Here is a 494,337-nt window from a genome sequence, read left to right on the forward strand (position 1 = left end):
TCTGAATACCATGCATTTATATTTTTGCTTTTGCATCATTTTATCTTTGATATAGAACCTTTATGGACCCCCAAGAGATAATACTACTGGACAAGCATCAGCAATAAGTCTAGCTTTTAATCACTAAACAAATATTTTTGGATCATTTATAGTGCGTCAAAGTTGCCTGGTGGCTCAGAGGTTAAAGCGTCTGCCTCCAATGCGGGAGACCCAGGCTTGATCCTTGGGTTGAGAAGATCCCCTGGAGAAGGAAATGGCAACCCACTCCAGTATTCTTGCCTGGAGAATCCCATGGACGGAGGAGCCTGGTGGGCTGCAGTCCACGGGGTCACAAAGAGTCGGACACGACTGAGTGACTTTACTTACTTACTTACTTACTTACTTACTTAAAGTGACCTTATAAAGACAGTTGGGTATAGATTTGATCAATCTTGACTGATCAATCAAGCAAAAGATTGATCAATCTTTTGCTGTAAGAGATATAGCTGACAATCTCTCACCATCTAAAATTTCCCGAAAGTTCTGTTATACTTTTAACTCAAAGATTCTGCAAAAGTAGCATCAGAGGAACTCTTTTCTCCACCATTGGATCATTTACCCCAGAATTTAGAAAATAATCTTATCTTCCCTGATAGCACAGTTGGTAAAGAATCTGCCTGCAATGCAGGAGACCTCGGTTTGATTCCTGGGTCAGGAAGATCTGTTGGAGAAGGGATAGGCTACCCACTTCAGTGTCCTTGGGTTTCACTGGTGACTCAACTGGTAAAGAAGCCACCTGCAATGTGGGAGACCTGGGTTTGATCCTGGGGTTGGGAAGATCCCCTGAAGAAGGGAAAGGCTACCCACTCCAATATTCTGGCCTGGAGAATTCCATGGACTGCAGAGTCCAGGGGTCAGCCAAGAGTCAGACATGACTGAGTGGCTTTCACTTTCACTTACAAAATGAGAACCAACAAGTGAGACTGAAATCTGAAGACTACATTCCTTACACTCAGTTGATATAATGAAAGGAACTGCTCCCTTTTTCTTATTTTCCATCTTCAAAATGAATGTCCTATAACATTTTAAGCCTTCAATTAGAATTAAAGTTCTTTGGAGCAAATAAAAGAGAATTCTGGAAAATCTAATAAAAATGAAATTCTGTTGCTTTTTTTTTTTCCTTCAAGTTGCTTGTCAGAGTCTCTAGCCCAAAGTCAGTGTAAATTGGAAAGACTGTTGTGTGCAATGAGCTTTAGCTCTCAAATTAAGCAACATAATGAAAGGAAGGAAATTAACCATGGCCCAGAGAAGCCGACTTGGGAAACTGGGTTGGGTCTTCTAACTGATTCTCCTGTCCTCATATGATTTAACTGTGGGGAAAAACAGTGGGATTATTTACCTTTTTACCCAATTATCTTGTTGTTGTTGTTGTTGTTTTTGACAAAAGTTTTCTAAGCTTTAGGAAACTGCAAAACTTTATATTAACATGTTGAAAGGAAAAACTAATATAGCAAGAAAGCAATAAACCCATATTTTTTGTTGCTGTTTTATATTTTTCAGCTGTGTGATTCTTCATGTTGTGATGAATAAATGCTGTGTTATGCTACAGATAGAGTTAATATATATGACTGGAATTTAGAAAACATTTAGTAGAATTTTGAATAAATTAAAAACATTGAATTACATATTGACAAATATTACTAGTTAGAAACTGATGAACTAGCATGATAAATACAGGGAGGAGGCTGACATAAGTAACAATAAAGGTTATAGTCCTAAAAGTAAGATGAGTAACTATTTTAGTAGGGTTGAGAATAAACATTGAAATAAGGTTTCATTTTTTAATAGTATTCTTTATTTTAAATGCTAGCCTAACAAAATAATATTTTTTAAAGCATATTTATAATGCTATGCTAGAAACACTTGTGGATATAGGATGAATGTAGAATTTTTTTAGAGAGGAAAGGACCTGAAATCCAAAATTATACTTTCTCAGAAACAAAAATGGATAATTTCTCAAAAACATAAAAAGCAAAAGTTTTTAACCATGGCTGAACATTTGAGTGAGCTTTAATGGTTCTATGAGAAAAATGTTTGTGTATGTACATGTATATATTTTGAGGAGAGGATCTAATCTTTTATCAATCTGTCAGTGAAAGCCACTTTCTCAAGAAGATGAAGAACCATATATCTAAGGCATATCTCCCTTTGCTTTAAATAGTTCCCCACATTTTATCAAGGTTCAATGACACCTTAGAATTAGAAAATCTGGTATTTACCAAATTCCATAATGTGCAAATATTAAATACCACATCTCTAGTTTTGATTGCAGAGATGATTGATGTATACCTTCAGGCATCTATCAGAAAGCAGAACCATGTAACTTTAAAACCATAAAGCCTTGAGATGTTATCTCATATTATTAAAGTGAGGTTAAAAAAATGGATATGTTTAGGGTGACATGGCTGGGATGATCAACTCAGTAGCAAAAGCTGAAAGATTTTCCTCTAAGATCAGAAACAAGACAAGGATGCTGACTCAAACCACTTTCAGTCAACATTGTATTGGAAGTCCTAGCCACAGCATTCAGAAAGTAAAAAAGAAACAAAAAGCATCCAGAATGGAAATAAAAAAGTAAAACTGTAACTATTTGCAGATGACATGATGCTATGCATAGAAAACCCTAAATATGGCACCAAAAAAATCTTTTAGAACTAATAAATGAATTCGGTAAAGTTCTATGTGTATGTAAAGAAGAATTAAATCTTGCCATTTGCAACAATATGGATGGACCTGGAATCTAAAAAAGAAAAGAAAAAAAAGAACAAATATAAAACAGAAACAAACTCACAGATACAAAGAATAAACTTGTGATTGCCAGCGGAAAGGGAATAGAAAGTGGGTGAATGGGTGAAAGGGATTAAGTACGAACTTCTAAAATAAGTGTCATGGGGATGTAATGTACAGCAGAGAGGATATAGTCAATAATATTGTAAAAACTTGTATGGTAACAGATGGTAACTAGACAACATGGTGATCATTTCATGCTGTATAAAATTACCGAATGTTGTACATCTGAAACTAATATATTATAAGCCAATATAAAGCAACATCATTTATAATGTAAGTAATCCGGACTTACAGTATTATATAGTCAGATATTATATGTATAGTCATACATATATATGTGTATAGTCATATATGTATATGTGTATATACATATATATACATATACAGTGCATAGCACTGTGATGGTAATAGGGGTATATATTTCAAAATTTTGAATAAATATAAAATACATATTTTAAACATATATTAATACATATTTCAAAAAATTTTTGTTGTTGTTGTTTAGCCACTTAGTCGTGCCCAACTATTTGCGACCTCGTGAACTGCAGCACACCAGGCTTCCCTGTCCTTCACCATCTCCTGGAGCTTGCTCAAACTCATGTCCATTGAGTCAGTGATGCCATCCAACCATTTCGTCCTCTGTCGTCCCCTTCTTCTCCTGCCTTCAATCTTTCCCGCATCAGGATCTTTTCTAATGAGAAGGCTCTTTGCATCTGATGACAAAAGTATTGGAGTTTCAGCTTCAGCACCAGTTCTTCTAATGAATATTCAGGACTGATTTCCCTTAGGATGGACTTGTTGGATCTCCTTGCAGTCCAAGGGGCTCTCGAGGGTCTTCTCCAACACCACAGTTCAAAAGCATCAATTCTTTGACCTTTAGTCTTCTTTATCTTTCAAATATTTTAGAAGGATATTATTTTATTATGTTAAGGGGAAAATAATGTTAATTAAGCTGCCTTCCCACATCAGGAGACTGTATCTTCTCCCAACTCTTCATGGGAATTCTGGCCATAATTTCAACAAAATCTCCAAACTCTTAACTTATTATATATAATGTACCAATGAAGACATCATGCCTATTACTGATATATAAAAAAGTACTAACTTCCTATGTATTTATTTTATAATCAACCAAAGCATAAATTTTTCTTATACAGTATTTTTTTTCCTTTTGTTTTCCCTATGTTTTCCAGTAGACCATTAAATTATCAGCAAAATTAAACACAAAATACATTGACCCTTGAGCAATGTGGTGGTTAAGGGTACCGACCCTCTGAACTGTTGAAAACGTTTGCATAATTTATTATTGGCGCTTCATATGCACAGTTCCTCCATTTATGTGGTTTCTCCGTATCTACAGTTCTCCATCCATGGGTTCAACCAACTGCAGATCACGTAATACTGTAGTATTTACTACTGAAAAAGATCTACCTGTAAAATATATTGGAGCAATTCAAACATGTGTTGTTCAAAGGTCAATTGTAAGCAAAAGAAGCAAACTAAGAGCTCCCAAAGTTAAATTTCCTTTGTTTTAGGCTCTTTTTCCCCTTATTTCTTATCTAATTGCAGCACTAGTAGAATAGCATTAAATGACTGAAATCATAGTAGCATCTTGTTTTATTCTTGTCCTTAATGGGAAACCATTTGCAGGATGGCAAAAAAAAGTATTGTTTTCAGTGTCCACTCCAATCTACCACTTTGACTGTTTGTAGCTCTTGCTTGAAAGTAGTTCTGAGATCTTTGTAAGCGAGCATGCTGAGTTGGATTATCAGTCTCTGTTTTGGACTTGGAGGAGTGATGGAGGAATGCTTTCTACTATGTACCTTGAAAAAAACACTTTAAAAAAATATATTAAGAGAGTATCCTTAGATTTGTATTTTATTAAGGATTTTAAAAAATAGAGCCATTGTTGAATTTTACCTGGTCTTTTTCGGGATCTGTTGAGTTGATTGATGATTCAGTTTTTTCACCTTTGGTCCACTAGTGGGATTAACTACTCTTGAGGGTCCCTTGGACTGCAAGGAGATCCAACCAGTCCATTCTGAAGGAGATCAGCCCTGGGATTTCTTTGGAAAGAATGATGCTAAAGCTGAAGCTCCAGTACTTTGGCCACCTCATGCGAAGAGTTGACTCATTGGAAAAGACTCTGATGCTGGAAGGGATTGGGGGCAGGAGGAGAAGGGGATGACCGAGGATGAGATGGCTGGATGGCATCACGGACTCGATGGATGTGAGTCTGAGTGAACTCCAGGAGATGGTGATGGACAGGGAGGCCTGGCGTGCTGCGATTCATGGGGTTGCAAACAGTAGGACACAACTGAGCGACTGAACTGAACTGAACTGAACTGAATACATTTTCTATGGGGCTTCCCTGGTCGCTCAGCAGTAAAGAATCTGCCTGCAATGCAGGAGCTGCAGGAGACACAGGTTTGATCCCTGGGTTAGAAAGATCCCTTGGAGGAGGGCATGACACCCCACTCCAGTATTCTTTTCTGGAGTATCCCATGGGCAGAGAAGCCTGGCCCTCTATAGTCCATAGGGTCGCAAAGAGTAGGACAGAACTGAAGAGACTTTGTATGCACACACATTTTCTAAGGTTTTAATCATGTTTGTGTTACTGGATAAACCCAGAATTAGTCATTGATTTTCTTCCTTTTAATATCTCAGCTGAATTTTATTCCAAAATTTGATATCCGTGTTCATCAGTGAAATGGATCTTTTTCTTTGTTACATTTGTCAATGTGGGGATTAGAGATATACATATATATGCAAAATGAAGCTGTATTTTTAAATATTGTCCCTATTTTCTGGGACATTTTAATGTAATGGAGATGATACATCCTTTGACAGTTTGAAAGTCCTTCTCCAAAATGGTCTGTCATCTTTTTGAGAACAGTTCATAAACAAGTCTTTAAATAGCTTTACCAACTTATTGATTAAGTTTGCTGCTGCTTCTTGAGCCAACTCTAGCCATTTATATTCTCCTCCATATTTACCAATTCATTTAGATTTCAAAAAAATTTAGTAGAATTCATATATGAAATTTTAATGCCCTCCAAATATTGAGTTTATCTACTTTCTCATTCTCATGGTGACTACTTTTATTTTCTTTGAATTGTTTTGATGATTTTCTGAAAACAAGATTGATGAATTCAACCCAAAGAGGTCATTTGATTACAGCAGGAATGTTGATAGCTTATATAGTTTGATAGATATTAAGCTGATATATTTATATTTTTAATAATTTTCAAGGAGAAACAGTAAAAGAAGGGGCTGAAAGTTGTACTGTGGCTATGGACAAGTGCTATCTGCCACAAAAAGTTTGAAAGGTAAAAAAGTAATATTTCTTGGATATTTATCATGTACTGGAAACTTCCTATGTACTTTAATTCATAAATATTTAATTATTATTATCTTTTACTCACCATAGTACCTGCTCACAGTAAACATATGGTACACATTTTAAAACTTCATGAAGAATTTTAAAAGGATGTAATAGGCCTGCTAAACATTTAAAAAACTCGATGCTTCTCTCTGATGAAACAAGCATGAATTCTTCTACCAGTCAAAACATGTCTTTTCTCTCCCTAGGACAAATCTTAATTATTCCAAAATATACAACTCAAAAATTTTTGTTGATGAAAAGAACACAGAATGAATGATTACAAAAGTGGCTATTATGATTTTTTTGGAAGATGTGTTAATAGAAGCTGACCTGGTAAAATGGGTCTTATGATATCAATAGCACTTCACGTACATAGACAGAAGCCTCTTCAACTCCCAGAGGGAAAACAGATCATATTGGGTTTACCCTGAGTAGGGCTGTTTATACATAATGAGGAAGTTATTCACTGATGCCAGACTGTTCCTCTCAAGGCCAGTGTTTTCACTTTAACATAGCTGCAAAGTACACTATATCACAGAATGACTGAATTCCAACTCCACTAGTAACTACTTATAATCATGAGTAAGTCTTTTTTCCTACTGTGTTTAGACTCAGTTTTATAAGTGTAAATTGTAGGGGCTATACTGCTTTTGTCTATAATTGTCCTTCTGGTTCTAACACAAAATGAGTTCTTAAATAAAAAGTCACATGGCATTTCAGTAATAATACAGTGGAAGTTCTCTGCCAGGCAAATTCTCCATGAATCAGTCCCTAGGTCCTTAGTCAAAAATGATCTTTACATCTTCTGTCTCCCCAAAATAATTATAATTTAGCAATATTGAAGAGGTAATGGAGAGTTTGGAGCTTAATTTCAAGGAGTGAACACTCAAAAGATATGTCCTGGTTAAACTCATCTCTGATTTGAAACATCTTTCTTTAATTTCCTTATTAATGCTTCTTTTACTGCTATAAAACCTCACAAATCACAATAAGCAATAGAGGCCTTTATTAAGAGGTAGGGGGGGGGAATTAAAAGCCAAATGAAACAGAACAAAACAAAGCAAATTTAAAAAAAACCTTAACTGGGTAATGTAATTACATAATTTCACCTGCTTTCTTATTGTCTTTCAGAATTTTATGACATTTGGCGCGTATCCTAGAAAACTTGAAATGTTTCTGGATAAATATGAATATCCTGAGCAACTTAGAACATATGCACACACCCACACCCCCCCACACACACACACAACACAGTTTAATTTAGGCCTGCAAAGAATGCTCAAACTACCGCACAATTGCACTCATCTCACATGCTAGTAAAGTAATGCTCAAAATTCTCCAAGCCAGGCTTTAGCAATACGTGAACCATGAACTTCCAGATGTTCAAGCTGGTTTTAGGAAAGGCAGAGGAACCAGAGATCAAATTGCCAACATCCGCTGAATCATAGAAAAAGCAAGAGAGTTCTAGAAAAACATCTGTTTCTGCTTTATTGACTAAGCCAAAGCCTTTGACTGTGTGGATCACAATCAACTGTGGAAAATTCTGAGAGAGATGGGAATACCAGACCACCTGACCTGCCTCTGGAGAAATCTGTATGCAGGTCAGGAAGCAACAGTTAGAACTGGACATGGAACAACAGACTGGTTCCAAATAGGAAAAGGAGTACGTCAAGGCTGTATATTGATACCCTGCTTATTCAACTTATACGCAGAGTACATCATGAGAAATGCTGGGCTGGAAGAAACACAAGCTGGAATCAAGATTGCCGGGAGAAATATCGATAACCTCAGATATACAGATGACACTACCCAAAGCCTCTTAATGCAAGTGAAAGTGGAGAGTGAAAAGGTTGACTTAAAGCTCAACATTCAGAAAACGAAGATCATGGCATCTGGTCCCATCACTCCACGGGAAATAGATGGGGAAACAGTGGAAAAAGTGTCAGACTTCATTTTTGGGGGCTCCAAAATCACTACAGATGGTGATTGCAGCCATGAAATTAAAAGACGCTTACTCCTTGGAAGAAAAGTTATGAGCAACCTAGATAGCATATTCAAAAGCAGAGACATTACTTTGCTGACTAAGGTCCATCTAGTCAAGGCTACGGTTTTTCCTGTGGTCGTGTATGGATGTGAGAGTTGGACTGTGAAGAAGGCTGAGCGCCGAAGAATTGATGCTTTTGAACTGTGGTGCTGGAGAAGACTCTTGAGAGTCCCTTGGACTGCAAGGAGATCCAACCAGTCCATTCTGAAGGAGATCAGCCCTGGGATTTCTTTGGAAGGAATGATGAAACTCCAGTACTTTGGCCACCTCATGCGAAGAGTTGACCCATTGGAAAAGACTCTGATGCTGGGAGGGACTGGGGGCAGAAGGAGAAGGGGACGACAGAGGATGATGGTTGGATGGCATCACTGACTGGATGAGCGTGAGTCTGAGTGAACTCCGGGAGCTAGTGATGGACAGGGAGGCCTGGCGTGCTGCGATTCATGGGGTCACAAAGAGTCGGACACGACTGAGCAACTGAACAGAACTGAACTACAGATCATGTATGCACATAAAGCATACAACAAAATGACATCGCCTCTGCATAACAAATCTAGGCTTAGTAAACAGATGAACTTTTTGCTACATGCCAAGGGAGAAAAAGAAAAAGATCACAGACCACATGGGTTTGAAATATCCACAAATTCAAATGTCTTTGTGACTAAAGGTAGGTGGTGGCTGGCCACTTCCATCTGAGCGGCCTCTTATAATTTTCTTTAGTAAATCTGAGTTGGATTTTAGTAGAATACAGTGCAATGTGCCTAGCTTTCCCCAACAAAACAGAACTAAACACTAATTATTATTACTTGATTTTGGGTACTAAATTCATAGCACAAAATTTTCATGAGTGGCTATACAACCCATGATTTATTCCCACATGTGATTTTTGATCTTAATAGCATCTGGCACCTAGTAATGTTATGTAACTGGAGGAATGAATAACCATTAACTCCTGACCTTCATTACTTTTCAAAATAATTTTAATGGTATTTCCCCCTGTCATTTACAGGTTTCCTCTCAAGCAAGTTAGTAACTAATTATTTATTATTTTAGGCAGTAAGTTGTTCAGGAAACTCTTGTGGCAATTCAGTTTTTAATAGAAGAGATCATTTGTGAAAAAAAAAAAAACAATATACAATTCTACACTTCTGTATTTTCACAACTTTGGATTACCTAACATGAGAGTGCATTGCATTGTTGAAGTTACTTGCTACATAAATAGTTTTGTGGCAATTCTTTGTTGCACCATCGGGTCTCTAATTTATATGTTGTGTACAACCTGTTCTAGTAAAATAAGTAGCTGGGAATGGAGTAACATGTATTACCTTGCCACTATAATTAATGAAAAAAAGTTATCAGCCTCCTGAAATGTCAAATAGTGCCATTTAAATTTTAGGATACAGTTTTCACCTTATCTATAGAAGTTTCATGAGACAGGAATTAGGGGAGACTAAAGTCAAAATCATTATTTCCTATAAGTAATGGATAATATATAGTAAATTTCATGGTTCCAAGATGTCAGCACATTTATTTTTACTTTTTCTTTTTACTTTTATTATTTTCACATTTATTTTATTTTTACAGTGTAAAGTGCAGCAAGAAAATCTGTTGAAAATTATTCCACTGACTATGATTATTTTGTGAGGTCAAATTATTGAGGCATTTAGAAGGAAAAAATGAGAGATGTCAAGTGCTAGAGAGTTGTTTAATAAGCATAGAAGGACAATATGATTTCAGCAAGTACACTTAAATATTTTAAATCCTGCATTTCACACTTGAAACTCGAATTTGACAAACAGTAGCATCAACATTCAGGTAAGATGAACATGTCCTGTTTGCAGGGTCCTCTGCTAAGAATCGGGGATACAAGAGGAGAGAGAGGGTCATGGTACCTGTCCTCATGGAGGGAGCCCAAAGATAAGCAAGGGAACAAATAAGCAAAATAATCCCAACTTGTGATAAAGGCTACAATGAAATTAAACAGAGGGTGGGTAGATATAATGGGCCAGTTAGATACCACAATGGTGGGAAAGACTTTATGAGAAGATGACATTTGTCCTAAAGGAGGAAAAGGGGAGTTTTGGGCACCTGTGTTCATTTCTGAGTATCCGACCCAATGATCTAAGGATCTCATTCATTACTAATATTACAAATGATGACATGATGAACATGGGTAGGGTAAAGATTACATCTTGAATGTGTTCAGTCGCTTCGTCATGTTCAACTCTTGTGACTCAGTGGACTGTAGTCCACCAGGCTCCTCTGACCATGGGATTTCTTAGGCAAGAATACTGGAGTGGGTTGCCATTTACTTCTCCAGGGGATTTTCCCAACCCAGGGATTGCACCCAGGTCTCCTGCGTTGCAGGTGGATTCTTTATTGACTGAACCACTAGGGATTACAGATGATGACATGATAAACGTGTGTATGGTAAAGATTACCTTTTGAATGTGTAGTGACTCCAAAACAAGTACAAAATTATTAGAAAGTACAGATAAAATGAAGTACAGGATGTATGTTCATTGGTGGCATTAACTGTAGATAAAGAAATCTTAGATGTTAGAAAATGTGATTTGCCAGCATGGTTGTATGGAAGAGAAAGATGCCAGGGTAAAGAGTCAGTCATGCATTTTTCTCTCTTAGTTATTCAGCAGGACTACACAGTATGACTCATTCCAATTAAAACTGAGGTACCTAGTTAAAAGTTTGCAATAGACTTTGCTGTTTTCTGCCATCCTGCCTCTTCCCATTTTTATTTTGGCAATTGCATTGTTTTCCTCTTGGGGAAACTTCTTTACCCTGTGGTTTGCAATATTAATATAATAAATCACCATGCCTTTCTTGACCTTCCTAAGCCAGGCAAGGAATCTGAATCTTGAGCTGAGTGATCAAGGACTTACTAGAATCATTAGAGTTCATTCATTTCAGGAACCTCCTAAAGTAAATGCCAACAGACCAACAGCCACAATAAGTGGATCTATTGGTTGGAGGCAGTAAAAAGCAGAATGGATATTATCAGGAATCATATTAGTGAAAGAGAAGACAAACAGGCCTGACTATCCCCACAGCAGAGAGAAAGGACAAAGAGGCTTAAATAGGAGTTGATGATAAACACTAAAGATTCATTCAGAAAAACAACCAGCAGAAAACAGAAGAAACTGGAATCAAAGACATGAACACGTAAAGATCATTAGCATGCATATACCTAACAATCAAGTGTCAAAATACATGAGACAAAAGCTGGTACAAGTGCAAGAAGAAACAAATATGTATGTTATTAGAGTTGAAGATCTCAACACCCTTCTTTCAAAAATAGACAGCTTTGGCAACCAGAAACCCAGTAAATTCAACACCATCAATCAACTGAATATGATTACATCTATAGACTACTTAATCCAACAGTAGCAGAATACACCTTCTTTCCCAGCTCATATTGAGCGTTTACCAAGATTGGGCCGTAACACAGGGCTTCGCTGGTGGCTCAGATATCTGCCCGCAATACAGGAACCTGGGTTCAATCCCTGGGTTGGGACACAACTTAATACATTTTTAAAAATGGAAAAGATGTGTCTTCTCTCAGACCACAGTGAACTTAAAACAGAAATAAAATAGCTATAAAATCCCCAAATACGTGGATAATAAGCCTGGATGATAAACAGCACATGTATAAATAACACATTATTCAAAGAAGAAATCTCAGGAGAAATTTTAAAATATTTTAAACTATTAATGAAAATTTAAAATATCATGAAAATGAAAATACAACTTATCAGAATTTGTGAGATGCAGCAAAAGTCCTTAGAGGGAAATAAGCACAATTTATAGCATTGAATAAGTAGTAGAAAAGAAGAAAAATCTAAAATCAATCATCTAAGCTTGAACCTTAGAAAACTAGAAAACAAAGAGCAAATTTACTCCAAAACAAGCAGAAAAGAAGAAATAAAAATTGGAGCAGAAGTCAATGAAAATAAAAATAGGAAATAACTATATAAAATCAATAAAACCAAAAATTGGTTCCTTGAAAAGATCAATAAAATTGATAAACCTCTAGCTTGGCTAACTAAGATAAAAGAGGTAGTATGGGATACAAATGACTAAAATCAGAAATGAAGGAAAGGACATCACTACATATCCTAAGGACATTATAAGGATAATCAAGGAATATTATGAACAACCCTGGGCCACAAATTTGCTAATCTAGATGAAATGGACAAAATCCTTGAAAGACACAATCTGCTAAAACTCACACAAGAAGAAATAAACAATCTGATCAGGCCTATATCTATTAAAGAAGCTGAATCAATTATCAATAATCTTCCAAAACAGAAAGCACCACTGAGAGATTCTATCAAAAAATTTAAGAAAGAGGTTATACCAATTATTTCAGAAGATAGAATCAGAGGGAATACTTCCTAACTGTCTTTGAACTCAACATCATCTTAAACCAAAATCAGACAAAGACATTAAAAGAAAAAAACCATGTATCAATACCTCTCATAAACATAGATGAAGAAATTCTCAAAAAATTTTTTTCAAATCAAATTCAACAGTGTTAAAAAAGTTATATATCACAAGCAAATGGGATTTATTCCAAGTATATAAGGCTGATTTAGTATTGAAAAAGTCAATTAATATAATCTCTCACATCAAGAAGAAAAATTATATGATCATATCAATAATATAAAAAATGTATTTGACAAAATTCAATGCCAATTCATGGTAAAAAAAAAAAAACTCTCAATAAACTAGGAGTAGAGGGGATGTCCCAAAATTAATAAGTAATAGCTACAAAAATCTACAGCTAACATTATACTTCTTTGTCACTTTCATGCTAAGATAAGCAACAAAGCAAGAGTGTCTCCTCTCTCCATTCCTTTTCAAAATTGTACTGGAATTGCTAACTAATGCAATGAGGACAGAAAAGGAAATAAAAGATCTACATATTAGAAGGAAGAAATAAAAATCTTTGTTCATAGAGCACATGATTGTCTATATAGAAGATTCTAAAGAATTTCCAAAAAAAAAGAAAAACCAGGCCAAATCATAATAAAGCACTGCCTCTTTCCAAAGTAACATGTAGTTTAGCACAGTGTGATAAATGATACATGACTGTTACTTGAAAGCAGAAAGGAGCAAGCACTTCTGGTTTGGGCACGAGGAAAGGCCTCAAAAAAAAAAAAAAAAAAAAAGAAAAGAAAAGAAAAGAAAAACCAACCCTCCTGAAACTAATAAGCAATTATAACAGATAGTAGGATAAAAGGTTAATATATAGTCAGTTGTATCCCTATATACCAGCAAAGAATAAACGGAGTTTGACATAAAATACAAACAAAAGGTAACGAAACACATTACCTTTTGCAATACCGCCAAAAAAGAAAAGAAATACTTAAGTAACAAAATATGTATAAGTTCTATATGAGGAAAACTACAAAACTGTGATGAAAGTATCAAAGAAGAACTAAAAAATTGGAAAGATATTCCATATTCTTGGATAGGAATTCAGTGTTGTCAAATATCAGTTCTTCCCAACTCAATCTGTAGATTTAATGAAATCTCAATCAAAATCTCAGTAACATATTTTGTAGCTATTGACAAAGTGACTCCAAAGTTCATGTTTGGGAACGCATGTAAGAATTAAAGATTTTAAAATTTAAAAAATAAAAAACTAAAAAATAAAAAATAAAAAAATAAAGTTACATGGAAAGACAAAAAAAATAAAAATAGTCCACGTGATATTGAAGTAGAAGAACAAAGTCAAAGGACTGACACTCTTAGCCAAGACTTACAAGCTGCAGTAATCAAGAAGTGTGGAGCTGGCAAAAGTAGAGAAAGATAGATCAATGGGGAAGAATAGAGAGCCCTGAAATAGACTCAAATAAATACTGTCAACTGCTCTTTGACAAGCAGCTAAGGCAATACATTGGAGTAAAAACAGTCTTTTCCAAAACAGTTGCTTGAAAGCCAAACCTTAACAAGCAAAAAAATAAATTTTTATGTAGACGTTATCACTTTACACACACACACACACACACACACTCAAAATGGATCACAAACCTCAATGCAAATGCAAAACGGCAAACCTTCTGGAAGGTGAAAAAGGGGAAAATATAGATAATGTTGGGTATAGCAATGACTCTTTAGATACAGTACCAAAGGCAGGATCCGTGAAAGAAATAATCATTAAGCTGGACTTCACTAAAGTTAAAAAAATATTTTCTGTGAAAGACATTGTGAAGAGAATGATGAGACAAGCCATAGACTGGGAGAAAATATTTGCAAAATATATATCAAAAATATACAAGAACTCTTAAAACTAAGTAACAATAAAACAAATAACCCAATTAAGAAACAGAAGATTGTAACAGACATTTCAACAAAGAAGATACACAAATAAGTATATGAAAATGTGTTCCACATCATATGTCTTCAAAAAGTGTGAACAACAGTGAGATACCACTATACACCTTTTAGAATGGCCAAAATCCAGAACTCTGACAATGCCATTTGCTGGTGAAAAATGGAAGAACAGAACTCTCATTCATTGCTGGTGGAAATGCAGAATGGTGCAGCCACTTTGCAAGACAGTCTGCCAGTTTCTTAGTTAGACATACTCTTAACCATATCATCCAGCGATCACATTCCTTGGTACTTACTCAAAGGAGTTGAAAAGATATCCATGCAAAAACCTGCACATGGATGATTATAGTAGCGTTATTAATAACTGTCAAAACTTGGAAGGAACCAAGATGTTCTCTGGTAAATGAGTGGGTAAACTGTGGTGCACCCAGAGAGTAGAATATTAATCAGTACTAAAAATATATAAGCTGCCAAGTCATAAAAAGACATGGAGGAATCTTAAATATATATTGCTAAGTGAAAGAAGCCAGTCTGAAAAGATTACATGTGATGTGTTTCAAATTATATGACAGTATGGAAAAGACAAAACTATAGAGACAATAAAAATATTAGTGGTTTCCAGGGCTTAAAGATATGAGGAATAATTAGAGCTCAGAGCATTTTTAGTCAGCGAAATTACTCTGTATGATACTTTAATGATAAACACATGTCAAAAATGTTCTAAACTTATAGAAAGTTGAAGAGAGACACACAAAGATTCTTGAGGTTGGATATAGAGCCTGTATCATCCACAAAAGGAAAACAAAGGACCGTTACTTTATTTTTCATAGTGAAAGCTTAATATAAATGTCTATTTTTAATTTAAATATATATTTTAACTGTATATTAAATTTAAATTTACTCTAAGAAGTAAAAGAGACATTCTTAAAAAAATGACCAGTATTCTTAAAATTGTCAAAGTCATAAAAGGAAAGGAAAATGATGAAACTATTCCAGACTGTAGAAGAGTAAGGAAAAAATGAAACGAAATGCAATGTGACATCCTGGATTGAATCTTGGATCAGAAAAAGAAATGTAGAACAATTTGCAAAATTCCTATTCAAATTCTAATAAAATTTTTTGTAGATATAGACATTAAGATATTATTAGATATTGTAGATATTACAGATATTATTCTAAGCAAAGATGATAAAATAGCTAAAATAATTTTGAAAAATAAAAATAAAGTAGGAATCAGTCTTACCAGTTTCAAGACTTGCTATATAACTAGAATAATCAAGACTACTTGGTATTGACAAAAGGTAAGATACACAGATCTATAGAACATATAGAGAACTGAGTAGACCCACACAAATATTTCCAACAGACTTTTGACAAAGATGCAGAAACAATTTAATAGACAAAGGAAAACTTTTTGAACAAATGTTCTGGAGCAATAGAACATTCATAGGTTGCGTATTGAACTTTGGCTTACACGTCACACCTAATAAGAAAAATAATTCAAAATGGGTTCCTGATTTCAATGTAAAATATGAATCAATGAAGTTTTCATTTAAAAAAATTTGATAAAATTATCATGATCTAGTGCTAGGCAAAGAGTTCTTAGCTGCTACCGCTAAGTTGCTTCAATTGTGTCCGACTCTGTGCAATCCCATAGACGGCAGCCCACCAGGCTCCCCCGTCCTTGGGATTCTCCAGGCAAGAATACTGGAGTGAGTTGCCATTTCCTTCTCCAAAGCATGAAAGTGAAAAGTAAAAGTGAAGTCGCTCAGTCGTGTCTAACTCTTAGTGACCCCATGGAGTGCAGCCTACCAGGCTCCTCTGTCCATGGGATTTTCCAGGCAAGAGTACTGGAGTGGGTTGCCATTGCCTTTTCCGAAAGAGTTCTTAGAATTAACATCAAAAGTATCATCCATAAGGGGAAAAACTGATAAATCAGAATTTATCAACATTAAACAACTTTTCCCTGTGAACAACCTTGTTAAGGAGATAAAAATAAAAAGTTAGCAAGTGAGAGAAAATATTTGCAAACCATATATATGAGAAAAGACTAGTTCCTAAAATTCTCAAAATAAAACACCCATCAAAAAACAGTTCAATTAGAAAATGGGCAAAAGACACGAGGGATATTTCACTGAAGAAGATGTACAGATGGCAAATAAGCACATGAAAAGACATTCAGCATCGCTAGCTATTAGGGAAATGCAAATTAAAATGACAATGAAATAGCATTAAAAGTCTTATCAGAATGGATCAAATAAAAAATAATGCCAACATAAAATTCTGGCAAGAATGTATAGAAATTAGATCGCTCATACATTGCTGATGAGACTGTAAAATGATACAGCCACTCTGAAAAATAGTCTGGCACTTTGCTAATGAACTAAACATGCCACTACCATACAACCCAGTAATTATGCCCTGGGGCATTTATCCCAGAGAAATGAGATCTGTGTTCACACAAAAACCTGTTCTCAAATGTGTATAACAGCTTTATACTTAATCGCCTAAAATTGGGCCAATCTTTGATCCAACTCTAGAACTGAGAGGAATATGCAGTCAGCACCTCTCAGTAAACAAATGTTGGGGCTAAGAGCAACTACCTTCTCTGCAGTAAGCTCCAACATGGAATAAGCCTTATATACAAGGAGTAAATTAATAGCAAGAACAACAAAAATTAAAAATGCAAAAAAAACACAAAACACCCAAAAACCTCCTAGTAAAAGCAAGAGTGGAATTCATGCTAAAGACTTCAGAGAAAAGTCCCTGAATATGATTTCTTATTGGAACTGTAATGAAGGAGGGAGTGGAGAAGGTTTTCTTCCTTACATCACTGAGAGACCTGGACTTCTGTGGAAAAACAGTCTTATGGACAAACTTGAGATTTAAAAGCAATCAAGATCCACGAAACAGCTGAATCTTATAAAGAATTAATACCATAAAAGTAAATATGTAACAGTAAGCTATAAATGCATCTTTGGTGCTGGTAAAAAGTATAATTCATACTGAAGAAAATGTAATCACTGATACTGAAGACAACTTCAACTGTTTTCTCAAAGTGCTAAAGTGAAAGGAAAACACAATGAAAATGGTAAGATCCCAAATGAGTGAGAGTAACAGAGACCAACAAAAATCGTAGATCCAATATAAAATATAGGTGTGATTTAGGAAGAAGCTAGGACATTGTAACAGAAGCAATAACACAAAATTAAATAAAATACACCAAGAAAAAGAAACAAAAAAATCCAATTCTGTTATATACTCAATATGAAATACGTACCAGATCAAATTGAGGAAAATAGGTGTATACCCGAATATATATACTAGCAGGATATTTGAATAAGATGAATTTGTTTAAAAAATATTTCAGGAGTTTCCAGACAGAAATTATAGTTTTTCTAAAATAGGAACCAACTTCACTAGAAGACAAGACTGCAACAGCTGCAGAATTTTGAAGAAAAAAGTTATGTCTGAAAAATCTTATACATGGCCAAATTTCTTTTTATATGTAAAGGTAGTCTTAGATATGCCAGAGTTTACCTGGAACAAAATTTCTTCAAGATATGCCTTCACAATTAAAGAAATAAATTTATTATTTTTTTTTTAGTTTTTTATTTTTTAAATTTTAAAATCTTTAATTCTTACATGCATTCCCAAACATGAACCCCCCTCCCACCTCCCTCCCCATAACATCTTTCTGGGTCATCCCCATGCACCAATATGAAAACCCAGGTAAGAAACCTGTTGGATGAGAAGACTGGGTGCCCATCCTTGAGAAAGCCACGAGGCCCACACTTGACTTACCAGAAAAGTCTGTAGGGGAAAATCACCTGCCCCCTGCCCCTCAAGATCACCTCAAAACCTACAACTTACTTCACTCAAAAATGGTAAAGATACATCAACCATGGCCTGGAGATAGGGCTATAAAACAGCTCTATTTTATTACAAATTATTATTTCTCATTATTACAGCTAATTTTGTTGAGCAAAAAAGTAGCCCTTAAGGAAAACCCTCTCTCGGATACAGAGGTTAATTAAGTCTAATTATAAAAATGCCAAAAGCAAAATTTAATCCAATATACTGGAATAAAGTTTAACAAAATGTTAATCTAGTTATATTTAAGCAACAGAAATAGAAATACATAACATTTGTTTTCTGAATATTGCATATATATTAGATTACATAGAAAAATTGAGAAATATAAAAATACAGAAATTATAATTTAATCAGAACTTCAACTCTCAATGATCATCAGTTTCAACTTGAAAATGTTCTTCCAGATATTTGCCTGTGTGTATAAATATTAAAAAATAAATATTTAAAAATATGTATATATATATATATATATATATATATATATATATATATACACACACACACACACACATGTTAAAACCTGGGCTTCCCTTGTAGCTCAGTCTGTAAAGAATCTGCCTGAAAGCTGGAGATGTGGGTTTGATTCCTGGGTCAGGAAGATCCCCTGGATAAGGAAATAGCAACCCACTCTAGTATTCTTGCCTGGGAAATTCCATGGCCAGGGAAGCCTGGTAGGCTGCAGTCCACGGTATTACAAGAGTCAGACATGACTTAGTGAGTAAACCACAACCACCATATGTATAAAACCTACATTTGCCCCTTAGACCCCCAGACTGTGGACTTGTACTGGTCTGCAGCCTGTTAGGAACTGGGCCTCATGGGTGGAGGTTAGCAGCGGGCAAGCATGTCCTTCTCCATCTCTCCTCATCATTTGCATTACCACCTGAAACACTTCCCCCCATCACTCATGCTATTATACTGCCTGAACTACCCCCTACCCCCATGGAAAAATTGTCTTCCACCAAACTGGTCCCTAGTGCCCAAAAGGTTGGGGATTGCTGATGTAAACAACTTTATATATCAATTTTGGATTCTACTATGTCTTTGTAGGAGAAGCAATGGCAACCCACTCCAGTACTCTTGCCTGGAAAATCCCATGGACGGAGAAGCCTGGAAGGCTGCAGTCCATGGGGTTGCTAAGAGTCGGGCATGACTGAGCGACTTCAATTTCACTTTTCACTTTTCACTTTCATGCTTTGGAGAAGGAAACGGCAACCCACTCCAGTATTCTTGCCTGGAGAATCCCAGGGACAGAGGAGCCCGGTGGGCTGCCGTCTATGGGGTCGCACAGAGTCGGACATGACTGAAGCGACTTAGCAGCAGCAGCAGCATGTCTTTGCAACAGAACATTATTACTTTGAGTATCTATAATATAACTGCTTAGTTAAAAGCTAAGTTTTTCTCCAATTTACACTATATAAAAATATAACAATAATAAATAACTTTGCTCCACAATACTTATCTCTGAAATAGACTGTAATATACACTGATAAGAAAGTCACATCCATAAAGAAAGATCATCATAAATCACTGAGGAAGCAATTATGTTTTACAAATGTATGAAAAATAGCTATGTAGGGGGTGGGGTATCCTGAAGATTATCAATCCATTCTATAGGCCAAACATATTTCAATATTTCAGGCATTTTCAATTATTAAAAATAAGATTACTGATAGGTAGATAGATAAAAAATCAGCAGGTATTACAGCCAAATATTTATGTACTCTCTGGATAAGAAGTGCATTTTCACACACGTAAAAACTGGTAAATGTCACAAAACATACTCATTAATTTGACATACACTTTAAAAAATCTGATGGCTCAAATTTTTAACAAAAAATTAAGAGGAAATAATGAGTATAGTACCAATTGTGTATCTGGTCAATTGTCTTTATGTATAAAGGACATTTAAAAATCAGTAAAAATATGAGAGTTTTCAGGTTTCCATAGGACAATAGTAGCTGCTATTCACTTGACCCAGAAAACCCCATAAAATCATGCAAATCAAGAAGCTCAAATCTTTGTGTTCACTTTAACACTCCTGAAACTGCCCAGGCCATTCAGTTCAGTTCAGTTAAATCACTCAGTCGTGTCTGACCCTTTGTAACCCCATGAACTGCAGCATGCCCTGGGGCTTCCTATCCCATGGACAGTCTTCTCTGTCCATTACCAGCTCCCAGAACTTGCTCAAACTCATGTCCATTGAGTCAGTGATGCCATCCAACCATCTCATCCTCTGCCGTCCCCTTCTCCTCCCACCTTCAATCTTTCCCAGCATCAGGGTCTTTTCTAATGAGTCAGTTCTTTGCATCAGGTGGTTAAAGTACTGGAGTTTCAGCTTCATCATCAGTCCTTCCAATGAATATTCTAGACTGATTTCCTTTAGGATGGACTGGTTGGATCTCCTTGCAGTCCAAGGGACTCTCAAGAGTCTTCTCCAATACCACAGTTCAAAAGCATCAGTTCTTTGCTGCTCAGCTTTCTTTATAGTCCAACACTCACATCCATACATGATTACTGGAAAAACCATAGCTTTGACTAGACAGACCTTTGTGGGCAAAGTAATGTCTCTGCTTTTTAATATGCTATCTAGGTTGGTAATAACTTTTCTTCCAAGGAGCAAGCATCTTTTCATTTCATGGCTGCAGTCACAATTTGCAGTGATTTTGGAATCCTAAAAATTATGTCACTGTTTCCACTGTTCCCCCCATCTATTTACCATGAAGTGAGGGACCGGATGCCATGATCTTAATTTTCTGAATATTGAGTTTTAAGCCAGCTTTTTTGACTCTCCTTTTTCACTTTTGTCAAGAGGCTCTTTAGTTCTTCTTCACTTTCTGCCATAAGGGTGGTGTCATCTGCATATTTGAGGTTATTGAGATTTCTCCCGGCAACCTTGATTCCAGCTTGTGCTTCTTCCAGCCCAGCGTTTCTCATGATGTACTCTGCATATAAGTTAAATAAGCAGGGTGACAATATACAGCCTTGATGTACTCCTTTCCTGATTTGGAGTCAGTCTGTTTTTCACGTCAAGTTCTAATTGTTGCTTCCTGACCTACATACAGATTTCTCAGGAGGCAGGTCAGGTGGTCTGGTATTCCCATCGCTTTAAGAATTTTCCACAGGCCATTAAGGGTATGCATATCTGAAAAGCCACCAAGTATGTGAAGGCTGTCACTTCAAAGAAGCAATGTGTGCCATTGTGTGGTTACAGTGGTAGATTTGGTAGGTGTGCTCGGGCCAAACAGTGGGGCTGAACACAGGGTTGGTGGCCCAAGAAGAGTGCTAAATTTTTACTGCGCATACTCAAAACTGAAGAGAGTAATGCTGAACTTAAGGGCTTAGATGTAGACTCTCTGGTCATTTTGCTCATCCAAGAGAGCAAAGCCCCCAAGATATGGCGCAGGACTTACAGAGCTCATGATCGAATCAACCCATACATGAGCCATCCCTGCCACATTGAGACGGCTTTTACTGAAAGAGGACAGGTTGTTCCTAAGCCAAAAGAGGTTGCACAGAAGAAAAAGAGAACCCAGAAGAAACTGAAGAAACAAAAGCTTCCGGCCTGGGGATAAATTCAGCAAAAAATAAATGCAAATAAAAATTTAAAAAAAGGTTATTTGAAATAAAATTTCAATCTCTATATGAATCCAGAAAGTGTGAGTTAGAGGGACTTGCCAAGATTGTGGAGTAGCAAGATCCTGAGTGCACCTCCTCCTATGGGCACATCAAAATTACCACTATTTACAGAAGGGTTATTTATGAGAACAAACTAAAGACTAGTAGAAAGGATTTTCTACAACTAAAGGTATGAAAATGGTACCACAACAAGATAAGTAGGAGGGGTGGAAATGTGGCAGTCAAGATCCACACCCCCAGGGAGTCGACCCACAAATGGGAAAACGATAAAAAGTGCAGAGGTTCTCTCCAAAGTATGAGAGGTCTGAGACCTACATCGAACTCCCCAGTCTGGGGGTCCTGTACCAGAAAGATAAGCCCTCAGACGCATGGCTTTGAAGAGCAGTGGAGCTTGGGTATGGGACAGCTGGAGGGCTGTGGGAAACAGAGACTATGCTCTTTAAAGACGAATGCAAATTTTTATGTTTGTTCATTTGTTTTGTTGTATAGTTTCCACATATAAGAGAAATCATATGGTATTATCTCTTTTGCTTGTCTGATTTACTAACTCTAGTCCTTAAAAAAGGTCCTTGTCTATGGTATTAATATAAAAAATAGTTAAAGGAACGTGCTGCCTTTTTGTCCCAATTTGAGGTAAGTACAGTATGGAAGAACCCTGGGTAAGAAAGAGGTCATGTGTGTTGGGGCAGCCGATGAGACCAAGCAGGCCTGGAGGAGGGGATGCTACCAGGGGCATGGGCACTGATCTCTCAGTTGTTGTTCTTGTTCAGTCACTAAGTTGTGTCCGACTCTTTGTGACCCCGTGGACTGCAACACGCCAGGCTTCCCTGTTCTTCACTATCTCCTGGAGTTTGCTCAGACTTATGTCCATTGAGCTGATGATGCCATCCAACCATCTCATCCTCTGCTTCTCTCTTCTCCTTTTGGCCCCAATCTTTCCCAGCATTAAGGTCTTTTTCCAATGAGTTGGCTCTTTGCATCAGGTGGCAAAAGTATCAGAACTTCAGCTTCAGCATTAGTCCTTCCAATGAATATTCAGGGAAGATTTCCTTTAGGATTGACTGGTTTAATTTCCTTGCAGTCCGAGGGACTCTCAAGAGTCTTCTTCAGCACCACAGCTTGAAGGCATCAATTCTTAGGTGCTCCACCTTCTTTACGGTCCTACTCTCACATCCATACATGACTACTGGAAAAACAATAGCTTTGACAATGCAGACCTTTGTTAGCAAAGTGATGTCTTTGCTTTTGAATATGCTGTTCAGTCCCTGGGTTGGGAAGATCCCCTGGAGAAGGGAAAGGCTACCTACTCTAGTTTTCTGGCCTGGAGAATTCCATGGACTATCCATGGGGTTGCAAAGAGTCAGACACGACTGAGCGACTTTCACTTAAGTCTGTTTAAGCTTTTCTTCCAAGGAGAAAGCATCTTTTAATTTCATGGGTGCAGTCACAGCCTACAGTGATTTTGGAGTTCAAGAAAATAAAGTCTGTCACTGCTTCCACATTTTCCCCATCTATTTGCCATGAAGTAATAGGACCAGATGTCATGATCTTAGTTTTTTGAATGTTGAGTTTTAAGCCAGCTCTTTCACTCTTCTCTTTCACCTTCATCAAGAGGCTCTTTAGCCCCTCTTTGCTTTTTGCCATTATTAGATCATACCCCTTCGTGGATCACAACCTTGTCATGGTGAAGGGGCGTGTGTATCTCAATAAAGCTATGAGCCATGCTTTGCAGAACCACCCAAGTCAAATGACTAATAGCGAAGGGCTCTGACCAAACATGACCCACTGGAGGAGGGAATGGCAAACCAAACCCAATATTCTTGCCACAAGAACCCCATGAACAGTATGAACTCCCAGTACCCCACTGGATAGCAAAATTAAAAAAGAGAAAGAGAATTTCAAATCCAAATGAATTTTGCCACATATGGCAATTAAACAACTCCTCTTCCTCCTCATCTTCAAATATCTATTTTACACAGCTCATTTTTCCCAGAAGCACCCTAATGCTGGCAATGGTTAACAAGAAACATGAATTCTGGACAAAAATAATGATTCTGGGTGCACTGTTGGTGAGTTGTTGGGTTCTGAGAAAGGACCTGGACACTGTGTTACCATAAGACCCTGCTTTAGCAACTGCTCTCCATGTTATCTATGGTTCTGAGGCAATCGATTCCTTTACATCCCTTAACTGAGCGTTAACTTTAAACACCAAAATATTTGACTTTTAACCATTTAGGATTGAACTGTTCCCAAAGTGGATGTCAAGTTAACTTGCATTATCTTCCCCCTAAAGACAAGTTTCTGGAACATAGCTCTCTGTTTTCTGATGTCTTGACTCACAGGCCTTATTCAGAGATATGTCTCTATATTCCATAGCTGTAAGCTATTCTCATGGTTGAGTTCCTGATTCTTGTGGATTTTCTTCCTCCTCTGTGCTCAGGTTATCAGTGAATATGCCTCAGCAACAGTGTGCCTGCCTTTCAAGGCAGTTTCCCTATCTCTGCCAGCCTTTCAGACAGCAAAGAATCAGAAGAATCAGAGCAAACGAGGGCCCCGAAGAGTCTCTCCTCCTGTGTCCCACTTTACTCCCATTTAAAGGGGTGATGTAAAAATAGCTTTGGTCTCAAATGTCCCAGAGCATTTGAATTTTGTCTTTGGTGAGTCACTCTGCCCCTGAGGTCACCTGAGTAATAAATGGAAATCAATTCCTATCCCTTTTATTGCTATCCCTTGCAACTTTAGCTCAAATAAATAGCCTTTTCCTGACCAAGAGGATGGGCCTGTATGGAAGAGGAAGCTGTATCATCAATGTCCCCTACTTCTGCTCTCCAAAAGTAAGAAGAAAACTCATCTCAAAAGCCAGGCTCCAAGACATCATGTGGGCCCTGTTTCTAATAGATAGACTCACTAAGCACCAGAAGGTCAGAAGTAGCTAATTTCTTCTTTTCCCTCTTACACCTGGTATCCTGAGCAGGAGCCTTGACCTGAAACCCAGGATCTTAGAACATCCCTGGGTACATCTCCTTCTTGAGCTCTTTTCTCCGACATTCCAGCCTCGTCGTAAATTTCTGCCATGCTGACATGCAGGCAAGTTCAGTACTTTCTCTTGGTATCTATTTTTCCATCTCCTCTAGAACTTTGTTGGGGATGAAGGAACATTAGATTGTATTGAATCAGCTAAGATACTGTTTACAAATGGGAAAATTCACTGAATCTCTAGCCTAAGCCACAATCCCAAAGAAAGGCAATGCCAAAGAATGCTCAAACTACCACACAATTGCACTCATCTCACACACTAGTAAAGTAATGCTCAAAATTCTCCAAGCCAGGCTTCAGCAATACGTGAACCATGAACTTCCAGATGTTCAAGCTGGTTTTAGAAAAGGCAGAGGAACCAGAGGTCAAACTGCCAACATCTCCTGGATCATCGAAAAAGCAAGAAAGTTCCAAAAACATCTACTTCTGCTTTATTGACTCTGCCAAAGCCTTTGACTGTGTGGATCACAATAAACTGTGGAAAATTCTGAAAGAGATGGGAATGCCAGACCACCTGACTGCCTCTTGAGAAACCTATTTGCAGGTCAGGAAACAATAGTTAGAACTGGACGTGGAACAACAGACTTGATTCCAAATAGGAAAAGGAGTATGTCAAGGCTGCATATTGTCACCCTGCTTATTTAACTTCTATGCAGAGTACATCACGAGAAACACTGGGCTGGAAGAAGCACAAGCTGGAATCAGGATTGCCAGGAGAAATATCAATAACCTCAGATATGCAGAAGACACCACCCTTATGGCAGAAAGTGAAGAGGAACTAAAAAGTCTCTTGATGAAAGTGAAAGAGCAGAGTGAAAAAGTTGACCTAAAGCTCAACATTCAGACATTTAAGATCATGGCATCTGGTCCCATCACTTCATGTGAAATAGATGGGGAAACAGTAGAAACAATGTCAGACTTTATTTTGGGGGGCTCCAAAATCACTGCAGATGGTGATTGCAGCCATAAAATTAAAAGACGCTTACTCCTTGGAAGGAAAGTTATGACCAACCTAGATAGCATAGTCAAAAGCAGAGACATTACTTTGCCAACAAAGGTCCGTCTAGTCAAGGCTATGGTTCTTCCAGTGGTCACGTATGGATGTGAGAGTTGGACTGTGAAGAAAGCTGAGTGCCGAAGAACTGATGCTTTTGAACTGTGGTGTTGAAGACTCTTGAGAGTCCCTTGGACTGCAAGGAGATCCAACCAGTCCATCCTAAAGGATCTCAGTCCTGGGTGTTCATTGGAAGGTCTGATGCTAAAGCTGAAACTCCAGTACTTTGGCCACCTCATGCGAAGAGTTGACTCATTGGAAAAGACTCTGATGCTGGGAGGGATTGGGGGCAGGAGGAGAAGGGGACGACAGAGGATGAGATGGTTGGATGGCATCACCGACTAGATGGATGTGAGTTTGAGTGAACTCCAGGAGTTGGTGATGGACAGGGAGGCCTGGCGTGCTGTGCTTCATGGGGTCACAAAGAGTAGGACATGACTGAGCGACTGAATTGAACTGAAGCCACAGAGTCCAGCCTCATCTATAATTTAGCATCAGTGTTTCAGTTTCAAAATACAACTGAAAGAGATTTGCTTAGATTTCCTTTGCCACATTTCCTTGTGCTTATAAAGGTTGCATGAGTCTTTCTGAGTATCTTTTCAATGGTAAGATTTTGGCACCATCTAATTGTTCTGCTAGCCTACCATGTCACTCCTCAGGCATGGTTGTTTAAAATCCAGATAAGAAGTTGCTGTTTTAGCAGGTCCAGGGGGTGTATTAAGTAGCTACATGGAGGAAAAGATAGCTTCCTGCATAGGAAATGTCCCTGGTGTTTAGAACTAGAACTCTAAGAACCTCTGAGACCTGGAGAACAACCTCCTATGTGTAGCTGACAGGATCCAGTATTAACAAGTAATATGTTTATACTGAGAGTGAGGACTGTCTTTTCAAGGTCTTTCAAATTTCATGAACGACAAATTTCTATAAGAGAAAGTCATTTTCACAATAAAATGATCAGAAGTTTAGCATATGAAACTTTTTGGCATTTAGGTTTTTGTTGCTAAATTTACTACCCTATGTAGAAAGTTCAGAAAGTTCATTAGGCTTGTCCCTAGCCTCTCTATGTCAGTCATATCCTGAGCTGCAAAATTTGTTCTTACTTGTTCATTAGCTGAGCCTATGCAAGGGGTCAAACCACAGGATCAGTATTTCTTCAGTGCACTACAGAAGAGGAATTGAGAAGTATGATGCCTTTAGATGCCGTAGGAGTGATGCCTATGTGACTGTTGGGAATGATGATGTTGAGTAAAATCACTTAGCTAATGCAAGGGTCAGAAAATTTTCTATAAAAGGCCAGCTAATACATGTTTTAAACTTTGCAAGCCAGATGCAACTATGCATTTCTGTAGCTGGCAGGAAAGCAACAATGGACAATGTGGAAATGAATAGGTCTAGCTAAATTTGGCCCAGGGCCTTAGTTTGCAATATCCCCCAGGCCAGATTAGAATTACCAGTTAAAAAGGTAAGATGAAAGTCCCATTTCCACAAAGAAAGGGTCCATTCATTCAAATATTCAATCCTTCTGAGAACCAGCTGTCTTCAGTACCAACTTTGTTTTAGGTCTTGGGCATGTTCAGTTCAGTCCAGTTCAGTTCAGTTCAGTCGCTCAGTCGTCTCCGACTCTTTGCGACTCCATGAACTGCAGCAGGCCAGGCCTCCCTGTCCATCACCAACTCCCAGAGTTTATCCAAACTCATGTCCATTGAGTCGGTGATGCCATCTAACCATCTCATCCTCTGTCGTCCCCTTCTCCTCCTGCCCCCAATCCCTCCCAGCATCAGGGTCTTTTCAAATGAGTCAGCTCTTCGCATCAGGTGGCCAAAGTATTGGAGTTTTAGCTTCAACACCAGTCCTTCCAATAAACACCCAGCACTGATTTCCTTTAGGATGGACTGGTTGGATCTCCTTGCAGTCCAAGGGACTCTCAAGAGTCTTCTCCAACACCACACTTCAAAAGCATCAATTCTTTGGTGCTCAGCTTTCTTTATAGTCCAACCCCCACATCCATACATGACCACTGGAAAAACCATAGCCTTGACTAGACGGACCTTTGTTGACAAAGTAATGTCTTTGCTTTTTAATATGCTATCTAGGTTGGTCATAACTTTCCTCCCAAGGAGTAAGTGTCTTTTAATTTCATGGCTGCAATCACCATCTGCAGTGATTTTGGAGCCCAGGAAAATAAAGTCAGCCCCTGTTTCTACTGTTTCCCATCTATTTCCCATGAAGTGATGGGACCAGATGCCATGATCTTCGTTTTCTGAATGTTGAGCTTTAAGCCAACTTTTTCACTCTCCTCTTTCACTTTCATCAAGAGACTTTTAGTTCCTCTTCACTTTCTGCCATAAGGGTGGTGTCTTCTGCATATCTGAGGTTATTGATATTTCTCCCGCAAATCTTGATTCCAGCTTGTGCTTCTTCCAGCCCAGAGTTTCTCGTGATGTACTCTATGTAAAAGTTAAATAAGCAGGGTGACAATATACAGCCTTGACGAACTCCTTTTCCTATTTGGAACCAGTCTGTTCTCCCACATCCAGTTCTAACTGTTGCTTCCTGACCTGCATACAGGTTTCTCAAGAGGCAGGTCAGGTGGTCTCGTATTCCCATCTTGAAGAATTTTCCACAGTTTATTGTGATCCACACATTCAAAGGCCTTGGCATAGTCAATAAAGTAGAAATAAATGTTTTTCTGGAACTCTCTTGCTTTTTCGATGATTCAGCAGATGTTGGCAATTTGATCTCTGGTTCCTCTGCCTTTTCGAAAACCAGCTTGAACATCTGGAAGTTCACGGTTCACGTGTTGCTGAAGCCTGGCTTGGGCATGTAGTAACCAGCAGAGCAGGAGTACCTCACAGAACTTATAGTGTAGCAAAGGCCAACATTAAACCAATGATTCTACAACTGTCTAATGATTGCCATTTCCACATGTGGCTTGAAAGAGAGGAATGAGGAGTCATGATAAGGCATTAGAGGCATATCCGACCTAATCTATGCCAGTGGTCAGGGTAAGGTTTTCCTAAGTTAAGTGGGCTTATGCTGTGAACAGGTTATATTAACACATTTTTAGTAAAATACATGGACTCTGTGTTCTATAATGTTGTTAATTTAATTTTATTCTATTCCATTTTCTCACTTTATGCGGAATCAGATGAGGCTATCAGAGGGATTGTGCTGAGGTAAAGACATTTACCCTAATGTAATTACAGTTCCAAGAATGTGATATAGATTAGTTTTCGATATTAACTAGGCCAATCTCAGACTCCATCAAGCTATCAGAAGTCAACAGCTTTCTGAACAGCTTGTAATAATGTTTAAGTTACTTTCAAAATAATTATAAGCATGCCAGTCTCTAACATCTAATAAAAGAACTTGAAGGATATAAATCAACTCAATGATTCTAAATACCTCACTTTCTTTTATTTTTTATTCATGGTAAAGACCTTTCTAATTAAGAAGACAAATCACACACATACACACACATTTTGGTGTTTGATTACATTAAAATATAAGCTCTGTACATAAGGAAAATAAAAGTGAAAGTCTCTCAGTCGTGTCCAACTCTTTGCAACCCCTTGGATATACAGTCCATGGAATTCTCCAGGCCAGAATACTGGAGTGGGTAGCCATTCTCTTCTCTAGGGGATCTTCCCATGTCTCCCGCATTGTGTGTGGATTCTTTACCAGCTGAGCCACCAGCTCTGTACATAAGGAAAAAACCCCACAAAATCATCAGAGACAAGCAAAAAAAAAAAAAAAAAAAAAACACCCTGGAAATAGAACTTGCAATATATAAGACAGGGGTGGTAATATCATCTTTACATAAAGAACTGAATCAAATCAGTAAGACTAATGAAAATATCCTAATAGATAACTAGAAAAAGATGTATGATCAAATAATCCATCTGACACGTATTGTATATTTGATAAATATTTTTAATAGATAAATCAAAAGAAAAAATGAAAATAGTAATATATAAAGGGATGAATACTCAATTTAACTAGTACAAGCAATAAATGCTGGAGAGGGTGTGGAGAAAAGGGAACCCTCTTACACTGTTGGTGGGAATGCAAACTAGTACAGCCACTATGGAGAACAGTGTGGAGATTCCTTAAAAACTGGAAATAGAACTGCCTTATGACCCAATAATCCCACTGCTGGGCATACACCCTGAGGAAACCAGAATTGAAAGAGACACGTGTACCCCAACGTTCATTGCAGCACTGTTTATAAAAGCCAGGACATGGAAGCAACCCAGATGTCCATCAGCAGATGAATGGATAAGAAAGCTGTGGTACATATACACAATGGAGTATTACTCAGCCATTAAAAAGAATACATTTGAATCAGTTCTAATGAGGTGGATGGAACTGGAGCCGATTATACAGAGTGAAGTAAGCCAGAAAGAAAAACACCAATACAGTATACTAACACATGTATATGGAATTTAGAAAGATGGTAACGATAACCCTGTATGTGAGACAGCAAAAGAGACACAGATGTATACAACAGTCTTTTGGACTCTGTGGGAGAGGGAGAGGGTGGGATGATTTGGGAAAATGGCATTGAAACATGTATAATATCATGTAAGAAATGAATCGCCAGTCTAGGTTTGATGCAGAATACAGGATGCTTGGGGCTGGTGCACTGGGATGGCCCAGAGAGATGGTATGCAGAGGGTGGTGGGAGGGGGTTCAGGATTGAGAACATGTGTACACCCGTGGCAGATTCATGTTGATGTATGGCAAAACCAATACAGTATTGTAAAGTAAAATAAAGTTAAAAAAAAAGAAGAAGAAGAATTACAAATTAAACAAATGCTAGTTTTAATTTGGTTGGCAAAAATTATAAATAATGATAATATTCACTGTATATACCGTTACTATTCAAGATGATTTGAACCCACTTTCAATAGAGACCTAGTACTATGTATCAAAAGTCCTAAAGTGTGTAAAAATTGCACGGATAGGAGTTTGGGGTTGATTTTAAGAAAAAAATAGGTGTATTTTCAGATGCATTTATACAGCATTTTCCACACAGCATAATTTATAAGACTGAAAAATAGAGCAACCTACATTTTTACCAGTAAGTAAATAGTGAAATGGGACTTCCCAGGTGGCTCAGTGGTAAAGAATCTTCCTGCCGATCCAGAAACCACAAGAGACATGGGTTTGAACCCTGGGTTAGGGTTCAACCTGGAAGAGGAAATGGCAACACCACTCCAGTATTCTTGACTGGAAAATTCCATGAACAGAGGAGGCTGGTGGGCCATGGATTGTAAAGAATCAGACATGACTGAGCAACTGAGCATGCATGCATGGAAATAGTGAAATAATGATGAATCCATAAACTGAGATGCTATAATCTATTTTAAATGATTATCTAAAAATTTACTTATATGAATACTATGGACAGGGAGGCCTGGCGTGCTGCGATTCATGGGGTCACAGAGTTGGACACGACTGAGTGACTGAACTGAACTGAACTGAAGAATATTCAAGATAGTTTGTCAGATGAGAAAGTTGGTTACAAAACATGTATAGTGTGATCCATATGCTCTCAAATCTGTTTATATATACAGAAAAAAAAAACAAACGTGGAGAACATTTACCATAGTGTCAATAGATTTTATTTCCCAATGATATTTTTAAAATTTTCTGTTTGCTTATATGGAAATTTCACAGTTCCTATCATGAATGTGTATTGCATTGATAACAAGAAAAAAATCATTAAGTTGTTTTTGTTAAAAAAAAAAAAAAAAGCATTTAGGAGATTCACAGGGACCTACCAGGAACTTTCAGTCAACAGACAGTAAGGAGATTGCAGTGGGGGCTGTGGGAAGTCTCTTTTAAAGATCCTCTTATTTCTTGTCAAACTGCCCTCAGTTTCCCCTTCCTTTCTTCCTTCCTTCTTTGAAACTGCCTGGGGTGTTCTACAGATTCTAATTTGGTTCTGAGATCAGGATATTTGCACCTCTAGGGGAGAGATGATGTTGGTGTCAAAAGATACCCAAAAAAGCACAAGGCAAAAGAACATTCAGTGATGAATGACAGGCTTCTTGGGAAGCTTGGTGGCACAGTGGTGAAGAATTCACCTGCCATTGTAGAAGCCACAGGAAGCACAGATTTGATCCCTGGGTCAGGAAAATCCACTGGAGTAGGCAACTCACCTGCTTGGAAAATTCTACAAACAGAGGAATCTGAAAGGCTACAGTCCATGGGGTTGTGCATTTACAATGCTGTGAGAACTCAAAATATGCAATGGTAACTAATTGAGAGATATGTTGATGAAATAAATCAGACACAGATGATTCATGTATAATTAGAATTATCTAACTGTTTGTAAGGCTGAATGACTTTAGAAAGCAGTTCATCCCATGCCAGGGCCCCTTTTTGTGCTCTCTCTGTGTGTGAAGGAGAAAAAGGGACAAACTCACACACTGATTCTGCGGGTGGTACATTCTCAAATCATTGTGATCATCCATAGAAGTGGTGATAACTCCTGACACTACAGATCCTTCCCGAGGGACAGATCTTCCCCATGCATGTGAACAACCAAACTTGAGAATTAGGGAGGAACACTGGGGATCATTTCCCAAACTTCAGCCTTTAAAAGAACCACAGAAGGGACTTTTAGACACTGTAGGGGAACGGTGGGGCGGCAGGGGGGTGAATTGAGAGAGTGGCACTGATACATGTACACTACCATGCGTGAAATAGATGGCTAGAGGGAAGTTGCTGTATAACACAGGAAACTCAGCTCAGTGCTCTGGGATGATCTAGAGGAGTGGACTGGGGAGGGAGTTTCAAGAGGAAGGCGATATATGCATACATATGGCTGATTCACCATGTGTTACAGCAGAAACTAACACAGTACTGCAAACCAATTATATTCCCCCAAAAAGAGGAATCAGACAATCCCCGTCTCCACCCCAGGCTGGGCAGAAGCAGCAAATGGGCCCTACTCTGTGCCAAGCACCTGTGTTCATAACCAGGCCAATCAGAATGGACTTTGAGGGACAGCAGATTTTGGTTTAGTCCCCTGAATGATAAATAGGAAACAGAATTATCTCTATACTGGAAATAAATGCAGAAATTATTTTTCTTCCAACTCATGTTTCTAGCCAAGGCAAAGGTGAAGGAAATGGGGCAAATATGTGGTTTGAATAGAATGCAGCAATCTAAAATTTTTGGTTGACAGGGACTGTAAAAAAGATGTTTCTGTTGAAGGGATTTAGACACACTATCTCACCCGCAAACATGCAGACACACATCACACATCTGTTTGCATTTATTGATTTATTTAGAGCTTGAAAGGGGTTCACAAAGGTAACTAAAGAAGTCTATGAACATCAACGCTCCAGGTATAGAGACATACATGAGAGACTGCAAAAAGGGGAGTGAAGGATAGGGAGACGGCATGTCCTAACAGAAGCTGGGAGGGGAAATGGGCAGACAGCACTCCTGAGAGAGGACATACCATAAGTAAAGGGGAAAGTTACACCCTGAGCCACTGGTAGCACAGTTGTCTGATCAAAGCATGGGAGGAGAGATCCGAACATAACTTATAGCCACGTAGGTGCGGGAGCTCCTCTAGTGCCAACTTCCCTGGCTGCATCAGCACCCCCAAGGTATCTGGTTCTGCCTAGCTGAATGAAACATATGGTAACACTGGACGGAGGTTCGTGACATTGTACAGGAGACAGGGATCAAGACCATCCTCATGGAAGAGAAATGCAAAAACACAAAATGTCTGTCTGAGGAGGTCTTACAAATAGCTGTGAAAAGAAGAGAAGCAAAAAACAAAGGAGAAAAGGAAAGTTATACCCATTTGAATGCAGAGTTCCAAAGAATAGCAAGGAGAGAAAAGAAAACCTTCCTCAGTGATCAGTGCAAAGAAATAGAGGAAAACAATAGAATGGGAAAGACTAGAGATCTCTTCAAGAAAATTAGAGATATCAAGAGAACATTTCATGCAAAGATGGACTCAATAAAGGACAGAAATGGTATAGACCTAACATAAGCAGAAGATATTAAGAAAAGACGGCAAGAATATACAGAAGAACTATATGAAAAAGATCTTCATGATCCAGATAATCATGATGGTGTGATTGCTGGCTTAGAGCCAGACATCCTGGAATGTGAAGTCAAGCGGGCCTTAGGTAAGCATCACTACAAAGCTCGTGGAGGTGATGGAATTTCAGTTGAGCTATTTCAAATCCCGAAAGATGATGCTGTGAAAGTGCTGCACTCAATGTGTCAGCAAATTTGGAAAACTCAGCAGTGGCCACAGGACTGGAAAAGGTCAGTTTTCATTCCAATCCCAAAGAAAGGCAAAGCCAAAGAATGCTCAAACTACCGCACAATTGCACTCATCTCACACACCAGTAAAGTAATGCTCAAATTTCTCCAAGCCAGGCTTCAGCAATACATGAACTGTGAACTTCCAGATGTTCAAGCTGGCTTTAGAAAAGGCAGAGGAACCAGAGATCAAATTGCCAACATCCACTGGATCATCGAAAAAGCAAGGGTTTCAGAAAAACTTCTAGTTCTAAACATCTATTTCTGCTTTATTGACTATGCCAAAGCCTTTGACTGTGTGGGTCACAATAAACTGTGGAAAATCCTGCAAGAGATGGGAATACCAGACCACCTGACCTGCCTCTTGAGAAATCTGTATGCAGGTCAGGAAGCAACAGTTAAAACTGGACATGGAACAACAGACTGGTTCCAAATAGGAAAAGGATTTCGTCAAGGCTGCATATTGTCACCCTGCTTATTTAACTTATATGCAGAAGGAAATGGCAATCCACTTTAGTGTTCTTGCCTGGAGAATCCCAGGGACGGGGGAGCCTGGTGGACTGCCGTCTCTGGGGTCTCACAGAGTCAGACACAACTGAAGCGCCTTAGCAGCAGCAGCAGCAGAGTACATCATGAGAAATGCTGGGCTGGATGAAACACAAGCTGGAATCAAGATTGCCGGGAGAAATATCAGTAACCTCAGATATGCAGGTAACACCCACCGTTACAACAGAAAGGGAAGAACAGCTAAAGAGCCTCTTGATGAAAATGAAAGAGGAGAGTGAAAAAGTTGGCTTAAAGCTCAACATTCAGAAAACTAAGATCATGGCATCCAGTCCCATCACTTCATGGCAAATAGATGGGGAAACAGTGTCAGACTTTATTTTGGGCCTCCAAAATCACTGCAGATGGTGACTACAGCCATGAAATTAAAAGACACTTAACTTCTTGGAAGCAAAGTTATGACCAATCTAGACAGCATATTAAAAGGTAGAGACATTACTTTGTCGACAAAAGTGTGTCTAGTCAAGGCTATGGCTTTTCCAGTAGTCGTGTATGGATGTGAGAGTTGAACTATAAAGAAAGCTGAGTGCCAAAGAGTTGATACTTTTGAACTGTGGTGTTGGAGAAAACTCTTGAGAGTCCCTTGAACTGCAAGGAGATCCAACCAGTCCATCCTAAAGGAAATCAGTCCTGAATATTCATTGGAAGGACTGATGTTGAAGCTGAAACGCCAATATTTTGGCCACATGATGCAAAGAACTGACTCATTTGAAAAGATCCTGATGCTGGGAAAGACTGAAGGTGGAGGAGAAGGGGACGACAGATGATGAGATGGTTGGATGGCATCACTGACTCAAAGGACATGAGTTTGAGTAAACTCCGGGAGTTGGTGATGGATAGGGAGGCCTGGCGTGCTGCAGTCCAAAGAGTCCCAAAGAGTCGGACATTACTGAGTGACAGAACTGAACTGAACACTGGACAGTTGGGCAGCTTCACAAAGAGACACATCTTCTGTAAGAATAAAAATAGAGAGGAAGTTTTGTCCCATTCATTTGGAAAGGAAGGGTCATTTATTCTTTAGCACCATGAGGATTAAAATAACAATAACAAATTCCCTTAATAATGTGTGCTCGGGAGGTGTATTGAAGTAAACGAGCATCAAAACCAGAGAGAGTGACAGAAGCAATAGCCACTCCCACGAGATTGCCCCAACCTCCATGGCAGAGAGAAGTGAGCAACAGACATGGATAAACAAGCCTAAGGATTCCTAAAATACCTGGGATGGAGAGTCTGTAAACCTTTGCAATATGAGTAGGTGGTTAGAGGAAAGAAGGGCATCGTATTCAAGGCTATGAATACATTACATCACTTAAACCCAGGCTGGTGAAACAACACACATACCAGTGATGCTAGAGAGATCAATTATTTCAACTTATGTCCCCAGTTGATGGGGCATGTTCCTGGAAATAAAAATTACCTCCAGCCAGTGCCCTCATTATTTTCTTCAGGTTATAACTGTAGAAACATTGAATAAGTGGTAACAGTGAAAAGAATGGAGAAAATAGGAGCAGTTTATGGTAAGAATCATATGGAATTAAAGATGGTCATGGGGGCTTCCCTTAATCTTCAGTCAGTAAAGAATCCACCTGCAATGCAGGAGATCCGAATTCGATTCCTGGATCAGGAAGATCCTCTGGAGAAGGAAATGGCAATCCACTCCAGTATCCTTGCCTGAGAAACCCCATGGACAGAGAAGCCTGGTGGGCTATATTCCGTGGAGTCACAAGACTCAGACACAATTTAGTGATAAACCACCACCACCAAAGATGGTCATAAATTCTTTGGTGCTGCTCCCACCGATTGGTGGAGTCTGTTTGGCTTCTCCTTAAAGGGGGTCAACCTGTGACTTCTTGGACCAAAACTACACAGCTGAATTGGTGCTGTGACAGTTCTGGGCCTGTCCTTGAACAGAGGCTAGTGACTGCCTGCTAAGGCTTTGGGAATCTTGAATGGCCAGGTAAGAAATCCAGCTACGCTACTGGATATCTCATAGAGGGCCCTGAAGCTAAATGGAGGGAGAGAGGCAGAGGTGAGCTAAACTTTCAAGACATTCCCATCAAGATGCTGATATGTGAATAAAGTCTCTTGACTCTTCCAGACCAGGTCAGCCTTCAGCTGAATATCACTAAATCATTCCAGTCATTGGTATGTGAACAGGAAAATTGCCCAGCAGAGCCCTATGGGAATTCTTGACCCATGAAATTGTGGACTATGATAAAAAGGAATGTTATTTTAAACTATCAAGTTTTACAGTTTGTTAAATAGCAGTGGTTTATAATAGCCAGGACATGGAAATAACCTAGATGTCCATCAGCAGATGAATGGATAAGAAAGCTGTGGTACATATATACAATGGAGTATTACTCAGCCATTAAAAAGAATTCATTTGAATCAGTTCTGATGAGATGGATGAAACTGGAGCCAATTATACAGAGTGAAGTAAGCCAGAAAGAAAAACACCAATACAGTATACTAACACATATATATGGAATTTAGGAAGATGGCAATGACGACCCTGTATGCAAGACAGGAAAAAAGACACAGATGTGTATAACGGACTTTCGGACTCAGAGGGAGAGGGAGAGGGTGGGATGATTTGGGAGAATGGCATTCTAACATGTATACTATCATGTAAGAATTGAATCGCCAGTCTATGTCTGATGCAGGGTGCAGCATGCTTGGGGCTGGTGCATGGGGATGACCCAGAGGGATGATGTGGGGAGGGAGGTGGGAGGGGGGTTCATGTTTGGGAATGCATGTAAGAATTAAAGATTTTAAAATTTAAAAAATAAAAAACTAAAAAAAATTTAAAAAATTAAAAAAAAAATAGCAGTGGATTAAACTAGAACAGTACTATAGGCTTCAAATTTTACCCTGTTTTGCCCCTCAGCCTACTGTTTCATTTATTTTTTTGTCTTTTGTATGCGTGTACCCAAGTTCATTGTGTAGAGTCCTCCAAGAGATTATAGGCTTTGTTTCCTGGAGAATGCTATAGATATGTCACGAGGAGGCACTCTATCTACGGTATAGAAGGAGAGGCCCTTGGCAGGGCTGTTTTATTCCCTTTCTCCCCTTGGAAGACTCCCTGAGATCTATTTCAGTCTGCTCTTGCCTTTTCCTTTTTAAAATCGTTTTTATTTTCTATTGGAGTATGGTTGATTAGCAATGTTGTATTAGTTTCAGATGTATGCAAAAGAATGTATATACGAATAGATACATATATATGTACAAGTGAATTTCTTTGCTGTGCACCTGAAACTAACATAACATTGCTCTCAGCAATTTCATACAGCATGATCCTGTATTGGTTTCTCATTGAGCAGCCCTTCAGTCTGTAGTTCAGAGAATTGCCATAGCCAATTAGAGAAGATAATTCTATGTAATGAGAATGAATGGCTGAATTCAATAAGCTCCAAACTTCTATATTATTTTCTATGCTTATTATGGCATTTTTGTTGTGTTGAAAATAGCATCTATGTCCATCGCTCTCTGAGTTATAAAATGGAAATAGCATTTACCTTCTAAGTAACTCAGAATTATTGTGAGATCATGTGGGTGGAAGCTCTTTGTAAACTTTCAAATGTTGTATACTTGCAAAGTTATTATCATTACTATTAAGGAATTAGTAAATTACAGATAGTGTTGGAACATGTGGGCTTAGCATTGTGTGGTCTTAGGCAATTCACTTAACATCTCAGCAATTTTCTCATTCTTAAAATAAAAGTGTGTTTACTGTGTAATAGTTGAGGTTCCTTCTAGTTCTCAAATACTGAAATTTTTGAGAACCTGTGTTGGCATGAACAAATTATTACATAATATTCAGAGGTAAATTTGGCTCCATTCTTGATGACCAGAAATTTATAATGCAGTTGTTAAACTATCTCATGCTTTAAAAATAATCATAATTCAAGTTAACCTTTTCTTATTGAACTGTAGTTGACTTACAGTATTAATGTTAGTTTTAGGCATATGGCAGTGATTCAGTTTCTTTTAAACATATATATATATATTCATTTTCAGATTATTTTCCATTATAAGCCATTAATATCTTGTACCAAATTAGCCTTTCAAATGCAAGTTCCCTGGGACCTAAATGTCCCTGACAGGTAATTTTCCAGATACTAGTATTATGTGCTGGTTGCTATCTTCTATTTATCCCTCCAGACTCACTCTCTGTCCTTGCAGTTTGACCTGAACCAACTACATCAATGTGCCCTCTTGCTTCAGGGTGTCTAATTGGGTTCTGCCAGTCTAGAGGTCCATCAAGACATGGAAGAAGAGAGAAAAAAGAGATCGGGGTATTTATTCCACCTGCTTTCCACCTATGGGGTCATCAGAAGATGTCTGTTCCCTTAATCAAGGACACATGTCTTTCAAGGCTGCCCTCTCCACATGACTCTATCCTTCCAGGTTCTGTAAACTACTCTCTCTCCTTGACCCTTTCTCTAGGGATGAAAACAGCTCAGCTTTATCTAATCCTGGAATACCTCACAATCCCTTGTAGGGTAGGCAGCCTCCAATACTCTGTGGTCCAGGTTCTGGGTCCTCACGCCCGTGTATAAGCCCCTCCTCTTGAATATGGGCTTATTGACTCACTTCTTTGTAGCTGACTGCTTCCCTTCCTGATGGAGAATTTGTTTATTTAGAGAGATTCAGGTTCACAACCCATTATCCACAATTCTGAAATCCTCAAAGCTCTGAAACCAAAAGTGGTAAATTGAGGGCAAATGTGACCTGAAATACCATGAAGCTATTCATAATCTTTATTTATGCTACTTAGTGTGAAGTTCCAGAGAAGGCAATGGCAGCCCACTCCAGTACTCTTGCCTGGAAAACCCCATGGATGGAGGAGCCTGGTGGGCTGCAGTCCATGGGGTCACTAAGAGTCGGACATGACTGAGGACTTCACTTTCACTTTTCAGTTTCATGCATTGGAGAAGGAAATGGCAACCCACTCCAGTGTTCTTGCCTGGAGAATCCCAGGGACGGGGGAGCCTCGTGGGCTGCCGTCTATGGGGTCACACAAAGTCGGACATGACTGAAGCAACTTAGCAGCAGCAGCAGCAGCAGCAGCAGCAGCAACGTGAAGTTCATACTTTCATTGAACAAATACTGATGATTTCCATGATGCATTATATTGAGAATATTATATACAGAGGGGCTTCCCAGGTGGTGCAGTGGTAACGCATCTGCCTGCCAATGCAGGAGATGCAAGAGATGTGGATTTGATCCCTGGCTTAGAAAGATCCCCTGGGGTAGGATATGGCAATTCACTCCAGTGTTCTTGCCTGGAATATTCCATGAGAAAATTTCATGACAGAGGAGTCTGGTGGGCTACAGTCCGTGGGGTCGGAAAGAGTCAGACAAGACTGAGCAACTGAGCACGCACACATTATATATAGAATATAAGGTAGTTGCATTGTACTACCAAAAAAAAAAAAAAAAAAAACGCCCCTCTGAATTCCAAAGTAAATCTGGCCCTAACGGTTTCAGATTATTATAACCCAATCTTTAAAGCTTGAAAACTATTCTCTTTAAGATAACTTGGCACTTCTCTGCCTTGATTCTTTATATATTGGTTTTAAGGTTTAACTCTCAGAGAATCATTTTACTTACCTTGTTTCCCAGTTTGTGGGAACTCTTCACTGTCATCTTCATAAAATTGACAATTGTGGGTGAATAGTAGATCTGACTAAAAGGGGAAGTGGGTGTGAGTAAGGAGGAGAAGGAGGGGGAGGAAAGTCGTGGGGTAGCTGAGCTTTCAAGGATAAAGAAAATTCTTCCTTTGGTAAGGTGACAGTAGAGTTCCAACAGAAATAACTGCATGGAGGCGTGAAGCAACCCAGGGTGCCGAGACTGCTGAAAACAGCTGGTGTTGGGTTGAGATGGGATGAGGGCTGTATAGGAGCTGAACCTGGGAGAGTAGTGGAGTGAGTCAAGGGTTTCTCACAGCAAAGAAAACTATAATATGAAAGTCAAACAGCCAAAAGTGCAGAGAGAATAGATTGAAAGGAAGTGAGGAGGAGGCTGGGGCCCAGGAAAGTCTTTGGCACACGTCTGAACTAGGCAGTGGGATGGAGAATGGAAGAAAAGAGAATCAAGAAAGTTTACAGCAGATACTCAAAAGGTCTTAGCAGAAGTTGAGCATGAAAGGAAGGGAGAGGGGTTAAATCTAAGTAATTGATTGCTGTTCCTAGAGCAAAGTGCACTAAGAAGAAAGTTACATTTGAACGTTCTTAGCAGATGGTGATTGCAGCCATGAAATTAAAAGACGCTTACTCCCTGGAAGGAAAGTTATGACCAACCTAGATAGCATATTGAAAAGAAGAGACATTACTTTGCCAACAAACGTCTGTCTAGTCAAGGCTATGGTTTTTCCAGTAGTCATGTATGGATGTGAGAGTTGGACTGTGAAGTAAGCTGAGCGCCGAAGAATTGATGCTTTTGAAGTGTGCTGTTGGAGAAGACTCTTGAGAGTCCCTTGGACTGCAAGGAGATTCAACCAGTCCATCCTAAAGGAGATCAGTCCTGAGTGTTCCTTGGAAGGAATGATGCTAAAGCTGAAGCTCCAGTACTTTGGCCACCTGATGCAAAGAGCTGACTCATTGGAAAAGACTCTGATGCTGGGAGGGATTGAGGGCAGGAGGAGAAGGGGACAAAAGAGAATGATATGGCTGGATGGCATCACCGACTCGATAGATGTGAGTTTGAGTGAACTCCGGGAGTTGGTGATGGACAGGGAGGCTTGGCATGCTGCGATTCATGGGGTCGCAAAGAGTTGGACACGACTGAGCGACTGAACTGAACTGAACTGAACATCTGATTGCTTTTAATTTGAAATAAGAAAATTCTAATTTTACCAAAGTGAAGAGGGCCATGACCAACTCACTATAGTAGGCAGTGTGAGGAACTGGGGGGTCAGTTCATTTCTTTATTGGAACCTGGATAAAAAAAAGTTTCCATCTCTAAACCTTAGTTTCTTTACCTGAAGGGTAGAGGTAGTATCACCAGCATGGCAGGATTAGTGGAGGATGTTTATATTAAGTAAAAGAACATGTGTATGTGAAATTTTCAGCCACTCTCAAAGTGTGTAAATGAATATCAGTTACATCTAATGCGGTTATTTGGATCAGAGAGGTTAAGGGTCTTCCCAAGGTTGCAGAGCAGTGGTGATCCTGGGACCAGAGACTGATGCATGATCTCTGCTCCAATCCCAATACCTCTAGAAAAGAAGAAACCATTTGGGCTTAGCTTGATAGATAGCAGAGGACAGAGACAGTACAGAAAGTCTTGTGCTCACCATTCTGTTTTCCTGCACATAATTGGCCTTTAGTAGAAGATCAATTCTTTGCCTTGTTTTATTTATTGTCAGCATGAATAAGAAGTATAGAATCGACCATCACCCTTTAAATGTCAAGGAGGTTAGGCAAAGGGACATACCACAATTAAAAGCCTACTCAACAGGATAAACAAATACAATTCTCTTGAGGGTATTTGTCTCACTTGCCTTAGGTAGTTAACTTGCTGCAGACATTGAGAGGCAATTACTTGATTCAGTAAATGATTCCCACTCTATGGCTCTGAAATATCAAGAGCATTTTTCTGTCACTGCCAGGGCTTAAAAATGACTAATACCAAGTCACTGCCGATGACCTCACATGGTCATTGACCAGCTGGCTATGATACGTCAACTGCTTATTTGGTAAGCTGGTGTTCACATAGATGAAAAAGCATTCTGATGATGTGTATTACTAGATAGGCAGGGGTTACAGCTCTTCTTTGGCTTCTTATTACATTTATAATCTTTTGAGGATTTGCTAACTTAACTTCTGAGATATTAGAGATCTTTGGAAATGGAAATGATGATATTTCTTACATAGAGAACTGGCACATAGTAGGTGGCAAACTGGTACATAGTAGGTGCTCAATTAATGTGACATCTCTTGCTTTAGACAGAATGTGTTTCAGTTGGAAGAGCTTTACAACTTTCATTTACAATCTGCTTTCCTGTTTCCTTCTAGGTTTTCTTCTCATTTTCAAGGACTAGGGTTGGACTCTTGTTCTTTCTCTGTAGGAATACAACAGCCTGGACGTGGCTCCAGATTGCCCTTTATATCTAATAGTGGAACCAAGCCACATGTAAGCATTAATTCTAAAACCCCATATAGTCCTCCTTGGATCATATTCTTTGTACCAAATGGCTGAATTTTTACTGAGACCACTCAGACAAAACCTTGGTTGATTTATTTTTTGTTTCATATCTAAAACATGTTTGTACATTTGGTTCATATACATTTGGTTCATATACACTTGGTTTAAAGCTAAGTAGCAGGGTTACTAGGCTATGAGCTTCTTGAGTTACAGACTCTTCTATCTAGCCTTAGCACAGGACTTAGAAAAAAGTACAGAGAATGTTTCTGATTTGTCTTATTTGAGGATTTTCCTACCCTTTAGTCACCTAATTGCAAGTATGACTCCCAAGTCAACTTATCTGGAGTCACTTATGTGATGTTTTGCTTTTAACATTTCTTGGATTTTTACTTTAAAGGCTCTGTTCCCTTCAATAACTCCCTAGTGTGACTCAGCAATTCTCAAATGACATGCTAAATGCTCTCCAAAACACATTAAAAGTTTATCTCTGAGGAAAACTTAGGATAAGCAAAGTGCTTAAAAACAAAACAAAGACATGTAATTTAAAGTGTGTTCAGTTTTGAAGATTGCTTATTGGTAGGAAATGACCCGAGAAATGTTAGGCCAACTAATTTCATCCTCTCTCTTCTATCTCCTTCCATACAGTTTGGATATGCATGTATAAAAATGATAGCTAACATTTATTCAGTATGAATAGCTAAGATACTAGGAACTCCTGCTATGTGCCAGGCCCCAACCTAAAGGTTTTTCATATTTAACTATTTGTTCCTATAAAAATCGTATGTGGTAGGTGTTATCATTGTCTTCATTTTATAATTGAGGAAACTCATGCCCACAAGGTTCAACAACTTGCCCAAGGTCACACAGCTGTTATGTTGTATAGATAGGATTTAAACAGAAGTACTCAAATTCTAAGTCAAAACAGCAAAAGGTCAGTATCAAATATATTATCCAAAAGATATAAGACTAACATCCACTAGAAAGGTATACTAGTCATGAACTTCCAATAAGATGTGAAGCCATGCATTTCAGTGTCAAATGATAATTCCTTTCAAATGAGGCCAAAATGAGAGTAACCATACGTCTTCAGTTCAGTTCAGTTCAGTTCAGTCACTCAGTCGTTCCGACTCTTTGTGACCCCATGAATCGCAGCACGAAGGCCTCCCTTTCCATCACCAACTCCCAGATTTTACCCAAATTCATGTCCATCGAGTTGGTGATGCCATCAAGCCATCTCATCCTCTGTCGTCCCCTTCTCCTCCTGCCTTCAATCTTTGCTAATATCGGGGTCTTTTCAAATGAGTCAGCTCTTCGCATCAGGTGGCCAAAATATTGGTTTCACCTTCAGCATCAGTCCTTCCAATGAACACCCAGGACTGAGATCCTTCAGGATGGACTGGTTGGAGCTCCTTGCAGTCCAAGGGACTCTCAAGAGTCTTCTCCAACACCACACTTCAAAAGCATCAATTCTTCGGCACTCAGCTTTCTTCACAGTCCAACTCTCACATCCATACATGACCACAGGAAAAACCATAGCCTTGACTAGATGGACCTTTGTTGGCAAAGTAATGTCTCTGCTTTTGCATATGTTATCTAGGTTGGTCATAACTTTCCTTCCAAGGAGTAAGCGTCTTTTAATTTCATGGCTGCAATCACCATCTGCAGTGATTTTGGAGCCCAGAAAAATAAAGTCTGACACTGTTTCCACTGTTTCCCCATCTATTTGCCATGAAGTGATGGGACTAGATGCCATGATCTTCGTTTTCTGCATGTTGAGCTTTAAGGCAACTTCTTCACTCTCCTCTTTCACTTTCATCAAGAGGCTTTTTAGTTCCTCTTCACTTTCTGCCATAAGGGTGGTGTCATCTGCATATCTGAGGTTATTGATATTTCTCCTGGCAATCTTGATTCCAGCTTGCACTTCCTCCAGCCCAGCGTTGCTCATGATGTACTCTATGTAAAAGTTAAATAAGCAGGGTGACAATATACAGCCTTGCTGTACTCCTTTTCCTATTTGGAGCCAGTCTGTTGTTCCATGTCTAGTTCTAACTGGTCTTCCATACATCTTAGGCAACTCTAAGCTTGTGGTAGTCACTCAGTCATGTCCAGCTCTCTGTGATCCCATGGACTTTAGCCTGCTAGGCTCCTCTGTTCATGGGAGTCTCTAGGCAAGAATACGGGAGTGGGTTGCCATTCCCTTCTCCAGAGGATCTTCCTGACCCAGGGATTGAACCCTGGTCTCCCATGTTGCAGGCAGATTCTTTACCATCTGAGCTATCAGGGAAGTCCTTAAGCTTAGACAAGAAAAACATTGAAAATCTCTATGATGATTATCAAATATTATATAAGCATTTAACATGTTAGTATATATTTATTTGACTTATATACTTATAAATTGTATGTGTACATGCATATGTGTGTATGTGTGTATCATATGTACCTAATACTTACAGGGCTATATAAGATATATATATCTATATATCTTATATAAGATATATATATATAAGGTGTATAAAACATGTCTCAGACATCTATATATTCATTGTATACACTACCGATGGATGGGTAATATAAGCATGTCATTAAAGAGTTCTGTTGCATACACCTCTTCATCTCTTGAAGTACTCTGGCCATACCTCTCATTGTAATTAGCTCTACAAGGGCAAGTTCTACAGTTGTCCACAAATTTCTGACAGGTTAACTTCATATTTTCTTGTTGTAGGCCTTTCACATTTCCTGTCTTTGGGCATCTCTGAAACAGTTAGTACTCAGGCATCCTGTACAACAACGCTGACCTATGAGACTGGCAGTGGAAGGAAACTGCCTCCCCCTTTCTTACCCAGGCTGATGATTCTGAGACACATTTCATTTTTTTTAATCACCTCCCCTTTGAAACTCCTTTCCATCTCCCTCCCCAACCCACTCCTCTAGGCTGATACAGAGCCCCTGTTTGATTTTTCATTTATCCCATAAAAAATGAGATATATTTCATAAGGTTTCCCAAAGGCTCATGGTATGAAGTGACCAGTTGTCCATCGGGTAGCCAACTTAGGGTGCAGCTGCCTTAAGGTGTAGTTGGGTTTCCCTCTTTTCCTGCTTCATTCTCCAGCCCCTTGCTTCTCCTTTTTGTAATCAGTTTCTCAAATTAACTATTCATCATAAACCTCCACCACAGATTTTGCTTTGGGTGATACCAAGCTAAGATGACACTACTGTATTTTCTCTCTTCAATTATTAATTTTATTACTAAAATATAGTAAAAATTAGAACTTTAACAAGGAATGCTATATGTTTCATTGCCTGTCAAGGGTCATCGTTTCAGTTTATAGCTTTCAAAAATAAGAACTTTCTGTGGTAAAAGGTTTGCAGGCTGGAAAATATTTATTGGAGGCCAGCAATGGTCTGGTGATCAGAGTCAGTGAAATAGTGATTTATGTCACATGTGTCTGGAAAACAAATTGAAGTCATTCTCCAAGCCAGATCCTGTTTCAAGAAAAATTATATGGTATCATATACAAGTCCTAGCGGGAATATTTTGACTTTTAAAGGGCATGCATTTTATTAAATGTATAGCATAGCTATGTAAAATATTAATGAGGGTGATGTTGGCTCATTCGATTTGAAAAAAATGAGGACGACGATGGATGAGTTTGGTATGATATATTGTGATTCCGCTGTCAAGTGGCAGTTTTGTTTTTTTTTTTTTTTTCTGAATCAAGTTTAAATCAGAATACCTCTCTGCCTGGCAAGCAAACTTTGCCATTTCTAAGTGGCAATTAATAATTTGGGGAGTGGAGAGGGAAGAAAGCAGGTCAAAATGCCTTCATGAGGCATCTTGGTCATCGATTGTCTAGGATCCTCTAGGGCAGGGTTTTTCAACCTCAGCACTATTGCTATTCTCTGCTGGATAATTTTTGTTATAAGGAGATGCCTTGTGCATTATTGTATGTTTAGCAGCTTCTCTGGCCTTGGCCCACTGGATGCCGGTCATATCATGCCCCACAAAGCCATGACAATCAAAAATGTCTATCAGTTCAGTTCAGTTCAGTTCATTTGCTCAGTCATGTTCGACTCTTTGTGACCCCATGAATTGCAGCATACCAGGCCTCCCTGTCCACCACTAACTCCTGGAGTTCACTCAGAAAAATGTCTATAGACATTGCCAAATGTCCCCTATGGGACAAAATTGCCCCCAGTTGAGCAGCATTGCCTTAGGACAATGCAGATGCTGATTGACTGGAGTGTTGGGATGCTTTACAGCACAGAACAGACTGGTTCAAGTTCTTAAAATGAGATTCTTCTGAGAAGATCTGAGACAATGAATCAGTCCAATTAAAGCAAGGTTTACTAATACCCTGCATATGTGCAGAAGATAAAAATAAGTAGCCTAAAACCTTTCTCTGACTCTGGTGGTACATGAGTCACCTAGAGAGCTTGCTTAAGACAGGTGCCTGCTAGGGCTTCACTGGTGGTCCAATGGTTAAGAATCCACCTGCCAATGCAGAAGAGTCCAGGTCTATCCCTGGTTGGGGATCTGAGATCCCACATGCCGTGGAGCAACTAAGCTGGTGTGCTGCAGTTACTGAGCCCAGGGACCACAACTAAAGAGTTCCCTGCACCACAATGAAAGAGCCACATGATGCGATGAAGATCCCACGTGCCACAGCAAAGACCCTATGCAGCCAAATTAATTAACTTAAAAAACCTATGCCTGAATCCCACCCCCAGCAAGAATGATTCAGCAATTCTCAAGTCCAGATGAACCTGATTTGATGTTGCTGCTGTTCGGTCGCTCAGTTGTGTCTAACTCTTTGCAACCCCATGGACTGCAGCATGACAGGCTTCCCTATCCTTCACTATCTCCTGGAGTTTTCTCCAATTCATATCCATTGAGTCAATGATGCCATCCAGCCATCTCATCCTCTGTCATCCCCTTCTCCTTCTGCCCTCAATCTTTCCCAGCATCAGGGTCTTTTCTAATGAGTTGGCTCTTCCAGTCAGGTGGCCAAAGTATTGAAGCTTCAGCATCAGTCCTTCCAATGAATATTCAGGGTTGATTTCCTTCAGGATTGATTAATCTCCCTTCTGTGCAAGGAACTCTCTAGAGTCTTTTCCTGTACCACAGTTTGAAAGCATCAATTCTTTGGCTGTCTTTATGGTCCAACTCTCACAGCCGTACATGACTACTGGAAAAACTGCAGCTTTTACTGTATGTACCTATGTCAGAAAAGTGATGTCTCTGCTTTTTTAATACACTGTCTAATTTTGTCATAGCAAGCATCTTTTAATTTCATGTCACCGTCAGCAGTGATTTTGGAGCCCAAGGAAATGAAATCTGTCACTGTTTCCTAATTTAATAAACCCAATACTTTGCATCTCCCATGATATCCCAGATAATCCTGATGCTGTGGGTTTCTGAGGCTACACCCTTTAAATAGCCTTGGGCTCAAAGTCAAAAGACCTTGACTTCAAGTAGTTCACTTAAACTCCATTTTTTTGTTTCAAGTAGAATGGGATAGATGGGATAGATGTGTGGATAAATAAGCAATAAAGGGATGAAGGGCCAGGATAGAAATACATAAAAGATCTTAACTGCCATGTGCATCACCACTGCCACACAGCTGCTGTCAAACAGCTGCACTCACAATGTATCCTTTGAATGAATTAGTGATGTATAACTCTGAGATAAAGAAGATAGCATGAGTCACACACACTGTTTGGAAATTGTAGCATCGTTTAATTTTTGTTGATTATTAATGTATGTGTTGTCTATTGATAATAAATACATTGCATTATGATTTCGTGTGTGTTGTTTCTTCTACACATTTTGTTAGTCCTTGGAGTCTATGAGAAGCAAAGTATTGTCAGAAGGCAAGACAAAAAAGAAAAAGTAGAGCGCGTGCTGAGACTGCATGGCGATTCCAGACTGTGTAAAGTGACTATCCTCTTGTCTCACTTCCTGTCCGTGTGGCACTGTTCATCCGTGTGCACCGCCCGGCATCTAGGATGTCTCATGTACCTGTGCATAGGCCAGCGAGGTGATCTGCGAGGTTACAGGTGTTCATATTTATGTTAATTTGGCTAAAGTAATTTGAAGTGCCCTTGTGTCGCTTTCAAGTAAGTTGTTGGGATTGCAAGAAGTCAGCACTGGTTCCAGTTCTGGTTTTTTTCTGAGGTAGTCTCTTGAGACCACTTGGCTGAAGGATCACTCATAAAAAGTGATGATTGTCCTTTTTTCCCACGTAGAAAAACTATATGGGCCCAAGCAAACATTGTTTTCAGGCCTAAAATAAATGCTAAATATAAATGTATGCTTCAGACACCCCTGTTGTAATACATTTTGCCATCTTCAGACTCTCTGCTTAAATAGGTCATGTTTATATTATATGACCCTCATTAAAGTCACAGGCAATTGGAACAAGGCTGCACATCTTACTCAAAAAGAATCATGGACAGGCTGGCCAGTGACCAACTCCTTATGAGATCTGGCTCAGAAAGATGGGCTGTGCTGTTCAGGTTCTATTCTTGGGAATTTGGAATTTGGCAGTTTTGAACCTGAGTTAGTAGTAGGGGTAGACAGTAATCAAATTCCTGATGTTGAGCTGAGGACATGGCAATTCCAAGTGTACCTGAATAACACAAAAGAATGAAGAGCAGGGGAAAAAGATGCCAGCAGGGTGACAGAGAAGCAGTTAGCAGCTGTGTAGTGAGAAGCAGGTGCCATGAGAGACAGGCTGTGCAGCTGAGAGAGTTCCAATCCTGTTCTTTGGAAGTGCAATGATACTAAGCACCATGCCAAGCAAAGCAGAGCTTCCTTTCCCAGAGTTGTTCTGAGGTTAGCCTCCAATCTTTCCAACCAGACAAGGTCACCTGGAATACGTTATTGGGATTCAGAAGTGATTCTCATGGGTAGAGCCCCAGACTGTAACATTTCAACTAAAAACAAAACAGAAAAAGATTTTTAGATAGGAAATCTTCCTAGAAAGGAACATCAACTTGCAGAATGTAAATTCCAAGTCATCTGTTAATGTTTACAGGGAACAAACAACTCTCAGAGACTCTATTTCTTAATTAATTGATTTTTCCCTCTGTGAATGTTATTTCCGATAAATACAGCATTTCCGTATGCTATTAGATAGTCCATAAATCTTGTTTTTGTGGCTGGAGAAATCTTTGTGATGAATATGTGTATGGCCTTGGTGATGATGTTTTCACGGGTGTATACTTACCCTCAAATGCATCAAGTTTTATGCAAGAAATAGGTACAGCTCTTTATATGTCAACCGTAATTTGATAAAGTGATTTTGACAATCTCATTTTTGCTAACTGTAGTCTTTTTAAAAGAAGAGAAAACCCCATTTTAAGATGAAAGTAACATTTAAGGTCTAGTAGGGAGCTATATTCAACTGTAGCCACATTTTTGGAAAGAGGGAAAACCAATGTGATAAAAGAGGAGGACATGATTGTAGTCTTAGAAGAAAGTGAGGGGTATCTTGAAACAAACTGAGAAGGTTAAAAAGATGTGCAAATCCTATACCATGTTGTATTGTCATCTTTCCCCTAAAAGGGGAACTCAGATTTACAATGTCAGTCCAGAGACATAATCTGGGACTAATCAGAGATCAGCATTAACCTGCACAGCTTGGGAATGGCCTTCTCAATAGGCACTTGGTGTCTGAGTGTCCATTTGTGCAAGATGGATGAGTGCAGGTGCCATAATAAGGCTGTGGCATTTGGTTATGATAATGGTCTCTGATGACCAAAGCGATCCATAAATTATAATTGAACTGCAGTTGAGTGCATTGGCACGTAACACAATTTATTCTAGTTACCTCATTCTAAATTCAAGCCTAGAAATGTTAATGCAGGAGCCAAAAGGCGAGGCTGAGAGTTTTATTAGGAATCGTGCTCCTTCCTTCAGCTTCCTTTGTGATTTTTAATTGGGTGGTGTTAAGGATCAGAGCTTTACAAAATTGTCTCAAGATAATGGTCCTCCTTGTGGACAGATTTGCCTAGAATTTTAACAATAAGGGTCATGTGGTAGGGAACAAAAATTCATTCATTCATTTCATAGACATTTCCTTGTTGCATAACTGTGTGTTGAAAATTGCCACACTGAGGCTCACAGTCTCATGAAGGCATCAACCCATACAGATAATCTAGGGCAATGTACAGTAATATGTGCAGTATGTTCATGGACAGATATAGAAATTCCTAACAAGGAGTTTCTAAAACTACCTGAAAGGGTCAAGGAAGGCTTCCTAAGTTTGGTGAATGATACCTAAACCAAATCTTAAAGGATATGCAGGAGTTTGCCAGGCAAAGGAGGAGGAAGTGAAACAGTTCGTGTTCAGAGACTAAATGAGCTAAACAACAGAGAGGCAACATGCTATACAAGAAAAATTCATGTAGTCTCAAAAGACAGGAGACTGCTGGTTGACTTTAACCTGCCCAGTTTCCATTACCATTCTACAAAGTAAGGACCTACTATGTCCTGAGGTACTTGTAAACTGTTGGGGTTACATATAAAGCATGAAGCCCACCCACTTACAAAATATAATCCTGTAGCAAAATGAATTAAAATAAATTAAAAAAACATCATGGAAATATGAACAAAAGTCTGTGAAAGTCTTAAGGAAGAGGTGAAAATTAGTGACACTTTTATTAAGGAGACAACTTTCGAGCAGACACTTGGCAAAGAAAGAATTTCTCAAGTAATGAGAGCAGGGATTCCATACTGTGAAATGGAGAACTTATTTTCTTGAAGGAGGGAAATGCCTGGAGTAGTGCATTCTCCAGGAGAGGCTTGGGAAGCCTGGTAGAAAAACCACAAACTGACCTTTCAAAGGAGACCAGGGAGTTTGTTAGGTTTGAAGTCAAATTCCCACCACATTACTGTATGTAGATTTTATGTTGATTCTGAGTGGCTTGTGTAGCGGTGCAAATGGAGATTGTGGGAGAAGTAAAATCTACCTACTCCCTCTCCAAGACTCCATTCACCACGGAACTAGAGTTCTCTGGAGTTCTGGAAGCATCTTCCCCCAGGACAGACAAGAAGGGCATGTCCCACTGGTAGAGCTAAAAACCACTGAAATGTTTCATATTACTTATCCACGGATGCTCAACAAATCATCGCGAACTTAGTGGTTTAAAACAACAACAATTATTTATTATCTGATGGTTCCTACAAGTCATGACCTCCAGAGAAGCTTGGATTTGGAATTCTGGCACAGCATTTCTTTTAAGTTTTTAGTTAGAGGTTCACTGGGACTACAGGCTGTGAAGCCTCGGCTTGGACTGGAGGCTGTATATCCTCCAGCGTGTGCTGTTCTCACGGCTGGCAAGTGTGTTGGTGGGAAGCCTTCTTTCCTCCCCTTAGGGTCTTTCCATAAGGTACTTAAAACATGGCAGCTGACTTCTACAGTGGGCAATCCAAAGGCCAAGGTGGAAGACACAATGTCTTTCATGACTAATTGTATTGGTCACATACCATTACTTCTACAGTACACTACTAGCTTTGCTTAGGTGTGGGAGGGGACTGTACAAGTGCATGTATATCAGAGATGAGGATCGTTGGAAGCCAAATTAGAAGCCAGCTATCATAATCTCTAAGTGTCCTATAGCCTCTTCCCTCTTTACTCTACCTCCATGACTTTGCACATTTCCTTTACATGAATTTTCTTTTGTCTTTTCTTCTCTTTCAAGGGCTTGCCTGAAGTTCCCTTCCTCTGAAGAAGCATTGCTGACAAAGACAGTACTTCACACAAGTATCTATTTTAGAGTTTATGGGTCTGAGTACTTGTCAGTTGGGTGATAGCAGGTCAAAGACACATTGGGACTGGCCTAGAGTTAGCACTCAAAAGTGCTGGATGAATGAATGAATGAATACTTATCATGACACCAAAGTATATTCAGTTCAGTCACTCACTCTTGTCTGACTCTGCGACCCCACAGACTGCAGCACGCCAGGCTTCCCTGTTCATCACCAACTCCCCGAGCTTGCTCAGACTCAAGTCCATCCAGTCGGTGATGCCATCCAACCATCTCACTCTCTGCTGTCCCCTTCTCCTTCTGCCGTCTATCTTTTCCAGCATCAGGGTCTTTTCAAATGAGCCAATTCTTCGCATCAGGTGGCCAAAGTATTGCAGTTTCAGCATCAGGATCAGTCCTTCCAATTAATATTCAGGACTGATCTCCTTTAGGATGGACTGGTTGGATCTCCTTGCAGTCCAAGGGACTCTCAAGAGTTTTCTCCAATACCACAGTTCAAAAGTATCAATTCTTGGGCGCTCAGCTTTCTTTATGGTCCAACTCTAACATTCATATATGACTACTGGAAAAACCATAGCTTTGACTAGATGGACCTTTGTTGGCAAAGTAATGTCTCTGTTTTTTAATATGCTGTCTAAGTTGGTCATAGCTTTTCTTCCAAGGAGCAAGTGTCTTTTAATTTCATGGCTGGCATCACCATCTGCAGTGATTTTGGAGCCCCCCAAAATAAAGTTTCTCAAAAGTATATTGATGGTCTGTAATTTTCAGTTGCCCTCTGAGACTTTAGGATAAGTCTCAGGATAATCATTATGAACCACATTCTCTCCTATAAATAGATAACAGTAGTATGAAAAGACTTGGCTGTCCTACTTGACAGGACTTGGCTCCATGCAAACTTTGCTTGGCATAATCCTCCTTACAAGTATCTTAATTACAAAATTCCAGTAGAGGCATATGATCATAAAATTCAAAAGTTACCCAAATATTATTGCAGACATTTATTTTAAAATATGTCCTCATCTCACCAAATCTCATCAAATAAACCAAATAAAGAAGGCAAGGAAATTTCAAAGCAAGAGAACATTAACCCCAAATCAGAGGAGGGCAGGGTATGAAACTGTAGGACAAGAGCTAATAAATAAATAGCTGTCGGGTTGGGATGCCATACCTCATGTGAAGAGTTGACTCATTGGAAAAGACACTGATGCTGGGAGGGATTGGGAGCAGGAGGAGAAGGGGACGACCGAGGATGAGATGGCTTGATGGCATCACGGACTTGATGGATGTGAGTCTGAGTGAACTCCAGGAGATGGTGATGGACAGGGAGGCCAGGCATGCTGCGATTCATGGGGTTGCAAAGAGTCAGACACGACTGAACGACTGAACTGAACTGAACTGAACTGAATCACCGATTTAAAACATAAATTATTTTCAGGTTGGTTATCATTCTCCAAGCTATGCTTTATTTAGCTTATTCGTGAAATGATCATGATGTATCTGCAAATTAAGAATTGTTTTTTTGAACTTTTTCACTCAAAATATATGATAATTTGAGTTGAGTCTTGACTGCTGCTTCCCTTTTGAATTCTCTCTGTGAAAAGCCTTGCTGAGCAAACCATTGGCATAAATATGGGATTAAGGGATTGAGAACTGCTTGGAGCAAAGGGAATTTTTAAGAAAATTTGATTATTTGGGCCCAGGACCTAAGGGCAGAGTAGTACTTCATTGATCTTGACCAGGGATCCTAGTACTTCATCAAGGCACCATCATAATCAGTCAGTCAGTTCAGTCACTCAGTAGTGTTGGACTATTTGTGACCCCATGAACCACAAGCCAGGCCTTCGTGTCCATCACCAACTCCCAGAGTCCACCCAAACCCATGTCCATTGAGTTGGTGATGCCATCCCACCATTTCATCCTCTGTCATCCCCTTCTCCTCCTGCACTCAATCTTTCCCAGCAACAGGGTCTTTTCAAATCAGTCAGCTCTTCGCATCAGGTGGCCAAAGTATTGGAGTTTCAGCTTTAGCATCAGTCCTTCCAATGAACACCCAGGACTGATCTCCTTTAGGATGGACTGGTTGGAGCTCCTTGCAGTCCAAGGGACTCTCAAGAGTCTTCTCCAACACCACAGTTCAAAAGCATCAATTCTTTGGTGCTCAGCTTTTTCTATAGTCCAACTCTCACATTCATACATGACCACTGGAAAATCCATAACCTTGACTAGACGGACCTTTGTTGGCAAAGTAATGCCTCTGCTTTTGAATATGCTATCTAGGTTGGTCATAACTTTCCTTCCTAGGAGCAAGCATCTTTTAATTTCATGGCTGCAATCACCATCTGCAGTGATTTGGGAGTCAAAAATAATAATAATAATAATAATAATAATAAAGTCAGCCACTGTTTCCACTGTTTCCCCATCTATTTCCCATGAAGTGATGGGGCCAGATGCCATGATATTAGTTCTCTGAATGTTGAGCTTTAAGTCAACTTTTTCACTCTCCTCTTTCACTTTCATCAAGAGGCTCTTTGGTTCCTCTGCCATAAGGGTGCTGTCATCTGCATATCTGAGGTTATTGATATTTCTCCCAGCAAGCTTGATTCCAGCTTGTGTTTTTTCCAGTCCAGCGTTTCTCATGATGTACTCTGCATAGAAGTTAAATAAGCAGGGTGACAATATACAGCCTTGACGTACTCCTTTTCCTATTTGGAACCAGTCTGTTGTTCCATGTCCGGTTCTAACTGTTGCTCCCTGACCTGCATACAGATTTCTCAAGAGGCAGGTCAGGTGGTCTGGTATTCTCATCTCTTTCAGAAATTTCCACAGTTTATTGTGATCCACACAGTCAAAGGCTTTGGCATACTCACTAAAGCAGAAAAAGATGTTCAGAAATAGATGTTTTTCTGGAACTCTCTTGGTTTTTCCATGATCCAGTGGATGTTGGCAATTTGATCTCTGGTTCCTCTGCCTTTTGTAAAACCAACTTTAATATCTGGATGTTCATGGTTCATGTATTGCAGAAACCTAGCTTGGAGAATTTTGAGCTTTACTTTACTATCCTGTGAGATGAGTGCATTTGTGTGGTAGTTTGAACTTTATTTGGCATTGCCTTTCTTTGGGATTGGAATGAAAACTGACATTTTCCAGTCCTGTGGCCACTGCTGAGTTTCCTAAATTTGCTGACATACTGAGGGCAGCACTTTCACAGCATCCTCCTTCAGGATTTGAAATAGCTCAACTGGAATTCCATCACCTCTACTAGTTTTGTTTATAATGATGCTTCCTAAGGCCCACTTGACTTCACATTCCAGAATGTCTGGCTCTAGGAGAGTGTGAGTGAGTGTGAGTGATCACACCATCGTGATTATCTGGGTCGTGAAGATCTTTTTTTGTACAATTCTTCTGTATATTCTTGCCACCTCTTCTTAACATCTTCTGCTCTGTTGGGTCCATACTATTTCTGTCCTTTATTGAGCCCATTTTTGCATGAAATGTTCCCTTGGTATATCTAATTTTCTTGAAGAGATCTCTAGTCTTTCCCATTCTATTTTTTCCTCTATTTCTTTGCATTGATCACTGAGGAAGGCTTTCTTATCTCTCCTTGCTATTCTTTGGAACTCTGTATTCAAATGGGTATATCTTTTCTTTTCTCCTTTGCTTTTCACTTCTCTTCTTTTCACAGCTATTTCTAAGGCCTCCTCATATAGCCATTTTGCTTTTTTGCATTTCTCTTCCATGGAGATGGTCTTGATCCCTGTCTCCTGTTTAATGTCACGAACCTCCATCCATAGTTCATCAGGTACTCTGTCTATCAAACCTAGTCCCTTAAATCTATTTCTTACTTCCATTGTATAGTCATAAGGGATTTGATTTAAGTCATACCTGAATGGTCTAGTGGTTTCCCCCACTTTCTTCAATTTAAGTCTAAATTTGGCAATAAGGAATTCATGATCTTAGCCACAGTAAGCTCCCGGTCTTGTTTTTGCTGACTGTATAAAGCTCTCCATATTTGGCTGCAAAGAATACAATCAATCTGATTTGGTATTGACCATCACAGTAGTCAGCCTATTTAATCCTGTTTCTAGATTTCTGCTATTTGGGACCATGGCTTTCCTGACCCCACAGCACCCATGAAGCCATGATATAGGCAATCACTCTAAGGTAAGGGCAGCCACAGTGAACTTCTCAGGCAAATTCATCCATGTGCCTCAGTGTCCCTATCTGTAAAATGTAGATAATTATACTATTGACTCCATGAGGTTGGTTACAGTAAGCACTATAAGTTTATTAAATATATTCTTTTTAGAAAATACCTCTAACACTTCACACCTTCCCTCTCTTCCCAGCTCTGCCATTCTCTTTCACCTAACATTCTTCTCCTACCTTGAACTCCTTACATATGGCTAGTGTTTATTTAATAATTATTTCTTCTAGTAAGCCTTTCTTGGTTCCTACCCTTCCTTTGAACAGGTTTCCTGCCCCTTCTAAGAGATTCTTAGCATTAGATGCTATATATAAGCATTCCAATAAAGACCAGTTGCTAGTCTGGAAAATATTTGTTATCCATATGTAGCAGGTAGAAATGCCACCTCACAAACTCAGGTGTGCAAAAAAATAGATTGCATTTATTTATTCTTCCGAAACCACTGTGAAACTTGACCTTAGTCATCCTCAGGGTTAAGCCTAGACGGATTGCCTGGTGATGGGTAGGGACATCCAGTCTTCAGACCTGGGCATACCTGGTCTCCTTTGGAAACGTCACCTGTGGCCCTGTCTGCTGAGACACTGCACACAACATCCTTTCTGGTGTCTTGGCCCCTCATCAGGATGCTACTAGGAAGCCAAGCTGATCCCCACTGTGCCAGACTTTTGTACTCCACTTTTCTCTTCCTGCAGCTCAAGTCCTTGTAGGGCGGGACTCTGATGAGCCCAACTCTCCCTGTACCTCCGTGTCATTGTGCTTCTGCCACTGAACACGCTCCATCCCTCTATTTTTTTTTTTCACAAACCCCTAGACTCTCTGTGCTTATAAAGAAACAGCCAGGTGTTCTTGTCAGTGACTTCTGCTTTCTTCTCGGCCATACACCTTATCTGTGCAGTGAAGCACAAACAGCCTGTAGAAATGGGCCAAAGAGAAAAAGGGAAAATCAGAGACAGTAAGCACACAACAAATAAAACAACATCTCAAAATATCATGCAGTCCTACAAAGTTCCTAAAGCACGAGGTTCACAATGGATTTTCACACACTGTGGAGATGGAGGTCAAGGAGGACAGGGATCTCCTAAAGACCGTGCCCATTCCCATGAGCTTTAGACACTTAGCACCAGCCCAGACCTTCCATATGCAGAAACCATGCATAGGAGCCCGCTGCCTCTAGCTCACATTTGTATTCCAGGACTGGACCCAACCAGGGGGCCAAGCAGGGTACAAACAACAGCTAAATTAACTCAGCATCTCATATATCTTTTTCCATCAGGCAGTTGCCATTTAGGGGCATCTTGCTGGGAAAATCCACCCCTTTCTGCCAGCTGAGTCTCTGTATTTATGAGCAAGTGAACCTTTTACCAGCATTGCTTGGAAGATGCATTGTTCCCAGCTTTAGAAATATAGTTATTTGTCATCTGTCCTTTCTTCAGAACTGATGAGGGACGTGTTTTCTTGTTACATCAGTGTGCTCATGCTCTACTTCTCTTGGTGTGAAAAGACGACAGCTGCTGATGCTCTTGCCATCTGAGTGCGTGAACATGCCTGCAAAATCTGGGGGGGTGTTTGCAGGAAGAAGCAAGTATGTGCGCATGTGTGACACATACAGTCACACACACACAGTCACACAGAGTCACATGTGCACACATACACACACACCAGTACATGCAACATCATTGGTGAAGTCTAGGCACAGATCAGCTTTACAAAGGTTTGTTCAAATATTGAGAAGTACAGCTTTCTGGCTTTACTCTTGGTAAAATGGTTCCTACTTTTCAGAACTGTTTTCCCTTTTACCTGCTATTATTACCAGGCTGGTGGCTCAAGAAGGTAAAGAACCTGCCTGCAATAAAGGAAACCCAGGTTCAATCCCTGGGTTATTATACTTGACTGGAGAATTCTGTGGACAGAGGAGCCTGGTAGACTGTAGTCCATTGGGTCTCAAATAGTCGGACACGACTGAGCAATCAACCCTTCTGAAGAAGACAACCCAAATAAAACATGATCTGTTGCATTTACATCATAATTTACTATAATCCTCTGTTTAATTGTCTGGATTATCAGTAAACTTGGGCATCTTTTATGTCCAGCATCATCTTAAGAGCCTAGCCCCAGTAGGTGTCAAAAACCTGAATACACTTTTGCCACAATCATTAATTTGCATTTAGAACTTCTGGATATGGTAACACCTAGTGTTAGTCTGATATTACTGCTAGTCTCATGTTATTAAGTCTGTGTTTGCTTCATGCTGTCTGTAAGTCACAGAATTGAAAATGTTTTCCTTAGAGGGGTTACGTGACTTGCCTGAGTCACCCAGCTGGTGGCAGAGTTGGGATTCAAACATAGATCTTTCTCACTCCTGAGCAGCACTTTATCACAATCTCTTCCCAAAACTGAATTGTTGTATTCATCAACTTGCAAGCAAGGAGATGGCTAGAGAATTCTGACCTCATCACAGATGAGGACTAAAAAGGTTAAGTGAACTACTCAGGGGAGTAGCGGTAAGAAACAATTACTGGGCAATCGTGGCTCCCATTCCTACCTTTTAACAAATAGTTATCCATTCTCTGCAGAGGGTAAGGAGCTCCACCAAATGCTGTGTGTGTGTTCAGTTGCTTGGTTGTGTCCAACTCTTTGCAACCCTTTGGACCATAACCCACCAGACTCTGCTGTTCATGGGAGTTTTCAGGCAAGAATACTAGAGTGAGTTGCCATTTCCTCCTTCAGAAGATCTTCCCAACCCAGGGATTGAATCGGTGTCTTCTACGTTTTCTGTATTGCAGGTGAGTTCTTTACCACAGAGCCACCAAATACTATGGGGCAAATAACATGTAGAAGGCTAGGCCCCTGTTCTTACGCAGCTATTGCCTGCAGAAAAATAAAGAACCAACAACCATAAAGTGCTGGCCCCAGTCAGAAGGCTTTGGGAATGGGAGGAAGGAGGAAGACACAGAAAGGCTTCTTGCCAGATGGTCATTTCCAGCTAAGTCTAATAAGCAGAAGAAAACCAGTCACTGAGGGTTTTGCTCTATTGTGACTCAGGAAACATCATCATTCCCTCCCATCGGGGTGCAGGTTCACTTGGCCTTTCCTTTGCCATCAAATCACTATTGGAAGAGCCTTGTAGTCCTGGATTTCCAATAGGATAAGAGGCTCCTAAAGGACTGTCTAGAACTCAGTGGAACATCAGCTCTCTGCATTGATAAAAGGAGAAAGTTGTTAGGAGGACTGCATGCGAGGCAGATACTTTTGAAATTCTGTCTTCAGTGGCTTCCTTTGGTCAAATTTAATTCTGGACGTAGCTCAAGTAACATGGTTACACAAAAGGAATTTTCCTTTGGATTAAGTTGAACTATTATGAATAGCAATAACCTGATATCATGATTTAAACCACAAACATATTTCTGACAAACATACATTCTGATCTCCTTTTGGAGATCAGAACACATTCCCCACGTGTTGCCTGCTTCTATAGTGACCATATTCTAAAAGAAGGTGTCAGATTATCATCCTGCTTGAACCTTCAGACCTACATTTCCCTCCGAGTAATGCTCAATGCCCTTGGAAAGGCTCAAGTGTCTGTAGGTCAAGAGGACTTAGTCAAGTCTCGAGAACTGCCCCTGACCCATGATACCCCTCCCCAGCAGCCCTTCTACCTTCCTTCACAGCTGGGTTGACAGATGTTCTGTACAAAAATATCAGAATACCAGCCAGGAATGGAGCATTGGTCACAGATTAAAAATATTGCTTTGCTCATTTTAATAAGTTGTTTGCAATGTATGCTTCATGAGATTTTTCAAGTTTTAGGAAAATAGCCCACTGCAGTATTCTTGCCTGGACAGAAGAACCTAGCAGGCTACAGACTATGGCATCGCAGAGTCAGACATGATTGAGTGACTAACCCTTTCACCTTTCTATAATTTTAGAGCAATTCTTGGTGTTGCTGAGGAAAACACAAATCTGGACAATTTTAAAATATTAATGCTTATAAACAAAGGAAAAATCTTAAATTGTCCTCTTCAGTACTGGATGTCAGCAAGTGAACGCCACCCAGTAATCTTGCTCTAGACTGGACACCAAACATGGTTGCCTGAAGCAGAGATTGGCTAGACACTACCAACTCCATTTCCTCTTTCTGGACATGTAGAAGAGTATATGCCCAGTCTCTCTTGCAATTAAGTTGTGCCCGTGTGGCTGAATCTCACCAGTGAAATGCAGAAGGAAGCACTATATATGTCTTGCAGTCCAGACCATAAAGCCCTTGCATGAGTGTCCTGTCTCCCTCTTTCTCTTTTACTGCAGCTCTGGATAGACTGAAGGAGTCTGAATCCCTAAGTTACCACAGGTAACTGCCCAATCCTGAGAAAAGAGTCGTGCACAAGAAAGAAAGCTTTGTTATGTCATGAGATATGAGAGTTTCTGTTCCTGCAGCGTAGCTGAGCATACCCTGACTAATACTTAGTCTTCTCTTGACCCGCCACACGACACAGCAGTGCTGAGTTGTGGCTGCTGCAGTGGATGCAATGGGTTATCACCCAGATCCCCTCCTTCAGGTCAGAGGAATTTCCTCCTCTAGCTCCTGGGAGTGTTGTCTGCCCCAGGCTCACAGCTGAGTGCTTCCCAGGCATTGCCTTTAGCCAAAAGGAATTTCCCTTCCCAATGTTACATGCCCCCTTACCAAGAAAAGCCCTGTCCTGTAAGACTTGGTCCCCTTGCCTCAATTTGAGACACTTCTGCAGAGCCATCCCAGTTCTAGACTCCCCATGAGGTCTGCCAAGGCTTCCGCTGCAATTACCTTGCAGGTTAACTTGCTCAATCCTGCTTCCATCTCCCTCTCGAGTCTGTGTTCCCATTTGGATGACTCCCCAGTAAGCTTCCTGCATGCAAATCTCTGACGCAGAGTTTGTTTCCTAGGGAACCTGACCAGTGATATCCTTTATTTCCATAACATGCTGGATTCTCCTTTGTTTGATAGCTTTACCTATGCTTTGCCTTCTGCTCTGAACAATTCTTCACCACCCCACACATCTGATGTTTGCTGAGCCAAGTCATATTGGTCATTGACACCACCTGCAGTCCAAATATTATATCCTCCATCTCTGCTGTTCCTCTGATGAATGGTTCCAGTTGTATGCTCCTCTCCCTGCATCTTCCTCCATTATAGCATTTATCCCAGGTATTGACTTTGGAGTTGTGGGCATGGCTGCTGCCCCTTAGACAATAAACTCACTGGCAGCAGATTGAAGTCCTATCTCTCAGCCCAGGGCTTAACACAATGTCTTACACTTCCGTGATCATCAGCACTGGAGAGATCAGCATTCTCCAGTGCTCACTGGGCATGGAGGGTTTTGGGGAAGACCATTAGGGCAGGGTAACTTTTGTAGATATTAATTTGTATTTGTTTTCTGTCATAAGAGATTTGGAAAGGATGAGAGAATTCCTACTTTCCTCCCGCAGGGGATCACGTTTTGTCGGAACTCTTCACTATGATCCGTTCATCCTGGGTAGCCCTGCAGGGGGTGGCTCATAGCTCCACTGAGTTACACATGCCCCTCTGCCATGACAAAGCTGTGATCTATGAAGGGGTCAGTGAGCTCAGATTTTCTTAAATACTTGGAAGAGAGGCTGCTCTCCAGAAACTTAGACTTCGAGTCCTGATAGATGGTGAGAATAAAAATTTGACGAAACGAGGTAAAGACTTCCTAAATCATTCAATATCACAATAATCCAAGTCTATGCTGCAACTGCTAATGCTGAAGAAGCTGAAGTTGACCAGATATATGAAGGCTTACAAGACCTTTTAGAAGTAACACCAAAAAAAAAAAAAAAAGTGTCCTTTGCATCACAGGGCCTTGGATTGCAAAAGTAGGAAGTCAATAATACCTGGAGTAGCAGGCAAGTTTGGCCTTGGAGTACAAAATGAAGTAGGACAAAGGCTAACAGAGTTTTGTCAAGAGAACGCACTGGTCAAAGCAAACATCCTTTTCCAACAACCCAAAGGATGATTCTACACATGGACTTCACCAAATGGTCAATATTGAAATCAGGTAAATTATACTCCTTGCAGCCAAAGATTGGAGAAACTCTATATAGTCAGCAAAATAAGATCGGGAGCTGACTGTGGCTCAGATCCTACGCTCTTTATTGCAAAATTCAGGCTTAAATTGAAGAAAGTAGTGAAAACTACTAGATTCAGGTATGCCTTAAATCAAATCCCTTATGATTATACAATGGAGGTGACAAATAGCTTCAGGGGATTATATCTGGTAGACAGAGTGCCTGAAGAACTATGGATGAAGGTTCATAGTCAGTGACCAAACCATCCTCAAGAAAAAGAAATGCAAGAAGGCTAAGTGGTTGTCTGAGGAGGCTTTACAAATAGCTGAGAAAAGAAGAGAAGTGAAAGGCAAGGGAGAAACAGAAAGATACGCCCAATGGAATGCAGAATTTCAGAAAATATCAAAGAGATATAGGAAGACTTCTTAAATGAAAAATGCAAAGAAATAGAGGAAAACAATAGTATGGGAAAGACTAGAGATCTCTTCAGGAAAATTGGAGATATCAATGGAACATTTTGTGCAAGGATGGGCATGATAAAGGCCAGAAATGGTAAGGACCTAACAGAAGCAGAGAGATTAAGAAGAGGTGGCAAGAATACATAGAAAAACTATAAAAAGAATGTCTTAAATGACCCAGATAACCACAACACTATGGTCACTCACCTAGAGCAAGACATCCTGGAGTATGAAGCCAAGTGGTCCTTAGGAAGCATTACTATGAACAAAGCTAGAGGAAATGATAGAATTCTAGCTGTGCTATTAAAAATCCTAAAATATGAGTGCTGTTAAAGTGCTGCACTCAATATGCCAGCAAATTTGGAAAACTCAACGGTGGCCACAGGACTGGAAAAGATCAATTTTCATTCCAATCCCAAAGAAGGAATGTGTCATAGATTGTTCAAATTACCACACAATTGTGCTCATTTCACATGCGTATAAAGTTATGATCTTATAAAGTCAAATCTTTCAAGCTAGGCTTCAGCATTATGTGAACCAAGAACTTCTAGATGTACAAGTTGAGTTTAGGAAAGGCAGAGGAAAAAGTCAGAGATCAAATTGCCAATATCTACTGAATCATAGAGAAAGCAAGAGAATTCTAGAAAAACATCTATTTCTGCTTCATTGACTACGTTAAAGTCTTTGATTGTGTGGATTACAACAAACCGGAAAATTTTTCAAGAGATGGGAATAGCAGACCACCTCACCTGTCCCCTGTGAAACCTGTATGTGTCAAGAAGCAACAGTTAGAACCTTACATGGAACAGCTGACTGGTTCAAAATTGGGAAAGGAGTAAGACAAGACTATATATTGTCACCTTGTTTATTTAGCTTATGTGCAGATTACATCATGAGAAATGTCAGGCTGGATGAGTCACAAGCTGGAATCAAGATTGCTAGGAGATATATCAACAACCTCAGATATGCAGATAATACTACTATAAGGGCAGAAAGTGAAAAGGAACTAAAGAGCTTCTTGATGAGGGTGAAAAGCTGGCTTAAAACTCAACATTCAAAAAACTAAGATCATGGCATCCAGTTCCATAACTTCATGGCAAATAGAAGGGGAAAATATGGAAACAGTGGCAATTTTCTTGGCCTCCAAAATCATTGAGCATAGTGAATGCAGCCATGAAATTAAAAGATGCTTGCTCCTTGGAAGGAAAGCTATGACAAACCTAGACAGCATATTAAAAAGCAGAGACATTACTTTGCCAACAAAGACAGCATATTAAAAAGCAGAGACATTACTTTGCCAACAAGGGCATGAATAGTCAACACTATGTTTTTTCCAGTAGCCGTGTACATATATATAAGTTAGACCATAAAGAAAGCTGAGTGCCCAAGAATCGATGCTAAACACAAGACTGGGAGCTGACTGTGGCTCAGATCATGAACTCCTTATTGCCAAATTCAGACTCAAATTGAAGAAAGTAGGGAAAACCACTAGACCACTCAGGTATGACCTAATTCAAATCCCTTATGATTATACAGTAGAAGTGAGGAATAGATTTAAGGGCCTAGATCTGATAGACAGAGTGCCTGATCATCTATGGACAGAGGTTCGTAACATTGTACAGGAGACAGGGATCAAGACTATCTCCATGGAAGAGAAATGCAAAAAAGCAAAATGGCTGTCTGAGGAGGCCTTACAAATAGCTGTGAAAAGAAGAGAAGCGAAAAGCAAAGAAGAAAAGGAAAGATATTCCCATTTGAATGCAGAGTTCCAAAGAATAACAAGGAGAGAAAAGAAAGCCTTCCTCAGCAATCAATGCAAAGAAATAGAGGAAAACAATACAATAGGAAAGACTAGAGATCTCTTCAAGAAAATTAGAGATAACAAGGGAACATTTCAACAAAGATGGGCTCAATAAAGGACAGAATGGTATGGACCTAATAGAAGCAGAAGATATTAAAAAGAGGTGGCAAGAATACGCAGAAGAACTGTACAAAAAACAGCTTCACAACCCAGACAATCACGATGGTGTGATCACTCACCTAGAGCCAGACAACCTGGAATGTGAAGTCAAGTGGGCTTTAGAAAGCATCATTATGAACAAAGCTAGTGGAGGTGATGGAATTCCAGTTGAGCTATTTCAAATACTGAAAGAGGATGCTGTGAAAGTGCTGCACTCAATATGCCAGCAAATTTAGAAAACTCAGCAGTGGCCACAGATCTTGAAAAGGTCAGTTTTCATTCCAATCCCAAAGAAAGGCAATGCCAAAGAATGCTCAAACTACCGCACAATTGCACTCATCTCACATTGCTAGTAAAGTGATGCTCAAAATTCTCCAAGCCAGGCTTCAGCAATACGTGAACCGTGAACTTCCTGATGTTCAAGTTGGTTTTAGAAAAGGCAGAGGAACCAGAGATCAAATTGCCAACATCTGCTGGATCATCGAAAAAGCAAGAGAGTTCCAGGAAAATATCTATTTCTTCTTTCTTGACTATGCCAAAGCCTTTGACTGTGTGGATCACAATAAACTATGGAAAATTCTGAAAGAGATGGGAATATCAGACCACCTGACCTGTCTCTTCAGAAACCTATATGCAGGTCAGGAAGCAGCAGTTCTAACTGGACATGAAACAACAGACTGGTTCCAAATAGGAAAAGGAGTACGTCAAGGCTGGATACTGTCACCCTACTTATTTGACTTCTATGCAGGATACAGTATGAGAAATGCTAGGCTGGAGGAAGCACAAGCTGGACTCAAGATTGCTGGGAGAAATATCAATAACCTCAGATATGCAGATGACATCACCCTTATGGCAGAAAGTGAAGAGGAACTAAAAAGCCTCTTGATGAAAGTGAAAGAGGAGAGTGAAAAAGTTGGCTTAAAAAGCTCAGCATTCAGAAATCTAAGATCATGGCATCTAGTCCCATCACTTCATGGGAAATAGATGGGGAATCAGTGGAAACAGTGGCTGATTTTATTTTTGGGGGCTCCAAAATCACTGCAGATGGTGACTGCAGCCATGAAATTAAAAGACACTTACTCCTTGGAAGGGAAGTTATGACCAACCTAGATAGCATACTCAAAAGCGAGATATTACTTTGCCAACAAAGGTCCATCTAGTCAAGGCTATGGTTTTTCCAGTGGTCATGTATGGATGTGAAAGTTGGACTGTGAAGAAAGCTGAGAACTGAAGAATTGATGCTTTTGAACTGTGGTGTGGGAGAAGACTGTTGAGAATTTCTTGGACTGCAAGGAGGTCCAACCAGTCCATCCTAAAAGAAATCAGTCCTGGGTGTTCTTTGGAAGAATTGATGCTAAAGCTGAAGCTCCAGTACTTTGGCCACCTCATATGGGGAGGGAGGTGGGAGGGGGGTTCATGTTTGGGAACGCATGTAAGAATTAAAGATTTTAAAATTTAAAAAATAAAAAACTAAAAAAAAAAAAAGACTCTGATGCTAGGAGGGATTGGGGGCAGAAGGAGAAGGGGACAACAGAGGATGAGATGGCTGGATGGCATCACTGACTCTATTGACATGAGTTTGACTAGCCTCTGTGAGTTGGTGATGGACAGGGAGGCCTGGAGTGCTGCGATTCATGGGGTCTCAAAGAGTCGGACATGACTGAGCAAATGAAATGAACTGAACTGAACTGACTGATGGAGAATATTCTTGAGAATCGCTTGGACAGCAAGGAGATCAAACCATTCAGCCCTAAAGGAAATCAACCCTGAATATTCATTTGAAGGACTATTGCTGAAGCTGAAGCTCCAATACTTTGGTGACCTGATGCGAAGATCTGACTCACTGGGAAAAGATCCTGATGCTGGGAAAAACTGAAAGCAAAAGGAGAAGCAGGCAGCAGAGGATGAGAAGTTTAGATAGAATCACTGAATCAATGGAATTCGAGGAAATTCCAGGAGACACAGGAGGATAGAGGAGCCTGTCCTGCTGCAGTTTGTGGAGTTGCAAAGAATCAGAGATGACTTAGCAATGGATAAACAACAAAACTCACTGAGGTTATGTTACATAGCAAGGGAGAGAGGGAGTGCCTTTGGAAGATTTTCAGTAAATAGAAGAGAATGGAGGCAGTGGTTTCCCCAAATACTGGAGCCTGTGGTTCTGCCCCTGGAAGCCAGATGGGGAGGGACTCTGGCTATGGTGCCCAGAACGTGGACTCTTGGGAAAGGGGAGAATCCAGAGCAATCAGTGCTGATATTTTATGTCCTGTGGGCCCATCATCATAGAAATGCAAATCTGGACTTTTTTATTTTGAAAATATTTTAACACTTCTTATATAAGAGGTTATAGTTGAAAATTCACCCTTAATAAATTAATGCTCAAAACAAACTAGACTGAACTTCTCTAAAGGTGAGAGTGTTTCTTTAATTGCCTGCCTCTCTCTTGTCATCCTAGCTAGGGGCCTCTGAGATGAGTAATACTTTCTCCAAGGCTTGACAGCCTCCTCCACGTCCTTTGTTCTCCTTGCAAACATTTTTCTCACATAAAATGCCCTTCCCCAGATCTGGCATATTAAACTAACCTTGGAAGCGCACATCTGAATATATTACTTGGAGGTTTATTTACAGCCTGCCTTATAATTATAATAAAGGTTACCCTTTATTCCCTTGCAGATTGATAAACTGTTTGGGATTTAGGGCTTTGGGTGGATGAATGCTGTTTTGGGGTGAAGGAGAAATAGATTTGTGGCATCTTAAAAAGAGCCACCTGTCTTGGGAAGCCTCTGTGTCATCTGGCAATTTCACCACCTCATTAGTGATATTGTACCTACACATGTCACCAACACTTGAGAAAATAATGTTATTCTTGACTGCTGTGGGAGAGGATCACTTAGTACGTAGGAGAATGAGCTAGCTAGAGCTTGCAGACAGTTCTGTATCATGGACAGTCTAGCCTGTTGAAATGTCTAGCCTTTAAATTATACAGAAGTGACCATAAATTCACAATGTCAAGGTAATCAAAGAAGTCATGAGGTGAACAAAATGGGGCCTCCCAAAGTCTTGGGAGGAAGAGGAGCTTTGGCCTTCCTTCCTCATGTGGGCTGGATGGGTTCCATGTGTCTTTCTCTCCTTGGATGTCTTCTCTGCCTGTCTCCATCTCTTCATACTCGACTCTTCCAGTCAACATCTCTCTTATTAATTCATGTATCTAGCCAGTTTTGATTGTCTGCTCCATTTTAAGCATCTGCTCCATACTAAGATGCCTCCGGAAAAGAGACACAGGAGAACCTTCCCAAAACATGCATTCTACTCTCTCCTAGCTCCAGAATCCCTGGTCTGCTTCTGCCTGATCATATTCTACTTCCCACTCTGAGTGTTAATTACCTTCATGCCGTCTTTACCCCTGTATCATGAGCTTCCTGAGGACAGAAAATATGTTTTGAGCTTTGTCATCTCTTTAAGAATCACATGCATATCAAGTACAGAGTTCATACTTAGTTAATGCCTGAGGAATCAGAACTAATCACCAAGATAGCCTTACCCCTGCTGCTGCTGCTGCTGCTGCTAAGTTGCTTCAGTCGTGTCCGACTCTTCGCGACCCCGTGGACTGCAGCCCACCAGGCTCCTCCATCCATGGGATTTCCCAGGCAAGAGTACTGGAGTGGGGTGCCATTGCCTTCTCCAGCCTTATCCCTAAGGGCCAGCAAACCCCCTGGGCAACTGATCTGATACGGAAGAATGGATTTTACAAGCTGGGATCTTTGCCGGAAATTCATTCCAGAGTTGAGAACCCATGGGGTTTTGGACAATTTGAACAACTTAAACTTAAGTCAGTGACATTATAAACCCCGGAAAGAGGGCATTTCCAAGAGAACTAGAGCAGAGAAGTTGCCCAATCAGAGCTGTCTTAGGTACAAAATAAGTTCAGTTCCCCCCTCCTACCTCCTTAGTCCTTCTGCTCCCCCAAGCTTTAAATAACTAGCCAGAACAGCTTTAGTCACTCTGAAAAATTTATGTAACTTCTGATAAAGTCTAGCCCCAACATGCCTCTCACACTGTGCTGACTCATTTGCTCAAAATATGCCTGACCAGTGAGGCAGAAATAATGATTCTTACTGGCTTTTAACTATCAGTCTCCCCAGTTCTGTTTCCCTCACCTCAGTCCTAGGGGCAGATGCTAATTTGGTACAGGAAAAAAAAAAAAAAAAAGTACTCCTGCCAATTTCCATTCTGGAATGACTGAAGAAAGAAAATGTACAAGATTATGTTAAAGGCTCATATATTTATATTAAAGTGTCATTCACAGCCTCCACCCCCACTTCACACTCCACCATCACTTCCATTGCCAGATAATTGTTTCAACCTAATTGCATCTTGGAGTTATGCCATTGCCCTATATTAAAAGAAGTTAAACATCATGGCAAGGAAATTCAAAATAACGTCTTCTTTACAGAAACTTTCAGAAATCCCTTTCTGCTTTGCTATGCAGAATAGCTGTGAATTGACAAAGCAATTGATTTGATTTAACTTATGTTAGAAATATTGCAAAAAGTGTAACTAATTCAGTTTCTCTTTCTATACTGGATTTCTGAAAGGTTACAGCCAATATTTGTACCCCATTTGCAAAAAGCGTAGGTCTCTGAGAGGCACAGTGTTATTTAACTCATTTCTGCTTCCATTTCTTATTCATGCCCCTTTGGCCCTTTCTTTGTCTTCTGCCTTAATCTTGTCTTGGAGTATCTTCTAGATCCTTAAAAAATGCCTAGACACTTTATGGAAAAGGAAAGGGCATACCGAAAACTTGATGATCACTTTATTTGAACTCTTCCTACTTCTGAAAGATAAGTCAAATCATTCAAATATAACAGTCATTATGGTCAAAATGAGGGCCATGATATAGGAGCGCATATTTTGCTTTTCTGTTTGTGGAGACCAGATGGAGAAGGAAAGAATCAATACGCAAGCAATCATCACACAATACCTGCCACCATCTTCCAAAATGATACTGCTTCTATTTTCTCCCAAGGATGATCGGTGTTCAGAGGTGCATGATGTCCTTGACCTATTCTTTGTAGGAATTAAGGGTGAGAACACAGGTGCTCATATTAATCTATGTATTGAGTGATACCTGGGCAGGCTCTTACATATTGACTATGATTCATGCTTTTATATTAATTCACAATTGAAAAATGGAATTGATTTTACCTTGATACTTTACCATTTAGAACTAAGCTGTGCCATGCAATCCTTCCTTAAATCTTACAAGAAAAACTTGGAAAAATCTAGGATCTTACAATGCTAAAGATATAGAGACCTTTGTAGTCATCTGTTGTTCCAAACATAAATACGTGTATGTGGGTGTATATTTTATTGAACTTAGTTGCAAAATTAGCATATGCTTGATATAAGAATGTCAAACTACCCTGAAATATAAGAAATATAATGTAAGTATAATCATCCCCTGGTCATACTTCTCAGGATAAGCACCATTAATAGGAGCTTGCATTCATTCATTCAGAAAATTTATTGACCATCAATTATACATTAAACTCTGTAGATGAAGACAGGGGTTCAAAAATCAATAAATAGATACACAAAATAATATCAGTCATAAGTGCTACAGAGAAAAATAAAGCACAGTGGTCTAGAGTAGGCTTGAGAGTGACAAGTGAGATCTCCGGGGAGAAGATGACCACACGGCAACGGGAGCCGCAGAAGCAGGCCCCGCAGGAGTGTGCTAGGCGCGTGCTAGGAACAGCCAATGGGCCGAAGCAGTTCAGATGCTCTGAGAAGGAGAGAGTGTACAGAATGCAGCCAGAAATGTCAACAGTGGTGGTGGTGATTTAGTTGGTAAATTGTGTCTGAATCTTGCAACCCCGTGCACTGTAGCCTGCCAGGCTCCTCTATCCATGGGATTTCCCAGACAAGAATACTGGAGCGGGTTGACATTTCCTTCTCTCAGAGGCAGACTATTTTTTTAAGTCCTTGAGACATTGTAAGGAGACTTGTGTTTTCTAAATGCCAAGAGAAACTATTGGGTGGTTCTAAATGGGAGAGTGGCATCTTTAATAGCCAAAAAGCTTTTGGGTGGGGAGAAATGATCTAGGAGGATGCCTGAAGATTTCATTTTCAAGGGGGTATCCTCCAGAGAGAAGAATTACTGTATATGATTATTTTGTAGTCCTTCCACTTATAGCTGTTCCTGTTTGTTTACATCCTACAAGAATATTAATGCCAGTAAAAAATATTAATCTACCTTAGCAGACTTAGCAAGATCTACTCCTGTGTCATGTTAATACCTGAGTTCATACGCAGAGCAAGCAAATGAGGCAAAGCTGACATACATTCAGCTGACCCATCTGTCTGCACCGAGACAGCCTATGCCTATTTCTTATGCAATAGCTAATATCTCTAAATGTACTTTATAAGCTTTTTATTTTGAAATAGTGTAAGATTCACAAGTTTCAACAGTTGTATAAAGAATTCCCATGTACCCTTCACCCAGCTTCCCCCAGTGATAATATCTTACATGAACACGTAAAACCAGGACCCTGACATCTGCATTTCATCAGTTTTCACACGTTCTCTCTTAACATTACTTATTTTGGGAAAGTGAATAGTAATACTATGAAATTTTATCCCATATGCAGATCCAAGTAATTACCACTATAATCAGGGTACAGACTGTCCCATCATTACAAAGAGACTGACTGCCTCATGTGAGTGCTTCAGTATATCTTTTGTTGTGTTGAAAATCAGCTTTTGTTTTATGAACATTTCAAGCCTGTCTATGACAAATACTTATATTTGTGGCTTCTCTATTTTATTTTTGTTAAAATGTATACATCTACTTAATACAATCTTCCAGACCTTTAAACATCGCAAACAGAAAACATTTACACACGGATTTTAAATGTAATTAAGTTCCCCAAAACATTTCAATAAAAATCAAGTCTAATTTGTCGTCTTGTTAATTTATCCAATTACCTGGGAAATAGACAATATTCATGAGCTGCCATCTATGGGGTTGCACAGAGTCGGACACAACTGAAGCAACGCAGCAGCAGCAGCAGCAGCAGCATGGAGTACCAGAATGATTTCACAATTTATTTTTATTATATTTACTTACTTTAATACAAATTGGTGATGATATGATTTTGATTTATTTCTTCACTTTTCACTGTATTTATATTTTACCTCCTAAGGAATATAGTAATCTTGTCACACTCAAAAGAAAATATAATCTCCAACAAATCTGCTAAAATGATAGTTTCTGGACCACTAAATAACTGATTCTTGGTCATGGAATGAAATCTGGTTGTGTCTAAGCTCTTTCAAACCTAGATGGTACACAATGGACCCTCTTTTTTACAATTAACCTTCACTTGCAAATGGAATTTTTCATGCTCATCCCCTTAAACAACACACACCCCGAACACCACTCCTTGCCAAAAGAAAAGTTGGACTTTTTTACACCCTACATTGTAAAACCCATTATCTTCTCAAGTTTATTCATAGCTCTGGTATAATCTGTTAGAACTTCGGGAAATTTGAGGATGCTCTATCCATATCTTCCCTGGTGGCTCAGATGGTAAAGTGTCTGCCTACAATGCGGGAGACCTGGGTTTGATCCCTGGGTTGGGAAGATCCTGTGGAGAAGGAAATGGCACCCACTCCAGTATTCTTGCCTGGAAAATCCCCTGGATAGAGAAGCATGGTAGGCTACAGTCCATGGGGTGGCAAAGAGTCGGACACGACTGAGCGACTTTACTTTCACTTATCCATGTCTTATTATGATTTAAAGTGTTGCCCAGGGTTTTGTAATTCATGAGATGAGAATTTAGTCTGTGCAGTCCGCTTTCCCCTTTAGTTGGGCAGTCCTCTGGTTGGCCCACCATCTCCATGCACTCTCTGGAATTCCTTTTCTTCCTGGTTAGTGTATGAGCACTAAGTTCCACCAATCCTTCCTAGTCTGAATAAAATTCTCTCTTCTCCTGGAAATATTTTGTTCGCTCACCATTCCCAAAATATACCCATTCCTGCCTACATAAAATTCAATATATTCAATAAAAATTCAATATAAACTTCATGAACAACACTTACCCTTTATACATTACAATTAAGAAAAATAAGCATATACTACTACATTGTTTTTATTTTACAGCTATCTTTTAATACATTTGATTAAATGACACTTGCTTTTAGGCTGTTTGATGATAAAATTGCCGTAACTTGGTGAATTAGTGCCCCAAGCAATACTCAGGGGTTTTCTGATGGCATCCTTGTGTTCTGGCAAAAACAAGGTATTCTACTCAGACCTTGATTTTTTTTTTTTCCAAGCCTCAAGGCATGAAGTGAAAGAAACAAATAGTTTAAGTGATTCAAATACAGGACAAAGTCTTTATTAGTTATTGTACATCAGCGGAAACCTGAAAACCAGGTAACTCCCCAGAACAAAGGAGGTTTGGAGTTTTACAGAAGAAGGGAGGCCTATGTTTTCTCATGGTCTGGCTTGAGTTGCCTTAAAAAAAAAAAATCTCTAGCTATTGCAAACTTGTGGTTGGGAGAGGTGGAGAATGTACTGGTTTCCCACGCTTTTTGCTCAGGATTTTTGGTAAATGCCATTCAAGCAACTGTCAGAACAATTCTTTCAGGAGCTATTTTTGCAAGCTTTGTGGTTTGTCAAGGTTCAGAAGAAGCAGCAGATAAGAGGGACATAATAGAAAGAAAAACAAAGGAAAGGAGGCCAGAGTCAAAAGAAAGAAAACAGGCGTCTGATTTAATTCATTTCCAGAGATCCTCGTAACTTACTCAGTTATGAATTTAGTTGTACCTGAACTTAGAATAAAAAGAGACAAGCTAAACCAAAACAATGAACAAACTTTTTTTCAATATTTCCTCACAACATAAATATATTCTAAAAGATTCCTTCCAAAGCTAAGGGAATTCATAATTTTTTTTAATGGCAAACAGTCATAAAAATAACTTTTTCTACTTGCATTCATTTTAGAGAACATTGATTGCCTTTCTGCTAACAATGAGAACATTAATGTTCTCACATTTCCTCCCACAACCTTTCCGCCTACATTCGTACTGCTATTACAACAAAAGACAAAATAAAAGGACCTTCTAGGATGTATTTGACCAATAGAACTTTCTGCATTGATAGAGATGCTCTAAATCTTTGGCTATTGAGCCCTTAAAGTCATAACTAGAATAAACAAAGAAACAAAACTTTTTATTTTAATTTCAATTAATTTAGCAAGTTAACCATATGTGGTCAATTGCTACTGTAATGAACAGCTCAATTATAAAAGATAATATGGAAGACTATTTTCTGACCTAAGACAGGGAAAGGAGTTCTTACACAGGACATGAAAAGCAGAGTATAAAAGAAATATCAATAATTTTATTATATTAAAATTAGGAACATTTTTTAATGACATGATACCATTAAAAGAGTAGGAAAAAACTATAGAATGGGAAAATATGTTAGCTATACCTTTAAAAGAGAGGGCTTATTTGCGGAATATTTAAGGAACTCCTGTAGCTCAGTAAGAAAAGCACAGGCAAGGCGAAATGAACAAGATACTTGAACTGTAGCACTTGTGTATAAAGATTATTTAAATGGTTAATGAAATACATGAAAAGGTGCTAGATTTCATTAGTCATCAAGAATATGAAAATTAAAGCTATACACATAGTAGAATGGCTTGAAGTTAAAAAGTGTGACATAAGAAGTGGACAGTGACACGGAGCAACTTGAACCCCTAGGCAATGCTGATAGAAATGTAAAGTGGTACAACTTTGGGAAACATTCTGGAAACATCTATTCAAATCAAAAGTACACATTCCCTCTGGGTAAGTGTTTCCAATTCTGTGTATGAACTGAACAGAAATATTTGAACACTATATCAAAAGGCACATATGAGAATATGCAAAGAATCATTATTCATTATGGTCCAAAACTAGAAACATCTTGAATCTCAAGAGCATAATGGTAAGTTGGGTATATTCAAGCAGTGAAATTTTATTCACTTAACCTATTAAAATTTTGATTACATGTAATGACAAGGTAAATCTTGCAAACATAAAATTGAACAAAACAAGGCAGACATAAGAGAATGACTCCAATTAAATACAAAGCTCAAAGATGGGTGAAATTAGACCAGAGTGTTAGAAATCAGAATGCTAATTACCACAGAATAGGAAGAAAGGGGTGAGCATGAAGTGGGCTTTTGAGATGCTGGGAAGATTTTACTCTTTAACCCAGTGTGGATTATACAGATGTTTACCTCACGATACTTTATGAATAATCACACTAGGTTTTGAACACTTTTCACTGTCTGTTATTCTTCAGTAACATTTTAAAGAAATTTTTAAGAAAGAGATCTTGAACCCAGAAAACAATTAGAAGTGACCATTTCCTCGAATGAATAACTAAATAAATCTCTCATTTGTAATTTTTCATTTTTAGTAATGATGCTATGAAATATTTTTATTCATTTTCTATAAAATGCTTAAACATACTTTTTTCTCATTTTCATGGGGTACTCATTATTTTTATAATGATTTTTGGAACAATGTATAGTAAGGAGATTATCCATTTATCTGTCAATCAGATTGTAAATATTTTCCTCAGTTTGTTACTTAATTTTGTTCATAGTATAACTTAATATTACCAAAGTTTTCATTGTTCTTTAGTCTGTTTATATTATTTCATTTATAGTTTGTGAACACTTTATTTGTTTATAATGGCTGTTGCATTCCAAGGGTATAAAAATATTTGCATATGATGTTCCCTAGTGTTTCCAGAATTTCATTTTTACATTAAAAATATTTTATCTCTCTGTAGTTCATTTTTGTTTATTATGGGCACAATTTAAGTCTTTTTCTTTTTTTTTTAGTTTTGTACATCTGAATGCTAGTTGTCCCAACAGTTTGTAGCAGCAAGAGTCATCTTTTTTGTATCAGTCTGATTCCCTTTTAACTATGTATGTATACAGTTGCATATGTGTTTGTATATATACGCATGTATATATATATATATGTATATATATATATATATACCTTAGACTTTCTTAGATACTTAAGTTTGTACCTGGTTCCCTAATCAGTTTATTTATATATTTAGTTTTATAGAAATGTTGTGATGATTTAGTTCTTATAGTTGATGAGCCTTCAGTGTTGTCACTGAAATGTAAATTTTACAATAGCGGGTTTCACATAATATGTCGGCTTCTTCACTCATGAGCCTGGAGCCTTTCCATAAGCCTCTCCCATGTGTCATCTCATCCACCAGACCGTCTTCCAGTGACCTGCCTCTCCAGAACGGGACTCAGATGCTTACATGGTGGATGGCTTCCAAGCAACACCAAAGTGTGTGCTGTCAGGTTTTTTAAGGCATAGGCCTCTAACTGAGGACCATGTAACCACCACATTACTTCTGCTGTGTTCTGGTTGGTTGGACTCAACATGGCAGTGACTGCACAAAAGTGTGAATAAAGGAGTGTGTCCACTGGGTGGTGTCTTTCCAGACTAACTACCTCAGTGGACATTCTTATCTTTACTCTGGCCACAAGAATGTTTTAGGCTCTTCACTGATATTTGTTGTTGGTTCTAGCTTTTATCAAGATAAGGAGGATCTACCATGCATAGAAGTTTGTTTTGTTTTGTTTATCACAATAGGTGCTGCTTAGTGTCCAAAATAATCTGAAATTTATAAAGATAACCCTATGTTTTATCGTTTTCTCCTTTAAAATATTTATGTAATGAATTCCATTAACAGAATTGCCAACCTTGAACCCTGCTTCCAAGTCTGAAGTAAACCTTTTGTCTTAGTCTGTTTGGGCTGCTGTAATAATAAAAAGAAACAGCTACTGGGTGGCTTATAAACAACAGAGATTTATTTCTCACAGTTATGGAGGCTGGAAAGTCCAAGATCAAGATGTTGATAGATTCAGTGTCTAGAGAGGGCCTGCTTCTTACTTAATAGATGGTGACTTCTCACTGTGCCTGCACATGGTGTGAAGAGCTAGAAAGTTCTGTGGGACCTCTTGTATGGGGGAACCAATCCCATTCATGAAAGTGTCACCCTCATTAGCTAAGTGTTACTGAGACCAATTCCATACTGCTCAGTGCATGACAGACCAATAAATTGAGAGGCAAGTTGTTATAATAAGGAATGGGAACATTATTGGGGAAGCCAGCAAACCAAGAAGATGGTGAAATAGTGTCCCAAAGAACCATACTGCCCAGATTTGGATACTATTTTTTTTTATAGAACAAAGAGGAGGAGATGAGAAGGTTAAAGTAAAAAAAAAAAAGGCAATTTGGGTGTGCACACTTAGTCATGTCCAACTCTTTGTGACCCTATAGACTATAGCCCACCAAGCTACTCTGTCCATGGGATTTTTCAGGCAAGAATATTGGAGCGGGTTGCCATTTCCTTCTCCAGGGGATATTCCTACCCAGGGATTGAACCCACGTCTCTTATATCTCCTGCATTGATGGGCGGATTCTTTCCCACTGAGCCAACTGGGAAGCCTCAAAAAGGTGATAATTTGCTGCAAATATTCCCTGGTTGCAGTGTTGAAGTTCCAGGGCCATTCTGTCATTTTGGCAGTACTGCTTGGGTGCACATATTGTAGAGCATATATACCTTTTGAAAACTTTAATCCTACCCACTTTCTAAAGAATCAGGGGAAGAGTCTTGGGTTTCTGTGCCATTCCCTCAGGGAATGATCACCTCCTCCTCCCTCTCCTGTGGCCTACAGTCCTCATGCAAGTCAATGGCCATCTGTTGATCAGGTATTTTGGGGGCACATCTGAACCCAGAGTTTTGTCAGAATGGGTCCCTTTACACTGTATGTGTTATTTTCTTCTGAGCTTTAGGAGTAAGGAGAAATTTGTGGAGTTAAATTTATGTAAACCTAAAACTAAGCATAAAAATAACGACCTAACCATCCTCAAATGTTCCTAAGAATGCCCACATATGTAAAGTAGAGATGTTGGCAGTTATCTGATGGTCTTGCTCAATATATGTCAAATTACACAGTTTGGAAGATTGGGACTAAACTCCATGCTTTAAAAAAAGATACCAATATTCTGAAATTATTTAGGAGATTATGAAGGCATATACATTTAGGCTTATGTCAAGAAACAAACATAAGGAACAGCAACAAAACATTTTCTAAAAATCTGTAGGATTTGCAAAACTTTTGTGTAAGTTTTTATCTATAGCCAAAAGCAGAGAAAAAGCAAAAAAATTGATTAATTCAGCTAAAATTTGAAGCAGTTTTGTCCTCAGGTGTTTGAGATATCAAAAATATTGTTGACATCGCAAAATATTAAAAGAAAGCTGGGTTCCTTTAAGGAAACATTAGAATGCTTTAGAAAAGAATTTCTTGGCAAAGAAGTTATGATGTAGATTAGCATATTAGGTATTTGAAACTATTAAAAACCAACAATACTTTTAGAAGTGTGGTTTTGGCCCTCTTAAAAGACTATAAATCCTTGGAATTGCAATAGCGAGACCAAGCAACAGAATAAAGTTCAGTTCAGTTCAGTTCAGTCTCTCAGTCATGTCCAACTCTTTGCAACCCCATGAATCGCAGCACGCCAGACCTCCCTGTCCATCACCATACCCTGGAGTTCACTCAAACTCACTTCCATCGAGTCTGTGATGCCATCCAGCCATCTCATCCTCGGTCGTCCCCTTCTCCTCCTGCCCCCAATCCCTCCCAGCATCAGAGTCCTTTCCATTGAGTCAACTCTTCGCATGAGATGACCAAAGTACTGGAGTTTCAGCTTTAGCATCATTCCTTCCAAGGAACACCCCAGAGCTGATCTCCTTTCGAATGGACTGGTTGGATCTCCTTGCAGTTCAAGGGACTCTCAAGAGTCTTCTCCAATACCATGCTTCAAAAGCATCAATTCTTCGGCACTCAGCTTTCTTCACAGTCCAACTCTCACATCCATACATGACTACTGGAAAAACCATAGCCTTGACTAGATGGACCTTTGTTGGCAAAGTAATGTCTCTGCTTTTCAATATGCTATCTAGGTTGGTCATAACTGTCCTCCCAAGGAGGAAGCGTCTTTTAATTTCCTGGCTGCAATCACCATCTGCAGTGATTTTGGAGCCCCCAAAATAAAATCTGACACTGTTTCAACTGTTTCCCATCTATTTCCCATGAAGTGATGGGATCAGATGCCATGATCTTCGTTTTCTGAATGTTGAGCTTTAAGCCAACTTTTTCACTCTCCTCTTTCACTTTCATCAAGAGGCTTTTTTAGTTCCTCTTCACTTTCTGCCATAAAGGTGGTGTCATCTGTATATCTGAGGTTATTAATATTTCTCCCGGCAATCTTGAGTTCAGCTTGTGCTTCTTCTAGCCCAGCATTTCTCATGATGTACTCTGCATATAAGTTAAATAAGCAGGGTGACAATATACAGCCTTGACATACTCCTTTTCCTATTTGGAGCCAATCTTTTGTTCCATGTCCAGTTCTACAATAAAAGAAGCTTCCCAGTATAACTCTATATGTGAGGAGCAAGGATTATTTAATGAGTCATTTTAGAATGATTCAATATCAGTTTGAAAGAAAGAAAAACACTCACACCTTATACAAGATCAAAATAAATTCCCTGCCTTGTACAATCTGCTCCATCCACCCCGGGTGATTTCCTCTTACTTGCCTACCCAGCCAACTCCCACGCACCCTCCATAAACATTTCAGCTTCAACACTTCCTTTGTGATTCCTTTCGAATTTCCTTTAAAAAACATAAATACATTCTATTCTCTACTCCCACCTCATGTGGTTAACTGTTTTGTGACAAACCCAGTATTTGGTTAACTGACTTGTGATAAATACAGTATTGCCTTATAATAATTTGCACTTCCCTAAACAGACTGCTTACTCAGTTTTTTAACTTTTGCAAACTCAGCACCTGAACCAGTACTGGACACAGAGTAGACATTCAAAGGGTCTTTGATGAATGAATGACACCTCAATATTCACGATAATATGCACATATTAAAATTCCAAGCATGATGTCACAAAATGTTTGTGAGGAGTTAAGTTTAAAAAAAAATACATTTCAAAAGCATATATACAATGAGATTACAGCTATAAAAGAAGTATGGTTTTACTGACCTCCAAAATAAGGGGATCTTCCTGACACAGGAATTGAAACCGAATCTTCTATATTGCTGAGCCGCCAATAAAATACCATGTTTATGTTAGGATAATTAAAATATTTTTCTTTGTTTCATTACCTTCTCAATTTTTTTTTTTTGTAGCATGTCAGCCCTGAGCTTAATATAACTGTTACAGAATTTTAGAATGAGAATCTTCTTATAATTAGTTTAAAATGAAGAACGACTTACAATAGATACTGGATTACAAAGACAGACAAATCTGTCCACCACTTCCAAACGCAGAATTTATATTTAATAGGAATCACTAAGCTGAAACTCCAGTACTTTGGCCACCTCATGCAAAGAGTTGACTCATTAGAAAAGACTCTGATGCTGGAAGGGGTTGGAGGCAGGAGGAGAAAGGGAAGACAGAGGATGAGATGGCTGGATGGCATCACGGACTCGATGGACGTGAGTCTGAGTGAACTCCGCGAGTTGGTGTTGGACAGGGAGGCCTGGCATGCTGCAGTTCATGGGGTTGCAAAGAGTCGGACATGACTGAGCGACTGAACTGAACTGAACTGAAGTGTTTGGACACTTCCATGAAATCAAAAGCATATAAAACATCAGACAGAAGGTTTGGGGAGGAGTTCAGTGAAGAAGAATTTCTTATTCCTGGAGAGATGTGCTGTCTTGCTCTGCTTCCCCATTTTCCTCTTTGGGGGAGCACATGGGGCATCAGAAGGCAAAAAGCCACCAGCCTAGAGATATGCAAGGTGGTCGCCCTTAGAGTGGGTGGGGTGGTCTCTAAGGTCTTCACTCAGAAAGCTTTGAAATTCTGTTCCCTAACATGAGGAAACATAGAAGACTGGTCCTTGATGTACTATTGAGAAAGTAAAGCCAGCTGTGGAGTGTGGTCTGAGCTTGCTCCAGAAATCTGAAGAATAGAGAGGGCCTGAATAGTTGCTTTGTTGCAATTGACTTGTCTCCCAGTGTCTGTAGGGGCAAAGGACATTTTTTCCCATAGTGAGAGAGAGAAGAGGTGAAATTAAACTGGAATGGAATTGTTTGAGATCCTGTCCAGCAGAGAGAGACTGGAAGTGTTGGGGTGTTGGGGGAAACTGGAAGCATTAACAACAGGACCAAGGGCTAAGAGAGGAGGTTCACTGGGCAAGTCAGGTTAAGTATGTTTCTGCTTGAATCAAAGAAAATGCAAGAGAGGGAATCTAACAGGCAGCAAGGGCGTTCTCAAAGCACTTTAAGGGAGAAGTGGGAAACAGCTTTCATCAACTGCAGAGCCCATAAAGGACAATACCACGCACCTAGAGAGACTTGTCCTGTCACTTATCCTTCTAAGCCTTCGCTACCAGGACTCTGCTAAAGAATAACACAAGTAGGAGAAGTCAGCAGGACCAGGCTCCTATTCTGAGAAGCATGTCCAAGTTGGTAATGGGAAGAACATGTTATACCAGTTTTGACATTTTGCTAATCATAGGAAGCTGGACTTCATCTATATATTCTGAACTGAGAATTTTGGATACTTGGAGCAAATATTGCACTGTTTCCTAAGAGTGAAGGAAACATGCAGAAGAGAGATTATCACAGATAAAAGATTCCCACCAAGGGATAATCCTTAAAGGGATGGGGGGAGATTAAAAACTAAATCATGTTTTAATTCCAAACCACACATTGAGTTTGATCAATATGTCAGTCGCATAAGGAAAAATAGTTATTCTCCTTTCTTAATGCTCCGATAAGTCACAGAAATAAGTCATCCAGGTCAGAAAGTTTGTTCAGTTTTTATTTCATCTGAAATATTATTTAAAGCCTTGTGAGCTGTGGAATATCCTACCATACTTCACATGCTTTTGGATGAGAAAACTTGGATCATTGATCATAAGATGGGGAACAAAGCTTATGGGTTATTGTGTCTTAAAAAAAAACTTTTAATTTTATACTGGAACATAGTCGATTAACAATGTTGTAATAGTTTCAGGTGTACAAAAAAGTGATTCAGTTATACATACACATATATCCACCCCTTTTGAAATTCTTTTCCCATTTAGGTTGCCACATAATATTGAGCTGAGGTCTCTGTGTCACTGTGTCTTAACCCTTCATTTTACAAATAAGGAAACCATGGCATAGAGAGTTTAAATTACCTGCTCCCCAATACCACTGCTGGTTAATAGCAAAACAGCTTCTGACATGCCATGCTTCTTTTTCTGATCCACTCCAAAATTTCCACAGTCTGCTGTAGCTACACCCCCAGTCTGAAAGGAGTCTGAAAATAGGAGAGAAGTGGGCAGTTTTCTTAACAATGCTGATCAGATATTCTGGTCTTCTCTAAGTGAGTGTCAGAGAGGGTCTCTCAAAGCAAGCTTTTTAGAGAGTGTAGGAAGTTAATTATCTTCCTTTATAATTCATTAGTCACTGTCCTTGTAACCTGAGGCTATTTAAATTACAACTTATATTTAGTAGCATGGATTCAGAAGACTTTAGACATGAATATATCTAAGAAAGCCCCTTTTATCCAGTTTATTACATTTTCCTTTGATAGGCTTAAGCTTTCCTTAAACAGACTTTTTAAACCTACCTTTGTGTTTAGTTCAAAACAGTAAAACAGATTACAGAGAATGAATGTTTTGATTGAAATTGTTGTTCAGTCACTAAGCTGTGTCCAGCTCTTTGTGACCCTGTGGACTGCAGCATGCCAGGCTTTCCTGTCTTCACCTCACCGTCTCCTGAGGTTTGCTCAGATTCATGTCCATTGAGTTGATGATGCTATCTAACCATCTCATCCTCTGCCACCCACTTCTCCTCCTGTCCTCAGTCTTTCCCAGCATCAGGGTCTTTTCCAATGAGTCAGCTCTTCACAGCAGGTGGCCAAAGTATTGGAGCTTCAGCTTCAGCATCAGTCCTTCCAATGAGTATTCAGGGTTGATTTCCTTTAGGATTGACTGGTTTGATCTTCTTGCTGTCCAAGTGACTCTCAAGAGTCTTCTCCAGCACTACGGTTTGAAGGCATCAGTTCCAGCTCTCAGCCTTCTTTATGGTCCAACTCTCACATCTGTACATGACTACTGGAAAAATCATAGCTTTGACTATATGGACCTTTGTCGGCAAAATTATGTATTTGGTTTTTAATACGCTGTTTGTTGATTAAAATTAATGATTGCTTGATAGGTCTCCTTCAAATGAACATGAAAATAGGGCTTACATATTTAAGTGGGTCGCTGGGATGAAATGGAGTAGGTTTTCAAACATAGGATTGAAGAAAAGATGGTCTGTTTCCAAATAACTCTGTTAAGAATCTACTGCAGCACAATTGTAAGTACCCATTACTTTAAGGTAAAACATCCTCACCGAAGGTTTCTGGGAAAATACAAATGTGACATTAACATTTCCCAGTGTTCCTCAGTGTAGTGATAAGGGATTTAGTTTTTAAGATGGGAGATAAGCTGGGTTTGTGTGATACAAAAATAATACAGTGCTCAGACAAGCAGTGTGAAAATCTCTGAATTTCTGCTTCTCCAAAAGCAATGGGAGGTGGGAGGGGGGTTCATGTTTGGGAATGCATGTAAAAATTTAAAAAAAAAAAAAATTATCTTAAAAAAAAAAAAAAAAAACAAATAGAAAGGTCCATACAAGGACTGAAAAGGAAAGTTGCATCAGTAATGGGTCCAAACCACAATTCTGTAGTCAGATAAGTCAAGAATTTTCCTCCCACTCTTCCCAATTCCTTCCCTTTTAACTCTCCCCTCCTTTAAATTTGATGTCTCCACTCTAAACTGGGTTGAGAAGTTGATTTGTGAACCAGATTTCTGCTTCTCCATTCTTTGGCCATTGAATAAAGTTTGTGCTATCTCAGCAAAAAAAAAAAAAAAAAAAAAGCAATGAGAACATTTACAAAAAACAAATTCAACTTTCTCAGAATTCTGGAAATTAACCAAAGGCTTGCAAAAATCAGGAATTTTTATTTAAGAAAAATAGATAAGTCACAGGGTGTTAAGATAAGAACAGGAAGTTTCATGATGCTTTAACTTATATTTTTCTCATTTCCCTCTCCTCCACTCAAGGTAGCCATAAAAATCCAGCAATGGCCTACCAGCACATGGAGAGAGGAAGAACAAATCAGCAGCCATGAAAAAAGCCCCGTCCCCAAGAACTGTTATTACCTGACTTGTGTAACAGCTGCTTATGAACCCCAGCTTACAAAGCTGGTCTTTATTTGACCTAACTTGAGCTTACTCATTGCTACCAGCATGTTTCCTATAGCATTTTTTCAAAACAACCAGTGGTAATTGTTTAATATCATAGCAGCCTAGGTGCAATAAGTGATTGGGAACAGTTAAAAGGAAAGCTGATTAGAACTGTTAAAAGGAATAGCTTGAAAACATGATTTCAATAGTTTGAAAAACTTTTGACATCTTCTAGAGAATCTAAAAGACTTCACACATATGCTGGGTTGTACATATCCTCAGGAAAAATCTGAGACTCTCCTAACCTCTCACCTAATCTTGAGGCTGTGCACAAACAGGAATTGAAGGCTAAAATAGAATTGTAAACTGTCTGCAGAGCAATGGAGTCATGCTCTGAGAACAAACATAGAATCCTTTAACAAAAGATGAAGAGACTTACTGGTTCAAGGCATTTAAATAAGTGGAGATTTAACCGGGGTTTGTGTTTTCCTAGTGAGTGTAATGTACTCTTAAGAGCATGTACAAGAGTGCTTATTATCATGAGCTATGGAATGTAAGTGGGAAAACTAGGGAAGCAAGGATGTGAGGAGATCTGTAGAGAAAGCGTGTTAAGGTTAATGGATTAGTTGTGTTTGAATTATTAGAGTAGTAGAAGAAGTGGGCAGGAGTAGAGATGATCCAAATTGGGATGATGGAAACTGAGATTCTACAATTATTATTCTATACAGTGTTTAAGGTTTATCTCTGGATATAAGTGGCTGAGATAGCATGGAGGTCAAGATCATTATACCAGGGAATCAACAAAAGATGATATAAAGTATTGCTGAGCCACCAAGTGCCTCATCTTTGACAGTATGTGCTTGGAATAGAAAAAGCTGCATAATATTGAGTCTTCCTCTAGCACTGGAGACAGATGTCCACTGACAGATACTGATTTGGAGATTAGCAAAGCAGGTCTCTGAAGTTTGGAAGGCAAGGAATTCTAGGACGGTAGCAAGACAATGTTGATGAGGATGCCCCTTGGGACTAAATCAGACTAGTCTTCAGCTGTCGGAAGAGGTGTTAATGGACCATGTAAATGAGGTTAGTCACGACTCAGAGCCATAGATATAGGTGTGTGTGGGGGATAATTTAGATGAGTGTGTGTTCGGGGGCTGGCTGCTCTGCGCTGTGCTGTGCTCTCTCAGTCATGTCTGACTCTGAGATCCTATGGATTGCAGCTTGCCACGCTCCTCTGTCTGTGGGAGTTTCTAGGCAAGAGTACTGGAGTGAGTTGTCCTTTCCTTCTCCATGGGATCTTCCCAACCCAGGGATGGAATCTGTGCCTCCTGTATCTCCTGCATTGGCAGGCAGATTCTTTAAAGCTGAGCTACCTCTTATTCTTCCTAAGAAGCAGGTTCCGATTATGCTTTCCTTCCTCCCACCCAGACACTGCATTTCATCAATGTGAATTTTTATTTATTCTCATATATAGAATTAACACACTGGTTCAGCTGAACTGTTTTGAGCTTTAAAGAATTAAAGGAGAAAGTGGAGAACAAAAGTTGTCAAATTTAGGCTGGAGTTGTAAACCTGGTGGGCCTCAATGTCCCACTGCTGATACAGCTGTGAGGACCCCAGGCACCAGTTCAGGAATAAAAAGGGAAGCCAAGAGTTTCACTCTTTCTTTGAACAAATATGATAGAGTACTTTACAGTGTTCAAAATCTAAATTAAATCTAAATCTAAATTAACCAAAACTAAAGAAAAACAGGGAGAGACAGAAAGCAAGAAAGTATTCTGAACTATTCTTAAAATGCTTGGTCATCATAAAGCATTTGATCACAGCTGGGTTTAAAGCAAGGCTTTCCCACATCTGGCTGTGTGACATTGGGCCAATTTCTTTTTTCCCCCTGTGTTGTTGTTTTTGGCTGTGCAGTGCGGCATGTGGGTTCTTAGTTCCCTGACCAGGGATCAAACCCATGCCCCTGCATTAACAGTGCACAGTTTTAACTCCTGGACTGTCAGGGAAGTCCCTGGGCCATTTTCTTTATCCCTCTGTGTTTGAGTATCCTTTCAAAACTTACCTTAATAACGTTGTTGTAGTTCATGAGACAATGTATTATTGGCATATATTTAAACATTTTATTACATACAATCCCACGTTTAAAAAATTAGGCAAAAGGATAAGAGTGTTCTGTATATTATTTTATAAGATAAATGTAGTACATTGTTGTTTTCTTTGCAAATTAAATAACCTATCTGTAAAATATTTAAGCCCTCCAAATCCGAATGCTGGCTTGAGATCTTGATCTCACTTACCAGCTACCTAATTTTACCTGCGACATTGGTAAGTTTGGGGATCTTTCACTGGGCACTCAAACAGGCTATAGGAGTATACAGAGATGGCAACAGGCGGAAAGGGGATTTTTGTGCCTCACCAGACTTCCTTTGTCCAGAGACTTGGGATAAACGTTGGTAAGCTACGCTAGGTTCAGGCTGCATGCAGGCAAGGATAAACACTACATAATATTTCAAAGTTTCTTATTTTGATGTTAGAATAATGAATGCGAATTTTCATTATTATATAGTAATTTGGGGAGATGGCTTTTCTGCTGGTGTCTGGCATCTTCTTAGAGACTTTATATTGGTGAATTGTACACATCCTATACTGATCCTTAGTTTGTTGCTGTTCCGAACTCATAGGCCAGTGTATTAAGTGAGATATCTATTACTGCTATTTCAGGCACAGAAACTTAGGTGAGGATGGAACCGTGTGGGCAGCCAAATGGACCACTATCTAGTCAAATAGATAATGATGTTCATTTCCTTGGTTGACTGAACATGGCAACCAGGCCCTCACCAGGAAATTTGCTTCATTCCTCCGCAGCCATTCTTAGAAGAAATTGGCTTGTAAGTATCCATTTATGTGTTAAGTTAATGTGTGAAGTGAAGAAGTGAAATGAAGTCGCTCAGTCGTGTCTGACTCTTTGCGACCCCTTGGACTGTAGCCTACCAGGCTGCTCCGTGCATGGGATTCTCCAGGCAAGAATACTGGAGTGGGTTGCCATTTCCTTCTCCAGGGGATCTTCCAAACCCAGGGATCGAACCCGGGTCTCCCACATTGCAGGCAGATGCTTTACCCTCTGAGCCACCAGGGAAGCCCCAGTGATCTCTCAAATGGTGCCTAACAAAGAGTACTTTTCCCAACCGAGAGAGGTAATACCTGCATCAGCAAGTGGGCCAGTTTTCCCTACTCCATGCTTGGTATCTGAGAAGCACCTTCCTTTAAAGAACTAAAAATTTTACATATATCCCCTGTACTCTTAAAGCCAATATTTTCCAAGATCTTGAATGGGCCAATCCCTGTGTAAGGCAGATGTTCCAACAAGACTACCAAAGACCCCGTGCAAATTAATAAAATAAACTATCATAGAACATAATTTGTTAAAATAGTTTTGGTTGTCCTGTTGTTACCTTCCCAACTCCTAATCCTTTTCTAGAGATAGCCAGGACCCTTGGGGCTTCCTTATCTTAGGAATTTTGGTAAAACTGAAAGCAAAATGACTCTCAATTAATGGCATTTCCAAAGAAAATGTGTGTCCCAGAAGAACAGCATAATAATTGGAAGGTTTTTAAGGGCAAGGAAAGAGACGGAAGATTGCCCAAGGCTGAGGAGAAAGAGAGGTCCTTTACTCACGCCAGTAGGCTGGGCTTTCTCCCTTGCAGGAGTCCCTGTAGAAGGATGACTGTACAGTTTATCTGGGGAGGCTGCCCCTTATTCAAGTGTGGCATAGAAGTTGCTGGGCCTGAAAGAATCATATGGTGTTTCCATGGTAACTAGTGGGACCTGCGGTACCCAAGTAATGTTGTCGTCTTACGGAAAACCTTAAGAATCTTGACTGAGTATTACAGTAGGAGTAGATGGAAGTTGAATAATGGCTGAAATTGAATTTTCACCCATTTCAGAAGTGGGTGGGTACCCAAATTCAGAATTAAATGATATAAAGTAAAACCGTAAAACTATTTTTCTTATATATCTCTCTGTGGACTAGGATTCATTCCTACTACACTAACATTGCGTATGACTTTGCAATTTTACAAACTGTTTACTTACCTTAATTAATGTATAGCTCGGAATAAGTATGTAGATAAACATTAATATCATCCTTGCTTTACAGATCAGGGAACTGAGAGTCAGAGATTTGAACAATTTGCCTAAGAATACATAGCCAACTAGTGGCAGTCAGGAATCAAGGTCAGATCCATCTACACTTAAATTTCATTTTCTCTTCAATATACCATGCTGCTTTTCTAATAAGAGAGCCAATATCATTCTTTAGATACTATTGAGGGGATGGTTGGAGTTATTTATTAATAAATATAACTAAATTGCTAATTAAGGGTTCTAATACCCACCAAGCAATACCAGCTAGGTGTCCTACAATTCAATTCAATTCTAACACTATTTCCTCAAAATAGTATCCAATCCCACTGACTGAGGACTCAGTCCCACACAACTGTCCTCCAGTTCAGACTCTAATCACACAGGTCCAGGTGCTTCTCAGCCACTGGCTATAAACGAGAGGTTCTCACAGTCCACTCTTGGGTTCAATTAATTTGCTGGGGCTGCTTACAGGACTCAAAAATCCAGTTTACACACTAGATTCCTGGTTTATTATTAATACAAAGGATATTAAAGGATATGATTCAACAATCCGATCAAGGGATACATAGGATAACCTCCTGAACAAAGAAATTTTTTTGTCCTCTTGAAGTTTGAAATTCAGCTTGGTGACGTGTGGAAGCATTCTGGTTCTCCACACAGGAAGCTCTTTAAATACTTTCCTTTGGGGTTTTTATAGAGGCTTCATTACATGAGAATGATCAATTAAATCACTGGCCATTGATGGTTGATTAAATTTCAGCTCCTCACCCTTCCCTATAGAAAGCAGGAAGTGAGACAGAAAGTTTCAATCCTCTATTTGAAGTTGGTTCCCACCCCCATCTTTGCTGCTGCTGCTGCTGCTAAGTCACTTCAGTCGTGTCCAACTCTGTGTGATACCATAGATGGTAGCCCACCAGGCTCCACTGTCCCTGGGATTCTCCAGGTAAGAACACTGGAGTGGGTTGCCATGTCCTTCTCCAATGCATGAAAGTGAAAAGTGAAAGTGAAGTCACTCAGTCGTGTCCGACCCTCAGTGACCCCATGGACTGCAGCTTTCCAGGCTCCTCCATCCATGGGATTTTCCAGGCAAGAGTACTGTAGTGGGGTGCCATTGCCTTTTCCTTAGGTGCTTTCTAAAAGTCACCTCATTAACACAAACCAGATTGTTAGAGGAAAATGTCCTGTAATGAATAATAAGACACCCATTTCACCTTTATGGCTCTGAATCAATTTCAGGAACAGAGGACAAGAGACCGAAGATTATAACAGAAGGTGATTCCATTGTTCTTATCACTGAGGAAATTTCATAGGTTTGGGGAGCTATGAGCCAGGAACCAGGACAATTCACATTAAAAATCACATTACTTGATCATACACGTTTCTACAACAGAATTTATGTTCCATGAAGAGAGGGACCAGGAGAGTCTGATTTGTTCTGATATCCCCAGGGCTGAGCACCAGGAGGGATCCATAGAAACTTCTGGATAAATATGTGTTGACTGAGAAAGGAAGACCACAGCCCAACACTACTGACATTGGGATTCACGAGGTCACCTTTGTATCGAGCTTATAGGACACTCAGACCTTGCTCCATCTAAAGCACTCCACTCCTACATCATAAACAGAGCGAGAGTTTAGTCACAGCAGACTGAGGGTCCATCAGATACACAGGAGCTGGCCCCCCTGGACCAGGCGAGACTGTGGACTTCCTTGACTTCTTAAGCACAGGTCTTATGTCAGATCACGTGGATGGAAGTCCCACTTCCATTTTATGAAGACTGATTGACACCTATGCTGTAACATGTATGTCTGTCCTGTCTGGCCATCTGTCGTGTCTGATCATCAATGTTATGCCTTTTAGCACCTTCATGACTAGTTCAGGAATCCAGCTCTTCCCTGATCTGATTTTGTGGCTCGGCCTTTGACCATTACTATAATCAGTGTCAACTGAGTCTGCTCTGAAATAGTATGCCATGCCATAAGGCCAATTAGAAGACTATAAAGACTGATGCTTTGAATATCCACCCTGGCCTTGACTCTGTGTGGCCAATGAAATCATCTTTTTTTCAAGGAAAAATACCTGTGCAGGCACGGAGGAATGTGCTTCAGATATGATTCTTCATTGGGTTATAGCTATTCCATGTACATGCCTGTACAGTTTCAAACTTCTGTAGTGTGCCTGACTTGGAGAAATATGAGAGATAATATCTCTCCCATTAACAAAATTAATTTAGAATCATGGTACTTCCATACAAGGGAATTTTCTCAGCAATAAAAAGAAGCAGTCTACCCACATGCAGCAATGTGGGGGGATCTCATTTGCATCACACCAAGCAAAAGGAGCCAGATTTGAAAGACTACATATCGTGTGGTTCCATTTATATGATTTTCTGGAAAAGACAACAATACAGGGAGAAAACAGATTAGGAGTTCAGGGGGTTGGCTGGGCGTAGGTTGTGCAGGCTGGAAAGATTGATCACGAAGAGGCATGAGCAAATTCTCTGGGATGATGGGACTGTTCTGTATCTTCATTAAGTTTGAGGTTAAACAGGTACGTGCCAGTGATGGAAAGTTTTCTTGTGTCTCTTCACTAGGCTGTGGTACCCAGCTCCTCAACAATACTCATCTAGGTGTTGTTATGAAGGTATTTTTAGCTGTGGTTAGCACCTACAAACAGTTGACTTTAAGTGAAAGAGATTATCCTTGATAATGTGGGTGGGCCTCATCCAATCAATGGGAAGGATTTAATGAGGTTTCCCCTAAGGAAGAAGAAATTCAGCCTCAAGACTGGAGCATCAACTCCTGCCTCAAAATTTCCAGCCTGCTGGCCTTCCCATGTGAATTTGGGCTTGTCAGTCAGCCCCCACAGCTGTATCAGCCAATGTCTTGGGATAGATTGCTTCATCACACATGCATGTTCAGTTATGTCTGACTCTTTGCTACTCTGCAGACTCTAGCCTGCCAGGCTAAATGCCATGTAATCCTTAGCAGGTATGTGTGTATCTGCTTGCAGTTTGGGTTGATTATGATGTTGTTCCACAGCTAAAAAAGGAGACCCCGGTATCCTCTTTATTGATGAATTTTTCCTTCTCCCCTTAGAAGGCAAGATACCTACCATTTGTTTTGGTTTAAAACAATTTATTTTTTCTTTTTAATTTTTATTGGGGTATAGACATTTTACAATGTTGTATTAGTTTCAGGGGAACAGCAAAGTGAATCCGTTGTACACATACATATATTCAGTCTTTTTTTTTAGATTCTTTTCCCATACAGGCCACTACAGAGTATTGAGTGGAATACCTCGTGCTATACAGAGGGTTCTTATTAGTTATCTATTTTATATATGTGTGTGCACGCAGTTGTGTCTGATTCTTTACAACCCTATGGACCGTAGCCTTCCAGACTCTTCTGTCCATGGAATTTTCCAGATAAGAACACTGGGATGGGTTGCCATTTTCTTCTCCAGGGGATCTTCCTGACTCAGAGGTCAAACCTGTGCCTCCTGCATTGGCAGACAAATTCTTTACCACTGAGCCATCTAGGAAGCCTTAATAGTGTGCATCTGTCAGTCCTGGACTCCCAGTTTACCCCTCCCCCTCCTACCACCCGGTAGCCATGTTTGTTAACTATATCCGTGACTCTACTTCCGTTTTGCAAATAAGTTCATTTGTACCCTTTTTTTTCCTAGATTCCACATATAAGTGATATCATATGATATTTGTCTTTTTATGTTTAATTTCACTCAGTGTGACAACCTCTAGGTACATAAATATGAAAAGATACATGCACCCTAATGTTTACAGCAGCCCTATTTTCAGTAGCCAGGACATGGAAGCAACCTAAAGGTCCGTCAACAGAGGAATGGATAAAGAAGATGTGATACATTTATACAACGGAATATTACTCAGTCATGAAAAAGAACAAAATAATGCCATTTGCAGCAGCATGCCATTTACAACTCTTTTTAAAAGTAGATATTAGGTAGGTGTTAAATTAAGATTGTATTCTTAGATGGGAGGATAGTGACATGTAAGGATAACCTGCTTTGGAATCAATTGCTACATTTGTACGGGAAATAAAAGAAAATGGAGATATATGTAGCTCAGCTCCCTGGCTATTCTCTTGTGTGTGTGCCTACTACAAATTGAAATTAAAGGAGGAGTAAGGATAAAAATGAGCATGAGATGTGACTTTCATGCATTCATCTTCTAGTTAACAGAGAAAATTCTTGCAATTCAAAGTGAAGTCACTCAGTCGTGTCTGACTCTTTGCAACCCCATGGACTGTAGCCTACCAGGCTCCTCTGTCCATGGGATTTTCCAGGCAATAGTACTGGAGTGGACTGCCATTGCCTTCTCCAGGAGATCTTCCCAAACCAGGGACTGAACCCGGGTCTCCCGCATTGTAGACAGACGCTTTACCGTCTGAGCCTTGCAATTCAACTGACTTCTGAAATCAGAAAAATAAAACTCGATGATGTGTATGCATATAAGTGTGTATTGCAAACCTCAGTAGAACAGATACGATCTCAGACATAAAGTGGATACACGTTGCTCAGAAAATTTATGAACTTGAGGAATAACCTTTAGACAAGGTCGGGTCCCTTGCTCTTTTACTGCTGAGAACTATTCAAAGGTCTGGCCATTACCAAGGGCAGCTCAGAGGCCTGAGGAATAAGTTGGCAGAGGTGATGGAAAGGGAAAGAAGCAGGGCAGAGTATAGCAGAAAAAAAAAAACAGGAAAGAAAAATAAGGCTGTTTGAATACCATCAGCAATCGCCCCAGGTATATTTTGCTGTCTTAGCTGCTATGAGTCAGCCTGGCCGGAAACAGTCTAAAAAAGGCAGGGACAGGGCTGGCTGCAGAGTGCGTATTTTGGGTCCGCTGTCCTGCCTACACTGGAGCTGGCAACGCTGCAGCTGTGCCTTCTCTCCTGAGGCGCGAACTGCTGGAGCCTTCCAGGGTCCAGTTAGAGTCACTCATCTCAAAGGACAGGGAAAAGGAGGGAAGTCACTACCTTATTTGCCTAAGAGTCATTTCTCACCTTCCTCTTCACTTCCTGACCTGAGAGTTGAACATTAACTAGTACATTTTGTTAATCAAACTAAAATGCCTTGCTTAGCAAAGGAAACCTGGTAAACGAGCTGCTGCTGTAATCAAGTTCCAATTCTTACCTAAAGCAAGGGAAAGGGAGCTGGAGGAAGAATAGGTTATAAGTGTGGGCAAGTCTCCCCCTAGTGGACAAATGACATCACATTGCACTTGCAGAGACGGCCTCATTGGCGTGAAACAAAAATTTATAGAGCAGAGCTGTTAAGAGAAGAAAAAGCGTTATTATGATATGTATCTCAGTCTTGATTTCTAAGGGATTCATTTCAGTGGAAAATAATACTGAGTTGAATATTTTACATATCATTTGTGAATTTTTACCTTTAGAGTGTTTGCTATTATCAGTTGACTATGACTCTACATCTCAATATAAGGAAGAATAAATAAGTCGATAGAATGCCAGGACTGGTTTTTTTGTTTTTGTTTTTTTCCAATACTTCATTTATTCCAATTTTTAACTAATGGGAAGTTTCAAAGACAATTATTGTAGTAAAATCTTTGCTCATATTTTAAACTATTTATTTAGGGTAAATTTCTAGAAACAATTGCTAACCAAGTTCAAGGACATTTTTTTAAGTTTTTGGTACTACAACCTACAACACAATTGATTCAGTCTAGGACTGGTTTTGAAAGGCCTAAGTCCCTTCCTAGGAGACACTGGATTTGGGGACAAGCCAATCAAGTTCATGGTGTAAAAGAGTAAATAGAGAAAGTTGATTCCATTTTTATGGACAAAGTGAGTCCCAGTGCGCCTTGAACAGGGGCAGATCTGCAACCTCATTGGACTGACAGTTCCTCCGGGGAATCCTTGTATCAGCATCTTCTGCGAACTCTACGCCTGTTTGAACCAGCAGCCAGAACCCTATACTCTTCAGAAAAGATGGGCATGGTGAATTATCTACGCTCTTGACTAATCTTGACCTTCCTCAGTCTCCTCCAACTATTCTTGGCTTTCACGAGGAAAGCTTGAACTGAAAATCTCAAGAATTTTTAGGATCCTGATATATATAGGAAATATGTGTGTATGTGCCCATGTATAAGTGGGCATAGGTAGTTGTATGTGTGTGTGTATATGTATATGTATGTATTTGTCTTTCTGGATGATACTTTTCAGACTGGAAATTCATTGGATTTTCAAAGTGTCTGTGACCTAAGAAACATTATAAACTCCTGATTTTAAAAATCTCACTCTACTGGAAAAATAAGCCGTGGCAGAGATGGGATACCTGGGTTGTAGAGTCAGAATGCCTAAATTCAAATTCAAATGAGATTCCTTAGGAAAGTAATTTAATCTCTCCAAGCCTTAGTTTCCTCTTCTATAAAATGGGAATAATAATATCACTTAATCCATTGAATAATGCAAGGGTTCAATAATATAATGCATGCTTGTACTTAGCAACTTGCTTGACACATATTAATTGCTTATTAAAGGTTGGCCTTCATTATTATGACAGGCTTTGAACATGTGTAAAATGTTAGGTTTGTTAGAATCCCACTGTGTAAGATGGCTAGCAAACACATGGAAAAATGCTCAACATCGCTCATTATCAGAGAAGTGCAAATCAAAACCACAATGAGGTGCCATCTCATGCTGATCAGAATGGCTGTGATCAAAAACTCTAAAACCAATAAATGCTGGAGAGGGTGTGGAGAAAAGGAAACCCTCTTACACTGTTGATGGGCAGGCAAACTAGTACAGCCACTATACTAGTACAGCCACTAGTACAGCCTAGTACTAGTACAGCAAACTAGTACAGCCACTATACTATGGAGACAGTATGGAGATTCTTTAAAAAACTGGAAATGAAACTTCCATATGACCCAGCAATCCCACTGTTAGGCATACACACCGAGGAAACCAAAATTGAAAGAGATACATGTACCCCAGTGTTCACTGCAGCACTGTTTACAATACCTAGGACATGGAAGCAACCTAGATGTCCATAGGCAGATGAATAGATGAGGAAGTTGTGGGACATAAGCACAATGGAATATTAGTCAGCTATAAAAAAGAATGCATTTGAAACAGTTCTAATGAGGTGGATGAAACCGGAGCTTATTATACAGAGTGAAGGAAGTCAGAAAGAGAAATACCAATACAGTATATTAACGCACATATGCGGAATTTAGAAAGATGATAACAACAACCCTATATGCAAGATAGCAAAAGAGATACAGATATAAAGAACAGACTTTTGGACTACGTGGGGGAAGGCGAGGGTGGGATGATTTGAGAGAATAGCATTGAAATATGTATAATATCATATGTAAAATAGATGACCAGTGCAAGTTTGATGCATGAAGCAGGGTATTCAAAGCTGGTGTTCTGGGACAACCCAGAGGGATGGGGTGGGAATGGAGGGGGGAGGGGGGTTGAGTATGGGGGGAGGGGTACACATATACACTCATGGCTGATTCATGGTGATATATGGCAAAAACCACCACAATATTGTAATTTACCTCCAATTAAAATTAATCAATTAATTTAAAAGATCCCACTGTGTGCATCATACATTTTCCAATAATTTTACAATCTTCTGGATGAGATGGAAAGGCTATTTTTGTCTTTTGATAGGAAAGTGTTGTTTCTTTGAAACACCCTAAATATGACTCCATCCAAAGGTGATGAACTAGGTCATCATATAGAATTATATAATTTTAAAGCAAGTAGAGATCTGAATTGATACCCAGTCATATCTCCAATGATATTTTATAGATTAAAAAAAATCAAGATGTATTTTTTAAAATGACTTGTTCAGGTCACTCTTTGTGACTGCAATTCAGGACCTCAACTTTTAATTCTGAGCTGGTTTTACCACAGCTCTCATAGACATTTTTAGCCTTTCTTCCCCTGTTTCATCAGGTTCTTAAAGGTCTATAAAAGAAAAGATTGAGAATGGCTGGCCTGTGGAAAACATCACCATCCGTCAGAATTCTGGTCAAATCTCTTGCTTCCCGATGCCTCTGGCTCACAGCCAGTACTCTTCCCCCCACCCCCGACCCCCGTCCCCCGCCCCGCCCCCCACATACACCCGAGAATTCTGTGTTTCACCGTCTTCTCACTATCTATCTTAGTCTCATGATATCACATTACGTCTCTTTTTGTCCCACTAGAATATGAACTTTTTGAAGAGAGGAGCTAAGACCTTGCATCTAATAGAATTGAGCAAACTAATGTTTCATGAAGGGAAGGATAGAAGGTACAAAGGGATTGAAAGTGTATCTATCTCACTGATAAGCTTGAACCTGAAAAACTCCAGAAGACCTAAGAAAATCCATTGCTTCTTGCTGACACTTTGTCCTGGAGTCATCTGGAAGCAATAGGAACTGTAATCAGCCTGTGATCAAGGCCAACAGCACAGAAAGGCTAGAGGTGAGCTATAGGGAAAAAAATCTAAGACCCAATCACATCTTGGGGACAGAACTCTGAAACTTCAAAAGGGAAAAAGATGAGAGTCAGGCCCGAAAAACAGAATATATGGCAGGGGCATGCTCATAACAGCATGACAAAACCTTGGTTCCTAGATTTTGATCCTAGATCTAAACCTCAAGTGAAAGAACAGAGCAGACCAAATGCCAGGCTTGGTCCATACATCTGAGATGGCAGGAACTGAAAGGGAGGGTGAAATCCCTAGTTTTGAAGCTGGAAGCTTTAAGGGCAGAAGTCAGGTCAGACCGCAGTCTCCCCATTGTTGCCTTCTGCTGTCACTCAGCCTTTCTTCCTGACGGCATGGGGTCGCTGAAAGTCGGACACGACTGAGCAACTTCACTTTCACTCTTCACTTTCATGCATTGGAGAAGGAAATGGCAACCCACTCCAGTGTTCTTGCCTGGAGAATCCCAGGGACGGGGGAGCCTGGTGGGCTGCCGTTTATGGGGTTGCACAGAGTCGGACACGACTGAAGCAACTTAGCAGCAGCAGCAGCACCTCAAAACATGCCATGATAGGTGAGACATGATCACACTTTCTGCCGCTGTAACAAGTGTCTAGGAGCAAAGCCTTTTAAATTGACCTTAAATTATTCTTTGACTCCCCGGAAAGAATACTCAAAAAAGGAGTCCTGGAGCATCTGTGTGTCTGGATAGAGGATTAGTAGGTTTCCTGAGATCCCCTGAAATGTCTGTGACTGGTTGTTGCTCTAGTTTCTCAAGTCTTAATAGCTCCCTATCCCCTCCCAGAAGAATCCTGTTCCTTTCTGAGTTCTAAGAACAACAGTTCTTTTGGACCCATTCCCTGGAAAGTCTTCCCTGTGTCATAAACTAAGACCTGCAGACACCAGGCTCTTGGGGAGGATTCCCTGAAGTTGTTGTGAATCCATTGCTATCAGAACGGGATGCTGGGTGTCTGGAAAGCCAGACTGCCTGAGAATCCTAAAAGATCCTAAGTAATCACTAATTCAAGAGAAACTCAAGAAGTGTTGTGCAAACATGTTGATCCCAAAGCATTCCCTTGACACAGAAGACAATAGCTTAAGAAAACTTGGGGTAATATGTGATATTGAGAATATCAATTTATTTCTTTTCAAATCATCTTCTAATCCTGTCAGAGGGCAGAAACAACTTGCATTCTTTTAACTTTAAGTTATCTGGAGACTTGCTTTTCACTAGCTGGAGAAAACGGACCATGTGTTTTTCTTTTTGACCAAAGACATTCACACCCCAGAATAGCAGGACATTATCAAGATTGTGCTGCTCAAAGAGGATTTACAGAGTGTTGTTTGAGGTTCTGAGGTTAATTAAACACTGAAAGTTATCTGCAAGTAACAAGAGAGGAAGCAATTTATTTTCCATGAGATTTAGATCTATTCTAGCCTATAGTCAATTGCAAATGTTACTTCAGTGTCCAGGTCCCAAGAGTAACCAATAATCGAAGAGATTGGCTTAAACACCACTGAGGTTTTCTTACTCAAATGAGCAGCTTTTGAAATGGGGCATTTGAGCGTTCCCTTTGTGTTAAGTGCCCAAATCAGCAACATCATCCTTTCACCCACCCAGACTCCTGCACAAAATCCATCACAATCTCAGATCATTGTGTCTCAATGGAGAAAGAAACTAAGTGTCAGTGGAGATGGAGACCATTAACTGAGGACTTGAGGACAAGCAATGTCTCAGAGTGTGCTGCCTGTGCAAGACATCACAAGTTGCCAGCCTAATCACCATGATCTCTTCTTCTTTACTTTCACACAGCTATTGTATTTGGAAATGTTGAAGAAACATTACATTTTCCAACCTTGCTCAAGCTAGGAATGGCTATGTGACACAAATCAGGCCACTGAAATATAAGCAGAAGTTGGGGAAATTTTTCCAACAGATGCTGAGTCAGCTAGTATGTGCCTTTTGACCTTTGCTATTTCTCTTTTTTTCTTCCTGGAATAGACACAAGATGCTGAAGATGCCACACATACCTAGTGTCTACTAGGAGACATGCATGGGGATAAAATTCACATGCAAATAATGACTCAGTAGGAATATAGAAAATGTTTGGGCCCTTGATGACATCAAAGAGCCATCATATCAGCCCTGAACCCCTTGATTCCAGTCTTTTTATCAAATGAGAAAAGCTACATCTCTGATTATTACTAGTCACTAATTAATTGGGTTTTCTCATACTTGCTACCACATGCAGTCCCCATGATGCAATGTCCCTACTCTCCTGATGATTTTAGACTCCATAAGTCTTCTAAACTTAGATGCAAATCTAGAGAGAGAGAAAAAAAAAGGCTGGTTTTCTCTCTTGATTACAAAATTGAATTAGACTACATTTCTGGCCCTTGATAAGATATACAGGCTCAAGAAAAAATTTAATAATAATTTTCACTTTAGAAAAAAAATTTTGGTTTTTCTTGCACATTTTGCTTTATAGCTTCTGCAGTTCATACATGCTACAAGCACAGGGTAGGAAACAGCTTGAATACAACACCAGACAACGATGATGTTTAAAGTCAGCTTTCACAATTAGAAAGAGACCCTTATTGGTGCATCTTCCTCCCTACACCCCAGTTAGTCCTCTTCACTATATGGGGACCCACTTTTACCCTCCCTACTAAGATCTTTCTTCTACTTCTTTTATCTCCATTCTGCAGGGTCATAAATCCCTCTCATATCAGCTGACCATGGAAACATTCAAAATTCCTATTAATTTGTTAAGTAGAGCAACTTAGCCTCCAGGATTTCATCCTCTCCCATCACTCCCATTTCACAGTAAAAGAATTATTAATATGTTTTTCTGAACTGAGTAGTCTCATGGTTCTCCTCTTTAGCTTTCCTTTAACAACTTCCTAAACCTCTAATTAAAATTTTAGGATGTAGAAGAGCTTTCTTTCTCTCAGACACAGCTGTCAGTGCAAAATGGTGCCGAAGAGCAGGAGGAATCCATATTTTATTTTGTGTTCCAAAGTAAACCCTGGGGAAGTGAAGGGCCTTCACCCACTTTCAATACAGGTATTTATGTAGACCCTGTATAAGAGGATCTCCGATCAAGGATTAAGATGCACAGTTAGAGAGTAAGTAAACACAAGGCTAGGTATTTGAGCTCAACTTACCAACTTATCAGCAAGAACCAGTGTTCTCCCCCCGTATCTCTTCTCCTCAGTAGCTTCCTGTAACTGCGGCCTTTTCTCTGCCTCAGTTTCCCACACCATCAATGGCTATGAGCTAGCACCTCCCCTGCTGGTGACACTCCACATTCCCCTGTCTTCATGGCCAGAGCTCCTCTTCCTACTGAAGCAGCTGATGGCCTGACAGCCATTGTCACTGGACTGGGTCCAGCTAAGTCCCAAACTTTCCTGTCAGTAGCCACAGTCCTTGAATCTCCTGGGCTATGTCCTCAAGAAGCAGGGGTGTTCCTTGATTAGTGTCAGAACAGAGAAGCTACAGGGGCTCTTTTACTCTGTCTTTCCCCCCACCAACACACACACATACACGCACATACCAGCAGTGCAGCAAAGAGGTATATCCTGTTCCAGGCTAGTTACTGCCTATTTCGGATCAGATTACCTCCTTCCCTACCTCTTCTCAGGAAGTATTGCCATACCTCTACCACTCCCATCTCCACCCAGAGTCAGTGTAACCAAATGGATGAGACCATGCGTTTGGAAGCTCATAAAGTTGGGTTCAAATCCCAACTTGCTGCTATTTAGCTAAGTGACTCTGACCAAGTTACTTAGCCTTGAAGAGCTTCAGTAACCTCATCTTTAAAATAGGATTAGTGATTATCCATGTGAAAAATTTTAAAAAAATTATACAAGGTGATGTATTGTAAGTACTTAAAGGTGATACCTTGTAAGTGCTTGGTAAATTGGTACTTCCAGTGATGGATTTCTTCCTTTTGCAATTATACTCAAAACTTTGAGAAGCCATCAAAGTTCTTGCTTCAACTGTTTGCAGCTTGCACCCTCTCTGCTGTATTTCCTCTGCTTTTTCCACCAGGATATTAATTTAAAAAATGCATGTTGTGTTCTGGCCTTCCTCCAGTGAGGACTAGTTCCTCCCCAGCAGGGTAGATCCCCAGGCTCCTACTGCCCCATTGTTTCCTGGTCCCTCTCACCCCAGGGTCCAACACAACATGTAATGTTTATGTGTTTTGTTGTTGTTTTGTTTGTTTGTCTTTGCAAAAAGGCTAACTCTGAAATATGGAGGCTTGGTCCACACCCTCACCCCCAAGTTAGAATTAGTGAGTTAAAGAGATGAGGCCGTAAAGATGGAAAGGAGTCGTACCATATGTGGCCTTGAAAGTATTGGTAAAAAATCTAGGTTTATTCTAAATGTGAAAAGGAGGTGTTAGAGAGTCAAGGCAATGCAGTGTGATCTGGGCTTCTCTGGTGGCTGAATGGTAAAGAGTCCGCATGCCAATGCAGAAGACATAGATAGGTGGATTTGATCCCTGGGTTGGGAAGGTCCCCTGGAGGAGGGCATGGCAACCCACTCCAGTAGTCTTGTCTGAAGAATCCCATAGATAGAGGGGCCTGATGGCTACAATCCATGGGGTCACAAAGAATCAGACATGACTTCGTGACTAAACAACAAGGTTGAAAAGGTCACTCTCAGTGCTTTGTGGAGTTTCCACTAGGACCAGTTTAGTGCAGATGGTCCAGGAAAGAGATAATGTGCTATACTCGCACATGTACATGTATAAATATATACGTTTGGATACATACATACACGTGTGTATGTGTGTGTGCTCAGTTGTGTCCAGTTCTTTTCAACCCTTTGAACTGTAACTCACCAGGCTCCTCTACCCATGGGATTTTTCAGGTAAGCATACTGGAGTGGGTTTCCCTCTCCTCCTCCAGGGAATATTCCCGACCCAGGGATCAAACCACCATAGCTTGCATCTTGTGCATTGGCAGGCAGATTCTTTACCACTGAACCATTGGGAACCTCAACATATATACATACTCACAAAGAAATATATGTATAAACATATAAATATATTTCTGATTTAATGAAATGGCCTCCATACTGTGACTTCATGCCATGTTTTTCTTGTAATAATTATGTTTCTCATCTATTCTCCTGAAAAATTACTTCTGATAGGTGTACAGTACTTCATTGAATGGATGTGTCACCATTTATTGAACTAATTTCTTGGTGTTAGTCACTTCTTTTCACTCTTTATTGTTAAAGGTGACACTTTCAATAACATCTTTGCCAAGAGGTTGTTGAGCATGTCTCTGATTATTTCTTTAGAGTGATTATTTGAAATGAAACTATTTGAAGTGATCAAACATTTTCTTTTTGAGGGTTTTGATGCGAATGTCAAACTGCCATCCACAAAGATTTTCTTAATTTATACTCTTGTCAGAAGTGCATAATGGCGCCCATTTTCCTCAAACTCTCCCCTTATAATTTAAATTTGCCAAGTTAATGGATAGAAATGCTGAAGCTATTTTAGCTACTATATTCCTTGAATATTAGTGAAGCTAAACACATATAATGTTCCTTTTATTTATTTTTCTGTGCTTTGTCTTTAAAGTGGAGCTCCTTTAAAGAAGCATGAAGGTTTCTTAAACTATGGATATAAGAATATAAATTATATATAAAAACTTAACCCCGTTAGTAAATTCTCTTGTGGTTTATTAAGTTATTTATTAGGTCTATATGCATGCAATCTCCGTTGCTGTATGCTATCTAACTTCCTAAGCAAGTCTGCAATGAGTGTAAACTAAAGTAAATGCTTTGAAAGCTGATTTGAGTTGCTTCCTGGTGTGTAAAGCATGGTGCTTAACAAATGATCCTAGAACACTCTTGTGAATCCCATGCAGTCTTACTCTAAAATTAATGGAACAATCAGTGTTTGTGGCTCTCTAGTGAAGGAAGGAAACTCAAATTGTCAGGTGAGCCATGTGAGTGAGAAAATGAAGTCTCCAAAAGACATATAATAAAAAATGGCCCTCAAAGGCTATTATTCACAATGGCACTAGGGTGGGATGAATTCAACCATGGAGCCATGCAGTCTGAACTCTCAGGTAAATATATCTTCAGCTTGCTCCCTGTAGGTAGAAAGGGGTCATGCTCACTTTTAATTGGCAAAACATTAAAAATGTAAGAATTCAGAGAAAGTTCATCAGTTAGTGGATAGAAAAGCTGAGAACCTGGTTGTAAAATAAGGGAACAAATTTGTTGGTTTCATTTCTGAAGTTAGTATTGAGTTTTATTGACTCAGAAGCAGACAGGTATGAGGTTCTAACTTGGAGTCTGAATAGCTTTTGCTTTTAATCCTGCACAGACTAAATTGAGGCAGGAATGGGGCTGATAGACATGCATTTCTTTAATGAATACAAAAAAAAAGGTTATCTCATCTAGTTTTCATTTTTGAATTCAGTGACCTTGTCAAGGAACAGCTCAAATTACATAGCTTTTGTTCCTTTACATGGGCTTCCCAGGTGGTGCTAGTGGTAAAGAACCCACCTGCCAATGCAGGAGACATAAGAGATACGGGTTTGACCCAGGGTTGGGAAGATTCCCTGGACATGGCAACCCACCATGTATTCTTTTATTTCTTTTTAAAATTTATTTATTTTCAACTGAAGGATAATTGGGGAATGGAACCCATTCCAGTATTCTTGCCTGGAGGATTTCATGGACAGAGGAGCCCAGCAGGCTACAGTCCATGGGGCCGCAGAGTCAGACATGACTGAGCAACTAACACTTCACTTTATATATTGTGTTGATTTCTACCAAATATCAACATGAATCAGCCGTAGATTTATCCATGTCCCCTCCCACTTGAACATCCCTACCACCTCCCTCCCTATCCCACCCTTCTAGGTTGTTACTGAGCCCTGGGTTGCCACCCCAGTGTTCTTGCCTGGAGAATCCCATGGACAAAGGATCCTTGCCGGCTACAGTCCATAGGGTTGCAAAGAGTAAAATAAATGACTAAAGCGGCTTAGCACACATGCAAGCACATTCCTTTACATGCTAGAGAATCGTGGCTCTCAGAACTTTACCATAGCCCTGGGTTAGGAGCCAGGATCAAATATCAACTGTTGACACTTTAGACTTAATCACTGTACTCTCCGAGAACAATCATTTAAGCAGTGCAACGCTGGACTGGAAGAAACACAAGCTGGAATTAAGATTGCAGGGAGAAATATCAATAACCTCAGATATGCAGATGACAACACCCTTATGGCAGAAAGTGAAGAGGAACTAAAAAGCCTCTTGATGAAAGTGAAAGAGGAGAGTGAAAAGGTTGGCTTAAAGCTCAACATTCAGAAAACGAAGATCATGGCATCTGATCCCATCACTTCATGGGAAATAGATGGGGAAACAGTGTCAGACTTTATTTTTCTGGGCTCCAAAATCACTGCAGATGGTGATTGCAGCCATGAAATTAAAAGATGCTTACTCCTTGGAAGAAAAGTTATGCTACCAACCTAGATAGCATATTCAAAAGCAGAGATATTACTTTGCTGACTAAGGTCCGTCTAGTCAAGGCTATGGTTTTTCCAGTAGTCATGTAGGGATATGAGAGTTGGACTGTGAAGAAGGCTGAGCTCCGAAGAATTGATGCTTTTGAAGTGTGGTGTTGGAGAAGACTCTTGAGAGTCCCTTGGACTGCAAGGAGATCCAACCAGTCCATCCTAAAGGAGATCAACCTGGGATTTCTTTGGAAGGAATGATGCTAAAGCTGAAACTCCAGTACTTTGGCCACCTCATACGAAGAGTTGACTCATTGGAAAAGACCCTGATTCTGGGAGGAATTGGGGGCAGGAGGAGAAGGGGACGACCGAGGATGAGATGGCTGGATGGCATCACTGACTCGATAGACGTGAGTCTGAGTGAACTCCGGGAGTTGGTGATGGACATGGAGGCTTGGCGTGCTGCGATTCATGGGATCGCAAAGAGTCGGACATGACTGAGTGACTGAACTGAACTGAATCATCAAGTTATACCATGGGAAAATGCATTGTACTGGAATTTTTATCCTGTTCTTTCTCAAGGGGAATGCAATATCTCAGAAGGATGGAGCCTTTGAGCTAAGGGAAAAAGAAAAATAATATTGATTAAAAACTTTCTATGTATCAAGTCCTCTATTAGTGCTTCACATGTTTCACAGCAGTTAATCCTCATAACCATCCTCTGAGATAGACATGAATACCCTCATTTTTCTGAAGAAGAAATGGAGCTCAGGAAAATCAAGTCTCCACAGTTATAAGTCAATTTAGATCTCTGTGACTTGAGGACTGTGAACTATCTCCTTCTCATTAATGTTAACAGTTTCAGGATTTAGGGGGAACTCCCCTTTCACTCAGGGAGGAGGAGAGAGGGGAGCAGAAGAGAGTAACTTGCCCACGCCCAGCCTGGAGGCCTTGACACACAATTTAACCCTGCCTCTCTCATGTGCCTGTGAAGACATGGAGGCCCAGAGATTTAGACCAACTTCCCTGGAATCAGGGCCTGAGATGGGATTTTTGGAAGGGAGTGGGGACACAGGCTAGGCAAGGGAAGAAGCTACGCATAGGTGTAGTTTTGGGCTCCCCAGCTGACAGCCAACACCAGCTTCCCAGCATGGGAATAAGGCCAGTGTGGATGCCCTAGCCCCATCAAACCTTCCTGGCTGGCACCACCCTGAGATAAGCCATCACCATGCAGCCCTGCCCCAAATCTCAAGCCAAAGTATCATGGCCAAAGTCATGGTTTTTGTTTGCAGCCTGCCACTATGTTTAAGGATGGCTTTACTGCAGTCTGAAACATCTCCAAAACCTGCATTTGATGTAGGAAGAACATTCTCTGAAGCAAAATCTGGTTACTATTTATATCAAAAAATATGTATATCCTTGGGAAGAAAAAAAATGTTAGAGTCACTGGGAGACAAGATCTTGGACCTAAGTCCTTAAAAATTACAGCCTCAACTTCCCTGGGAACATAGCTCATTACCTTTGTACATTTCAGTCATTTTAAGAGAGCATTGGTTAGGCCTACCTAGAGTTAGAGGCCCTCCCCTTGCCCAAGAATGAGTGTCAGACAATCAAATGCTTATTCCTGGGAACTTGAGCCTTAAGTAATGTGACATGAAAACTTCATGCTTCCCTAGGGAAGTCATCCTGAGGGGATAGGTGGTTCCATCCTCCTCCTCGTGACTTATCCTAGGTCTTCTTTCTGAAGCCTGGTTATGTTGGTTGTGAGATGGCAATGACGACCCTGTATGCAAGACAGCAAAAAAGACACAGATGTGTATAACGGACTTTTGGGCTCAGAGGGAGAGGGAGAGGGTGGGATGATTTGGGAGAATGGCATTCTAACATGTATACTATCATGTAAGAATCCAATCGCCAGTCTATGTCTGATGCAGGATACAGCATGCTTGGGGCCAGTGCATGGGGATGACCCAGAGAGATGTTATGGGGAGGGAGGTGGGAGGGGGGTTCATGTTTGGGAACGCATGTAAGAATTAAAGATTTTAAAATTTAAATAAATAAATGAATTAATTAATTAAAAAATACATAGATAATTTCTTTGTAAATTCTGATTCTATCTTTCAGTGAATTCCTTTGATGCTTGCCACCAAAGAGCCTTAAGAAGTACATAAATCTTAAGAGAAAGTAATCTGAGAATATAGCTTTAATTTAGTAGCTGAGTAAACTGAGGCCTTAGGACATTTAATTTCATTGCTTCAAGTATACAGCCAGAATCAAATCCCAGGTTTTCTGCTTTTCAATCCAGTGCCTTTCCTCCATTCCATAGGAGAAGCAGAACTGAGATAGAATTTTAATGTTTCAGATGAAGATAGCGAAATCAAAGTCCAGAGAGATGGACTGTTGTTACCATCCTTAGAAATCACCCACAGCCCCAGACCCTAAGAGTGGCCAACTTCAGTACTGAAGTCATTTGATATTTTGTGTTTTATGAAGAGATATGTCATCTGTGACTTAAAAATCTAAACTACTTACCAAATTAAGTACTAACACTATGTTTTTAATCAATAGCCAAGAAATATACTTGCCCCTTCCTAATCTACTACAAAGAATTAATGACAATTTAACTTATAATAATGAGTTAATTGGGAAAGTTATTTGTCCTACTTAGTAGAAGTTCTCAACAATGAGACAAGGGCCCTAGAGTGTATTCATGAGCTGCTCTTAAAACCTACATAATAAAATGGCATATTTTTAAACTATGAATTAAAAGCTATAGATCTGTTCATGAATTTATTTGAATTAGTCATACAAATTCTGCTTCCTCTTTTTCTCTTACCTAGGAGAGAGGTATTTTTCTCTATTTCTCTGTACAAAGGAATTTTCTCCCTTATTTCTCCTTTCTTTATTTTTCAAGAGGATATACCCTTCAAACTGGAGACATGTCCTGATTTTTCACAACATATATTGATGTTTACTCTATCCAGCTCTTACCATTTTATATATTTAGCTATATTAGTTTTTGATTTCTGAAACTTCTATAGCACTCTCTCTCATTCTGGCAATTAAATGTAGTTCTAACCTTGTTACTTTCCACCTGTACAAGACTACATTTTCATTGATGGCAATAAATATTTTTCCTTTTTTTACATGCCTCATAGTTTACAAAGAGCTGTAAGATAAGAGATATTTTCTTCATCCATTCATTTATTCATCAAGTATTTATGAAGAACTGTCTATGTATGAAGAATGGCACTCAGCTTAGAACTATCAAATGAATATAGTGCCATTCCTGGCCTCAAGCAATAAAAGAATCAATGAATATCCTTCTCAGTCTTTAGCTATCCAAATGTCCTATCCCTGGAAAGGGAAATTGTTGTTTAGTTGCAAAATTTCAGTCCTGCTAAGACCAGTTTTGTGACACTCAGCCACACTGAACTTTGATATCTGAAAAATTGAGACGATAGATGAGACATTCCCTCCAATAAGTTTCCCACCAGTTCTAAAATTCTATGAACAAAGAACAAGGCAAAAATTCCTCCAGTTCCTAACCAGAAACAACAGGATAAAATTAGAAAAATTAAAGTTAAGGTTAGTCTAAAACATAGACTTCTTTAGTCAAAGCTTAATTGAATATAGAATTTTTCTTAAAGGGGAGAGATTAAAGCCTCCTTGCTTAAAGAAATTAAAAAAATAAACCCTGACAAATTTCATGGCATATAATACCAGCATCCTAATAAAGCCTTTGAAAACAAGAAAGTCTAGGAAGAAAACAGAGATAAATGGACTTTTTTTCTTTCTGGAATATCTATTGTTGTATAAAAGAATTGTAGTAGTCCCCTGAAAGTTACTATTCTTTGCTTCCTAAACAGAATCAAAAGAAATGAAATGATGGTAAAATGGATTTGCAAAATGTTCAATTAGAGTGACAAATTTACAAATCAACCATTTTTCCCACACAGGACTACAGTTTCCAGACATCAAATACGTTTGCTATTTGTGCAGCACATCAGAATGTTAAAGTTAACGAGACACAGGAGTGAATAGCATGTCAACATAACATTAAACCTGAGTGACAAAGTAATCGAATATGAGGAAAACATTTTTGGAGCAAAGTGGTAACAGCTGTAATAAGGCATGAGGTAAACTGTGCAGGATCCATTTAGCTCAGGAGACCCGAGTGAGAAAAAAGAAAAAAAAAAGCAGCAGGAGTTGAACATAATTTTGCAGTGTCAAAGTCCAAGGATTGAGGAAAACTCTCTAGACAGCAGAAGAAACATACAAGGAACCGAATTCAATCCAAGAAATCAAAGCCTGTCTGAAGGCAGGTAGATGATTCAGATCATCAAGGAATCACATAGAGGGAATTAATGAGTCAGAACAGAGTTGGAACATGATATTTCTATATTGCTATTCTACTGTTTTCAAAAGTCAGTGTTCTTCCTTGAAAACAGGCACATGCTCCCCAAGTGAGTCCCCATGTAGCTTTGGAGGAGAACTTGAATTGGATCCAAAGAGGCTGGAGGCAGGAAAATTAAAAGTCAGTGTCCAAAAACATGGCCTCAAGTGTAGACAGCTGTGAAATAAAGCAGAGATCCGAAAGCCTCCGACTGTAAGAAAATATATTCTCCAACGTACAAAGCTCTGTTAATATATAAATGAGACAATGGGAACATTACCCCTTAATGGATTGAATTCAAGTTTAAACAAACATCAAGGTGGTTAGGCTTTTAAGTCAAGTCAGAAAATTCAAATAGATTACTCCCCTGGTAACAATATCTCAGACAGCTTATCCATACATTGTATTTCATGTCTGCTGGCTATGTTAGCTTTTACACTTTTCTACTTGTAAAATGGCCAGCACTGAATTGGGGTGAGACTTCACTAAACCTTAACAAAGATTTTTAAACCGCATTAGAGATCTATGGATGAATGGAAACAAGTGTACAAAAAATAAAATCTTCCGGAAAAGATAGTATGTTCTCACTGTGCTCCACTTTGATGGGATGTTTTAAAGCAGCATACACTGAAACCAAACCATTCTTGACATGAGCAAAGAAAGGTGTTGGGAGTCCAGCCAAAGCACCACCCTTGTGTATAAAACACAGCTGCTCAGTGGGTCTGGAAAAGATGCATGGAGCCCAAGCCACTCAGCAGCATAGAAAAACAGGGCAGACAGAAAGAAAAAAGGTATCCTGGAAGCTTACTGAAATACTTTATATTTATGCTCATGAAAAGTATTAGTTGTTCAGTTGTGTCTAACTTTTTGAGATCCCATGGACTATAGACTACCAGGCTCCTCTGTCCATGGAATTCTCCAGGCAAGAAACACTGGAGTGGGTAGCCATTCCCTTCTCCAAGGAATCTTCCCAACCCAGGGACTGAACCTAGGTCTCCCGCACTGCAGGCAGATTCTTTACCATCTGATCCAATGGCTCCGTGAATATATATAGATTTTGCATTTCACCATGTTTTCTGTGGAAGCCATCACCGACATTTTCCATACAAGTAAACTGAAGTTTGGAGAGATTTCTAATTTAACCAACACTGCACCATCTGGAAAGCAGGTCTTTCCAGGACTTCTGATGCCCACACTGGACCCCAGCCTCAGTAGAGTGGGCAGGCAGTCACCTTACTCTTTTTCCTTAACCAGGGATAAGAGGGAAAATCTGATTTGGAGAGAAGACTCTGTTCTCTTCTCCTGAAATCAGGATCTCGGTGGGAGAAAGAAGCAGACGGTGTCCCTGAACAGTCTCTATGGGCCCCACTCTACCACAGCAGTATGATTATGCTTCCTGACACGCCCCCTTGGTAAGCTGCACCTGCCACACACAGATCTCAGAGTTGCTCACAAACAGCACGTTGGATCCTGCAGAGAAGTGAGAACATTCCTCAGGGCAGGGTATAGCATTTTTTCTTTAGATTGCAAGGGGTACTGCTTTGGCCTAATAGCAGAAAAGTACTTCAAAAAGCAAGGTGCTCATGAGGGTACAACTGGAGACTGCTGTCTCTTGGGGGAGTAGAGAGGTGTGGGGAAATAATCACATGGAGTTTTATGGCCCAGTATGAAAACATTATTTTATTAAATAGCCCTAAAGGAGCACGGAAAGAAACTGCTATCCCCTCACTCCCCTGCCCACATCCCCACATCTCCTACCACACATTGTATTGTACCCATTAATTTTTAGAAAATGGAGAAATAAGTCAGTGATCTGTATAGCTCAGATACACAAACATATGTTTTCCTAAAGTATTAGGCTAATTAATATGAGCTACGCTTACAATCTTAAAATCTTAGTGGCCTAACACAGTAAAAATGTATTATTTAAACCATAGTCAAATGAAGAACAGGTAAGGTAGTAACAAAAGGGAAACTCCCTTCCTTCACTCATCTGGTGTCAGAGGAGGCATGCTGAAACAGAAAATTTAATAAGTTAAATAAAATCTAGAGTTTCAAAAAAGAAATCCAGAGTTTTATAGCATAATACTCAGTATGCCCAAGATACAATCAAACACTGCTTGTCCCACTAAGAAAAATGTCAACTGGAATAATTTAAGACAGCCAACAGATGATAACACCAAGACCACACAGATGTTAACATTATTTCACAAAGATTTTCAAGAAGCCATTATAAAATTGCTTTTGTGAATAAATGAAATAAATGAAAAAGAAGAAAATCTCAGCAGATAAATGGAAGCTATAAAGAAGAACCAAATGGAAAGTTTAGAACTGAATAATATGAAGCCAAAATGAAAAACTCAATGGATGAGCTCAACAGTGGACTAAAAAGGACAGAAGAAAGAATCAGTAAATTGGAAGATAGAATAACAGAAATTATTCAGACTGAATTCCAGATAAGAAGTAGACTGAGATAAAATAGAGTCTTCTGGTATAACAAAAATCTAATATTTATGTTATCAGAGTCTCAGAAGAAGAGGAAGAAGAGGAAAAATATTCAAAGAAACAAGTCAAATTTCCCCACTTTGGCGAACTCCATAAACCTAGATCCAAGAAAATCAGTGAAACCCAGTGAAGATGAATTCAAAAAATGTACACCAAGACTTACCATAATCAAACTTCTGAACACTAAACATGGGACTTCCCTGGTTGTCCAGTGGTTAAGAATTCACCTTGCAATGCAGGATATGCTGATTTGATCCCTAGTTGGAGAACTAATTTCCCACATGCCACAGGGCAGCTAAGGCTTCGTGACATAACTAGAGAGTCTGTGCCCCATAGTGAAAGTCCCCACATGACACAACAAAGCCCACGGACCACAGCCAAGACCCGATGCAGCCTAACAAATACAGACTAAAGACAAAAATACTGAAAACATTGAGAAAGAAGTTTCGCCTTATCTACAGGGGGAAAAAAAAACAACTCAAATCACAGCAGAGTTCTATCAGAAATAACCAGGAAGAAATCACACTATAATTTATAAGTGCTAAAAGGAAAGAGCTATCAACCCCAAATTCTATATCCAGGAAAAACATTCTTCATGAATGAGAATTTCTCATGAAAGTGAAATCAAAACATTCTCAGATGAAGGAAAAGTAAGAGAATTTGTCACCTGCAGACTTATCTTAAAAAGAAAAGTCTAAAGGAAGTTCTGGAGACAGAAAGGAAATGGTAAAACAAGAAACATAAGTATATCAGGAAAGAATAAAGAAAAATGGAAAGAGTACATATGATTAAGTACCAAACACATTTCTTCTCCAGTTTTCTAAATTATTTGTGATGTTTGAGGCAAAAGAATTGTAGCATTATTTGATGTGATTGTTGATGTATGCAGGGTAAATATGTAAGACATTGTATTATAAATGGGAAAGGGTAAAGGAACTTTAAGTGAGATAAGGCTTCTACAGTTTACATGTGCTGGCAAAATGTTAACATTAGTAGGCTGTTGATAAATTATGTATGTATAACATAATACCTAGAAAAGTCACTTAGAATTTTATACACAGAGCTGTACTAAAATGCAGTAAAGATAAAATAGAATTCCAAGGAAAGGTTTTAGCATCTCACAGTAAGACAGGAAAAAGAAAAAACAGAAATGTTGAATAAAATGGCAGGCCAAATGATACTCTGTCTATAAGAATCTCACTTTACATAAATTTTGACCCTCCTTTGCCTGCTGAAGCGGCTCCTCTGCTTTATTGATGGAGTTTCCTTTGACTGAGTCAGTTACTAAACGAGAGGAAATCAGTTCTCCCCATACTCCAGTCCATACCCACCTTTCACTATCCCAAGGTCATAAGGAAAGTAATAACTTACCATTTTCCCAGAGATCATTACAAAATTAAACTCAAAAAGAGAAAATTTATATATGAAGGACTTAAGTTCTATATCCCAATCGTGAGTTCGGTTAAACATTTGCATGTGTTTTGCAAAACTCATATGCATGTTGAACAATTTAGGCAGAAGTGTATCAAATATACAACATACTTTGAAATGCAGATAAGACAAATAGATTAAAGGAAGATACAAGGATAAGAAATAAATGTTATAAAACACATGTGATAAATGTAGAAGATGGATAGTAGGTATACATGTGTTCACTGTAAAATTCTTTCATTGTTTCTCTATATTTGAAAATGTCCATAATAAACTGCTAAAATAACTAATGACTGGTATTATGCTGCTAAGTCACTTCAGTCATGTCTGACTCTGTGCCACCCCATAGACGGCAGCCCACCGGGCTCCCCCGTCCCTGGGATTCTCCAGGCAAGAACACTGGAGTGGGTTGCCATTTCCTTCTCCAATGCATGAAAGTGAAAAGTGAAAGTGAAGTTGCTCAGTCGACTGGTATTATAGGCAAGAACAAAAAATATTTATCAAAATCTCTTCTGAGGGTGCTTATCTAAGGAAGAAGAGAGTCAATTATTAAAATCAAGTTGAAGTTGACTGTAATCTACACAAGGGCCACTCATCCATTCCCAGACCTGGAGAGCTCCTTATATAGAACCGATTGTTTACCTCTGAGGAAGAATATTATAATCACAGTCATTAAAAAACAAAACAAAACAAAACAAACAAACAAACAAAAAACTAGAACTATACCTCCTAGCCCTTTCTTAATGAAATTTGGGGGAGATTAGTAAAATGAAATAATACGTAGTTTTGACTTTAGACCATCTCCTGGTAGACAAGGTGAGATGCAGTTCTCATTTGTGGTATATAAAACCTTCAGCAACAGAGGGAATTCCTGCATTGATTCCCACGTCTATTATTGAAGCTATTGTGGTCGGAAGGGCAAGCTAGCACCCTAGGAATTCATCCATCCTGTCAAAGGAATAGATCGAAAACAATACTCCATCATTGTGTGATTTAGAGTTTGGTTCCACTTTCAGTCTCAAAACTTGCAGGGATGGTAATTCCCCTCATACTCCAATTGTCTAAAGTTAAACATATAGAAGTCATGTTGATCTGTGAAAGGAAAAGATAATTATGAGGGTGACTGTGTGAAATGGTTCAATTAAAGCTGAGAATCAGCACAAGAGCTATAGCTCCAATACCTGGTGCTGGAGAGGACTTCTGAGAGTTCCTTGGACAGCAGAGAGATTGAGCCAGTCAATCCTAAAGGAAATCAACCCTGCGTATTCATTGGAAAGACCAATGCTAAAGCTGAGATTCCAATACTTTGGCCACCGGTGCAAAGAACTGACTCACTGGAAAAGACCCTGATGCTGAGAAACAGTGAAGGCAAAAGGAGAAGGAGGTGGCAGAGGATGAGATGATGAGTTAGCATCACCAATCCAATGAACATGAATTTGAGCAAACTCCAGGAGATAGTGAAGGACAGGAGATCCTAACATGCTGTAGTTCATGGCATTGCAAAGAGTCTGCCACAACTTGGCAACTGGACAACAACAACTAAAGATAAATAACCAGAAACAGAAGGTTGTACCAGACAAGACAGTAGTATGTTTTGCTACAGGGTTACTTCTCTGCAGATGTGCAGCACGGTTTATTTATGGGAAACTTTACCACGCCACCAACTCACAAGTCCATGATTACATTAGTCAGTTACATACATAAAAGCATGAAAGAGTAATGCTTCTCTTAGGAGACTCAAATTGATTCCATCAAATTAGATCATAGCCATTTGGAGTATTTCATGTCACTAAGCAAACAAACATAATAAAAGGAGGTCACTGTGTTGACTCTAATTAATAATTATCATAATGATCATAATTATCAAGGAGATATAGAGATGCTTTTGCATACTGTATAGCTGAAGAGTAATATGGAGTATGAAACCCAGAGTGTGTCCTCATATAACAGGAAGGACTATCAGGGATTCAAATCTCTCAGGAATGAAGGTTTGGGTCAGTTCCCCTGGGTTAAGAGCATCAACAAGCAAATGTACTGAAGCAAGGGAAGAATAGATCTGGTAGAAAAGCAAGAGAAGACTAATTCCAGCAAGCTACAGCCTGTATAACTCTTTACTTTAAAACATGTCATCTACTGGAAAGCCCTTTCTTATTCTCTCAAGCATACATATTTACATATTTTCCATAAATTCCATTTTGCTTTATTTCTTTCTCACATTACAGGTTCTTGATGTTGAATTTTACAGTTTGGTTTATAGTTGTAGAATATCAAACTTACTGGGAAAGAAAATAGAGGAGAAGTGAATATAACCTAGAGATCATAGGCTTTGAACAGGATGCAACACTCAGTGTAACTTGAGATGTCTCCTTTCAGGGAACTGGTGACTATGTTTTTTTCTGTTAGGAGAATAATTAGATAGCAGCTTCATTTTTGAAATGGAAAGGATATATATGGCTCTTGGGCTGATTAAGGGACTGAATCATGGTAAGACAGAGGTTCACCTCTCAATACACAGGAAGTCAATGAGACCAGTTTCTCCTTCTTTAGTTAAACAAGCACTTAACCAACACAATCAGTGCTCTCAGTTGAAAGACACTCAAAGAGGTGTGAAATTATTTTTCAAAAGTGGTAATGCTGAGATCTAGCTGTCCAGTAATATAAGAGTTCAGAGGTTACAGCATAGAGTGACCCCAAATATCAGATAAATAGAGTTCAGTTCAGTTCAGTTCAGTTCAGTCACTCAGTCGTGTCCAACTCTTTGCGACCCCATGAATCGCAGCATGCCAGGCCTCCCTGTCCATCACCAACTCCCGGAGTTCACTCAGACTCACGTCCATCGAGTCCGTGATGCCATCTAACCATCTCATCCTCTGTTGTCCCCTTCTCCTCCTGCCCCCAATCCCTCCCATCATCAGAGTCTTTTCCAATGAGTCAACTCTTCGCATGAGGTGGCCAAAGTACTGGAGTTTCATCTTTAGCATCATTTCTTCCAAAGAAATCCCAGGGCTGATCTCCTTCAGAATGGACTGGTTGGATCTCCTTGCAGTCCAAGGGACTCTCAAGAGTCTTCTCCAACACCACAGTTCAAAAGCATCAATTCTTTGGTGCTCAGCCTTCTTCACAGTCCAACTCTCACATCCATACATGACCACAGGAAAAACCATAGCCTTGACTAGACGGACCTTAGTCGGCAAAGTAATGTCTCTACTTTTGAATATACTATCTAGGTTGGTCACAACTTTTCTTCCAAGGAGTAAGTCTTTTAATTTCATGGCTGCAATCACCATCTCCTACTCCCAAAGTGTATTGTTTTAGATACGCTATAGCGTATACGTCAGTATTTAGATAGCATCAATAAGGCTACCACTAACTTTACTGAAAGAGGGGTGGGAAAGAGGGAGGCAGAAGGGAGGGATAAAGAAATAAAGCTGATTAAAAATTGGGTAGGGAAAGATTTGGACATTGTTGCTGGTACATTAGATTTATTGAAGCAAATAGACCAGAAGCTTACACAGTTTTTGAGGGACTTGTGTTGCCAAGAAACCATGGCCCTGGGCGTGAAAACATCTTTGACAGTTTAATCTTTAAAAGTTCATGGGAAAGAAAATGGGCTAGGAAAAGTCCTACATGCCCTAGGGAAGGCAAACTCTCCAGTATCCACTTCAAAACTGAGAGAGGAAAAATGTTAAGAAAGAGTCTCCCTGTAGATGGGACCAGGTACCATGGTGTCCTCCCATTCAGTAGAATCAGGGCTTGATGGAGAAGCCTCCAAATGAGATGGCCTTCACAGTGCCTGTCAAGCAGGGTTCCATCCTTCCTGTGGACCAGAAGGAGTGTTTTCTTTTCCTGAATGAGAGCTTTGCTACTAATCTTTCTATGTTCCACTGTTGCCCATGGAGTTCATTAGACTCAAATGATTTATTTATAGGTTACTTTCACCAGTTTCCCTTGTGGCTCAGCTGGTAAAGAATCTGCTCTCAATGCAGGAGACTTGGGTTCAGTCGCTGGGTTGGAAAGATCCCCTGGAGAAGGGAAAGGCTACCCACTCCAGTAATGCTGCCTGGAGAATTCCATGGACTGTATAGTCCATGGGGTCACAAAGAGTTGGACATGATTGAGTGACTTTCACTTTCACTTTACTTCCACTGGTGGTGCTAATGATAAAGAACCGCCTCCCAATGCAGGAGATATGAGACACGGGACACGAGTTCCATCCCTGGGTTGGGAAGATCCCCTGGAGGAGGACATGGCAACCCAATCCAGTATTCTCACCTGGAAAATTCCATGGACAGGGGAGCCTGGTGGGCTACAGTCCATGGGGTCACAAAGAGTCAGACATGATGAAGGGACTTAGCATATTTTCACTGGTAACTAGTGAACAGTACTGTACATGACACAGAGATCAAGACTGGATGTGAGGACGGTGTGGGACTTTAGTTTCCTCCCTTAATAAGGAAGTTGAGTGTATAGTTTGTGTGGGAAGAAAAGTAGGACAGATACTGTGTTTGGTGATCAGAAGATGGACTGGTTACCAGATAGCAGAGACTCTCTACCAACCTATAATCTATTTCCTCTTCTTCTTAAACACACAACTAATCTGCATCTCCCAAACTCTCTTGCTGTAAAGTGTATACAGGTGACTGAGTTCTAACCTACAAAATGTGATCAAAAGTGATATGCACTCCCTTTAAGCCTGTCCCCTAGAAAACACCTGCACATCATCCTTGATGGGCATGAATTTGAGCAAATTCCTTGAGATAGTGAAGACAGAGAAACCTGGCATGCTTTAGTCCATGGGGTCCAAAAGAATTCGACATGACTCAGCGACTGAACAACATCATCCTTGATGACTTTCTCTGCATGCTAGGTTCTTACAAGTGAGCATGGTGAATTTTGAAGCAGCAGGAGCAAGCCTGGGTTGCTGACCGCTGCTTGTCAATTACAAACACACATTTTGAACTCTGTGTGAGTAACAAATAGACTTTTCCCATCATCTGCATGAGCTATTTTGCATTTTTCCATTTGTTATTAACACAGTTGGGCTCATCCTAGCTAGAAAATCTCTTTAACATTAAATATAGAAGATTAAATCTAAAACATCATAAACATATGGATAATAATTCCACCAGAGATCTAATTCCCAGGCATCAGTAGGGTGCTGAATTTAGGCATATTTTATTCTCAGTGTTCATACTCTCTATTTTGGCATTAGAAATATATATTTGCAGAGTTATTCTCAATAATTGATAGGCATTCGCCTCAAGCAGCATCTTTATGTCCAGGCTGGGATTTCCTTCAGGGAGACAAATCCTGCAGAGAACACAGCAATCACTGGCATAATGAATCAAGACAGTGGAGTTGCATTTATCACCACATTCCCTCCCTAGAAATTTTTCTAGATCCAAGTCAGTCATATTGATCTAGCAGAAAATTCTATCTACCTTCTCACTAAGTGAGAGTGAAAATCACAAGAGGCAAATCTTTTGCAAGGCAGCTACATATTGGCCTGAAAAAAGAGCAGCCTGAATGTTCATCCTCCGTAGGGAATGTAGGTTTCCGGAACACTGGGTGTGCTGGTGAGGGAAGGTGCTCTGTCCCTAGCTTGGTTGATACTTACTTAGGTGCTCAGTTGCTTCAGTCCTGTTTGACTCTTTGTGACACTACCTAGCCCGCCAGGCTCCTCTGTCCATGGGATTCTCCAGGCAAGAATACTGGAGTGGGTTGCCATTTCCCACTCCAGGGGATCTTTCCGACCCAGGGGCCGAGCCCGAGTATGTCTCCTGCATTGGCAGGTGGGTTCTTTACCACGAGCACCACCTGGGGAGCCTGGTTCATACTTAGGAGAAGGGAAGAACCACTGTCAGGGCCAGATGAAGTCCTGACACATCCTGAGTCCTTACAAGGAGACAAGATGAGCAAATCTTGTGCTGGTCATGCTTGTCTCCATGGGGCCTCGTGGTGCTCAGAACCAGTATACACACCTGGCCTTGAAGGAATTGAGGAACAAAGCTACCCATTGAAAATGATGTGAATTCTGGGCAGGAAAACCCACCCCATCCTGCTTCCAATTCTGCTTTTATGCATCTTAATCAAAAAGCAGTTCTGCTGTTCCCTTCATGCCCCAACCCATCAGACTCCCTCTCTCTCCTCTGCACCCACTCTTCCTCCCCAGCATCATGTACTCTGACCCTTGTTTCCTCTATACTCCCTGCAGAATTGTGGGTTCCCTAGGGCTGGGGATTGAGTCATACCCATCTTTGCCTATTCCGTACCTAGTTTGGGGCCCAGCAACATACGAACGGCTTAAAAGATGGAAATAATTTGTTGTCAATCTGCATAACTGAAGTTTCCCAGATTTCTTCTATAAATATTCTCATTCTTTTCTTAGGGCCCAGACCTATGATTACTGAAAAACAAAATTTAATTTAGATGATTTGACTTTATGTATAAATAACACAGGGAAATATTATGAACTTTTGAGAGTGACCTCCCCATGAAAGTCTCTTTTTTTCTTCCCGTTGTCTCAGCTGTTCCCCTGGTTGCCAGCCTCTTCTCTCAGCAGCCCACAGCTCAAGGAGTTCCCCACTCTCCCATCCCTCCACATCCTACTGCCAGAATGAGTCACCCAAAACACCCGTCTGATTCAAAGGCATTTTGTGTTTCTCAATTGGCTACAGATTAAAGTCAAAGCATAATGAATTTTCAAGACCGTTCACAGCCACCAGCTTCAAAAGATTTTCTAAATAGAACATTTCCCACCTTTCCCTTCATATTTTAACATCTCTGAAATCAGTTTGTGCCTTAAAGTCTCTGGCAGCCATGTGGTGGGAGTGATACAATTGCCACTGCCGAAGAACACACATCAGAATTTGCAGAATGGGTGTCAGCAATTTGGAGGAAACCCCAGAGACAACTGCAGAGCACTCCTTTAAGGAACATCGCATCTTCAGATCTCTTGGTGCCACAGAGGACCACACTGTTCTGAATGCACAAGTGACTCAGGATACTGAAAGTGAAGATGCTTTAGGCATTCTTCAACAGACTTACTTTTCCATTTTATTCCTTCCTGCTCATGCATAAGAATGATGTATGACGAATTCTGAAAAAGCTCCTTCAACAAAATAAATATTTTGTTACTGTTTAGTTGGCTGGCTTTTTTCTTTCTCAATGGAGCATGAAATGAGTGCATCTTACAGTGGATGGTGTTTTTTAGATTTCAAATGGGAAAATATCAGCCTAGTCATCACATACATTCCTCATCTCTCCCCCAGTTAACCTATTACCTCAAACCAGTTCTCATGACTATTGATTCCTGAATCACATCTCTACTTTCCTGATTTTATTTAATCCATTTACTCTACTGAAATTTTGTTGTCACTAATATCCACCTATGGAAATTCTCTTTCTTTAAATGTCAACTTAAACATAACCTACTCCATGGATCTTTCCAATATCACTCATTTACCATGACCTCCTCCAGTTTCTATAGCCCTGAATTTTTCGTGCATCTCTTACGCCTAGGATAAAACCAATCCTTTGGCAATCTTCCATGGTTTGGGCACAAAGGTAAGCCCTTTTAGGCCACATGGTCTCAGTAGATCATTACAGTAACTTTTTGAGGTAAGAACTGGCCTCCATTCTTCAGATGACTTTAACTGAGATTTACAGAGAGTTGTTGAGGCTATACTTTCATACACTGAGTAGGTGGTAAACACGGGTCTTTGGCCCAAATCTGGCCTATTATTGAACATCAGCTTCCTTTTTTCCACAGCCTGCCCTCCCAAACTACATATTGAATATATTATATTGCATTTAATTGAATGTGAAATGCAAAATGCAATTCAAAACTAAATTGTTCTTGATAGTAAAATTCCCAAATTTATATGGAACACCAAGCTAAAGCATTTTAAAATCCATATTTTTTTTATTAGGCTGATCAGTTCAGTTCAGTTGCTCAGTCGTGTCCAATTCTTTGCGACCCCATGAATCGCAGCACACCAGGCCTCCCTGTCCATCACCAACTCCCAGAGTTCACACAAACTCACGTCCATCGAGTCAGTGATGCCATCCAGCCATCTCATCCTCTGTCATCCCCTTCTCCTCCTGCCCCCAGTCCCTCTCAGCATCAGAGTCTTTTCCAGTGAGTCAACACTTTGCATGAGGTGGCCAAAGTATTGGAGTTTCAGCTTTAGTATCAGTCCTTCCAATGAAAACCCAGGACTGATCTCCTTTAAGATGGACTGGTTGGATCTCCTTGCAGTCCAAGGGACTCTCAAGAGTCTTCTCCAACACCACACTTCAAAAGCATCAATTCTTCAGTTCTCAGCTTTCTTCCCAGTCCACCTCTCACATCCATACATGACTACTGGAAAAACCATAGCCTTGACTAGACGGACCCTTGTTGGCAAAGTAATATCTCCGCTTTTCAATATGCTATCTAGGTTGCTCATAACTTTCCTTCCAAGGAGCAAATATCTTTTAATTATATGGCTGCAATCACCATCTGCAGTGATTTTGGAGCCCAGAAAAATAAAGTCTGACACTGTTTCCACTGTTTCCCCATCTATTTGCCATGAAGTGATGGGACCAGATGCCATGATCTTCGTTTTCTGAATGTTGAGCTTTAAGCCAACTTTTTCACTCTCCTCTTTCACTTTCATCAAGAGGCTTTTTAGTTCCTCTTCCCTTTCTGCCATAAGGGTGGTGTCATCTGCATATCGGAGGTTATTGATATTTCTCCCGGCAATCTTGATTCCAGCTTGTGCTTCTGCCAGCCCAACATTTATCATGATGTACTCTGCATAGCAGTTAAATAAGCAGGGTGACAATATACAGCCTTGAAGTACTCCTTTTCCTATTTGGAACCAGTCTGTTCCATGTCCAGTTCTAACTGTTGCTTCCTGAACTGCACATAGGTTTCTCAAGAGGCAGGTGAGGTAGTCTGGTATTCCCATCTCTTTCAGAATTTTCCACAGTTTATTGTGATCCACACAGTCAAAGGCTTTGGCATACCCAGTAAAGCAGAAATAGATGTTTTTCTGGAACTCTCTTGCTTTTTCCATGATCCAGAGGATGTTGGCAATTTGATCTCTGGTTCCTCTGCCTTTTCTAAAACCAGCTTGAACATCTGGAATTTCATAGTTCACATACTGCTGAAGCCTGGCTTGGAGAATTTTGAGCATTACTTTACTAGCATGTGAGATGAGAACAATTGTGCAGTAGTTTGAGCATTGTTTGGCATTGCCTTTCTTTGAGATTGGAATGAGAACTGATCTTTTCCAGTATGTGGCCACTGCTGACTTTTCTAAATTTGCTGGCATATTGAGTGCAGCACTTTCACAGCATCATCTTTCAGGATTTGAAATAGCTCAACTGGAATTCCATCACCTCCACTAGCTTTGTTTGTAGTGATGCTTTCTAAGGCCCACTTGACTTCACATTCCAGGATGTCTGGCTCTAGGTGAGTGATCACACCATCGTGATTATCTTGGCTGTGAAGATCTTTTTTGTACAGTTCTTCTGTGTATTCTTGCCACCTCTTCTTTGTGCTTCGTTAGGTCCAGACCATTTCTGTCCCTTATCAAGCCCATCTTTGCATGAAATGTTCCCTTGGTATCTCTAATTTTCTTGAAGAGATCTCTAGTCTTTCCCATTCTGTTCTTTTCCTCTATTTCTTTGCATTGATCTCTGAAGTAGGCTTTCTTACCTCTTCTTGCTATTCTTTGGAACTCTGCATTCAGATGCTTATATCTTTCCTTTTCTCCTTTGCTTTTTGCCTCTCTTCTTTTCACAGCTATTTGTAAGGCCTCCCCAGACAGCCATTTTGCTTTTTTTCATTTCTTTTCCATGGGGATGGTCTTGATCCCTGTCTCCTGTACAATGTCACGAATCTCTGTCCATAGTTCATCAGGCACACTGGTCTATCAGATCTAGTCCCTTAAATCTACTTCTCATTTCCACTGTATTCATAAGGGATTTGATTTAGGTCATATCTGAATGGTCTAGTGGTTTTCCCTACTTTCTTCAATTTAAGTCTGAGTTTAGCAATAAGGAGTTCATGATCTGAGCCACAGTCAGCTCCTGGTCTTGTTTTTGCTGACTGTTTAGAGCTTCTCCATCTTTGGTTGCAAAGAATATAATCAGTCTGATTTCGGTTTTGACCATCTGGTGATGTCCATGTGTAGAGTCTTCTTTTGTGTTGTTGGAAGAGAGTGTTTGTTATGACCAGTGTGTTCTCTTGGCAAAACTCTATTAGCCTTTGCCCTGCTTTATTTTTGTACTCCAAGGCCAAATTTGCCTGTTACCCAGGTGTTTCTTGACTTCCCACTTTTGCATTCCCATCGCCTATAATGAAAAGGACATCTTTTTTGGGTGTTAGTTCTAAAAGGTCTTGTAGGTCTTCATAGAACCATTCAACTTCAGCTTCTTCAGCATTGCTGGTTGGGGCATAGGCTTGGATTACTGTGCTGTTGAATGATTTGCCTTGGAAACGAACAGAGATCATTCTGTAATTTTTGAGACTGCATCCAAGTACTGCATTTCAGACTCTTTTGTTGACCATGATGGCTACTTCATTTCTTCTAAGGGATTCCTGCCCACAGTTGTAGATATAATGGTCATCTGGATTAAATTCACGTGTTGCAGTACATTTTAGTTGGCTGATTCCTAGAATGTTGACGTTCACTCTTGCCATCTCCTGTTTGAGCACTTCCAATTTGTCTTGATTCATGGATCTGACAGGCTGATAGTCTTTGTTAAACCCTATTTATGCAAGGAAAATTAGAATTATGTTTCATTGTGAGAAAAGAATCATTGAAGATTCACCTCAGAGATGCCATGATTATTTCTCTTGTTCCTTCAGTTATTTTCTTAAATAATAGTGCAGAACTACTGAAAATTTAATCGCAACATCCAGTTTACATTCAGTGTTTTAACATATAAGAAGTAGAGTTCACCCTTCTGCCTGTGGGAAGAGTCAGCTTGGGAAAATGTTAAAAAAATTTTTTCCTTGCAAGAAAAGGGAGAGGGTGTGCCATTTCCCAAACACAAGGAGCAAGAACAGCCAATATCATCTTGAAATCAAACAGAGCTGAATCACAGTTCAGGCACTCCCTAATTTTGTGATCTTGGACAAGTTACTTAGCATTGTTGAACATCAATATTCTCATTCATAGATCGGGGATCAACAAAAAAAACTACATCATAGTGTTGTTTTAGGGTCAGTTGGTAATAATACATAAATTAAAGGCATTACTATTATTATTGAAGCTATTTCTTAATGGAAAATTTGGCCATATCCAGGAAGAGGGCTGCCATTTCACTTTTCAAACAAACGAACAATAGCAACCTCTTGCTGTTGTATAGAAAATAATTTAAAAGGGGTCAAGAGTTGGGTAACCAGAAAAATGATGGCAGTTTTCCAAATAGGAGACTATAGTGGCCGGTACCTAGATCACAGCAGTGTAGATGTTTCAAGCATCTAGAGTTAAGATGACTCTAGGATGTAGAATCCATATAATCTGGGATTAGACTGGTTGTGAGGGGTTGTGGAGGAGCAAGGAATCAGCACTCTAGGTCTCTGACTTAAACATCTGGGTAGATGGATGTACTATTAGTTGAGTTGGGGAAGACTGACAGGACAGGCCAGGTTGAAGGTGGGAGGGAAATACAAAATTTGATGATAGAACAAAAGTCCACTTTTAAAAATTAATAGTGGAGGCTTCCCTGTTACCTCAGCAGTAAATAATCTCTCTGCAGTGCAGCAACCTGGATTTGATCCCTAGGTTGAGAAGATCCCCTAGAGGAGGACATGCTAACCCACTCCAGTGTTCTTGCCTGGAGTATCCCTTGGACAGAGGAGCCTGGAGGGCTACAGTCCATAGGGTCACATAGAGTTGGACACGACTGAAGTGACTTACACACACACTGAGAAATTAATAGTTTTCGAAACCAAAATGTAGGTTTTTATTTTAATTTTGGTGATTTCTTTCTCTTTGTCCACATCCAAAATGTTAATCCAAGTAAAGAATATTTTCTCCTCCTCTTCTTTTGCCATACAGAAGACAGACAATATCCCAGGGATCTTACCAGCTTGACTTCTTCTAAGAAACATTTTGGACTTTGATTCTGTCTCTTGCAGCCACTGACTAACTAGGCAGTTAGTCAGCCATCATGACATAAATCTTGGAATTCTCCCTATAATTTTCCCTGCAGGAATAATAATTCTGATCCAGAAACAGGTCCTCAAAGGGAGTCAGCCCCTTTGTCTTTGGAAGTAGAGACTCCTTTAAGGACCTAGAAAGTTGATTGTATCACCTGTCATGCCAAAGCACTTTCCAACCTCATACCTTCCTCCTCACCCTCTTAGGATCATTTTCTCAACAATACTCACATTGTTCTGTTCGACACAGTCTTCCCTGATTGATTTATGAATGTAAATTCAATTGTTACCTCATGGTCACCATAATCACAGTTACAATTTCTGTTATAACTTGCATTTCCAGTAATCTACATTACATCTGAGTGTCTTAAGCATCCCCTCCCTGAAATTGTCCAAGCAGAGACAGTCTAGATGACCATGATGGATGAGAGGTGGAATAAGATGACCTCTAAGCCAATTTTCTCCTCTCAATTCTGTGTATTTCACATTTAATATCCTGCAAAACCATAAAAGTGCTTGGTGCCCACATGGTTATTCTAATTTACTGAAGCTTTGTGGTACTACCCACATTTTAGCTGGTCTTACTCAAGTGAAAACCTGAATAAGCAGATAAGATCTCACATTTCCTAACAAACTATTTCTGCCATCTTTCAGTCAACAAGAGTGTCTTGTGCAAAATTCTCTGACATATATCAGTTCAGTTCAGTTCAGTCACTCAGTCGTGTCCAATTCTTTGCGACCCCATGAGTCGCAGGATGCCAGGCTTCCCTGTCCATCACCAACTCCCGGAGTTCATTCAGACTCATGTCTATCGAGTCAGTGATGCTATCCAGCCATCTCATCCTCTGTTATCCCCTTCTCCTGCCCCCAATCCCTCCCAGCATCAGAGTCTTTTCTATTGAGTCAACTCTTCGCATGAGGTGGCCAAAGTAGGCAGTGGCTTATTTTAAATGAACAGCCTATTAAGGAGGTAGGGTGCTGCAGTGGAAAAGGCTAGAGTCAGGTTATTGCCTTCATTCCAACACAAACTAGCTAACTGAATTTGAATAGGACACTTCACAACTGTGAGTATTAAACTCTTCACATGCAAGATAAAAAGATTTAACTAGATCAGAGTTTCTTAATCTCTGCACTGTTGACATTTGGTGCTGGATAATTCTTTGCTGTGGGACCACCCTGTACATTGTAGGGTATTTAGCAGCATCTCTGACCTCCACTCACTAGATGCTTTTAGCATCCTCTCTCCTCAGGTGCTTTAAATCAAATAGCATCTCATCACTTCCATTGATGTCTACTATAAAAAGTGTTTTGTGTGTGTATGTAATTTAAAGATAACTGCTAGTAGAACTTTTAAGTAGATATATACCTTCCAAAGATTGCTGGGAGAAATAATAACCTTGATACGCAGATGATCCCACTCTGGCAGAAAGTGAAGAGGAACTAAAAAGCCTCCTGATGAAGGTGAAACAGGAGAGTGAAAAAACTGGCTTAAAACTCAACATTCAAAAAACTCAACATTCAAATCATGGCATCCAGTCCCATCACTTCATGGCAAGTAGATGGGGAAAAAGAGGAAGCAGTGACAGATTTTATTTTCTTGGGCTCCAAAATCACTGTGGATGGTAACTGCAGCCATGAAATAAAAAGATGCTTGTTCCTTGGAAGAAAAACTATGGCAAACCTAGACAGCATATCAAAAATCAGAGACACCACTTTGCAGACAAAAGTTCATCTAGTCAGAGCTATAGTTTGTCCAGTAGTCATATATAGATGTGAAAGCTGAACCATAAAGAAGGATGAGCACCAAAGAATTGATGCTTTTGAATTGTGGTACTGGAGAAGAGTCCTGAGAGTCCCTTGGACTGCAAGGAGATCCAACCAGTCAATCCTAAAAGAAATCAACCCTGAATATTCATTGGAAGGAGTGATGCTGAAGTTCCAATGCTTTGGCCACCTGATGCGAAGAGCCAAATTGTTGGAAAAGACCCTGAAGCTAGGAAAGGTTGAGGGTAGGAGGAGAAGGGGGCAACAGAAGACGAGATGGTTGGATTGCATTACCGACTCAATGAACATGAGTTTGAGCAAACTCTGGGAGATAGTGAAGTTCAGGGAACCCTGGCATGCTGCAGTCCATAGGGTGGCAAAAAGTTGGACACGACTTAGTGACTGACAATAATACTTTCAAAATTACTGGAGAAAATAAAAGCAAATAAACCCTGTTAGTTATTTAAAATAAAAATAAACATAATAACAAAAATAGGCTATGAAGCACCATATAGTCATTAAAGGAGACCTCAGAGCATGTTATGGGCTTCTCGAGTGGCTCAGAGGTAAATAATCTGCCTGCCAATGCAGGAGATGCAAGAGATGTGAGTTCGATCCCAGGATTGGGAAGATTCCCTGAAGAAGTAAATGGCAACCCATTCCAGTTTTTACCTAGGAAATCCCATGGACAGAGGAGCCAGGTGGGCTACTGTGCATGGGGTCGCAACAGAACTACTGTGTTGCAGTTGGACACAGACACCAAGCACACGCGCGGACACAGATCGTGTTGCAAGACAATGTCAAACCAAACACACCAGCTGTGGCAGGAACTAAAATGGCTAAATGCATCTCTCAAAGGCATTCAGGTTGTTTTAAAAAATAAAATTAAACTGCATGCTCCCTAACATACTAGGTCTAAATGAAGTACCTTGAAGTTTAAAAAGGCTGGGCAATAATTTATCTGGCAAAAAAAGCAAAAGAAAAAAAAGGCAAAATGGAAAAATTAATTTCAGCCAATCTGGAAATCAAAGCAAAAATTATTAAACTTGAATGAGGAAGATCATTTTATGCTAATAAAAAGAATAGTTAAGGATGAAATATAAAATTAGGAATGCAAGGCATGAACTCTTATTCAACCAGTAAGAAAGCATCTAAATATGTATAGCAACACAAGGGAGACCAGGTAGCAAGTTTCATCTGGATCTGCTTGGCACCCAAATAATACTGGCATTCTATTAGTAAGGAAAATTATGAGTTATGACTATTGTGTTGGTGGCTTACAATCTTGCCCACACCTAGCAACTGTTATTGCTGGTGAACAGTTAGCAGGTGGAAAACTTTGCTGTTTTAAGGGTGTGGAGTTGCTAATGAATCAGCTTTCATGAATGCAACTTACTGTAGGTATGTGAAAAGCTAGAAAAATAAAATTTCTACCTTTATAAAGAAAAAATTGGTTAAGATGATGAATCATTTTTGGTTAACTTTACTCAACATATTTAGTCAAATATTTCCTGTGACCCAAAGTATCATTCACTCAGGAAAGAAAAATCAAGCATGTAGTAGACACCCAACAAATTGTATTAAAATGAATTATAGTGATCTATCTACCGTAGTAAAATTTGGTTATATGGTTTGGTTTTCTTATTAACTCAAGATAATGTTACATTAGTATGAATGATTGATGCCATTTGATGAACAATGTCACCATGCAACCTGAAATTATTTCCTTATAGTTCTGTTTCCTCATTTTAAAACATGACAGCAACATTTGCTAAGTACCTATTTTAATAAAGCTATTCATATTGGACTGGTGCAATATATGTAAGTAAAATATATAAAACAAACACTATTAGATAAAAAAGAAAATAAATTTGTAAGAACACAATAATGCAATAATGGTGAGAAACTTTAACACAATATTACGTGTGTTCAATAGACTAAAATCAAGTAAGAACATAGAAATTTTTAATAGCATGATTGAAATGGCTGAATAAATTAATATTGGATATTGTTATAAAAACATTTCATGAAATATGAAGTAATTATCTTAAAACTGACTTTCTATTAAACCAAAAATTAGCCTCAGTGCATTTTGAAAAGTTATAAATGTATCAGCTATATTATTTGGTGTCAAAATACTAAAACTATAAAGTATAAAAATGAAAAAAAGTGAAAAAAGTCTAAAGAACCATTTCATCCGATAAAAAATGAAAATTTTAATTACACTTTTTAGAAGACCATGAAAATATTAAAAGAATACCACATTTATGTCTGAGTCTGTTTGTATTTTGTAAATAAGTTCATTTGTATTATTTTTTAACTTAATAGTTATGAGAGGGAAAGAGGGGGAATAAATTAAGAGTATGGGGTTAACAGATGCATACTACCATATATAAAATGAACAAACAACAAGGGTTTACTGTATAGCACAGGGGGCTATATTCAATCTTTTGTAATAAACTGTAATGGAAAAGAATCAGCAAAAATATAGATATATATTATATATACATATATCTATATTTTACACCTGAAACTAATACAACATTGTAAATAACTGTACTTCAATAAAAAAAGAAGACATTTAAAATGTATGTGATACAGATTTCCATTCTGGCTGGGACAGAGTTGCTAGTACTACAGTGAACATCTGTGAAACTGGATAAAGTATGTGCCATTGTAGAGCAGCCCAAAGAGGATGTAACTGCTTGAGCAGGGAGTACCAAGGTAAGCACTACCACACCCATCTTGGGTTCCTCTCCGGGAAATTTCCCAAACGGAAGTAGAGACTTTGTGCAGGATTAATTCTGGCTGGTGAAGGGAACACTGTGGCTGGATCACTAAAATATCTGAAATTGTGAGTCACGACACCTGAGAGAAGGAAGCTTCTAAGATGAAGCCCCATCAAACGTAGGGTCTCATCCTGGGTAGAATCCTAACTGTGCAGTGCCAAGTAAGACTCTGGAGGCATAGCAGAGAGCAGCTGTTGCTCTCTGACAAGGGCTAATGGGGATTAGTGAGGCTACACGGAGTGGGGAGATGTTCGAGTTCTGAGTCAATTGAATGGGAGAGACCTTGGTCAATACCCTAGACTTTCAGGTGACATTGAGAAAGGTCAGTGAACCAAAGATAAGTCAAATGATCCGGACTTGTGTGTGCATGCTGAGTCGCTTCAGTCATGTCTGACTTTGTGACCCTATGGACCATAGCCCACTAGGCTCCTCTGTCCATGGGATTCTCCAGGCAAGAATACTGGAGTGGGTTGCCAAGATCTCCTCCAGGGGACCTTTCTGACTCAGGGATCAAACCCATGTCTCTTATATCCCCTGCATTGGCAGGCGGGTTCTTTACCCCTAGCACCACCTGGAAAGCCTGATCCAAACTTACATAAAATGAAAAAAAAAAAAAAAAAAAAAACAGAAAAGAACATCTGAGACCTGTGGGACAATTGTAGTGATCCCATATACGTATAATTGGAGACAATACATTTTTGAAGAATTACTGGCTAACTATGGTCTAAAATGTATGAGATGTACCTAAGTTATATGTGCAAAAATAATCATTAGCTTTATACTATTTAATGAAAAAAAAAAAAAAGATTGCTACAGAAACACAGTTCTGAATAAGTTTTCCAAGTGCTCCCTTACATTCCACATCCTACCTTGCAATCATATTGAGGCTTTGCAACTATTTCTAACCAATAAAATGAGTGGATGTAGTGTCTCTCCAGCACTGAGGCAGTTAAAAGACTGTATGTCTTCTCTCTCTCTTCTGCTACTCCAGCACCAAAGTGGCTAGTGTTTCAGATATGTAACTAGAGGAGAGAAGAGGGCCAGTCAGGCCTCATCAGACTTTTCTCAATCTTTGTCAGGTTCAACCACTGGAGTTTGCATGTGACAACAGTGTTAATTACTCAGTTACAAAATGTTATAAGAATATAGTCAGACAAAAGCTAGAATGGTAAGAAAAAGAAAATGCTAACAATACAAGCATAAGCCAGTGAATTTAAAAGAAGTAAAAATGACCATTTTTCTTTTAAACTTTTAATAGAATAAGCAAATCTAATCAAGAATTGATATAAGATATAAATCAGCGTTAGTATTACTTTCCTAGGGCTGTCAAAACAAATTGCACCAGCTGAGTAGTTTAAAACAGGGATTTATTCTCTCACAGTCAGAGACACTATAAGTTCAAAGTGAAGGTATTAGCAGGACTATACTCTCTTTGAAAGCTCTATGAGAGTATCCTTCTTTGTCTTTTTCCTGGTTTCTGATGGTTGCTAGCAATCCTTGGCTTTACTTGGCTTGTGGCTGCATAACCTTAATCTTTGCCTCTATCATCATCTGGCCCTCTTCCTATGTGTCTGTCTGTATCTTTGTGTCTTCTTTACTTATAATGAGTCCAGTCATATTTTATTTACAGCCCTCCCTAATTCAGTATGACCTTAACTAATTATATCTGCAAAGACCATATTTCCAAATAAGATTACATGCACAGATACTTAGTGTTAGGACTTAAACCTATCTTTTGTGTGTGTTAATTGCTCAGTTGTGTCTGACTCTTTGCGACCCCATGGACTGTAGTCCACCAGGCTCCTTTGTCCATGGAATTCTCCAGGCAAGAATACTGGAGTGGGTAGCTATTCCCTTCTCCAGGAGTTGTTCCCGACCCAAGGATCGAACCTGAGTCTCTGCATTACAGGCGAATTCTTTAACACCTGAGCCACCAGGGAAGCCCATATCTTTTGGAGAGACACAATTCAACTTGCAACATAAGGGATATAACAATTGTGGGGGATGTGGTTTGGAAAACAAGAGGCAATGTCAATGCACCTAAAACATAGTATGACATATATACTTTCCTGGAAAGCCATTCAGTTCAGTTAAGTTCAGTTCAGTTGCTCAGTCATGTCCGACTCTTTGCGACCCCATGAATTGTAGCACGCCAGGCCTCCCTGTCCATCACCAACTCCCGGGTTCACTCAGACTCACGTCCATCGAGTCAGTGATGCCATCCAGCCATCTCATCCTCTGTCGTCCCCTTCTCCTCCTGCCCCCAATCCCTCCCAGCATCAGAGTCTTTTCCAATGAGTCAACTCTTCGCATGAGGTGGCCAAAGTACTGGAGTTTCAGCTTTAGCATTATTCCTTCCAAAGAAATCCCATAAGTGACTATAATTGACCCAATAAGTAGTAAACCCAAATGGTCGAATGCTGTCAGAACATCTCTAAGCAATTGGCTTAGAGATTCAGAATGATTCTTCATAGGTGCGAATTTCAAAGAAAAAAAAATACTTGACTGATATTTTTAAGAAAAATAGACATTCTTTTTCCTCTAAGCTTTTCTTCTATGTATGTTCATGTGTCTGACATCTTTTCCTCTTCTTATAAAGACATCAGTCCTATGAGATTAGAAGCCCACCCTTATAACCTGATTTAACCTTAAGTGTCTCTTTAAAGGCCCTATCTCCAAATAAGGTCACATTCTAAGATGATAAGAGTTACGGCTTAAACATATGAATTTGGGGAGATACACTTCATCCATTGACCTTCCTAGGTTGGACTTTTGCCAAAGGAAGGAATGTGTATGAGATTTCGAAGGCGTAAATGAAACAGCCCAAAATGTACACCATTTCCTCTTAAGACATTTGTCAGTTCTTAAGTGGTGCGTGGGGTGGTAGGAGTAGGTGGTACTGCTGCTGCTGCTAGAAGCCAGGAAATCAAGCAAAAAGCATCTGCTGAGAAGCTAAAAAGCTAAATAGAAATTCGGGCAGTCTCTTGGTACTGGAGTTACGGCTGCCAGGGAGGTGAAGCTATCACAAATATGATAAGTTGAAATACCCCCTTAAAAGAGCTACTCACTAAGAGTAAAAACAAGCAAAAAATGTGTGCCTCAATAATCCTAAAATTATAGCAATTGCTGCTTACATTAACATGATCTGCGTTTATTCTATCTGCCTGCCAGAAGAATATTAAGTTCATTCTGGAGGAAGATAAAATCTTCTGGAGCCCCATTTTTTTCGGACCATTTTTCATGGATAATGACTGGTATTCAAATTAATTGGTGTGCCAGGAAACTGGACCCAAATGATTAAAAGGCAAGAGATAAAGGAAAAAAGAAAACATAGTGGAAATAAATCATAGGTAATCACACTATTCAAGTTATCAGACATGGATTTTAAAATGCTTACAATTAATGTGTTCAAGAAAAAGATGAAAAGTTGAGTCATTCCTCCAGCAAACTGAAATACATAGAAGAGACTCAAATGGAAATTCTAGAACCAAAAATAATACAGTACTAAAATTAAGAATTAAATAGATCAGTGTAACAGCAGATTGGGCTTTCCTGGTGGCTCAGTGGTAAAGAATATACCTGCCAATGCAGGAGACACGAGTTCGATCCCTGGGTTTTGAAGATCTCCTGGGGACGGAAATGGCAACCCATTCCAACATTCTTGCCTGGGAAATCCCATGGACAGAGGAGCCTGGAGGGCTACAGTCCATGGGGTCACAAAGAGTAGGACATGACTTAGAGACTAACCAACAACAGCAACAGCAGATTAGGCAAACCAGGGAGAATTAAGCAGCTGGAAGGTAATCAGAAAATATCTGGATTGAAGTATATACAAAAAAATAAGGGTGGGGGGGTGTGGGATTAAAAAAGGGTAAGTCTCAAATGGAATATAGTGAAAATGTACAGACTATGTGATTAGGATCTAAGAAGAAGTGAACAGAAAAATGGAGCAGAAGAAATACTCAAAGAAAATCTGGCCAAAGACTATTTGAAACTAATAAAAAAATAAAAGTCACAGAGTCAGGAATCTCTTAAACCCAAACAAGGTAAATACAAAGACAAGCACAGCTTGGCACTTCATAATAAGAAAATCTTAATAGCTGCCAGAGAAAAAAGACACACGACCTTCTAAAAGCAGCGATAAGACTGCCACCTGAATTTTTAATAGAAACAATGGAAGCCACCAGACAAGAGAATGACATGTTTACAGTGTAGACAGAAAATTTAAAAAAGAGAGACAGCAAACAGTTCCCATATGTAACGACATGAATTAATGTCATCATGCTGACAGAAGAATCCAGGCATAAAAAATTATATACTGTTTAACCCCATCGAAATAAGTTCAGAAGCAGGCAAAGGAACTCTCTGGTGAGGCAAGCCTGATGTCAGTTTCCTTTGTGGTCCAGCAGATACTGGTAACGGGCTCAGGCGAGGCTTGTAGGAGTGTACTTGTAGTGCTCTATGTTTTGTTCCAAGTGATGTAGGGGTGAGGTCACTTTAAATATTCATGGGATATATGCTTAGGTTTTCTGTACTTTATAAGAATGTACTATGCTTCTTTTTTTTAATTTTTAATAAGCAAATTAAAAAGTATCTCCTTAAGGAATTTTAATGTGCCTCAGGTTAGAGAACAACAAGCTCTGGGACCCTTGACAGTGGGCTGATATTTGTGCTTCTTCAGCCAACTGTATGTGCGGCTCCGACTCCCAGCTGGACTAACTGCAGCCTTGCTGGACTCATGGCACTTTGGTTAATCTAAGTACCACTGGGCATAGCCATACTGCTGGAGACCCCTCACCTGAACAAAGACCTGCCCTGTACCCCAACCCATGGAATTTTTCAGCTTCTGCTCTACTCCTAAAATCCTTCCTCTAGATAATAACAGAGCATACCAAATATAAGTCTCATTATATCAATTCCCCTTAAATAAGCTTCAGCTGTTCTCTTCCACCAAAGTTGAAAACTTAGAATTCTAAGACCCCTATGTGCAAAACTTCTAAGAAGTTTACCTTGTCCAAAGCTTAACAACTAAAAATATCACGTCCTTTTCTCCTCTCCACTTTGACTCCTTCTCTTGCTCCTGATCACAGATCCCAATTCTTAATCACTCACAGGACTTTGGGAATGGACAGACAGCCTGATTTTAACACAAAGTGATGGTAAGAATCTCTTCTTCTGACCACAGATATTATAGGATTCATCTGGGGAGCAAAGGATTTTGGTTATTATATATAGAAATCCAGGGAAATGCCTCCTTGAAAACAGCTTAACAGTCATTATGCTTATTTTGCAAAGTGGGAAGCTTTGCAAAACCTGAAATGGCTTGGATTGGTGCAGCGATTAGATAGATCAGCCCAATCTTGAAAGACATGCATTCTCTTTCAATCTTAAGCAAGAAATTCCAGCAGAGCTGGGCCAGTTTCATACTGTGATGATTAATGCACTTATTGATGTATATGTTTGTTGAAGGTGCCACAGGATTTTCTCTGTCTGGTTTGAGAACAGGGTAATTTCCTAGAGAAAAACATGCTTTGTGTTTCTGCTCAGTTTTATTTATTTGTTTGTTTTATATTATGATAAATTGCATTGTGTTTTGGGAAGTTGAAATGGTACATGTTAAAAGAACAGAGTGGAAGAACACAATATGGAAAGCAGCTGGAGCATCTTAAGATAAAAGAGGGAAGTAGAAATGACAAAGAGTTTTGAAAATAATTAATTTCCTCTTCATCATCTAAACAAACAAAAATTTTATCTTCTGGGACCATTGGGAGAGATGAATGTTTGATAACACTCACATTGAAAGCAGTTTGCTGTGGTGGATAGGTATCCAGCCTCTACCACAAAGGAGCATCGTGGTCCTGAGTAAATTAGTTTGTCTTTCTGTGCCTCGGCTTCCAACTTTGCAAAAACAGAGTGATAAGCATAGAAACAATTCACAAAGAGGACTTCTGTGTGCCAGTGTTTAAGCACTTTACATATATTAGCTCATTAAATCATCATGAAGCAGTGAATGCAATTATTATCATCTCTACTTTACAGTTGGGGAAACAGAGGCTCAGGGGTACTAACAGGCATGACCACACAGCTAGTGAGTGACAGAGAGTGAATCAAACCTAGGCAGTTGGCTGGGTGTCCATGCTCTCTAAAGTATTAAATTCTACTGCTTCTGTAGGTTTGAACATGTCACTTTTCTTACAGTGCTTCTCCCAGAATCACCACCAGCATGAAGTCCAAACTCCACAAAGTGGAGTAGATTGCCTTTCATGATGGAGCCTAATCCTGTCTCTACAGTCTTCCCTCCTCTGAACTCTGGCCACTACAGCACCTCCCCCACCAGCCACCCAAGGGACTCTCATCTCGTGATCCCTGAATATCACCTGCGCCCTTTCCTGCCCTGGCTCTGCTCTTCTTCTTCCCTCTGCCTGCAGTGCTCTCCTTCCACTGACCACGTCTCATCTTCTTCATGGACTCCTGTCCTTCTTTCAGGTAAGTCCCTTGAAACCTATGTGCCCTCCAGGAATGACCTTGATTTCTCTGGGCACAGATGAGTCATTCACTTTCTATGCTTCAATACAGCTTAATGTGTGCTTTGGTTGTAGGGTTTGTCAGTCAGTATCACATTATTTTATGTATGAATCCGTCTCTGCTGCCAGAGTGTGGTTCAGATAATGGGTTTCTTCTGTACCAGTCTAAGAAATTAGTGGTACTAGATCACTGGGCTGAGAAGGATTTTTGAAGGCATATTTGAATTCACTGCTGCTGCTACTGCTGCTAAGTTGCTTCAGTCGTGTCCGACTCTGTGCGACCCCATAGACAGCAGCCCATCAGGCTGTTAAATGCAGACTTCATAAAGGCAGAGAGCTCACCTGACTTTTACATCTTAGTATCTGTAGTGCCAGGGCTTCCCAAATGGCACTAGTGGTAAAGAATCTGCCTGCCAGTACAGGAGATGTAAGAGACACAGGTTTGATCTCTGGATTGGGAAGATCCCCTGGAGGAGGGCGTGGCAGCCCACTCCACTATTCTTGCCTGCAGAAACCCATGGACAGAGGAACCTGGTGGACTGTAGTCCACAGGGTGGCAAAGAGTCAGACAGGAATAAAGCAGCTAAGCACACATGTCTATAGTGCCTGTTTCAGCCTGAGTACACAGTGGATGCTCATTTGTATGAAAGAGTAGTAAGTTCGCGATGTCTCCTATAGCAAGAGAGGCGAAGGTGGTTACGGTCATGCTGGATATTTTACATTCCTCTAATAGTCACTGAACTCTTCAAGGGGAAGGACAACATCTTATTTCTCTTAGTGTCTTTGTCACCTCATTTAGTCTATTGAACAAGATATCATTGCTATATAAATACACTGTTGAAAGAAGTGTAAAGCTCAAGGAGTCTGTGCTGATGTGAGGTGTGAAGCAGCAAGACCAAGTCATGGTACACATTCTGTCTTTTGCTCTGTAATGAATCAGATGGACCCCTGCAGAAAGAATGCTTTCTGTGACCGAAGATGTGTTCACTGAGGTGTGACTCTCCTGCCCCACCACCCTCACTTCCGCCACGTTGGGAAATAACAGCAGGTCCGCCTGAGGGTTAGAATGAAGAGGGAGATGGCAGCTGCCAGAGGGGCTGGGAGATTGTGAGACAGGCTCTGCATTTGTTTTCTCCTCCAGTCCTCAGGAATACCTTCATGTCCCTCACTTTTCACTCTTGCACCTCCTCTCCTAGCTCCGTGTTAGCCAGCCTGGTGTGTCTAGTGTTTGTCCCAGAAAAAAAGGAAATCAAAGTACCTCTCCATTGTCAAGTCATTAAATGACAAGGAGAGGGATTTTAGTCCTGAAAATGATTAGTCTATTTTAAAGTGAGCCAAGGCCAGGTGGGACATTTCCACTCAAGATGCCGACCAGACAAGCCTGTGACTCCTTCATAAGGATGTTCTATATACTCATCAGTTAACTTTGGATCCTACTCTTTGGAAGGCACCAGAAACTCTCAGTGAAAAAGGCAGAAAACCCAAAGAGAGGGATGACAAAGAGGTCTGATCGATGAAACACTTTAGCAGCACCAAGGGGCCCAGTGCCCTTTGCTGCTTCCAAAAGGTGCTGGTAATGTAATTGGTGAAACAAACAAGTCCTCTCTGAACAGATTCTGTTTTCAGACCTGCTCAAAGAGCTCTTCTGAGAAGATATGAACAATATAAGTTTTTCTCTTCTCAGAAAAAAGTGGAGCATGGCACCTTTTTTTGTTTGTTTGTTTTAATTGACCTGAATTGGAATAAATTAATTTAAAAATAATTTGGTTACATTCTTTAAGATATTCTGGGAATATTTGAAGTGTCATAAAATCAAAGATAGCTTTGAAAAGGGGAGCATTTCCTCTTCTCTGATCTCCCTCTGGAGCTTAGAATGAACTTATAGGAGAGTTAAAGCAGAGCTGTCCAATAGAATTTTCTATGATGATACAATGTTCTACATTTGTACTGTTCATTATGGTAGACACTGGCCACATGTGCCTACTGAGTGAAATGTAGCTAGTGTGACTTTATTTTACTCTTTTCTTCAAAATGAATTCTAAAACCTAGCCAGATAAATTCTCTTCATCCCCCTTAATATAACACATTTATCTAAAACTGGAAACTAAAAGTCTAACTTTTGGACTCTGTGGGAGAGGGAGAGGGTGGGATGATTTGGGAGAATGACATTGAAACATGTATAATACCATGTAAGAAACAAATTGCCAGTCTAGGTTCGATGCAGGATACAGGATGCTTGGGGCTGGTGCACTGGGATGACCCAGAGAGATGGTATGGGGAGGGAGGTGGGATGGGGGTTCAGGATTGGGAACACGTGTACACCCGTGGCAGATTCATGTTGATGTATGGCAAAACCAATATAGTATTGTAAAGTAAAATAAAGTAAAATTAAAAAAAAAAGAAAGTGAAAAAAATAAAAATAAAACTGGAAACCATCATTCAAGCTGAGTCTGATATATAAATTCCAAAATCCTTGGGATTTTGGTGTCAGGAACTATACCTGACCAAAAGAAGCCACATAGCCCAGTCTTCTTTTAACTGTTTACTTTGAATATTCCCTGGCCCCCTGCTACCTATTTCCTCAAGATGAAATTTTAGCCAAAAATCTTTTCTAACCCTCACCAGTTTCCCTGCTCAGACTTGTTGAAACACTGATTTTACTATGATCACTGTCCCTCCTCCACCACGTCCCACCTCCACTGATCACTGTCCCACCTCCACTGATCCTTCCTTACTTTTGGTCCCTGGAAGTAGCCCTGAAAATGACCTTACCCAAGTTCCACATTTTATGGAAGGGAATACTAAGACACATAGAGTTACTGATTTGCATCAACTCTCATAGAGACTTAATCCTCCCCACTAAAATCTTACCCCTTTACTCAAGGTTCATCTCCAGTGCCCCTGTTCCCTACGAAGCCTTCTGTTTTGTACCTACTAATATGGCAGAAAGTGAAGAGGATCTAAAAAGCCTCTTGATGAAAGTGAAAGAGGAGAGTGAAAAAGTTGGCTTAAAGCTCAACATTCAGAAAACAAAGATCATAGCATCTGGTCTCATCACTTCATGGTAAATAGACGGGGAAACAGTGGAAACAGTGTCAGACGTTTTTTTGGCTCCAAAATCACTGCAGATGGTGACTGCAGCCATGAAATTAAAAGACGCTTACTCCTTGGAAGGAAAGTTATGACCAACCTAGATAGTATATTCAAAAGCAGAGACATTACTTTGCCGACTAAGTTCCGCCTAGTCAAGGCTATGGTTTTTCCTGTGGTCATGTATGGATGTGAGAGTTGGACTTCGAAGAAAGCTGAGTACTGAAGAATGATGCTTTTGAAGTGTGGTATTGGAGAAGACTCTTGAGAGTCCCTTGGACTGCAAGGAGATCCAACCAGTCCATTCTGAAGGAGATCAGCCCTGGGTGTTCTTTGGAAGGAATGATGCTAAAGCTGAAACTCCAGTACTTTGGCCACCTCATGCGAAGAGTTGACTCATTGGAAAAGACTCTGACGCTGGGAGGGATTGGGGGCAGGAGGAAAAGGGGGCAACAGAGGATGAGATGGCTGGATGGCATCACCAACTCGATGGACGTGAGTCTGAGTGAACTCCGGGAGTTGGTGATGGACAGGGAGGCCTGGCGTGCTGCAATTCATGGGGTCAAAGAGTCGCAAAGAGTCAGACATGACTGAGTGACTGAACTGAACTGAACTGAACTGAACTGAAGAATCCCTCTATGTACTCCTCTAGCACACTGCCAAAAACATCCACTTGGGCACAAAGTCTTGCATAGTTTCATCACTCTCTTAACTAGAATGTTGAAATCCAAAAACTAGGGACTGTCTTTTTAACTGTCTTCCCACACAATGCCGTATATGAGAATATGTGTGCTCATAATGCTATTGAAAGCTAAAAATGACAGAACCTATGCTGACTCCTAAGAGAATATTCAGTTCAGTTCAGTTCAGTTCAGTGGCTCACTCGTGTCCGACTCTTTGCGAACCCATGAATCGCAGCACGCCAGGCCTCCCTGTCGATCACAATTTCCCGGAGTTCACTCAGACTCACGTCTATCGAGTCAGTGATGCCATCCAGCCATCTCATCCTAGGTCGTCCCCTTCTCCTCCTGCCCCCAATCCCTCCCAGCATCAGAGTCTTTTCCAATGAGTCAACTCTTCGCATGAGGTGTCCAAAGTACTGGAGCTTCAGTTTTAGAATCATTCCTTCCAAAGAACACCCAGGGCTGATCTCCTTCAGAATGGACTGGTTGGATCTCCTTGCAGTCCAAGGGACTCTCAAGAGTCTTCTCCAACACCACACTTCAAAAGCATCAATTCTTCGGCTCTCAGCTTTCTTCACAGTCCAACTCTCACATCCATACATGACCACTGGAAAAACCATAGCTTTGACTAGGCGGAACTTAGTCAGCAAAGTAATGTCTCGGCTTTTGAATATACTATCTAGGTTGGTCATAACTTTTCTTCCAAGGAGTAAGCATCTTTTAATTTCATGGCTGCAGTCACCATCTGCAGTGATTTTGGAGCCCAAAAAAATAAAGTCTGACACTGTTTCCACTGTTTCCCCATCTATTTGCCATGAAGTGATGGGACCAGATGCCATGATCTTCGTTTTCTGAATGTTGAGCTTTAAGCCAACTTTTTCACTCTCCTCTTTCACTTTCATCAAGAGGCTTGTTAGCTCCTCTTCACTTTCTTCCTGTATATCTGAGGTTATTGATATTTCTCCCAGCAATCTTGATTCCAGCTTGTGCTTCCTCCAGCCCAGCGTTTCTCATGCTCTAATCTGCATAGAAGTTAAATAAGCAGGGTGACAATATACAGCCTTGACGTACTCCTTTTCCTATTTGGAACCAGTCTGTTCCATGTCCAGTTCTAACTGTTGCTTCCTGATCTGCATACAAATTTCTCAAGAGGCAGGTTAGGTGGTCTGGTATTCCCATCTCTTTCAGAATTTTCCACAGTTGATTGTGATCCACACAGTCAAAGGCTTTGGCATAGTCAATAAAGTTGAAATAGATGTTTTTTCTGGAACTCTCTTGCTTTGTTGATGATCCAGCGGATGTTGGCAATTTAATCTCTGGTTCCTCTGCCTTTTCTAAAACCAGCTTGAACATCAGGGAGTTCATGGTTCACGTATTGCTGAAGCCTGGCTTGGAGAATTTTGAGCATTACTTTACTAGTGTGTGAGATGAGTGCAATTGTGTGGTAGTTTGAGCATTCTTTTGCACTGCCTTTCTTTGGAATTGGAATGAAAACTGCCCTTTTCCAGTCCTGTGGCCACTGCTGAGTTTTCCAAATATGCTGACATATTGAGTGCAGCACTTTCACAGCATCATCTTTCAAGATTTGAAACAGCTCAACTGGAATTCCATCACCTCCACTAGCTTTGTTCGTAGTGATGCTTTCTAAGGCCCACTTGACTTCACATTCCAAGATGTCTGGCTCTAGATTAGTGATCATATCATCATGATTATCTGGGTCATGAAGATCTTTTTTGTACAGTTCTTCTGTGCATTCTTGCCACCTCTTCTTAAGAGAATATTATATATCATAAAGGGAAAAATAGTGGGATAATCACATCAATTTTCCTCCTCTGATAAACCATAGAAGAAAAATATTCCCTTAAATTTCCTTTATGTTTAAATGGCCACATTTGATAGACTACTGCCCAAGCATGTACTTAAAAATTAAAATTATTTCCAACATAAGTCAATAAATTCAATTTGGCAAGTGTTTATTAAATTTTAAAGGACAATACTTTTACACATGAAGGAGACTGAGATTAATATACCCGAATATAATTTAATTTAAATGTTTATTAAATGCCCACTGTGGGCCAACGAACGTGTAGCTCAGGGCTATTCAAGGTTAGTGGCAACAAAAGTTACCAAGGATGACTTTGCCAACATGGAAAGAACTAAAGTGAGCTTTCTATGAGAGTAGAAAGTAGTAAAGCTATGGTAGGAAGAGGAAGGAAAGGAGTTGCCAGTCCCAGAAATTAGCTAGACAGTGGTGTTGATATGAAAATGCATGGGGTCTGTATAGATTTTGGCTTCAGAATTGAGATTCTTTACTGAGAAGAGGTGGGGATATTTCTGTTTAAGAGGTAGGCCCCTGATGGAACATGAGACTGAACTTGACTACTCAAACAATGGGAAAACACGAAATTTCTGAAGAGCAGAGGGACATGCGAACATGTCAGGGATGTATGGATATGGGGGAGAAGTGAGTCAGTGTATGTTCTGATTATGTTGTACAGTGGTCATGTGAAGAACAAGATATTAATCTATTCTAAGAATAATTGTCAGAATAATTTAAGGATGTATGTTCTACAGATTTTCAGAGTTTTAAGGAGGGAATGAATGATGTTTCCAGGTTGGGAGAATGGAAGGATATTCTGCTGATAAAAAGTGAAGCATTGATATAATAAGAATAAGACATGTTAAGTATGAAACAATTCTAGATTTACAGATAGACATGCTGTTAATGTCAATATAGGAAACTGAAACTAGAATTAAGAGTGAGGATGAAGACAGTGGCTTCCTTGTTGAGAGACACTACCCCTCATCTCCTACTGTTATGCCCAGTGTCCGAGTCCCCAAAAACTGAGAGAATAAGACATCCACAGCAACGCAAAAGCATAAAGGGGTTTATTGCTAGCTCGAGCCAGGGCTCCTGTCACATCCAACACAGTGGAGTAGAACAAGAGCCCCGAGCCCAGATTTACAGCAGTATTTATAAGTTTAGAACAAAGACAGGGAGTTGGCAAGGGTTGATTGGCTGCAGGGGTTTCCTGGTATTTACTGACTGGCCAGTTATCATCCCTCTGATTGGCCAGAGTTATCATCCCTCTGATTGGCCAGAGTTATCATCCCCGGAAGCCCCGGAAGCATGACTCAGGGATTATTTTTGGCCTAGTGCACCTCTTTGAGCCTGTCATAGCTCTGGTGAAGTTGTAACACTACCAACCATGTATTTATTCTTTCTTATTAGCCTACTTAAAATGGAAGTCTGGGCTTCCCTATTGGCTTAGTGGTAAAAAATCTGTCTATCGATGCAAGAGAAGCAGGTTTGGTCCCTAAGTCAGAAAAATCCCCTGGAGAAGGAAATGGCAATCCACTCCAGTATTCTTGCCTGGGAAATCCCATGGACAGAGGAGCCTGGAAGGCTACAGCACATGGGGTTACCAAAGAGTCAGACATGACTTAGTGACTAAACAACAAAATATGGAAGTCTGGGGCAAGCCAGTGTTAGAACATGGCTGGACTGAGGCCACTATCTCCAGGGGTATTCAAAGTTTACCTTACCCAAGACTTTATAGGTGATTCAAAATCAAAATATTACCTTGCTGCTCTATGAATTGCCCACAAAGAGATGGGGTCTCAGTTTGAGATGAGAACTGGACCTTCAAAGAGTAAGAAGTTTTGTCTCATATTCATGTCAAGAGTTGGAGGGGTGGTACTTTGTTCATTCCTGTGGTTTTCTCATGTGAATTCTAATAAAGTGTTCATGTTTACCAGTTCTTTCTTATTTGAGACAAGATAGCACATGGGTTTGGAGAAGGCAATGGCACCCCACTCCAGTACTCCTGCCTGGAAAATCCCATGGATGGAGGAGCCTGGTAGGCTGCAGTCCCTGGGGTCGCTGAGAGTTGGACTCAACTGAACGACTTCACTTTCACTTTTCACTTTCATGCATTGGAGAAGGAAATGGCAACCCACTCCAGTGTTCTTGCCTGGAGAATCCCAGGGATGGGGGAGCCTGGTGGGCTGCCGTCTGTGGGGCCGCACAGAGTCGGAAACGACTGAAGCGACTTAGCAGCAGCAGCAGGAGCGGCAGCAGCATCACATGGTTTATCAACCATAGTCTCACTTGAGCCCTCTCCGTCGGAATTCCTGGAGCTCACATCTCTACTGCCCACCACACACATCCCCCCTTCCACCTCCAGCTGGACTGTTAAGATGACTTGCTCCTTTTTCCATGGCTGCCAGTGAGGGCCTCCTTCAGGAAAAAAAAAAAAGAGGTATCTCTATGCCATGGCCTTATAACATTTCCTCAACTATAATGTTGTCCCAAGGTGTGTGCCTCTGATGTTTTCTGTATTGATATCTTTCCAGTTCTTTCCTAGACTGTGGAATTCCTTACATTCAGACTAATCACCCGCCTTTGACATTATTCCAGGCAATGAGATCTGACTTTCTGAGAAAATTTGGCCATGGTTGGTGGTATTTTCAACTTGTCCCAGTCCTTTTGGACCTTTCTGTTTCTATTTACACTGCTCTGACTGAGCCCCGGTCAGCTGCTAGTGTTACCGTTTATCATGGCTCTCAAAGCAAAACACATGCTTTCTTAGCTTATCACTCTTATGTGTCTACTCCTTAATTTGAAACACCTTTTCAAATTCTTATAAGGAACCTGGGACAAAATCTCACATGAGTGAAAATATTCGTGTAGTACCATTTCACATCATACCTATGGTAAGGGAATCTTTATCCTACCATTGTCCCTGGAGCTTCAAAGCCAAGGACTATGTGAGCTGAGGAAAATTCTCCTGCTTAGCTGAGAACAGAGCATATGGAAGGATGAGTTTCTTGTCACAAGTGGTCATCTATAAGGCCTACCACCAGACTGAATGTTCACAGCCACCATCTCTGCCCAAAGACTCAAAGACCCCATTTAAGAATAGAATCATAAAGGACCCATCTTTACCCATTGTGTCATACCAGGCTTCAGTGGAGGACAGTTATAGCCACACACACACACGCACACAAAGACACAGAGCCCTCAGTAGAATAATAGTAATGGATAATAATAGTCAGAGACTACTAAAGCAAATGTGCTTTCTTTCAATAACAAGAATCATGTGCTTCAGGAGAGGCCACCAGCAATTACACAGGATTATTTGACTGAAGCCAGTGGCCTAATCTTATGTAAAACATATCAGTTTTCTTTGAAATCCTTGATGCAAACTAGAAATTAGTTTAGGATAATCAGTTTCAAAATAAAGATTAAATCATAATTCACTACCCTGGTTGATTCCAAGGATTCCTTGGGCAGGACTTCCAAACATTTCCAGCCATTTATAAAAGACAAAACTTTGCTACTTTGATAACCCTGCTGATCATTTCAAGCTGGCCTTTATGAGAGTGAAAATGATACTGGATCCAAAATATTATCTGATAGCTAAATAGGTCCATTTTTTTTTCTGCCAGTAAAGAATAGTTTGGAAGAAAGCAAAGGAAAAATGAGTCCAAATTGTAAGTTATGAGAATAAGTGGGACCATATCATCTCTCTGAGTGTATGACTGATTTGGCTAATAATCTTTCAGGAAATGCACCAAAATGCAGCAGAAGTGAGTTCTGATTTTTTTTTCCTGACATGGTATGAATTGTAAAAAATGGAAAAACATTGAGAGACAAAAAAATATAACCCACCTATCATCTGACACCAATTGTAAATAGAAAGTTCTATCCTAAAGTGTTCTAGCAATTTTTCGTACCCACAGCATGTCTAGCTGAAAACTGATGGCTCCTGATCAGAAATTAAATCATAGCAAGACTTTTAAATGCTTATTTCATTTAAAAGTTTTAATGAATTTTAAATATTGTTAAATTTTAAATATTTTTAAATATTGTTCAGAAAACCTGCCGTGAGAGGTAGCATGAAAAGGAGAGCATCAACAGAAGACGGAGTCAAGTGGACAGAAGACCCTGTCAACTCCCAGGAGTGGCCAGTGTGGACCATCAAGACACCATTAGTGAAATTCAAACAACCGTTTGTAGAGCAATCAAATTAAATACAGATGTTTTTGCCATTGGTGAGAGATGGAGAGTGCTAGCTTCATAGTTGCTTTGAATCTGTGACATTTATGTTTCTGTAATGTCATCTTCATCCCTGATATCTCTGGAAGACTCGTTATACACTCCACACATTTTACCAGGAAATATGTCTGATTCTTATCCCATTACCATCATACATAGCATTCCCAACATGCACAAGATCAAGTTTGAATCTCTGCACAGCTTAGAAGATTATTCATCATCTGCTATTTTTCTAGTCTCTTCTTCCTTGGCTTCTCCCCACTCTCATTGCATAAAACTGCTGCACCAACTGTGTTAATGTTCTTGTTCTTTTGATCAAACAATAGCATTTTTCATGTGGTTGGGTTCTCAAATGTGATTCTCTCTGCCTGAAAACGCCCTCCACTCAATAATCAGGGTTCCATTATAGTGCTGAACCTTCAACAACTGGCAGGTTTCTCCCTGTAGACCTTGTCAAGGTTCCCCTTGCCTAGTTCAGCTGAAGGGAACTGTTTCCTTCTGGCAGACCCACCCCAACATTGCACATATGACCAGAGCTGTAAAGTGAGTTCTCTTGAGTCAGTCCCAGGACCCCCAACTTGGGGGCACTGGCAGTCTGCTGAACTCCAGCACCTGTGTTCAGTTCTGATGGATCTTACCACATGTGTATGTGGTTGAGACAGTCTGCATCTCAGATCAAAACCAAAATGAAACAGTCAGGCACACACCTTTGACACAGCACAGTAAGCTTAAAGAGTGAGGAGGAAAAGAAGAATCCAAGTTTAGTCTAGTAAGATAGAAGTCAGAGGAACAAAATGATCCTGGAGGCTAAAAACACATCTCAGGAAATACTTTGCAACTATGGTGAGACCTGAAGGCTTCGAGACAGAAAATATTTGAGTTTGATAGACTGGATTAGAGAAATGTAAGTCAAATTGTTCATTAAACAGCCGTGATTTTAGTCCAAACTCCGTGACTCAGCATGCGCAGTGACTGTCTTCTTTTATGTCCAGTTGAGTCCCTAGAATATATATTTCCCAGTATTATGATGGGAATCTCTTCAAACTTTTGAAGGCCCTCTCTTCAAATTTTTCTAGTTGGAATCCCAAAGAAAAATCACAATATCCTTTTCAAAATGGAGTTTAACATCACATCTTACTGTAAAATTCCAAAAATGTTTCCTTAAATGATATAGGCACCTTTTTAAATTATTCTGTACTAAAAGGACTGGAAAAGATCAGTTTTCATTCCAGTCTCAAAGAAGGGCAATGCCATTTCACATGCTAGTAAGGTTATGCTCAAAGTCCTAGGCAGTATGTGAACCGAGAACTTCCAGATGTGCAATTTGGGTTTAGAAACGGCAGAGGAACCAGAGATCAAATTGCCAACATTTGTTGGGTCATAGAGAAAGCAAAGTAATTTCAGAAAAAAACATCTACTACCACTTTATTGACTATACTGAAGGCTTTAATTATGTGGATCACGACAAATTGTGGAAAATTCTTAAAGAGATGGGGAGTCCAGGCTGGCCCCAGATGGGAATATCAGACCATCCTCCTTGTTTCCTGAGAAAACTGTATACAGGTCAAGAAGCAACAATTAGAACCAAATATGGAACAACAGACTGTCTCAGAATCAGGAAAGGAGTATGACAAAACTGTATATTGTCTTCTTGCTTATTTAACTTCTGTGCAGAGTACATCATGTGAAATGCTGGACTGGGTAAAGTATAAGCTAGAATCAATATTGCCAGGAGAAATATCAACAACCTCAAATATGCAGGTGATACCGCTCTTAATGAAGGTGAAAGAGGAGAATGAAACAGCTGACTTAAAATTCAACTTTCAGAAAAACAGATCACAGCATCTGGTCCCATCACTTCATGGCAAATAGATGGGGAAACAATGGAAACAGTGACAGATTTTATTTATTTATTTATTTATTTATTTATTTATTTATTTATTTATTTTTGGCTCCAGAATCACTGTGGACAGTGACTGCAGCCATGAAATTATAAGACGCTTGCTCCTTGAAAGGAAAGCCATGACAAACCTAGACAGCATATTAAAAAGCAGAAACATCACTTTGCTAACAATGGTCCATATAGGCAAAGCTATGGTTTTTTCCAGTAATCATGTATGGATGTGAGAGTTGAACCATAAAGAAGTCTGAGAGCCAAATAATTGCTGTTTTTGGACTGTGGTGCTGGAGCAGACTCTTGAGAGTCTCTTGTACAGCAGGGAGATCAAACCAGTCAATCCTAAAGGAAATCAGTCTTGAATATTCATTGGAAGGACTGATGCTAAGCTGAAGCTCCAAAACTTTGGCCACCTTTTCTGACTCATTGGAATAGTCCCTGATGCTAAGAAAAATTGAATGCAAAAGGAGAAGAGGACGGCAGAGGATGAGATGATTAGATAGCATCACCAACCTAATGGACATGAATTTGAGCAAACTCCAGGAGATAGTGACGGACAGAGGAGCCTGTTGTCCATGGGATGGCAAAGAGTCAGATAGGACTTATGGGTTGAACAATAGCAACAAAAGGGAAACATTTTTGGAGTTAGGGTAGACTGGCCAATCTTCATACTAAAGATTAAATAAAATGTAAGTTTAAAGGAATGTGAACATAAAGGAAATGTAACTTAAGCCCCTTAGTTAAAATCACAGGAGTGTTTTTTCCTTCTGGTGCTGACTCAGTTCTCTAAGAAGCTAAGCATGCTTTGTTTCTATATTATGATGTATCTTTTCCATGGGTAAAATTGCCTTTGATATCAGATCAATACTCCATGTGTCTCACTGTGCTGAAGATGTCATTGGGAGCAAATCCAAGGGCCTCTGTGGAAGGGTCCCTGAGGATGAAATGACAGTCGTCTATAATTTGATTTTGCTCAATGGTAACTATTCTGGTAGATTGGGGAAACTTGCTTTAAACTAGTGCTAATTCTTCTAAGGATTGGTATATTGAATTGGCCAAAGGTGATAATCTTCCCCCTGGTGTGATCTTGTTATAATAGTCCTAATGTTTATGTCTACTTATAGTTGGCCCAAGGTTTGTACTGAGGATTAAATATTGAAAGAGAACAAAGAACATTTAAATTCCACTGGTGATGTTTTATTATCATTCCTCCAGTCAATGGTTTTTAAAGCATTGTCGGTAAGCCAGATAAAACAGAGCCAGTTTGGTGATGTGATGAATGAAACAGAATTTAGGAAAGAATTCAATGAAGTCTACTCAGAATAATATTAAATTTAAATTTTACTGTAAAACTATCATCTCCTACAAAACACTCACAAGTAATAAGTACTTATGGGAGGACTTGGGCTCAATGAAAACTGAGAAGAGAGGGGAACTAGAGGAACTAGTGAACAAAATCTTGAAAGCCCAGATCTCATTTGATATCCAGGACACCCATTCTTCTCAACTTTGTAATCCAACGAAAGTTGAGGAACTTACCTTACCTTGTTTTGTTTCTAGATGATGCTAGTGATTTATAAGTTTACATTTTAACACATGCATAGTAAGATTTTCAGTCACCAGAATGTTTACATTCTGTTGAGCCCTTCTCTTCACTAACTTGTCAGATCAGATCTAACTGTGGAGGCCTTGCATAAGTTTCACCCTTTAAAGAAATTTCCTTGATGCTCTCACAACCATAAGCCGAGCAGTTTAATGGAAGCCCCCTTCTCTCTCCAGCCCCTTATGCCAATTGATTCATGAACAAAGGGCAGACTGGTGGGTCTTACACTAATACTTAGTTTAAGGAACAGTAAATCTTTAAATTTGATTCCAATACGCTTGACTAGTGGTCTGTTACACTTCCTTATCACCTTGAGAAGGTATATGTCTGAAAACAATGTAGTTATCTATCCATCTGAATTGACCTTTCTCCAGGCTCTGACTCATATGTCATGGGTGAAGCCTTATTGACCAGATCATGGATGTCTTTATTGAATTTGTTCTTTAACAAGGTGATGGTTACAACTGGTGGAAATAGTTATATTACAGATTAATAGCAATTTGGGGCAGTAAGAAACAACTGTCTTCTGGCCTTGGTTCTTTTTAACGTATGTCTCAATGATTGGACCGTAAGTTGTGACAGAATAAGTAAGTATTCCTTTTTGCTCTCAACAATGTGCACATTCTTTTCTGTTCTCTTATATATCATGATGTAATGCAAGTGACTCCCATTCATAATTTGCATTGTAATCTGATTATTGTCAAAAAGAATAGCTTATGATGACAACCTTAAACCAAAATCACTAGGTTTGGCAGACATCCTCCAATATTCAAAAGATGTATATTCATTTTTCTAATGGAAGGTTAAGTTATTTAGTTTTACCCATAGTACATCTTTGCAAATATTTACCCTAAAGGGTTTACCAGAAAGTGCTATGCTTAACATTAAACTTTCTATTTTGTATGCAAAAATTCCTGGCAGAAATTCCTGATGTTCAATATATAGGAACTGCTGGGATGATGATGATGATGACAGTGATGGCAGCCACAGAGATATCAACATCATCTGGATATTTCTCAAACTGGCCTCCATCCATAGAGTAAAAAATCCGTCCTATAAAAGGTAAAATTGGTTGGTTTATTGATTAGTCGCTAAGTCGTATCTAACTCTTTGCAACACCATGGACTGTAGCCCACCAGCTTCCTTTGTCCATGAGATTTCCCAGGCAAGAATACTAGAATAGGTTGCTATTTCCTTCTCCAGGGTATTTTCCCAACCCAGGGATAGAACCTGCTGCTCTTTCTTGGCAGATGGATTCTTTACTGCTGAGCCACCTGGGAAACCCAAAAGGTACAATATGAAGTGTCAAAATTAACCCTCCACCCAAAAGTTAAACAAGCATCTTTTAGGTCACACAAACTAACATAAATTCGAAAGCATCTAACAGAAATGGCCACTGTTTAGTTGAATTCATTTTTGAATGGCCTATAAAGTCATTCTCCACAATTGTATCACACAGACTTGTCAGTGTTTGACAGCAGCTGAAACTTTGGCTCCTTAGATGTTTTCTAGGGGGATCTAATTAAAAAAAATAAGGTATCTTGTTCAATTGAGAACACAGAATGCCTGGCTTCGATCTGAACAGTAGGAGCTGTGGGAGACTGCAGGCAAGTGAGCCTGCTGATGGGAAGCTGAGCCTGGAGTACCTCACTGAGGGCTGCTCTCTTCTGAGCAGTGGAGCGAAACAATGAAAAACATGGGAAGAGTGATGGAAGCTCTCTGTTTGCTAAGCTCTGTGAACAAGTCACAGAGATAACAGATATATAACTGATAAATCAGTGCAGTTTTCCACAAATTGGGTAATTAGCTTTACTGACTATCATTGGATATAAATTCCCCTTTCTGAGAGCTCCTGGAAATGTTTTAATTATAATATGAGCACCATATTATAATTTTTGATAATTTTATTATCATAAAATTATATTAAGTTTAACTAACAGAAATTACTTTTATATACAGGTCAAACACTAAGTGCCTTGGGGTTATTTAGAAGCACAAGATTTCCTAGCTGACATCCACATTAAAATATTCGTTTACTGTCCATATTATGGATGTTATATAGTAACTCTAATGATAAATAAACCAAAAGTGTAGATAACTGAGTCACAGGTAGACCTTTTATATGCATTATCAGATTTGAACCCCATACTATTCTACGACATAGGTTCTATCATTCGCTGTGTATTGAAAATAGAAAGAGGCACAAAGAAGTTAAGTCACCAGCTCAGAGTGTGCAGGTAGGTGGTAGGCTAGAGGCTGAGCCATGGATTATAGAGTAACTCCCATTCCAGGCAAAAAAGTAACACAAGGAGGGTGTGCTGGCCATGATGGCGACCTTCCTGTTTCCTGGCTCTCATGAAAGTCCCTGAATGCCTTGGCCAGAGCCTCTCCAAAGCTCACCACACCCACAGATGTCATCCTGACTTCCCACACCGAGACTGGGCATCAGGTGGAAAACCCTCTGATTTGCCCTCAGCATAACTGTCTCTCAGCCACCTTCAGGAAAGTCATGGGCAGGCTGTCATTGTTGGGTGCCTGACATTTTCTCTCAGCCTCCAATTCCGCACTGCCTAAACCCTGTAGAATCACTGGAGAGAACTCAGTCATTTTTGTTACTCATTCTGCTCCTGAACTAAATATGGGTCTACTTTCCTGCGTTCAGTAAAGCCAGTCTACTGATACTGGCTTGTGGTGAAGGGAAGTGTAGCGTTTACTATAAAGTGCCAATATAAGAACAGGTAGCTCATGCTCACCGAAGGATTTCATCAGAAGCATTTTTAAAGGCTAAGTCGGAGTGCAGTTGCAGGGTATGTCATCCCGTCCTGCATAGGTCTTTGAATAATGGGGAGGTAACAGAGTGGTGTCACAAGGGTTAAGATTATCAAATTCCTCAGGTCTCAGTAGGTCTGCAAATTATGTGCTCATGCTCATCAAGTAGTTAATTTCTTCCGTTTGGTGGTAGTTTTAGCATCTACAGAACAACTCAGGAAATGTACGTCATATACTATTATCTGGGTACTTCAGAGAGAAGCTACAGCCGAGGATATAGGGGAGGTGTCTGTCCCAGGAAGACCCCGCAAGGCCCAGCTCAGTTATAACCCCTCATGTCTTTTCTTACATATCCTCATTTTTCTTTCCTTTCAGTCACAGAGAAAGTGTCCCTGGTCTGCTCCTCTCAGACAGTGCTTAAGGTCTCTCAAGGACATCTCTGTATACCTCTAGAAATCTGAATTTTCTACCTGTAGTGTTTAAAAAACAATTTGGTTTCTTAAGCAATTTTCTCATTTCCCATATAAATTTGGGGCACTATTAAGGCAGAATGAGTGCTGAGAAGCTGATGTTTATGAAGTACGATTTTCTGTCAGGAATTCTCCAAGAGTCAGTTCAGTTCAGTTGCTCAGTCGTGTCCGACTCTTTGCAATCCCATGGATTGCAGCACACCAGGCTTCCTTGTCTATCACCAACTCCCGGAGTTTACCAAAACTCATGTCCTTTGAGTCAGTGATCCCATCCAACCATCTCATCTTCTGTCGTCCCCTTCTCCTCCTGCCTTCAATCTTTCCCAGAATCAGAGTCTTTTCAGATGAGTCAGTTCTTCACACCAGGTGGCCAAAGTATTGGAGTTTCAGCTTCAACATCAGTTCTTCCAATGAACACCCAGGACTGATCTCCTTTAGGATGGACTGGTTGGATCTCCTTGCAGTCCAAGGGACTCTCAAGAGTCTTCTCCAACACCGCACTTCAAAAGCATCAATTCTTCAGCACTCAGCTTTCTTTATAGTCCAACTCTCACATCCACACATGACTACTGGAAAACCATAGCCTTGACTAGATGGACCTTTGTTGGCAAAATAATGCCTCTGCTTTTTAATATGCTATCTAGGTTGGTCATAACTTTCCTTCAGAGAACATTAACTCAAATGATATTTGCAGTATCTATCATTTCCATTTACTCTCTAGGAAAAAGGCACTCAATGAGGTGAAGCTCCTAATTCTGTTTACACAACTGATAGATTAGGGTACCAAAAATTAAACTCAAGTTGGCTTCCATCCAAAACCATGTTCTAGTCATTAACCCTGTGCTTCTGACACCTCAGTGAACATGTGCATCACTTGGGGATCTTGTTAAAATGCAGAACCTGAATCATAAGGTATGGAGAAGGGCCTGAGATTCTGCATTTGTGCTAAACTTCCAGGTAAGTCGAGACTGGTGGGCTGCAGACCACAAGTTGAGTACTGAAGATCTACAGTGCTCAGCTAAACTTTGCTTCATAGTGAAAAAAGGCCATCCTCTGACCCATCCCTTCTAAAAGCCACAAATCCCATGTCTTGCATCAAAATAAGCACATTCTGACTTGATGCTACACAGAAGGTATAGCATAGTATTTCCTAAAGTGTGCCCTTTGGATCATCTTCACAAATTTCCTGGAATGCTAGTAAAATGCAACTTTCTGACATCACTTCAGCCCCTCTGGACCTAGGAAGCTGCACTTATGACAAACTCCCAGGCCCTTCTAATTTACATTCAAGTTTGAGGAGAGCTGGAGTAGCCCTAAACACCAAATGGTGGAAAGGAAAATGATGGTCATAGAGGCTTATTGAGAAAGTCCTACAGACAAAGGAACCTAAGTGACACTTACCTGAAGGCAAAAAGAAGCTTTTTGTTAAAGTGAGTGTGTAAGTGGGATTGAAGCTGACAAGACCAGTTGTAAAGTTCTAGATTTGGAAGAAGGTCAATAGACTAGATGTCGGCCAACATATCATGTAGGACAGGGGTCCCCAACATCTGGGTTGCAAACCAGTACTGGTCCACAGCCTGTTAGGAACTGGTCCCCACAGCAAGAGGTGAGCAGCAGGTGAGCAAACAAACTTCATTTTCTGCTCCCCATTGCTCACATTACCACCTGAACTGTGTGCCTCCCATCGTCCATCCCTGAAAAAGTTGTCTTCCGTGAAACCGGTCCCTGGTGCCAAAAAGGTTGGGGATTGGTGATATAGCAGGTCTCAAGATTATTCTCTGCCCCTGTTGAGGAAGTCACAGCATTTTCACCCTTAATCCCTCAGTCATGTCCAACTTTTGCAACCCCATGAACTGTAGCCCCCTGGGCTCCTCTGTCCAGTATTCCTGGCAAGAACACTGGACTGGGTTGTCATTTCTTCCTTCAGGGGGTCTTCCTGACCCAGGGATCAAACCCACGTCTCCTGTGGCTCCTATAGTCGTAGGTGGATTCTTTACCACTGAGCCACCTGGGAAGCCTGAATAGAAACTTGATGGATATTAAATATTGAGTCGATAACACACTTTAGATACTTTCTTGGCCACACCTGTGAAGAAGAATAGAAATAAACTAATTTGTAAAGTATTTTCACCATGTGTATTAGCACCCATGATATATCCTGCTCTCATACATTGGCCTCAGAGGGTACATAAAGGCAAAAATTACTTATCCCCAGATCACAAGTGAACATGTTGATTCTCAGACAGTGGTGGTAATGCTGGGACCAAACCTCCAGTCTCCAATTTTGTGACTTGCCTCTTCAGCCAGTACAAGATCTCCCAGACATGGGGGTGCATCAAAACCACTGAGAGACCCTACCTGGGGCCTGCTGGGCCAGACCTTTGATGGGGGCCTAGTCACCTGTATTTAAAAAGCAGAGACATTTCTTTGCCAACAAAGGTCCATCTAGTCAAGGCTATGGTTTTCCCAGTGGTCATGTATGGATGTGAGAGTTGGACTATAAAGAAAGCTGAGCACCGAAGAATTGATGCTTTTGGGGGTTTTTTTTAATATAAATTTATTTATTTATTTTAATTGAAGGCTAATTACTTTACAATATTGTATTGATTTTGCCATACATCAACATGAATCCGCCACGGGTGTATACTTGTTCCCCATCCTGAACCCCCCTCCCACCTCCGTCCCCAGAATTGATACTTTCCAACTGTGATGTTGGAGAAGACTCTTGAGAGTCCCTTGGACTGCAAGGAGATCCAACCAGTCCATCCTAAAGGAGATCAGTCCTGGGTGTTCATTGGAAGAACTGATGTTGAAGCTGAAACTCCAATACTTTGGCCACCGGATGCAAAGAGCTGACTCATTTGGAAAGACCCTGATTCTGGGAAAGATTGAAGGCAGGAGAAGGGGATGACAGAGGATGAGATGGTTGGATGGCATCACCGACTCGATGGACGTGAGTTTGAGTGAACTCCAAGCTGGTGATGGACAGGAAGGCCTGGCGCGCTGCAGTTCAGGGGGTCGCAAAGAGTCGGACACGACTAAGCGACTGAACTGAACTGAACAGGGGATTCTTATGCATTCAGTCTATGGAACCATGTTTGGGAGCTCAACCAAAATTATGTAGCATGGAAAGAGCTGCCTATGACTCAAAGGGTCATATGGAAAGAAAAGAAATATAAGCGTTAGGACTCTGGGCTTCCTTCTGAAGATAGGGATTAATAGGAAAATTTAAGAATCTTTCTTGCTTTCAAATACAGCTTTCAATTCCTGGAGATGGGAATCTTTGAGAGATTTTCCTTTGAAAAATTGGCCAAAAGAAAACATAGCTCAGAACCTAGATGGTTTTATTAGCAAGTCCTTCAAGGTTAAGGGAGAAATTTAAATTTCTATAACTACACGATATGGAGAAATTTGCAGTGCTCCTGGATTTGGATCAACTGTCAGTTTAAGTCCTTACTAGCTCCATGGCTGTGCTTAAATCAACTAATCTCTAAGATCTTCAGCCACCTTCTCTCTAGAATGTAAAAAAAAAAAAAAAAGGGAGAAAAGATTAGTGGAAACACATTACACGTTATCTGCATTCTTTGCATATTAGTTTTTATTGAACGTGAGGTTCCAGATTGGTATGTTGGAGATAGGAGACAAGAAGTAGGAGATTCCCGTGGGTTCTGGTAAGATCCAGGGTAGCTCACATTCTAGGAAAGCTCTTCTGTCAGTGGGTCTGACTTTCTAAATTGACAGATGGGGCAGCACACTGAGCAGGGGGATTGGTAATCTCCAGAAAGTTCCTCAAGGTTGCAGCATCTGAAATTTTTATCATTGTATCATGCAGAGGCAGCTCCTCAGAACTTCTCTTCTTGTGCTTCGGAACATGAGAAAGCCCCAGTGAACCAACTTTATTCTAAATTGTTATTGTCTGTCTTCTGACCAGAAGAAGCACAAGAACAAGTGTGTGGGGAGGGTGAATGAGGCAGGTACAGTGAAAAAAGGATGTGGAAAGGAGCATTGGAAAGGGGGTGAGAGAGGCTGAGGCCATGTTCCCTTACTGTAGACATAGCAACACCATGTGGTGAGATGAACTTCAGCTGCCCAGTAAGGTGAGAGGTTTGCTGCCAGAAGAAGTCTGTCTGAACCTGGCAATGTTCTCCTCAGATGGAGCAGGCAGGCCATCTCAGTTAAAAGGGGAACCTGTGTAAGAAGACACATATATACTATTGAAGCCACGTATAAAATAGACAACTGATAGGGACCTACTGCACAGCATAGGGAACTCTACTCAATGTTTTATGGTGCCCTAAATGGAAGGAAAATCCAAAAGGGAGTGGATATATGTATATGCATGGCTGATTCATTTTGCTATGCAGTAGAAGCTGACACAACATTGGAAAGCATTTATACTGCAATAAAAATTAATTAATTAAAAACAGAGCATCATTAGGAAGGAGGCAAATGCTCCTTCTCAGAGGAGAGGTAAACCCCTTTATTAGGAAGCAAATGCACTATTCGTGGGAGACCAATCTGTGTTTTCTTTTAAAGAAAACAAAGCCCCACTGTAGAGTGGGTTTGCTTACAGATGACTCACCAGGAAATGCACCGTGGCTCTCGCTGATTTTCCTGACTCCACCCTGCCTAGTGGGAAACCTCCACCATGGGAGGAAAATTAGTGGGGGTGGGGGTGCAGGGAAAAGTGTTCTCTTGTACCCAAGTTGTACTTAGGCTTTTTCTTTTTGAGAGATAAACTGCCCAGTGGTCAGGGGTCTCTCTTCTCTCTTCCCCAAGTTGAGTGTAAGACCCCAGAAAGCTTTTCCTCATCAGTCACATTTCCTAGAAAGGATGGACCACTTAAAAGAAAGTTAAGGACACAGCATAGGGGAAAATGTGGACTGCTTTTCAACAGAAGATAGGCAGAAACTTAGACTTCAGTATCAGGGGACTTGTTGGTATCAGAGCAACCCTCCTCCTCATAACAATTACTAACTGTGGGGAACTGTTTTAAAAACCAGAACAATATGAAGGCTCTGGAGATTGACAAAATGCTGCTAGACATGGAGAGGTTGTGACCCTTGAAAGAAAAGACCCTGCTGGGTGAGATCTACATGTAAACAACTCTTTCTCTAAGTTACACGCCAGTTTGCCTGCAATTGGCCTAGAGAATTGCTCAAGAGAGAGCAACAGTTTGCGGACACTACGAGTCAGAAGTCAGAGCTTAGGGTAGCTAGAAAGCTCAAACTCTAAGGTGGGAAGTTCCCCAAAGGAGGGAGCTCCCATTCTGCATGTTAATTACCCTGCACTCCTTGGCTGACACTTGAACTACTCACGTGCAGGATGAGAAGACACCTGAGAGTGAGCAGAAAGTGACAGGAAGGTTGAAGAGTTTCAGGGCTTATGTTCATAACTTCTCCAGCTCCACTTCTTTTCTGAACTTTAGACTCAGAGACCCAACCATCTCCTCAGTAATTTCATTTGGATACATACCAGTCATGTCAAATTTAGCATGATCAAAACCAAGCTCCTGGTTTCTGCCTTAAAAAAAAAAAAAAATCCTACTCTTCCCATTTAGCTAATAACACTGCATTCACAGTGCACCGTGTTCGTAAACTTTGGAGCTGTACTTGACTCTTCTCTTTCTCTCACTCTTGACATCCAACTCAACAGCAAATCCTGTTGGATTTCCCTTCAGACTCTTTCTCACATCTCTTCTATTGAATCCCTTTATATTCTATACATAAAAATCAATTTCTAATTAATTAAAGACAAGTATATGAGCAGCTAGAGTTAAACATTGAAATAATATATATAGATTAATATCTTTAACCCCAGGATAAGAAATGATTTTTTTTTACTGTTTAATGATTTTATTTTTTACTTTTTAATTTATTTATTTCAATTGTAGGCTAATTACTTTACAATATTGTGGCGGGTTTTGCCATACATTGACATGATTCAGCCACGGTTGTACATGTGCCCCACCCCATCCTGAACCCTCCTCCCACCTCCCTACCCACCCCATCCCTCTGGGTTGTCCCAGAGCACAGGTTTTGAGTGCCCCGCTTCATGCATCGAATTTGCACTGGTCATCTGTTTTACATATGGTAATATACATGTTTCAATGCTGTTCTCTCCAAATCATTCCACCCTTGCCTTCTCCCACATAGTCTGAAAGTCTGTTCTTTACATCTGTGTCTCTTTTGCTGTCTTGCATATAGGGTTGTCATTATCACCATCTTTCTTTTTTTTTTTTAATTTCTTTTAGTTGAGGCTAATTACTTTACAATATTGTGATGGTTTTTGCCATACGTCGATGTGAATCAGCCATGGGTGTACATGTGTCCCCCATCCTGAGCCCCCCTCCCACCTCCTCCCCATCCCATCCCTCAGGGTCATCCCAGTGCACCAGCCCTGAGCACCCTGTCCCATGCATCGAACCTGGACTGGCGATTTGTTTCACATATGATAATGTACATGTTTCAATGCTATTCTCTCAGATCATCCACCCTCGCCTTCTCTCACAGAGTCCAAAAGACTGTTCTATACATCTGTGTCTCTTTTTCTGTCTCACATATAGGGCTACCGTTACTATCTTTCTAAATTCCATATATATGCATTAATATACTGTATTGGTGTTTTTCTTTCTGACTTTCTTCACTCTGTATAATAGGCTCCAGTTACATCCACCTCTTTTCCAGGGGTCATGTATGGATGTGAGAGTTGGACTGTGAAGAAAGCTGAGAGCCAAAGAATTGATGCTTTTGAACTGTGGTGTTGGAGAAGACTCTTGAGAGTCCCTTGGACTGCAAGGAGATCCAACCAGTCCATTCTAAAGGAGATTAGTCCTGGGTGTTCATTGGAAGGACTGATGCTAAAGCTGAAACTCCAATACTTTGGCCACCTCATGCGAAGAGTTGATTCATTGGAAAAGACTCTGATGCTGGGAGGGGTTGGGGGCAGGAGGAGAAGGGGATGACAAAGGATGAGATGGCTGGATGGCATCACTGACTCGATGGATGTGAGTTTGAGTGAACTCCGGGAGTTGGTGATGGGCAGGGAGCCCTGGCACGTTGCAGTTCATGGGGTTGCAGAGTCGGACACGACTGAGCGACTGAACTGAACTGAACTTCACATCCACCTCATTAGAACTGACTCAAATGTGTTCTTTTTTGTAGCTGAGTAATATTTTATTGTATGTATGTGCCACAACTTCCTTATGCATTCCTCTGCCAATGGACATTTGGTTGCTGCCATGTCCTGGCTATTGTAAACTGTGCTGCAATGAGGATTGGAGCGCATGTGTCTCTTTCAATTCTGGTTTCCTCAGTGTGTATGCCCAGCAGTGGGATTGCTGGGTCATATGGTAATTCTATTTCCAACTTTTTAAGGAATCTCAACATTGTTCTCCATAGTAGCCGTATTAGTTTACATTCCTTCAAACAGTGTAAGAGGGTTCCCTTTTCTCCACACCCTCTCCAGCATTTATTGTTTATAGACTTTTTGATGGCAGCCATTCTGACTGGCATGAAATGGTACCTCATTGTGGTTTTGATTTGCATTTCTCTGATAATGAGTGATGTTGATCACCTTTTCACGTGATGGTTAGCTATCTGTATGTCTTCTTTGGAGAAATATCTGTTTAGTTCTTTGGCCCACTTTTTGATTGGGTCATTTACTTTTCTGGTATTGAGTTGCATGAGCTGCAAGAAATGATTTTTTTTTTAATATCACAAAACTCAGAAGAAAAGATTTATACATCTGACTATATTAAAATGGATAATGCCTGTTCATCAAATACCACCAGACAGTAAGTGAAAAATAAACCACAGACTAAGAGAGAATATTTTCAACTTGTGTTAAGTAATAATATTAGTATACTTTCCTGGTGGCTCAGACAGTAAAGAATCTGCCTGCAGTGCAGGAGACCTGGGTTCTATACCTGGTTTGGTTAGACCCCGTGGAGGTGGTCATGATGACACACTCCAGTATTCTTGCCTGGAGAATCCCATGGACAGGGGGGCCTGGCAGGCTACAGTCCATGGGGTTGCAAAGAGTTGGACACGACTGAGTGACTAAGCACACACACATAGTGAATATGTAAAAAAAAAATTCTAGAAATCAGTAAGAAGCAGTCAAAAGAGCCAATAGAAGACTCAGCCAAAGATATAAATAGAGCTAATTTGCAGCCAATTTTCATTGATTTGATGTATTCTCAGGCATTTGATATGATGGCAACAGTTGTAGGTATTTTGAGTCTCACTACCGTTAGCATGCATTTCACAGAAAACACAACACAAATATGAAAATACACTCAACTTTGTTCATAACACTGGAATTTACACTAAGCCACAATAAGAAACCATTTTATACCTACAATATTGGAAAAAAAATAGATTCTGACAATACCAAACCTGGTAGGATTTGGAGCAGAAGAAACTCTTAATCACTCACAGTGGAGAATTAATCGGTACTACCAATTGTATGATCTCCCCAGTGGCCCAGACGGCAAAGTGTCTGCCTACAATGTGGGAGGCCTGGGTTTGATCTCTGGGTCAGGAAGATCCCCTGGAGAAGGAAATGGCAACCCACTCCAGTGCTCTTGCCTGGAAAATCCCATGGACAGAAGAGCCTGATAGGTTACAGTCCACGGGGTCACAAAGAGTCAGACACGACTGAGCAACTTCGCTTTCACTTTCCCCAATTGTTTAGTTTGGCATTATCTTACAAAGCTGTGCACGTATATGCCCTATGTTCCAGCATCTCCACTCTAGAGAAATGCTGACATATTTATATCAAGACACATGTAAACAATGATCACAGCAGAATTGTTTTTAAAAACAAAAACCATAGCAATCTAACTTTCCTGGATAAAAGAATACATAGGTAAACTGTGGCATATTCACACCATGGAATATTAAATAACAGGGAAAATGAATAAACTACATATATAACAATATGGGTGATAGATACAAAATTCACGATAGTTGTTACCTAAAGAACAGAGAGGAAGATAGGGTCAGAGGTGCCCACAAATATATTCCATGGTGTTATTTATGTTAGTGTTTTTAAAAAATAATTTTATTTATTTACTGGCTATGCTGGGTCTTTGTGGTATGTGGACTTTCTCTACTTGTGGCAAGTGGGAGCTACTCTTCGTGGCAGTGCGTCGGCTTCTCATTGCAGTGGCTTCTCTTGTTGTGGAGCATGAGCATGAGGACACATGAGCTTCAGTAGTTGTGGTTCCTGAGCTGCAGCACAAGCTCAATAGCTGTGGTACATAAGCTTATCTGCTCCATGGCACGGGAATCTTCTCAGACCAGAGATCCAACCTGTGTCTCCTGCATTGGCAGGCAGATTCTTTACAACTGAGCCACCAGGAAAGCCCATGCTAGTTTTTTATATAGATAATGGGTTCACCCAAACTTAATCATAGCTTAAAACTCATTAATATCACAAATAATTTTTTAAAAAATTGAATGATGGTACATTAATACTTACAGCTGAATCCAAACAGCTCCAAGCCCCTGCTTAACACTTGCATTAATTCAGTCTCTTAAAAAGTCATTCCCACCTCCAGTGAATTTCTGGGACTCCCTAAGAGGTGTCTTATGTGTATCCAAAAGTATGTTGACACTCACCTTTACTGTTTATAAGGCCAGTGGCTTCCTCTATGTCCTGTCTGGGCTTCTGTCTCTTTTAATGGTGCTTGTAGATTTTCCTTGGTCACCTCAGTCCTTATGAGGTAGTGGAAGATCATCAATCTCTTGAAATCTGAGAGGGAGAAAGCAAATTTTTTCTTTGTTATGCTGGAATTGTTTGGTTCCCACCATAATGTGTTGTGAAGTTTACTGAGTGACATCTTCTAACTCATTCATGGCCCTTTTATCTCCCGGGTTGCATCCTACCAAAGTTACTCAGCAGGGACGGATTTAGTAACACTGGCTCACTATACCTGCCCCTTGCTGCTCTCAGCCCACATATGAAACACACAAAAAAAGCATCAGAAAAGCACTAACGTTTAATGGAATCTGCATCAATGTAAAAGAAAGTGAAGTCACTCAGTTGTGTCCAACTCTTTGCGACCCCTTGGACTGTAGCCTACCACGCTCCTCCATCCATGGGATTTTCCCGGCAAGAGTAAAGAGCTGATCTAAGATCAGGCAAGATTACAATCAAATAATACACACAGTTGCTTAAAATATTTGTAATGAAGACAAGAAAACTATGTTGAATGGTAGAATCTATCAATGCAGTTTATTTAAAGGCTGGCTTGCTCTTGCAGAATTTGGGGCAAAATGACGGATTGAAAAATGGGCTTCCTAGATGACTCAGTGGTAAAGAATACACCTGCCAAGGCAGGAGATGCAGGAGATGTGGGTCCAACTCCTGGGTTGGGAACATCCTGTGGAGGAGGAAATGGCAAACCCGCTTCAGTTTTCTTGAGGGGAAAATCCCATAGACAGAGGAGCCTGGTGGGCTGCCGTCCATGGAGTCACAAAGAATCAGACGTGACTTAGTAACTGAACGTTGATAGATTGAAAAGATACAAAGAATAGATTCAAGAGAGCCGGTGTGTGCACTGTCAGAAACCTGGAAGAAGATCAGAAGGGTAAACAAAAGAATTAATGCTTAAAGAAATAAAAAGACATTTTCTCTGATCCCCTCACATTAAAGATGTCAGCTTCTTGGCTTCAGATTCTAGAATTCAAGCAGCATGAGAAAAAACAGGAGTTAAAAGCTATGTCCTCAATTGCCGGAGGAGTTTAGAAAGAAGTGGTCCTAGAAGACCCCACCACGAACTCTGGTCTCTGCCAGTCATGTTCTTTGTAAGCTTAAGTGCAAAGAATGAGACTTGAAATTCTGGATTATGTTATAGTTTCTGATTAATTGTTCCAAGGGGCTGGATACCAGCTTTAACGTCACTAGGAAGGCTATCTCTGAAGTTATCTATTATGTGGCATAGTGTGATCATCAGATATAGACTGCCCAACCTCAAGGAAACACGTGATCTTGATATGAGGGACTGTTAATCTGGATCAGTCTGGAAAGTTGGAGGCTGTGACTTTATACATATCCTCTTAAAAACAAATTTTTTATTGATTTTATAAACTTTATATTAAAACTTAAAAAGTATCTTCCTAGCTACTGCTCTCATAAGAATTTGCAAATGATTCTAGACTATTTGACTGATTGCTTAGAAATAAGCAAAGTGCTTGGTGATGAAAATGTCATCACCATGATTCACTCAGCTCTGCCCAGCGACATGTCCCCATATCTATTGGTGTCATCAGGATTACATCCAGATCTGAGTTAAAGTAGAATCCCACTATGGCATTTTTCCTTTTGAAAACTGTAAGATATGGCATAGTATCATCTTCTTCCAGAAGAGAGAGATGAAGTTGTTAATCATCACAGTCTTCATTGCTCATCTCTTACACTCAAGTGAAATGGGCTGCCTTTGATGGACAGGGGAAACAGGAGTCAGCAAAGAGACTGCAATTTCAGGCTATCACGCTCTAGCTGTTATCAATAGCTATATATGCAAAAATTATATTAAAACGTGTATGGCTCATCTCACACACCATAGTACCCATGATCATTATGTTAAATGCTCTGAGTTCTGACTTTAATAAATTAATTTAACCATTCTACATCTCTTTAAAGACTAGGTTAAAATACCATACTACATGATTTGAGATATATGGAGTTATTTTCTGGTGAATCAAATACTCTAATTAATAGATAACATTCACCATATAAACATATTACCTAGCCATTAACAATTTGCAAAGAATTAGAGCAAAATCAACTCAACACTAAAATAATCTGAAAATAGTTAATACCTTTGATTTACATGCATTGTTCTGATACAAATTTTTTTAAACACTGATTTAATTTTAATGAGTCTTTTAAAATAGCTTGTTTTATTAATTTTATTCTTCATCAATATTTTGTTGCATTTGAATATTTAAGAAGGAAAGGGAGGAAGAGAATTGAAGGAAGCATTTTATGGCTAATGAAGATATGAATACTAGCTACTTCTTCATGTATAGAAGAATTGAAAGCAAAAAAAGTACTGATATTAAAGTGCAAGGAAATTCTCAGTAGGAAGTGTGCTGTAGCAAAAATGACTTACTGAAGAAAGAAGAAATTAGACGTTACCCTGATGGCATATTGCAGAAGGGTGCCATCATTGCTACAGGAGCAATCAGAAGGAAGGTTGATCTGTGTGGACTCTAGTAATCTAACAGCAAAAGTGTTTCATTTATCACCTCCAACTGGTCAGTACCTGGACTGTACCAGCCTTGGAATAATTTGAATATCATGCCTGTATTTGGAGAGGGTTGAGGCCATCAGCAAAACTAGGCCAGTGCAGTTTATTTGCTGCATCAAAGCTGTGTCTGTGAGATGCTTTAAGCTGCTAATAACAGCTGAGCAGGCTGGAATGAGGAAATGGAATGGTTTACACACTTGTTATCTGGAGGAAGGCAGGCTCCCACATTATTTGCCTATTATCCCTCCCTCTGTGTCCTTATCCATATGCCAGCTCCCCTTGAGGCTATCACACTCTCCCCACTTCCAACCCTATGCACAGAATCCTTTTGTTGAGTGAGTATTTCCCCCTCCCAGAGAACAGAAAGCAGCTCTTTTCAGCATACCTGGGCATAAGCAACAAAGGAAAACTTACATTAGATGGAGACCCACTTTGATAGGTCCATCACCCTCTGGGGTAAGCTCTGGTTTCAGGCATAGAGGAGCTAAAATACATTAATATTATTAGGGCCCAGGCATCTCAGACTGAGGCGGCATCCTCCCAGCTAAATGCTTGGCATCAGATTCACCAGCAAGACTTTCTTCGGAAAGTCAGTATAATCTTCAGTGAATAGAGGGAGAATTTTTTTTCTTTTAATAGCATCTTCCTTTAGAAAAAAAAGACTTCAATCACACAATAGTGAACATTGCAATTTATTACAAAAATACCACGAAATGAGTGATCTCTTAACTCCTAATGCACTGATCCTGGTCTGAGAGGGGAACATGTCAGCTGGGAGTGACGGGGAGATTCATCATTGTTCTCAGCCTTCCCTTTTGTCTATTCTTTGCTTAAAATGTTTTATTTAGAAGCCACAGGAGACAGTGGAAATGAATCACCTCCAAGCCCTCAATGATGGCAATGAATTATACCCACGAGAAATGATCACATCGAAGGCAGGCAAGAGGCCTAGTGCAGGTAATCACAGTGCAGTTAGAGCATCAGGCTGCACAGCACTGGGCCAGGCCCGATGATGTATGGCTTTTCTGAAGGAGAACAGAGTAAGAGCACTTGGCAGCAGTGGCTAAGGCTCCCTTCTGATCAGCAAACATCGCATTGGATTTTCTCAAGAACGGGGTGAAGTACTTCTGTGAGGCTACTTCAACCGTGTGGCATGCTAAAACAATCATTTGCTAAATGGTGCAGGTCAAAGAAAGAGAAAAATAAACTTGGAGAAGACCTGGTTACTGTACCCTTTGGACTGCCTCCAGCAGTTTGAAAAACCCAATGAGCAAGAGGAAATGGAAATAGAGGAAGTGGATGTTGGCTGATAGCACGTGTTGAGGAGAATGGCATTAAACATCCTGGCCCAGGACCTGCTATTCAAGAGTGAGCAGAGAGATCTGGTGACCGGATCTTTTTATTAAACCACAGCAAGGTAGGAAGGGCTACAAAGTTGGCTGTCTACATACAACAGGAGAGAGAAAGCAAAGGAAAAGAAAGTGGGAGGAATATGTGTGAACCCAGAGAGCCAAGATGGAAGCCTGGGTAGACCAGTCTCTAAGGGCTGTGCTGCTTGATGGTCAGTGCAGGAAAAGGCGTGTTTTATATATTTACTGACCGACTGTCATCGGTTCTGTGTTCAGAGAGCTTAAGCTCTTTGATGAGTGGTTCAGGGGCTCTCTTAATGGCTCAGTTGGCAAAGAATCCATCTGCAATGTGGGAGACCTGGGTTTGATGCCTGGGTCAGGAAGATCCCCAGGAGAAGGGAATGGTTACACACTCCAGTATTCTTGCCTGGAGGATTACATGGACAGAGGAGCCTGGCAGGCTACAGTCCATAGGGCTGCAAAGAGTTGAACATGACTGAATGAAGAACACACACATAAGTGGCTCTATTGAATAAGACAAAGTTTTAGCATAATCTGAGAGAAGAAGTTTAAGATAAAACAAAGATAAAGGGCTCTGCTTAATTGTGGGGAGAGGGGAGGAAAGGGTTAGATGTATGGAGAGAGTAACATGGAAACTTACATTACCATATATAAAATAGATAGCCAATGGGAATTTGCTGTATGTCTCAGGGAACTCAGAGGCTCTGTACCAACCTGGAGGGGTGGGATGTGGAGGGAGATGGGAGGGAGGTTCAAGATGGAGGGGACATATGTATACCTATGGTTCATTCATGTTGAGGCTGAGAGAAAACAACAAAATTCTGAAAAGCAATTATACTTTAATTTAAAAATTAATTTTTAAAAAGTAAACCTCTAAAAAAAAAAGATAAAAGGCTCTGCTTAATTGTGAAATAAGAATCTTGGTGTTTAACAGGAGATGAAGGCCTGGCGATTGAGAGATGAGATAGGAGAAAGCTCTCACAAGAGGGGACTGGGGCGTCAGCCGTATGGTGGGCAGAGGCACACAGGGGAAGTTTTCTCTGGGTTATAGAACAGCAGATAGAATATTAGGGATAGTCATCCCTGACAACACAACTTAAAGTTTCTTCCTGTTCAGTGCTATTTCTCTGATGTCTCTAAATATTTTCAGTAGAAATCAATTAGACACAACCTGCTTTGTCTTAGACATGGCATGGCAGAATAACGAAAAATGCACCATGTCCATATTTAGGCAAAGTTGGTGTATCTCTTATCTTATGAACCCCTAGATTACCAAATGGAGCAGGAAATCTCAAAAGGAGGTGGACAGTTGGTAAACATCTCCAAATTATTTTTATTTATTTATTTATGGCTTCACTGGGTCTTCGTTGCTTTGTGCAGGCTTTCTCTAGTTGCGCTGAATAAGGGCTACTCTTCTTTGCAGTGTGCAAGTTTCTCATTGCGGTGGCTTCTCTTGTTGCAGCTCATGGGCCCTAGAGCGGAGGGCTCACTAGATGTAGTCATGGGCTTAGTTGCTCCTTGGCATGTGAAATCTTCCCCGACCAGGGATCGAATCCGCATCCCCTGCACAGGGACTTTCCTGGTGGCTCAGACCGTAAAGAATCTGTCTGCAACACAGGAGACCCAGGTTCAATCCCTGGGTCAGAAAGATCCCCTGGAGAAGAGAATGGCCGTGCACTCCAGTATTCTTGCCTGGAGAATTCCATGGACAGAGGAGCCTGGGGGAGCTGCGGTCTATGGGGCCGCAAAGAGTCCGACACAACTGAGTAACACTTTCACTTTCCCCTGTATTGACAGGCAGATTCTTATCTACTGTGCCACCAGGGAAGTCCCAAATATCTCCAAATTATGAGCTATATATAGCTCATTAGAGACTTAAAATACTTTTTTACGTAAACGAGATTTGCAGGACCCCTGCAGGTGTAAACAGCCCTTATAATTTGAGATTTACATGGTCAAGCAGCTAGATGGATTGTTTACGGGTGTCTCACTGAAGTGACATAGTGTTCTCATCTTTAAAGAATGAGAACAGGAAATAATTTTCACCCAGGTCCCAGTCTGGAGGATACTCTTCTGCTCAACCTTATAAAACCCTTCCCACTGCCACAGCAGGGGTAGGAAGTGAACCAGTGCTACTGAAGCACAGGATGGCAGACAGTGTTCTCGGAGAGAGAAGCTTCAGCACTAGGAAGTGAAGGCTAACAACAACCAGAGCAATTGTTCTGCAGAAAGCATCAGAGGAAGCTAGTATGCTTAACTGCTCCAATTCAAGACTGAATGGAGAGTAACATAGGCAATTGTGAATATGGGAGCTTGTAGTGACTAGGAAACAGGGCCCTGATAGCAACTTGGGGCAAGAGGAGAGGCTGAAATCCGAGATCTGAAACAACAGAAGAGTTGTAATTCTTGGTGGAGGTCTTTGTAATTCTTGGTGGAGGCTTAGAAATTAATATCAGAAGCTATGATGTATCATTTATGATTTGTTACATGAAATTTTGCTTAAATTGTCTATATACTGAATTATATATATAGTTCTTATCCTAGTACCAAAATATAGGTTCTGTCATTTTCAACTAGTTGCCTGTGCTGTTTTCATAAGTGCTTCGGTTGCAGAAGCCCTTCAGGTGATGATATAAAGACAACTTGTGGAGACTACAGCTTATACCCAATTCCCTACCCACACACATACACAAACACATTATTATAGAAGTTTCTGAGGCTCAGACTGAGCAGGGAAGTTAGATAGCCTATTTATTTTCAAACCCAAACCATAAGTACAAGATCATCAACACAGAGAAAGATAGAGAGAAGGAGAGAGAGTGATTACACATTAAAAATTGAGGGATAAAATACTAATTTAAAAAATCATATATGCTCTTTGGAAATGTTAGTGTCAGTCCATTTTGCTTCTTACAATTATTGTCTGCCTTTGTTCTATGAGAAGAGACTGCACTGGGGAAATCACATTTTAAGAGGATATGAATCTCTACATCCTAAAATAAGGTATAGAAAATATTGCTAAATATACTTTCTTAGGAAAGATTAGATAAGAGAAAAATATTCTGGAAAAATAATACGCAAAGTAAATAAATAGGCAATTTGTAGTAGACAAAATTCAAATGGCTAAGAAACACATGGGGAAAAAAATGCTTCCACTCACCACTAAATAAGAAATGCAAATGAGTACAGAATACCATTTTTGCATCTCTCAAGTTGGCAAATTTAAAGAGAAGGAACATGCCTGCTGTTGGCAAGAGCCTGGGGAAACTGGCTTCTTCTGGCGCAGAGGTGGGAGGAGCACATGGACAGCCTTCTGGAGAGAGTGTTGGACTGTGTATCACCAACCACAAAATGCACATACTCTTTGGCCCCATGGTTCTGCTTCTAGGAAGGCTTCCCAAAAAACAATCAGATCAGCGAGTAAAAGATGTTCATTGCATCATTGGGTAGGATGATTGGTGTTTGTTCATTTTCAACAGTAAAAACTATTTCTATATATTACGGGACACCAAAACAATGGATAGTTCAATCACTTAGAGTTTTGATTAAATAGATTTTATTGACAGGATAAGATGGTCACAGTATAGTACTATGTCAACAGTCAAGTTACAAAAGAATATGGTATGATACCATTTCAAAAAATGGTAAAATCTGGAATATTTTATACACACACACAAACACACACACACACACATAAATGTAGGGGAAGGAAATGAAGGAAGAGTTTATACCAAAATGTAGGCAATAGTTTCTTACATCTGGGAAGTGAGATCATGAATGCTGGTACTCCTTATGCTTTATCTGTCCTGAGTTTTCTATAAACATAAGTTAATTATGTAATGCCCATAATAAAAAGAAAAATAGCACATTCTTTCCCTTCCATCAAAGGCAGGTTGGATTCTTTGGTAACTGAATTAGTGTTATGATTATTTGTGGTTGTTTTTCTTAATGACAACAAAACTATTATTAATGCCTTTTTATAGTTGTCTGTGATCTGTATCCAAATGGGTCTATTAAAGGCAAAACTGCTTTTATATTCATTTTTATAATGAACCTGAAGGAGGATTGAGGACGATTATGTTATAAGTGGAGAAAATGAGGCCCAGACAATCAGTGAAATTTTCCCTTGAGTTTAAGCAAGAATTAGAAGCAGCACTGAGAAAAAAAATATGCAAGACTCCAGACTTTTGTTTTGAATAAAAGTTGATTTCCCCTTGGATGTCAGTGGTAATTTTCTCATCAGTGAAGACTCAACACCATGTGCCTTTGACCACACAAAAAAAGAATTTTTTCCTCTGGTTTTAAAAGATCTTCCTTGAGCCAGGAACACAGATGCACATGGATGGCCTTGGCACTGGGGTATGTACTTGGTTACACTCCCACATGGGGGATACTGAGCCCAGTCAGTCCTCAAGAAGATATCATTTTCTTTCTTCTGGGATGAAAACTTCCCCAGTAGGAAGGCTCCAACAGCAGCAAGTGAGAAAAAGAACACAGAACTTGACATAAGCAGCTTTAACTCTTCACATCTCTGAGATTTATTTTCTTCCACAATCAAGTGACATTAAATGAGGAAAGGGAAATAAACAGACAGAGCATGACAAGCATGGTGCCAGGACTCAGCTGAAGGGAGCTCTCTCTTTCCAGACTCCTACACCATCTGCAACTTGCCCATTCCACTTCCTATAAAATGGTCTGGTCCACCTTGCATCTGATCATACACACAGTTCTCAACACAGATGAGAGTTCAGCCCAAACACACTGACGGAGATGCTGTGTCCCTAAACATCTGCTCATGGGTCACTCACATTCCTGCTCCCTGGTGTGGCACAGAACACATGCTACCTCTGAGCTTGCTTTCCAGGCTACACACCCAGGCTAGAGCCTCCTCTCATCTGTTCGCCTCCCCGGATCACTGCGGTCCTTCCTTAGGCTGGCACCCAAGGTTGAGTGAAGCTCTTCACGTGCAGCGTGATTTGGCAGCACGTGGCAGGCTTATGGTTACCACCTCCAGCAATGCTGGGCACAGTCTGTCCTTGAAAATGACTGATCCCCCTAAACAAGCCCAGATCAAAAGCAATTTTCCATAAGAAATAATGGTGATGAACTTCAGTGTGACACTTCTAGGGCCAACACCGCTGCAGTCAATTCACAGCCCTAAGTCAGAAACCAGCTGTGCCTTGCACAGACTGAACTTTGCCTGCCATCTAGAAGGTCAGGGTTGATGTGGGGGCATAATCAGGCTCTAATGGTGCAGGGAATCCAGCCTGCAGCAGGGCCTGTGCCCTCAGTATAAGCAGAGAGAATGGTAACATCTTTTGATTGCTTTCTTTAGGGACCTCACAGCCTGGTTTCCATGCTGCCTTCTGTAGGTTCCCTTCACTGCAGTCCTAACCACGGTCATGTTGGGGAATCCCCTCAAGTTGTTGAAAGGCAAGCTTTTGGGTTATGTGTTCAGAGAAAGAAGTTGCTTCCTCTCTCCTCTCTCTTCCTCTCTACCCATGGTCCTCTCCAACTCTCAATTAAGGAGGAATGAAACGTCCCTCCCTCCTATAAGCTGTACTGGGACTGGAAAGGGCTTTCTTGGTATCTTTACCCCAGGGTTTCCTGATGCATCTGCTGGTGTAATGCAGGGACCAGAAGCCAACTTCGTAGTAGGGAGAACTTAGCAGAAAAGCATGACACCATTTATGGCTGCAATGTAGTCGGAGTGTCAGTGCTTCCAGGCACCACTTACACACACACACTCACGCACGCACACACACACACACACACACGACACTTCCATATTGCAATGGCAGCCTTTAGTAGACTTTCTCCTATCATGTGGGCTGGGCTGCCCTGCTGCAAAATGAGGCATAGCTAGTAGAGATAACAGCGACCTAAATAAAATGGATGTGCTGATTGTGCAGGCATATATATTATATTATATTTACATTTATCAAGTAAGGAAACCTTAAGCAAGGGAAGGCTATTTCTGGCATGTTCCTACCCAGCTTGCTCTCACCCTGAAGCATAACTTGATTTCGTCTTACATCAGAACCCACAAGTCAGATTGTGTCCCAAACCAAGTACCTCCATATATGCAACTCTCAGTCGCTCAGAATCTGTGAATGGAAGTGTAATGGAATTACACAATTTGTGATCTGCCATGACCTGTGAAAATTCAGATTAACTGGAAGAGGGATAACAGCTCACAGTTAAAAGGCTAAATTTCAGTTTTCAGAAACAAGCCAAAATTGATTAAATAGGCAGATTGGTTTTGACAGCTAGTAGTGTCACGAAATGAACAACATTGGTTAATAAGGTCTGTCATGGTAGACCAAGCAGATGATATTCACGCTTTTTTGAATTGACTGAAGACGATTATTATTCTAGCATACTAGAACAACCATTAAATATCCACTTGCTCATCCTACCTAGAGTTTAAAAAAGTCTAGGTGAACCAAATTTACTCTTCACTTTGTTGAATTCATCTTCACACTCATCCACCCAGTCACTCCCCAAACCATCCGTCTAACCAGCAAATATCTGTGGGTACTTCTTCTATCAGAAACGAATGTGCTGAGTCACATCAGCAGGAATTTTCTCTGTAGAAAGACCTCTCCTTTCTCATCTGACTTGTTTTGGTCATCATCAGGGCCTAGGCTTTAATTTGTGACTGAAGACTGCCAAGCAGATGGGCCCCATCTGGGTAACCCCATCTGGGTAACCAAGGTTAGCTTCTCCGAACCATTCTGAGGACAGCTGCCAGACGCAGAAAGCTGGGTTGGGTCATTTGCTGAGATGCCTAACTACGAAGAAGTGAAGCTAGATGATGGTTGTATACAGCACTCAAGTCACCAGATCAACAACATTAGAAGCTGGATTTGGATCAGGAGGAAGCAACAGGTAGCGATGGTCCGAAACCATCTCCACATCATGGAGAGGAGGCAGAGTCTAAGGAGAAAAAAAAATGAATTACGAAAATTTGTCTTTCTGCTATTATGAATGATTCTTTTGAGCCACATTATGCTTATCTTGGTGGCTATCTGTCAACTCAAAGTATTTTAATTTAGTTTTGGTAATAAGAGGAAGAGAAAGCTAGAAAGATGAAAAACAGGCATTAATGCTATGGGTTGTGGTAAAGGAAAACGATTACCATGGAGAACTTTTGTATGTATATATAAAAAAATTAACAATATGCAAAGAGCAAAGCGTGTGCCAAGGAAGTTCAGAACCAATTTTAAAGCATCGCCTTCATTTGCTTCACATTATAGCTAAGCCAAAGATCATTATTATTTCTTGATTGGATGCAGGCTCTTCAGACTTTTTAATAGCTTGGAGGGGAGCCAGATGCATTCAATAGTAAACCTTCCAGGACTTGACATTAATTACCAAGGCTGAGGCAAAAACTAAGGCACTGAAAAAGAGCAGTTGGAGAGACTTTTTAAAAGCGTTGTCTGCAGCAGGAGTGGAGGGCATTCTGTCTAGAATTCTGAAACTACTGTAGATAAGTGATGAGACAGTTCTAGATTTCCATACAGGCTCTGTGTCTTACCTATTTGGGATCTCTGTTAACTCATCTGTCAAATATGCGTGATAATATCTCCCCCACAGGGTTGAGGTGGTTTCACCAAGCAACTCTTTCTTGTCTTTATAAGGATACTCAGGGTCTCAAATACAGTCGCGGGGAGATGGAGGACTTCGTGTTGAAGCTTCACGTGCACCACACTCATTTCACTCTGATTTTGCAATTATGGACTTATTGAAAAGATGATAGCCCTTCCAAGTCATCCTTTGACTACCTTAGCAAACTTCTTCTGTAAAAAAAACAGATGGTAAATATTTTAGGCTCTATGAGCCACACAATCTCTCTAGCAGCTACTCAACTCAGTCACATAGTACAAAAACAACAAGGGATAGTATGTCAACAAATAAGTGTGGCCATGTTCCAATCAATATTTATTTAGAACAACACAAACAGACCTGATTTGGTCCACGAGCCGTAGTTTGCCAACCAAATGAGATAGCAAAGAGCCATTTTGTTAAATTGGAAATATAATTATTTTGTCAATTCCTGACATGTAAGACATATTCCAGAAATGTTTCTCTGGTCTTTTTGTCTTCATGTTTCTTATGTCTCAAAAAGTGTCAATTTAAGAAGTTTTGTGTTAGTGCTTTCCGTGTATCCGGATCTATTTTGTCACTGGCGTACAGCTATGAACAAGACACGATACCTGCTTCTGTAGTGTTATTGAGGAATAAGAGGGGAAGAATGGGTAAAATAAAGGAAAAGAAGGAAAGAAGTTATCAGCTCGTGACAAATGTGATGCAGAGAATAACTGGAATGCTATGGGAATAAAAAGTGATAGGATAACCATTTTGATGGGCTATTTAGAGGAGACATCTCAGAGCAGCTTATATTTAGCTCAAATCTGAATGAAGAGAAAGAACCATCCTTGTCAAGACTGGGAAAAGCCTTCCACACAGAGTAAACAGAATAGATGTCCCAGCGCAGGATCGATCACTGCCTGATCACAGAAAAAAAGAGCAGTGTTGCTGAACTCCGGGACCAGCAGAAGGATGAGTGAGGGCAGGGCAGAGTCAGGCAGCAACAACAGCATTCAGATCAGCACTGTCCAATTGAAACATAATGCAAGTCACTGTGCATAAAGAAAAATTCTCTGATAGCCACATATATAGGGAAAATCATTTTCACAATAGACTTTAACATATCTAAATGTTATCATTTCTATATGTAATCAACATAAAGATTATTCATATAGTTTCCGTTCCTACAGAGTCTTTTTTTTTTTTTTCCAGTCTTCAAAATCTGGTCTCTATTTTATACTTACAGCACATCTCATTGTGGATCAGCCGCATTTTGGATGCTCAATAGCCACGTGTGACTATGGCTTCCAAATGATCACACAGATTTAGAAGTTAGTGAGGCAGGACAAAGAGTGTGAATTTTTACTCCAGGTCATTAGAGAGTATGAGCAGAAGATTTATATGATCTGGTTTGCACTTTAAAAAGATCATTCCTTGGGGACTGCTTTGCAGAGAATGGATTCTAGGGAGATAACGGGAGGAGGAAATAAACATAAGGAGCAGCTGGGAAGTTATTGGTGCAGATATGGGATAGTGGTGGCTTGGATTAGAGTGGAAGTGGTTCAGGAGATGGAGAGGACACATTGAGTAAATGGATTCCAGATTGTCCTGATATGCAGGGTAAAGATCTATGGATTACGATGTTGGAATTGACACCTACATATATAACAGACTCTGCCGCACTCACATAAATTACACAGATCTTCAAAATGACCTCCTGGCCCACCATATTGAATAATGTCACACGGACTCTTAGTCTTTGCTGCAAGGTCCCTAGTATATCAGGTTGAACAAGAATGATTTATGCAGAGAAAAGAGAATAAAAACACAAGATGACAGAGTTTATATATTATATATAAGAGGAAATCAGACTTTACTAGCCCTGTTCTAGACATTTTCCTCCTAATTGCCTGCCTACTGGGCATGCCTACATTTCTTAGGATCCCATCCCAGCTACCTTACCCTGTCCCACTTCAGCTGCCCAAATCACTGCAAACATTTCCCACCCACTATTTATCTGCTTCCAAAAGAGGCAACAGGAAGCAAGTATCCCAGTCCTCCACTCATCTCCCACCTCAGCTGCTGCATTGTCCCGGTCTCCCAGCTAATGAATCTCAAAGAGAGACAGGGCCAAACAGGGAGAAAGAAGGTGGCTGCTCAGAGAAACTTCTGGACAGTTGTGGAAGCATACAAGCAGGGAGGAAGCCAAAATAAGGAGGCAAAGCAGAAACAAGGAACAGACTTAAATAGCCCACAGAGCAAAGGGCCCCTCATTTATAAAACTCTTTACAATTTGCTATGAGCTTTTCTATACTTGCTGCATTTAATCTTCAGGAAGACTCTTTAGGTAGGCATTTTTAGAACACTTTCTGGAAAGGAAACTGAGCCTGACTCATTTGAACTGAACTCACACAGCCTGCAAGACATAAAACCAAGGGCTCCAGATCAATGCCTTATTCCCATTATACCTGTGCCAAAGTAGGAAGGAGTCCACAGGACCATACTGAGGGGTCAACTGGTATCACCCAGCTGTGAAACACACAGAGAAGGCATACATACCAAGGCTTAGTCTTCCTCATGGAGCATGGAAGTCATTTAGGTCATGCCTTGTAGACACCAGGCATCTTTTCCTCATTTGTGTCCCCTCATATTTGAGTTTTGGGCAGAGCATTTCAATAAATAGACCAAGGATATCAGTAGCATCTGGGATCAGCCCTACAGTGGGGCATTAGGCCAGGGCTGAATGGAAAATGTTTTCCATCATAGTTCATTTAAATATTTCCAAGTTAAGTTGACCAACCTTGAAATGTCTCGGAAAGACAACCAAAAAACCAAATGGCCTGAAAGAAAAAAGCAGCTAAGATACGTGAGCTCTTTATTTCACTTTATTTGGATTTCTGATCAGTATCCAAATAAGAAAAGATTTTTGTATGGAACTTGCCCTGCCTTGTCTCCATCCTAGAAACGCCATATGAATATAAAGTAAGATTACCCAAGGCAGGATTTATTATGTGTGAAGCACTAATCTAAATGTTTTACTTTTAATCCTATGACAACTCTATAAGAAAGGGTTCCTACAGTTATTTCCATTTGTGAGAAAAGAAATGAGAAGAGGGAAAAAGAGGAGGAAGGCATTTATTAAGCACCTACTGTGAACTCTTCATCTTTCCCTGATATCTCAGTTGGTAAATAATCCGCCTGCAATGCAGGAGATCCCAGTTCAATTTCTGGGTGGGGAAGATCTGCTGCAGAAGAGATAGGCTACCCACTCCAGTATTCTTGGGCTTCCCTTGTGGTTCAGTTGGTAAAGAATCCACCTACAATGTGGGAGACCTGGGTTCGATCCCTGGGTTGGGAACATCCCCTGGAGAAGGGAAAGGCTACCCTCTCCAGTATTCTGGCCTAGAGAATTCCATGGACTGTATAGTCCATGGGGTTGCAAACAGTAGGACATGACTGAGTGACTTTCACTTCACTTCATCAGTTCTTCATGAAGAAAAGCATTTTATACACTCTGAGCTACTTACTGAATCCTCCCAAAATGCCAAGGGGGCACTGCTATCTTCATTTTACATGTGAGTAAACTGAATCAGAGAGGTAAGTAACCTGCCAGTTATGTGTGGTGGAAGCAGGATTCAAATCTAGGTCTTTCTAGCACATTCTGTTCCTACTTCAAGAGATCTTTGTGATTAGAGGTCTCCTATGTCTGTGATGGAGAACTGGAGGACACAATTATGTTTTGATGTGTGAACAGCATTGTCTTTGCATTAATCTGGCTCATTACTCTGTGAGCTTGGCACGAGCTGTTCACCTAATACGGTAATCCCAGGCCTTACACATTTTATATTCATTTTATTAAAATGGAGACTGAGCCTCAGATAGTTAAGCTGACAGAGATATACAGCATCAAATCTTAGTAAAATGATACACATGATAGTTCACATTGCCTACCAAGTAGAAAATTAATAACTGCATTTAAAAAAAAATCAGACCCAACCTAAAGAGCTCTAGGCATTTCACCTTCAAAGCTATCTATACTTGCCCTCCCATCCCACTCCTATAAAAAAGAAAGAGAGAAGTAAGGAAGAAAAGAAGAAGGGAAGGAAGGAATGGAGGGTAGTAGGGAGGAAAGGAGAGAAGGAGAAAGGTCATTATCAATTATTGACTCAGGACTAGGACAAGATAGTTTGGGCAATCAATTCAAATCATATTTCAAATATTTGGGGCTCAACCAAACTCTCAAGCTTATAAGCCCTAGTTCAATAGAACCATGTAAAATAGGCTCCAAATATGTCCTCCTCATTAGCTTTAAATTTTTTTAATCTTCTTAAGAGCCAGTGGTTATGCAAGAAGTCTCTTTAGGACTCTCCAAAGATCCTCACCCCCATTATAAAAAAGGAAAGAAATCTTTCTAAAGTTAATTTCATCAAATGCCATGACCCAGAGGTCCAAATATGACTCAGTGCTTGCAAATTGTACATAGCTTTTGAATGAGGCTATAAAACAGGTCACTTCCTAAACTGGAAAGAAAATGGAAGGAAAGGAAAAGAGGGAAGAAGGAAAGAAATAAATGGGCCAAATAGCACTTATTCTCCTTATGAACCTTTCTGAATCTCTAAGGAACAGATGGACATTTGTTCTTCCTGAGTCAGAGCTTGGACAAAGATAGAGAACTTGGCAAAGCAAGAACATTTTGTCTGACTAATTCTGTTCTCTTTGGCTCCAGGGAATTGCCATCTCTCCAGAGCACTCCTGTTGTTCCCATCTTCTCTCCTTTCCTGTCTTTTTTCCCTTTTTCAATGCTAGCTCAAATATATTCATTTATTGAACTCTTTGTGATGGAAGCCAATAGATGCTTACATATACCTCATCATATTTTTTCATTCCTTTATTCATCAAATGTTTTGGACTCATGATTTGTGCAGGCCACTGTCCTATGAACTGGGGGTATTGTGGCAAACCGGATGGTCTTGTAGCAGAGCTTGGGCTTGAACAAAGGTCTCTTCCATTTACTGTCTTCACTTTCAAGAATACACGGTGAGGGGCCAAGGGACAGCTGCTGTTCTCTTCCTTTAGGAATCAAACAAGATATAAACCCCTCCTTTCAGGTTCAGACTGAGCATTTTGCCTTCATACTTCTCTTATGAAGTCATTTACTCTGACATTTATTCATACACCCATTTATTCACTCAACCAACCTTAATTAAAATATATTAAGTGCCAAAGAGCAGTACAATATAGTGTATAATATTGTCAGCTCCAGGGCCAGGCTGACTAGGCTTCTTACTGGCAGTGCAAACTCTCCAAGATGCCAATTCCTCCATTGGAGAGTGGGGTTTCCAACAGGACCTCCCTCGCAGATTTGTTAGGAGAGTTGAATACCAACATCATACGAAGCGCCTAACACACTCAATGAAATGGTAGTTGTTATCATTACTGTTACTCTTAAGGGCCAAGCACATAATCAGACGAAACTTACAGAGGCGCTTTGAGGGGACAAACACCGCATCGACATCAATACGGAAGAGGGGGGAGCACGGGGGATCTGACACGTCTGACATGGTGCTCATCAATTCAGATATTGTGAGAGAGTGTAACAGACTACAGAAGTTGCCAGCTCACTCGCACACATTTGAACATGGAATAGCTCCAGAAGCCCTGAGGCTCGCCAGCTTATAGCCACCTCATTTTTTCTTTTTGCCTGAGTGAACGTTATATATAATTGATCACACCGCAGAACCCATACCTGAGAAAGCTGTTAGTTCAATAATTCACCTTTTGTGCTTGCATAAAGCAGACATGCCTCCCATAAGCTGGTTTGAGAATCCATTAGTTTTGAGATGCAGTATTTTATGCATATCTGATAGTCCCAAAATAAGCAACCTGAGCATATCCCTGAACTGAGAAGTCTGGGCAAGGAGATCACCCATCCATATAGTGCTTCAGAAAAATAAGTCCACAGTGAACACCCAGGAGGGGCAGGTTCTAGGAGCAAGGAATGAACTTCCCTCCCCAGGGCAGGACATGTGTTTTCAGTGCAAAAAGGGTAAAATTTAGCAAATGACATTGCCCAGAAAAAGAACTGTTCCCAAAGAAAACTGAAGTAGAATGACAATGTGTCAAGTGAGATCAGCTTTAAACCCTAGCTCTGGGACAGATAGAATGGTAAGTGAAGAGAGCTGAAAGCTGGTAGCAAGAAACAGAAAGTAATCACAGATAAAATAACTTATATGTATGAGAGAAGAGTCTAAAAAGCACTGGCCAGAATTTCTTTGCCTCCCACTTCAGTCAGTATCTATAAAAAAGTAGAAGTAAAGTAAGTCCCATCTGACTGTGATCCTATGGACTGTAGCCCACCAGGCTCCTCTGTCCATGGGCTTCTCCAAGCAAGAATACTGAAGTGGGTTGCCATTCCCTTCTCCAGGGGATTTTCCCAACCCAGGGATCAAACCTGGGTCTCGCACACTGAAGCCAGATTCTTCACTCTTAGCCATCAGGAAGCCCAGAATCTATGGGCTTCTACAATGGGCACTTTTACAGAGGGTTACTCATTCATTCGTCTATCATTTACTGGTTGAATATTTTAAAGAGACATTCTCCATCTGACATTCCTATATAGATACACTTGTACACTAGATCAAAAGAACAAAATTACCAGAGTAATAGGTTTTCAACTGATGAAAACTCTAAACGAAAAAACAGTTGCAGAAGTGCGCTGTGTTCCAAGACAAGGCACATTCCCTACAGTTGTCATGCACTCTCATGCATCTATTTCTCTTTCACCATGACCTGAGCACTACCTAAGTAGCCTTCAGGCTGAATCTCAGAATAAGACACTCCAAAGAGCAGACCAGAACCCAAGCAACAGCCTGAAACCAAGCCTAGCCAAGACCAACAAAGCATCACAGGTTCAGAGCTGATTCATAAACCTGTGAGTAAGAAATAAATATTGCTATCTATAGGGAGTTCGTTGCTGTCAAAATCCTATCCTGCCTTTCTCTGCCCACCGAAGCTGAATAAAAAATTATAGAGACAGAGTTTGGAAGAAATAGACACATTACTTTCATTCTCACCTGGCTGAGGGGGAATAACAGAGCAGGCTACTGCCTCAAGAACTGCTCCCCTCCCTCGGGGAACAGAAAGACTTCATATAGCTTGGGTCTCATGGTCTTAGGGTAAATGATAAGTCTCAAAGTAACGAAGGTCTTGAATTCTTCTTGCTTTGTATCAAAATAGTCACAGCTGGCTTCAGGTAGCCTGGTAATTGGGTATGTTTGTCTCTGGTTTATTGTACTATGGCCTTCTTTCTGAACTTTGAAAAGAAAGAAAACTACAAGGGGTGGTCTGCGATAAAGGTAAGCAGCAGTCTGTTGTTTAGCCGCTATTCAGTTTAGCTCAATTGCTCGTTCGTGTCCGACTGTCTGCAACTTCATGGACTGCAGCACGCCAGGCCTCCCTGTCCATCACCAACTCCCGGAGCTTGCTCAAACTCATGTCCATCTAGTTGGTGATGCCATGCAACCATCTCATTCTCTGCTGTCCCCTTCTCCTATCACCTTCAATCTTTCCTAGCATCAGGGTCTTTTCCAATGAGTCAACTCTTCCAATGAGGTGGCCAAAGTACTGGAGTTTCAGCTTCAACATCAGTCCCTCCAATGAATATTCAGGACTGAGTTCCTTTAGGATGGACTGGTTGGATCTCCTTGCAGTCCAAGGGAGTCTCAAGAGTTTTCTCCAACATCACAGTTTAAAAGCATCAATTCTTCAGTGCTCAGCTTTCTTTATTGTCCAACATTCACATCCATACATGACTACTGGAAAAACCATAGCTTTGACTGGATGGACTTTTTTTGGCAAAGTAATGTCTCTGCTTTTTAATAAGCTGTCTAGATTGGTCATAACTTTTCTTCCAAGGAACAAACATCTTTTAATTTCATGCATGCAGTCACCATCTGCAGTGATTTTGGAGCCCCCCAAAATAAAGTCTGACACTGTTTCCTCATCTATTTGCCATGAAGTGATGGGGCCAGATGCCATGATCTTCGTTTTCTGAATGTTGAATTTTAAGCCAGCTTTTTGACTCTCCTCTTTCGCTTTCATTAAGAGGCTCTTTAGTTCTTCTTCACTTTCTGCTATAAGGGTGGTATCATCTGCATATCTGAGGTTATTGATATTTCTCCCAACAATCTTGACCAGCTTGTGCTTCTTCCAGCCAGTGTTTCTCATGATGTACTCTGCATAGAAGTTAAATAAGTAGGGTGACAATATACAGCCTTGATGTACTCCTTTTCCTATTTGGAACCAGTCTGTTGTTCCATGTCCAGTTCTAACTGTTGCTTCTTGACCTGCATACAGATTTTTCAGGAGGCAGGTCAGGTGGTCTGGTATTCCCATCTCTTGAAGAATTTTCCACAGTTTGTTGTGATCCGCATAGTCAAAGGCTTTGGCATAGTGAATAAAACAGAAGTAGATGTTTTTCTGGCGTCTCTTACTTTTTCAATGATGTTGGCAATTTGATCTCTGGTTCCTCTGCCCTTTCTAAATACAGCTTGAGCATCTGGAAGTTTACAGTTCACATACTGTTGAAGTGTGGCTTGGAGAATATTGTGCATTACTTTGCTAGCGTGTGAGATGAGTGCAATTGTGTGAGATGAGTGCGATCATGTGGTAGTTTGAGAATTCTTTGGCATTGCCTTTCTTTGGGATTGGAATGAAAACTGACTTTTTCCAATCCTGTGGCCACTGCTGAGTTTTCTCAGACTACAGATTAGGAACAGTTAAAGTAAAAAAAATTATGAGCCATCAGGCCTGCTTGCTGTTCTCTTTATCATCTTCGTTCTCAGGAAAGAAAAGAGAGACACACTCAGTACTCTTTGTTTCCTTTTCACTGCAACAGGTTGTTTTCTATATAGTAGCATTGCAGCAAAATCCATCTAACTCAAGTCCCCAGTTACAGAAACTTCACATGAGACCTAGAAGTTCAACTCAGTTGATAATTGCACTTCCATTGTTAGTACCCAGAGGCTAGTGTACCAGTTAAGAAACTACTTCCCTCATTCAATATTGTATGAATATGGCCTATATTTGGCAGACAGTGCCACTCATTATATAAGTAACCTGAAGTCCAGAAACCAGGATAATATACCCGTGGGTGCCATGCCCTGTATAACCATTTACAGGTGTTACTCACTCCTTTTTTAATACTAGTGCTATCATTTATAAAGGACTCACTGCTAAGTAATATATCTATATCCATATCTGTAATCTCATTGAGTGTTTTAGTCACTCAGTCATGTCCGATTCTGTGACCTATGGACTGTAGCCCGCCAGGCTCCTCCGTCCATGGGATTCTTTAGCAAGAATACTGGAGCTGTTAGGGAAAGCACACTGATTGAAACTACCCATCCTGGTCAGGCACCATTGTAACCATTTGTGTGATTTACTTTATGACAGGAAGTCCTAGAAAAGAATACAAAACTAATAAGCCACCGCTAACTGGAAGAGATTAGAAAAGGTCAAAGGGAAACAGCACCTGTCCGACCACCTCCCAGAATTCTTCTAGCGGGCATCCATCTTGGCTGAGCAATGCATGCGCCACCAGGAAGGACTCTGAGTCAGGATTGGCCAAAGACAACCTGGAAATTAATCTCATCACCATAGAACCCAAGACTGCCAGCCACATGGCAGAGCACTTCTCCTGGGTTCCCTTACTCTACTGTTCTCTGCCCTGGCACCCCTTCCCAATAAAATTTCTTGTTCTGTCTGCATGTATATATTCTCAGATAATTCATTTCTGAGTGCTACACTAGAGCCCATCTCAGGCCCTGGAAGGGGGTCCCCCTTCCTGCAATACAGTGGGCAGCCATTCCCTTCTTCAGAGAATCTTCCGGATCCAGGGACTGAATCTGGGTCTCCTGCATTGCGGCCAGATTCTTTACCATCTGAGCCACTAGGGAAGCCCTCTCTGAGTTGGGAAGATCCCCTGGAGAAAGGAAGGACTGCCCACTCTAGTATTCTTGCCTGGGAAATCCCATGGACTGAGGAGCCTGTCAGGCTACCGTCCTTGGGGTCGCAGAGTTGGACATGACTGAGCAACCAACACTCATTAAGTCCTCAAAACAACTAAATGAGATAGTTCTTATTATTATCTCCATTTTGTAGAAACTAAAGCACAAAAAGGTTAAGTTTCCAAAGTCAGACAAAAATAAGCATGGAGCCAAGATTTAAAGCCAGATCCTCAAAGTATACTAAAAAGCTATTGTTTAGAATCCATGGGGCTCACAAAATTATTCATATCTCCTGCTATTCACCCAATCCCCATCCACAGACAGTTCTTCCTCCCATCCTTTGTCCCTTGTAAGTTCAGTTCAGTTCAGTTCAGTCCCTCAGTTGTGTTTGACTCTTTACAACCCCATGGACTATAGCATGCCAGGCCTCCCTGTCCATCACCAACTCCCAGAATTTACTCAAATTCATGTCAATTGAGTTGGTGATGCCATCCAACCATCTCATCCTCTGTCATCTCCTTCTCCTCCTGCCCTCAATCTTTCCTAGCATCAGGGTCTTTTCAAATGAGTCAGCTCTTCCCATCAGGTGGCCAAAGCATTGGAGTTTCAGCTTCAGCATCAGTCCTTTCAATGAATATTCAGGACTGATTTCCTTTAGGATGGACTGGTTGGATCTCCTTGCAGTCCAAGGGACTCTCAAGAGTCTTCTCCAACACTACACTTCAAAAGCATCAATTCTTCAGCACTCAGCTTTCTTAATAGTCCAACTCTCACATCTATACATAACTACTGGAAAAACCATAGCTTTGACTAGACAGACCTTTGTTGGCACAGTAATGTCTCTGCTTTTTAATAAGCTGTCTAGGTTGGTCGTAACTTTTCTTCCAAGAAGCAAGTGTCTTTTAATTTCATGGTCATCATATGCAGTGATTTTGGAGCCAAAAAAAATAAAGTCTGTCACTGTTTCCCCATCTATTTCTCATGAAGTGATGGGACCAGACGCCATGATCTTAGTTTTCTGAATGTTGAGTTTTAAGCCAACTTTTTCACTCTCCTCTTTCACTTTCATCAGGCCTCCTGTTCTTCATCAGGCCCCATTAATTCGAGATTCTGACACAGGTTTGAGGAGCTCTGTTGCGGATCCCAAGTGTTGTCCTTATGTAAATAGTCTCATGATGACTCAGAGGTGATCTGGCTGAGGCAGGAAGATGGGCTGTGATCTAGGATGCTCCGGTCAGCAATCTGGTTACGGACTATTGATGAGTTTCTTCCTTACCATGGGGGTTCTCGCAAAAATTCACCATTGTTTTTGGCCTTTTTCTTTCCCTGGAAAGGCTAGGCTTCCTATCTTTCCTCTTTAGATGCTCACTATCCCTTGTCTCCACTTTTCTCTTTACTACTCTTACAACTTTGTGTATTTTTCTTTGGCTTATAATCCTTTACTGTCCACAAAATTCCTCAAGGGCTTCTAAAAGCTTTTTACAGTTCTTCTATCTTTGAAAGACACAATGAAAGGCATATTTCACACTGGTGGATCAAACACTGTAGTTGGAAAAGAAACAATCCCTCCTAATATTGTTTAACCAAAAGAAAAGGAGAGTAAAATTTTTGGATTATAAAGATAATACATGGTCATTGTAGAAAAATTGAAAAATATGGATTAAGTGAAATAGATATTTTTAAAAATCCCTAAATTATTGCCCCTGAGATTACTGCTTTTAGATAATACGTTAATATTTTGATGTTTCTTGCCAGGCTCTTATATACAATTTAACATAATTGTGATTTTTACAGTACATGAAATTTAGTAGCTTGCTTTCTCGATTAATATTATAATGCAAACATTTTCCCAAATCCATAAAAAGTATTAAATGAGTGCTTGCCAAAGCATGCCAAGGACCACGGTTCTCTAAAAATATCCCACAAAAAATATGGGGGCCATGGTCAAGCACACTTGGGAGACAATGGATGGTAGGTGGCCCCATCTTGGAGATGCATATTGGTTCATTTAAATATTTAAAAAGCTGTGCAGCAATCTGTTTCATTTTATTTATCCAGCATTTCCCAAAGATACTTGTGCATGCATATCTTTTTGGAGGAACAACTATTAGAGTCCCACAGAGTTAGTATTTTGATAGTGAGGGTCTTGGGGATTTCTAATCACGTGCCTCTTAACTTCTCACTTGAAATCAGTTAGTTTACAGATCTAGGTCCAGCCATTCTAAAAACAAGAAATTTCCATTAAATCCTGTGGAAAAACCTAGCTGAAGTTAAAAGAAGAGATGCAAGAATATATGATTCTCCAGATTCCATTAAAATTCCTAAAGAAATAAAAATAAACTAATAATAACTTAGTTTATTAAGGTATTTCAGTTTGTGTTTGACAGTTGAACACTGTGAGGCCTCACATTTCATTCTCATCACACTCCTATTCAGTTCATAATTTTGTGCCCATTTTACAGGTCAAGAAACTGAAGCCGAGAGAGTGTGAGGAACTTCAAGGGCATAGGACTCCTGTCCAAGACCATACTCTCCATAGCAAATTACATTTGGTTCTAGTCAGTCTCTTTTCCTAGCAGCTGGCAATGGGCATAATAGCTTTCAGTGCTGAACTAAAATCAGTGGTCTGGAGCTAAAGTTTTCATCCTAAAACCATTAGCTGTCTTCTCAATCATTTAATTACGCCCAGCACAAGATTCATCTTTTTTCATTTTTATCATCTGGCAATATCTTGTTCTGAATGCATCTCATGTTCATGCATATTTGGAACATAAACTAAATCTCTCTTTCTGTCTCATACATTAAAATCATCCCACTTGATATATTGAATTTCAGCCCTTTTATTTGGTACATTAAAAGATGTTAGGAATGCAAAGTTGAAAATCCGTTTTAAGATTGAATACTGAGTAGCAGATCACAGACCATCTTCCCTCGAAAGGAGAGGAAGTGGAAACAGAGTTGGCATGCTTTGTGGGTTTCATTAGGGAAAAGATGAAGAAATAGAAACTAGAACTCATTGAGGCATTCCAAATAAAATGCTTTATATGTTATTTATTCTTTGAAGTCATCTTTGAGACAGTTACCATTATAACCATTGTACAGACAGGGTAATTGAGAGTCACCAAAGAAACTACTTGTCTAGTCTATGCATTTAGTAAGAGTCCAAGAGTTGCACCAGGATCTGCCTGAATTTCAAGCCATATAGTGGCTGTCACATCCATGTACCACTTCCAAGAGAAATGACCCCAGATATAACTCTTGACCAAGGGACTTTTGCTCTATGTGGGCTGCTAAAGGCAAAGTCAGGGTAAGAATATAACTGTTGCCCATAATATTCCTTTTTTTTATTCCTATTATTCTGGCATGTTACTAATAACATCCCTTTCATTCCCCAAATTATCCCCATTAAATGATAAATTATAAGGTGTTACTAGGTTATATAATTGAGTCCACCTCTCAAGAGTAAAGATCTAAGGGAGAGCACAGCTACCATTCCAGAACGAAAGCGTTAGAAACTACAGGCCAAGGGCCCTGGTTAGTTTAAAGCTTCATCACTTGCCCAAGACTGCTATTCTCAACCCCTGGACTAAATAGCAACAACCTGTTGAGATTAATATAGTAAATGGATTTGTTTTCAGGGACAATAAAGTAAAGAAAAAACTGGAGAAGCAACATTTTCATCATATTCCAACTGCAGGCAGAGGGGAGCAACTGATACTGGAAAGAAGAAGTCATGCTGAAGCCTGGGGAGAGTGGGAGACTGACTTGGCCCTGAGAGGGAGCCCTAAGCTGAACTGGAGACATTTAGCCCAGAGACCCAACCGCTAACCCCAGGACAGCTGGGGTGATGGGCAGAGAGGCAAGGTGGGCGTTCTGTTACAAGGTATTTGCAGATGGTCACTGTGGCAAGGCTGGAGGACCACCCGGAGGAAGATCACAGTGAGTGAGACACCCTAGGAAGTCTCCCATCTGAGCCAGGGAAGTGGGGCTAGTCCGACAGAATCTTCCCGCAGGAGCAAGTCACGGCATTAGCTTCCGTGACTCTCGTTAATGATTTTGTTTGTGTCCCGGAGGTCAATGACCCAGAAATCCTTGCTTCCCAGCCTCTCCATCACCCCGAGCTCTGGACAAGCATCCATGTGTTTTCTGTCCTACCTACTGCTCCAAGGCCACGCCTGCACTCAGCCCAGACTTTTCCATTCTCCCCCTTAGATTTCTAGAAGGGCCTCTCATGACTTTCCATTTCTTCCTTTCCCAAAAACCCTAGCCTGAGGTGCCTGATCAAGGGAGCCAGTGTGCCCCTCTTAAACTAGTGGAAGGAAAATAATTTGCAGAGCCGATTAGGAGCGAAGCAAATGATTCTGTGGAAACATTTAATTCAGTCTTGGCAAGCCGTGCCATCGGTTTGGAAAAACAGCCACTGTGTGGTCAGCCAGCAACAACAGCCATGCTTTGCTAGTCTCCTCCGGAAGCCTGTTCATTGGGCCATGGAAAAACAAAAGGAAAAAAAAAAAAAAAAACTAAAGAAAGGTAGAGCTGACACTCTCTTCAGCAGTCTGGAAGTAATGATGACAACAGGCTTGTGAGTAACTATTGTTAGCAAGACTGGTACAGCAGGCAGAGATCTGGTTCAAGACTGCTGGTCTGGATAAGCATTCTGACTCTGGCCAAGCAGACTGCACCCTGCCTGAAGCCCGGGGGCCTTGATGGCTCCAGCCTGGCCTGGGGGAGCTCTGAGCACCCCTCCTTTTAGACCTGCCTCTGGGGCTCTCTCTCCCCAAACATGAAAATGATCTTAGCTCTAAATGGAACACTGATCATTGTTAGATCTCCTTGCCTTTCCACTCACCACTAAGGGAAGTGGAATTGATTTATTCACAACTCAGTGTGTCATTTCACTCAGAAAAGAATCATCTGGTGTTTGAGATATTTGCGAATCCACTGTGGACCTGGCAGTCTGAATCTGGTCAGGGACATTCAGACGCCTTAACGGAATCAGTAGATTCACAGCCTGACACTCCCATATCCTCCTTTCCCACGGCCAGTGCTCCAGCTGACCACTTCTAATGAAAGGGAGTTGGCATGTGACTAGAAACACGTACGACCTTCCCGTCTCGTCCTGCACATTAACTTTGCATTGCCATTGCTGCTATGATTAGACGGTTTCATCTGACGAGGAATGACGAACTGGCCCAAGGTTAGGCAGTCTGAGAGTGACAGAATCTGCCGAATGGTTCCAGACACTTGCTATGTTCAACTAGCCTTGAATGGGACCACCACCCCTCTCCAACTTGCTCTCTATCACCTGGCCTTCAGATTACAAAGACAGTTGGCTTCTGCTACTGGTCCTCCTAGACGCCTGCCCGCAGCCTGTCCCCTTCCTTCTGGGAACTGACACACAGGATGCAGTGATTGCTCTGGTTCTAACTGTTGCCAGCACAGCAGTGAGCATGAACAGGGTTAGAAAGCATGAACACTGGCAAACCCCTCTGGCCGAACTATTGGGAACCAACACATACAAGGTACAATACTGACATCATCACTTCAGGGGAAAACTGTCTCCTTCATTTACTTATCCCTTTATTCTTTAACTGCACTCATGGTCTGAGCTCATATGGTATATGTCAAGATCTGTGGAAGAAATGAGAATACAAAAATGAGAAGACCTGGCGCTTTCCTGGAGGATTCATTCTAGGAGAGATACAGTGCCTGGCGCTGGACTAGGTTCTCTCCTCTCCTCTGTGTCACAGTCCCCAGAGACCAGGAATCCCCCACCTCCTCCTCCTCCTCACTCTGGAGCTCCTAGCTTATTCCTGGAAGGCCTCTCTGGAGCCGGGCATTGGCACAGAACAGAGTGGCCCTAGCCAAGCCCACCGAGGGCTACAAAGGCCAATGCATGGGTTTTATTGCTGATTCTATAGGAAAACAGGGATGGGGAGGGCTGTATAACTAAAGTTTTCTCTGCCTTGGTCACTGATTGCTGTTTTCCATTTTCTCCTGCGAAAGCACCTAGAAGTCCTACTAGATGTCTTTCTGACAAGCAGCTTTGATTTCTGAAACTTATTACCTCCTTGACCCCCATGAAGGCTACTAATCATTTCCTCAGTTGTAGGTAGGGAAACCCCGTGCTTAATCCAGACGGCCAGCACCTCAGTCCAGCTCAAATTCTCTCTTTATTTAAAGTAGAGTATTTTTGCTTTAAAAGGTTGTGTTAGTTTCTGCTGTACAATGAAGTGAATCAACTATGTTTTTGTCCAGTCGCTAGGTCATGTTCCAACTGTTTCAGAGGCCATGAACTGCAGCATGCCAGGCTTCACTGTCCTCTGGAGTTTGCTCAAACTCATGTCCATCGAGTTAGATGCATGATGATGCGTGCAAACATACACCATGGCATCCACTGATGATGCCAGGCAACCACCTTCTGTCACCCCCTTCTCCCCTTACTGTCAATCTTTTCAGCGTTGGGATCTTTTCCAATAAGTCAGCTCTCGGCATCAAGTGGCCAAAGTATTGAAGCTTCAACTTCAGCCTCAGTCCTTACAGTGAATTTTCAGTCTATATCCTTTAAGATTGGCTAATTTGATCTCCTTGCTGTCCAAGGGACTCTCAAGAGTCTTCTCTAGCACCACAGTCCAAAAGCATCAATTCTTTGTCTCTCAGATGGTAAAGAATCTGCCTGCCATGTGGGAAACCTGGGTTGGGAAGATACCCTAGAGGATGGCATGACAACCCACTCCAGTACACTTGTCTGGAGAATCCCCATGGACAGAGGAACCTGGTGGGCTACAGTCCTTGAGGTCTCAAACACTCAGACATGACTGAGCGATTAAGCACAACACAGCACAGCTTTCTTTATTGTCCAAATTTCACATCTGTATACGACTACTAGAAAACTCATAGCTTTGACTAGGTGGACCTTTGTTGGCAAAGTGATATCTCCGCTTTTTAATGTGCTGTCTAGTTTTATCATAGCTTTTCCCCCAAGGAGCAAGCCTCTTTAATTTCATGGCTTTAGTCACTGTCCACAGTGATTTTTGGAGCCCAAGAAAATAAAATCTGCCACTGTTTCCATTTTTTCCCCCATCTATTTGCCATGAAGTGTTGGGACCAGTTTTTTGAATGTTGAGTTTTAAGCCAGATTTTTTACAACCCTATTTCACCTTCATCAGGAGGTTCTTTAGTTCTTCTTCCCTTTCAGTCATTCAGTTCAGTTCAGTCACTCAGTAGTGTCCAACTCTTTGTGACCCCATGAATCGCGCACGCCAGGCCTCCCTATCCTTCACCAACTCCCGGAGGTCACTCAAACTCATGTCCATCAAGTCGGTGATGCCATCCAGCCATCTCATCCTCTGTCATCCTCTTCTCCTCCTGCCCCCAATCCCACCCAGCATCAGAGTCTTGTCCAATGAGTCAACTCTTCACATGAGGCGGCCAAAGTACTGGAGTTTCAGCTTTAGCATCATTCCGTCCAAAGAACACCCAGGACTGATCTCATTTACAATGGACTGGTTGGATCTCCTTGCAGTCCAAGGGACTCTCAAGAGTCTTCTCCAACACCACAGTTCAAAAGCATCAATTCTTCAGCCCTCAGCCCATAGTCCAACTCTCACATCCATACATGACCACTGGAAAGACCATAGCCTTGACTAGACGGACCTTTGTTGGCAAAGTAATGTCTCTGCTTTTGAATATGTTATCTAGGTTGGTTACAACTTTCCTTCCAAGGAGTAAGCGTCTTTTAATTTCATGGCTGCAGTCACCATCTGCAGTGATTCTGGAACCCAAAAAAATTAAGTCTGACACTGTTTCCACTGTTTCCCCATCTATTTGCCATGTAGTGATGGGACCACATGCCATGATCTTCGTTTCCTGAATGTTGAGCTTTAAGCCAACTTTTTCCACTCTCCTTTTTCACTTTCATCAAGAGGCTTTTAGTTCCTCTCCACTTTCTGCCATAAGGGTGGTGTCATCTGCATATCTGAGGTTATTGATAATTCTCCCAGCAATCTTGATTCTAGCTGGTGCTTCTTCCAGCCCAGCGTTTCTCATGATGTACTCTGCATATAAGTTAAATAAGCAGGGTGATAATATACAGCCTTGACGTACTCCTTTTCCTATTTGGAACCAGTCTGTTCTTCCATGTCCAGTTCTAACTGTTGCTTCTTGACCTGCATATATGTTTCTCAAGAGGCAGGTCAGGTGGCCTGGTATTCCCATCTCTTTCAGAATTTTCCACAGTTTCTTGTGATCCACACAGTCAAAGGCTGGTATAATTTGCATATCTGAAGTTGTTGATATTTCTTCTGGCAGTCTTGATTGCAGCCTGTGATTCATCCAGTCTGGAATTCCACATGATGTACTCTGCATTCAGTTTAGTTCAGTTCAGTCATTCAGTCATTTCCAACTCTTTGTGACTCCATGGACTGCAGCACACTAAGCTTCCCTGTCCCTCACCAACACCCATCACCAACTGCTGGAGTTTGCTTAAACTCATTTCCATTGAGTTGGTGATACCATCAATCATCACATCCTCTGTTGTTCCCTTCTCCAGCTGCCTTTAATCTTTCCCAGCATCAGGGTCTTTTCCAGTGAGTCAGTTCTTCTCATCAGGTGGGCAAAGTATTGGAGCTTCAGCTTCAGCATCAGTCCTTCCAATGAATATTCAGGACTGATTGCCTTTAGGACTGACTGGTTTGATCTCCTTGCAGTCCAAGGGACTCTAAAGTGTCTTCTCCAACACCACAGTTCAAAAGCATCAATTCTTGGGCACTCAGCCTTCTTCATGGTCCAACTCTCACATCCATACCTGACTACTAGAAAAACCACGCTTTGACTATATGGAATTTTGTCAGTAACACAGTGTCTCTGCTTTTTAATATGCTGTCTAGGTTGGTCATAGCTTTTCTTCCAAGGAGCAGGTGTTCTTTAATTTCATGGCTGCAGTCACCATCTGCAGTGATCTTGGAGCCCAAGAAAATAAAGTCTGACGCTGTTTCCACTGTTTCCCCATCTATTTGCCATGAAGTGATGGGACCAGATACCGTGATCTTTGTTTTTTGAATGCTGAGTTTTAAGCCAACTTTTTCGTGCTCCTCTTTCACTTTCATCAAGAGGCTCTTCAGTTCTTCTTCATTTTCTGCCATAAGGGTGGTGTCATCTGCATATCTGAGGTCATTGATATTTCCCCCAGCAATCTTGATTCCAGCTTGTGCTTCATCCAGCTCAGCATTTCATGTGATGTACTCTGCATAGAAGTTAAATAAGCAGGGTGACGATATACAGCCTTGACGTACTCCTTTCCCAATTCTGAACCATTCTTTGTTCTATATCTGGTTCCAACTGTTGCTTCTTATCCTGCATACAGGTTTCTCAGGACAGGTAAAATGGTCTGGTGTTCCCATCTCTTTAAAAATTTTTCCACAGATTGTTGTGATCCATACAGTCAAAGGCTTTAGTGTAGTCAATGGAGCAGAAGCAGATTTTTTTTTTTCTTCTGGAATTCTCTTGCTTTCTCTATGATCCAGTGGATGTTGGCCATTTGATCTCTAGTTCCTCTGCCTTTTCTAAGTCCAGTTTGTACATCTGGAAATTCTCAGTTCACATACTGTTCAAGCCTAGCTTGAAGGATTTTGAGCATTACCCTGCTAGCATGTGAAATGAGTGCAATTGTATGGTAGTTTTATAGCTTCCCTCATGGCTCAGTTGGTAAAGAATCCGCTTGCAATGAAGGAGACTCCGATTCAATTCCTGGGTTAGGAAGATCCACTGGAGAATGGATAGACTACCCATTCCAGTATTCTTGGGCTTCCCTTGTGGCTCAACTGGTAAACAACCCACCTGCAATGTGAGAGACCTGGGTTGGATCCCTGGGTTGGGAAGATCCCTTGTAGAAGGCAAAGGCTATCCACTCCATTATTCTGGCCTGAAGAATTCCATGGAATGTATAGTCCATGGGGCCACAAACAGTCAGACATGACTGAGTGACTTTCACTTCACTTTCATTTTGAACATTCTTTGGCATTGTTCTTCTTTGGTAATGGAATGAAAACTGACCTTTTCCAGTCCTGTGGCCACTGCTGAGTTTTCCAAATTTGCTGGCTTATTGAGTACAACACTTTAACAGCATCATCTTTTAGGATTTGAAATAGCTCAGCTGGAATTCCATCACCTCCACTAACTTTGTGCATAGTAATGATTCCTAAGGCCTATTTGACTTCACACTCCAGAATGTCTGACTCCAGGTGAGTGACCACACCACCATGGTTATCCAGGTCATTATGACCTTTTTTGTACAACTATGTACATATATATATATATATATATACACATATATTGCCTCACTTTTGAACCTTCCTCCCCATATCCCACCTGTCTAGGTTATCACACAGCATTGGGCTGGGCTCCCTGTGCTAAATAGAAGCTTCCCACTAGCTGTTTTACACATGGTAGTATATACATGTCAGTCCTAATCTCCCAGTTCTTGCCACCCTCCTTTACCCCCACTGTGTCCACACATCCAGTCTCTGTCTGTGGCTCTATTCCTGCCCTACAAATGGGTTCTTATTGATAAGTAAATAAAAAGCTGGGAAAGGATTGATTAGGTGAGGGCAAAGAGACTTCAATCAGCTGGGTGATGGATGGCAAGGAGAAGATGGGAGGAAGACAGAAAGAGAAAAACATGAGGGGAAGGCAGCCAAAACAAAAAGTGAGACATGCCCAAGGAAGCATTGTAATGTAGCGACTTTGCCTGGAGCCAGTCTGGCTGCCTCATTGCTTCCTTTCCTATAAAAGGTGTGGAGAGCACTGTCTGCTCTCTGATTTCCTGTGAGATTGAGCTAATGACAGTAGACGAAGGATGGAGGAAAGGGAGGGAGAAAGCCGTGAGGACAGAGACCCCTTATAATGAAGCCTGCAGGATAGAACACTTGCCATAAATTAGTTTCCATCAAAACAGCTTCGTGTGTGAAGGATAATGTTGTTTCCTCATTAGTGGTTTTTGTCTATGATAATTAAGCCTCCACATTCGATTCCAGATAAATGTCCCTAATTGACATCATCCATTCAGTTCAGTGGAGATTGGAGAAGAGAGGAGAGGAGATGGAAGAAGACTTGAATCAAAAACACTTTATTTCCTGCGGAGGCTGTAATGATAATAGTGGGAATTATTGAGGGCTACAACAGGCAGAAACACAGTCTATGCAGAGCCAGCTGCCTCCAAATTCTGCTATTCTCTGAGGGACTTTAATTTCCAAATAAAAAACCTTAAGCTCCCAGCACCAAGGGAAGTTCAGTGACCTCTTCATCTCACAACATATACACAATCATATCATAAGGATTTCAGAGAATTTCCCAGAAGGTTATTGTTCACTCAGGGCCTTCTTGCTGTGATTTTGAGCTCTGGCTAAACTCTCAGCATCTCGTCACTGTCTCAGCTCCTGCTGCTGCTATTCTTGCTCTGCTAGATGAATCCCAAGCGGCTAGTGCAGTCTTTCCTCTTTGCTTCACCTACACTTGCGCTTTCCACAGTTTAATGAAGGCTTGAAGAAAACACAAACTCTGCCACAGAATATTTCTCCATGTTCACATCCCATTTAGGGCACTGGCCTCTCACCGTATTTTAATACTCCCTCTTTTAAGGACTCATTTGACCACCTAATCTTCCAGGCAAAATTCATAAATTTCTGTATGGCTTTCTAGGTAGGAAAAATTGTATCTCTTTTTTCTCATTTCTCTCCCATCTAAACCAATCTAAGGGTCTGCTGTTTGACACTCCCATTGGTCCAGGACTTCCTACTTGTTTTTCAGACTCCATTTTAAGGGGATGGTGTCCTCGGTGTCTTCATGCTCCATAACAATGACTGGTGATGGCTTGCTCCTCTTCACCTATCTCCTCCCTCAGGTAATAAGCAGGATGCTTGAACTCAATAGAGCATTCTTCCTTCCCATGTTGTTGTGGCTTCAGGGTCACTGGGAAAATCATGAGTATCAGGTGGACTTTTCAATTCCCCCCTTGCTGTTTACTGGATGCACGTGTTTGGGCAGATCACTGCATTTATCTAACTCTTCATTGGCTCATCTGTAAGGAGTGAGACCTCCATCAAATGGGTGATGCACATAGCATGCTAATATCCTAGCAGAGTTTTCCAGATTACAATCCTAGGTACACAGTTATTGAAGTAAAAATGTTCTCTGCCAAACAAAAAGTGATGCATTCCTGTATCTAGAATTTTCAGTTTATACTGATGGAGACTTTGGGCCTCTCTGCAATTCTCCTCGCACAGGCCTTTCAGAGAAACTGCAATGGAGAGATAGCCCCAGGTATCTAGGGATTCCTGGCTATCTGCTCCCTAATTGAACAGTCTTTCATCTGTCCTCATCTGAGGGTTGTCTGCATTTAAATATGCTTCTGTTTTAAACATCCTCAGACCTGTGGGAGCTTGTTCTAAAAGAAGAGAGTGATAAACTCCCCCATATCTTCTATATATATATATATTAGCAAAGTTTAAAAAAAGTCAGACACCCAGCCTATCAGGATTTATCTCTTAGAAATAACAATAGGCTGTCTCAGGCTTTAAAATATCTAATTTGTAACTGATCCAGTTTTATAAAGGGCAGGGAGGGAATAGTAGGGGGAAGGTATACAATCTCATTAAAATTCTCACAACTATTTAATAAGGATAGATTGTCTTCATTTTACAGTCGATGAGACAGGGTTTGGAAAGATTAAGCAACCTTTTCAAGGTCACACTACATGTTAATCAGGAACCGGGAATATAAAGCTAGCTTTCTCTAATTGCAAATCCCATGCTCTTGGCACTGGATACAGGCACTCCACTGATACCACCAGGAAAAGGTGCTTTATGAAGGAGATACAAAACAGAACATAAAAAACAAAGATTCTTCCAAGTTTTAGATAAAGGATGGACAACAAAAATGACAACAAAAAAGTCATGAGACCATACCTTGGTTTCTATAGCATCTGCATACTTAGCCAGGTTCCTATACTTCCCAGTAACTTCACCAGTTACTTCCCCAACGCAATACTAAGGCACCTACTCGCCTTTCCTCCTTTCTTTCCTAACAGCATGGCTTCCTGCAAGAATCTGAAATCTAAAATCAGTACTCTGATGAAAATTTTACCTCTGTCCTCTCTTAGTTTAAAATTCATTACAGACATGGAGAAGCAGGTCTCGGGGAAGAAATTGCCTACTTGTGTTAAGAGAAGTCTTGTGGTTGAGTTCTCCGAAAGGCTCTCATTGACATCATGTCTCCATTCATCAGATTCTTGGAGGACAGGAGGAAGAGGCACATTTGCTAAGACTCTCCTCAGTGATTCTGGAGATCTTGATAAGGATACTCAGATTTGAGATGGCCATGACTAGCTTCTTCTTGGCTGTGCTGGCATCCTGGCCCCGAAACGACACAAAATGAAAAGACAACAGACCACGAGCACAGCATCCTTCAGGATATGTGCCAGGCTCTGGAACCCACTATCTCTGCTCAGTCACCTTCCCTGTACACATAAAAGGAAGCACATAATCAGATTCTTCTGCCACCTATCTCCCTGGAGGATCATTTTTGAGAACAAGTTTGTCTACTCTGTACAGGGGGCTGTTTTAGGTATGAGAGTTATGTCAATAAACAAAACAAAGTCCCTACTTTGATGAACTAACACTAAATTGAAAAAAGGAAAATAAACACAAAGGAATAAATCTGTAAGATTTTAGACAGAGAGAAAAATGAGGCACCAAAAATGGATTGTTGGAGGGAAAGGTATTATTTTAGATAAGATGATCAAAAAATACTTTTTTGACAAGATGCTATTTATGCAGAGACTTGAATGAGGTGAGGGAGTGAAACAAGTACATTTGTGTAGGAATAGCATTCTGGAAAAAGTGAACAGCAAATACAAAAGCCTTGAAGTGGGAATGTTTCTGGCAATTTGGAAACAGCAAAAGAGGCCAATGGAGACCAGAGTGTCCGAAGAAGTCGGGAGGGGAAAGGAAGAACTTTATGAGTTCAGAAAAGGAGAAAAGGGCCAAACATACAGACTTTTGCAGGTGTTAGAAAGGATTTAGGATTTTATTCTGGCTGAGATGAGTTATCATCAGATTTTAAAAGGAAACAGGACATGGCTATGATAAGAGTTTTTAAGATTTTTTTTTTTTTTTTTTTTACTGTGGGACCATTTTTAAGTCTTTTTTGAATTTGCTACAATAGTGTTTCTGTTTTACGTTTTGGTTGTGAGGCATGTAGGATTCTAGCTCCCCAACCAGGGATGGAACCCACACCCCCTGCATTAGAAGGTGAAGTCCCAGCCACTGGACCACCAGGGAGGGCCCTATGATAAGAGTTCATAAGGGTTTGCCCTGGCTGCTGCCTGCTGTGTGTGTTGTGTGCTGGGGGTGGGGTAAGGAACCGAAAGAAAGGGTGAGAATGGGAGCTTCGTCAGCAAACTATTGTTGCAGTCTAGATAGAAATGTTGATAATTTGGACCAGGGTGGTCATTGCAGGGATGGTGAAAGACAGTCGGATTTGGAACATATTTTAGAAGTAGGATCGACAGAAATAACTGACGAGGGGAATGTGAGGTGAAGAGAAAGTATGGAATCGAGGATGCCTCCCAGGCATCATGCCCTTTCATAAGCTCTTCTGCAACTTTTCATTCCAGCAGTTGCCGTGACAACAAGCAGCCCTGGCGGGGCGCCGGGCAGTACCTTGGCCTTGCCGTCCTTTGCATCTCTTTGCATCTTTGCATCCAGCCCTCTACCCTAGGGCATTCGAGTACCTGTGGGAACCTGGAAACCCAGAAAATTCACACCACAGGGGCAACATCTGACCCATGGTGGTTTGGAAGGTGGGTGACATGCACACCTCTTCAGAGTACCTACTGGAACTGTAGAGAGGCCCCAGAAGCCCACAGCAGTAACCATCTCAACCATACTCCCTTGGATCAGATTGCCCTCTTTCCGTTCTACTGTTCCAGTAAAATGTCTTTGGGTCCCCTTCCCAAAATAAACTTTCTCCAGGCAAGCTCTTGCCCGAAGCTCTACCACCAGAAACTGATTTCAATGACTGAAATGTAAGGGACTGAAGGAGGGGAGAATCAAGAGGGGAGGATGGATGCGAAGTGTTTAGCTTTGATAGGACATGTAATGAGTTGCCCATGACACTGCCAGGTGGAGATGGTGAGGAGGAAGTTGGATGACCTGAGTCTGAAATTCAGAACACAGCCTGAAGAAAAGACTAGGCTACTTGTTTTCAACAGTCCCTTGTTGAGGTGTGGCAGGTGCCCCCACATTCTCAGACTCCACCAACAAGAGTCTCTATTTTGCACTGTTCCCTGGGTGAGTGACTCTTTTCCTGGCCCCAGGAGCTGCTGAAGAGGATGCAATGACTGGTGGAAGGAGCAAACAGCAGCATGCCCTGTATGGTGATACCAGCTTTTCATGCTCCACTCATTTGCTTCTAGCTCCAGCAGACCCTGTATCCTCACAGCAGACGAGCGGTCACATTGCAGTGAAAGCTTGCTAGAGAATGTCAGCTGGGCCCCATTCTGTGGAGGGACGTTGTCAGATGGGACCCTTTCCCTCTATGAGGATCCCCACTGAGGTTTCAGGAAAGGAAAAAAGAAGTGAGATGAGACAGTTGGGGGAGGTGGAGAAGATGAAAGATGAGCAGATATGTCCCCGAGAGAACCTCTGACATCTCCCGGTTCCCCCTCCCCCAGCCTGCCCCCCACCCCCCACCCCCACTCCCCAGCCTGAGTCTGGACTACTACCAACAAACTGCAGAGACAGGACATGACTTTTGTTTTCATTTGCATTTAATTGGCCCAAATGAAAACTGCAATTACTGAGCAATTACACATCCCCATATGCTTCAGGGATGCTATCCCTGGCACATTCGCTATCCCCATTTGGAAAATTCACCCATAAAAGCACCAGATTCGCCTGCATTGTATGTGGAAATCTGCAATTCCATCCTTTGTGCAAGGGATAAAAATTCACCCTGGGGGTATCAATTTTAATAAGGCTTAATTAGACCAATTTGTAGTAAGCTGAGGTTTCCACTCTGCAATTTGACAAGCAGCTTGAGTTGGCTCACTACATTTTTATGCTCAGGAATTTTTGTATCTCAAACAATAGGTCAAATAGAACATAAAATTCTATCTGAAAGACTCCTAAACGCACAATGAATTTCTGTTGTAATTTGTGTGTGTGTGTGTGTGTGTGTGTGTGTGTATCTGCATGTGTTGTTGCGTTATATTTTTTACGAGGTCCTTATTGATGACAAAAATGTGATCTTCAGTAGCTGAGTAGTCCATCTGTCAGGGAGATCCAGGAAGGCAGATAAAACTGGCCTCCTCTTGTGAAGACTTCGATAGTAACTCAGGTGCTCTTTCCTACAGTGTTGGGGAAGGATGTCAAATACCAACATAGAATACAAACACTAACTAAAATTTGCTTGACATTGGATGGAGAGATAAACCATCTTGCCAAGGGATGGTAAATAAAATTTATATTTTATCCTTGGATCAGAAAACTGATTGAACTATATTGTCTTTAAGATATTCAACAAAGTCTATTTTACTGAGTTTCACTTTGATGCCATATCTCTAGAATTTCACCCAGGACCTTTAGAAGGAAAAGTGTTACAAAATTCCTTCATATTTCTATGGGAAAATAGCTGAAGTCACTCTTCTTGAGAAGGGGGATGTGGGTAAGGACACAAGAGGAGAAAAAATGAAATCATACTGTCTTTTTTCAATGAATTTTTGACATTAGAAATTCTAGATATGTGGTCCAAAAATGGAAGGGGTTCCCTGGTGGCTCAGGTTGTAAGGAATATACAAAAAATGTTTCAAAGGGCACGTGACAAACAGAGCCAGTCCTCTCTGCCATCCACTAGGTACCATCTACATAACATGGGCATCACTGGGGCGACAGAATGTCCATCTAACTTCAAAATGTTTTCCCTTCTCATATGATACAGTGTCTTAAGGGCTCACATTAGAACTAGACTACTGGTTAAAGATATTAAATGCCAGAAAACTCAAGGTAAGAAAACGAAAATATTGTTCCTAAAACTGATAATGCATAGACCTCAGAGTAGCTCAACTATATTTTTGACGAAGTAATTCTTGAAGGACTAGGAGCCAGGACAGCAATATTTTTTTAAAGTGCCAGGAAATGACTGGAACATAAATGCTGTCATTAGGAAGGCCAGTTTGGTAAGGGATTGGGGAGATGGTAGAGAGAAGCATGGTGATGATTCCATTTAGAGAGAGGAAGAGAGAAGTGAGAAAAAGGGGAAAAACTGAAAAGTGAAGGAAGGAAGCACATGTAGAGGGGTGCCACAAATTAATAGCTGACATAACTGTTTGTTTTAATCCCTGGTGAAAAAACCTCGGGAAGATTCATTATGATCTGTTTCTCTAACAGAAGAATAAGAATTGGCCACTGGCATTCTGTAATCCAATTGCTGGGGTCTTTGGCTTTAGATACTGAGACTCTGTGACCTATGAGGGAAATCTTTCTTCTTTCTACAAGAAAAGGAACATGAGCAGAAAGAAGTAAAATTGATTATGTACTTATGCTTGGAGGAGCAGATACAAAGTTGCACGCTTTACTGATACACAAAAATAATAAATATCACTATGTGAGAAAAGTAATATATGTATATTATTTAGGCAAACATTTCCATACACTTGCTGTCATGAAACGGATAGCCCAAATGAAAGAGCTATATGAACAATAAATCATGGAATCAGTTTCAAGGAAAACAAGTTTTGCTTCGGAAAATTGCATTCAAAATATATGCACTTGAAATCAGCTAAACATGAACATTCTAACATTCCATAAATTAGAGTAGATAGATCTTGAATTCAACAAGATATAAAAATCCCAAAATTTGAAAAAAACAATTACTCATTGTTAAGATAAAATACTATGTATACACCATGTTGTTCAGTGGCATTTTTTCCTTAAAATAAAACTGACGGACATAAATGGCAAATTCAGAGGGAATTAATACAGAGAAAGCCTTCCCTCCCTTGCTGCACCCTCTCCTTTCCCACAACAAAAGGGTGAAGCTGATGGATCCACTCTGACCCTCAGGAACAGTTCAGACATAGCAAACATCTCCCAGCTCAAACGGATACTCCAGCTTCTCTGGGATGTTCCTCTAGCCATCTTCTTTATCGCCTTTAACCAAAGCAAATCAACATCTGTGGCCCAAGGCAATAGCAAAGCAAAGAAATTCATGGCAAGACAATCCTGCCATGACACAACAGGAGATCTCAAGAGGCAAGCCCAGACTGGTTTAGGGTCTCAATTCACCTGCCAGGGTGGAACAGCCTAGCATAGCAACCAACCATTAGAAGGATTCTCCCCCAGTGTCTCCTGGAAAATCCCAGATCGAGGTAGCTGTGTGGATCCATGATAGAAATGAGATTGCTCAAGCTGAGCTGCCCTGACCATGAAAACAGAAATGTTCCAAATGTCATCCCATAAAACGGAGTGGAAAATGCTCTCCAGTGGGACCAAATAGTCTGTCCCCTGTCCTCCTGGAGTTTTTTGGGATGGATATGAGTGGTAGATGTTGTGGAGAAAGCTGTCTTTTAATTCTCTTTCTTCGCACTTCAGTTTCCTATCACGTCTAGTTATCTCTGAGAAGAAGTGAAATGATGAAGCCAGTTTTCTAAAACAATCCACGCAGTCTGACTGTCTTCATGAGGGCAATGGGAATTCATACAGAGTGGTGAATTTCCTTTGAATCACAGACATGTGCAAGGCGTCCAGCAGGGACACATCACACCACAGACTGCCGGGGAAGCCTGCAGAGTGTGAGAAACGCTATGGCCAGCCTTCCTGCTGCCTCCTCTGCCCCTCTAGTCTTATTTAAGCACCCAAACCAGATGGAGCTGTTCAGGATCTGATTCTTTAAATCACATGTAGGAGCATGGTGACAATGACAAGATAACAAACATTATTTATACTCTCAGAGCCAAAGTGAAAAAATTTTTTTCATCACCACAAACATTTCCTAAAGCCCCAAATCTCACTGCTGAAAGAACCCTCAGAGGAATTGCTCAATAAGCCAAGTTCCAGTTTGGAGGAAGCAGAAAAGAATTTTATGTCAGTTTTCAAGGCATAGGCTTAGTTATGACATAGAGTGGCTGAAACGTGACAGAATTGTTCCAGCCGGGACTCCGGGTGAGCTGTGTTTCCAGGCATTTTACCTGTAGGTGTGGTCCAACTATTTGGACCCTGAGCAGCCCCTACCCCTGCCATCAGGCCACAGGCACGTCAACAAAAGTGGTAGTTAAATGAATAAGCAGAACTTGGACCAGTTCTGTTAAAGAACCCAGAGCTTAGAGGTCTGAAAGATGCTTACTCACTGTACAGATAGGACAGTCTTGTTAGAAGCCTCTTCACTCTTCCCTCTCTAGGTTTTCAGAAGACACATCAAGGAAACCTGAGCACACCAGGCATAGGAACAGAAGGAGCTTATAACAAGATGACCAAGTATCCTCAAACCCTACCTGTGCTCCCTCCACTACATATCAAGGGAAGTTTGATAAGACCTCTCAGGGTGTGTGAATTGTATTGCTATGACTCAAAAAAGTTCCATAAATCTGACACATTCCATTGGGACTCAAGCCCTGTTGTTCTTTGCATCCCAGACTGCCTGCTTGTCTTTCTCCTCATCCACAAGTCACTCATGCCTTAAGCTCCCAGATTGCACCTGCTGATATACACACACACAGACACAGATATAGACACACACACACACAGACACACACCAGCACAGACACACACACACACACACACACACACACACACACACACACATTTCTTTGCATACATAGAGGGTATTCAGCCTAGTAAGGCTCATCACAGAACTGACTTTCTCTGGCAAGTTTCTCAGACACTTCCCCCAAACAGAAAACCCTAAATTGGGCTTCCTGAGGCTCCCATGACCAGCTTGTGCCCCTCTGGTTTACTACCCATCATTCACCTTGGACTCTTTCTTAGTGGCAGTGCTCAGGATGTTTGTTGAACTGAACAGAATATAGCCTAGATTTTGATTTAAAATAGAAATATCTGTAAATCTGCTCTCCGGCCCATGTTCTTTATGTGACGGACTAGCCCTGCCACCACCCATCACTTGCCTGTTGGCCACCAACCTTCACAAAATTCTCCCCTTGTTTCCTCCCACCTCCTAGTTTGGGAGCTCATCATCTCTCACTTGGAGGCTCCTCTGTCCGTGGGATGCTCCCATACGAGAGTGGGTTGCTATGCCCTCCTTCAGGGGATCCTCCTGACCTAGGGGTCTACAAACCTGAATCTCCTGCTTCTAATGCATTGAAAGTAGATTCTTTACCCCCTGAGTCACCAGGGAAACCCATTTACTTTAGTACCCAAACGTTATTTTCTGAATACACTATGACATGATACACTTTCAGAGGTTCTGCCATAAAGATAAAACTCAAGCTTCTTGGCATGACCATGGGGCCCTGCACACATGTGTGTTACCCTTCGTCTCAGGCCATACTGCACGTGGTACAGCCACAGGTACAGAATCGCTGGCTGCCTCGGTTTGCTTTCTCTCTACCTGGAACACCCTTCCCCCTTTCCTTAGCCAGTCACACCGAATTATCCTTTAATTCAGGTGCGTCTCTACATGCAGATTTCTCACAATGTTTTCAAAGCTGGTTTGCTCAAAATTCATCTGAAAGGAAACACGATAAAGACAGATCTCATGCAAGTGTTCACCATTTGATTGGTTTAATTAAACCCACGTAACAATATAGTTCTAAAGCCCCAAATCTCCCCTTAAAGGACTAAGTGTATGGGTTCTTAATTCAAGGTCAACATAAGCACCAACATTTGTTTCTTTCCCCTGATAATCCTATCTTGGCCACTTGAACTTTGTCATTTTTCAAAAAGTAAAATGAGTTCTTAAACCATTTGTACTTCAGGATTTAGAATAGGAGACAGTTTTTGCTTGCTCTTGAGGGTTATGTTTGCAGGAGGTAGCTAATTAAAATATCTTGGTGCCTGTCCCCTAAGGCATCTCTTTCTCCCACACCAGGAGTGTTCAGACTCACTTTCTCAAAACTTGTCATATCCAGATGAATTTGAGCAACGAAGAACAGCAAAGTGAACAGAAACTCAGCAAGGAAAAACTCCACACATAGCTATTGCAACCATGAGACCATTTGTTTTTATCTATGCAAGAAAGATGTATAGGTAAGCTACTAGGTGACTTTTCTTAATTAGGATAATGTATTCTTGGACATTTACAACATTACTCTCTATTCCTTCTTGTGTGTCTGAAACACTTCATAGTAAGAAAGAGCTTTCCAGTAAAAATGGTTTCTTCATGTTCGACAAAAGGTGGGGAAGAGTCAGTCACTGGTCCTTCTCATTTGGTGCCCTTTCAAAGGCTAGTGGTATGTTACTGAGCCCTAGCTTATACTGCTCACTGCATGACAGGCAATAAATCTAGAGATGAATTATTGGGGCAAGAAACAGCAATTTTATTCAGAAATCCTGCAGACCGAGAAGATAGTGGACTAATGTCCCAAGGAACCATCTAACCTGAGTTAGGAATCAGATTTCTTTTCCATATACCAAAGGGGAGGGGGTGTGACTAGTTGTTGCAAACTTCTTGATGTCAGAATCCTTTTTTTTTTTTTTTGCTGAGAGGGTGGGATGATTTGGGAGAATGACATTCTAACATGTATACTATCATGTGAATTGAATCGCCAGTCTATGTCTGACGCAGGATGCAGCATGCTTGGGGCTGGTGCATGGGGATGACCCAGAAAGATGTTATGGGGAGGGAGGTGGGAGGGGGGTTCATGTTTGGGAATGCATGTAAGAATTAAAGATTTTAAAATTTAAAAAATAAAAAACTAAAAATAAAAAAAAATAAATAAAAATAAACCAAAGGGGAAGAGGGTATGACTAGTTGTTGCAAACTTCTTGATGTCAGAATTATTTATTTATTTATTTATTTTTTTGCCCTTGTCAAATAGGCAGGGCCACAATGTTCCCATAAGCCACCACCAAGACAAATGTTATTCTCTGTTCTGCAACTTTCTCTATGAATGGAGCTATACGTGTAAAAGTCAGAGCCTTGAGAATGGGGTATCCATATATTTCAGTCTACAGGCAAATTCTTAACTTGATGCAAAAGCAATAAAATATGAAATGGATCCAATATGTGGTCAGATTTGTTCTTCTTATTGCACTTAGATGTCCAGGGAACAGTGAGTTTAAAGGGGTGGCTTTTCCCTGGTGGCTCAGACAGTAAAGAATCCACCTACAATGTGGGAGGTTCAATCCCTGGGTTGGGAAGATTCCAAGAAGGGAACGGCTACCCACTCCAGTATTGCCTAGAGAATTCCATGGAGAGAGAAGCATGGCAGGCTATCGCATAGTCCATGGGATTGCAAAGAGTCAGACACAACTGAGGGACTTTCACTTTTCACCCGAAAAATTGGTAATTCTCAATGTGTTTGGATTAGTTGGCATCAGTAATAACCCTCTTCTTCAGGAATAAAAAAATGTATAAAGATTAAACTAAACCTTTGATAAGGTATGTGGCACAACCTTATAATTGAGCCCCCAAAACGGATGGAAGCAGTCCATGAAGAAGAGCCTTCATCATTTTAATCATGGGCCGCCATGATTAAAAGTGTTGGGAAAGAGGCTATTTCGTCTTACTGGGTAGAAATACTCAGTTCTTGGATCAATCATGAGCAGTGAATAAATAACCTACAATTTTCCCTTCTGCATCCCTCTTTCATGGAGAAAAACCCAGTGTGAACTGGAAATGAATTTAAAGGTACTATAAATGAATGAATAAATGAATAGAAAAGAAGCCAACCAGAAAAGAGCAACTGATTTGCCCTGCCCCTCCTTTGAGAACAGTGGGAGAAGTAAATGAGATTATGAGTGTAAAACGTTTCGGAAAACAGGTCTCAGATTTCTATTCATGTTATCTCACTTGTGGTGGAGTGAGTGTCTAGGCCTCCTAATCCTCAAATCTGCCCATATACTATCAAGCCTCTTTATGTTTCGGAGAAGCAAAATTATGGCCCAAGATCTTAAACAATGTGGACAAGATTACAAACCACACCTGGAGCCCAATTCTCTTACATCAAAGTCCCTTTTCCAAGTGCAGCCCTGAAGCGCTGGTTCCTTGCATCCCGGATACTGAGGATGGTCACGACCCAAGCACAACAATGACAACCACGTTTCCTGATGTCCAGCCAGTCACTATTAAACTGTGTAACTTATTCAGTTTACTCAAGCAGCTGGACATGCTCCAGTAAAAAATGCAAACTAATCCTTTAGCTGTCATGAATATATGAAACAGGAACACAAATGTCTTAACAAGCAGTGGCAATATGCTGACTATCAAAACTTCGGAGGTTTGTTGTTAATTACTAATAATACTCTTTATAAAAATGTTATTGCACGGTATATAAAATATTTCTAAATAAAGTTTCTAAAATGGATGAACTGATATTGCCATTTATAAAGCATAACATACACATTTTGAAATAGAAAATGCATTGTTGTAAAACTTAACTTCTTTATTTACTACAACACAGAACATTTTATTTTTGGACATCAGTGGGTTTTATTTTGTTACATTCTCACTTATTCAGCGGAAAACAAAAGTCAGGAAAATCACATAGTGACTAGTAGTAACCTATCAGGAAATGAGAGCAAGCATGTAGACCATTCTTTGTTTGGATTGATGTTAAATCAACTGATCAGTAAAGCCTTTCTTTCTGTCTAATAATTAGGACAGATTCCCTGTTGCAAATAGTGTTGGACTAGGAGTCTTCTGGAAATAAAGGCTTTCACTTTATACATGGAACAGTCACAAAATATAGATAGCTTACTTTGACTCACTGGATTTGTTCATCCTAAACTGCCATGGGATTCAGAGAAATGGATATTTTCTCATATGTTGTGCAACAGTTTCTCCAAATATCTGCTCACGCCCAGTTAAGCTAACAAGACATCCAGACACTCCATCATCTCAGTGTGGGACACAGGGGTGGCCACATCCATCATACACACATATATAATTAGGAGACTTGGGGAATATGCTAAGAGGGCAAGAAATCATTTGCTTCTTCGGTTATGCTTTAGTGACGAATATACATTTCTTGGTAACCAGCCAATCAGTTTTGGAAATAATGTCAGACCATGACCCAATAAAGTCTAACAGCCTATCCCTTGCTTACATGCACCATTAGAGCCTGTCTCCAATCACTAGCCATCTCTCTCGGGCATACTTTCCTTTCTCTGGAAGCAGAAATACCCCAAAACAAATTTGCCCTTCTCCAGAAAAAACACACTCCCCATTCAACAGCAAATCCTGATCCAAAGAAAAAATTAATTCAGGCAGGCAATTTTGATCTCTTAGAAAACTTTCCTTAAAAATGACAAATGTGTGTGATGGTAAAGCCATCCAATATGTCTGCATGCTGCCTTATTAAATTAAAAACACTTGATTTATTTATACAATGTCTTCAATGGCTTACAGATTAGGATCCTAGAAACAATACATGTCTTATAGCAAAAAATATACATATAATAATCCACCTATAGTTTATATAAATGATGAAATGCTTCTGAATATATCTATATATGTACACATATATACTCTGTGTGTGTGTGTTTGCAGAATCAGCACACAAATACTGCAGTCTTTCATTGGCTCTTCCACTTCAGTGTCAAGGACACTAGGTTCAAAGTCTGAAGGAACGGAACAAAGGTCACCGCTGAGGACAGAGGACTGGCTTGATGCACCTTCCTTTGTGAAGGACCAAATTTGCTGGGCAGTGACACCCAGCCACGCACGGCTTATTGCAGGGGCCGATCTCATTCCAGTTGTCACAGGTCTTGGCACATCCTGGGCCACAGGTGTCATACACGGCCCCATGCTTACACTGGGTGGCTGGAAGAGAGACGAGATGAAGGGTGAGATGCGAGGAAGCAACCAGGTTAATTCACCCTCAGCCCATGCCATTCCCGCAGGCTCGTGGCACTCGCGGCACAGGTCTCCCCACAGCACAGGTGCACGTCGCCTCCAAACAGAAGAAGAACAAGAACCAGCACTCCCCAGACACTCGGAATCACCTGCGCCTGGGAAACAGGAAACTCCCACCTGCTGAGCCAGTGAACTTCAAAATGAGAGAAAACGAGAAAGCCTTATTCCCAGGTGGGAAAGACTATACATTAGTAAGAAGAAGTGAAGTCGCTCAGTCACGTCCGACTCTTTGCGACCCTACAGACTATAGCCTACCAGGCTTCTCTGTCCGTGGGATTTTCCAGGCAAGAGTACTGGAACGGGTTGCCATTTCCTTCTCCAGAGGGTCTTCCCAACCCAGGGATAGAACCCGGGTCTCCCACATTGTAGACAGATGCTTTACCATCTGAGCCACCAGGGAAGCTTTACTGATACATGAGTAAAGCTACAGGCAAATCTACAGGTTACCTAGGTATTGAGAATGGTTTGAAAAGTTAACTCCAGTTAACTTCCAGTTGTTGAGCTGCAATGAATAGGAATTATTGTTGCAACTACCTTGATATTCAGATATACAGAATCACACATACAGGAGATGCAGTTTCAATCCCTGGGTTGGGAAGATTCCCTAAAGTAGGAAATGGCAACTCACCCCAGCATTCTTGCCTGGGAAATCCCATGGACAGAGGAGCCTGGTGGGCTACAGTCCATGAGGTCGCAAAGAGTCTGACACGAAGCGACTTAACACCACCAACAACAACTCATACAGGAAAAAAATCTGCCAAGGATATTAGAAATGTGTGACATACTTTAATCTAGTTATCATGTGTTGAATTAATCAATTTGAAACTGGTTAGAGCGAGAGGTGGGTAGAGCCCAACAGAGAAAATTTAGATGTGTGACTGGGGAGAGGGAAGTAGCTGGCTGGCTGGTCAGAGAATATGAAAATGATGATGTAGCCAAATCATAGCAATTTTCTATCTTTGTTCAGTTGGAGCTAAAATGATTTTGACAGTATTCTGAAACTTACTGAAAATTCATGAATAGATTTGTCAGAAAAAACAAATACTGCCAACATTCTGGAAGTTTTATGACATGTGGACTTTTCCATCTGAGTTACTTCCAATGACAATCGAAGGTGGCACCCCTCATTCTCAGGAGGAGGGATGTTGACACATGTAAGAATTTAGAAGAATCCTCTTGAAGAACAGTAATAACCATCCAAACTCCATCTGTAGCTGTTTTGGTCTTCAGTTCATGGCACACAGCTCCTAGAACACCTGGAAATCTCCAGAGTGTTTGTATGCCAATAGGGCTGATGGTTGGGGTACCCAGACAGCCTCAGAATGGGGACTGCTCACCAGAAAGACCAAAGCATGATTAAAGGCTTGGAACTTTCAGCACTTTTTTGCCAGGGATGCAGACAGGGACTGGATATTGAGCTTATCACTTTCAGTCAATGATTTAATCAACTGTGCCTACATAGGGACATCTCCACACAAATCCCTAAATGACTAACGACAGGGTTCAGAAAACTTTGGAACAGGAGGACACACTGAGGTGCTGGGATTATGGTGTCCCCGCTCTACTGGGACACAAGCTCCTGTGTCTGGGGGACCCTTCTGGAACTTACTCTCTGTGCCTCTTTATCTGGTTGTTCATTTGTATCCCTTATAATAAACAGCTCAGACAGTTTATTAGAGAATCCCAGCTGCAATGCAGGAGAACCAGGTTCAACCTCTGGATTGGGACAATGCCCTGGAATAGAAACTCACTCCAGTATTCTTGCCTGGATAATCCTAAGGACAGAAGAGTCTGGCAAGCTATAATCCATGGAGCAGCAAAGAATAGGACACAACTGAGCAACTAACACTTTCACTTTACTTTCAAGAGTAAATAAGTGTTTATTAGAGTTTTGTGAGCCCTTCTAGAAAATGATTAAGCCCAAAAGGGAAGGAGGCTGTGAGAACAGCTCTCTGCCCCTACTCTGTAGCCAAGTGAAGCAGAGAGAGGGTAACCTAGGGACTCAGTACTTGGCAACCAGCATCTGAAATGAGGTATCTTATGGGGCTGAGGCCTTAAACCTGTGGAGGTTGATGCTAACTCTGGGCAGTTAATCTCAAAACTCTACTCAATGTCCTATGGTGACCCAAGTGGGAAGAAAATCCAAGAAAGAGTGGATGTAAGTATACATATAGCTGATTCAGGCTTCCCTGGTAGCTCAGCTGGTAAAGAGTCTGACTGCAATGCAGGAGACCCTGGTTTGATCCCTGGGTCAGGAAGATCCCCTGGAGAAGGGACAGGATACCCACTCCAGTATTCTTGGGCTTCTCTGGTGGCTTAGGCAGTAAAGAATCTGCCCACAATGCAGGCGACCTGGGTTTGATCCCTGGGTTGGGAAGATCCCCTGGAGGAGGTCATGGCAACCCATTCCAGTATTCTTGCCTGAAGAATCCCCATAGACAGAGGAGCCTGGTGGGCTTCAGTCCATGGGGTTGCAAAGAGTCGGACACGACTGAACAACCGAGCACAGCACAGCACACAGCTGATTCACTTTGCTATGCAGTAGCAACTAACACGACGTTGAAAAGCAGCTAACTTCTTGCAGACACCTTCTCTCTCTCGGGCTTCTTTACCACCTCTTTAACACTAAAGGTTCAAATTGCCTCCAAGACCCTTTCCCTGACATTCTTTTCTCTTCTCATTAATTCTCTTCTCCTACCTTCCCTTCTTCTTTCTTCCCTTCCCTCTCTTTCTCTACCAGTTATTACAATATTAGCTCCAATTTCCAGTCAAAACACTCTGAAATTGATTATCATTAGCTTGGATTCTCTCCCCAAACCAATCATTTTCCAAGTCCTAATTCAAACATCCTCTCCTTCAAGTAGCTTCCTGGATCTCTCCAAGATACCCTTCCCTGCTCTGCACCCAGCAGCACTTCTCACATGATGGTTACCTGTTTACTTGTTTTAATCCCCCAGATACTGTGCATCTGTGGGCTTCTGTTGTGGCTCAGCTGGTAAAGAATCCACCTGCAATGCGGGAGACCTGGGTTCGATCCCTGGGTTGGGAAAATCCCCTGCAGAAGGGAAAGGCGACCCCCTCTAGTATTCTGGCCTGGAGAATTCCATGGACTCTGTACTCCATAGGGTCGCAAAGAGTCGGACACCACTGAGTGATTTCATCTCATTGTGCATCTGTAGTTCCTATTTGGAGATGCTCACAAGGGTCTCCTAAGGGTCTTTTAAAAGACATATATTCCTCAGTCCCTTCCCTAAAGATTTTGCTCTGTGTCTACAGTGGAACCTTGGGCAGCTGTAAATTTTAAAGGTTCCAGAGGTCACTATAACAAGCACCCTTGCTTGAACAGAATGAACCACCAAAGCTGGGGCTCCTGAGGGCAGAGTCCTTGTCTTCCATGATGTAAAGTTCTGGCACAAGGCCAAGCACAGGGGAGCAGCTTAATAAATGCCTGTGCCTGTTGGATGATGATTTAATCTTAATGAAGTTCCATCCATCATCTTGATTCCCAATTTGGATTACATTTGGCTGGCCTTGAGTTCATTTTCCACTCTGCTGCTTCCAGAATGCCTCTTTCAACTCACTTTTCACTCCAGATACTTTATTCCCCTCAGATCTCGCAAAGATACCTCCTACTACGAAAACTCGGCAGAATTTCCTGTCTCTCTCACCCACGCTCTTTCCTGTTCTCTCCTTCTCCTATAGACATGCATTTCCCCACGTCTTTTCCTCTCTCTGACCTCTCAAGTCTTTCTTCTAACTGCACCACGTACTTTCCTACTGCTTCTCTGTGACATCTTACCTTTGACTACTGAACAGATATTTTCCTCACCATTTGTAGGCAGAAAATGCGGAACTACTAGGGGAAAAGTGGATTATTTTCAGCATTGCTATTCAATTCAAATTAAATCAATAAACTTTTACTGAGTATCTATTATGGGGCAGGCATTCTCTAAGGCCAGGGACTCTGATGTGAATCGGATATCATCTCTGAGCTTTAGTCTCAGGAGCCAGGACTTAGAACCAAATGGGTGATTTAAGCCAGTTCTAATGAGGTGGATGAACCTATACCCTATTATACAGAGTGAAGTAAGTCAGAAAGAGAAAGATAAATATCATATTCTAATGCATATATACAGAATCTAGAGAAAACGAACAGAAGAATTTATTTACAGGGCAGCAATGGAGAAACAGACATAGAGAATAGACTTATGGACATGGGGAGAGGGGAGGGGAGGGTGAGATGCATGGAAAGAGTAACATGGAAACTTACATTACCATATGTAAAATAAATAACCAACGGGAATTTGCTCTATGGCTCAGGAAACTCAAACAGGGGTTCTGTACCAACCTAGAAGGGTGGGATGGGTAGGGAGATGGGAGGGATGTTTAAAAGGGAGGGGATATATGTATACCTATGGCTGATTCATGCTGAGGTTTGACAGAAAACAACAAAATTCTGTAAAGCAATTATCCTAAAAAAAAAAAAAAAAATGGGTGAAGGAGACACCGAGATGGATTCTTAATTAAATGCAAGATGAACACATTAGACAGTGAGAATGAAGTACAGTGGAACAGTAAGAGAGACATCAACTCAACATTCAGGGCTCCTGAAAGATGATGCTGTGAAAGTGCTGCACTCAATATGCCAGCAAATTTGGAAAACTCAGCAGTGGCCACAGGACTGGAAAAGGTCGGTTTTCACTCCAATCCCAAAGAAAGGCAATGCCAAAGAATGCTCAAACTACTGCACAATTGCACTCATCTCACAAGATAGTAAAGTAATGCTCAAAATTCTCCAAGCCAGGCTTCAGCAATATGTGAACCATGAAATTCCAGATGTTCAAGTTGGTTTTAGAAAAGGCAGAGGAACCAGAGATCAAATTGCCAACATCCACTGGATCATGGAAAAAGCAAGAGAGTTCCAGAAAAAACATCTATTTCTGCTTTATTGACTATGCCAAAGCCTTTGACTGTGTGGATCACAAGAAACTGTGGAAAATTCTGAAAGAGATGGGAATACCAGACCACTTGACCTGGCTCTTCAGACACCTATATGCAGGTCAGGAAGCAACAGGTAGAACTGGATATGGAACAACAGACTGGTTCCAAATAGGAAAAGGAGTACGTCAAGGCTGTATATTGTCACCCTGCTTATTTAACTTCTATGCAGAGTACATCATGAGAAACACTGGGCTGGAAGAAGCACAAGCTGGAATCAAGATTTCTGGGAGAAATATCAATAACCTCAGATATGCAGATGACGCCACCCTTATGGCAGAAAGTGAAAAGAAACTAAAGACTTTCTTGATGAGAGTGAAAGAGGAGAGTGAAAAAGCTGGCCTAAAGTTCAGCATTCAGAAAAATAAGATCATGGCATCCGGTCCCATCATTTCATGGCAAGTAGATGGGGAAACAGTGGAAACAGTGTCTGACTTTATTTTTGGGGACTCCAAAATCAGATGCAGACGGTGGTTGCAGCCATGAAATTAAAAGACGCTTACTCTTTGGAAGGAAAGTTATGACCAACCTATATAGCATATTCAAAAGCAGGGACATTACTTTGCCAGCAAAGGTCCCTCTAGTCAAGACTATGGTTTTTCCAGTGGTCATGTATGGATGTAAGAGTTGGACTGTGAAGAAAGCTGAGCACCGAATAATTGATGCTTTTGAACTGTGGTGTTGGAGAAGACTCTTGAGAGTCCCTTAGACTGCAAGGAGATCCAACCATCCATTCAAATGAGATGAGTCCTAGGTGTTCTTTGGAAGGACTGATTCTAAAGCTGAAACTCCAATACTTTGGCCACCTCATGCGAAGAGTTGACTCATTGGAAAAGACTTTGATGCTGGGAGGGATTGGGGGCAGGAGGAGAAGGGGACGACCGAGGATGAGATGGCTGGATGGTATCACTGACTCGATGGACATGAGTCTGAGTGAACTCCGGGAGATGGTGATGGACAGGGAGGCCTGGTGTGCTGCAATCATGGGGTCGCTAAGAGTTGGACACGACTGAGGGACTGAGCTGAACTTAACTAGGGATTTAGGAAAACTTCAGAAAATAGATCCCACTTAGATATTAAAAGGTGACAAGACACTGCCAGACAGACAATGGCAGAAGTTTTCCAGAGAGAGCATGGTGCCAGGGGAGGGCGGTAGGAGGGCAAAGAGGGTACAATCAGCAACAACAAGCAGCCATGACCCAAGCAGAAACTGGAGGATCCTTGGTTTGTTGAAGGAGAAGCAAGGAATTTGAGAATAAGAGTTGGGGGAGGCAAAGGCAGAGAGGTGGGCAGGGGCTGTAATCCTTGAGGGAGTCTTAGAAGGGTTTTAGGGAGATAATATGATTAAATTTGCCTTCAATTTGGCACAACTTTTATACAATCCTAGAAAGTTAATCCTGACTTGGATCTTGTTTTATCCTCCATGTATCCAATATTTTTTCAAACTTGTAAAAGGCAAACAATACTTACTGACAACGTAAATGTGATCTAATTCATACACGTGCATTTGAAAAGGTTTCATTTGATAAAATACATGTTTCAAAAACCAGAAAATTACCAGAGTGGTTAGGGGTATGTTTGTGCTCAGTCATTTCAGTCATGTTAGACTCTTTGCAACCCTATGGACTGTGGCCCGCCAGACTCCTTAGTCCATGGGATTCTCCAGGCAAGAATACTGGAGTGGGTTGCTATGATCTCCTCCAGGGGATCTTCCTGACTCAGGGACTGAACCCAGGTCTCCTGCATTACAGGCAAATTCTATACAGCTGAGCCACTGGGGAAGTCTGGGGCTAGGGTTAGCAGGTTTAAATTCTTAAGGGGGCACATAAACAGCTATTCTATAAAGCATGCAAGGAGCATTACATGTCACTTTATGTGGTGCCCCATGAAGGCATTACGTGTTGGCATTATCAATGCAATTAGTAAGCATAGATTTGTGCCCTTTGGGACTCAGCTGTTCCCACACCCCTCTTCTGTGCTAAAGGTTACAGTGCTGACTATATCTCCTAATCCTTTATAGGAGATGTCTAGTCACCAAGGAGGATATCAGTGTGTATAAGTAGAGCAGAGGTGCTGCAGGAAAGGGGCTAGAATCACCTGGAGTCTGCAGAGTAAAGCAAGGAGGAAACTCTCCACAGAAGCCAGCAGATTGTCTCATTTGCTGCAGAAATACACATACCACTTTGAATACCCCAGAATCTTTCCTGCTTATAAAATGTATTCCTGAAAGTTCAGTGACAAGTAGCAGAAAATCTGCTAAGGATGGCAAAGCAAGATGCAGGAGCAAGACCATGGGAAAGTTATCGAGTCAAAAGGTACCAAGTAACAGTGATTAGGAACAGGTGAATAGAAACTGGAACGGTCCACACAGCATAACGTGACAGCAGAAGATAAGATAGTTAGATAGCATCACTGACTCAATGGACATGAATCTGAGCAAACTATCAGAGAGAGTGGAAAACAGAGGAGCCTCGTGTGCTATAGTCCACAGGGTCCCAAAGAGTCGGACAAAATGACTTAGTGACTGAATGACCACAACAAACACAACAAATATTTTAATAAATTCAGTATCAGTTCAGTCGCTCAGTCGTGTCTGACTCTTTGTGATGCCATGTTGTGCCCGACTCTTTGGGACCCCATGAACCGCAGCACACCAGACCTCCCTGTCCATCACCAACTCCCGGAGTTTACTCAGACTCACGTCCATTGAGTCGGTGATGCCATCCAGCCATCTCATCCTGTTGTCCCCTTCTCCTCCTGCCCCCAATCCCTCCCAGCATCAGTCTTTTCCAATAAGTCAACTCTTCGCATGAGGTGGCCAAAGTACTGGAGTTTCAGCCTTAGCATCATTCCTTCCAAAGAACACCCAGGACTGATCTCCTTTAGGATGGACTGGTTGGATCTCCTTGCAGTCCAAGGGACTCTCAAGAGTCTTCTCCAACACCACACTTCAAAGCATCAATCCTTTGGTGCTCAGCTTTTCTCACAGTCCAACTCTCACATCCATACATGACTACTGGAAAAACCATAGCCTTGACTAGAGGGACCTTTGTTGGCAAAGTAATATCTCTGCTTTTGAATATGCTATCTAGGTTGGTCATAACTTTCCTTCCAAGGAGTAAGCGTCTTTTAATTCCATGGCTGTAGTCACCATCTGCAGTGATATTGGAGCCCCCAAAATAAACTCTGACACTATTTCCACTGTTTCCCCATCTATCTGCCATGAAGTGATGGGACCAGATGCCATGATCTTAGTTTTCTGAATGTTGAGCTTTAAGCCAACTTTTTCACTTTCCTCTTTCACTTTCATTAAGAGGCTTTTTAGTTCCTCTTCACTTTCTGCCATAAGGGTGGTGTCATCTGCATATCTGAGGTTATTGATATTTCAATATATTAGTTGATGCTTATATAAATATACAAATATACACTCATATGTAAGGATATATATATAAATTTTTAACTCATATTTTTGTTTCTATTTTACAAGTAATGTTTATTCTTATAATAGGCTGACTCTTTTTTTACAGTGTACTTGCTTATTTGTGCTCTCCTAATAATTAAGAACAGGGGCTTTAATGCAAACTGACCTGGGTTTGAGTCCTAGCTTTCTTACTTTCTAGCTCTGTGATTTTTAGCAAATTACTTAAATATTCTAAGCCTTAATGTTCTTTACTGTAGAATGTGGGTAGTACAGATTAGAGTGGGGATTAAATAAGATAAAATGTAATATAAAATGCCAGAATAGTCTTTGGGGCAAAGGAGGTGCTTAGAAAATAGTACATATTAATATAAATGTTCATTATTAAACTTTTATAGACCTTCACAATAGCCCTCTGCATATCATACTGTGTTTAGTAATTCCTGTACTTAACTAGAGTTTCATTAGTCCTTCTCACCACAGCTGATGGGCCTGCGCTTGTGGTAGTATCATGGTAATACTAAAATCCAGCCTTCTGAGAGATGTCACTTGTTCATTCAGAGTTTCTTGCTTGGCTGGCTTATCTACTCAACTTACAAGCTTTTTACTCTGGAAAATTTCTCTTCTCTATATTAAGTGGTCTTAAGTGCTGTCATAAGCCAAAAGATCTGAGAGCTAAAAACAAGTAAAGAGTATTCTTAGAGTCTTCAATATTCCAGATGAAACAGAAATGAATCTACTGAGAGATGCTGCATATCTCCATAGAAACCAACTGTCAATCTGTGGAAATTCAGAGTGTGTGTGTGTGTGTGTGTGTGTGTGTGTGTGTGTAAAATGGTCCCCTGCAACCAAACATTGACAGTTACACTTCACTCAGATGGTTCCACTCATTTTAAGTGGTAAATGGAACCTTTCAGAAGTCATATTCCCTTTCCATTAGAAAAGTAATTTTAGCTACTGAGATTCAGTCCCTGAAATCAGGATCCTGGGACAGGAGGAAAGTGTAGTCCTCAAACGCACTGGATGCACTGAACTGGTGTTAAATATAGCTCAGCGTCAGTAAAGAGAGGGTTCACATATTCTGTATCTGATATGATCCTTGTCACGGCATCATAGCTAATAAAATTAATAAAGTTCTGCTGAGCTCAATGTTACACGAGGATGAATGGCTGGGCCTTGAGTCCACATATTTTATTCATTTCCTGGTAGATTCAAGGGAAATCTACCCTGTCTGACTCTTTGCGACCTCAAGGACTGTAGCCCACGAGGCTCCTCTGTTCATGGGATTCTCCGGGCAAAACTACTGGAGTGGGTAGCACTCCCTTCTCCAGGGTACCTTCCCGACCTAGGAATCAAACCTAGATCTCCTACAGTGCAGTCAGATACTGAGTCACCAGGGAAAATTCAAGGGAAAGAGGACTCAAAGCAGAGAAAATGAGACAGGCATATTCAAGGTGTGCTGGAAGGACCAAGTCTCTCAAAACCCTGCCCTTCCTATACTACCCTGCACTGAAGAGGGAGGTAAGTCATTTAGTCCCACGTTTCAGGAGCCTCAACCACACCTTAATATGAGTTTGTATCACCTCAGCCCTCCTCTGGAAAGGCAGCATTGACAGAGAGGTACTCTTGCCATGGAAAGGGAACTCAGACATAGATTGGACTTGACTTTCAGAGGAGAGAGCAAATCGAAAAGGGAAGTCACGAGGAGATAAAAGGGTTTGAGTGCTTTCTAAGGACATAGATTAGTGACTGTGTCAAGGGGTGGCTTGAAGAAGCTTTAGTGATCCCTAAACCCTCATCATTCTACTCCCCCAAAGCCACACATTAAGCACACAAATTAACTTCGTGGTTTCAACTCTGACTGCAGGTCAGAATCACCGGAGAGGTTTCAAGTAATACACAAGACAAGTTAAAGCAGGATATCTGGGCTTGGGGCCCAGGCATAGTTTCCTGGCTTATTTTTTAAGCTCCCAGAATGACTCCAATGTCGAGCAGATTGAGATCCACTATCTAAGTGAACATCAGGTCCATGTCCTGAAAATAAGACTCAAGGCAATTCTTCGAACCAGCTGACCACTCTTGCACTCCACCAATGTATATATTAAAGTTAGCAGTGCCATGAACTGCCTTCTTTTCCAATTTTGGAGTTAAGTTTTCTCGGATTCATGAAGAATGTTGCAAACCCGTCTTTCCATTCTAGGTAAAACCGGTCCTTTAAAGAAAAACATTTGCCAACCCTTGTAGCAAAAGACAGTCGTCTTATCTTGCGTCTATGAGTAGCATTGCTACTGACTATCTTGGAAGAGTTGAGCACTCTTCTAGATGTTTCACATACATATTACTAATGCTTATAACTCTTCAGAGTAGATACTACCATAGGTGAAGGTGAGGTCGCTCAGTCGTGTCCGACTCTTTGCGACCCCGTGGACTGTAACCTACTAGGCTTCTCCGTCCATGGGATTCTCTAGGCAAGAATACTGGAGTGGATTGCCATTTCCTTCTCAAGGGGATCTTCCCGACCCAGGGATCGAACCCGGGTCTCCCGCATTGGAGGCAGACGCTTTAACCTCTGAGCCACCAGGGAAGCCTAATTTCCAAAATATATCTAGAATCTCTCTTCTTCCTCCACACACTGCCTCCATCTTAATCCAAGCCACCATCATTTTGTCATTCCAACTACTGCAACAGCCTCTTGCCTTCAACCTTGCCCTATTCAATGCATTCTCTAAACAGGGTGGTCTTTGAAAAGCAGAAGGAAGGTTGCTTAAATTCCATCAGTGGCTTCCATCCTTCTTGGAATAAAAGCTAGACTCCTTCTCAAGACCTGTGAAGTCCTGCATGCAGGACTTCAGCTCCAGCTTCAACTCCACTCTCATCTTGAGCCTTTCTTTCCCTTGCCTACTGTGCTCACACTGACTCACTTCCAGTTTGAGAGCTGCTATCTTATACAAATATGATTCTTCCACATAGAACTCTTGCCTTGACTCCCTTTAGTTCTAGAATGTGCAGCTGGACTATCACATCCGAAGAGAAGTTTTCTCTCCTCACCATTTAAGTAGCCACCCACTCTGGCTCCATTTATTTTCTTTTGCTCTGCTTTATTTGTTTCTTTCACCATACTCACCACACTTAGCAAGTATTTATTGTAGAGTTACTAGTTTTGTCTGGTTCTCCCACTGGGCTGGCGGCACTTCAATGGCAGGGATCTCAACCCATCTCTCATAGTCACCAAAGTACTCACAGTGTTTTGTTTAATGCCTGGTACTTAGCCATTTTGTAAAAAATATTTCTTGGATGAACAAAGAAGCCCATTTTACAGATATCAAATAAGCTAAGTAACTTGCCTGAGATCAAAGCGTTATAATGACTATTACAGCAATCTGTCTCTCAGAAGGAAAAGAACATTTTACTGGTGTTTATATAGCAGTTTCTCTCTCTCAAAAAAAAAAAAAATCACACAGGAAGCAACAGTTTGAACTGGACATGGAACAACAGACGGGTTCGAAATAGGAAAAGGACTATGTCAAGGCTGTATATTGTCACCCTGCTTATTTAATTTATATGCAGAGTACATCATGAGAAACGCTGGGCTGGAAGAAGCACAAGCTGGAATCAAGATTTGCGGGAGAAATATCAATAACCTCAGATATGCAGATGACACCTCTCTTATGGTAGAAAGTGAGAAAAACTAAAGAGCCTCTTGATGAAAGTGAAGGAGGAGAGTGAAAAAGTTGGCTTAAAGCTCAACATTCAGAAAACGAAGATCATGGCATCTGGTCCCATCACTTCATGGCAAATAGATGGGGAAACAGTGGAAACAGTGTCAGACTTTTATGTTTTTCGTCTCCAAAATCACTGTAGATGGTGATTGCAGCCATGAAATTAAAAGAAGCTTACTCCTTGGAAGGAAAGTTAAGATCAACCTACACAGCATATTCAAAAGCAGAGACATTACTTTGCCAACAAAGGTCTGTCTAGTCAAGGTTATGGTTTTTCCAGTAGTCATGTAGGGATGTGAGAGTTGGACTATAAAGAAAGCTGAGCGCCAAAGAATTGATGCTTTTGAAGTGTGGTGTTGGAGAAGACTCTTGAGAGTCCCTTGGACTGCAAGGAGATCCAACCAGTCCATCTTAAAGGAGATCAGTCCTGGGTGTTCATTGGAAGGACTGACATTGAAGCTGAAACTCCAATACTTTGGCCACCTGACGTGAAGAGCTGACTCATTTGAAAAGACCCTGATCTTGGGAAAGATTGAGGGTAGGAGGAGAAGGGGACGACAGAGGATGAGATGGTTGGAAGGCATCACCGATTCAATGAACATGAGTTTGGGTGGACTCTGGGAGTTAGTGGTGGACAGGGAGGCCCGGCATGCTGCAATTCATGGGGTCTCAAAGAGTCAGACACGACTGAGCGACTGAACTGAACTGAACTATACTGAAGAACTTAAATGGCTGTAACTGTTCTGGATCTTCTTTGTTCCATACGTAACCTAAACCACAGCAATGACTATCCCTGTGCTAAGCACATCAAGCTGGTAGCTTGAGGTTAAGAGGATTTTCTAACACCGCACACAAAAATAAACTCAAAATGGATTAAAGATCTAAATGTAAGATCAGAAACTATAAAACTCCTAGAGGAGAACATAGGCAAAACACTCTCAGACATAAATCACAGCAGGATCCTCTATGATCCACCTCCCAGAATTATGGAAATAAAAGAAAAAATAAACAAATGGGATCTAATTAAAATTAAAAGCTTCTGCACAACAAAGGAAAACTATAAGCAAGGTGAAAAGACAGCCTTCTGAATGGGAGAAAATAATAGCAAATGAAGCAACTGACAAACAACTAATCTCAAAAATATACAAGCAACTTATGCAGCTCAATTCCAGAAAAATAAACGACCCAATCAAAAAATGGGCCAAAGAACTAAATAGACAGTTCTCCAAAGAAGACATACGGATGGCTAACAAACACATGAAAAGATGCTCAACATCACTCATTATTAGAGAAATGCAAATCAAGACCACAATGAGGTACCACTTCACACCAGTCAGAATGGCTGCGATCCAAAAATCCGCAAGCAATAAATGCTGGAGAGGGTGTGGAGAAAAGGGAACCCTCCTACACTGTTGGTGGGAATGCAAACTAGTACAGCCACTATGGAGAACAGTGTGGAGATTCCTTAAAAAATTGCAAATAGAACTACCTTATGACCCAGCAATCCCACTTCTGGGCATACACACCAAGGAAACCAGAATTGAAAGAGACACATGTACCCCAATGTTCATCGCAGCACTGTTTATAATAGCCAGGACATGGAAACAACCTAGATGTCCATCAGCAGATGAATGGATAAGAAAGCTGTGGTACATATACACAATGGAGTATTACTCAGCCGTTAAAAAGAATTCATTTGAATCAGATCTGATGAGATGGATGAAACTGGAGCCAATTATACAGAGTGAAGTAAGCCAGAAAGAAAAACACCAATACAGTATACTAACACATATATATGGAATTTAGGAAGATGGCAATGACGACCCTGTATGCAAGACAGGAAAAAAGACACAGATGTGTATAACGGACTTTTGGACTCAGAGGGAGAGGGAGAGGGTGGGATGATTTGGGAGAATGGGAATTCTAACATGTATACTATCATGTAAGAACTGAATCGCCAGTCTATGTCTGATGCAGGGTGCAGCATGCTTGGGGCTGGTGCATGGGGATGACCCAGAGAGATGTTGTGGGGAGGGAGGTGGGAGGGGGGTTCATGTTTGGGAACGCATGTAAGAATTAAAGATTTTAAAATATAAAAAATAAAAAACTAAAAAAAAAAAAAAAAAAAGAGGATTTTGCACCAGTGGAAATCCTTAAATTGTGCAAATGTGCTCATCACAAAGCACTTCTCTTAAACGTTTTCTATCCTGCCCAGTGAGAAGTTCCTGTGTTTTATCAAGTTGAAATCCAGCTGGGCTACTTATAATGCCAAGGGGGGATGTGACCATTCACCTATCATCAAATTCTCTTTTAGTGCTATCTTGGAAATGGCTACTCACTCCAGTATTGTTGCCTGGAGAATTCTATGGACAGAGGGCCTCACGGATGACAGTCCATGGGGTTGCAGAGTCAGACATGACCTAGCGACTGAGCACATTACTAGCTTGGGCACTGTCGTTGAGTTTCTGATGGTTGGATCTGCCAGAAATTTCTCACCTGCACAGTTCTGCTGTGGCTCCCAGTGGACACGGATGCCCTCTCTCTGGCAGGCTCTGGTATATGCCAGGAATGATTCGCAGTAACAGTTTTTATGGACTGGACATTCACACATGTCTGTCACGCAGGACCTAAGGGACCAACAGAAAGAAGTGAACATTCAAAACTATCAAATACCAAGTATCCTAAATACAACTTGAAGAAAAGCAGTGGGTGAGTGAATGTCAAACCTTGTCTGGACATTAAAGGCTGCTATTTTAAATTGGAAACCTAAAAATGATATAAAAAATACTTCATGAAACCTTACTGGATACCTCTGAATAATGTGACATCAGTTTCCTTTTCTTTTAGAGCAGGACTGGTCAATAGAACTTTCTTAATGATGGAAATACTCTATAGTCTCCACTGTCCAAAGTTATAGCCACTCATCATATCTGGTCAATTAGCACTTGAAATGTATCCAGTGAGAATGAAAAACCAAACTTTTTATTTGATTGAATTTTAATTAATTTAGATGTAAACAGTTACAAATGTCTATTTGCTACCATGTTGGGAACACAGCTCTTAGAATACATCCCTGTTCAAGGTGCTGCCATTTTGTGAGTAGCTCTGATACATATTAGGATATAACTGAAATAGAGACCAATTTGATGAGAGAATCAAATCCCTTGGCTTTCTGAAGACATTCAATTAGGATTCACTTTTCCAGTATCTTAGAATCTTAGTCTTTTGAGGAACACTGAACCTCGTTCTTTAGAATGTGGGGTGACAAATTCCAAATAAAGCAAAACTTTCAGGCCACTAGTTAGACTGAAAAATATAGGAGATTGAGCCAAGGTCCTTGTTTTTCTTTTTACTCAGTCGCTCAGTTGTGTCTCTTTGCAACCCCATGGACTGTAGCTCGCCAGGTTCTTCTGTCCATGGAATTTTATAGGCAAGAATACTGGAGTGGGTTGCCATTTCCTACTCTGGGCAATCTTCCCGACCCAGGGATCAAATCTACATCTCTTGTATCTAGGTAGATCGATTCTTTACCACTAGTGCCACCTGGGAAGTGCCTAAGGGGCTTAAATTTAAATATGGAAATAATTGGCTAGGATGTAAAGAGAACTGAAGTGTGTTTCAAACACAAACTAATATATTTTCAAACACATTGACCTCGGAGACATAATAACCTCACATTGGACTATGATATTACAGTCTACAAAGGCCTTTCTCATTCTGTTACGAGTGCTAAATAGGACATAGCATAGTCCCTGTTTTATTAATTTAAAAAAAGTCATTCTACAAATAGGTCCAAAGTCACACTAGTAAGTGACAAAAAAGTGAACTAAATTACATCTCCTGAGACTAGTGCTCTCTTCCCAGCAAGTTTTGTTGTTGTTCGTTTAGTTGCTAAGTTGTTTCTGACTCCTTTGCAACCCCACGGACTGTCTCCTCTGTCCATAGGATTTCCCAGGCAAGAATGCTGGAGTGGGTTGCCATTTCTTTCTCCAGAGGATCTTCCCAGCCCAGGACAATGAACCCAAGGGGTGTACTGTATTGGCAGACAGAGTCTTTATCATTGAGTCACACGGAAGCCCTGCAGCAAGTTTATTGCCTAACAATTTTGACTTAACATTTTACATAAGACATCCAAGATTAGAATACCCTTTTTTTTTTCATCCTCTGTCCAGCAAAACCACTTCTTTACAGAATCTAATTCAAGGCTGGAAGCAGAAAAAATAATATTCAAGATTATAAATAGCACTGATGATCCTGAAAAGTGATCAGGACATGATCATCCAGTGTTCTTACACAAGCATTCCCTCTTGCTGTGAGATGTGTACACACCTGATTATAGAGAGTGACCAGCTTGCTCTGGGTAGAACTGCCTGCTCTGAACAAGAATTAAATGGCAGAAACCATATTAAAAGATCAATAGACTCACCGTGTACCTTCAAAGTTATTACATTTCAACACTCAAGGCCACAGCCTTGGGAAATGGGAACTATGCTGGAACAAAAGAGAAACAAGTCTGAAACCTCAAGAGTGCTTTCATTTCATCCAAAGAGAGACTGTTTGATGCCTGATACTTAAGACACAATAATCAGGACAGAAAAACTGCTCTCTCTGCTCTCTGCAATAATCAAAGCTGTAATTCTTAATACCTTCTCCACTTGTATTACAGAAAACCTGTGAAATCATGTTCAACCCTTTCTGATATTAGACACACATGTTATGTCTTTAACGTGGAGCCTCCGGGTTTCCAAGAAAAGACAAATAAAGCCTGTCCTTACAACAGCCACTAAATGTCTGAGAAGGAATCCTCCTCAACATTATTTCCTTTGTTGTTTCAATTTTCATTTCAGACTAACTCACGCCCACCACATCTGCACTCAGACTTCACGGCACCATTTTTGGCTGCTCCGGTCCTACCCTCTGAGCCCACTTCTGCTTCACGTGTTTCTCACCCTCTTTCCTGGCCCAGGGGTATGGGTACCCTGGCGGTTGTACTCAACTCCCACTGACATGACAGGAAGGGGATGGGACCTCATGAACCTGGTAACATGGTGGTACTTATATGAGAAAAATCTCAACCAGAGGAAATGCTCCCTCTGATTTGAAAGAATGTCTAATGTAATTCTATAAAACTGTTTGGACAGTCAGCAAACAAAATTTAATTTGTTTGTGTGAAAGGACTGTTGGCTAGTGTTTTCCTTCTCTTCTCTATATTTCTGCCAGTTGTTGTATGAAGGTATTTATACAATTTAAAATAAATTATGAACAGCTCAATCCAATTCACTGAGACTGCTGAGAGAAATGTTCAAAGCACATATTTAATAATTGCTATGTACACATAATCTACCCTACCCACAGACTACTCTGGACTCTCAGACACAATCAATAATACATCTACCCTTTAAGACTAAGGAAGATTTGAGCTTCTTCTATTACTTGGCACTCATGAGAAACAACATTTGAGGGAAAAACGTTTGTCAGAGTCAGTCCTTAACTTGAAATATGTCACGTATTTTTAAAGGCTTGAAAGATGTGTCTTGTCACAGAAGTTAAAACTATAAGATGTCTTTTTTCACTTGTCAAGTTGACTGTTACACAAAATTGTACCCAGAGTTTGTAAGAGAATGAAGAAATAGACAGTCCATACTCTGCTGGCAAAAGTGTAAAAGTCTAGTGCTTATGTTGAGCACTTTGCTCTACTCAGCCTTTACATGAATTATCACATTTACTCCACACAGAACCAGATAGGAGGCAGGTGGTATTACCAGCCCACTTAACAGATAGGGAAACTGAAGCCTGGAGATGTTACCAATTTCCCCAGGGTCTCATGGCTGATGACAGATTCAGAACTTCAGAACCAGGACTGTAACTCAGGCCTTTCTAATCTCAACTCTCATGTTCTTAATAAGATTAGAAGATCTTTCTAGAGAGTAACTTAGCAATACTTACAAATAGCCCTAAGAAACATTTTTATCCTGATAGGGAAATTTCACACCCAAGGAAATAGTAACTTATGTGGTTTATATATAGGGGTGTCATCACAATACTATTAAAATGGAAAAAAAAAAATAACCTAAATTGCCTACATCAGTTACATACATTTTAGGAGACTTCTACAATGAAATATTCTACAGACATTACAATGGTGTTTATGATGTTCATTTTTAAACTGAAGGAAACTGAAGGATTAATGGAAAAAGAGCAAAACTGTCCCAGTCTTGTGTAGTCACACACAGGCTTATGTGCTAAGTCACTTAGTCATGTCTGACTCTTTGTGATTCTATGGACTATATCCCACCAGGCTCCTCTGTCCTCGGGATTCTCCAGGCAAGAATACTGGAGTGATCACACGCAGAAAACGATATACCCAAATATTCACAGCAGTCAACCCTGAGTGCTGGCTCTTTCTCTTATTTTCCTGCATATTTTCTACAATGAACATGTACCACTTTTCTAAAAAGACAAAATCACAGTGTTGGGACCTAACCTGAGCCGTGACAGGCTCAACAGGCCACACCAGGCCTAAGCCTCAGGTTCCTGTAAGCATGAGTCACAATTCTAGGAAGCCCCATCCTAGGAGAGTTCCTGCTGGTGCCAAACCAGATTAAAACCTGAGTCATGATTCCCGGGAACCACACCCTGGGAAAGTCCTGAGCCAATCCAGATAGGGATGCAGGATTTGGAAATCGCATGTGTGTATGGCTCAGCCAATCATTACCCGCCAGCTGTACTAAGAACCGCCTGTATAAAAGCAGCTGTGAGTCAGAGCTCAGGGCTTTCTCGTCAGGACTCCACTGTGCTGGATGAGACGGGAGCCCTAGCTCGAGCTAGCAATAAACCCCTTTATGCTTTTGCATTGCTGTGGATGTCTTATTCTCTCAGTTTTGGGGACTCGGACACTGGGCATAACAAGTGTATTTTTTAAACAACAAAAGGAATGTCATAAGATGTATTAATATTTAAATCCAAATTTAGGAACTAGAGTGAGTGAAAAATAAAGAACTGGAGAAAAATAAAGCTTCCATTGTAGATTTTAGCTATTAAATATTTCTCCAGCTAAGATCTTTCTAATCTGTACATCAGAGGCCTCCTGACATAGGCTGTGATTTGATCCACTTTGTGTTGTCCTCAGATTTCCACCTCGTTGATCTAATGATGCTGTGAGCTTGACATCCGGGTGAATGGAATGGATAACAGAATAATTATGCATGCTTCTGCTGATAACATAGGAATTTATTAAGAGGAAAATACAAGCATCTTCATAGACCTGTCAAATTTCAGGGAGGGGCAAAACTATTGTTATTCAAGTATTCAATTCATGTTATCACACTTAATACTTCAGCCTGGGTGAAATCTAATTTATGACCCAGTGGAGCTGAATTTTTATATGTTAATAGAAGATCATGGACCTTGCCTTAGTCAGTATTCACCAATACTCTACATTTATATTCATTTTACGGAATCAGTAGCAGAATGTTATCACTTTCAGTAGTTACTGAGATTTATGGCTTTGGTTTTTCTGCTTTCATGGTGTTATTCTGTCAGTAATGTTCTGTCTGATGCTGAGTTCTTGGTCAGGAAACACCATCGCCCATTGCTCCAACGGGAAACCACAGGATCCACTTCAAATGAGCTTTTCCAGGAAAGCCCTGCAGGTAAAGAGCACCAGCTCGGCCCGAGCAATCCCTGGTAAAGCATACTTTCCGCCATGGGAGCTTTTAATTAATGTACCTAGAAATGCTTTTCTAATTTATCCTCCCTGCCCTTGGCATCTTTCCTGACAGCAGAGAGGTGCAGGCAGGACTCTCGTTCCATGGGGTTTGCACAGCTGTGCGGTGCAGAGATAAGGAAAAGGATGCCAAGGGCCATCACAGGGCCCCAAACAACTGGCTCTGTGCTGTACTGTAATGTCACATACCAACTGCCTCCCTTGTCTATCCATTTTACGTGCATGTGCCATGCTCCACGTGTCAATAAGACCCTTTGAACACCTCTCCTCTTAGCACCCAGCAGAGTACATGTGTCAGCACCTACCTGTGGTCCCTTCCCTCCCTGAAATAGGGCTTATCACAATTTACCTACAGGGGAGCCTCCTTATCTTTTTTCCCCTGTCAAGTTACAACCACTGCCTCCTGCAAAGCTGTAAGATGATAGCTACTATCCACATGGAGCCATTTACATGGAAATTTAAGTTAACTATGATTAAATAAATCTAAAATTCATACACTAGCCATACCTCAAGTGTTCAGTGGCCATCTGTAATTCGTGACCACCATATTAGACATTTCCACCAGTTCCATCACTGCAGAAAATTGTACTGGGACGGTGGTACCAAGAATGCAGCTCTGTCTGTATTTGAAAACCACTCCTGTCCTCTCCAGAGGGATTTATTGGTGGAGTGAGATTAAGGCCTCATCTACAGAGGAAGTTCAAATTTCTTGGCCTCAATGTCAAGGTCCCTGGCCATCTAAACATCCCTCTTTCTTCCCATTCATTCTTCCATCCAATCATATGGGGCCGTCTCATCAAGCATCAGGCTTCCTTATGCCTTGTTTTTGCCTCGAATGTGCCTTTTTGTCTTCTCCACTGGAAAAATCAGATGCCTATCCTTTAAGACAGTTTCAGATTCCTCTGTGGTGCTCCCTGACTGGCTCAGGAAAAGTTATCCCCTGTCTATCAGGTCCTGTGCCTTCCACATCTTTTTTCTTGTACAGACCCTCTGAATCCTTATGGTCTCTTTCTCTGTTTCAGCAGCAGAACTATATCTCGCTCATCCAGCCAAGCACTGTGCCTTGGACACACAGCTCATTAAACATTCAGTGAATCATCCCAAGAGTAGATGAGAATGGCCTGATAACCTTCACATGGCTTCCATGGGGTTGGGCAGTTGGGCACTGATATCTGAGGGGCATGAATTCCATTCTTGCCCCTAACTTGCTGGTTGTGGTATGGGAGCTGCTACCCATGGCTACCTTGGAACAAAGCTGCTTCTACAAGAACCTTTCCAGTGTCATTTTCATTTTGAACTTCTGGTACCCCTCTCCTGTATCCCAGAGGATTTTTTTTTCATTTAGTGAATGGTGGGAAAAAAGATTTTGATGAGAGAATTCTGCATTCATGACACATTTTCAGGAAAGCACATATTCAGTCTTGTACGAACAACCTATAGTTCTTCGTGTTATTAAAAAGGCAAGCCTCCAACACTGCTAAAATCAAAACATCAAACACCTCTCTGCTTCCTAGCAACAGCACACCAAGTGATTTTCCCTCTGCTTTTCCTGGCAGGAGGGCCATGCCTGCCAGAGAGAAGCAAGTGCTCATGACTTTGCTACCAAACACAGTTCTGAAAGACAGATATATGAACCACTGGGAACGCTCCACCCGGTTTCTGGGGGAACAGATAGGCAAAGCAAGAGCCAGCCCCATCTAGGAGCCAGAGTCAGAGCTCCGGCTTTCCCCTCCGCCACCATGAAGGGTCTCTGGCTGGGCTATTTGTTCAATCTGGAGGTCAGTTGTCCTGGGAGCAACAATAGAACAGGACTGGAAGATGACTAGAAAACCACACTGGGGTCCTATGGCTGTCCTTACTCCATGTATTTGGAGAGTTCACAGAAGCAAGTGAAAGCATCTCAGGCTTATTAGTGCCTGGGAATCAATGAAAAAGGGAGATGGGAAAGGCTACTAGAGACAGAGTCCTGACTGGATGGAGTGTATTTAACACCAAGGGACTACTTAAAATTTCACAAATACTTTAACCCTTGAAATTCTGTGCTGACTTTCCTAACCTGAGTTACATGGAAGTAACTAGAGGTAGCAGCCACAACCTGAAGGCATATCCATGTTACAGTATACCTAAGAAAACAATTCCAAACCTAACTCAGAAGTGGCTACCTCAGTTCTCCTCAATACTATATAGGCACTCTCATGCTTTCATATACAAATAACAGTACTCTAACCTAGAAGTCGGGGTTCAAAGATTTAATAATGTGAAATGTAACGTAGCTTTATTGAATTGTTAATAAGTGTGTGGGGCAAGTCTGCAAAGCCAGCCTACTGCTCCTTCCAGACTCTTCCTGGGCCAGCCACAGTTGGCACCACCAGGGCTTAACTATGAGCGAGAATATCTGAGTTTAAATTGGTTCCAGGTGGCCTAGGGTTGCCAGGCTAGAATAGCAAGGTCAGGTACTTCTGGATGATCTTGTGCATTTCATGAAATCTATTTGAGGAGATGGAGCAGGAGAATCTGGGAAGCCAGCTGTGTCTCTGGTTGTGGATCTTGAATTTATCTGCAGTCCAGCTCCACCACCCCCCCCACACACACACACACACACAAACACACACACACACACATTAGACCTTGAGCTCACTCCTTAGTATGAAGAATGAACTCATTGAGCTTTGCTTATTCCAGGCACTAAGGGAGGTTCAAAGATGAACAGATATGGATCCCAGCCAGAAGAGAAAATTGCACAGATACTGAAAACCAAACTTGAAATGACGTGAGGGCTTTAATGGCAGACAGCTGGAGCAATGGGATGAAAGAAAAATGAGTGTTAGTGGCTCAATCATGTCCGACTGTTTGCAATCCCATGGACTATAGCCCACCAGGCTCCTCTATCCTCTGTCCACATGGATTCTCCAGCAAGAATACTGGAGTGGGTTGCCATACCCTCCTCCAGGGGATCTTCCCAACCCAGGGATCCAACCCAGGTCTCCTGCATTGCAGAGAGATTCTTTACCGTATGAGCCCCCAGGGAAGCCCTTGGATACTGAACAATGTGCTAAGTTGCTTCAGTTGTGTCCGACTTTTCGTGATGCCATGGACTATAGGCCCCCAGGTTCCTCTGTCCAGGCAAAAGTACTGGAGCAGGTTGCCATTCCCTTCTCCAGAGGATCTTCCCTATCCAGGGATCAAACCTGTGTCTCTTATGTCTCCTGCATTGGCAGACAGGTTCTTTACCACTAGTGCCGCCTGGGAAGCGCCAGAGCAATGGGATCCACAGGGCAGGCAAGTGTGTCCAGAGGCTTCACAGAGTAGGAGAGACACAGGAACTGGGTCTTAAAGGATCTGTGTAATTGTGTTTGTTTTGAGAATGAGGAAAAGGAAGTTTCAGGCACAGGCAGGGACCCCAGTACAAGCCAAGAGTGAAAATGACCAGATTTGAGACTTGATAATCATGTGATCCAAACTCCAATATTAAAAACAAAACCAAAAATGATCCCTGATGGCAGTCACGGAGCCTGCACCTCAAGACCTCACTTCCTCACAGAGCAGCCTGGCAGGGCTACCCTCAAGGCATTTCTTTCTTTGAGGGGTTCAGAGCCTCATAATCTGCAGCCTTAACTCTTCGGTGTGACGCTTGGAGACACACGGACTCTGTGAATGCGCTGGAACCCACTCAGTCTCTCAGACTCGAGAAATCGCAGAGATCACGGACTCTTCTGCGATCTTCCCAAGCTCCGCCCTCCCAGTCCTTCGTGTTTTCCTCTTCCTGCCTTCAGTGTCCTTCTCTCCGTAACTGCTCTCTTCCTGCTTTGCAAGAATAAAAATCAGAATACTAAAATAACACAGAAATAACCTACCAAACCAATTTGATAATTACTCACAAGGAACCCCTTTGATTGCCTGGATTCTGTTCCTGTCGTGCATTCTCTGCCTACTTAGGAATATCCCCGATTTAAAACCTAGGGATGCTACATTTGCAACTATTTAGATTCTCCAGATACTGAACAAAATTGATTGCTTTAATCCTCGTAACACTTTCCAGGAAGCGAATGCCAGGACCTACATAGCAGAAGCCAGCCTTACACAGGCATCCCAGAAATAAGCATCAGCCTTGGGCACCCTTCAAAAACCAGAGATGGTCTTAGTGGAATAAGAGGCATCTGTGGACACAGACATCTCCTCGAAAGAGTAGCAATGCTTATGATTTTCCTTAGATGCTAATTTCCTTCACTCTTGCTTTGAACAGAGACCAAACAATAATCATCCATGTTCTGGAACCTAAAATATTTTCTCCCTTGATAAGGCCGTATATCAGATCATATGTGGAAACTATGGTTCTTATGCTCATAGTTAAGTTAGCTTGCGTCTTAGGGGTGGGGAAGGGGTGGGGAAGGGGTGTGCACCATTCTATTTGCCCCACATCCAGGAGCTATGACTTTAAAGGGGCCAAAGTCTCTATACTCACTAACAAGGTTGGAAATACTCCTCTTAGGAAAGACGAGCTACCTTTACTTGAGTACGAAACACTGACTTCACAGAGGGAAAAGCTAATGAACGGAAGGTATGCTGAATTGTCACTCTTCAAGGGATAACATTTCAGTTTGGGCAAAGATGCCTCACATCCAGCTGGAGAGAGAAGCCTGGTCGCTACCCCCCTCTAGTGGCCAGGAGATAGAATGTCAAGTAACCTTAATTGTTTTAGCATTTAGCTTCTTACCCTTTCAGTTTAGGGGGCGGGGCTGGCTGATAAGACATAAGAATGGCTTCTTGTCAGAAAATCAATCACTTTTCTCTTAAACACATTCAATCCATCACTGCCATGCTCACTGTGAAACAAGAAGACTGGTTGCATGGTGCTCAGTTGTGTCCTACTATTTGAGACCCCATGGACTGTAGCCTGCCAGACTCCTCTGTCCATGGGATTCTCCTGGAAGAATACTGGAGTAGGTTGCCATTTCCTCCTCCAGGGGATCTTCCCGACCCAGGGATCGAACCCAGGTCTCCGGCATCTCCTGCATTGCAAGAGAATGCTTTACGGTTGAGCCACCTGGAAAGCCAGGCTGGTTAGTGGACTAAAATCCCTGAATAATCATGAATGGCTGCATGGGGTGTCTCCCTAGGAGGGAGAGGATATAGACTGGAACACTCTGTTGGAGGGGGGTAAGGTGGAGCATCAGTGATAATGGTCTAAGAGCTTTTCCATTTTTCGTAACATCTCATTTTCCCTATGTACTGCATCCAGCTTCATACACTTTTTTAAAACAAATTGTATGTACAATTTAATAGGGTTCTTTTTTGTTTTTTTTACTTTTTTTTTAAATTTTATATTGGGGTATATCCAATTAACATATCAAGTACAAAAGAATACTTGGTAAGCAGGGGAGAAATCTTCTCTACCACGTCTGAGACAGTAACACAATCAGAAGAAGATAGCAGTGTGATGCCAATTTTTATCTATGTCCTTACCTCTTCACTGGTAATAAAGCAGTGTCCCTACAGTACCAGTATCCCATGACTATATCTAAATATGGACTAAAGCTAGGTAATAGTCCTACTTGGAAAAGATCCTCCAGGAAATAAGAGAGTGAAGGTTCTTTACTCAGAAAATCCCAGTATCTCTTCTTTGGGGTGACTAGTCTCATCATATTTTTCACCCAATATTGACAGATACACACCATGTTTGAAACTGTTCCATTCAACACTCATTGAGTGTCTGTGTATAAAGTACCACTGCTTTAAACTTGGGACATTCACAGTGTGTTGGGGAGGCAAGGGAAGACAGGCAAGCCAACACAATGAAGGAGGCTGAGTCTGGGACTCCTGTAAGTGCAGGATGGCTCTGGAGGGAAAGCCTCCTTAAATGGTACTTCTGGGGTGGGGATTGAGGGTGGAGTGCTCCCACAAGTGACTGAGGGTGCTCACATAAAGCAGTTATTCAGGAATCGGAGAGGAAGCAAGACCAGGTAAGGAGCACTGTGGAGTCACCACCCTGGTGAAAACCCCAATTTTATCATTTGGGGTGCTTCCCCTTTCTATGCCAGGTTTCCTTACATAATCTCTCAAAGGATTCTCATGAAAAATAATGGAGAAAACAGACTCCCACTGCCACAGCCGCCATCCCTAAAGAGGAGAGGGAAGTTCAAACACATTTGGAAATGAGGGTTAAGAGGCAGCCAGGTCAGAATCCCCCATGATCACCTTCCTAGCCCATTGTGAGGATTCTGATTCTCAGAGTGAGGAGGGTGTGGGAAACGGTGTGTCGTTCTCTCTCATTCTAGGGTGGCCTCCCCTCTCCTCTGCGCTCAGGGTCTTCTCGCCCCTGCAGCTCCAGGATGGGTCTGCTTGCCCAAGAGGGCAGCTATCCAGTGAGCTTCTCGCAAGAGCGGTGAGAAAAATCCATGAAAGCAAAGGAGGTATCTGGCATCTGGCATCTGGAGGCCACACCCCAGCCACACACAGCACCCACAACCAGCCCAGCTGCTTCAAAGGGGCCGATCCATCCAGAGCCTTTTTCACATTAGGCTGTGGACGGCTGCCAAGCCCCACAAACCCTCCAATACGTGTGCTAATAAAAGGGCACAGTGGTGGCTTCCCCCAGAGGAGGCTACCTGGTGGTGAACTTTTTCAGATGGTGGGTGCCTTTCATCAAGTGTCCGCCGCCTCGCCCCCACCAGCAACCAGCATTCACATCCAATTACTGCTCAAAGAAGCACTTTTTGCACTCTATCCTCTGTGCAGCTTGGCTGCTCAAGGAAAACACAGTCCACTGGACCTAAAAGGAAAAGTGTCCTTCTGAGGGACACCCCCATCAGAACTGGGCCCCATGAGATGGCAGGCGGCCACTCTCAACTCACAGAAAAGAGGTTCTGGGATCAGATATTCCCCAAAGGCAAAGCATAAACACCCTGGGCCCACTGCTTCCTCATCTGCTTCCCCCTCCCTCTGTCAGAATGACAGCACCATTGCATAAGCCCCAGAGAGTTGGAATGTGAGGCATATTTCCTAGAAGCAATTAAGGAGACTATTACTTGAAACGCCCTACAATCTTCACAGCCCCAAGAGTGAAAGACGCTGGGTTGAGTCAATATTTCATGAGTACCTGCTATATGCCAGTTCAGTTCAGTAGCTCAGTCATGTCCGACTCTTTGCGACCCCACGAATCACAGCACACCAGGCCTCCCTGTCCATCACCAACTCCCAGAGTTTACCCAAATTCATGTCCATTGAGTCGGTGATGCCAACCAGCCATCTCCTCCTGCCCCCAATCCCTCCCAGCATCAGGGTCTTTTCCAGTGAGTCAACTCTTCACATGAGGTGGCCAAAGTATCGGAGTTTCAGCTTCAGCATCATTCCTTCCAAAGAACACCCAGGACTGATTTCCTTTAGGATGGACTGGTTGGATATCCTTGCAGTCCAAGGGACTCTCAAGAGTCTTCTCCAACACCACAATTCAAAAGCATCAATTCTTCGGTGCTCAGCCTTCTTCACAGTCCAACTCTCACATCCATACATGACCACTGGAAAACCCATAGCCTTGACTAGATGGGCCTTTGTTGGCAAAGTAATGTCTCTGCTTTTGAATATGCTATCTAGGTTGGTCATAACTTTCCTTCCAAGGAGTAAGCGTCTTTTAATTTCATGGCTGCAATTACCATCTGTAGTGATTTTGGAGCCCAAAAATATAAAGTCTGACACGGTTTCCACTGTTTCCCCATCTATTTCCCATGAAGTGATGGGACCGGATGCCATGATCTTCATTTTCTGAATGTTGAGCTTTAAGCCAACTTTTTCACTCTCCTCTTTCACTTTTATCAAGAGGCTTTTTAGTTCCTCTTCACTTTCTGCCATAAGGGTGGTGTCATCTGCATATCTGAGGTTATTGATATTTCTCCCGCAAATCTTGATTCCAGCTTGTGCTTCTTCCAGCCCAGCGTTTCTCATGATGTACTCTGCATAGAAGTTAAATAAGCAGGGTGACAATATACAGCCTTGACATACTCCTTTTCCTATTTGGAACCAGTCTGTTGTTCCATGTCCAGTTCTACCTGTTGCTTCCTGACCTGCATATAGGTTTCTCAAGAGGCAGGTCAAGCGGTCTGTATTCCCATCTCTTGAAGAATTTTCCACAGCTTATTGTGATCCACACAGTCAAAGGTTTTGGCATAGTCAATAAACGGAATGAAGCAGGGCAAAGGCTAATTGAGTTTTGCCAAGAGAATGGACTGGTCATAGCAAACACCTTCTTCCAACAACACAAGAGAAGACTCTACACATGGACATCACCAGATGGTCAATACCGAAATCAGATTGATTATATTCTTTGCAGCCAAAGATGGAGAAGCTCGATACAGTCAGCAAAAACAAGATTGGGAGCTGACTATGGCTCAAATCATAAACTCCTTATTGCTAAATTCAGACTTAAATTGAAGAATGTAGGGAAAACCACCAGACCATTCAGGTATGACCTAAATTAAATCCCTTATGATTATACAGTGGAAGTGAGAAATAGATTTAAGGAACTAGATCTGATAGACAGAGTGCCTGATGAACTATGGACGGGTGACATTGTACAGGAGACAGCGATCAAGACCATCCCCATGGAAAAGAAATGCAAAAAAGTAAAATGGCTGTGTGGGGAGGCCTTACAAATAACTATGAAAAGAAGAGAAGTGAAAAGCAAAGGAGAAAAAGAGAGATATAAGCTTCTGAATGCAGAGTTCCAAAGAATAGCAAGGAGAGATAAGAAAGTCTTCTTCAGAGATCAATGCAAAGAAATAGAGGAAAATAACAGAATGGGAAAGACTAGAGATCTCTTCAAGAAAGTTAGAGATACCAAGGGAACATTTCATGCAAAGATGGGCTCAATAAAGGACACAAAATGGTATGGACCTAACAGAAGCAGAAGATATTAAGAAGAGGTGGCCAGAATACACAGAAGAACTATACCAAAAAGATCTTCATGACCCAGATAATCACGATGGTGTGATCACTCACCTAGAGCCAGACATCCTGGAATGTGAAGTCAAGTGGGCCTTAGGAAGCATCACTATGAACAAAGCTAGTGGAGGTGATGGAATTCCAGTTGAGCTATTTCAAATCCTGAAAGATGATGCTGTGAAAGTGCTGCACTCAATATGCCAGCAAATTTAGAAAACTCAGCAGTGGCCACAGAACTGGAAAAGATCAGTTTTCACTCCAGTCATAAAGAAAGGCAATGCCAAAGAATGCTCAAACTACTGCACAACTGCCCTCATCTCACACATTAGTAAAGTAATGCTAAAAATTCCCCAAGCAGGCCTCAGCAATATGTGAACCGTGAACTTCCAGATGTTCAAGGTGGTTTTAGAAAAGGCAGAGGAACAACCGCTGGATCATTGAAAAAGCAAGACAGTTCCAGAAAAACATCTATTTCTGCGTTATTGACTATGCCAAAGCTATATACCAGGTACATCGCAAATATGAGCACATATAATTCTGACTGCAAAATTTTTAACAGAAGCGAGAACTAAGACCCAAAGAGGTCAAGTAGGCTTTTGTTTGTTTGCTTGTTAACATCAGACTGTTTGGTAAGTGGCAATGCTGGGCCCATGCTCTCTGCCTTATATCACACTGCCTATTACAGAGCATGCTGCTCCTTCCATGAAATATTCTTTCTCCTACCCTTGTCCTGGTTAAAACGTACTCCTCCTTCAATGTGCAAGCCAAAAGCTTTCTCAGGGCAGCCTTCTGAGATCCCCAAGCTAGTTATTGTGCTGTGCTCAGTCGTGTCTGACTGTTTGCGACCTGGTGGACTATAGCCCGCCAGGCTCCTCTGTCCATGGGATTTCCCACACAAGAACACTGGAGCGGGTTGCTTCAAGAACACTGAAGCGGGTCCTTCTCCAGGGGATCTTCGACCCAGGGATTGAACCCATGTCTCCTGCATCTCCTGCAATGGCAAGCAGATTCTTACTACTGCACTACCTGGGAAGCCCCTCCCCAAGCTGGATGAGGCTGCTGTTAAACTTTCCCATGGTGTTCTAAGATGGCCCTTGTCACAGCCTGCAGTCATGCCTTTGTGGGACCGATGCTCCACTCCATGCACCCCCTTACACTTCCGGGTGGGCAGGTTTTGCTTATCATCTTTTGCTAGCTTTGGTGCAGGACCTGGTTGTGAGTAGATGCTCAAAATCTATTTTTCTGAATGAATCGTTTATAGATGTTTTATAGTCCAAGTCCAGACAAAGTGATTGCTAAGATGACAATGAGAAGCAGATGGTTAAACAGCCTGAGAAAGTTTCTAGGAGGAATGAGCATCTTGTGGATTTCAGTATTACCCACGGCCAGGGGGAAGAGGATCTGAAACTGGCCACTGGATTAGGCAACTAGGAGATGAGTGATGGCCTTAGGAGAAATAGTTTCATGGGGGTGATGAGGACAGAAATCATCCTGGCATGTATTGAAGGTAGAAAATACATGAGGCATTGAGTGAAGACTGTTCTTTCGGCAGTTGGCAGGGAAGGGAAGAAGAGAAATGGGGCAATAGTTTGAAGGGAAGTAAAGTGTATCGTGTGTGTGTGTGTGTGTTAGGATCAGGGAGATCTGAAATTGCTTTACACCAGGGAAAAAGATGTCCAAGAGATGTTGATGTGAAAGCAATGGAAGGGTTAGATAACTGGGAGAGTAATGTCATGAAGGAAATAGGTGAGAATGGGGTCAAGAATGCAGGAGAAAGACTGTACTTTTCTTCACTTATAGTTGCAAGTAAATTTCTGGAAAAAAAAAATCCTGGGAAAAACCCATAAAACTTCCTATGCTTATACAAGGCACAGTGAGGGAGGGGGTAAAAACCAAGGTTACCCTATAGGTCAGCAGGTGGATGAAGACCAGTGATGCAGTGCAAATAACTAGCAAAGAGAGTGAGTAGGATTTTATGACATTTGCAAGTGGTGTTTCCAGGTGAAGAAGGAGTCCAGACAAGGGGCAGGAAGACTGCCTTCTGGACAGTTCTGCTATCTTTCAAGCCAAGCCCTTGGGGACCCACGGCAAATGAACGGAAATAAAACTAAGCCAAATTTCTAATCAGGCAGAAATTTAGAGCTGCCTTTCAGCTCCTATGGAGAAAGAGGCAATATGGCAGGTTTTCTAGACTTTAATTTTACATTTTACAATCTAAAAATAGTGATAAAACGTCTTCCCCCAAATTGGAGGGCCTAAAATTTAAAATTGTTTCTTTTTATGGCAGGGAGTGGTGAGAAGGGACTTTTCTAAATGCTGTCTCCCTAAAGATTTTAATGCTCCCAACTATACAGTAAAAATCTTCACAGCAGTCATTGTGGGAACCCATCTTGGTTAAGACACTGAGAGCTCAAAAACTCTACCAATAAGCTGGATGACTCATTAACAGTCACAGAATCAAAGAATTAAGAGTTTTAAAAGACGTAGTGAACATCTACTCCCTGCAGAAATTCCTTTTATAACATCTCTGACAGATGGTCATACATCTGCATCCTGTCTGTGATAAGAGCTCAGTAGCTTTTTAGGAATCTCATTCCTGGGATAAACAATTATAGCTTCTTTTTCAGGAAGTTTTCTTATATATTAAGTGAAAATGTGTTCCATAACTTCTACCCACTTGTTCAGAGTCTAGCTTCTGTTGAACTATGGTATTATTTTATTCTATCCCAGCACTCATATATCTTCTTCAAATACATGATGAAAACTAAAAATGTTCCACTTAAAAACAAACCCTGGGGGGACTTCCAGAAATATTCCTATTGTACCATTTTTCACTTCCTACGCTTTCATTTCCTTTTATATCTACCAATTCAAGAATGTCCAGCCTGAGTATAAACCTTCTTTCCCTTTTGTTTATTCTTCCAACAAATCTCTACTGAACAGGGCATTGTACTCAAGCCCAAGTTAGGGGCAAAGATGAAAAAGATGGGGTTTGCTACGCCAAACGACACAATGTGCTAAAATAAATTGTAATGAATGGAGGAAAATGATGAGTGTGATAAAAAGCTGCTTAGTATTAGGAAGTGAGTTCAGCTGTGCAAGAGAGGTTATTTTGGTATGGAAGACAAGGAGTGAGAAGGAATTATAAAAGAGTTCAAGGAAGAGTCATCCCTTGAGTTATATCTTAAAGAATAAGTTTGGGCTTCCCTGGTGGCTCAGTGGTAACGAATCTGCATGCCAATGCAGGAAACATGGGTTCAATATCTGGGTCAGGAGGATCCCACATGCCTCAGAGCAACTAAGCCGACGTGCCACAACTACTCTGCCTGTGCTCTGGAGGCCAGGAACCACAGCTACTGAAGCCCACATGCCCTAGGGCCCATGCTCCCCAATAAGAGAAGCCACCGCAATGAGAAGCCTTCACACTGCACCTAGAGTAGCCTTGGCTCATCACAACTAGAGAAAGCCTGTGTGCAGCACTGAAGACCTAGCACAACCAAAAATAAATAAATAATTTAAAAAAAAAAAAAAAAAAAGAGTAAGCTTGACCCAGGCAAAGCAGAAGAAAGAGCTTTCCAGAAAGGTCATATTTTAGAAATAGTATCGATACTTTTGTTTGAAATGCCACACGTGCCATTTGGGGATCCCTGAGCATTGAGAAGAGGAACAGATATTGTAGGACATCAGCTGAAAAGGTAGGCTGTGCCTTGTGTGCCAAGCTATGAAGTACGAGCCTAATTTGAAAATCAGAGGACTCATTGATTAATTTGAGCAGAAAAATGATAGAATACAAAGCACACCTCCAAAAAGTGAGCTGATAGCAGTGTGTTAGATGGGCTAAGGAGGTGGAGATGGGGGATTAAGTAGGGAGTTAAGTAGCTATAGAAGATGACTCAGCCAGGGATCGCTAGAGAAAAACAGACACAACCAGGGACCAATCAGGGGGAGCACCAGAAGAAATTGAGGGATGATGTAAAGCATATGAGATAAGAGGAGTGTAATCTGCAGAGTCTGTAAAAGGATCTCCTGTTGGGGAAAAAAGAGAAAAGAAAGGATCAAAAGATGCCTCTGGAGATTTGAGCCTGGGTTTAAAGTATATCAACAAATATAAGGAATGCGGGAAGAGGAGGTGACGGTAGAAAGAAGGAGAGACACCAGGTTTACATTTACACAATCTGAGTTTCTGGAGGAACATTCAGGCAGTGATGTGGTGGTAAATGTTTAGCAACTGGCTCTTGGAGGGAGGGGTGCAGAGGAGGTGAGAGCACCCCTGATTTGTAGCCTATGCCAATTTCTCTGGTGTAAATTCTCCCCCTGCAGCTGCTTTCAGGCTACCAACATGACATCACTGATGGCTAAACATGAAGTTGGGAAAAGATTCTAACATCTGGCTCTAGAGAGCCACTGCAAGCCAGCTCCAGCACACCACTGCACCCGGTAAAAATGTTTAACAGATGTTTGAGAGGGAAGTCAGGAGTTGAGCCAAGAGTGTTCCTTATTGCCCAGTAAACAAAATGTGATTCTTTACAAGACAAAGTTAACACCATGGCTACAGACAGGCTTGAGCATCCCTACTGATGTGTTCTAATGTCAGCCAAAAGCCACAAATAACTTCTCTCATTCTCTGTTACCAGCATTCATGTAAACACCATAAAAATGAGTGCTGACAGCAACCGATGAGTTTATGCTGGTTTTATTCTTCGTAATGTCCTAGGAAGATTCCTCCTTTACGATTTACTATTGTTTTGCCTACCATGAAATGGTAACTAAGTGTTTTGCTAAATCAATTTAAAGGTTGCTTTGTTTCCCTGCCACCTTCTCAAGTACCTCTGGGCTAGTCTGACTCATGTTTTACAATGACTCGTAATAATGCTGCTCAGTCAATCATAGAGTGCAACTTGGCTTAAAACAAAAAACAAAAAACAAAAAAACTAGAAGCTCCTCTTTTTCTCTTTCCAGGTATATAAAAATCTAGCAACATGACATTACTATTGGGGCAGTCAATGATCCTATGAGGTTATTGTATGGAAGAAGAAATATAAAAGGTAAAAAAAAAAAAAAAGTGACTAGCCCACAAAAAGGTAATGGTTGAAAGTCACACTCTGGGGAAGAATATAGGAGGAAAGAGGACAAAAATGTATGATCAAAAAGGATTTTACTGTGACTCAACAGTGAAAAGTTATAATTTCTCACCTATAACTTTACAGTGACAGCACAGGTACTATCATATGCCTTCTTCTAGATACAGCAGCCAGTTAAGAATTTTTGTACAACCACTTCTTATAATAATACTTACAGGGACATAAACTCTTCATTCCCCACATAGAGCCAAGTGTTCTTTTAAAAGTATAAAACGAATCCTAGCACTCCTCTAACCAAAAGTTTCCAAAGATGTCTCATTACATTAAAAATATAATCTACCCATCACATGCCTGTGATAGCTAAGCCTGATTTTAAACATGGTAAAATTGAATAAAATAATGTTTATTTGATACAATGAATAGCATCTATTTCAACTTAAGGAGCCAGAATTATTCTCAATAATAAAATATAAGTACATGAATAAATTTTAAAAAAAAGGATGCCTTCCATTACTACCATTAACAGTATTCTTCAAGTAGTCATCTAAAATTACACAAGCTGTCAAACACTAGATACAGATTTTAGAAAGGAAAGAGCAAAATTATACTTACGTGCAAATGATATGATTGTCTATAACTAGGGAGCTTCAAAATAATAAGTTGTAAAAACAGTTTTACTAAATGCCAGTACTTCTTAGGAAATATGCTGTACATAAAAATTCAGTTCACAACAACAAGTCAAGGTCACAGAAGATTTTGAAAAAGCAGAATCTATATGAAGCAAACAACAAAATGTGCATACTTGGGTAAGTCAAGAGTGATTTCCTTAGATAATACAGTTGACTTTATTTTCATACTTAAAAATTGTGCATTCTGTAAGTATTTATAATGTGGTAACAATCAAAATAATAAATTTAAAGAAAATAATTTTTCAAATCCCTTGACTGCACAGTGGAAACTGGAGTGAAGAAGCAGAATTTGTGTCAACAGTGGGGGACAAACGCACTTAGAGGAAGAGGGCGAGAAAGCAGAGGCACAAAGATGTTGACAGTCTGCACCAAAACAATGATGGTTACTATTGCAACCAAGCGGACTTTAGATATATTTAAGAGCACACATCAACATGATACAGAAAATAATTGACTGTTTGAGCATGAGAATTAAAGGAGAGAGAAAAATTGACAGCTTATACATTCCACAAATACTTGCCGAGCACCTTCTATGTGCTAGGCACTAAATTAGTCCCTGGGAACCATGCATAATTAAGTGAGAAGACACATTAGTTTGCAACCTGCTAGAAAAGAGAATAGATTTTTAAAAAATAAAGTTTCAACCCACAGGTAACCTATAGGTATTTCTTTAAATACAAACAAAAAAAAATCGAATGTAGAACTTAATTAACTGGGAAGTATGAAGAAATTATGCTTTCAAATTAAAGAACAGCCAGAGGAAATCTGCCAAGTGTTTAATTAATGGAGAAGAATGTAGAAACTGCAGGAAAAGGTAGACTTAAAACTAACCTGTGAATTTGGCTCAAATGCAGAAACCAGAACCATAATTCAGGCGACTACAAAGTGAAATATCAAAGTGAAAGAGAAGCTAAGCCTCTTGACCATGGGGCCTCAACCCTTATTACATCTTAGAATCACCATGGAGCTTTAAACAACCCCAATGCTGGGGCTACAACTGGCGGAGATTCTGACTTAATTGGTCCAGATGTGACCAGAGTGTCAGCAAACTCCCAGGTGACTCTGGTACAACTCTGATGGGGAACCCCAGATGCTGATTCTCATCTGATACTAGTATATCTTGATTCATATTGTAGATTCTGATTTCAATGAAACACAGCTAAAGAAGCCCTATACTTGGCATTCATAGATCATATTAGCCCCTAATTCTCCATAGGAATCATCATAATCAATAAACTCACTTTTTTTTATAATAGAGAAACTAAGGAAAGGTTTTTAGAATCTTCTCCAAGCCTAAAAGCTTTTCCAACCTTAAAAGTGCTGAAAGCACACTATCGTCTGATCATTTTCTTCTACCTCTGTTGTATAAATAAAATTATGGGATCAAAATATAAGCCTGCTCCTCCTAAACTTGCATTGAAATAATTTTACTTAATTTTAGAAATGCTGGTCTGCATTGAGCTCTTACAATTGTATTGGTCTATGCAATATTCTATAAAGAAAGAATTCAGATGCCAAAGAATGCAATATAAGGACAAAAACAGACTGTAAAGAGTTTCTATAAAATCTAAGATAGATGTTCTATTTGCTCACTAATCTTTGCACATGAATCAGTTAATTGCTGAGGCAAACGTTATTTAAGATCTCGGATGAGAATCATCCCTATATATATATATCATAACTTAGAAAAATGAACAATACTGGTTATTATTAGAAACATTTCAAAGAAGGTACTATAATCTTCTCCCTCAAAGTCCTTTACTTACAACTGTCCTTCAACTAAAGGTCACTGCAAAACCAGAATTCTTGAAGGAAGGAATCAAGGAGTTAAGGGCAAATAACAAAGCTGCAAGAGGTTTCTTGTTAACAAGGCTTTATTTCGAACAAAAGTGACCTCTTTCTCCTGGCTTTGCCCTGCAGGCCTGGCATTCTATGCAGGTAGATTCACTAAGGGGCTAAAGGATCAGCTGATCTCTGTTTCACGTTCTTTCTACTTGGACTAGCAGCCTTGACCTCACTTGAGGCTTCATCTGATATCTGAGTTTTTTTTTTTTTTTCTTAAGAAACGTAGACTCTCAGTCCTGAGATTCCCAGGTGGCTCAGTGGTGAAGAATCCACCTGCCAACGCAGGAGACACAGGAGATGCAGTTTTGATCCCTAAGTCAGGAAGATCCCCTGCAGGAGAAAATGGCAACACACTCCAGTACACCTGCCTGGAAAAATCCCATGAAGAGAAAAGCCTGGCAGGCTACAGTCCATGGGCTTGCAAAAGAGTTCAACACGACTGAGCACACAGAGAGAATCTGAATCTGAACACACACAGAGAGCATCTCAGTCCTACTCCCACCCATTGAACTGTAGTCTAGAGCCCTATCACACACCTACCTCCAGAGCAGTGCATTCAAAGAGCAGTACACCATAAGGCTGAGCCTGAAGGAAATCCTCCAGAGTACAGGGGGAAAAAACAGAACTTCTCTTTATATTTATTATCCTACTTTGTTTTAATTTATATTTTTATAATTTACAATGTACATGCTGTGCTAATATTGAAATACATAGTAATTGTATATGATACATATGCATGTGTATGCTATAATATATAAGTATATACACTACACATGTATGTAAATCTGCATAATATATAAATATACGTGTGAAATATAAATATAGGCGTGAGTGTTTAAAGACATTCAGAGACTGGTTATTGGTCCTACTGACTCACTCACTGGTGTAGTGAAATTAGCTTTGAGAGATGTCACAAGTTTATCTGTTTCTAATAATAGTTTAAATATACAAATTTGCAATTTGCTTATTGATAAACCAGAATTCAATTCAAAGTTATCACCATAATAATATGACTCGGTCACTTCCATTCTGCCATGTCCATCTATTGACCATTTATGCATCTATCCATCATTCTCCAAACACTTATATGATATTTATTAACTACTATATTCCTAGAGCTAGGAATAAAACAAAGACCCGGACAAATACGATCCCACCTTTTAGCCCTAATGACACTCTCGAACTGGGTCAACAATCAAGCAAACTCATCATCACAGTTGGGACTAAGGCTGTGATTACAGACATAGAGCTGGGAGAAGTGAGCAGAAGGAGTAAATTTGGTCTGGAAATTGAAGTGGGATTCTCTGAAATACTGGTAGCTTGGGCTAAGACCAAAGATAAGCAGGAGCTAAATGGAAGAGAAACAGGAGAGGCTGTAGCTTAAGAATGGGATGGTGTATCACCCATCCTCTATGCTACAGTCAGAGGTTATCTTTATCATCTGAGGATGAACCCTGAGTTCTCACTGGGTTCGATCCCTAGTCAGGAAATTAAGATCCCGCATGCCATGGGGCAACTGAGATTTGACACAGCCAAATAAACAGATAAATTTTTTAAAAAAAAGAAAAGATTGGGTCTTGATCCACTTTTCCATCCCCACTAAAGATATTAAAAACAAATGCTTCACAATGACAGAAATCTAATGTATGTATCTCTAAAATACTCCTACTATCAAGGCTGTTGGTCAAATTTATTTTGTTCCTATTTTCATGGTGATTTAGTTGTTTGGAAAATACAGTTGCATTCCTCAAAGACTTTGCATGTACATCAGAGAGTTTACTCAGCGCTTCATTTATTCCCTCCCTCTCTCAACAAACATGCATTGAATACCTACTATATGTGCGGCCAGGACCCTGAGCAAGGCAGGTGGAACCGCAGCACTCAAAGAGCGAAGTGTTGGGCGGGGAACAGTGAGTAATCAGGCACTCACCACGTTAAGGGTTTCCTGATGGCTCAGGCAGTAAAGAATCTGCCTGCAACACGGGAGAAGTGGGTTCGATCCCTGGGTTGGGATGATGATCCCCTGGGAAAGGGAATGACTACCAGTATTCTCGCGTGGAGAATTCCATGCACAGAGAAGCCTGGCAGGCTACAGTCCACGGGGTCACGAAGAGTCCGAGACGACTGAGCAACTAACGCTTTGACTAGCGCATTAAAAGCAGTGGAGACTGCTACAAGGAATGTTGTAGGAGGGCCCTTCTCTGAGTCCCGTCCTGACAGAGGGAGCGCTGAGGAGGACTAAACAGTCTGAGAAGTCAGAGATGGAGTTTCTGCAGCTGGCCCTTAGTAGAGAAAGGCTTTTCTTTCAAAATGCTAATAATCGGGGCTTCTTTAGCTCTTCCTAGTCTGCTAGTTCCTAGTAATGAGAAGGCTTATAGACAAACAGAAGTTCACCTTTCTCAAGTGCAGGAAGAGGCCTTACCCTGTATTTCTCTGGCCCTCCACAATACCCTAGAACTGACACACTGCACTGCATGTCACAGATGCTCAATACATGTCACTGTTATTGATGGACAAGTAAAAGGAAAAGAAAACATTTCTTCGGAAGTCCTGGGTGATGCTCATTGAAAAGCAGGCAAGCTTAACTCAGAGTTCAGTCAGTGATGAGGGGAGATTTGTATTTCATTCTTACACTAAAGTTTCTCCTAATAAAAACTGACTGTATAATTCTTTCTTGTTCAATATTCATGACCAAAATTCTCAGGGGTCAAGGAAAAAGGTATGTAAGAATGCAAACAAAGGATAAACTTCAAGAGCGGAAGACTAAAAACCAAGTCACTCTTTAAATATAAGCAAACTTAGGAAAAATGGAAGGAATTCAGTTTGAAATTATAAACATTAAGAACTTTTGTACGATAAAAAATAAAGAAACCAAAATATTGAATCTAAAATACCAAGTACTAGCTGTATCCCTGGGCAAGTATCTCAAACTTTTGTTCATAATGAAGTATTTCAAACAGAAAAAAAAAAAGAGAGTAATATAGCGAGTAGCTATGTAACCAGCACTCAGAATTAACAAATGTTCACATTTTGCTATATTTATCTTAGGCTTTTAAAAGAAAGAAAACATTAGAGGTACAGTAGAAGTTCCTCTCAATCCCCTCTGGCCCTAATTCCATGCCCCAAAGGCAAATGACTATTCTTTATAATAATTTCAAATTTTTACTACATAGAATTATATCTATGAATAATATGTGGCATTCTTTTATATTTTTAAATTTCACAATAATGGTATCACATTGTGCATATCCTTATTTTTCATGTCCATGTATATGTATTTTTGCTATCTGAGAATTTAAATAATTTAATTGTAAGTTATATCAATCTTTGGCACATGTCAGACTTCCTGGAGTCTAACAAATGATCGAGTTTTGACAATGTTCCATGAATTTCTTAATAAATGTATACTTTATTCCTTGAATGTAGAGTTCTATATATGTCTGTTAAATCACACTTAATTGTTCAAATTTTCGCTATTCTTAAACCAATTTTTCAGCTTGACATATCCATTTCTGACAATGTGTTAAAATCTTTCCTTATGATTAAGAAGTTGTCAAATCCTGCCTGTAAGGTGGAAAATTTTTGAAATGTATGCGAAGGTGATATGATTAAGAATGGACATATGCATGACTGTAATGTCTCCTTAGCATATTGTTTCTAATATCTCGTATTTACTGTTTTCATCTTTAACTATATTCCATCTGATATGATTGCTATAACAGCTTTCATGTGTTCGTGTTAGGATATATTTGTTCCATCCCTTTACTTTCAGTTTTCCATGCCATCCTATTAGGCATTCGTTTTCCACACCACATATAACCACACACAACTACTTTTTTCGAAATCTATTCTGAGAGCCCAGCTTTTAATAGGCAACTTTAATCCACATTTAATTTCCCAGTTATAGATCTATTTGAATTTTTTTTCTATCTTTTTTCTAATTTTTATTTATAATAGTTTTTCTTCCTTATATCCCTATTTCCTACCTTCTGTTACCTTTAGGACAATAACATCTTATTCTTGTCCTGTTACTGGTTGTTTACCTTATAGAAACGACTGAGAGATCAGAAAGCATATGTACATGAAGCTGTTCCATGAAGCATTATCTATAATAATGCTAGAAACACATATCCCACAATGGAAAACATGATGAAATAGTTTACAAACACTACAAATATTTCTAAAGCCTATGCAGCATAATGAGAAAATGCTGAGTGATGTTATATCAGGAGGAAAAGCATAACACAAATTTTCATGTACTCCATGTGTACTTCTATTTCTAGTAGAGATAGTTGGTGTTTGCTTGAACGATGTTTAGCCCATCTGGTTCTCAACTTGGAACAGCACTGCCCTTCTCTGCTGTGGGTGCTGCATGTACTCTGGCATGCGCATTCTGAACATCTGTCACGTACCCTGAGTTTTTAAATCTCAGCTGCTGCTGCTGCTAAGTCGCTTCAGTTGTGTCTGACTCTGTGTGACCCCATAGACAGCAGCCCACTAGGCTCCTCTGTCCCTGGGATTCTCCAGGCAAGAACACTGGAGTGGGTTGCCATTTCCTTCTCCGATGCATGAAAGTGAAAAGTCAAAATGAAGTCGCTCAGTCGTGCCCGACTCTTGGCGACCCCATGGACTGCAGTCTACCAGGCTCCTCCGTCCATGGGATTTTCCAGGCAAAAGTACTGGAGTGGGGTGCCATTGCCTTCTCCATAGGAGTCCCTAGCCAGTGATAAATGTCCTCATCCAGAAAGCTCTCCAGAATTCACTGTGTCAGTCAGGGTTCTCCAGAGAAACAGAACTAATAAGAGTATACATATATGTATTTATATATATATATACACACACACACCCCCACACATTTGTATAAAGAAGAGGAAGATTGAGAGATCTATGGTGTTTATTTTAAAGAACTAGCTCACAAACTGCAAGGCTAGCTAGTTCAAACTCTTCAGGGTAGGCCAGCAGGTTGGAAACACAGGGAAGAAATGATACTGTAGTTCATGAAGGCAGTCCTTCTGGTAGAATTTCCTCTTTTTTGAGGGAGGTCACCCTTTCCCAATAAGGTCTTCAATTGATTAGATGAGACCCCACTTACATTACAAAGAGTAATAGGCTTTACTCAAAGTTTACTTTGAGTAAAACATTAATCTCACCTAAGATATACCTTCATAGACACATCTAGAATGTTTATCCAAATATCTGGATAACGTTACCTGGTTTTGTCAGTTTTTAGCCAAACTGACAAAAAATTAACCATCACACCTTGTTCGTGTTATCCATTCATCTTTCTATCCACCCAGCCAGCCAGCAAATTCTTACTGAATACCAAATATGGGCCATGTATTGCTATCTTCCACTTACTCAAGGCAATGCTCTCCTTTCATAGCAATAAATCCCAGATCAACTGGCCACCCTCCCACCCATGAGGAATCTGCTAAGGGAATGTTCCTTCCCTTCAAACAGGGAAGGCCCTATAATAACGAAAGAGAAGATGGAAATATAAATAGTATTGTACATAGACAGTGACATAATTTCTTTTAAATTACCTTTTGTGATACTAAGTTTTATTTTGTTTTGTTTTAATAAAATGGGGTAAATGAATTCAAGCCTTTCTTAAGAAAAGAGAAAGTGGAAAACCATAACAAAAAAATGCATTAAAGTTAGAAATTCAGTTCTCAGGGATTTTCAAAGGTTTATGCTTAAATCTTTAACACAAGGAATAAAAGTTCTGGAAAAATGCATTTTCATCCCCTTAGGATGGCCTGCATTTATTACATTAGCAGAGTGTCCTTTTAACTGGCCTTACAGCAACCTTTCTGATGCCAAATTGGCAGAACGTCTCCTATCTCAACCTTCTGTTTGGGGGTGAAAAATGATTTCTGAAGCAAGTTTGGCTTGCACTATGCAAAGACTTTTCAGAGACCCACAGCTTCCAAGATATTAAATAACAGCTGACAAAAATGAATATTAAAAGATAATAGTAAACAGGGCAATAATAACAGCAGTTTAGAATATTTTTTTTTCAGTTTATCATAAAGGTCCTGGTGTTAACGGGATAATTATTGTATCTTTCTCTAGAAACTAAATATCAAGGGTTGATTGTCAATAAACAGCTTACTTGTCTGTTTCCTATTACTTTTGACTTTTTGACTCTGAGGGGCATCAGATAAGATGCCCCTTGATATATCCTCCTGAGGAGCTGAGTTCAGTGCTTCTGACTCAAGAGACCTTAGAGAAACTCTGAAGAGTTTAGGACTTTTGACCCTGGTGGTCTTATAAAAATGGCTGTCACAAGTGGAAAGAGTAGAGTTTTAAATTAAGAAATACCTAAATTTCTGGTGTGGCCTCCCAAAGATAAATGAGGCAATTTGACCTTAAGTTCTAACATTTTACTTTATTATAAATAATAATTTCTAAAAACTTAAGGGCAGATGAAATTTTGCTTGGCAGGGTATGAATTTACATTTTTTTAAGAGTCTGACCCTATAGCATTTAATGAGAAATTGTCTATGTACCAATAATAACACCCATTAATAGGAAAAACAATGACTTGCAAATCTCAATTTGCTTTAGGACATTTATTAATACATGATTGCTGGGCTGGAATAATCCTTTTCTTGTCGCTGTTGTTGTTTACTGCTGCTCGATTTTGTTAAGAATCATGAACACAAATGAATAGTTCAAAGATGACAACAGTTGTTTGGAAAGGTAAAAAGAAAAATCAGTTTAAAAACTTGATCTTTAAACTTTCAAAATCTCTTCTAACTTCCATAATTCTGTAATTCCAAGAAGTAAGTAATTCAGAGAGCTATAGAGATTTCTGGTGGCTCAGAGGTTAAAGCGTCTGCCTGCAATTTGTGAGACCTGGGTTCAATCCCTGGGGTCAGGAAGATCCCCTGGAGAAGGAAATGGCAACCCACTTCAGTATTCTTACCTGGAGAATCCCATGGATGGAGGAGCTTGATGGGCTACAGTCCACGGGGTCGCAAAGAGTCAGACACGACTGTACAACTTCACTTTCACTATAGGGATCTAATGAGCTAATGAGATCTTATATCTGACAAATTTTTTTTCTTTGTAAATATAGGAATGAATCAATAACTTGAATAAGGCAAGGGAAAAGGCTGATGGAAAAGTTAAATTCCATCTTAGAAATTGTTAGTTTATCTTCATTATAAAGAAGAAAGCATTCAATCATCCATCTCTCCATTCATTTTTGCCATTTGTCTATCCATCCATCTATCCAATATTTTTCTGTATACCACTACTGCCTACTAGGTAATGGGGCAACAGACATGAGTAACACAAGAAGGTCCCTATTCTCATGGAGCTTATATTCTACCTCATTTTTATCTCGTGTTCCCATCAATGCAAAAGGATACATGTTTTTCATTATTTTTTTAACATAAGAATTAATGCCATCACATTAAAAAATGCTGGACATTAACAGTCATCAAGAAAATGCAAAATAAAACCACAATATGAGATACTACTTTACCCTCACTAGGATGGCTATCTGGAGAAGGAAATGGCAAGCCACTCCAGTATTCTTGCCTAGAGAATACCGTGGACAGAGGAGCCTGGTGGGCTGCTGTCCATGGGGTCGAACAGAGTTGGACACGACTGAAGCGACTTAGCATGCATGCATGTGTTGGAGAAGGAAATGGGAACCCACTCCAGTATTCTTGCCTGGAGAATCCCAGGGACGGAGGAGCCTGGTGGGCTGCCATCAATGGGGTCGCACAGAGTCGGACACGATTGAAGTGATTCAGCAGCAGCAGAATGGTTATTGTCTGATTGATGCCAACTCCTTATTAGATGGCAGCTTAAGGCTCCCCTCTTCAGGGCATCTTCCCTATAGCCCAAGATCACAGCAGGTTTACATTAAAGCATCTCACAACTCCTCTCACTTTTTTGATCACACTTTGTACTTATCACAATTTGCAATAACATTTGCTTGTGCGATTACTTAATGGTTTTCTCTTTGCTAGATTGTAAACTCAGTGAGGACAGGGATCTTGACTCTTTAATCTGCATATGTATCTCCCATGCCTAGCACAGCTTTGGGAACAACTAGGCAACTAGGGAAATGCTTTTGAATGAATTCATGAACTGGGTTCTTAATGGTCAATAAAGAAAAAGAAAGTGCAAAAGAACCTCAGTGCTAATATGAACAAGACTTTATAAATGAGTGATTCACATGTCAAATCTGGTTTAAAAAGCAAAAGTACAAAGGAATGAGGAGAATCCATAAATAGCAATGATTGGACACAGTCAGGATTAAAAAGTTAAGGACTGTAGCCCTTGGCTGGCTGAATGTGCAGCATCACAGTCTGAGAGGTAAATCCCTGGGGCTTTGGGTCCACGGGGATGGAAGTGAACTCCCAGAGATCCTGGAAAAACATGTGCAGATGTTGGTGCTTGCGGTGTTTATAGGAAGAAGGGGATGAAATAAGGGCCACATGAAGACAGCTGTCTAAAAATGGAAATCCATGCCTATTATGCAGGAATCTTCTGCCCTAGATTAAAAACAGAAAGGCAATAGAAATGCCAATTGTGTCAATAAATGTCAGTAAGAAAGCAGACGCAGTGACACTCATTCACAGGAACAGCTGTGCTTAGAAACCATTTGAAGAATTCTAACAGGAAAAGGAAAGACAGTGATACTGCCCAGACTATATGTCAGCAGCAAGGGAGACCTGGAGAAGGGGGAACCTACAGACAAACCTGGAATGTGTTTGTGGTTGAGTCATTATGCCTCTTACCAAGCAGGGTCCTGGGCCATTATGGAAAGATGACTGGTTACCATGGTAATCATAGGACACTTAAAACTGAAATTCCTGTTGCTTGGAAGCCCCTGAAATAATACACGCAAAGCCCTTAGCATACAACCTGGCAAATGATATGAAGTTAATAAATGTGAAATTTTAAAAAATTATAATTAAGCCCATGGGTTGATATTTCAATTATACAACTTACTCCAAAACCACATGGATAACGTTTGTCCCTGTGTTCTGAAAACATTCTAGATGGTTTCAAAAAACTATGCTGACCAAAATAAATTCCAGATGGATTAAAGATTTAAAGTAAAATAAATGAAACCATAAGAATATTCGAATAAAATTTACGTATATTTTTATTCAATCTTGGGGCAAGTAAAACCCCATATAAGCATAAATGCAAAAGGAAAACTCACAAACCACAAAGAAAAAATATATTTGACTACCAAAAAAGTAACACTAGCCCATGATCCAAATGACTATAATCAGAATAACAAAACAAATGACTAAGTGGAAAACAGCAGGCTATTACAAAGGTTAACATCTTCAATAGGAAAATAACTCCTAAAAATCAATAAGAAAAGATAAATGCCATTAAAAATGAGAAATAATTTTTACCTAACATTTTGGAAAGTTTTTTTTTCTTTGCTTTTGAGTTTTCTAGATTTTTATTGTTTGGTTTTAATGAAAATACCCTGTGTTAGCGAACGCACTTGCTCACACATTGCTAGTTAAAACATAAAACTGGTTTTTCTAAACATAAAACTGGCAGTTTAAAAATAAACATATACTATATAGCAAAAGCCTTAAAATTTGTGTGCCATTTGACCTAGAAATTCCACTTCTGAAAATATATCCTAAGGAAATGATGATAAGCATAGCTATTTATTTTAGCTGCAAGGTATATGCATTGCAATGAGACTTAAAATTGTTATGAAAAACATCTTAAGTGATCCACTGGTATAATGGCAAAATAAACTTTATTACATCTATTTTATATGAAACGAATTAATATTTGTAAACCAACTTGAACTTTGCCTGAAACATAATAAACCCTGTATAGGTATTTAATAGATGAAAAGAAAAATAAAAATAGGCATTTAGATTAATGGTGAAAAAAATTACTGGTATATAAGAATGTGAATACTATATTGTTTGGTGGGGAAAAAAAAACAGGTCATAATGGTATATACAATAAAGTATGGCTGTTATAAAATAAGTGCAAGTGTTCATACATATACATGCACATCTCAAAATGATAAAAAACCAGTTCTCTCAGTGGAGTTCTTCTCGCTTTCTTCACCGTCTGTCTCTCCTAGCTCTCCTGCAGCATTCACGGTGTACATCTAATACATTTTTGAAGCACAGACAAAGCATACTTTGTTTGAATTTTAGCTTGATAAAAAGAATTTTATAAATCTTTAAAACTTCCCTAAGAGTTAAAGGTGAAATATATACAAAAGCTTCTATAAATTCTATTAAAAAACAGTCATATCCATTTTCAGCAACCATTTAGATAATACAAGATTGCTTCTTTTAGGTTCATTTCGGAATTGACAGCAAGTCCCACAGACCATAATTTTGCCTTAAATTGTTTTTTCTTCAGAGAGTTGAAAGGGGTCTTAGCCTGTGAGATTCACACGGATTACTAAGGAATTATTTATCATAGTCCAATGCCAGCTGAGATCCAAACCACAGTCTTGGATCCAGATTTACTCCACCTTATTATTCCCAAATGAGGTTTATTTTCAGCAGACCACCCAACTACCTCCAAATGACTGAAACATTCAGACTTCAGCCAGTCAACAAAGTCTGTACAACCCAACTGGATCAACAGCAAATTCCATCTGATTGATTGTGCAGACAATCCATATTCATGATAAGGTAACTGGGGGACAATCGGAACAAAAAGGGTTGATATGGGGCCATGGGTAAGTAAAACCTTAGTACAGCTCATACAAAACTTCTGCTAATAATCTAGAATCGAAAGATTGTGCCATTGAGTCTCTGATTTCCCATTTGAAATTCTATGAAACAGCAGGAGGTCCCATAAAAGCTTAAGCAAAAAATAATAAAAAGCTGTCTCTCTTCAATAATTTTTCCAAGGAGTTGCTAACAGGACCATGTCACTGAAAACTAATTTAAGCATCAATTTTTCTTATGGCGATCTCAGCCTTTACTCTCTCTGCTGTGCTCGCAAAGCAGGTTCAGCCATTACCCTTATAAGAAAACCAGTGAACCAGAAAGATTTTTTCCCTTGGAAACATTTTAAGAGTAAAAGCAATCTTTATCTTTCACACTGAGTCCTTGTAAGTCTCTCCTATATCTTCACCTGGAGTTTTATTATCATCTCACTAACCCTAAGATTAATGTTAGTCATTCTACTCCTGTATCTTCACACTCCTATCTGATTATTCAGTCTGGATTCATTTCTCACTTCAACTTATAAATGCATTAATTAAAAAGCAATCTGATCTAGATTAGGAAGAACAGCTTTAGAGTTTGAGGTCAGCACTTTTGGCTCCCATAAGAAACTCCCTTCCCAGATGCAGCTCCGTCCAGGGTCTCCACAGGACACAACTAAACCTTTCCCCCCTAGATTCACTGGAACACATTCTTCCAAATATCACAGGAACACACAGTATATAAAGTCTGAAAGCACATACAACAGGGATGAGGAAAGTGACAAACATACTACTTCTGTGATTTCCAGACCAGCAGGCCAGCTGTTGTTCTCATCACTACATCCTTTTCTGAACCCTCCAGAGGCTTTGCAATCTGGCACTCACCCCCAGTGCTACACTAATCACAAGGAGCAGGAAGCAAACGCTAACCTGTGCAACCACTTTCCTTCTCTCTCTGCAGCTCCACACCCTCACCCCCAGTAAATATAGACATTGAGAGAGTAGGGAAGGAAGGTGAGGAAGGAGTGGACTGCAGGGAAATTGTTGGAACAAACTGGCCTGGGATTCACAATTTGAAGTAATAAGACCTTGGTACTCACAAAGCCAGGTGTCCTCTGCCCATGAGAAGACCAAAGATGATAAAAACGCAAACTACAAAGCGGAGCCAATGGATACACAGCCAGCAAAGGCCACTGCACATGAGAGCCAGTGGAAACCTTGATACATGGTTCAAACTCAGGTTGCTGCTTTAAAAATCTCATCAGAAGAATGATTTCATTTGAAAGGCTTCTGGGGCAGTGAGGGTTTTCCTTGCATGGCATTTTCCCTCTCCCTGTAAAGCAATTGTCAGCATAACCCTAAAAACCCAGAAGGATAAAAAGCAGCTTCTTCATTTTGCAAAGATGAAAAAGCAGCTTAGAGCAAGTGGAAAGGAAACAACCCAATGGAACTGGTGAAACTCACTCGAGAAAGTCAAGTTTTCAAAGAAATCTTCTGAGTGCTGACACACTCCAGGCTCAAGTAGATTAAGGAAAATGAATTTCTAAAACTAGGTTGGCAGCAGGCATCTTGGCATGGAGGGAGTTTTAATCTTGAGACAGAAATCATAACTAGCCCATCCCTGTCTCCCACCAAAGTCTAACTAGCACCCACATATAGTGGAAACTCAGTAACAACTTTCCAACTCTTTACTATTTACATATTATATCATCCAGGAAACCTGCAAAGGAAAGACAAATTAATAGGACACCTGTTGGAGGACCTGGAGAACTGAATCAAAGAAGTCCACACTTCAATTATGACAGTTAATTTTACATGTCAACTCAACTGGGCCATGGGATACCCAGATATTTAGTCAGACATTATGTTGGGTGTCTCTGTGATGGTATTTTTGGATGATATTAATAACTGATATAATAAATAAATATTTATTATATTTATTTTAAATATTTATATTAAATACATAAATAAATGATATAATAAACTGATAGGCTAAGTAAAGCAAGTTGCCTTCCCTGATGTAGGTGGGCCCATCCAATCAGCTGAAGAGCTGAATAGAACAAAAAGGCTGACCCTCCCTTGAGAAAGGAAGAATTCTTCCTCACTGCCTTCAAACTGGGACACTGTTTTGTCCTGCCTTTGGACTTGAACTGAAACATTAGCCCTTCCTGGGTTTTGTGAGCCTGCTGGCCTTCAGACTGAAACTACATCATTAGCTCTCCTGAGTCTCCAACTTGCCAACTCACCCGGCAGAATTTGGGACTTCTCAGCTTTCATAATCAAGTGCGTGCATGCGTGCTCAGTCATGTCCCACTCTTCACAGCCCCATAGACTATAGCCTGACAGCTCCTCTGTCCATGGGATTTCCCAGGCAAGAATACTGGAGTGGGTTGTTATTTCTTTCTCCAGGGGATCTTCCCAACTCAGGGATCGAACCCACGTCTCTTATGTCTCCTGCATTGGCAGGCAGATTCTTTACCATTGTCCCACTTGGAAAGCCTATATATGGACCATGACCCAATTGCTTATAATAACTCTCTTTATATAGAGAGTTACTGCTGCTGCTGCTGCTAAGTTGCTTTAGTTGTGTCTGACTCTGTGCGACCCCAAAGACAGGAGCCCACCAGGCTCCGCCATCCCTGGGATTCTCCAGGCAAGAATACTGGAGTGGATTGCCATTTCCTTCTCCAGTGCATGAAAGTGAAAAGTCAAAGTGAAGTCGCTCAGTCGTGTCCAACTCTTAGCGACCCCATGGACTGCAGCCCACCAGACTCCTCCGTCCATGGGATTTTCATCCTATTGGTTCTGTTTCTTTGGAGAACCATGACTGACAAATTAATCCATTTGAAAATCACACGCCAACCTCTCCCAAGACTACCCACTGTCTTGCAAGACATACTTTAGGCTTAATCTAAGACTAAGGCCACCAGGTAATCCTCACTGGGATGAGAATTAGAACTGTTTAATACTCAAGGGATAGTCTAACATTTAGGAACATTTAAAAATACAAGGGGATTGTCAGGGTCTTTTTCTTGTTCCAGCCCAGGAAGGGGGCATCAGGTGGAAACAGTTCTAAACGTCACGTGTCCTGTGCAGATCCTTTAAAAAATTACAGATAGAAACAATGTCGTCAGAAAAGCCCTCTCCTTTACTCTCCTACTTAAGATCCCCGCTCAAGGTTATGGAGAAGCCCTAGAGGGAAACTGGAGGACATGGAGTACCTGTTCCCAAGTGAGGGAGTGAGTAGCCAACATACACTCCACATGTTTCCATACATCACTTGACATAAATGATACTCTTTAGCATTCTGAGGATTGGTACCCTAAAGAAGATAGTAAAAGACAATCCACGTGGAAACTGAGACCTCTGGTGTGATCTCAGCTGGCAGCTGGTGACTGCAGGAATACATTGGCTTCACATTCAGGGAACAGTTCAGCACAGTGCTCTCCACTGGTCCCAAACACCTCCTTGTTTATTCCAAGATTATGATGCAAAACACTTAAGCCAGCTCATGTCATAACACTGGAAAAGCCAAAAATGTGTAACCTTCCTCTAGGTCCAATATGCCAGGGATGAGTGTATGGGAAGAAGGATATTCTTCACTTACCTGTCAAAATCACTGTTAATAAACAGATCTACAGAATGAGCATAAGCCTTTCATTGTGATTTTTACATCTCTATGCAATCTTGCAGAGCCAGGCTCAAGATCTGAAAAGGATTTCTGTTTGTTTTGTTCTGATATTCCCTATCAGTACATTGGTAGATGAATATATAGCATTTTCTTAAATTACAAACATTTGTTGAGCATTTACAATATCACAGACTTGGTACTAAGAACTTTAAATATATTATCTCATGTAACAGTTACAAAAATCGTATGAGGTAGATATGAATAGTGTATGTACTTACTAGATGAGTTTCAGAAACCAAGATGTTAGAAAATAAACCCTCACTTTTAGCCCTTACACCAAAACTCAACACACCAAAGAACCCAAAGTATACAGCCTCATATTAGATCATTGAACCTTGTAAGTCACAGAGCTTCCACCAGAAAAGGAGCTTGATATGACATAAAATGAAAAGAAGCCCCATTGGAAAAACAATCCTAAAACATAGACAGCTGCCCTAGATTTATTTTTGAAAGACCAGAATACAGAAGAGAGGCAAAAAACACCTGGGCCTGAGTTGGTGTCATATATCTATTCTACTTCCGAAAAAACCTAAATCTAAGTCCAAATTACATAACACTCCAAATGGCTTACTTAGTTCAGTTGCCTCTGTTCCAGTTTAGTCTCTGGAGGATGTCAGACAGAGCCATGCTCAGAGGTTTGGTAGAAATTATAAAGTCTGAGAGAATCAGCATTCTAATGTCCAGAGGATACAGTGACAAATTAATTTGAGAATGCTGCACAGTTAATAAGGGGATTCAAATTGGCATGTCCCAATCGAGATTAAGATGCTGCACACTGAGTTGCCACATGGACAGCTTGCATACGCTGAAAACAAAGAATACTATGAAGAAGACATTTGTTCTAATCATGACAAATCATCAAATCAACTACTGGGAGCCTCTAATACAAGGAACATCACTCTAGGACATGTGAAATTTAAACGTGATATAGTCTTCGGTTTTGTGACACTTATACCCTCTAGTTGAGGTGATGGGAAAGAAGCGGAAGAAAGGACGCACAGCAACAGAGGATCTAAATGCCAATTAATGACCACAACAAGAAGCTAGGGAGGCTGCTTAACAGGCAAAGCAATGGAGTAGTCAATTCACGTAGGAGTTCAGAAAGAAAGAAAAAATCATGCGTCTTTGGTAGAGAGAAAATATGTACAAAAGTCATGATACTTTAGCCAAATATAGAAAGATGGGTAGGATATGGAGGGATGGGGAAGAAGATTCCAGGCAAAGGGCCAGAGGCACAACATAGCATGACCCACTCAGAGTCTGTCCGTCTGGCTGGACCAGATGGTTTAGAAAATGAAGTGTTTATTTGATAAGGCAGAGATTGGGGCAAATTTTGGATGCCAAGCTAAAGAGTTGGGATGTGGTCCTCCAAGTAAGGCACTCTAGCAAAGGCGACAAGTTAAGGGGTCCATGACTGTAGTGAAAGCTCATGAGGATGAGAGCCTCAGACTATATCTGTGAGTGAGAAAGGCAGAGAGAGGAGAAAAGAAGTGCTGGCCAAGCCCTGTCCCCATGTGGGCACTGTGCCTAGATGCTGGACATTCATGACTCCCTGAGATCTAACAGCCACCCTGAGTGCAGCTCTTATTCATCCCATTTCACAGACTAGGAATGCTTGGGGCATTTATCCAATCATAGTACCAGCAAATGCACAGAAGTGAAATGTACATAATTTCTTAGAATAAGTCAGTAGAGTTGGTACCTGGGTGTGAAAGGTAGGATAGTGTCAATTATATGTAAATGGTGCTAGCGGTAAAGAACCCACCTGCCAATGTAGGAGACATAAGAGACATGGGTTTGATCTCTGGGTTGGGAAGATTCCCTGGAGGAGGGCATGGCAACCCACTCCAGTATTATTGCCTGGAGAAGCCATGGACAGAAGGGCCTGGCAGGCTACAGTCCATAAGGTTGCAAAGAGTTGGACACAATTGAAGCAACTTAGTACCACGTAAGCACGCATGCCTACAGGATTCAGGCAGAAAATGCTTAAGGCCTTTCCTAATAAAAATATGAACCAACAAAAGCACACAGGAAATGCAGGCTCCCCTTCAAGGGGCTTGAAATGAGCCCCTGCTTGGCATAAGCTTTGCAGATGTAGTGTTACAGCACCTGTGGTCAGGTATTATATTGATGGGTATTATATTGATAAGAACCAACAATACTATCTGGAAGACGGACATGGAAGCTGAGACACTGAAGGCCTGAATAGCAACCCAATGCTTACTTAACTCTCACAGACTGGCCACCTTGGAAAAACAAGCCTGCAATCTGATCCCTCTGCTCTCCTAATCCGTCAAACTGCAGAAGTAAGAACCTTCTCAAGATTCCTTTGGCTTAAGGGCAATGTCAGTGTGAATGGAATAGTATGGTCAGCTCATGTGGAAACCAGTCTATCCACTCCTTTCAGGGCAAATGGACCCTTTAGAAAGGACACAACCACCTTTCTTATACATAATTGTGAAGCAAATATTCCCTTTGTACATTAAATTGCCTCATAGGCTGTAAACAAGAAAGGACTAGCTTCATCCTCACTGAGGAATCCACATAACAAAAATGATTTTATCTTCCACTGGAAAAATAACTTGACTCATGAGTCAAAGATCAAATTGCTCTCATCACTGGTGAATGCAGACATTGCTGATTGGTCCTCTATGGTGAGCTTGGTTTATAAGCATAAATAAGATCACTCTGACAGTTCCTCAGGTGCTTTTAGTTTTCTTCCAATGCCATCTACAGGGAAGAAGAGCAAAACCCAAATTGAACCTGTCTTCTTAGCCCTCTCTTAAGAAAGTCCAGATCAGGACAAGAAGGCATGCATCATTCCAGCGGCACGCTCACCGTCTGCTGCCAGCCTCCACAGATGGATGGGGGTGTGTTCAGAATTCACACAACAGGATGGCCCTGACACCACAATTGTGCACAACATGCCTCAAACTGTAATTCATCTCTGAGATGACAGTCACAGAGGATAAGCAGCCAGGAGCCACATGGCGCTAAGGCACTCATGAAGAGCCAAGAACACAGTACAAGAAGGCATGCTACATCACTCTCCTCCCTCCTCCGCCGAGAAGACCATGGACCTCCCACCCGCACACCAGGTACGCATTCCGAACCAATCACTTCTCGGTAGAAGGCAACTCCTAATTCAAATCAATCAGAAGGTTGTTAAACAAAAGTAAGTAAATAAAGCTCCATGTATCCACCCAGGGACATCTCTGGGAATGCTACAGCCCTGAAAACATGTATTCAATACAAGTCAGCCCTCTCCGCGGCCCACTGCTAAGCCGAGACGTGTTTCTGCACACGCCTTACGTGGATTTGCCAGGTGGGAGACCCATGACGGTGATGCGTCACGTCCTTTCTCCCATCCAGGCAGCGGGCCAACAGAAGGAAGATGAGTTTGCCATGGGAGGCAGGGTGACTTTATCCATGAGCGGAGCATCTGAGCTCTCGCTGAACACCCCAACCACCACTACACGCCCATATTTCAACTCAAGAGGTAGACCGTTGGTTGGAATGAATCACATTTCTCTTTCTCACAGGTGGCTCTACAAATTTCTAGAAAAAAAGAGAAAGTGACCTTGAGCTCAGAAAACTGTGATCCAGGTGTTCTCAGGAAAAAAAAAAGAGAGAGAGAGAGAGATTACACAAATATAGCAAAAACAAAAATAAAACAAACAAAACAGCAACAACAACAACAAAAAAACCAAAGGAATCTCCTTGACAAGTCCCAGGATTGAAATGTCCCACAGTCACCATCTCTCAGCCAGAGCCAGGATTCGGTTCAGTGCAACTCACTGCACATTTCTTGAGCATTTCCTCGGATTCCCTCCGGCATATGCAGGGATGTGGTGGGTGTGGGGGAGGGACGTACACGTGAATGACAAATGGTCTCTTCCCTCAAGAGTGTCTGTCTCTTGAGGGGAGCTATCAAGGAGAGGAGCGATAGTAATATATCCAGGGCCAAATGGAATTAGTGCATGAAATGGAACAACTGAAGCAAGAGAGACAGAGAGAGAAGATGGGTGTGTGGGTGAAGGGGGAAATGGATCTTTTTCACTGGAGAAAGGTTTTCAAAAAGAAATGGTCCTTAAACTGGGCTGGAACAAGGAGAAACAGGAAGGGACAGTCCCAGCAAACATCACACATAAACAAGGCACGTTCACAGGAAAGTATCAACTGCACTCAGGGGCTGCTGAACTGGCTGGAGTAAAATGTAAGTAAAAATGAGCAAATCTCACAAAAACATAATACGCCCATTTTGACAGCCATAGTCAGGACTATGAGCTCGACGGTATAAACGACAGAGACACTAAGCATTTCTGGGCACCGGATGGATATGCCAGGTGTCACTGTTGGCCCCAGCACTGCAGCGTCAGGCTGAGGTGAGAGCTCCTGAACCGGCTTGCCCTCGAGACTCTCTGGCACTCTGCATATATGTACTGCTTGAGTTACCACATGACTCACCCTCTTGAAGGTCCCAAGAGGCATTACTCCCCAGCAGCCCTGTAGACCTGTGAACATGTCAGCCTGCAGCTACACCTGTATTTTAATCAGACCTCCTTTTTCATTTTCCTCCTTTTCTTAGAGGGGAAGTTATTTTAAAAATCAGTGTGCTTCCAAAATGCTTTCACAAGCAAAATTCAATAGCAATCCCTTTTCCCCTTTGCCTCAAGGAGGGATGAGAGAAATACCTGAGTTTCAAGTTTATATGATGCCAGGGGAATCGCTCAGAGTTCAGATTTGGAAGAAAACAATCTTACATTAGACTGAACTAGAAAAAAAAACTCAGACTGAGGATCAGGAGGCAGTGACCAGAAGACAGAGGGGTGATGTGGCTTCTCCTCTGTAGAAGACCAAGTTTCAAAACATATGGTTACGGGAAATACTTAAGGAAGGGAGCAAAAACGCCAGGTCCATTTAGAGCCCCATGCTGGCTTTTCAATAGCTGGACACTAACCGAATTTGGGGGCACAGTTCATCCTCTTACATCCACACTGGTTCCACCACATTTCAAAGCCCCAGTCTCAGATGTGCTACTGAGAGGTTTCTCCTCTTCCTCCCAGCAAAACCCAAGGCCCTTCCTTCAGCCTGAAAAGCCCTGTGTTTCTCCACCTCCTCTCCCTCCCTCTTCTCCTTGCCATCTTCTGCCCCAGATACAGTGACCTTTTGATATTTCCCAAGCTGTCCGTGTTCTTCGTACTCTGCCTATAAAGCATATTTTTCCCTAACTTGAACAGACCTCATGCTCTCTCTTCCTTCAGGCTTTAGGTCAAATCATATCCTATCCAAAGGGTCTTCTCCCCTGACTGTGCTACGTGAACAGACCTCAGACCCCAGCATCGTCCTCTGTCTCCTTCCCTGCTGTCTTTCTCTGTAGCACATGAAATCGTGTCTTACATGATATGTGTATTTACTTATGGTTATGGTCCTCACCACACCTCCAGGAGTTATGAGAGTAACGACTTTGTCTTGATCCCAGCTGCATTTCCTGAGCCTGATAACAAAGAACCTGATAGAGAAGCTCCTCCCACATACTGGTGGGAGCTGCCATTAGATACAATCACAGCAGTCGTGTCTGACTCTTTGCGACCCCACGGACTGTGGCCCGCCAGGCTCCTCTGTCCATGGGATTCTCCAGGCAAGAATACTGGAGAGGGTTGCCATTTCCTCCTCCAGGGGATCTTCTCAACCCGGGGATCGAACCCACATCTCCCACATCTCTTGAGTTTCCTGCACTGGCAGGTGGATTCTTTACCATTAGTGCCACCTGGGTGCAAGTACTCTAGAGGGGGAAGAAATGAAAACATCCACGCTCCCCTCTTCAGGTAAAAGAGCAGCTGGAATTATGTTGGGAGACCATTTATCTTCCACTCTGTCTCTGTGATGTGGGCTTGACTGGTCTAAACCACTGATTCTGAAAGCTGGTCCTTAGACCAGCAGCATCAGCCACCACCTGTGAACTTATTAGAAATTCTCATATCCCACCTCAGACCTGCTGAATCAGAAACCCTGGGTGTGGGGTCAGTGATCTGTGTTTTGACAGGTTCTCCAGGTGGGCCATGCCTACAGAAGCTTGAGAACCACTCATAGAAAGGAATCAACTCATTCTGTTCCCCAAACTGTGGTGATTGACTTAGACACAAGATGAGCACATAAGACCCAGTCTGAATAGAGGAAGTGCATAGGACTTGCTTGGGTTTTGGAAACAAAATACTCTCCTCTGCTGCATAATTTGTCTGAAGCCATGACCAAGAAGAATTTGGAGAGGAGGAGTCTGTGTTTCAACATAGAAGATCTGTGTTAGGAGTTGGAGAGAGCACAAATCCTGGGGGCCTCATTTAAGTCTGGGATAGAGCCACTAGTGAAGGAAAACTTTCTCCCAGTTTCTTAGTTACATGAGTTGATCAATACTCATTTTTACAAATTAAACATGCTGCTATTTAATAGCTTACTTAGGGTATTCTTTATTGTTATGCAACGGAAAAAAATCTAGTTAATGCAAGGTGAGTAAAAGTACATGCTACAGCTAAACTTAGAAAATAGAGGATCCATTCAAATGCAGAGAGAAATTATATCACCACATTAGTACATGGGGCTCCCAGAGTTGGGACTGTCTACATCCTGAGGGGTGCTCTGGGCCTGAGACTCATGTGGGGAGGGCCTCTTACCTAATGCTATGGGTGATGCTCAAATCAAGGAAAGGACAGAAGGTGGAACAAAGTGGGTGATTAGATGGTGGTCCAGGAAAGCAGGGCATCAGTCACTATTAACAGTAACCACAGACAGAGTGTGGGAATCAGAGACGGAAAGGAATGAGTGTCGGGGGAGTGAAATACGTCTCTAAACAGGTCAAAAGTCTAAGCAGGGCTGGTGCCGAGGGCTTGCCCTTCAGCGGTATCTTGTGGCCCAACATCTGTTAAGACCCCTTAAAGACCAAGAAGGGAAGCCAGCATAAACAACCTTACAATTCATAAACATGAACTATTTCACTGATTAGCTGGACAACTACCTTGCTCTATCTCTGCATCATCAGCCACTTCAAAAATTCTGTTGGGAGACTTTCCATCTGATATAGATAATAAAGAACAATGCCAGTGACTAGGTGAAAATGTATTTTGCAGAAGTGTGATGGTGTGCCCTTCAGCCCTTTGTGAGTACACACATTTATTACATACTGGAGTCAAATTACATTACAGATGTCCCACAGCACAGCTACCTGAACTCCTTTGTTTGAATATATATACATATATATATATATGTGTATATATTTGCATAAGTGTAGTTTCTTCTCCCAGAGAAGGCAATGGCACCCCACTCCAGTACTCTTTCCTGGAAAATCCCATGGATGGAGGAGCCTGGTGGGCTGCAGTCCATGGGGTTGCTAAGAGTTGGACACGACTGAAGCGACTTCACTTTCACTTTTCACTTTCATGCATTGGAGAAGGAAATGGCAACCCACTCCAGTGTTCTTGCCTGGAGAATCCTGGGGACGGGGGAGCCTGGTGGGCTGCCGTCTATGGGGTCGTACAGGGTCGGACACGACTGAAGCAATTTAGCAGCAGCAGCAGCAGTTTCTTCTCCAATCCATCTGCCTCCCCCTTCCCCTATATGCAAACCTACAGGATCTGACCCACCCATTACATGATCTGATACACCAAAGTTGTCCTTCAAGTACACACACATCATAGCAGGTTTATTTGTAGGGATGCTAGTTTGCTGTCTTCCTGAAGACAGAAACCATGCCTGTTTCATTCACCACTGTAATCCTAACACAGCAGAGTTCTTAACATTTAACAAGGTTCAAAAAATATTTATTCAAGACTTGAAGGGAGAGGGAGGGAGGAAGGAGGCAGGATTTCTGAAGTGAGGGTCCGCTGATACCTAGGCAGAGAATTCCCTGTTGTATGCACAAGTATGAGTGCATTTTTCACACAAGAGACCCTTAACTTTCATCAGAACCTCAAAAAGGATGGTGATCTCCCAAAAGTCAAGAAGCATTGAGTTACTAGTATCACATCAATCGAAACATCTCAAGCAATATGTGAAATAAAAATCAGTTTCTTTCTTTAGAAACTGTTTCTAAACCATCTTTATAACCAAAGAGAAGGAAAAGAAAATGAAAAAGAAGGAAATACTTTTAAGGCACACAGCATTAGAATCAAGGATCCCAGTTCCATAATGAACTCAGCCTTTCAAGAAGAATCAGGCATTCTTATCTCTAGAATTAATACTCTGGATCAGTTAAAAAAAAAAAAAATTTGAGTATAAAATGGCCACTATTTTGAAATACAAACATTTCTTTTTAAAAGACTACGAAGATGAAATCGTTCTATTTAAAATTCAGCCAGCACAATACTTACAAAACCTGAGCAGACAATTTTGCTCAAAAGAAAGGAAAATTTTTAAAAAGAAAAAAAAAAACCCTTCAAAAAGAAAAGAATAGCAGTATACGAAGCTTTTGCAAAAACTGAGTATTAGAAAATGGAGACAATCAGGTCAGGGATGGGCTAGGAGGAGGAGCTATTACCAGATTATGGTGGCAATGATCAAAAATACAATCTCTGGGTCAAACATATTTGTTCTCTAATTCTGGCTCTGCCTCCTCCTTGCATGGTGACCTTGGGTGATATTCTTACCTCCTTTAAGCTCGTGTTGCTCATGCACACAAATGGAACACTAAATGCAGGGAAAGCCCTCAGCTGCCACCTGGCACACAGCATGCAAATGTAAGCTGTTACTACTCCTCTTCTCATGGCATTGCCCATTATTATTAACACTGTCATATATTATTAGGTGTCCCGGAGTTCCAGGCACATAATGCATGTCAATCAATGCTGTAAATGTGTTGTTACCTCCTATTACCAAAGCCCATGGACTCATTTCCGTAGTAGGGCAGGCTTCTGTTTCCAGTCAACCTCTGAATCCAAATCTTTTCTTCCCTTCAAGTAAACACCAACCTCGGCTTTCCCACAGTCCTTATTTGCCATCCAGTCAATAAATTCTAACAGTGGCCACAAAACTTTGGGTCAGTATCTGCTTAATATCTTTCCTCTCTGGCTTTGATCACAAAGACAAAATGAAGACTCCAATTTCCTGATTGCTTATTCGTATGGAAAAGCTTTCAGGGGTTTTGAAAGGTCTTCTGGCCCATATTCTTTGAGCAACTCAGATGCATCCTACCTTTGTGCTCACACATGGGCCAGATGCTTGGGATACAATGAAGAAACCAGCTCACCCTCTTGCTCTGTTTAAACTCCAAACCCTAGGTAAGACAGTAAAGATCACAGAGAAAAGCTCTTTCATGTTAAAAGAATTATTAATTCCAGTATTGTCACCACATTTCCCCCTTTCCTTGTAAAGTATTTATTTCTCTACTCTCTGTGCCCACTGACCAGGTTCTTTTCAAGCCTGAAGCCAGCAGAAAGGAAGCAGATTTTTACAGATACATCCTGTCGGCCATCCCTGGGCTCACCAGCCTGGCTCCCAGTTCCAGGCCTGTCTGTGCTTTGTGCTGGGGAAGGGAGGATTTGGACAGCTCTGTCTCTGCCAGGGAACGCTGGCTCCAACCTGGGTCAGCAACAGAGCAGCACTGGGTCCAGCTTTCTCTCCAGGGAGGGCACTTGCTGGGCACTGGGTCATTCATCCCAGAGTGACCAAAGTGGGTCCCAGGCCTGGGTGCTCTGTGAAAAGTTATTTCAGTGGCCAGGAGAATTCTGGATTTTAATTCACAAATGGTCCAGCCAAACAAGTTCAGCACTTCTGCTGGGTTTGGCCTTTCAAATAAGGAAGCAGTAATACCAGGGCCTTTTTATTTATAAAACAAGATAGTAAAAGGTTTAGTTTGGTACCTGTATTTTTTTTTCCATTTTTAAAAATTAAAGTACAGTTGATGTACAATGTTATCTAAGTTATAGGTATACAGCAGAGTAATTCACAATTTTTAGAGGTTATACTCCATTTATAGTGATTGTAAAATATTGGCTATATTCCCTGTGTTGTATACTATATTCTTGTAGTTCACTGTATTTCTAATACCTTGTATCTTGTAAGCACCTATATTGCCCCCTCCCCCTCCCTTTCCCCATGGGTAACTACTGGTTTGTTCTCTGTGTCTATGAGTCTGCTTTTTATTATGCTCACTAGTTTGCAGCATTTTTTAGATTTCATATTTAAGTGTTATCATGCAGTGTTTTTCTTTGCTGGTTTATTTCACTCAGGATAATATCTTGCAAGTTTATCCATGTTGCTGAAAATGGCAAAATTTCATTCTTTTTTTATGGCTGAGCAGTATTCCATTTGGTGCCTGTACTTTAAACACACCCCCCCCCCCAAAAAAATGCCACTGAGCTCCAATGACCACTTTAGCCTAGGTGGGCATGTGCTTAGCTCCAAATCCTTTTCCAATGAACACACTCTGTGTTCTCATCTCTCATGTGTGAAACCTGACTATATAGGACAAGGAAAGATCAGCCCCATCAGCCATAAAAAGGTCTTGGAGTAGACCAAGGCTCAAAGAACTGAGTCCCTTGAGAATGCACAAACACCCGGAAGCAGTTCTAATTTCTCCGCTCAAGCTAAGGTTCTCCAGGTGTGATCCCAGAATCTCGCATCACTTGGGAATTTGTTACAAATGTACATTCTCAGCCCTTGGCCTAGACCCACCAGATCTAAACATCTAAATGTCTAATCTAGCTGTCTAAATGATTCTGATGCCTGCCAAAGTTTGAGAACTATGACCTAAGGCATACACAGTCTATGAAGTTGGTGACTACACAGTTGGTGACTACACAGTCAGTGAACACAAAGTGACAAGTAAATGAATGATGAATAAATGATAAATCTTCAACTTGACTGAACCAATGCCCAATATAAGCTGCTCCCAAGTAATGGCTGAAAGACAGTACAGTGTGCCCCCTTCATGTCTTATGAATGCTGGGGCATAAACTGTAATGATCTGGTCGTGGCCTTGCCTCCTGACCCACAGTCCAAACCCCTCTCAGTTTATGACACTGCCCCACTGAACACCTGTTTGCTGCCTATGCCAGGCTCTCGCTGGCTTTCATCTCTTTGAACACACGGTCTTCCATGGCTGGAATCTTTTCCTTTGTGCTCTTCCCCAAACCCCTATTCTTTTTGTGCAGCTAATCCCCACATATGCTTTTGGTTTCAGCTTAGAAAGTCACCTCCTCCAGGAAGCCATGCCCCCGGAAGATATCCATAGCATCCTATGCATCCTCTATTAAAGATGTACCCTTTCCTACCTACACTCCTGTTTACTCATCTTGCTCACCCACTGCAAAACTCTTGCCTGCACTGCAAACTCTGTGAGCCAGAGGACTCATTTATCTCAATCACTGCCATACCTCCAGCACCTAGAACAGCGCCTGTTAAATTATTTAATCAATGAATCCTAATAATAAAATAACCTATGTGTGTGTGTGTTCACAATAGATAATATATAGCTGTTTTAATTTATTATTGATCTCATTGATTCATAGACATGAATCATTGACTTTTAGTCTAGAAAAGAGACCTGTAGATATAAAAAAATTATAGTTCAGCATTTCTTCCTTAACAAAAGAATAATAATTCAGCATTTTCTTCCTTAACAAAACTGCCCCCACAACCAGTCTTATTTTTTTTTAACACATACACACTCCTGAATATTTGGTCCCTGATTGAAACACCAGCCCCTGTGAAAGCCTGTGTATGAAAGCTAACTGCTCCTTTTGTCTGCCAGGTCAGAAGAAAATTGAGATTGACTATAATATTTCCACACAGGACAATGTGTAGGAGGATCCAGCATCGCAAGAGCCTTCCTCCTATTTCATATGTGCACACTGTCCATCGACTGTAATTTTTGCCAGCTTGATTGAGAAATAGTCAAAGAATCCTGGATGACCATCAAACCCAGGACAGCTCTGAGCTCCCAGAGCACAGAAGCCAGTGAGCTACCTCTGCAAAGCCCAGAGCCCTGCCAGGATGCTGACTGATTTCACAAGATCTGACCCTGTCCCTGTGGCTTTACTGACTCACAGTGCAGGACTCACAAAATATCTAAGATCCAACCCATCTGTCTGGGGTCTGATGGAAGCCAGCCCACACAGGGCCATCTCTGAGGACACCCGTGCCCAGGTTTCCTTGGTTCTGAGGCATTCTGGCATCCAAGCACATACCTTAACTTTCCATGGAACAACCTGCAACCTCAGAGATCAGGGCAGAATGCCACTAGACTGTGCTATGATACAGTGACACGGTCAAGGGAAGTGGATTCCTTTGTGCTTCCACCTGGGCATTTCAAGGGAAAACTTATCCAGCCTCATGAGCAATCTGTTGGTGATATTATCTCTATTTCACACAAAAAATAGATATTCAGAGCTGTTAGATCTCTTACCCCGGCCACTGTCACTTATCCCTCAACTCGTTCCAAAAAGGATTTATATCAGCTTACAAAACGACATGCAGAATGCAATAAAATGAAAACTTACTGAATGAGGAAAACAGGAAAGGCTCAACAATAAATTTCAACAAACACATCTCATCTGAACCTTGACCGGGGGAGGACTTACTTCCAAGCTCATGCAGTTATTGGCAGCACACCCATCACTTTCTAAAGGCACCGGTACTGACAGCCTCCTTTCTAGTCTTCGACAGGCCACACTTCCCGCACTGGGGCCTGCCCTTCCCCCGCCCATTACAGGCCCTCCCCCAGTCCTTCCCATGCTCTGTGGGCTCCACTCCAAGGGGCACTCCTCATGAAGACCTTCCCGTCTACCTTATTCCAAGTTGGTGCCCTCAGCCCACCTTATCACATCACAACCAATTCCCCCGTTCCTCTTCTCACGGCTGACAATGCCTTGTTTCTTATTTATCGCTGTCTGTCCATGGGCTGTCTGAAGGAATAGCCTTTGGATCTCTTGTTCAGTCCCTAGAGCAGTCCCTGGCATGCAGCGCACACACACATGCAAGAGCTGCAAAGGAAGTGAATTAAATGACTAATGAAATCCTCCTTTATAAGCTCATGGCAGAAGCAGGATATTCAAAACCTTGAGTGGACAACGATAGACTCTGAGAGCAGCCATACGAGCTCCAGCTAAGCTCTGAGAAAGAAACCCAAGAGCAGGTGTCCCATCAGGCTGGCCGCTCAGGTTTCATGGGTGGCCCTGAAGTGAATCCCCTCACCTCTCAGTGCCTCACTTAGCTCAACAGTAACATAAAGAAAACATTCCTCATGTCAGCCAACACTCTTGTGGCTGGAAAGGGCTTTTTACCTGTTGATAATGAAAATATAATAAAGCTAAACCACACGGCTTCCTGCTCATTGAAGAGTCATCAAAGTACCGTAAGCAACCAACAGAGTTGCTACAAAATAATTAGTGTTTTACCTGCTACAATGACACTCATTCAAATCTGTGTTCAAAAGCCCCATCTAATTACAATCCAGAATACAATTTTCTGAGGAGAAACACTGCAGGATTCCAGGAAGTTTATGCTGAAAATAAACTTCAAGCTAACATTAAAATCAAACTGAAATTACATTTAACCTTGAGCCAGGAAGGTTGTGTAGTGAATTAACTTGGCCCAAAGAGGGTCTGGCTTTGACCTTTAGCTCCTGGAGAGTAATCTCTAGGCCCCTGGAATGCCCTGCCAGACAGGAGAGTCTTTTTTTTTTTTTTTTTTTTTTCCCCCTGGGCCCTTTGGGACTTCCTTGCTGGCTCAGATGGTAAAAAGAATCTGCCTTGCAATGGAGAAGAACCAGGTTTGATCTCTGAGTCAGGAAGATCCCCTGGAGAAGGGAGCGGATACCCACTCCAGTATTCTTGTCTGGAGAATTCCATGGAGAGAGGAGCCTGGTGGGCTACAGACCAGGGGGTTGTAGAACTGAACACAACTGGGGGACTAACACTTTTGGCTATGAGACTCTAATAATGTGCTTTATGCTGGGGGCTTTGGGCCACCTGATAACAGTTCCAACCTCCAGAAAAGCTGGAGACTTAAGGCTTTAGTATGACCTCTGGGAGGGGCTACAGAAGGTCAGCCACACAGGCAGTGGGTGATCGAGTTCCAATAAAAACCTGGGATTCTAAAAGGCTCAGGAGAACTTCCTTGTGATGCTTCTATAAATAGAATCACATACTGTAACAAGAAGAGTCAATGCTAGTTCATGACTCCACGGAATAAGATGGTGGCAGAGGTCAATGCAGAAATATCTATAGGTCAAAATACCACACAGGAAGATGGCAAGCACAAATGCCACCCATCTATAGACAGAAAGGACAGACTGAATCCAGGAGGTCCAAGTGGCTTACAGGTGAGCTGTGAGTAGGCAGAGAAGGAAATGGCAACCCACTCCACTACTCTTGCCAGGAGAATCCCTTGGACGGAGGAGCCTGGTAGGCTACAGTCCATGGGGTCGCAGAGAGTCAGACACGACTGAGCGACTTCACCTTCAGAAGCAGATTCTGTGACTCAGAGGCATGCTCCTGGCAGTCACAGTAACAGACTCATGCAGTAAGAAGAGCAGATCGTTTCTGAAGCATCAAAGATGACAGAGGCTCTGACTATTCTCTGAAACGACAGAACAGTGTGCACATTCTGACTAAAAGTGTGTAACAAGCGTAGGGATAAAGACCTAAGGTGAAGGTGACACTGGGGGTAGAAGTCACAAGGAGATCAGAGAGAATAAAGATGACAGAGAGGCTATGAAGGGAGCTAAGAAAACCTTCCCCAAAGTAGAACTTCCAGGAGTGATGCTAGATGAAATACGAAAGAGGAGAAAAGACATTTCCCAATACCAAGTAAACCTAAAATCCAATGCTGGCGTGAGACAACGGCCACAAATACAACACAGTATATGTGCTAAATAAGGATAAACACAATCAGCATCTCTAAGAAAGCAAATAAGAACATTTACAGAGGCCCAGGCTGAAACTTGAGCTGTGCCTTCAGCTTAAATCAATGTAGAAAATGAAGGCATCTCAGGCAGGGGAAAGACATGGACACAGAGGAAGGAACTGGCATTATATGTTTAGATACAGTGAAGGAGCAGCCTAGGACTGACTCTAAAAAAAAAAGCAAAACAAAAAGGAGTGAGCTACTGAGGAGGAAAAACATGTTGAACTTTAAGGGCTGAAGTCTACTGCCACCTGGTGTCACCTTTATTACAGATACAGAGTGGCTGCTCATCCTGAAAGTTGAGTTTGCCAAAGGAATAATGAAAAAGCACGTTTAGAACATCACACTATAAAATGAACATCTCATTTGATTTAGGACCCTAGTTCTAATGGCAGTTTGAGACAACTCATTAAAAGTTGTAAACAGAAATGTTCCAAGAACGTTCTTCTTTGAAACAAGGCAAGATTGGCTTGATTTGAATTATAGAATAGCAGTTAGCCTTATACGATTTTCTCATACAAACAGACATACACACATAAAGTCTGTATTCCTTGCCTGGATCCCTCCTCTTGTTTTATAATAAATGGTGAGTTTCCTTTATAGGAAAACATAAAGTGGGTCATCCACAAAGGCTGTGATCTTCCCCTGGAAGGAAGCCACCGGCAGTCCCCGGACGCCATTATCTCCAACACTGCGGTGCTGTCGGGGTTCCAACGTTCTCCTGCACAAACTCCCACCACCCACCTCCCAGGACCTCAGCAGGAAGGACATGTCTGTGAATCCTCTGGCCTTCCTTCAACTCCTTACAGATGTAAAAACCACTGCATGAAAAGAAAAGAACATGTCCTAGACTGGGGATTCCCAGCCATTTTCCCAAACCGAACAAGTGAGCAGAGCTCTCACTCCAGTGAATTATACCCCACAAAGGGGAGTGAGGAGAGGAAAACAGTCCTGAGACAACCGTGGTCTGCAAATGCCTGGGCTTCACGACAGTGCACATTCTTTCTTGGCTGCTCTGAGATGGGGGCCTGCCCTAACGGGAGAGGCCCGCTTTGCTGACAGGTTATACACTCACTTGCAACTAGCTCATCCAAGAATCAGACCTGAGTGTGGGAAGAAGCCCACGGCTAGCGTTTCACCAGCCCAAGGTAGAGGTGGTCTCTCTCTCCCCAGAGTGGCCCACACAGCCCAGCCCATCTCCTGGCTTGCTTCTCTCCTGGGGCTGCCAGGGCTGGGCTCGTCAGCATGGTCTATGTCAGGGTGGTCAGTGGACCCCGTACTGGCTGCTGAGGACCTCCAGGGAGGCTCTGGGGTTGGGGGCAGCCTACTTCTCCTGGATTTCTCAGCTGGCAGTCAAGACACAGATGGAGAAGGCAACACGAGGCTGGGGGAGGGAAGTGAAAATAAAGGATGAGCAAAGAAACACAAAGACAGCATCTTCTCAGGGGAGCCTATGTTGGAATCCAGATATAATTGAAACGATTTCACATTCATGCTTCCACAGGATACTACTTACCTCCCTTGCTACCAGAAATGTCTCAGTAAAACACCATCGAAGGCTAATGCATAACGCTTGTAAGGGAGATTAACTAACTGGAGGACAACTCAATTTTTAGGTGATTCATGATCAAGTTATTTTGCATCCAAACATATTCAGTGAGTTAATGAAACCAAATCATGCTGATCACAAAGACTTTGAATATTACATTTTTAGACCAAATGAGGCCATGATCGGTGGAACTAATTTGTGAAGAAAAAATAAGCAAAACCAGAAAAGTTTCCCAAAAGAGAGAGAAAAAAAAAGTCTTGGCTACTATGTAGTCATCTCTTATTTATTTGCAAAAGTTTTTGAGTTTTTAGACAATAGACAGTTTACTATTAAAATTTTTGAAGTGGGTAAGACTAAAATAAAATGAGTTCTAAGTCCTAGACATCTCAAAAGTAAACTCTAACTCAGAAAAATCACAATTGTTATTTTGATCTTATAGGAAGAACTATCTCATATTTATAATAGAATTCTCCTGGTGGAAATTGCCACATAATTAAGGAAACCCAAAAGCGGTAAAACTTCCTCAGAGAAACACCTCCTTTATCCTCTCCCTCTCTACGTAACAAATACAATGGTACTTGGAAGGTTGCATTCGTATATTACGCAACTTTATTCTTTGTCTTAGAGGAAAATACAGATATTTCTTTGAAGGATAAGGAGAAAATGAAAGGAACTGAATTTATATACAATTTACATAGAGGACTTTTCATGATATCAAGACATATCTCTCTAGTCCTATACTGACTCATAAAAAAGATCACAGCACTTAACACACAGAACAGTGTTTTAAGCTTCGTTTTAGAAATTCCACCAATGACATAAAATAGGCAGGAAAAAATTTACATGTGTGGAATGTCATGTGACAGCTATTTTCTTCTTTATTCTTTTTCATGTTACTTAAATATTATACAATGAACATGTATTGTGCTCTTTTTCTGGAGTATAATTGCTTTACAATGCTGTGCTAGCTTCTTCTGTGCAATGAAGTGAATCAGCTGTGTGTATACAAATACTCCCTCCCTCGTGAGCCTTCCTCCCTCCCCCACTTCCAACCCCCCCACCCCCACCCAAGTCGTCAGAGGGCACTGAGCTGAGCTTCCTGTGCTTTACAGCAGATTCCTACTAGCTATCTATTTCACGCATGGGCATGCTGCAGTCCATGGGGTCACAAAAAGTCAGACATGACTTAGCAACGGAACAACATTTGCATATATGTCAATCTTAATCTCCCAATTTGTCCCACACTCCCGTTCTCCCACCCACATCCATTCTCTATATCTGCATCTATTTCTGTCCTGGAAATAGGTTCATCTGTACCGTTTTTCTAGATAAGGCGAAAAACAACAAGTTTTTAAACATTTACAATGCAATCTTAACTTACATATTTCATTCAATGTCACAAAAGATAATTTTTTTTCATTTTTAATTGCTCTGCAGATACATCAGTGAGACTCTATCTAATCTGTTCTCCACAATGAGAACGGGAAAATATACCAAGTATCAGAAAAGTAAGTGGCTGAGCAGGGGCAAGTTTCTCCAAAAAAAAGGAAGGTACATAGGATAAAGCAGACTGCCTGTCTATCACATGCCAACATGGCACTGCCCATTGACCTCAGGCCTTGGAGGAGCACCACCAGGTACCTGCTGCCATGTCTAGTCTACAGACAAAGAATCTGAAGCTCAGCAAGCTACCAGGACCACACAGCTAGCAAGTGGCAGAGTTGAGGTTACACCCAGCCTGGAACCACCCAATACCTTCTTAGTCCATTGCTTCCCAAAGGCTCCCTAAGGTTTGGTCCTTGCTGGAGATCACTTGAGAACAGAATTCTCTTTCCATGTGGACTCTGTTTCTTTCCTTTCTCCTGCTACATCTGTGCTTGGAAGAAAGAAAGAAATCCAAGATCTACCCAATACTGGCGACCCTCACTTGAAAATTCATGGAGGTGAACCTCTCAGTTGGAGAGTGAAGTCATCAACAAAGTGAGTGACAGTCAGGATCGCCCAGCTCTGCCTTCCTGAGCTCCCCTTGCCTCTTCCAGGGAGTGGCTGGCCTGGAAGAGGGCTCTGCCCCTACACCACACACAGCAGAACATAAGCTCACTTCCCACCATACTCTATCCTCCAAACCTCAGTACACAAAGATCCTGAGAGCATTCTCAAAAGCTCTCCAAACTCAGGCAACCAGCCCTTTACACAGTGACTCCCCTATCCCTTACTGTGCCACTGTAGCAACTTTCAAGAGCAGAAGGCAAGCATCTGTCTGGCCCCCTAACAGTTTCCATTCTCTCTGTTCATGTCAACGTCATTTCTCACGACTGCTGCCAAGGTGCTCATCATATTCCTGCTCACAGTCCAGGGATCATAATACAAAATAAATCACCAAAGAGCAAAGAAATAGAAATTTGCAAAAAGGGATGAATCTCTACAGGCCTGCTCTCCAATTTTTGCTTTCAACACATTCCTTTGAAATGGGATGAAGACCAAAGGTGTGGACTGCTAGGGTCCTGGGAGAAGTATAGCCTTTTCATTCTAATTCAGACCGAGAAGGGTCCAATCCAAATCCATGCCTGGGCTAGGAGAGCATCCAAAAGAGGCCTTAACACTGGCTAATCATTTAATTAATGATAGAAGATATGATAGTAGCCAACAATTACAGAGTACTTATTACTCTGGGGCACTGGGTTAAGCAGATGTATTTACGTTCATCATCTCACAGAATCTGAATGATGGCTCTTCAAGGTAGGGTCTTTTACCATCTGCATTTTCCAGATAAGCAAACCAAGGTTTGGAGAGCTTAAATAACTGTTTAAGTTTGTAAAGCTGGGCTGGATTTTTAGCTCAGAGAGACCACAAAGTTCTTAATTACTGTGCTCTATTGCTTCCTATTCAAGATGCCCTGGTGGCTCAGCGGTAAAGAATCCACCTGCCAATTCAGGAGACATGGATTCAATCCCTGGGTCCAGAAGATCCCCTGGAGAAGGAAGTGGCAACCCACTCTGGTATCTTTGCCTGGAGAATTAAATGGAGAGAGGAGCCTACAGTCCATGGAGTCACAAAAGAGTCAGACATGACTTAGGGACTAAACAACAACTGCTTCCCATCAGACTTTTAAGTGATGGGTATTTAGTTTCAAAGTGAAGCCTGGTTTGTCTATCCAGGTGCTTAACTCACTCCAGAATGTATTAAAGATCTTTCAGTTTCAGTAGACAAGGGTGAGGTCAGTCTATTGGGTGGTTTAGGGAAGAGAAAGAAGGGAACCCAGAGAATTCAAATTACAACCAGAAAATGGCTTGAAGAAACTAAATACATGAGTTGGAGCCAAACCGTTTGACAGATGCAGTCATGTTCAGGAATTTGTGATGACAGGGATCATCCTTTTTCACCACACTTTGAGCTGACTTTATAGAACTTTATCTTTTACATCCAAAGATTAAATAAAATTTTAAAAATCACATTTAATAAGAACTAGGGGAAATAAACTGGTGGCAATTAAAGAGTAAAAATAACTTCTCTGTGGCTTCAGACCACAGGAGTTTTCTCATTTTAAGAGGCATGGGCAAATCACTTAAACAAGGCCTTTTGGGGCTGTGTTCATCTCATGTTTCCTCCCACACCCAGTGGTGGTTAAAGTTATAGATAGTCACAGCTCTTGAACCCATGGAATCGTGTAGTAAATGGAAGTACAACCAGGCCAAATTCATCCATTCACAAATGCAACCTTGTAGCATGGATGCCAAAGCCAAGTCTCCTCTGTAACCAGTTGCTTTGTATGGAAGGGGGTTAATCCGAATTAGAAAAGGTTATGGAATCCATAGTCTTACTGAGAGACTTCCTTCCTCCGTCTCTTAAGCCCTGTTTCTATACTCCTCTAACTCTGGACACAAAGTCTCATAGTTGGCTAAAATCCAAGGAACTCTCATCTGGCCACCTCGTTTTCTATGTGCAGATCTGTTTGGGGCCAGACCATGGGAAAGACCTGATGAACCCTTCCTCAAACCTGGAATAACTGAGCTCACTGAAATACCCAAAGGCAGCCAGAGCAATTTGAGATTCCCACTTCTGCCCTATACCATTGTATTTCAGGCCAGAATTTGGGAAGCACTCCTCAATCTTAGAGTCAAGCTAACACCTGGAAAAACCCTAGGGTGTCCCTAGCTTTCCAGTGAACCTGCAGACACAAAAACAATCACTTATAGAAGATAACTCTGAAGTACTCCCTACAATTTCTTACTTTGAGACATAATGTGGGACTGATTCAAGAGGAGATCAGTCTCAAGACAAGAAAGAAGTAGGGGTATTTAGACTATGCTTGGGGGCCCTGGTACACCAAGGGATTTGACAGTTTCTGTTCCAAGGTCAAGTCTATCTCTGGTGTGTAACCCAAGCCCATTCCTGAAAGCACTGTGCTTACCGGTAGAAAGTAGTGTAGTCCACAGTTGAGTGGCAGGTCTGAAATTCCCAGGATTTGAGTTTCTGGCATTCTCGATGGGCTCTAAGCTTTACCTTCACTGTCCCTTGACACAGTTCAGGTACTGGTTTTCTCTGGGGTCTGTTACAGAACTCATTGGACTCCACTCTCCAGGACTCGGCAAAGTCATCCACATCAAACTTGAAGCTTCCATCTCCACCAATTAAGTCATCACGCTTATGTCCATTGTAGTTGCCACAAAGACCACAGAGTTTGCCCTTGAGATGGGGGGCAGCCATGACTTCTACAAAACTGTCTCCGTCCCAGGATATTTCCAAACCTAGAGGAAATAAGGAGCAATCACTCTTGAATCCACCAACACTTTTCAAGTGTAGATTCTTATACAGTACATATGACTGTCCTCTAGCAAGGAACACTAAGGACCTCACTGAAATCACGATTACCTTTCAATCTCTCCACATCAAAAATTGTGTGATATAACACAAATCAGTTATTGGGGCTTAGAACTTTTTAAATGTATGAGTTTTGCCCTTACAATGTTATCTTACATAGTGTGACTTACAGATGATTCTTCATTGATCATGTTACTCTAGGGTTTATATTTTTGCCCTTTTTCAGAGTAATTGTCTTGGTTCACATCATGTTTTCATTTATCCAACAACTACTATAATGTGGAAATGGAAAGATAACAAAGATGATAATTTGCAATGTAATTTTCTCTTTATCTAATATTCTCCCCATATGATGATATTTAGAGCCAAGTGAAAATTTCCAAATTATTTGCCATAGTGGAAGTATTAAAGTAATAAATATAAAGCTTCTGAACACATCCTCTTCAAAGGACAACACTCACACAAATGAAAACATTTGCCTCCTCATTATTTTACAGTCATCCATGAGATACACACAGCTGTTTAATCCATGGTTCCATGGTTGAGATGTTATGAGACTTAGGTTGGGGTCTCCATGCATATCTGGGCTGATCATGAGCTTCAACATTTGAGTAAGCATGGCGGTTACCAGGCCACAGGTCAAAATTCCTCATGTGCTGGACAGAATCACCTGGACAGCACTGTTCACTGAGGAAATGATCTTTACTCCACAAGGTTGAGAACATAATCCCCTCTTGGTTTGCTGAACTGATCATCTAAACAGTTGGAGAATTTGTCTGAGAACATTTATTTTCTCCTGACCTACTAGCCCTGAGTATCTAGGATTTACTGTAACAAGTGACCCCACTGAAAAGCGGAATTTCTGTCAAGGGTCGGACAGCCAGGCTCTGCTGTCACACAGCACAGATCAGTTTGATTAGGATGTCAGGAAGAAATGGTGCGGTATGTGATCACACTACCCATAAGACAAAGGAGAGGGTTTCATGGAGAGTCTTTCAAGAATCAACCCCGAGCAAATGATGATTCTGTTATTAACATTTTCTGTGTGTCTCAAGTGTGTGGTGGAAACTCTTCTTACTGTTCTCTTGGTAGTATCTTGGCAGTGCCTGAGCCACCCAGTGAATGGATGAACCAGGTACCAGTGCTGTAGATGAGCACCAAGGGGACACCTACAACAGCTCACGGTGCATTTCTGCCCTGGAACTCCTCCTTACTCACTGTCCCTGTCTCCTAAGAGTGACAGCCCACAAAAAAAGCTCTGTTTTAACAGAAAAAATAGAAAATATCCCCGGCTGTGTGTTTTCAATCTTACCCTCTTGGATTTCTGACAAAACCTAGTCTTTGATTTAGTCCTTTCTGAGTATCCAGAGAGAGCGGCTTCTTCTTTTTTTTGAAAAAAGACTTTATCTTTGTTCCTGAAGGATCAATATTAGCCTGATGAGTAAATGCTCAGAAGATGCTCAGAAGTTGGGAAATAAGGTGGTGATGAGAAAGAAGAAAGGGGTGGGGAGGGATGGAATGGATCTTGTTTGAATATAAAATTGGCATAAGGCAACATTAGTGACGTAAGGGCAGTAGGAGACACCCAGAAGTAAGATGCTACAGATAATATTCCCTAAGCCAATATTCCTTTGGTCATGGTCCTAGAGGAGAGAAACCTGGCCAAATAGCATTCTGTGAGCAGGCCTCACAACTGACATAAGAAGGAGTTACAGATCTGCTTTAGGGGAAATTATTGGAAGGATAAACCAGTGGTCCAAAACTGGATTTCTCAAGAAATAAACCGAAAGACTCACATGGAAATCACGAACGGTACCTGAAAAGAATGGAAGTATTCTCAGCCCAAGGCAAAGGGAGAGAAGGTTTCTTGGTCAGGAGAAGCAACTCAGTTCCCGAAAGCAATTGAATAGAATTAGGTAAAAAGAAGGAAAGAAGGTCATAAGAAAGTCTCTTTTGGGCTTTGGGAGTAACTGAGTGAAGAGAAGACAATGATGGGACAAGGTGATCAGAGCAAGGACATGCTGCTAGTCTGTCCACACACTGGACTGATCTTCTGTGAGGATCTCAAACATTGGGTCAATTCTGACAATCACAACTATTGTATACAACAATTTCTATTTCTTCATGCCCCATCATCGAACACATTATCTGGCACATAGTACATTCTCACTAAATGAATGAATTACCCTGCAAATTGATACAATGAGTCGGCAAAGCCAAAGAAATTTGTGAATTTCATGCCAGTTAAGACACTGAAATAACATTTTGAAAAAAGACAAGCAAACTATAATTTGATTTGTAATATACTCTCTAAGGTATAGAAGAAACTTGACCTCATACTCCTGTAACTAGGCAGCTGCCCAGCCAGAGAAATGAAGGGAGAAAATCAATTCCATACAACGCTCTAACTTTTAGAGCATAATTCCAAAGATTTTCCACCTTGCAAAATTTTCCAAACTACAAATCTCTTTCCTAGACAGCAGGCAAACACTGCTTTTCCAAGTGCCACATTTGTCGAGAATTTACATCCAAAAGAGCTCCAGCAAAATTACTGGCAGTGATACAATAAATTTGAGATTTTGGGCAACTGAGTTCATGGGAATTCAACTCACAGGGAACAAGTCAGTCATTCTTTCTTTGCAATGGACTGGTGGTTCCTGCATGCTTAAGAAGATGCAGGCCCACTGTGTTTTAAATATACTCTTCTCAAGACTCTGGGCTTCTCTGGTTGATCAGATGATAAAGATTCTGCAATGTAGGAGGCTCAGGTTCAATCTCTGGGTCAGGAAGATTCCCTGGAAAAGGGAATGGCTACCCACTCCAGTATTCTTGGGGTTTCCCTGGTGGCTCAGATGGTAAAGATTCTGCCTACAAGGCAGGAGGCTTGGGTTCAATCCCTGCATCAGTAATATTCCCTATCCACTCCAGTATTCTTGCCTGGCGAATTCCATAGATAGAAGAGCCTGGCAAGCTACATACAGTCCATGGGGTCATAAAGAGTCAGACACGACGAATGACTAACACTTGTGCTTTTTTTCTTAAGACTCTTGACATCTCTTTCATGAAACACAATCCTCAACATAAGAGAATAATTTGTAATTCACTCCCTTTTCCTCTTTTTATCATTATGTTAAGAAGATATTCACAGAACAATGTTAGGCTTCCTATTGTGTTTGGATGGCTTACTTGACTACAGATGACTTTGTCTATTCTTGTATCATATACACATGTATTTGCATGGTTATTTTTACTCTCTACATGAGTAAAATCCATGCAAAGTAAATTACAGTAGTGACAGGCAAAAAAAATGAATAAGTTGTAATTGAAAAACACATTGCTTTTCCAAAAGATCTTTTAAATAGGCATCTTATGAAATGAAAATGCCATGGAAGTGTTTGAGGGTTTGGGGTTAGTCTTTTCCGCAGCTGGGATGAGTTTCCCAATTCTCTGCATGGGAAATTGGTAGAAACAACTGGCAGTCAGAAGGCCAAAGCTGAAGCACATGTCTCATCTGGGATGTGAGCAGCAGCTGCATTCCTTCCACTGGATGAAGAGTCTTCCAATTTTCCTTTTCACCAGTGAATGTTTTACCAACCTGTTTTTCACCCTTCAAGTGTGTGACCTGGCTCCAGATTACTAATTTTTTTTCTTTTGGTGGGAAAGTTGTTGGTCTTTTATTTTGCGGTTGTTTGTTTATTTGTTTTTGGTTGTTATTGTTGCTTTTGCCGCAGTCCACTTTTAAGAGAGAGGAGGTGCAAAATCTGTAGACATACCATAGTGATGCTTAAAAACGGAGAATTGTTTCTGCTTAGAGTTTATACCAAAGAAATATGTGCATGTGTCTGTGTGTGTGTGTGTATGTGTGTGTGTGTGTGTGTGTGTGTGTGTAGGGAAGCTTCACATGCTGCTGTTCATAGGGTTGCAATGAGTTGGACAGAACTTAGCAACTGAACAACAACATATATATACTCCAGGTTCCTCAGATGTAGAGTTTTACCAAAAGTAAAATACAAAGCCACACTCCTACATGTTAATACTTTCAGGTGGATCTGACGTAACTGTTTCAGGTGGAGTTGATGAAGTGAACAGATGGCAGAAAGGAAATATTTTAAATGATTCGCTAAGTGCCGAGAGTTGGGCGGGGGAGAGAGGGGAGTTGTGACAGGAAGGAGCGGAGCTTCCTCAAGCTACCAAACCTTGCTCTGCCTTCTGTTACTACCCAGTTGCTATTGGATATGTAACTACTGCTTAATTCCACCCAAGCTACACAGCCACCTGTGCTCTTCTGCCAAAAGATTCTATCATGAAGTGCTGAGTCTATAAACCACAGGGGCGAAGAGTCATTTCTCTCCATCTCCCAACTTACACCTGCAGTCTTGATTTAAACGGCTATTTCAAAGAAATATCCTTTGATCACTTGAGCTTATGGAAAAAAAATTATGGAGGAAGAACAAACATTCAAAGGATATACTGTAATATTTTAGATAGACAATCAATAGGTAATAAAAATGAAAACATCCCTAAGGGGTAGTACAAACTGAGATTTGGGGACCAGAGTAGGAAGGACTATTGTCTGGAAATGGAATTGTTCCATTCAATAGATAATTTCAAAGCAATTTTAGCACCCAGAGATATGAAGTGTTCCCTAGGAAGCAGAAAGTTTGTGCCCTCCGTGTGCTACAGGAAGTTGGTCACCTGAGTAGTAAAGGTACCACATAAATTAGCTGCATCATGGCAAGAGAGATGGGAAAAAGACAAACTGCAAAGCTGAATTCAAGTCCTAGAAGAGTTAAATACACTAATCCAATTATGGCATTTATGATCTATTATTATTTTCTTAGCAGCCTCATCCTTTTGCTCATTTTTACCATGTGAGGTCCTTACAAAGAGTACACTTATTCCGTTAGGTATTGGCAGCTGTGAGAGCAGCAGTACTGAACCTCCTCGACTGTCAGTAATTTTGAATATGCAGAATTCCTTTGAGAATTGGGTTGTGGCTGACGAATAATTTCCATATCAGTAGTATCCGTTATGTTCAGCCAGCATGCAAAAAGATAAACAAGGTACTTCTAATTAGTACTGTGTAATGATAGGTTGTTTTGTATCCATTTTACATGAAGCCACAAATTGTTGCCTCCTTCAAAGAGACGAGCTGAGGCCTACATGTGCAGAGTGACATGTCATTTGAATGTTAACAACTGGTGTCTGAATTTTCTGGGGTGGATTAATCCCTCTGAAGTTGAACGTACAGAACTCTTCACATCTACCACTTTCAAAGTGAACATTCTTCTCTATAAAATGCTCAAATACATTAATATTTAACATTTCTCACTGAAACCACGCCATATTCTCTAAATAAAAATCTCCATGGGTTTCTCTTTGGTTTCCTGCCTTTGTTTAGCTAAGCTGGCATTTCATCAGCTCAAATCAATTTACCGAATTTATTTTGACTTGAACAGAAAATAACAGGGTTCTGAAAGTACCAAGAGAACAGTCTCTGCCCTCAAAAGTGGCTGCTCTATCAAATGTTTCCCTTTCTGATCCATATTAGATAAAGAAACTGGAACCCAAGTGATGCTTTTACATTGTTAAATTCTCATCAATGCAAAAAGTAATAAATAAATAAATAAATAAATAAATAAATAAATATATACTGACTTCCTCAAATATCATGCTTAAAGAAATAGCATGCTAAGAGGACATGCAGTTCAATATCCAACTGACCGAAATATGCACTAACCAAAGGCACCATGGAAGGAACCATTCATGATATCATATAAAATGTGAACAAACTGAATTCATTCTTTGGGGCTGATAACAAAGGGTTGAGTTCTGCTTCTAAGATGTCTCTCTTAGGCAACATCTCACAGACAAGAATGTGGGCCTCTGTGAACCCCTATGAGTCACTTATTAGCAACTATGAACAGTTTGGCGTAGGAGGAATGTATCTGCCAGTGGAGCGGCAACAGAGTCCAGCAAGTCTCAGGCAATATGTGATGCTGAGAAAAGGTCTCAGCATCAGTGGGCAGCTCCATGAGCCCATGGCTGGAGAGAGTGCTGTCAGAGCAAGCACCCTAAGTGTCTCCCAGCAGAAGCTGACAGTTGTGCCCATCAACTCAATAAGCAGCCTTCCCCAGGTCCAGAAAGGACAGGACTGCTGGTCACGCAGCCCATCATCCCCACTCCCATATGCACACCCACACGTTTGCAGTTTGCTTTTGAGGATTCCCTCCTTCTTGGACAGATGTTAATAAGGAAACACTCTTTCTCACAAATGTGAAACTGCACTTGACTAGCTGAACTGGGAAAGACTGACGATTCCAAGCTGGACACCAATGACCTAAAATAGCAACACAACATGAGACAGTGGTTATCCGGAGAGAACAACTGCTATTTTCGGAATGAGGATGAAAAGACACTGGATGTGGACAGATCGCAAGTTGCGGGTGACTGGCATCAGATTGCAAGGCTCCTCGGTATGCCGATTTTCTCCAGCCATTTTGTGGCATCTGGAGAAGGAGGCAGCCCCTGCAGTTGGTGGACTTCTCTGCCTCTGGTTTTCCTCCACGGAGGAGGAGAGGGAGCAGCTGCAGCTCCCGGGCACCAGTTGGTGAGACAGAGGGAAGCGCCAGAGGTACACAGAAGGCCCTTGCTCCCGGAAGCCCACCTGCTTTGGTCGTCACTTTCAAGAGGTAGCCGTCCAGGTCGATGTGGAACTGCGGCGCACGGCAGGGCAGCGCGATGCGCGAGCCGTTCCAGCGCACCGTCAGGTGCTGCTGGAGGCTGACGGTGCCGGCGCCCAGCACCAGGTCCACGGACTTGGTCCAGGAGAAGGAGCGGGTCCTGCGAGCGTCGTTCTTCACCAGCACCTGAAAGGGCGAGGCAGGGGAGGAGCAGTCTTTCGTCAACACGTACTGACACGTCCCCTGAAAGTTAAATGTCCGTCCGTCAAAAGTGTTGTAGTGAGGGTCTCCGAACACCGTGCAGACGCCGGGCTCTGCGGATGAGTGAGAGACAAAAGCAGGTCATAAGCCGAGCACAGGATTCAAAGAGAAAAAACAGGGGTCTCTGCAATACACCTGATAGGGGCACCTGCCAGGTAAAGGGAGGGCCTGAGCAGAGATGCACTAAGGAAAATCAACTTTAAAAAAGAAAAAGTTCGGTTGTTCCAAAAGTTCGTACCAAATCTCATAGGATATGAAGTACTTCTGGTGCTTTTATACTTAAAAGTTACTTATAACACTTCTGAGTTTTTAAAGCATCTCTATTTTAGAGCCTTGATATGCTTCTATGGTCTTAATGTCAAGGTTAGAAAAATGAAACTGGGATGATTTTGTAAACAGAACTGGCCAAATTTCATAACCCATATAAACGAGAAAAAAAATGTAAATAAAAGGCAGCAGCGTATATGACAATTCATCAAAGCAACAATATTGTTTCCTTTTAACTGATTCAAAAAATCAGGGAACATGGTATTCTAAATGTTATTCATGGTCTTAAAAAAGTATTATATTCAACACTCATACATTTCTAAGGACAGATAAACAGACTTGCCAAACAGATACATGTTTAATGTTGTTAAGAAACAAAACACTGAAGAAACTGTCTCTGTGTATTTTTTAGAAATACAAGCCTCTTATATTTTGATCTTTGTATTGAAAATCAAAAGTTGGATAAAAACTAAATTGTAAAACCCATCATTTATTAAGTTTAAGAAATTTCAATGAATTCATCACTTCAAAATACCAGTAATACAAATACTTATGAGACCCAAGTAAAGTTTTATGCTTTAGGGCATTTCAGAGGTTTATATAGAAAATTAAATATCATTTCTTTTTTTTAAACAAAATTTGACATTGATTTGTTTCCCATATAAAGATATTTTATCTGTTTTAAAGAAGGCATACACAACCAGGAAATGAGAAATTCAGAGAAATTAGTCCAAACTAAAATGAAAAGATCAGTTTCTAGAACAGGTCAAGAACATGACACTATCCCATATAAATAATAATTCTGAAGATGTAAGGGAAAAATGAAGCATCCATCAGGAGGAAGGACGTGCCAACAGATCTGGTAGGACCAACTGGATCCAAAGCAAACATTTGCTTTTAATTTCTAAAGTGTTTGGAAATTAATGTTGTTTTATGATACATTATGTCATTTCATATGTCAATTTCATGTGACTCCACATATATCAGATGTATTGGGAATTTTACAAATTAATTACTTGTCTAAGTTAGCCTTTCTTGTCAACATTTAATAAAGACTCACAGAACTGATCGTTTCTGATACGTAGGGTTCAAATCCTTTAAGGATTATAGAAAAGGATTACTTAGGGGAAGAAAGTGGGAGAGAAAGCTTGAAAGCTCAGCAGCAACATTTTAATTCCCCCTCCATTTCAATTTCTTTTTTACCCTTTTTTATGGTTGCTCTTTCAGTATGACTCCAATTTTACTCAGTTTCTTGCATCACACGGCACCCAGTGCCCACTTTCCAAATCCCCTACCCAACTCCAACTAGTTTTCCCACCTATCTAACCACTCCATACTGCATTTTCCAGTCCCCTTCTCCATGTTATTACTTTCAAAATTGTCCTACTACACATTTCTCTGATTAATGGAATCCCTCCCTGGTATGAGAATGGTGCTTTCTGGTTGATAGGAAGCAAGGAAGTTCTTCAGGACGCCCCAAGTGGCATCAGGAGAAGTATAGTTCAAAGTTAATACTACCACATGCCACAAAAGAACTAAATGTTAATCTGACCACCAGATGCACCAAATTCAAGCAAAGGGCTTTTTCAGAGTTTTTAATGCCACATATTCAACAAGAAAACCCTGAACCAATCAAGGCTTTTGAGCTCTTGAGCTCACAACAGATGGATTTCAGCTTGCCACAGCCAAGACATAAATGAAGGAGCTGAAATTATGCTCCTGAGAAATCCTCTCTCTGCTGTTGAGCAAGCACAGGGAATCCCTATATTTCTGCCTGGAGTCTGCAGGGGACATCGTATGGCTTCTCCAGGTGTTCTGACTGCAGCTGCATCAAAATTATCACTAACAAACACAGTAATAGCTAACATTTACCAAGAATTCACTACACACCTTAGCACTGTTCTCCATGCCTACTGATCATGGACACATTGTAAGAAAATGGATATTTAGATTTTCTCCTAACATTAAACAAAGAGCTAAGCCTTTGGCAGGAAATCCAGAAAATGAACTATTATCTAGTCACTGAAAAAGTTTGTAATTAATGTTCGTGCTTGAAGAAATATTTATGCCATGGTAAATGAAAAATAGGAAACCGAATTCTATCTATATAACAAATCTTGACCGTGTTAAAATAAATATCCAAACACCTACAAACCCTAAAATTATAAACTGAGGTTGTTTCTTAGTGGTAAGACTATGAGTGATATTGTTTTTTCTGCCTTATGCTTTTCTGTTTTCATTTTTGTTGTCCTTTTGTTTTTAAGAGTCCAAGTGTGGGTATATGTCAATAAGGTCAATTATATGACAAACTAAATCCTCAAAGAAGCAACAGAAAATATACTGCCTGCAGCATGGCCCAGGAGTCCTGGGAAAAGCTGAGCTGAATTGTAGCTGGGCAGGAAGCAGTGAGGGACATCCAGAGATACCAGGCAAGGGAAATTGTATCTGAGCAGGGCTATCAGGAAAGATATTTTTCAAGAGGCCCTACCTTGTAGAAGAGAAGGGTTCAGAAAACAAGATGATTTTCTTTGTAACAGCAAAACAGAAGAAGCCAACAAAAATTCATGAGGAAGAAGATGCCTGAGAAGTACATGCTGCATTTGGGGGCTTTGTATCCTGAACTAAAATAATTTTGAAACCTTGGCCCTTTTTTCTGTCTGCTCAAGGTCCCTATGCCAGATCCTGCAAAAGCAGCGAACACGTGCACTGGAGAATAACTGAAAGTGAGAATCTCAGGGTTACCAAATCTGCCTCTCTGAAAAGGAAAAAAGAAAACTAGAGAAATACTTAGGGGACAAAAATGAACACTGTATCTGCATATCATTTTTGTTCAGCAGACCCAGTAAAAGGAGCCACAGTCCAAGACATCCTGATGTCTAGTCACATTCTTCTGGGAAGCCTGGAGTGATGGAGCTGAACAAACAGACCCTTCCATAGCTATCCTTGCTTGAATATATTTAAGTCAGAGGATGGGGAAATGTCAGTTTACAAGCAGCAGTATGTAAGGACTTTTCACAGTCCTTTACGTCAAATCATCAGATGTCATTTTTGTTTTGGTTTGTTTTCAGTAATATGTATACAATGTCTAGGCACTGGAAAAAAAGATTAGAAGTGCATAAACCCAAATACTAAGAATGTTTTTTTCTCTTAGGTAATGAAATTATGTGTGATATTTATTTTCCTCTTTCTTGTTTATGTGTACATACATTATTATTTACATTTTATTATTTACAATCACTATGCATACTCCTGGAATAAGGACATTTGTTTTTAAAAATTAAAAGTACTGAATTAAAAAGTATCTCTTTGATGTTGCATACTTTAATAAGAAAGCTAGGGAAATTAAGAGAGTCAAGCTGCTTCTAGAAAAAAATTCCAATGTTTTGCTTTTATCCTCATCAGATACATTTATTTCTGCCATGAGTATATTTATTCTAATAAGATGCCTTTGTTCTGAGAGCAGTGATTATTCTTAAAACATCCATCAGTGAAAATTAAGGGGAAAGTGTACAGCTTCCCTGGAGATGGGCATGGCAACCCACTCCAGTATTTGTGCCTGGAGAATCCCATGGACAGAGGAGCCTGATGGGCCATAGTACATGGTGTCGAATGACTGAAGCGACTTAACACATATGTATGCATACAACTTCATGTCATAAAAAAGTAAGAGAAATTGAGATTCTAACCCACTTCCCCCAGAATACAATAAAACAAAACCAGAAAAACCTAAGAATAAAAAATGTATCATTTACGATTCCACCACCAAGAAATAATCCCTGTTAACCATTTTGGAGTGTGGGGGTGTGTGTGTGTTTGTGTATATTTTTAACGAAGTTAAGATTATCCTGTACATGAAATTGTATTTCCTTTTCATTTAACATAAGATTTCCCCAGTCACTAAAGTCACTTTGAAAACACAGAAGGTGACTTTCATTCTCAGTCCATTAGTATCTTTGTGAACAGAATCATCTCTCCAACTCCTTGCACCACACCACCACGCAGATCAGTACATTTCCAGAGTCGTGTTCTAACCACGAGGAAGTCTATCAAATAAAAACATGGCTTTCAACTTTCCTCCACATCAACTGCTGCGAAATGGGCCCTGTGGAATTGCAGGGCCACTGGGTCATGCAGGGCCCCCTGGAAACCCCAGGTGGGTAAGAGCTGTGATGATGGCAAGTTTGGGTCAAGAACCAGGAAAGGCTGGGATTAGAAACACTGCCCTGAACACAAGCCCTTATACTGTTTGTCTAGGCTTCTCTTGACATGATGTAAGCCTCCAATATAAACAGACCCAGCAGGAACTGAACTTCCCCATGCAGGAGGCTCTGGCCTTGCTCAGAGGTGTCCCTGACAGCTGCTTCCCTGAGGGGGCCTGCAAAGCCAACAGAAGCGCCACCGAGGGGCACCTGGATTCCTTTCAGATTTTACACCCTTGGCTTTTTAAACCAAAACTCAATCTGACTTTACTGTGTGGATGTGGGATCTCTTTCCACTCATCTCTAATCCACCAGACAGACTTACAAATCTACAAATAAAAAGCTGATTTTTTCTTTTTAAGTTGAAGAGGCACCTGAAACTAATTTTTAAAAAAAAGAAAAAAGATTTGCTCGAGAGAGTGCTAAGACTGTAAACTTCTTTTCACATAACTTCCATAACCTCAAATCCTTACCAACCTCAAGCAGAAGAGCAAAGGACACATCCCCCCCACCACCCCCCCACCACACACACACCTTTGAGATCTAATAAAAACTAAATTTACCCCTAAAGCCCTGGTTGACATCCTATGTGCAGCCTTCCCACCTGAGCCCAGGGCTACCCCACCTCTCACCTTGGCTGTGCACCGGCCATGCTTGCCGACACCTCACAGTTCACAGCACTGGAATTCTTCAGCTTCTAGCTCATGTACCAACTCCCCATGCCTCGGCCAAAGTCAATTCTTCCTTCTAAGCCCCCAAAGCAAAACTGACCACGTGGCTCAGATTTTCTGGTACGGTCAACTTCAAATACTCTATCCTACAGTCACATTATGTTTTTCAGTCTGAGGGTTAAAAATCTGGCCACCAAACCCACAGTATGCTTATGAGGAGGCACTTTCTACCCTAGCTTTTGTACTTCAATTTTTTTAATTTTTAAAATTTAGGTAAAATTGACCGATAATTTCATATTAGTTTTGTGTGTACAATATAATAATTCTCTGTTTGTATACATTTTGAAAGTATAACCACAAGTCTAGTTAACATCACTCACCTTCAGTTCAGTCAGTCAGTTCAGTCGTGTTTTTTTCTTGTGATGACCCTATTGTTAACTATAGTTCCTTTTTACCCTAGCTTTTAGTTATAATGTATTTTTAATGCCTAAACCAGGTCTTAAACTTCTTACACATAAATTCTGTGTATATTTCTCAGTGTCTGACACACTGCCTTGTACACTGGAGGATCTACCTTAATACTGGATAAACGGATTTATCTATGCATTACCAACAGCAATGACTGGTATAATCTATATTAGATATCGAATATTTTCTAAATGAAAGGTTAATTAATTAAATATTACATTTCAGTAGGAAAAATATACTGCCCCCACTGAACTCACAAAAATAGTTAAGTCTGATAAATGGTGTACAGCAAATAATTTAGTAGAATTTTGCTGAATCAGTTAATTAGTTGGATTATGAACAAATTATCCTGGGTAATCCAGGAAGGACAGATGCTATCACAAGTGTCCTTGTAAGTGAAGGAAAAAGGCAGAGAAGAGTCACACAATGATATGGTATGAAAAGAACTCAGCTCACCACTGCTGGCTTTGAAGATGATTTGATTCCTTCAAATCAAGGATTCCTTCAAATCAAGGAAAATGGGCTACCTCTAGAATCTAGACTAGCATGAAAACAGATCCTCTCGAGCCTTGAGAAGGAATGCAGTTCTGCCAACACCTTGATTTGGACCCACTCAGATCCATTTCAGAGTTCTGACCTCCAGGACTTGCTAAGATAATAAAGGTGTACTGTTTTTAAAAAACTCAGTTTGTCTACAGAGGTAAGAGCAAAAAAATGAATTTAGCAAAAATCAAGGCAACTAGTCTGGAGAGACTAGCTTATACCAGGCAACACACCAGATGCTTTCCATAGTTGCACTATCTCCTTTAATCCTAACTACTTGTCTACACATGCTATATTATTACCCTAATTTCTTAGCAGTGAATCTGAAGAAACTGACATGTTGCCCATGGTTTCTAAGCCAGTTAGCAGTAGAAACAGTCCAACCCAATCTCTGTAGCTTTGAAGCCAGTGCCTCCCTGACCATGACTCGATATTTCCATTCATACCCTATACCACAGCATCCCGTGCAGTCATTGCTGGTAACAAATTGGGATTACAGAGCTTTTAGGAAATATGAACATGGGTATAGACACTTTCCTTCCAAGTGAAAATGAGTGTATCCATTCAAATGTAGAGATTCATAGACACCCTGTTCCAAGACTAACCAATGACCTCCTAGGAGTTCATGAACCCCAGTTTTACAATGCCTATCTAGAAGCTAATTATAAACTATATTATATGGTTCTGTCATTTAACGTGTTTACACTTCATCTCTCCAACCACACTGCAAGTTCCTCAACTCAGGGTCTGTATCAACCTTTTATCCATGTCCTCCATGACACCTTCCAGAGTGCTGGAAATTCACTGGGTGTTAACACAAACTTGTTATAGAAAATGTATTTTTTACGCTCTCTAATCCAAGCCCTGACCTTAAAATGTCTGCCGTCTTAAAGCTAGAAATTACTGTTTATCAGAAAAGAGAACTTTTTACCTGAGAGATGGGTTTCTCATCTCTAAATTAACCTGTCTCCCAGCCTTGAAACCACTTTAGAGCTTTGTGAACATTAAGTTGCTTAGAATAGAGTCCTGGGTTTGAATCCCAGTCTTGCCACCCACTGACTACAAAATCATGTGCATACTACCTACAGAACCTCAGTCTGTTCATCTGTAACATGGGTCAAAGAACAACTACTTTGCATGGTGGTTATAAAGACAGCATTGTCAAAATGCTGAGAATATAATAGATGCTTACAGAGTAGTCATTACCGGTTGTATCATTATAAATGCTATGTAAATCTTGCAAATCCGCTGCTGGCAGAAATAGAACTGGAAAAGATTGTAACATAAAAGGTAAATGTGTTGAAAAGACAATGTTGAGTTCATCTATAAAAAACAAAAGGTAGATTTGGAGCTTGAATGGAGTAAGTCTCTAGACCAAAAGAAGATTGTTACCATGATAGTCAGACATGGGAAAGAAGACAGCTTGCACAAGAACAGACCAATCTGCCCAGAATGGGTAGTTGCTTCAGGAGATGTAAAACACCCCAGCCGTCTAAATAAACTGGCCTGAGATTTATTGTCAGCCTGAGAAGTTTAAATTTATTCCAAAGAACCAGCATTTCTTAACATGTTTCCTATGAAACATCAATCCTGCCTGTTACTCTGCCAAAATAAGTAGAAATTAAAAAAGAAAAAAAAAAAACCTCTGCAGCCCAAATTAGTTCGGGAGGACTCTATATTCCATCATCCTCCTGAAAGTTTACCCTGCACACTGGCATGTAAAGGGCTCTGAGAATTCTGCAGTGAGGAAACACATTTAAGTTTACTTGACCCAGCATTTCCCTAATGTATTTAATCATAGAAACTTGTTTTGAAAATATTACTCATGAGGATCCCTCAGCACTAGCATTTTATAAAACAAACTTTGAGAAATTCTGCAAGAGACCAGTCAAGAAAGCTGGTGTAGTTTTCATAAAAGCCAAGTTTGGGTTCTGACAGTGGCTTGCAGAAAGGGCTGAAGAAGAAAAGGCAGAGGTTAACCACAGGGAATAGGATGAGGGGCTGGCTGCTGTGGGAATGGGAAGGAAATTATTTATTAGAAGAGCAATGCAAAGAGACAATCAACCAGACCTGATGACTGATGATCAACATGGGAGAAAAATGCCAAAAGTATGAGAAATAACATTAAGACTCAAAACCTGTGCAGCTGGGATAAAGGGGTGCCAGAATTCAGTCAACAGATAGGGGTTGGAAACAGCCATCCATCTCTCCATCCAACTCCCAACCCGGATAATTTAGAGAATCAAAGGTAGCAACTGTTAATCAAATTCAAACAAGTCCTTTGTGAAAGATGAGTGTAGCCTCCAAAAAAGTGAGAAACTGAGATCTGCCATATTCATATCTTGCCAAGAAGTCCTGCGTTAAGGACCTGGAAATCTAGACAAATGTGAAACCAGAGAGTAACTGCAGAAGGGGTACCGTGGAGGCAGGGCCATGAGCTCACAAGATGAGAAGGTACAAAATAAAAGGAGGGCAGACATGTGCATTAAGGAAAAATACGAAAGGGCAGAGCAGAGGAGGGGAGCAGTGGTTGGGGGAGGAGCGCATTAACCAAGAAGGGGACCTGGATAAGGGAAAAGATGACACCACTCATAAATATAAACTTCCCATCAAGGGGAACCACAGCGTGTAGTTAATAAATCATATCTCCCAACTGCCAGGGAAGGTTAGAATTCAAGTATTGTAATCCAAGAAACTGAAGAGATTCAGTGATCTCAAAGACACAGATAAGGTTTCAAAAGGTGAATAGATACAAACGTTTTCAAATAACTGTGGCGGATTCACAGTGATTTATGGCAAAACCAATACAATATTGTAAAGTAATTAACCTCCAATTAAAATAAATAAATTTATATTAAAAAATAGAAGCCCCTAATTATGTACAGAGGAAAGAAATTGGCAAACTTCATATATATTTGGCAGTAAACCTCCAACATGTAGTCAACAAAGAATCTACAGTAGTGCTTAAAAGTTTGGGCTCTGGAGTCTCATGGACCAGGCTATTGGCATCTCACGGATCAGGCTATTGGCTAACACACCTTGGAGGAGAGCATGGCAACCCACTCCAGTATTCTTGCCTGGAGAATCCCATGGACAGGGGAGCCTGGCAGGCTAAAGTCCACATGGTTGCAAAGAGTCGGACATGACTTATTTTTATTAATAAATACACCTTACTTATTAGTAACTTCTCAGACCCTCAGATCTCATTTGTAAAATGAGAATAACAGTAGCTTCCACTGCATGGATTGTTGTGAGGATTAAGTAACAGAATGCATGGAGAGCATTTATCACGATACTTGACACAGATTTACATTCAGTAAATTGCTGCTGGTAATAGGAGCAATTGCAGCGGCAGCAGAGTATCGGTTTTGTGTTGCTCTTATTTTACTCAGAGGAAATGTGACCTCCAGAGAGGAATAAGTCTGCCTCAGGTTTGCATACAGTAATGTGTGATTTACCATACAGTTTTTTCCACAAAGTATATTTTTCATAGTTTGGGATTTGTATTGGTTTGTCACTTAGCTGTGTTTTATGTTCACTACTGCTAAGAGATTTTGTTCATAAGTTTCTTTAGAAATTGGTATTTGCGTCTTTCTTGAGATTCAAGATGGCAGCCTTGGTGAAATGTACCATATATTTAGTAATGAACGTATACATATTTTTATGTATAAAATATACTCTTCCAAAATTAGGCAAGAAAGTCACTTTTAATGAATGATTTAATAATGGTATTAATAACAATAATAATAATATTTAATAATAGTGTTAAAAATATTTTCCCAAGAAAAATTCCAGGGAGAACATTCAATATTATAGAATGAATATTGGAGTAGGGAATAAAAAATGTTCAGGTTTTCATCCTCGTTCTTCCAGTTAATACTACCATTAGCCCCAACTTCCTTACCTAAGAAGTGGGAAGGTTGACCTTACATTAAGGTCCATTCATTTATACAATCCCATGATGCTAAAATGGTGATGAGCTTGACTGGCAGAGAGATTTTGTTCTTTCTTACTCCTGATGGAATTTATACACAGTTATTCCAAATTTCAAATTACATGTCTTTTATTATTGTAAGTAAGAAGATTTGGGAGATCTTCACTTACTGCTGGAAGCATCTCAACCTTGAGTTTCCAGGAGGAAAAATGAATAACGTGGAAAACCATGCCAGTTTGATTTTTCATTGAGCACAGAGCACACCAACTTCTCTGCACCTGAGCAGAAAAGTGAAGGTATTGCCAGGAATAGGAAAGCATGGGCATCTGAATCTACATTTCTTCCTGGGTGGTGTAGAAGGAAATGCTGTCTAATTAGAAACTTTTCCTAAAATCTTTCTCCAATCTCTAATCCCCACCAGTCAAAAAGCCCTCCAGACCTTCTCTTCCCTTCCTAACTGCAACTCGTTATCAAATCAAACAAAATGACTAAGAAGTCGAAGATAGAATTTCCAGTCCAAGCCCTGGGGCCAGACTTCCTTGATTTGGGCTCCATGACCTACGTTGGGCATCATTCTTAACCTCAAAGTCTCAGTTTCCTCGGCTGTTAAATGGAGCTAATGACATTTACTTGGCCATAAAATGGCCAAAATGACTGTGAGGATCAAATAAGATAAAAAAAAAAACAAAACCAGACAGCCTAGGACCTGTTTCAATACATAGCAGATGCTAAATAAACATTGGCTGCTGTTGCTATTACAGTTACTGCCATTATTCTTAGACAGTGATGATGGTGGTGGTGATGATTGTTAATAGTCGCAACTTAAGAAGTACTAACACCCTGTTGAAATTGACAATAGGTCATGGATAAAAGAGAACCCCTAATAACCTCAGGGCCCTCCAACTTTACATCAGTCTAGAGCCAGAACATTTAAAGAAACAATATTCCTTAGAGCAGTATATAAAACAGAACATAAACTCATTCTCTCACTCCCTTCTAATGCCGTTCCTGCCTGTGTGGGGTTTCCCAGCTACCACTTGTGGTACAGTCGGGTTTTATTTGCCACCCCGTCTGCTGGGTGAGCCTCAGGAGCAGTGACAAACCCACCTCCAGATGCTGGAGCAGAAACTTCAGTGGCTACTTAGCTTAACACCTCCTCGGCAGGGCTAAAGTCAACACCACAAATTCTTATTCTACAAGCTTCTTGGGCTCCGGTTTCAAATTTCCTCGCTTTCCTGAGTTAAGGACAGATTCCTGGCATCCAGGGACCTGGAGTTGCTTACAGTCTTGGAGGCCAGAAACCTTGCTCAAACTCAGCATTACTAATTTGCAGAACCTCTGTCAGTGGAGACTTCTCATAAAATGGACCTCAAGGTCACTATTTCATTAAGTTGTTGCAGTCCCCCCTTCTACAACTACTCTTTAATTGGAGATTGCTGTAGCCATGCTCAAGAACTTAAGAAAGATGTGCCAAGACCAGCCAGGGCAATTCCACCATGTCCATGGTGGGTGCAAGCAGCATACAGGGGCCCTCCTGGACAGCAGATACCCCAGTGCTGCACACAGCTGGAAACCTAACTCTTGGGGGTTTTAAAAAGTCACCTGGCAACTGTGAGCCTCCTCGCACCCTAAGTTGCTGAAACCTAATATTTCCTGTTACTTGTGGGACATGTCGTTGAGGTTATTTCAATTAAATGCACATCTGTGCTCAGTATACCCTACCCTCCTCTGTGTTATGTAATCGTGAACTTTCCTTTGGGGTTGGGATTCTGATGGTTAAGACTGATGTAGCTACAGGCACAGCTTAACAGATCTGAGATAGTCAGAGACTGGGCATCTATGTCTGGATTACCTTTGGTTGCCTCTGATCTAACAGATGGTTAGGAGATTAAATTTTTTCTCAAAGTCAGTCTTTCTTCTCCCCCCCGCCCCCGCCCCCCACACACGCCACTCCATCTCTTATCAGTGAAAATTTTGCCACTGAGTACTATTTCCATGTATGAAAACAGACATTCTGCCAGCAAAGAATTTATCTGATTCAGGTCTCTGTTGGGTGGCTAGGTCAAGATTCTGCCTACGGTTTGACAACACACAGTAAGATAACATTTTACACAAACCCAAGTGCTACACACACAACAGACAGTGGCCTTCTTGGCACCCAATTCACAGTCCTGTGACACTTAGCTCAGGGAAAGCAGGACTTGCTTTAAGCTATAGCTCATACTTTGGCAAGAAACAGCATTTGCACCAAAGCTTCATAAAGTTTGTTTAGCTCACTTCAAATATTTTATTTTCAATAAATCCTCCAAATCAAGTTTAATTCTTTTCCGTTGGAAAAAGAGAATGTCCCATGTTAGTAAAAGATAGTAATCCTTTACACACTTTCTTCAGGTCTGATTTTAAGAGGACTGTCTTTTTATGGAATCATCATTGGTCTTTCAGACTTTGAAGACTACTGTACTATGAGGAGTATAACAATTTTGTACCTCAATCATTGTACCTGGGTAACTATAAATTACTGTGAGCACTGACTTGAAGGAGAAGCCTATAAAACTGTTTTACATGTTTGAGTTTTCTCTTCACTGTTCCTTTCAGAGGTCTGAGAGAGCCTCAAACACTACCAAGGCAGATTAAGCCAGTCAATAAGGCAGGAATTCTATAGGATTTTAGAAACAGATGATGCCATGTCACTATTGGAAATAATTCAATACTCATTTAACTACTGCAGATAACCAAAGTAAGTTTTAGATTGGATGCTATGTAGTCAGTCCATTTTATTTATGCATGTGTGCCTGTCTGTGTGTGTGTGTGTGTGTGTGTGTATGTGTGTGTGTGTGTGAGTCGCTCAGTCATGTCTGACTCCTTGCGACCCCATGGACTGCAGCCCGCCAGGCTCCTCCGCCCATGAGATTCTCCAGGCAAGAATACTGGAGTGGATTGCCATTCCACATACATAATATGGGCTTCCCCAGTGACTCACATGGTAAAGAATCTGCCTGCAATGAAGGAGACCCAGGTTCAATCCTTGAGTTGGAAGAGCCTCTGGAGAAGGGAATGGTTAACTCCAATATTCTTGCCTGGAGAATTCCATGGACAGAGGAGACTGGTGGGCTATAGTCCATGGGGTCAGAGTCAGACACGACTCAAGTGACTAACACTTATTTTTATCTTGCCTCCTTCCTAAAGAGGATTGGAAATAGCTTACATGCATCCGTACTAAATAATCCAAAACATCCAAAGTTAAAAAACATATAAGATGAAGTCAGGAGAAAGTGTATTACTCAAAAGCCGCATGCTATTGGAGATGAGATACAAATTTATTTCTAGCTTCCTAGCAAATAAAACAAAGATGGTGACTTGAATCAATTGAGACATAATGATACCTTTATAATTTTTTTCTAGAGCTAGGCAATGAAAATACTGAAACACATTCAATTAAATCCAAGGGCTTCTGCAATGTGACTTTTTACACCAGCAAAGGTCAGCCTCACTTTATGCCCCTACTCCATCTCATCACTGTGTTAAGGGACACGTGTATACCTGTGGCTGACTCATGTTGATATATTACAAAAAACATCATATTGCAATTATCCTCTAATTAAAATTAATTAATTAAAGGAATCAACTTATTGTTAGTATCATAGGTGTTTGTTTCTGGATTCACCTATGCTGTTACTTCTGTTTAGAGTACCAGTGGTTCTCAACCAGGAGTGATGTTGCCCCCCAGGGGACATTTGGAAATTTCTGAATTTCTGTTGGGTTGCTACTGACATTTAGTTGGTAAAGGCCAGAGACACTGCTAAACATCACAGAATGCACTGGATGACCCCTACCACAAAGAATTATCTGGCCAAAAAATCAATAACACTGAGGTTGGAAACTCTGCAGTAACTAATGGGGTATATATATGTGCATGTGTGATCTTATTTGAATGAGACAGAAATCAGTCATTTTTCTGGTTCTAGAAAATACTAGCCTTAGTTTGTACTTCAAACTTCATTTGCCTGTTTTAGAAACTCATATACCGGAAGAGTTTTCAAAATTGACATAGGAGGAAAAAAACGAGCTCTAAGGTTTATTCTGGATCTTGGATTTAATGACAAAGGAATCTCAAAATAGGAGGTCTTTAGACTGCAGCTGAAGGACATCAGAATAAGTCTACCTGAATATGCTATGAAAATCTAAGCATTGCTTAAAAAAAATTGGAAGTCATCCCATCTCAACTCAATCTGAACAAATAAACCTCTCCAAGTAGAATGTGTTTTACAGCATTGATGGAAGAACTGCTGGAGAGCAAGAAAGAGTAAACAGACGGAAAGAACACCAAAGGAAATTGAGACATTGCCATCTGATGATATCACCTCGATTTGGACCAAGAACCACATGCCTGGACTCGTCCCATATTGACCTGCTGGACGCAGGTGCACAGAGTCAGTCATCTCCTCGGCATCCCTCCAGCTGGGTGACTTCTCCCTTGCCAACTTGCCTCTCTCAGTGACAGAAGTCACAGGCTCATTTACATGTACAACATTTATACTTACAATACAATGTACAACATATGTCCAATCAATATTTAATAGGACCAGTTAAAACTCTGGTTTGGCTTTTGTCATACTCATCCTTCTATTCTTCTTTTCTTTCCTTTTTGTTTTCTAATAAGTCACCAGTATGCTATTAGGTGGGCCAAAAAGTTCCTTTGTATTTTTTCTGTAAGATGTTATGGAAAAATTCGGAGGAACTTTTTGGTGAACCCAATATATTTGCAAAGATTAGCCCATAGTGGATAAACTAATAATGAAATGTAGCTTTCCTCTCAATGATCTCAACAATTATCCTTGTAACATAAAGCCTGGTAATTTAAGATTTAGGCTATTTCTGTACAAGCCTGGCCATACATTTTCTTATTAAGCTGATAAGCAGTATTCCTGCCTGACAGCATGAGGCGGGAAGATGTATCCTGTCTGTTCATTGGCGGTTGGGCTCTACTTAAACTAGGAGATACTTTCTAGGGAAATGTAAACATCTTCATTGACATGGATACAGAGGAAAACTTCATCAATTTAGGCTTGACTCTGCACATCCAAAAAAGAATTAAGCTGGAAGTGGCCTCCAAACCATCCATAAACAAAATTTCCTCAGAGAGTCTCTGGGAAGATGATTAAATGTAATAGTTTATACATATGTTTTAAAATCAACTGGTGTGTTAATCATAGCTAATTCTTCTTCCTGCATAATTCCCAGGCTCTACTAATATACTTAGTTGGCCTCCTTTGACTTAATTTATGTACTTCCTTGTCTTGAAAGAAAAATTATTTTATTAAGTTTATAACTTAATTTTCCTTAATTCAGCCAGCACTTTTATCCAGTGTACAGTGCATAATTGTTTAATATTTCTCAGTCTCAAAAAATAGTGAGATATATATATGTATGTGTGAATAGCAATATATGGATATGTGGTAATATATATAATGAACCTATGTACCTCTTGTCTAAAAAGAAGAGCCAGGATAACTCTTAGTAATATAAACTCTGACTTCAGACAAGTGAAATAAACAAACGTGTTTCCATGTGAAAGCTGCTTTCAACTATCATCAAAGCCCACTTAAGTCTGAATGGCTCATAAAATACACTCCAATAGGTTCTATGGCTGGGTTAATCCTGCTTATCATACTAATTTGACAGTGACATTATGAATACTCCTCCTTCAGTGAAACATTTCAGAAAGCTATCTAGAAACCATATGAATGTGAGGGGACTGAAACAGTGGTTTGCTAACAGATCTGTGCACACTTACATGTGGGGGTAACATGAAATCTGTTGCTATGCTATCTAAGTGGTGGGTAGTACAGTCCCAGATGGCTTTCAAAATGGCCATGTTAGAGAGAACCTTCAAGAACTCAGTTAAAAATAACAGGATGGCTACACCATTGCCAACCGAATGACTTCTTGTTTTCTCTTTACCAAGAGCACCACAGGATGTGCCCAAGTGAAACAGCGATGAAGCTGTGGTGAGGGTAAGGGAGAAAGATGGGCAACTGTTTGGCTTCATAAGGAAGGAAGGAGAATCTCTCCTAGGTTATATATAATGTTTGGTTTTACAGGATATCATTATCTTTTAGTCGCTATGGCTGCAAATGCTATTAGCAGTTAAAAGACACATTAAGCTATCTATAGTGATAATATGGTGAAGTTGCTCAGTCGTGTCGGACTCTTTGCGACCCCATAGGCTGTAGCCTGCCAGGCTCCTCTGCCCATGGGATTTTCCAGGCAACAGTACTGGAGTGGATTGCCATTTCCTTCTCCAGAGGATCTTCCCAACCCAGGGCTCAAATCCGGGTCTCCTGCACTGTAGACAGACACTTTACCATCTGAGCCACCTGGCCCTTCCTAAAACCTCATCAGACCATTTGTCTTTTAAATTTCTCATAGCAACAAATCCCAGCAGAAACATCCACATTTGTCTTAGTTGTGCTTCTGTGCAAGGATTACCATTGACTTTAATTGTCTGTAACAAAGTAAGATGATCCCATCCTATTCCTACAGAAATAAAAGAGGCTGAAAACTTACACCACCATTTTTCTTGTTGTACTATAAACTGAAAAATAAATATTAATAACATATTTTCAATAAACTTACTTTCAGTGCAAATAGGACAGCATCCTTTCCTGTTGAGAATTTTACCCTAATCAAGAAAAGGAAAAAAAAAAAACAAGAGTTAAGTGTTAAAAATCAGGGTCTGCTGAGGACAAAACTCTTTTTTAAATCTCACACCAGATAAATCAATGAAATTCATCCAAGCTGTATTTGAACTCGATGCCCAGATGGTGATGATGGTGGTGAAAATGAAGTTTTAAGTATCAGGTTCTATAGCCAGGCAAAGTCATTCAAAAAGCTTTCCTGTTTTTATCCTCAGAGAAACATAATCCCTAAAGGTTTCATTGGTGTGATTTTTCTCACTGGAGGGAAGATGGAGACAGTCTGTATTCCACCTTTTCACTGATACTCAAATCTAGCCCTCTAGAGACCAAGTGCACATGTGTAGAAATGGGAATTAGCTGTCAATCTATCAATCTATGCAAAGCTTTCATTCTGTCTCTGCTTATTGGAGGGAGCCAAAAATAAACAGTAACCCAAGCTTGGGCCTATGTATATGAACAATATCTGTGCCACAAATGAAATTCAACCTGATTCCTTCTTTCAGAGAGTGGTATGCTATCCCTGACTATTATGTAGTCAAAGCCAAATGGGGCTAAGGGTTTTGAAATGCTGAGTAATTTTCCATTACTTTTCTGGAAAAACAGTGTAATCTCCTCTACTGCATTTCTTCTAATGATTGACATTTAAAGGAAGATGCATAATCTCAGGGCTCTTGTCAGAGAATGACATTGCTTTATCTCTGACTTAGTGGAATCGCAGGGGGAAAGAAATGTGGAAGAAAATGGACATTAAGGAAGCACATGGTATGAAACAGACATCCTACTAGATATATTCCTTAGGTTACCTAACATCAGGCTAACTGCAAGGATTTAAAATAAGTTAATATTTAGAACATATTATAATTTTGTTATTAAGATGCACAAAAACTTAGTGAGCTGAGCATTTTCCTTCATATAGATGAAGACATTGATGTCATGTAACACAAGGGTTAGTTCAGTTCAGTTTAGTCGCTCAGTCGTGTCCGACTCTTTGCAACCCCATGAATCGCAGCACGCCAGGCCTCCCTGTCCATCACCAACTCCTGGAGTTCACTCAGACTCACATCCATCGAGTCCATGATGCCATCCAGCCATCTCATCCTCTGTCGCCCCCTTCTCCTCCTGCCCTCAATCCCTCTTAGCATCAGAATCTTTTCCAATGAGTCAACTCTTCACATGAGGTGGCCAAAGTATTGGAGTTTCAGCTTTAGCATCATTCCTTCCAAAGAAATCCCAGGGTTGATCTCCTTCAGAATGGACTGGTTGGATCTCCTTGCAGTCCAAGGGACTCTCAAGAGTCTTCTCCAACACCACAGTTCAAACGCGTCAGTTCTTCGGTGCTCAGCCTTCTTCACAGTCCAACTCTCACATCCATACATGACTACTGGAAAAACCATAGCCTTGACTAGATGGACCTTAGTCGGAAAAGTAACGTCTCTGCTTTTGAATATACTATCTAGGTTGGTCATAACTTTCCTTCCAAGGAGTAAGCGTCTTTTCATTTCATGGCTGCAGTCACCATCTGCAGTGATTTGGGAGCCCAAAAATATAAAGTCTGACACTGTTTCCCCATCTATTTTCCATGAACTGATGGGATTGGATGCCATGATCTTCTTTTTCTGAATGTTGAGCTTATAACCCAAAATCAAACCTAATTTTGTGTGACCTTATAGGCCAACTTTTCACTCCAGATTTTTAAGATGAGAGATGTCTCATCTTAATCTTTAAGAGAAGTTAACATTTATTGGGTATCTATATAGTAGGGGAAAAATGCTGTACTTTCTTCTTTCTTTATCTCATTTATGCTTCACAACAACTCTCTCTATATAAATGCCCCTTCCCCCTCTTTACAGGAAACTAAGGAAACAGACCACAGAGTGGTGGCCCAAGGTTTGTGTCAAGCCCTGTTTCACTACCTGTCGATTGCATCAAGAGTAGATTTAGGTACTTAAAAAACAAATCACACTAACAACAGCAACAACAAAGATGGCAGTTGATAATTAAAGAATTAGAACCTGTCTGATGCTTTGAAAAGGTACACTAAAGGCTATGACAGGTTTGAATGAGACTCAAAACTCCATGCCATGCCACCTTCCATGGTTTGGGGCAACATGACAATTTCATGGCCAAGAGCTCTGTTGTCTGTTTCTATGAGGCACGGAGGACTCCTTTGGCTTCTCGTGCCTGAGAGCAGTTGAGGACAAATCCAAAGGAGACTGGCTCCAGCTGATGGAATGATGGCATACAGTGCTCTGTCTGAGCCAAACAGAGCTGTTTAAACCAGGGCCCCAGCAAAGGGTGACTCTGTGATTCCCTGCATCTGTACCTTGACAGAAACAGCCAGTTCCTTTCTTCAGAAAGTGAGAGAGGGGCTGGAAACATCACTAAATTAACTAGGGAATAAATCAAGAGAAAGCTATGATGTCTGGCTCCTGAGTTACATGGAACTCGCTGAGGAATTCTGGACACCCCATGAAAGCACCAGTAAGAAGGGCCTAGTAACAGCACCCACCTCAGGGGGGCGGGGGCGGTGGGGCAGGGTCTCAGCATCAGACGAGGTTGGTCCTGTGACTACAGAGGAAGTCTCAGGACATATTAACAGTGATGGTATGACTGTCATAATGAACTTGTCCCCAGTGGAACCCTCGGTCCTTCTCACCAAACGCACTCCTTTGCCCCTGGGGGACTGTCAAGAAGAGAATGCAACCACACAATCCTTCTTCAACAAGGCATGCAAACTTCTGGAAAAAAATGTATAGTAGCCAGCAAAGATTGAGCAGGAATTTTTTTAAAAAAAACCTTTTTTTTTTTTTTTTTAATTTCCCAAAGCAATGCAGGGGAGGGGAAGTAAGTGTTTAACAGGATTTCTATGCTAAAACTAAATTATCTTCCAAAGTGCTTTGTGCTGGTCCCTGAGAAGGCAAAGTGTGAACCAAAGGAATGATTGCAAAACTGCCTAGAAACAAAAAGGTGGGCCCTGAGGCAGGAGCCAGGCACTGCCTGACGGGCTCTGACAAGAAGACAGGGGTGGGGTGCAGGTGGGGGTGGGGGAAACGCCAGGCCTGCGCCTGGAGGGACGGATGCTCCTGGCCCAAATATGGTCCACAAAGAAGAGACAGGAACCGAGATGCTGGTAACAGAAAGAGCGCTGACTCCCCCCCGCCCGGCAAGAGGTCTATGCAGACCACCACACCTGCCGCAAGTGGCAGGACTCAAGTGAAGCCGGGAACTCCACCAGGGCCTGCGGAGGCTGGTTACTCGAGCCACCAGGCTGGCTCAGCCTTTTGTTTTTGTCTTGTAGAATAAGGAAGCCCATTATTACTAACATGTGCCGCAGGAGTTCATTACCAGTGAGGGTTCCCCGAGGATGGGCAAAAACGATATGATACCATTTTTCCCAATGAATATTTATAAGCAGACCATGCTCAACTCTCCTTATTGTATCTCCTGGTTGTTGTTTTTTGTTTTGTTTTGTTTTTCTTTTATGGGAGGTTTTCAGTTTTATGTCTGAGGCTTTTTAAAGCAAGACTAATTAGGGTTTCTTTCTTTCTTTCTTTTTTTCTCCCCCCTTTATTCAGTTGTGCAACAGCAACAGCTGTTGTTTTTTTGTGCCTCATTTGGCACTCACGTAAAAACAGCAACTTTTTGTTTATAATAATAACAGATGTGAATAAAATTAAAAGCTGTCTCTGACAGAGAAAGGAAGACATGGCCTGAATATATGGATGTATTTTTTCATTCACTGGAAAGTATTGAATAGGCTTGACATTTTCCCAAAATGCATAAAACCTTGAAAGGTTTCACGTTGCTGAGGTGAATTCAATGAAGCTCATGCTTTGGAAGATAATGGATGCTTTATTCAGGGCACTGGAACTATGGGTTTCTGAAAAGAGATATTTCCATAAAGACGCCATTTCCATTCAGGACTACAACAGAGCCTGGGTTGGAGAGAGAAAACTTCAGAAAAGGGATTGGAGGGTGCCACTGGGCAGGTGAAACTCCTTGGGGAATTTATTAATAAACAACCACATATTCCTTTAAATGGCTACAGGAAGAAAACTGATTTGAAAAGAAAGAAAAAGAGAGGTAAAACAAAAGGATCTTTTATGATATTCAAAAGAAAACCCAGCAAAAGACACGAGGGAGCTGATCAAACAGAAGTTGGAGACATTAAAACAAAAAACTAGGAGAGATCAGTAAAAAACAGAGCAAGGTAAGAGATATTACCCTGTTAGGCTAGAATCTGGATGAGAACCATAAAGAACAAAGAGCAAGCTTCGCAAACGACACGTGTCTATTTGGGAACTTGGAAGTTACGGAGGATCTGAATTCTGTGCTCAGAAGATGGGAGGTGACCATGCCACACACAGGATGGTTCTCAAGATGCTTAAAGAGAAAGCCAACCTGCACACGAACCTGGGGGCAGCTGCTGATGGGAACACACTGCTTCTTGCGACACTCTGTCTTGCCTTTCACACAAGCACAGATGGTGCAGTTGACAGACGACCACATCTCTCCATCCTGCAAGGGAGACCACAGAATCTTCCATAAGCTGGAGGCTGATGGGAGCTAGTCCACCAGGCTAGGATTTGTCTGTCAAGGAAAGCATTTCTTCCCTGAGTGATGGTTTCCATCAGTAGATCGAATTACTATGAGGTGTTTATCTACATCTAACTGATCTGATAGAAATGCTAGATCTTAGTGTGTGTGAGTGTGTGTGTGTGTGTGTGTGCGCGTGCATTTCCCCTCCAGGGTATTAAAAAAAAAAGTTTGTACATCAAACCAAGTCATATTTGCATCTTGCTCCTTTTGCATTGTTTACTTAGCTTCACCCTGGGAGACAAACAAGACTTTTCCTACATGATGCAACAAGGGTCTAATTTTTCCGTTTGATAGGACTGAAAAGTTTGAGTTCTCCCAGATGCCAGTAGTTAATTGAGATGTCCGGAGGTGGTTAGTTCATTCCCAGATGTGACATGGTTCTGGCCCACATGGGGCACGAACATGCAAAGAACAGAGACTAATCCATATGACTCCCATTGCCAGGCAGACACCTGACCAGCAAACCATCTGAAAATGTGGAGCACAGAAAACTCCCAAGAGCCATTCATCCCATGTCCCTGCCTGTCTGATACTCTCCTCCTGAAGGGCTGGGTAGCACTTGGGACACATTTTCTAGCCCAGAAAAGGCTGTTTGAGGCATCTCTTTGGCTTATTGGATTTATAATCTGCAGTTGCCAAGTGTTCAGCCACAAAAATCCTGTACTTCTGGGAACATGCAGGAACGTGTATTCTTGCTTATGAGAAAAAAAGATTATGGGCAATAGATTTAGGCCTGAAAACAGAGCAAGGATTCCTTTCTGGGCTTCTGGATCTGAGCAGCAAATTTTATTAAAAACAGAAAAACCAGCCCAGATCTTTGATGTTACCTATGCCTCTTACTCTTCCTTCTCATTTTTGGAAGGTATTTTAAGGACTACCTATGTCTCTAGTGCCTTTTATTTCTCTGACTGAATCTGTTTTAAAGGGCATCTGACTATTGAAAATTCTCTGAGTGCACATTTCTAGGAGTCCATAAATTACTTCAGGCCCCATCCATGTATACAAAGGAACCTTTTTGCAAGGAGCCTGGAAAGCACTTTGCACAAAAGAGTCATCAGGGTGAGCCTACCGCATCTGGATGCTCCAGAGACAGAGGATGACGTGTAAAGAGGACACATGAGTAGCTCTGGAAGCCTGGTGGAACCACAACACACAGATACATACACACATATACACACGTGATGCCCTTCCCTTAGGCATGACACATCAAGTCTTTTTACAGATGTCGTAAGAATCAAGACTCTCCCTCCAGCTCCATAATAGGAAATCTAGCCAAGTGCAGAGGGCCTGAGGTGCCTCCTTCTCTGACTTGATTCTGAGGGTCTCAATTCTCAAGGGTACCCTGAGATGACACCTTCAGGTGCAGAGAAATTCCCTCCACCCATGGGGAAAACAGACTAGATGGGCAGCACTTTGGACAAAGTCAATTATCTTAATCCTAACATTTAAATGGTCACTGGCCAACTGCCCACCCATGCCACTAGGAAACAGTGTAAAACACACCTGATATGGGCAGCAGCCGACCCTACTCACTCAGCTGGGGCAGGACTCTCTCATCTTGGTTCAACTGCTCTGCTGGCCACAACCTCACCCAAACATCTTCCAAATGGGAAAATCTCTCTCTGAAAAAGGAGCTTAGTGCAAAAGTTCTAAGAGAATCAGGATCTCGCCAAGGAGCACCATGCATCTCTGACTGCTGTCCCCAGGCATCGGGTACCCATAGCTGCACCATCCAGGGGACTCCTCAGCTCAGCCCCAACCACTGGCCACCACATTTAGAAAAGGCAATGTTTTACAGGTGTAACATATGTTATAAACCAAAAGTAAAGCCAAGAAAAACACAGACAGTTGCTTCTCTACCCCTAAGTGTCCTTGACTCTAAACATATATGTACATATAAATAAATACTTTGTATACATACATACATGTATACACAAAATGTGAAATTTTGCAATCTGCACTTTGCTAGGAGCTTTCTACAACTCAGTATCATACAATAGTTCCCACGAGCTTTGTTCATGACATACCCGGAAAATCTTGTTGCCAAACTTGCACACTTTGATGTCTTCCTGGGGCACTCGTAGGAGGCAGTCATCACAACAGGCCTCCTCGCCTCTGTCGCAGCCACCAGGGTGGGAGCACTTCTTCTTACACACAACAGTGGAGTCCTGGGGGCCCAAAAGCAAACTGGAAGTTAAAAACAATTTCCACCACCACCAGACATCCTACCTGGTCTTCCTTTGTGTGTGTTAGTCACTCAGTCATGTCTGACTCTTTGCGACCCCATGGACTATAGACCACCAGGCTTCTATGTCCATGGAATTCTCCAGGCAAGAATATTGGAGTGGATTGCCATTCCCTTCTCCAGAGGAACTTCCCAACTCAGGCAGTTTCTTTACTGTTTGAGCTACAAGGAAGTCCTGGTCTTCCTTTAACAACCCACAATTAACTTCTTTAAAACATATGCTGAAGATGTATGTAAAAGTCATTCAGTCATGTCCAACTCTTTGCAACCCCATGGACTACACAGTCCATGGAATTCTCCAGGCCAGAATACTAGAGTGGGTGGCCTTTCCCTTCTACAGGGAATCTTCCCAGGGATCAAAGATACCATATTCTAATTCACTGCAATAAATCTTTCATTCACCTCAAAATTTTATTTGCTAACTAAGCATCTAGACTAGAAGAGGAAGCTATGAAGAGTGTGACATACGCCCCCCACTTTCCAAGGGCTTATCAATTAATGCTCAAAAGACCGACAGGATACCCTGCTCCAGCCACTGGGTAAGAAGGCCCAGTGCACTGTGGACCAACCAGTTTCCTTCCTTTTTCCTGCCCTTCTCATCTTTTGCAACCCTCCTTAACAGTGTTCCCTCAGGGCTCCCCCATGGCTTTATGACACCTTCTAAGAGCTGACAGTAAACTCAGGATATCTTTGATCGAAGAGTAAAAATTTAGAGCTCATGCCCCATGTGAAGATGAAATTCCTTAGTGTGTTCTGTGTTCACAAAGGAACCAAACAAGCGATTCTAAAGCTAGGCCTGGGTTCTAGGGGTCTTCCATCAACTGTGTGACCTTAATCAAGGACACTTAAACTCTGAGGGTGACAAGTCTATATCTGTAACATTAAGGAGTATGGCTTGAATTCAAAAGAAGCGGCATTCCATGGACGAAATAGTCAAGTGAGTTGTACTTACTGACTCATTCAACAATGCATGAGAAAAAAGTTCAGAGGAACCTAAGAAAAGTAAATTTTTCCAGTTCCCCAGCCAAAAGCTGAAATTTCACCTGGAGTAGAATATCAGGTGGAATGACTATAAGAGCAAAATATTTATGAAACTTAGCAGAAGACAGGATGGAGGAAAGAAGTGTCCCAGGGTAGATTGGCAATGACCTCAAAGTGCTGAGTTAGTGTGAACAAAGAGCAGAGAAATGAGAGACCAAACCCCTCTCCAAGACGTAGACCCAGCCAGTAAGCTTGGAGAGAGGACTCACTTTGGAGCCTTGCATACAAATAGGTTGTGTAAATCGACAGATGTAACTTCTGCAACTACTACATCAATTCTGTGACTTTAAGAGGCACTTCTGGTACCATCTACTATACTCTCACTAACTTATCCTCTTAAGATTAATACGACAATGAGATGATCCTTCAAAAAAAGGCATTTGTTATTCAAATCACACCACACAGTGGATAAGATATAGAATTGAATAAGACCAGGGTAGAATGCCAGCTCATTTATTAAGTGTATTGTCTTGTACAAATCCATCCCCCTGTGCCCCGGATTCCTCATCTTCAAAATGGAGATGATAACACTTCTCAAGTTTATTGTGTAGTTTAATGGAATATGCAAAGTACTTGGCACAGTGCCTGGCACATGGAAATAAGTCAACTCATAAATTGGAAAAAAAAAATCCTTTGTCAAATTGCATGTTTTGATTTCAAGTTTGAAAAACAAGGGCACTCACCAGCTCTAGAATAATGCATACTTCATGATAGATTGCCCAACTTTCATTAAATATACACCCACAACCAACCATCCCCCACCACACACAAACAAACATACACACAGAGTACCATTAGATCATTGCCTGGAACTGGATTAAGCAATTAGAATACAGAGATGGATGGATGTGCGCCTTTCCTCAAGGAACTCACAAAGAGGAGATAACCATCTGAACAAGGACTATATAATAATGTGGTAAAAAAGAACTGGTAAAGGTATAGAGCTAGAGAAGATGCAACAATTACCTATGTAGGTGGATTGGGAAAACCTCACTAGAAGGGGAGATATCTGAGAAAGGCTGCTGTAAATGAAGAGGAGTTTGCTAATCAAACTCAAGGAAGATGAGGACACTGCAGGCAGACAGAAGCCTAAAACTGAATTGTGTTCAGAGAATTGTTTCCTGTACCTGCCAAGGCACTCACTGGATGGGGATACTGGAGAGGGAAGCTCTAACAGGTACAAAACAATCCTGATCACCCCAAATGATTGCAGCCTGATTCTTTAAGTATTCCATTTCCCAAAAATGACCGTGAACTCGTACTCTGATAAAAAACATCTTGAAGGAACAGTTTCAGTTACGCTTCTTTTGAGTATTGGGATATATTGGCTAATCACCACTCAAAGAATCTCTCAAAGAATGAGACCCAAAACGCTGCAAGCATAACTAATTTCCATCCCTGGGATGCCTGACTTTTCTGCAATCAAGAAAATCAGGAATGTGATGTTTCATCAAAGGCTCAGTATCCCCAAGAGGAAGCTATAACCTGTGAAATTCCAGGAGAGAAAGAGAAGTCCAGAGGATGGAGGTCAAGACAACAGAAGGAGTGGCTATATGTTTAGCACAGGATTCTATGAACCATGAAAGAGAGGAGAGGGCCTCAGGAAAGTACTTCCAGTCTTTGGAATTACTTGCTGTTCAGTGCTAGGGAACAGACAGTTCAGCCCTTACTCGGCTACTTCCTTGAAAATGCAGTGCATGCTCATTAACAAAGCATGCCTTGAGTAATCACGAACTTCTGAACTCTAATTCAAGCTATGATTGACAGTGAAAAAAGTTCTTCTTTCCCTCTACAGACCTCTGTTTATTAAAAACAAACAACAACTATCACCCCCAAAATGTATTATTCTAAACTCATGTCACACAGATGTTTCGGTTAACTTGCTAACGAATGGTCCTAAAGTCCTCCATGTAAATGATTCTCTTCTCGGTTTCAGAACTGAATCACCATATAAACATAGTCTAGGAATGTGTGATGTGCATAATCCCTTTAAATTTCTGGAGCTGAGGAATTCTTTCTTTACCAGTCACTAGATGTGTGGTTGCCTTTTGAGAAAAGTGTGTAACTTTTTTTTTTTTCGTGGACTGCAGCACACCAGGCGTTCCTGTCCTTTACTATCTCCTAGAGTTTGCTTAAACTCATGTCCATTGAGTCAGTGATGCTGTCCAACAGTCTCATCCTCTGTTGCCCCCTTCTTTTCCTGTTCTCGATCTTTCGCAGCAACAGCTTTTTCTGATGAGTTGGCTTCTTTTCTCTTGCGTGTGGTTAAAGCCATTTTTATTGCCAGGTGTGTCAGAGAATTCATACTGAATAATTAGAGCCAGAGAACACTGCCATGTGCATTTATCTGATTTTTATAAGTGCTTCAGCCCCTCAGAGTTTAATTCTCACCCCCAGAGCTCACTTACTGGTCCTGGGAAGATAACGGTGATTTGTAACTTGGATCCTATGTCTAAACTTCCTTGTGAACATGCAATATAATTTTACAGATAAAGTGGCATCAGTAATGCTTTGTTACCATAAATAACACGTTATTATGTTTGGCTATAGCATTAACATTAAAACCAAAATGCTATCCATTTTGGACCACAGCCCCTCAGAACCATCTTACCTTGCAGGTACACGCAGTGCAGTTATCATAGAGAAAAGAGGATCCATTGTCATAAACATCACTGCGAAAGAGGCAGCTTCCAAATGGGAGGTCAAACACTTTCCTTTGACCTAGAAAGAAGCAACGGCATAGTGTTAGCAAGACAGAGGTCAGGACTGTCCCGCTTCATCATCAGCAATTATAGCACAGGACTGTTAAGCATTGCCACAAGACCAAGTCAATCCAGCGCACAGATACAGAGCCATGGGTCACATGTTTCCAGGGGATTCCCAGGAATCATGACTTCAAAGAGTTTTTGCTAAAGAGAGTTTGATTCCATACTGAATCTTGTAAGTTCAACAAATCTTTATTATGAGTTCATCTTAGTGAGCCACGATGACTAAGGCATCCTGTCCCAGTGGAGCTTAGTTTACTGGGGAAACAAACCCACAAAAGATGATTTCAATACAATAAGACAGTCAGTTCTGGAAAGAAGCCACTCTAGGAACTATGAGAATGGGAGGACAGAGAAGACTTTTTGGAGGATGTGCTGCCTGAGCTGTATCTTAAAGAATGAGTAAAATTATCCAGAAAGTGGGTGTTGGCAGGGAAGAGGCAGGAGAAGTCAAGATATCCAAAGAAGACTAGGATGAGCAAAAAGAAAAACTAATGAGATAGTATCTCAGTTGAACAAATGACAAGTCCATTGGCATCAAGGGTGATGCTAACTCAAAGATCACAGAGAGGAAGAATCCAGCTCCAGATACCCAGTGTTCAACCTCCCACAGGCATCACACCTCTTGCAGAATTACCTTGGTTTTCACTGATGTAAGGATATGATTGGTGACCCAAAAGGTGAAAAAAAATCAACCCCAAATAAAGAGTGCAATTCAATTTCCTCCTTTCTTTCAGTATTTGAGTTTCTACTCTCTGGAGTACATAAAAATATCTCTGAAATGTTACTTCAATTAAGGACTAAGTTGAGAAGTCAAAGATTAATCATCAGTCATAAGATTTATACCCACACTCTTCCTGTAAAAAGATTAAAAGCAATCTCTATTTCATTGGAGACCAAATGAAATGCTTAAGTATCTATAAACACATATGAAATGCTATTCTCGGAATTAGAACTGTTGGAATTACTGTTAGTAGGTGTCAACAAAAATGCCATCTTCCCGTTAAAAGTCAACCTCAAAGCTGGGATACAGTATAGATGTAGAATTAAATCATTAGTTTAGTTCTCCCTACAAGAAGCAAACTTGCTTCAAAAGATGATTGTGATAATTTTAACTTGGGTCCCACATACAGACTCCCAGGTGATCTTGAGCTTGATTTCTCCAGGCCTGACTTAGTTCACTTGTCATAAAATAATATCAAAATGCCTCCTCCCAATAACACATTACCATCTCTAACTACAATGTCAGTGCTAAAGTATACCATCAAAAAGTTTTTTATGGTTAGATAAAATTTAGCATAATGACTGTATGTGCACCTAACAATTAGCAATATCCCAACTGAAACAGGCATTCTTCTGTGTATACTCAGGTTCTAAGTCTTTTGAAGTTTGTAAAAATTTACAGATTAAATCAGAGGATTACCTGAAAAACACAGAATTCATCCTTTCTCTAGGTCTTCCTCTAGGTAACTCCCAAGGGTTGTCTGAAGCATCAAAAATCTTTGTACAGGACACCCACCCCATCAGAATCACACCTATCATATCACACCTTGATTTAGGACACTCTATAAAAGTATAAGAAACACGCCTAAGCAGATTTTTTTTTAATTTACTACAAAAATGATGGTGACATTATTTTTCACTGCTTGAAATACTGTCTTCTATATTATTCCATCAAAGATATATTTCTGTCCTTTAAGAATTAAAAATAGCTCTGCTTCAACTGAGTATTTGTTTCAAATTGTGATAACATGGTTTGCCTTGTCCTGCCTTTTATTATTTATATTATATTATATTATTATAATTAGACTGGTGGATTGATACATCAGTACACTACTGAACAAAAAAGGCTTGAGTTTAATCTCCCTGCACAAATATGACCAATGGCAGATAAGTATTATCATTATTAGAGGTGGTATAATTCAAATAGGCTTCCCAGGTGGCACAGCGGTAAAGAATCCACCTGCCAATTCAGGAGACGTGGGCCCAATTCCTGGGTCAGGAAGATCCCCTGGAGAAGGAAATGGCAATCCACTCCAGTATTCTTGCTTGGAGAATCCACATGAACAGAGGAGCTTGATGGGCTGCAGTCCATGGGGGTCACAAAGAACCATACACAACTGAGCAAGTGAGCACACAGCACGTATAATTCAAATATTATCTTGGGCTGTGTGACTCTAAGAGGTGCATCGGGTGCTCTCTATATAGAAACTTCTGATGAGGCTGTCATTGAAAATGAGAAAAGAGAGGAAAATAGTGCAAAAGGCAGGGGTATGTCATGTGAATGAATCCTGCTCAAGGGAAAACTGAACAGCAAATCAGTGTCCAAAAATCCAAAAGTCTAATTAGTCTAAAATTTCAGCATCTACTAAGCATTGCTGTGTTTCCCCCAACCCTGCCTTTTTTTTCCTGTCTTCTGTTGTGTGGGTATGTTTCTTTCTACTGTCAAAGAACATACAATCTTACCTAAATCCCAAAGTCATCATGGCTCAAAATAAGATAAAACATTCAAAAGAACAGTTCAGAGACTGTGTATAGCCTAATCTAAGCCATTTCCACTTTATTCCGCTGGGGCTTAGCCCAGCAGTAAAGGTCTCATTTGGGAGAATTAGGATTTTTGAGTGTCCTAAGACTTGCTCTTCCTTTTGTAGTCTGACTTATGACCACAAATAGATAGAAAAATCTGCATTTAATACAACAGTCATTGTTCATATGAGAATCTGATCTGACTCAGCATATCCATGATACCAGCTTCAGAGCTTTAATCAAGCTTGCTGCTGCTGCTAAGTCACTTCAGTTGTGTCCAACTGTGTGACCCCATAGACGGCAGCCCACCAGGCTCCTCCATCCCTGGGATTCTCCAGGCAAGAATACTGAGTGGGTTGCCATTTCCTTCTCCAATGCATGCATGAGTGCTAAGTCACTTCAGTCATGTCTGGCTCTGTGCGAGCCTATGGACAGCAGCCCACAAGGCTCCTGTGTCCACAGGATTCTCTAGGCAAGCCTACTTATCTTCAAGCTGAGGCCCCAAGCCACGCCTCCTCTGGGACGACTTTCTCACTTAGATGGGGCCCTGTTTCCACCATGACCCACAGCGTGATGATTTCAACAACAGTGAACTGGCTACTTCTCTTCTGGGGGCACAAGCACACATGGGCAACCCAAGAAGCACACACATCAGTGGAAATGCCTTCAGTCAGTCATGTCTAAGCAATTCTCCTTTGTTCTGATAATATCTATGAAATTACTTTAAAAGCAGGTGCTTGTTTGTGTGTGTGTTTGCGTGTGTGTACACAGAAGGAAGGCAAACATTATTAGATGAAGAGTTAGCAGCAGAATCCTTCAAAGAAGAGAAGGCTGCCTTCATTTAACAAGATGCCTTTATTGGCCAATTCAGCTGCAGAAAGATAGACTTCAGGGTATGGGTATGATAAGCTGGAAATGATAAAAATAAATTAACAGGTGTTTTGGATGGAGGAAGCAAAGTATGACAGAAAAGACAGAAGATTCCAGGAAAGAGTGTGGACAATAAGGATTGGAGGCTGGGATCCACAGAAAAGAGACAAACAGTGATATTTTCCTAAAGGCAAAGTAGCTGAGACATTTTAAGAACAAAGCGAGCTTAATATTTCAGTTTCTGTTATTCATTGTGCTTCCCTGAAAAGTAATCAGCCTCTTACTGTAAACCAAGCCCCCTGCCAAAGATCCCTGGAGATACTGGTGGGGATGCTGCATATTCTATTGTATTCATTTGATGGATCAAGCTACTTTTATCTGAATCTTAAACAGTCAAACTCAATCAACTCAGTGACCTAAAGGCCACATGGAAGAAGCTGATATATAGATTACGAACAAAACCCAAAGGATTCTGTGCTCTAGAGACCCTCCATCCAGGGTGTTTCTCTTCAGATGGTAACATGCATGCTGCTCTCCATGTTACCTGGAAAGCTGAGAAGCAGCAGATTAAATCGTGGACTTGGGAATCACAGAGACTCATGTTCAGAAGTCAACTCCATAGCTCACTAGCTGTGCTACCTTCTAGGAATTCTACTTCTTTCTCAGCACAAAACTAATCATGGTCCCTATATTATTAATACACTTCAGAATTCTATACTTAGCACCTGTATGTCACAGACTCTTGAGAAAATTAAACGAGAAAAAAAGTTCCTGAAGTTTTCACATGGTGCCTAGTATATAATAACTGCTCCAAAAGGAATAGCTAACCCTCTTTTTTATTGACTTATTCATTATTCCCTTCCAAACCTCTTGTTTGAGGCACCTTATCCTCCTGCATGTTTTTTGCCTTTAAAATAACACTTCTTTGGGGGGCATGCTTTGAATCATGTGCGATCTTAGTTCCCTGACCAGGGATTGAAACTTCACGCCTCTGCCCCCATCCCCCTCCCAACCCCCCACATTGGTAGCACAGAGTCTTAACCACTGGACTGCCAAGGAAGTCCTCACATGCCTTTAAAATACATTCCTACTAAATGTCAGATGCCCAGTTAAAGACAGTTTCTCAATGTTGTTCTCCCCACAAAAATACATTCCTACTAATCATCAAATGTCCAATTAAAGACGGTTTCCTCAGGACCATTCTCCCCACACCAGGCTATTATCCCAGGGTGTCTGGTATACCAGGTTTACAACTACAGGGGAAGATAAAAGAAAAGAAAGCTCTGGGGAGGCTCAGAAGTGAAATAAACCCTTGTACACACCTTGGTGGTGGTTTAGTCTCTCAACTGTGCCCAACTCTTGCAACCCCATGGTCTTGTAGCCCACCAGGCTCCTCTGTCCATGGGATTTCTGAGGCAAGAATACTGGAGTGGGTTGCCATTTCCTCCTCCAGGGGATCTTCCCGACCCAAGTATCAAACCCGGGTCTCCTGCATTGCAGGTGGATTCTTTACCTACTGAGCCACCACACCTTATACTCAAGTACTCTGTCTCTAAGAAGGCATGAAACAGCACAACTTGAAAACTTCAAGATAAAAAAGTGGACAACGCTCAACAGAAACTCCCAGAATAAATTACATTGTTCTTTGACCTGAAAACAATCACTCACCCAAACATTTGGGGCAGCACTGTCCTGGGGGAATGTGGCTAAGGTGCTGAGGACAGGATAGAATGGGACAGACTTCTCTCAGGCACTGTGTCCTGCCTCCCTAAAGAAAAGAGGAGAAAAAAGCACATTTAGAAAAGTACGTGCATATATATAGTGTCTAACCAAACTATTTGGAACAAACCTAGACCTTTCCTGGGGTTGGTCCCAGGGTGATTGCTCAGACCTGGGCAACTGCCCCTAGGCATCCCATGCTCTTCCCCGTAGATGCCGTGAATTGTAACCCACGAGAAGACTGCCTCTAAAGTGATGGGTACAGCATCACCTCTCCCCACTCACCACCACCGCCACCACCTTTCTTTATGTTTTTTTCCTTCTTGAAGTGAAAGTGAAAGTCACTCAGTCATGTCAGACTCCTTGCAACCCCATGGACTGTAGCCCACCCATGGCTCCTCTGTCCATGACATTCTCCAGGCTAGAATATTGGAGTGAGTTGCCATGCCCTCCTCCAAGGGAATCTTCCCAACCTACAGACTGAATCCTGGTCTCCTGCATTACAAGCAGATTCTTTACTGTCTGAGCCACTTGAGCATTTTGGCTTTTAAGACCAACCAACACTCTCAGTTTGGCTGAGATTTGAGGCTTTCAGTACTATAACCAGGAAACGTCTCTGGCAAACCCAGACAAGTTGACCTCTCTTTCCAAGCCCAAGGCAAGAAAGCAACTTTGGGGGTTTTACTGAGATGTGTCTTCCTCTTTCAGGCCCCCATCTTTCTAGTCCTGCAGTAAAGCTTCCTCCAGGAAGACCTCCCTTTTGGCCACTCCTTAAAGGTGTTGCTAGAACGACTCAGCAAGGTTCAGATTTGGGGAAGTAAGACAATCTGCTGAAAATGGATACACTGGAAGCCAACATTCAGAAGAATCATTTCACTGAAGTCACTCAGTCAAACTAATATGAATCAAGTAGAAGGTTTATGATGACTGATATTAAAAAGACTTCAGCAGCCTCAGAAAATGTTCTAGAGTCTTCAGCTCTTCCATTGTCTCTCATTCTTGACCCTTTCTGTCCTCCAGCATCCATCACTTCTGACATCCATTCCTTCTCTTCCTCAGTATCTCCTGCTTCTCTGCCCTTTAGTATCTCTCGCCCCTCCAAAATGTGAAGATGAGCATACCAACTTCCTTTCTCCGTTCCTTAGCAGGGATGCCTGTTTTTCCAGCCTCAACAACTTGTAACTGAATCCCCATAAAGCCGACAAAAAAAAAAAAAACAAACTAGGGCTTTCCAGTCAATTTACATTCAACAGCTTTGCAAAGCTCAAGCGAAAGCTATCCGGTGCAATATGAATTACTATCAAACTTGTGAATAATTCAGTTTTTTTTCTTTACCAAAGTAAATTGGGTAGATCAATCACTAGGCAAATGACATTTCAATGAATTGGCTTCTCTAGGATCTGAGCTGGAAACCAAACTAGTAGACCCTCAAAAGTACCCGTTGCCTCAAGCCTGGAATTTTTATCTTGAGAGGCCTCAGGAAATAAGCAACTCACGCCTCAAAGAGTCCTGGGCCTCGCACGGGAAAGATTCCCTCATAGCGTTTCCTCACACCTTCTCCAGCACTTTCTGTATTAACACCAGACATTAGCCGTCTGGATCCCATTCATTCCCAGCCGACACAGTACTGTCGCCTGTTGTTTCTGCTTTCCCTTCCTATTCCTGCCATTTTCATTGTGCAGGCTTTATTTTTTGGTAGGGACAGATGAAAAGGGTAGAGCATGTTATGTCTTTTAAAATATTTATTATTTTTAAGCCACTTTAAAGTTGGCTTCTTCCCCAAACCAATAGAAAACACACAAAAATACCACAAAAAGTCCTTCTGTTGTTTTTACATTATTTCCAGATCAGCACGAATCACTAAAAATCTCCCAGGAATCCCTAGCTGTTCTCAGTGAGTTTCCTCTCTCGACTGTATAATCCTGGACTCTGGCCCTTCACCAGACTTCAGAGGCGCATAACCTGAGTCTTGGTCACACTCTGAGGTCTGCCCCGGCTTATACATAAACCACAAAAGTCAAATCTAGAGGGAGGCAGAAGGCTCTCCTTAGCTTTTAACTTCCTCAAATCGCGAAGCCTTGGGCTACACAAGGTTGCCTGGATGTCGGCTTCTCTTAGGTGCACAGAGAATGTATTCTTTTCATCAATTTTCTCTGTTCTTGTTGGATCAGCATCTATTTTTCAAGCATATTTTAAAATTAAAATTTAAGAAAAATATGGCATAGTTGCATGGCCGTTAACTTGTCCAACACACTGGAAAGCTGGCCAAAGACTGTGTGCACTCCAGTAATTTTCCTTACAATAAGGTCAAAGAGTGAATTTTGCATGCATAATACAACTGCAGTTTGTGTCTCCCAAGAGGCCGTTAAAGTAACTTGAACTCCAATTTAAGTTTGCTGCTTTGGTCAGGTTTTATTTTGTTTGGGTTGCAGAATTGTGGCATAGCCCAAGTCCCGAGGCTGCATTCCAATTAATACCTCCAAAGAAAGTCCCAGGTCCTTTCAGCTCACAACCTGCTTCTATGATTTCAACTCAGCAGGGACTCTGGCTAAACTATAAGCCAGGGCTTTGCTGTAAACTAAGAAAGTTAAAAAAAAGCAGAAGCAAACATTTCTGGTTCTAAAACTGCACTAATTCCTACTGTAATTGCATTAAATCGACTCTATCAGATTATCACCATCGCTTCCTAATTAACTGACCTGCCTCAGCTTTCTTTCCACGAGTCCATCCTACAAGGTTCAATATCTCTAAGACCCTTATTTAGCATCCATAACTGTTTCATTATTTGAGCTAAGATTTATTCAAGGTTTACCATATGTTGGGATTACCAGCAGTGAATATAATACACCAAAAAATCATTCTTTATAGAGCATGTCCATATGTTAAGGTGGAGGATGACTTAACCATAACATTCAGGAGAAAGTTCAACCCACTCAAGCTAAAAGTCCATGTAGAAACAACTAGATGCCCACTAGAATCTTTTTTCTTCCCCTGACACAGAGCCAATCTGTATTTCCCAGTCTCCCTTACTGTTAGGGGTGCCCAGTGGGAGGTAGACGGAAATCTCTCACACTAAAGAAGGCTGAACACAGAAGAACTGATGCTTTTAAACTGAGGTGTTGGAGAAGACTCTTGCGAGTCCCTTGGATTGCAAGGAGATCAAACCAGTCAATCCTAAAGGAAATCAATCCTGAATATTCATTAGAAAGACTGATGCTGAAACTGAAGATCCAATACTTTGGCCACCTGCTGGAAAGAGCCGACTCATTGGAAAAGACCCTGATGCTGGGAAACACTGAAAGCAGGAGAAGGGGATGACAGAGGATGAGACGATTGGATGGCATCACTGACTCAATGGACATGAGTTTGAGCAAGATCCAGGAGACGGTGAAGGAAAGGGAGGCCTGGTGTGCTGCAGTTCATGGGGTCACAAAGAGTCGAACACAGCTGAGTGATTGAACAACAAGATGCCATGCTCTCAAGAATTCTGCAATAACGTGGAAGAGCCTGCTTCCCTGAGTTACCATATGGAAGTCTACCCACTAAACACCTGCAAGGAACTGTTAAATGAGCAAGAAATAAATTTTACCATGTTAACACTTGGATGCATCAGTTATTTATTGCCCCAGATACTCCATAATCTTTTCTCCAATCTCCTTTCCTACCAACACAGAGAGGGGATTCCAATATATCTTATTTCCTTCCTGTCCCCAAACATATCTCAAGCCTTCTCTCTTCTTTATACATGCAACTTTCCCTTTCTGCCCCCATCACTGACCCCTATGGAAATCCTGCCTCACTCAAGGTCTATTTCATGCCTTTTCTCTTTTGTAAAGTCTTCTAGACCCTTTCAATTCCCAACAACCTCCTCTATAATCTTGTATCTTTTCTTTTCTCATCTTTACTCCTGTGGTATTTTTGACACACACATGAACATTTAACCCTGACAGACAACACTGGATTTGTCTCTAAGCTAGACTATAGTATGGGCAGGAACCAGTCCTTTGAGCCTAATATCCTTCAAAGGACTCAAGGAAACATCTCAGTAAAAATCCACTGAATGAAAGGAAGAGCCACCACATATAATGAGCTCCAGAACCCAGGTAAATTTTTCAGAGCACTTCAACTACAAGATGCTGATGAGACGGCAGAGTTCAGGGCTGTCTGCATCCCTTTACCTCCGTGGGTTTTGCATAATTTGGGTACCAGCTAAATGTTTGTTAGTGCCAATATTTCAAAAAGCATCCCTCAACTTCAATTTTTAAAGTCCTAGTATCCATTTTGTCTAATGTTTGAAAATGTCTAAATGGTCAAAATGCATAGGGACTAATGGCTGTATTCCCATTTGATCAACAAGAAAAGCTAGGAACGTCCAGGATACTGGAGAGCTACAATTTCCACATTTGTCACTTTTCACTTTCATGCATTGGAGAGGGAAGTGGCAGCCCACTCCAGTGTTCTTGCCTGGAGAATCCCAGGGATGGGGGAGCCTGGTGGGCTGCCATCTGTGGGGTCGCACAGAGTCGGACACTACGGAAGCGACTTAGCAGCAGCAGCAGCAGCAGCAGCCCATTCCTTGAAAAGGCAAACTTGTCCTCTAGAGGTGATTCTTTGTTCCTATTGCCTATGCAAGTGCTTCTCCAAAAGTAGTTGTTTTTAAAAGAAAGACATGGAACTTATGCCAGGTCTATTTTCTTAATTTTCTTTTAGTTGATTTAGTCAAGAACACAATTACTTTGTGTCAAAGTTTACCCTAAAGCAGCAGTTCTTTTGCATAATTAAAACAGAAAGAGAAAGCATCTTACTGAATGCAGTGATGAGTGCAAGATGATAAAACCACAGCCATGTGCATGCAGGACGCTTCTCCCATCCCTGAGGTCTGCTGGGAATTGGGGGCTGGAAACTGTTCTGCAGCACGTGACATGGCACTCATTCCTTGACCAGGAAACAGATCGCGGCCACCTAACAGGAGGTGGGAAGCACAGCAGTGCATGTCTAACCAATTAAGACCAGTCAGCTACACGCAACCACATTCGAGAGTGATTTTTGTTAGTTGGAGAGTAATTTTTTAAAAACAATATTCAACTCTGAAGAAAATAGACTTCTCCATTGATTCTCGATGGAGGTGAGAATGAAAGAAAAGGAAAAACTAGAGGAACTAGCGTAAGGAAGAAATAAATCGTGGGCACAAAGAGCTCATGTGTGACTCACAATTTTTACATCACAACAACCAGTGGTATAAAGCAAATTTGGGAGCAGAGCACCAAATCTGAATTACAAATTGGGTTAAAAAACTTCCCCCAAAGAAATGGATATCTTTATCCATGCCCCTATTCAACCTGGAAATTTATTTTGATAAAATTCTGGATCATGACAGCTACTTCAAAGGTGAAGGACTTAGTACTTGGCTTCCCCTGTTCTTGGCCAGTGTGGAATCAGAAATCAACACAGAAGAGAGGCTGTAAGTGAGTTGTGAGGCTGAGTGCGTGGAAGAAGAGTGGACAAAGGCAGAGATATCAGCTGCTTCCCTGGTAGCTCAGACAGTAAAGAATCTGCCTGCAGTGCAGGAGACTTGAGTTTGATCCCTGGGTTAGGAAGATCCCCTGAAGAAGGAACCAGCAACCCACTCCAGTACTCTTGCCTGGAGAATTCCATGGACTTAGGAGCCTGGCAGGCTACAGTCCATGGGGTTGCAAAGAGGTGGACATGACTGAGCAACTTTTACTTTCATAAGCCCATTACAATGGGCAAGAGAAAGGTATATATGAACACATACACACATACACATATACACACACAATACACTGGCATATATGTTTATATTACATGCTATAAAATCCCATGGACAGAGGAGCCTGACAGGCTATCTATCTATCTATCTATCTATCTATCTATCTATCTATATATATAGCCCATAGGGTTGCAAAGAGTTGGAGTCGATTGAGTGACTAAACCACTACTACCACATGCTAAAATAATTTGTGTGTGTGTGTGTGTGTGTGTGTGTGTGTACATGTGTGTGTGTGTTTGTGAGACTCAACACTAGCCTAGGGCTTTCCAACTTTGACATTACTGATGTTTTAAGTCTTTGCTTCAGGGAGCCATCATATGCACTGTAGAATGTTTAGCATCATCCCTCGTCTCTATCCCCTTCATCCCCTGGTTGCAATAAACACTGCCAAATGACGGCGGGGTACAAAATCAATTCAAGTTGAGAACTACTACACTAGACCAACGTTTCTCAAGCCACGATCCAGGAACCTGCATTTTTGATAACTTTCCCAGCCGACTTGAATGCTGCTGTCCAAGGCACCACATTTTGCAAATGCCTAATTAACAGGAGCGTCCATCAATTGGGGATTAAGTTATAATTATCTTGTGAGTTCCTCACAGCTAGCACACATCATAGCTTATAACACATGATTAAGACGTGTGTTCTGAATGATGGAGAATATTTTTTAGGTTGAAGAGTTCTCTGAGAGAAGAATCAGGCCCCATTTCACCTCAGTGGCTAGAGGCTACTTTTACTCATGCTCATGGAAAGGAGGGCAGGAATGGGTGATTGAGGTTGATCGAGTTGAATTACGCTTCTCTGAGGCATCTGTGCTGAGTCCAATTCAGGCTTTATCATCACCATCTGTATGGATCCTGGAGACTTTCTTTCCCAAGAATCTGAACATCATGCTATGCATGGGTTTTTGTTTTCAAGTCATAAAATAAAACTCAACTTCAGTTCTACACACAGAGAATCAAAGGTATGTCAGCAAAGTTTTGCCACGGTACTTATTTTGCCCCATGAAAATCTTGAGCAAACAATGACCTCTGAGAAGTACCCACTGGGCTGATAAAAACAAAACCTTTTTCTTTTCTTCACTGCCTATTCAGAAAATCAAGGCCTGCCTTAAGAATCAAGCCTGAACCAAATTCCTTTCATTTTTCCCATCAATTAATGTTTCCAAGTCCAATCGTACTGTTGCTCATATTATTGTTTTGGTTTCCTATTGCTGATCTAACAAATTACCACACAGCCTTGGTGACTTAAAGTAACACACATTTATTATCTTACAGTGCTGGAGATTAGAAGTCTGAAATCAATTTCACTCGGCTAAAATCAAAGTGTTGGCAGGGCTGTGTTCCTTCTAAAGACTCCTAGGAGGAATCTGTTTCCTTGTCTCTTCCAACTTCTAGGTTCCTGGTCTTCTTTCTCCATCATCAAAACCATCAGTATCATCTTCAAATCTCTCTCTGAACCTGGCCCTTGCTTCCATTATCATGCCTCCTCTAACTCTGACCCTTCCATTTTCCCTTTTTAAGGACTCTTGAAAAAAGGGTCCATCCAGATAATCCAGGATAATCTCTCGTGTCTCATTCTTTGTGACCCCATGGACTACAGCATACCAGGCTTTCTGGTCCTTCACTATCTCCCTCAGTTTTCTCAAACTCATGTCCATTTAGTCGATGATGCCATCCAACCATCTCATCCTCTGTCACCCCCTTCTCCTGCCATCAATCTTTCCCAGCATCAGGGTCTTTTCCAATAAGTCAGCTCTTCGCAACAGATGGCCAAAGTATTGGAGCTTCAGTTTCAGCATCAGTCCTCTCAATGAATATTCAGGGTTGATTTCCTTTAGGATTGACTGGTTTGATCTCCTTGCTGTCCAAGGAACTTTCAAGAGTCTTCTCCAGCAACACAGTTCAGAAACATCAGTTCTTGGCACTCAGCCTTCTTTAAGGTCCAGCTCTTACATCCGTACATGACTACTGGAAACATTCTTAACTAAAATTATATCTGCAAAGTCATTTTTGCCATATAAGGTGACAGTCACAGGTTTGGGGGATTAGAATGTGAATATCTAGATGAGCTAGAGAGCACATTATTATACCTACCAAAGTTATTATTATTAAAGAAATGACATTTCATTTCACTGTGTAGCACCAGATGTAATGTTTTAGCTCTAACGTCACTACAAAACACTATAATAACCTTCCTATCAGCTTTTCCCTCCCTGAACAAGCTAGTTTTTCCCATGTTTTACCAAAAAGGAAAAGACAGCCAGGAACTTCTGTTTGAATCCTGGTTATATGGTACTGAACTGAACAAGTTCCTCACTTCCCATTTGCTCCTCTCCCCCTGCTCATCTCTAGTTATTTCATTCTCCCTTTCAGAAGGTGAACACTCCATTCAGATAATCTGAGTTTCTCATCTTGCTCACTCGTGTCGTTTCAGGCCGATCATCGGTGCTGATGGACACCTTCAAGAACATTTTGGATGTTAAGGAAGGAGGAAACCATCCTGTTTGCCAACAGGTCTCTTCGGGGCCCCTATATGTAAGTTCCCACCAAGTTGTATGATTTGTCACTCTCTGGCCCTTAACAGTAAGCCCTGCAGGGACTTCAGTGTCCTCTGATGGCCAGACAGGGGATCCCCAGAGAGTCTGATTGTATTCATCATGTTCAGAGATACCTACAGGAGATTTCAGAGAAACTGAAGGCCGGGGTTGGGGTTGTATGGTACCACAGCCAGGCCTCCTCTGTTGCCGGCTCTAGGCTTATGTTCAGCAGCTGCCTGGGTGAGCAGGTTCAGCCTAGCTATGGAGACAACAGTGGACTTCAAGGGCAAGTGGAGGCAGGGCCAAAGATCATAATTTTGTGAAACAAATATTAGAGTCATAAATAAATAGGTGATGTAAATGTGTTGATTCTTTTTACTAACACCATTTTAAAAGAGGGTTTCCATTATGTGTTGCTTAAGCCTCATATCTAAAAGTAAAAATTCATCTGTCTTCCTCTGAGTCCTGGTTCTTTGCTCTTTCTTGTCACTTAGCTGAATGGCAGGATTTTTTTTTCCTTAATGTTTCTGCTTTGAAAAAGAAAATTTCAAATTTCTTCCTCTTCCCCAAACCCAGCTTTCCCCACAGGCAGACACACAAATCACTGATAACAACTGGGATACTGTTTGAGGCAAATTCCAACTGGTTGGAAGTTTCCATGAATATTTTATTCCCTGTCTTTGTCCATTTTAGAAACAGGAAGATAAGACCACCCTTGAGGATCAACCTCCAATGCGATCTTTGAGCAAATGCCCTGCAACCTGAGGGATAAAAAAGCTCTGGGAATCAGAACAGATCTGCCAGCCCTGGTTCATTTGATGTCTGCATATGGGAGCTGAGGGCTGAGGGATAACTGGAGCAGAAGCAGTAATCTGCCCTGAAGGATGTGACCCCTCTTTTCAAGGCTCACTGAACAGAGAGGTAGGACTTGCCGATAAGGGCCCTGAGAATCTGGCCTTGCTGGCAAGCATCGGGGGTTCCCTCTCTGAAACAATCAACAAATAAACAAACAAATCCACAGGAGAACAACCTCCTGATGTTTCAGATTCCCAGACACCTTCCAGACCACCCCGGTAGGACATTTTTCAACTGCCGTTCTGAAAAAAAAAAAACTAAAAGAAAGAAAACGAGCCCTTTTCCTTTTCTTGCCATTTTTATCAAAGTTCAACCTTTCATCATCATGTAAGTAGTCAAAGCTGTTACAAGCCTACCGCTGACACATCAAACGCTTTATCTACAGTCTGGCCCACTTCCAGGGAGATGAAAAGACCGATCATTCAGAACTCACACCTCCTGTGAGTTATGAGCCATTCCTGAAAGGAAGGAAATAACACCATTGTGCAGGAGGAAGGGCATTTTTCATGTTCTGCAGGCTGTCTGCACTGCAGCAAAGCTGGTTATGCACTAAGGAGGAAGCCACACGAAAGCCTTTGACTGGAGGCAAGTGTCTCTAGAAATACTGTCCCACAGTATGCTCATGGACTGCTCGTCTAAAACCTTTCTGTTGAGCTTTAAGTTTTGACACCAGAAGTAGTTTATGTAATATACCACATGCTTCATATTGTTTTATTTTGCTTCCGCAGTCTTTCATTTGGATTTATTATTTACCCAAACTGGGTTGAGAGTTCACTGAGGATAGAAGCTAGGTTAATCTTCCTTTTGTCTTCGTCAAGGGCTTCTCTCCTCCCAGCTCCACAGCTAGACCACAGTAACATCGGAAGTGCTTGGTTTTTAGTTAAACACCTACTTGTACAGTTGTCAGTTAAAACTGGAATAATTCAAAAATGTTTGTGCTCCAGTAATGTTTCCTAAGGTCTAAAAATATCTGTTGCCTTAAAATGAATTAGTCTTAATGAAGATATATCTGGATCCCCTTACTGTACTGACAAAATTGCACTTAGAAGTCTTCGAGATTTTTCATAAATATAGTATACCTGAAAACACTACAGAAAAAAAGATTATATTTAAACTTAAATTTCTGAATTGATGAGTCACAGCATTTTGGCTTTTGTTCATCTCTGCAACAAACATTTGAGTTTCTATATGTTAGACACTGATCTTTAAATGAAAAATTTCTAAACTTCCATTCAGTATACATGACTATGTACAGTTCTTTGTATCAAGTGACAATTCCCTAAAATTCTAATAAAATATAAAATACTGTAAATATAATACCCACAGAGTCCTATAAACACTCTAGCTCTATTGAGGTACACTGTCCAGAGAAACTAGAGGCTTCTAGCACTATTCATTCAAACTAGTGATGCCTGTGGGTATTGGTCTTGTCAACCAATTCTAAGTTTGTGTTTTAAGACAATCAGGATGTAACCCAATCTTGGCTAGCTCTTGGGATGATCATAATCTAGGCCCAATATGATCAAAGGAAAAGATGTGTACAGGCTGTTGGAAATAGTTGTGATGAGGGGCTCATAGCTGGAGCCAAAGCTTGCATTCTGACAAGTCTGGGCAACTCCGGTGAAAAAGAGAAGTGCACCCATTTGTCTTCTTGTGAGAGCAAACTCCATCCTAAGGGAGGAAGAGATGCAGAACAACAGAATCCCCTAGTTACTGAGTCTAGTCACAGACGGAAAGGACTATTGTGAATATAACTTGGCATCCGTCACTCAAGCTATCCCAAGCCCAGTGCCTGCCACGGATGCCCATGTTGGTCCTGAGGAAGAAAGATGCTGAAAGTAAAGCTGAAAAGAATTTGAAATGTTCAAGTACAGGCCCACTGATTTGGGATTTCTATAATTGAGTAAAACACATGGAAAGGAAAATTCAGATGACACTGCTGGTGATCAGAGGTCTCCATGATATTAGTGGCAATGTGCAATCAAAGAGGATGGATGCAGTAGGCATGCCAGGCTGAGAACCAGAGTGACTGGGAAAATGGGGGGAACAGAGGGGACAATGGCAGACAGACATGCAGAGACGATGGACTCTTGTCCAGCGCAGAAAAGAGATAGTTCCTCTATCATAAACTCTTTTTAGGAAGACTAGGCATCCGCCTAAGAAGATGATCACCATTGGCAATACCTATTATAAAATAGTACCTGGGGACAAAACATACGTATATTCTCTGGCAAATGGACTCATAAGCAGAAAGAGAAAGTGCTTGGCTTCTTGCAGAAACAATGAGTTATACTAAATTGAGCTTCTCCTGGAATAATATCAGACGAGGTTCAGAAGCATTGTCTCATAGTCTTGGCCAGAAGGTGCTCCAGAGAAGCCGGAAGAGAGTAGGTACCTCAGTGAGGGGGCAGCTGGCTGGAAAGTTTGCCAGGTCATGGGTGAGGTCTGAGAAGACAACAGCTCTATAACTATGACAATACGCCTAGCAACCCAGAGGTTAAGGTTAAACCCTTAACCCTATTAAAAGGAATAAAAAAATAAAAAAAAAAGTTCTACCTGAGCAACAATTGTATCTTATTTCAGAAAAAGATACAGAAAACAGTTCAGGACAAGTTATTTTAGGCCATAGCTCAAACAGAAGGCCAGCCGCTTGTCGGAATTACCATAAACGTTTCAATGAAAGCCAAGGACAGTTTCCATGGTTCCTATGATACTAATGGAAAAAGAGTGGAAGGTCACCTTTGATTGGAAACCAGGGGAAGGCCAATCCATTTGAAATAGAGCCAAGCAACTCAGAACACATGCAGCATCTCTCTTTAAAGACCAGTGCTGAATACCCATACAGTGCGGAAGCGGAGTATTTGGAAGGCAGACATCGAAGACTCAGGGAGGCAGTGACTCAGAAATAGCAACCATTTTATTTTTCCAAACCAGCGGGAGGATGATGGCAATGTCTCAAAAACAAGCAGATTGAGTGAAAGTTTACACACTGACTGTGGACATCTAGCTCTTTTCTTGACCGAGAAATCCAGAAAGTCACGTTTTAAATTGACCTATGCTATTTATAAAGATCTTCATCAACCAGTACTCAAGTTTGGTTGCCTAATTCAGAAAACTGTTATAAACAAGTAGGTCAAAGTATATGACCAACTCATGATCAGAACATTGCTAATTCAGATTGGTTGAAAATATTTCTAATCTGAAGAGAGTCTGGCATATGCTCAAGTGTGTAGATTATAGATATTGCCCTCGAAGTGAAGGATTTCTCTTAATTTTTTAGATAGGACATAACATCTTATGTTTTAGGGAGTCTGTGGGTGAGACAACCAAAATGGTTCCATTCCTCCCCCCCAGAAAAATTGCTAAAGTGGAAAATACACTTACATTTATGTCCTATATTTTACTTAAAATGCATCCTAGAGATTCTCATGTGCAGTGACTATTTCATGCTTTTGTTTTAGGAAGATGTTTCCAGTAGTGTAGGACAAAGACTATGATCCACTGACCTTTTAACTAGTTTAGCCTGGGATAGCCTTTAGGCTCAAGTCTCCCTTCTTTTTTTGTAAATCCTCCCAAGTGGCCTGACTGAAATCACAAGTGCTCCATTCTCTGGCATCAAATCTGTGTGAAAAATGGTTGCTCTCGGGTGTCCCTGGTGGTCGTCCCTGGTGGTTGCTCTCGGGCGTCCAATTAAGAACCCAACTTCCAAGTCAGTGCCGAGAAGATCCCACATGCCAAGGAGCAACTAAGCCCATGCACCACTATTACTGAGCCCAAACTCCAGAGCCTGCAAGCTGCACCTGTTGAGCCCGAGTGCTGCAAATAGTGAAGCCCACTCACCTAGAGCAAGGGCTTTGCAACAACAATAGAAGCCGCCGCAATGAGAAGCCCGCACTCTGCAACTAAAGAGAAGCCCCTGAGAGCAGCCCCTAGAGAAAGCCCATGTGCCGCATCGATGACCCAGTGTAGCCAAATAAATAAATATTTTAAAAAGGGTTGCTCTCATTTAATAAAAATGCCATCCTAGGGAAACTTGGGCAACCACAAAATTCATATGGATTCAAAATCCATAGTTCTCAAAGGGTCTAATAAGTTTCACTTTGAAAAACAGAAGAGTTCTTAACGCTTGCAAATGAAAGGAGCAGTATTCCACTGAAATTGTTCCTAGCAAATATTTTAAATGATTTGCCTCACAACTATTCCTAACTCCAAAGGGTGACAGGAATGAAGGAGGAGAGCCTCAGATGTACATGTATCCCAATGTTTGGGACAAAAAGCTGCAAACCCTAATAAGGGGGCCATTCTTGGTGGCTCAGACGGTAAAGTGTCTGTCTACAATGCGGGGGACCTGGGTTCGATCCCTGGGTTGGGAAGTTCCCTGGAGAAGGAAATGGCAACCCACTCCAGGGTCTTGCCTAGAAAATCGCATGAACAGAGGAGCCTGGTGTCCATGAAGTCACAGAGAGTCGGACACAACTGAGCGACTTCACTTTCACTTTCCTTTCACCTAATACTTAGATATGAGGTCTTTACACTGAAACAGTCTCTCAAAACCCCAATGTGGTCTTTTATTAGAGTTGTACAAATAACCGTTTCCATGCATATGGATACCAAATTCCTGATAATGGGTGATGAATCAAAAATCTGCAGAAAATAATTACTTTTTAAAGTTATGAAATCCTAGTTTATGAAGGCATGAGCCTTCACTATCTCCCTGTGCGTTAAGCTCAGTGGGTGCGTGCTGTCACTTAAGTCATGTCTGACTCTGCGACCCTATAGACTGTAGCCAGCCAGGTTCCTCTCCATGGGATTCTCCAGGCCAGAAGACTGGAGTGGGTAGCCATGCTCTCCTCCAGGGCATCTTTCCTACCCAGGAATCGAACCCACATCTCCTGTGACTCCTGCATGGTAGGCAGATTCTTTACCACTGAGCCACTGGGGAAGCCCACTCCTTGAACTCAGTACAAGCAGGTAGTTTCCAGAGTCTAAATCGAGAAGGAAAACTGGAAATCCACATGGTTCAAAGGAACAAACCCTGGGGTTAAGAGCCCTCTCCTACCCCAGTTCAATCCTTTGCTACTTTGCACTAAATTTAGTTTACTTCTCTATGTTTCAATTTCTTCATCTGTAAATTAGAAAAAAAAACAACCTGTACCCATTCTCACAAGTTCATATAAAAAATCAGATGATGGAGGTAAAGGGTTTAGCTCAGTGTCTGGTGCACAAATAAGTGCTCACTAAATGTTTAGTTCTTACAAATACTGTAGGGTCAAATTAACTGTAAATCTCAGTCAGCTCCATAAATTAACAAATGAGTGACCTTGGCAATTTATGTAATGTGCATCTCGGTTATTTTATTACTAAACAATGCCACTTACCTTACAAAGATGTTGTGAAAACGTTATGAGTGAATGTACTTAAAGCACCCAGCACAGAACTTAATCTATAAAAGTTCCTGATAAAAATGAACCATCAGCACTCTCACTCCCACCCTGCGTGCTTTAGGATTAGCCATTCAAAGTCGGTTTCACAGGCCCAGAGAACAGGGCTGTGAAAGGTACAGGGCTGTGGTGACTTTTCCTCTGAATTACTTGGAGAACATTCATGTTTTCCTTGGCACCAGGAACACATGGAGTAGTCTTTTGGGGTGCACAGTAGTGTATACATCACCCATGTATTTGCATAAAATTTCAAAGCACTTTCTTGATATATGCAGTATGACAGCCGCTGTCACAATGTATTTATATAAGTTCTATGCGGATTTTATAAAATAAACTTGCAAATGTTTGTTTTCCTAAGGAGGGGTGTGTTTGAGGGTTGGTGGGAATAATCATTTCATCTCCCTCTAGAAAGTAACACATGCTGGCATGCTCCCTTGCTCCATGACCGCAAATAGCTGGTGTTCCCTATGAATACGTGAGGCAACCCCATAGATATAGTAGGTCATTTTTAAAATCTATAAGCATTTTTTAAAATGTGGGGTTTTTTTTTTTTTTTTTGTAAAAAAACATTGAAGGGTGCCGTAACCACAATCCATCTGAAGTCTAGAGGGAAGGATAAAATAGTTGGCTGTGACTTCTAGCACACTGAATCCCGCAGGCAAATTGTCATAACCCCAGCTGGCTCTTCAGCTTTCCAATGAAGGAGGTAGCCAGATGTGAAAGACAATGGCAATTCCTTACCAACACAGGCCAGCATTTACCTCAGTCTTCTTTCAGAGCCACTAGAAGAATTTTCTGGATTGGCTAAATCTGTCCATCAAAAGTATTGAGGTAATATATTCAATTATCTCCTATACCATTTCCTAAACTAGTATTTTGTGGAATCTTTTTCCATAGGAGATTAGCTAGGGGTTCCATGACATAAGACTCCTGCCAAGAAATGAATAAGGTTGTGTTGAACAAAGTTAAATGAGTTTTCTTTATTGTAGGTCTTTTCTTATCCTTTAATGCATATAAATATCCAATTGGGAGAATATATAAGATGATTTCTCACATGACCATAGAACTCTTTTTTCATAGCACATGGACATATCCTGGTACAATATAAAGAGGAACACAATTCATAAAATACTAATCCACTTCAATTTACTACTTTATGTCTATCCTAAGTATTGATAGCTATAGAAGCCTTCCTCCTTGACACAAATTTTTTGGTGACAATTTTAGAGTAAACAAGTTCTTATATTGAGCAATCAATATTCCTTAATTGAGCAAACAGTTCTACTCCCCAAAGCCTTCCCCTCCATAAATACTATATTAAAAAATAGGCTCTTCAAATTCAATTTAATATTTTATTTTTACAGATTCCAAAAACCACTCTGATAGTGTTTGTTGGTTGGTTGGGTTTATTGTTTTCTTCAGGATTATCTTCACCTTTTTTTTTTTTTTTCCAGAATTTTCATACATTTTACCATAGGGGTAAAAAAATAGAAAAATAATTTTAGGTTTCCACGTGGCTCTTTCCCAATTCCATAAACCAGGTCACCCTACCAATGCCTGGCATTTCTGGAATATTTATAAACACTATAGTAGGAAAACTCTGCCTCCCACATTCTCTGAAAACATAGCTGGCTACAGATTCCCAAGGCAGGCTCTGTAGGCTTGTGGTTTCCATGCCTTCAAAGAAGGTGTTTGTAGGATACACTGAGGGATATTTCAGCCGTGTCTTTCTCTTATCTTTTTTAATTTTTTTGCCTAGCAAACTTGCTCCAAATTTGCCTCTGGGTGGCCTTAAAAAAGAGACACGTTGTAAACGAATAGAACCCTTACAGATTCCTCAGTAGGCGGTAGTGGCAGAAACAAGGATACAAGGAAAATGTGTGTTTGTTTCCTCTGTCTCTCACTTTGGGTGGGACTTCATGGGACAACAAGGGAGGCTGTGACAGTCCTGGACTGGGTTAGGTTAAGAGCTGCAGAGAAGACAAGAGCTTTGGGGGGATCAGGCGAGAACACCAGGTTGGGAGCAGGGCCTCTCCTCCACTGTTCTAAAGAGGCAGGGGTCAAAATAGCATGAATTTCACATCCATGTCTAATCCCTCATTGCCCCGACATTGAACTTAAAATAATAACATCAACAAGATGTTATTTTTTTGTAAGTGTTCTAAAAAAGTGGCTTCTTCATTAAACTGTTTTCATTGTTACCCATGACCTTCAACTTCATCTCAAGGTGCACACATAACTTTACATTTACAGTCAAGGGCTGTCTCTTTTATTCACTGTATTCCCAGAGACTACCACAATATCTTTTTAAATAAATAATTACATCTTTTGTTGATAGACTGCAGTACCATTAGGTAAACCACTTTATGATGAACTCATAAACACTCCCTCCAAATTCCAATTCTGTCTCTAGATAAAGGTTTTACACACAGAATCATTCAGCCAGCAATCATATCCCCAGCTAGCTGTCCCTCTTTCCTTATAAAGGAGTTAGCCAGATGTGAGAGACAATGACAATCTGTCCATAAATGCACACAAGTGACCCGCTTTCCTTTCAGGTAGGAGGAAACTGTGGCTGGTACCTACTCCCAGGAGGGTAGTGCGCAGATCTAGGGGCAAAGATTCCTTATGGGCATTTCTGGACAGACACACAGAAACCTAAGAACAAAGGCAATGCTAAGAAAACTCGGTGGTGGGGGCGAGGTGGGGGTGGTTAAAAATGATTTGCTTTATATTTAAACTATATATGGATTTCTAATGTAGACCATATGTTGAAAACATAACTAAAACCAATGGTTTTCAGATCTTTTTAACCTAGGATCCTTTTACGCTCTGAAAGATTATTAAACCTAGCAAAACTTTTTGTTTATATGAGATACATCTATGAATATTTACTGTTTTAGAAGTTGAAACAGAAATTTTAAAACTTGTTGACTTTAAAATAACAAAAATTCATTACACTAACAGAAATAACATACTTTAATGAAAAATACACATTCCAAAACAAACAAACAAAAAATAGTGAGAAAACTGACACTGTTCTACCTTTCTGCAAAGCTCTTTAATGTTTGGCTTAATAGAGGTTACTGAGCTTTTGTATTTGCTTCTTTCAGTTTATTCCAATATGCTGTTTTGGTTAAAGTTTATAAGGAAAATACTGTTTTACACAGACACACAGTCAGAAGACAGAGGGAGATTTTGAGAGCTATTTCATATAATGGTGGATACTCTTCTTTGATACTATATCAAAATTCAATAATCTTAAAGGTTGGTTGTGATATGGAATTAAAAACCATATCTTATCCTTTATTTAACCAGATCTTCAAAATGTTAGCATATTTCATCATCAAATATCAGAAAATTACACTCATCATCATCTCTTACTTACTCATAAAAAGTCTTTAAGTATAAAAAAATCTGTCAGTCTCACAAGGGCAAATGAAAGTTTTCCAAAAGTCATATTTTCACATGAAAGCTAAAGTTTTGCTCACTGGTGACTTTACCATTTATTGTCTTTAGAGTGACATGCTTTTTTTTTTTTTTTTTTTTTTTGAGATGTCTGCCAAATGCCCAAGTAAAAATGGAGTTCCACTTAAAAAAAAAAAAAAAAAGTGATTCATTCTGCTCAAAATTCAAATAAACATCTAAGTGGTTTTTTTTTTTTAAATTTAGATATCCATTGTAATTCAAATTCAGCAGACCTTTTTTAACCTGGAAAATCCCATGGACAGAGAAGCCTAGTAGGCTGTAGTCCATGGGGTCCCTAAGAGTCGGACACGACTGAGTGACTTCACTTTCACTTTCCACTTTCATGCATTGGAGAAGGAAATGGCAACCCACTCCAGTGTTCTTGCCTGGAGAATCCCAGGGACAGGGAAGCCTGGTGGGCTGCTGTCTATGGGGTCGCACAGAGTCGGACACAACTGAAGCGACTTAGCAGCAGCAGCAGCAGCCAGTACTGTTGCCTGGAAAATCCCATGGACGGAGGAGCCTGGTAGGCTGCAGTCCATGGGGTCGCTAAGAGTCAGACACGACTGAGTGACTTCATTTTCACTTTTCACTCTCATGCATTGGAGAAGGAAATGGCAACCCACTCCAGTGTTCCTGCCTGGAGAATCCCAGGGACGGGGGAGCCTGGTGGGCTGCCATCTATGGGGTCGCACAGACGGACGACTGAAGCGACTTGGCAGCAGCAGCAGCATGTTAAAATGATGTGTCTTCAAATGTCAGATTTAATTTTTTTAAAAAAATTTAGTTTCATGGCAAACATTTTTAAATAAAACTGAATTTAAAAAAAAACTGAGTACACAGTGGTGACCAATACAATGACCATTTTAGGGCCACTGCATGACTGAGCAACTTCATTTTCACTTTTCACTCTCATGCATTGGAGAAGGAAATGGCAACCCACTCCAGTGTTCCTGCCTGGAGAATCCCAGGGATGGAGGAGCCTGGTGGGCTGTCATCTATGGGGTCACACAGAGTCAGACACGCCTGAAGTGACTTAGCAGCAGCAGCAGCAGCAGCCTTGATTAGTGCTAACTAAGGCTCTAGCACTTCTACTCTCCATCATTGATACAGCCCTTCTAAAAGGCAAATTATGTCTTAGTATTATGATAAAATCAGTTTTGAACTCATATACCCTCTGAAACAGTCTTTGGAACACTGAGAACTGCTGACTCAAATGCTGTGACTTTTACATTCTTGAGGTCTACCTCCATGAAGTAATTCTCATAACCATGATAAACAGACCAAAGTACAGCAGCATATTTGGGTCACAGAACTGAACTCTACGGTCCCAGGGAAACATTGTACATCATCACTTAAATCGGCAAGTTCACTTAGTGGACTGTGATGCCATATGGACTGTAGAGCAAAAAAAAAGGGGGATAATCAACACCACCCACAGAGGCAGCCAGATTTGAGCAATCAAAGCCTGAAAACACCAGTTTTGTTCCAGTAAAAATGTCAAGAATCCATATTAGTCATGTACACCCATATTTTCAGGTATTCAGTAGAAAAAAGAAAGCCCTTTGTGTGGGTAAAAAAATGAAGTATCAACCTAGGAGGCAAGCCTGAGAAAGAGCAGATGCTTATGTTTCTAGAGTTTGTACTTTTTCTCTAAAAACACATCTGTCATCAACTTCAACTTAGAAGACCAACAAAGTACTTTTATAAATAAACACAGTGGCCATTTTCATTTAAGTGACTCTGAATTCTTAGTAATCAATCTGATGGCCAAGAAACGCCAGCTAACTTTTCTCCGATATGCTTCAGGCAGGGGTCCACACGATGGTCACTGTCTTGGAAAACCAGAACCTGCAGCTGAATTTTTAACAACATGGCACTTTTAGCTTGGCACTTTTAATAACAAGGCACATTTAGCCTGGAGTTTTTACCTAAGGAAAACTGAATGAGAAGTTTCCATATACCCCTTATTTCAATATCAAAGAAACCCTTGCATTAAGTTGACACACAAATAAGAAATAATCCAATGGAGAACCTGTGGTTCGTGATAATGAGAGAAGCCGAAATGTTTGATTATCTAATAAAGTCAACCTTTGACTCTGCCTGGTCCTGTTTTCCCACCACCGCTCCACATCTAGCTACCAGCCCAAAGCCACAGCCCGTTGCACTTGCCACACCAATCAGGGCCAAAGAAAGTAGGATGTCAAGCAGTCTTAAGCCCTCTACCTTCCCAGCTCCTTGGAGGTGCTGGTACACAACCATCTTTCTTACTAGTCTAGACCACGAAGGAGGTCATGTTCTAATGCTGAACTCAAAGGAGGGATTCTGGAATTATTCCTGACATTCCAAGCATTCTCCAGCATTTCTCCTGAAACCTCCAGGTAATGGGCATTCCCTGCTCTCTCAAACTCGCTGGAGCTAGACACGCTAACTAATAAACTGTACTCCAGCTTCCAAACAAACACAGAAACCTACTAAATAGTCAGAAATATCCTGGCAGCCCTATCTCCAAAGATTTCCTTTTAGGTACTAGGAGTACATGAACATATTCTAGGTCCCGCTCTTACACTCCAAATCTGCTTCATGGAAAAACATGCCTGGGACCTGAAACGCGTACTAGTCCCTGTCATCTGCTCTCACCCAAAATGACTAATGCTTTCAGGCTAGACTTTTGCCTTGGTCCCTTTTTAAATTACTGAACATTTATGCCTCCTAGCATCTAGGACCTAGAACCACTTCTCTCTCTGCCCCTGAATTCCAAGCTAAGGGGTAAAAGCCTCCTTGCGAATAGAACCTCCTAAAGAGGTTCTGACAGTTGTCTCCCTGGACTTGTGAGCATAGTGTTCTCCTGACTCATGTCAGGCATTAATCATTTGGCTGAAGCTGGGCTGTGGAGGCCTCACTTCCTGGTACCTCCTGCCCCTCTTCCTAGTTGCACTTTGGATTTCTGAGCCTGTGCTCTGCCTCCTCTGCCTGCTGTCACTTCTGGGAGCTTCTGCACCTCCAAAACAAATGCAGACACATTAAGAAAGCAGAAAAAGCAATTCAGAGCATCTTTTTAAACATTATAAATCACTTGACTAACAGGCCAAGTTCCAGTTTATGCTTTCCTTGGCAAACGATTTTGAAGGGTACATGTTTATTATGTTTAGAGGAAGTAAGCCATTTTCTACTTTATTTATAAGCAATGACTACAAAATTAAACATGGGCTTCCCAGATGGCTCAGTGGTAAAGAATCCGCCTGCCAAGGCAGGAGACTCGGGTTTGATCTCTGGGTGGGGAAGATCCCCTGGAGAAAGGAATGACGACTCACTCCAGTGCTCTTTCTTGCCTGGAAAATCCCTTGGAAAGAGGAACCTGAAGGCTACAGACCATGGGGTCACAAAAGAGTCAAACACAACTTAGCGACTAAACAAAAACAACAAAATTATGTATAGGGTTGGCCAAAAAGTTCATTCAGGTCTTTCATAACATCTTTAGGGAAAAAACCAAACAAATTCTTTGGCCAACCCAATACAAACAATTTGCATGGTGTCTACAGATTCATCTATTCATTAAAGCAGAAGCCCTGAGTCATTGCTTGCAAATTAACTATGCCCTTGAATCCTCCACAATTCTGGAAATCCTGCATTACCTGACACCTAGAGAAAAATCAAGAGTCAAACCCTAGACCTTAATTTCTTTGGGCATCTGCATCAGAATTACCCAGTCCTTTGCTAAAAATGCATATTGCATAAAAATGAGACCACCTTGCACCTGAGTGCTGAGCCTGGGATTTTAATGAATACTTCATATTCAGGATTTGTATTATTAATAGAATGAGTATGTCACACCCTGGGATAATAGGTCAGTAAAGAGAGGAGTACACAAAAGAGCTCAAATAATCCTAATCAATCTCTATAAGAAGTCTATAGGCAACATTTAAAGCTGATGAATGAAGAATGAGCAGCAGCGCTTCCTTGGTAGCTCAACAGTAAAGAACCCACCTGCTGATACAGGAGACACAGGTTCCATGCCTGATCTGGGAGGGTCCCACATCCCGCACTCCTGAGCCTGGGCTATAGAGCCCAGGAGGTTCCATGCCTGATCTGGGAGGGTCCCACATCCCGCACTCCTGAGCCTGGGCTATAGAGCCCAGGAGGTTCCATCCCTGATCTGGGAAGGTCCCACATCCCGCACTCCTGAGCCTGGGCTATAGAGCCCAGGAGGTTCCATGCCTGATCTGGGAGGGTCCCGCATCCCTCACTGCTGAGCCTGGGCTGTAGAGCCCAGGAGGTTCCATGCCTGATCTGGGGGGTCCCACATCCCGCACTCCTGAGCCTGGGCTGTAAAGCCCAGGAGGTTCCATCCCTGATCTGGAGGGTCCCACATCCCGCACTCCTGAGCCTGGGCTATAGAGCCCAGGAGGTTCCATGCCTGATCTGGGAGGGTCCCGCATCCCTCACTGCTGAGCCTGGGCTGTAGAGCCCAGGGGGTTCCATGCCTGATCTGGGAGGGTCCCCCATCCCGCACTCCTAAGCCTGGGCTGTACAGCCCAGGAGCTGCAAGCAGCCCCTTGAGCCTGTGCTCCACAATAAGAGAAGCCACCACAATGAGAAGTCTACGCACTGCAACTAGAGAGCAGCCCCCACTTGCAGCAACTAGAGCTTAGCCTGAGCAGCAACAAGGACCCAGTACAGGCGAAAATGAATAAATAAATGAAGTTATTCTTTCGAAGTACCTGTGAGATACTTTCGCAGATTAAAATAAAAAAGAATGAGCACTAAAGGCATATTGTTGGGTAGTAGAGAGAAAGACATCAGAATAAACATCTAAAGTCAATGGAATTAGACATTTAACAGGGAAAAGATACACAGTGGGAGTGGGGGGTAGTATTGACTTGTTATTAACCTTTTAGCACTATTTGATTTTTTTCAATACCCACATATTAATTAAAAATGAAAACATATTAAAAATAAAGAAAATAATTTACTCTATTATTCAGTCTTTATTAAAGTAGCATTTCCATCCTATTTCTGTTAATCTGTGGTGATAAATGGCACTTCTTGAAAAAAACTAGCTATCAAGGATGACTTTTTCAATTTTGTCTTTGGGTATACTTTGACAGAAGACAAAATATACCCATACTATTTAAGAGCTTAGCTTGGATGTTTACTTCATTAAATGAGTCAAGAAATTTCACAGAACCGTCTCTTTAAATAAAATGGGCAAAAGTGAAAGTGAAAGTCACTCAGCCATGTCCGACTCCTTGCGACCCCACAGACTGTCCATGGAATTCTCCAGGCCGGAATGCTGGACTGGGTAGACTTTCCCTTCTCCATCAGATCTTCCCCAAAATGGGCAAAAATACCACTAAATTCCTGCAAGCAATTAAAAATGGATTTTATATGTTATAACTTGGACCACTTCAAATTTTCAGTTTAATGGTCACATAATTACTACTAAAATGGCATTGCATCTGACATAATTCAAGATTCTCTGGAGAGTCCTATCATTTTTCTTTACCCAATTTTTATGTCAAATTTGTATAATAGAGGTTGGAGTTCATATGTTTAGGGACTCAGGAAACTTGAGATTTCATTTAGAAGTTTGGCAAGGGATGCTGGAAGTTGGGAGGAATGTGCTCTGGACAAAGAAATATGGAAAGAGCCAGAGAATAGGAGAAACATGGGGAAAAACAGTCAGCTAAGAGAGGGGCAGACTCAAACCTACAACTAACATTTCCCCCATCCCCAGTCACTGTAGCAGCAGTGCCTCTATTAGCAGAAACAAAACACACCCAGAAAAGTACACGATCAAATGACATCAGATTTGTTTCCTACACTGAGTAAGTTAATTTTCATTCGGCTTAGATCTAACATACTCCATCAATGCCAATCAAGGATTACAATGAGAAAATGTTTTCACTAAAAAGAGTCTGGGATCCCAAAGATGTATGGTGACTAGCCATAGGTGAAAAACTGTGACAGCTGTGGGTACTGGTACAAACAGGATAAACCACTGATGTATCATTAAGCCACTGTTTCTTCTGTGTCACCTGGGGAAATCGATACATTAAGGGGATTAAATGGATACTTCCAAAGTAAAGCCAGTTTCTTGAGAAGACCTTTCCTGGGTAAAGGGCAGCCCAAGTCTCATCAGGTTATACCTTCCCCTGTGGCCCTCTCAGTCTTAACTCATTTTACTAGTGGTTTCAGAGAGCGTTCCAAGTTGGCTCAAAGCCCTTCAGATCACATATCAACCTCTGTGGCAAGAGATACATTACCTTTCACTTCTGACTTCCAAGAAGAAGCCCAGACGGGTGATTATTAGTCAGATTATCACCACAGACAGCCTGAGACAACTACTGCGTCTGAAACAAACTCAGGACCACTGCAGGAAAAAGGCAAAGGATGCTTGAGCATTTTGCCCATGGGACAGATTTTTTCCCACCTCTTCTCTTGGCTTTGTTTCCCCAAAATGTTAAAGGAACGGGTCTACCCAATCATAATATGGTTCAGTTCAGTTCAGTTCAGTCACTCAGTCGTGTCCGACTCTTTGCAACCTCATGAATTGCAGCACGCCAGGCCTCCCTGTCCATCACCAACTCCCGGAGTTCACTCAGATTCATGTCCATTGAGTCAGTGATGCCATCCAGCCATCTCATCCTCGGTCGTCCCCTTCTCCTCCTGCCCCCAATCTCTCCCAGCATCACAGTCTTTTCCAATGAGTCAACTCTTCACGTGAGGTGGCCAAAGTACTGGAGCTTCAGCTTTAGCACCATTCCTTCCAAAGAACACCCAGGGTTGATCTCCTTCAGAATGGACTGGTTGGATCTCCCTGCAGTCCAAGGGACTCTCAAGAGTCTTCTCCAACACCACAGTTCAAAAGCATCAATTCTTCAGCGCTCAACCTTCTTCACAGTCCAACTCTCACATCCATACATGACTACTGGAAAAACCATAGCCTTGACTAGACAGACCTTAGTCGGCAAAGTAATGTCTCTGCTTTTGAATATGCTATCTAGGTTAGTCATAACTTTTCTTCCAAGGAGTAAGCATCTTTTAATTTCATGGCTGCAGTCACCATCTGCAGTGATTTTGGACCCCCAAAAAATAAAGTCTGACACTGTTTCCACTGTTTCCCCATCTATTTCCCATGAAGTGATGGGACCAGATGCCATAATCTTCGTTTTCTGAATATTGAGCTTTAAGCCAACTTTTTCACTCTCCTTTTCACTTTCATCAAGAGGCTCTTTAGTTCCTCTTCACTTTCTGCCATAAGGGTGGTATCATCTGCATATCTGAGGTTATTGATATGTTTCCCAGCAATCTTGATTCCAGCTTGTGTTTCTTCCAGTCCAACATTTCTCATGGTGTATTCTGCATAGAAGTTAAATAAGCAGGGTGACAGTATACAGCCTTGACGTATTCCTTTTCCTATTTGGAACCAGTCTGTTGTTTCACATCTGGTTCTAACTGTTGCTTCCTGACCTGCATACAGATTTCTCAAGAGACAGGTCAGGTGGTCTGGTATTCCCATCTCTTTCAGAATTTTCCACAGTTTATTGTGATCCACAGAGTCAAAGGCTTTGGCATAGTCAATAAAGCAGAAATAGATGTTTTTCTGGAACTCTCTTGCTTTTTCCATGATCCAGCGGATGTTGGCAATTTGATCTCTTGTTCCTCTGCCTTTTCTAAAACCAGATTGAACATCAGGAAGTTCACAGTTCACGTATTGCTGAAGCCTGGCTTGGAGAATTTGGGGCATTACTTTACTAGCATGTGAGATGAGTGCAATTGTGAGGTAGTTTGAGCATTCTTTGGCATTGCCTTTCTCTGGGATTGGAATGAAAACTGACCTTTTCCAGTCCTGTGGCCACTGCTGAGTTTTCCAAATTTGCTGGCATATTGAGTGCAGCACTTTCACAGCATCTTCTTTCAGGATTTGAAATAGCTCAACTGGAATTCCATCACCTCCACTAGCTTTGTTCATAGTGATGCTTTCTAAGGCCCACTTGACTTCACATTCCAGGATATCTGGCTCTAGATGAGTGATCACAACATCGTGATTATCTGGGTCGTGAAGATCTTTTTTGTACAGTTCTTCTGTGTATTCTTGCCAAGGCAAGCCAAATCTAAATTACCCTTACATGCTATTTCTTATCTTTCAGGCTGAGCAGAGGAACTCAGAAATTTGGCTATAAAGAGGGTCCATTATAATATCTTGTAAAGCTTTTAAAAAGATTTGATTTTTAATACTGAGTTGTAGTTTCCTGATTGAGAAAACTGTCATGAAGGAGTTCAGTTTCTTCCTCAAATGTTTTGAAAACTCCAGTGTTTGAAGTCTCCATTGCCTCATGGAATTCAAGAGTTCATCTCCCCTAAGAGACTGTGAAAATGGAGAAGGATGTTGCCTGAGTACCTCCCTTCATTGTGAATTCCGCCAAACCTAGCACAGGACAAGGGAAGGCTAAGTGTGGGCAGTGATCCCTAGATGTAATCCCTCACAGAGCATGCTCAAAACAAGACAGGGACAATGAGTCCTAAGAAAATTTTCAGTTGCAAGCTTCTTAAATTTTCAAAATTAAAGCAGCTTCCTGAATCCTGTAATCTGGAAAGCATCCCTAAAAAGGCCCATCACTTGATGACAGGACATCATCTTATGAAAGTTGGACAACTTTCATTAATATCAAGATACTCTAGAAGCCATGACTGATAAGCATCACAGAGCAGAACAGTCATTAATTTTTTTTTAACTCATTGCACTCTCTTTTGCTCACTAGCATCCCATCATTGCCACAGCATTTCAACAGCAGCAATGTTTTACAAGAAAGTAAGTTCCCTAATAGCAGGGGGTCATGACTATGTCTCCTGCTATGCTTAAACATCTGCATAGTGTCTGGCACTTAATAAATATTCAGTGGATGAACGAACAACTGAATGAATGCTTCAAATGCAAAGGATGAGCAGAGCTTAGACAACTTGGCATTTTCTTAGAAAAAGCACATCTAGAAGAAGGAAGTATTAACAAGGAAATCTGATAATACAACTTTTATGTTTCTATAGCCTCAATGCCAGTGGGGAAAGAATGCTAATCTGTTGTCTTCAGTAAAGCATCAGAAAATGAATGCAAGAGTCACAGTTCTCCAACAAACTCTTTGAAGATTTGCTCTTTGGAGCCAGACTTTGCTTCCAGTTCCAGCTCAGTCATTTAATTGCTACTGTGACTTGCTTCAGAGAAGGCAATGGCACCCCACTCCAGTACTCTTGCCTGGAAAATCCCATGGACGGAGGAGCCTGGTAGGATGCAGTCCATGGGGTCGCTAAGAGTCAGACAAGACTGAGTGACTTCACTTTCACTTTCCACTTTCATGCATTGGAGAAGGAAATGGCAACCCCCTCCAGTGTTCTTGCCTGCAGAATCCCAGGGACGGGGGAGCCTGGTGGGCTGCCATCTATGGGGTCGCATGGAGTCGGACATGACTGAAGCGACTTAGCAGCAGCAGCAGCAGCAGCAGCGACTTCCTTGGCACTCCAGTGGTCTGGTCCTGCATCACCTTCCCATTTAGGGGGTGCAAATTCAATCCCTGGTGAGCATAGGTATATGGCTATGTGAGCATGGGTATAAATGACTCATCTGAAAATGGCAAAACTACCATTGCCATTATTGTAATGTTGTAAACTGACTGTTGTGAAAACTAAGCAAAACATCTCACCTAAACCCTCATTTGAAGTCTCTAGTGTATGTAAGGACCAATAAGTAATATTTCTCCTTAGGATCATGACTATAAAAATTATTCATTTTGCTTAGATTTGAGTTCATCAAGTCAGATTGAAATCTTTTGACTGAAGAAATGTCAAGAACTGAGAGGGAAAAAAACACTATTAAAAAGTCACACAATATAATCAGATAAAAGAAACGTTCATTACAACTTATCATTCAGTTTTGTCAAAGAATTCAGAGATGATAAACATCAGTGATTGGATCTCATGTTAAAGAGCTAATTATTCTAAAATATTTTCCCAAAACTTTCAAAATTTTCAATCCCATATTTCCTTTAGCTCTGTCCAAATAAAGAGCACTTCTACAAGCTTTTATTCTACTATCTAAAGTGTTTATGGCTGGATGGCATCACCGACTCAATGGACATGAGTTTGGGTAAACTCCGGGAGTTGGTGATGGACAGGGAGGCCTGGTGTGCTGCAATTCATGGGGTCGCGAAGAGTCGGACACAACTGAGTGAATGAACTGAACTGAACTGAAAGTGTTTATGAAGCCATCCCCCTCTAGATCAAGCATGGGTATTTACAATAGAAAGAAAGAAAAGTTGCTCAGTCACGTCCGACTCTTTGCTACCCCATGGACTAAAGAATCCATGGAATTCTCCAGGCCAGAATACTGGAGTGGGTAGCCTATCCCTTCTCCAGGGGATCTTCCCAATCCAGGAATCAAACAGGGGTTTCCTCCATTGCGAGCAGATCCTTTACCAACTGTGCTATCAGGGAAGCCCGGTATTTATAATATTCGTGTGCATATATATGTATATGTGCATGGGTATATCTATATACACTTTCTTTAAAGAAACACAATCTTCAGAAAGGAAGGATGGTTCAATTTTCCTATTTGGGAAAATGCATTTATAGAGAGACAATTGCTCTCTCTACCCTCATTGTCCCATTACCGACTGACACTCTGGTCTGCTGGGAGTCAGCAGACACATCCCTAAGGGAATGCCGCTGCTGCTGCTGCTAAGTCGCTTCAAGTCATGTCCGACTCTGTGCGACCTCATAGACAGCAGCCCACCAGGCTCCTCTGTCTCTGGGATTCTCCAGGCAAGAATACTGGAATGGGTTGCCATTTCCTTCTCCCCCTAAGGGAGTAATTCTGGGTAATTCAGTCCGGTCTTTCTGCCGCTCAAGTTTTCTCTGATGAAAACTTCTCATTTACCCCCATGGCTTATTTTCATCAAGTGCGACCCACAGACTACATACATCAGGGAGTTTGGGTGAAGTGCAGATTCCTATGGAGTACCCAGATCTTCAGAATCAAAATCTCACAGACGGGGTTCAGGAATCTTCATTTTAACAAGCACCCATGTAATTTTTCAGTTCACTTCAGTTCAGTTGCTCAGTCGTGTCCAACTCTTTACAACCCCATGAACAGCAGCATGCCAGGCTTCCCTGTCCATCACCAACTCCTGGAGTCTACCCAAACCCATGTCCATCAAGTCAGTGATGCCATCTAACCATCTCATCCTCTGTCATTCCCTTCTCCTCCTGCCTTCAATCTTTCCCAGCATCAGGGTCTTTTCAAATGAGTCAGCTCTTCGCATCAGGTGGCCAAAGTATTGGAGTTTCAGCTTCAACATCAGTCCTTCCAATGAACACCCAGAATTATCTCCTTTAGAATGGACTGGTTGGATCTCCTTGCAGTCCAAGGGACTCTCAAGAGTCTTCTCCAACACCGCACTTCAAAAGCATCAATTCTTCGGCACTCAGCTTTCTTCACAGTCCAACTCTCACATCCATACATGACCACAGGAAAAACCATAGCCTTGACTAGATGGACCTTAGTCGGCAAAGTAATGTCTCTGCTTTTTAATATGCTATCTAGGTTGCTCATAACTTCCCTTCCAAGGAGTAAGCGTCTTTTAATTTCATGGCTGCAGTCACCATCTGCAGTGATTTTGGAGCCCAGAAAAATAAAGTCTGACACTGTTTCCACTGTTTCCCCATCCATTTGCCAGGAAATGATGAGACTGGATGCCATGATCTTAGTTTTCTGAATGTTGGGCTTTAAGCCAACTTTTTCACTCTCTTCTTTCCCTTTCATCAAGAGGCTTTTAGTTCCTCTTCACTTTCTGCCATACGGGTGGTATCATCTGCATATCTGAGGTTATTGATATTTCTCCCACAAATCTTGATTCCAGCTTGTGCTTCTTCCAGCCCAGCGTTTCTCATGATGTACTCTGAATATAAGTTAAATAAGCAGGGTGACAATATACAGCCTTGACGTACTCCTTTTCCTATTTGGAACCCATCTGTTGTCCCATCTCCAGTTCTAACTGTTGCTTCCTGACCTACATACAGGTTTCTCAAGAGGCAGGTCAGGTGGTCTGGTATTTCCATCTCTTTCAGAATTTTCCACAGTTTATTGTGATCCATGCAGTCAAAGGCTTTGGCATAGTCAATAAAGCAGAAATAGATGTTTTTCTGGAACTCTCTTGCTTTTTCCATGATCCAGAGGATGTGGCAATTTGATCTCTGGTTCTTCTGCCTTTTCTAAAACCAACTTGAAAATCTGGAAGTTCACGGTTCATGTATTGCTGAAGCCTGGCTTGGAGAATTTTAAGCATTACTTTACTAGCATGTGAGATGATTGCAATTGTGCAGTAGTTTGAGCATTCTTTGGCAGTGCCTTTCTTTGGGATTGGAATGAAAAACTGATCTTTTCCAGTCCTGTGGCCACTGCTGAGTTTTCCAAATTTGCTGGCATATTGAGTGCAGCACTTTCACAGCATCATCTTTTAGGATTTGAAATAACTCAACTGGAATTCCATCACCTCCACTAGCTTTGTTCATAGTGATGCTTCCTAAGGCCCACTTGACTTCACATTCCAGGATATCTGGCTCTAGGTTAGTGATCATACCATTGTGATTATCTGGGTCATGAATATCTTTTTTGTATAGTTCTTCTGTGTATTCTTGCCACCTCTTCTTAATATCTTCTGCTTCTGTTCAGTCCCTACCATTTCTGTCCTTTATCGAGCCCATCTTTGCATGAAATGTTCCCTTGGTATCTCTAATTTTCTTGAAGAGATCTCTAGTCTTTCCCATTCTGTTGTTTTCCTCTATTTCTCTGCATTGATTGCTGAGGAAGGCTTTCTTATCTCTCCTTGCTATTCTTTTGGAACTCTGCATTCAGATGGGTATATCTTTCCTTTTCTCCTTTGCTCTTCACTTCCCTTCTTTTCACAGCACTGCTGACCTGCACACACTTCCAAAGGTGACTGTCATCTGTTCCCATGGCCATGAGATAAAACTGAACCTCCCGAAAATCTGAACTCCAGGCGACTCCCTGTTCCCATCCCCTAAAGCTAACTGACTGCCAACTGATTTCTAATCTAGATGTCCAGCAGAGAGAAGAAACTGAACACACTTGCCATCATCCCACACCCAAATCCACGGTCTATACTCCGGAGGGAAATCTGATCAGCTTTTTTTACCTGTTTAAATTTTTCAGTGCCTGCTCCTCTGTTCTCAGGATAAAAGTCAGTAAAGAAATCTGCATCTACTTCTCTCCCTCTCTTGCTTCTACTGCTCTCTCCACTCATCCTAAACTATTTCTAGAATGTTTCATATTTTCTCTGGTCCCCGCGCTTTTGCGCGTGCAGTTCTATCGGCGTCCCTTTCAAATTCTTTCCTCTGGCACCTCCACATTCATTTCCCAGACTTCAGCCTGGCCATGTCCTCTTCTGGAAAACCTGAAAGGACAGTTTCTCCTCCTTTCCCCCAACTATAGTCAGTTCCCCTCCTGTGCAGTCTCACTGGCACCTGCTACTAGTCTCTGAGCACCAGTTACTCATGTGCAGAGCTTCTAAGTACTTCATACAATTTTATGGTCCTTATTAGACTGTTCTGTAATTGCTAGTTTATTTCATTTTATCCCTCACCACAGCTCTGTGAAGCAGGAGCCATGTCTGTCCTATCAATGGCACTGGTACCCCCAACGTGAAGCAACACCCAGTGAAGCTCCGTTAGTATTTGTGAAATGAGTCAGTGAACGGATGAGTGGTGCTTGCTGCCTGCACCCCCTCTAACATGGGAGAGTTGCTTTTCACTCCAAGGAGGACACTAAACTCAGCAACATCAGGCAGTTTTCCATGAAGGCTGCGTGAGCTCACTCTCCAAGGACTTTATTGAGACTGTGAGTACAAATGACACAGATTGGGGCAGGGGGATAAATTTTTAATGTGTCTTGGCTCCCAGAAGTACACTGTGAGTGGGGGATGCTGAGACAAGAGTTAGCCTTGAATAGTAGAGCCCTTGATCTTGGTCCCCTGACCAAAGAATGGCTCCTGGTCTGCTAACGTACACTTTCCTCCTAATTCCAGCTGTCCATACAACGTGATTTATGAAGGAGTCAAAACCCAAGTCTCCACTGTCTACAAGCTGTTTGGAGGTTAAAAGAGGGGAGGGATGTTCTTTTTCAGTTTCTCCAAAGCTATATTTCTATATAGTGATGCAATCTTGTGGGCAACACATCTCCAAAACAAGACACTCGTTCCCTGAAGATCAGCAACTTCCAGAGAAGTTGTTGAAATGAAATCAGTGGTTGGGCAGATCATCCATCTGCGGGGCTACTGCTCTTCAGTCTTCTGGAAACCTGCAGTTTTCTTTTCCCATCCTGGACACTGAGTAGGATTTTACAAGTAGATTAGGCACTGGGCTCTTTCCTATCGCCAACTCCTATTTTCACCAGCCAGACCCCTTTCCGAGTCAAGGCAAGCAGCATGTTTCAATTCCAAGGTCAGGCAAGGAACATGAGGCATAAAAGCAGAGAGGTTTGGTTTTCTTTTCTTTCTTTCTTTCTTTTTTTTTTAAATTTTCAGTTTTGTTTTGCGATTTTACCTCCTGGGAATTTGTCTTTCATCTTCCAAATTTACAGGGGGGGAAAGTGAGACAAATTCCAAAGAAAAATTCCACTGCAACATGGTTTCTCTCCAGCCTGAAACATATCAAGAAGCATTTTTGATAAAGTCAAGGCAGACCTGCATCAAAAGGATCAGAAACTCGAAGCATTAAACAAGTGCGAGCCACATTTAGGACTGGAAATGAAACATGGAACTTGTCTCAGTGTCAAGTTTCATCCTGAAACTTTTGCGAGGTGTCAGAATTTTTCCAGAGCCTTTCCAAAGTGATGGTAAGATTCATACTCAGATTTTCTAAAAGAGAATCTGAAGGTTATAAAACTGAGCCCACCTTCAACACTAGATCTCCACTTGCTCATGCTGACTTTAAAAGGCTAGAACCATCGGAAATTTCTCAATGTGGATGAAAGCTGGGATTTCCCTTTATGGGTTTTCAGGCAGCGGGGGGTGCGGAGTGGCAGAAGAAGCAGCTTTCCATCTGGTTGCAAAGACAGGAAATTTTCCCTCAAATTCCCAGTACTCTTCTTCTCTGAAGTCCACGTATTTTTCGACAGTCCATAATTAAAGATTTTAAACCAAGATATTTTCTTTTTTCTCCTAGCAGAAGAGGTTGAATGGCAAATTGGAAGTGGTCATCAGTGACTTCAAACTTGGTAAAGGCAGCTCAGGCCACAGACAGTGGTTCTGAACACCAGCGCTGATAAGATAAGCCGTGGATTTCAGGTCAAAATGAAGTAAATGCACCCCTGCCCGATTCGTTGTTGTCGTTCAGGCACTAAGTTGTGTCCGTCCGACTCTTTGTGACCCCATGGACTGTAGCCCGCCAGGTTCCTTCTGTTCATGAGATTTCCCAGGCAAGAATACTGGAGTGGGCTGCCATTTCCTTGTTCAGTGTGTCTTGTCAACGGAGGGATGGAACCATGCCTCCTGCATTGGCAGGTGGGTTCTTTACCACTAAGCCACCTGGGAGGCCCCACCCCTGCCCAATATGCAGTCATAAAACTCAACTACCAGTTTTCATTGACATGTTTCAGTATCTTTGGATGGAGGATGGACATCAGAGGAGCCTGGATGTCCCAGAACAGTCATATAGGTGGGAGTGAGGTTAAGATTTTAGAAATAATAAAGACTAAGTCCATCCCAAGAACTAAAAGAAACTTAATGATCTTAATATGTAGATATGATCTTAATATGCAGTCAGTAATCCGTGAAATCACAGAGAGCTTAAAAAGTGCCAGAGATGAGACAAGGGCAAATACTTCCCTAATTTTGAAAGAGAATGGAAAGTAGAAATTTGGAAATTTCATACCAACGAGTTTAACAATTTGCTTTTAAATTTTTCCAGGCATTGTATTAAACAGGTAGTTTTGAACATTCAAGAAAGTAAAGTGATCATGGGCACACGTAAAGATTATTAAAGAACCAATCACAGTAGAAAAAAACCCTCTCAGGTCTGTTTTATGTAGTCACTGGGGATCAAAGGATATTTGAGCTGGGCTTTTTTCTTTATTTTGGTAAGGTAATTGGCAAACATCCCATTATATTCCTGGGAAGAGGATGAAGAAAATTGAGATGAATGCTAAACGTCACCCAAAACAAAAGTTTTCATCAGTGCAATAAATATGATCAAGGGATAACAGTCCTGATTGAATTTTCTTTAAGTCTTAAAACTTTACAGCATTTTCTTTTGAGGGGAAGGGGCAGCTTTTTCATGTCATATCTGAATGAAACACCAAAACCATTATTCCCAAAATGCTACTGTAACTTCTCATAAAAACATGCACTATTTTCCAGAAGCACTGTGCCTAATGTGGGGCACACCCTCAGATGCCTCTGGTTGAGCTGCATTCTTTGGGGCAAAGTCTAGGAGCTCCAGATCCAGAAAAAAATGCCCTCATTGTTCAGCCCCATAGGTTTAAAGTGCTCCATCTTTCACAGAAGCCCTTCCTGGTCAGAATTAGCAGACAGTAGAGGGAAACTGATACCACTCAAATCGATCAAAGTTTTCATGTGCTCAAATGTAAAAGAAATGGGCATTACCCCTTTTATGATTAGCTCAACTTTTTGTGTTTCTGCTCTTTGCCTCTCGCTGAAGGAAAGTGGGCAGCACTGTCACAGCGCTGTACCCACAAACATGGACAGGCTATGTAGTACTGTGAGCAGCCCTCACTCATCTCAGAGTCCTCATAAGTACAAGTCTCACGGGCACAGATTTACTTCATTGATAACAACATCAGTCTTCATGGGCATCACTCCCATACCTCTCACTACATGCCAGGCACTCTTCTAAGCACTTTAAAGAAAAAAAAATTAATTTATTTTTGGCTGTGATGGGTCTTCAATGCTGCACGCGAGCTTCCTCCACTTGTGGTTTTTAAGCTGTTCATTGTAGTGCGTGGACTCTAAGGCGTACGGGTTTCAGCAGTTGTGATGCACAAGCTCGGTAATTGCAGCACTCAGGCGGAGTTGCTCCTCGGCATGCGGAAAGTTCCAGGACCACAGAAGGAATCTGCGTCCTCTCAGGTGGCACCAGTGGTAAAAGAACCTGCCTGCCAATGCAGGAGACATAAGAGGCTTGGGTTCGATCCCTGGGTTGGGGAGATCCCCTGGAGAAAAGCATGGCAACCCACTCCAGTATTCTTGCCTAGAGAATCCCATGGACAGAGGAGCCTGGTGGGCTACAGTCCATAGGGTCACAAAGAATCAGACATGACTGAGGTGACTGTGCATACACACGCAACAGTATGTTAGTGGAAACCAAAGAAACTCTGCGTTGGTAGGTGGATTCTAACACTGGACCACCAGGGAAGTCCTTCTAAGCACTTCTAACATGTCATTTTTGTCCAGCACTGTGATGTGTTATTATTTCCTATTTTACAGATAAGGAAATGAAGACACAGAGCACTTATGTAACTTATCCAAGGTTATACAGCTAATTAGTGGTGCAATCTGAATTCAAACCTAGGTATTCTGACTCCAGAGTCCAGTTTTTTTTAGCCTGCATACTGACTTGCTTTCTTTCTGTGTATCTGTCCCATAATCTAAAGAATTTCAGTGAACATTTGGATGAATCTTCAGGGTACACCCAGTCATGACATGTAGACCATGAAATGCGGGGCTGTTGTGAAATCACGAGACTATTCACTATTCTGTTTCCCCCATAGGAGACATCACAAGCGACAGAAATACTCCTCCTTAGTGTCCACATTGCTGGTTAGAAAGCAGAACAAATTTGCAGGCACCCTTTAAAGCGCAGGGAAATACTGAAAACATGCCAGTAAGCAAAAGTTAGTGATAAATGAAAATGAACCTATAACATGTGAAATGTACATATATTCTTTCTGTTGTTCTGATGATTTATGTAGTGAACATATAAATCATTTATTAAGGCTTTAGAGATTTATTCACAACCTTCATTCCCCATATCATTTCCCTGTAAGATCTTAGGTTGCCCAAACAAGAATTCTTCTAGTAGGTGTTGGGAGGGCCTGAGTCTCCCTCAGTCTTGAGGAAACCCTGTGCTCCATGCTACTGGCCTGGCACAGCCTGCACAGTTAGGGGAGGAGACACTAGAGACCAATAGCAAATGAATGGGCTGCTGTGAGGGACCTGAATTCATTGCATTACAATGATGCCTACCACGGCCATTGAAATGGGACACGACGACGAGGCTGATTCACACATTCATAGAACACAGCGTGTCTTGTTTCAAGAATCTCCCTCCTTGCTCAGCCTCCTCCCTCAATATTCAGGCCCTCCTGTGCATCCCAGGGAGCCTCCCATCTGCCTGTTCTTCTCTGTAAACAGTGAGCACTGCTCCACATCTCTGAACAAACTGTCACCACTGCGAAAAACTCCGAGACTCTTCCAAAACCCTCTCTTCTTGGCTTCGCTCTCTCTGGTTTCTTCAATCTCTACTTGCCTTTCTCATATTTTCCCACATTCAGGAAAAAAGAAAATCACACAATATGCCTTTTTTTGTAGATGCTGTAATCCTCTGTTGGCTTAATTCACGAGCTTATTCATTCTTTTCATCAATAAGCATTAAATGAGCACTAACATTTGTCAGACGCTGTCCTAGGCCTTCAAAGATGAGGGACAACAGACACAGTCAGGACCTTCAAGGGGTTTGCAAAGCAATCAGAGGGCAGCGAAGTAATCCGACCATACTGCACAGAGATTCTATGCAGCAAGGAAACAGAGAGAGAGCTATGGGAAACCTCTAGGATATTTAGGCAGAAGAAAGACAGGATCAGACTTTCATTTCAAAAAGTTAATTGTGTTAAAAAAAATTCACGGCTGCATTTCGGCTGTAGGTAATTATTATCAACCATTGCTATAATTCTTAGGTGGAAGGTTGATGAGAAAGTTTAAAATGGACAGATCAGGCTGACAACACCTGAATCTACAGATCAAGCTTAACCTCACCAAAATAAGTACAACCCGACGTTAGGTGCCTCCTGATATGTTCATGATACCAAATATTAATATAATGTATTCTTTCTAGAGAGTCAAACCTATGGCTAGTCAATCCTGTAGATATTTTAATAACAACTGGTATCCAAACGACAGAAGAACACATTAAATGACACTGTAGAGACCTCATCAGAAAACCTAAAGCTGGAGAAATTCTAGTATACAAACAATGTGATTTCTGCAACAAGTAAGTTACAATAACAACAAAAAAGAGGGATAATGAAACTCTGAATTGAAGTTTAGAAGACATATAAACCAACTGTAATGAATCAACCTCATCTGAATCCAAACAAATCAATCATACAAAAAAGACAGTGAGAAATTGAAGTGTTGATTGAACATTTAATAGTGTTAAGGAATTATTGGTAGCTTTTAAAAAATGTGATAATGTAGTTATGCTTTTTAAGTGTCTTTATTTTTTTAAGTACACACTGAAGTATTTGCAGAAGAAATTATCTTAATTCTGGATATGCTTTGAAATATTCCATACATGTAAAGAAAGTAGATGGAGTTATGGATGAAACAAGATGGGCTCTGTGTTGATGGCTAAACATGATATATAAGGGCTCCTTATACTACTTTCTCTACTTGTGTATATGTTAATTCTGCATAATAAAAATTTTGTAGAAAGAATTTAGGATTTTGGTAATAATTGCACAACTAAATTCACTAAAAATAATCACTGAATCAAGTAAATTTTATGGCATGTAAAATACATTTCAAGAGTTGTTCCTGAAAAAGAATATAAAATAAGAGAATTGCCTACTAAAACTAGAAAAAAAGTGAAAATGGTAACGACAAGGAGACAAGTTAGGAAGCCTCCACTGGCGATCAGCTGGAGGATGAATGCTAAAGCTGCAATGGGAACTTTAAAGGTGGAGAGAAAGAGATTCAAGAAATACTGAAGATGCAAATTCTGCATGATTTGGTGGATGCTGGGAGGTAGGAAAAAGAAGGAGGTATCGGGATGGCGTACTGGAGAAGGGCTTCCCCGGTGGCTCAGCGGTAAAGAATCTACCTGCAATGCAGGAGACGTGGGTTCAATCCCTGTGTTGGGAAGATCCCCGGAGTAGGAAACAGTAACCCACTCCAGTATTATTGCTGGGAAAATCCCATAGACAGAGGGACCTGGTGGGCTACAGTTCATGTGGTCACAGAGGTGGACACAACTAAGCAACTTAACAACAATAATACTGGAGAAGAGTGGGCAAAAGATATAAACTGTCAGTTACAAATTGGGAAAGGAGCACATCAAGGTTGTATGATGTCACCTTGCTTACTTAAGTTATATGCAGAGTACATCATGCAAGATGCCAGGTGGGATGAAGCACAAGCTGGAATAAAAATGCTGGGAGAAATATTAATAACCTCAGATATGCAGATGACATCACCCTTATGGAAGAAAGTGAAGAGGAACTAAAGTGCCTCTTGATGAAAGTGAAAGAGGAGAGTGAAAAAGCTGGCTTAAAACAACATTCAAAAAATGATCATGGCATTTGGTCCCATCACTTCATGGCAAATAGATGGGGAAACAATGGAAACAGTGACAGACTTTATTTTCTTGGGCTCCAAAATCACTGCAGATGGTGACTGCAGTCATGAAATTAAAAGACACTTGCTCCTTGGAATAAAAGCTATGACCAATCCAGACAGCATATTAAAAAGCAGAGACATTACTTTACTCTCAAAGATCCATCTAGCCAAGGCTATTGTTCTTCCAGTAGTCATGTATGGATATGAGAGTTGGACTATAAAGAAGGCTGAGTGCCAAAGAATGGATGCTTTTGAAGTGTGGTATTGGAGAAGACTCTTGAGAGTCCCTTGGACTGCAAGGAGATCAAACCAGTCAATCCTACAGAAAATCAGTCCTGAATATTCATTGGAATATGGGGCTTCCCTGGTAGCTCAGAGGTTAAACGTCTGCCTCCAATGCCGGAGACCCGGGTTCGATCCCTGGGTTGGGACTATCCCCTGGAGAAGGAAATGGTAACCCACTCCAGTATTCTTGCCTGGAGAATCCCATGGACAGAGAAGCCTGGTAGGCTACAGTCCATGGGGTCGCAAAGAGTCGGACATGACTGAGCAACTTCACACACATTCATTGGAAGGACTGATGCTGAAGCTGAAGCTCCAATCCTTTGGCCACCTGATGTGAAGAACTGACTCATTTGAAAAGACCCTGATGCTGGGAAAAATTGAAGGCGGGAGGAGAATGGGATGACGGAAGATAAGACGGTTGGATGGCATCACCAACTTGATGGACATAAATTTGAGCAGGCTCTGGGAGTTGGTGATGGACAGGGAAGCCTGGTGTGCTGCAGTCCATGGAGTCGCAAAGAGTCAGACATGAATAAGCAACTGAACTGAATTCTAGTTATAAGGTAAATAAGTACTAGGGATGTATATATAATAGGCTGACTATAGCTAACACTGCTGTAGGATATACAGGAAAGTTGTTAAGAGAGTAAATCTTAAGAGTTCTCATCACAAGGAGTAAATTTTCTTCTGTGTTTTTCCTTCTTTCTTTTCTTTTTATTGTATCTATATGATATGACGGAAGCTAGCTGAACCTGTTGTGGGAATCATTTTACAATATATATTCAATAATGGTGTATGCCTTAAATGTATACAGTTATATATGATAACTATTTCTCAATAAATCTAGGGGAGGAGGTAGGCAAGAAGAAGAAGGTATAGGGTAGAATTCCTGGGTATCTAGCTACTTGCTGAGACAGGGAACGGTAAAGAAGCAGGACTGGTGGAGGATGATCATGAGTTCTGTTCTGGTATCAGAGGAACAACAAGCAGAGACGAACCGGGGCAGCTGGAGCTTAGAGAAGAGGACTCAATGCCGTGTTCCAATTGCAGTATCCTTTTCAGCATTGCCTGCCTATTGTTGAGCCAGGGCTTCCAGACTGAAACAGCTGGGGAGTCCAGAAGTCTGACAACCAAATCATGGGAACAGAATATGCTGTCCTTTCAAAAATCTTCAGCTAGTATTTTTTTTTTTTTTTTTTTTTTTAGTGAAAGTGAAAATCTCTCAGTTGTGTCCAACTCTTTGTGACCCCATGTAAAATACAGTCCATGGGATTCTCCAGGCCAGAATACTAGAGTGGGTAGCCTTTCCCTTCTCCAGGGGATCGTCCCAACCCAGGGATCAAACCCAGATCTCCCACATTGCAGGCAGATTCTTTACCAGCTGAGCCACAAGGGAAGTCCAATTTTTTTTTAATAAAGTTTTAAAATAATAGGTTCTCAAATTTGTAATATTGGTTCCATTTGACATCTTTAAAGGAGAGTTTAACCCAGTTAGAATTACTGCACAATTGGTAACATTCATGTTCTATCTATACAGCTTTTCTAGGCTTCTTGTTCATATTTCCTTGATCAGTTTACTTGGTTGTGACTGTCATTATGTGAATAGCTTGTTGTTATAATTTGCTGCTTTTATGTTTTGTTTCTAGGGCTTCCCAGGTGGCTCAGGGGTAAAGAATCTGCCTGCCACACAGGGAATGTGGGTTCGATCTCTGAGTCAGGAAGATCTCCTGGAGAAGGAAATGGCAACCCATTCTAGTATTCTTGCCTGGGAAATCCCATGGACAGAGTAGCCTGGAGGCCTACTGTCCATGGGGTAGCAAAGAACTGGACAGAATGTTGCAACTAAACAACAGCAGCAGCGGCATATTTTGTTTCTTAAGTATTCTAAGCTTTCTTTGATTTTATTTTTCTCCAGAGTCTGAGATGGTGTGTACCTTCACATCTCACATGGGTATACCTTGCAGAAAGTAGAAAGAATTGATATCTGGTTTTCTGTACCCATGTTGTATCAGTTGATACAACATGTTCTGGAGTAACAGAACATCTTCTGCTTTTTTTCTGGCAGATTTTTTTAAATTAAATATGCATTATACTGAAAGTTGTCAATTTCCTTAATTAGGACCTATTTGCTTTATGATTAATGTCAGTTCCTTCTGGATACCAGCACTAGGTTTCTGCGTATCTCAATTTTCAGAGTACTTAAGAATATGTTCTGTGAGGTTTCAGCAGGATGTTCTTTTTGCGAGAAGTTGTAAGAGGCTGTATTGAGGACTACCATTTGATGAGATTTTGAAGCTAAAATCCCTCATAGGAAATCAAACTAAAATCAGATTGTCTCCTCCAAACTTTTGGCCTTTGCCATTTCTTTGGCTAACAGAAGTTTCTTCTTCCGTGTCCTCCTTTGTACAACATCTCAGAACAGAGTTTGTATTGGAAAACTGATTTCTCTTACTTCCCTTGTATTAAATTTCTATGCCCCTTACTGATTTCACCCTAATAATTTGCAGACTTCATTTGGCTTCATTTAATCCCATTGTTACTATTTCAAAGCCCTTCCAATTGCTGCATAACATTCAACTCTGGATGCATTCTTGGGGTTTTTCCTTTCAATTAAATGCTTCCAGAAACAGAATTTTGGAAAATGGGTTCACCCTAGCTGACTCAGTTCTGAAAGTCTTTCCAAAGAGATTTTACAGGGAAAATATTACTGGCTTTAAACCTCAAGCACTGAGTTCTGGGCTGCAGTATGAATTTGGCTTTCATTTTTCATATCTCCAGCAGTGTAAAAATCCCAGCAAATCAACAGTCTTTTCTAAGAAGGGCCCAGCTCGTAGGAATGCTATTGCTCTCCTTATCCAAAGGAACTCCAAGGTACAGTATAAACTGGCTTTTCTTGCCCTGACCAACTGAAAGCAGCAAAGCCCTTATTTATACCCTGGTTTAAAATTTTTCCTTTAATGGAAACTTTTACTCATCTTCCATAGAGAATGGTATGAGGATGAGTGAGCTCAGTCATATTGTGAAACAGCATATGCACAGTATGCTTTTTATTTCCTTCCAATGATACCTTCAGAGGCAGCCAAACAAGTTTCTAATAAATTCTTAAAGGCACAACCTCATTCCTGGTCCTTGCTACTTGAACTGTAGTCCAGGAACCAAGAGCATGACTACACCTGGGAGCTTGTTAGAAATGCAGAATCTTGGGCTTCACCTCAGACCCACTGGATGAGAATCTGCATTTTAACAAGCTCCTCAGATAATTCAAATGCAGACTAAAGTCTAAGAAACCAGGCAAGAGATTCCAGATGGTGGTGGTGGTGCTGCTGCTGTAGTCCACGGACTACACACTTGAGATGCCAGAATCTGGAGGATGGAAGAAGAAAAAGTACAGTGACCCTTCAGACGATAGACGGCCACAGTGCATCTCCAAAGGCAGAGAAAAACACTGGACAGTGTAGAGAATCTAGGGAAAGATGCTTTGGATGTGAGCAGAAGAAAAAGAAGTTCTGAACGAAGCGAATAATAAAGAGGGCCTTTTAGACACAGCCAGGCCCACGTGCATGAATGTATGTATGCATGTATGTATGTATACTGTAATTTCTAAATTTCGCAATACTCTTGTAAGGTATATATTCTCAGCTTTTTTATAGAAGAGAAAACTGAGGTTCATTAAGATTAGCAGGTTACCTAAAAATCACACAGGAAATCAATAATGTGCATGAATTCAAGCTAGATTTGCACGTGTGAGCAGTCCTATTTGAATCTTTGAGACCTCATGGACTGTAGCCCATCATGCTCCTCTGTTGATCAAATTTTCCAAGAATACCAGAGCAGGCTGCCATTTCCTTCTCCAAGAGACCTTCCTGACCCAGGGATCGAACTCCAAAAGTCCAAGCATAACTCCAATAAATATATCAACATTTAGAACTAAACAGACTTTATAAATCTGATATAATAAGAAGAAAATTCTGGAAAATTATGAAAAGATAAATGATATAATATTAAAATAAAATGACCAGAATAAGTTTAAAAACCTGGGAAAATGTATTTTTTAAATTTTAGTGAGGAAAAGGCCTTCTTATAGTGACACAAAATCCAGAAGCTGATAAAGAAAAACTAGATAAATTTAACTACATAAAAATTTTTTCTGCATGAAAAACAACAGAATTTCACAGTGAAAAATTGGGGAATGCAGTAAACATCACAGATATATGGTCAGCTTCCTTAACTTATAAAAGCCCTTTGAAATCAATACAGAAGACCAATAACCAGTAGAGAAATAAACAAAAGACATCTCACAAAAATGGAAATGCATATGCGTCAAGTATTGATTTCATTGATTCTAAGCTTGTTGCTTTTCTGAAATCTGGATTTCTTATAATCAATAATATCTTAAGTGTGATGAATTTCAGTACATAAAAAGATATCAAACTGCACTTATAGTAAGAGAAAATCTGATTAAAATTACAATGAAATAATATTTTTCACCAATCATATTAACAAAATAAAACAATAAAAATACTCTCTTGGAAAGTTATGGACCAACAGGCATACCCACACACTGTTAGTGGAGGTGAAAATCACTGCAACTTTCAAGGAGAGCAGTTTGGCAATAACCCAAAACAAATAAAATACATATGCTCCAACAACTTTGGTTCTAGGAATTTATGGTAAAGAAATATTTTCCCATGTTGAAATGAAATAGGTATAAATATATATTACTTATATCATTATATATCATTGTTTTTAAAAGCAAAATATTGGATATATACTTACATTCTTAAATCAACTACCCCATACCCATGAGTTAAATTATCCTATATCTATAAACACATAACATGCAGCCATTTAAAACAATGAGGCAACTCATTTAAATACACCAATTTGGAATAATACACAAGCGGTGCAGTGGTAAAGAATCCGCCTCCCAATGCAGGAGACCTAAGAGACTAGGGTTCGATCCCTGGGTGGGAAAGATCCCCTGGAAAGCGAAATGGCAACTCACTCCAGTATCCTTGCCTGGACAGAGGAGCCTGGTGGGCTACAGCTCATGTGATTGCAGAGTCAGATACAACTGAGCACACACCTTCTCCTCCTCACAAGATATGTAATTAAGTGAAAACACTAACATAGAGTAGTATATATAAAATACTACCACTTGTTAGGATAATATGTGTAGGTAAATGAACACAAACATGTTTACGGCTGTAAATGCATAGCTTGTTTGTGAGGAATACACAAAACCCTGGTAACGGTAGCTACCTCCCGAGAAAACTAAGAGATTGAGTGACAGAGGTGGGTGGAGGATTTCCTTTTCATCATTTACCACCTTGTATGTAGGAAGGTATATGTACACATAAAACCTATTCAAAAGAAGTAAAATCAAAAATTTACTTGTAATGTGCATAAAATTTCTAACCTTCTTAAGAGCAGGGCATAGAAAGGATTAAGTATCACTGACTACTATAATCCTCTCCTTTGATGATTAAGAAAATTCATCTGTGATTAAGAGACCCAGGATCACCAGATTATCTCCATGTCCTGTCTAACTCTAAGGTTCTATGATTTCATCTTATTTTATTTGCATTAGGAATATAGTTAGCAAATATGGGAGGGCAAGATTTGATTCCCATTCATTGAATTCTGACCTCACCAAAAAAAACATTCTCAGAAAATTGTATAAAGAAGGTATCTTGGCAGAGAAGGGCTGGCCCATTCTGAAGCAGGTGGATGAACCTGAAATACCTCTAGCCTCCCTCATTCCAGCCTGTTCTCCATTTCTAGGGCATCTGAGCTCAGTCATGTCTGACTTTGTGCAACACTGTGGACTGTAGCCCACCAGGCTCCTCTGTCCATGGAATTCTCCAGGAAAAAATACTGGAGTGGGTAGCTATTCCCTTCTCCAAGGAATCTTCCCAACCCAGGGATCAAACCTGCGTTCTTTTGCATTCGCAGGTAGATTCCTCACCAATGAGCCACTGGAAAATCTCTCCATTTCTAGTACAAAGGAACAATCACAAACACAAAGATTGCTTTCTTTGTTAATGTGCCAATTTGCACTAAGGGTCAAACTACGACCACCAAATTCATGAACTTCTCTCCAATTATAACTCAAAGAAAAAGAAATAAATTACAAAGCACAGGCATCCAAAAAACACCACTGTCCAAATAACACACCAGCATTGTCAGCACGTTTCCTGGGAACTCCTGGTGACTAAGTGATGTTTATCTATCAAATCTACCCTATTGCCAGTTAAGCATAAAATCTCAGTGACCCTTTCCAAAAAGCACCTCCTACTCCCAGCAGCAGAAGATTCCCCCAAAGACAGGATCACAGATTTGCAATTTCAGTTTCTGGAGTACTCATCAGATTTAGTGCAGGCTGTTGGCATATGCTTGGCTTTATGGTTTTATCATTATTCCTCCTCTTTTCTTGGCCAATGATAGAGTTTAGTAGGGTATCTCATTTCCAGAGAAACTGAGCCAAAAATACATGATGATCTTAGGGATTCACTCACACACTGTAAAACTTAATCCTTAGTTAAGAAGACATAAACCAAAATTTTTCTCAGTGTAAAAGAATTTGTCATATTTTATCTATATTTTTCTAAGATTTTAAAAGTGAAATTCAAATTGTATATGTATTTCTAAATAGAAAAGGATACAATAATTATTTCAGGAAAAAAATTATTTACTTAGATTATTTTTGGCACTAACCTAGTTGTTAGTGTAATTTTTTTAAAAAAGGAGAATTAGAAATTTGTATTTTCTAACTTCATAATAGAAAAATAACATATTAATATCCTGAGTCACTAAACATGCAGGAAAATGTACCTTTATATATACTAATGGCCAAAGTGTGCACTGAGAGAATTTTTGTGAAACACCAGCTGGTAAAGGATAATGAAAATAGAAGAATATTAATATATCTTGATCTAGCAACCATATTTCTAAAAACATATTATCTTCTGTAAAAACTTGTAGATACAATGAAAGATTTAACCTCAAGGTCTTTCCTAGTACTTAAATAAGTTGATAAAATAAAATGCAAAAGTAACATAGAATGATTCTGGAAAGCTTACAAATTCCAGAATGCCAGAGTGAGGACTTAAGAAAGTCTGTTCTTCCACAAAGTAATAAAAGCAACAACAAAAATTATAAAAGTCAACATTTTCAGAGCTCTGCAGATTAAAGGTTTATAACAATCTAAGGAGTATCTATTAGCGAACAATAACTGAATCACAATAAGAACAGCAAACTTTATGGCATTTTAACTTACACTTAATCTTGTCCCTCTCTAACTAGCTCTACAGTAGCCTTGAAAATCAATAGCTTCACAGCAGCGGTCGCCTAGCAGCCACTACAACAAGAAGAATGGGTTCGGCATTCCCCAAACATTTCATCTCAGAGTGTCTGTCACTATTTCATCTGCTGGCAACTTACTAAAAATTAAAAAGCTTTCCACTCTCAGAGTTTGTCTTCAGCTCAGAGCTCATTCTATTCTACCTCCAAGGCATTTGTTTAAAATGATCAGTAGTAATTGTTTAATATATCAATAGTAACTGCCCAAAGCAGCATTACTAATTGGGGTTGACAAGATACTGACAAAAATATTAAAAGGAAAAGCTGAAGGAAACCCACCCTGGCATTCTGTGATGACCTAGGGGAGAGGGGTGAGATGGATGGGAGGGAAGTTCAGGAGGGAGGGGACATACATAAAGTTATGATTTATTTGAATTGTTGTAGGGCAGAAACCAACAAAACATTGTAAAGCAATTATCCTCCAATTAAACAAATAAGTATATTTTAATATCAAAAGCAAAACTTTTCAGAAAAAAATTGATAAATTGGACTTTATTAAAATTTTTTAAAGACCTTGATGCTGGGAAAGATTGAAGTCAGCAGAAGAAGGGGACGACAGAGGATGAGACGGTTGGATGGCATCACTGACCTGATGGATGTGAATTTGAGCAGGGAGTTGGCGATGAACAGAGAAGCCTCATGTGCTACGGTCCATGGGGTCCCAAAGAGTCAGACATGACTGAGGACTGAACTGAACTGAACTGGTTATACCTCCCCAGGAAACTCCTGAGAAAGTCCACATCTTTCAGGAGGCTTTGCTCCATCAGGAAGTGGAGTACAGGGCAATGATGTAAACTTCCTGCTAGAGTGTTGAAAGTATTCCCCAGCACCCACACAGATTCCTTTGGCAGAGGCTGGAAGACGTATTGGTGCAAAACTTATAGGCAAAGCTCTACCCAATCATTAGCTGATTACTAGAGATTCAGGGGCCACACATGATGAAGAATACAGACTTCACAGAATCAGTACAATAGTGCCAAACAAACAAAAAGCAACAATAACCACAAAAACAAACAGCAACAACAAACACTGGGGAAGAAGGGAATCTGATTTCCAGAGTTGTTCAACTACATGATTTTAAATGGCCAGTTGTCAACAATAGCAATAAGTAAGATACTCAAAGAAAGCATTGCCTATACACACGTGCACACATAAAGCAAGTAACAGAAATTGTCCTTGCTAAAGTCTGGAGGTTGTACTTACTAGACAGACTTTAACTCAGCTATTACAAATATGTTCATTCAAAAGACAACATGGTTTCCTGATGGATTGACCCTCTTATTATAAAATGTCCTTCTTTATCTCTAGTGACAATTTTTATCTTAAAGTCATTTTTGTCTGATATTAGCATAGTCCCTGCAGCTCTCTTTTACTTTCTATTAATATGTGCATAGTACAACTTTTTCTATCCTTTTCACTTGTGTCTTTGAATCTAAAATTTGTCTCTTGTAGACAGTACATCGTTGCATGATGCTTTTCTTTCTAATTCATTACACAAATCTGTGAGTTTTGATTATAAATATAAGTACTTAACAAGAAGCCCAAAATACATGAAGCAGAAACTAAAAGAACTGAAGAAAGAAACAGATAATTCAACAACAATAGTTGGAGACATCATTACTCCACTTTCAATAATAGATAGAACTAAGCAGGACATCAATAAAAACTTCACACTATAAGTCAACTGTACCCAACAGACATATACAGAATATCCATCCACTCCAAAAAAGCAAGATACATACATTTCTCAAATGCATATGGAACATTTTTCAGAATAGAGCATGTTATCTCACACATCAAGTCTCAACAGATTTAAAAAGATTGAAATCATAAAAATACAATCTCTAATCACAGCGGAATAAAACTAGAAACAACATAGAAGAAAATTTTGAAAATTCAAGGATTCATGGAAATTAAACAACACACTTCTAAAAACCAGTAAGTCAAAGAAGAAACAATGAGAAAAATCTACTACAATCATAAGTTAACTGTCACACTCAGGGAATTTAATATTTTTGCAATAGTACCAGCAACCATCTAATATGGACTTCCTTGGTGACTCAGAGGGTGAAGAATTTGCCTGCAATGCAGAGACCCAGGTTCAATCCCAGGGTCAGGAAGATCCCCTGGAGAAGGGAATGGCTACCACTCCAATATTCTTGCCTGGAGAATTCCATGCACAGAGGAGCCTGCCAGGCTACAGATCATGGGGTTGCAGAGTCAGACACAACTGAGCAACTAACACACAAACATGCACATCTAATATACAGTCTATCTTTAAATCTCCCCAGTTTCTCTAATAAAGTCTTTGATAGTATTTTTTTAATCCAGAATCCAGCCATGATCATGTATTACATTTAGTTGTCGTGTCTCTCTCATCTACTTTAATCTAAAGCAGTTGTCCAAACTTCCTTTTTCCTTTGCAACACTGACATTTTTAAGAATCTAGACCAAAACTAAATATGAATTTCTCCAATACTTCATCATGGTAAGACTCAGGTTAAACATTTGGGGTAGAGTACTACACAGGTGACGTTTCAACTGTTACTTAATACGGCAGGTTTGTTTCTTTAGAACGGTGGTGCTATTCCTCTATTTTTTGTGCAAACGTGGAAAGAGGGAATACCAAAATTCAGTTCATCAAAAATTCATTTGCATCCATAATTTCTCAAAAAGATCACAGAACAGCAGTCCCTAAAACGACCATCACTCAAAAGACCCTGATGCTGAGAGAGATTGAAGGCAGGAGAAGGGGACGACAGAGGATGAAATGGTTGGATGGCATCACCAACTCAATGGACATGAGTTTGAGTAAACTCCGGGAGTTGGTGATGGATAGGGAGGCCTGGCGTGCTGCAGTCCATGGGATCGCCAAGAGTTGGACACGACTGAGTGATTGAACTGAACAAAGAGTCAGCTCTCAGTTCAAAGACAGATACGCAATGTGAAATTCATATATTTACATGCACCAAAATTCATTATTTGGTCTATACAAATCTCTGGGGATTCCTTAACTGTTAGTTCTTTTCATTTAGTAGATATGAGTATCCATTAATTTCAAGCATGGTAGTCTGAGGTCCAGTGCTTTAGTGAGGCAATGTGTGTGTCCTCAGCCGTTCAGTCACGTCCAGCTCTTTGCAGCCCCATGACTGTAGCCTGCCAGGCTCCTCTGTCTATGGCATTTTCCAGGCAAGAACACTGGAGTGAATTGCCATTTCCTTCTCTAGGGGATCTTCCCAACCCAGGATCAAACCTGCATCTCTTGTGTCTCCTGCGTTGGCAGGCAGATTCTTTTCTTCTAAGCCACTAGCACCACTAGCAGTGAGACAGTGGTGAGCCCTCTCCTTATCCCATTATTTAAAATCATTGTCCACACCATCCCCAACACTTTTTTCCCCTTCTCTGATTTGGTTTTTCATCCTTACACTTGTCACCTGCTATCATACATCTTTCACTTATTTCTCCTGGTTGTCACCTACCTCCCCCACTGGAATGCAAGCCTCATGAGGGTGGGAATTTTATCTTTCTAGTTCATTGTTGTACTCCCAGCCAGGATCAGAGTTCTAATGGCTATGCAGTAAAAATTGTTAACACATGAATGAATGGATGGTTCCACGTCCTGCACTTGCAATGAAACGTACCAGGGTCACAAGGGCCCTAGGGACTAGGGATATTTGAGTCACAGAGTTTCCTTTCAAATACAGTTTGATCAAACTGTCCTCAAATTTCCTTTATACCTTCTTTTCTCCCACCTGGGTGCTCAACATGTGAGTGTTATAAGACGTGCAGTTTTGTTACAGAAAAGGATTACAAATGGGTCGTTTAGTAGATCAGAAAAATGAACACAGTGATTAACCAATTATTGACAGACATATACAAAACTCCTACAGATCCTGACTGTAAAGCTCTGGATAGGAAACCCTCCACTAGAGAATTTGATGGCTCAGTGGGTTAAGAATCCGCCTGCAATGCAGCAGACACAGGAGACATAGGTTCGATCCCTGGGTCAGGAAGATCCCCTGGAGAAAGAAATGTCAACCCACTCCAGTATTCTTGCCTGAAAAATCCCATGGACAGAGGAGCCTGGTGGACTACAGTCCATGGGATCACAAAGACTCGCACACAGCTGAGCAACTGAGCACACATATACCACCTCATTTCCAACAATGATTACCTTTGAAGTTCTGAGGAAGTGGGAAAAACCAAAATGATATTTGGAAGAAGGAAATAGAGGAAAACTGAAAAAAAAAAAAAAAAAAGACTGGAGGATAAAATGGGTTCTCTGTGGCCTCCTTCCCCTGTACCAATCATATTTTTTCATCACCCCAGAGTCCCAGGTTTATGTGTAGTTCAACACCAGCCTTTAAAACACATTTGGCTTTGTTCAATGAGGATTGTGGACAGGTCAGGAACTAAGCAGTCTGCAGACTGAATATCATCTTCTCATCTCGATTACAAAGTCTGGAATGAAGGTCCCAGAAGGAAAGGCTCTTTGAAAGAAAGGGGAAACTGATTTCAGGCAAACAAAATCCTCTCTCTGAAGGTTCTCAGAAGTTCTTGTCAAACTACACTTTTTCCAAATGCTGGAATGGTATAAACCCAGTAAGCACAGTAAAATCTTTTTCACATTAATGAAAATTTAGAAGTACAAAAATTATTACATAAAAAAAAATGAGGCTCAAGAACAAATCTTCCTATATTTGATTCTCTTTTATGGGGAGAAGACATACCTTGTTAAAGTTTTAGGTTGTTGGTTTTAATCCAAAACTATCTTATCAAACTTTAACCACAAGACCTTCCTGACTTAGAATTCTAAGTTCTCATTCACCAGAAAATGAGAGTACATGAAACCCACGGTTAACCCAGGCAGGTAACTCGAGGTCAAAAAGAGAAACTAGAGACTTAGTGATTAGCCATTCCCTTCTCCAGAGGATCTTTCCCACTCAGGGATCGAACCCTGGTCTCCTGCATTGCAGGAAGATTCTTTACTGTCTGAGCCATCAGGGAAGGTGTTTGACTCTTAAGCTGCTGATAAAGATTTTATTTTCTCTCTGGGAACATGTAAGACAATGGTGAGAGGTCGCTCTATTGCTAGAAAGAATGACTTAGTGTGAAATATATTTACAATCATTGCCAATGTTATGTTCAGGGCCTGCGAGCAGGCGGACAGAGGGGAAAGAGATGTTGAGAGCTCCTTGCTAACCTCCACATTACAAGTCTCAAAATGCTGAGAGAGCCCTTCTGACACCAGAGACTTCCCTCCTGCTGAGGCCTTCAAAACTTTGCCTTCTTGGAGAGAAAACAAGTAAGACAAAAGAAAGTTGTTTGGCTTCTAAATTAGACTGGCCTTTCCTCTGAAGAGCTGGGCAGTCGCTGCACCAGACTCCAGTGTCTGCCAGGCCCTCGGCAGCCAGAGGACCGCATCACACCGTTTGGCTGCACAAGCCCATGGTTAGCGCTGCTCCCCACGTGGACTCGGCCAAGAACAACAATCTCTCTTACCATTCCACTTTGACCCTGTGCACATGTTCACGATGTTCACAAGGACTCTGCTAAAACTGAGTGGGAGAGGTCTGCTGGAAGGCTTTGTGGCTGTGTAAAGACAGACAAGGTAATCCAACCTGCCCCCATTAAATATTCAAGTTGAGAGTTCCCAAATTTTGAGAATTCCTAAATATCTACTTCCAAAGAAGGAAAAGCATTCAACAACTAGTGGATCTGAATCTATTCTGACCTTCCCACAAGTCACCACTGAAACGTGATCAGTGCTTGTGCTTAAGAGCACTGGCCAGACTCCCACCGGGGTTTAGCTGACCTAGACAATAGCACAGGGGCTCATTACTGGGTCTCCTAAACCAGAAGAAAGCTAATACATAAATGATTTGATCACGTTTCCCAAATAAGCAAGAATATTCCATTAATCTTGGGCAGGGTAGTAGTCAGCACTTTCACAAATGTTAATCAACAGTTAGAATTCTGACTTCTTAGAAATATCAGATACTTCATATTATTCACTCTTTCATCCGTTCAGCAAACATTTGTTGAGTGCCTACTATGTTTAGTTCAGTTCAGTTCAGTTGCTTAGTCATGTTCAACTCTTTGCGACCCCATGGACTGAAGCACACCAGGCTTCCCTGTCCATCACCAACTTCTGGAGCTTACTCAAACTCATGTCCATTGAGTCAGTGATGCCATCCAACCATCTTATCCTCTGTTGTCCCCTTCTCCTCCAGCCTTCAATCTTTCCCACCATCAGGGTCTTTTCCAAGGAGTCAGTTCTTTGCATCAGGTGGCCAAAGTATTGGAGTTTCAGCTTCAGCATCAGTCCTTCCAATGAATATTCAGGACTGATTTCCTTTAGGATTGATTGGTTTGACCTCCTTGCAGTCCAAAGAATTCTCAACAGTCTCCTCCAACACCACAGTTCAAAAGTATCAGTTCTTCAGTGTTCAGCTTTCTTTATGGTCCAGCTCTCACATCCACACATGACTACTGGAAAAACCATAGCTTTGTCTAGACGGACTTTTGTTGGTAAAGTAATGTCTCTTTTTTAATATGCTGTCTAGGTTGGTCATAGCTTTTCTTCCAAGGAGTAAGCGTCTTTTAATTTCATGGCTGCAATCACCATCTGCAGTGATTTTGGAGCCCAAGAAAATAAAGCCTACAATGTACTAAGCTCCGTTTTAGGTGGTGGAGATATACCAGTGAACAAAATACAGTTCCTGCCCTAATGAAGCTTATATTTTATGAGGGTAGAGGGAAGGTAGAAAAGAGAAAGAGGGGGGAAAAAAAAACCAAGTATATCAGATGGTAACACAAGAGAAAAAAATTTTAAAGGGGGTTGGTTTGAGAAGGAGTGTCAGGTGGAAAAGGAAGCTGGTAGCAAAAGAGTGTCCCCATTTTAGATAACATTGATTGGTTATGAAAGATCTCACTAATAGGTGACATTTTGGCAAAACCTTGAAGGAGCTGAAAGAGCCAAATGTAGGCACCTGGGGAAGAATATTCCAGGCAAAGCATTGTACAAATACAAAAGTCCTGAAGTGAACGTGTGGCTGGCGCATTCAAGGAAATGCAAGGAGTCCAATGTGTCTGGAAAGACTGGTGTGAGGGAAAGTCTTGGAAGACAAGGGTGGGAGAGAGCTGTCATTTTCACTTCAAAAAGAAGAGATGCCATTGGAGGATTCAGAGCACACCGAGGCAAGCTCTTAGAAAGATTCCTCTGCCTGGTAATTAATGTCTTCACTTTCATCCTTCTTTCTTGGCACAATATCAACCAGGCAGGCCACACATAGAATGTCAATAGGAGGGAAGGTCTTGTGACTGTGAATATGGGACCTGCTCCCTCCAGACCATGTAGCATTTACTAGACCTACGATGTCCAAAATGGGACATGGGATACATGGGATATTGAGTAACTGAAATGTGGTTAATCAGAAACAAGGATGCTATAAGTATGAAACACACATCAGAAGTTGAAGGCTTAGTATAAGAAAAGAAAAAAGATGTAACATGTCCCATTAATATTTTTATAATGCTTATATGTTGAAATGTTAATATTTTTATACAATGGGTTAAATATAGACTCTTGAGAGTCCCTTGGACAGCAAGGAGATCAAGCCAGTAAATCCTAAAGGAAATCAATCCTGAATATTCATTGGAAGGACTGATGCTGAAGCTGAAGCTCAAATACATTGGCTATCTCTTGCAAAGAGCCGACACGTTGGAAAAGACCCTGATGCTGGGAAAGACTGCAGGCAGGAGGAGAAGCGGGCAACAGAGCATTAAATGGTTGGCTGGCATCATCGACTCAATGGACATAAGCCTGAGCAAACTCTGGGAGATAGTGAAGGACAGGGAAGCATGGCGTGCTGCGCTCCATGGGGTCACAAAGAGTTGGACACAGCTGAGAGACTAATAATAAAATATAGTATTAGAATTCACTTTACCTACTTTTACTTCTTTTAATGTGACTAGTAGAAAATGAAAATCTTTGCAATTTTTATTTTTTATTATATTGCATATGTGACTCCAATTACATTTCCCTTGGACAGAGTAGAGTTAGTGTTATTATAACAGTGCTTAGACTTTCCCTTACAAAGAAGCAACAGATAAAGGCTAGCAGCTCCTTAAGTGATGAAAAAGAATGACTGCAAAATACTGTCTCCCAATGGACCAAAAGAAAGACTCTGGGATTTGAAGTGAACGAATCACTAGTGAGTGCATGGCAATAATCAGACACCAGGGAGCTACCTGCTAGGTTTCTCCTCAGAAAAACAATCCAGCAAACTCCAGTTTAAATTGTTTATGTTCGATATGTAAATGTATATCCTAAATGAAAACAAGTTACCATTGAAAGGGCTATTACTGAAAAGTATTCAGCCCTGCAGGAAAGAGAGGCATCTACTAAGTGCTAGTTACTAGAGTAGGCACTTTGTACATATCAGCCAAAGAAATTCTCAAAACCTGGAACTTCTTTAACCTAAAAACAAAAAATGGGGGCTGAGGAGTTTTGATTCCAAAGTTTGAAAGTTTCTCTGAAATCTTCTGTTTCATTTCTATAGGAAACTGTATCCTTTTTGTTTTGCATTCAACTCTTCACGCATGGAACAGCTTTGTAGGTCTTGTTTTCTACAGCAACCATATTAGAGATGGAGGAAGAAAACATAAGGTTCCTAAGCATTTTTTGCCAAGAAGTAGGTCCTCATTTTATGAATGAAGAAAGTGAGTTCTAATGTATTCACTGTGGGAGGAGCAGAACTAAATTAAATCCTTTCCCCACGGAGTCCAAAAACCATGTCCTTCCAGCAGGGCCCACCGGCCGGGGCCCAGGGGTAATACACAGAATCCACAGGTCGGCCCCTAACTCTGTGAACACTCTCGTCGTGGCCACCCCACCCCACGGCAAACTCAGGCCCCTTCTGTACCAACATTTGGACGACACCTGGAATGGGGAAGCAGCAGGGTTAACACGGAGGAAGAAGCAAACCCTCACATCTGCACAGGCCTCGGGGAACAAACGCTGCCGAGAAGGCCAAAGGGACATGCTTTCCTTAGAGAACCTCAAAATTCTTCCAGAAAACCATCAATCTCCTACTGCCTGGTTTTCCACTACTGTGGAGGCACGTCAGCCTACTGGAATGCCTTTCCATCTTTGAGCTTTGAATCTAAGATTGTATAGTAATTGCAGACACACTAAGCCCGACCCATCCAGCAATATAAGTGAGGAGCCCTATAGCCAGAGTTCTCCTGGCTCTCACTGCCAGCCAATCTTACTGCGATACCCTTGCCTTGGGATGAAAAAGAAGAGCTTCCTCTGTTTCTAATTACTGCTCTACAAACAAAACCTGCAAGTCCATTCTAGGAGTGAAGAACTTCATGTGATCCAAAATGGATGAGTCTCTTGCTCCTCATTCTAGACATTTTGGAAGCATCAGAAATGTCTTAATATTTCAGAGAAGCATTATGATCAAAGAGTCAGAAATAGCTTGTCTTTTTTCATTTTTTTTTTCTTTTTGGGGCTTCCCAGGTGGTACAGTGGTAAAGAATACACCTGCCAAAGCAGGATACACAAAAGATGAGAGTTCGTCCCTGGGCCAGAAGATCCCCTGGAGTAGGAAATGGCAACCCACTCCAGTATTCTTGCCTAGGAAATCCCACGGACAGAGATGCCTGCTGGGCTACAGTCCATGGGGTCACAGAGTCAGACATGACTGAGCATACATGTGGTGGCATAGCTAGAATAACAGGTAAAGACTTTTTTGCATTTTTAACATAATTTATAATATGAATGATTCGCAAATGTGCATGAGTGTGCATTTGTCAAGTCATACGTATGTATGCCAAAGAGCAAATCCCACTGTGTATTAATTCAAATTTAATTTTCTAAAAAGGCAAATTTTAAAATGTGATGATGATCTATTACTATATTAGAGAAAAATAATTTTTATTAACTGGTATTTTGAGTCTGTCCAATAATTTTCTGCCTGGGAAAATAAAAGCCTTTTCTGAGGTGGGTAATCAGGGAATTACAGACCTGGGAAGGCTTCTTCCTTTTACTTATGGGGAAACTGAGTCTCAAAGAGGTTAATGGGAAAATTCCAGGCCACACAACAGGCCGGTGACAGAAGCCGAGCAGGATCCCATGTCTCTTCACACTCAGACCAGACGCCTTCTGCCCACAAAAATTCCCTCTAAGGGACACACATCTGCATGTTTAAGACTACTCAAAATGATATAGTAGCAAAAGCAAAACTTCTAAAACTACCAAAAACTCCATTACACTTTTCCTAGTGGTTGGTCAAATGATTTTACTTAATGATAGAAGTTTAGGGTCTGTATCCAGTGTGATTATACGGGAAACCTTGCTTCAATATATGAACATTTTTGTGTTGGAAAAAACCCTCTTCCAGCCTGATGTTTTTCTGGCGTGTGTTCTGTTCTTTCACTTAGCAGGCTGGATTATTAAAGACAGCTGTGTCCATTGTTTATGAATATTATGGATGCTGAAAACCTAATAACAAAACCAAAAATTCTCAAGAGTCCCCTCCCTCTCCTCTTCCTGAACTTGAAACTGAAAAGAAACATATTTCCCACCAATGTCAAGACCAGTCACTCCTGTCATCTACCAATCACATTCCTCAAGTCAGACCAGTGAGAAAAAAGTGCTGTAGCATCAAACAGCTCCAGAACAAAAATCTGAAAGTATGTGAAATATTTATTTTGTCAAATCAAGGCATAAAAAAATTAAGATATGGATCAGTACTAATGACGTGGTAAGGGTAATTTTTCATACTCATTTTGAATTAAAATGTTACTTCTATTATTGAATTTCAATGCTTAAACTAAGAGCCCAGGATATTCCTTTATGATGGTGGTGGTTTAGTCACGAAGTTGTGTCGACTTTTGCGATCCTAAGGCCTGTAGCCTGCCAGGATCCTCTGTCCATGGGATTCTCCAGGCGAGGATACTGGAGTGGGTTGCCATTTCCTCACCAGGGGATCTTCCCGACCCAGGAATCGAACCCAGGTCTCCTGCACCACAGGCAGAATCTTTACCAACTGAGCTATGAAGGAAGCCCTTCTGACTTGTCCTTCATAATAAGGAACAGCTTTTATTGATGTTTGACTATATTATAAATTTAAGCTAACCCAAAATTAAACTGGTACTTTTTCTCCCCACTAAAGAGAATGTCACTGACAAACTACGGGCTTTTCTTTTTATTCACTGTGAATATAGGAGTTTTTCTCTTTTGTTTAACTCTAGCAATATTCAGAAGCTTTCCAAAGTCCTCACACAGAACATGCGGAACATCATATTGTTAACCACAATCATATTATCTCATTCTGCTGTGTGTACCATGGAGAACAGAAGAAAGGCACTAGAGCAAAAAATAAGCACAAAGAATTATGTAACAGACGTGTCTGACGCTGGATATAAGGTCAGGTTGTTTTGTACATTTCATGGTAAAGGTTTACTCTACTCCTGGAAGCCTAGCCCCTTTCCAAATAGTGAAGTCCACTCAATAGACATTTCCAGCTGGCTCTTCTAAATCACAGCTAGAGAACTTAGGTGGGCTTAGAAGGGATGATTCACAGCTGTAACTCAGTGTAGGCTCAGAGGTGGGCTTTAGAAGACAATGTCTGATGTGTGCACCCCCATCTTCCCTTTTGTATTTGTGGTCCAGTATTCTCTGAACTGATTCTCCCATCTTCAGGAGAATCGTGCGGCCTGGGATATAAATACAGCGCTGCTTACACTGAACAAGTGGTACCATTTAAAATTCCACTTTAAGGGAATGGTGGTAATTGAAGCCATTCACAGGACCACAAAAGCACTGCCACCCTCCAAATTGAACATTCGAACGACATTTAAAAGGTGCCAAAACGTGTAACCAATTCATTCAAAAGATATTTGTGAATATCTTGCAGTACAGAACTCTGTGATGATTATCTGAGGAGAGGCCAAGCTAGCAATGAAAATGAATTTTGCTACTTTACTAAATAAAACAGGCTGCCGTGCTGAGATACTGATGAGAATGGGAAAGGGTCAGCTTAAGGAGGATCAGGAAATGACAGGGAAAACAGAAGCATGAGGGATGGGAGGAGGGATGGAAGAATGAAGGGAGATGAGGATGAGGGGAGAGCTATGAAGCAGAAACAAGGAAAGGGACAAAGAGAGTCGGAGACCCCCAAATATCAATTTTTTTAAAGATCAAGAAGAAATAATGAAGAAAATGACCCAAAAAAGTTCTGGAAATATTCTAAGGTACTGTGACACTAACATTTTATTTTACTTTACTGGCAAAATAGAATATTTCTTTTAATTTCATTAATGAATGTCTCCTTTCTCTTCCTCCCACCCCATGGGAAGATGCATGCTCAAACTTGCCATCATTCCCTGAGGCCCTGAGCAGTCAGAGCTCACCCCACCCCCAACCCCAGCCACTTCACACAGTACTCTGAAGTCTCCTCACCAGTTTCTTTAAATGCTTTAGGGTGGAGTCCCTTCCTCTCCAGACTGATTATATATCCTTCAGGTTACCATGATCATTGAAAGAAAAAAATGTAAATATATTATAATGGGTCCGGAAATACACGTAACATTTTTTTCCTCTTTCTTTTTAATTTTTTAAATTATGAATGTATGTATGTTCATACATGTTATGTATGATATGTTATGTATGATAACACAGGAGACTTGGAAAATATAGAACAAGGCTACATATAGTTCTACTATATATTACAATTATTTTTAAGTAGATAAATTAAAATTTTCAGTTGGAGTTTCAATACCAAACTCTCAAAAATTAATAGAATGAATATACAGTGATATAAAAGGATATAGTAGACCTGAAAAGCACTGTGAACCAATTAAAAATGTGAATATTGAATGTATTGCCTTCAAAATAGAAATGAAGACCCAGGTAAGAAGGTAGAAAGTTCTCGATCATATAACTCATTTTTAAGAACATGGATATTCAAATCAGAGAGTGAAAGACTAGTCATGTAGTCAAGTATTTACTGTTTCCTATGTGCAGACATTGTTCCCTAAGATGGGAGGTCCACAGTGCCTGGCCACAAGAAGCTGAACACAGAGGAGGAGAAGCAGGAAAGATAGGATGGAGGCAGATGAGATGAGAGCCGGAGCCCCAGGGGAAGATCAGGTCTGGAAAGCAGGAGGGACCCTTCTCACTGAGCCAAGAGAGAAAGAGAAGCTTGAGAAGACAGAGAGATGGGAAGCCTTGAGCCACAGGCAAGGGAAGAGGCGCTGTAGAAACTCAAGAATAACTTCCCTTGAGTGTGGGGGCAGGTCCAAGTCACTCTCACAATGAAGTCAGAGAAGGGAAAAGAGAAGCTTAAGCAAAGAAAAGTCTTGGAAAATTAAATAGGGAATCTGACAACACTGACTCACTTTTTTCTTGGTTAATATATTTGGATCAAGATTTGAGGGGAAAAGACTGGAAGAAGACACGGGATTTCAGCAAAATCTAACATTATCCAACATGCAATATACACACTAAGATCAAACTACACATCCAGCATTTTTTCAGCGTTTTTAAAAACACATCTTAATATAAACAGCAGAAGATTACCATCCTTCATACACACATAAACTTCGGTAGAACTTTAACCACTCAACAGAAAAATGAGAAAAACACACAATTTACAGAAAAAAATGCAATCGTCCAATAAACATATGAAAGATGCTCAGTTCCAGAAGTCAAATGTTAATGAAATCAAGATGCTCAGATGGAAAAATAGCTTTGGTAAGGAAAATATACACCCAGGTACTGTTGACAGGAGTGGAAATTAGGACATCATTTATACGAGGTATTTTAACAACGCTCACATACACATCTTAAAATGTATTCTTGATCCACTAATTAAACTTCTATGAGGTTAGCTTAAGGAAAGATTAGTTTTCAAAGATGTCTGTTACATTATTCATAATAGTGAAAACTGAAAACAATGTTAATTTTTAATTCCAGAAAGAAATGATTAAATAAACCATAGTATACTGACAAACTACCCGTCAGTGGATTCAATTTTGTAGGGCAAGTCACTCCAGTGTGCACACTGGGAACACATTTCCCCCTCAATTTGTGCTTTTTCCTTTAGGGAATAAGCTAGTTCTGTTGGGGGACCCTGTTAGGGAAGGGAATTGTTGGACTGTACTTGAGCTGGAACTTGTTCACCGGGGAACTAGTTCATGTGGGGATAAGCTTATCCTAGTTGGAATTAGTTCTTTGGTTTGTAGTGTAAGTTTGGGAGTTGGGAACCCAATCTGTTGGTGTATCAATGTTGCAGGTTTTTTGTGGAATTTTTTATATTGGAATTTGTATACATCTTTTGTGTTGTGGTATGGTCATACTTTTAAAAATGGGAAGTATTCCATCTATAAATGGGAACTACTCCATCTGTCTCAAATGAGAGCCCTTTTGGGCATATATTGGATAATGGGAAAAATATAATCGTGAGCCTATGACTATGCTATTGTAATAGTGTGTAGACCCAACACATGTTAGGATCAGAAGAGCAATGGCCCCTAAATGGCTCACTCAACTATTCTGCCATCTCACAGTTAGAAGTGTTTTGCAAAGGAGCAGGGAAAAGAGATGAGATACCATGTGTAGAAACACTTATGCTATTGCATCAGAAGAAAAAGGAGTCAGAGGACCACCACCTTATGGTGTGGAGGTCTGAGAGAAGACCCAAGGGGGTACCTAGACAAAAGAGCTTAAACAAAACTTGGGAGATAAAACAAAAGCCAACTAAGGAGCCATCAGAGTTTCTAGAAAGGATTTATCAAGTTTATAGGAGCTACACAAATATAGACCCTGAGGCCCCTGAGAATATAAGGATGGTAAATATGAACTTCTTCAGGCAAAGCACTCTAGAGATGAAGAAATCACAAAAATTAGATGGTGAGTTTGAAATGAATCCTTCTCAATTAGGAGATGTTGTTTTTAAAGTTCAACAGCAGGGAACAATGACAGAAGCAAGGAGATGCAAAAGAGAATATAGGTGCTCTGGTAACAGCATTGAATGTGAGTAACCTAAAGGAGGGCTCCCAGATGGCTCAGTGGTAAAGAATCTGCCAATAATGTAGGAGATTCGAGTTCAGTTCATGGGTCAGGAAGATCCACTGGAGAAGGAAATGGCGACTTACTCCAGTATTCTTGCCTGGAAAATCCCATGGACAGAGGAGCCTGGCAGTCTACAGTCCATGGGGTCACAAAGAGTCAGACATGACTGAGCAACTGAGCACATACTGACAAAATATTATGCAGCTATGAAAATTATTTTAAATGACTTTTTAATGAAATAAAGATATGTTCATAATATAAAGTTAAATGAAAATAACCAGGATGCAAAATATAGAATGTGATCTAGTTATATAACTATATGAAAATATAGAGAAAAAATCTTGGAAGGAAATATGTCAAATCATGTTAACTGGTTTTCTTGAGTTTTACAATTACTTCTACTCTTCAATATATCTGGACTTTTATAAATATTTTATACTTGGCATATATTATCATATATAATATTATTATCTTTTACATGGCACACACAAAAAATGTTACAGTATGGCTTGATTTGAGTTTAGTAAATATGCCCAAGTCAATAGATCGAGTTACCTGGAAAGAAATGTTACAGTATGGCTTGATTTGAGTTTAGTAAGTATGCCCAAGTCAATAGATCAAGTTACCTGGAAAGAAAAAGTGAAATCCTCTTCATCTCTGAACACTCAATACCTAATACAGGATCTAACACAAAGCAGGCACTCAATCTTTGTTAAATTAGTAAATGGCTGGCTGGCTATAGAGACAAGAGATGGATGAAAAGATACAAGAAAAAATGAAGGAATAGTTGGAAAGTTCTTCACTCTTTAGTAAAATCAGTATTTTCCTGGGATTTTTCAGACATGAAAGGCGTTCATTATGCGACACATCTTGAAAGAATAAAAGAAAGAGGAAAAAGTTACAAGGAACGATCTTTACAAAGATATAATGGGATGAGATTTAATCAACGGAGCTTGTTTTTCTGCATGCATGCTGCTGCTGCTGCTGCTAAGTCGCTTCAGCCGTGTCTGACTCTTTACGACCCTATGGACTACAGCCCTCCAGGCTTTTCTGTCCATAAGACTCTCCAGGCAAGAATACCGGAGGGAGTTGTCAAGCTCTCCTCCAGGGCATCTTTCTGACCCAGGGATTGAATCTGCATCTCTTGCACTGGCAGGCGGGTTCTTTACCACAAGTACCACCTGGCCATCTGAGCCACCAAGGAAAGAGAAAAAGTGAGTGTTAATTGCTGTTATGTCCAACTCTTTGCGACCCTGTGGACTATAACCTCCAGGCTCCTCTCTCCATGGAATTCTCCAGGCAAGAATACTGGAGGGGGTTGCCAGTCCATTCTCTAGAGGATTTTCCCAACTCAGGGATAGAACCTGGGTCTCCTGGATTGCAGGCAGATTCTTTGCCATCTGAGCTACACGTTTTTCTCCCAACTATCAATACCCATTCTGAAAGTCACTTAAATTTCCAAATGCATCTTCTTCTTAAATGGATAAGAAGGCTATCCAAAATTGATGATTAAACTCCGTCGGTGACTATTACAAGGAACAGATAAGACCCACCAGATAAACATTTATTTCTATCATCTTTGGAAGCAGAAGCACTGCGCATGGCTCTGTCCCAGCAACAATCACATTCTCTTTGTGTATTCATAATTTCTTGGCAAACAGATACACTATAGCTCACACTGTCTCCATTCTCCAACTGATGTGAGGGTAGCAGATACATGTTCATCATTCACTGTGCCATCACTGTGACATACTTAGGCTGAACGCCCAAGGCTGAATTATTTCTCCCTCAAAATATCTGGTTGCTCTTCATTCCATAGATTCAGATGGCATGTCTCACTTTCAAATGTCTACAAAAAAACCATACATTGGATATCTCAAAATGACACGGGTTTGGCAGGGGTTGGCGGGGAAGGTTGGTAGATGGGATAGAAATAACAGGTGACTATAATCACATAGTTCAGGATTTCAATTCTTATTAACTTTTTGACCTTAGGCAAGCGATTAAACTTCTCAAATCTCAACTTCTTCACTAAAAAAATGGTGCTAATGCCCCCTAGATATATAGGACTATCTTGAAAATGGACATTATAGCACTATATCTGGCATAGAGTATACACTCAGCAAAAGCAGCTATTAGTATCAGTAATTCCTCTATAAATAAATCATTTGCTCATCTCTTTCAAACTATGTGTTTTCCTATAAATGCTCAAATGTCACACAAGAAATTTCCTTTCTAACTCTTTACCCCATTAGGCTCATTTTTCAGATGGTGGTTCCCAATGTAGAAAAATAATTTTACAAGAAGCTTCAACTATAAAGTATATAAAGAAATAAACATAAGGAACCTTAGAAACCACAAAAAAATAAGACAGTGTGTAGGGATTAAAATTCAAGTGTTGGCCTGAAAATACATGAGACAGGGCTGAAATAGGATTTAAAATATACAACAGTTATTTCAATCTTTTTAACATTAAAAAAAAAAAATGAGCCTTTTGTTGCTTTCAGGAACTTACTGAAAGTATTAGTAACACAGATAACTCAACCAGGCTCATGAAGTCTTTAGGACAAGCCATGAAGCTCACTTCATAGTTTCCACCAATATGTATATCATGATATAGTATATCATGAAAATTGCCCAATCCAAGTCAATTCCTTATGTTAAAAAACTCACCTTAACCCAATCTCCCCCACCCCAAGGAACCTCACAAATATCCTATCTTTGTCCTCTTCCTTCTAAAATAATATTTTAAGGCTCCATCAAGGTAATCATTGATGACCACAGTAAGCAATATCCTTAGCTCTGCCTTACTTTGGTATTATTTTCAATAAGCAAGAACTTGACACCCTTATAACAATAGCTGCACATTTACATAGTCACCCTGAAGAGAATGGCATTAAATAGACCCTCTAATAGAAGTAGACAGAGAAACCACAATTGCTCAGATTCATCCTAACATAAAACCCCAAGATTCAGGACCTCATGGTCTAGCCAAAAGCAGGCAGAGTACCAGGCACTTTACCAAGCAAACTGAGGCCCCTTTTAGTGGCAAGTGCTATCCAGCCCTTAAAGAAAAGCCTTTTCTGTTTTAAATTGACTGTTCAAAGCCAGGATCTTTTTATCCTCAGAGTGATGGTACAACCACAGTGCAGTATGGAACTCTGCAGCAATTACATCAACATTTCAAACTAGTTTTGAAAACTACTCTCAGGGTTTTTGGCCCACACTGCTTAGAAAAACTGCCCACATTGATCTAATTCACTCAATAATTGCTCAAATCTCCAATTCATTGCCCAAACGTAGCCAAATTTCTCCCCATGGACAGGGAAGACATAATGACAGCCTATCACTAAAATGTGCCAAATTGCACATATTATCAAGAGTAAAGCAGAGTCCATGTGAGAGGACTCAGGCATCGAGGGTCCCAAGTTCCCATGACAGAGGAGCAGTGCCATGGCTGGGAATAAGTAACTGGGATTGCCATGGCTTCACGTGACCAGGAAAGTGGCCAGCTACCCCACTGCATCCAATTACAGGGAAGTACAATCTGAAGCTGGACAGACTGGAGAGGCGAGAGGTCAGACACATCTCTCCATATTTCAGGGCAAAGTCAGGTCTGAGGGTGGAGAATTATGCTTTCCTTTCCAAGCTCTGCCACAGTGAGTGGCCCCAGTCATTGGCCAATTCTTCCTGCCACTGCATCTTTCCGTTGCCATGAGTAGTGGAAATCTTTAAGGCTCAGGCAACACTTTTCAAGCAAGACATCCTTAGGGAAGTCATCTACATTCCACACAAAGCAATTTATAATAAGTACTACAGTGGCTGCAAATATATCCAACTTCCTTCCAGAAATGGAAAAGACAAAACATGCAGCGGAATATGAAATAGCAGAGAGGGGAAAGAGGCAGTAGGGAAAGAAATCGAAATCAAAGTCAACATTCATTCACTCCTGAATTCAACAATTAGTACGAATATCCATTATGCACCAAGCACCGAAGATACAAGAGTTACCATTGGGTCAGGAAGATCCGCTGGAGAAGGGACTGGCTACCCACTCCAGTATTCTTGCCTGGAGAATTCCATGGATGGAGGAACCTGGTGGGCTACAGTACACGGGGTTGCAAAGAGTTGGACATGACTGAACAATTTACCCTCAAAGAGTTAAGTAAAATCATTGCACACAGAAATATCCAATTAGGAATCCTTTTAAATGTTTAGGAAGTAAAGTATGGGCTGCTCTCCAGGGTTTAGCAATAGTACCCGATCTAGTCTTGGGAGTCACACAAGCTTCTGGAAAGAAGGAATGTTTGAGCTTCCAAGCACAGGATAAGTGGTGTTACCTAGGCGTGGGGTATCAAAACATGGAGCAAAGTAGAGAGAAGAAAGAAAAAGCAGCCCAGGGAAAGGCCAAGAGCTGTTAGACCAGAGCTCCTCAAACTTTATTTGGAAAATGAATTTTCTGAAAATCTTCCCAAATTGTAGATTTCAATTCTAGACCTGGGGTAGGGCCCAAACTTCTGCGTTTCCAGCAAGCTCTCAGGTGAGGTCAATACGGCTGGTCGGGTGTGCACTTTGTGTAGCTAGGATGCCCAGATGTCAGAGCAGAGAGAACGAGGAAGGGTCAATGATGAGGCCAGAGAGCCTGGCAGAGGTTGGACCATGCCAGGCTGTGCAGAGCATCTTAAGGAATCTGGTCTCAGAGGAATGGGAACCACGAAGAGCTCCATTTCCTTTGTTCTCTCCAAATAACCTTGCTGGGAGTTTCAATTTCCCTGGGAGACAGCACTTTGCAGTATCTAAAGTACAAGTGAGAGCAAAGGTGTTTATGGACTCTGGGGCTTCTAAGAGCTAATAAAGTTCAGCTCCTTCATCACAGACAGACCATTAACAAGCCATGTTTATTAGCAAAAATCCTCAGAACTTAATACACCTTTGTCAGCAAAAGTAATTGATCTTGGCCTGTTAATCTGGCTGGTTTTGCAGACTGAGGACTTGCCACATTTTTAGAGCGCCCTACAGCTCTGTGGGCTTCCCTACTTCAGTAAGTGATTTCCAAGGACATAGAGCCCATAGGGTTCTTAAAATAGTTTGGTAAAACAGAATACAAACACCTCTCGTTGGCACCCTGGCCTTTAGCCTTACACGCCTGAAGACATCAGGTTTTCTAGAGATACCTGTACCAACTGCCACCAGCCTGAGCATTTGACTGAAAAAAGGCACAGTGAACTGTTTGCTGTTCAGCCTGTGGTTGTTGCTTAGTCGCTAAGTTGTGTCCAACTCTTTGTGACCCCATGGACTGTAGCCCACCAGGCTCCTGTGTCCATGGGATTTCCTAGGCAAGAATATTGGAGTGGGTTGCCATTTCCTCCTCCAGGGGATCTTCCCAGCCCAGGTATCGAACCCACATCTCCTGCATTGCAGGAGGATTCTTTACTGCTGAGCCAGGATGGAAGCTTGTGTTCAGTTAGGCAGGTCATAAAAACTCAAGCTCAGATGAATGTTCAATATACTTTATAAACTACTCTTTGCTTCTGTCTTAGGAAAGAATCTTCTTTCATTTTTAAAATGAACACAGGACTCATTCTCACTGAACACACACCATGAGGAATGCACTCTGCTATGACTCAGACAACACTAAGGAACAGCTCAAAGAACTCAAATGTTCACTGCCCTGATAAATACCAGCTCTCTAGGGAAGGAACTCTTGCCTCTGTCATTTATGTATAGTGGGAACATGGGGATAACACAGTTTCACAAGTGACAGTGAAGCACTGCATCTTCTACATGAATCATAATGCTATTCACACCGAAAAATGGGAGACACTCTGCTTCTAAAATGGGTAAGAGCGAGAGGTTGTGAAATCTCTCCAGATATCGTCAAACATTAGCATGTTCTCAGCTGTCTGGAATGCTGTATATACTGCCCTGATCTGAAGCAAGGATGAGAAACCATGTGTAAGGCATTTGTTCCATTACCCAAGGAATCCATCTCAGTCAGATGGAGTGTCTTTCTGGTGGTCGGCTTCTGTCACCACATCCGAAAAACACGGGTAGAGAGATTTTCACAAATTTGGAGAATGTAACAAACGGGGCTGGACGTAAAATACAATCTTCACGGTGTATATAATATTTACTTGAAGAGCTGGCAATTCATCCATCAGAGATGGGTAATATACACTAGAGATGTTTACACATTCTGGGGTGTGCGCCAAGGCAAACAGTAACCTAATGAGAGTAGGATATTTATCTAACAATAGCTATTCTCTCAGGAGGTTCAGACAGTAAAGAATCTGCCAGCAATGCAGGAGATTCAGGTTCAATCCCCGGATTGGGAAGATCCTCTGGAGAAGGCAATGGCAACCTACTCCAATATTCTTGCCTGGAGAATCCCATGGACAGAGGAGGAGCCTGGCGGGCTACAGTCGATGGGGTTACAAAGAGTCAGACACGACTGAGTGACTCTCTCTCTCACACACACGTTCTGTCAGGCAAGAAGGAGCTGGCCAGCTTTAAAGGGCAGAACTGTCGCAGTTTGGAAGGAAAGAGATTGCTGGTTTAGTGTACACCATTACAAGGTAGCATAGCCAGCATCAGAGCACCCACATGGCTAAGCTCAGAAGTTAGCAAGATGAGCATCAGAAAACACGCCTCCCTCCCTTACGGAGGACATGGCCTAACACAGAACAGGAAAGTACTCTGGTAATCACGCTCCAGTGGGGCCAGGCCTCACCTGGAAGTGTGTGCACGTGTGTGTTGTGTATGCATGTGTCTGCACGTGACGGAAGAAGGGAGGAACATCATATGGCAAGTAAGCCAGCCAGGGAGAGCCCTGAGCCTCAGGAATACAAATAAGAAAACGGTTTTTTATGCTTCTGCCTAGAGGCATGGAGTGGTCAGGGAGTTGCCGTGGGTGATGATAACCAACTTTGAAAGGCCAAGCACTGACCAGGTGAAGAAGGATAAGAAAGGGATTCCAAACAAGGGTGGAGACATGAGCAAAGAATGGGAGGCATAAGGAAGTAATGGGTTTAGGGGAAAAACTCGTAATCCAGGGACACATGGCATGCGTATGTACCTATCAGTTCAGTTCAGTTCAGTACATTTCAGTTCAGTCGCTCAGTCATGTCCGACTCTGCGACCCCATGAATTGCAGCACACCAGGCCTCCCTGTCCATCACCATCTCCTGGAGTTCACTTAGACTCACATCCATTGAGTCCGTGACGCCATTCAGCCATCTCATCCTTGGTCATCCCCTTCTCCTCCTGCCCCCCATCCCCCCCAGCATCAGAGTCATTTCCAATGAGTCAACTCTTCGCATGAGGTGGCCAAAGTACTGGAGCTTCAGCTTTAGCAACATTCCTTCCAAAGATATCCCAGGGTTGATCTCCTTCAGAATGGACTGGTTGGATCTCCTTGCAGTCCAACGGACTCTCAAGAGTCTTCTCCAACACCACAGTTCAAAAGCATCAATTCTTCGGTGCTCAGCCTTCTTCACAATCCAACTCTCACATCCATACATGACCACAGGAAAAACCATAGCCTTGACTAGATGGACCTTAGTTGGCAAAGTAATGTCTCTGCTTTTGAATATAATATCTAGGTTGGTCATAACTTTTCTTCCAAGGAGTAAGCATCTTTTAATTTCATGGCTGCAGTCACCATCTGCAGTGATTTTGGAGCCCAAAAAATAAAGCCTGACACTGTTTCCACTGTTTCCCCATCTATTTCCCATGAAGTGATGGGACCAGATGCCATGATCTTCGTTTTCTGAATGTTGAGCTTTAAGCCAACTTTTTCACTCTCCTCTTTCCCTTTCATCAAGAGGCTTTTTAGTTCCTCTTCACTTTCTGCCATAAGGGTGGTGTCATCTGCATATCTGAAGTTATTGATATTTCTCCCAGCAATCTTGATTCCAGCTTGTGTTTCTTCCAGTCCAGCGTTTCTCATGATATACTCTGCATAGAAGTTAAATAACCAGGGTGACAATATACAACCTTGACGTACTCCTTTTCCTATTGGGAACCAGTCTGTTGTTCCATGTCCAGTTCTAACTGTTGCTTCCTGACCTGCATACAGATTTCTCAAGAGGCAGGTTAGGTGGTCTGGTATTCCCATCTCTTTCAGAATTTTCCACAGTTTCTTGTGATCCACAGAGTCAAAGGCTTTGGCATAGTCAATAAAGCTGAAATAGATGTTTTTCTGGAACTCTCTTGCTTTTCCATGATCCAGCAGATGTTGGCAATTTGATCTCTTGTTCCTCTGCCTTTTCTAAAACCAGCTTGAATATCAGGGAGTTCACGGTTCACATATTGCTGAAGCCTGGCTTGGAGAATTTGGAGCATTACTTTACTAGCATGTGAGATGAGTGCAATTGTGAGGTAGTTTGAGCATTCTTTTGCATTGCCTTTCTTTGGAATTGGAATGAAAACTGACCTTTTCCAGTCCTGTGGCCACTGCTGAGTTTTCCAAATTTGCTGGCATATTGAGTGCAACACTTTCACATCATCATATTCAGAGATACAAAAATAGTAATGTCTGTGCTTGTGTGCATACATACATGTACCTGTGTATACACATATATATGTTGTAGCCAACTGCTGCAGCCCCACCCACCTCTTTGCGCCCGCACACCTGACTGCACACGCCAGACGTCAGCTGCCTGCACCTGTATTCTTTCTCTTAGAGGGCACTTTGCCACCTGAGAGGCAGCTCAAAAGGGTACCCAATCAACTCCCCCACTGGAGCAGACGGAAGGTGGTGCAACCATAACTCATCTCTCTCACTGTCGGGCAGGAAATTCTGAGGCATGACTTCCTTTGGCTTCCCAAGTCTGCCGGCAGGGGTGAACTCTGGTCAGGCACAGTGATCCACACTTGGTTACATACCCTCAGCTGGTTGCCTCCCTCTTCTGATCTCATCTCTGCTCTCCTCAGCCAGTATCCTCCATCTCCCATGAGACTCCTACACCCCAACCTTTGCTGCAAGGTCTGTTTCTGGGGGAATCCAAAGTTAGACATGTAAATGTGGGTCTGTATTTATATTTATAGGCATGCTTCTATAGATGTGGATATGTGCGTGTGGAGAGATACACCCATAGATACAGACATTTATGCATGTAAATATATATGCACACAAACACCACATATACACCCAAATGCATCGATGTGTTTCCATCTCTCTATTTATAGTACCATTGTTTTCCTTCTTACCAAAGCATAGTGGGTAATTATACACAGTCTTCTTTTTAAACTGGAGGATCTGCAGCTTCCAGGGGCATACCCTTCCTGTAACCGCCTCAGTGAACCACCCAGCCTCGCACAGGTCCTGTCCGAAGCCCTTGTCCAATTTCACCCCCTCACTCCCCGCACTGTCCACAGCAAGGTGTCCGAGCCCATGGCCAGGCAGAACCTTCACACTCTGAGTCTCATGGTGCCAGGGCCAGGCTGCACATTTGCAATATTGCCTTCTAAAGCAAACATCTGTCCAGTTGCCAGTCTCAGGATAGGGCCATCTGCTGCCAAGACAGTGCCTCTCTCTCTCTCCCCTTCTTTTTTTAGCATACTACATTGAAAGATAGCAAAATAAAAGCATATTAAAAACCAAATGACTTTCATAACAAGCTGCAAAAAAGAAAGCTTATGACTCAAACTTTTGTATTCACAAAAAGAAAAACTGCTCTTTTGACTCTACCTATACCCAAGCAAACTCATAAATGTCCTGTCCACAAGCAAGAGCTCCATCTCTTCTTCTCCTTCCCTTATTAACTGACAAGCTGACACCAGGGACAGCCAACGCCATTAGCTGCCCCTTATGTGCCAAGGGTGGTAACATGGAGAACTAGAAAGAATATAAAATTAGGAATACAGAAACACAGGAGATTAGAATATATAGGGATACAGAAAATGATATAGAATATAGATCTGGAGGAACTCATGAGAAGGAAAGCCTGGGCAAGCAATTACTTCTTTGGGTTTTTCTTTCTTCAACTGAAAATAAAAGCAGTACTTGCAGGGGCCTGAATTTGGCCCTCCGGTGTATTTCATTGATCATGCAGTGTCTTTAGAAACACACAGTCTGAAGACGTTGAGTGCATGAGTATATGACCCTTTACATAGAATCTCTAAACTCATTTCCATTCCCAACATCGGATAACTTCGTGTGACTGTCATTGGCGAAACTGCGGGAGCCTCCCATCCTCCCTGCCACCTTCTAAATTTTTTCCCCAAGGAGGCTCAGTTGCCTAAACTTGGCCCACCTTTATGGAAACAATAATTCATTCAGGTGAAGATTTAAAGTTTTCTACTGAAGTTTGCCTTGTTTTTCCTCAATCTACCCAAAAGAATGAGATGAAAATAATTCTTTTAATTATCAGAAAACTTGACAGCTACCAGTGTGGAAGAAATAAAATTGTGAAATGGGCAGTATTTAGTGGCAAATAGAAATTATTACGAAAAAAAAGAGCTATTTAGTCATAATTAGCAAGAAAGGAAAAACATGGAAGTTGAGTCTGAATATGCAAAATCATGTTCCTCTTCATCAATTAGCTACTTTTGTGTTTTTATATATTCTTATCAGGTATTTCTTATACCTTATATTACATATTTATATTTACACATACATGGTATATCATGTACATATACCTTATATTACATATTTATTTTACATCTATATCTACATCTGTATCTATCTATAGGTATAGATATAAATACTATCTATCTATAGGTATAAATACTATCTATCTATAGATATAAATACTATCTATCTATAGGTATAGATATAAATATCCTGTGTCTCCTTCCTTCTCTCTCCTTCCTGTCCTTCTTCCCCTTGCAAAAACTATAACCCTTGGTCATGCTTACTTTAATCTGGACTCTCTAAGCTGTATGTGTATGTGTGCTCTAGGAAGGAGGAAATATTTTGGAAAAGACATGGAGAAATGACAAATACTATGATTTATGATGACCCACATATGATTCTGCTTTGGTGAAGTTAGGATGCCGAAGTTCCCCATGTATTGTTTTTTTTAATATCTTGAGATGACTATTGTGTGTTCTTTACTGCAAAAGATTAAAAGCTTAAAAAATATATGGTTGTACTAACTCCCTACTGTAAATAACTTGGAGCGGCTGGTTAAGACTAGAGTCCCCATCATCATCAATACCACCACCATCACCAATGATTTTCCTCCAAATTTAAAATACATTAATAAAAAATATCCCTTTAAAACTATAACATATGCCAAGTTCCTTTTTCATTCCTAAGCACTATGAAGATATCCTTAGTCTGTGAATTACAAATCAACAGTGCTTAGAAAGGCAAGTCTATGGCTTTGTCTCACTAATCCCTTCTCTGCCCTGAATCCACGTTTTAGGGGTCATTTCCTCCTGTCCATTCTCCTCAGTATAATTGATCAATCCTCAAATCAGCTTCTTTCCAAAGCAAGCTACATTTATCTCCATATGCTTCCCATTTGACTGCACTAAAGAACTCAACAGCTGCCTAAATAAGAAGTTTCTCTGGCCCAAAGATTGGAGAATCCATGCCTGCCCAAAGAAGGCAGGTGAAGGGAAATCAACCCCTCTCCCTCACTCTTTAGACCAGTGGTTCTCAATCAGGAGTGGTCATGTTCTCCAGGACACATGTGGCAGTGTTGCTGGTCACAACTGAGAGGGTGAGTGCTCCTAAAATCCAATGCGTAGAGACAAGGATTCTGCTAAACATCCTACAAGGCACAGGACAGCTGCTACCTGTGAACTACCCAGCCCCGAATATTAACACTGCCAAGGCTGAGATACCCACCTTAGAGTGCTGAGCTTTTTCCTTGGTTCCACATCAGGAGGGAGAGAAAAGACTATAAAGAGACTTAGGGCTGGAGTTGGTGAGCTGAAGGCACAATTAACCAAAAGGAATACCCTGGGAACATCCAAGGCAGTACTTACAACACAGGAACACTTGATACACTTGTCTCCTTCTGGCTGAAATTCCTCCCCTTCTCGGTACTGCACCCCCTCAAACACACAGCCTGGAAAGCAACGCAGAGTTTCGAATCAGGGCCACAGTCTTGACTCAGCTTGACATTATATCCTTCTAGCCACTGAGCAACCATCCCCACCTCCACCCTCAACTTGTACAGCATAGTCTTCAATCAGAGGACAAGAGTGCTTCAAAGTGAAAAAGAAAAAAAAAAAAAGAAAAACCTGTCGAGTACAAAAGATCGACATGGACCCAGAAACCCGAAGATGCTAGAAAGCAAACAAAATGTTGGAAGTCAGGTTGGCCTGAGCAGCAGCAGTACAGGGTTCTGAGCCATGAAGAGTCTGAGGAACTCACCAGCACCACCCCAATAACAGCCAGGGAACCAAGTTCCAGAGGAGCTAGAAGAGGCAAAGAGAAGGTCAAGCCAGAGAGGTCAAGGATGAGCTTAGGAGCAAATGACATGGAGAGCTGCCACCTGGAGAGCAGCCAGAAGTGGCCAGCTCCTGCCAGACCCTTCGCACTCCTGACCTCATTCTATCTTCAGCGAGCCCACAGAGCATGGACTCTGATCACTGCCCCTGCAGGTGAGAAACATGCGGCCCAGAGAGAGGAAGGAACTCATCCAGCTGGCAGCACTGGGTGCTAACTCAGCTCTGGCCATACCACACAAAGGGCCAGACACCAAGACGAGAAAGGACAAAGGCAAGGCAGGAGGCACCACACAGGTTTTCAGTCCCACCCTGTGTGTTGTTGAAGGAGCTAGGATGTCCACAACAAGTTTGGCTAAAAATAGGCCCAAGAGCCAGGAGGTGCCTCCTATCAGAAAGATGCCAAGGTCACTGCTCTTTTCTTAAGCGATGTCACAGATGGCCAGAAGAACAAGCTGGCCAATGACCCTGCGCCACATGGGCCATGCACAGGAGGACCGTCAGCTACGGCCAAGCCTCCTTCCTCAGGACTGCCCTCCCCAGCTGCCTTGCCAGGATAGCTGAGGTCACTTTCCACAGATAGACAGTGTGGAAAGCAGCACTTCCAATGGGGAAACTCAGCAAAGAGGGCTCTTGTGAAAAACCGACTCATGCCCCTGAGAACAGGTGTTCAAGGCCTGTCCACTAAAGCCATCAACATGCATGCTCAGTCATGTATGACTTTTTGTGGCCCCATGGACTGTATGTAGCCCACTAGTCTTCTCTGTCCATTGAACTTTTCAGGCAAGAATACTGGGGTAGGTTGCTATTTCCTCCTCAAGGGGATCTTCTAGACCCAGGGATTGAACCCTCATCTCCTGCATTGACAGGTGCATTCTTTACCACTGTGCACCCTGGGAAACCCAAAGTTGTCAAGAGAACCCACCAACTCTCAAAGCAGCTGGTTCCTGGCAAAAGGAACATCTGAACATATGAGCATTGCCCATAACCACCCAATCAAGCCACCGGACCTGTTCATTTCAAAGCTAGATATGAAGCCTTTTGTTCAACTGAAACACATGGAGACAAATGTTACTGAAGCTGAATAGCTGGGTGAATTGTGGCTTTAAAATCTTTCTGATGCCCATAACCAGAGCCAGGGGAGGAGCCAGAGCCACCCTCCTGCTGTTCCCTTTGATCCAGGAGACCTGATAAGCTTGGTGCCCTCCTTGTGGCCATATCTCAGCACTGTTAATAACAGCAGGTGCCCACTCATCTCTTTTCAAAAGACATTTCCAACAAAGGGTCTTCAATGCTTTCATATATGTTTGCACCACTGGTTCTGTCATACAGATTGCCAGACAGGTTAACTGCACAACCCACATAATAACTTAAATAACAAATTTTTAAATGAAAACTCTTGCAAACTGTTCCCTTTACAGCCCATCCTCCTTGAGCAAAGAGTCAGACGAGAAAAGAAGGAGCAGATAACTAAGAATGTCCTGCAATCTGTTTCAGGAAGAAACTGACCACAAGCTGTATGTGTTTGTCATTATGTGGAATACCATCCCATGATCAATGACAGATGCCAGTCCTTCTGAATTACAAGGAGAATACCCCAAGGCCTCAATGGACTGTCCCTCTCTAGACTTGGCTGAGGCCTCCTTCCCAAGACACAGGATAATGCAGTCTGGATGCGGCCAGATCTGAGTCTTCTGATTTTCATGCCAAAGGTTGGTCTTTGAAATTAAGGAGAAAGAATAAAGTTGATTCTTGACCCCATAACCAAGGGCAGAGTGCCTACCCAGATGTCAGGGGGCTAGCGTGCAGCACTGGCAACCTAATGTTTTACCTTTTTAGTTTATATTGGGGTATAGCCAATTAATAATGTTGTAATAATTTCAGGTGCCTAGAGAAGCAACTCAGCCATATATACACACAGATCCATTCCCCTCTAAACTCCCTCCCATCAGGGCTGACTGGCAAGCTAACTTTTAAATACTGCTTCCCAGGGCATCTAGACCCAAGCTGAACAATGATCACAGTGTGGGATAGGGGCAGGTAGTACAGTATAGAGGCCAGAGAAGAAAAGAGGCCAGGGACCCCACCCCCACCTTTGGACTTATCCTCATTGAGTCAAATTTCTGCCTGTGTGAACTAAAAACACTGCTTCATCCCTTACTGAAATGGTGGTGAAGGCTTAACATTACAATATGTGCAATTACAGAGCTCAGCCTTTCCTTCCTGGGAACTCAACTAAAAAACAAAATGAGAAAAGCAATTGCTCAAATATGATAACTTCAGCTGCTGAAATAAATTCACTCTGTTGTTTCTATACACATACTTTCAAAGGCAGTCTAAAAATATGACTATCTCCTAAGTGAAAAGGAATGTTATATATGCCGAGTTGATTCTGCACCAATAAAGCGACAGTCTACTCAACCCAGCTGAATTCATATTTAACAGCTTTGATATCTTTTAAATCTCTATAGCATATAAAATTTGCTCTGTTCTCAATCTCAAGCTTGGCTGTGCACAGAAATTATCCAGGAGGCCTGAGTTCCACCCTCCAAGATTCTGATGGAATTGGTCTGGGATGCAGCCTGGGCATCAAGATTTATTTTTTAAAACTTCCCAGGTGATTTTCATGTGCAGCCTAAAGAATGACTGAGCTAACTTAATAAAGATCCTTTAGGCATTTTAGAATATGGTTACATGATGCAAAGCATTCAGTGCATTCAGAGGGGAAGGGTACTCAAGCAAACTCTGTTTGATAGATACAAAATAGCTGAGTTATGGAAAGAATTATTTTACTTGCAACTGGTTTCAGGCCTTCACTTAAGTTTATCCAATAATACAAGTTTAACAGAAATTGCAGTGTGAAAAGGAAGCTTGGCTCAATAAAGACTGTCCAGGGAACCCAGGAAGGTTAGGAGCAGTGGAGAGAGACTGTCCTCACTGTCATTCAAAGATGAGGGAAGGTTGGACCCTAGAAGGGACTCAGGTCTGGGAGCATGGCAGACTGTGTGGAGGAAAACGGCAGGAGGAGAAGGGACCAGGGGCTCATCTTCACAGAGCATCCGACGATGGTGCCTTTGCCATTTCCTGGGAAGGCTCACAGAACAGAAGGCCCTTTGGAGATTAACTTCAAAAGCAAAGAGAAGTAGTTGTGAGTATCGCCTCCAGTGAGGAAAAGCACTCAGAGTAAAACCCAAAATGTAGAACATCTGTTGAAGAGTATGGGCCAGGGGCTTAAGGGATCAGAAAAAAATCTCTCACCTCAAAATCCCCGGGCTCGTACCTAAGGGCAAGAAAAGAGGCAGGAGGCCTTTGTAATCCTGTTCAGAGAAGTAAGAGGAAACACTCCAGCCACTGAAAAGGAAAGATCGCTTTGCTGTCAGCTAGGCCCTGGGGCCCTCTAAAAAGACAGTGGTTCCCAGTCACTGCACCACACAGAAAACTGAGACCAGCAAAGCCTTAAGCTAAATCCACTTAGGGACCCAGCTCTCTGTGTTCAGAAAACATCTGGTCGCCTCATCACCAAGGCGAGCCGGCGAGCCCCAGCCAAGGTATTGCAATATGAAGCAGTAAAAAGACATTTCTGGAAGCAAGGGAAAGCCACAACCTTTCCTTCCAAAATAAGCGTTACCTGTGGCCCTGTGGAGTGGAAAGCAGGCCTCCGGAGCCTGGAGCATCCTTGCCAAGACCTACAGCACATTGCAGTCATCCCGGGCCCGCCAGAGTCCAACCGGACATTTCTATGCAAAGAAGTTTGCTCTCCTCACCCATTAGGTACACAGACGTAAAGGGAGAAAACTTCCAGTCGGGAGTGGGAAAACCATGCATGCTTGAGAGAACCCCGAAGGATTTCAACAGTGCTGTAATGTACCAGAAAGCCACACTGCCTTCCCCTTCCTGAGAGGTTACCTGGACACGTGGGGCAGCATGTTCCCAGATGCTTGGAGGGGTTTTTACAATGAACAACACATCGCACCTCAGACTCTGTGACAACGCCTTCCTGAAAAACAGAAGGCCACAATCAATGTCAGCCCCAGTATTCCCACGGAGATTTACTCACTTCTGGAAAGTAGCCAAAGTAGTAGGGGAAGAATCAAAACACGAAAAGTGCAAAGGGGGGATAGGCATCAGGTCCATAGGTCCATGGCACAAACGAGGTCTGATGGCTCCAGTTTGTCCATTGCAAACAAGCGCAAACCTGTTCTCTTCCCTGTTCTGGCTCTTTCTCTTTGACTCTGATTTCTTCCTTTCTTTCTTCTAAATCTAATATTTAAGATTTCCTTGCTGTCTGTCAGTAGCTGACAGAGTCTAGCTATTCATTCACAACTGTTTTAGGTTTTCAACATGTATTATATGATCTATAATTGTTGTTACACTTTAAGCCATTAATTATAAGCCACAGAGGGCAAACATAATATCCCAGACTGGCATCTGGAGACCCAAATCCTCACCATCCTTCCAGGAATAACCAGCTCTGCAATCGTAGACATTTCTCTGGGCTTCCCAGAGAGCCTGGCTCTCACTCAGCAAATGAAGAGATCAGATAAAACTATTTTAAAGATCATACTCAGTTCAGTTCAGTTCAGTTGCTCAGTCATATCCGACTCTTTGCGACCCCATGAATCGCAGCATGCCAGGCCGCCCTGTCCATCACCAACTCCCAGAGTTCACTCAGACTCACGTCCATCGAGTCAGTGATGCCATCCAGCCATCTCATCCTCTGTTGTCCCCTTCTCTTCCTGCCCCCAACCCCTCCCAGCATCAGGGTCTTTTCCAATGAGTCAACTCCTCGCATGAGGTGGCCAAAGTACTGGAGTTTCAGCTTCATCATCATTCCCTCCAAAGAAATCCCAGGGTTGATCTCCTTCAGAATGGACTGGTTGGATCTCCTTGCAGTCCAAGGGACTCTCAAGAGTCTTCTCCAACACCACAGTTCAAAAACATCAATTCTTTGGTGCTCACAGTCCAACTCTCACACCCATACATGACCAATGGAAACTATATTATATTAAAATAGAGACTTTCGGTCTTAATAACAAAATCAAGGGACTCATTTGCAACTGATCTTTTGACTCTAGTACTTTAATGTTGATTGAAACATTTTTTTAAATTCAATTTTCAGAGTTGGTCTTTGAAGGTTTTTCTCTATATTCTCTACCCCCTTTATAAAATGGTCTTGTGTGTTTATTAATTTTCTTTCAAGGGGAGTGGTAACAAAAGGTAAAACACTATGTAACAATCTGACAACTAGACAATTTTCTTCATCAAGCCTGCTACTATATCATCTCAATCCAACAAGGAAAGTGACATCCTAAATGTCTTCACATCTGTCAGACCTGAGGGTTCCACTACCAAGAAATTTATTGTGGTCTATATCACATCTGGGAAGGAAAAAATGTCAAAATTCCAGCAATATACAACATCAAAAAAGGAACTGGCCTTTAGTTATATAACTGAAGCAATGCAAAAAGTCCAGGATCAAATTCCCTTTAGTATCTGCAATGCAGATGCAGGATTCAGGTTACTCCCCAGCATGAATTTCCTGTCTCTGATCTTCAGATTTTCCTCTTCCAGTTAGACACTAAAAGTGGAAAATAAAGGTAAATTTTCCACCATCAAACTCCTTCAGTAAGAAGACATAAGAAATAAGCTAGAATTCAACTCAAGTGGAAATAAACCTGATCATTAGACTTGCTGTTACTGGTCTGGTACCAAGTTGTACTCAGTATACACAGGCTCTACCAGAAGTGTTTTAAATGACAGTGTTGCTCATTCTCACAATCACTCTATGAGGTAGTACTATCCTCATTTTATGGGCATGAACGTGAAGTCTGGAGAGGTTAAGTAATAAGTTATGTGAATGGCAACAGCCATATTTTACTCACTACACTACACTCTCTCTTCTGTTACTAATTCTGTGTCCTGAGAAGAAAGATCTTGGAGAGAGAGGTTGCAATTGTGTCCTTCGGCAGAGGAGCATCTTACATGAAGACTTCCCTGATGGTACCAGTGAACAGTCATTTCCTGCATTCATAGATGAGGTCACCTTCCCTAAAGAAGGAAGAAAGTAAGCAGGAGTGGGAAGGTACTAACTAAGAGAAGGAGAAGCTTTTTGTAACTAATTTAACAGAGGTTTGCCTTTATGGTGATTGAGTAAAATGATATTTTCCCTGGTGGCTCAGCAGTAAAGAATCTGCCTACAATGTAGAACAGGGTTCAATCCCTGGGTCAGGAAGATCCCCTGGAGGAGGGCATGGCAATGCACTCTAGTACTCTTGCCAGAGAATCTCATGGACAGAGAAGCCTGGCAGGCTGCAGTCCTTAGGGTCTCAGAGTCAGACACGACTGAAGTGACTAAGCAGCGGCAACAGGGCTTAGGCAAAGTATTATACAAGGAGAAAAATTAAAAGGCAAAGTTCATCCTTGGTGGTGAACATCTCCTCTCTGTGCTTCATCCTAAAGTTCAGCACTTCCTGACTCCTGGGTCTGTTGGTCTTTAAGATTTCTTTCAACAATAATTTGATATTCCTATATATTATCTCTGGGCCCTGGTGAGTGACTAGTGACCAAAGCTGATACACAATAGGATTTTCAGTGTTCACAAATGATGATGGCTTGATATGTTATTCATTCAACAGAATATTCCCTCCCAGATAATACTGGTTTTCATCTAATTCAAACAAAGGCAGCAAAATTCACCACTGGTTCATGCAACTTGAGGATCTTCAAGACCTCTGACTATTGTATACAAATATTATAGTCCAATCCAAAAGGCAAGCGGCTGCTACTTCCCTGTCAAAAATTGGAAATTGCATCAGTCAAGAAGCAGGGTTGTGATGGGGTGGGGCAAATTTTAGAATGAGTGTGGGCTTTGATGTTGTTAAAAGTCATTGTCATCATCATTTGGTTCCATGAAGCTGACTGAATGTATAACCCAGAGAAAAAATTCAACAAATACTCACTGAATTAATTAATCTATTGTTCATATCTGTTCTACCTACTGCTTGTTTTCATAAATAATTTAGATTGCTACATAAATTAATTGAATATTTAACTGAATAAGTAACTGAAGATCTTATGAGTGAACATGCCCGCTGTGGGCTTATAATAAGAACATGATTCCATAAGATTCAGATTTCAATAAGCTAAATGTCAATATATTTGAGATAAGATCAGAGAGAAATATGCATTATTATACTAACTGCTTTCTCCTTTAAATGCAACAGAATATCCTTGGACAGTGAAATAAACCTGGGGTAAAATGATTAAACAGCATCTTCTCTACAGAGAAAAAATTTTAAATTATGTCAAAATTAGATGAGCATTTTTTTTAACAGAGTATTTCTTTTAAAGAAAATAAGTTAGAAAATTTTGATTCTTCATTTCCCCTTTAGTTTATCTTGCCTGTGTTTAAAACGTGTAATGATTAGAGTCACGTGGAAACAGTGCACTTTTCAGAGTTCAGCGAGCACCAGGCACAGTGGGCTCCTTAGGAGCTGAACTGGCGGTTCTTAAATCGGTTGGGTCGAAATCATGGAGATCACAATGTCCTGATTGCTTTGGTTAATACAGTTTACAGACTGGCTTCAGTTAAAAATGTTTCTAAATAAAAAAGAAAAAGGAAAGCATATATCCTCTAACAATACCTCTTTCTGCTAGCAAGAATTTGTGTTTTGCAAAGCTGACTCAACAGGAAGACATGAATTTTCCCCAAGGACATATGCATCTTCTCGGAGCTTTTCCAGGCACAATTTAACAACGGTGAACAATTCTGCTGTGTGCTTCTGGAACTAAGACCCATGCAATAACTATCCTGTACCTGTCTTGTTATGGTGAATGTCACAATAAATATAGACAAGGATAGAGTTGGTTTTTCATTCGTTTCTCATTTTTTGCTTGTTTCTTTGGAGTTTTATTCTGTGTTTGTTCTGTGTTCTGGAAAGGGTTTCTGAAAAGGACTTTATGGATTTCTTGTCACTGGAAAGTAAAATAAATGGACTTTACCTGGCACTGGCGCAGGACACAGGGTTCAGCAGGATTCTGCCATTTGAAGGAGCTGTTATAGGTACTTCCATCATAGGTACAACCTAGAAGAAACACAGAGGCAGGAAGAAAGGCCAAGAATGAATGTGAGTTTCATTTATCTTTGAAGCAAAAGAAGTTATGTCTTCTAAGCCAGAACTAGTGATCGTAGGAAACACCATGCTCCTTGGCGATTTTCCTCTAAACACAGCTAAGCCTTCTAAGTATCCACTTGGCTTTTACTTACATTAATTCTTTGACTACCAAAAAGATTAACCTCACAGATTATATTTTCAAATGGAAAACCATAGATTGATGAACTCTTTAAGCCAAAATACATAACCTCGTGACTTTATTTATACCTAGTAAGTATGAAGAGGACCAGGACTCAAAACATCACCGTGAAAGGGGATTTTACACAAGACTAAATGAACTTAAGATTCCTGAAGGTCAAGAGGGAAATGTAAAACATGGCAAGAAGCAAAAGCAAGAAAATTAAAATATAAAAAATGGTCGCAAAATCCTATACCCATCTGACTCCTGACAAGCTACTGTCTTCAACAGATCAAACTTCCAAGACTTGCCTCCAGCTTTAAGAGCTATGATTTCATTTTTCACTTTGATTTTACTTTTAAGTGGTGAACTAGATTAAGGAAATCTGAAACTAGATGATGTATAGATTATCCCACGTCAATTCACTAGCCAAAACAGAAGTCATGCTCATTCACTTGCAAAAACAGAAGTCAAAGGCCAGAGAGTCTCAAAAAAGGAAACAAGTTTAAGCCTCTGTAGAAAGAGCCAAATAAATAATGGTGCAAGGATCACAACCTAGATCTTAATTTAGTTTGTCCAAATAACGCCTTCTACCTTGTGAGTTAGGTTTCAAGGGAAGATGAACCCAGCTATGCCTCTAGTATGTGCCCATTGGATTATCAGGAGTACACCAGGCAAATGGGATTCACCAAGCACAGCCCCACTGCTTAGCCCAAAAAGTACAGCAGTAGGAACACACAGATGGGATAATGCAGATATAAAAGGGTCTGCCTCTGTTCAAGTGACTGGCTTCCGTCAACCCATTCCACCTCAATTCACGATTTTTCTTATCCAAGATACAAAGAGAAGACTCACCTCCTTCCCTGAATTCTTTTGGATACTGCAGTGGTAATTAAAAAAGAAAAAAGAAACCTCAATACAAACAGAATAATAAAGACTTAAGAAAACTTCAATAGACATTTTCATAAACTCAGAACCATGATTCAAATTCCCAGAGAATTATGAATGATTGAAAAGGGCTCAGTAACACTCTTCTCTCTAGTTCCTACAAATCAAATTACCAAAGTACACAGCTGATTGGAAACATATTAGGGAAATGCTTTCACTATATATTTTTTAATTTCCTTTGCATGAAGTGTTACAGCGATAAAATGTTCAACCACAGGGACGCCTAGCACACTGCAAATACTTAACACCAAACCCAGAATGAATACAGTAAATTTTCAACAATGAAAACCAATATAAAACCATTTGGGCTAGCATAAATCTTACGGAACAAACACACTTAACAATAGACGTGCCATGTGCATGTCTGATTCACTACCACAGACTCACTCGGATAATAAATAACTTGTTCCGAGAGGTGGAGGTGGGGAAATCAGAGGACCAAATCCAATTCAAGTTAAGTCCAAGTAAATATGAAACGCCTGCCAAGTCTGCCAGTAGAGTTTCCAAATATGTTATACATTTTCATCCTCTGGATTAAAAAAAAAAAAAAACTAAAAGAAAGAGTGATTTTATGATTCTAATAGGGCAGGCAAAGAGATTGCCTTTTTTACTTCGCAGGAGGAAGTGCACTGTAAGCCCATATACACCAGGCAGGAACTGCAGGCCAAGAGACTGTTCCCGAACAATGCCAGGCCATATGCAAATGACTTCCAGGAGTAGGGCAGAAGTCTCTAGATTATTCCACCCAGTATGGAATAAAAGGTATTGGCAGAGTGGTCCACAGTGCAGGGAACCCAGCCATGCTTTCTGCCTCAAATAACTCAAAATGAAGTCTGGCTCCTACACCAGTTTAACATATACAGACCAAGATCAAATTATGACCAGCTTAACACCTGAATCCATATAATATATGTTCCCAAATGTTGGATGAGTCAGAATGATTGAATAGACTCAAAACTATCAGTATTAATCTCTTTCAAAAGTAAAAGCTATATCTTTTCATTCTTCACCTACCCTCAACAGCATTGGCTGGTTTTGGCAACTCCAGTAGACCAAGCATCCTAGGTCGATTTCAGATGTAAGGGATTCTTGGGAATCAGATAATTTTAAAAAGGCTATTTTCACTGTTCTTTGGGTTCATGTTCTAAGATAAACATGCCATCTTAATGCAAAACGCTAACGTGAGCTATGTGAAGAGTCACAAATACATACAATCAAAAAGATCCTCAGACTTACTCCAGAATTACTTCCTATTCTCTGTAAGGCAAACTTCTTTATAATAAAATCTCTTTTGCCACCAACTTTATACTGCTAGCAGGGAAGACTGGCAACATCTTGCCCCTTGAAATCCCAGAGGAGGAATATGTTAAATATCTATTATCGGCCAGAGTAGAAAGAAAGACCAAAAAAAAAAAAGTCCATTGTACATTAAGGCAGTGTTTCTCAAACCACTTCTAGGGAAAAGTCTGTTTTGTTTTTGTTTTTCTAATTCAGTGTGGGCCGATACATTCATAAAATATAATAAAAATAGATTACTATAAAAATTAAATTTAAAAGACTATGGCAAAATGTAATTATTATTATATGTAATGGGTATAAAATTACTTAGAATCATGAGAAACATTTCTAGTGGCTTACTCTCTAATTCTGTACTTTTCTCATTGTAGATCAGCATTGTCATCTCTGGACCAATAGAGACTTACAGAGCACATTTTGAGTTGCTCTGCATTGAGGGATGTGTCATGGGATGGGGGAACAGCCCAAAGAAACAATCAAAAGATTTCAATCTTAGACATTTAGAACTAGAAGTCAAATAGCAGATAATAAACTTTCTCTCTTTCATTGACATAAAAGAAAATCTGCACCAACAAGATTAAAGTGGTTTACTCAAAATTAGGTGTAAAACTAACACTAAAACCTGGTCCTGCGTGAAATCCACCTTTTCATATCCAGGTCTAAACTCACAGTATTATTTGGGCACTTTCTAATTCATAAGCTCTTTTGTATTGAGGACTTAATGGCCCAGGAAAAAAATCAACTCTGTCCTTTTAAATTAAATGATAGAATATCCAGGAACTTAATGAAAGAGTGGACAAGCTAGGCAACAGACAAATGGTTAGGCAACCAGTAAAGTCACTTTTCCTCTTCAAATATTTTAAAATAAATGTTCGAGAAGGAGATTTATAAACATTCATTAGTTTTCTTCTGGAGATAAAAAGCCTTCCAGATTCCAAGAGCATCATGAAAACCACCTATACAGTAGCAGGAAGAATGGTTATTTTTTGATAAAGTCACTGTACTATTTTTAAACCTGCAGCTCTCAATCTAGCATGATTTTGCCTTCGCCTTCCAATACCCAGAGGACTTTTCATAATGTTAGGAGATATTTTTAGATGTCACAGGCTGGGGATAAAGGGGCTTAAATGGTTCTACCACACAGGAGTCAGAGATGCTGCAGACACTCCACAATGCACAACAAAGAACCAACCAGCTCACAATGTTAACTGTGCCAACGTTCAGAAACCCTGATCTAAACCATCACACGAAGCCCAAAATGGCTTTTCTTCCCAAAACTAAAATAGTACAAAAAAGCTATACGGTACTTGTGCATTTATTTCAGCTTTTTTATATTAAATATTTTCAGGGTGAGGAAGAATTTCAGAGCATTTTTTTAAACACATACACACTACTGTAGAGAAGCTTGGCCCAGTCAACTAGGAAAAGAACATGGCAACGGAAACAGTTCAGTTTCAGTTTCAGTTCAGTCACTCAGTCGTGTCCATGGACTGCAGCACACCAGGCCTCCCTGTCCATCACCAGCTTCCAGAGCCTACTCAAACTCATGTCCATTGAATCAGTGATTCCATCCAGCCATCTCATCCTCTGTCATCCCCTTCTCCTCCTGCCTTCAAACTTTCCCAGCATCAGGGTCTTTTCAAATGTGTCAGTTCTTCGTATCAGGTGGCCAAAGTATTGGAGTTTCAGCTTCAGCATCAGTCCTTCCAATGACTATTCAGGACTGATTTCCTTTAGGATGAACTGGTTGGATCTCCTTGCTGTCCAAGGGACTCTCAAGAGTCTTCTCCAACACCACAGTTCAAAAGCATCAATTCTTTAGCACTCAACTTTCTTTATAGTTCAACACACATCCATACATGACTACGGGAAAAACCATAGCTTTGACTAGATGGACCTTTGTTGGCAAAGCAATGTCTTGCTTTTTAATATGCTGTTAGGTTGAAGGACATAAATAAATTGAATCCACAATTAAGTAATAAAACTCATTTTTCTTATTAGTTGTGACCTTTTTTGGAAGCCACATTATCCCAAGGGAGAGAGAATGCCATACATTTTCATCATTCTGTTATTAAAATAGCTGTTAAAAATCATCAGGACCATAAACAAATAAAGCACTGGCCACCTAATGAATCTTAGGTCCACCCAGTCTCATTCTTCTAATTTCAATCCTCTCTTTTTTCACATTAACATTAGCCTATGGATCTTATCATTACCAATAACTTAACCCCAGCACCCAAAGGCCTCACTACATGGCCCCAACCTACCTTTCCAGTCTTCTGCCCTCATTCCTGGAACTAAGTCTCTGGGGTTACCTGATCATAATGAACTTGAATGCTTCTTTAAATAGGTTCAAGTTCTTCAACCAAGGCTATCTGGCTCCTGCCTTCATCGTCCCACTGAAACGTCACTCTCTTCAGCTGCAGCTGCCTACATGTGCCCAATCCAAGGGGACACTCAGCCCTTACCTTAGAAGACTTCTCCGTAGCAAGTCGACCACATTTTCCTTTCTCCATCACTCCCCAGTTCAGTTCAATTCAGTTCAGTCGCTCAGTTGTGTCCGACTCTTTGCGACCCCATGAATCGCAGCACGCCAGGCCTCCCTGTCCATCACCAACTCCCGGAATTCACTCAGACTCACGTGCATCGAGTCAGTGATGCCGTCCAGCCATCTCATCCTCTGTCGTCCCCTTCTCCGCCTGCCCCCAATCCCTCCCTCACGCCCCACCACCCCACTTTTCCAGATGTTCTCATACAATTGCCTTTCCATTCCCTCTACTCTTGCCTCAACTTAAGCTGCTGGGTGTTCCTCATCTGGACTATTACAACAGGCTCACTGACTGCTTATGGCTGGCATGGGATCCTTTTCCAGGCACCCTCCTACACAACTATCAGTGTGTGCTCTTTCAAATCCAGGTCTTATTATCTCATTCACACACTTGAACTCTTTATCAGTGACTGATGGTTTAGCCTAACTGAAGTACACACTGGTACTTTTATCTCCAATCTCTGTTCTCTAGACCAACTGGATCAGAGTCTCTGGAAGTAGGAAGCAGAAGAGGAATCTAATGTGTGGCCAGGATTGAAAATCACTGACTTTTACTATAAAATTCAAACTTAGCATATGCAACTCTCAGATCTGGCCTTGACTCACTTCTTTGTTCTCTTATGTGCTACTCCGAAACTCCCCACACTTCTCCCAAAAATCACCAAATAATGTTACCCTGTGATTTTGCAAATGCTGGCCCCTTCTTAAAAAACCCAGACCTCTTCCATTTCCCTCCATTTCCATTATCCTCACAAGGACACAAAAGTCACCCAGGCTCTCCTTCCTTGTGTAGCTAACTTCTCTTTCCAGACTTAACTCAAGGTCACAGCCTCTGAGATGCCTTCCTAGAAACTTCCCCGCTCAGGGTAAGTTCCAGAGCTGCTTCTCCAGGAAGACTTGGCCTTTCAAACATCTATTTCAAGGTACAGCACTGCATTTAGCAGGTACTTAATCATGTCTCATTTCACCAATAATATATAGTAAACATCAATATACAAACTATTCCTGCAAACTGCAAGGAAAAAGAAATGGAGACAGGATGACATTCCTTGGAAGTCCTGTTTTCTCCTTTGGCAGGTAGTCCACTTCAAGTCACTATTCTACCTCCAGAAACAACAAAGTTTTCCTGGAGCAACTCAGATGCCAAAGTCTCTCTCTTCTAATACTAACCCCCGTCCCCATTCTCCCATGGCTCAGGTCAGCTAGAGCCGAATGCAGTGGAGAAAAGTCCTTGAGCAGCCCAGCACTTACACACCCTTAGAAATAAGAAGCATATCAACACATCCTCAGCCCCCTTCTCCCATACTGGCACACCTCACTTTCAGGATCCCTTTTCTTTCCAAAACCCACTTTGGTCCTCCAAGTTACTGGTTTATTTTTTTTCTTTTTTCTTTTTTTTTTTTGGAGGTAGGGAGCAGCATGCAAACTGCCATATTTATTTAAAAGAAACCAACCGTGGGGTCTTTGAAATCAGTTCATGCCCACCTGGTACAGGGAAGCGGAGCAGGTCGGTCTGCCATTCTTTGCTGTTTCCAGGTCACCTGATCTGGTAGCCCCCGCTCCCTGGTCTTGGTCAATAATCCCCAAATTACTTCAGCCCAATACAATTTATTTAATGAACCATTTTTCGGACACTGCTCTCCAGGAACATATGGAAGTATAATCAAAAGGGATAAACATAAAACCTGACTAGCCATTCTAGGGCTTAAATCTTGTCCTCAGGAGTTCATTTAAAACAGCCTTTTATTACTCTTCAAGGCTGTACCTACAATGAATCCTGCAGGCAATTTTGCTTATTTTTAGCTAATGGGAATTTTATAGTCAAACCATTTCCTCAATCCCAAGAGAAAGACTCACGCCCGTGAAGTGAGTTCTTGAAGAGTGGTGCCCCCTGTCAGAATAGTATTTTCCATAGCTTTTTTGTTTTGTTTTCCAATTATGAGTTAAAAACATGATTGAAATAAAATAATTAACAATAAAGAAAGAAATGGTGGAAGGCTATGTAACTTAATTTTTGATGATTTCTGAATAAAAACCTAAATACACAGAAATATCAGGTGCATACAGATGACCTGTAAACTCAATTCACTTCACCAGTATAAAGGAAAGCAAAATCTCCACGTGATCTGCTTGGATTTCTAATCCATGTGCTTACTGAAGACTGTGAAGTGATGACACTGTGGTTTACAGAACCTGTCTCATGACTTTATAACATTGTAATACATACAGTATCTGGCATTGATGCTAAGATAATAGAACAGAGTCTATGAGTCACAAACAAATTAGGCTTCTATTTGATAAAACACAATTTCAAACTTTAATATAACTGATACAATAAAAGAAATATGCGATGCATTAAGGACAAAAATGCCTGCAACAACTATTTACTACGAGCCACATCACCCATCATTTCTGCATCTGACCTGGTCTTATCATTGTTGTTATTGTGAGAATTGACTGGTTGAATCTCCTTGCAGTCAAAGGGACTCTCAAGAGTCTTCTCCAGCACCACAGTTTGAAAGCAACAATTCTTCAGCACTCAGCTTTCTTTATGGTCCAACTCTCACATCCATACCTAACTACTAGAAAAACTATAGCTTTGACTAGACAGACTTTTGTTGGCAAAGAGATGCCTCTACTTTTTAATATGCTATCTATTATAGCTTTCCTTCCAGGGAACAAACACTTCTAAATATGGGAGTGCTTCTACCTCTAGGCTGAATCAGTATTGCAGCAGCCATGCTACCCACCATATCCCACTGTCAAATAGCCAATATCCACTGTTTCTCACAAGGCAAAAGACAAATAACTATTTTGAGCTCATATTGAGCAGAAATGAAAAATGAAGAAAAACCTGCAGAGATTGTCCTGTGAAGTCATAAGTGTGGTTTTCTAATGCAGGAAAATGTCACTAGAAGCCATTTCCAAAGATGAATTCCAAAAATATTTTCAGAAATATTACATAAACAACCCTCCAACAAGAGAGAAGGAAAGAGAAAAGTTATTGCATAATTATTATAGGTGAGGCACCATACTTGGAATTTTCATATACAACTTAATTTTATTCTTATTAAAGGCACTCTAGGGCAGATAATATTTTACCCCTAGTTTTTCAAATGAGGATCCAATATTCAGAAAAGCTAAATTACTCTGTCCAGGTCACACAGCCACTCTATATTTTAGTCCAAAGTCCACGTTCCATTCATTCACCGGGTCCTGCCAGATGCATGGAAGAAACTCAGAAAGTAGTAGCTCCCAGAGTAGAAATAACATCCCTGGAGAGGATGACATGCTGCCTTTCACTTGCTCATTTACGTGATCCTTTAACATCATGTTCCAGTGATGTCTGAAAACCAGTATTATAGAGTAAAACTGGAAGAAGCAAGACCCTATTCTGTGGGTTTATGTTTACTCTGTTCTAAACGCCTTTACCTCTGGCTATGAACCATGCTGTGTCTCAGGCCTTTTGACATGATGAAGCCACAAACAACAAGGGATCAAAAGATCAAACCCCCTTCATGGATCACAGTCTTGTTGTGGCAAAGGGGCTATGTAACTCAATGAAGCTATGAGCCATGCCGTGCAGAGCCACCCAAGACAGATGGGTCATAGCAAAGAGTTCTGACAAAACAAGGTCCCCTGAAGGAGGAAATGGCAAAACACTCCAGTTTTCTTTCCACAAGAACCTCATGAATGGTATGAAAAGACAAAAAGCTATGGCACCAGAAGATGAGTCCCCAGGTCAGAAGGTGTCTGATATGCTACTGGGAAAGAGCAGAGGGCAACTACTAATAGCTCCAGAAAGAAAAGTGGCTGAGCCAAAGTGGAAATGACGCTCAGTTGTGGTTATGTCTGGTGGTGAAAGTAAAGTCCAATGATTAGATGGTTAGATAGCATCACCAACTCAATAGATATGAATTTGTGTAAACCCCAGGAGATAGTGAAGGACAGGAAAGCCTGGCATGCTGAAGTACATGGGGGTGCAAAGAATCAGACATAACTTAGCGACTGAACAACAACAAAAATCAAACATCTCAGGTCCGAGTCACGCATTTCCCAAAACAGGAACATAGTTCATGATTTGGAGTACACAGGAGCAGTGTAAGAAAATAAAATTTATTTGAATACAACAAAATAACCAACAGTCTCATAACAAAACTTATGGCAGCCACATGGAGAAGTCATGAATGGGAGAAGTCATCCTAAGTTTCCTGAACATAATTTCAAAGACATCGGTAAAAATCTCTTTGATGAGCTAAAGGGTGAGCTACATTCGACACACATTTGAAATGTCATTTGTGGGACCAATGTATTACCCTGCATCAGTTTTATACTTTAAGCTACATATCGCACAGATGCAAACTTCATAGTTGATTAGATAGGATGTTTAGGGCTCACTGCAAAAATACTGTTAGGAATATCTTACCATCTCCCTTTTTCTCATTTATATTTTGAAATAATTATAGATACACAGGGAGGTACAAAAAAATCTACAGGAAGGTTACACCCACCCTTTACCCAGTCTCTCCTAGTTAACATCTTGGGTCCCAATAGCACAGCATCAGGATCAAGAAACACACTGGTTGACATTGATGTGGTCCACTGAACTTTTTCAGATTTTACCGATTTTACATGCACTCATTTGTGTGTGTGTGTGTGTGTGTGTGTGTGTGTGTGTGTGTGTGTAGTTCTATCCAGTTGAATCGCACATGCAAATTTGTGTAACCAATCAACACACAGAACTGCACTCTCACTACAAGGCCTTCTCAAGCTACTCATTTATAACTACTCACTCCACTTACAGCCTCCATCCCTAAGCCCTGACAACCATGAATCAGCTCTCCATCTCTGTAATTTTGTTATTCAAGAATGTTATATTTTAAAAAAGAATGTTGCATAAATTACTCTGTGGCCTTTTTATATGGTTTTTTTTTTTTTTCCTCTGAGAATAATTCCTTTGAGATCAATCCATGTAGCTTCATGGATCAATGTTTTGTTCCTTTTTATTGCTGAGTAGTATTCCATGGTATGGATGCACCAGTTTGTTTAACCACTCCCCCACTGACGGTAGCTTCCAGTTTTTTTGCCTATTACAATTAAAGCTGCTGTGAACATTAGAGCAGAGGATTTGGGGTGAAAGCAGGTTTTCACTTTAAGGTATACATAGCTCAGAATGCAATTGCTGGGTTATATGGTAAGCGTATATTTGAGGTGAAGTCGCTCAGTCGTGTCCAACTCTTTGTGACCCCGTGGACTGTAACCTACTAGGCTTCTCTGTCCATGAGATTCTCCAGGCCAGAATACTGGAGTGGATTGACATTTCCTTCTCCAGGGAATCTTCCCGACCCAGGGATCGAACCCAGGTCTCCCAAATTGGAGGCAGACACTTTAACCTCTGAGCCACCAGGGAAGAGTAAGTGTATATTTAGTTCTATAAGAAACTGCCATACTGATTTCCAGAGTGGCTGAAACATTTAGCATATTCACCAACAATATATAGGAGATTTTCCACATCTTTTTCACCATTTGGGGTTATCATGCTATACACTGTTTCTGCTGCTTAGTTGCTCAGTCATGTCTGACTCTGTGTGACCCTATGGACTGTAGCCTGGCAGGCTTCTCTGTCCATGGAATTCTCCAGGCAAGAGTACTGGAATGGGTTGCCATGCCCTACTCCAGGGGATCTTCCCAGCCCAGGGATCGAAGCTAGGTCTCCAGAATTGCAGGCAGATTCTTTACCACTGAGCCACTAGGGAGGCCCATGCTATACATTATATGAATATATATTTGCCATTTTGCTAAGTGAGAAATGATATCTCACAGTGATGACATTATATCTCACCCTCCTCCACCTAAACCTGGCATACACAAACTCATTTAACCAGGGGAACAATCATTCCAGTGACTGTCAAAGTTGTTGACCATCATGTGAGGGCTGATTCAGAATATAGATACCCAGTGGAAACAACCCAAATGTCCACTGATGGATGAATGGATAAAAAAATATGGTGTATATATACAATGGAATATAATTCAGCCCTTAAAAGAATGAAATTATGATACGTTACAACATAAATGAATCTTGAAGACATTGTGCTAAGTGAGATAAACCAGACACAAAAGGGCAAATATTATATGATTCCACTTATACAGAGGTACCTAGAATAGGCAAATTCACTAAGACAAAAACTAGAATAGAGGTTACCAGGGGCTGCAGGAAAAGGAGAATGAGGAGTTACTGCTTAATAAGTATACAGCTTCAGTTTGGGATGATGGAAAAAGTTCTAGAAAAATATTGCAGAGAAGATTGCACACTTTAAAACGGTAAATGTTATGCTTTGTGTATTTTACCACAATAAAAATTAATAAAAAACAGAGATGCGTGGGCCTTGCCCACTGAAAATTGTTTCCCTTGGTCTGCAGTGGGGCTGGAGCATCTGAGTATTTCACAAACAGCCCTGGCAATTTTAAGGCACATTCAGGTTCAGCACCCCTGCATTTTACAGAAGATGAAACCAAGGCTTTGGAAAGAAAGAACTGAGTGAAAGTCGAGTAACTAGAAGTGGCAGAGGAAGGAATTGATTCCAGATCTAATTCCAAGTCTAGTCCCCTTTCACTTCATTCTTCAAATGACTGAGAATCTTTACAACTATCCAATCCACAGGTCCCAAGGCACACAAGCTCTGTCTAGATGCCTGAAAATATGACCTGGCTTCTGCATTTAGCACCTTAATGTGGTCTTGCCTCTAGAGGTTTGAAGTTGTTACCTTGCATTCACAGCCTCATCAAGGTAGCCACACTGCAGACACCCAAACCCCAAATATCAAAAATTCCAACTGTATTTTTAAATCTGATCCCTCTGCTGGCTCCACGTATGGCATAGAGAATGCCCAGACATTCTCAGGGAATCAGGGGGCTGCCTCATGTGCTAAACATCAGCTAGTTCATGCCCACGCATGTTTGCAGATAAACAGATACACAGCCCTGTAACCACCAAGCTACTGGAAGCATAATTAGATGACTCCGGTGTAAATAAGCTCATCTCAGTGAAGGAGACACTCAAGTTCACGAACATACCAAGGTACTTTGTTCACCTTTATTACCACATCAGCCCTAGTAAAACATGAGCCTCTCTGGCAGATAGATTTCTAAGGCAAACAAACATTAGTTCTCAAGGTGAGATACCTGTCAAAAAGAGAACCTAAAACATTTGATCATAAAAACCAATTGTGCCAACTTCTAAAGAGACTGAAAGAGACTATTCTCTGATCAAAGCCCAATAAGACTACTTCTAATTGTTGCATGATGGTCACTTAAAAATAATAAATAGATGCATAGAATTATGTATCTTCATAGAGTGATGTATCACACATACAGACATACTTTCAATTTTGCAGCTGCCAAACTCAGGCGGCAAGTAAAAGAGACCCTAAACAGATGTTGATAGCTTCTATTTCAAATCACTGCTTCCCTGCAGTTTTTAAAGATGCATTCCAACTTTCCACTTGAAATACCTACCTTTATTTTTATCTCCATGAAACAATTATATGAGAAGCCTCAGAATAGATAGGAATGTTTTGATTCTAAGACATTTCAAGATGATAGGCATCATCGTGATTTCATTCTTGTAAGTGAAATATCAGACCAGAGGAGGGGAAAATCATTTTAAAGGGCAGAGCACCTTACTCTCCATGAGCAAGTTAGATGCAGTCACAGAATAGTTTTCAGAGCCACTGTAGAAAACTCAAAGCCAATTTTAAAGTGTGTTTTATGTGATGTCACAAAAGGAAGTACATAATCCTATCAAAATGACAGCAACTAGGAAATCTGAAGTTATAACTGGTGAAAAATCTACTAAAAATTATATTAAGGTTACCACTAAGTCTGTAAGTATGAAATATACTACAGCTACCACCACATGAAAATACACTTAGGTTATGGTGATTTTAAGGACTTTTTAAAATCTCTATGGAATTCAGCAAAGAAACAGTAAGGCATCAGGAGTTTGGGAACGGTTTAGAGACATGCTGCCATTTTTTCATTTCTATTATCCATTTTAACTCTCTCCCTAAAATTCTCACTCAACTCTTTTAAAGTCCTGCTGAATTCCAAAATGAATTTAAGATGTATATGGCTCAACAGTAATACACTAAATACACAGTTGATTTCATGAGTCATGCACTAAACAAGGAAGACTGGAATCTGGTTCCAATTTTCCTTTCTCCTCCTTGCCTTTTTCCAACATACATTCAACTACCATGTGCCACTCACAGTGATCACAACTGAGAATACTATGGCCCCTCACAGAACCTCTACTTTAGTGGGAGTTAGAGAAAAACAAAACACGAAATCACAGTAGTGCCTAGTGTTAATTCCACAGCAAGTAGCACTGAGGCCAGGAAGTGATGTCTAAAGTGAGAGCTGAAGAAAGGACAAAAGTTAACTAGATGACGTTGGGTGGAAAAGCAGGCATACAGAGTGAACAGTGTGTACAAAGCCCCATGACAAGAAGCATGCACAGAACAGTGAGAGAAACAATGTCAGGCCGCAGGAGTCCAGAACAAGAGGAGGCTAGAAGACAAGTAGGAGCCAGACCTTACAGGGATGAAAGGGAATAGCCAAGGGTGAGCACTTTCCAGCATTTGCTGTTTGCAGGACCCATAAGGTTTATTCTAGCTCTAAGCACCATTTATGACAGATGTTTCTACTGCCATGCATACCAGAGCTGCTCTGAGTATGGTCTGTAGAGTCTAAAGTGACTCTCAAGACTTCCACTCCCTTATACATCCACCTTTTATAATCCCAAGAGCGGACAAGACCTGTGGATGTGATGGATATCATTCCCATAATTAGGTTATGCAAAGATGAAGCAATTTTGCAGGTGTAATTAAGATCCCTCATCAATTTCACTTTGAGTCATTGCTGCTGCTGCTGCTGCTAAGTCACTTCAGTCATGTCCGACTCTGTGCGACCCCATAGATGGCAGCCCACCAGGCTACCCCGTCCCTGGGATTCTCCAGGCAAGAACACTGGAGTGGGTTGCCATTTCCTTCTCCAATGCATGAAAGTGAAAAGTGAAAGTGAAGTCGCTTAGTCATGTCCGACTCTTCGTGACCCCATGGACTGCAGCCCACCAGGCTCCTCTGTCCATGGGATTTGCCAGGCAAGAGTACTGGAGTGGGGTGCCATTTAAAGAGGGAATTTTTCCTGAGTGCACCTGACCTATTAAGTGAGCATTTAAAGAGTCTATAGGTCAGAGAGACACTTTCTGTTAACCTTGAAGAAGTAACCATTCTATAACCACATGGAATTGAATTCTAGTAACATGAGCTTAGAAGATGACCTTGAGCTTCAGATCAAACTGTGGCCCTAGCTGATCTTGACTGCAGCTCTATGAGACCCACCTAAGCTATGTCCAGAATCCTAACACATGGAAATGATGAGATAATAAAGGACGGCTGTTTCGGGCCACTAAGTTTGTCATAACTTACTATGCGTCAGTAGAAAATATATCAACTGGACATTGGTAGCTGAAGGAAGATCTGTTAGGCTGGTAACCATTGAAGAGGATTCCCATGTTTTTTTATATAGGTGCCAGGTCCACATTTGATTGCAACGCTTTGCATATTACAGGAAATCAGGACCACACTTCGTAGCAATGAGAAACATTTTCAATTTGCCCACTTCAGAAAAGTAAATACTGATGCACCCCAAGTCAGCAGCAAGACTTGGAAATGCAGTTTTCTAACTGAAAGGCAATCACAAGCTTTTCACTTAAACTGCCTTCCAAAGCCCATGGAGTCTAAAACACAGAGGCTGTAAATGAAAGGACAGAAACAAATGTGACAGAGAAAGCAGATCTCTGTTTTAAGTCTTCTTATTAGTTTTAACAAGAACAGGTTTTTGTAAAGTATGATTTTAATGTTAACAAGATCCTTTCATACAAATAGGTTCTTTTTTGTTTTATTTAAATGCAAAAATAGCCCGGTTTATATTATGGGAAACCAATCTATGAAACATAACATTTTATACATATTTTTTCAGTTAGAGAAAAGGAGGGAGGAAAACAAACCCCTCAAGTTTTCTTTTTTTTTTTCTTGTCCTTAAAAACACATTAACAACCTCCACTCAAATTTTTGGGGCTAAGTAGGTGAAATTAGTTATACTGTTAAAAGTTAAAATAGTTATAGGTAATAACACACACGCAAGCATCTCATAACCCAACAATTTCAAGAAACACATTAGGAATTCTCCTAAGCTCAAAAAAATCATGGTAAAAAATGACAGCAGTACTGGAATCAAGTAGCTCAGTGATGGGAATGTTTTTCAGAGCAATGTAATTTCTTAAAATGTTTAAAGTTATATGTCAGAGGCTCAGCATTAAAGAAGCTAAGAGTTAAGCTAGCAGAGACTGCTTTCTGTATGCAGAGACTGACCCTGGAAGGATTCCCACAAATCCGGGAAATGGTTATCTCCAGGAAAGGGTACAAGGTGGCTAGGGTCGAGACTAGGACAAAGCCTTACTTTTACCGTAGGATGCTTTTGTGTATTTTGAATTTTATGAATGGATTATCTATTTAAAATATTTTATGAAACCAGGCATACGCACAAAAGAATAAAGATCAACTAAATTGTCTCAGTACACTGCAATACAGTCATGGATACTGAAGAAGAAAAGAAAGTAAGCTAGGGGTTCCCCAAAACGGTTCATAAGAAAAGCCACATGTTGTTTCCAATACCTCCACAAAGTTTCACTGCCCACGTAATTCCTTTGAAATTGCTGGTCCACCCAGAGTGTAAAAGTCCAGGGAAGCAGAAAGGGTGTGACAGAGACAACACTGCTGCAAAGTTGATGCCAGCGTCTCTCTGGTTCCTTCATCTCTGGAGCGCTCCTAATTCTCCAGTCACCCTTCCTTCCTTCCCGTCTAATAGGCAGCATATGTGTTACCAGGAAGAAGAATGGAGTGTTTGGAATCTGAGTCCCGCTACTTCTGAGCAACTGTGCATCTTAAAAAAAAAAATCTCTTCACCTCTTTAAGTATCTCTGTTTCCCCATCTGTTAAGTCAGAATAATAATAGCCCCCACCTCAGAGACTATAACATTATCTATGAAAACCTAAAGATTGGAGTTTGTCTATTTCAAATTATTGTCTGAATCACCACACAGTTTATATGACTGATGGAGTATTAACCTTAAGGCAGGTTATACCTTATTTGGAATATGAAACCTGGGGCAAACGGCATCCAGGTCAATCATATATAACAACCACCAGAGAATCTGGTCATGTCTAAAAGAAAGGAAAACAGAGGCTGGGGAAAGAGCTGCTCTTTTGTTTGGGCAGCAGGCAATACACAGTTAGGACTGCCAGAGCAGTCTGGTTAAAAGCAAACAACCAGATGGACACGAGCATGGTTAACTCAGCCTTTCCATCTTAAAACATGTAAACAAGAGGACAATTTACTCTGTCAACACAGGGATTTATTATTTTTTTAAGTTTTTTTTTTTTAAGTTCATTCCTGTATATGGTAATCAGCTGGCTCCCTCCAAAACAGCCACATAGCAATATTCTGAAAGGCATAGTCATCTTCCAGGTCATTCTCAAAGCAACAGGCAAAGTAACCCCTTCTGTGAGAACCTGCACTATGTGAAAGGCAGTCTGTAATTAATAATACTCAATCTTTTACCATTATTCATACTCTGTTACTTTGGTCAGCACTTGGTCTCTGTAAATAAGCCTAGAACCTAGGATGGGTGTCCAATTTTGGAAATCAGTGTGCAAATATTTATATCATGTCTCTTTCATTTTCTGAGACACCATAGGATCTTTTAAAATCAAATATAAAAATTAAACTATTAAAAAACACAACCCATGGGATCATAATCATAGAAAAACAAGATGAAGCACAAAGAAATCAGAGAAATCAAAGGCAAAAGAAGACTGTGGAAAATAAACCCCACTTAACAAATGAAAAACTATGTTCTTCTATCTTTCATCAAAGTATTCTGGACCATTAATATTTTATGCTGTATATGAAGAAAGAGAATGGAATTGAACCTATAAAGGTTTGAAATACACCTTATTCACTTATGATACACTAATAACAAACATATTCAAATAACAAATACATTATTGTTCATGAAAGAACCCCAGATTAAAGAGTGGTTTGCAGTCCAAGTAAATACAGAAAAGCAGCCAAAACTGTCTGTTTGACTCTCAATGATCTCATTTGTTTTTAATCAAACAATATTGAGTTTTTTCAAATTAGATTAATCTTTTGCCCAGTTTTTAAGCTATTTGGATAAAAATGTATAACAATTATTAGCATAAAATAATCTGAAAAGTACACTGAAACATTTGCTTAAGAAGAATTCATTATAATTTACTTGCTTTTTCTGTTTTAAAGAATAATCTGGCTTCATAAAAGGTATAAGACTAATTTGGTAAGCAGTGTCATCCTATAAATACCTGGCACGGGATCCGTAAATACTTGACTGAATGAATGAATGAATGGAATATATGAGCAATGTGACTGAAGCAAACAAGAACACAAATCCCTATACACACACATACACACACCAAAAACCTTCCTAAAAACCTTTTGGAAATAATGAGTTTTCATATTTCTAGCTTCAGCAGATTTACTCTACTGCTTCCATTTCAGTATCAACTTATTTTCTGAGGAAAATAAGCAGAAGTCATGATAGGATTCTTCATGTGCTTGTCTGACTCCTCTACTTTCCTCCGAATAATTAACAAACAAAAACTTAAAAGCCCAGAAAATGGTATGTTAACAAGTTCCCTAGGTGATATGAGTGGAAAGCAACGCCGAAGAAATATTCCATGACTTTGTGTGGATTATGACCTTCACCTGAGAGCTTCCCCACAACAGCCCTCTTTGGATGTGATGAACCCCTTGATCACAAAAATGAGTCACCCCTTCTGGAAAGCCTTCCCCAGTGCACTGCACTTGTCCTCTACTCTCTGGCATACCCTCCCTAGAGAACTTCACCCACCAGATGGTAATTCTTTGTCCCTCTGGTACAGCAAGCTCCTTGAGGGCATGGACACCCTCTGGTTGACCTCTGGGTCACTAACACCTTGGTAAATGAATTCAGTTTTCTGAGCCCTCAGTTTCTTCATATATAAAATGAGAAAGATAGAAATGGCCTTGCTGTTGTGAGGACTAAGTGATGAGCATAAACCAAGTAACCCAGTGTCCAGCAGTGTGGGTGCCTTTGGGACCACTACTATGAAGGTAACAGGTAGGATAAAGTTTTCAAAATCAATCAACATCTCACCAGCCACAGGGCTTCAACAACACTATGTGGAAAGGCAAATGCCACAACTTTCTCAGAGTTCCTGGTAAATACAAAGAGATTCCACCTTTTATCACACCAAAAGGGGAACGACATACAGAAGATTTTGTTTTCTGTAGGAACAAGGTCATAACTGAGCCTAGCCTCAAACAAAGAATAGCAAGACTTAAAAAAACCATTAAAAACCTATAGGGAATGAGTATGGTCTTTATGAATATAATAAATTGTGGTGGTGGTGGTTTAGACGCTAAGTCATGTCCAACTCTTTGCAACCCCATGGACTATAACCACCAGGCTCCTCTGTCCATGGGATTTTCCAGACAAGAATATGGAATGGGTTGCCATTTGCTTCTTCAGGGGATCTTCCTGACCCAGGGACTGAACCCAGGTCTCCTGCATTGCAGGCAGATTCTTTACCAAGCCACCAGGGAAGCCCATAATAAATATTGTAGTTGTTGTTGTTCAGTTGCTTAGTCATGGCTGACTCTTTGTGACCCCATGGACTACAGCACACCAGGCTTCCCTGTCCTTCACCAACTCCCAGAGCTTGCTCAAACTCATGTCCATTGAGACAATGATGTCATACAACCATTTTGTCCTCTGTAGCCCCTTCTCCTCCTGCCTTCAATCTTTTCAAGCATCAGGGTCTTTTCTAATAAGTCAACTCTTGGCATCAGGTGGCCAAAGTATTGGAGCTTCACCATCAGTCCTTCCAATGAACACCCAGGATTGATTTCCTTTAAGATTGACTGGCTTGTGCTCACTTCGGCAGCACATATACTAAAATTGGAACGATACAGAGAAGATTAGCATGGCCCCTGCACAAGGATGACACGCAAATTCGTGAAGCGTTCCATATTTTTAGGCACAGCTTAATAAACCATACTAAACCATCAAAAAAAAAAAAAAAAGATTGACTGGCTTGATCTCCTTGCAGCCCAAGGGACTCTCAAGAGTCTTTTCCAACACCACAGTTTAAAGGCTTCAATTCTTCGGCACTCAGCCTTCTTTATGGTCCAACTCTCACATCCATACATGACTACTGGAAAAACCATAGCTTTGACTAGATGGACCTTTGTTAGCAAAGTAATGCCTCTGCTTTTTAATATGTTGTCTAGGTTAGTCATAGCTTTTCTTCCAAGAAGCAAGTGTCTTTTAATTTCATGGCTGGAGTGACCATCTGCAATGATTCTGGAGCCCAAGAAAATAAAGTCTGTCACTGCTTTCATTGTTTCCCTATCTATTTGCCATGAAGTGATGAGACTGGATGCCATGATCTTAGATTTTTGAATGCTGAGTTTTATTTTATTCGTTTATTCTGTAATTATTTAAAAGAATGAAATGTGGCTCCCCATAATGATAGATAAACTATGAACACTAATTAAAAATGTTCCCAAATATACATCAGTACACAGTAGACATAAACATAAGCATAATTTAATGTGGGAATTTAAAATTTCCCCAATTAATTTTTACCCAGATTTCTTAACAGACTGTTCAAGAAAAAATGTGCTGATAATATGCCTTCTCTCCATGCTTTCCCCTGTTAGAAGTATCAAAAATAAAAAATAAAAAGTAGATTCTTCAAAGGCCTCAAATGTGAAGTATGTTTGACAACTTGAATGACAAAAATAATAATATTTCTCAATGAAAAATCATTCTTAGAAAGAAGAGGCATGTCATATATGATAAATCCACAGCAAACTTTATCCTCAATGGTGAAAAGTTGAAAGCATTTCCCCTAAAGTCAGAAACAAGACAAGGGTGCCCACTCTCACCACTACTATTCAACACAGTTTTGGAAGTTTTAGCCACAGCAATCAGAGAAGGAAAAGACATAAAAGGAATCCAATTTGGAAAAGAAGAAGTAAAACTCACTGTTTGCAGATGACATGATCTTCCACATAGAAAACGCTAAAGACTTCACCAGAAAATTACTAGAGCTAATCAATGAATATAGTAAAGTTGCAGGATATAAAATTAACACACAGAAATCCCTTGCATCACTAACAATGAGAAAACAGAAAGAGAAATTAAGGAAACAATTCCATTCACCACTGTGATGAAAAGAATAAAATACTTAGGAATAAATATACCTAAAGAAACAAAAGACCTATATATAGAAAACTATAAAACACTGATGAAAGAAATCAAAGATGACACAAATAGATGGAGAACTATACCATGTTCATGGATCAAAGAATCAGTATAGTGAAAATGAGTATACTACCCAAAGCAATCTGTAAATTCAATGTAATCTCTATCAAGCTACCAATGGTATTTTTCAAAGAACTAGAACAAATAATTTCACAATTTGTATGGAAATACAAAAAACCTCAAATAGCCAAACAATCTTGAGAAAGAAGAATTGAACTGGAGGAATCAACCTGTCTGACTTCAGACTATACTACAAAGCTACAGTCATCAAGACAGTAAGGTACTGGCACAAAGACAGAAAAATGGACCCACAGAACAAAATAGAAAACCCAGAGATAAATCCATGCACCTATGGACACCTTAGCTATGACAAAGGAGGAAAGAATATATAATGGAGAAAAGACAATCTCTTTAACAAGTGGTGCTGGGAAAACTGGTCAGCCACTTATAAAAGAATGAAACTAGAACACTTTCTAACACCATACACAAAAATAAACTCAAAATGGATTAAAGAGCTAAACTTAAGACCAGAAGCTATAAAATTCCTAGAGGAGAAAGTAGGCAAAACACTCTCTGCCATAAATCACAGCAGGATCCTCTATGACCCACCTCCCAGAGTAATGGAAATAAAACAAAAAATAAACAAATGGGACCTAATTAAACTTAAAAGCTTTTGCACAATGAAGGAAACTATAAGCAAGGTGAAAAGACAGCCTTCAGAATGGGAGAAAATAATAGCAAATGAAGTAACTGACAAACAACTAATCTCAAAAATATACAAGCAACTCCTGCAGCTCAATTCCAGAAAAATAAAGACCCAATCAAAAAATGGGCCAAAGAACTAAACAGACATTTCTCCAAAGAAGACATACAGATGGCTAACAAACACATGAAAAGGTGCTCAACATCATTCATTATCAGAGAAATGCAAATCAAAACCACAATGAGGTACCATCTCACACCAGTCAGAATGGCTGCCATCAAAATGTCTACAAACAATAAATGCTGGAGAGGGTGTGGAGAAAAGGAACCCTCTTACACTATTGGTGGGAATGCAAACTAGTTCAGCCACTATGGAGAACAGTATGGAGATTCCTTAAAAAACTGGAAATAGAACTCCCATATGACCCAGCAATCCCACTGCTGGGCATACACACTGAGGAAACAAGAATTGAAAGAGACACATATACCCCAATGTTCATCACAACACTGTTTACAATAGCCAGGACATGGAGGCAACCTAGATGTCCATCGGCAGACAAATGGATAAGAAACCTATGGTACACATACACAATGGAATATTACTCAGCTATTAAAGAGAATGCATTTGAATCAGTTCTAATGAGGTGGATGAAACTGGAGCCTATTATACAGAGTGAAGTAACTTAGAAAGAAAAACACTAGAATAGTATATTAATGCATATATATGGAATTTAGAAAGATGGTAATGATGACCCTATATGGGAGACAGCAAAAGAGACACAGATGTAAAGAACAGACTTTTAGACTCTGCGGGAGAAGGCAACGGTGGAATGATTTGAGAGAATAGCATTGAATCATGTATATTATCATATGTAAAATAGATCACCAGTCCAGGTTTGATGCATAAGACAGGGTGCTCAGGGCAGTGCACTGGGATGACCCTGAGGGATGGGATGGGGAGGCAGGTGAGACGGGGGTTCAGAATGGGGAACACATGTACACCCATGGCTGATTCATGTATGGCAAAACTCACTGTAATATTGTAAAGTAATTAGCCTCCAATTAAAATAAATATTTTTTTAATTTTAATAAAAAATAAATAAGAGGCATGTAAAATAGCCCCCCTTTCTTCATCTAGCCTGTATTCTAAATTCAGTTGATCCTATCATTGCAGTTCATCAGCCTGGGTTAAGATTTTGCAAAAATAGCATCATTCAAGTCTTGATTTATTGACAGCTGTCAGTGCTTTCTACATATTGTTGAAAAAACATAAAAGTAATGTCTGGCTCTCAGCTACGTTCTTTAAAAGGAGCTTGATACCATTTCTCACAAAACCACAGAAAGGGAGAGAAAAATTCCCATTATACTATGGGAGAAATCCAGAACAGGAAAAACTTGGGACAGGAGTGTGCATGTAGCAGTCACAAATAAATAACTGGTTACATGGGCAGTGTGGGGCAATGTGGCTATATAAGCAAGATTTTAAAGCAAAAAAAGCTATAGAGATATTTTTACAAAGCAAATAGCAAAAGAATAAGTACTATTTAATTTCATTTATGCTCAAAATCCTCCAAGCTAGGCTCCAACAGTATGTGAACCAAGAACTTCCAGATGTACAAGCTGGATTTAGAAAAGGCAGAGGAAGAACCAGAGATGAAATTGCCAACATCTGTTGGATCATAGAAAAGGCAAGAGAATTCCAGAGAAACATTTACCTCTGCTTCATTGACTATGCTAAAGCCTTTGTGTGGATTGCAACAAACTGTAGAAAATTCTTCAAGAGATGAGAATACAAGACCCACCTTACCTGCCTCCTGAGAAGTCTGTATGCAGGTCAAGAAGCAACAGTTAAAATTGTATATAAACAATGGACTGGTTGGGAAAGGAGTACATCAAGGCTGTATATTGTCACCCTGCATATTTAACTTATATGCAAAGTGCATAATGTGAAATCCAGGGCTGGATGAAGTGCAAACTGGAATCAAGATTGCTGGGAGAAATATCAATAACCTCAGGTATGCAGATGACACCATCCTTATGGCAGAAAGCGAAGAGGAACTAAAGAGCTTCTTGAGGAAGGTGAAAGAAGAGAGTAAAAACCTGGCTTAAAACTCAACATTCAAAAAACGAATATCATGGCATCCGGTCCCATCACTTCATGGCAAATAGATGGGGAAACAATGGAAGCAGTTTAGTTTCTTCAAAATCACTGTGGCTCCAAAATCACTGTGGATGTTGACTGCAACCATGAAATTAAAAGACTCTTGTTCCTTAGAAGAAAAGCTATAACAAACCTAGACAGCATATTAAAAAGCAGAGGTACTACTTTGCCATCAAACGTCTGTATAGTCAAAGCTATGGTTTTTCCAGTAGTCATGTATGGATGTGAGAGTCAGACCACAAAGAAAGCTGAACACCGAAGAATTGATGCTTTTAAACTGTGGTATTGGAGAAGACTCTTGAGAGTCCCTTGGACAGCAAAGAAATCAAACCAGTCAATCCTAAAGGAAAACAATCCTGAATATTCATTGGAAGGACTGATGCTGAATCTGAATCTCCAATACCTTGGCCATCTGATCTGAAAGAACTGACTCACTGGAAAAGCTTTGATGCTGGGAAAGACTGAAGGCAGAAGGGGACAACAGAAGGTGGGATGATTGGATGGCATCACTGACTCAATGGACCTGAGTTTGAGCAGATTCCAGGAGATGATGAAGGACAGGGAAGCCTGGCGTACTGCAGTCCATGGGGTCACAAAGGGTTGGACACGACTGAGTGACTGAACAATGACATATAAAATAAAACCACACGTACAAGATTACATATATATGTAAATGTTTGTACATGTAATAAACTGGAAAAGGTCTGGGAAAGACAATAAATTGATAACAATTGTTATTTCTTAGAAGATTCAGTTTTATAGAAAATACTTTATTCCTTCCTCCCCTGATGTTAAGTGGAAGAAGAAAATAAAACAGAAATAATACAATTTGATGGTGAGATGCCTACTGTGTGTGTGCTTAGTCTCTTCCATTGTTTCCAACTCTCTGTGACCCCATGGACTATAGCCCATCAGGCTCCTCTGTCTGCGGGATTCTCCAGACAAGAATACTGGAGTGAGTTGCCATGCCCTCCTCCAAGGGATCTTCCCTGACCTAAGGATTGAGCCTGCATTTCCTATGTCTAATTGAAGAATCCACTGAAGGTGGATTCTTTACCCACTGAGCCACCAGGGATGCCTAAGATGTCAACTAGGTAAACACCTTTACATGGGAAACAATACAGGAAAAATATATTAAATATCAACATTTATCTATTACTTTTGGGTGGTAAGATTATGAGTAATTTATTTTCTGTTTTTCCACAGTTTAGCCTATTTTTAAAAGCTTCTTCTGTGAGCATATGTAACTATTCTAATCCAAAAAATATAAATAAACCAGTAGCTAAGAGCAAATACAACTGTGTTTCTTCAAACCCAGGAGACAAACATTGTATTATGGAGTAGAAATTGAGAAAATTAAGGAGGCATCTTTAAGATCCCCCTCTAGAGTCTGACAGGTCAGATTTACTCAGGAGCTTCTATCAGGAAGTTCCATCTTTAGGCAGGCTGAGGATTTTGACCTCTCCAGAAAGCCTTGACTTTACTGTCAGAATGAGAATTCAAGGGACTTCCCTGTGGCTAAGACTCTGTGCCCTGGGTTTAATCCCTGGTCAGAGACCTAGACCCCACATGCTGCAACTGAAAAAAGATTCTTCATGCCACAACTAAGACCCGGCACAACCAACCAAATTAATTAATTTTTAAAAATGGAGAACTCAGGACACTGAATTCAATGGTCTATTCTTGGGTCCAGTTCCATTTGAAGAGCCTTATCTTAAGAGAAAAATGAATACTCAGGAAAAGTATCCCTATCCCTCGGAAGATCAGGATGATGGGAAGGAAGAATGATGATAAAGGAAACAGCAGGACAAGAAAGAAAGGAGATCACACACTAGAGCAACCCAAGGTGGCCCCTGTCCCATGATAACAAGGGACAAACTGAAAGCCTTGGGCATGGGCCCTTCACACATTCTGCTTCCACCCTGTAGCATCCGATCCATCTCTCGCTGCCGAGGCTGCCTTGCAAGATGAAGCTGGCAAATCACCAGTTAAAAGATGGAGAATGAAATGGAAGAGGTTCTTCAAGGTGAATCAACAGTAAGTCAGACACACATTAATTCAGCAATGTATTCTTCACTGTAACTACTTTATCTGACCATCAGCTTGGGAGATTCCTAAGAAATTACTATTTCAAGTCTTGCATCCATAGCTCTCCGATGTCATGTGAGTAAAACATCTGACTCCCAACTCCGCAGGAAAGAGGTGAGAAGGAAATGACTGATTACTCCTACTCCAAAAGGCTTCAGAAAACGCATTGTTATAGTCAAGGCCATCAGGTATTTATAGAGTACCCACTATATTTATACTGAGAAATGCTTACATGCCAGACACTGTGCTAAACACTTTGCTTCTTACCATTAGCTACCTCTCCAACACAATTGCTATCTTCGTTTAACAGGTGAGGGGATGCAGTAGAGAGAGGCTCCGTGTCTCTACTTGCTCAAGTGGAAACCTTGAGGTATTAGTTTCTCAGGCTGCTGTGACAAATTATCACAAGCTTGGGAGCTTAAGACAACAGAAATGTATTCTCTCACAGTTTCAGAGACTAGAAGTTCCAAATGAAGGTGTTGGCAGGACCATGCTCCATCTGAAGATTCTGGGGAGGAACCCCCCTGGGGTTTTCCCACCTCTTGGTAGCCAGAGACATTCTTTGACTTGTGGCAACACAACTCCAACCTCTGCCTCATGTATTTATTTGTAGCCTTAAACATTATAGTTTACTCTTATAATTATAGTCACTCACAAACAATTGGGCATTAATTCTTGACATGTGGACTTCATATAATAGTGTGTGTTGAAAAGTTCAAACTCGTAATTGAGTATAGAGACTTGGGGGTTGTCACTAGAAATGGTGCTTTAGTTTACCTGGTTTCTAAAGAACTGCTTTTGAGAGCTCTACAGAAGGGGCCCCTCTCTTGCTGCTCCAAAATTGCATTCTCTTCTGTGAGGGTTGAAATCACCAGATCAAGATCTCTTTCAGAGGTCCCCACCAAGGCTGTGTATTAAATCCCCCAGGAGCTTTTCAAAAAGAGGCTAAGCTTCTCTTCCCAGAGCAAGTGAATAAGGTGAACCTCAGCAACACAGCCTAGGCATTCACACCTGTTTCTCTCATTACACGGCCACCTCCTCTGTGTGTCTCTGTCTTCTCTTCATATAAAGACACCAGGCATAATATATTTGGAGCCACCCCTAATCTGGCATGACCTTGACTAATTATATCTCCAAAGATCCTGTTTCCAATTAAGGTCACATTCTGGGGTTCCTAGTGGATGTGAACTTTTGGGGAACACTCTGCAACCCAGGATGCATCTTTGGGGTGAGAAATCTCTTTGCAACCCAGGACTGTTGGATCTGGACTTGGCAGTATGATTCCAGGGCCACATCCTGAAGCACTGTGGTCATTTTGACATCTGCAGGACCATACTACATACACTAGGCATCATCAGAGCAGGACCTGGCTCCTGTCCTGAGGAGCTGACAATCAACTGAACACAAACGAGACAATGAAGGAGAAAAATCACATCACTGAAATGTCTGTGTGGCCTTCTGATGCCATGGAAACTTAGCTATGATGTGATGGATGAGGGCTGGGGGACCCTGAGCACAGGCAGCATCTGGGCAGGTTGGGAGGAAAGACCTGAGTGAAGGCAGAAGCAAGGCTAGAACAGGTTCTGGAGAGATGGGCATGCTGGAGAGTCACAGGAGACGGGGCGGAGGGTGGCGGGTGGCGGAATAAGAATATTTTAAGGATGTTTCAAAGACAAAGGGAAGAACTTCAGTTTAATTCAGAAGAAAAAACTTTAATAGGGACCAAAATGATATAAACTGGTCTTAAAGACTCCTCTGGCACAGGTGGGCAGGGCAAGCCAGAGCCTGGAAAAACTGAGCGCTGAAACTTCTTGACAAAACAGGCTTGTGTGTGTGTACCAACATGCAGGGGCATCGTGTTCACATCTCTTCTAGGACAGTTTAACAACTTGCCTCAGAAAATAGGCCAACGACGCAGATGCTCTCTATGCTTTCATCCCCTACTAGGAGATTCCTCCTTACCACCAGCCCTTCAACACTCACTCGCATCCCTCCTGACACCCCCTTGCATCCCAGCTAAAAGCTCAATGAATAGAAAGGTGAGAGGAAGAGAAATAAGAACGCCTGCAGGAACAGCCAAAAAAAGGCAGCCAAGACATAAATCACCTTTGCACCGCTCGCAACAGGCTCCCCTCTGCTTGATGGCCAAGGCACAGTCTCTGGACAACACTGGGCACTTCTCTCTCTTACAGGTCACTTCCTTGTTCTAGGCAAAAAAAAAAAAAAAGACAAGACACATTTGAAATCAGCTTCAAACAGAATCCCCAGAATCCTAGCACACAGTTGAGCCTTTCCCAGCTTCCATCTTCCTATCTTGCCTTCATCTTCACGAGACAACTCTGGGATAGCCAACGAGATTTTGCTCTTTCGGGAGCGGGTATACCCATCCAGGAACAGATTGAGATTAGAGGCAGATGAACAGGATGGAAAGTCCCTTCTTGACCAGCCAGTTTAACATAAATAACCAAACTCCGAGAGAGAGAAGCTTTCTTTTGCTCTACCATTTCTTTCTGGTACACACTATAGAAATGATAATATTTGTGTAAATCATATTTTGCCCATTGGGCTACCTGGGCCAGGACTGCATTGTGAGAACAAAAATATTTGCACACGGCCGTCCAACTATCCTTAATAGTAGAGTGCATTAACATGCAGCAATCTAAAGTTCCAACTTAAATAATGACAAAGTTGAGTATTGAATCGGCTCAGTAAGAGAAAAAATAATATTCCCCATGCCAAGCAGAGACACAGGCGTCAGTGTTTTATAGCTGTGGGACAGCTGTACTATATTAGCACTTATGCTAATGAAAGTGTGGTGAGTATTTGCATCTTCAGTTTTATCCAGAAAGGTTAGCTGTTAAAATGACTTTGAGAAGATCCAAATATGATGCATTACCTGTTTGCAGAACAAGATGCACATGAATCAAAAATACTATGTCACAACACTTCAACAAGACTGGGACTGGAAAAGTGTCTACTAAATGCTAGGTGAATAATCATTCTTATTAAATTCCTGGGAGATAAATATTATCACTCTCTCATTTATGCACAGGAAAATTGCCGTTCCGAGTAGCTCTGATTTTTTGAAGATCATATAATTTTGCAATCATAGAGGTGGATTTCAAAATTGAGCTCACAAACGTACACAAGGCCCACCTCCTACCCTGAGTTAAGGCTGGAACGACCACATTCATCACCTGATTTGGGGACAGACTAGCGAAGAGCAACTGACCAGCTCTCTTACCTTGAGGTGAACACTTCTGGAACATGTGCAGGAGACTCAGCCCTGACAAAGACCTTGGGAAGATTTACAAGTGTAACCAGTAGTCTTCAAAGTCAAGAGACTAAAGAAGATCTCCAGTTCTATTCTAGCACCAAGGAGAGATGTAAGGAGTGTCTGTAACTGTCTGAGTGTGTGTGTGTGAGAGAGAGAAAGAGGGGGTGGGAGGGGATGGTATGTTGGCGGCTGGGAATCCAAGTTCAGCCTATACACGAAATTCCAGCTGTAAATCAGTGCTAAGATAGAACAGTCTCAATTGCTGCTGCTACAGTCTCAATCTTGCTGAAGTGTTGTAACATACTATTTTTGGTTCACACGTATCTTGTTCTACAAACAGGTAATGCATCATATTCGGATCTTCTCAAAGTCATTTTAACGGCTAACCTTTCCAGATAAAACCAAAGATACAAATGCTCACCACACTTTCATTAGCATGAGTGCTAATATAGTGCTTCTCTCCAATCCCCTGGGAGTTGCAGAGCCTCTCAAGGCACTTCCAGGGTCTAATTCTAAAATGAATCCAGACTGTCATCTCCTCCCTTTCTGAATGAGCAGACCCCCTGAGAGTCTGAGAACTCCACACTCTCCAGCTCTCCCATCACCTCTCTCCTAGAGTGAGGTACATGGAGCCTGGGGATGGGTTGGCCCCTGCCATCCCAACAGCTCTATTTCTACCCGGTCTTGTCTCAGTACCCTGATGGCTTTGCAAGGCCCCTGACTCACGGGAATAATAAGTCCACCCCAACCAATGTTGCTCAAACATTCCCACTGGATGCCACACACAGAAAATGACCATCATTTCCAAGGCCAATTGCAAACACTCGGATGGGGTCATCCCAGGATCTGCCTGGCCACTGAAAGAGTGAGCATCAGTCTTCAGGCATTGTACCCATTCCTGCAAGGCTGGTAGGCAGACTTCTAGTTTTCTTGTTTATTGGTTATTGGTGTCTGATCAGAAGGTGTGGTTGAGCTAAGTAATCCAGTCTCCATTTCTTTCCCCATTTTTGGCGTCTGTTATGTGATAAGAATTCTCATAGAGAATCTCACCAACTCCTTAAAACACTATGAGGCAGTGATTCTCAGCCTGGGCTGCTAAACAGAATCCGTGCACAGTTCTTCAGGAAGCCTGGCACTGTCTCCCAGCCCCTGAAGCTCAGATCTGATTTCTCTCAGGACCAGGCTCCCCAGATAATTCCAGCGTGCAGCCCAGGCTGAGAACCACTGCCACGAGAAGAGTACTCTTCCTGCTGCAAGAACTGGGTGGGCTCAGGAGCTGTCCACAGTCCCAGAGTGACCGGCTGACTCCAACCTGAACCCAGATATCCTGGCTCCGAGCAGGGCAAAGCTCCTTCCCTCACCCTCTCTGTTTCATAATACAGGTGGCAGCATGACTCACTGTCAGTCTCAGCCCTGCAATTTCTGTTCATACTTTCTTCTTAAATTACAAATGCAATACATAGTTATGGTAACCTTTCAAATTAAAGAAGTATTTTTTTTTTTAATTATAAGGACCTTTAACCACCATCAAAGTAATCGAGAACATTGATCAGGTATATACGCTGCTGGCCATGATGAACACTGACTTAGTTTCGCAAACAGCAGTTCCACAAAACCATAGTTTTGATACCAGATGTCCCCACCCAGGGCATTACCTCAGAGCATCTGTTAAATTGGCTTTATGCATTCAGCAAACCTGGCTGCAGCCTTAAGGAAAAGTCACCCCAAGAGCATCTCCTCTCTGAAAGGAAAACTCCTTAGACACAAGCAATTAAAAATTCTAAGGGTAGTCAGGGTGGATGTGAAGTCAAAATTTGGGATCTAATGAACAGGAAGACACATACTCTTACATGTCAGAACTCTGCTAAATTAGAAACCCAGCAGGCAGTCAAAAACCATAGATCCAAGATCCACAATAAATAGCTTGTAATTACAGTTCAGCACAAAAGTTATTTCAACCAGATGGTTTGTAGATTCACATCTGGAATTTTTTTGTGTATATACACACACACACACAGAACAAACCTAAACCTTAGCTGTAGGTTTAGGGAGTTTTCCCCCACTTCTGATAACACTTGGGAGGTTTTTTTTTATTTTCTGCCAAGGGTCATGTAGGTACAGAGCTGCCAGATCTGGTCATTTCCTTGTTGTCTGGTTGCGTGGATGCGGAGCACAAGCCCAGATTCCCAGGCCCTCCAAGAAACAAAGAAAAACTTCAGAGAATCACTGGTGAAAGGCTGATTCCTCCATCCCCTTAACTGAGTCTGGCAGCTACAGAGTAAATTCAAGCACAGGTTAATTAAGACCACTCACTTTGCTTTCCCTGATTTCGCCAAGGGACAAAAACACTGGTCTTCAAGCCAGCTGCTCTGGTAAGAAGGGGTACACACACAAAGCCGTCCCTTCAAGACTCCCTCTCCATTGGCCACCCCATCGCATGTGCACCAAGTGTCCTCTGTTCTTACTCAAGATCACGGCTCATTCAGTTCCTTTTCTCATTCAAGAAATGTTTTCTGTTACTGATTCATGCTTACCAAACACTTTCTATGTATCAGGCTCTGTGCTAAGAGCTGCATATGCATTATTTCACAAAAAAAAAATCCACATCATCCCCATTTTACAGCTAAGGAACCAGAGTTAGCCAACTTGCCCAGGCCCCACAAGAGGCAGATCTGGAGTATCGGTTTGGCCCAAAAGTTCATTCAGGTTTTTCTGTAATATCGTATGGAACATTGGTTGGGGTGGGCTTATTATTCCCATGAGTCAGGGGCCTTGCGAAGCCATCAGGGTACTGAGACAACAAGACCATGTAGAAATAGAGCTGTTGGGATGGCGGGGCCAACCCATCCCCAGGCTCCATGTACCTCACTCTAGGGGAGAGGTGATGGGTGAGCTGGAGAATGTGGAGTTCTCAGACTCCCAGGGGTTCTGCTCATTCAGAAAGGGAGGAGATGACAGTCTGGATTCATTTTAGAATTAGACCCTGGGAGTGCCTTGAGAGGCTCTGCAACTCCCAGGGGATTGGAGAGAAGCGCTATATTAGCACTCATGCTCATGAAAGTGTGGTGAGCATTTGTATCTTTGGTTTTATCTGGAAAGGTTAGCCGTTAAAATGACTCTGAGAAGATCCAAATATGATGCATTACCTGTTTGAAGGCATGCACTTAAATGCTCCACCAGCTATTTCCCAGGCATTCGGGATACTAACAAGAACTAGAGAACATCACAGTTTCAAGGCCCCAGGGGAGACTGGTGCCTTGCAGGTGGTTCCACAAACATGAAGCGAGCACACTGACAAGAGCTGAATATCTCCGAGGTGCTGTGTCATCACCAACCATGACAAGGTCCACAAACACCAGCTTGTTTCTGATAACAAAGAAAGATGCACTATTTTGGACATGGATAGTTATCTGTGCCTATCACATCGCTGATGGCTAGGCTCGTATCTCCAAGTAAATCTTCCCCAAGATTTCAGCTTGAATCTGACTCTTCCCAAATCTACGCCACAGAAAAGGTGGTAAACATGCAGTGGAGGAAAATGTCAGAAGATTTTTAAAAACCCAACCTCGCCCATGCCTAAGGATAACAAACCTCATCACATTTTTCATTCTCAGTCTCTGTCTCCCCATGTTTTCCACTTTCTAGGATCAGCAAGCCTGTCATTTACCTGTTGTCAAAGGCATCTGTTCGCATTAATGCCTTCTTTTGGAAAGACCAAATATATCAAAACTCAAAACACAGCCTCTGGAGGCACATGAAATGAAGTGCCAACAAACAAACATTAAAGAGGGGCATAAGGAGTAAAAAGGGAAAAAAATTACATGGCTGGCAACAAAGCTCTATAAGGATGCAAGCCAAACCACAGCTCTGGCCACAGCCAAGTTCAAACAGGACTTCAGCAGCCAGCTTGCTGTGTCTAAGATCTGCCACTAGATGGCAGTACAGAGTACCCTGGGCTTAGAAATGTGGCCAGGAGACCTGCCAGTGCCTCCTGAGCATTTTTCAGTGTCTGGTGTGGAGGGAAATCATCTCTCACTGATTTGGGCTGGGTGGGGAGAGAAGGTTAGAGAAGACAGCAAATCGCCATTGTGAGAACTTCCTGTTTGCTTTTCTCAACGAGAAAAAAAAAAGTTTTTGAGATGCTTTTTTTTATTTCAAGCCAATGTCTTGAAGATATTTTTTTTTTTCTAAGATTCTTCCAGTCCCAATCCTATTATGGACTATGGGAAGTCCATACCTGACCTTTCATTTATATTTAAAAATAATAATGAAATAAAAATCTGGAGAAGAAAACACAGCAGCTGATATGATAGAGCGATCAGGGAGAAATGTCAGCTGGCAGATGCTGTATTTCTAGACTATGAAATGGCAACACACATTTCTTGAAATAAGAAGGAAAATGAAAGTACTGGGTGCCTTGCCTGCTGATCCTCCTCTGATTAGCTCTACTAGGGAGGTGGCAGGCCATCCAGAAGATGGTGTGATTTTTCCCTCCTTTCCTGTCTTTTATGAAAGCAAAGCCTGCCTTGGAGGCAAACAGCTGTCATTTGGCAAACTCACAAATTCTAAGGGCCAGATCCTTTTTCAGAAAATCAAGAAGGCTGTGAAGTTGTAATATTTTTTTCTGCCCCAAGTGAACAACAAAATATGTCAATAAGGTACACGAGCCAGGTAGTATCATTAGAGTAGTATCATTCTATCATAGATAGAAGGCATAGGAAAGAATTCTCTTTCCTAAATTAGAAACTCTCCAGATTACCAAAAGACAAAAACATTGGTTTCCAAGTCAGCCTCTTTGGTGAGAAGGGGGACATGCAAAGCCGTGTCTTCAGGACTCCCTTTCCACTGGCTGCCTTATCCCACAGGTACTAAGTGTCCTCTGCTCTTGGTGGAGTCTGGAGTCTGTCCCCGCCAGACTACGCTACCCTACCCTGCACGTGTACACACACACTGTCATTTCATCACTGTAGCCTTATTTAGGGAGGGGATGGAGCCCCTATTAAAATACAAATATCTATGGGGCTAGACTCATATTGACTCTGACTAAGGCGTTCCCTCTGTCATCAGCTCCAGTCGAGGACATATGTCCAGGACAGTGACTTGGAGAAGGAGAGGAGGGGCAGTTCCAAAGTAGCCAAACCAAAGATATGGTCCATGTGGCACTGGACCCAGTGCTATGGGAGGGAGAAAGAAACCACGTAGCAAGCTTCCTTTCTCTGCTCCAGAAATCTCCTGGAGGAAACGAGACACCAGACATGAGCAGGATCACAAAACACTGCGGCGTAACTTCTGGCCCCAAGTGAGAATTACAGAAGAGAATTCCACCTTGACTCAAAAGCCATCATGGATGGTGAGCACAAACAAGACACTTTGACCCTTAATCAAATTCTCTTTATTAGAGAACTTGTTTGAAGTGCACACACAGCAGTGCTGCGCTATTTGAGAGTCTTAAAATTGCTCACAGAGGAAATTTTTTTAAGGGATACAGATGTCTTCTGTACCCAAGGAAGAAGGTGATCCAACATCAGCGCATGTATCCTCCTTGGAATTCCAAGTCTTCACACACATGTAGTCAAAGAGGTCAACTTTTCCTTGAAGTGCCCCCATTGTAACTCAATTCCAGCTCCAAAAGAACCAAAAAGGAATTTTATGGTACTTTTGCACACCGGTCACAATTTCTCCTAGGCAATATTATAAAATGTCTCATAAACAGAAGAATAATACTTTATGTTTACATAGCACTTTTCTTCTAAAGAGCTCTGCAGACATTATTTCATTAATCCTCACAGGTTTCCTAAGATTTGCAGACGGAGGAATGGCACACAATGAAGTTAAGTGTCTCAGGTCCCTCAAAGAGCTAGCTAGCAGTGAACTTGGGAAGAAAACCTGGTTCCCAGACTGGGATTAAGGGGCCAGCCAGGGAGGTTAGTTGCTAAGGCACAGCATTAAACTTTATGAGTGTATCATATTAAAATTAGGTTAGCTCCTACATGACTGTTGAGAGTTTAGGACTAGATTAGTATGTAGTTGAGCGAGTCTGGAAATTTTCTGGAAAGACAGGCCACCTGGGTCGGACACGTGAGGGCTCCTGTTCCCTGCCCTGTTAGAAGGTAACCTGTGAAAGATGCCACCGAAGAGATGGGTCAAAACTCAAATAAACAGACCTAACTGCAAAAATGACAGTTCTAGAATGCAGAGACACAGGAAGAAACTGAAAGAAAAGACCCGGGGTTGGGGGTAGGGGGGTAGGTATCACTGATACCTGGTTTTGATCATTGAAAAAGTGAAGTGATTCCCTCTCCAGAACATACAGTCTGGGGGAATCGTGCAAGCTAGCATGAGCCTCCTAGAGGAGACAACACAAGTTTGTACCTGCTCCAGCCGGGCTCCTCTGGATGAAATCTGTTCTTAATCTCTGAGAAAAGAATCACTGGAAGGTGAGGGAGACTAAGATAGCTCAGTGGTTGCCAATGGCAATAGTAAACTTGATCGATGATTTATTATTTTAATTAAGCTTGGACTTGCTCGTTCTTTGTTACTGACAGTACAATTGATTTCATAACTCTTGCACCAAAAGAGCTAAGAGGGGAAAAAAAAAAAAAAAAAAGGCAATTTGGTCCACTCCAAAGTCTTAGTGTACAAGCATGAGGCTCCAGGGCTCCAGACCATGTTTCTCAGCTCAATGAACGTTGAAAAAACACCAACACAACCATTTTTAAGGTGAAGAAAGTGTGTTCAACAGGGAAAATGAACCAAACTTCCCAGCCAAGAAGAGGCTGGACACATCCAAGGTCAGTAGAGGTGAGGGGTGTCAATGGCCCTTGCTGTTAATGTAAAGTAACATTTCCAGATTTTTCTGAATGTCCCAACCCCCACCACTTTTGCAAACCCTTCACTATCAAAAGCCAGAGCTGACCCATCTCTAACGAAATTCTATGAAGTGGCAGTAACAGTTTTCCAGGCAGGCTGCTGAACTATTAAGAATAATAGCTCCTGACATTTATAGAAAACCTATTATTTGCTAGATCGTGCTGAACATGCTTTGTGTATTATGTCCTTTTTAACCCTCACAACAAACCTAAAGAATGCACTGATTTACCCATATTTTATGGGTAAAGCTGGGGCTCAGAGAGGTTATTTTTTATTAGTTTTTATTGGAATATAGTTACTTTACAATGTTGTGTTAGCTTCTGGCTGTACAGCAAAGTGAATCAGTCATCCATATACATTTATCTACTATTTTCAATTTCCTTCCCAATTAGTTCACCACAGAGCATTGAGTAGAGTTCCCTCTGCTATACAATAGGTTCTCCTTAGTTATCCATTTTATATGTAATTGTGTATATTCAGAGAGGTTAAAAGGCTCACCCAGCTTCACATAGCTGCAGCAGGGATTCAAACCCAGGTCTCGCTGAAATCAGAATCGGTGATTTCATCGCTATACCAGCTTGCCTGGTTTAGAGGTTAAAATGAGCCATCTCTTCCTTGCAGCCAACACATTTAAATGTGTGCCTTTGTTAAGCACTTCCCCATTTTAAGACCATTACAAACCTTAGTTTATGATTCTGTTTTGAACACAAGAGTAAAAATAGTGCCTTGTAGAAAAAATAGATTAAGGCTCTGACTTAAAAACTCAAAACAAGTGTCAGCCTCTGAGTGCCCTGTTATTTGCAAGTCAGACCAGAGCCCGGACCAAAATCCTCCAAGTCCTCTGGTTTCTTTCGTGATTTGGGGGCGCAGGGACAGAGTGCTCCTCTCCCAGGAGGCTGGCAGCATCCCATAGCCATACTTTTGGAGTCTTTACATGAAAGCATCTTGCAAGAATATAGTTTTGGAGACTTAATGTGAAAGCATCTTGCAAAACATCTCACAATTCATTGCACTCCATCTGGGAGTGTTATTCTTTCTGCCTCTAGTCTAGGCTCGGCAAGCCTTTACCCCAGAGACCTGGACCCTGGCAAAGGCGGCCTTCCCCAGCCCAGCTAACGGCTCAAACTCTGAACAAAGCTGCCCTTGAAGCCCAGCCATTTAAAAGACTTTATGAAGTCCACTGGGGCCCCCCGATTATTTTGCAACAAGTCATATCCCATGAAGAAATTCACTTCTCTGCAACACAAAACAGAGGGAGATTAAAGAAAAAGGCAGAGGGGGTGCAAGGGGCTGGAGAAAAGAAGTAAGACCCCCTGTTGTTCTGTCTGGCCAGAATCGTGTCTTTTAGTGCCCATATCCTCTACCAGGACGATGTTCTGATGATATATGGCCCTAATACATCACTAAATGACAGTATTCTCCTGATACTGTACCTTGAAAATATGACACGTGCCCGCAGAAGCAGCAGGGGATTAATAAGGAGGCCCTTTTTATATTTAACTTACCTAACATTTCAATTCTATTTTAATGGTCTTTAGTTTGTTGGGGGGATTGTTTGGGGATCCTAAGCTGTTTAAAGATTAGGTCTGGCTTTTTTTTTTTTTTTTTGAGGGGGGCACCTTTTCAAGGACCTCTCAGAACAAAGAGAAACAAGCCATTAGACTGTCCCAGCCACTCAAGTACAGCTCTGATTTAAAACAGGGCAGTGTCAAACAGCTCCTCATTCTGTTTAATCATATTTTGAAATAGAACCAAAGCATTAGAGAAGGCAGAAGACAAAAGAAATAACCACCAAATAAAAATAGTAGCCCAAAGAAAGTAGCACTGCCTGGTTTTTATTAGACTGTACGTCGTATAAGCAAGGGATCTGCTGGCAGCACCACATTAATGTAACTGGAATGGATTGAGCACAGAGCAGCCAGTGACTGAGTGCAGGGCACCCCGTCACAGATGCAGCTCTGGGACACCACTCAGGCTCCCAGAAGCAGACCGGAAAATCAGAGGGTGGGCTGACTGCATCCTCTTCTACCAGAGAACAGGAGCCAGGCATGAGACCTTAGCGGAGTGACTGTCAGCATCCTTTATGTGGTCCACATTCCCAATTCAAATGATGAATCTATGACGGATTTTAGATAGTGTATTAAAAAGGAAAGACATCACTTTGCTGACAAAGGTCTGTCTAGTCAAAGCTATGGTCCTTCCGGTAGTCACGTACAGATCTGAGAGTTGGACCATAAAGAAGGCAGAGGGCCAAAGAATTGATGCTTTCGAAATATGGTGCTGGAGAAGACTCCCGAAAGCCCCCTGGGCAACAAGGAGATCAAACCAGTCAATCTTAAAGGAAATAAACCCTGAATATTCATTGGAAAGACTGATGCTGAAGCTGAAGTTCCAATACTTTAACCATCTGATGTCAAGAGCTGACCCACTGAAAAAGATCCTGATGCTGGGAAAGATTGAAGGCAGAAGCAGAGGGGGACATTAGAGGACGAGATGGCTGGACGGCATCACCCATTTAATGGACGTGAACTTGGGCAAACTCTGGGAGATGGTGAGGGACGAGGAGGCCTGGAGTGCTGCAGTCCATGGGGTTGCAAAGAGTCAGACATGATTTAGAGACTGAACAACAACAATTCCTGAGTCTACCTTTTTCTCCTCAAAATCAAAAGGGATTCAAACAGCTGGGATGCAGGATGAAGTTGGGGCTGCAGAGAAAGCATACACAGACGGTCACTATGGGAAGAAGCCAGCGCTTCCCAGGGTGAAGGGGAACAGAGGCTGCAGAGGAACACAGTCTCGTGCACAAGTGGCCCAGTCGCCTTTCCCAGCATCTCTGACTATATTGCACGACGGGCGCCCTTCAGCACATGACAAGTAATAAATGAGCTTTTTCTCTGACCCCCTCCCCTAAAACACAAAAAAGGGAAGAGCGTGAGATTCTAAGAATATTTTTATGCCTTTCTGGTGAGTTCTTTTGAACTAGCAAGAAGATGGGGCATCCAGCCCCAACGACCAGTGGGATCTTCATCAGAGGGCATCATCAGAGGCATTAGCCAGGCTTCTCATTCTTGGGACCAGGTACTGTGTAGGCCAGCAGGGGCACTGGAGGAAGCAAGGTGTGAGGGTTCAGGAGTTAAAGACAACAAGAAAATCAGAGTCACTTCCACGGGAAAGCTCATGATATGGAGTTAAGGAAGGCTACCTGGAGATATTATTTCAGCAGCCCCTTTTCTGACTCGCCACAATATAACAAGCTGGGCTCCCTGGCTACCTAAAGAAACTGCGACCTCAAGGGACCCTTTTAATTGTACACATAGATGATTGCCTGGGCAATGGAGAGTGAACGCATCCAAAACATGGAACTGAGTAAATGTCTTAGGCCCCGGCTGTGTCCTGCCGGCATGTTTGGTGGTGACAAACCACTTATTCTCAAGACCAGCTTTGGAGGGCTGTCACCCTCTTGTCAGCAGGAATCTCTGCCTGGGTCTTCTACCCGCAGTGAGTGGGACTCACCAGGTCCGCATTCGCCCCTCATTCCTGTGGGTCAACGGCAAGCCACTGAGCTGATTTTTCGCAGAAGAGAACAGAAGATTTTCCACAGGTTGCCCATGAAAGTCCACGTGCTGTGAGGAGCTACAGAAATACCTAACCTCGACAAGGAAATGGAGCTGACATCACAGGGAACAGGCAGGGCAGAGGAACTGCTCACAGCCCATCTGTCATCTTGACAAAGTAACTTTCTGGTCACTAGTGAGACACTTTTAAAGACATCTTTACAATTGACCTTGACCATCAGCAATCACAGAGGCTTTCAAAGGGACCCCTGGGATGCAGGCGTTAGAGCTGGTTCCTGCCGTCCTGCCTGTGGATAACAGTGAAGGCTGTCTGATGCATCAGGTGCTGGAAACATCCTTGCTCCTGGACTATATTCACTCTGGTGCTGAGGGCAGAGGGTGTCCAGTTAGCCCGAGGAATGTCAGGCAGAGCAACAAAGGGACAGGAGCCCTCTGGCCAGATGGAAATTCACAAAACTGAGAAAGTGAGTCTCAGACAGCATCCCTCATCTGAAAGCGTGTGAGCTGGGGATGGTCTGACTCATTCACCAGGGCCATTAACAGCCTGTTCTCGTCACCAAGTCTTCCCCAAGGGCCACATGCAGATGTCAGAAAGAACTGGAGAAGCCACAGATTTATTTCATAGGTTTAGAATGCAATTATAATTCACTGGCTTCCACTTTCAAACTCATGAAACAATCAATGAATGCCAATTTTGCATATAATCCATTTCTGATTAAGGTGTTATGAAGAAATAATAGTGACTGGTCACCCATAACATAAACTGGTCACCATTAACATAAACTTGTTGCTAAAAGGACTCACAACGCATGCTTCATTTTAAAAAAGAAATGACTGGCCAAGATTATTACCCTTCTGGTTTCTCTTAAAGATTTCATCTTAAGACAGCTTCTCTGAAGCTTTAACATCTAAAATAAGACAAAAATGTCAACAGAAGACAAACGGCCTTTAGAAAATGTGACATCGTGGCTGCAAACTTGGATTTTTCTGCAGGTTAAATGTTGGCTCCACAGATTCAAACCTATCTGACTGAAAATGCATGAGTTTGTTTAACAGATATTGTTGAGCCCCTGTGGTGGGCCAGGCACTGTGCCAGGTTTTTGCTGAGAATAGAACATATGAATCAGATCTATCCTCTGCCCTGGAAGAGATTCCAGTCCAAGAGGGAGAGGGGCCAGAGCACAAACACGGCAGAAGCACCTCACATGTTGCAACATGAGTGGACACAGGGCAGTCATGAGTTAGTTAAGAAGAGGCAAAGGTCTGTTTCAACCAAACTCCATTGCCATAAACCCCCAGAGATCATCCGAACCCTCCTGGTTCTTCAGACCATACGTGGGCCCCTGAATGAGCCTCCAAAAAGCTTTGTTATACAATTCTCTCACTGAGACAATTCAATCTACCTATGTTAGACCCTTGAAATCGGAGAACCCACAAAAGGGATCTCCTTCAATGATGCCATTCCAGTGCCCTCCAAAGTAGGTGCAGCAACATGGCTGGGCACCACCAACAGAAAAGCAGCCCATCTTATGCATAGTATGGGAAATGATTTGCCACTTTTCTCTTGCTCTATGAAACTGTAAAGTTTAACACCCTTTGCTAGTCTTTCTTCCATCATATATTTTAAGTAAACTGTTAAATACCAACATACTGAATTTTAATTTACATTCCCAAACCAATCATTATTACGTCACCAAGTATAAGCAGTAACGCCCTGTGTGCTGTGCTCAGTAGCTTCAGTCGTGTCTGACTCTTTGCAAACCTGCAGCCTGCCAGGCTCCTGTCCATGGGGCTCTCCAGGCTAGAATACTGGCATGAGCTGCCATGCCCTCTTCCAGGAGATCTTTTCTTGCTCCAGGGAGGGATTGAACTTGCATCCCCTGCATCTCCTACACTGCAGGTAGATTCTTTACCACGAGCCACTGGGGAAGCCCATGAGCAGTAATACTTATTTTTAAAACCACTTTTCTAAGGCACACATTTTATTTTCCAGTTATTATTGCCTATTATATATTTTACTATAATTTTAGTTGGTTCATTGGAGATCGCTTTTCAGCTTTGTCTGTGTATTGGTACAATTTCCCCACCATCTGACTTGATATGTGGAGTAACGTGAGCCATGAATATGGCAAGCTCTCAATATAGAAAAAGCAGTTTAGAGTGGAAAGGAAAATACATAACTTACCCTGAGGAAGAGAAATAATGAGTTTTATCTTCAAATTACTAAATCAAAATATTAAAGACAACTAATTGAATTAATTAAAGACTAATTAATTCAATTTAATTGAACCAAAAAAATTAAATTTAAATAAATTAAACCCAGCATATACTTAGTCATCCAACAGGTATGCTGTGGAGGGGACCCATGCTGGAGGGGACCAGCAGTGGTCCAGGCCCCGGGGTACAGCGTGACTAGAGAGTCCACAGCCTCCAGAGCTGACATTCAGTAGGGAGACCTTCAGGAAACAAAGATGTGCGAGATACAAGGGATACTCATAAGGGCTATGGAGAAAACGAAGCAGGACAAGGGAGAAGAATGACAGGCTGTGTACTTCAGGGGTGAGAGGTCAGAAAAAAGGCCCTCAAATAAGAAGGCATTTCTCCAGAGGTGAGAATGAAGACATGAGAATGCGTAACTATATTGGATGGGACTTCCTGGTGGCTCAGTGCTAAAGGATCACCTGCCAAAGCAGGAGATGGGGTTGGATCCCTGGGTCAGGAAGATCCCCTGGAGAAGGGAATGGCGACCTGCTCCAGTATTCTTGCTGGAGAATCTCATGGACAGGGGAGCCTGGAGGGCTACAGTCCATGGGGTTGCAATAGAGTCAGACACGACTTAGTGACTAAACGACAACAACAAATATATTGGATACGTGTGCTCCGGGGACAGGAAAGAGCAGACACCCTTGTTAAGAGGGAGCTGAGATCATGCAAGAATAGCGGACCGAAAGGGGAGGATGCTCTGGGAGGCAGAGTCAGAGACAGCATCAGAAGCCAGATCCTGCAGACCCTGCAGTTAGACTTCAGTCTGCAGTCCAAGTCGGATGAGAAACCACTGGGGGAATTTTTGTAAATAAGTGAAATAATCGGATGTATACATTTCAGTGGCCACTGCCTGATAATGTATTGTCCAGAGGCAAAAGTGATCATGAAGATAGGGATTATCAGATACATTGTCAAGGTTTTGCCATCAAGATATGCTACTATATCGAACATATGATGTAAGAGAAAGAGGAACTCAGGACATCACGGTTGATCCCTGAAAAGATGGAGCAGTGCAACTGATACTGCTGGCTGGAAGAAACAGGATTTGGAGGAGAGGTGCAAAATGAAGTCTCTGCTTGGGCCATTTTAAGTCTGAGATGCTTCCTAGCATCTATGTGGAGAGGCCAAGTAGGCATTTGAATTTACAAGCCTACTCTTGAGGGGTCAAGGCCTTCCCGGTGGCTCAGCAGTAAAAGAATCCACCTGCGATGCACGAGTCGCAGGAGATGCAGGTTCAATCCCCGGGTCAGGAAGATCCCCTGGAGGAGGGCATGGCAAGCCATTCCAGTATTCTTGCCTGGAGAATCCCATGGACAGAAGAGCCTGGCAGGCTACAGTCCACAGGGCAGCGAAGTGTTAGACATGATTGCAGCAACTTAGCATGCATGCATACCTTGAGGGGTAAGGGAGCTGGGAACACAAATGTGGGAACTTTCAGCATATAGATGTTTTTAAGCCATGAATTTATATAAAAATCACTTAGGGAAGGAGTATAAACAGAGAGAATGTTTTGATCAAATCCTGGGGCCCTCCAATACATAAAGTTCAGAAAGATAAGGAAGACCCAGGGTAAAAAGATCTGAGAAAGAGTAGCCAAATAAACATAATTCTTATAAACCCATAGAAAATTTTATATGTGTGAGTCTTAATACACACATGCACGCGCACACACACACACCCCTCAGGCAATAACACACACAACTGTGTAAGATCACTGGTTCAGACTATTATATTAACCCAGTGACCACCAGAGGTCACTTTCTCTCAGCACCTGCCACTATGTCAGATACCTACCAACCACGATGCCTCAGCACAGCTGTCAGTGCGGCTATTTAAGGCTCACGAGAGAGCTACTGCTTGGCTACTGCTGGCCACTCCTTACCCTAGTGCTAATAAGTACCATGCCTGCCAAGCTACCTCTCTGAGGGAACAGACTCTAGCTCAGGAAAATGCTGATTGCCTAGAAGATCTAAGAACGCCAAGGGAAAGGTATAGAACCTGTGTCCTAAGGGAGCTCAGACCCAACAGAGAGCAGTAGCCAAACGCTAGGCAAGTGTTAGAGATGAGTTTGGGAGTAAGAGAACATTAAATCCCTAGGACTTGAAAAGGAAAAGGAAAACCCCCGTTTTAGGTTTTCCTTCTCAGTTGAACTAAGACCTAAAGTCAACCCCCCGGAAAGAACAGAGCCCATAGTCAGACCCTGCTTTCAATTTCTGATCCTAACAAACATGGTTCAAAGCTGGGAGCATGAGTGATCTCATCTACAGCAGGATAACTAGGACTCAGGGATCTAGGGAAGTGGCTTGCGCTCACAGGCAGGAACTGGCCAAGAAGCAGGGAAGCCAAGACCCCACAACCACCTTGGAGAGCATTCTGAAAGTGAGCAAGAAGCAGAGAGCAGCCGGCAGAGAAGCTAGAGCTGAGGATATGTTGCAACTTTGAAATTTGTACTCCTCTCTGTCCTTTCAACATCATATTTCTTCCCACATACTTGAAGGCCATTAAAGTTCCCCTGGGCATTCTGTCCACCAGGCTAAATGATATCAGCACACCATCATTAGTGAATAATATTTACTAAACCCCCACCTGGGTGTTTGACACTACTCTAGCTAGCGCTTCAGTTATTCCCAGCCATCTTTTTCTCAACCACTTCGTCATTATCACAAATGGCCCTCCTCTGGCCTCCACTGACTCTTCCAACTCAGCTGACGTCAGAGAGCTCCCCACTGGACAGTCCATCCCTCAACTGTCTGGTCCACGTGGGGTGTGTAGGAAGCACTTCCACCCCACTGTAATTGTTTATGTATTTCATTATCAGGCTGGAACCAAGAATTAAAAACTGAAACTGAGAAAAACAAGACACAAAACTTGGAGAGTGGTGACATCATGGAAACGCTGGGCTAATAACAGAGAAAGAAAATAACATGGTAAAAAAAATAAAGATGGAAATGATAAGGGTGGAACCCTGGAACAATGGAAGGCCGGACTAATTTAAAAAAAATTTTTTAAAGGGATTCTCATTAAAAGTATGGAAAATAGCAATATGACCAGAATTATGTGAAGGTAACACAAATCAGAACCCTGTCAGCTTGACTTTTTACTCTCCCTGATCAGGGAGACGGAGAAGGCAGTGGCACCCCACTCCAGGGTTCTTGCCTGGAGAATCCCAGGGACGGAGGAGCCTGGTAGGCTGCTGTCTATGGGGTCGCACAGAGTCGGACACGACTGAAGCGACTTAGCAGCAGCAGCAGATCAGGGGGAGGAAAGTGTGGGCAAAAATTGAGTGCCATCAACAGAGCGGAAAGAACAAACATTTCCCAGAATGGGTCTGTTCCAGATGAGGAAGGGACCTGCTGGGCGGAAGCTGCCATCAGAAGGAAATAGCTCCCGTTATAGAGGCTTGGGAATAGAAGGGGTGGGGGTGGGGAGCACCTCTAAATCCTGCTTCACCTGGCCCTCAGCTCTTACAGCTTGCCTCTGGCTCCTCCAGATGCTGCTGGATCCCAGCAAGTCTGTCATAAAACCCTGGCTGTTTTGTCAAATTGCTACATCTAGTTGACTCAGGCTGGAGAAGCAACAAACAAACGTCATATCAGCTTCACCCTGCAGCTGCTGCCCATCACAGAAAGACCACAGGAAACAAAGTGTATTCCTGCGGGAATCCGTCTCATGAGAGGCTGGCAGCAACCCAGAGGGTCAGCCTGTCCCACCCAAAGGCGCCAGTGTCTACCTCACTGGGCTACAAGGACTGTTAAAAACAGAATCCCCAGGGAAGTTATTTCCTGGGTCTCTCTCACTAGCCCCCTTGGGGTGCTTTCTCAACCCCTGTGGTCAGGAAGCATTCTGAGAGACATCTCAGTGGAATCTACCCAGGATGGGTCTCGATTCCCATACTTGAATTGTAGCCCTGACGCTCACTGATTAGCGGTGTGAGCTTCATCTTGTTTCACTTTTCTGAGCCTTCATTGTCTCAACTGTGAAATAGGTTTCTTGAGAAAGCCTTCTCTCCTTCACAGGGTGGCTTTGAGGAAGATGAAGTTCAGGCTATCCCCAATTTAAGAACATGGTATTGATTCGTAAAATAGTTATTGAGCCTTACAGAATGCAAGGTGCCATGCAAAATGTTTTCAGTGATGGTGAGAAGAATCAGACACTGTTTCTGCCCTAAAGAAACCTAAAGTCCAATAGGGAGACAGCCATGTGAATAATTAGTGAAACTTCAGGGTAGGCAGGAATAAGGATTATAATATGAGAAATCAACATGAGGCTTCAAAGAACAAGTGACTAGTTCTGATCAAGTGACTAGAGGAGGCTTGAAGAGAAGATGATACAAAGAGAAAAAAGTAGCACTTCAGTAAAGATGTCTGATGTACAAGATAACTGCAAATCTCCACAAAAATAAAGTTCTGTAAATGAGCCGACCTGTAGGTAAGTTTGGTGCCAATAACAGAATCTCAAATGTACCTGACCACTAGAGGACATGTTGCTTCATTGGGGAATTGACCTATATTCATGGTTATATTCATAGTCCCTTCTCTTTCCCCTAACCTCAGATGGGAAGTTTTTCAAATACTGGCTCCTGCATGGAGTCGCTGGATGAGGTTATTAAAAACGAAGATTCTTAAAAAAAAACAAAAAAGATGGTGATGCTGATAGTAACAGCAATTTAAAAAATGGAGATTCTTTGATCTCTGTCAGATCTATTGAGTCAGAATCTCTTAGAATCTGCATTTTTAACAAGCTCCCTGGGGGGTTCTCATGTTCATTAAAACTGAGAGTCATCTCTGCTGGGGCCCAGGTGGGAGAATTGTTACCACTGACCTGTTAATGGCCTACAACTGTGTGAGAGAAGACACGTCATCAGACTAAAGTGGGTGGGCAAGGAGGGAGGAGAGGCTGCCAGTGATGAGAATGCAACTGTGAGTCCTTAGTCACAAGCGCTCAAAGCTATGCTCTAAGGGTCTCTCCCAACACATATACAACCTCTGGTTCAATCACATTTTCACACTTTTATTTGAGACTCTCCCATGAGAAAAAGTCATTTGCAAACAAAATACATGACCCAAACTTTACATCAAATGCCTATATATACAATACATATTTACATATGCATATACACGTATGTCCAGAAAAGGCAATGGCACCCCACTCCAGTACACTTGCCTGGAAAATCCCATGGACAGAGGAGCCTGGTAGGCTGCAGTCCATGGGGTCGCTAAGAGTCAGACACGACTGAGCAACTTCACTTTCACTTTTCACTTTCATGCATTGGAGAAGGAAATGGCAACCCTCTCCAGTGTTCTTGCCTGGAGAATTCCAGGGATAGGGGAGCCTGCTGGGCTGCTGCCTATGAGGTCGTAGAGTTGGACGCGACTGAAGCGACTTAGCAGCAGCAGCAGCAGCAGCATACACATATGTCATCCAGCACAGTCAAAGAATAATTTGTTCTGATTAATCAGATACTCCAACCAAGAGTTAATATCTATGGCCTGCATGAGTTCTTCAATTTTCAAAGAACTTGAAAGCAATAAAAGAGATCTAACTTCAAAACTATCTGGAACATAATTTAACCTCTTTCGTTCATGCAGGAAAAAAATTTTTTTTCCATCTCACAGCGCCTCAGGCCATTATTACCATAAATGCTCAGTACATATGTGCTGCGTTTAATAACCATCAATCATTTTCCTAGTTCAGTCCTGCAATTCGGTTCCCATGTTTCCTGCAGGTCACCATGTGCCCCTCTCATTGGTACCAAGGTGAATGTTGTTTCCTCCCTTGCCCTCCCCCCACCCCACCATCAGAGGCATCCTGAGGATGTGCAGGAGAACCCATTAATTCAGAGTTGGGGACTCAGAGATGAAGAGAGGTGGTGTTTTACCATATCAACACATTTTATTTTTAGTTTGTGGAACCAGTGTCAGTTCACCCTGAATTTAAAGGTCCCCTCATTAAGATACACTGAAATAACCTGCCAGGATAAGTATCTCCAGTGAAAAATTCTCGAGGTGCTTAAAGTACATATTAGGTCGAACTGTAAGAAATTGTTGTTTTGATAGGTCAACACCAAATATCCAAAATCTGGAAGCTGTTTCTATAACTTGGCCAAGTGGTGTGTAAAGTACTTTAATCAAATGTCTCTTTGCCTTTGCCCAGTGTACAGCTTTTACGAAACAGAAAAAAAAAATCACATATTTTAATAAATCCCAACTAGTTCCCTACACGCACACAGGCAGCCACAGGAGAAAGGAGGTCACTGCTATCTGGTACATGCTCATCCTAGGGGGAAGGAAGAAGCACCAGTTCCTCCAGCAGACATCACTTCGGAACTAATTAGAGACACTTACCCAAAAAGCAGGCTCCTGCCCCCTTCCTTGCCATCCTACTATTCCCCAGACTCTGACTGAGTCACCTCTTAAGGGGAAGGAATTTCCGTCTGGGTGCTCACCTATTGTGCTAATGAGACTGCGAGTTGAGCTCTGGTGGGTACCACTGGGTGCTGGAACCCCTGATTCACATGTGCTTGAAAACAAGAAATTGCCTCATCTCAATTCTAATAGGCCCGTTTCCCTCAAGGAGCATAAACCCAGGAACATGGCATAGCAACTGTCAAGTGGGAGAATATCTGATTAGTCTTCCCATTCAGGAAAACAGCATCCCCCTGAGACCTAGAAACACCGGGATGTGAATGTTCTGATGCTACTGCTTTCGCTCTATAAATCCACAACTCAGGAGAGACCCAGCAGGCTGTGAGAGCCTCTAGAATTCATGAATTTCTGAGAGGTACAGGGGCAGTGCATGTGTGCTAAGTCACTTCAGTTGTGTCCGACTCTTTGCAGCCCTATGGACTGTAGCCCACCAGGCTCCTTTGTCCATGGGATTCTCCAGGCAAGAATACTGGAGTGGGTTGCCATGCCCTCCTCCAGAGAATCTTCCCAAACCAGGGATTGAATCCATGTTTCTTATGTCTCCTGCATCGGCTGGCAGGTTTTTTACTACTTATGCCACCTGGGAAGCCCACAGGCAGTCAAACAGCACAGCAAGGCCCTCCTGGAGGCAGAAGTGGCAAGTCCCACAAGACACTGACCAGATGCAGCCCTGCTCTCTGAACCCAGAGGAAGCAGTTGTCATAACTTGCCTCAAACAGGTCTGTTCAATTAGAAAATAAAATGGAAAAGGAATCCCCCGATATTTTTTAGTAAGAAGTTCTAGGAATAAATACAGAAAAGAATGCAAATGTCATTGCTTTGCTCACTAAAAAGAAAGCAGTGAGGAGGGAAAGGAACCTTATTGCTAATGCTATCATCTGCAGATCTGCCTCCAAGAGGAACCTGAGAGGACAGGTTCCAAAAATTTTTTTTTACATAAAGAGAAGGAAAAAAAATTAAGACAAAGATGCTAAAAATGTCTCTCAGTGAGACCCAAATAAATGTAAAAACAGTTTCGGGCCTCCTAATTTTCCTGCCTCCTTTCAGAGAACCAGCTCCACCTCTCCTGGAAATAATCTTCTGAGGTCACCCACAGCTGCAGAGGCCAGCAGCACAACCAGAGAGCCCACTGCACGGCATCTCAAAATAAGATGCTCAGCCTACGCCTGCAGCCTTTGCGGCCATTGAAAAACCATCTGGCCAAAACCTATTTACTTGACCAAGAGTACAAGAGTTATTTTGGAAACACGCGCTTTTGTAAGTGAAAATGTGAGGACAGTTATCTGTGTGATTCTTACTGTCGCTGTCATTCTCTTTGGAGTGTCCCTGGGGTATCATCACTTATGTTGCTGGCCCTCTCCCACAGCCGTTTTATGGTTATTCCATCAAAGCAGGGCATTCAGGGGACATGCTCTGGTCAGGGAAGATGCCACTTGTCCCTCCCTCCCACTTTCTCTGGTTGAGTTACCTGCATGAAACCTTCAAATTGCCACTCAGGGTATAGACCTTTGAACCTGTCATTTGCCAGATCTGGGTTAGTCCCGCCCATTACCTAACATTAAAAAAAAAAAAAAAACAGAAAACTTATTACATTGCACGACGTGTACATACAATAAGGCCTTTGTCCTTAAAAGAAAAACATAATTTTCAACAGAGTCGGCTCCCAGAAGCCAAGGGAGCTAACATCCAAAACCTAATATAAACACTGAGGCTTGTGTCCCGGTTTCAGAGTTAGGCTCAGTGAAGGGGGAGGGAATGATGGGAATGGCAGCCAAGGGGGTCCGAGGCATTTTTGATTGTGATTTTTGAAAACCGAACTGAGATAATCCTGGGTTCTCCCCTCTCAGGCACCTCCTGCATTGTCGTCTACAAGGCAGCAGGGTATTTCTATAAGAGAGAATGTTCCTTTTGTCACAAATAAAAGCAGGACTTAACGTCTATATGACTTTAGGTCTCAAATGGGAGTACATTGCTTTCAAAGGAAGAAAAAAAGTGTTTTTGCAATGATTATTTAGGATGTCTTTTATAGATGGGGTTGACCTTCTGTGACAAACTCACTGGGAGAATCCTGTTTTGGAACTTGGAGTTCCATTCTGGGGGGTAGCGATCCCAAGTGTTAACAACCCAAATATAAACAGGAAACTCCAGCCTGACTCCCACTCAAGTCCCAAGGTTAAAGACCTCTCACTGAAGCTATGGGGCTTCCAGAGATGAGGGGACAAGGTTCTTACACTTGAAGACCTCATCTCCTAAGATAAATCTGCCCAAGTTAACCACATACATTACTACACAGAACACGCTGTCAAAGAGAAGAGGCAGATTCTTAGCAGAGTTGACGAGACAGCGGGTCAAAAGCACATAACGCTCTGTGAATGTGGAGGGTCTGCAAGTCCAAATCCAGTCACATCAGCTAATGTGGGATCACCTGCTACACCGCGAGCAGCCACAGAGTGACTGGGGCTGGGCAGACACAGCAGGGCTCTGCACATTTTAAAAGTGGGAGAACTGCCTGGTGGTGAGTGGTTAGGAATCTGTACTTTCACTACCGAGGGCATGGGTTCAAACCCTGGCTGGGGAACTAAAATCCCACAAGCCATGCCTCTCAGCCAAAAATAAAAATTTAAGCACACAAAATTATTAAATTTTTTTAAACATAAATAAATTAATTTAATAAAAGGGAGAAGATTCTGAAGCATCAGTCTCAGTGGCTCCACCCAGTGATTAGTTTTACATTTCTGCCTCCCACCTTCCACTTCCTCATTCAATGACAGTGCAGCAAAGGACAGGTCGGCCTCACTGTGAAAGCAATGTTTCGATTAGCCGTCAGGAGACGAACACGAAAGAGGTAGACTTCTGAAAATGAGGAACAGAGAAGCAGCCATCTTGCTTAGCCCCAAATATTTCCCAGGTTTTCTATCTTTTACGGAAAAGATACCAGTGACCTCTACTAAAGTTCCATCATCTGCCCTGATAGAAGTTCAGAGTAAACACGCCATAGGAACTGGCCATACACTGAAATAAAAGCAGTAGTCCAGTTAATCATTTCTTAGATTTAGAAGCCTTGTAGTCATCTACTTAAGCACTTCTTAGAAGTATGGGATAGGCAGTAATTGCATAGCATTTGGACGGTGGCATGTGTCCATGTGTACTAAGTCACTTCAGTCATGTCTGACTCTTTGCAAACCCATAGACTGTAGTAAGCCAAGCTCCTCTGTCCATGGGAATTCTCCAGGCAAGAATACTGGAGTGGGTTGCTGTGCCCTCCTCCAGAGGGTCTTTCCCACCTAGGGATTGAACCCCTTCATCTCTCTTACATCTCCTGCACTGGCGGCTAGGGCTATCATTTCTGAAGTGCTTACCACTTTTCCAGACTCTGTTTTAAGAATCTTGACTTAAGAAATGTTTAGACTCACCATTCTGACAAAAGCCCTGTGATGAAAATAAAAATGTCAAGATACAGAAATATTAGGCAACTCACGCAAAGCTGTACAACTATTAAAGGGGATATAGGAGTCACTACACTATCATTGCTAAAAAATATACTCACTAAAGTATGTGCTAAAAACTAGTTTATAGCATACACTTCACTGTCTTTTATTCAAGTTCTGGCCCTTAATAATAGTTCCACTTACACTGTTTACAGAGGTCTTTCACAAACACTAGTATATTCAACCCATACACATCATCTCAGTCAATGGCTACAGCCCACAGATGGGGTCTCCACTACGATTCCTCTTTAGAAATGAAGCCAAAGGGCAGACATACCATTGTGACTTGCTCGGTACCCACACTAAGGCTCAGGGAGACCAAGGTGGCTGCCCAGTTATGCACAGCTACAAGCTGGCCCTGGGGAGACTTGAGCCCATAATTTAAGACACCAAGGCTGCCATTCCACAGGTCTTCTTCAGTGATGAAACAGACATCAAAAATTTAGTGAAAAAAGAAAATATTTTTCCTGGAGATCTAACTAAAGGATTAAATTATATCATAATATTTTTAAAGCACCATTAACAGTTTCATAGAGCAAACTTGAAAGTTTATAATTGTAAGATTTTATGTTAGCCAAGTTCTTTGATATTGTTGGTCTGATTCATAATAAGAACTGCCTCCATGTAGCTTTGTCCATTTTGCACGTAACTATAGAAACATTCCAAAGACACTTCCAAAGTCTATTATTTTTATTCATGAAATTTGTTTTGTTTGGGGACCTTTGAAAATGTCATGTGGTATTTATTCACTTTTGCTGAGACCTTTACATTCAGAAAATGTGTGATTTTTGCACTAAATTTTCAAAATCCCTAGAGCAATCTTAGTATTGCTCTCAAACCGGGTTCCACCAAATTCCATCTATGATCAATTCTATTCCATGGGAAAATGAGCAACACCTGGACACCATTGTGTTTGTTTCAAATAGTTTAAGATGATGATGAGAAAGTTCCATCCTTGATGTTCTCCCAGAAGGTCCAGTCTAACTCTGGAAGATCTAATACCACTGACCTTCCTCTTCTTCAAACACCTTCTGCCTTGGCCTGCACTTTGCTGATTCTCCTTCTGTAACTATACCTCAGTCTCTGTCGTCGGCTTCTCCCTTCCTAAACTTCTATTAAATATAGCCCTTCTTCTAGTTACTATTATAGGCTAATTTCTTGAAATCTCAATTTAGACCCCTTCCAAAGACAAATAATTTATCCCCAAAGTTCTGAAATTTATTTCAGTGCAAACAGTTAACACATTGGTTTCTAGTCTTGATGTCTCTATTACTATCAAGATCTACATTTTGAAAAGCCTACTAGGTTTTCCTAATTGGAAGGTCTTCAAGCCCACTTCAGTTCTGAAGTTATTATCCCCCATCCACATCCATGACCTCTTCTCTTCCTACACTGTGCATAACATTGGCTAGAATTCTCAAAATTCCCTTCAATCCACCCCATTTCTCACCTTTGCCATTTATTTTATTGCCAAGTTCTATCAACAGCTTCCCAGGTGTCACTAGTAGTAAAGAACCCACCTGCCAAGAGAATGCGGGTTCAATCCCTGGGTCAGGAAGATCCCCCTGGAGAAGGGAATGGCAACCCACGCCAGTATTCTTGCCTGGAGAATCCCATAGACAGAGGAGCCTTGTGGGCTACAGTCCACGGAGTCACAAAGTCAGACATGACTGAAGTGACTCAGCACATTAACTTGGGCTCTGAAACTCCTCTGCAAGTCTGGGGGTCCCAGCACAGGGGTATACTTGCTTTAAGGTGGGTCATACAATTTTGATGGTTGTAAAAAAATGTGTGCTACCACTGAGAATACACACCACCATAATAGTATCTGTCAAACTGAATAATTTGCCAAATGTGTCAAGCAACAGCGCAGAGCAAGGTATCACTGTGGGTAAGAGGAGAGAGATGGCCCCAAAGTGGAATTTTGAGAGTGAGGTCTGGAAGTAAACCATTCTATTCAAATAGCAGCACCGAGAGCTGCTCCAGACACACCAAGTGATGAGCAAAGTGACTGCCACAGAGTGGCATCATCCCACCGTATTGACTACCGCATTTTAACTACTGTGTTTTTTCTGGTGCCTATTGTCCAAACTCTGGCCTCTCTACTCTAAACAGCTCTCACAAAAGCTTCCAGAAGAATTCGTACAAAGCACATCTTACTGTGTCATGTGGGTGAGCCAAAATATTAAATGGCTCCCACAACGCCACAAGTGGAACTGAGCTCCTTATTATTGCACTCACTGTCCTCCCCTTGATGCTTCTCACCAAGCCGTCTAACTAGCTTCCATCAGAGCTTTGGGTACACAGGGCACACTGAACTCCTCAATCTTCACAGTTCCCAAGCACACACTCTTCTGTGCCTTTGCTCCAATCATGCTTTGCCCAGACTATCCTCTCTCTGCCCATCAAGGTCCCAGATAATCCAATCAGAATTCGTCTACAGTTCCCTTAGTACTTGGGTTTGAGCCTAGCAGAGTGTTTTTCTGCCACTCCTGTAAAACTCATCCATGCCTGCGTTTTTCTCTTCCATTCCACTGTGGGCAAGAACCTGTACTATTGGTCTGCCCCCCGAAGGTGCCCAACCAGCACAATGCTTCAAACACAGAAAAGGCAAGAAAGGAAGGGGAAAATGAAGTGTGAAGAGAAGGAAGAAAGAATAATATTATTGAATGTATAACCTGTTATCCCTAGTGCTTTGAGTGATGTTTTATAGAACTAGAACTGGGAATCAGAAGGTCTTAAAATATACACCCAGCTCATTTTGCTGATCTTAACTAAGTTCAACAAGCACACTTGACCTCCTGGTGCCATAAAAGGTGATGTTACTAGTATTCTTTTATAGCATAAAGGATTCAACAGACTATCAGTTGGACCCAAGCGCCATAGAAGAGGGTGCAAGAAACTGATATCTTTTGTTTATTCAATGAATTGGTATTAATTAGTTTATTTTCCATCACTTTGTGTTGCCTGACTTTTCCTATGATGTCCTGTTCTCCTGCCCTCACTATATCTGAATCCTCATCTGGGGAAGGGCTCTCTTTCCCCAGCCTGCCTTCCCACACTTAAAACGCAGTTTACTGGTGGTGCACACTATGAAGACTGGTACCTTGAAATGAAAAGAAAGCATGTTTAAAATGGAATGGGAATGGGGCAGGGGAGCACACAAGTAAATAGGCAGCAAAAACCTACTCAGGTCTGGAATAGGGTTGAGAGACTTGCACAAGACGGTCCAGGAAAATCACCGTGATGCCAGACCACTAGGCAGTTTTTCCAGAATTACAACGCTCCTGAGTCCCTACCCTATCTCTCTGCCAATAAAAGTACAAGTGAAGGTGACCCCACAGGCATGGAGATGTAAATACTCTGCAGAAAAAACGAGGCCCCTCTTCCATGGAAAGTTTTTTTAGTGTTTAATGGAGAGCAAGGGGAAAACTTACAGCAGGGCTCACAGACACTGGACCAATAAGAAAGCAGCTCAGATCAACCTAGTCCAAGTCTGGAGGGACAGGAAACCCCACAAAACGTTACTCACCTAGCCCTCTCCGTTCATAACGATGGGTGGGCTTGGCATCGTTATCCCTAGGTCTCTTCTCCATCAGCTTCCCTTCCCTCCCTTTCCTTTCTTTCTTTTTTAATGAGCCCATAGGGTTTCTTTCTTTTTTTTTTTTAAGAATATTTATTTATTTGGCTGCACTGGGTCTTAGTTGCAGCAAGTGAGATCTAGTTCCCTGACCAGGGATAGAACCTGGGCTCCCTACATTAGGAGCCCAGAGTCTAGTCATTGGACCACCAGTGAAGTTCCCCCTTTTCTCTCGTTTCTGATGAACATTTGCCTCTAATTCCACGTGAGGAAATAAGAATTTAAACATTAACATCATCATCAACAATAATAATAATGAATCGTTCTGACTTAATGCCAAGCTTTGGACCAAGTCTTAAATGTTCTATCTCATTTAGTTTGCACAGCAAGTCTATGAGTTTGTTAATGACAGCCATCCCATTCTACAGATAAGGAAATGGAGGCTTAGAAAGGTGAAAAAACTTTCCTGAGTTCACCAGCAGTAAGTGACTGAGCCAGGCTCCCCAGGTGGCTCAGTGGTAAGGAATCCATCTGCCAATGCAGGAGACAAGGGTTCAGTCCCTGGGTCGGGAAGATCTCCAGAAGGAAATGGCAACCCTCTCCTGTGTTCTTGTCTGGGAAATCCCATGGACAGAAAAGCCTAGTGGGCTACAGCCCATGGGGTCGCAAAACAGTTGGACATCACTTAGCAATTAACAACAGAGCCAGTATTGGAACCCAGGCCTGTCTGATGCCAGGGCTAAAGCACTTTGCCAAAATGATATGATACAAGCCAATAGCTGAGTGCACTGCATCTTCCTCTGAAGGGCCCTCCAAGGCCAGACTTGGTTTGTGTTATAAGACAAAATCACTCTAACTACTCCCTAGAGTGAGCCTATGTCACCTTTGCAGAGGTTGAGATAACTCTCTAAAGCCCTTGGAGGGATCTGTAGACATTTGGAAATAGTAAACAACCTGCAAAAGCAAGTTGGTTTAGCAGAGAAAACACTGTTTTCACATCACAGGTCTGTTTCTCAGTAACTATATAACTTCAGGGCATTTGCTCCACTTCTATGAGCCTCAAAAAAGTGCTAATGATAATAATCGTCTATGAGCTGGTATTGGTGAATTTGTCAGTAAGATGCTGTAAATTAGTTCAGTTCAGTTCAGTCGCTCAGTCGTGTCAGACTCTTTGCGACCCCCTGGACTGCAGCACACCAGGCTTCCCTGTCCATCACCAACTCCCAGAGTTCACTCAAACTCATGTCCATTGAGTCAGTGATGCCATCCAATCATCTCATCCTCTGTCATCCCCTTCTCTTCCTGCCTTCAATCTGTCCCAATATCAGGGTCTTTTCCAAGGAGTCAGTTCTTTGCATCAGGTGGCCAAAGTATTGGAGTTTCAGCTTCAGCATCAGTTCTTCCAATGAATATTCAGGACTGATTTCCTTTAGGATGGACTGGTTGGATCTCCTTGCAGTCCAAGGACTCTCAAGAGTCTTCTCTAACTAAATTAGTTACCCTTTCCTAAAACTCTATTGAATACCTTATTATGTGGGAAGGCAATTGGTCATACCATCTTCTAAACAGAGTATAAATAAAAATAAATAAACACATAAACACATAAATAAATAAACCCTGATCATTGTCTTAGTGAGCATCCAATATCCCGTCTAAAAATGATACAAAACAATTTTCAAAAAATTGTAGCAACCTATTCATATGTGCATGTATGAAGCATACTCTCTGAACACATCAAGACTACTTTATATTTCCCCTGCCTTCCTCCTTCCTTCACCATGCTCATTCTCCCTCTCTCCACCTCTCTCTCTCTCTCTCACACACACACACACGCAGACATACATGAATTGAATCCTGATGCACCACTGTCTCCCTCATCCTCAAACACGTGCCTTACACTTATTCAGCTAATAGATAAATATTCTCCAGCCAGTTAATTTGAACAATAAAAAACATGAAGCTTTTATAGAGATAAAGTACCCTAGAGAATCAAAAATGCTGGTAGCTGCTTGTTTAGTGACAGAGGATTCTGTGATTAAAAGTAGAAGACAGCAGACAAAGCCCCCTCTGTTTGCACCCCTTGGTTGGCTCCAAGCGAGGTGGAGCCCCACTTCTTGTAACACCAAATTTCACGTTGTTTTTTATGAGCAGAGGGTCCATTTCTAAATTGCACCTCTGGATTTAAAAGAGGAAATTTAAACCTCAGAATAATGTTTTTTGCTGAACAAAGCGTATGCCAAACTAAGCTCGGACTGACTTCTGTTTTCTGAGTCCCAGCCTCCCAAGTTTTCTCGGGTTTCCAGTACTGGGCCGAACTCACTGGTTTTTGCCATTTCCTTCTATGTTATGGTTAGATGGAAAAGGGGTGAGAAGCAGGGGTACCACATCCTCAGGTTCACTGAATGGATTTGGGGATGTCCAAAAGATCCAGAGGACCACTTTCATTAGTTGAGACAGGCTGGCTCCTATCAGCTGTACTTCACGTAAGGCACCAATATGTTTTTCTAGGCATTACGGGAAAAATAATTATGGCAAGAAAGGGAAAAACACCACACAAAACAGCAATAAGTCTGGCCTTCCTTCCCCAGCCCCACAAAAGACCGTTTTATAAGACGAGGAAAAGCTGTGCTTTGCTTTCTAACTAAACAATGAAGCGCTTGCATCTTTAATCCAAACTGTCTACCCGCTTCCCTAGATTTTGGGACAATAGTCCAACTTCTCACCTTCCCCCTTGAACAGTTGAACCGACACACTTTAAAATAATATCCATCAACAGCTGACAAACTGGTTATTCTTGGACCACAACTGATGCTGGCAAGAGGAGGTCCAGGCAGACAAGGATAAATGAGAATAAAATTATTCAGTTCTGCTCGCCGTGGCCACTGCATCAGCTGTCATCCTCAAAATTCCCACAGAAATGAGTTCATTCCACCTTTGAAACATTTCGGAGCTTAAAAGTTTAAATCAGGCCAAGTTGATTCTGTGGGATTTTTCTAGCTTTTACACTGTAATTATATGCAGGACTTTGTGCCACCTATTTCCTCTCAACTGTAACATTTTACGTCTTTTCTAAGCATACGTTGAGGTTAGCTTTTTTTTTTTAGTACGTGTTATGAAATAAGATATGAGCTTATACTCAGCTTTAGGTAGCTTTCTGCCAAAAGGCTGGACCAACACAAACTAAATATGACTATTTTCTTTATCCAAAGTACAGTTTTGACTATTACATACCCTCTTAACGTACATACATAAAACTAGCTCACAACGAAAGCTCCCTGCAGGTCAACTGAAATCATAACGAGATTTTCCTTTCATATAATGTGATTAACAAATGTTAGCTGACCGAACTCCTAAAAGACTCTAAAGAAAAAAGCAAAATAACTCAAGCAATGCCAAAAAGTCAAATAACTCAACAATCTATTTTTTTCCTTGCTTTTTCACATCTTTAACTTAGAAAATAGCCTGTTTCACTTGACTATAGGAATGTGCTCTAGAGGCAGGTGAGAGTGAGTTCCAGCTCCACTATTTACTAAAATATGACCTTTACAAGCTACTAAATCCTCTAGCCTCAGTTTCCTCATCTGTAAAATGGGGGGAGGGGTACAAATCTTCAAAAGATTTTTATGAAGATTAAATGAAACGATGCAGTCTTCGATAAGTGCCAGCGAATAAAGTATTTCATAAGTGTTAGTTGTTATTTCTGACATTATCTGTTTGCTAAATATCCAGCCTAAATATAAAATTGTCAACTAGCCTCATGGTAAGCTAGGTGCTTCGAAATTCATATACTGCAGTGGGTCCCTTGGAAACTTACAAATAAAGAAACAGTTGTCCATCTAGCGTTACTCAACTTTATCAAGTACTACAAACGTTTGGGAAACAATAATAACTATGACAACTTGGGCCCCATAATCCTAAACCCCTGCAAAAGTCATGGCAATGTATCACTGAACCTTTCAGCTAGGGGGAACTTTGAGGCGTCCTCTGAAAAGCTAGTGAGTCAGAATGTGAGTCTCGACTTTATGTGTTTGGAAAGGATTTCTGATAGCTCTCATGAAGGCAGATACTTCCAAATGTTACTCAAAGATATAGATGAACCTACCACCCTTCTGAACATAATCAATATAAGAATCACTCCAGAATTCCGACGCATCTTTTTTCTTCAGTTTCACTCTTTACCTTCAAAACAGCAAGGTCTTATTAGCAGTAAGCTGTACTTTCGGGGAAAGGCACTATTTCCACCAGGGCAAGAGTACCAAAAAAGGGAAACGCTGTATGGAGAATTTTCATACTATTTGGAAAAAGTTTGCAAAACCCAAACTCTGTGTTTAAACATTATAAATGTAACAATATTGCTGAGGAGAAAAACAATATTTTCACATGTGGAGTTCCAAATTTATTTAAATATTACCCCATTTTCTGAGATCTTACGAGATTAAGATAAAATAATTCACTAACACTATGCAGATAGGAGAAATAAAGAAATCATCTCCCTTCTGCCCCCACCACACACACACACACAGAGGTAGACACACTACATTTGTAAATACACAATTGAGCCAAAATTTAATGCAAAGCTCCTTTTCAACAGGTCCATTGGTGAAAAATCATTCATTAACAAGGCAGCTCATAAACACAAACCTAATTGTCCCTCTCTCAGCTCCCTTTTGTTAAAGCAGCAACACTTATCATCTCTGGAACTGGAATGCATTTTTACCTTTATTTCTGCTGATTTCCTTAGTCTTCAGAACCTGATAATCATTTGATACAGACATTCACCTTCACCCATTTATCATTTCACAACATTGACCTCATCTCTTGTCATGAAAAACTTCAGGTAGTTTAAACCCAGATGGCTTGGCTTTCCCCTAAACAGAGAAAATTCCCTTCTCTGGTTGCATACAGCATGTTGATCTGATAACAAGCAGTCATCTATCATTTGGGGGCTTTGCATTTGACTTTGACTGCCTTAATGTATTTCCAACAGGGTTTTGTGATATGTAGTTTTTAATCAAGGTTTGCCAAAAGTGGTTGGCATGTAAAACACTTTTAAACAAAAATGTTCTTTGTGAGTCGCTATTTCAGCTCAGAAATTCTTATTCATATAATTTAATCTCCCCCATGTGGTTACTTATTAGATCTTATCATTTACTATAAAGCTAAAATAAACTGAAACAAATCATTTTTTTAATCTACCAGCCACTGCTAGTGTTAACTAAGCAGCTGACAGCCAAGTGTCATCCTCTATTAAGGACAGAATGTCCTTTCTGACTCATGGCTTCCAAATCAGATATATAAAGACTGTTTTTGAGAGCTTAGGCTATAAGAGGCAAAAAAACTCAAGATCTTGTCCCCATGTTTGTGCTTTGTGACTCTAACCTCTCTTTCCCCTTGTCACATACCTTATCCCAGACCTTTATACCTAAATGTTATCATTTTCACACTGAGCTTAGGCAATGGAATCAGAGCAAAAAGTTTGGTGGCACCTATGATTTGGTGGCAATAGCCATTCCCAGCAGCAGAAGTGCAAGTGGTAATTACCACTGAGGTGATGCTATACCAAGTCCATCTGAAGTTTACTTCTGCAACCTGATGTCAAAGATAAACATCTCCAGCCTGATAAAATAGAAATTGCCAAAGTCCATAAAACTTGGAAATTGAACGGAATTCAATTCACCAGCCATCTATGGTTTTGTAATGACCAAAAGCAATTTTTAAGATCTGGTCATAAAATTACAGCTAAAGGATTCACCTTGTCAGAGGGAGCAATTGATTTCCCATTACCTGATCTCCATACTCACCATGCAGACACACATTATACAAGGGTTGTCCGTGATAAATGGAATCTGGAGGACTTCACCTTCATTTTCACATTTTGCAACAGAACCTAAAGGGGAAAAAAAGTTATTTAAATTTAGCTGCATGGCCTTGTTACAAAAATAGAATTTTTATAATAATGCTTTTTGAGAAAACTATATCCAAATTTCAAAAATCCCTAATGAGTTTTAAATAATCAAATTCACTCAAAAAAGTCCCCTTGAAAAAAACCTACTTTAAATAATTTTATTAGAACAAGTTTTTTTAAAAGCCTGTGCTATATAGATATATTTTCTGCTCTTAGATGGTTGGTTTAAGCACAATTCCAAGTATTTCATTGGATCTTTAATAATACCCCTCCTTTATAAAACCATTTCAACTAAATAAACACTCCCATAAGCAAAAAATTCAAATTGGCCATTAAGGCAGATTTTAAATTTGAACAGAATTCAGGACTGTGTCAATAAACAGGCCTTTATATGAATCTGCCTCATATTGTGTTGAATTGAAATTACTTTTCGAAATACAATCTTCTTTCCTCTTTTCTTAGAAATAGACTCAATATTTTCTTTTCTGCACCAGGTGTCAGTAAAGTATGTCCTTCAGAATAGCAGCTGAGGTCTTCACCTGCCTGAAAGCATATAATTATTATATCCTGCTATTATTACCCTTTTAAAATATGATAGTTTCTTTAAATCCAGTTCTGGAGGGCGGGTGCTTTAAAGATCACTACCAGTAAACCTTACAGAATGAGACAGGCCTATGGGTGGAAAACGATGCAGTGTTTTGTTTTGCTTTTTCTTTAATTGCATACGGGAGAAGAGATCAAACTAAAGGTTGAGGAAAACTAAAGATAATAAAGGAACTTTTCAAATTCAAATAGAATTTCCGTTATCACTACAGTATTAATGTCAACAGCCTGCCCGCTCTCCACTCCTTAGCCTACTCACTGCTTTCCCACCCCTTTACGCCGAAGGGCTTCCTTCATCCCCGTGCGCCAGCGAGGAGCAGGCTCCAAGGTGCTCGTTCCCCACCCTCCCGTCCCCGGGGCTAGTCAGCGCCTTCTCTCCCAGGTACCAAGCCAGCGTCTGGGAGGGTCGGTCCCTCCCGACCCCTCCCCTACCTGTCAAGAAGGAGGAAGCCAGAGACATGGGGACCCCCGAGCAATTGAGCAGCAGCAAGACGCAGCAGGTAATCCCGGGCGAGCGCCGGCAGGGACGCTCAGCCAGAGCCCTGACGCCGGAGAACCAGAGCATCGTCACCTGGAGGGAATCCCGGGCGACTGCAGGTCCCGCGCCGCCGCCTGTGCTCCGCTACCGCCGCTCGCAGTCCAAAAGGGCTCTCAGCCGGCGAGTCGGGAGACAGTCCGCGAAGGAGGGAGGCGGGCGCCCGGGAGCCTGGGGCGGGGGAAAGGTGGGGGGGGGGGGAGTTGGCGGGGGGAGAGGCGGGAGAGCGAGGCGAGGGGTGGGGGGCGCCCAGGGAGGAGGGGTCCTGCGGCCAGGCTCCTCCAATGCGGCTTTTTTTTTTTTTAAAGGAGTTGCTCGCAGCGGTTTAGTCGTCGGCTTCTCCACGCCAGAGAGGGGGCCAGGAGGAGGGGGTATCGGAACTGCGGGAGATAGGCAGAGAGGAGTGGCTGCGCTGCCCGCTGCGCACCGCTGCTCCGCCGCCGCCGGGTCCGCAGCGACTGCCCCGGGGCGCGCCGCTGCTGCAGCTGCCGCGTCCTCCACTTCTGCGCTCCCACCTCCTACCCGCCCCGCCGGCTCTCCACTCGGTCCGCTCGCACGCTCGCTCCGGCGCCGGAGACCCGGGCGCACTGAGCGCCTCGGGGAACCCGCTGGGGGCGCCCGGACGCAAGAGGGATAGCAGAAGCCTCGCGCTGGGCGCTTGTCTCCGCCGGGGGTCCAGCCAGCTCCCCCAGACCCTCGAGGGAGGCCTCTTGCCCCGGGGCACGGATCGGAGCCGGGCAGGCGTGTCTCCACCACCCGGAGCGCGCAGCGCCTCCTCCCTTTCCCCGGGGGCGGGTGGGGAGGGATTCCTCCCCTTACGGGGGATGCCGCGCCAACCCTGCTGCTTTTCCTGTGCTCCAACCCTAGGAGGGAGGAGAAGATGGGACGCAGGGCGCCCCACCACCGCGGCTCGTTCCCTGATGCCCCAGCTTTGGGAAGGAGTGATAAACCTAGCGCCTGTGGCAGGGTGGGGGTGCGGGCAACTTTTCACTCTGCTTTGCCTTCTTTTGGCTGGGGCACGACGGCCGACAGTCCCTGAGCGGACAGAGGGGCGAGGGGCCTTCGAGATCACTGCTCAGTGCTGCTGTGTCTGTGCGTCGCGACACTAGGGAAGACAATTTGAAACGACACACAAGGTAGATTAATACACGCACAGATGCGAACTCTTTCCGCCCTTAAAAAAGGAACAGTGGTTCCATGACTCTTCCCATCCAACCTCGGGCGAACAGGGGCAGGGAGGTGGTGTTTGACTAATCATTCATTCACCCGAAAAAGAGGGAGGGACCCGCGCGGCGGCTAATCTCTGGCAGGGACCGCTGCGGCGTTCTCCGGAGCTTGGAGTTGTCGCTTCAGCAGCCCTGGGTGTCAAAGAGTCCGACCCTACCTACCGCCCAGGAATGATCCCCGCCAGATCGCGGCCTCTCTCTCGAGCCGTGGCCCACTCTGCCCAAAGGAGGATATGCAATGGAGGAGAGAATTTTTGTAACCAAATGGGAATTAGGGGACGCTTGGCAAGTATTGGGACTTGATAATCAGCTGTCTTCCGAGCTCACGTGGGTCCCCGGCTTCCTCTCCCTAAGAATGGAAATGGGGGGCCCTCACGCGGGTCCTCCTGGTGGGTCGGCCTGGGCGGATCCGAAAGGCAATCACGGACTAGCCGAGCACGTTTCTCAGCAGGACGCATCTAACAGTTTCTGGGCAACGTAGGGATTGTCTGTAGTCACAGAAACTATACCTTTGCAAATATATTCATCTGTTTGCCGACACATTTTGTACAGTTTCCTCTTAAGCCCTCCCCCTACTTTGGAGTGGGGGGAATGGGGCTGTTTATTTGTTTTTATTTTTTCGAGTCGTTGGAGCCTCCACTTAAGGCTGCAGTGCCCACATCCAGGCACGCCGGGGAGCCTATAGGAGCGTTGCCCTTAAACGGAAAAAATAAGAGAGGGTAAAGCTGTCATTAGCCTAACACGCTCCATTTCCTTCTCAAAACAGATTTTTAGTGTAAAACTTAAATTAAAAGAGAAGAAAGATGACGTGTGGTTGCTTTTTCCCAACAAATAACCACCATGGCCAGGCAGCTCCCTGAAAATCAGCGTTTAGTGTATTTACTAACGATAAAGAGAACATGCACACACACAAAAAAAAAAAAAAAGAAGAAGAAGAAAAGAAAAAAAGAAATCTCTAAACCTAGTCTGATCTCCTATATACTTTCTGATCTATAGTGACCAGTCAAAAAATAAAAACCTTTATGACTACAGATAAGTACAGTCAGTTGAAACTCTACCCTACAAAGATTCTCTTTGCAGGGGGCTTTTATATAAACTTGTTAAGTGTAACTTAATGAAGGAAAACGCAATAATGGGTAGGCTGGGAGAACTTTCATTGCCCTAGATTTCAGCAGTAGACCTGGATAAATTCACCTTAGAGGATTGCAGAACTTTAGAAAGAGTGCCCTCCCTGACATCCTCAAGGGTTTGCAGAACAAAAGTCTTTATGATGGAATCTGTGGCATTTCTCAAACTAGGTGCTTTGGGGGTATACTGGAACTTCCCCTATAGGTTCAAATGCAAAAACCACCTGGAAAGCATTTTCATCTGTCTGTAAGTTTACCAATTGTAAAGATGTACAGAAGTCTGTCCCTTCTTCCTGTTTGTTTCTATCAGCTGCCACCAGTGATTTCCCCTGCTGCCTTCTGGATAAGTGGGCCCTACTTCTAGAAGAGCATCCTTCTCCCCAAAGGGCTTATCAGTCCTCCACTGCTGCTGCCACCATCCCTTCAACTGACAGTCTGTCAGCTGCCAATTGGCCTCTGTCTATACAAACATGAGATATTCTGGGGTCAAAAAAAATTGAAAAAGAAGCGAGTATGCAAGAAAAAGCGTATGGATCTGCCCTTATGTTTAAAGTTAAGGGCCCCCCACCTTGTGTTCAGTCGGGTCTGACTCTTTTTGACCCCGTGGACTATAACCCACCAGGCTCCTCTGTCCCTGGGGTTTTCCAGGCAAGAACACAGGAGCGGGTTGCCATTTCCGTTTCTAGGGGATCTTCCTGATCCAGGGATTGAATCGGCATCTCTTGCATCTTCTCCTTAGCAGGCAGATGGCTTACTGTTGGGTCACCTGGCAAGCCAATAATGTTAAGGGTGATCCCATCCAAACCCCCAAAAGCTCTTGACTGAGATCAAAAGAAGAGCAAATCTGTCTTTGGCTCTGTTTATGACATTTTTCAGTGTAAGAGAGGTAATGGATCCCGAAGATCATTCATTACCTATTGATAATGAGGACCTGTTCCACCATCAGCCAGAAAAAGCTCTATCTCATCTTCTTTAAAATAAAAGATATAACCCTATTAGATCAAAAGGGAACCAGGCCTGTGGTAGGAGAATTTCTCTTCACCTCCTGGTAAAACTATGATCCTGAATCTGCACTGAAAAACCCAGCTAAATGTGCCAGTTAATAACAGTATATTCAAAGTTACTTCAAGAGAAATTACAGCAACCCAGTTTCCTAAAAATAAATAGACCTTTCAAAAGCAGCAGTGTAAAGGAATTGTGATATTAACCACTAGGGAGGGCCAAAAGTATTCCATAACGGTGTGAGTTTTGCTCTATGATAGGCACCAGGCATGGCATTTTAGACTTGAGGATAAGGGATGATGTTGCCTTGGAGCTTACAGTCTAGGAGGTGAGATAAAGCATGTTTATAAATGAATGCAGTAATGGGAGAAAATTATTGCAAATGAAGCAACTGACGAAGGATTAATCTCCAAAATGTACAAAGAGCTCCTGCAGCTGAATATTAGGAAAACAAACAATCCTATCAGAAAGAAGGTAGAAGACCTAAACAGACATTTCTCCAAAGAAGATATACAGATGACCAATAAACGCATGAAAAGATGCTCAGTGTCCCTCATTATTAGAGAAACGTAAATTAAAACTGCAATGAGGTATCACCACACACTGGTCAGAATGGCCATCATCAAAAAATCTACCAACAATAAATGCTGGAGTAGATGTGAAGAAAAGCGAACCCTCTTGCACTATTGTGGGAATGTAAATTGATACAGCCACTAAAGAACAGTACAGAGATTCCTTAAAAGCCTAGGTATAAAACTACCATATGACCTGGCAATCCTACTACTGGGCAAATACCCTAAGAAAACCATAATTCAAAAAGACACATGTACCCCAATGTTCATTGCAGCACTATTTATAATTACCAGGGCATGAAAGTTTAAAGAAAGAAGAGACTTAGCTTCATGGAGGAGGTGGCACAGGAGCTGAGATTTGAAAAGCAGCAGCTTCAGTAGATGGAAAGACCATCCAGGAGCTGCAGAGTAACAGCAGGGAGACAGGAGATTCATAAAGAAAATGGGGAACAGTTCTATAATTGGCTCTGTCAGCTGAGCAGAGCTCTGGGAAGGCTTGATCATGAGAGATGTATGAGCAGCGCTTGGATCCATCTGAGATGAGCAACAGGATGTTTACCGTGGAGTAAGTGCCTACCTCTCAGAAACAATCAGACTACATTTCTTTAGAATGTGAAGTATTTCTGCAGATGTATTCATCAATCTGCACATGTATTCATTATTAATCTCATACTGGAGAGCACCATAGCCACCTCCATCTGTTCGAAAGGGTTTGGGTGATGGAATAAGTAATACATCATGAATCAGTTTCTTAATACCGGTGTCTGTATGATTCTTCTTGGGAGGAAAGTAGAAATGATACTGTTGACTTTTTTTTTAAGCACTAGATATCTTAGAGATCATATTAACCAACTTCCTGCCCTTTCCCTTTGAGAATGAGAATTCTGAAGACTAAGAGGAAAATGGCTTGCCCTAGGTCACACAACTAGTTAATGGCATAGCCCATTTAAACAGAGTTCCTCTGGCTTCCTGATCGTGAGGCTTCGCATTACAAGCGTTCTATCTTCTTGAGTCATAAGAATATAGGAAAGGACCACTGGATTAAATGTGATACAAATTAAGTTATAGAGTTGGCACTGTTGGTACTCATATGTCGATTGAACTGAACTGCTACCACTGATACAAGTTGGAAGACCAAGTAAAACAGACCACAACTTCACTCACTGGTTGAAAGATGATTTTATTCTTGGGTCACCAGGCTAAAATGTTAAACTGTGCTGTCTCCTGAGCTTGGCTGCTGGTTTGCTCAGTTTCTGGTCCTTCAGACAGGAGAGGGTACCATTGACCTTGATGAGAAATCCTCTAGATTCTGCCAGATAGGTCTAAATAATGTCATTCCAAAGTAGGAGGCTCTGAAGTTACTTCTTTGTGGAGGTGAGGGAAGTGGGGACAATGACAAAAGCATCATTCTAGTGATAGTGGCCTATTTTATTTAAATGATTTTTATTAAAATTGGATTAAGTCACTAACCTGATCGTTTTCTTACTAATCATTTTCTCTACTGTTCTCCTTGGTGGCTCAGACAGTAAAGAATTAGCCCACAATGCAGGAGACCTGGGTTCTATCCTTAGGTCAGGAAGAAGGGAATGGCTATCCACTCCAGTATTCTTAGCTGGAAAATTCCATGGATGGGAGCCTAGCAGGAAGTATAGTTCATGAGGTTGTAAGGAGCTGGACACAACTGATCAACAAATACACATATACATGCAATCATTTTCTCTTTTGTTTGTAACCTCAAGGCTCTTTTCATAAAACTGTACTCACTGAAGAGTTTATTCATTTTTAAAGCAGGGCATTTTAATAAAGATGGTGGGACCAGACATTTTTAGAAACAGTTGCATTGGAATAATAAAATCTGGTGTGTGTTTTTTTTTTTCATTTTGATGTAATATTGTAATAAATCCCCTTCACTTCCCTGACCCTCACCCACCTTTGATCTCACTCCAATTCCTGCCTCAAGGATGATGGTACATCATGAGTGATGGGGTGAGTTTTGCCTGTTTCACATAGTGCTTGTTCATTTAAATACCCATGAGCCAAAACAGCCATATTGGAGTGTCATAAATTCTCCAGTTCTACAATTAAAACAAAAGCAATGATTTTTCAAAGATGCTTTTTAATTTTCATCAACATCTAAATTACTTAATAAAGAAGTAATTTTTATATTGGAAGCTATAAAAATCAGATACCAATTTCACCCCACTAGGTAGGCACAAACGTTTGCTCATTAATAGAGTATGATCCTTAAGAACGGATTCTCATCTCTACATTTCATCTGGCAAGTAACTCCCCAAACCAAATTAACCTCATCACCATCTTCATTGGCACTTAAGTTGTAGCCTTTTAGGTCTATCTGAAGTAGGAGATAGTTGAAGGAATTTCACATAAGACCAAGGCACCAGAATCAGTTCAGTTCAGTTCAGTTGCTCAGTCGTGTCCGACTCCTTGCGACCCCATGAATCGCAGCACGCCAGGCCTCCCTGTCCATCACCATCTCCCGGAGTTCACTCAGACTCATATCCATCGAGTCTGTGATGCCATCCAGCCATCTCATCCTCTGTCGTCCCCTTTTCCTCCTGCCCCCAATCCCTCCCAGCAACAGTCTTTTCCAATGAGTCAACCCTTCACATGAGGTGGCCAAAGTATTGGAGCTTCAGCTTTAGCATCATTCCTTCCAAAGAAATCCCAGGGTTGATCTCCTTCAGAATGGACTGGTTGGATCTCCTTGCAGTCCAAGGGACTCTCAAGAGTCTTCTCCAACACCACACTTCAAAAGCATCAATTCTTCGGCGCTCAGCCTTCTTCACAGTCCAACTCTCACATCCATACATGACCACTGGAAAAACCATAGCCTTGACTAGACAGACCTTAGTCGGCAAAGTAATGTCTCTGCTTTTGAATATACTGTCTAGGTTGGTCAAAACTATTCTTCCAAGGAGTAAGCGTCTTTTAATTTCATGGCTGCAATCACCATCTGCAGTGATTTTTGAGCCCCCCAAAATCACTTTTTAGTGGGGCTTTTTAGTCCCTCCTCACTTTCTGCCATAAGGGTGGTGTCATCTGCATATCTGAGGTTATTGATATTTCTCCCGCAAATCTTGATTCCAGCTTGTGTTTCTTCCAGTCCAGCATTTTTCATGATGTACTCTGCATAGAAGTTAAATAAGCAGGGTGTCAATATACAGCCTTGATGTACTCCTTTTCCTATTTGGAACCAGTCTGTTGTTCCATGTCCAGTTCTAACTGTTGCTTCCTGACCTGCATACAGATTTCTCAAGAGGCAGGTTAGGTGGTCTGGTATTCCCATCTCTTTCAGAATTTTCCACAGTTTTTTGTAATCCACACAGTCAAAGGCTTTGGCATAGTCAATAAAGCAGAAATAGATGTTTTTCTGGAACTCTCTTGCTTTTTCCATGATCCACAGGATGTTGGCAATTTGATCTCTGGTTCCTCTGCCTTTTCTAAAACCAGCTTGAACATCAGGGAGTTCACGGTTCACGTATTGCTGAAGTCTGGCTTAGAGAATTTTGAGCATTACTTTACTAGCATGTGAGATGAGTGCAATTGTGCAGTAGTTTGAGCATTCTTTTGCATTGTCTTTCTTTGGAATTGGAATGAAAACTGACCTTTTCCAGTCCTGTGGCCACTGCTGAGTTTTCCAAATTTGCTGGCATATTGAGTGCAGCACTTTCACAGCATCATCTTTCAGGATTTGAAACAGCTCAACTGGAATTCCATCACCTCCACTAGCTTTGTTCGTAATGATGCTTTTTAAGGCCCACTTGACTTCACATTCCAAGATGTCTGGCTCTAGATTAGTGATCACATCATCATGATTATCTGGGTCGTGAAGATCTTTTTTGTACAGTTCTTCTGTGTATTCTTGCCACCTCTTCTTAATACTTCTGCTTCTGTTAGGTCCATACCATTTCTGTCCTTTATCGAGCCCATCTTTGCATGAAATGTTCCCTTGGTATCTCTAATTTTCTTGAAGAAATCTCTAGTCTTTCCCATTCTGTTGTTTTCCTCTATTTCTTCAAATTGATCGCTGAAGAAGGCTTTCTTATCTTTTCTTGCTATTCTTTGGAATATTAAGCTAATAATGCGTTAAGCCTATTGCTCTAGGTTTTACCAGCTCTACTATAAGACTTTCAATGGATCTCCTTTGAAGTAGGTATCAATAAAGCCATGAAACTCACCACTTTCTCTGAATTATTCTTCAAGATGATTTACAGACTCAGAGAGAAACTGGTCAACATTACCTACCTAAGGACATATATCCCAAGATGCTAGTTAACATGTGTGGAGACTCCAGGCAGAGAATCCTGGCTGTCCCCCTATGTCTCCCATTCTTTCTCAGTACTGAGCCCCCAATTTGTGTAGTGTGTATGGCTTATCAGCAATAAACACCATTTTTCCCAGCTTCTCTGAGATAGGAGTGATCCCATGACTGACTTGCAGGCAAAGAAATGGACATGGAAAATATCTTTACTTGGGATATATACCTCTTTCTTCCCTGTCTCCTTCTGATAGCTGGAATAGAAACAGAAATAATGCTGCTGGAGCGCCAGCAACCACATTGTCCCAGGAAAAGACCTTTAGGAGGAAACCTTTAGGGACATGGTAGAGCTAGAAGAGAGGAAGTTAGACTCTGATACCATGAAATGCAGTATGAACCCTGAGCTGATTACCTCTGACTTTCAGTGCATGTCTTGTTTCAGCCCTTGTTGGTGTTTTTTTTCCCCTTGTTATTTTCAACTAAATAGAAAATCTTCTGAAATAATTAGGCTCAAAGACAAAATGTCCAACAAAAAACTAAATATGTTAATTAATTAGTTAATATTTGTGTTGAATCACTTTCAGAAAAATGAGTAAATTTAGGATTTCAATCACCTGTGTAGTCCCTGTTTACACTTGCCTTATCAGTTGCCTTATCAGTTTTAGGAAATTTGGGGAAACTTAGGGCTCAGAGAATAAAGCGTCTGTCTGCAATGCAGGATACCCGGGTTCGATCCCTGGGTTGGGAAGATCCCCTGGAGAAGGAAATGGCAACCCACTCCAGTATTCTTGCCTGGAGAATCCCATGGACGGAGCAGCCTAGCGGGCTACAGTCCATGGGGTTGCAAAGAGTCGGACACGACTGAGCGACTTTACTTTTCACTTTCACTTATACTATTTTTTATTTGAAAAAGCAATCTTTAAATATTTGTACACTCATGTTCATAGCTGTATTAGTCACAATAGCCAAAAGGCAGCAGCGTCTCAATTGCTCATTAATAGATACATGGATAAGCAAAGTGTGGTGTTACATACAATGGAATATTACTTACACTGAGAAAGGAAGGAAATGCTGATACAGGCTACAACATAGATAAATCTTGAGGACATTATGCTAAGTGAAATAAGTCGGTTGCGAAAAGACAGATACTGTACGGTTCTAATTTATATGAGGTACCTAGAGTAGTAAAATTTATCAAGACAGAAAGACTGGCAGTTGTCAGGGGGCCAGGGGATGAGGGGAATGGAGAGTTATTGTTTAATGGTATAGAGTTTTAGTTTTGCAAGATGAAGAGAATTTTGGAGATAAGTTGCGCAACAATATGAATGTACTTAACACTAATGAACTGTATCCTTAAAGATGATCAAGATGATAAGCGTTATATGTATATTATGACAATTTTTAATGATTAAAAAAAAACTTTTACATTTTCTTCATCATTACCAAATTAACATAAATTTGGCCCCCAAAGTAGGAAATACAGATTAGCAAAGAAAGGAAAAGTTATGCTGTTTGATAACCTTATTACAGTGCCTGGCTCTGCACTAAGCAGTTTACGTAGATTACCTCATTCATTTCACCCAACAAGTTTCTGAACCCAGTGCTGTCTTTATTAGCCTCATTTCATATCTGAGTAAATTAAGTACAAAAGATTAAGTAAATTGTTCAAGGTCACACAACAGGGGGTTGGTTGAGCTAGAACCAAGATCCAGGTTGTCTGACTCTGGAAATTATGCTTCTGTGGGTTTTGCTGTTGTGAATATTTTTGTCTCTAATTATTCTTTGGCAGCATCATTTTAAATGATTATGTAATATTCTATTTTATGAAAGTGTCACAATTTTCTTCAACAGTCTCTCATCTAAATTGTTCCCTGATTTTACTACTCTAAGAGATGCTTCAGTGAACATACTTTTACTATTCATTTTCATTTCCTGGAGGATAAATTTATTAATTGGCAGAGCACAGGTATATGCATTAAGGCTTGTGATTCATAACTTTATACATTTTTAATCAAAGATTATTTTCCATTTTAGCCTTAAAATTTTTATATACCGGTCTGAAATACTTGCTCAAAAAGAAAGCCAGCTGTTAGGAGCTCTAAGCTAGTTCTGAGAATGATCTTTATAAAGTTTTGTAGATGCAGATGATATACAATTAATTTAAGTCTTGTTAGAAATGAAGCACATTCCATTGACTTTCTAGATTTCATTGATTATGTGGTGTAAATATTTATTTAGGGAAATCTTAAACAATAGTGACTTATTTGACTGCTCTGAGCTTCACGCATAATATCAACTGTCTGTGAGCTGGAAGATAATAATCAGTTTCCTCCAGGCTTTCCCTGGATCTCTTCCTATATGCAGTTTCTTTCAACTTGAATTCTCAGTGGCTTTTCTTTCCCTAAGCCACAGTTTCTAGTACCTCCCATCAGAAAGATAGTAATCATATTAATGAACAACTTCAGTGTGTCCCAGAAGGCAGCAAAATGAAAAATTCAAGTGCCCAAGATTTAACTCATCAAAACTTTCCCATCAACTCTAGCTTAATTTATAATAGTTTGCTACCAATGAGATTAGTTATTGGTCACTGCAGAATGAAGAAAGCTAATTTCACTAATGTGAGTAGCATTCAAAGGGAATTCTTTGAAACTAATTCAATCACTTAATATGTAGTCCTAGTTCTGCCACTTGACATTCTAATCATTGAGGCCAATTAATTAACTTTGTGAGGCTTGGTTTCCCCTATTTAATAAGAGGGTGAAATAGCATCACCTCTGCCTGCTTATCAGGGTTGGGTATGAGATCATTGCATAAAGTGCTACATAGAAAGGTAACTGAAAACTAGAGATTTTAGATATGGAAAAGCTGTCAGAAAACATCTAATTCTACTCTCTCAAACAAACATATGAATTCTTCATCTGAAGTTCAAATAAAGTAACTTGTCCAAAGTTGTGATGGATGTGAATTTTTTTTCCAGAAAAGCGAGTACCTTCTTTGGGAAATATTCCTCAAAATATATGGTTTAACTAAACTTTAAAATAATGATAATCACCCCCTCAAATCCCACCCACCCACAAACACACATACTTCCAGCAAACAGGAAGATCATGTGGTCAAGACTGGGCCAATTGTAATCTCTGTCTCTCTGACCACATTGTTTTGGTCCAAGGTTGAAAAAAATGATCCCAGCTCTTCTCCTGCATTTTTCAAACTTAAATTGCAGGAACAGTACCTTTTTATCTCTGCCTGAAGCCTGCAACCCGGTTGCCCTGAGCAGAAGCTGGCCACCGGAGATATTATTGGCAATAATTAGAGTACATAGTTAATACACTAATACCTAGGTAATACAGCATCTTCTATAAGCAGTCTCAACCTAAGGATTTGGGGCATTAGAGTGGGAACTACAAAGGAGGAAAGAAATACTAGCTTTGCTGAAGCCCTGAGTTCACGGGAAGTAGATAGCAGCAGCCTGTTTCCCTACCCTGGAGCCCACCCTTATCTTCACAATCCCATGTCAGTCTTTGCTATGTTAACCTAGCAATCAATCTTAAGGCCTACAAGTCAGTAAATGCACATTTTGGACAAATTCCAATGTGCGTACTTTGTTCCCATCAAAGTTTCCACACTTTCTTTCATTTTCTTCTTATTAAAGTTGCCATAATTTCTACTATTCTAATATGAGACATTCTTTTCTCTCAGGCATATAAGGCACTCATTTACATTTAACTATCTAAGTATATATATTTTATTTGTGTAAATAAGAAGGCATGGGGGGAGAACTCAATGCCTTTCTTGCATATTTTAATTGATGTTGGGGGAAAAAAATCAATTTCAAACAGCAGATCTCATGTCATTGTACTTCTCATCCCCAGTGAGGTGTATGATGGAAATGATTGCTGGACATTAGCTATTGCAATACTAACAGATGCCGTTCAATGCACCCTAGACAAAACAAAGAAGTAAATGACACTCTATTTATGGGTCAGTTTATTCTTTACTGCTATAAATAGCTTGTCCTTTGAGCATTATCATAGGTGTTTACTCTGTATCACATGCGAGTGTGTTACTTTTTGCCCTTCAACATCTGGAAACTCTGATAAGCGTAAGCATGAATGGACCTCCAGACTTGAGAGACAGGAGGAGGTGTTCCTTGGTTTTTCAGTGGGTCTCTGGGCCCACTCACTGCTCTATACATCCATACAGTCAATTCCCTAGATGGTAAAAGAGTCAGATTGAAAAACCTAAGTAAGTGGAAAGCTTAATTTTAATAAGTTTAACAAGTTTTTTTCCTATGTTAGTATCATCATTACTCTCCCTTAGAGTTTAGAAAATAATTCCTGTGGTGCTTAAATGTCTCTTTGGTTGAAGATGAAATCTATTAAAGTCACAGAGTTTCTAAAGATAAATACCTTATAATCCAGCCTGGGTAAAGGAATAGAACATTCTGGTAAGTTCATTGTTCTAGTTGAGAAAGTATTTTATTTTTGATAAAGCATTTTAGATGAAACATAGTTTACTGATTCTCAAAGCACTTGGAAACAATAAAATATAAGCAATGTGCAAATAAGTAAAATTTCATTTGGTTAGTCAAAAAGCTCATTGGCCAACCTAACATTTTGATGATTCAAAAGAACTTTAAGATCTTCAAATTCTTTTGAAACTCAAAGTGTGCTTGCTGGACCAGCAGCCTCCACATCACGTAAGAGCTTGTTAGAGATGCACAACCTGAGACCCCCATTCCAGGTTCACTGAGTCAAAATCTGCATTTCAACAAGGTCCCCAAGGGACTGACATGTACAGTAAAGTTTGAGAAGTGCTGTAGTACCACTGGATGGTCAGTTTAAACATCACTTTGGTAGTGTACATAGAGCATAAATGTGCTCAAATGTCGGTTCATTAATAAAAAATTTGAGTTGCTAAAACAAGGCAGGACACTGTTTTGTAGTTTAGTCCACATTATAAATTCATTCAGGTTGGCTTGGATAAATAGACATAATTTACAAATGGACAAAGATTTAGGTTGTGTTGATAAAGTCCTTACTCACTTATGTGAGAATTTCTGCTCTAGCATCTTCATTTGAAGAGTTCAGGTTTTCAAATCTCAAGGTAAGCACCATTTGCCGTGTGCAAACAGAAACTTTTGTGACTGTTGATCCTGTTTGTTCAACTGAGTTGTGTGCGCTTTTATACTTGGGAAAGATGAAAAAATAATTTGTCAGCTAGCATGTTATAACACATATGGACTTTGGAATGGGAGTGGCACGGGTCATAATCAATTTTGTATGGGATCCCTTAACTTGCCTTGAAAGTGGCATAATACTAGTGATGCCATCTTTTGTTGGGATAAAGTGCAATTTCACGTGCCAAGCCACTAACCAGTGCCCGGCATGTGGCGCTACATCAAAGTGACATTTCTACATTTCCATGTGGGAAGCTCCCTCTGATTTTATCTTTTATATTGCCCCCTTAGGGAAATAATGTTTAGAAATATCTCCTAGAATTTTTATGTCTAGGGATAAAATCACTTAAAACCTGTAGGAGAAAGGAGCTAATAAAGGCTTATGGTTACCCTTCCAGCGCACAACCAGCTCCCTGCCGCCCAGGAGCCTTCAGGGCTGCGCGCCCTGCCTCGCAGGCCCTGTAGGTGGCAGCACTGAGGCTACCAGCGAGCGCAACCCTGGATGCTGCATTTAAGGTGGCCGCTGCGACCCTGACTGAGGTTAAGCCCCCGTCTTCTGTTCGAAAGGACAAGGAGTTTGCTCCCACGCATGTATAAACTGTTCTTCCCAGTACCTGTCAGAGTTTCCTTTTCCCTTCCAGCCTAACTTCTCTGCATGCGTTTACATTTGTAAGGTTTCTCTTTTACGGGGCAGTCTGAACTTAAACTCAGAAAACTGGCCTTTCAGGACCTAGCTCTCTGACCAATTCCTTTTGATTCACATCTAAATGTTTTCCAATGGTCTTTTGAGACTTGCTTCTTCCTCTTCCTGGCCACTCCTGTCCCATCTCCGCCCAGGTTTTGCAAATAATAATGCTTGTAAAACACATATAGGAAATGCTTTGCACAGCCTGTTAAGTACCTTTCCTCGCTGAGTCCTTAAAACTAGTCGGTGTCTGAAACACACTCCAAGTCAGGCTGTAAACCAGCATTCAGACCCAGGCAGCCTGGTTCTCAAACGGGTGCTTATAACATCACACTGAGCTGCCTCTTAAGAGAAGGCCATAAAAGAAATTTTCAAAGCCATCAGATAATTGCCTGCAAATTGAAGAGATCTCAGGAAAGAAATGTCTGTACTCTTGGAGAGCTCCCCAAATACAGATAATAACTCTTCTGGCCCACAAATAGGCAAGCTAATGGGCTCAGTAATGGCCTAATTTAGGCTTTCACCAAGGCAGTAGGAAGATGAGAGGGGTCAGACCTGGCAGCAAAACAGGGAGTCCCATTTAGAAATGCATGTGCAAAGAAGAGTTTCCTCTCTTTGGTCTTGAGAAAAGCCACACCCAGTTCATTTAATGTCAGGTCCTCACCTTTAGGGTTGGCTTTATGTCACCTCTCATTATTCTGTTTTCCCAAGGGAGAGCTAAAGCAGAGGTGGTATGTGCTCAGTCGTGTCTGAATCTTTGTGACCCCATGGATCGTAACCCACCAGGCTCCACTCTGTCCATGGAAGTGTCAGGCGAGTGTATACTCCTCGGTTCTGTCTCTTCACAACAAAGATCTGGAGTGACAGACATTAAAGCCCTCAGCGTATCACAGCTCTCGGGTCTTGGACAGACCATGGTATAGTGCTCAGGTCTCGAACGGACCATGTTATAGCTCTTAGACAAATCAGTGTTACTGCTCCATGTTACAGCTCTATTTTATTTCGATAACAACAGGAAAATCCATCCTCGAGGCGTGAGGGCATGGCCACCGAAAGATGCAAAGAGAAGAGCGCCCCAGCGCGTGGGGGGCGGGGGCGGAGAGCGAGAGACCCCCCAGCCCTTTGGCTCCTCTTTTTATATGTCTCCCCACCCCCCGTGCCTGCCCTATGTAAACTGGGCCAGCCAGGAGTGTTGTTTGTTCTACCTGAGGTCCTCCCGCTGGTCCTTGGACCTTCCTTTGTTCTGTTTTCGCGGGCTTTCCTCTTCCTTATCTTTTAGCCACTGCCATTCTGGACTGCTTTTCCCTATTCTAACTACCTAACCGGAGGATTCTCCAGGCAAGAATACTGGAGTGGGTTGCCATTTCCTCTTCCAGGGGATCTTCCTGACCCAGGGATTGCACCGGCATCTCCTGTGTCTCCTCTATTGGCAGGCGTAGTCTTTACCACTACGCCACCAGGGAAGACCCAGAGGTAGTAGAGTTAAATACTTTCTTTTGTGGTCTTTGGAATCCAACAGACCTGAGTTAAAGTTTTTCTTTCTGTATTTACTTTAGGACTTTAACTTAGCCCATGATAAACCTCACTTCCTTGTCTGTAAAATGGATCTCTTGATAGCACCTGCCTCAGAGTGACACAAAATATTCCAGGCAGAGCTGTTTGCACTTATTAAGTACCTGGCACTCAGTAAGGGCTTCACCTGAGTTTTTGCAGTAACACTCCCAAATTGCTTCCGTTTCCATCTTCTATCTGGTCTAGTCAGAGAGATACACTCCCTCAACTCCTGCTAGATTCATTGCCCTGAACTGAGCAACAGCATGTCATTCCTCTTCCCACCAACCCTCACCAGCTTCCACAGCTCAGCAGAGAGCATTGGAACTTTCCCCTGACGACTGCTTTGCTGTGCATCCCTCTCTGACTAGTACTGCTAGTGTCCTTCTCACACCCAGGGCGTCAGCTGTGCTCAAATGCGGGCTGCAGCCCATACCCACTCCCATCATTTTCTGCTTCTCGCACTTTTGCTGTTTCCTCTGGCTAGTCTTGAGCTGTCCAGTACTGTAGCCACTGGCCATATGTGCCTACTTAACATTCATTAAAGTTAAATTGAAAATTCTCTCCTCAATCTCACCAGTCACACTCCAAGTGCTCAGGAGCTACCATCTCAGACAGCACAGATTAGAGTATATTTCCATCATTGCAGAAGGTTTAATGAGACCCCGCCAGCCTAGAGGGCGGGTCTAAATCCTAACCATCCTTGGGGACTAGCCCAAATGTCACTGACGCCACAAAGCCACTTCTGAGCCTCCCCAGCTGCAAGTTATCTCTCCCAAAGCAGCAGAGACCCTGCTACCCATGACTCACCCGGCCGCCTGGTTCCCACTGAGACATCCAGTGTCCCTGGCCACATGTCACTGCAAGCGGCTCTTTGCTTTCTGAGCCACGTGTGGTAGACAGCGAGGCACAGAGGCTGGAAGCTCCAGGGGACTGAAATATAATCTTATGGGTCTTACATGAGTTTGGCTCCCAGTTTGGGGTACATTACAAACATTATCTTACTTGACGCCCTTCAACTTTAATGAGTAGATATGATTGTCTCTATGCTACAGATGAGAAAACTGAAATATACTCTGTTTAGGTAACTCATCCAAGATCACATATCAGGAATTAATCAAACCACATGCAGAATCCAGAGCTTGTGACTCAGTGTTGGAGCTTGTTCCATACACAAGCTGCCTGCCCTCAACCCTTCATTGCTTTCAAGCTGAATTGAATGATTTCAGGCAGAATTGGGGGAGGGAGATGAGAGGGATGGATGTCCCTGAACAAAGGACAAGGCTATTGTGAGTAGACCTGCCTTTCATTCCTATAAACCTGTTATCTCATTGTCTTCTGGTTTTCTTACCTCTCTAAGGTCCCAGAAAAGAAAGAATAAGTCATATTGTGAGTGCGAGCGTTTGTGTGTGTGTATGTGTGTGTGTGTGTGTAGTCTTAGCAGGAAACAGAGTACAGGAAAAGAAGTTAGGAGGTGTGAAAATATAGTGAAAAGACAAAATGAAAACCTTTCAATGTCTCTTCATTAATGTCTGAAACCATTTTGCAGTGTTAGATCAAACCATAAGAAATTGCTACATTGATAAGCAAAAAATGGTTGAATATTGGCAATTTCTTATATTCAGCTGAATAAATTTTATAATTATTGATTATTTTATCAATCTTGCTATCAATTATTCTATCAATTTTCATCAGTTAGAAACAATGGCTATTTTAGGGGCCCAGCCTTGAATTTAGCACAATCCAAGGATGAATGCTTTCACATGCCTGTCAGACACCTGGGACCCAGAAATGATCCTCTCTGCCTGAAAGCCTATCGAACTTGTAAATGGGGAAGACAGGCCACACACTCAAGCCAACTCCATGGACTCTGTAAATGATCCGAGTAGAGATATAAAATCCCCTCCTAAGAGGCTGCCCCCAGGTAGCTCCCTGGAGAGAACATTGACACATCTAAGGAAAGAATGTGAAGATCTAAAGAGAAGGAGTGGGGCTTAGAAAAGGAGAATCTCACCAGGAGCCAGAAATGTGGGGACACAGCTTTGTTGGGGCTGACTGCCTTGCAGAGATATCTCCCCTGTTTGAGATAAAGAAACCAGGCTAACTGCCATGAAGATAGTACAACTCAGCTTCCTTGCAACTTTCCTTGTTGATTTTTCTGCAGGAGGAATGCCTTGCACTCTGCTAGCCATCCCTGGAAATGCAACAGTTCCATTAGCTTTGCACAGAAATAAAGGTGATCCACGCTCCAGGCTCCCATTTCTGGAGCAGGCTGCATCCTTCTCTAGACAATATCTGAATCGGAATGGTCAAAGTGAAAGTCGGTTCTACTTGAGCAAGAACTTGGTGTAGGACCAGAAAGTTAAATTATGAGAATATTTACTTAAAGGGGGAGAAACCTATAATTCCAAATGTGTTTGGCTGAATTCTTTAGTCTGTTCCAGAGTCAAGTACCTCGGGACATTTCACTTTCTGTGAAACTGATGTCCATAGTTGAATGGACACATTTAAACAATCACACCACAAGCCAAACTACTTTGAAATGTTAGCAGCCTTATCAAACACAAAAATGGAAGTGAAGAAAATTTACCTTTGTAAATATGAGTGGCCACGTGTCCTCCTATACAAATGGTTTACTTCTGACCCACAAAAAACTGTTCACTTTAAGATTTAAATGTACACAGAAATTTTTAAATAGTATATGATATTTATTTTAGTTATCTTTAAGAAAAGACTTTGAAGTCTTATAAGAAAGATCTCCATAAATTCAAATGCATTTGTTTAGTGATAAATTGTCCTTGAAATGCTGAACTAATGTTTCTGCTCATTTCATTTAATATTTTTTAATCCTTTGTGGCCAAATCATCTCATCTTTAGAACTACCCAAAAATCTAGAGATAGCCTTAGGTCCATTTTAAAATTTAAGATGTCAAGATGGACCTGTAATGAAAATATGCAAAAGATTTCATTTTTTCCCCCCAGGAAATGTTTAAATAAAACAGTTGAGTGGCTTGCATTTCTTACAATTCCTGATTCTGAAAAACAAAACGAACAAAAAAAAACCCTGAAAATGCAATATTTAAAGTCTGGTTAATATTCAAAAATATCCTTTGAATAACACAATCCTCCTTTGAATAACACAATCCTCCTTTGAAAGGTGGAGAAAATAAAACCAACGACAGGAGCTGACCAACCAGCAATGCCTCGGTGGATTCTAGCAGGGATCACTGTCATTAGCTAAAATTACCTGATGGCATCTGGAGTCCTGGGGCCTGGCCTCCACCCCCGACTGTGCCTTAATTCCATTCTCACTTTCTCTCAGGTGCCTCTCAGGCTGGACCACATCTGCAAACCATTAAACCAGAGATTGGTGCTGCTGGTCAGGCAGTGGATAACAGTGATGATGGACCAGAAATGACCTTATCTCTTTCAGAAGCAGCAATCCCTCTTTACCTGGCTCCAGGATGTTCCCAGTCTCACCATCCAGTGCTGTCTTCAGAGTTTATAATCTATTATAACCTGTTCAAAGGATAGGGAGAGTATTTTAGGTATCTTTTCGTCTTACTGCTCTAAAACTGAGGCTATCATATAGTTAGTTACTTTAGTCGCTCAGTCGTGACTGACTCTTCACAAACCTATGGACTGCTGCATGCCAGGCTTCCTCAAGCTTGCTCAAACTCATGTCCATCGAGTCAGTGATGCCATCCTACCATCTCATCCTCTGTCATCCCCTTCTCCTCCTGCCTTCAACCTTTCCCAGCATCAAGATCTCTTCCAATGAGTCAGTTCTTCACAACAGGTGGCCAAAGTATTTGAGTTTCAGCATCAGTCCTTCCAATGAATATTCAGGACTGATTTCCTTTAGGATTGACTGGATGGATCTCCTTGTAGTCCAAGGGACTCTCAAGAGCCTTCTCCAACACCACAGTTCAAAAGCATAAGTTCTTCGGTGCTCAGCTTTCTTTATAGTCCAACTCTCACATCCAGACATGACTACTGGAAAAACCATAGCTTTGACTAGACGGACCTTTGTTGGCAAAGTAATGTCTCTGCTTTTCAATACACTGTCTGGTTTGGTCATAGCTTTTCTTGCAAGGAGCAAGCGTCTTTTAATTTCATGGCTGCAGTCACCATCTGCAGTGATTTTGGAGCCCAAGAAAATGTAAGTCTGTCACTGTTTCCATTGTTTCCCCACCTATTTGCCATGAAGTGGTGGGACCAGATGCCATGATCTTAGTTTTCTGAATGTTGAGTTTTAAGCCAACTTTGTCACCCTCCTCTTTCACTTTCATCAAGAGGCTCTTTAGTTCTTCACTTTCTGCCATCATATCTGAAGTTATTGCTATTTCTCCCAGAAATCTTGATTCCAGCTTGCGCTTCATCCAGCCTGGCATTTTGCATGATATACTTTGTATATAAGTTAAATAAGCAGGGTGACAATATGTAACCTTTATGTACTCCTTTCCTGATTTGGAACCAGTCTGTTGTTCCATGTCCAGTTCTAACTGTTGCTTCTTGACCTACGTAGAGATTTCTCAGGAGGCAGGTCAGGTGGTCTGGTATTCCCATCTCTTGAAGAATTTTCCAGTTTGTTGTGATCCACACAGTCAAAGGCTTTGGCGTAGTCAATAAAGCAGAAATAGATGTTTTTCCGTTACTCTTCTGCTTTTTTGATGATCCAACGGATGCTGGCAATTTGATCTCTGGTTCCTCTGCCTTTTCTAAATCCAACTTGAACATCTGGAAGTTCACAGGTCACGTATTGCTGAAGCCTGGCTTGGAGAATTTTGAGCATTACTTTGCTAGTGTGTGAGATGAGTGCAATTGTGAGGTAGTTTGAGCATTCTTTGCAATTGCTTTTCTTTGAGATTGGGATGAAAACACCATTTCCAGTCCTGTGGCCCCTGCTGAGTTTTCCAAATTTGCTGGCATATTGAGTGCAGCACTTTCACAGCATCTTCTTCTAGGATTTGAAAGAGCTCAACTGGAATTCCATCACCTCCACTAGCATTGTTCGTAGTGATGCTTCCTAAGGCCACTTGACTTCACATTCCAGGATGTCTGGCTTTAGGTGAGTGATCACACCATCGTGGTTATCTGGATCATGAAGGCTGTCACATAATCCAATACAAAACAAAAGTGGATTATTCTGAAGCCTAAATATCCGTAGACCTCAGGCAGAATGGATACTCTTTAACTATTCCAGCTTTATGGCTATTTAAAGAGATATTAGGTGGTTAAAGTTCACTAAGTAAACAAACCTGCTAAGGATCTGTTTTCATTGGATGCAAAAAACATATACAGATGTGAAAAAATGAGTAGGACCAGCATCACATGGGTGCAATCCATTCAGTGACACAGATCACTGAGCTCAGAAGGGCCCATTCTCAGTTCAATGCTCTGCTATCTCAGTCTTGAAATTCTTAATCATTTTGAATAAGGGGCCACTCTGCATGTTCATTTTGCACCAGGCTCTGAAAATTATATATCTGTTGCTGAAAATGAGAATCCACACTTGATTCTTAGGGGCCTTCTAAATCAACAATCAGAAGAATGTCTAGGTCCTATTATTCTGGCATTCTCTAACTTGAGCTGGATTCTTACTTCAGCCTTTCATCAAACCCAAACACAGTGCACAGTGACAATGTTTCCAAACAGAATTATTAATGCTGTAGTAGATGCACATAGTCATCCTCATTAAAATAAAATATGAACCAGCAGCCAAATAAGTTGTTTCTGCGGTCCATGGTCAATTCAGCCTCATACTTGAGGGTCTACTATACAACAGCTGCTGTTTGGGGCACTGGAGATAGCAATCAACCAAAGAGCAATCTCTCCTTTCAGCTGGCGGAGATCCTAGTTAGGAGAAATAGACCCTAAATGTAAATAAATAAGCCAATTGCTGGAACTCCCCTGGTGGTTCAATGATTAAGACTCTGCTCCCAATGCAGGGGGCCCAGGTTCCATCCCTGCTCAGGGAACTAACTAGATCCTGCATATCACAACTAAGACCTAGTGCAGCCAAATTTAAAAAAAAAAAAAAAAAATCAATTGTATGTTAGAAGGTAATCAACTGTAATATAAAACAAGTCAGAAAGGAGGCACTGGGGATGTTTTAAATAGGATGATTAGGGAAGATCTCAATGAGAAGGGGACATTTGAATCAAGGTTTGAAGGAGATAAAGGCACAAGTCATGCATTCTCTGGCCAAGAAACAAAATGCAGAGGTTCTAGGGCAGATGTGTGCTGTTTGAGGAATAGCAAAAAAAAAAAAAAAAAAGGAGAGAAGGGGAGAAAGAAGAGGAAAAGATGAAGGCAAAGAGGTAATAGGAGTCCAGTCTTGCATAGACTCGCAGGTCACTATAAAAGACTTTACTCTGAGTAAGAAAGGAAGCTATTGAAGCTTCTGGAGCCTGGGAGTAACACAACAAGATTGAACAGGATTGTTCTGGCTGCTGTGTGGAGGGGGAAAAGGCATCAATTTGGGATGAAACCAGGAGACCAGATAGGAGTGTGTTGCAATCATGCAAATGGAGGCGATCATAGCTTGGACCAAGTGATAAGCAGTGGAGGTGATGAGAAGTGGTCAGATTTTGGCTTTAGTAGGAAAACAGAGTTGGTAGGATTTGCTGAAGAGGAACCACAAACAATAACTACAAAAAAAATAACAATATCTTAGACCTTAGAATTTTTCAACTAGCCTAACTAGCCAACTTGGCTATCAATATTATCTCAATCCAGCTTCACAGCAACCTTGGGTGAGAATTAGTATCTCTATCCTGCAGATAAGGAAACGGGGACTCAGAGGATTTAGACAACTTGATAAAGTCACTAGCCAGTAAGTAGAGAAGACATCGATCTATTAGCTCTAAAATTCTCCCATTATGCCATGCTGGATGTATGCTAGATTCCAGAGTCAACTAAGAAAATAAATAAATAAATAAAAGAGAGCATGAAAAATCTTATTTGGACTCTGAACTTTATTCTCTATTTCCTGGTTGAAAGGGTAGCTAATTGTGAGTTGCAGTGGGGGTACCATAATGAACTTTATTCTGGGAAAATGAGAGCTCTCCTACCAGGCACTAATTTAAGAGAAATGAGCTCATCTTGTTCTTTGAAGAATTTTAACAACCACGGAATTATGCCAGTGGGGTAGAACCTGAGCTACATAGATACCCGCCAAGGCAGCTCCATACCAACCACTTTCACAAAAACTCCATAGCTGCTCCCAGGGTGTGGTGAATGGAGTAATGGCAGAAATGGCTCAGAGTTGATGGGAAGCTTTTGCCCTGGGGGCTCAGTGGACTGAAAAGTATCTGCCATCCAAATGGAGATGCACAGAGGAGGGAGTAAGGAGCTGTCAGCTAGAAGTGAAGGATGGAGAGGGGTTGAGAGCAGGGCCTGAGAGCCTGGCTAGGAGAGGCAGTTGCAAAGCAGCTGGCTCATCTTCGCCCTTCTCATCACCCTCATCAAAGGATGAGATCAGCCTGTGCATTCTTCAGAGGACAGCCGCTACTTGTATCCACAGAGTTCACTGAAAAGTAAGAGGTTGGCATGGGAGGCAAGGAAAGGAACATGGGCTTCCCCTAAAAATAAATGAAGTGACTTGATGTTCTGGTTACTATTGCTGGGCAACAAGTCACTCCATAACTTAGTGTCATAAATGACTTGATTGTGCTCTTGGAGTCCACCTGTATTCTGATGGGATGCAGTCATAGTTTATCTTTGCCCCATGATAACTGGGGCCTGGACTGGGAAGATAAAAAGATGGGGTGGGCATGGGGGCTGGAGGTGACTTTATGGCTGTTGTTGGGACCTCACTTGGGGCTTTTGGCCAGAACACATGATCTAGGATCTCTCAGCCTGTGGGAACCAAATTTCTCACATTTCTTGGGGTTCCAAAGATGAGCATCCCAACAACAAAATAAAAGGTGGCAGCTGTGTTGCCTTTCTGAGCTGGCCTCAAAACTCTTGCAGTCACTTTTCCTGCATGTTATTAGTTATTAGCAAATCAGGAACGCATGTAGGCTCAAAGGATGGGTACATAGACATTCCCCTCCTGATGGGATGAGTATCAAAGAATTTGTGTGCTTATTTAAAACCACCTCAAAGGAGCTTAAAATATCCCAGTTTGGGGGGAGCCTGCACTTATCTCAAGATCTGGGGGGGAAAAAAATGAGAGGTCACTATGACCTCTAGGCAGCGCCAACCTCCAACAGGAAGTGCTTTCGTCTGTTCTCTGCTCCTTTTCCTCTTGTTGCTTTTGTTCAGCCTCTAAGTCATGTCCAACTCTTTGCAACCTCATGGACTGCAGCATGCCAGCCTGCTCTGTCCTTTATTATGTCCCGGCATTTGCTCAAACTCATGTCCATTGATTTGGTGATACTATCCAACCATCTTATCCTCTGTCATCCCGTTCTCCTCTTTCCCTCAATCTTTCCCAGCATCAGGGTCTTTTCCAATGAGTCAGCTCTTTGCTTCAGGTGGTCAAAGTACCGAAGCTTCAGCTTCAACATCAGTCTTTCCAATGAATATTCAGGATTGATTTCCTTTAGGGTTAGACTGGTTTGATATTCTTGCTGTCCAAGAGGCTCTCAAGAGTCTTCTCCTTTTTCTACTCATCCTCTGAATCAAGTGGATTCTACCCTATCTCAGTCAGCATCTTGGGGAGGACATTATTTTCCTAATGGTTCATCAGAGTCTAGAAGTTCATTCTCATTGTCTCTTGCTGCTTTATGCAGATATGTGTTCCTCCCTGCCTTATTTATTAAATTAAATTAATCTACTAAAATGATAATTCAATATGTAGGATTCCAAATGGCCCGAGTTCTGACTCCACAAGTCCTTTGTCATCTGACTTTGGACAAGTGGCGTGACCACTCTGTTTCCTCATCTACAAAATGGAAGCTTTATAAGGATTAAAAATATTGACACCCGTTAGAGAAAAGCCATTCAAGAAATGCAAAAGTCAGGTCCTGGTTTTAAACTGTTCAGGGGTAGCTCTTTTATTTTTTAAAAATAAATTTCCTACTGCTTATGCTTGGTTCATGGCTGGGCCCCAGATGAACCATATTCCCATCCTAACCATAGATCTATTACCCTAAGTTTTGCCATATGTATACAGTGGATAATAGACGGACAGTTAGATAATATGGTTCTCAAGGGTACTTGGGCGTTTTAAATCAAATAACATATTAAACAGCACCACCAGACCAGGCCCTTAATGAAGGCTAATTCCCTCCCTTATCTCCCTCTTTTCTTCTTTGGTACCAGGGTGCCTCAATTAAGGGGACAGAGTTCACTCTGCAGAACTTTCTCTCCAACTCCATCTCTGGGCTTTTCCCATCATACCCATTGCCAATTTCCCAGCCTCCCACCCTGAAAATTCAAATACCTGAACCTGTTGTGAGAAGATGTGGCTTAGATATAGCACAATCTATGGAGCCTTGACAGGAAAGGCTGTGGGACAGCCCAGGTTAGGCTGAGGGCAGCCCTGGATCACAGTGGGCCACCTTGCCTGGGGGCCTGGGTAAATACTTGAGCCAGGCCTGACTCCAGCCCCCTGGTGAGGAGGCTGACACCTGCCGGCTGGAGGGAAAACCCCTCTCACCGTAGTAGGTCTGTTACTCAGCTCCCAGCCTTTGTACTGAAGGAGCTAGAGGGGCGATTTGCTAAAACCCTGGGTTTTCTCATTCAGGACTAAACTGAACGTAGCGTGACAGCGGCTGCTGGGTGTGACTTCCTCCCAAGAGAAGAAAAAGCTTAAAAAAAAAAGTCTCCGCACAAATGGGGCAGGCCTTAAGTGATCCCAGCCTTGCCTGTAGTATCATTGCCCAAATACCCATCACAGCCACAAACATGTTCCCTGGCGACCTAGCAGAAACCATTCCCCCAAGTAACTGTCAGTTTTCCTTCCTTTTTATTTTTTAATGGAATAAGTTATTTATCAGTGAAAGGAATCTGAGTGTTTACATTCCATAGACCAAGAGAGGAGACGCAGCCCCTGGGAAAAGGCTAGCCAGAAAGCTGAATGAGCTGCATCCTTCCTGTTTCATCCTCTGACTTCTTTGAAGGGTTGAGGGTGTCATCTTTTTGCTCACATTACCCCGTGTCTACATTGTTTCATTGACATGCCTTCAACTAGCATTTAATGGGCGGCTGTTCTATGTGGCCTGTCCTGGAAACATAAAGATAAATTAAACAGGATCGAGTCTTTGAGATGCTTCATATATGTTATGGTGGGAGGTGGTAGGATGGCCAAACACATGAGAGCACGTAAATGTCATCGAGTAGCCAGGTGTTGCAGTAGGGCCCAACAGTGCTGCCACACAGGTGGACTAGCAGCTTCTGGTGATGAGTGAGTGATGGGTGAGTGGGCGCTGGCTGTGTGGGAAGAAGCAGGAGAGGATTCCAGCGAGAAGGGGCAGCATGCATAAAGGCATGATGCAACAGGACTCCCTGCAACAGGTCACTGGGTGCAAGAAGGACTCAGCCGGAAAGGAGGCGAGCTTGCTGGCTAGGCTGGGGCTTGCCATGCTACAGAATCTGGGCTTTTCTCCAACTCTCTGGAGAGCTGCTCTTCCAGAAGAGAACAGCTGGCAGGCAACTTTCTGAAGGTCACGCTCTGGGATTCAGACCTGTTACTATCTCAGTTTCCCCCATTTGCAAAACACAAAATGACTGAGTCTCCAAGCCCTTGAGTAGCCTGGATGAGCTACACAACGAGCGTCATGTGGCTTCCAACTTTCATTTGCTTTATTGGTTCAAGAGTGAAAACACTCATTTATTTTTATGGGACACATGGGCTTGGTGATTTTTTGTATTATTAAAAAAGAAATTCTTGAGAAAAATTCAAAAGTTTGGTTTCACAGCTTCCTACAATATTGAGTTTGGACTGTGTTTCTCAGGCAAAGCCAGAGACTGGTCTATGCTGAATAACAGTGCACCACATGGGTTTCTTTGGAGACAAAAATGAATGTGTGCATTGTTCTCCCCACTCCTTCTCTACATGTTCCCCCAAAAGACTTGTGATCATTTTGTTTCTCTATGGTTCAAGGAGTTGACATCCAAGTAATAAGCTGGCTAGCTGGCTGACTAAGTAAGGCTTAGAGTTGGTTGTTTCAATCTGTGACCACCAGGATGTCCAGTTGACAAGTGAAAAAAATACTGCTTGAGAAGAAAGGAGATTGTCTCACTCCTCCTTCCGAATTGTTCTCACTTTTCAGCCTCCAATCCCAAAGAATTGAGACCTGATTTTTTTGTGCAGCTAGACCCGTGGCTGAAATTATTCTCATGTTGAGGGTGATGGATAGGAAGGGAGGTGTGGATGCTATAGTGAGGTCAGCCCAAAGTGATGGGACGAAGGGTGGGCTTTGGAAAGAAATGAACTTGGTTGAGGAGTTGGATAACATAGGCAATGAGTCTTAAAAGGGGATCCAGGAAGCCCTTGCCCCAGAACTGTTGCAGGAAGTTGACCCCTTCCAGGGCCTGAAACTGGGCTCTTGTCTAACACTCAGAAATGAATTGTCCGAGGAGACACACCTGCTGACAAAGCAAGAGATTTTATTGGGAAAGGGCACCTGGGTGGAGAGCTGTAGGGTAAGGGAACCCAGGAGAACTGCTCTGCCGCGTGGCTCGCAGTCTTGGGTTTTTATGGTGATGGGATTAGTTTCTGGGTGGCCTTTGGCCAATCATTCTAATTCAGAGTCCTGGTGGTGGTGCACGCATCGCTCAGCCAAGATGGATGCTAGCGAGAGGGATTCTGGGAAGTGGATGGACACGCAGTGTCTCCTTTCAACCTTTCCCGAACTCTTCCAGTTGGTGGTGGCTTATTAGTTCCATATTCCATATTAGGATCTCCTGTCATAAAACAGCTCATGCAAATGGTTACTATGGTGCCCAGCCAGGGTGGGTGGTCTCAATCAGTGCGCTTCCCCTAACAGAACCACCTGTACTGCTGGCTTTATGGAGTTTCCTACTACCTGACCTCAGAGTTACTGAAAGGAATCTTTTGGTTTGAAGCAGAGCAATCTGCATTTTTTGACAAGGATCTCAGCTGAAATTAGAGAATTACTATGAGGGGGAGTAAGTGTTCTGAGTCTGGAGTCAAAAAGAGGATGATTCCAGTCCAAGCAATGCTGCTCACTAACGCGTGGGAAGCCTCAGCTGTCCCTACCTACACGATAGAGACAATAACAGGACCTATCCATGTCAGTAGGGTATGGTCAGCTGCAATGAACAGAATTCCCAGTAGTGTCTTGAATAATGAAAGTATTTGATTCTCTCACATAGCCAAAAATCTGGAGAGGAGTCCCAGAGGGTCTGGCTCTGTACCTTTGCACCTCTTCTGACCTTGCCTCCAAGCCCCAGTATGGCAAGATGGTGGCAAAAACACCACCAATGGAGCTTCCACACTAAGGTCACAAGAAGAAGGGAAGAGCAACTTTAATGGCTCTCACCAGAGGAGATTCTGTCCAGTTATCTTGGGAGACTTCCCCTTACAAGTCACTGGTCTGAACACACCACCTCCTCTGCAAAGGGGGCTGAGGTTAGCATCCCAGAGCAAATGGAAACTGAAATCCATGACAGGCTTTTTGCAGGGTTACCTGGAAAAGGGTGACTTTCCCTGACACCTGGACATCTTTACTGCCTGAATAAACTTGGCTCTGTGAGCAGGAACAAAAAAAGGCATACATAGCCGAGAACGGGTGTGTTTTTCCTCTTCACCATGAACCTGTAGGGAATCCTTTTAGAGTTTTGGTGGGGTTTTTTTCCCCTTCATGTCCTTTTGTGCCACTCAGTTATAGCCACTAAATGGTCCTACATGTTCTGGCCCAGGACCTTGACTTCCTCTTCTGTTTATATTAGATTGTAAGACTGCTTAACACTTTTGTGCTTGGATAAAATAGGTGAAGACAAACACACAATCAGGAGAACTCAGGAGTGAAAGAATATGTCTGTTCTGCTGTAACTGCACAGAGCAACCTCCCTCAACCTGAGTCAGCGATTGGCTACCCTCGTTCTAAAGAGTTTCCTGGTTGCAGTTAACAAGAATGAAAATCAAAACAGTCCAGATTCGGGGCCTCACCCCATCCCGTCTCCACCCAGGGAAGGGCTGGGAGCCAGGGTGTTCAGTAGGAGATCAAGGTAATGGTCTACTGGATAAGTAGGGAGGGGACCGTGGGCAGCTCTCTTGGGAGCCCTGAGGCTGGCACTCGGAGATAACCAGTCTAGACTGCCTGCCAGTGCCTGGGAGACAGCCACTCCCCAAGGGCAGCCCTGCAAAGTCACCCGCCCCTTCCCTGTGGCTTCCCAGCTGCTGCCACCATGGAGTTGTCAGGAAATTGTGATAATTCTTTTTATTGACTGCCTCTATTGATTTTGTCTATGGTGAAAATATACTGCAGACACATTAAGTAGCTATTATAGGCGAATTGTCTTTTAATGAATTGTACCAACAGAGGATTTTACATTTAACCCTAACTGGGACTTGGACTTCTTCTCAGGCCCTGAATGATGACAGAGGGAACCCAGGCTGGCATTTGGCTATGGAGACTTTCCTGGATCCCGCTGAAGAGTACCAAAACCTGCCCAGAGGGAAGGGCTGAAAAAAGTCTTGTTAAGAGATGAACCAGATCATCAACACAATCACGCAAGAATCAGT

At 41.1% G+C, this 494,337-nt stretch overlaps 1 protein-coding gene and 1 non-coding gene across 3 annotated transcripts; one reads left to right on the forward strand and one right to left on the reverse strand.

Annotated features, from left to right (window-relative positions):
* Positions 1–208,112: 208,112 nt before the first annotated feature.
* On the reverse strand, positions 208,113–465,159 carry BMPER (BMP binding endothelial regulator). 2 transcript variants are annotated; one of them, XM_004007905.5, is made up of 15 exons: positions 464,951–465,159; positions 463,812–463,897; positions 430,637–430,736; positions 403,022–403,104; positions 398,927–399,017; positions 394,556–394,638; positions 321,094–321,193; positions 315,876–315,985; positions 312,006–312,146; positions 309,793–309,897; positions 305,318–305,363; positions 288,323–288,652; positions 281,246–281,582; positions 224,237–224,367; positions 208,113–209,512 (listed from the first exon to the last, which is right to left on the reverse strand). In XM_004007905.5, exons 1-15 carry the CDS (start codon positions 465,081–465,083, stop codon positions 209,331–209,333), a joined length of 2,058 nt encoding a protein of 685 aa, XP_004007954.2. In that variant the 5' UTR covers positions 465,084–465,159; the 3' UTR covers positions 208,113–209,330. The 2 variants fall into 2 exon arrangements, with proteins under 2 accessions (XP_004007954.2, XP_042104548.1); XM_042248614.1 differs by lacking the exon at positions 288,323–288,652.
* Positions 422,179–422,285, forward strand: LOC114114666 (U6 spliceosomal RNA). Its single transcript, XR_003589283.1, has one exon. It is a non-coding gene; the product is annotated as a U6 spliceosomal RNA (small nuclear RNA).
* Positions 465,160–494,337: the final 29,178 nt, after the last annotated feature.

Source organism: Ovis aries, chromosome 4 (assembly GCF_016772045.2).
Source record: "Ovis aries strain OAR_USU_Benz2616 breed Rambouillet chromosome 4, ARS-UI_Ramb_v3.0, whole genome shotgun sequence".
Taxonomy (NCBI): Eukaryota; Metazoa; Chordata; class Mammalia; order Artiodactyla; family Bovidae; genus Ovis; species Ovis aries.

What these genes read in the sequence shown, in the direction of transcription:
- BMPER (XM_004007905.5), bottom strand. Translation starts at nt 465,083, where the DNA reads ATGCTCTGGTTCTCCGGCGTCAGGGCTCTGGCTGAGCGTCCCTGCCGG. An exon ending in GTATAATGTGTGTCTGCATG is followed by an intron (nt 430,737 to 463,811) that starts GTGAGTATGGAG and finishes TTTTTTGCCTAG; the next exon opens with AACAAGGAAGTGACCTGTAA. An exon ending in GTGCTGCCCCAAATGTTTGG is followed by an intron (nt 315,986 to 321,093) that starts GTGAGTGATTGT and finishes GCTTCTTTCTAG; the next exon opens with GTCAAAGGAAAGTGTTTGAC.